At 39.3% G+C, this 576,716-nt stretch overlaps 1 protein-coding gene across 2 annotated transcripts; it reads right to left on the bottom strand.

The window, feature by feature from the left end:
* Window positions 1-267,694: 267,694 nt before the first annotated feature.
* Window positions 267,695-497,542, bottom strand: ZNF804A (zinc finger protein 804A). 2 transcript variants are annotated; one of them, XM_074594336.1, is made up of 6 exons: window positions 497,316-497,542; window positions 494,140-494,225; window positions 464,899-465,062; window positions 302,218-302,361; window positions 273,781-273,911; window positions 267,695-271,394 (listed from the first exon to the last, which is right to left on the bottom strand). In XM_074594336.1, exon 6 carries the CDS (start codon window positions 271,373-271,375, stop codon window positions 268,118-268,120), a length of 3,258 nt encoding a protein of 1,085 aa, XP_074450437.1. In that variant the 5' UTR covers window positions 271,376-271,394; window positions 273,781-273,911; window positions 302,218-302,361; window positions 464,899-465,062; window positions 494,140-494,225; window positions 497,316-497,542; the 3' UTR covers window positions 267,695-268,117. The 2 variants fall into 2 exon arrangements, with proteins under 2 accessions (XP_074450437.1, XP_074450436.1); XM_074594335.1 differs by lacking the exons at window positions 464,899-465,062; window positions 494,140-494,225; window positions 497,316-497,542 and adding an exon at window positions 423,676-423,894.
* Window positions 497,543-576,716: the final 79,174 nt, after the last annotated feature.

Below are 576,716 nucleotides of genomic sequence, written 5' to 3'. Positions count from 1 at the left end.
GTTGGAGATTGCATTGGGTTGCCAAGATCTTACTGTGTTTTTCTAACCCTTTTGAATGTGCACCTGCTGTCATAAGAGCATTTGTCCTTAAAACAGACATACAGAGTCTATATCGTGTCAGAATTCATGCATTCGTGGTGAAGAAGGCTCATGAATGGGCTTATAAGCTTTTTCTGCCATATGTAACACTGCTCATATCTCTTTGCTGCTTTTTCCAGGTCTGCTCTGTATACTTATCAACTATGGATTTCACATGAAAAAATGCCGGGTAGCTGAAGTGCAGATAGCTCGTCTTGTTTTGTGAGTGAAAGATGACTTCTGTGCCCCACAGTCTACATCCATTTTATAACTCTACTTCTGTACTCCTGACCTCGCCCTAGCAGCACACAGTGCACGTTGCTGCCTTTGAGACATGGTAGGATCCTATAGCCGTAACAGAGGAAATTTTTACGGGTGCCTAGTTATCATCCTCTGTGCATAATACAATCTCTCTAAGATGAGCATAGAACTAGATCGGTTTAGGTGAATGGAGTGAATCTGTACTGGGATAGTGCTGCCTTGTCTTACTATGACTTAATCATTTGAGTTTTAGGTAAAAGCTGAGTACTGTGCACAGCCAGCTGCTTTGGCTGACTTCATAGCTCAGTCTTACCAGTTATATATGGTGAGTTAAGCTGGTAAAAGGGATTTCAAACAAGTCTAAAAATGATTGGTTTGTGGTTGTTGTTTTTATTTAGTTTTGCTGTAGCTAGGAAAAGCACTAGCTAGAAAGATGAAAACATACCCAACTAACCGTTTTTTTGCTATTTTTCATATTATACTACAAAACTGTCCCAGCTATATAGGATGAACAACACAAGATTCATTCTTTGCGCAGATTTGTATATGCCGAGTTGTGTTCTACACAACTGAGATTCATTCAGATGTCATGAGCTTGTCTTTCATAGAAACAATTTTAATCTTTTCTTTGGTTCTGTAGCCTAAGTCTATGCTTTAGTCTCAAAGAAGCACCCATTTTTTTTGACTCTGAGTCCTAGCTGACTTCAGTTTTTGCAGTAACTTCTCTAATGATGGCAGATATTCAGCATCACTTTTGGTTGACATGAGAGTATTGTCAGTCCTCACTTCAGCAGGCTGGATAGGCATATTTTCCATGGCTGTATGAAAAATCCCAGATGCTAACAATATTCTATGTGGCAGTCTTGTGATAATACAGTACTTTCCTTGCAGCACTACATTTTCTTCAGTTTGTCTCTAACTGAGCTTGCTAGTATGCTTGTAGCCTTAAAATTGCACAGGTAAAATAATGTTGTCTTTTTCTGGCTCGATTGCCTCAATCAGTTTCTTTTTCTCTGGGGTAATAGCTAATTCTGATTTCAGGTGTTTTAGCTAGACGTCATTCTGTATATAACGCACGACCTTCAAACTATGAATCATAGAATACCAAGTTGGAAGGGACTTCAAGGATCAACTGGTCCACCCTTGCTTGGCAGAAACACAATCTGGGCAAGATGGCCCAGCACCCTGTCCAGCTGAATCTTAAAAGTGTCCACTTTTTTTTTGATGGGAATCCACCACTTCCTGGGGAGATGATTCCAATGGCTGATCTCATTGTGAAATGTTTTCCTCTTGTGTCCGATTGGAATCTCCCCTGGAGTAATGTGTACCCATTACCCCTTGTCTTTTCCTTGTGACTCCTTGTAAAAAGGGAGTCTCCATCTCCTTTGTAGACACCCTTTAAATACTGGAATGTGGTGATAAGGACAAACCCAGTTCTCTCAGCCTTTCCTCATATGGCAGGCTTCCCAGGCCTTTGATCATCTTGGTGGCCCTTCTCTGGACCCTCTCCAGCTTGTCCATATCTTTTTTGTGTAGTGAACAGTATTCCAGGTGTGGCCTGGCAAGCGCTGAGTAGAGTGGGACAATGACTTCTTTATCTCTGCTGGCGATGCCCTTGTTGATGCAGCCGAGCACCCTGTTGGCTTTCTTTGCCCCTGCAGCACACTGTTCACTCATACTGAGCTTGTTGTCCGCCAGGTCCCTTTCCACAGAGCTGCTCCCCAGCCAGGTAGATCCCAGCCTGTGCTGCACAACCAGTCTGTGCTGCTATGCACCCAACCGTTCTTTAGAACAGCTGAATATACATCCACGAATTCTTGAATGCTGGTACTTTGTTAAGGCCTAAGGTAAAAATTTCCTACTGATTTTGTTTCTCATAATAATTTTACTTAACATCAGAATATTTTTGCTTTTGGTGTGTCAGTTTTACAAGAATTTACAGGACCTATTTGGTGAGTCATTACTCTACTCACAAATGCTTCCTGCTTCGTCCACATATTGCTTCCTGCTTCTAGCCTAATTACAAAATAGCAGAAGCTCTTGTACCTGTATCCATTGTTGCTCTGTTATTGGTAAGAGTCTACCTTATACGCCTTTAATATCTGTAATGTATCAACTCCCCTGTGTTTCAGCTTTGAAAGGTAAAATGCTCAGAGCTTTTTTTTCACCTTTAGACCCTTGCATTCATACCCTTCAGCTAGAAATATTCTTTGATGTGTATTTTAGCATTTTCTGGCTAAATGCCCTCGCTTAAGGCATTTAGTTATTTTTGATGCTTAGACACTTTAATGTAAATAACTTATTCGATGTTAACTCTCCTGTGACAGAAACACACATTAGGAGCCAGGGCCCTTTTTATTACACTTTTGCATTTTCTTTTCTTTGAATGAGCTGTGCTTGGTGTGTGGTGCAAATCTTAAGTTATTCAGTGCTTACACTGTTGCTTTTAATCATTCTGCTTTAAACCTTCTGCAGCACTTCAATTTTTGTTTACAGATGCAAAGAGGTGCCTGAGCTCTTAACTTCTGCTGCATAAGAGCCTAAGGACGTCTTAAAACTCAAACATGTTCTGTACCTTCAGGATCTGACCACAAATGCCTGTGCTGCACTGAACAGCATCCCTATGCTTCTGAAAAATGTGACAGTATACACATTTTATGGCAATAAAACATGGGTACTTTACCCAGGAACATTTGGAAATGACAGAAGGAATATACCTTTAATGCTGGTGCTGAAATACATGTGATTGTCAGAAAGCCATAATCACCCTGGTTAACTTCAGGGTATTTGTAAAGAATAATAGGTACTTCCAGAGGTGACTGAACCCTCTTAGCATCTCTGTTACCTTCTGGGCATTGCCTCTGTACATTGACTAAGGAGGAAGAAATGCTCCTGAATTTTGAAATGTCAGTCAAGTGCTTAGACTTAGCTGGGATAAAGTCAGACCTGACAGATTTATCCAAGTTTGGAAATCACAGAATCACATCCAAGTGTGATGTGTGGAGACGAGCGTGGAGGAAAATAAATTCCCATTCAGGAATGTGTTCACCACCATATTGTAAATATTAAGCTTTTGTACGTGAAATCCCAAATCTAAAGTAGGTTATTTAATGTGCCTTGTTAAAAAGTTATTGCACAATATTACAGCAGTATGTAATGCAGTTAATAATTTTGTTTTGTTTTTCCAAATATAAATAACTGCATCCATTAAGACACAGTTTTACATACATGGTTCTGATACAATTCACTGAAAAAAATCCCTGAGAAAATACTTGACCGACCAGACAGATTGCTTTCCACTGATATGATGTCAGTCTCCGGAGGAACAAGACTTTTGACTGATAGCTGGGGAACATTCCCATACTATCAAATGGTTGACACATTGTCACATGAAAAAGAATAAAGGGGAAAGTTGCAAAAATTATCCGAGCAGGCATCAAGTTTGGGAGGGGATAGAAACAAAGCAAACTTAATAAATAAATGAAGGTGCTGAACAATACGGTTAGATTTCTTTACTGATAAAGTATTGTAGCAATGGTTTTGTTGTGCATTAATTTTCTTTTAATTGTCAGGATTTTTTTAAAATGACACAAATGTGATAAAAGTGGTAGTTTTGGAAGTTTACTGTCTAGTTTTTCATCCAAGATTACGTTTAAAAAAAGATATTTGCATGTATGTAAGAGACTTTAAAAATGCAAAGGGTGTGTATTCCAAATGTTGCAATACGATAGTAATTTGTAGACAGCCTTGCCAATTACTTGTTTCTTCTTTCCCTTTTCAAAAGAGAAATATCAAAGGGAGAAAACAGCTAAAAACTCTTGTTCTGAATAGACAGGCATTGTTTTGCATACAAACTACTGTGTAATTTCTTTTTTCTTTTTTTTTTTTTATTGGCAGATTCAAATGGTCAGTTCAATGCAATTTGTAACCTGTAGGATGTGTATTCATAGTTCATATGAAATTCTTCTGACACATCCAAGATGGAAAAATATGAAAAAGCCCAAGAAAAGTAGATTACTAATAATAACTTTACAAAGTATTAGCCACTTAGCAGGTCCTGTTTTTTCTATTTATTTTCTCACTTCAGTGTGTCTAGAAGAAAGGAATTAATTGATGAATTAAGAGCATTAATATGTTTAAGACTTGCGACAAAATCCAAGATATATGGGTATCAGAAATTGAACAACTATGAGGTATTTTTGTTAGTCTAGTGCATCTATGGCCCTTCCAGGAATGCTTCGCCTGTAAAACCTTTCTGTAAGGTATGTGCACTAATCCATTTGACTTCAATGAAATACGCATTTGCAACAAGTAATTTCTATGAGACTGCTCAAAGTGTTAGAGCTGGAGACATAAGTTGCAAGTTCCTTTGAGGCTCCTACATAATTGAAAAATACAGGAAATTTCTGTTCTGATGGGCTGTAAATTAAATAGTGAGCACTCTCCATTCTGGGTGAGATGAAAAAATGGGAATGCTGTCCTCAATCTCACCTCCTTCCAAATTAGATTTCTTGTTGTTTCAGATAAGCTAGGGATAAATATCTAAGTTATTGGGTGTCCACAAAACGTCAGCCCTTAGAAATTTTTTTGATATTTACAGAATTTTCGTAAGTGTTTTGTTTTTTTCTTTGTTCTTTAGTACTGCTGATATGACTTGTGAAGCGCTCTGAGCACGCTATCCCATAGTATTATAGAAATGACATATTTCTGATGTCAGTAATCGTATTGATCAATATCAAGTGCAATGATCTCTGGAAATATTTCCGTTAAATACCAACTACTACTCTGAAATGTCAAAATATTAATTAGCTCCTGTTTAGAGAACTCATGTGAAGTATACAAAAAGTGGATCTTGTTTCTATAACTCACAGAAGGTCTATTTCAAATCCCATTGAAATCTGCAGGTTTTTCAAAGCAAATAAGACAAAGATCATAAAGTCTTTGTAGTTCTATGACATATAGTGCTTTCTTTGCTTTTCTAATTCAGGCAAAATGGGGTCTGAACTGGGCCCACCAGCCATAGGATTGCATAACTTTTTCATGTCTGCAATTTCAAGCCCAATGGATAAAAAATAAAAACAATAACAGGCTTATTTGTGCACTCAGAGTAACTCAATACTGTGCAATTGTTTGGAAGTTTGTATTGTCTGTTCATCGCAAATAGCATCTGTGCTCAATTGCATTCCATCCATTAGGAGGCAGGGCTTTCAGAAGTAATAACAGCATCTTAAGAGATGGGTTGCACTTGAGAGCTAATGATTTCTGAAAAAGACAGACAATTGGGTTGATTTCACAGGTACTGCAGAAGGGAAAATGTTCTAGATGAAATGGAAATTATTTCATGAATCATCTCAGGATTTCACAGAAAGAAATGGAGTATTATTACCAATTATTCTCTATAAAATGAGTTTAGCAACACACCATCATCTAAAAAGGAAAAGTGAAAGGTTGCTAAATTGGATATTTAAATTTTGCTAATGAGAATGAAATGAGTTGATGAATGTTGAATCACTCCTTGGCAGTTTTTAAACAAAGATTATCATTCATTCTCTTTCTTGCACTGACAGATGATGCTTCTTGTTGAAATGAGGCTTCATGACTTCTGATAAAGCCGGCTGAAAACAGCATTCTCCTCCTAAACTGCATATTCGGTTATAACATGTTGAACTAGCAGTCATGGGATGATAATTTGGGACGCTCTGCAGTCCTCTGCTCTTTTGAGGGATTTGCTTTGTTTTGTTTGAAGTATGATATGTGTGATGATATTGCTACATCACGCTACCCAACAATGTATTTAAATGCTTCAAAAAAAAAATTGTCTGTTTAAATTAATTAATTATGTCTATTTAATATTCTTTTGTTTGGTTAGCACTGTCTTGAGAAAAATATATCGTACATGTTTACACAGAATCTCATGTGTCATGTTAAAATCAGGTAACTATCTTGCCAAATGTGACTTAACTGTTACTTGTCAATAATGATCACCTCTAAGGTATTGCAGCATTTGATTACAGAGATAGGTACCTACTAGAATGTTCAGTGACAGTGCCTTCACAATTTGAGATGCTACTGAAGAAAATCAGAGCTCTTCTTTCCCTCTCGTTGGTGCCAGACAAACTGATGTCCTTTGTAGAGATGTACGTACAGCTACAACAAATCATTAGTTCACATTAGTGACCTGGAGTCATTAGTTCACATTAGTTCACATTAGTTTGCATCACATGGATGCGGAGAAGGCTGTGGACGTTGTCTATCTGGACTTTGGTAAGGCCTTTGACACTGTCCCCCACAGCATTCTCCTGGAGAAGCTGGCGAATCATGGCATAGACAAGTGTACTCTTCGCTGGGTTAAAAACTGGCTGGATGGCCGTGCCCAGAGAGTTGTGATTAATGGGGTGAAATCCTCTCGGTGTCCAGTCACCAGTGGTGTCCCTCAGGGCTCAGTTTTGGGGCCAGTTTTGTTTAATATCTTTTATCAATGATCTGGATGAGGGGATTGAGTGCACCCTCAGTAAGTTTGCAGACGACACCAAACTAGGTGGGAGTGTTGATCTGCTGGAGGGTAGGAAGGCTCTACAGAGGGACCTGGACAGGCTGGATCGATGGGCCAAGGCCAACTGTATGAGGTTTAATAAGGCCAAGTGCCGGGTCCTGCATTTTGGTCACAACAGCCCCAAGCAATGCTACAGGCTCAGGGAAGAGTGGCTGGAAACCTGCCCAACATGAGCCAGCAGTGTGCCCATGTGGCCAAGAAGGCCAACAGCATTCTGGCTTGTATCAGGAATAGCGTGGCCAGCAGGAGCAGGGAAGTGACCGAGCCTCTGTACTCGGCACTGGTGAGGCCTCACCTCGAGTACTGTGTTCAGTTCTGGGCCCCCCTGTACAAGAGGGACATTGAAGTGCTGGAGTGTGTCCAGAGGAGAGCTACCAGGCTGGTGAGGGGTCTGGAGACCAGGTCATATGAGGAGAGGCTGAGGGAGCTGGGCATGTTTAGCTTGGAGAAGAGGGGGCTGAGGGGAGGCCTCATGGCCCTCTACAACTACCTGAAAGGAGGTTGGAGAGAGGTGGGTGTTGGCCTCTTCTCCCAGGTGAATAATGACAGGACCAGAGGAAATGGTCTGAAGTTGCAGCGGGGGAGGTTTAGATTAGATATTAGGAAGAATTACTTTACTGAAAGAGTGGTCAGGCACTGGACCAACCTGCCCAGGGAGGTGGCTGAGTCACCATCCCTAGAGGTATTTAAGAAACATCTAGATGTGGCACTTCAGGGCATGCTCTGAAGGGCAGAGATTGTAGGTTGTTTGGTTGGACTCGATGATCTTAAGAGTCCTTTCCAACCATGAGATTCTGTGATTCTGTGATTTTGGACAATAACATTCGGGACAGATTCCACTCTTAGTTTAATATTTTCTCTCAGAATTACAATCTTTTGAATAACTTGTCAAAAAACCAGACGTTCTATTTCAGCAATCCATACTGACTTTGTGTAGCCTTTTCTGGCCTTGAAGTAGGGCATTGGTAAATTAAATTAGTTTATTGGGTGCAGCATACTAGGCAAGGATAAAGGTGATATTCCCCCCTGAGTTGGGAAGTAGGTGAATTTCACCTGCCTTCAGCTCCATCACTGCTTGTCCCTTCCTGGTGGCTGCTTTTCTTAACATATAATTTGCACTCTCTGTATAACAATAGCAAGTGTGATGGGCTGCCTAAACTCCTTTCCTCACTTTCCCCGTTGTTAGGATCTGTGGAAAGCTGGACTTAAGACTGAAAAGAGCATCTGGTTGTAACTAAAAAAACCACAATGATATTATATATGCAATCTGAAATATGTACATGCTCATTTTTATGTATGCTGACTATGTTTGCCCATACATAGCATCTCCTCACCTCTATAAGAAATTAGAGGTGAGGAGAAGTTTTCCTGCAGGGAGAACAGAGTTGCAAGGCACAAGCTTGGGAATGGATTTCAGGATTTTTGGAGCAGACTGTGTGTGGATGCAGGCAAATGCACCTGGATTATCTGCTGGGCTTTGTGTGCCTCATTGTTGTTGACCAAAGAGGAAAGAAAATGCTGAGAGTACTCATAGGAAATGCAAGATAAACAGCCAAAAAGGTGCTTTGGTTACTAGTCAAAGGGACAAATGGGAAGGAAGCGATTAGGTGGGTAATCAGATAGTTACACTTTGTGTTTCCTACAAGAGTACATTGGAAATATCATTACTTTACATCAAGCATCCAACGATGCTTTCATCAGCAGGCACAGAATGATAAAGCTGCCAATGATCTAAACTTAGAAGTGGAAAAAAAAATCAAAATGTCTTAGAAAACCAATTAGATATTAATTGTGACAGAAAGAATGTAATACATTGACTGAATTTGAATAAGAGCCAATAATTCTATCCATTTAATCTGAGAGTTGGTCTGCTGTTTTCCATTGCTAGCCTGAAAAAATTTAAATAACATATAGAAACGCTAAAAGTTTCTATTCTTTCTTTTCTTTTTGGTTGTTTGTTGGTGTGTTTGGGTTTTTTTTAAGCGATTGAGTGGATGGTCAGTTAATAGTCTTTCTACGGGCAGAATTTAATTTGAAATTTTTTGAAATGTCAATGAAATGAAAAACCACTAGTGTATTCATACTGAGTTGTATAGGAAATTCCCTTATTTTCTTTTATTTTCTACTTCCTATGACTCCCACATTTCACAGAAAAAAAAAAGAAAAAAAAAGTGTAAACGTTTTTTTCATATATTTTTAAATTGCCTGGAGTGCCTTGCTGTCCACTGGCTGGGCAGTATGGCCATTCCATGTACTTTATATATAACCATTATATATACCCGATTGTGACATTTGTACTACTTCACAGCATCTGAAGTAGCAGAGCTTTGAGCTCATTTGGGAGTTCTGAGCACAGATATCTTACAAATAATATGTAATAAAAAAATCAGAGTGAAATAATTAATTTCTGCTTTGGTATACCATGCTGTGTATATCACATTTGACAAACGAACTGTCATCCACTGAAGTTTTCTCATATATCCATTGGTATGTTTAGTAAGGCAGGATAATAATTGCTTTTCTTCACACCTCTAAAATAAAAGTTGTCTGTTTTTTACTGAAATATGAAACGAAGGATGCAAAATGAATGGATTCAGTTTTTTTTAAAAAAAGGGTTGGAGCTGTCACATTGTGTGGTCAACAGTAATTTTCACAGAGAATTTCCTACATGTTCACAACAGTTGTGTTATCCCACCACATCCTACAGCCTCTCTCTCTTGAAATAGAAGATGACACATCAAAAACCTACCACAGTGAGACTAATTACTGTAAATCAGTCAGTGGCACCATTTCTAATGCACGCAAATGAACTGTGTATAATGAAAAACATTTTGTTAAGGACTTATTAGAATATTATTTTGAGAGCGGAAGAGTTAACAGCAGGTAGTATTCACAGTGGGATAGCTGTTTTCTTAAAAAGTAATGTTGCTGGATCCTGTGCCATTGTTTGGGAACAGACCTATAGTTTTAGGTAGTCCTGCATTGTGGCTGACCACCTTTTTATTCTTTCTTTCCTTTTTCACCAAAGCGTGGGGCTTGTCTAGGTTTCATGTTGAGTTAATAGGTAGCATGAAATGTAACCCCATGATATGAGCTTTCTTGAAGGTATGGAGGATGCCTGTCCTAAATGTTTTCTATAGAAACAGGTTTTTGTTAAACAACTATTTAAAGAGTGGTAAATCATAGCTGGAATCATCAAAATTTCAGATGTCCAAAAGAAATTTAGCAAAGGTCATTATTTTAATAGGAGACCCCATTCTGTGCTCATGATGGCCTGACCAACCCTGTTCATTGTATTCAATTAGAGCTCATTACCATCTCACTGAGAACAGTGTTTTCAATAAACACTGAGAACAGTGTTTTCAATAAAAAGTAATAGGGTAAATTTTTGGTTCTTCACTAAGTTTTTGTCAAGAAAATCACAATGAAATATCACTTCCCTGTGCTTCCCTCTATTTGCTGAGTGTAGGAGAGTGTTCATCGTGTCGTCCCATTTTTATTGCCCCCACATATTTCTGGCAAAACCTCCCGCTCCTCATTTTGTGCTTCCTGACATTGCAGCTTGCAGAAGGAAGTCCCAGACAGTGCTACCCAAATGCTTAGGAGTAAATAGCCAGCATATAACTTACCTGTTTATTTTTGAAAGCTGGAAAGCTAAAGGTGTGCATTCGTTATTGCACAGTTAAGAAGCGAATTTACTGGGCTTCCTGTATTTAACTGAATTTACTCGTGATCTTGGGCCACTTAATTTCTGTTTTCTATATATAAGTAGTAATTATTTTTCTTATTGTTTGGGGAAAAGATATTTTTAAAAAAAAGGGTGTGTATTAACGAAATGTTGAAAATGCCTCTCTTTTTTGTTTCATTCTTTTAGAGTGGTCTTATGCGGAACGCCAAGTGAACTCAAGAGAGAGATCTGGTTATGTGGTTTCCCACGTCTTACTTTTTTTCAGGGAATAACATTCATTTATCCAGAGACCCCTATCAGCATTTGGCAATTCTACAGTCAGAAAAGTGGCCAAACAGGTATTTGTATCCTTCCTAGGAACAACTTCACTGAGAGCTCTCATGTAAACATAGCTCCTGACAGTGTAGAATAGCAGAGGTGATGGGAGACCAGCAGGCTGCTGATTAATAAGCTGTTGAGTGGTGGTGGATGCCTGGGCGTGCTGCATATCTTCTCTTGAAATGTAACATAAATAGGTCTGCAGTTATCAGCACACCTCTCACACATCATTGTTTGATCTCTAACCTGTCAGTGGTGTAGACGGTGAACCACAATTTACAAGCATCACTTGCAATGCACTTGGGCACATTTTTCAGCATTATGGGGAAAAAAATGTAGCCAATGCATTCCAAATAAATACATTTTCTTTTTGTTTATGGAGCTTGGAGCAAGGACAGTCACTCTATATACACACTGAGATCATATGGCTCGTGGAAAAGCTGAAGCTAGTGGTCTCAATATAAGCTAAAGTTGGCTAGAACAGAAATATGGCATTTGATTACAGGAAAAAAGATCATACAAATTGATATAGCATTGAACAGGCTTATGGCTTTCAGCTCAGATGATTCTGGAACAGTTTATCAGACAGAAAAAATTGTATAATCATAAGACTGAAAGCAGTGAACCCTCTCATTGTCTATGCTGGCCGCCTTTTGCCACATGGGAGATCTTCACAGCAATTTTAGAATAGAGGTATTATATCACCGTCACTCAAGGAGATGAGAGCAGACATCTAGTGCTGCTTTAAGCAGCTGTTGTTTTCTACATCCATCATAGGATCTCTATAGCAGTTTAACTTCAAATTGAAATCAGAAAGTGGCCAGCTACTAACTTTGCATGTGGATATCTGTTGTATGGGTTCTCCAGACAAAGGATTCAAGGAAGACATTTGGTAGCAGTTAAATATTTTGAGCCAAAGTGTTTGCATAAGAACAGTCTGTACCAGAGTGGTATGCTGTTTGTAAATACCACAGTGTGAACGTTTATTAATGTAACCCATTTCTTTGGATGAGATGACAGAGAGAAAACCAGTAACTGACTATTTTAGTAAACTAATATCAGTGTAAGATTTCTAGGCTAAGCTCATAGAGAAGGGGATTTTTAGAACATTTTCCAGGAACTGGACCAAAAAAGGAATTAATAAAGCAGCATGTTATTAAGAAAACACCAGACTTAGCTTAGAAAATACCATTAGAACTGACTAATTTAATTTTCTTCATAATGGAAAACCTAGAACTTGCAAGGAATAATTTTAACTGAAAGACACTTTTGAGAAATATTGTACATGGTATAGAATCCACCACTGCTGCTGGTTATTTGTTTGAAAGATTGTCTTCACCATTTAAAATAATGCTTTCTATTTCTAGTCTAAATCCTGTTTCAACTTCCAGCACAGCTTTTTTCAGATTAAGTAGTCATTTATACAAGATTTTTTTTCATTAAGAAGGTATATTTAATTGCAGTAAGCTCATCTTTTAAAATGATCCTTGAGTATTTTTGATCCCCACTATAGTGTATTTATATCTCTTCATTAATTCCATAGTTCTGCCCTGCACCAGCTGCATTTTCCCTCCCTGCAGCACACCGAAGCACACGACAAGGTTCTTTGTCAATGGCTATTAAAGAAACTAACCTGTCACAAGACAAAAGAAACTGTATTCTCAGAAACTGATAGCTACTTTAAAGTTAGATAGCAGAGTCAGAAGAAATTATCTATTTTTACAATGAAATGAGATGCTGGAGTGGTTGCTATTGAACATATTCCTATATGATGAAAAAGGGATGAATAGGAAAGTTTGCTGATGATAGAGAGTATTGAAAACAAGGGAGGCTATAGACCACTGTTCTACCATTTCACAGCGCCGAGTAAGCAGCAGATGGAATTCAATATTGGCAAATAAAAAGCCATGCACACAGAGGAAAACAAGCAACATCTTCATATATCATGGTAGGTTCTAAATACGCTATTATTGAAAGAGAATTATAAGCTTATCTGTAGTTACCTATAAATATCAGTTTGGTGTTAGGTGGTGGGAAGGAAAGCGAGGGTGTTAGGAAATACTGAAAAGGGTGTATTGAAACATCGTTATACAGCTCCATACAGTTTTGGGGAACTGACATTTAAATACATGCTACAAGTCTGCTCACCTCATTTCAGAAAAGGATATAGTAACCTAGAATAACACAGAGACTAATGATCAGAGGTACAGAATACCTTCTGTATGCAGAGCAAATGAAATGACTAAGACTCTAGAGCTTGGAAAAGAAATGACTGCAAATATTTATTGTAGAGACCTATACAATCCTGAATGACACAGGGGAAGGCTTGAAAGAATGATTATTCACTATTCAAAGGACATAAACTAAGGCACGTGAAATGAAATGACCAGGCAGACAGTTTATATCAAATGAAAAGAACTCTTTTTGTCTTAGGCATAATTAAGTTGAGAAACTCATACCCACTGAATTTTTTAGATGCCACAAGTTTTGATGGGTTCAAAATATGATTTAATAAATGATACAGACTCAGGTAATTATGATACTGGTGAGGCAACTGCTGCTTTGGGAACTGCTGGAAGCTCAGAGGCACGGGAATTGTCACTCCATCCCAGGCTCATATACTTCTGAATCTCTGCGAATGGCTGTTGCTAAAGGCCAGATACCGGCTAAATGAATCTTTCCTCTGACTAGTACATTCGTCCCTAAAGTTTTTAGATGTTTGATTCAAATTCAGAATTCTGGTGTGCCAGTCAACCTGTCAAATACAAAGTAATCTTTCCACTTGTATGGAATAATCCTCTGTTTGAACACATCGTAACCTTGGTTGCAACATGACAAATCCCAATGATCTCCAGGAAGATGTGTTTCCTATAAATTCAGTCCTTTAATTATTAGTTGTATTCAAATTCCAGGTAAGCTGTTCCTCTAGTTTACCCAAAATCAAACTCAGGCTCACAGATCCATAATTATTCATGATGGAATCAAAGCTGGAAAAAATTTATTTGTGATCTGGCTCTGGTCTAGATTTACATGGCATTTCAGCAGCCACAATCTAGGTTGTGTAGTCTGCAGGCAGACCGTGTGCACCATGTATCTGAAAGCCTAGTAATACTGCATGTTTGGTCACTTATCTACTTGTTTTTTGAAGTTTAATCATTAATCATTTAGTAGCCTGCTCCGTTAAGTGTTCTTATTACCCTATTAGTCACCCTTCCCTTTTACACTACCCGAAACCGAAGTGTGGTGGGTTTTTTTCAGTGTTTTGTTTTGTTGTTTTTTTGTTTGTTTGTTTTTTAGTGTTAAAGTAACTACAAGGAACACAGCCTATATTTCAATATTAATTTTATATTATGCCCTAATAGGAATGCAGAGAGCATCTTGTGTACAGGTATGCCTCTTGTCTTTGCTCTGCTTTCCTGCTATTGAGATCTTGCTCTTTTGGACAGCTTTCCTGGAATATGAATGGGAAAGATCTTATGTTGAAGTATACTGTCCCTGTGTATTTAAATTGTGTGTATTTCTTGAGTTCCTGCATGTGTTTCCCCGCTAGTATATTGAACCTTATGGGTAAAACTGTTTTGCTGTTTATTGAGTTGTAACTATTCACACTTTTCAGGTGTACTCAATGGGTAGCAGTACATGTTTGTACTTGAGTTCTTTGGCTTCTTCTGTAGTTATATTAATATTTGTTACTGTTATGCACTGCAGTGCTGAATGGTTTTACTCCAAAATCATGGTTCCTGTGGGGAGTTACATCTATTTATCTCAGCTTTAAAGTTCTAGCTGTTGAGTAAATGTAGGAGAGATTTTCATATTTACTGTGAGCAAACAGTTTTTACAGCATTGTTAGGTTCTTTACCAGTTCTCAAAGACATTGATAAAGATACAGAAGGGCCAATAAAATCAGTAATGCTAAAGGCACTCCCTGCCACATCTTTGGAGGTTTCATGAAACTTTTTGTATGTGCTTTACCAAAATCTTGAGTTGAGAAAAGAAAAAAAAAAAAAAAGAAAAATTGTGGGATAAAGACAAAGACTTGATCTCCACCACTCTGCAAACAGTGAAATCAATGAGTTCTCTCTGACTGACATGAGTGAAGATCCAACCTAATTTGAGAGCCTGCCTCAAAAATTCTTGAGACAGAAAAGCAATAAACTGCTGCTGACTCATAAAGAGTGCTTTGCTACCAAAAAAGAAAAAAACCTTTGCATGGAACAAGCGAATTATTTCCTCTATATGTAGGCTTTTACGAAAACAAACAGCAGTAGATTTGTTGTGTTGGGAAATGAATATTTGTATGCACACACAAAAGAGGAAAAAAAATACTCTTTAGTACTTATGGTTTAAAAGAACCTCAAAGATTACATCAGAATGTGCTACTATTTCTCATTCTAAAACTGCAGTAGTTCCTAAGGGAACTGAAGTTTCTGTTTTATGATGCGTCCAAGCGCTTAGAGGCATGATACCAACGATGTGAAGAGTTATCAAAAAAAAGTTAAACATTGTCCTTTGTCCACAATATGCTTCACACTAATACCAGTGAGACTTGTTCTTTTGTATGAATGTATGACTGCCTGTTTATCACTGACAGATCAGAATTCATAGTCTCAGACCTCCCAAACAGCAACTCACGTTACTGTCTGGAGGGCTTTAATGACTGCATGTTGTCATAGCTGAATTAGGGACTTTGAGCACCTCATTGTGTTCAAATAGATTAACACTAGTGTTTTTTTAAAATAATTTCAGGAATACTGAAAAACAAAAGCTGAGAAAAATTAAGGTTTTTTAGAGGCAAACCCTTTGTTCCTCTTATTATACCTATCACGGCAGTACGCTGAGGCACGGTAAGCTGGAGACACTGGCTCAGTGTTTGAGGGTCAAAACTGCAGCAAGCTGACAGGCAGCCTCTGACGGATGCTGTCAGGGATGGCAACGCACAGTGGATTTTCATCTTTAGCTGTAACAGTCAGTGGGGAGCTGGACCGGGCTGGCAGCAGCTCACCGCGGCTAGCTCGTCACTGCCAGGGGAAGCAAGATTTTGCCTAATCACTTCAGTGTGATGGACAGCCGTGATACTGCAGGGTTCCTTCCCTCAGTGTGTGCTAAGAAGAGCTAATGTGGCGACACGATAAACTTATCTGACCTGCAAATAGAGAATGAGGCTAAGGAGGGAAATCAGTGCTGAAGAAAAATGCGTAGTCTGCTGTATTGCATTGAAAATGTGTGAATATTAGTGTAGCTAGTATTTTATGTTACTAATTGATAACTTTGCAATTTTTACTTTATTTTCTCCTGTAAATTCTCTGTGCTTAATTTAGACAGACTATACCATATATTAAAGAAAAGGCTTTCTAAAACCCAGCCTGGTCTTTTATCTACAGTAGAAAAGTCGATGACTGGAAACACTTGAGCTTCCAACTGATTCTTAACTGTTCTCAGGTGTCAAAGTAGGGGATCATAAAACATGACCTTATTTTTATGTAGCACAGTGTATGAATTCTGTAAAGATAGAAAAACAAACCCCCATAAATCCTTATTGAAATAACTACCCAGAGCTTTGAATTCCACAACACAAATACAGTTTAAAAAATAACTTTTCAGTTATCTAGTTTAACTGATAACAAATTATCCCCAGAAATAATACTCATAATACAATAGCAGAAAGGTTGCTAAAATAATCACACATCAAAACCAGTTGTAACTAATCAAAACCAGCCATGTAACTTTTCCTATATTTGCCTTGCTCTCAGACAATTTTTTGGGTGGAGGAAGGAAGATGCCACCCCAGTGCAATGAGTGCAAGAGAATTACCAAGAATGGCTGCACCCCTCTTGCCATTCTGATCCTGAGGGACTCATCAAGCAGTGAACCTGTGGCCTTGTAAGTGGAACCCACAGCCACGTAAGCATATAGTATACACATACTTATAGTATCACAATCAGAAATTCCCATATTTCCTTTGCCTGATCTTAGAAACTGGTTAAATAACACTAGCTGTTCGCAGCCTTCTGTCCTGATATCCAAACAGGGGTCCTACTCATGCCGTGTCTGTCTTTGAATGTCGGTGCCTTGGCTCCCTTCTCCCAAGTGACAAGTGATAGGACAAGAGGAAATGGCCTCAAATTGCAGCAGGGGAGCTTTAGATTGGATATTAGGAAAAATTTATTCACCAAAAGTGTTGTCAAGCATTGGAACAGGCTGTCCAGGGAAGTGGTGGAGTCACCACCCCTGGAGATATTGAAAAGATGTGTAGATGTCGTGCTTAGGGACATGGTTTAGTGGTGGACTCGGCAGTGCTAGGTTAATGGTTGGACTTCATGATCTTAAAGGTCCTTTCCAACCTAAATGATTCTATGATTTCCTTTTCCCTCTTCCCAGAGAGGACAGTGATGCTGCTGAAATTCCAAATGAAGGAAGCAGTAAGAAAATGAATGTTAGTAGCCACTGTTTCAATACTTTCAGAAGTGATATTTTGTGAGATTCTTCCTGTGGTCACAGAGAAGTTCACTTCCATTTGGCTGTCTTCTGATATCCCAGCTGTGCAATTCTCTGCTGTGTTATATTCTGTAAGCACTGTAGGATTGTCTTGCCATCTGGTTTTACGTCCTAAGGATCTGGATAAGTAATCATTCACCAAAAGTTTGTGTCTTACAAAGCATTGCCTGAAGTAATCCTTGACTCTAAGCATTAGACAATTCCCTCTAAAAGGAGTACAGGCACACACACTCAGAAAGTCAGAGGTAGAGGACTGTAATAGAAAGGCTAACGTCGGTGTGAATGGGGAATTGATGGGAATGTCTGGATGTGGAAGCACCAGAGAGGCAAACAGCAGGAAAGAAACTCTCAGAATGGCTCTTTTTAACCCTTCAGGGTTGGCACGACTTCAAGACCCCAGTTCATCTACCTGCAGTTTCATAAGGCAGCCAGCTTTGGAGACAAAGGACAGCGATGACTCCTCGTGACTCTAGAGGTGGGACAGGATAGAGGCACTACTCACGGTCAGCTCCAGAAGGTCTCAGAAACACATATTCAAAACCTGAACATTGTCGCCAGCCTACAAAGAACTGCAGTTGTGGCAAAGACTTGGCAGGTGCCACCCCTTGTCCCCCCTGTCATCACAACGGATCCCGAACCTAATGTCTGTTGACATGAGCACTGGTGTGCATGACTACTGGCTAGACCATGTGAGCATCCCTGCCCTGACAGCTGAACACACTTCTCGGACTTCACAGATGCTGGTGAGTATGAGACTCTGAGAGCCTGAGTGAAACCTGTTTTCTTTCAGGTTTTAGTTTTAAGATCATCTTCCTCTCCTGTAAGGTCCTAGGTGGACATTTGCTATATTGCTGATTCAGTGTTGCAACAGTATTTCCTATCCAGACCTACACAAAAAAAAAATCTGGAACGTGTCTTAAATGTGTCTATTTTAAATGATAAGAATCCATACCAGATCCCCAAAGATCTCATTAAAAGCTCTTCCTTGGGGCCATTAATTCAAGACTTCCCTCTAAGACCCCCTCCTAGCAATTTATCAAATACTTTAAAGTTACATGGTCCAAAACACTCATGGTGGTGCATGCACATATACGTTTATTAAAATGTATAAATTCATTTAGTTCTTGCCAACTTCTGCCTTATTAGCAAAACCCAATTCCCCATATGCTGAAACAATGACCTTTATATTATAAATTCAAGGATTCATGAAACAGATGGTGGAGACATAAAAAAAAAGAAAAAAGAGAAAAAAAACCCCAACAAATAAAACCCAGCTTGTCCGGCTGCAAGGACCAAAGTATGCATATTAAAATAATCTTGGAAAGCTGGCTGTGTTAACTAAACCATATGGGCTTAGCTATGTTATACGGTACCCTTGAGTTGAAACTTATTAGCATCTCCTCTTCTGCTGTTGATGAATAATACGTAAAAAGATATCTGACGGTGGCGATGAGCTATTTTTTTTAGTGAGTATCAGGATTCATAGGATTTGTGCTTTTGTGTAGGATTCAGGGTTCATACTGGTTTTGACAGAGATTGTGATATAAAGGGGGAAAAAAGTGGTACTAATGTGGCTGTAACTATGGTCGTTATGGATGTAAACAAAAGAAATGTGTTCAACCCCCCCCCCCAAAAGGGGGTTGGACTAGATGATCTCCAGAGGTCCCTTACAACCCTAGGATTCTATGAAATTCTGTAGGCCTTAAACAGATGAAGAGACCTGAAGAAAGTTTTATGTGACAGAAAGCTCATATGTTTTTCCAACTCCGTCAGTTGCTCCTGTTAAAAGGTACTGCATTTTTATTAAACTTTGGAAGGAATTAAAAGGGAAAAAAAGCCTTAAAACTGTTGTTAATCCATGTGATTTTTTTTTTCCAAGTCTTGTAGAAGGCTTCTGAACTGGTTTCAGAAAGGTTTCCTGCTTTCTTTTGTCCTTAACCCTGAGTCCGAGGATTTGATTTGTGGGTTCTCTTCATTGTCTTTTATCAAAGATGAGGTCTGTGTCCCTGTCCCCTTCCCCCGCAACCCCAATGCCCATTCCTCTCATTTTTCAGGCCATCTGAACGCAGGTCAGCTCTAGAGTGGTACCTGTCTTTTATGTTCATATGCTGTTGTGCTAAACTAGTAATTCCTTTAGAAAAGAGATTGTTTTGCTTTTTGACTGTGGTGGTTTCTAGTCTGTAATATCTGGATGTTCAGACTATAGACCTTGTGCACAGATTTCCTGGTCATGCCTGTAGCCAACATAGTTCCCAGATGCTGACACAGATTCTCGCAAGAAGGGTTTACATGTATGTACTTGAGACATGCTAATATGGGATTATTGCAGGATAACAGAATCTAACCCATTGAAAGCCTAAAAAATTTTAAATAATACTGGCTTTTATATTGCTTAAGCAATAATATATAGGACTCCAGACCAGTAGTTTTCTGGGTCTTATTTATCAAGAACTAGAGGATACATTATAGATACTTTATATATAGACTTCTTATACGCTGCAAATCTGTCTATACATTTCTGCTTCCAGGATTTACAACTGAGGTGAAAAGTCTGTCACTTTATAAATGATTCCATGCAGATAAATGCAATTACTGACAGCATTAAGATACTATGCAGAATAATTGAAATCTGGACTGAAATAAAGTTGGTGATGGAGAAAAGATAGAAGGAATGTGGTAGAAAATTTTCTTTACCCTTTTTTTCCTTTTGTTCCTCCAGCTGGCCTTGCCTATTTCAGACGTATTTTTGTCCCATATCTGTTTCCTGCTTTCTAAATCCTGGCTTGAGCACGCCAGAATAAGAGATGTAGATTTAAACTCAAAGCTATTTGCCAGAAAGTACTTGTGGGCAGTGACACAATTTAACAACTGATAGCATAACTTTGACTTTCTCCTGCTATAGTTCTCATTTGTGTTATAGCTAAGTGGACTTACTGTGATTTCTGTTCAATGTAAGTGATAGCAGAAATATATATATTGCATTATATTATTATGTGACCAACAGTGTCTTCCTTGCACAAATAAAACATAAATGATGTCTTTAATTAGTTTTCTGCCATGCCATCCAATATTAAAAATAGTCATCCTTAAATGCATTTGTCGCCTTGGCATGTTTCTGTGGAGGCAATGGTCAATAACCCTGCAAGTATCAGTTACCTTCCAGAGATCATTTCTTACATTCCTAAAAAAGGCATAAATCAATTGTTCTTCAGAATGGTAGAAGGAAAAAGACTTGGTATTTGTCCAAGGATGAAACCAAGATATAACTTATTTGAGTTAGGATCTACTGGACTCTTGATTGATAGGATCAAAGAGAAAGCAGACCTTCTTTGTCAGGTTCAAGGCTTACATTTTTACTATGGTATATGTATTTCCAATGAGAGCACAAATCTTTTTCTGTCTTGGTAGATAGTAGTACTCTCCCTGTGCTGCTCCTACTTGGTACTTTGTTCACGTGGTCGTAATTTTATATTATTGGTATATATGTCTTTCACTGGTATTTAGTTTATGCACCTTCATTCATATCATACTGTAGTGATATTTCTTCTTTTGCTTTAAATGCTGCAAAACCTAAACCACTCAAGCAAAAACTTGCATTTGACCTGTCAGAGGAAATAACTTACATCTGTCATCCCTGCTTATTGTTTCAAAGCTTAGCAAGTTTTGTATTTGAAAAATTCAAATGTAATGAATGTTGTTCAAGGCTGCCAGCTGTAGCACCAACAGGTAAGATGGATCTTAGAATAGCGGTTGATATGCACAGCAACTTGGAGGAAGTGAGTTGTTTAATTTTATTCTGTTGCTGCTAAAGTATAAAAAAATGTACAAAATATTTTTTATGTTTCGCAAAGGTGAAACTCAAATTGCTCTAAACTCAGTGAAAGTACTTTTAAAAGAACTGACTATTCATCTTGGAAAAATGCCTCAATTCTGTATGCTTATTTCCCATCTTTATTTCCATGAGAAACAAGAATCTTCCATCGAGTTCTGGTATTTGCCGCTGCTGGTAGAATAACGATCTTTCCAGCCCCAGGCACTGATGATACGCCTTTTGCTCTCCTCATGGTCTTTTTGCTGATCCTTGGCCAAACCATGTTGTAGGGTTTGGATGCTGAGGCATTGGCTTTAAAAGATACTGTGCGTTTAGCCTGGAAATACTTTCTGCAGGCAGCTGGGCATTGGCAAAGGATGGAGGTTTCTTCTTCAGTCACATTTGCCTATATCAGATATGAAAAACAAAACGATGGGCCAGAAGACGTGATCCTCTGTGACCTTGGTCAAATCATGTAAGCAGGAAAAACTCAGCCAGTTTAAATCATCTTAATTCCAGTTGCCTTACTGGAGAGTCAGTAAGCTAATGGAGCTTTGACTATTTATGCCAACTGAGGATCTTCCCTACAGTCTCAAGGTTTTAGTTTCCTATGATTAAAATGGTGATAACAATGCTTCCCTGCCTCACAGGGAGGTTTTGAGAATAAACACATTAAGAGAGTGTAAGGCTTTTAGATACTATGCAGAAGGGAGCTATAAAAGTCCCTCAGATAGAAAAACCTGAGCCATAGCTATTCGGTGACCTAGATCGAGCAGCTCTGTTCCTGTCACTAGCCCTGCCTGGGCTCAGCTCCCTCAACTGTGTAATTAGCTGGTCTCAAATAACCCTAAAAAATTCTAGAAGCTTTTGCAGCTCTCCCCTTTCCCTTAAGGTCTGGCTGTGCCACTTTTTCAGCAATCTACAGCTTTTAGGTTATTTCCCATCAAACATACTTCAAGGCTAGTTTCTACCTGGTTTTCTTGCCTTCTGACAGCTGCTCTGCTGACACTGTACATTAAAAAAAATATTTGCATATAATAGTTTTTTCTCTTCCAGAATTCTCTTCCAGAATCTGCCAGTAAGGCAGAATTAGAGCTTCTCTAGAGGAATCTCATCTCCATTGCAAAGTCTCTTGAGATATGGAGGATTTTAGCTGAGGAAATAAATTATTTCATCCAGCTCTTGATATAGATACTGGAAAATCAGTCATGACCATAGAACTCTTTTCTGCAATAAACACTTGTTTGTTCTATAATTTGTTCTAAATATAGAAATTAATGATGCCTATTGTGTAGGCCATCCCCTTATCAAAAAATGGCATGTTGGCTTTGGGAAGGTTGGTAAGGGAAGGTGAAGCACAGGTTATTTTTTCCTCTCTCCTCCCAGTCATGGGCAGGAACATTGGAAGAAACAGATTAACCCAGTCTATTAATACATGGCTTTGCAGCTGGTGTCACCACCACAGTTTGGGGTTTTTCAATAATGGGATGGCCTACATGGCACCAGGCTTGCTGGCATCAGATGGGGTTCACCTTTATGAAAGAGGGAAGAGGATCTTTGCTCACAAGCTAGTGGGTCTCATTGATAGCTTTAAACTAGGCTTGATGCGGGAGACGGGCAACATCAGGCTTGCCTGGGACAACCTGTGGGATGACATGCAACAGTTAGAGGGATGGGGTGCTAGCAAGGGCCTGCAGCCCGTTGCTCTGAGATGTGCTAAGTACACTGCAGCACACTTGAAATCTTATGGAGATGAGCCAGCAGCTCCTGAGGTAATAGGAGCCAAGAGGGAAACACCAGTGAAATACACCAAAGGAATTAAGGGATGTTCCTCTAAGAAGATGACATGGCCGACAGCCCAGCTGAAGTGCCTCTGCATGAATGCACACAGCACAGGCAATGAACAGGAGGAGCTGGAAGGCACCATGCTGCTAGAAAGCTACGACCTAGTTGCCATTAGTGAAGCCTGGTAGGACAAATTCCATGACTGGAGCACAGCTGTTGATGGCTACGGGCTGTTCAGAAGGGACAGGTGAGGAAAGAGGGGCAAAGGCATTGTCCTCTACATCAAGAAATGGATAGAGGGTGAAGAGCTGTGTCTGAAGAATAGCCACAAACAGGTTGAAAGCCTATGGGTAAGAATAAGAGACCAAGGCAACAAAGGGAACCTTGTGGTTTGTGTCTACTACGGGCTGCCTGATCGAGGGGAGCCTATTGATGAAGCCTTACTGCAGCTACAGGAGGCATTGTGCTCGCAGGCTCTCGTCCTGCCGGGGAACTTCAACCACCCTGACATCTGCCGGAGAAGTGGCACGATGAGCTGTACGCAATCCAGGAGACACCTGGAGTGCATCGAGGATAACTTCTTAAGTCAGGTAATAGACAGTCCTACTAGAGGAGATGTGATACTGGGCCTGACAGTCACCAATGCAAGTGAGATAATCATTGATGTCAAGATTGGAGGCAGCCTGGGCTGCAGCAGTCATTCACTGGTGGAGTTCGCAGTCCTGAGGGATATGGATCAGGCAAAGAGTAAAGTCAGGACCCTGAATTTTAGGAAAACAAACTTCCAGCTCTTTAAGGAGTTAATAGGACCTCCTGAGAAACTGCCCTCAGTGACAAGGGAGCAGAACAGAGCTGGGAGATCTTCAAGGATGCTTTCCATAGAGCGCAAGAGCTCTCAATCCCCAGATGTAAGAACTAAAGAAAGGAAGGCAACAGACTGGCATGGCTGAGTCAAGACCTGCTGGTCAAACTAAAGGACAAGAATGCATAGGCACTGGAAGCTGGGACAGGTATCCTGGGAAGAGTATAGGGATGTGTGTTAGGGATAATAGAGGATGGTCCTAGTGAGACATGACAGAAAATTACTAGTTGAACCAAACCCAGTACACGTGCCGAGAAAAAGGACCTCAGTACTGTTGCTGCAAAAACTATGTGTGCATCCGTGAGAACCTGACCTTCAAAGAAGAAGATAACAAGAAGGGAGTACAACAGTGTAGTCAGGTATCACACAGCTGCTGTTAGCAAAGCTGGATCATGAGTCTGGTGGGACTCGCTGCATGCACTGGCCACGCATGCAGTGACTCTACCCTGTATTTTTCCACTCAATCCGGTGCAGGATATAAGGGGGCTGTCTCAGGCCAGAGAGAGAGAAAGAGACATGAGCGCACTTTGAAGATACAGGGGACGCCCTGAACAAGCGCTGTGCCTGCCTTCCCTCTGCTGTACCGTACTGATGCAGCTCCTCGTTATCCTGCTGCTCAGCGGTACCACTACGATCTATGGGGTGGTAAGACTCTCTGAAGTAACTTTTGGGACACTTGGGAACTGCTTTGCAAGGCTTCACAATAAAGCTGAATTCACTGCTCTTTTTTGGCTATAGCAAGGCTTCACAATAAAGTAGTTGACCTTTTTTTTCCTTTGTGTGGGCTTCGGTTTGTACATTGGAATCTTTAAAAAAGAACCGGTTACAGGATGCTGACTAGTTATGTAGGGGTGAGGTCAGGAAGGCCAAGGTGCAACTGGAGCTGAACTTAGGAAGGGATGCAAAGAATAATAAGAAGGGCTTCTACAGGTGTGTCAGCCAGAAAAAGGAGGTCAAAGAAAGCATATCCCCCTGATGAGCAAGACTGGTAAACTCGTAACAACGGATTAGGAGAAGGCTGAGGTACTCGACAACTTGTTTGCCTCAGTCTTCACTGACAACCTCTCTCTCCACGCCTCTTGAGTGGATGGACTGCAAGGCAGCGTCTGGGGGAGAAAAGCCCTTCCCACTGTAAGAGAAGATCAGGTTTGTGACCACCTGAGGAACTTGAACGTACAGAAGTCTATGGGACCTGACAAGATGCATCCCAGAGTCCTGAGGGAATTGGCTGATGTAGTTGCCAAGCCACTCTCCATGATACTTGAAAAGTCATGGCAGTCAGGTGAAGTCCCTGGTGACTGGAAAAAGGAAAACATTGCACCCAGTTTTAAAAAGGGTATGATGGAGGACCCTGGGAAACACTGACCTGTCAGCCTCACCTCTGTGCCTGGGAAGATCGTGGAACAGATCCTCCTAGAAGCTATGCTAAGGTACATGGAGGACAGAATTCAAGAGAGCTAGCATGGTTTCACCAAGGGCAAGTCCTGCCTGACCAAAATAGTGGCCTTCTATGATGGAGTGACTATATCAGTGAATGAGGGAAGAGCTATGGGTGTCATCTATCGGGACTTCTGTAAGGCTTTTGACAGGATCCTCCACAACATCCTTCTCTCTAAATTGGAGATATAGATTTGATGGGTAGACTGTTCAGTGGATGAAGAATTGGTTGGATGGTTGCATCCAGAGGGTAGTGGTCAAGGACTCCATATGGAGACTGGTGAAAAGTGGTGTCCTTCAGGGGTCCATATTGGGACCAGTACTGTTTAATATCTCCATCAACAACATAGACAGTTGGATCAAGTGCACCCTCAGCAAGTTTGCCGATGACACCAAGCTGAGTGCTGCAGTTGGTGCACCTGAGGGACAGGATGCCATCCAGAGGGACTTGGACAGGCTTGAGAAGTGGGCCTCTGTGAACCTCATGAGGTTCAAAAAGGCCAAGTGCAAGGTCCTGCACCTGAGTCAGGGCATTCCCCGCTATCAATATAGGCTGGGGGATGAATGGATTGAGAGCAGCCCTGATGAGGACTTGGGGGTACCGGTGGGTGAAAAGCTGGACATGAGCCGACAATGTGCACTTGCAGCCCAGAAAGCCAATCGTATCCTGGGCTGCATCAAAAGAAGCATGGCCAGCAGGTTGAGAGAGGTGATTCTCCACTTGTACTCTGCTCTGGTAAGACCCCACCTGGAGTACTGCATCCAGCTCTGGGGACCCCAACATAAGAGGGACATAGACCTGTTGGAGAGGGTCCAGAGGAAGTCCACGAAGATGATCAGAGGGCTGGAGCACCTCTCCTATGAGGACAGGCTGAGAGAGTTGGGGTTGTTCAGCCTGGAGAAGAGAAGGCTCCGGGGAGACCTTATAGCAGCCTTCCAGTACCTGAAGGGGGCCTACAGGAGAGATGGGGAGGGACTTTTAACTAGGGCGTGTAGTGATAGGATGAGAGGTAATGACTTCAGACTGGAAGAAGGTAGATTTAGACTGGATATGAGGAAGAAATTATTTACTATGAGGGTGGTGAGGCACTCGAATAGATTGCCCAGAGAAGTTGTGGAAAGTGTCCCTCCCCATGGCAGTTGGAACTAGATGATCTTTAAGGTCCCTTCCAACCCAAACAATTCTATGAAATCTGATAAATATAATCTATTGCTCGGAGTTATGTCAAGTGGAGCCACTTACTAAAGGCCGCGGTTCACAAGCTCTGTGTGTGTAAGCAGTTTTATTCTGCAGTTTTTAGTTTGGAAAAGTATGAGCTTTCTTTGGTAGTAGACTGGTAAGAAAGCAAATTAATACAATTGCGAGTTTGTTTTCTTTTTCTCCTACACCCCTGAAGAATATCAAGCATAATTTTGTTACACAGCCCTGAATTAGGTTGTTTACTTCTTCGTGATTCTTTTTGTCTTGTTGTGTCCTGTTGTAGAAGACAGCAGTGAGGAGAAAACAAGCGGGCAAGCAAAGCAAATGAGAAATCTTTTGACGTGATTTAGGGAGCTTTTATGAAAGCATTCTCTTCATTCCTACCCACCACCATCGCCTTTTGTCATATTTCAACTTTGGAAATGGCCCCGTCTCTCTTTTGTCACAACATACAGTGTGTGTTGTCTCTGTGCCTGGGGGGTACCCTGCGATCAGGCAAAGGGCTGCCCCTTGCAGTAGCTGCCCTGTCGGAGGTTCTCGAGAGCACTGGAGCCAAACAGCTCTGTTTGAGTCTTACACCAGAATAAAGCTACACCAGTACTGATTTTTTTTTCATGGATTTAGATGAAGACTGTTACTGCCATTTCTGTGGGCAGAACCCTCAGAGACTACCTGATATGGATCGGGTAGAAGGAAATGTCTCTTTTAGCCTGTTGATGCTGGTACTTTGAAGAGTTATGGTTTGCCACCATCGGACTTGGGAAGCACAGCTCAGGAGTTCTGTGCCACCAGCAAAGGATATCTCAGAAATTTATTATGAAAGGCAATATGAAATGTATTATTTTGTTATAAACCAAATTTACATCCCACTGCAAGATGGAGGCTTGTACTGGGACCAAAGGGTGACCAAGACATGAAGGATCTTTCCAATCCTGGTGATATCCCTTTGGTTCAAGACAGAGAGAAATAAATAGAGAAATATGGTAAAATCTGCCCTAATTTCTTCACTAGATGCAATTTTTCTGGGAAGTGTAACCATTTCCAGCCCAAAGTATGTCCCACAAAGACTCTTCATTACTATTATACCTTCACAGAAAAAAAAAATCAATCAGAGATCTAGAATTGAATGAACCCTCTTTCACAAACCCTCTGCTTTTTTCTGTGTTCAATTAAATTGTTTTTCTGACACTCCATTGAAATGGGAAACTCAGAATATTCAGACTGAAAGAAAAAAATGCACAGTCCTGTACTAAATCTGTTGTGATCATTTTTAAATAAGAGTAAAACAAAGGAAGGCAATGGGTTGCAAAATAAAGATTATTTAGGTGGCATCTTTTGTTCATAGTGAGAAATAGACTTCAAATTTTTTTCTGTCTCCCTTTTATAAAGGATTGGTTACCATAGCAACTGATATATAACATGACATCCTTTGCTACAGATCTACCGAGCAGTTTTTAAGAGGAAAAATGTTAATTAATATCTAAAAAATAGAAGAGAAAAGGTCTTTCTGCACTACAGAAAAATTGTATTGATACTTGATTTTCCTTTGCAGGTATTGTATAAGAGCTGAATGAGGGACCTGTACTTCCATTAATGATATGGGGAAGACGGGGAAGACTGTTTTGGTTCTGTTCAGGGGGCAGTGAAAAAACCTATGATGTGTCCGATTGCAGTTTTGTCTGATTTACACTGAAGTCAAGTCAGTTGCAATGAGAATCTCACCTCTTATGCGAGAAAGCACTGCAGCATCCCCGTAAATTCTGTTCTCAGCCCTGCTGTACATTAAGTGCACGATCACAAACAACCCACTCTCATCTTCAAAGTACTTTAAATTCCTGAAACGTGGAAAAAAACACTGAGACCTAGCTACCAAGGATATGGGTCTTAATTTTTCTGCTAACAGTGTTATATCAGCATAGGAAAATAATAATTTCATGTAAATTCTCCAGTGTTCCCTTGGCCCCGATTCCCTGTCTGTCCAGCTGTTCCTATCTCCTGGGAGTAGGGTGTGATCCTCCGTGGGCTGAGATGTGCTGGCTGGAAAACCTGGCATGAACAAGGACTTTACTCAGGCATGGGACAAGGCTCGTAGGATTCCGCAACCTCAGAAGCACTTCAGCATCCCCCAGTTTAGCATATCGTGACTTGAGAGAAGTATGATATTTCTCAGATCCTTTAACCCCTTAAATTCCAAATATTTATGTGATATGATGCATGCAGACAGGTCTTATTCTCAAATCTCAGTGAAGGGACAAGTGTCCACAAGTGGTGCAAGCACTGCTCTTTGGATATAGTGTGAGAATGACACCAGTTCATATAGCTGGGCTTCTAGCTGCGATGAACTCATTTTTCCAGTGGTTCCTACAGTGTGTACATGTGTATATATGCCTGAACAAAACACAACATTCTATCCCAGAAACTTGTTTTGAAGGAGATATTGAATGGGGAGTTGTGATTTTCCACATCTTTATTATCTCAAATGTGCCAGCTGCCACTGTCAAGAAAGCTGTTAACTCGTGATATATCAATGGATAACAGAGAGTGCCTTCCTGAAAGCCATGTGCTGCTCCTGACGGAAAGTCTAGTATGTGAGGCTGACTCGCCTAGGCAGGTGGCAGGAATAATTACATAGAGGAAGAAAAACGTTTATCTAGAATATCTTACGGTAATAGTCTACTGAAAAAGCAAACTGTAGGAAAAGCTCTGGATGGATAAAGTATCTAATTCCTTCTCCAGATAAATAACACATAGAAAGAAATGCATTCTTCCTACTTAAAGACTGTGGAGCATGGGAAAAAAATCTCTTGCTATGCCTGCTAGAATATTTTTCTGGGTAGTGGAAAACTACAAATTGGACATTTTACTGCTCTTAGGAATAATTTTCAGGTGCTATTTACCTATTTATGATATGCATAATAATTTTCTGTTTTAAACTACCTGTGGTTTACATGCCAGGAAACTAAAATCAAAGTGAATGACAAACCCTTGCTTTGTCCTTGATTTCAAAGAAATTCACTCAGTTTTTCTCCATATCATCCATTATCAGTTCTCTGAGCCTGTCCAACCTCCTAGTAAATCACATTAAAAAAATTCACAGTACATTTACTTACAATTGGAATTAGGCTATCTTAGATATTTTGAAAAAAAAGATGCTTTTGGAAGATGTTTATCTGGATCAGGACCAATAGAAAGGCCTTTGGGCTAAATTTTCAAATGTACATGCTTTTGTTTTCCTACACTGATGATTCCACTGTTTGTGTGTCACTTACATGACTCCTCCTAAACAGATATAAATAGCATAAAATCTTTTATATTCACTGTTTCTCCAACTAAAAACTAGGTTTCCCTTTTGTGCTTAATATTGCAGTGAAAATAAAATAGATTGTTTTGCTTTTTACTGTGAAAACTGGATTTGAATGAAGACTCATTAAAAGGTTAATACCTTTTCTAACACTTCAGGAATATAAAATTCACTGCTCCTATCACCTTCACATTCACATCCTGAGTTCCAGCTGATGAATAAACAGACTGGAGATTATCACACAGGGTACATTCATGTGTAAAATGAAATTCCTATTAAAGTTCATTGCTTCAAATGAAATATGCTTTGTAGCTCTTCCTGTAGAGATTCCTGCTGAGCTCTGTCATGATATGCGAAAATCTAGTCTTTCTTCTCTTATCCTTCTGCTTAGCCCTAGAAGAAAGCGATCTTTTTGATGAGGCTTTGTAAAGTTTTTGACAGAAAACGCCAACAAGTATTCAGTTCCTTGATTGGAGACCTACAGAATGTGGTCTCAGGGCATGAGTGACATGCTCATTTAAATTTATTATTTTAAACCCAATGTTCAGGTACTTTCAGCTAAGATTTGTAAGTTATTTTGTGTGTGTGCACAGTAAATTGCAATCTTCGGTCTCGTGTATGGACAGGAATGCATGAAGATGGCTTCCATAGTCCTCCAAAGCATATCCCAGACATCTGGCTGTCTCAGATAGACCCACATGCCTCTGTGCCCCGTGTGTGCAACAATTCAAATGAGCAGGACCTAATGCACCATGTTTCTCTTAAGTACCCTTTGTCCTAGCTTCTGACCTCGCAGCACTGCAAGGCTGAGTGTAGCACATAACTGGTTAGCGCTGTGCGTTCCCCTTAGTGACACGCTCAGCATAATTTTGAAGAAGCAAGGTTACGGTTTTTTTGCTTTCTCTTTATCTACCTGCAAATAACCAACAACTCTGACATCAGTTTCTTATAATCCAGGTATTCTTCTTTCAAAATTTCTGGTGAAAAGATTTGAGCTTTTTCCAAAGTAATTCTGCAGTTTGTATATTGCTGTCATCCAGGCGGGTGCAGTGATATTACTCATATGATATTAAACATTCCTTAAATCTATTGCCATTAACTTGTGGTCTATTGCCAGAGATGTTCATTTCAGATACAGTATGCTTAGTGAAAACAAATGTATATAATTGCTTGCTTAGCCAAGTATCCTTTAGAAAAGTATCTCAGGAAAGCGAGATAGAGAATTAAGATCTGCAGAACTAGCTTTGTTTGTTCCAAACCTAGAGAAAAAAATCTCTTCTTATTTTGCATTGGGGGTTATTTTTTCTTGTGCTACCATTAGCACTTCCACTTAGCCTGTATTTTTTGGCTTATGCAATGAGCCTCCACTTTCCCGAGTCACTTCAAATTGTTAAAACAGGCTGGAAATGTGCTGTCCCAGGTACTCTCTTTTAATAGCTATAATTAATTTTTTTAGAAGCATTCCTGAAAATCATGATCTATACATCTATATTTCATGTGAGACTGGGCAGTTATTGTTGTCTTTAAATCAGATGGGCATGTATATGATGCAGCTCTGGACCTAATTTCATCTATTTTAATGTAATGATCTAGAGGGTGTGCCTACACCTCCAAGTCTCTCCCAGGTATATGTTCTGTTTATAAATCATGTCCTTTTTATAGCTAACTATAATTATGCCTTTTTTAGGTGTATGTCTATATTACCGTCAGCTGCCACTGAGTTATTGTGTTAAGTCATCTTTCAGCTAATGCCAGGTCTGAAGGATGATTTTACTTGCATGTTCCTATTATACCCTAAGTTCTGCGAAGAGGTGGATGGGGCAGATAAACCCCATGGGGAAGTGCAGTGGAGGGTATTTTTCCTCCCCTTGAGCATCCACTGAGCACAGTCAGGGAAAGACCATTCTGGAGTCCACCAGGCATTCGAGTGATTTTCAATAGCAAGTCAGGACTCTGCAGCAAGGAGTGGCATCAGAGGGGCTGATTCTAAGATGACTGGGCAGAATTTGCTTTAACTCAGAAATTCAGTAGAAAACACAACGAACAGGCAGAGTTTTTTATGGATCCTTATTTCTATTTGATCTTGCCCAGTTGCTTTTCCAGACTTAAAGCGTTAAATAAGTTGGCCTATATTCCAGCATACAGGAAAGCCCTTTTTATTCAAATGCAGCTCTTTCTAGTTTAAAAATCTTTTCATCTCTCTGAGAGGAGATAAAGGGTATTCACCAAAAGAAAAATGTCTGCATAGACCCACCCCTAATCTCAGGGCAATTTGTGGTCCTGTAGCGCTGGCCTTTTATAATAGCAACGTGGTACTTTTGATCTCTACATATGAAGGTTAAAGCCATATCTCCTATTCAACTATCGAGCTCAATTTTTGTCCTAAAATCAAAACATAGGAAACTACTACACTCCAACTTTGTGTAACCTGGTGTAAAAGGACTTCCATACTGCTCTTACTGCAGCTGCCTCCATTGACTCAGTTGTATTAAAAGTGGGGTTTTCTCCACTCAACTCTGCCATGTTTCTAAGCTTGTTTCATATGTATGTAGACATATTTCAGAATATCCTTTAGATTAAATTATTCTTTTAAAAATATGGTTTACTCTCAAGTTATAACATTTATAATTATGGCAAGTTTAGGAAAGTAGATTAGCTAAAAGTTTGCCTACATCCCTCACTATTTTGAAGGCTCTTGGTTACCCAGTCCTGCCTTGCACCCAGCCCTCCCGGTGTTTGCTAGGCAGAGGTGAAACACCCACACTGGTGGGACCAGACAGCTCTGGTCTGGCAGCCTTTTCCTTTGTGATTAGATACAGTGACTTCATTAAAACTTCCTTGGAAAGTCATCCAAAGCTTAGATGGAAATATAAGTGCTGTCCACTTTGATTTTACAGCTTACAGGGAAGAGGGTCAGCACAGAAACGACATGGTCTTCTATCATTGCAGAGCTACCGCAGACAAGTGATACTGATTACTAGAATCAACCAGCTAGCATACTTTGCTTAAACCATTCCATTCTCACCTTAAAGTTCACCAGGGCAAAAACTGAAGACATTGGGGGGGCTTTTCTGAGAATTTTGATTCCACTCTGAGGGTTTTTAAAGTTTGATGATAATGTGTGGTGCTCAGGAATCACTCAGAGTCAAAAAGCCTGGCATGAGACAGTTTCATTTATTGTCTGACTTCCAGCTGATTACCATTATCAAATACAACTTCTGCACAGCTTATTAGATATATTTAAGTGCCTTGGATGAAGCCTCTTAACAGAGGAGTTTCTCCAGAAAAACTGTATTTTATAAAGGATGTCAGTGTGACTCAGTACGTTCCTTTTCTATTAAAAAGAAGCCCATGTTCTTTCTTACCCTTTGTCTTACTGTCTTTTTCACATAAAATCAAATTCCTTTATTATTTCTGATTGTATGTAAATAAATACAACTACGTTATGAAAATATACCAGTGAGTTCTGGTCGATTTCAGTTAGCACTGTTTGTCAGTATCTCTTTCCCAAATTCTCATTTACCTTCAAAACAAAGTTTATATTCCTTGGAAATTTATGTCACTATTTGCAAATAGAGTAATATGCGTGTCCTCCCAAGTCATATGAGGAGAGGCTGAGGGAGCTGGGCATGTTTAGCTTGGAGAAGAGGGGGCTGAGGGGAGACCTCATGGCCCTCTACAACTACCTGAAAGGAGGTTGTAGAGAGGTGGGGGTTGGCCTCTTCTCCCAGGTGAATAATGACAGGACCAGAGGAAATGGCCTGAAGTTGTGGCAGGGGAGGTTTACATTAGATATTAGGGAGAATTACTTTACTGAAAGAGTGGTCAGGCACTGGACCAGCCTGCCCAGGGAGGTGGTTGAGTCACCACCCCTAGAGGTATTTAAGAAACCTCTAGATTTGGCACTTCAGGGCATGCTCTAGTGGCAGAGATTGTAGGTTGTTTGTTTGTGGGGTTTTTTTTTTTGGTTGTTTTTTTTTTTTCTTGGTGTGTGGATGGTTGGACTTGATGGTATGGACTCGTGTGTATGGTTGGATCTCAGAGGTCCCTTCCAACCATGAAGATTCTATGATTTATGATTCTAATTGGTGACAGTCAATGGTATTCTTTTCAGTGACTAAGATAAAACCTCTTCAGATTTCTTTTTCGCGGCCAGGCTGTGTTTGTCCTGTTTATTCTATCCTCAGCACTGGGATATGGGCTGAGAAGTTGGGGTGGGCTCTCACTAACTGAAGTGTTGAGGGTAAAGAAAGGTAAAGCTTACCTCCTAGCTTTGTTAAAACATAATTTACTTATTTCCTGATACCTGGCCTGGAATAAGAAATCAGGTTAAGTATATTCATGTTTTGCTTTTTGTTTTTTAATCTATTTAACGAGTTTCTCCACTATTTTATTAGCATTAGACTATAGCATGAAAGGGAAGTCACTTTGCTCCCCTTCTCTAGTGGCAAACAAAATGTTTTAACCTCCATGTGAAGACAACAAGTCTAAAGATGACTACTACAGCAAAACCCAACGCTGTGAGGCAGAGGTTTGTATGATTGTTCAGAAAGTAAGGTCAGTTTAAAGGTGCACTGCCCCTTTCATAGTTGTTAGGGGAGAATAATGGAAGGGATTCATCAGCAGGTAGTTGAGAGATGGTGGTGGTAAAGGTGGGCTTTTGGTGAGGGCAAGCAAAATGGCCAGCATTATTTCTGCGTTAGCATTTCTTTGCCTCTCTGTTGGCATGCTGTCGCGGATGGAAATATTTGATGCTGTTATGATTTAGCAAGCAATGCAAAATTTATTAATGATTTTAGGTAGATCAAGAGGTTGAATTGTAGCAGCTCTTAATCATTAACTGATTTAAGGATTTACAAGATAATTTAACGAAATAATTGAACAGTGACTTAATTACAGGTTTTAAAATGACAAGATTCACACTAACTTACTGTAAGGTATCCCAAATCAATACATATGCATATGCACACAAACATACAAACACACACCACTTGAGGGGTTGCACACACACCCATTCTACAGTTAGAGTTTCCTTCTTCTTGAGTTTGGAGTAAATACTCACAGTACATTGTCATTCCTCACTGGGAGATAACTGAGACTTGAGAGGGTTCACTCACCCTGGCCTTTTAATCCTTGAGGTGTCTGCCTGAGCGGTGCCCTAATTTAGGGGAGATGCTGGTCACAGCCCACTGCAATCCAGGAGAGCTCAAAGGGTCTCGCTAGAATCTCTACTTACAGGGTCTGAGATAATTGACTTTTGTCAGGTACTTTTCCACTCCAGCCCAACTCAAACAATGGAATATGCTGGTACTTTCCACCAGTTGCACAAGCCCTGAACCTGCTAGATCTTGAAGTTGGAATGGGTCCAGCGGAGGGCCACAAAGATGATCAGAGGGCTGGAGCACCTCTGCTATGAGGACAAGCTGAGACAGTTGGGGTTTTGTTCAGCCTGGAGAAGAAAAGGATCCAGAGAAACCTTACAGCAGCCTTCCAGTACCTGAAGGGGACCTGCAGGAAAGACAGGGAGGGACTCTTTATTGGGTAGTGGAGTGATAGGACAAGGGGTCCTATCCTATCTCCCCTGAAGGAGGGGAGATTTAGAATAGGTATTAGGAAGAAATTCTTTACTGTGAGGGTGGTGAGGCAGTGGAACAGGTTGGCCAGGGATGCTGTGGATGCCCCATCCCTGGAGGTGTTCAAGGCCAGGCTGGATGGGGCTTTGAGCAACCTGGTCTGGTGGGAGGTGTCCCTGCCCATGGCAGAGGGGTTGGAACTGGATGATCTTGAAGGTCCCTTCCAACCCAAACCATTCTATGATTCTATGAAATAGAGGTAGATCTAACAAGTTTGTGTTGCATTATTGGGCGAGTGGAAGTTAGTAGTAGCATACTCTTGCACAAATGACTGGTGCATGAAAAGCGCTTGTTTGAGCAGGAATTAGCTATCTGGGTCGTGTGCTGTTTGCATTTAGCAAGCTACTAGTGTAAAGTCATATACAATGATGTTTGAAATATGCGTATGTCTGGAAACTCAGTTTTTTTAAACTGAGTGGATGTGAATTTCTGACTACTGCTCAGTAATTAATGGAGTTAGCTAGATGCACATGCCTCATATTTCCTAGTATTTTAGAGGTACGGACTCATGTGTGACAGGTTTATTGTCCTCTGAGGGCTGTAATGGTACAGCTGACTCCTGTGGAGGCTGTGCTCCTCTAGGTAGGTAGGTGATGCCTTTTTGTATTAATACAGCTGGTAATGTGCCAACCCAGTAATGCTTACTCAATGCTTTATGATTTTATTATGGAACAAAATTAGTTAACTGGATTGTGTGGCTTCGTTGAAACACCCTTATCTTGTGGATCTCTGTTTATTTTTCTGGCTGGAAATTCCTTTTCAAAAATGCACAGAAGGGTGTCTTGGACTTACATAAAATCTTGCAATGCCTCTTTCCTAGGACAAGTTAAAATTGGAACTATATTTTTCGCTTAAATGTGTGAATTAAAAAGAAACTTGCATATCTGCCATTTGCATAGCAGAGCTATGGCTGAAAAATAAATCCACATGTGCCATTCACATTATCATGAAAAATACTGAGAGGACGAACTTTTTTCCTGTTTTTTTTTATTATTTCAGTGAGACACATTTTGTTCCCACAAAAGGGCTTTTTTTTTTTTTTTTTTTTTTTTTTAATTGGGCAAAACCCCCTGCTGGTTGCATTTTCTCTGCAACTATTTTGCTGGGTGTGTGTGTGCACATATGTGCCCTCTGCTGTTATCCAGCCTGTGGTACAATTACATCTCCCTGCCCTGCAACTGCGTCCTTCCCATCTTGGTGCCCCTGAAGATGTAGAACAGGCAGTTTCACAGTTAGGGGCTGCACGATTTGTGAGATGTTTTCTTAATAGTGAGATAATCATGGTACTTATAAACAGTTGTGCTTATAAACCAGTTGTACTCAAGAATTTCTTATGGCAAACCAAAAATGTTTCTGTGTATATTCATTTGGTTTATATTGGATGGTGGTCTGGTTGTGCCTGCAGCATTTTCTTTGGAAAAGCTAATACATACTTGGTTTATTTGGATGGCCTACTGTTTCAACATAATGAAAAAGTTTAAAAGAAAATTCTGTTAGGAGTTTGAATATTGATGTTTGATTACATGTGTAGCATGCCAGCCTTCTTGAAGGGTCAGGTTGAAGCATCATTGCCTCTTGAATTTTTCTTTTTTTTTTTTCCTAGCACCATGGTTGCATGTAATTATATTATTTTACTCTAACTTAATCTTATGCTGTGACTGTCTCCCCCTGTATTGGTGAATTTATGATGTGAGAATGTCCTTTCCGATTTGGAAGAAGTTGTACAGGACAGGTGTAGATCTAATAAGTTTGGTGCATTGGGTAAGTGGGGCAAAGAGGTTTGGAATTTAGCAGTCAATTTAGCAGTTCCATCAATCACAACTCTGCAATTTTCTGTACACAGTCTTTGCCATCAAAAAGCCCGTTATACATGTGTGTATCTGGGACAGAGTTGAACAATTAAGTATGGTTAAAAAAAAAAAGAAAAACGCAGCAAGTCCAATACATGATTAAATACTTCATAAATTAAACTTTGGTTTACTGTCAGAGTTAATTTAGAAAATCTTACTTTGAGCAATTTATTTTCCTTGTACTATACATTTTTGATCTTTAAAGAGGATTAACTTACTGTGTATTCTTTTCATGGCAATCATTTACATATTTTACTTATACACATTTAGGGGCTCTGAGCTGAAAGTACATCTTCTATGCATTTTGTTTTCTTTAAGTAGGGTTTACCCAGACCAATCGCCTACCAGAATTTGCAAGAGGAATTTTTACAGTGAACCGGATTTCTCTTCCTTGATTTTCTTCATGTTTCTGTATTTCACAAGGTATTTCATGTGGAAATATTTATTGAAAAGATATTCTGTCTTAAAAAGAGAACAGAAATAAATGCTTTGAGACTATTGGTATACATATGCATATACCATATTCAGCTTTATATCTTATTTAGATTTATCTTGACTTAACTGACCTAACTGATCCATTGTTGCTGATGATACTGCTGGTCGTGTTAGTTTTCCCTGTATGCCATAAAGACTGTGATTTAGGACAGGACACTAACAGGGAATTTTCAGCTGTAGGATTGGAAACAAGAGATTTATCTCAAATTATCCACTTATTTCTCTGGGCTGGGATTCAGAATGTGTTCTTTGCTTCACTCCGAGTTCTCCCCCTCCCCCCACCTAATAGTATACTTGATTATCTTTTTTAATCTTCTCCACTTTAATTATGTCTTTTTAAAAGCTTTATTGATTGGTATGAGTTAAATAGAAACTCAACAAAATGAATGATAATGAGGAAAAACTTCCTAAAATTCAGGAGCATGATACATATAGAGGCAAAAAGTTCTTATCCTCCTCTGTCTGCTTAACCACATTTAGTCTCCCTGCATGAGACACAACCATCTTTGTCTCCTCTTCCCCTGGTTCCAATGAAAATTTCTGTAAACAAACAGAAAACACTTTTACAAGGTATTTCTTTTTTCGTAGTGACAGGAAATATGACAGACAAATGTACTGCAGCAAAACTTTTCCGTGGCATTGTATGTAAAATGTATAAATACAGGATCATTTGTCACAAGCTCTTCCCTTGCCTACCTGTTTCAAAAGACTTTTGATAACGTGTATTAAACTTTGCCTGAAACTAAAGGGAATTTTTTCATAGGTGCCTCCAATAATGCAACAGTGGTAATGACACAGCGATGATGAACACACATATGAATTTACTTGGCTTAAAAAGTAGGGTTTACAGTAGGCAGAAACCTCATATGTATCTTTGCCTTGTTGAGGGCAAGCTGGGGAATATATTGAACTATAATTTTTCTCTGAAGTGTCTCAGTGCGTTCAGGCAGATAACAGCACTGCACAACTTCAAGTGCAGTTTGACTTTTTGACAGAAAAATCAAACTCACTGCTGAAGCTCATTTCTTTCTTCAAAAATTGCATACATGAATCATTAGCGCCTTTAACTAGCTGGAAGATCTCCAAGTCTATTTGGTCAATAACTCTCAGCTTCAAACACAGAACTGCAGTAATTTCTTTCAGGGCCTTGGCGATGTGTCTCTCACAAAACTGATGAGCATGTTCACAGGTACTTCTGCTTTACAATGACACATATGGTATGTTTTGTATTTGTGAGTTTCTTTGACACTAGCTCTCTGGCACAGCGTAACATTCTTTCAATGTAATATTTTGTTTGGAGAGGTCGAAAATTTCTTAAAGTACAGCAAGTGTGTTTTAGCAAAATTCATTTAGGAAGGCAATAAGGGAGATGACATGGTACAGTATTTTTTTCTTACTCTGTTGATGGATAGTTAGTCTTTTAGGGTACTTCTAGTGAAAAATCTAGGCAGCAAATGTATGTATTTAAACATAAACATCCATTATATGCACGGTATGCTACAGAATACTTGTGGGAGATGTTTCAGTTCGGTAGAGGCTTAACCTGGCAATAGCTCCCTTCTTCAATCAAATCTTGAAACACGTAGATTCATATCAAGGAAGCAGCCCATTACTACATTTATTATAACCCTATGGTCCAGGTCTGAAACTGCAGTCAGCAGGTAATGCCTCATATGTGATAGTAGAGTTGTTTTTCTTATTTCCTTGTATTATGGTACCTTCCATATATATTCATTTTAATCTGACTCCTTTTCTCTCTGGTCACTCCACAATGGAAGATGGCTTTGGATAGGGGTGGGCAGAATTTCATGCTTTGAGAAATGTTAGTGAAGAAACATTCACTTGTGAGGTGGAGGCTAGCCCAGCAGTCCAAGGGATCCAAAGTTTCTGAAAAAATGGTCTTTTGGAAACTATAATTAAGAATCTTGTCAAAGAGGGGAGGACAAAAAGATGAAAAAAAAAAGAAAAAGAAGAAGAATAGATGTAATGTAATCACTGAGGGAATAGGCACTTTGTGTGAGTCCCAACCACTTCTGAGACTGACACAGAAACTACAATTCTCTTTTCAATAAGCGTCAAATAAACATGAATTGAATAAGGACATAATTGTGTTACTATGGCTTATGTTAAGATCTGTTTGTGGCTGCTGTATTCCCAGGGATAGTTTTCCTGAAAGTGCCTGTAATGACCTATATTTGCTCCCATTGAAGATGATAGGTTGCTGCCATTGATTGTATCCATAATTTGTGCTTTATAAAATTTAAGCACAAATATACTTCAAGGGTCTCAGGGCCTGAGCATCAGTGTGTATAAGAAAATAAGAAATAAGAAAATAAGAAAAGTTTCTCCAATCTTGAAAGAGTTGTGTTGATTTAGTCTACCTAGGGATTTTTTAGTTGGCTTATACCGCCTGTACCATTTTATTAAGTACTGTTGGTATAGTTGCACTAGGGAGGGAGAACTTGTGATTTTTACTTTGGCTGTATTTTCTCTTTACCTATCTATAAATACATTAGCAACAAAAGGAGGGCTAAGGATAATCTTCATTCTTGATTGGATCGGGGGGGAAACAGTGACAAAGGATGAGGAAAAGGCCAAGTTACTTAATGCCTTCTTTGCTTCAGTCTTTAATAGCAAGATCAGTTGTACTCTGGGTACCCAGCCCCTGAGCTGGAAGAAAGGGACGGGGAGAGGAATGAAGCCCTCATAATCCAAGGGGAAATGGTTAGCAACCTGCTACAGCACTTAGACACACACACAAGTCTATGGGGCTGGCTGGGATCCACCCAAAGGTACCGAGGGAGCTGGTGGAAGTGCTCACCAAACCACTTTTCATCATTTGTCAGCAGCCCTGGCTAACCAGGGAGGTCCCAGTTGACCGGAGGTTAGCAAACGTGATGTCCACCCACAAGAAGGGCTGGAAGGAGGATCAGGGGAACTACAGGCCTGTCAGTCGGAACTACAGGCCTGTCAGTCGGACCCTGGTGCCTGGGAAGGTCATGGAACAGATCATCCTGAGTACTATCACACAGCACACACAGGACAAGCGGGTGATCAGGCCCAGTCAGCATGGGTTCATGAAAGGCAGCTGCTGCTTGACAAACCTGATCTCCTTCTATGACAAGGTGGCCCACTTAGTGGATGAGGAAAAGGCTGTGGACGTTTTCTGCCTAGACTTTAGTAAGGCCTTTGACACCATTTCCCACATCATTCTCCTGTAGAAACTGGCTGCCCATGGCTTGTACTAGCGTACCCTTCACTGGGTAAAAAACTGTCAGGATGGCCAGGCCCAGAGAGTGGTGGTGAATGGAGTTAAATCCAGTTGGTGGCCAGTCACAAGTGGTGTTCCCCAGGGCTCAGTATTGGGGCCAGTTCTGTTAGTATCTTTATCAATGATCTGGATGAGGGTATTGAGTGCACCCTCAGTCAGTTTGCTGACTACTCCAAGTTGGGTGGGAGTGTTGATCTGCTTGAAGGGCAGAAAGGCTCTACAGAGGGATCTGGACAGGCTGGATCGATGGGCCGATGCCAATGGTGTGAGGTTCAACAAGGCCAAGTGCCGGGTCCTGCTGTTGGGTCACAACACCCCCATGCAGCATTACAGGGTTGGGGAGGAGTGTCTGGAGAGCTGCCTGGCAGAAAAGGACCTGGGGGTGTTGGTTGACAGCCATCTGAATATGAGCCAGCAGTGTGCCCAGGTGGCCAAGGCAGCCAATAGCATCCTGGCCTGTATCAGGAACAGTGTGGCCAGCAGGACTAGGGAAGTAATTGTCCCACTGTAGTAGGGCATGGGTGAGGCTGCACCTCAAATACTTTGTTCAGTTTCAGGCCCCTCACTACAAGACAGACATTGAGGTGCTGGAGCATGTCCAGAGAAGGGCAACAAAGCTGGTGAGGGGTCTGGAGAACAAGTTTTATGAGGAGCAGCTGAGGGAGCTGGGTTTGTTTAGCCTGGAGAAAAAGAGGCTGAGGGGGGACCTTATCACTCTCTACAACTACCTGAAAAGAATGTGGGTGTTGGTCTCTTGTACCAAACAACAAGCAATAAGGCAAGAGGAAATGGCTCCAAGTTGTGCCAGGGCAATTTAGGATGGATATTAGGAGAAATTTATTCATTGAAAGGGTTGTCAAGCATTGGAACAGGCTGCCTAGGGAAGTGGTGGAGTCACCATCCCTGGAGGTATTTAAAAGGCTTGTAGAAGTGGTGCTGAGGGACATTGTTTAGTGGTGGACTTGGCAGTGCTAGGTTAATGGCTGGACTTCATGATCTTAAAGGTCTTTTCCAACCTAAATGATATTAAAGTAAATTATAAAGGGTGAAGTGTATAGTTATTCTTCATATGAAAACTTCCTTAAAAAAAAAATTATAGCAGGGGACAATTGGTCTGCTTCAGCGTTGTTATTGCAATGATCAGGCAGCAGTAAAATTCTTCTTTTGTAATCTTAATCATCAGCTAGTGATGGGAGCCTTCTGTTAGAAGCTGCTAAACCTTCCTTTTAATAACAGCCTACAGCTTTTTAGACCCAAGTTATGTGCTGTATACTAAAGAAAAGAAAATTTTGGGGGAGAATATGGAAATGGAAAATTAACCATTTGGGGGCTTTACTACCTTTTTCATGAAATTTTCTGCCTTTTTTTTTTTGACACAGAACTACCCTATTTTTTATTTTAATGACTTAGTGAATGTTAAAGAAAAGTACAATACAAAGAAAGAAGGATCTTTAGGGGCGAAATAGATAGTGTTTTGATAAAGACCTTGTATGAAATCTGCTTGCTTTCACTCTATGAATTCACATTGCATGTATTCCCTTTTTAGTATTGTGAATACAAAGTGTGTAGCAGGAGATTAAATATGCATGGTGTATGGTCAGTTCTGTGATTCATGACCTTTCCCTGTTTAGACAATTCTGTGAATCTGTCTTGTGTCCTATAGTTTAAAAACCAAAACACAAAAACCCCTGGAATTGGACTGATTAGGCTTAGAGGCTCCAGGTCAAACATGGAAGTTCTGAAATAAGTAAGACCGGACTGAGGACAAGGAACTGAACAGGCTGGGAAAGGATGGAAGCAGTGTGTTTGTTTTTTTCTGTACAATGTAGGAATAGGAAAGGATTCTGATAGTTTTTTTATAGCTTGGATTGCTTGAAGACCGAGACTCTCACATGCTTTGTTCCTAGTCAAGTCTTGGAAATTATGTTGAGTGAAGATGCAACTTTAGACATGTGGTGGAGGGTAGAGGTGGTGGTTCACTTCTTTAATGCTTGCAGTTGACTCAAAGTATCACAGAAGGATCAATAGTGCACGTTCTCATGGATCTTAATTGTCAATACCATGTCTAATTCTTTGCATTCCTGTGTGTCCTTTGCACGCTAGGTTTCAGATTTTACTGATGTGTTAAATGGTTCCTCTAGGTTATGGACAGGATGGCCAAAAACTGATTAAAACCAAAGAAATGAGTGGTGAAGACAGCTCTTGTGTGTCTTTATTAGCATAAAAATTGATAGTAAATGAGACTGTCACTTCCATCTAGTTTGAAAAATCTGTACTTACTGGGCCATCAGCCAGGGATTCTTGGATCTCAGGATAATTTTGCAACTTGATGTATGGTGGACACTATGTTAATGCATGCTACTAGACTGCTTCTTTAGTGAAAAGAGTGCATTTTTCAACCTGTTACCTCAGGTCTTCTAGACCTCAATCTGATAATGGAAAATTGGCAAGATCAGCATTATTCAATCACAGTTACCCTGAAAAGATTTCAGGTGTACTTTTTGCTGTGAAAATATTCCTGTTGCTAGAAATTGGGATGATATTTTTTTTCTTTAAATAATAGTCTCAATTAATACAAGCTTTTATCTTCATTTACACAAATGAAACCTATCAAATATGAGAAATTATTCCTCATAAAATAGAAAGTAAGCTTTAAATATGGAAATGATTCTTTTGACTTCAGTGGATTATCTCCCTTAGGTTTTACTAGATTAGGGAATTTATTTTTAAAATATTTTTATTCCTGTTTTATGGTGTTTTCTTCCCCACACCTAATCTTTAAATGTCTTTAATTAGCTTCATATAAAGATACTATTTTAAATTGCAACTAAAGTAATTTGTAATGAAGTAACTGAAGTCAGGTGTTTTTTGTAGCAAGACTATAACTGAGCAACTGGTACTTTTTTTTAATGCAGTCAGATATGTTATGGGAGGAGTTTTCCTAGGAGCAGGTTGTCATGAAGAAAGAATTAGTGTCACAAATTTGAAATAAAGTCTTGTTTGCTTTTGTCATAGGTAGCTGTAGTAAAGCGGAGATGATAATGCCTCAAAAGAGAACATGGTACATTGTCATTAGCCATACCAATGTGAATTCTTGCCCCACTGTTAATGCAACACTATGAGATCGGCTTAGGTGTTTTTTTAAAAAATAGGACAGATTTAAAGTTTTGCCTAAATGCGGCAAAATGCTTCCATTTAAGTGGTGAACAGCTGTATCTACCTAAACTGCATTCTACGGTTGTTTAATCACATAATTTTTAGTTACCTTATTTGTTTCCTTTATTCTATTTAATACACGCTAAAGGATATTTTCTTTGCCTGTTAAATAGCATTAGTACTAAAACAACTTGCCTTATTAAAATAAACAAATATATTTGTGTGACTAAAGCTTCATAAAAATCATACTGTGAACAAAAAATTTATGAAAGTAGGAGCGTAGTTTGCATTCTGATTTGCTAAACAAATAACTAGCTGGTTCAATGCATGACAGATTGGATGTTAGATGCAAAGATTTTAACTGTATGACTCAGAAGCTGTGCATATTCTTCTTAGCGCCTGCCTCTGTATATATGATATGAACATTTGAATTTAAACAAAATTTCGTTACCAGATTTGACAATGGAAAACCTGAAAACCCATTAGGTTAACTATGGAGCTTGGGGCTCTGAGGTTTGAAGTGGTGGGTGAGATCATGGGGAGATACTTGTAAATGTCTACTTACCACTTTATTTAGAAAGCTATTTTTATGGTTCAGGTGCTACTTTGGATACATCTAGCAATTACAGTGGTAGTCTTAAACTCTAGAAATTGCCATAATAAAGAAGAAATTGTAGCCTACATCTGGAGGATGTGTTACCTGTATGATACACAACTAGATAGCAACACACCTGGAGACTTGGTTGGAAAGCAACTGAGTGCAAACAAACAAAAAAAGCTCTTTTAGTACTGTAGAACTCGTTATTTTTCACATTTTATTTTTGGATACTTTTGGATAGTTGTCATCTTCGGTGCCTCAGCATATTAAAAAGACTTTGCTCCTTCCTTTTCTCCCAAGCTTTCAAAATTGAGTTTCACTGACATCCTATAAGGATAAAGCTCCTCAAAATACAATGGGAATGTCTGGAGAAATTTTTTTTTTCTTTTGACAGTGAAATGTAAAATAAAGTTTACAAACACTTGAGCAGGCATCTATCTATCTATCTATCTATCTATCTATCTATCTATCTATCTATCTATCTGTCTTCTTTTTGTTGTTTTTTTTTTTTTTTTCCTTTGAATGGTCATGACACCAGATAGTTAAGATGTAACAGTAGCCCTCCTGATATTTTTTTTATGTTTGGTTATTTGTTCCAACTTGAATTTTGGAAGCAAGAATTAAATTATCTGAACACTTGATTTACAACATACCAACGCACTTGCGGGTATGTTGCCAGAGCTTTTGAGGCTGTATTTGTCCTGACCACTTAACACTGTTGAACATTCCCTTTTGTGCTGGTGGGGTGATTGGACTTGTGCTAAGTATCTGTAATTTTTTCAAATGATTTTCTATAGTGCCCAGTGTGTGTGTGTGTTGCTGCTGGAACAGCTAGATATTCCTTGAATTTGATTTCCCATAGTGGTTTCTATTTTAAAAAATATTTGTATACTTTAATGGAATATGACTGCTTGGTTTCCTCTGGGCTGTAAAAAGAAATGGAAAAAAAAATCTGAAAAGCACTAATTAAAACATTAAAAAAAAAAATCAAACTTTTAAAATTTCCTACATTTATTAGGGTCAGAAAATACAGCTAGGAAAAGCAGAAACACTTGACCAATTCTGACTTTAAATCTATGAATTAAACTTGCTGGTGAAGTCCAAGATAAGTCAACAAAGCATTCCAAATATGTTCCTGCTTGAGTTCTGTGAGAAAAACTCTTCAAAAGTTAGATGAGTGAGAATTTTATATGACTTCAGTGAGAGATAACACTTTTTACACAATCCTGCAAAGTAAACTTAAAACTTGGCACAGATAAACTGACCAGACCTATTGATCTGCTTGATCCGTGGCAAGTTGCCCTATATGAAATGTGTTATCTAGACACACATGATTACAAAATCATGTTTTTCTATCAGTCAGAGGAGCAAGCTAAATAATTGTTTAGCTTGGTTGACTGATCTTCTTGGTTATGATTAGACTGGAAAAACGTGCTGAAGGGTATTGGTGAGGTAAGTGAGGCTTGATAGATCCATGTCTGCACCATCATGTTTGCAGTAAGTTGTATTTATAGAAAGTTGGAGGGTGCTTAGATATAAAGCTGCTCCTCTGTGAATACAATTTGCTTCCTCTGTTTTTTACAGTATTTTAATGAACCCAACCCTTATCACTTAAAGTTTTGGTATAGATGTTTACGTACTTTACCTCTGTCTGTGTGTTTGTGTAGACAACGCGCTCGTTGGCTTTGCTAGATCATCTGCAGAAGCAAAGCTATTTGCAGAGCAAGTGTGGACAAATGTTATATTCCATAAAGATGAGTAGAACTGTGTGAACATCATGTTTCTAATTTATAGAACATAGAATAAATGGTGTTATGCTGAGCAAAATGAAGAAATACTTGACATCCAATAAACACTTCACTCAAATTTCTTTTTTTCAGCTTACTAATTAAAAAGCTGGTAAATTAGGTATTTCATATGAAAATATTTGGGAACTGTGCCTTCATAAAGAATGTTTTGAGAAAAACAGGTAAATTGTTTGCCAGAATATTTAAGTGTGTACAAGTGAAATTGTGGTTTGGGATAGAAAATATTTGTCCTACTTCAAAATTGGTACTTAGGAAGACCTTTGAACACAGCGTGTGTGACACTTTCACATTGGTCACTTTAATAGGACTAGTACGGTGGAGAAACGAAAAAAATCTTTGATGTGGGAGTTTTCCAATTGCTATGTTGCTAATTGCATCTGAAGGGAAGTCTAAAATCTGACTTCTAAATGATCACACATCTCTTCATGGGGATTCTGGGACAAGATCTGGCTGATATAAATCAGCAGTGCGAAAGCTAGTTAATGTTATTGATGATATGTAGCCAGTAGTCACAGTCATTAGATTAAGTTTCTCAGGAAGAAAATTTATTTGATAGCTTTCAGTAAACAAAAGCGTAGGAGAAAATTTGACCTGTTTAGAATCAGATACTGGCTGGGATTTAGAAAAATGGTGTTAGAATGTGCAATTGTAGTCCTCAGCAAAAAAAAAAAGTTACATTAAGGCTGCAGTTAGAGGAAAAAGAAAAGAAGTTTGTATAGCCTTAATAGAAGGAAGGATGAGCTGTTAATGAGGAAAAACAAAACAAGGAAGATGGAGAGGTTTTCAAGAGTGTGAAAACCCATAATGGCAGCTTGTATGAATTCTGGTAGAATGGCTGTCTCCTGACTAACTCCTCCTGCGTTATATGTTTCTGAAGGAAAAACAAATGAGAGACTCTCACCCATGTACGCTGAGCAGCTATGCACAAATTGAAGTCAGAGAACGCAAGGCCTTTTCCTGAGGAATGTAAACAACAATGCAGGTTTGTATTAATCTATTATCTTGAGTTTAAAAAAATTAAATTAGAATCTTATGTGCTTTCCTTTTTAACAAAACAAAAACTAACCCTGTGCCATGCAAATTGTTGAGTCCACAGACAGGCTTGATTTTATCTGGCTCTAAATTTTTCTCTCTTTCAGAAATCTTAAGTTCCATGCTTTAAGCACAGAGTCAAATTTACATTTATCAGCAATATTACAGCATGAACAGGTCCCTAAGCTTATAATGGCAAATTGATCTGGCCTTGCATATTTTTTTTTCCTGTGGATTTATTTTCTTAAACTAGAACTTTCCATTTGTCAGTATGGTCTTAAATATATCCACTAATGAAAATATGAAAACTGAATACATACAAATGATGGAAGCTACTCTGCATCTTACAACCTGTATTTTACCTAGTTAAGCTTAATGAATGTTCATTAAAACTATTACTTTCTTGGCTCTCCATGTGTCTCATTTGTCTTAAACTAGCTAAATCAATTATGCATGTCTTAATCTTTGACATAATCTATGAATAAACAGTTTCCCCAGGTATAGCATATTTATCTTCATTTTTTAGAGATTATACCTACAGCTTTTGATTACCACAGGTTCTCAAAATTTACATGATTAACTGTTTTTCTACCTCTCTGTATTTTCCCCTGACCTCAGCTTAAATGGAATATAATTCTATCATTTTTTCTGATTGTAAATTGAGGGGCATAAGTATAAATGTGTTTGATTTTCCATTCAGTATGCCTGTTCATCTGTTTACTGTGGCCTAACCTTATCTGTATGGATACAAGTATGAAAGTTTTAGCAAACAAAGTGAAGCCAGTGCATTAGACCTGTTTTCCCTCTGTTAAAAATGTGAGAGATGTTTTGTAGGTCCTTATCTTGCAGTTCCTGAAATGTTTAAAATATGGCACACCATTCACGCTTTTATTATTGGAAGATGAATTTCTTGATCACTGCCCTCTTTTCTTCTGCCTTCCTTCCCCTGCTACTGACAGCCTTGCCATTAGTGGTAAGATCAGGCACCTGTGCGTGAATATCGGAATAAAAATAGTACTAGAGTGGTTATCACCAAGGACAAGTATGTTTGCTGTTATTAATGAGAGTATCAAACATATGATCATTAAAAATGGTCATGTTAGTGTTACCATCTCATCAAATTTAAGAGTCTGGATTCCAGCACTGGAAGAAAAGTTGGGTCTAGTGAAAGAAATGCAATTCCTCATCTGAATTCTAAGCATCAGATGTTTATCACATCATATCTGGCTTTGAAGATAGGCTAGGCTAGGCAAAGGCCTACTTCTCCACCTATCTTATAGTTTGTTTTATGTAGCTGGCTGATGCGCAATGGTCAGGGAACCAAATCTGGTAGCCTGGCGATCAAAGCCTGCTGAAGCTGTAACAGGCAGGATAGACAGAGCACGTATCTCATCTCCGTGCTGAACTTTCTGTTTCTTCCCTGCTGCCTGCTCCTCCTCTGACTCCCTTCCCTGTATGGGAGCGGGCATACCTGTTACCTGGCTCCAACTCTGCTGATCAGAGGAAAACGTGTTACCTTTGATGGGAGATAGGATCCCTGTTCTGTAAGACTTGTAAGTGGTGGTGTCCCAAGAGGGAAGTTAGTAGGGAGGACAGGCTTTGTGCTCCTGGCTTCCTTCCACCTTAGGGGGAAAAAACCCAACATTTTTGTCTGATGCTTGAACTCAGTCTGATTTGGGCCAAAAATGCCTCAGTTCATAGTTTGAATAGACCAGCTGAAATTCTTTGTCCTGCTCTCAGAGCTCTACAATACCTGAGAAAGAAAGACAATTCCTGTTTAGCTTTTATTGGAAATAGAAATGAGCATGGAAATGTTTTGAGAAGGGATGCTAATTTTGTTGTAAATAAGTATTTTATTTTATATAAATCCGTTAATAGCTTAATAACTGCAAAGTTGCTATGAATATTTTGCTCAATTTTGTCCCTCTTGTGATACTAACAATGCTAAATATTTCTACATACGAAGTGATGTGTTTGGATTTATGGCATTATGTATGGTGAGTTTTGGTAACAGCAGCCTGCCAATACCATTGTCTAAAGAATACAGTCTGATCTCTTTGCTATGAGGCTATTGTCAATGTGCATGTGTCAGTTTGACTGGTTTGGAGTCATTATGGTTAGCCTCCTGTTTGTATGCAAAACCATCAGGCCAAAGAGCTCATTGATATATTTGATTAATGATGAGTGAACCCTCCTTAAACCGAAGCTGAAATTACTTTAATGGAACCTTACTGGTGTTTGAAAAGCGTTGATTAACTTTTCTATTGGGACAAGATTAGAAGTACTTGTCAGTATTTTTTGACTAAAAGAGAAAAAGAAAAGCTGGAAAATATCACTTAAAAATCTACAACAACTGGTTTTCTTACTTGACTTATTTTCAACAGAGTAGTTCCTAGAATGACTCTCTCTTTTTTTGTTACAACTACCTAGGACTTTGAGGCATAACAGAAGAACATATCAGCCTTTGCTGCTTCTTGTAACTATATTTTATGCAGAATTTGTAGTAAAATATTGAACTTAAAATGAGGAACTATGGGAAACAAAGTTGAAAGAATCTCAAATGACAAATCTAAAGTTTCTTAGTTGTTGCTGAAGTGATGTTGTGTAAATTATTTGGGCCACATCCTAAAAGATGTTAATGACATGCTGAGCATCTTCAATTCTTGTGGCTGCAATCATAGCTGAAGGTGTTAGGGATGGCTTAGACCAGATTGGTCTACCTGAAAAGTAACTACAGTCATCTTACCTGAAACTCCTTTAGTGGTGCTTTCTGCTGCAACCCCTTGGAATCCATATCTAACTCTAGGACTAGTCGTTGTAAACTATAAACTGTGTCCGTAGTCCAGAATTTTTTTTTTTTTTTTTTTTCCCACTTTCTCAGGCTGTAACTTAAATATGGAGCACACATCTAAGACGTTGGCAAGGTAAAATTAGTCCCACTGAACTAAGCAGCAAAGTTCCCCACTACATCATTGGGCCCCGGCTTTCAGGTGGGTTCTGAAATAACCCATGCGAGTTGCCTTTGTGGTAGTGCTGCTGTGTATGAGAATGTAATCCTTAAAATGGTACCAGAAAGGCAGTGGAAATGAGGTAGGCCTGCCAGCTGTATCTTGTTTCCTGTAATGCCAGGCAGTCAGGACACCATTAACAACTCATTGGGGATCCTTTCACTGTAGTAATTAATAGGAAATGGGGCCTGGCTGAGTGACCCAACCTGTGTGAGAGTGAGCTAAAATGTCAAGGATCTCTCTCACCTGTGAACCTCAAAGCCTTTATTGCCAAAAACTAATTCTCATCAAACAAAGTCTAGCTGCCCTAAACATGCCTGTCTTATTTTACACAATCTTACTGAAAGCTTTATTAATAGTTCTGAATGGCAGAGCCCAGTTACTTTGTTTGTAACTCAGACTGATGGGGCAGAGGTTGCCTGAGTCATCTCACTTACTGGTTTTAAATATAGCCACAGCTTTTGGAGTCCCTCCAGGCTTACAGGAATTATTGAAAATCAATTCTGTACCTTCAGATGACTCTCTTAATTTGTACTCTAAAGATTTTGTTTTAATCAAGAGCTTGAGTCATGCTTGAGCAAGAGTCATGATAGGAGAGGGAAAGGATTGCATCAGTCTTGTGGTCTGATTACTCTAGTCTTTTTTGGTTATTTTTCCAAACATAATCTAGGAGCATTTGTTGCTGTTACATCCTCATAATAATACTGTTGATACTTACTAATGTACTATTACCAGTATTTTTCTTACTGTCGTTTGACAGACTCTTATACCAGAATTCAGTATGGGGTATCTTCTTGGATCTCAGATTTCTCATATTCTGACTCAGATTTTAATTTCTTCCCTGGTTTCATAAAAATCTGTGTTTAAGTCAAAGCCAAGCAAACTGTAAAAATTAAGTGCTTGCATTTTGTAAGTTCTAAATCTCAACTCCTTTTTATATAAGGAAACTTTTTTTTATAAAACAAATAACGTTCAAAATTATGACCTTGAGATTTTAAATTGCTTCTGGAGAGTCCTGGAAGCTGTGGCTGCACTGGAGGTCTCTGCCTGGTAAAGTTTTCCCGTGTGGACCTGAGCCGTAAGTCTGGCTGCTGCTGGACCTGCTTCAAAAGCTCTTTGCGTAAGCTGGCATATTTATACCTTCCAGAAGGAAGTTTGGTTGATACCATTTCTGTAAGTCAGTAGATGGCAGTTACTATGTGAAGATGCAGGGGACAGCAGGCTGCAGGCCACGACCGCTGCGCAAAGGCCCTTCATCTTCCTGTCCCCTGTCTCCTGTGCACGCACTGCTCTGATGCAGGGGCACATTTGAGAGTCAAAGTATAAAAGCATTTTCCAATTGATAGAGCAAATGAGATGATATTGTGCTCTGTTAGAATACTAGGGTTTAATGGAGGTAGTTATTCTAAAAGAGGATTTTATTTCATTTCTAGAATAAAAAAATTATCAGAGCAAAACAACGCTCCATTTTTTAATTTTAATATTAGTGACATGACTTTGCAGTCTCACAACTACTTTTGTTTTAATAAAATTGCATTAATCTAGCAATATACTATATAGCAAATAGCGATAGTGGCAAAATGGGAATAGAATAACAAATTACAGTTATTGTGATGGACAGTATATATATTAAATTATCTTTTTGTCCCCCAAGTGTAGGTCTAATTAGTCAAGACCTCTTGCAACTAGTGCTGTGCAACAGTGAATGAACTATTAAAAAAAACCCAAACAAACAAACACAAAACAAACAACAAAACAACACCAAACAACAGAAGAGATTTGACCTTGTCTTGCTCTGAGGACTGGTTGCCTTTTACGTTAGCTGGTACTCTGTATGCGTTGTTTGTATTGCACTAAAACCAGACGAAATAATTTGATCTGTGCAATTACTTCTTTTAACTAAAGAGGACTTCAAAATACTGTGTAGATATTTTTATGATTATTCTATTACAAATTTAATTCTCTAACAATGTGTCCTGGTTTGGGGTGGAGCAGAGACAACTTTCTGTTCTGTGAGAGGCTGGTGCTCTTACTTGTTGCTGTGGGAACTGGGGTCAGCTGATTTGGTGGTTTACCCTGTGGAGGGGTCACACCTGTGGGGTGGAGGGGACACACCTGTGGGGAGGTGTGGACAGGTCAGGTGACCTGAACTGACCAATCGGGTATTCCATCCCATCTGCCATGCTCAGTATAAAAGCTGAGGGATCGAAGGGGTTGGGTTGGCTCTTCTTCTTCGGATCTTGTTCAATGGCTCTTCTCCGGTAGCTCTCTTTGTTCGATGGCTGACGTCTGAGGAGGGACCCCATCAGCTCATCTGCCTTTTGATGCTGGTCAGTGTGTTCCAGTTCCCATTTGTCACTGAGTCCAGTCTGGAACTTTCCCAGTGCCTGACAGTGACATCTCCCTGGGAGCTTGATGTGGTTTTGTGTACATTTGTATATATTTACTTATATTGTATCTATTTCTTTATATTCTTTTTTATGTTATTATTAATTTTTCATTATCTCAGATGACACCAAACTAGGTGGGATTGTTGATCTGCTGGAGGGTAGGAAGGCTCTACAGAGGGACCTGGACAGGCTGGATCGATGGACCAAGGCCAACTGTATGAGGTTTAATAAGGCCAAGTGCTGGGTCCTGCATTTTGGTCACAACAACCCCAAGCAACGCTACAGGCTCAGGGAAGAGTGGCTGGAAAGCTGCCCAGCAGAAAAGGACCTGGGGGTGCTGGTGGACGGCCAGCTTAACATGAGCCAGCAGTGTGCCCAGGTGGCCAAGAAGGCCAACAGCATTCTGGCTTGTATCAGGAATAGCATGGCCCAGCAGGAGTAGGGGAGTGACCATGCCTCTGTACTCGGCGCTGGTGAGGCCTCACCTCGAGTACTGTGTTCAGTTCTGGGCCCCTCTGTACAAGAGGGACATTGAAGTGCTGGAGCGTGTCCAGAGGAGAGCTACCAGGCTGGTGAGGGGTCTGGAGACCAGGTCATATGAGGAGAGGCTGAGGGAGCTGGGCATGTTTAGCTTGGAGAAGAGGGGGCTGAGGGGAGACCTCATGGCCCTCTACAACTACCTGAAAGGAGGTTGGAGAGAGGTGGGTGTTGGCCTCTTCTCCCAGGTGAATAATGACAGGACCAGAGGAAATGGTCTGAAGTTGTGGCAGGGGAGGTTTAGATTAGATGTTAGGAAGAATTACTTTACTGAAAGAGTGGTCAGGCACTGGACCAGCCTGCCCAGGGAGGTGGTTGAGTCACCATCCCTAGAGGTATTTAAGAAACCTCTAGATTTGGCACTTCAGGGCATGCTCTAGTGGCAGAGATTGTAGGTTGTTTGGTTGGACTCGATGATTTTAAGGGTCCTTTCCAACCATGAAGATTCTGTGATTAGTTTCGTTTTTTTCTAAACTCAACTCTCTTTATCTCTCTTCATCTCTCTTCTTTCTCTCCTTGAAGTGAGAGGTGTGGGAGAGTATCTGTTGTCTTGTCGTTGTCCAACCTGTCCAAAACCATGACACAATGTTAACTTTTCTTATAAAAAAAAAAAAATCAAACTGTCCGTTATAGAATTTCAAATACTTGAAGTGCAATTGTACGACTTGTGTCAGAGTAGTGCTGGAATTGTAGAACCCTCAGCTGAATTACACCTGAATCCTTCAAACAGGAATATTTGCTTTGGTACTTCTGTACAAAACAGACATGTAATGGTGAAGTTGCCCTGGAGATTTCTATAGATGAGCTAAAACAGTCTATCATTGTATTTTTATTTTTTTTTTCCAGAAAGGCACTAAAATTTTTTTGTCTCTGTGTGAAGGAACTGATGGAATTAACCTCACCTACAAAACCATCTGAATTGATCTGAGAATATATTTCAGGCAGCATACGATCTATAAAGTAGAACATACATTGATTTTAATAGTGTAGGTTTTCTTTTCACAGGCAGTAGGGGACTATTAGTCTCTTCTGCAATGCTTATGTTTACCAAGAACTCTAATGTATTTTCCAAAACTTCACTAAAATTGAAGCTTCTAATAGTGTAACTTCAGCCAATAGTTATTGATTTTTTAAAAAAAATATGAGAAGCAGGGAATTATAATACATAGTAGGTGATTAGTATTTTCTTAGAACACAGATCACGCATTGAAAAGGACCGTATGAATGGAATGATTTTTTTCAAAAAACTTTGAATGTCATAAAGCAAGAAATATTGGAGATCAAAATTTTTTCTTTCATCGTGTACTTGTACTTTAGTTAGAAACAGATGATGAATTGGTTTGGTTTAAAAGGGAGCAGATAGGATTTGAAAACAGAATATTTGCCTTTTTCTGTTGTCCCCAAACATAGTTGTTGCAAACTGAGACTGTAATGTGATATTTAATTAATTTTAGGTGGTATAACTAAATAATGTGTTTAATAATTTAATTATATGTGATATAATTAACTTGATATAGATATCAGTGAATGTTCTGATTCTTTCTGCAGTTTGAAAATAAGTAAATTAAATACCCTAATCACTAAATAACTTAAAGGCTTTCTTTTAACTCCAATTTAGATTTCTTTATGTTGGGATTATAGCCTGTCGCTTCTTTCAGAGTATCAGCAAACTAACATTTTTTAGGATTATTAATTTTTTTCTTTAGGATAGGCATCTTCTCAAAAGTACTTTTTTTCTGTTCAGTGAAATACTACTGGAGGGGGAGAAAAAAAACATGTATTAGAATAAATTACTGAGAAATGGAGCTTTTGTGGGGTTCCTAGTCACACAGTTGTCATTACCCCTTTCTCAAGGACCTGGTAGATGAACAGGAATTTAATCAACATGCTATTTTTACTTTATTTGAAGAAAAAACCCCAACACCCAAATGTAGCCTTTTAGGCAAAGGATGAGGTGTCAGGAGTGAGGCTAGGCTGACTGCTTATCTTTTAGTGCCACCTTTTCTTCTCCCTGTGCATGGGCATTCACTGCACAAGCAGGAAACTATTTACCTTTTTTATCTTCTGGCTCATTGCAATGAGCTTAATAAGGTCAGAAACCACCAAGGAACAGCAGAGAAAACAGCAAGACTGGGAATGAAGCTGAGGTAGGAGGGATGGCCTTTTTTTTCATGATCACAAGTTGCTTACCTGTGCCTCTTTCATAGAAGCACTCTGTTTCTCCCTGGTACTGTCTATTTAGATGCTCTATCCACCTTGTTTATGACTGTACAGCCTGCTGCTGATCCTGGAGCCCTTTACACGACCTGCAACGATATACGTACGTAGTGGCCAGCCTACAATTTGGCTTTGACTGCTGACCTGGAAGAGCTTGTAGGACGTGCGAGTTCATGTCACTGATAACAATGAGAACATTATACTGGAGATTTTTAAACAGAGCGCTTCCTCAATTGTGGCCTTAATAGAATAATGTTGTGGTTTAGGCCAAATTGGCCAATGACATAGATGACAGATGCTCTCCCCCCCACCTCTCACTCCAAGGAGAGGAAGAGGAGAGATAAAGACATTAAGAGTTTAGAAGGAACTAAACTACTTTAATGAAATATTAATAACAAAATAAAAAGGAAAAAACGAAATAGATACAATATATAAAAAACCGTATCAGGCTCCCAGGATGACGTCACTGGCAGGCACTGGGGAAGTCCCAGACTGGACTCAGCAACAGATGGGAACAGGATTTCAGATCTGGAGTCAGGAATACAAGGATCGGGATCAAAGGCAGATGAACAGACAGGGTCCTCTTTGGACGTTGGCTATTGAAGAAAGAGTGTTGACCCTTTGATACCTCAGCCATTATACTAAGCGTGATGCAGACAGGATGGAATATGCCATCGGTCAGTTTTGGATCACCTGTCCTGTCTGCTCCTCCCCACAGGTGGGACCCCTCTATGCTTTTCTGATTCCAACCCTCCAGCGGGGCAAATAACAAAATTAGCCGACCTTGGTTGTTATAGCAGTAAGTATAAGCAAGAGCCTCCCTGCATACCGTTCCTTGGCATTATTGGATCTTCTCACTCTGAGAAAGAACGGTTTTCTGCACAATATGCTGTTGATTTGGGAGAGTTAGAAGAGGCCTAGCTAAGAAGTAAAATTACTGAACAGAAAGTTGGTTCTGTTTTATCTCAAACCAGGACAAATAACCATCAGTGTTTCAGTTTACTCTGGTAATTTATTTGCCATTAATCTTGGCTCCCCAATAACTCAACAAAAAACATTATTGAGGAAACTATTGGGAAAAAAGATAAAGGAAGGTGAAGTGTGGTTTGTTGTTTGTTTTGTTTTTTCCTTAACTTTTACAGTCCTTGCTCCTCAGCAGCTCTTTGCTTGCACACCAACTCTTCCTATAACAGTAATGGCTATAGTTTACAAAATTCTATGGTTTTCTTGTTACCCCTGAGCTGAAACGTTGCCTTTGCCTAGATTCTAAGCTAACCTTAGGTAATTATGCAGGCAGTACTTTGAAACTCATGAATTTGGGAGTTCAAAGAAGATGTAATTTTCTGGGGATGCTGTGCTGTCTTGTATTGCTTAATCAGCTGATATCACCAACTGATGCTTTTTTAGCAAGACAGAGGAAAATCTATTCTAATGGCTTTTGCTGCACTGATTGTGCTGACTCAGTCATTCAATGTGCAAAGTTAATTGGCGAGAGACATTAAATTGGGTAGAATTTGAAGGATTTTAGTGTTCTAAGCCTCAGCCCCTCAGGCTTCACGCAGAATGAAACACATAATCAGCTTTCAGTAAGCACTAGTTTTCATTAATCATAAACTGTAGGCAAAGTTGGAGCTTGCAAATTTAGGTCTTTTACTGTTGTTTCATGTTAATGACTATTATCTCTTTTTCCTATTGTATATGACTCTCTCAGCAACTGCGTTAGCACAGATGGCTAAACTCCCTAGCAGAAAAGTAATCAGCGTTTGTGAACATGATGCATTCAAAATAAATGACAGAGCAGGAAGAATGCATGGCTTTAGAAATTAGGAAGCAGATTAAACGATAATAATGCATGTAAACACATCCAGGAAAGCAGTCTGCAGCTTTGCTTTGAACACAACTCTAATTTCAATATATGTAACTTCCTGTTGAATATATTGACAGGATGGGAAGCAAGTTAAATTAAAATTGGAGAGCAACTGGTTTAATATCAGTAGCTTGGAACATTCTTTTTTAAAAACCTAACAAAATGTGATCTAATTGGCATAGATTAGATAGTACAGTGAAGAAAAACAAAGGACACACTTTTCTACAGATCCTAATTATCACATTTTAACTGAAATATGACTAAAATTTACAGCTGTTCACAAGCACTTCCTTTTGATCAATGCGTGTAATATGTTAACCAGAGTTATCAGCAGCCCTAGATTTAAACTCGCCATGTGCTGTTGACTTAATCTGGAAACAATAGCCTAAGAGTTGTTCATAAAGCCATAGTGGGGGTTATGAAAGTACAGCACTTGAGTTTATACAGCATGTCAGCTGACACCCTTCTCATGAAGAACTAAGTGGCTAATTTCTTCAAATCATAAGACCTATATTGCAAAGATAATTCCTGAATGATCAAGTTAAATTACTATAACCTCTCACCTTTTCTTTAACTTTGTTAGCCATGGCCTAAGTTAAATGCTAGAACTAAATTCATGCTATGAACTGCAGGCTCAATCTAAATGTCATCAAAGCCTAAAGCGAAAACAGATTTTTTCTTAGAAGTCAGCAGCTTTTTTCCTATATGTTTCCCTGGGAGAAGGTTTACAAAAAAGTTCTGATAGAGATATTAGGTAGGGTGGGCTGGAATGCTTATTTTCAAATAGGGAAGGCCCTAACTGCTGCTCCTTCCTTTCATGATGTAGGATTTCTCTATAGGTGAGTACTTTTGTGAGTCTCCTCTTTAAAACCAATAGCTCTGAACAAATTCTGCTGTCCAAGACACTTGGGCTGTGATAAGACAACTATTTTGGTTAAGAAGTGTAAGTCAGAGCTTTCTCTGACGTTTTTGGGTATTGCCTGTCATGGAAGAGTTCTTAAGAATGGGAATGTCTAATAAACTAGAACTCACTGGGATCAGTTATGCACTTTGATCAATCTATATTTCCAGTGTTTTTTTCTATGCCGATATTTCTGTGACTCTTCTCCCACCCTGTAGAAATTCTTCCTTGAAAATGGAAGGTTAAAAAAAAAAAGTAAGTATCAAGATGAGCTATGTAGGTATCACATGAGCTATGATGTGCATAAAACTTTTTTAACCCATACTAAGCTAAGCTAAAATATCCTTATGAATCTGAAGGCTCATAATTTCAATTCCTCCAAGTTTATCTGGATGTTCCATTCAAAAGAGATCATGAATTGGCATATGTGATTATTTTATACCTGTGCATAATGTATTGCCGCATGTGACATGAATAGTTCACTGTATGAGACATAATTTTTGCCTTCTGGTAATCTGCATTGTCTATTACAGCCTCTCTGAATTCAGTTATCAAGCAAATAATTTTAATTTGTTCATGTGAATTGCATACAGCACACATGTAGACATAGCAAGCTGAATATATAATCTATGTATGTTACTTAGAGCTGTTTTTGAGTTCCAGTATCAAGCTGGATTACAAATGACTTGGGAAAAAAATAGCTTACTGATTTGGTTTTTTTTTTAATCTGATAGAAAGTCTGACCAGACTTGGAAAACTACTCTTTTTTATTATTGTAGATTCTTTTTACGTAAATCTTACCAGCCCCCTTAAGCTGCTCCTTAGATTTCAAGCCCTTTGGAATAGGATACCTGCTCTTGTGCAGTGCTAACACAGAAATCTTATATTAGCACCCTACAGATGCTGTTACAGTAAAACAATGCTTATTTAATGAAAATAAATATATAGTCTGATCTGGAGAGCCCATATGTATAATAAATAAAAGAATAATCGGCCAAATTTCAAGGCAGGAATGAAGGATACAACCTTGACTTGTACTTGGGCATTCTGGACTGGTCACAGTTATTGCAGCAGTGAAATTCTCCAGATGCTTTTAATGAGGGCTATTAATTCTGTGTTCTCTGATGACATGAATTGTCCAGTACAGGACACAAATGACTTGCCCTCTGAGAGAAGCTTCATGGCTTCTTACAATCTGTGTGAAATATTTTCTGTCAGTTATGCAGCTGTGTTTTTATGTTTTGAGTTGTTTCTTACGGAAAATGGTGTATAGCAACATGCAAGCACAGCAGATTATGATAGTATCTTGATTGCTATATGCTATAGATACCAAGAAGTTACACAACGTCTCACGCACATTCATACCACATTCTAGTTAAGCAAAGTTCAAGCACGTTAATACTGCTACATAGAATGTAGTATTAATGTGCATGAATCTTTGCTTAACTTTGCCATGGAATTTATTTTCTTGTCTCACTTTACCTGCTCATGGGATACAGCATTTATAGAAATAATTAGTGAAATCTGTTAGAACCTTCTCCTGCCTGACTATGGAATTTGTAACCAAAATCTGGGGCAAAGTACTAATGGTTCATCAGGACATCTTTTGGCTGCGCTACTTCCTTTATTCTTGTGAGAGAGATTTTTTTTTTTCCTTTCTTTTTTTATAGTTTCATCACAGTTGGGTAAAGAAGGACACTTTTACCTTGAGGCCATACAGAAAATATTGTTTCAAAGCTCTTGTCTGGGAGCTGGTCAGAACCTCTTAGACTGAAAACGTGCCTGCCCTTCTCAAAAAAGGTCAAGAAGCATCTGTGTTAAGTTAGCCTTGTGAAATAGAATCCCCATCCCCAGGCTATCTGACTTTGCAGACTAGTTCAAATTAACAAGAGGTAAAGTACCTCGTGGTTTTTTAAGCTTTGTGTAGAGTGCTTTCATAGGTACTTTAATGCTTTTGTTTAATGAAAGGAGCCATCTTAAACTGCTCAGCTAAAGTAGACTACAAGGTACAGCTGACATAGTTGCCACATTGACTCCTGAGAGAAATACTTAATTGGGAATGTGGATTGAATTATATTTTTTTTCCTGTAACAGAATCAGTAGTAATTTTTCTATAAAATTAGATATTCAATGTAGCCTGATCGAAGAGAAATTTAATGGCTTTTAGGTGCATATAACTGGCTTCTGCTTGGTTTTAAAAGTGTCACGTCTGATTTGGATAGTCACCCTGGCTGTAACCACACCCTGTGTGCCTGTAGCCTTTGCAAGAGTACGGCTTTTCTTTTGAGTGTTGACGTATTTTGAGGGCTTTGTATTAGATTCCTTCTCATGTCTGACTGGGAATCAATGCAGGGGCAAGGACTGGTTGTTCAAAACATAATTATGCTTAGTAATAGTTGGGTGGGGGTTTTGTGTAAAATATAAAATTAGAAACTTTATTTTTGTGAGCAAAAGTCTTCCTCTTGAAACAGTGGGGTGTTTGGGTTCTTTTTAAATAAAAGTGAGACAATGGAAGATTAAACTTAAAGAACATCCACAATAGGAGGTTTATACCGCCTTCCACGTTTTTTTCCAATAACTAAGTAATTATAGTACTAACATGGTGTATATAAGTGAACAATTAAATTCCCACTTGCAAAAAAGTGAGACGTGTTCCATATCTAAAGATACTTAATTCACCTTTTCAGAGTTGATCTACTTTAGAGTAGGGAAAAATGCATTTTTTTAATCTCTCCTAATGAAGCTGTGCTACCCCCATGGGTTTCCATAAGAAATGTAAATATCCACTCAGTTGGACAGAATCATATTAATATGATTAGGGAAATTCCACTGATTACGGAAATGGAGCCCTAGAAGTGGGTCTCTAGCAAGTGGGACCTGAGATGCAGTTTGTATTCCAGCGTGAGTTTAATACATATCCAGAGGGGAAAAACCTAAACAATATAACTGAGGATGCTTCTCACCAGAATATTCTAGGTATGGAAATCGGAGCATTACCCTTGCAGATGGAAACCCTCAGAGGATGTAAACGTTTTGGGAATTGCATCTGAAGACGAAGTACTTAACCACATGATTATTGATTAAAAAAAGAAAAAAAAAAAAAAAAGAACACTCATTTAATGAATTTTGCATGTTAGCTTTTTTGTGGCCCAAGTCACAAAAAGTGTAAGTCAACAAAATCATTTGATAGCAAATATCTTAGCAAAATAATTTAAAATGAAGCTGTTCTGTACTAGAGTGAACAACAAGGCACAGTTAGAAATTACTATTGTAGTGAGTTACATATTTGCAAATTTATACGTGTGAGTAAATGCTCTTTAAAATATTACTGCAAATACTGGTAAAATGAACTCCACGTAATAATGCACATGGAAAAACTGTTTCCCATGCCTCTTAATTCATGGAGCTATACATCACCAGGAATTTCATTTCAAATATCAATGCTGCATGTACCCATTGGCTAAACAGGTAAAGCCAGGTGGCTTTTGTGTTTAATTTTGTTTTGATTCATTTACTTTTTATTTCATCCATGACCCAGAAGTCTGATTCGCATAGAAAATGGGGGGTTTTTGCTTCTGTTTAGGCCCTGAATGGACTAGCCCAAGGAAAATGGGGTTTAGTCTTTGTCCCAGAGTTGTCTGCTAACTTTGTTTGCAACAGTGAGATGATGAAACTAATTTTAGGACTCCGCCTAATGATTAGGGATGATGGGGAAACTTCATACTGCTACAGGTACAACTATTTAATGTCTGTGTTTTCTACAACAGATAATTCTTTTTTTTTAATAGTCATAAAATACAAGACTTCTTGCATGTTCTTCACGCGAGTGGAAGATTTAAGCTTAAGAGGCTACTAGACTGACATACTGCTGACAGAAATAATTTGAGGGTGATCTAAGAGAGCAAAATAGTCTAAACCGACAACGTATGAAGACTAAAGTATTTTGAATTGGCAAGCTGCTCGGGAAATTTTAGTTCAGAGGAGGCTAAACAGTCTATTAGAATACAGCTGCCTAATTAAGACTCTCAAGTAGCGAATCTTTGAGATCGGCATCAGTGTGAAGCCGACTGTTCAAGATGCTTTACAGTGCTTTGTAGGTAAAACGCTATGTAGCCCTAGTCTTACTGTGTAATCTTAGTAAGATCTTGTTTTAAGCACTTGGATTTAATAGTGTGTCATACAGTGGCTGTGAAAGACAGACTTCAAAACCTATGCGACCTGCTCTGAATGATATGACATTGGATATTGTTAAGCCTTTCCTGAAATGGTGTTAAATATGTATTGGTTCCTGTGATGGGCTTAACCACATGAAGGTGAGATGACAAATCAGCTGGGTAATTCCAAGTACATATTAACTTTTACTCGCTGAAAAGCTCCCTGGGAAGCTGTTAACAAATTCAGAAGGTATACCTAAACACTTTTTAATCACAAATGTGTTAGAGCAGGAAAACATTCTTGTATACGTTATTTCAGATATCCAGCCAATGTATTTTAGCCTAGTTTCATAGAATCCAGTCCTTTTTTTCACTGTTGACATCTTTTATTGGATTAGTATTATGTAACTACTTGTAGGTGTGGGGGTCTTTTTGTTTTTTTGTTTGTCTTTGTGGGTTTTTTTTGTTTTCTCCTAGTGGTGAAGCATGTTGTGCTTCATTTGGTTCACGTATCTTACTGGATAGATGGTACTTGGCTTAAGAGATCCTTATGGATGTGTGTTTCTCTTGGATGCAACGTAGCCAGTGGATTTGCTTCCTCAAACACTTCACCAGAAGAGACCATCTTTATGGGGGTTAAGAGAGTTTGTTCTCCATCTCTGCTCATTTATTGATCTCAGGGCGGCAGGCAGTGATTGTAATTTTAGGAGGCTGTGTGTAGGTCCTGGGCTGTAAGGGCTGGTGTGGTCTGTGTAGGTTCCTGAGTGACATTAGCTGGATGATACCTCTCTCTGGAAAGATCATTGTTTATGAAAGTGGCACATCCTTGGAAGAAAAGTTGTGTTGCTTGTTGTAAGTCCTGGCTAGGAAGGTCTCCTCTGTATGTCAGTCTTCATGTTTCCCAAAGTGGCAGCTTCTGCTTCATGCAGCCCTTGCATATCTCTGATGCTCCCTATCAGTGCAATAACCTCCACCTTCAGATGAGATGGAACAATCATAGAATGGTTTGGGTTAGAAGGGACATTAAAGATCATCTAGTTCTAAGCCCACTGCCATGAACAGGGACACCTCCCACTAGGCCAGGTTGCTCAAAGCCCCATCCAGCCTGGCCTTGAACACTTCCAGGGATGGGGCATCCACAGCTTCCCTGGGCAACCTGTTCCACTGCCTCACCACCCTCACAGCAAAGATTTCTTCCTAATATCTAATCTAAATCTACTGTCTTTCAGTTTAAAACCGTTACCCCTTGTCCGGTCACTCCACTACCCAATAAAGAGTCCCTCCCTGTCTTTCCTGTAGGCCCCCTTTAGGCACTGGAAGGCTGCTATAAGGTCTCCCTGGAGCCTTCTCTTCTCCAGGCTGAACAAAACCCCAACTGTCTCAGCTTGTCCTCATAGCAGAGGTGCTCCAGCCCTCTGATCATCTTCGTGGCCCTCCTCTGGACCCATTCCAACAGGTCCATGTCCTCCTTGTGCTGAGTGTTCCACAGCTGCAGGCAGTACTCCAGGTAGGGTGTCACCAGAGCAGAGTAGAGAGGCAGAATCACCTCCCTCCACCTGCTGGCCATACGTCTTTTGATGCAGCCCAGGATGCGGTTGGCTTTCTGGGCTGGAAGCGTGCATTGCCGGCTCATGTTGAGCTTCTCACGCACCAGCACCCCCAAGTCCTTCTCCTCAGGACAAGCTTTTCTCTCTGGTATGGCCATAGATGGTGGTTTCCTTTCTTTGTTGTTAAGAGCCTTGGATAATCATCCAATTTCTTCTAAATAATGGTGTAAACTCTGCATTGAAAGCCAAGTGTATGATCATTAATGTGAAGTGAACCAGCAAGTTACTAAGGACAAAATGAGAACTGCAGCAGGAGGAAGAAGCATGTGACAGGGGCTGCATAGGTCTGCATAGGTAAAAATGGTCATCTTTGCTGAGAAAAAAAATTGGGATGTATTAATGAGAAAAAAGCTGACAGGTGGGTAGACTGCTTATCCTCTTCCACCAAGCTGCAGTCCATAAAAGAAAATAAATAGCACAGCTACACAGAGAAAGCTCTCTGGTGAGGACTTCATCTGCTTTTCTGCGAAGTGCTTCAGATTGAATCAAGACTTCAGCTCTCAAATCTTGTGAGCTAAAGGCAGGCACAGAATAATGTAGACATCCAGCAGATAAAGTACAGTTTTAGAATTTCTAGCAGTTGCAGACAGCTCAGCTGTCAATTAGCTACCTTCATGTTAGACATTAATAATGAAAGTCTCTCTCTTCCGCAGTAGGGGGTATAAGATGTTCAACAAAGGGGACAAAACAAAAGCAATCATCTGCTTTGTTTGGAAAAGTTTATTTAAAACTTTTGATTAATTGTTTTGTTGTTTGTTCTTTGTTGCTTTTCCTTTTTTTAGTCTAGCATTTTAATATTTTTAATGCATGCTGACTGGTTAGATATTCTTTTCTGTGTACACCTGTTTGACGTAAAGCATGGTATCAGAATTTTTCTGACCTTGATCTGACCTAGAGCAGTCGGAGTCAGAAGCATTTTCAGAGGTGTTGGAAGTGCTAGTATTAATTTGTACAAGATTTTCCTGAAAGTTTGAATGGCTGGATAAGGCAGAGGAAAAACATTCTGAACTGAAAGGCAAAACAACTATTTTCAGTACAAGCAAAAATAGTCTAATCTCATTTTTTTTCTCTTCTTGATTGTGATAAGCACACAGGGCAAGAGAAATATAGCTCCATTTTGTATGTACCAATGTAGCATCTTAGCAACTAAGTGTCACACTTAACAACAGGATAAAATTTAAAAATCACAATAACATGAAGAAAAACTCCCAGCCGCCTTCTTGAACTGATGCATATAAAAAGTCAGGTAAAACAATACGGAAGAATACAACCACATGCACTCAAAATGAATTGATCTACTTCAGAGAATGAATATGGTAAAAAGTGTTTTTGGGGTGGGTTGGTTTGTTTTTGTTTATTTTTTTCTTTTCTAAATGTATGCCGAGGATGGCGGATCTCTTGAGTTATTGAAGCTAGTGCATAAAAGCAATTTTGAGTGAGTTAATGATGGAGAAGAATTTTTTCCAGAATTGGGATAGCCGTTTCTTTCTCAAATCACTTATTTTGCAGATTTCTGTTGTTGTGTAGCAAATAATCAGTCACGCTGAATCTACATGGGCATAAATAATTCTCTGTGCCAAGACATCTTGTTTCCATACAAGACAGCTGTTTGAAAATTGAAAACCATAAAGAACCCCTTAGCTTATTAGTCAGAGCTTCCAAATGCAGACTCTGTGGCTACCCTTTAATTAAGGGAGGGAATTGGATGAGCCATATGCATTATGCTAAGTTCCACCATAGCTAATAGTTCACAAACATCTTCTGTTCCAGGAATACACTTAAAGCCAGAATTTTTATTTAGTCTAAAGCGCACTATGTACAGAATTTTAAAAAGCAGGAAGAAAACAGAAATATCTCGTAACATTAGGTTAGCTATCGTCCAGATGTAACCTTTATATTTGAAATAAATTCATGTTTTGAACAAGTTAGTAGTTGATAGGGACTGATTCACCTGTCTTTTTCCTAAATACAACAGCTAGGATGGAGTTAAAGGGGACAGAGAGCACTCTTCAGCAAAATAATTGTCAGCAATCTAAATTAACTTTCACTCCAAATTTCCTCATAATACAATTTTTGAGTATATGTCATAGCTTGAAACTGGTAGCAGCACCAAAATTAATGCCTTGAAAGTGAGCAAAAATGAAGAACTGTTTGTTTAGACCTTAAGTCATGGCTTCACAATCTCCTGTGAGGAATTTGCATTAAGTATGTGAAGTAAATATTTAGATAAAAGAATGATTTAATCATTTCTAGCAGCTACCCATTTTTTCCCCCAAGCGTGATCTGCAGCCATAGGTCACTGTCTGATTGTTAGGGGGTTTTTTCCTAACATGGTATGAATATAAACAGACTTAAAACATCTAGAGTTATGGTTTAAAGGCAGCTGAGACTCAAAGTATAAATTGTACATTGCAGAGAATATGTCATTTGTTTCATAAGAATAGGAAAAAATAGATTCCCTACTACTGTGGTCACACAGATTCCTTTAAAAGACATGGATGCACCAAAGAATGTTTTGGCTTTTGTGTAGAATGAGAATAAAATTTAAATCTCTTTCTCTTCTACCACTTTCTTGATTCTTATTTTATTGAGAACTCTCAAACAACACCCAGTATACCCTGGTGCTTTGGTTTTTTTTTTGTTTGGAATTTATGCAGTCAACTGAAACATAACTTCTAAAAATTGTAAAAATCTGCCCACAACTCTGTCCTTTGGGAGAGAAAATTAGTAATACATATTAGGTAATGGCAAAAAAAATAAATTAATAAAATTGTAATTGAGCAAGCATTCAACTTGAACTTTCCCCAAGAGGGACGTGGCTGCTAGTGCAGTGGTCTGATCTGTCCTCTAATCCTTAAACCAAGAAAAATTTTAAATCTGCATCATAATTCTTCAGGATAGTTGCCATGGTGATTTCTATCACTGCTTTACGGGACAAGATTTCTATGGAAACAATTTTTATGTAGTCTTTTGCTCCATGTGTTTTCTGTCATCTTGTTCCTAAATAACACTTCAGTCCATTGGCTAGCTTTCACCAAAGTTATCTTGGTTATCTTGGAGATAATTGCTTTCTAGCAACTTGTTGTATCTTACACTTCGTCGTTTGTTTTAAAGGGACAACTTGTTTTAGGAGGTGGCGAGAGTAAAGACTATAGAGAACACTGGCAACTTCACACCCTTTTCCCTGATTCTTTCATTTAAAGGTGGCGGTCTGCCTATATGGTGCTATGGAAGGACAGATGTAAATGGGAAAGGAGCAAAAATATTCTGCTGTGACTTGATATTGAAGCTGCTGTGCTTGTGTGGAGAGTAATTTAGTGCTTAAATGGGCACATTTATAATAGTCTCTGGAATGCAATATTAATGTAGATAACAGGGCAGCTCATGTTGTCATTTAAAGCCTAGCCTTTTTTTCCCCCAGAAGTGGAATAGGTCCCTTTCCAGAAATGAAGAGTGATTAAAAGAAGAATAAATGATGTGATGGTTGAGAGGAGGATGGCGTAGGGTGGATAGCCACAGCAGTGAGAATAGCATGTTGACTAATCAATTCAGTTCCAATTCACGTCAGTGAAGTCTACTCTGAACGATCAACAGTACTGAACAAGTGTTAGGAGAGCTCTGGAGGCTCTGCAGGAGCAATCATTTAAATTTTTAGCTTGCTTTCTAAATTGACAACAACTAAATCTGCTGATAGGTTAGGTTATAATTGGACTATAACAGGGTGTGTGAAAACAGTCTTGGCAAAAATCAATTTTTAAGATTTGTATTAGGGATGACACTCTAATGCAATCATTTCTAGCAGTTCTAGTGATTCTATCAGCTGATACTGTCTTCTGATTATGCAGTTCATTAGCTTTGCGATATTTAAGTGTAAGTTGTTTTTAAAGAATTGCATCACCTAGCACAGCAAGTCTAGAATAGCTTTTCCTTCTTGTGTTTTTTCAAAGTTTTGCAAGTTTGGGACTAAGCAAACAATTTAAGCTTGGTTGAGCAACAACATACAACTATACAGTTGTTCATTTGAAATTGCTAAATGAGAAAATACACATTTTTCTCTCTAAGAATGTGTGAAACAGAACTGGCACAGTGGTTGAGTTGTATTAGCTCTATGTTATTTGACTTAATAAAAATGATGTTTCTTTGGCTGAAGTGGCCCATTTTTTCTGAGTCAGTAGTAATACCAGATTTCCTATTGAATTTAATAGATGCAATTCAGAAATAGTATGTCTCTCTCCATTTTAGATTTGGATGGCCTGACCTGGCACAGTCTTCCTACATGTAATTTTAACAAAATTGTTTTGTTTATTATATATGTTGTTGAAAACAAAACTGCAAGTACAACCTATTTCTAACGCTTAATTTTCATCAACTTTCCCCAAAGTCAAAGAGACTGTCACAACTCTTGTCTTCCCAGTAATGGTGATGGTGTTCTATGTAGAATTTTGGGAAACGCTTTTCCCAGGAAAGTAGAGGTAAATCAAGTTGTCATAAGGGTTGTCTTGTTCTCTTAACTTGCAACATACAAATTCAAACTGCATTTTTTTATTTGGAATCAGGCAAGATTCACAAAATGGTGAGGAACAGTTGAAAATCCTACTAACCAAAAGTTTAGAATAAAGGTATGTAGGAAGCTTCATAAGCAGATCTGTGGCCTTTTTTTTTTTCCTATATTTTAAGGTCACTGAGGTTAACAGCATATATGACATGTTGGTTTCACGTGGAAGTGGATGAACTGCTTTCTTGCTGCTTTTGACAGTTTTATCTAATAGTCATCCTTAAAGAGCTCTGCCTGGCCAGTGCACTAACGGGAGGAGACCTACAAAACATGGGCCTGATAATAGTCCCCTCTGGGTTTCATATTTCATACGATTTGCTTAGGAATTACTCATTTCCTGCAAGTCTCTTTGTCCAGTGATGCTCCCTTTTTTTTGGTTCAGTGACGATTCTAGTCTTCATGCTTACTTTCTTATCAGAAAGTGTGTTAATTATTTTTCATTAAAATGCTGAGTTGAATGTTAGTTTAAAGATCATTCCTAAAATATTCACATACTATTTTCTCCCACCTTGCCATTTAACTTGTAATGCCACATAGTGAAGCTTTACACTCGTGGCATGGGTTTCTTTAAAGGTGTTGTGAACACATTCTCATCTATGTCGACATTTTTCATATCTGTTTCATACGAAAATTGTTGTGTCGAATGGCTCTGAACTTTTATTTCAATGGGCTTTCAGGTTTTTCCTCACCAGCGATCCGATTCTGTAAGAGACTTGCAATGTGTTAAGTACAGGGTGATTGCTCTTCAGTTCGGCTGTTTTCTTCCCCACAGATTTCAACAGTAAAAGCCCTGATAGGCTTATTCCAGGTTCTGCCAACTGAGACGTACAGCATAGATTAAATTGTGATAGTGGTGTCTGAAGAACTTCCTTCTTCAACCCTTCTCTTCCACTTAAAAGCCAAGGTGGGGAGAGTGGGAGGGGACTGAGAATTTATACTGCAGGCTTGGGTGTTGCTGGCCTCTGAAAATGAAGGTCAGGCCCCTGCAGTGATGGCCAGCATTAGTGTGATGGCTCATGTAAGCAAAAAACCAGTTACCTGTGATCTCTGGGTGAGCTTGATGGGGAGAGGTTGCATGACCCTTCAAGCTACAAAACACAAGCTCGGTAGGAAATCCATGTGCTTACGGATCTACTGCTTTTGTAAGTGGCATTGGGGAGGTTGTAGTCTAAATAGGAGATTTATGGTATGTGAACTGCCCTGTGCCAGTGAAGTGTTCCCCTTCACTCAAGCAAGATGCAATCTTACCAAGCAGTATAGGCAGTATAGTCAGCTTTTGAGTGACTGCCAGACTCGTTATCTGTTCTTGTTATTCAAGGTGTCTTTTAGGCTGCATATCACCATGGCAAATGCAGTTAACACTGGAAAGTCAAACATCTTGCAGTCTTTTCCGTTCAGAAGGCTGCGCTGTACTGTAGCCATTATAATAGTACTATTGAGTTGACCAAGATACCATGTTTATGTTGCCACTGGTCTTTTAAGCATTTTTTTTTATTGTATAATGTTCAGGGACCATTGCAGAGCATAGTTCAAATGGTACGCTCACAAGGTGGATAGAGGTAATATTTTAAGGAACTGTGAAATGAAGTAAACTTAGGAACCAAAGAAACTACTGTTGGATTAAGCTCTTTGCAACTTATATCCATCCTCTTTTAACTTGAAACAGTAGCTACATATAGATAAAGTCAGTAGCTCCCAAGAAAGTTGGAAAGCTAGCAGTATCAAAAAATTCAGGCATGATCTGCCTTTTTTTTTGACCATATATCTAAAAAAGAAAAAAAAAAGTTTCTGATATTGTTTACCTGAGAAGAACTGGAATTCCTGCGACACTTACTGGGACTGTCGAGAGCATTCAGGGAGAAATATGACTGACTTTGGGCAGCTTGGAGAGTCTTAATATCCCCCTGGCTTTTTGTTCACCCCACTGACATGATCTCGTTTATGGGGTTTTTTTTCCTTAAGTTCATGTTTATTGTAATGTTCTTGATGATCTTGTTTGTGTTGGCCTTTTCTTGAACTGGTTGTGCTGTTCACTTTTATTTCTGTTTAATTTCTGTCTTTTGAGAGATTATTGCCACAGGTATTCAGCATTGGTTAGGGTTAATTGTATGTGTATTTCATTACTCAATTTTATTCTGAAATAATGTGATAAATTTACAGAAGTAGTGTTGCAGTTCTGTATTGTCATCTTTGGCATATATGGCAGAACCGAGGAGAAGGTTTGGGTGCCTAGCATGAAGATGAAGCCCTATCTTGGACATCTTAATTTTCTGATGGTACCTATGATTGGCCAATTGGAAGACAGTTTCACGTATTTATGTTACTTCGGTGTTGCAGGGTATGAGACAAACAGTTGCTGAGCTTTGTCTCTGTCTAGAAGCATAAGTGGTCCTGCAACCAGAAGTTGTTCTGTTGTACCCTTCTCCTGCTTTCTTTCTGTACATCCGGACATAAAGTGACAGTCTAGATGCTGAATGTATTTGGAAAATATAACACAATACACAGGTTTCCTTGTGAAAGTAGTTTTCTGTTCCTTTATGTTAACAGGCAGCAGATTATTCATAACGAGTAAATTCAGTGCAAAATGTCTTTTCAGAATGTAAAATGAGGACACTGTCTCTGGAGTTAGGGTAGCACTATAACTGTCAACAAACTCAACAGGGGTGCCAACCGTGTCGGTATAGGTTGTTTTAGGTGTAAATAGTGTGAGGGGAAAAATGCATTCTGAAATTTCGAGGGTAAGTACCAGAGGGTAAGTACCAGAAATGAAACTATCTTGTCCAAAACTGGGAGAAAGTAAAAAATAAGATAATTCCTTCTTTTTTATCTTAACAATTACCTGAAATTTCATTCATTTAAAAGAGTAACACCATTCATTCATATACAGCCTCACTAAGATGGGGTAAAAACATCTTTTTCTGTTCTGACAGAGGTCCTTTCCCCCACCCCTCCACACCCACAAAAAACCAACCAAAACTCTGCTGTTCATCATGCTTTGATCCTGTAATCTGAAACTCTATTCAATCAGGCCTTGTATCAGGTAATACCCAGATAATCTAATGGAAGCTGAAAATTTTGTCTTTAGTCGGACAGACAGTTTGTACTCGGTAATTATTAGTTTGATAACTAGGAAGATCAGACTGGCTTCTTAATGCAGTCTGTGTGAAGATTTCTTCACGAGCAGGAACTGATCTATTAACTGCCCATAAACATAATCTTATTACCGTTTTGCAGTGTGTTTATTTCCATGTAGGTCCTAAATGTTTGTTTTAAATTTGATTAAGAGATCATCACTTTTCTTGCAGAGAAACAGAAAACAATTTGAATTGGGGTGGCATAGAGAAAATTTTCTTTAAAAAAAAAAAGTTATTTGCTTACCTTCTCCTTCATGGGTTTTTTGAATAACGATAATGTTTAATTTTTTTAATTGTATTTTTAACAAAGTTTCAGTTATAATTGAGTGTGTTTACTTATCTCATTGTTATCTTCAAATATATTTTTCTTCTTTATAACAAAATTTGAAGGCAGATTTTAGTAAAGTCAAGGTTCTGGCAAGGAAAGAAACATACAGAAATCATTTCTAATTTTTAAACAGCACTACGGTCTCTGCACATGTAAGTTTACTGGGGGAAAGTTGAGAGCTATTGCGGGTGTGAAATAGCATTAACTGTTTTCAACTGTTAGAAAAGTAAATTTAATGAAGATATATTGCATTTCACTTTTAAGCATTTTAACTGGGAGTTTCAGCTAGAAACCCTGACCTTATAAGTTGGTTTTAAAAAACCTCAAGGTGGGGGAAAAAAAAAACCCGAACCTTTTCTTCAAAGGTAGTTGAAACTTCTAAAACAGTTCTGAAAGGCTTACCGTTCAGGTCGTGGCCAGAACTGCAGATTAATACCAAATATTACCTTTTTTAAAAGTTTGGAACCTATACAGAGGCTTTTGTTCCTTGAAATAATAGGACAATATTGCCAAAAGTAAAAGGCAAGCTGTAATTGTTTTACTGCACCTGAGTAGCCTGGCTTTTTACAGCTACTTTACTTTTTAAATACTTCCATTCTGAAAATGGCTGTCCTGATTTAGACACTGTTCTGTGAGTCAGGAGTTAAATAAAAGGAAAGGGACCGTAAGGAATACAGTAACTGCTGTATCATGGCATGGTCCTTGATTAAAAATAATGAAAAGACTAGATTTGCCAATTAATAGACATTTCATCTGGGATATAATTATTTTTATACAGTGGTAATATTGGCAGCAAGATACTTTTTCATTCCAGCAAAGCTGTATCATAACAGTTCTGAAATCTTAATTTAGATGAAATGCTGTGTTTGGGTAGAAAGAGAGATATGCCTGATACTGCAAAATATACATTTTTCTGTGAGAAAGGAGTTGTCAAGGTACACGAGTTGCAGTGAGGACTTTTTAGGAGTCCTAATGCTGATGTGTTTGGTCCTTTCAGTGGTTTTCAACATAAATACTTGTAAAATGTGTTGGTTTCCGTGACAGCATTCAGAATAAATCCTGGGAGGGATGCTTGGTAAATCTGAAATTTTCAGTAAAGAGAAAGACAGTGAATCCCTAAATCTCTCGATTTTCTCTTTGAGTCCCCTTTTCTGTCCTTCTCTGGGGTGCTTCTGTTTTATTTTTTTATATCACTCTTCAGGCCCAGCTATCCCATTAAAAAGAAATGACGACGAAGATGCTGGATCTGGGGTGACAATAAGCTCTATACATCTACTACTTTCACACCTGATGAAGAAATTGGTTGTTTAAGGCCCAGAAGCTGTCCAGTGGACAGCCATCAGGGGCTGTGTAGGCAGGACAGAAATAAAGGTCAGAGGTTGTGGAAAACAGTTACTAATATGGCAAAGCATTTATCAGTTTGCTTTGATAGAGGGTGTTTTGTCAGTCTGTTCTCACCAACATTATAGGGTTTTGCCTACATTCCCAGCTGCTGTTAGAGGATCAAATAACAGCAAGTGTCCAAAATAACCTTTTACCACTTTCCCTGGAATATGAGTTTCTGACAGTTTGTGTACCTGACTGATGTGGTTTGTGCTTTTGTCACCTGGGAATTGAATTGTCACAAATTAAGCCACAGTATCATTTATATAGGTTCAGAAAGAGAAGCTAGTTCAGAAAGAATAACTGAAATACTAGCAGGCAGATCTTGCTGTAAAAGCAAGAGTTTAAAGGTCTGCTTATATTTTCTGTGTATACATGAGGTAAAAGTGGATTGTGCTACATTTGCATGAACTACTCTGAATAATCTGCATGAATTGCATCTTTAAAATGAAATGATAGGGTATTTATAGCCATTTGTATGGTCCGAAATAGGCAGACTCATGTGCTGCATTATCTCTTTAACACTGCAGTTAGATTGTATGCCGACATTTCAACAAGCATAAGAGAGGAAGTCCTAAAGAGATGAGAACACAATTAAAAGAAATCTCTTGACTCGCCCATCATCAACAACAGTTATATCACATAACACTAGATGATTTGTCTTGCCTTTCAAATTCAGAGGCTATTCCAGAACTTCAGTACTCTACTGACTGTCAGCCTTACAATTTACAGCCTAAATGTGTTGATGCCCCTCTAATAGTCTTTTGTCCTTGTCTTGATATTGCCTTTTCCACTCCTTGACGTTTAACTTCCTGAAGTATTTGTAGTAAGTGACTATCTCTTTTCTTTATTTCATTTTGAGAAGCCAAAACTCATTCTGTTTCTGCAATATTTTCTCATTTTTCACTTCTGTTCTTGTGTACTGTGGCTACTGTCAGGACATAAAGACTATGGGCATATTGTTTGTAGTGATTTTTTAAAAATGGTAATAGTGAAATCTAGCCTGCAGTGAGGGGAGAAATATAATTCAGATTTTGTTTATGAGGTTACATTTTTTCTTCTTCAAAATTGTAAATCCAGATGTATTGAGAAAGAACATACGAAATGAGGTTAGTATAAGGCAATCGTTGGCTCCTTGAACATACTGGTAGCCAGCATTTCCAGTAATGGGGGCATGGGAGCAGGAGAAAGTTGAGATCTTTGATACATGTGAAAGTTGTTGAAATGTGTTTGAAAAAGCCATAGAAAGCACTGAATAGAAGCCTGTTTTATTTGTGCACCACTGTGTCCTCTGCACCCTGAATCTCTACCACCTGGGGCTACTGTTAGGATGAACAGTGGCCGCCAGCTGAGGTGTGCTCTGGGTTTGCTCTGCACAGGAGCAGCAGCCAGAGTAAGAGGGCATATGCCATGTCTGGTCCCCACGGATGGAACAGGAAGATGCTCTGGGTTGTACATACAACAGCTGATCTGTGTGAATCAAATTCAGAATAAATGCTGAAGACAAAACTAAAAATAATGAAGCAAATAAGGACCAGAACTTACTATTAATAATTTTAGAACTAGGGTCTCTTAGGAAGAATGGGCAATCTGTGTTGAGTGGTGTAACTGTCTCCAGGAATAGTTCTGGTATGGCTGAAGCATAGTAAAGTACAAGATGCCATTTGAAGGTCCTTTCAGTCCTAAGATTGTCCTAAGGTTAAGAACTGCCAAAATGATCAAGGGTAAAGTTATAGATGATTTTTTTTGTTTACGCTTGTATGAAAAAAATGTAGATGTTATTTTCCGAAATAACCTTTAAGTATTTTAGCACTGACTGATGGAATAATATCCTCCAGGAATTAAGCACCTTCCCCTGCATGTGATTATTTCTTCTTTGTCTGAATTCATACTCTGTTCTTCTGCATAACATCTGGCTGGAAGACATTATGTGGCTGTTGGGAGCATCCTATTATATTTTGTCAGTATTGTCATAACCTACATACCTACTCTGAAAAGCCTGGTAGTTGTAATAGAGTATTTTTTCTCTCTTAATTATCCACCCCTCTGAGTTATTCACTACTGGAAACGTTATCCCTGATGGAGAGCAGTATCGGTACATTGGAAAAGAACCTTAAACTCTCTCAATAAAAAGAAAATAACCATCTCTTCTTAATGTAAATTTTTCCCTAATCTGTTATTGAGGGGTTGGTTTGTAACCTGTATTTTAAGTACTGACAAACCGTGGAAAACACTTGAGGAAGGGAAGAAAATTCACTTGGCAATGGAAAAACTGCTTGTAAAAAATGCTCGCTGAAGTCCTTTGTGTGACAGATGGGCTAAGCACCATTAGAGTAGGTTCCTGCTGACTCTGTCATGCAGCACATGGCTGCATTGCATAGGCCTTACCTCTTTAGAGCAATTACAAGAACTAACAGGACAGAGAAACAAGTGCAGTTTCATATAGCTATCTAGACATGTTGAAGTCACCTAGTTAGCAAGTACCCTTTTATTAATTAACCCTGTGAAAAGCATCTGGCACTTGAGCTTACAGTAGAGCAGAAGGACCTTGCTGGTTGTGATGCAGTCATTGAGAAGACATTCTGGAAAGATTGTGGATAAAGATTCTCTGTAAGTGGACAGTTTATATGTTGATGGCTTGTAGCAAACCATAATCTGCTATCCTTAGTCTGTCAGGCAATTCACTGTTCCGTGTATTTAGCCATCCATCCCGAAGGCAACAATTAGCTTGTCCAAATGAAAATGTCATCACGAAAATTTTTGCACCACCTGTCACCTTGGTCCAGTCGCTAAAAGGAAAATAAGAAGTCAAATTTCCATTGATTTGAACAAGTTTTATTTTCGAGTATTTTGGAAAATCCAATGAATAAGATTTTAATTTTTTTCCCTTCCTTAATCATTTCCCTTCTCACAAATTCCTCCGCAGAGAAGGAAACACATTAGGATGTCAGTATACATACACAAAAACATCTATGTTAATTTGACCCTGTGGTTGTCAGTGTTCAAAGACTTGTTTATGCTGTTCTGGTTTTCTTTTTTTTTTTCCCCTCCATCCCTTGAAGCTGTTTTTGTACAGCATCTCTCATTGACATCCTCAGTGTTAGCAATAAATGAATATTCACTCTGAAGCCCCTACACCAACTCCATAGGATCTTCTCCCATGTCAATGACATCTTCTGAGAGGCAGTGGGAGAACCAGGAGTAAAGTTCACCACTTTGGTCCACATTGCAGAGCCCTGTTGTTCACAGCTCAGTTGCATGCTTTCTGTGTATGCACAATAAACCTTCATGGATATTGGAGTGCTCCATGCAAAATGAATATAGAAACACGTTTCAGTGTATGTGGTTATTCAATGAAAAATACTTGTTAATTGAATGGTAAGGGTAATAGTACTAATTACTTTGTATTTAAATGGTCTACTGTGATAACTGTACGTAAATCTATTCACTTCCAGAAGGCAGAGACAAACAAGTGCAAACAGTCTGCTCTCATGCCCTTACTGGCTGTGGTCTGTTCTGACATCAGAAGCAGATTCTGGCCCAAATGAGAGCAGCACCCACATGACCTGATTAACGAACTGTGGTGAACTCAGTTGGGCAGCATTTGTCAGCAGAGGGGTTGGGGGGGAGTTACAGTGTCCTGCAGAAGGGAGTTTTGCGTAATGGGGATGGAAGTTTTGGTCTCAGAAGGATATCTGGAGCGAAGTGGTGAAAGAGTAAAGGCTGGTACCTTCTCATATTGAAGTTCCGAGGAATCATAGAATGTGTTGAGTTGGAAGGGGCCTTTAAAGGTCATCTAGTCCAACCCCCCCCGCAGTGAGCAGGGACTTCTTCAACTAGATCAGGTTGCTCAGAGCCTGGCCTTGGATGTCTCCAGGGATGGGGCCTCCACCACCTCTCTGGGCTACCTGTTCCAGTGTATCACCACCCTCATTGTAAAGAACTTCTTCCTAATGTCTACCCTGCTCTAGTTTAAAACCATTGCCCCCCATCCTATCACTACATGCCCTTGCAAACAGTCCCTTCCCATCTCTCCTGTAGGCCCCCTTCAGGTACTAGAAGGCTGCTATAAGGTCTCCCTGGAGCCTTCTCTTCTCCAGGCTGAACCACCCCAGCTCTCTCAGCCTGTCCTCATAGGAGAGGTGCTCCAGCCCTCTGATCATCTTTGTGTCCCTCCTCTGGACCCGCTCCAACAGGTCCATGTCTTTCTTGTGCTGACAGCTCCAGAGCTGGACACAGTACTCCAGGTGGGGTCTCACAAAAGCGGAGTAGAGGGGGAGAATCAGCTCCCTTGACCTGCTGGCCATACTTCTTTTGACACAGCCCAGGATGCGGTTGGCCTTCTGGGCTGCAAGTGTGCATTGCCTGCTCACATTGAGCTTCTCATCCACCAGCACCCTCAAGTCCTTTTCTGCAGGGCTGCTCTCTATCACGTCATCCCCCAGCCTGTATTGATAATGAGGGTTATTCTGACCCAAGTGCAGGACCTTGCACTTGGCCTTGTTAAACTTCATGAGGTTCACACAGGCCCACCTCTCTAGCTCGTCCGGGTCACTCTGGATGACATCCCATCCCTCTGGCGTGTCGACTGCACCACTCAGCTTGGTGTCATCTGCAAACTTGCTGAGGGTGCACTTGATCCCACTGTCTGTGTCATTGATGAAGATATTGAACAGCACCGGTCCCAGCACGGATCCCTGAGGGACAGCACTTGTCACCCCTCTCCATCTGGACATCGAGCCATTGACCACTACCCTCTGGATGTGACTATCCAGCCAGTTCCTTATCCACAGAACAGTCCACCCATCAAATCCATATCTCTCCAACTTAGAGAGAAGGATGTTATGGGGGACCTTGCAGAAGTCGAGATAGATGATATCCATTGCTCTTCCCTTGTCCACTTTACCCTTCACTTGTAAGAATCTTGAGAGATACCAGATTTCATATAGAGTAGGCTAAATGTTACTTGCTAAAGTGTAACTGTACCAACTGGAATAACTATAATGCCAGTCACCGTGGGGGATTATTTGATGTGTAAGTTAAATCTGTAAAAGATGAGTAATTAAACTTTCTTATGTCATAAAAGCCCCCAGACAGCTTTCTTTTCTCAGACGGTGATACTGTATTTTTCTGTCAGACTGTATTGGGAACATACTTACTTCTTCGAGGAACCCTTCAGAAGCACTTCAAAAATGGTTTGCAGAAACTAGTTGATCTTTCTTCAGAACTTCATACGATGTGGTCAAATTTACTATACCAGGATACTTTCTTACAAAGTTTTGCAAGCTTATTCGTAATTAATATTAGTAAAATATTTTGAAATTCGGAAGACTGTGATAAAAGTCCAACATGAAGTAAATGCAGACTTAGTATTTTCTTATATGCTAGTGTCAATTTTTCATCACTTCACCTGTATCTCATTAACTGTAGTGAAAGCAGAAGTGTGTGTGTGTAACCACGTGGAATTCTTTTCTTGTCCTGTTCCTGGACACTTGCCTCCTTCCCACACACACATATCCCACAAGGTTGGAGAAGGTCTTCCAATTAATCACTCTGTGTAAATATTTTTTAGTTACAGACTTTGCAAGAAAGCCTACTGAGGCCTGTTCTTTTTTCAGTGGGAGAGTTTTGCCTGCTCATCTGTTTATTAGTCTGAGATTCTAACCTCATGCCAAAACTGTTATTGCTGTATAAATTAATGAGAGCCTGTTGCTGCTTCAGCTTCTCAAAACTCCATAATTGCAAATGCTAGACGCTTAATTGAAACCCTTTAAAAAAATTAGTCGCCCTCCCCAAATCTTTTTCATGACAGTGCTATTCAGAACAATTTCTGAAAATACTAAGAGCTTAACCTTGTGCAGCTTTTGCATAGCTGATAGAATTACCTAGATTATGTTGTTCTTTTTTAATAGGAGGAAAATACCATTTTTTCCCAGCTGTGCAGGTTAACAGGTTAATAGAGGCACTACTGAAGTTCTTTGGAAACACTGGAAGTACCTCTGTCATATATATAAGGAGATTGTCAAGAATGTCAGATGCCTTATAGTTTTGTGTGGATTGCGTGCAGGTTTTTGTATGTTTTGTTCCTAGAGCATACTAAAAGAATGAAATGTTATGCTTCATAGCATACTTTTTGCTTTCTCATCAAGTCCTCATGCTTGCATCCAGCGCTTCTAATTTTTTTGCCACCAGCTTTTTTTGTGACAGTAACCAGGACAGTTTAAATTGCACTCCTGTGCTTTGCAGAAAAAAGCCTTCAGTAAAAGCTTCTATTCTCTGCTCTGGCCTTGCAGGTGCTATTAATACACTCGCAGCATGCAGGTAGCCCAGTAGCCATTGAAGTCATAGGACAGGTTGAATATCCCCAAATTTAAGTAACCGTGTGGAAGTCTTTTTATAGTACGAGGCACTTGATGGTCAATGTTGAAGATCAGAATGGAACCACTTCATGTTTTTCAGTAGCATGCATTCTGCATCCCATAGGAGAAATCAATACTGAAGCCAATTTGCTCTCGAGAAAAGAACAGGTCAAAAAATAAAGTTAGGCAACAGTCTGATGTGATTCAAAATGAGACTACTGGGTATTTAACTATTTTACTCAACTGTAGATAAGAAAGCAGATACATGAATCGCCGTTTAGCATGACTTGTAGGTTTCTGTTTTTTGTGGATTGACTTATGTATGCTTCAGTTTGGCAAAAGAAGTAATAAAGTTACAGGTTACAGTACTACTAGCTGTTGTTTGATTATCTTTAACTGGCATATGAACAATAATAGTGTCCAGCTTCTATCACTCTTATTTGGACTATAATTATGTAGAAATCAGTAGAAATATACTGAGTTTTTTATTTCTTTTTCAACCATGGAATTTTTCCATTGGAAAAACAGCTCAGAAGGGTAGGGATGCCAAAGCATGCATCTAGAATGCAGCTGTGGTGGCAGAACCCTGTGGGGTTTGCACTCCCAAATGTTACAAAGGCATTGGTGTAAAGCATCATCTACGGATTGTATTGACCTATACTAAATCAGAAAGCAAAGAGAAACTCTGCAAAAATAGCACAGTTAAGGATATTTTCCTCTATCTGAGGCATTACAAGGAGAAAAGTATATGTCAGTATTGCCCCGAGCCTGCAAAATACGTTCTCACTTTTTCCACTTGGAGATTCTTGTCCCATGGTGACTCTAATCCTTCCCAGCAAATATCGCTTGGGGTGTTTTGTTACAGTCATCCTGCCACAGGACTGTTTACCCTCTTTCTATTTTCTAGCGAGAAAAACAATTTAAGATCAACTTTAATGACTTTATTACATCTTTGCCTAGAAAATTTATTCTTGACGCTTGACAGACGTAACAGGCCCATATCAAATATCCATCACCACTTAAGACAGCTGGCAGGGATGGAAAGGATGGAGTGGCAATAGGGATGGTGACATCTTTATGGGGGCATTCTGATGATGCTGTGCTGTGAACTGAGAGACTGGATAGGGTAGTAGGTTGGTAACACACTGCACAAGGATCGGGAACTTGCTGAAAATAAATCTCTTTATGCTATGGGTTGAATTCAGGCTTAACTTTAGTCAATACCCTTGTTTTCCCCTTTGCTACTTTTATATATGCTTAGTGAAAGAAGTTACATTAATAACAAGTTTAAATACATTAATAACAAGTTTTGGAAAGCAATCAGTATTGTTTTGCGTTGTGGAATGGTGGAGAGAGGGGTACATACAAAGTCAGAGTATAGAATCATAGAATTGTTTAGTTTGGAAAAGACCTGTGAGATCATCGAGTCCAACCATTAACCTAGCACTGCGAAGTCTACCTCTAAACCATGTCTCAGCACCACATCTACACATCTTTTAAATACCGCTCACGATGGTGACTCCACCACTTCCCTGGGCAGCCTCTTCCAGTGCTTGACAACCCTTTCAGTGAAAATTTTTTTCCTAATATCCATCCTAAACCTCCCCTGGCACAACTTGAGGCCATTTCCTCTTGTCCTATTGCTTGTTACTTGGGAGAAGAGACTGACCCCCACTTCTCTACCACCTCCTTTCAGGTAGTTGTAGAGAGTGATAAGGTCCCCCCTCAGCCTCCTTTTCTCCAGGCTGAACAACCCCAGCTCCCTCAGCCACTCCTCATGAGACTTGTGCTCTTCTGAACTAATGAATGATTACCTCAGAAATGGTCTGCATTTCAAAAGTATCAACTGGAAAAAATTACTTATCTGAAAATAACCTGACAAAGAGGTATCTACAATGTAGGTTTCCTGAAGGCACAAAGGGCTCCATGCCAAAACGTATTTTTGTAGTAATTGGCTGAAAAGTAAAGAGTTTGGATCCCCTCACCCCCTAACTGTAAGTTCTCTGAAGGAGATTAAATGCTACCTTTTAAGTCAATGATTCTACGATAGTGAGAGAAAAAATGTTGATGTTTGGCAACATCAACATAATAATAATTGATCTCTTCTTTTTTTTTTTTCTCCCCCACACCTCTTAAATGCTGCATGGCAATTTATGAAATTTGCTGCCAAGAACTGTCATGAAAACTGAGCATTAGGTTGTACAGAATTACCTGTACAAATACTCAAGAACAGTAGAGACAAGATCTAACTTTAATGTACGAATTAACAGTCTAAATTTAAGAATACATTTTTTTGCATGTATTTTCTTTTGTTGCACAGTCTTTGTCTTTTACCTGGACATTTAAAAAAAATTGAGAGCAAAGTAAAATTTAAAAAAAAAGTAAGGTGCCTACAACTGCACAGTGAAATGTTTAAAGACTTCTGCACCTAGAATCAATAATCCTAACACTCCTTTTCTCCAACAATAAAACAATCAGAACTGCAGTTTCCTTTTAAAACTCTTGTGCTTCTGTGTATAGTACTAGATTAAATCATTAATGTGACTGATACGGTCTTTTCCATAGCGCTATCAGGCTTTTTTAATATGTTGAAGTAGTTGGTAGGGTGTGTTGGTTTGTGTATGAATGTCCTTTTAAAATTAAGACTTGTGAACCAAATTCTCAGCCACGATTATGGAACTAATGGTGTGGAAGAATGTTAGTCTGAGGAGTGGGATTTCATTTGAAATACTACTTGAAAAAAATAATAATTCTTGGATAGTTAGGTAAGAGATTTAAATACAATCTGTCTAAAATTATGAAAAAGATCTGAAAGTGTTTATGCAAATACAGGCCATAATACGCTTTTCTTGTGGAGGTCTTCACTGCTGGCCATGGTAGAGTTGCTAACCATTGCATTACAATTCAATGCATACAGGATTTTTTAACACTAATGAATGCCAACCTTCTTTAATATTTTATATACGTTTATGAGTTCTATTAATATACCAGAGATGACTGTTAGAACCAGCGTTATACTGTCAATAAAATTTAGAGGAAGCATTTAAGCGATTCACCAAGGCAGCAAACTAAATAGTGTATTCTAACTAATTTGATTGAAGGAGTTGTATTTACTGCCTTCGGTGGTTCTTTTTTTTTTTTTTTTTTAAATTAATGTAAGTCTATATGGATGTACTAGTAGTCAAGTGTCACCTTTTTATTAGAATTTTTAATAATGCACAATTAATACTGGAAGCAACATCAAATAACAAATCACTGAAAGAGAACAATGTTGTCAACACATTCCTACATAATTTAAACAATAGCATAGGAAAAGTAATTAGCGTGACAATAAACCAAGCTCAGTCTTCTCAATGTTTGCTTTTAGGCTGATAATGAAATAATCAGTAAATGAGTACTGGAGAATCAGCGCTGAACATGTGTGTTTATTAAATCAGAAGTCATCAAAATGAGAGGAGTGATTTGTGACTTGATAAATAAAGTGCTTTCCTTGAGAGACTTATGATAAGAAATTGGTCATTAGTGAAAACATGATAAAGTTGGAACAATCTTTAAAGTTTGGAGAAGTATTTGAAGCTATGTAGACAGAAAAGGGCAGCATTGCCATGAGGGCTTAGAAGAACAACTTTACAATTATCCTGGAATATACAAGTGTTAAGTTCAGGAGGATCCCTAAAATACTGTGGTAGCAATCTTGGTGGCTGAATGCAACCGGATTAGTATTAAAATATCCCCTTCCTCACCTTTCAACTCCTAACTTTTCTATAAGAAATGACTTCTTCCTATGTCTGGTATGTTCTAAGTATATGCAATGTATAAGAATACTCTAGCAGGGCTCTCATAATGTGAGGGTAAAGGGACTTGTGTGCTGACGGATTCTAGAGGTTTTTTGATCTTATTGAATGGAAAGTATTGGTGTGTGTAGGCAATGACAAAATATGAATGTTGCTCTATGTATTTTAGGAGGAGTTTAGGGATAGGTTCCTATTTTTTTTTATCTGTCACTATGGACATATTTTTTATGCCATTGCGGGTCATAGTCAATTTATAAATTTCTCATTCTGACATGAGAATGGTGGACCTTAAATGCCGCGCATCATTACTTACTCAGTGTTATGGCTTTGCGCACTGGGTACAGTGTAGATGTTAAGACACTTGCACAGTGGTTTAAAAAAGATGGTTACGCACACAGGAGACTCCTACATGAAAAAGGGTTATACAAATTATTCTTAGGATAAGTCACGATTGGGACATCTGACATAAATCAGCGTGGCTTTTTCTCTTGCATAAGCATATCTGATACTGCTCACATAGTTCAAAACAACCTACTGAACAAGCTGTATAATTTTCAATCCACAATTTGCATAATTTCTGGTAGACTTTTACCTGACTTGTTACTGAAAAGTCTAATCAGAATTCAGAAATCAGATTTGCTTTGTTGTTCTGGTCTTGCAAAAAGAATGACTCTGAGGTCTTCCATATTTTCCATATTTCAAAAAATTTGTCCTTTTCCACGAATCAACCTTGATTTCCCATGGCTAATCGTATTTCACTGAAACTGCAAAGGAATACATTTCAGTTGTGAAAAGCAGTCTATTCTATATCCCTTTGGAGCATTAAGTAAACCTAGCTCAGGTCCCTCTGGCGCCTTGTTACTGTTTTTGCTGAACTCTGGCAAATTATCTATTCCTGCTGCTCTGAAAATCTCAAGTTCTATAACTCAAACAATTTTCTGGCAGCTAGCTGATTTGGAGCCATCTAATTTCTTTGGAGAAAGCAGCTATATTTCTGCTGTATTCCTAAATAGCATTTCGTTGTTGAGACTGTCACATGCAGGCAATGTAAGCATTAAACACAATGGCACCATACCTGATGCTGACAGCTGCGCGTATCAGTGCAGCATTCGGTGACATCTGCACAATTGCTATCTTGCCTAGTTCTCAATTAATCTAATGAGGAAGATGTACCATTCCTAATGTACAAATCGTCTGGAAATGGTCCCATTGTTTACTGATTGCACCAGAATGCTGTGCTTTTTATATATGCAAATATTTGCATACCTGATAGTGAGAGACTAAGAACTATCTGCAGCACACCCGCTGCATTTTTTTCAATCATTACTGTAACTGCCTCTGTGTAATAGGAAATGTCTCTCTCTTGCCCATTTTGTCTCCCCATGCTTCTTCCTGCAGCTACTGATTTGGATACAGTTAGAAGATGCCTTTATAGCAGAGAACGGCCCTGATCTGGAAGGCTGATCCAGTGAAAAGAATTTTTATACATATGCAGATGGCACCCGTTGGAGGATTTTTACAGACATTAAGTATCAAGATTTTTTAAAAAATCTTTAAAAATTTTAAAAAATTTTAAGCTTTAAAAAAAAAATATTGGGAAAAAAAAAGCAGAACCAGTACATTCAAAGTTATGTAAGTTTTGTCAGTTTTTTAGGAGAGCAAAGAAAACAATTGAGCTGGTTTACTTCTTTTAAAAAACATTTATCTGTTGTGAATAATGTCATTTTCTTTAGAAAATATATTTTAAAATGTTGCCAAACTTACTGGAATGAGAAAAAATAATTTCATCCGACTTAATTACTTGCATGGTTCTACTATTCAAAGTAGTTATTTTTATATGATACTTCTGTGGATATTTTTTCCTTTAAAAAACTCAAAAGAACCAGCAATAAATAACCAGTGATTTTGTTAGTGGCTGAAAGAAAATAAACAAAATATTCTAGCAAGGAAAAAACCCTTTCTTCTGTGATTCAGATATCAGTGCAGCACCGATACAGCCACATCCTTATTTTCACTGATATTTATGTAGTTTTTGAAGGCTTGAAAAATAAGCCCTTATAACCTATGGGTTTCAGGAATGTTTAGCTTGGAGAAGAGGAGGCTGAGGGGAGACCTCATGGCCCTCTACAACTACCTGAAAGGAGGTTGGAGAGAGGTGGGGGTTGGCCTCTTCTCCCAGGTGAATAATGACAGGACCAGAGGAAAAGGTCTGAAGTTGCGGCAGGGGAGGTTTAGATTAGATATTAGGAAGAATTACTTTACTGAAAAAGTGGTCAGGCACTGGACCAGCCTGCCCAGGGAGGTGGCTGAGTCACCATCCCTAGAGGCATTTAAGAAACCTCTAGATTTGGCGCTTCAGGGCATGCTCTAGTGGCAGAGATTGTAGGTTGTTTGGTTGGACTCGATGATCTCAAAGGTCCTTTCCAACCATGAAGATTCTGTGATTCTATTCTATGATTCTGTGATTCTTAAATTGGGACTGTTACATTGTATGCTTTTTGTACATTCAGAAGTAAGGATTAGATACTTCTAAAGGAAGATTGAGCTCAGAAGTAGAAGTTGAGCCTGTGGCACACAGCATTTCGACTTAGATAAATGCCTATTCACACAACAGTGACAACACAGTGTTGAGGTGCTTGGTGTCAGGCTTGTGTAAATCTTCAAGTGAACTTGCAGTTGTTCCTCCCAGACTTGTTCTATATTGTCAAATATTTGGATTCTCTGTGCTTGTCTTTTCATTGTGCCCGGTAATGTATTCTTTTCCTTGGTGTGGTGAGTACGAGTGATGGGACCCACAGTGCTTGGAAGGGAGAGGAGGTGCAATGTGCTCCAGAAGCCTCTTGAGGTATGTTAGGAGAACCCAGACTCCAAGGCACACCGTGAAGCACATCTGCCCTGTTAAATGGTTGTAATCATTGCTTCAAAGTTTGGGGCAGATTTTTCCTTTCTGAAGCCAGGTAGCTTTCTTTTTGAAATCTCTCTATAGTCGTCTTTAAAAACTTGTGTCCACTTTGATTGCTAGTCATTCAGACGTGATGATTCAGGTGATGAGAGATGAACACGGCACCAGTTGCTGTGCTCCACATCTCTGGTTTTCCTTTGTGATTCTTAATAACGTATACTTAGGAGACAGGTAAACAAGAGGGATTTACAATTCAACAACATGGCTTAAGTTAGCTTTTTACGATTAGGAAGACCATTGAAGATATTTGCTGAAGTCTTTTAAAAACATAAAGGAAGCTTCTGTTTTTTTCCTAATGGTATGCCCCAATTTGCCTGCCTGCAGAGATGCTTATAAAATGTCCATTGCTTTATTATGGGACTACTGTGTTTCTGTGTTCTTAGAAAATGTTTTTGTCCTTTCAGAACAGTTGTCACATGGCAAGGCTTGGATCATGTGGATACTGGTGACTGGTAACTTCCTCCAGTTAAGACGTACTCTAGGAATTCTGTGCTCTTTATAATATCTCAGGTGGTCAGCTTGAACATTTGAACGTTTTTCTGCACTGAAAAACAAGGGGAGAACCTGCATGTTAAATGATGTTAATTTATATTGATGAATAGAAACTCATTTGGGGGAGTCCTTGTCTTTGAGGAATGACATTCTGTGCATCACCACAATAGAATCATTAATTCAATGACTGGGTTTAAGTCTTAGCCATTTTAAATATCTCTGAGTTAATTTCTTCATATGGAGCGGTCGTCCATACTGAGACTTATGTACTATTCTTGCATCATTTAGGAAGAAAGAAGGCTTTTTTGATAGTGGCATTTGTTTCCTGAATTATTATTATTGGATTTCATTAGGCTTTTTTCTCTTTGTATTTTACAGAAGTTTGCAAGATACAGTCCTTTCCATTATTGCAGGAAATTCTTTGGATATCCCAGCGACTTACCTGACATGTCTTCAGAGTTTGGGGCATTCGAGTTCAGCTTTCGGACGTGTCAGGAAAGGCACATGTAACTTGCAGGAGGCTTGTATAGGGGCTTAGTCTTAATTAGAAACACTGTGGATGTTACAGCTCTCCCTTGTTCTGTTTTGTTCCTCAAATTACTTTCAGAATGGTACTCATTTAAAATGAAGCTTTGTATCTCTGTACTGTCACCAAGGCTGTGAGACAGTCTGTTTAATAATGTTATTTAATGAAACAGACGTTCCTCATCTTGCTGCGTTATCACAACGTGTAAAAGCTTATCTTCACACAGCAACAAGGGAAAACCACATTCCCTGCCCTCCCCCTTCAGTTGCAATGCATCAGTCTGTGTAGTATCAACAACTGCCTGAACATCACCTGCAGCCACCGGGAGGACTGACACAAGCTCCACGGAGGTCTCTGCAGGCCTTGGGGAATCCGCCCTGGGATCATGTACCTTTGCCACGTTAGCAGATGTCAGCAGCCCCTGAACCAGCTGCCCCCCTCCACCACCCTGGCCCAGATGCTCGGGTGTATCCTTTGGGGTGCCTTGAGGCGGAAGGCTTTTCTCTTTTTAACCTCTTGGCTAACAGCCCTAAACAGGATAATTTTTTGTTCTGGCCTATTTGCTATCTGGATTAAAAAGGGCAAATGCTTTTCCTGGGAACCAATGGGAGAAGAAATGAGTGAGAAGTTTAAAGGCTGTTAACACCTAGCTGTGATAATGACTGGCTTAATTAGTGCTGAGCCAGCCTGTTGCTACTCATCAGCAAAACAGACTACTAATGGTTGAATTGAAGAAGGATAAATGTGCCTGTCTAATATTAAGTGTTTGCTTTTTTCATTAATTTTGTCTAATTTAGCCAACTGCTCCCTTTTCTGTAGAGTTTAGAATAAAAAAAATCTGTGTATATCTGTGTATAAAAAAAATCTTATACTGTGCAATTAGGGTACTTCTATACTGGCATGTCTAATTGTGAAGTTTGGTGGTCTGCCTGATGATACCCAGTTATTTGTCAGCAGCTCAAATGAAAATGTTGAGTTTTAAATAAAAAGTTTGTTGATTTAGGATTTGCCAGCATTGCCGCCTCCTGCGTTGCGGCAATCTGCAGTGGTATTTGGTAAGAAAAACACTGGAAGACAGCTTTCCTTGGGGAACCCTAACGTAGGTACCGAAACTGAGCGATGTGATGTGCCACTGTGCTAAATGAAATAGAGCCAAAGTTGAGAAAGTGGGGCTTGTTGGCAGGAATCTACACAACTGATGATTCTGCACCTCTTTATGAAAAACCCTTTCTCTGCTGCCTTCGTAATTTGCCGCTAGTAAGGAGCACAGACGTAGCAATTCACAAAATGTTTTACATATATTTCATATAAAGAGTAATATCTTTAGCTTAATGAATTTTCATATATTGGGAAATTAGTAGATGTCTTATATTTACGTAAGTGATTATATTTCAAAAGTTTAAAAAAGCCTGGGTATTTTTAAGACTTTAGATATGATTCATACGCACATCGAGTGGCTGCTTTAAAGCACTTTTGAAAGCAAAGTATGTTGCTCTGTGAGCCTTATAACATCAACTTGCCAAAAAAGACAAATGTTAAGGGAATTTACTAACCTTAGTTAATATTGTGACTAGCTATATAGCTATAAAACGCGCAGAAACCATTTGTCCAGTTCCCTCTGGCTCAGTTTTGCAAATGTTAAATAAACTGGGTACACAAAATATTGTTATTCTCTAAATGGAGATAAACTGCAGCTTTTTCTTCTATCAGTCTCGCTTTTTTGTAATTTCACAAATTGTCTGTCTCTGTAGCTGCTATGAAATTTGGCAGTGGCTAGTCTGAGACCACAAGACTTTTCTTATGTTGGACCAACTCTTCTATGCCAAATTTCTATGGACTACAGATACTGACCTTTGTGGACTGAGTGAATGACTGGGGCATAGGCGAAGCTGACTCCCTGTGTGTTTTGAGCTACCTTTTAAAGACACTAATCTCTTCATTTCAGTCTGCAGACCCCTAGAAAATCCTCCCTTTGTGAAGTTCTGGGCTATTTCGGGTGGGAAAACTAATTTGTATACTAATGAGTATTCCTTGGAGGCAGGGCTTGGATTTACTCAGCAGAGTAAACGCCAGAAGCTACCACGAAAGCACAGAGAAACCCTGGGATGGGAGGGGATAGCATGGCTGGAGATGTGGAAAGGGAGGAAGGGGGAAGAAATGGGAGGAGTGATGAGGAAACCAAGGCAGGCTGCTATCAGCTCTCAATTCACCAAGTGCAGGCTGTATTTTTTAATATCTGGAGCAGCAGCAAACACAAGCTCCCACAGGGAAGGGCTGCTGTGCCTCCCTTCAGCATAGCAGGGTGTCTGACAATACTGACTGTGTGTTATTTATACCTACGCAGGTAGAAGCACAAGCGTGTCTACTTCTGGAGTGGTTTTGGTCATGATAGTGCTGATCAGGTCAATAATGTCACTGCTCTTTGGGATGAACAAGACTATGATGTAACATATCAAGTATTGTCAGGCTGAATGTTTGGATAAGAAGTGCTACATGTGATTTCATAATATTTTCAAGTAGTCTTGTGTAACACAGATCACACACAATACTTTGAATTAAACTTCAAAGTCAGCTATCTTTCTTGAACTTACATAAAAGACACAACTTCCTAACATTCCAAAATGAAGGGAAAAACTGCTGCTTCAATCATTATTTTTCTTCTCACTGTGCAACAATGATTTTATTCAAAATTTCATTTGGCAGCATACAAAAAATGGGCAAAGCAAATTCTCTGACTTTTTTTTTACTTTGTATACCTAATTTACAAGACAGGAAACTGATATGAATAAACAGTCGTACATAATTTAAATAACATTTGGCAAAAAACCTTGACGTCAAGTTTCAGTAAGATATAAATTTAAATGAACAAGTCTGTTAGCCTCCTCAAATGGACCTGTAACAGAAATCTGTAGACAGATTTGTAAATATAGAAGCAACATTAGTCACCTCTGTAATGGAAAATGTCTAATGTCATGCATACATTTATCAGGATAATTACATTGCAAAAAGTTACCAGATGGCACAGAGGTTTATATAGTTTTCAAATGAATTAAGATTGTGGGAGCCCAGAGAGAGGCAGTTAAAAGGCAATTCTGTACATAAACTGCAAAATCTAAAGAAGTAAGCAAAAATACTTTTTGTTGAGGGAATAGTTAAAATAATTACAAAATAAGTAATGAAACTCTGAGGATCCGATTTTGTCCAAACATGAAGATCAGCATAGTTTTGTTAACATGCTGTTTTCAGGATTGTAGTAAAATAGCAGTTGGAAAAATACTGTCCCTTGGCTTAAAACATGCACAAAACCAGAATACAAATAATCTGTCTAGTGATCAACTATGTCTGTTAAAACAGCTTTGCTCTATTGATGTCTGCAAGTCTCTGTATGATTTTCGTTGCCGGGGATAGTGATCAAATGCTGGTATAGTTTAACCTGTTTGCTGGCTGCTGAAGGTCCTGTGCCACATCTTTTGGAATGCATTAGTGAAACAGCGAAGTGATAAGATTTGACAGCTGATAAAGCAGTGAGGGAGCATCAGAGTTTTGGTAACAAACGTGTGTCTTGTGTACATGCTACTGCCAAAACAGGAGATCATTTCATTTAGCTTGTTTAAGAGTTGGTTTGGACCTGAAGGCTGTGCTAATGGAAATGGCACGTGAGGATGAGTGTAACAATGCTTATGAGTCTTTGAGGAAGGCTGAAATGAAAGAGTTGTCAGTCCTGGTCATTTTTCATGATATTGATGATAGTTCTGTGTTGTATGACAGGGGCCGGGAAACCCTGCAGTTGACTGGCAGTTTTTCATTCATGCGTGTGTAATAACTCAAATAAGTCTGCATGTGTTTTTGAAGTTGGGCAAGAATTCAGTAAAAGCAGAGGAAATTCTTGGAAACTATTTGTCAAAAACGTCTTGCGAATATCCGGTTTATTGTCCCTGGGGGAAACTATTTTGGGCTAGAAAAATAGATATGTAGATTATACAGAAACAGTTCCAAAATCATGAGTATAATGGAGGAAGACATCTCAAGTTGATATGGACCACCGAATTTTTGACAGATTCAGGTTCTAATTCCCTAGAAAAAAGTAATCAATGAGTGTATCTATTTACTGTTTTGGACTAGATTTACTGCAGATTTGTATTACATTAACCTCTTATTTTCAGAGCACCATCTGATGGTTTACAATAGCTATATTGATATAGTGCTGATTTTTTATGTCAAATATGACATTTGGGGTAGTTGTATTAGGTGACTGGAGAAGACTGTTAGTCTGAACTGAGAATCAGATAATACAGGCTTTTTCCCCCAGATTTTTTTTATTGGCCTTTTGTATGTCTGGAGACAAATCACTCACTCCTGTGGGTAAGCTCTTTCATCTGTTAAAATGAAGCTAATGACGGTGATTTCCTACATTAAACACCTTCAGATCACTAATGCAAGCTGCTACTTAAGAGTTAAGTATTACTTATTACGAAATTCCCTACTTCTACAATGATCCCTGTGCCAAATGTGAGCCTTGAGCACATGCTTCGCTGACTTCCTAAATTGAAATAGACTGAAGCATATGCTTAACATCTGTCTGTAATTGGGGACCTATAGGTGGAGAAGAAACCATGAAGCATTTTGAGGTCTCTGAATTCTACATTTCCTTCTTCCCAATGCATGGCCAAAACTTGTGTTTGCTCATCTTCAGGGGAATATTACAAAGTTCGTCTTTCTAAGCAGTCTTTTCCAAGATGAGCAGTGTGCGCTGTCTGAAAGTTTTATTAGCAAAACCAGTGTTTGAATGTATTTAACTGCTTACAGTTAACTTACTAGTTTCCTTATTTACTCTGAACTAGAGAAATAGTCCTGTACTGTTAATTATATTGTGGGTTTTTTCAGATTGCATCCATATTATTCCCCTCATTAATTACATTTGTTAATTCTTTGTTGGTTTTCAACTAATGATTGACATGATACTGGTTTGTCGCGGAGGTCTCACTTTTAGATATATGGTCATGACAGCTGGCTCCATTCTGTCTCATCAGTCTCCTCTTATACTGTAACATTTTATATGAGATAATCATCTCTTAACATTAAATAGGTTGCAGTTTATAAAGTCCCAAATGACTGTTTATTATTACTGCAGTTTCAGATCATATACAAGATTGTTTCTGCCCTGCTTAAACGAGAATGGGGAATTTTAGCTGTACATACTACCAAAAAAATAGAAATAGCAGAAAAGTCAGTGTATCTTTGCACCCCTCTACACAAAGCAGAAGTGTCCTGCTTTGGCTTAATGATGCTATCATGGTAGCTACTGTTGTGCTTCTAATACAGAAAATATTCTGTAGCAATTACTCAATGATGTATAGGCTGTTCTAGTCTGTGAATTAAGCATTTGTTAAAATTGTGCTATTTTTGTAAAGGACAAAGGAAGACAAGTTAAATAAAATGCAAGAGTACTGATATTCCCTAGACCCTAATGTACATTGAGGGATTGTTGTTTGGTCTGTTTAAAGAGTATTTTGTACTTCTATCAGTGAAATGTTTAGTGATACAAATCTGAATGCTTGTACTAGATAAATGGATGCTTACACAGGCTGCATGGGATCAGCACTTTAATCTTCTAACAGCCGTATGCTTATAAGACACTTTGCTGTTCATTATGAGCATGTATGGGGGCCGAGTTTGCAGCAGCCACTTGAACATGACAGAGTGTCCTGGTTCCGGTGGGGAGAGGGTTAATTCTTCTTGGTATTCCATGCCATATGAGCCATGCTCATCCCGAGCTGCGGGGAAGGTGCTGCTTGGAGCGGGCTGGGGCAACCCGGCGTCCGGTGGGTGAGCGGCGGGGAGCGGCGGTTCCATAATAGTGTTTGTATATTGTTGTTTTCTTGTTCCCTTGGCTGTTCTGTTAAACTGCCTTTGTCTCAAACCGAGTTTTGCCTTTTTCTTCTGATACTTCCCGTATTGGGAAGGCCCGAGCGAGCGGCACGTGGTTCTTTGCTGCCGTCTGAGGCCAAACCACAACACCGAGGAAAGTGATGTTCAGAGAGTTGTTTTTTGACTTGCGTGTTACAGCTACATTTATACATGTAATTAATGTCTGGCATCCAGATGCAAATTTTTAAATAATTATTTGAAAAATAGAGCACATTCTATACGTAGTCAGCATTTTTAAGGCGTTCATGTTGGTACTAGAAAAGGTTTCAATGTGAGCATTAAAATAAAGATGAAATACCTGCACAATGGGTCTTGAGTGAAGCAAGGCTAGAAATCATATGGAATTTGAATCCAGATTCAACTAAATCAGTGAAGATTAGAAAGTAACTGTTATCTTTGCTTTGAGGAATGACTGACGTGGTTGCTTGTGTTTGCCAGCTTTTATTAAAGGAATTTACTGCTGCTTTTGACTATTTTGAAAACACTAATCTAATTGTTAAGTGAGTAGAAACATACAGACCATCATGCTGCTGCTTACTTAGTAAATGAATTTTTTTGCAGGGTTGCTATACAGAAAAACAGCACAATAAAGCTTATTAAAGTTGCTGTAATGTAACAAAGAGATTAAATGCATTATCTTCAATGTGACAGCTACATTTTATTCCCAAGGGAGTTTTTTGACGCATTTATTCCCTGCTAGAAAGAAAAACTCGTCTGACACACACTGAAGTTTCACATAAGAAATAACAGTGTAAAATTAGTAGACCTCGTCATTCAGGATTTCTAATTTCACCTGAGGCTTGTCTTTAGATATTAAGTTAATAGTAAACTTAATAGTAAGTACTGATTTGGATGAGATAATAGATTTTTTTCTTCATAAAAATTTTAAATACCGGGACCAACTACAAAAATTAGATGAAAGAGATCCAAAGTTCTTAAAGTGCCCATTTTACTTATAGTTCTATACAAGCCATCCAGTAATTGACCAATATGACCAAGAAAAATAGTATTGATTGTAGAGAATGATTTGAAAGAAGAGAAGAGTATCTAGTGACCGTAAGTAGTCCCTGTGCAATGTGATTACTGAAACCACTCAATAGCCTCATCTGGACTAAAGCGCGTGTTTGTGCACTTAAACATTCTTGTTACATTTTTTGAAGAAACTAGACTCTTTATGTACTTCTATCACATGAAATGTGATGTGGATTGAAGTTACCCAGATACTGATCGTTCTCCAAACCAGACTAGCAGCTCCTTATCACACAATTAATGAATCAAGAATTAATCAGAAGCCTGAAAAAAGCTGGAGGTTTGTAGCCACAAGCTTTAAGAAACCTGAAGACCTGTTTCTGGGCCCCTGTGGGAGGAAATGAGTGCCTTTCAGCATTCTAAGGAACTCCAGCTACTTGCAGTTCCAGAATAAACCTTTCACTCCAAATCCAAGTTGAAATAAGCATGGAATTATTGGAGGGTGTTTTATTTTGTTTAATTAGCTGTCATTTTATAATGTTTAAAATGCCACTGATTTATATTTGAAAAAAGGAAAAAAAAAAAAACAAAACAGCAAACTATGAATGTCTTTTTTACAAGAAAAGGTTGCCATACTTGCTTCCTTCTCCTACATTGTGCAGTGCTTGCTCAGAACTTCTTCAGGGCATACTCCTGTTGGAGACCAGAGGCCTGCCGAACGAAAGCTTCTCTTGAAGAATGAAGGCCATGGGCAGTAAGCCCAGAATCTCAAATGTAAGAAACTGAAGTTCTATGCCTGCTAATATAGCTGATACCTCATTGGAAAGACAAGAAAAGTTCTTTTGGGAATACTAAAATAACCTAAATAAAGCCCTTTGCACTATTGCAGAAGCACGTGAGAGTTTTATAACATGGATCACAGGTAATGTGATGGTGAGAGTCTTTGTTAAATCCTGATGAGACCACCCCATGCAGATGAAATGAAAATAGTATCGGTAAATTCCTGAACCTACTACTGAAATCTTGTGATACTTTTTTTTTGATGTGCTGTCCTGGGTTAACAGAGGCTTCTGTGTCACTGTCAGCAGGGGGAGGTCAGCGCTCCTCTTATTTGCCAGTGCACCATGTGGTGTGCTGAAGTTTCAAGGAAGATAGTTATTTCTTTATTTTTGTTCTGTGTTTACTTTTTTTTTTTTTTTTTTTTTTTTAGTGGCAGGAATATAATTGTCTGCTCTGTTCTTTGATCTGAGTTAATTTAGTCAGCAAAGTAAGCACAGAGCTAGGCTCCCGGGGAGGTGAAAGACATGTCACTTGACTGTCTCTGTCCAAGGCTGGTATTTATTATGCAAATAAGAACAAGTTGCATGTAGAATATTTCCGTGCCCTTTGCTACTGGTATCCCTTTCTGTAAGAAGGTGATCTGCAAAGCCTGAAAATCTGCGTATACCATGTACGGGATAATATTAATGTCAGGATATGTAGTAAAAATACATGATTTTAAATGTGGGAGTAGTCTGGTTGGAAGTCAATAAGATCACTTCTGCATTTAAGCCTCTATGTAAACATGTAGAAGAAAAGCCTCAATTAATGGGCAGGTGTGTGCATAAATATTTATATACTCATGTTAATGCTCAAACACATATAAGCTTTTATGCAGATATAACTATGTAATATATTAATACATAATAATTAATATTTAAATGAGAGCAGAAAAAATACTGTCCCTAAGTAGTCTGCATAGCAAATGCACAAATAAACAAAAAAACAAGCTTGGGAAACCTGCTGGCAAATCTTTGACTTCTCTTTTAGATCTTCTATATTCCGAGTATGTAACTGTAGCTTTGTTTTTTTATATTCTCCAAGCCCTGCGCATTTTAGTACCCAGAACAGCAGTAAATTGAGTGTCTGACAGCTCTTGAAATCCATGTTCTGTTGCTTTCAGGTTGAATACATTCTGAAATCAATGGAAGAAAATGTACAATTTTTATACATGTTTAATATATTTCTACCAGAAAAGGTCAAATGAAGTGGAACGTTTCATTTTCAGTGATCTTGTGTTTGTGGGGGCAGACAAGAATTATGTCGATCAAATCAAGCTGCTGGCTGAGATGCTCTTGCGATGGGTAGACATGTTTGTGCTTCAGTGAGTGCAGGGGCAAGATACAGAACTGGCATATAAATAACATGAATACATTAATCTATGCGCTTAACCTATGCACTTAACCTACTGCTTGTAGATTCAATATGCTCCAGTTAATTACTTTGGTGTTGAACTGGAAGTGTTATTTTGCAACAAATGAAATGTTACAGCCCATTTTCTATTACTTGGGAAGTAGGTAAGGTTGCAATAGAGGGATGTCTAGGTGTGCGTATATATACACACACATGTTCTTACATCTTTTTCTGATTGGCAATAACATCTAAAACAGTTGCTTCTTAGCATAATGATTGGTGAAAAATGTATCAAGTAATCTGTTATCTGCTGTATGCATGGAATTAAATTGATCTTAGTGGTACAAAAAAAAGTGAAGGTAACTAAAAGCTACTCTGTAACATCATTTTATACAGGTTTTAGCCAGTAACAGAACTTGTGCAGCATATTTAATTGATTTTTTTTAATTAATATTGCTTGTTTTTATCTTTCTTGCAAGAAGAAACTTCCACTAGCTTCAGTTAGAAGCAAGTTCCCTGAAGACAGTGATGACATATGAAGGAAAAAGACAGGAATGGGTTTAACTTTATTGTATGATTCAAGCTAAGGATGGTCTCATAAACAAAGTTAACAGTTATTGGCAAAAGACAGTGGGTGTTATAAAATTTCTTGTCTCTAAGCTACTGAATATCTGAGTGGAAAGAACTAAACCAAAAACATTCACGTCTAGAAGATTAGAGCTTTCTGAAAGTGAACAATTTTGATTGTCAGTGACTCCTGCTTCCTTGTTGAATGTCTTCAATTTTGCTTTCAGTTTTTGGATTCAAAGTGAATCCAATCTGGAAAAATTTAGGATCCCCACTAGGGAACCTGTGCTGAGCTGCAGTTTTGTCCTGGCTTGCTAATGTTGTAGAGGTTGGACCTCTTCTCATATTCAACACACCCTATAGCTTAACACATTACGCGGTGGACACCTGGAAATTTTACCAACCTATCAGATTTTGCACATTGGAAGTTGCAGCGTATCCCCTGGATAAGCAAAACCAGTTAGACGGTTTCCCCTATATATTCAGGGAACCAGATCCTCTTAGGAGAGAAAATGTAGTTTCTCTGACAGGCGCGCTCCATCAAAGTACTGGTACAAACTTCTTTTATCTTCAGTGACTGTTGTGGAGACTGCTAGCTTCTCCCTGTTCTGCCTGCACCAACAAATCACTTTATGCTGCTGAACAGGTGCAGCAGATGAAGTGGGAGGAATAAACAAAAGTCCATTCTATAGAAATTGATATTTGAGATGAATTATACTTTGCAATCCACTGTTCAGTGCAGAATATGAACTACAGTCTGGCAGATATGAAGTTGTTAAAACTAACACTCCTGTATATGACCTTATTGCAAGAGTTTGAGCAACGTACAGAGCCACAGAATAGTTTGGGTTGGAAGGGACCTTTGAAGGCCACCTAGTCCAACCCTCTGCCATCAGCAGGGACATCTTCGACTCGATCAGGTTGCTCAAAGCCCTGTCCAACCTGAGTTTGGATGTTTCCAGAATGTTATGTACAGAAGATCCTCTGTATTTGTATATGTTGTCTACATATCTGGCTTTATGTGGGTCAAGCCCCCTTCCTTCAGTACTAATCACTTGTGCCTCGGGTCCTCTGACCTTGCTGCACGGGATTTTGTGGCTGCTTGTGGCTGTGAATTGGGAGTACAGGACTTTCCATATAGCTTGTAACCACTGATGACTTTTAAACAAATTCATGCCAAGCAACATAAAGATCTTATTACAGAAAGTGAAAGCATTTGCTTGTTCCATTGGGATATTGAGCTCACCATCTCTTTGAGGTTTAATTGGTACCTTAATTGCAGCTTAACTGGTATGAAAGGCTCTGTACTAAAGCAAATCAGAAATTCAATGTATATATTTTTCTGTGCTTCCTTTACCTGTCTTAAAACCCTCTAAAAATTCTGAAGGGAGATGTTCTTTTTTTAAAAAAAAAAAGCTTAAGATTTCACTTTAGCTCAGAAGGCACAAAACATTGTGTCTAGTAGGGGGTAGGATACTTGTGGAATACATTCTTTTCAACCTGCATGGCCAAAATGTGCAACCCCAGTGTCTTCTCAATAGGTGCAACTGTGTTTTTCTGGAGTATTCTGTGGGACTTTTACATTATTATGGTTTGTTATCATGACTGAATTTTAACTATAAAGGACCTGGGCTTGATCCATAACCTGAGTTAGGTGAAACAAGTTGTGCTGATGGCATGTTCTCCTTTCACAAGCTGCCAGCAGTGTGAGGGCCCTGCCTGGACGGTGAGGGGAAAAATCCTGGGCATCACACAGCTTAGATGGACTTCTAGGATGAGAATAAATTGCTGCTGCAATATTTAGGAAAAAATCTTACGTACTATGGCTCCATTTTTTTTCACACTTTGTGTTGACAGTAAGTCTGACTTTAAGGTTACCAAAGGCTGGAGTCTATTTACACTTTTTTTTTTTTTTCTAGTAGTATATATTTTGTAAACAGGAAGGTTCAAAACCACTCAATTTTATATTAGTAGATTTTTCATAGGCGGTTATTAATGGTAGTTGATTTTCAGAAGGTACGGGCTTGAGTTATTAACCTTAAATGTCTTAAGTTAACCTTAAATGTCTTAAATTTCTGGATCTTACAAATACAATCCCTGAAAACTTTTTTCCCTGAGCCCCTGACCCTCACATTAGGATGCATAAGGCCTCATTTGAAACAAATTACTTTTAAAACCAAAGCTCTTTCCAGCCCCAGGAGATGTACATGATTAGAGAGTTACTAAGCACTTTAATGCAATCACTCATGCTGTAAGAAAGAAACATATTAATGGAAGGAGATCAGCAAGAATCAATAATTTGTTGGAAGACCTCAGAGAGAGGGAAAAGAAGTCCCTCTGGCTTTTAATTTTGGAATCAGCATTAAGATGTGCTGAGTACTCGTGAACCCCTTGAGATTTGCTTTTCATTATTAACAGCAGATAGGATGATTTTTTTTGTAAAAAGGTACGCGTGACAAAGATGGAGGGAAAGACGCAAAGATTTAATTCTTGGAATGATTTGAAGGAGCCCCTGAGTTGATGAAATATTTTTAATAAGTTCAGTTGCATAGATGAGACTGGTTAAGGTAAGTAAAACGTAACTGTGATGTAGCTGCCTGTTTTGTGGCCATGAACTTTGAGTGACATACCAAAAATAATGTGATATCTCCTCCTCCCAGTATAATTATCTGTATGATCCAATAATTGCATGTCTCATTTAGTTTAATTTAGAATTTTTTAAGAGCACATTTCCCAGTGCTTCCGCAGCTGTAAAGATGATCAGGTAATAGAGAATCCGACCTAAATTGCCTAATCTGGGCCACAGAGCAAAACTGGACCCTGTCTCCTTTGTGCTTTGGTGCAGGGGACCTATTCATGCACGTGCACATAAATATATGTGTACACACACAAAAGGATATACATTTTTTTTTTTAAGGTTACAATCAGATGTATATGGCCCCAGAAAATTGTCCTGACACAAAGAGATTGCAGAACCACTGCACTAAATTCCGCCTTCCTAGCTTTAATATTTTATGGTTACACCTGCATAGTGGCTGCGTAAGAGATAAGCAATAATTTATGGTATGAGAAACAGTGAGAAACGGAAACATTAAGGACTCTTGAAATAATTTGGAAGTCTATGACAGAGTCAGTACTGAAAATCAGAATTAACGAGTATCAGTATCTTAAATACATAATCCTTTCTATATATGAAGTTCCCTCTTTCTGGAAATCCTCTACTAACGTTAGAAGGGTGTTACAGACTCTTCACGCTGTCAGAAGGAGTGACAGAAAAAGTTATGGGGTTTGGTATAATCTACCTTTATTATAAATTTGTTCAAATATACAGTCTGAGTTAGTTTTATCTCCTGTCTAATCCTTCTGTTGGCTATGGCTACAGGTTGCTTATTCTGCTGGAGGGGAACCCCTAATGGTATATCTGTACTGGAGCAAGTGCTCCACTGATATTTTTGTTTCTTTTATACTCTTATGACCTGTTTCTTAGATTTTACCTGACTAGTAGGCAAAGTGATCACCAACAAAATAGTACTGAGTGTAACTAACACATGCAGAACTCATCAAAAGATACTGAAATGTTTAGGAGATCGTGCAAAATGACTGCATAGTGTGCACTCAGGGTGACGTGACAACGCAGCCAGCTGGGATGTGCAAGAAGGCTGTCCCCAGCTGGATGTAGCAGCACGCGTGATTTCATGACAGTTCAAAACAGAGCCTTGCACATCTAAAAGTACAAGAAGGATTTAGGTAGAAAGAACAGGTAGTTAGCTGGACTTTGGCTAGGAAAATGGTATAACACTCACTACTTATTGAAAGTTGCTGCAGAACCTCTGGCTAAAATACCACATTAGAATTATACATTAGAAAATTCCTAGTCTAAACAGACATTGTTTTTGTAATGCTCAGACGCTTCAAGGCAGTAATAGACCAGACTGGTAACTGTAAGATTGCAGAGATCCAGATTCATATGAATATTCTTATTTAACACGGTAGTAGCTGAATTGGGTCCACAGTGAGTATAAACAGAGATTCCATTGACGTATGGCTTCAGTATTCCCTTTGGGCCAGGCTTTCTTCCTCTGTCTTGGTAAGTAGACTTCCTGTGCATTCACCCAAAACCACTGTTCTCAATTATAAGCTCTATTTTATTTATTTTTGTATTGCTATATGGAGAGGTTTATTTTTGGAAAGCAGAACATAACTAGTGGTGCATTCTTTATGCCTTGCTGTTGTTTTCTCTCTTAGAAGAATATTCAGCTCTTTTTTTTTACTTTCTCTGCAGTCCCCTTTGCTCTAGCTGTGTTTTTATAACACCTAATATCACTTTGCCTTACATTCACTTACAAATCAGTGTGCATCCTGGTGACCTGCGTTAAACCCAATGACCCTTCTTGTAGCCAGAGAAAATCAAATCAATGCGAGGACATGAAGGAAGCACAAATTCCATTTTAGACTTGAATATAATAAATAGAAACAGATGTGTCACAAAGGTTACTGAGTCGAAGTTAAAGCTACTGAGCAAAAACCTGGGAGCTCCAAACACAGTCTTACAACAATTTGATTCCTAACGAAGTGGAAAGAAATCAATAGAAAGTTAGTCATCCATTTTCACAGAGGCCCTACTTTTATTTTCTATCTTCCTGGCCAAGTTTCTATCACTATCAGGTGGACCAGACTGGCATTTATCTCTAAACCTAAATAAGAGTTATTCTTGCCCTTGTATTTCTGAAAGCTGTTTCTTATGTTATATGTGATTGTCACTCTGGTGTTCAGATAAATAGTCCACTTTCTAATTTAACAAATGCTTTAGCAGAAATGGTTTTGGTATAATATAGTTAGCAGGTATTAAATTTCTCTGTTCTTTCTCCTTTTATGTATACATGTTTCCTCTCTTCTTCTACTTTTTACGATGTACACACACATATACATACATAAAATCCTTTATGTATTACAGTGAGTGATGATACGCTGTGATGTCAAGATCTTAGTTCTATCACGGCATTACTTTTGGCTGACAAACATACGCCATAACGCTTTATGTATGTTAACAAGGCAATGATACAGTAATTAGAAGAAGTCCTCTCTGCAGAGTACAAGAGCCCTTTTGGCAGCAGAAAGAATGAAATTATGTGCAGATCAGCTAAGCCGTGGTGATGAGGATGGTAACGGAACATGCTCTTTATTATCCCTTTGTGTGCTGGGGTGTTGGATGAAGAGAAAAGTAGAGAGCGACTGGATGTGCTGTTTTACTTTCTGTTTTCTGATCTGGTTCTCCCCACTTCAGATCCACGGCTGATTTCTGTTGCATTAAAATATGAAATACTTTATACAAAACGACACATGTAGCAGACGGGATACAGGGTTTGCAGCTAGCTATATGTAGGCTCTTTTTTTTTTTTTTTTTTTTTTTTTTTCCTGGCGATAATGAGGCCATCTGAAAGTTGCTGCGAACTTCTTCCCTCTCTGGGGTTGGTAACCCTCTGAGTCCTCATGTGCTGGCAGGCTTGTGCAACTTCAGCAGGTAGAGTTGAACTTCTCTGAGTCAATGCTTTCTTCTCAGTTAGTTTTATCATTTACACTGTCAGGTTTGGAATAATTTGTAAAAAAAAAAATAATTAAATTAAACAGGTAAAGATTTGCTTTTCAGCTTCCCTCCTCTTCTTAATCTGAGATCTAATTACTTGCTATGATGTTTTTAGTGTACGTGTGGAAGCATTTGTGTAAGTGGAGAAGAAGCTTTGAGCACAAACACTATAAACCAGCAAGGCAAATAGCACCTCAAGCCAGAGTAAAGGATGAATTTCACGCTGTTGTTGCTATTATATGCTTTCCAGACTTCAGTAGCTGAGGTAAATTTTCCCATTGCAAATCCAGTTTTCAGCATCTCTGAAGAATAACATAGTCCATTGCAGGAGAAGGAAAGCACTGATGGTTGATTCAGGGACTGGGTAGAGTTCTTTGCCCCTTGTTTATTTGGGTTTGGTTTGATTGGTTTTGCTTCTTGGTTTAATGAAAAGGTGGGAAGGATTACTACTATAATTTTTTATGTTTGTTTTTTTTTTTTGTTGTGGAACTTGTAAATTTCAAGATTAAACCCTAACCTTCTGAATTTAATGTTAAAATGTGGTATTTAAAAAACATACATTTCCTTTTGAAGAAGCCTTGGTTTTCATACATTTAAAACAGCGCAGGCTAATGGCGCCACAATGATTTTATTTGCTGAGAATATGATCTTCATGTTGTTAACTATTTGAAATGTTTCTTTACAATCTAGCTTCATAATAGGAAGGACTACATTTTTCTGAAATAAAAAACAATCTGATTTTGAGTTTTTAAAAAAAAGTGAGAGTTTAAGATTAAACTGCAAATGTTTAATATGTGAAAAGGTAAATGGTAGCAACAATTGAAAAATGTGGATGTGAGACTTTGCTGTGCAATGTAACTGCACTGATCTGGAACTGTTGCTTTATGTTGCACTATAACAATACTTTGTGCCGTTCTTGCCAGCGCTTTGCTTTGTACATCAGTAAATTAATACTAAGATAGATATTTCCTAGAGCTCTTCTGAAATTTTTTATTTAATAGACTCTAGTGCTCATTCAAGCCTTTTGACGGTCTATGTTCTGTGCTTCTGCCCAGCAGTGGCACGCCAGTTTCTGCTGAAAAGTAACTGTCAGCAATACAGTAATTTTCCTCTGATATTTTTTTAATTTAAAAAAAAAAAACACACAAAAAAACCCCACAACACAAAAAAACCCACCAAAACCAGAAAATATAACTCTAGGAGGCTGGAGGAGGCATTTGCTCTGTTTGCAGAGGGGCACATGAATTGTGTAGTGTCTCATAATAGTTATCTTGTGTATACATTTCTTGGGCTTATCTTTAAGTTGTTGTGGCGATATATCAAAGTGTATTGATATTTGGGAGGTTACTGAAGAATGATGGATTTTTGCCATTGTCTTTCTTTTAAGTAGCATAAAAATCTGTAGCTCCATTTAAATGTCAGGCAAACTGAGCTTGACTTTAGCAGTTGGGCTGCAGTGCTTTTAGAAAATGTAAGAATGTGACCCTCAAGATCTCCCACACGCAAAAGAGAATTGTTGATAAATTGTGGTCTTTGAAATACGTTTGTACTTCACACAAGATAAATAGGTATCCGTGGTAATTTTCCAGAGAAAATAGATATTTTTGATGGAGAAGCGTAAAAAATATGTTGATAGAATTCTAGTGTCTGAATTTTAAGCTGCTCTTTATGCTCATGGTCTGTCATTCTGAGCTAATTTCACTTGGAAAAGCACATAGTTTTGTGCTGCAGACAAGTAACAAAACCTTTGAACTATAAAGAGAAATATGAAGAGCTCGATATAGCACAGTGTGGTATCTTCTAATATCTTATTCAGACTAGGAAGTCCCAGTACTAGAGATCTGCAAACCTCCCAAACTTATTTCAATTTGATTTTTTTTTTTTGACCAAACTAAGGCTTTTCGGAATTCATAAAGATTGTGGGCTTGTGTGTGTTTCTGTAGAAATAAAATCCCGAAAAGCAACTTCTTGGGTAAAAAAAAAAAAGATACTTTTTTCCAAAAAAAAGGGAATTCTACCCCTTGTTTTGTTTTTTTTTATTGCTTTGAAAAATCTAAAAAATGTCATCCAGTAAGAAATTTTTTATTATGAAAACAAAGATGAAAAAAAATTTCTTTTTGTCAACCTTACCAACAAACATACTGGAATGAATGTAGTTTTTCCTCAAAGCTTTCCTAATGCACTTTGTAAGGAAAGCATCTTATGCTGACATAATCAGAGAGAAACTGACAAATTGCTAAAACTTGATGCACGTAATTGTATCCAGACCCGTTATTTGTCACAAACTGAAACACCCAGGGGAAGTTCTGGAAAGCTTGGCACCTGGCAGGGAAGGGAGAACTGGCAGAGGAGCTGGCTAGTGAAGGTTATTGCTGAGTGCCAGAGTGAGTGAATGGGGAAGGCCTGGGTTGAAAGGCTCAGATTGTGTTTCCAGACAAAGAACTGGGGTTCTGATTGGTGTTTGTATATTTACAGGATGTTTTTCTTTGGAATTACAATGGCTAAAAAAAGCTTCTTCAAACTGATGTGATTGTTACGTAATTGTGTAGTCTGCTGAAATCTGTGGGTGAACCTGGAGGGTCCAAGATAACAGTTTTATGGGGATGATGGGATCTACCACACAAAAGAATACACTAGTTTAATTTGAAATGGGAGGAGAGGAGAAACCTGTAGGTGAAGTAGAAGTGTGCTCACTTGATGAAAGAGCATTTTTACTAACCAACATTATAGTGCATGTTTTGTCACTTTGCTAACGTACATTTTAAAAACTGTTTAGCATACGTTCAAATTTCTCCAGAAGCAGAAATTTCTTCTGATCTGAAAAACCACCCACTGGATGAAATCCTGCTTCACCTGGTTCTCGACAGCAATTTTTCCCTTTGACTTTAGGGGAACAGGGTAGGGTTTTTTTTCTGGATATATTTGTTAGTCTGTACCAATGTAGGAGTGAGTAGTAGACCTAAGTCATAAATCTTTCTCCTTAAACTTTGACAGATACTAAAGTATGACTCAATTTTTTAGTTAATCTTTTTTTTTTTTTCCCCTGCTTCTCTCTTCTTTAATTTTCTTTTCCTTTTTTCATTTCAAACTTTCAGACACATAGGTTGAGTTACTTAGTGGGCAGAATATCTTTCCATAATTGTATCTTCCAATGCCTATTTCTCAGCAAAAGCATGTCTTATATTTCAGTGTTTCCTTCCTGACTCCATTGCACAATGTAATGTAGTGTAGCTGATGGACTTCATTTAAAACTTTGGAGCAGACTGACTATAGTTTTGTTGCTCTACAAGTCTGACTCTCTCCTGTTAGACGGCAGACTCAAAATGAAACTGAGCAGGATGGTTATGATGTTTATTGACTAAGCAACACATTTGTAAGAAATTAATGATACCCTAATTCACTAACAATGAAACTGCTATTAGTAGTAGAATTGATACAGACTATATTTTGATAAGGAAATCTTATAAATGACATATGTGAGTGCTATTAAGTTGCCAGGTATTTCCTTTCCTTCTGCACTGAGTGTTAAGGTACAAGTCTATTCCTCCCAGGAGATGCAGTCCACACAGTCTTTCACATGTGAGCCTGATGGAAGGTTGTCTCTAGCTTTTCCTCAGGTACCCCAGTTCTGTTATATTGATACCCAAACTCAGTGTTTCTGATGCTAATTTAGGGAGCCAAGATAAGCTGCAGCTACAGCTGTCCAAATGAAGGTGGCTTTGCAACCCAAGACTCCTTTCTCACCCTATGGTTCACAATAGCTGCATTTCATCTGTTATTTGCTCTTTGGACATAATTATCTTGCTTTAGCCTCACCTCCCCTACCTAGTTCTAATTAAGCACTTGCAATTTCTTATCTTGTGTACAGACAACTTGTAAACCAGAGCAACAGTATAAACCATTTTGTGTTCACACCGTGTCTTCCTGCCCTGGAATAGTTTTTGTCAATACTCCTTGTTCCCCTTATGGGCCTTCATTACCTTGGATGTCTGGAGTTTCTGCAGTACCTCTTTCTCACAAGTTTGTAAGTCTTACATCTTTTAAGAACAGTAGTTAATAACTCTTTTCAAATTGATTAATCTTTTAACTCATGTTAGATGCTAGTGAGAACTACTGTTGTCATCATTAGTCCCTCTAAAAAGGACCGAAAACTTGTATGTTTTCATTATCCTTGTCATATAGCACCAGCTAAAAATTAAGTTGAAAAATCAATATAGTTAAACAAGACTGGGCATATTAAGATCTCTGGGTAACTCCTCTGATCTCAGTGGATCTGAATGCATAATTGTCATTAATATTGATAGAAGTTATGGGCTTTAGCTCAAGGACATATGACCCAATAGAAAATTAAATATTCATAAATGGAACATCATAATTAGCATTCCAGGCAGCATGTTCTTAAAAAATTGTGACTGTTTAACCTCTCCTTTGAATGTAATGGAAATATTTTCATTATGTTTTGGGCTGGATTCGCTGGGAGAAATGGTTATATAGAGGGAATTCTTAAAAAGATGCATTTATCTTCAGTCTGTAGCTCTCATAATACTTAGCTGTTTCCTCTATCCGTCCATCAGGTTACCGGGCATGTATGAAATGGGATTGCTGTAAAGATTTTCTTGCCCTTAATCTACTTGCTTGGTTTTTACTAAGGCAGAAGTTCTGTTGCCTGCGACTTTAAAGAAATGGTTTATGTTTTTTGAGGTTGACAGTGTATATTAGAGTGTTAAGTGTTTTGAAGACAAGTATGGAGGTATTAGATTGTCCGTGATATATAGCATAGATCAAATCCATAACGTTCTCACATTTTAGAGTGAGGAGTTTTTCAGTAGGCTGTGATGCAGCTGAAACATTTTATATTTTTATGTAAGTTTTATTATTTTAAGCACAGCTGTAATAGCTGGAGCTTGTACAAATTATTTTCAGTCAACTCATCTTTGTGAACAAGATCATGTAATACTTGATCTTTTCCATTTTGATCAGTATCAACATGTCAGCTTTGATCTGCTTCTTTCACGCTTGCTGTCAGGGCACTGCACAAGGCACTCTATGTGGTATCCATGGAATTTCCTTGCTGGTCTTTTTAAAATCAATCTATGCCTGACTTGTATGAGATCAGCTGTTTGGAAAACGTAGGCGAGTACATTGAGAATCCCTGCTAATCTTGCTTGCACGAGGTGGTGAAGCAACAGCATGTAATCTCCTCAGGTTCCTACTTCTTCTCTTTTGTCTAACTGACATTAATGATAATTATGTCATTTGTATGTATTTAAACTTTGCCAACCTGTAAATTATTCACCAGATAAAATGCCAGTTTTACATGAATATCGCTAAAGATAATTATACCATCACAGAACAGGAGAATAATGGAAAAGTTCATTATAGCACAAACCACGCGAGTGCTAGAACAAAATTAGTTCTCGTTTGTGTAGGAGTGAACTTGGTTACTCCTGCAGGTTTTCTTTCACTGTTGTTCTGTCGTGTGAACTTTAAGAAAAACCCAGCGAAGCACTCTGTAGCTAGTGTATTTAAAAATATTCAGGTGATTTTGTAGGCTCAAATCCTTTGGATGGATTGAGAGAGATCATTTTTTCTATGATCTGAGTCTGCAGATAAGAACTACTTAATCTAAAAGGAAACAGTGTAGACCAGAGTTTGAGTTTTGGACCCTTGTGAAAACACATTGTAATAGAGATCTGTAATACAAATTATAAGATTTGTATGAATAAAATATGAATAGGAAGGTAAGGCTGTGGAAGCACCAGAAGAAACGATGAAAGAAGGATAATTGAAGCAAGGTTTGATGGTGCCTAGAGCAGCAAGATCACAGCACAGTTACACAAAGGTTTTCAAGATCTTGAGACTGGAAAAACAATGGACAGACAGAAGCTGTTAGGAAATGATGAAGGGAAGACAAAGAACAGGACTGCAACCATCAGACATCCAAATAAAGAGACAAAAGACTGAGTAAATAACTGACGTTGTCTTATTCCCTTAGGGATAGGATAGAATGGAGAGTTTAAAGGTCAGAATCCCTGTCAACTCTTAAAAGGTATGAATAGTGCAACCACATCCTCTCCTTTGTAAGAGCAGCCCTGAAATGTTGGTACCTGGTGTGTCTCTGCTCCATGACAGTATAGGTGGCAATGGACAGGCTACTTCAATGTATTTGTTTCTATGCTTGCAAATGTGTGGGTGTAAGAAAATAAGTATAAATTATTTTATTTAATTTTTTATTTAATTAATTATTAAGTATGATCAGCTTCCTCTCTTACAGAGGCTTTCCAGTATTCATTTAACTTTGCTGTCACAATATTGCTGTGACATTCCAAGCAAATATTATCATAGCCTCAAGAGTTGCCCTGGTTGATTTATAAATGATTAAAAATTCTGCTTTACTGTTGGGGAATCAGTATAGTATAGACAGCTGAAGGAATCCGAGACAGATTTATGAATGACTTCTCTGTAATGTCTGTAGTGCATTTTATGTAGTTATATCACAATTACAGTTAAAAGGTGTGAAAATGTCAAAAATTTCTCTGAAGACCAGCAAAGCACAATTTTTTCCCCTCCTTCCCCTTTTTATTCAGTTGAGCATCTCTAATTACAACGACTTTTTAAAGTGTACTCACCGTATAGCTAATCTTCTGTCTTGTAGAGTTTTCTCCTATTTAGATGCATAACCACAGAGCTCTTGCTGCAAAATGTATCAAATATGGAATTGGGCTTTGCTCCTTGATTATAGTTCCCCAGTTACATGATAATTACATGTTATAATTACAGTTATCAAAATTAATTACAACATTTCAGTTACACTGTTTTATACAATGATGCTGTTATTTACACAGCATTGTAAAAGCGCTTGGAAATATATTGATAGAAAATAAGAGAAAAATTCCATTCTCCTGGAGTCTTTGCTTGGGATTCAGTCAACATTTGAAGAGTGGGGAATTTTGAGGAAACAAGAATAAGAGCACAGGAGACAAAATAGGATTCAGTCCCGCTCCTGACCAGAGCAATGGCATACTACTTTTTTTTTTTTTTTTATCTTTGATGAATGAAGAATTGGGCAAGACGAAAAACTTACTTCAGAACCTCTAGTTGTCCAGAGGTAGCTGCTTGAGCAAAAATCCCAGAGAGGCTGGGCTTGCTTTCGTTACCTGGAAGTTTGGCACTTTCTCTTCTTCAGCTACTTAGGTGCTGTTTTGAGGGAGCTACAAATATGTTCTGTGTAAATACAGCACAGACACACGTGTATACTTTGTCCCTATTTCTTTTCTATGTTTATTCATTATCTGTTCTTTGATGTTTAAGTGTGGTGAAGACCTTAGCATCCCTATATTTAGCATTTTATATGTTTCATTTTTTGATTGACTTTTTTTCTTTATGTAATTCTGTCTTATTTGCGTGGGGTTTTTTTAAGCCAGCTGTCATTAAAATAAATGAGGGTACTTTTACTTATTTGAATGGCAGTTAGTGTCAAAACAAAATTTGTTAGAACCTATTTTACCTTGTAATGAAACCTGCAATGCTATATTTGCTGCATAACCAAGAGCATTATGAAAATTAACTACTGCACCTGCTCAGTACTTAATATTCATTCTTGCATAAAAATATCTGGCTCATTTCAAATGTTTTCCCCACGACACCCAAAGACCTGTTCTGAGGATACTTGGTAGACCAATTCTAGTCATTTTAATTTAGGACCTCTTATTTAGGGACCAGAAATACCCCCCTCTCAGGCTATAGTCATGTTTTGTGAGGTTCCAGTATGCAAACCTATTTAATGGCTTCAATGTTTTTCTGATACCTGGTTGTACTAAAGTTTAGGCTGCTGAGATCTGAATCCGTTCAGACAGTGACTCTGAAAATCTCTTTATAAACAAGCACCAGCTCAAACTTACATTTTGTGCTGCTGCTATAAAAAAACAATAGCATTTTGAGGTTAATGAATCCTTTCTCTAAATGAGATGTCACTAAGCAGATTTTAAGTATACCAGAGTCTTGACAAGTTTTTATATATTTTAATCCCAAGCCACGGTTACTTGCAGAACACTGAAGATTACATAGCATTTCTAAATACATCTAATCCACAGAGTCACTGAAGCTTGCGAGACATTATAAGCATTCTTCTTATATCTGCAGGACTTCTGTCTGATTTTGCTTTGGCAGACTGCAAGCAGATAGCAGTCTGGAAGGGCAATGATATGTCTGTAAAGAGTGACTGAGTAACAGGGAGAAAGGAAGGAATACATGATGAAACAGAGATGCTTTTGAACCATATCTGTATATTACACACATACGTACGTGTAGTATAAAAAACTAAATTGTGTTTCTGTGCCTGACTCAGTGTATTTGAGATGAACAGAGCGCAAACAGATTTTGCACCACTGCAGCTTCCAGCGCAGTTTGGGGACAGACCAAGATGCGCTGTATTCCAAGCCCATTTAGCAGGCATGCTGCCAGGCACAGGGTCTTGCTTCATGATAGAGCACGTCTCTTCAGGAAGATTTCTGGGAAGATTCTGGGACAAACAGTTTTCTTTTAAATGGTGCCATTGTAGCTCTATGGACACTGACTTTGGGTTTATGATGCATTTTGCCCTTGACTGCATTTTTTTATAATGAAAACATTACTATTTTATTGTTAAGGTGAAATACCCATCCTTATCTTGCATTGCTGATGACTGTTCTTTTGTTTATGGATTTGCGGATGCAATCATATGGATGATTTATTTTAATTCTTCCACATGAAAAACAGTTGTTAAATTACCCCTTTAACGTCAATAATGCTACTTCCTCCACTTAATTTTTCAAAGTGCTCTTCAGTTTCTTCTGGTTGTTTTTTTTTTTTCTTTTTAAACTCTGGTAGCTGTAGAAACATCTTGCATCTTGCATGTCTGCTATCTATCTTCAGTTTGGCCAGGGATTAGTTCTCCTTTCTATTGTTACATGGGACAGTTTCTGTATACTATTTTGATCTATGACTACATGAATTAACTACTGCAGCTTTTAGCTTTCAGTCACAGAATCACAGAACGGTAGGGTTGGAAGGGACCTCTGGAGATCATCTAGTCCAACCCCCTGCCAGAGCAGGGTCACCTACAGCAGGTTGCACAGGAACGCTCCACCACCTCTCTGGGCAGCTTCTTCCAGTGCTCTGCCACCCTCAAAGTAAAGAAGTTCCTCCTCATGTTTAGGTGGAACTTCCTATGCTCAAGTTTGTGCCCATTACCTCTTGTCCTGTTGCCAGGCACCACTGAAAAGAGCCTGGCCCCATCCTCCTGACACCCACCCTTTAAGTATTTATAAGTGTTGATAAGGTCCCCCCTCAGCCGTCTTTTTTCCAGACTGAAGAGACCCAAATTCCTCAGTCTTTCTTCATAAGAGAAGTTCGAGTCCCCTAATCATCTTGGTAGCTCTCTGCTGCACCCTCTCCAGCAGTTCCCTGTCCTTCTTGAACCGGGGAGCCCAGAACTGGACACAGTACTCCAGGTGTGGCCTCACCAGGGCAGAGTAGAGGGGGAGGATGATCTCCCTTGACCTGCTGGCCACACTCTTCTTGATGCGCCCCAGGATGCCATTGGCCTTCTTGGCCACGAGGGCACATTGCTGACTCATGGTCACCCTGCTGTCCACCAGGACTCCCAGGTCTCTTTCCACAGAGCTGCTCTCCAGCAGGTCAGCCCCCAACCTGTCCTGGTGCATGGGGTTATTCCTCCCCAGGTGCAGCACCCTACACTTGCCCTTGTTGAATTTCATAAGGTTCCTCTTTGCCCAGATCTCCAGCCTGTCCGGGTCTCTCTGTACGGCGGCACAGCCTCTGGTGTGTCAGCCACCCCCCCCCAGCTTTGTGTCATCAGCAAACTTGCTGAGGGTGCACTCTATCCCCTCATCCAGGTCACTGATGAATATATTGAAGAGGACTGGACCCAGTACTGACCCCTGGGGAACACCACTCGTCACTGACCTCCAACTAGACTCTGTGCCACTAATCACGACCCTCTGAGCTCTGTCTTTCAACCAGTTATCTATCCACCTCACTGTCCATTTAGCAAGCCCACTCTTCCTAAGCTTTTCTATGAGGATGCTGTGGGAGACCCTGTCGAACGCCTTGCTGAAGTCACGGTAGACAACATCCACTGCCCTCCCCTCATCTATCCCTCCAGTCATGCCATCACAGAAGGCTCTCAGAATAGTCAGACCTGATTTCCCCTTGGTGAATCCATGTTGAGTACTTCTGATAGCTTTCTTTTCCTCCACATGCCTTGAGATGACACCCAGAACGAGCTGTTCCATCATCTTTCCAGGGATGGAGGTGAGGCTATGGAGGTCCATGTCCTTCTTGTGCTGAGGACTCCAGAGCTGCACGCAGTACTCCACGTGGGGTCTCACCAGAGCAGAGTAGAGGGGCAGAATCACCTCCCTCGACCTGCTGGCCATACTTCTTTTGATGCAGCCCAGGATGAGGTTGGCTTTCTGGGCTGCAAGTGCGCATTGCCTGCTCATGTTGAGCTTCTCGTCCACCAGCACCCCCAAGTCCTTCTCCTGAGGTCTGCTCTCAAGCCATTCTCTGCCAGCCTGTATTTGTGCTTGGGATTGCCATGACCCAGGTGCAGGACCTTGCACTTGGCCTGATTGAATTTCATGAGGTTCGCACAGGCCCACCTCTCAAGCCTGTCCAGGTCCCTCTGGATGGCATCCCTTCCCTCCAGCATGTCGACCACACCACACAGCTTGGTGTCATCAGCAAACTTGCTGAGGGTACACTCAACCCCACTGTCCATGTCACCAACAAAGATGTTGAACAGCACTGGTCCCAGTATTGGCCCCTGAGGAACGCCACTCATCACTGGTTTCCACGTGGACATTGAGCCATTGACTGCAACCCTTTGAGTGCGGCCATCCAGCCAGTTCCTTATTCACTGAGTGGTCCATCCATCAAATCCATGTCTTTCCAATTTAGAGACCAGGATGTCATGCAGGACAGTGTCAAATGCTTTGCATAAGTCCGGGTAGATGACATTGGTTGCTCCCCCCTTATCTACCAATGCTGTGGCAACATCATAGAAGGCCACCAAATTTGTCAGGCACGATTTGCCTTTGGTGAAGCCATGTTGGCTGTCACCAGTCACCTCCTTATTTTCCATGTGCCTTAGCAGAGATTCCAGGAGGATCTGCTCCATGATCTTGCCCGGCTCAGAGGTGAGACTGACCGGTCTGTAGTTCCCCAGGTCTTGCTTTTTTCCCTTTTTGAAAACAGGGGTTACTTTTCCCCTTTTCCCGTCAGTGGGAACTTCACAAGACTGCCACGACTTTTCAAATATAATGGAAAACAGCTTGGCGACTCCATCTGCCAGCTCCCTCAGGACCCGTAGATGGATTTCATCCAGTCCCATGGACTTATGCACCTTCAGTTCCTCAGATGGTCTCAAACCTGATCTTCTCCTACAGTGGGCGGTTCTTCATTCTCATAGCCCCTGCCTTTGCCTTCTGCAATTTGGGCAGTGTGGGTGGAGCCCTTGCCAGTGAAGACCGAGGCGAAAAATTCATTCAGTACCTCAGCCTTCTCCATATCCTGGGTGACAAGGTCTCCTGTCTCCTTCCTGAAAGGGGCCCACATCTTCCCTAGTCTTGCCTTTATCCCTGATGGACTTATAGAAGTTTTTCTTGTTATCCTTGATGTCCCTAGCCAGATTTAATTCTATCTGGGCTTTAGCTTGCCTGATTCCTGGCCACTTGGACAGTTTCTCTGTATTCCACCCAGTCAGCTCATCCTTACTTCCACCCTCTACAGGCCTCCTTTTTGCTTTTGAGCTTGTCCAGGAGCTCTTTGTTAGTCCACGCAGGCCTCCTGGCATTTTTGAATTCTACCATTTCATGATCACTGCAGCCGAGGTTACCCTTGAGCTTGACACTCACCACCAGCCCCTTCTTATTGGTAAGTACAAGGTCCAGCATACTTCCTCTCCTCATTGGCTCTTCTACCATTTGAAGAAGAAAGTTGTCATTGACACATTCCAAGAACTTCCTGGCTTTCTTGTGCCCCGCTGTGTTGTCCTTCCAACAGATATTGGGGTGGTTGAAGTCCCTCAGGAGGACCAGAGTCTGTGAACGCAATGCTGCTCCTATCTGTCTATGGAGGGCCTCGTCCACTCTGTCGTCCTGGTCAGGTGGCCTGTAGCAGACCCCTACCGTAATGTCCCCTGCCCCTGTGTTCCCTTTAATCTTGACCCATAAGCTCTCTGATGGGCCTTCATCCATCCCCAGGTGGAGCTCCGTGGACTCCAGCTGTACATTGACATAGAGGGCAACACCCACTCCTTGTCTTCCCAGCCTGGCCTTCCTGAAGAGTAAGTATCCGTCCATTCCAACACTCCAATCTTAATCCACCACATCTCTGTGATGCCAATAAGATCGTAGCCCTGGAGGCGTGCACACATCTCCAGCTCTTCTTGCTTATTTCCCATGCTGCGTGCATTTGTGTAAATGCATTTCAGCTGGGCGCCCAATGAAGCTGTCTCACTGTCTGGAGCTTTTGCTTTTCCTTCATGCTGCTTTTCAGGTGGTCTTCCCCTGGGGTGTTTTATCTGTGACTCCCTGGTTCCTATCTCCTCAGGAGTCCCTGGCTCGTCCCCATAAGGCTTCGATTGTGCTGCAGCCTACCCAGCACATCTCGGAGCAACAGGTTGAGGGCCTTCACCCCTCAGACCTTGGAGCATCGTCCCTTGGCTTGTCACGAGGAAGCCAGGTAGCGTCCCCCTCCCCCAACAAGCCTAGTTTAAAGTTTGGTCAATGAGCCCCGCTAGCTCGTGAGCAAACACCCTCTTCCCCCTTTCAGAAAGATGAGCCCCATCCAATGTCAACAAGCCTGGTGCCGTGTAGGCCATCCCATTGTCGAAAAACCCAAAACTGTGGCGGTGGCACCAGCCACAGAGCCACACGTTGATAGATTGCACACGTCTGTTTCTTACAGTGTCCCTGCCTGTAACCAGGAGAACAGAAGAAAAGATAACCTGCACTCCAGGCTCCCTTATTAACCATCCCAAGGCCCTGAATTCTCTTTTGATTGTTCTTGGGCTATGTGCTGCCACCTCGTCACCACTCATGTGAAAGAGCAACAGCAGGAAGAAGTCATAAGGTTTTCTGAGAATTCACCTCAATTCTATTTTATCTGTTTAGTATACCAAGGTGTTTTCATGGTGCCAATGAAACTTTCCGCTTTTTTTTCTCAGTAAAACAAAAGAGTGGAAGAAAGCTAAGCATTGCACAGGAGTGGACTGTGTACCATCTGCTGAACCGTAACTAAATTAGGAAAAGTAGTCCTCACAATTGGAGGGTTGTTGTAAGATGTGTCCTCTGAATAGAATTAGGTTTTTCCCAAATTAAATTATGCACACGAAGAATGATTATAGGCAAGCCCCAAGACTAAAAAAGATTAATTACGGCCCTATTATTAGAAGCTTCTTTTGCATAATCCTATTAGTTTGATCATATGTTAATTTTTCCCCATATGTGTGGGAGCATATTTACTAATTTTATGTAATTGAACACAGTGCCGTTTATTTGGGGGGGTTATGTTGGTTTATTTTAACTTTATTTGCCAACATAATTTCCGTCTCTTCTCCCTCTTCAAAAATGGATTTACTTTAGATATTACACAGAACAGTTAATTATGAAAAATTGACTGTACAGAGCATTAGGCCTCTTCCCCTGATAGTGACTCTCTCAATTGGTACACCGGTGTTATTAAAAAACAAAGTGTAAAAGGTTGGGTTTGGTACTTTGAGATTTATCACTTATGGTAAATGAATAATTATCACAATGTCACTAATATGATCCGCTCTGACTTCTGCCTTCAAGTGAAAAAGAGTTTATTTGGCTGGCACAGTACATTTCTTAGAAACTATACAAAGAGTGTCTCTTATAAAAAATGAATTGTATTGAACATAGGATTTTAAGCATTTGGCTTTCTCAAGGCAAGAATATGAATCTGTTTGGCTTACTCTGTTCCTTCTATGGTTGGCATCTTATGGCTGTCAAACTGTAGGTAGATTTCGTGCAAAACTCTCATTCAAGATGCTACAGCTTGTGCTGTGCTAATGTACTGGAGGCAGATAATTGTTTGTAAAGAATATTAATTGCAGCATTGGGGAAAAAAATAGGAAAGTAATTGTTTTATGTATTCAGTGCAGGATATGGATGTGGATATAGTGCACTGAACCGGTCATTAGCTTCTTAGTGTATGGAAATCATCCGTTGTGGGCACTTAGACCCCAGGTTTCAAAGAGGGGGGAAATCCAGTATTTTAATAATTGTATCACCATTGTACAAGCAAGGAGTAGAATTCAAGTGGCACAAATCCAAGTATTTTCTTAGTTTTTGATGGCACTTTCAACCTTAATCCGGAATTATTTTTTGTAAGTAAGTATCAGATCGTATAAACTGGAAGCAAGGCTACGGAATCCTGAATGGCTGAAATGGGTTGAGAACAGTCCAGGTGACAACTGAGGTCACACTGAAAAGGAGGGGACGTGCACAGGTTGGGCTGGAGCTATAAGCAACAGAAGAATTGCTGCCTTTTTTGTGCTTCCCATCAAAAGCAAAACCACGTCAAGAGCTTCAGAGGTAATTGCGACTATTGCTCTGAAGATCTATTTGTGCAACAGCTGTTTCACATTTAATATCTTGAGCTTTCCAAACCCCGATCTGCATATTAATTCTTTTCACTTGAAACTGTCATTCCTGGTTTTCGTGCAAAATTCTCCCATTGAGAATAGTCATGGTCCCTAGTCTGTAGAAAGACTACTTCATTCTATTTATTCTATGCTGTTTCTTTTCTTGGGGCTGCAGTAGATAAGATGATGCAGAAAACAGCTCTGTGAAATACTGTCCCCCACCCCGGGCCCCTTATCCTCTCTTTCCCCACACAAATAGCTGTCCTTCCTGTTTCGACTTAACAGAATGTGCCTACTTGCAGATGGAAGTAACAAAAGATATAGCAGGATTAATCAAAATGTAATATATCTGTTTCCAAATGACTGTGTGTTTGCCAGATTTTTATGTTGGGCAGAATAAAAGCCATAGGTCTCTCGCTCTTGAAATTTTAATGATTTCTTACGTACTAAAGTAATAAATGAATGTTGTTAGCTTTGGGCCTGTTTGTTTCCTGAGCGCACTCTAATATTAAAAAAGAATAAACAAAACCCATCTTCCTTATTATAATCTAAAAAATGTTTACAAAACTCACCTGGCTATCCATCAAACCAAGAAGCATTTCTGTTTTGGTGCCCGTGAATAGAAACTGTTGGCTCATATAAACAGGAGAACAACAACTATTCCTAGTCCCCAGCAGTAAAATCAAACAATTCCCAGTGTAACCTCTCTCTTGCCGTCTTATCAGTCGTCTTAGCATATGTAGGTCACTGCTGAAAGAATACACAGCGTCTCACTGTTTTTCAGGGTATAATCACAGGTATGTATGATATAGGTTAGGTATATACTGCAGGTGTAGGTAGGTACTGTTACATGATGCATTATTCCAAAGTCAAAATGTTAATTTATTAATGTTCCAAAAGGAAGGAGGAGAAATAAAATGAAAAGTAAAAGGGATTGTACTTTGTCGTCTAGAAATATTTTTTTCTCTTCTAGAAAGGGCTTTGGGTTTGTTTTGGTTTGTGTTTTTTTTTCTTTTTAGAAATCTTTTTTGATTTGTATTTGGTCTGATACAATGCAATGCCAACTGAACACAGTTTGTGTTGATAATACCATAAGCCATACAGAAATATGTGCTTGTATGTAGTTCATTAAACCAAAAATGTTGATGTTTCCCCAAATTTTGGTCACCTGGTTGGTGCATTTCCTCCTCCAAAACACTGTCTTTTTTAAAAGAATGCCAAATAAAACAGAGCATTATAGTGATGAAGAGAACACCCCAACTGGTTTTGTTGATGCAGTAGTAGCTGTTACACAGCCAGTAAACAGAGTAGCTGTTTGGTAGCTATCTGGTTTTCAAAGACCATCTACAATACAAATCCTATTTAAGACATGACAAGAGATTTCTCCTGGAGTTTAAAAAAAAGGTGCTGTGTGTAATTCCTGGACATGCAATGCCATTTCTCTTCATTTTTGTATGCTGCTTGGTTTTTTGGCTTGGTTTGTTGTTTTTGTTTGGGGTTTTCTTTTGCTTTGGAGCTGTACGTATGAAAACTAAGACTATTGCTTCAGGCAGTCCTTTAACACAGGATGCTTATCTTAATGGATAAAACCTACTCTAGCACGATTTTGATGAGACAAAGTACAGAGCATCTCCGTAAGAGAGGGGGCTAATTGCTTTCTTAATTTTCCTGTGCTCACTGTCCTGAAGGAGGCATTACTGCTTATCCTGAAGTGTCTCTGGTTGAAGCTTCGTGAGTTGAGAGTTCAAATGGATTTTCCTATTCTTCAAGTCTCGCTATATTATTTCATTGTAGTGGATGCCTTGATTTCTTTTCTGTCTAGTAAAAGCTCTGCATTGAGAATGATCTGTCTTCAGTTTGCTATTCTTTCTCATTAAAGCAAATAAATTGCTTTTGTGTGTTGGCTTTTCAACATATTCCCATAACTGAATGTATTCCCTACTGTATCTGGAAATGGCCCATACTGAATTAGTATTAACTTCAGCTGAGTGAAGATGGGGAGCAATAACATAAGCTTTAGAAGTCTGGAGGACACATCTACGCTGTGCTTCTCTAGACCATCCCAAAATGCATACCTGTCGTTTCACTGTTACTCCAATAAGCTATCTATAGCAATTCTTGCCTGGATGTCAGTCCAGAGACTTCTCAGTGATTTTGTAGATAGTCCATAAATGGTCTCTATACGGACTTGTAAATAAGACAAAAACTGGTGGGAGGGGAGCAAACAGAACAAAGACAAAACCAATAACTGCTGTCCCTGTTAGATTGCGGCTTTGATCTTGGGGAGGGGGGCATGTGGGGGTGTGTGTAGAGGGTTGAAGTCCTAGGTTCCTGCATATCTGTGCTAAACGTTCTTATACGTAAGTATGGGATCACTGAACAATATATTGTATTGTGTGCCTCTTACTTTTCCATATAAAGCATGTCCTCAAAGTCAATATTGCTGGAGGTGCTGTGCTGTATCTGTAATAGGCAGGGTAGACTATCTGTAAAACAGTTTTGTGCTTGCCTAATCCTGGTGGCACTGGAGAGCTCCCAGACATAATTTAGGGATTTCTGCAAGGCTGTTTTAATTTAATTTAATTATGACTGTCTTGTTAACTTCTGTAGCAGAATAAGAAATCTTTGCAGCATGGCACGCGTGCCCAAGGTCAGCGTACCCTTGAATGTTGTGATTCTACTTGAAAGTTGTTTTCTCACTATAATGAAAACACTTACCAAGAGATCAAATGACCGTTTTGCAAATTGCATGTTTTAAATATCAACATTCAGTGGATTGTACTTTACCTTTCCCTCCTCATCTGTGAATAAGTAACTCAAGCTGAAATGACCAGGTGACTGAGGGTTTGCTTTTTTTAATTTCTCAGTTGTATTTATTCAAGGACTAAAGTGAAGATAATGTGTAGAGTAATGATAATTCAATTTCCCCAAGAGCAGAATTAACTCTGGCAGTGCAAGGGCAAAGCTTGTCACCAAAGAGGAACTGAATATTCAAACTGAGGGAATCAGGAAGCAAATCTGTGACTGCACAGAGCATTTACGTTAGAAGGAAACCCCACCACAACTGTAAATATGACTTTTAGAACTATTTTGCACAGCCACGTTAAAGATGCATGCCACAGTGAAATTTGCATGAAATAAAATGTGTGACATTAGGAGAGGTGTTCAGTTTTCTACCAACAATCATCATTAGAAAATTCTCGAAATTGGTAGGTATTTGGTGGTGCTATTTGTTTGTTCCGTTTCAAACTTTGGTAAAAAAGGTAGTGCAAACCTTGATTAGAGACATCCTCAGCTGAATTACCTCATCATTATTATTATTATTTTAATAATTTGATGTAATTCTGCATATACTATAAAAAAAAATACCAGAAAGAACTATTTTTCTTAACACTACTTTCTTTGTGCGTGTTTAGTTTTGGGTTGTTTTTTTTTTTTTTGTTGGGGTGGGGAGGGGTATGGCTATGTACTTTGGGATTTTTAAAGGTGCTCAACATTAGGGTAACCTATTTCAGTAGGAGTACCAATAGATTGACAAAAAGACCTTCTAAAAATCTCATTTTCTCTCGAGCATAAAGTTTCTTGGGTCCTATACTGCAGTCAGTGGAGGCTCTTTTTCACATCTGTGTCATAGAGATTCCCTTACATATAGGCTTGGTGAGTTTGCTCTGCTTGTATGGGTCTCTTCCACAGCAAGGGGAAAGAAAAATGAGAGAGAGAGGGATTTTTTTGTGAAAATGATTTAATAGGGAAATACGTGAAACTTCAGAATTTAGCAGCATGATTTGTAGGTAGTGAAATTTTTCTTCTGTTTTATGGAATTAGATTTTAATTTGATGTATCTAAAGGGAGTAATTTTTTTTTTCCTTAGTGATGGCACAAGAAGATACAATTGCCATTATTATGTTAAAGGATGAACAAGGAGTTTCTTGTGGTGGAGGCAGCAAGTTTATCTTGACTTTTTTTTTTTTTTTTTTTTTTTGGTAGAAAACTTCATGCTCCATGCTCCAAAAAACTAAGCTGACAGTATTTGTAAAGACTCAACTTGCTTTGAAAGTCCAACTGTAGAAATGTAGCAGTTTAGAGGGCCCTTGGAGATCTTCCAAATTTCCCATCAAATAAACCTTTATTCCTCTTAAACCAGCTGTTAGAAAGCAGAGAGAAACATGGTGTTTTATGATGCTGATTAAAGCAGTAATCTAGTGTCTGCTTTATTCAACATATAAAGATGTGCTGATGAGACAGTGATAAGCAGTCAAATTACTGCCTCAGGTTAACAAACCTGCAATCAGTTCTATTTTTTTCCACCCCTGTAGTGGCTGTTCTTTCTTAGACTCCTTGAACAACTGTATTTTAGTCTAACCAGGTGTTTAATAATTTTAGTTTAATCACTGCTAGATATTCACTGACGAGATTTCAGTGTTTGAAGGCCTGACCTTGAATTCTTAAAATCACTGATTTTGATACAAACTTGATGTGTAAGGAATGATAACTCAGATGTTAATTATGATTGCTTTAGCATCTGTGAACCACAGAGAAGTCTTTAAAAGTAAGCTGATTGCATTTCACACAAGTACAGTAATCTGTCCAAATGTATGAAATTGCAGGCTCATGGCCACAGATGTTTTAATTTAGTACAATATGTTGAACAGTTTTGAGGTCTTCCTTTATGTAGCTTTCACTGCTTTAGTAGCTTTGTTTTTTGTGCTAATTTCTCAGTAAAAGCTGCCCTTGAAATGATATTCTCTAACAGTACATGTGTTTTGATGCAGCTACTATTTTTAATCCACATCGATATAATAAATATAATTTCTGTTATATTTTCTTTTAAAAGTCACATAGAAAAGAAAAAGAATCTCTCTCTCCATTCTGGTAACTTTTCATGTAGTTGCTGTTTTGTTTATATATGTGGATTAGGTACTAATAATAGAAGAATTCTGTATATTCAGATTAGCGGGGGTACTGAGTCTGTATGAACAAATGGCAGGACAAGTCAAGAAGTATAGCTGAAATGTGTTGTTATTTCCAGGCATTTTAAGAGTTCGAGTGGCCTAACTGGTTCTGTCCAAGAACTTTCTCCCAACTTCATTAAAAAACATATTCTGTAAGTTTCAAGAAATTGACCAATTTCTTGTCAGAAATGCCATCAATCCAAATCCATGCAACCTGACTTTTGAAAAGAAAAATAGGCATACCAACTGCAAACATGCTAATTAAAGCCTGGTTAAAAATCTGTTTGAATAAAATAGAAAAAAAAAAAAAAAAAGACATCTGGACAACAGAATGTGTAGTAGCTATTGAATTAGGCATATACTTTCACCACCCTAATCCCCATTTTATGCTTAGTGAACATATCTTAGTAGGCTTAGCTATTTTTACCTTTCCTGCTTTTCAAAGGTAGAGCTGATTGCAAATATCCCTTCAATGCAGAATACCTGTTGTAATTTACTCTGAAATGCTAGGACTGATCAGCGTTCGGATAACCACGTACTGCATCAGGTTATTACATTTGCATGCAGTCTAGTCTAAGGAGATGTTTAGAATTTCCATGAAAGAAAATTAAACAGTGGAAGATCATACTCTTTACAGATTACCATAAATACATACTTAATAGCCCAGAAACCTTACTGTCTAAGGTAGGCACCTGAAAGTTTGTAGGAGAATGGAAAAAAAAGATAAACAAGTTTGTATTCTGACTAACTAGACTCTATAGGAGCTCTACTTGTTATATTTGTGGGTTCTTTTTTTTTTTAATTGTGCTTGATTTTTATATTCTTTTAAGAGTTGGCCAAGAGGTATGATTTGTCTCTATGGCATTTTGACTTTAATCTGAACTATATCAAGCTAGATTTGCAAAAAAACCTCAGCTGGTCTGTTGCAAGTTAGTAGACGTGGACTTCAAAGCTGTTTTCCAGAACACAATAATAAATTTATGTTAATAAAGTAACCTGTAGAATGTAGAATTCTTAAATGCAACTTAAATAACAAAGAAAATTGTCCCACACAGCCAAATTATTTTGTTTGAAATTTCACTCCCATGGGATGATGGAAATGGGTAAGGAAAAAACAAATTCAGTTTATATCTCTCCTGCCACATGGCGATCTGTTTTAAAGTTTTTGGAAGTTTATTGGGAAACTCTGTCATATTTGATTCAGTGAAGTTAGCCCTGTGATGTGAACTTCTCTGAGACTATGAATTAATTACTTGTAGTTTACCCAGTAACTAATAATTTTGCTAATTTCTGAGCTGGTTATATATAAACATAGGGTAGATACTTTCAGTCATTGGTGAAGTCTTCTATTGTGTGTAATTGATTATTGCAGTCTCCTGTACCCTAGCAACCTAAAAGATCAACACTAAGAAATCGATCAAGTTAAGGTTTAGGCCAGGTGTCAGGACTCAGGCATGAGTGCTACCTCTTACATCACCTCCCATCCTCAGAATTGTAATAGTTTTCAAGATTTTCAAACTCTTCTTGCACGGAAGTCAGCTCTTGATTGCCAACATCTGTAGTCTGGGGCTGCTCTGAAGTCCACTGTAGCACAAAAATATATAGAAAATGTTTTTGTAGGGAAACCATAGATAGTAGTTTTATACCTGATTCTTCATAGCAGACAGGTTACTCTTGGTAAAGGATACCCATTTGGACAGGCATTTTTTACTTCTAGTTACTCATTAACTTCCAGTGAAACATCATTTAAGTTGTGGCAGAGGTAGGTGGAAGCCTATCATTTCTTTGACTGGGATTAAATTGGTGGGGGTTTTTTGTATGTTTGTGCTATCAGCCAGTTCAGCTCTGTGGAAATGTGGGAAATGTCAAACTGCTGCTGGGATGGGAGATCAGTAAATTAAAAGCTACACCTTCCCCCGAGCCCAATTAAACAGAAAGACTTTTTGCACTGAGAAAAACAGTACCTTGCATCTGGGAAGGCAGGCAAGAGCAGTGTGGTGTCATTTTACTACACATAGTAGCCATTCCACCCAAAATAAAAAGGTCAGATCCTGTGGGCTACATCGGCACCACAAAGAGACTGTCAGGCAAAAACCACAGTGACTGCTAAGGATTCTTCATGGGACTATGAACTTCCTTGGCATCTCCACCACCTCCCAGGCTTGTATGGTTTCTCCAGTAATGTGTGTAGGGTGGGAAGGTAAATGACCATCGCCAGTTTGTTCTTGGCTGCATTCCTTATGATCAGTCTTATTCTGGCACGGATTTCAATAGTACTGCTATTTACGAATTGATAATCTATTTCCTATTGCCTAGTTCAGTACTACTTAGCTGCATAAACATAATATGGTATTATGCAATGTATAGGCCACTGTAGTCCATAGATGGATGTACATGTGTTTGTGTATATAGGTAGCTGTGGTACGTGGCTGCTATGTCTGTCAGTGGCCATTTAAGATCTTATTATCTAAGTAGGCTTAAAACAGGACACTTGTGAGGATAATTGATTTTTAGGCAATAAGATCAATAAAGCTATGCTAGTTTTTTAATAGCATCCAGTTGATGCCTTACATAATGATTTATTTTACTAACAGAAATGAAGGAATACATGTTTTTTGGACCCTGAAATGATATAGCACAGGCAAACATTCTGATGTTTGGTTCTATTTTTGTTGAAGGTCAAAAGTTTGGGAATACGGTAGTGAAGTTGTTTAATGTAATAGAAACTAACATTCAGATTTCCTACGAATTGAAGAATTGTTTGCGGCAAAGTGAGCAATGCAGTTCTTGTTTTCAAGGATGCTGGCAGCAAAAGCAGTCCAGCCTGGAAGTCAGACAAGTACTTCTTTATTATTACTCAATCCAGGCTGTGCTGGAACTTCATATATAGATGGAACATGTTTTCCCTGCACTGATATATATTTATATGAAATCCTGTTCATACTTGTGCAAACAACTTAAAATGCAGTCCTTTTTAATGTACACTATCTGAAAAAGTTTAAAAGGAGAAAAAGTTGGCTGAGGCTGACTGAAACTTTTTTGGTACGTGCGTTTACTTTTTTTTTTTTCTTTAAAAGCATTGCATTTATTTTGAGGATTAATTTACCTTAATTACTTTTGGAAATAAAACTAACGCTTGTTTCATTATCTAATACTAATCAAGTTTGTGTTGATACCCAGATCTTGAAATCGGCAGGGGAGGTTTAGATTAGATATTAGGGAGAATTACTTTACTGAAGAGTGGTCAGGCACTGGACCAGCCTGCCCAGGGAGGTGGCTGAGTCACCATCCCTAGAGGTATTTAAGAAACCTCTAGATTTGGCGCTTCAGGGCATGCTCTAGTGGCAGAGATTGTAGGGGTTTGGTTGGACTTGATGATCTCAAAGGTCCTTTCCAACCATGAAGATTCTATGATTCTATGATCTTGTAAATGTTGAATAGTGTGGTTTAGCTCTTTTATTGCAGATATTGATCCTGAAGGTATAGTTCACCAATTCCAGTTAATTATGTCATTAATGAATCAATAAAGCACTCCAATTCTGATTGGACTTTAAACCCCGAGAACTGAGCAGTTTTTCCTTGTGGCGCTGAGGAATCTTTCATTAAGTTTAGTAAATGTGCACATAATAATGTTTCTCTTCTTAAAAAGTGAAAAACTGCTTACCACAAATGCTTATACTTTGGCTTTTATAGCTTGGCAATGGTTTTGAAAAGAAACCAACGAGTTCTAAGTGTCATCTACTTTAATGTTGCATCTTGTAAGCTTCAGGAGTCCAAGGACAGTCTTCAGTCGGTCTTTTCACATGTGGTACCCTGTATGACTAAGAAAAAATAAGAAAAGTCAGTCACTTGAACAGACCATTCAATATGGTCATTTGTTCAAAGGATCCTAGAGACCATTGCTTCAGCTATATTAAAGTGTTCAGTGTGTGTTAAATTGCAGTGAGCAGTGATGGTCACGCTAGGAATTAATGGTAACAAAAATAAATGAATTTTAATTCCGAATTTTATGGGTCACTAAAATTTTTCTTCATATCAGGGGAAAGTTACCTAGCAGTCATAAATTTTAGACATATTAAAAAAGGTGAGAATAAGCAAATATCAAAACATCAAAAAAAAACCCAACAGTTGCCTTTTTTTTTCCTGGCACCTGCTATAAAAGGGGAAAGAATAAAATCCTGAACAAACTTGCAGAAAAGCTAAACTGACGAACCTCTTAATAAACAAAATGCTGACAAAGACCTGAAAAATTTATTCTATGTAGGAGCAATCAGTTCTGATCTTGTAAAACTGGGGGTAATGAAGGGTGACCAGAAATATTCACAGATCTGTGCTGCACCCACCCCTATGTGATTCACTTCTCATATGACTAGAAACTTAATTTCTTATTTAAAATATTAGTGAGCAATTTGTGTAAATTTGGTCTTTTGCCAGTATTTATCCTTTCAAAAATTCTGATTATTATTCTAGTGGAATATAATATATTCCTTTTTACAGATGCAAATGAAGTGTTCATGCAGGCCTAGGAATAATCTTCACCACAAAACATTCTGGTGCCAATTTTTGTTCTGAGAAGATTTCTAACACAGCAGAACTAAATTTAATTTAAGGTAGTGGGTTGATTTGAATAAGAATTCAAGTTGCATGAAATTTGTGGTCAAAAAAGATAACTTTTTTCACCAAAATAGATGTTGTCTTGACCGTATCTGAATTAAAATTTAACTGAAATAATGTATGGGAAAAAAAAGTGTTATCTTTAAAAAATAGTCAGAAAATGGGTTTTAATTTTTGAGCCCTTTTTTTGTAAAAGTAAGGTATATTGTTGTCTTTGACAGTTTAGTAGTACCCCTTCCTGTAAAACTAATGATAAGGATATTAAATAACTAACAGATGTCTTCTCTCATAGTGATTCCAAACTTAACGCCGGAGGGGGTGGGTTTAGTACCTTTCCCTTTAAGATACGGAAGCAGAATATGCTCATCCACTGTAGATGCCTTAGTTGCATCTTCAGTATTTGGCCTCTGCCACTTCAGACTTGCTGCAGTCCCTTGCCGTAGGCAGCCAATGGAGAAACCAAGTATTGGAAGGTATTATCTGGGTTTTAAATCTCAGGATGTGGTAGGGTGGAGATGGGTAAAAGAAGAAACTGAATGGGGGTCTGCAAAAAAGATTCTTGCAGTAAAATTGTACAGGTACATGACACTTTATAACTGCAGGGCTTCCTGGAAATTCAGTATAATTAACAGCTGTATTACCAGTGGCCAGGCCTGGAGCCCCAAAACTGCTCCAGTCTAAAGGCGTCCATTGATTGTGCACAACTTCTGGGAGATGGCTGTATTCGTTAGTTGTCTTCCAGCTCCCATTCATCTTACCACCTGCACTGATGCTGGGCTATCATTATCATCACCATCATCTTTTTAACTGGTCTGACAGTGCCATGACCAGAACCATCTCTAATGTATCTTGAGTACCCTCCTGTTTTCTTGTACCTTAAGGGCATGGGTTTGCTTTTACTTCTGCGTAGAACATTTAAAGCATAAAGGAAGGTCTAGATTCCTGACTACAGTACCCCTCCCCCCGCTTTTTAATTTTAAAGACAGAAGAAAACAAAAATAGATAACATACTAGAAGAAGAATTCATTATATATGAATTAGTGAATATTTAACAGTTAGCGGTTTGTATTTACGTGTCGTATTTACAAAGTGGATTTATTCTTTTAAAAAGTGGTTAATGGACTTTCTCCAATGGCTGTCCATTCAGTGTTTCTTAAAGGAAATGAGTTGCCTCTCATCCCATGAAATAGTTTATTTGTTGGTTCCCAAAACTCACATTCTGGGTTATACCTCAGATTGCATCAAGCATAGGAAGTATCTGAATATGGAAAACAGTTCAAGAGGAGATAATTTTAATTATCTTTATTCTTAACTTTTACTATTTTATAAATCAATGCATAAGTGCTACATTCAGCAACATTTTTGTGATTTTGATATATTTGGGTCATATTTTTCTAAAGCAGAAATGTTATCTTCCATTTGAAACTGGCTGCTCATGGCTGCGTGTACTGTTTGCTGGGTGAGAAGCTGGCTGGATTGCCAAATCCAAAGAATTGTGGTGAATGGAGTTAAATCCAGTTGGTGGCTGGTCACAAGTGGTGTTTCTCAGGGCTCAGTGTTGGAGCCAGTTCTGTTAGTATCTTTATCAATGATCTGGACAAGGGGATTGAGTGCACCGTCAACCAGTTTGCAGATGACACCAAGTTAGGTGGGAGTGCCAACCTGCTTGAGGGAAGAGAGGCTCTACAGAGGGATCTGGATGGCCTGGATCGATGGGCTGAGGCCAACTGTATGAGGTTCAGCAAGGCCAACATGGCCAGGTCCTGCACTTGGGTCACAACCCCATGCAATGCTACAGGCTTGGGGAAGAGTGGCTGGAGAGCTGCCTGGCAGAAAAGGACCTGGGGGTATTGGTCAACAGACAGCTGAATATGAGCCAGCAGTGTGCCCAGGTGGCCAAGGCGGCCAACAGCATCCTGGCCTGTATCAGGAACAGTGTGGCCAGCAGGACAAGGGAAGTGATTGTCCCACTGTACTAGGGCACGGGTGAGGCCACACCTCAAATACTTTGTTCAGTTTTGGGCCCCTCACTAGAAGAAAGACATTGATGTGCTTGTCCAGAGAAGGGCAACAAAGCTGGTGAAGGGTCTCGAGCACAAGTATTATGTGGAGTGGCTAAGGGAACTGGCGTTGTTTAGCCTGGAGAAAAGGAGGCTGAGGGGAGACCTTATCACTCTCTACCTGAAAGAAGGTTGTAGCAAGGTGGGTGTTGGTTGCTTCTCCCAAGTACCAAGTGACAGGACAAGAGGAAACATCTTCAAGTTACACCAGGTTTAGACTGGATATTAGGAGAAATTTATTCACTGAAAGGGTTGTCAAGCATTGGAACAGGCTGCCCAGGGAAGTGGTGGAGTCAGCCTCTCAGGACGTATTTAAAAGACCTGTAGATGTGGTGCTTAGGGACATGGTTTGGTGGTGGACTTGGCAGTGATAGGTTGGACTCAATGAGCTTAAAGGTCTTTTCCAACATAAATGGTTCTATAATTCTAAAACAGCAAATTCCAAAACAACAAAAAGCAATCTTTTGCTGCGTTGTTCACTTAATCTTATGAAAGATCACATGGGTCTAGAACCCCTCAGATTACTGCGTATTGCCAATTGTTCATATGTATAAAATCTTTTCAGCTTTTATAAATTAAATTTTCTTTAGATTTTGTTGGTTTTGCTGTTGCAGTACCTTAAAAAAATAAATCTCTCTCTCTAAGTGACTTTACTCTTTCTGATAATCCAGTTGATGAGGCAAATGTATAAAAATCCCGGTAATGTAGGCTGGGACATGTCCCAAAGTAGCTTGATTCTCTAGTCAGAAAATCATAGAGCACTTAAAATCCTTCAGCCTTCTTGAGAAATGTATAATGATATTATGTTTGCTGAGATAGATTTTATTTAATCCTTTCAGAATATTGCATTGGGCTTGGAGTCTGTATTTACTCTTGTGTTTCCAGTTAGCAAAGGATAAAGTTGGAAAAAGGAATTTAGGTTAAATTGACTTCTAATAGGAAACTATTCTACTGAAACTCAGAACTGCAAAGGACTATGTCACTTTGACTTCCAGTCATATAAGTGTCTAAACTTTTCTTGAAGATATTATTAGGGATGTGCTACTTTCACACTATTAGTGTATGAGTTTGTTTTTTCCCCTTCCATGTGTTAACTGTCCTCCAGGAAGAAGCATTAGTTCTTCAAAATACGTACGTGACTTGATTGACTGCTTCTGCAGCGTTTAAGTGGAACTTGCCCTGTAGCAGCTGGATACAGGAAACTCTCACAAGGCTCAGGTAGGTAAACATGAAGCAGTCCAGAGCAATCTTGTCCGTTTAGTAGGTTTGAAAGATGCTTACCAAAACTATAAACAAATTTTGAGGTCTCTCGATGCTGCAAAAGTGAGCTTCATATCCCAACAAAGCAGTGCACGGAGCAGTTTCTGAGTGAAGGGTGATTTTTCTATTGACCTTAACACCATCTCCAAATGGTACTTTTTCAAGGTTAAACTTGTATGGAAATCATGATTCTCTGCTACTATCAAACAGGTGGAAAGCAACCCTGAGCAGACCGTAGGAGACTCTGCATAAGATTGTAATGTGGTATACATCATAAGCAAGTACTGTTAATCTGGCCCCAGTATATGGTACTATGGAAATATGAGAACAGTTGGTGACCAAAGAACTATGGCTCTCGAGAAGTTGAAACTGGCTTCGCTCTGCCCCAGATTGGCCAGGTTGATGTTAGTCTTTTAAAGTCATTTTCTAGGAGACTCTAGGAGTTTATTCTAATTCTACACACATGCACAACTTGTTTTCAGTTGTCATGATTTAAAATATTTTTTTTTTTTTTTTCCTTCCTTTAGTGGATGAGTGAATGATAGCTTCTTACAGTTGCTTAGCTGAAAATGGATGGTATTTGGTACAGGATTTGGGGAAGTACAATAAGTACTTGCCATATGTTTATAACTTTCCTGGAGATCATCTTCTGGCTGGTAACAGGAACAGGGCACAGGATTAGACAGTCCCTTGTCCTGGCCCAGGACCAGTGTTTTTTCTGATGTTGACAGGAGACTGTAAACTTTGCTCAGAGGTGAATCAACCCTGTCTAGAGCATTTCTGACAACTCTCTGTCAGAGTTAGTTTCTTTTATTCTGACTTCAGTAACAAACTTTGCCCGGATGTGCTTAGGAGAGCATCTGTGTTATATTCTCAACTTTATGCTCTTAGTTCTTCAAGTAATGAACAATAGGCAGTGATATGCCAACAACACCCATTTTGTTTGGCTGTGTATTAGGACATTCTGTAGGATTTGAATTCCTTATTCCTTTCTGCTTTGTGACCTGTAGTGAAAAATGGATGAATAAACAGAGAAAGAAATTAATTCTGGTCAGAATAAACTTGAAGAAAATCTGCTAGGCAAAATTCATCACTGGAGAGAGAGTATGAAAAATAGTAAACATCTCTTGTTAACATATTGTTATCGTGAAATCTTGTCTTGAATAGTAATCACTTCTTAAGGAAAAAAAGGAAGAAAAAATAAAGAGCTATTTCAGAACTGACTTTTTTAAAGCAGCATAGGCTATTAACCTTTGTGGGTTAAATAGCTATTGGAGATGCTGACAGGAAAATAATTTCTCTTCAGAGAGCCCTCACTTCATCTAGCTTATTGACTGCGCTTAGATCAGGTGACGCCTTCAGGGATTCATTGCTAGTGTTTCCTTTCTGGAGTTTCTGCTTCTCCTGTCTCATTCCACCAGCTCTTAGGTGAACAACCAGTAATACACACCGGGATAGTCACCTTGTGGTTCTTCCACGGGTTTCTTGGAAAACAGACTTGTCCATTAGTTTGCAATGGTCCTTATTTGTGTGTTTTTCCGGTATCGCGCTTTTCTTTTTGTAACGAGAGAACATTAGATATATGAAAGCCAAGCAAATGTTCATTGCTATAAATGTTGGTAAATAAGCAGTGGAAAGGAAAGACTGGGTGAGATTGGATACGTCTTCCTGTTTGTAGAGTTTCTAATAAAAAGGAAAATTCTGGGGAAAATTTAATTTCTTGCAAAGATTTGAGAAGTCTTTACATGTAGTGACATTTTTCTTCTTTTTTGAGGAAAGAATATGTGTTCTAATGAAAGCGTGAAACAAAGATCGTTGAATGCAATATTAATTCATATTATTCTTGTTACTGTCTTTCAGAATGTATCGAATCAGTAGGCTTTTGTTTGCTTTGCTTTTTTATCAGAACACTGTATTCACTTAAAATCGGTTTGGGAAACCTACTGGGACAGCATTACCCTAAATCAAACTGATAATGGAAATTATTGAGGGAAAAATAGTACAATGTTGATGTGAGTAATAGCCCTTAAAACAATCAAAGGAAATTTCAAACACAAATGGGTTTTCTAATCATGTTTTCTTTAGGATTGCATCATATACAAAAGGAAATAGCACATTATTGAAGTGTATTGCATGTCTAACTCGAGCCAACAGCACAATTTACCGTATGTCATTAAGTCTTACACAAATAGTATTTTCCCACAAGGGAAATATTTACTTCTGCTTGAAATATGAAGTAATAAGTCTAATAGAAGTAGGAAGGTATAATATATTGTAAAGCTATTTTGTGTACCAACAGAATTTCCAATAAGCCTAGCTTTTGTATTCAGCAGCTCTGCTGTAAATAATTTACTATGATAATGGGTCCTGCAAGGTTTATGTTGGATAGAAGGGAAAAAAATTATGGCTATGGGTCATAATTAGCAGTAGACTTGATATATGATTATTTTTTTTAAGGTATGTGAATTGTAAAATAGATGGTGAGAACCCTTAAAGTTTAATTGCAGTCTTAGCAGTGTACTTACTTTTGATGTAGGGGCACTAGGAGAATAAAGGACAGGGGTTTGTTTACACTTTTTATGAGAAGGTCTGAATTTGAAATTCAGGAAATAGTTGTAGCAGATTTTTTTGCAACGACCAGTATGAGTTGGTGGTACGTGGTGCCTACTTGGAAGGAATCAAGTTAGAGATGGGAATTTTGTACTTAACAATAAAAAAAAGGTGCTGTTTTTACTGTGTAGGGGCTGATACAATTTCATGTCCATTAAAACATTTTGAAGAATGGACAAAATGTAGAGTAAATTAATCAGAAATTATTTGGTTTCTCCACAGTCAAATTCTTTATTATTGTAGTGACCCTTCTTGGCATAAGCTTTCATTTCAAATTCACTTTTTTCCTTCAAGTTAAATGTCTAGAATTGCATAGAGAATTCTGGATAAGGTTTTAACAGTAAATGAAAACATTATAATACCTGAAAATATCTGCTACTTCCCAGTATTTATTGGAAATGAATTAATTGAGGAATCCTAAGGCAGCATTTAGAACTATTACATATGACGCCATTGAGTCATATTTGATGATACCTCTGGGTCACGGTTTGCCACCGATTAATCTGTGTAGCTGAGATAGATCTTGCTCTCTTCAAGGGCATCCACCTGACTGCAAAAAAGACAAAAAGTGGTTGTATCACATGACGGGCAATATCTGCCTTCTGTTCTTTAATTGGGGAAATTTTTCTTTTAGAGATGCTTAGTTAGTCCAAAATGATGTATTTTTGCTTACCTATTGTTGCATTTTATAAAACATTCCTTTTATATCTATATCTTTAATTATTATATAATCCAAAATTCCCACTATGGTCTTCCATATGTTTGACATTAAACTAATTACCCATACCCTTTCCAGATCTTTTTGATGTACTAGTTAGCTGTAAAAAAATAAAAATCCTTCTCTTTGAAATATTTATTGCAGAATTTATTACTGCATGTGCAAAAGCATGTGTCAGTTCTTCCAGGTTCATGGACTCAGATTATTTTACCTTGAAGGGTTGCATAATACCTCTTTCCATGTTGTTTCAAATTTGGTTGCAGTAGTTTCCTTCTCTGGTCTTCCTCTTCTGTATAACTTTGCACTTGTATTCCACCTTATTGGTATTTTAAAAAGGTGATATTTTAATTTAATTTGAGCTCTGTTTAGATTATCTTTAATCTCCATTTCTAAAATGTGTACGTTTTTCTTTTTTTACTGCTTATAGTATTAAGGCATTTTCCTAGTTTCATGAATTTCTTTCACATGTTTAACCTACAGCAGTTTTGATTTTTCTTTTCATGGTGTTGGCAGTAGTGATGTGTCTGGCCTGTTCTGCTAATAAGAATCACATCTCTGCTTATGCTAATAATCACATCTCTGCTTATGCTAGTTTTATTTCTGCATGAAACTGTGATAGCATCATGATCACAAAAATATCTTTTAATGCAGACTTGATAGTTATCTCTGCCTTTTAAAAAAATATGCTGTGTTGTCAGAATATGTGTCAAAAACCACTTCAAATTTTTTGTAGGCATAGTGAGAATAGTACTATTTCACCGCTTTAGGCAGTAACCTAAGTTGACTGATCACTATAGTAAATAATGGTTTACTATACTAGATGTTGTAAAGGTATGAATAAAATTATATTCAGGAAAGTTCTGGTCTACCATATCTGTTATTTACATAAGCAAAACTTCTAGCACTAAAGGACATTTCTCCTTTGCCTGAGTTCCTAAATTGTTTGCTTAATGGAGTAAAGCAATTTGTAGTGCCACAGTGGTTTGGAGGATTGTTCTTTTGTTGTTTTGGGTTTGGTTTGTTTTAACCTCCTTAGATGTGTCAAAGACTGTTCTGTTGAGTTTTAAGCTCATCAAAGAAATCTTGAATAAAATTCTGGTTTACGTATTTGGGAAGGAACCACCAGGATTCCATACTTTAAAACTAGTAAACAGGCTTTTCTACTCTTCAGAACAGCAAAACAAGCCACATGTGAACAAAATCCATTGTGTCATTGTAGAGACTCACCACTTCCAACTAAAAGATGTGGGACAAGTGTACATTTTATTTACACGTAAACAATTTAAAACTAGCTGGAATTTCGTCAAACTTTGAAGAGGGATATGTACCTTTTGAGGAGAGGCGTTCAACTATGAATTTATTTATCAACTCTAAATCCATGTGTTGATTTCCCTGTAAATTCCTCTGTCTTTATGGTTGGAGTAAGGGAAAAGGCAATTGGCTGATTCTGTAATATTGTCCCCTGTGAACTTCTCATTTACTTGACAACCTGGTGAGAAGAGCGGGGAAGTGAAGAGAGGAAATATACTGGCAGATGGGTATTTTACATACCCATCCCAGTCCCTGTGCTATTGCTGTTATAGGGACCTTGGTAGTGGACAGATGCATGGATAGTCATATGACTAGGCTAAAAATAGGGACTTGGTGTTTCTCTGAATATCCTGCCAAAGTTAGAAATGGCTACGTTGAAAGGCGACACACGTTCTTCCATGAAGAAAGTAGGAAAACTAGTGAGAGGGGCTTGCAGAATAATGTCATTTGCTGGAGTCTTTGTAAGATCTTACTATAAAAGCAGCACATTTTTAAAATAAAAATTATTTTGAGCTCTTTCATGAGTATTTGTACACATTTTTTTGAGTGAAAGGTTAGGATGAGGGTTTTAAATGTGCATGAAATGCTGCTATTTGTCCAAAAAATTCATTGTCATTCATTTAAAGTGAAATCACAAGGATAAGATGGTGAATTTGGCAGAAACTCTGCAATAGCACTGATGGCAGAACTTTCACTTTTAATTTACTGTGACTTCACTGACAATCTCTACCTCTTTAACCTTATTAACTGGAAGAGACGAAACCCCTGTCCAAGAGATAGCAGAGAGAAATTGATGGCACTTAAACTCTCTGCTAATATCTTTGTGAATGAAAGAGCTCCTTTGAAGACAGAGTGCAGTAATCGGATGAGAGATCCTGTGATAGCTGGGCGCTTTTTAATGGCTTGCATCCTGAGGGGTCATGGCTCCACAGCTGAAGAAAAGGTAGCATTTCTGGAGGGACATGAGTTCTCCTGCCTTAGAAGTCATCTTCTATTCCTGGATGACTGCTCTGTAATTGAGTTAAAAGAGCAGCTGTATTGGTTCAATAGAGATGTTTTTATAGACACTAGTACCATTAATTCCTTAGAGGAACAAATATTCTGCTGGCAGAATGATGTTACATGTTACTATCTTCCCAAGTCAAGGATAGGGAACCAATTATAGAACAAAAAAAAAAAAAAAAAGATAAGTGTAAGGAAATGGCTAACAGCTCAGTGAGCTGCAGTTTCAGTGTAGCAGAGTTATGAAAATAGTGATTTTGCCAGGTCCAGCTAAAAACAGGTCTGGAGTTAACAGCCTGCGGCTATACTCTGGTGGTGCCTGCCTCTGTCTATCTGAGGTGTTCACAGTGTGCTTATTTAAAGTGAAATGTTCTTTTTTCCTTAGGTTATGCTTTAGCAGACTGTTATTTCGTGCCAAGCACTTCTGTGGATGTTTGGGGTTTATCTCTTAATCCTGCTTGTTTGCTTTGCTATTCTCTGTCTCACAAGCTTTGCTATTAATAATATTGCCAACAGTAACTGCAGAGACTTCACTGCAAGTAATCTCACTAGTAAGTTCTCCTGGATAACTAAATAACAACTGTAGTAAGGTTTGTACAGGTTTCCTCAGTCATAACTGATTTAAAGAAGATCATGACTGAATGGGGCATATAAAAGGGACCCAGGTTCCTAAGACTACTAGCTGCCAGTGAGTTGCCTAAAATTGTATTTAATTATGCACCTTTCAGTACTTCCTATTTTCTTCCCTTTTGTGGGTTTCTGTAGAGTATTTCTATGCTAGACTCCTTTTCTAACAGCGGGAGAAGGTACTTAGGTCACATTCAGTCTCCTCAGGCAACACAAGAAGCTCCCTGCTGAAGGGTGAAGAGTGCCTGACTGCTCCCAGGCACCCAAGAAGAAAAGCCTTTCCTTGCAGTGTGCAAAGTCGCTGTAACACTGGTGAAAGCTACCCTGTTCCTCGTGAATGTGTCTGACTTTTGGATGGTGCTCAGTCTTTTGGATGTCCCAGCAGAATTCAAAGGACATGATGCCTGTTGATCTGCAGCCCAGGCAAAGGAAAATTACATAAGCTACAGGGAAACCGAGCCAACCCGTTTGTAAAAAGTTTTCCCCTGTACTTATGACTTTAAAAGTAAATATTTTTTTTAATAGATTGCAATCTGTCTCCTCTATCTGAATAAAACTCCTATTCAAATCAATGGGAGGTTTTACTGCAGAAAGTTAAAGTAGTAGCAGGAAAAACTGGTCTTAAATGATTTTCAAAACACTGACGCTCTTTTCAGAGATAAATGTAATATCCTCCAGAGGGTACGGTTTCCCTTTATGAAACATGCATGACTTGTATTAGCTGCTGTTTATTGCGCCTGTGGTTAGTACTCGAGTGGTAACTGAATAATTTAAAATTGCAGATGTGAGTCATTAACTCTCCTATCTTCTAAGGTTTTATCAGAAACTGACCTCTACTGAGTCTGTCTGCATAACAGACAGAGGGGAAAAAAATAGTGAGGCTTTGGTTGGTGCTTCTAGCTAATCTGTAACCAGCTTCAATTCTTTGATAAATACAGGTGGCTTGGGAAAAAAAAATACAATTTTTATAGGATTTCTAGAACCTTTTATCAAAAGCTTGGTCACAGCACAAGATATATAAGAGAGATTGGTTAGTATTTTTTAAAAAAGGTTTTAAAATATTAGCTGTAGGTTTTTTTGGGAAAAAGCCATATTTTCTCTTGTTTCTGTCGGTAGGTACTGGTATTCACCATAGTAACAGGGAGCACCAGAAATCTGGGACAGAATATCTTTTCCACTTGCTAAATAATTTTGGTTTGTGTACTTATTCTTTTGCTGGTTGAACATGCTTTAGAGGCTTGAAATAAGGCTTGATTGTTGTAATCAACACTTAAAAGAATTTTTGAAAGTTTCTGCTCCGTAGGGTATGCAAGAATATAATTGAAAACTTGCTCACTGAGGACAACAGTCATGACCCCGCCGTACCACCCTTGCATTTGTCTGTCAGCTGCATGATGGTCGTTGGCCCAACTGGCTATAAGACCATTGTGTGCCTCTTGACTTGCTTGCCTCTTCAGACATCCAGCCTTTGTTTTGGAGGGAGGAAGGAATCTGGGAAAGTCCTGGGACACTCAGCACATCTTACGTGTATAAGGGCAGTTGCCCTGTAAGATGTTCACCTGTTACAAGTTGGCAAGTGGTGACACTGAGGTGTAGTGCCAGACTGAAAGTCTTTCTAAGCAATAATGCAGGCTGCTGTATGTGCTTTCATATTTTATCAGGGTATTTTCATATTTTATCATATTTTATCATCCTTAGCCTCATTCACAAGTGATACCAGTCTGTTATTAATATGGCAAGCATCGAATACAGGTGAAAACATGTGCTTCAAGGTGAACTTGGTTGAATCTGTGATTTGATACTGTGTCGAATTGCAGAACAGAAATAAGATTGCATATAGCATTTGTGTTTCTCGTTTTCTTGGTCTTACGACTCATTGTGTTGGCTGTCAGTGTCTTCTGACCTGGCTACAGATCCCAGCCTCATCAACCTCCCTGACCCTTCCAATGTGAGACTAAACATGAAATATGACTTCATCAGGTTCTTAGTTCACATTAAGAACTTGTGTGCATGCCGGAGGACAAGTCCTGTCTTGTTGGAAATGTATTAATGATTTTTGGAATATGAGTAATTATGTAGTGAAAGTGCACTGGAAGGAAAAACGGGGCATTCTATTTGCAGAGCAAAAGCTCCTGTGGGATGTACACAATGGGCAAAGTCATCTTGATGTACATGGCCCAACCATTCAGATAGGTCACTGAAAGGCCCTCAAGCAAGAGCAGCTGAAAGGTCCCGCAAAATCTGCAGCTTTCAATAGCTGAAGTTCTGGACCAAAATTGGTTTCTTGTCGTAATTTAGATTCATATCTTCCCATCCTGGAAAGCAAATACTTAGCTAAGTTACTATTTTCAAGGCTATGCTTACAAAACAATAGGGAAGAGAAGCATTTGCTACAGTTGAAAATAGGCTTTATTACACACGTTCCACAAATCTGTTCGTGCAACTACCCTCATGACACCCTCATGCAGTATTTTTATGCTATGCTTTATACTTTTGGAAAGCTGGGAAGTGAAAAGTGATAGTATGCATTGTGGAAGTTCAGACAAATTTACATTAAATGACTTCCACAAAGAGTTAGAGAGTACTTCAATTACTGTCTGCTTGTTTAGATAGATGTAAGTTCCATAAGAACCCAAAACTAATAAGCAGAGAAACAGTAAGTAGACTCCCATGTTGCTCCTTTTTGCACCCACTTTCCAGGTGTACAAATCTGCATTTTGAAGAGTCAAGTTCTAAGAAGTTTGGCTGTATTATTAAAAGCAGTAATGCACCTAAAGTTTGGCAATTCAGACCCATTCTCACCATTTTTGGTAAGACTATAAAATATTTGTTTGGAGAATCATTTTTATCTTCTTCTTTCTTCCCTTTCCTTCAGGAAAATTACAAGGTGTTCTGTCAGGGCAAGAGAAATTTGACCTACTAGCATCTAAACTATTCAGGGATCGATGACGTGATAGAACTGTAGAAGCAGAGAAATTGCACAGGCTCAGAGGTTTTATAGCATCTTCCTCTAAAGCAATGCCTACGAAACAAGTTGATTTTAGTGAGGGAGAGGGAGTCCAGCTGATTTGGAATAAGTGGGAGGGTGGATATGTCTGACACAAAAATGATTGGAGCAGTACAGTGAAGGGTTTTGATTCTGATCAGAAGCTGCTGTGTATGATGCCATCCTACTGAATGTATTGTGAGAAAACTGAACTAAGAGATGCATAAGTGAAAATAGCTATTACTGAGCAAGATAGCAAGGTATGAAAATAAAGCAGATGAGCACAGTAAGGAAGACTTTTGGAGCTCTCTGCTAGTTGTGACCTTCCCCACATGAAAGACATCTTCTTACTCGACAACTGAGGTAATTTCCTGGTGCTTTTGAATTGTCAAATGTATCAGTAATGGAAGATTGCTTCCGGTACTTTTTTTGTGATGGAATTCCTACTACTGTAAAGGCTGATTTCTGAATCTTGCAGCACTTTTTTTTGTTTTGTGACACATGCAGATACACAAAAAAAAAAAATTCAAGGGTTACAGCAGCTTCAGAAATCTTCTCCCCTGCCTCCTAGCAATTTATATGACCTAAAGATAGCAAGTGATACCACTTAAATGTAGTAAGTGATGCTTTTTTTTTGCTGAAACCCAGTGAATTCAGGAAGAAAAATCACCCCAGGAATTTATCTAAAGCTTGATGTGAATCAAAAATGACTTGGTAGGATGAGTGTAACAAACAGTGCATGGTGAAAATGACCATGCAATGAAAAGATAGCCATACATTCCCAGAACGGGAAAACAAATGAACTTGAAAAATTTATAGTAATTCAAAGCTGAGTAGCATATATTCTCTGGGGGAAATTTTCTTTTACACATAACATAAAAAGCTTAACATGAAGTAGAATTTTGTACATGAGTGGACAGAAAATATTTCTAAATACTTATGAGAAACTGTGCTCTCCACGCTCAGGCATTTCAGCATCACAGATAGTGTGCGTAATGTTAACTTAATGGTGATGACACTTGGTATGTTATAGTGTTCCATTTTATTTCCTCTCCGTTGGTTTTGAATAAATGAGTATGCTTTTATCTTTACTTAGAAAGCACGGCTTCTATTATGCCTAGTTGGCTTTCCCAACAGCTTGCTATTGGTTGCAACAGTATCTTAAAAACCAGCTGATTCTTTATTTATTGATAAACATCAACAATTAGGTGAAATTAATTTCTAGGAGAGGGACAGTTCTAAAGAAAGGAGTCTATCTCATACCAATTTAATAGAAAAATACAGAATAAATAAAACAATCAACTGAGATAAATTAGCGCGTCCCTTTGAGTGCAGCTCCAGCCAGTGACAATCGTTGGTTTTGTCTCTAAGTCCCTTTTCATAAAGACTAGTTGCTTTACTAAAGATGTCACCAGGGCAAACACATGGTGGCAATATGAATTGGTACGTAAGTACCATAACTAAGAAAGATGGTAAAAATTCATCACCCACAAAGCATCAAATTAAATTACTAGTTCAAATCATAGAATGGGTTGGAAAGGTTGGAAGGGACCTTAAAGATCATCTAGTTCCAACCCCTCTGCCATGGGCAGGGACACCTCCCACTAGACCAGGTTGCTCAAAGCCCCATCCAGCCTGGCCTTGAACACCTCCAGGGATGGGGCATCCACAGCTTCCCTGGGAAACCTGTTCCAGTGCCTCACCACCCTCAGTGTAAAGAACTTCTCCCTAATAGCTAATCTAAATCTTCCCCTCTTTCAGTTTCAAACTGTTACCCCTCGTCCTATCGCTCCACTCCCTGATAAAGAGTCCCTCCCCATCTTTCCTGTAGGCCCCCTTTAGGTACTGGAAGGCCACTATAAGGTCTCCCCAGAGCCTTCTCTTCTCCAGACTGAACAACCCCAACTGTCTTCATAGGAGAGGCGCTCCAGCCCTAAGATCATCTTTGTGGCCCTCCTCTGGACTTGCTGCAATAGGTCCATGTCCTTCTTGTGCTGAGGACTCCAAAGCTGCATGCAGTGCTACAGGCGGGGTCTCACCAGAGCGGAGTAGAGGGGCAGAATCACCTCCCTCGACCTGCTGGCCACATTTCTTTTGATGCAGCCCAGGGAAAAAAAGACTATGTCTGAACTAGCTGGTTTTGTGATTAGCTGTAGTGTTCTGAAACTATTAATCCACCAGGTGCTGTCTAGGAAAAGAAACATGCAATTTATTTTTAATGAAAAAGTTGAATAAATGAATAAACATGTCAAGAAAAAATTCCCTTCCATTTTGATTTTGATCTAGTGTCTTTAAAGGGTTCTAGTCTGATTTGTCCAATCCCTTTCATAAAGAGATGATGGGGAATGAAGGTTTATCAGCACTTTAGGTTGAAGTAGGGTTTGATATATTAAAGCTGTAAACTAATTGAAGTAGGGGCTTAATATATTAGAACTGTAAATTAGAGTAGGAGCTTAATTTAGGAGACTAGGCGCCTTAAGGCTGTACAAAGAGCAGATGCAGCAGTTGAAGTACTAAGTGTCAGAACTTATCTCTTATTTTTTAAGACAGAATGCTTTAGGACAATATAACCTTGTAGTAGAAGCTTATCTCTCAAAACAAGGCACCCAGGATTACTGAGGTATGCAGAGGTTAGTCAAAGCTAACACTTTTGATGCGCCAGCAAGAATAAAGGAGTAGAGGCCTGCAGTTCACCAGAAGGTCACAACGATGAAGAGGAGTGGGGGAGGTAAATGACCACCAGATGCCTCTGAAGACCACCGAGAGACTCTAGTGCGCGTGCGGGAGTGGGCAGTAACCTGTAATAATGAGTTAATGAATAAGTAATCATTTCTTGGAAAACTAGTGAATATGTACACGTAGTATGTATTTAAACTGTACCTCTAAATCAGTCGGCGCGCACATTAGGTGGAGCAATCCCCTGTGCACCCGGCGCTGCAATAGAGAATACCTGCTTAATAGTCACCAAGGCTATCGAGTCTTAACTTTGGCATTTCACTGCATCAAGGTGTCAGTAAATCTTCAAATGGATTGTTGTTTTAAATTAACAGCTGTGGTACCAAGAGTATGTTTTTATCAATTTAAAATTTTAATAATTTAAAAGTGCTATGGAAGCATGTGCTTCAGTGGGATAAAGTGATGGCCATCTTCTTGGTTCGGCTGATGACACGCAGATAAAACAGCCAGTAAGTTTGTATTGTAATGGTTTTAGATGAGACTAGGAATTGAAGAATGTGATTTCCTTGTCTAGCTCTGTGTCTTTTTGGGTCAATAATATCAACTCCCTTTGAAAGTCTTAGCATTCTTGGTAAGTTTGTCATCATCTTCGGTACAGCCAGGATTTTTCTTTTCGAAGTGTGTACAATGTAGTCTTGCCCATTAAAGGCTGGAATATAAGCCACTTCTGTGAAACACTTAAAAATACTTAGATGAAATTCCATAAATTAGTTTGAATGCAATAAATATCGTTACCTTTTTTACTGAATGGACTCCGTATCAAATAGAAGTATTCTGGTATACTGCGGTAGTGTTAGTGATATGAAATGTGGATATTTTCTTTATGACTTTGAAAACGTACTTGCATAATATATATCCCATAACTTCTTACTCCATTACTCAGCTGGGAAAAGCTAGTGTTTTGCATAGACTGAAAATATATTGGTTTATTTGCAGCTGTCGTCATGTATACTTTGGGGCTTGGTCTTTAGTCTATGGAACGATCTGTTCTTCGTTGCAGTCTGTAGAACTGTCTTTCCCTGAAATCAGAGTGAAATCATAATGATGCTTGGTTGTAAAATTCGCCTCACAACATCAGCTCAGAAAATTCCTCTATGTTGGTTTTTGAAATTTAGAAATTAACTTCTGAGACAAACAAAAATTAACTGGTACTAATAGAAGTACTGAAGTAGGGGGGAAAGAAATCAGTAAGGGAAGGTGGAAAATTTAAATACCACATTAATTCCTCATACTTTAATTTAGATACACTTAATCTGGAAAGGTCAAATAACTGGTTCTGAACTTCTGTCAGTAAATTACTTAGTACAATCATAACCTGGGAATTCATTGGATAAGGTCAAAATAACAGGCAAACCAAAGACAGGATTGGAGCAAATGTGCAGGACAAAATCATGCTTTATAAAAGTCATTTTGGGCTAGGAATACTCTGCCGTGTATTCATGAATTTAATACATGCTGACAAATGAAAAACAGCAGCAGCAAAGATATATAATTTTTTTTCAGGCTGTGCCTACAGTAGAGAGAAAGAACCATTTTATTTGAAATGTTGTCTAGTTTAGCTGGCTACCTATGCTAGAATTTTGTTTTGGTCTCTTTCCTATTAAAATAGATATTTTCTATCAAGTAGAGTTGACATGTTCCATGTAACAAGGACCTAAAATGGAAATTATTATGATTTTATGAGAATAATGAGATTATTTTAAATAGTCACGAGTTTTCTAAAGATATTATAAAAACGTCTAAATTCTCTTTGATATTTTAGTGTGTTTTTACATATACTTACGCAAAACAAAGCAAACAAGCCAGACTTGTCTGAGAGGGAATCTAATAACTTTCAGAAGTAAGAGATAAGGCATAAATCACATAGGATTACAGACTTTGCTACCCAAGAAAGCAGAACTTTAAGATTGAGTAGTGATTAAGATCTTATTATCTATTTTTAAATATATACAGTCAATAACCACTTTGTGATTTAGCAGATCAATTAATGTGAAGTCAAGCTCTCTCTGGGATTATTCAGAGCTCTTTGTACTCCAGAGATTTTAGACTTTATATTTGAAAAAGAAAACTGTACAAAGTATGCATTACTCAAATAATTAAAATAAGAACGAAAAACCATTTTTTAATATAAATTAATTACCCCACTCAGACCTCCATAAATAATAGAGAGATAAGAACTCGTGTCAGTAAAACACTGCTCTTCTGAAAGACCGAAGAGATGCTTCTTATTCACAGAGTATACTTTTAACATCTATCTCTCAAAATCCCATGAGATGATTAGTGGGAGAAATCACCATTGTTCACTTACACTTAATATTTCTTTCATTTTTTTTTTAGCACTTTCCTGTTGTTTCAGTCTTCTTTTCATCCAGAAGTGGAAAATTGAGGAGTAAGTAGATTTATCTTTTTATTTCAAAAAATTTGAAAGTAATACTGATGGAAGTATTTAGATGCTACAAAGGTTTTCTCTGTACAACCTTTTCTGCAGTCTGGGAAGAAGTAAGGATATGATACAGTGCAATAATTACGTGATTACTTCTTGAGGGGATACAATTTTAATTTCTTTAAAAAAACAGCAGACTTCTCTCCTAAGAGATGCTGTGACAATCTCCTTGTACAAGATGAGCTCCTCTTGCAATATCAGGAAAGGCTTGAGTGCAAACCCGGGCAGCCTGTAAATCTTTTTGGCATGTCTGATATCAGAGTTCTTTTTGGAAAATGCAGAGTGATATCAGTAAGGACTGGTTTGCGAGTGGCAATCTGTGCCAACATCCTGCTAGAAAAACCCCCAGTAATAGTCAAGCGTGTGTGTGTGACGTCACCATGCAGAGATGTCTGATGTGGTGCAGAGCAGAGTGTGTGCAGTGAGAGGCTGCGTGTTGGGATTGAGATGGTGCCAACACTGACGGGGAAAGAGCGTGGGCTTCCCCAGGGCTTCGCTGTGCTGACTGCCGAGCAGTGCTTGGGGCAGGTCCCAGTCCCCTGCACCCGTGCAAAGAGTGAAGCTTGCCCTGGTCCAGCCCATCTCCCACTTGGTCCACTAAATAAATGTCCACTTGCTGGGTCATGTTGTCTGGTGATCCTCTTTCCCCCATTAAGGAGAGAGGGGGAAAAAACTCACCACAAAAGCAGTGCAAATTTTGTAGGAAAGACTAGCAAAATTGTGCTTAGCCATTCTTTATCATGACGATTTATTCAGAATGAGAGCAATACTTTTTTTCCACTCTTAAATTGTTGGAATTGGGGGGCAGACTGGAACTGTTGCCAAAATTTTAACAATAATGAATCTAGCTTCCTTGCTTGCTTTTCCAAGGTAAGTGATGGGTACACCACACAATCCTTGCATGAGGTGTGTGTACCTATGTATACATATATATACATATATATAGTGTGTGGGTATATATAGTGTGTATGTGTACATATATATGTATATAAATGCAAATATAGGTTTGTCCACAGGGAGTGATAGGAATATAAAGCAGTACACAGATGCATTGACATCTTCAGCATGCTGTTAATATAAAAGGATTTTTGAAGTGTAGCAACATCCGTTTTAATTAGGTATGAGCTGGTATGCTACTTTAACCAGATAGAGTTTTCTAACATACAGGTAGAACAAACATTTGTAGATACTGGTCTTAATCTGTAGCTAAATACATGTTAATCCAAAGACAAAATATAAATACATTACACAGTATGAGGAAAGAGAAATAAGTATGTTTTATTGTTAGTTTAACACGGGTAGCGTAAATGGAGAGAGACGAGGTATGTCGCAAGCTGCTCAGCTGAAAATTAGGAACGTAGACCCACTAAGGTCATTAATCTAAGTAGTTAGCTATCATCTTATAGTTAAGGCATAATACGTTTGAGATTATAAATTTAGACTGAGTGATGACAGAGGTATAGATATAGAGCTGTGACCCTTCTCTGTTTACCTGATTATGCTGCTAAGCCTTTCCTCTGTGTTCTTAGCCTTTTTCTTTGCTTGTTTTTATTTATTCCTAGTTATACTACAGTGGCCTACTACATGTGTTATTTTCAACAATATTTATTTTTCCTTGCTGTCTAAGTCTTCTAAATATTTGTAGATGGGTATATTCTCACTCAGTAGGCATTTGGCTAATCTATACAAATTTATCTCCTTTAGAAATTATTCCTTCTAGCCCCTTGCAAGATTACATGTAACTGAATGCAAATTAAACATGCTTCAAACCTTATCAATCAGCGAACCAAGAACAACAGGAATAGCATGGCCAGCAGGACTAGGGAAGTGATCGAGGTTTAGATTGGATATTAGGAGAAATTCCTTCACCAAAAAGGCTGTCAAGCATTGGAACAGGCTGCCAAGGGAAGTGGTGGAGTCACCATCGCTGAAGGTATTTAAAAGATGTGTAGATGTGGTGCTGAGGGACGTGGTTTAGTGGTGGACTTGGCAGTGCTAGGTTAACAGTTGGACTCAATGATCTTCAAGGCCTCTTCCAACTTAAACTATTCTATGATTCTAACAACAACTCGTCTCTTTAAAGTGCGGCGCCTTAATCCAAAAGAGTGGAAAATTGAGGTTTTCAAGAGAAATTGAGAGGATTTGTCAAAGCAAAACAAGTGCCCATTCCTGCACTGATCGGCCACCCAGTGAAGTGCCAGAGGTCACTGCTGCTGGTTTGGGCACATTTCAGTTCTGTTTGAGACCTGACCACTAATTTGATCCTGGTTCACACAGATGTGCTGCCCTGTGGTGTCTGGGAACATTTTAAGCAGAAGGTACCCCTGTGCCCACAGAACAGTAGGGCCCCCAAACCCTGTATGGTACCAAATGTATAATACAGAGATGCCTCAAGTGTTTGTCGGTTCTTTGAATGATAATAGAGAGTTGGTGGTACTCTTTTGCCTGAGGACAACCTGGAAGCTTTCTAATTATTGAGAGCCTTTGGATTTAAACAAAAAAACCCACATTGCAATGTGAACACAATTATGGAATTCAAAAGATTTTCAGAATATCTTATTTTTACTCTTAGTTATTTTGATCCTTCAGCAGCAGCAAAATGTAACCATGAAAGGTGTTTGAGCTTTGAGCTTTATGAAGGGTGTTCAGTTTTTGAGGGGTTTTGGTTTTTTTTCTTTTTAGTGGAAAGCTTTAACATATACACATGGATTTTAGAAGTTTGGAGCTTTTCCTTATTTAACAGATTTCCTGGAGAGGGGGGGAAAAAAAAAGAAATCCCTGATTTTTGCTTGGAAATATCCACTGCAGGAGAAGATACGTAACAGTACGATTCACACTTAATTACATAGTGACTATCAAGCTTACTTCTTGAGATTATCCCTCCTTAAGAGTATTTGGGCTTGATTTGACTCAGTATCAGTTTAACTGTGCTATAAGTAAAAGAAAAGTTAAGCTGCTTCTTGATATTTAGGAGCAATGGAGTAATGTCAATGGCGTGGAAATAATATCTGTGGGCAAAATCCCTGAAATCAACAGGAACATTCCAAAAAGCTTTGTGGCTTTGCATCAAACCTGTCTCTATAAGTTTGGGAGAAAATTTGCATGTACATCCATTTACCCATGCAGATGTCTGTTCTGTATTCAGAATAAATAATTGCACACATCAGCAACTGTTTTCACTTGCAAATATGGGTTACTGTGCATATGGATTTTATAGGAGCTTTATGGAAACAGTCCCCATGATAAAAAAGCAAATAGCACCTCCTGTTTCAGTGGCATTATTTTGGAATGGTCATTGCTGCCACAGTTGCCTAACAGTTATGAGATTTTATTTCTGAAATTGTGTGCTTGTTGATTACCTGAAGTCAGCTTTAGAACAGAGCAAGACAAATAGTGGTTCAATGATGAACACGATGTATGAGTTTAAAAGCCTAATTTTTTTTGGTTTAATAACTCTTTAAGTTTAGCCATCTAAAAAGGGTAAGGTGAAACCTCTAACCTAACTTAGTTACGTAGACTCTCAAGTCAGCCAAATATATAAGGTATCACTGGAAGAACTTTATGGACACTGCTGTAAAATAAGTCTATAAGACATCTAGTGGGTCATAATTTCCTTTAGGGGCTGCTTATCTTCCTCTAATTATCTAGAGGACTCAAGGGACATGAATTCTACCTTTCTTCTGGGGATGAGCCTAATAATGTTAATTTCCTCTGATATATTTATGTGTATAAAATGTTTTTCTAACATCAGCATATGTTTCTACAGAAGCCTGTAATTTTTCTTCGCTAGAATGTGGGAAGTAGAAGGGAACAGAGCAAGTAGGAAGGAGCACAAGGGAGACCTTACTTTGGCGTGGCCTTTTGTTTTCCTTCATTACAATACAGGAAGCTGAGCCTTGCAAAAATTATAATCATACAGGTGTTTGGCATTGTACAATTGAAAATTTTGCCTTTTAGACATAGCGATAGGGAAAGTCCTACACCACTGGAAAATCATTAGAAAGAAAGAGCAATCCCCCGGAACCAGCCTCCTCCCAATTTCCACCCATTACTCCAGGTAATGGAGGTTGCTTGTCCACAACAGCAAAGAGTTTGGATGCCTTTGTTCACCCTCAGTCGCTGATTCAGCTGTGGCGAGGCAGGGAATCGCTGCTGCTGTGAGGCTTGAGAGCTTACAGCACTGTCATGCCCAGACCAAGTGTCGTATTGCTTGCATAAGTAGATGGAGGCCAAGTGACAACTGAGCCCCAGTCATTTACAAATACATTTAGCTTGGATTCAAATCCATAAATATAAAATAAAACAGTGGTTTTTCTAAATCACCTCACAGCTGCAGTAGTTTAATATCCCCGATCGGCATGCAGACATTACATTTTTCTTTGTCTGTGTAATGCCTTCTATCCATGAATCAGAACAAAGAGGGGCTTTATATATCATTTACTTTTTCTGTTTGCTGGAAGCACAAAGGCTGTGCTGCATTTGTCATCAAGGCTGACAGACAGCATACGGATATAGGTATCCCTTGTTGCAGGCAGACGTGTGCTGCTGACAGAACCCAAGAAAAATCTCCAGGCTGCTCCAATTTTTCATACTAGCAGCGTTTAGCATTTAATGACACCATTGTAGCAATTTGGTTTCATTATGCAGAATAGAGGAGGACGTTTCATTTCATAATGTTTGGAATGGCTGCCTACTTATATTTAACATCTTGTGGATAGACTGGAAACCCTTTTACTCATCAGGTTTAGCCTAAAAACTAATAGGTGCTCTACAGTGCAAAAGCAGTCCAAGCAATTTCTTGGTTCCTTTTATAGATAGTACTCTAAAATGACATGGCTAATCCTAAAAAGGCCTTGATGTTTCCTGCTGTGAGTTAGCCAAATATATGCAGGCTTTTGCCCCATACATTAAGTAGCTTAATTCTCCTGTGAAAAGGAGACGGATAAGACCGATAGGGAGATAACCTCAAATAATATTATAACTGCCACAAGATAGATGCCTGTACAATAGATGAGAGCTTTAGATGCTCCTAAGGGAAATAAAAGATCTTGGTTTGCAACTTCTCCGCTCCTCAAAGGCTGCAGGGGCAGGGCACAGCATCAGCACCCCGATTCAAAGGGTGTGATATGTTGTAGGAACTTGGGAAGCATAGGGATGATGGCCTATTTTAGACATGCCCTGTTAGTAGAGCGTGTAATGGGAGAGGGGGGTGGGGGGTGGGAATTAGGGAATCTCTGCTGCCCTCCATTGTCAGTTACTGGAATGGATCCTGTCATTTTTAGTTTTGAAAAAATTGGCAGCTGTTGGTTGGTAGCAAGATGTTGGGGTTTTTTATTCCATTATCTGACTACACCTATAACTTCATGAAAAATTCTAAGTTGATTAAAAAAACACCAGAGAGACCGGATGTAGAAATTGCCACAAAAAGCAACGCTGAGCGTCAGATTGGTTCAGATTGAGGGTTTGTTTGTGATGCTGGCTGAGAATGAACAGGCATCATTAGTCTGGTGTTCTTACTGTGTTTAGTAAACGCTGTGTTAGTCTTTGGGTAATTCTTATATTTCAGCTTTTTTTTGCTGATTATAGTAATCATAAGAATACCATAAACATTTAGGTCAGATAATTTCCTTTATTCTAAACTCAGATAAAATTTCCACACTCAAACTGCATACTCAGTTCAAATAAATGAATTGTCCCCTTATCGGTGCCTTTTGCCTCTGTGATATATTTTCATTCTCAAATGCATCAGTAATTAAGTGGGTGATGCTTTCTCAAGTGCATCAATAGGTCACTGTTGTTTTACTCTGGAAATACTGTGCAAGACCACCTATAGTTCTCATCTCTTTGCCATATGATGGAAGTGCTAAGGGATAAAATATTTAAGAACGCAAAAACCCTTGGCAATTCCATTTTGACGTTAATTCAAAATTGCCAGCAGCTTGATGGGTACAGGGATAAGAGGAACCTGGATCTCTGAGATATATCCCTGTGTAAGACTAAGAGTGACACTCTGAGCTACTGTAGACTGATCTCAATTGCGTTCGGAACCCTTCCTAATAGAAATCTGGCCAGTCTTTGCCCACCCCACCCCACCCCCCACCAATACTGTCTGATCATATCTGCAAATATCCTGTACCAGGTGGACAGCCAACAACAAGAAGCAAAGAGCAGTTTTCCTTCATGCCCTTTACATTACCTGTCCCTTCAGTAGAACTGAAAAGAACAGGTAACAAACTCTAGCAATGAAAACTCCAAACATAAACATGGGAAATACTTACGTTAGTGGTTCCTATTGATGTAGGAAATCACGTTAAGGACTGTCAGAAATATTAGTATCAAGGAAAAAGCCCTGCCATTCTTCTACATCTCCTACATTTCATTCCATCCTGTAATGTTTGGGTGGGGCTTTTTTCCCTCCATTGTGGAAAATCTATGCAGTCTGAATAAAGAAAGAAATTATAGGAAGCTGCTGAGGTAATGTGGAGTGCCTTGTAACGTGACAATTTCTAACAAAAAATGAAACTCTCTAATATGATATAAAAGCCCCAAGTATGTTATGCCATCCGCATCATAATTGCAGATGTTTACTTTCAAAAGCATCCTAGAATTAAGGTCAAAACCTGCTTTGTCTATCCTTCCCTCTTGTTTTCCATTGAAAAGTGACATTTTTCAGTGTTTCATATATTCTGGATAGTTGACATGTAAGTTCAGGGAATCTAGAGGTAAAGATCTTTCCTTTTAGTCCTTCCATGTAATATCTGGAATAGTTACTGTACTTTAGATAGTAAAGTAATTAACTTGTGTGGGATGTAAGGTATGATGACAGTAAAAATTTTGATAGCATCAACAATTTCACATAGGGAAGCTCAAGTGTCTGCCGCTGTTTGGCCTGTGGACTTTAATAGACAGTGGGCAAGAGAATCCTTCAAACATGTTAGCTTCACCTGTAATAGGGAAAAAAAAATACACTCAGCAGCATATTAGTTTTCTGAGTGTGATTAGGAAGATCTCACCAAAAGATACTATGAGAAATAAGAATGATGGCAGTATCCAAGCCAGTCCAATGCATGGTAATGGATTTCTAGAATACACTGAGGAGACCACACAAGCTTAGCATTTCAGCTTGTGATAATTTTTCCCTCTTGCATATTCTTTTGTGTATGCTTAAAAAAAAAAAAAAGCCTACACTTGATTAAAAGCATAAGCATATTATTACTTGTATTAATTGCAATACCGTATATACTCAGGGATTATTTAATGAATTTTCCCTCCTCAATTTGAGAATGTTGATGATTTAATGATTTTCTTTAAATATCATTTGAATGGATAAATTCAAATAGTGCACAGGATTGACATATGTATTCAGTTTGATTCCAGTGTAGATTGCTACTTATTTTAAGATAAAATTCTTTTATTGTTTTCATTGTTTCAAGTAGTAGATGATGGCAATATCTATATATAAAGACATTAAATTTGCAGGTGTTTCACTCTAGCATTTTCTGATTTTATGAAGTGCTGCAGTATCAGTTTCTAATGCTTTTATGTGATTCATACTCTAAACTTGGCAAAATAAATAGTCTCAAACCATTGTTTTTCTCATATATGTGCTAGTTTTTAACACTATTAGCTTTTAATAGTATAAAAAAAATGGAAATATCTGTGCTTTTGGAGGTGATGTTTTAATATAACTACAGCACGGATTCTGTCACTTAGTTTTGTGTCCAAAACCCAGAGAGAAGCAGGAATTAGATACCGTTATATGAGAAGTAGTTTTACCTGCATGTGTTGGCATTGTTGACAGCTCAAATCAGTATTTTAATTTTAGACACTATATTTCAGTCTTTGAAAACATTAAAAAGACAGAGCCAGCCAACACTTTTAATTATATTTCTTTATGGAATCACGGAATCTTCAGAGTTGGAAGGGACCTCTAGAGATCATCTAGTCCAACTCCCCTGCTAGAGCAGGATTGCCTAAAGCACATCCCTCAGGGCTGCATCCAGGCGGGTCTTGAAAATCTCCAGAGAAGGGGACTCCACAACCTCCCTGGGCAGCCTGTTCCAGTGCTCTGTCACCCTCACTGTAAAGAAGTTTTTCCGTGTATTTGAACGGAACTTCCTATGTTCCAGCTTGTGCCCATTGCCCCTTGTCCTGTCACTGGGAACCATTGAAAAGAGCCTGGCTCCGTCCTCCTTAAACCCACCCTTTAGGTACTTGTAAACATTAATCATGTCCCCCCTCAACCTTCTCTTCTCCAGGCTAAAGAGTCCCAGCTCTTTCAGCCTTTCCTCATAAGGGAGGTGCTCCAGTCCCGTAATCATCTTGGTTGCCCCTTGGTTTAGCTTTTAGAGATTGTTTTTCTTCATCTTCCAAGCTGTTTCCAGCTTAGTAAAACTTATGGGAGGGGTAGTGTCTAATATCATACACTAATGTAGGAACATAAAGGTAAAAAATTTTTTGGAGTCTTTGTCTTACAATCTACATATTATTGTCACATGGCTGCTCAGGATAGCATTCCTTGCTTTTGAACTTACTGATTTTTCCTTAAAAATATTAAGAAACATCTATTTTGAAGGTGTAGTTGATACATATTAGGTTAGAAGCTTAAGTATTCATAAGTAAGGTAAAGTGTTATGTGAGAACTTTAGACTAATCACCTAATGCTGGAGACATAATTATTCAGTGTCGGTGAACTGTGTTTAACAGCATCACTGAGGTAGATTTACATAGCAATTTAGAGGATGATCACTAATGAAAATTTGGATGCAAAAAATTAATTGTTAAGTTATTTGCGGGTAAGAGACACATTTACTTTTTTATTTTTTCAAACATGGTGATGATGTTTAAATAGGTAAATGATCAGGGCATTTGTTTGATGCCAAAGAGAGACTCCCTAAATTCTTAATGGATAATTTGTATAATGTGTGGTGTTTGTATCCAGTCAAGGTCATTGTCTTCTTGGGGCTAAAAACTGTGACAGCATGCTGCCAAAGGGTAACGCTTGACCCAAAGAGCTCACAATTAAAATATCTGAACAGAAATGGAGTATGTTTGCTACTGTATAAACACAACATGGTGTGAAGATAATGCAGTGGCTTATAGTTCCGTACATTTTAATAGCTCTTCTCAACGTGTATATAATGAAATCACAAGGCTTTCCATTCGAGGTAAATCTCTCCAATGTCAATTTGAAGTCCATCTACTCTTTGACTTTGTCTCCTTACAAGTCTTGTATAAAACTCAAAGGCAGAAGTACAGTAGGGGATATTAAGAGATTTGCAATTTAATACTAACTAAAATGTTCATTAATGAGTGGGGCAAATCCTCTCTGTGTTTGAAATTTTCAACTGATGGTATAAAACAGAACTCGGGGCTGTGTCTATATAAACAGGGAACTAAATGTCTTTCAATTGGTGTAACAAAAATAAGATTAACTTAAATTACACAAGGAAATGTACTTTGGATCCTAATATTACAAGATGTACTGCATAAATTCATGTCCTGAGGGACTGCTAACAAGAACTTCTGTAGTTCATCATTCGGAAGTTATAAAAGAGCAAAAAAATCCTGGATGTATTTGTAGTTTACTATGGCTGTGACCCACGTATGTGTGCCGCTGCCAAGAAAAAACTAGTGCAATTTTCATGTAACAGGCACATTTTCCAGCATAATCAAAGAGAAATACTGTAAAAGACATTGCTATGCTTTCATTTAGATTACTGTACGCAGTCACCTTAAAAACATATACCACTTTACTGGACTGGATAAACAGAAGAGCTACTATTCTGTTTACAGAAAAGGACAGTATATCTGTTGAAAAGTTCTTCAAATAACTTTTCTAGGCTTGTTTAGATTAACAAAATGAAAGTTGAGGTACTACAACCATATCTTATGATTGCATCAGTGGAAAACATACCAAGATTAGTCAATAATTATTTGGTTTAAAATACTGGTACAGAATTAAATGGATATAGATTGGTCATGAATAAATTTAAACTTGATATCAGTAGAAAGTTTCTGACTACCCAAAGAGAAAATTTCTTTAAAAAAAAAAAAAAAAAAATGAGTCCTACACAGACCTGTGACATCAGTAATGTCTTTAGATCTGTACTGCATGTTTTTTTGTTGTATGCTATGGCTTCATTTGCAGTGCTTTGCTGCATTACATCTTTGCTGCATTACATCTCCAGGTTATGCTTTTGACGGTAGAGTGTTTTACCACAGATACTTGGAAAGCCACACGTTGTTGTGAGTACCCTGTGTGTTGCTTTGTAGCATCTGTGGCCATGAAGCGTAATATGTACATCTGTATGGGGCATCCTAGGGATTCTGGGACAAGGACATCTGGAGAAAGGTCATTGGCAGCAACTCTAGGAGATGGTCTAGATTCCTCCATTGAGAAGAGTAAAGGAAAGGAAGGCCAGTACAAGTTTTTGGGAAAAAAAAAAAAAAAAGGATTAGACAGCTGTATGTAAACCTTACAGTCAGGCAGGCAGTAAAAGAACCTGAAAAACCTGCTTACACCAAAAGAGTACTAACCAGGATGTCTAAACCTTCCTCAGTGGGCAGAGATGGAGATGAGATGGGAAAGGCATGGGTTATTACAGGTCAGGACAATGAACAGACAGGTTTTGCTGAAGGGTGGTGTGCTGATCCAAGAGACCTGCACAGCACCACCGGTGTTTTATGTCTAAGTGGTGATTAGACATAGTGGCCTTGTTGAGTGGTTCCCAAGGCTGTTCGTCGGTACTGGATGTGGATGTTTCTGGGGCCTCCCATTGATGGTGTAACTCCCAGGCTGACTACTGTGGCTTGGCGTCAGGGAGTGACGATGCTGAACAGCACTGGACTTACCGGTCCTGTAAGCTGTATTGCTGTAAGATGGTTTTATTCAGACTAAATGGAGAGATATGATATTTACATACCTTAGTACCAAAATTCCTGTAGCTGCTGTGTGAGATGACAAATCTTTTTGCTGGCCTGAATTTGCATTTTTTTTTGCACCCTTTTTCTTTGCGTTTAGAAGAACTAATAGCTGGAGGCATGCAGTCTCACAGTAGATTTTGGTTGCATTTGAAAGTTGTTCATTGTTGTTGAAAGTTGTTGCATTGCCAAGTTCCATACAGGTAAAATGAAAGAATTAAAGACTACCTTCAGTTGCCTGTAATTACTTGTGTTTTGTTTGTCTCTGGAGACTCTTTATGAAGCAATGTACTAACACCCCATTTGTATAAATCCAGCCGTTTATCCCAAATTTACTGGTGTAATTATTCAGTAGCATCTAGATGTTTTTTCCTTAGCATCTTTTAGTCTTGTCGTTAGCTTTGATAGGCATTTCCAGCAATTTGACTGTAATTACTTCTGCTGTACATGCATTTATCAGGTGGCTCGTGTTTTAGCGAAATAGGAAGATTTAAAAGAGCACTGAGAATCATCTGCTTACTCAAAATGCTTTGAGCATATTGTTTTCATGAGAGTCCAACCAATTCATCATGGATATATCTCCCTTTGAAAGCGACAGCACTGCTTGCCAGACAAAACACAGCAGCGGTGCAGCTCATGTTCCTGAACTACCTTCAAAGGAGCTTGCTATAAAGAGAGATCAGAAGCACCTGATTGGCCTGTGAAAAAAACCTCGGCAATCTTCTGCTTCTGAGAATGAAGGTGATTTATGTCCTTCTTAGAATGAAAAGTCTACTGGACATAGTATGTGTAGTCCTATTTGTCAGTGAATCTTCAATTCAACCACTGTTGACCTGCTTCAAGGCCAAACTCTGAGCTCCACAGTTACAAAGAACAGAGTTGTCGTGGATGCTTTCAGACAATTTTATTGTCACAGAACCATTAGAAATGATTCATCACAGGGAATACAAATACCGCAATTACACAATTATCTGGTGATTTTAAAATTAAGCTTTTTAAATTTGAAGGCATTATACCAGTAAGATGCATTTAATCAGGCATGGAAATAGGCACCCCCATAGGCTTTTGCCCATGTTAGCACCGCTCACTGTAGCGTGTGCTCTGTTTGATGATAGGATCACATTTCTCTTGCCCTTCCAGTCAGAACAAGACTACAATTGCCCATGAATTGTTTTAATCAGTATCATTCTGAAATAAAATTATGTGCTTAAATGGTGCATAAAGACTGATCATCCACCAAAGTTGAACTTTATACTTATTTTCTGCAAACATGTTTGAATAACCAATCGGTGACCACACAGAACACAGTTTAACGATGAACTGTACACAGACTTGCCTCTTTCTTATTCTACAATGATACCTGTCTCATTGTTCACACCCAGAGATGGGTTCAATTTAAATGATGAACCTGAAAAAAATGCGCTGGGTGAAAATACTAACTGGGATTTATATTTCACTTCTTACAAATGCCACGGGTCTTGATTACTTGCAATAAACTACTAGCTTATTGGATTTTTTTTCTTCCATCATTTTTACGTGTGCTCATATTACAGGTTTAGACCAATTTCGTCTGATAAATCAAATGGTACCTTATAAATGTAACCTCTGTCTTTTTCAGAAATTAAAGCCATTAGTTCTGTGTTGCTCTCCTAATACAGACATGCTTGTTTTACAAGTCAGGTTGAAGAAAGGGAAGTGCTCCCATTACCCACCTGCTGTAGCACCTTCTGGACATAAAACTAGATATTCAAAGGCATGTTTGTCTTCAGGTACACTCCAGATTACACACCAGTTACATATGCAGAAATATGAGGAGATCCAATGAGCCAAAATCAGACTTTTCTCCATGCTTGTCACCCGCTTCCCATTTGGTCTAAGCAATGAATATGTGAATTAAGTGCGGAACCTAATTACAAATTATATGTAACCTCTAATCCAAGATACAACTTTGGTCCAGAAACCAGAAATGTCAGTCATAATTTGAGCATAGAATTTGCATGTAACTGGGATAGATGTCCGTGATCATAGCATTGGAGTAAGGACAGGGCACAAGGACTGAAATATGAAGGGTGATTAAATTGGACTGGTTATAAGGTATCTCTCTGACTCTGTTTTTGCATTTTTAAAAATATGGAGGAAGATCATACCTCTTATACCACTTTAAGTATTTAAATCAGTTTAGAATATCTTGCTGTAGCTCTGTCAGATGTTATGCACTTGATGCACTGCTTAGTCTAATTCTACATCTTGTCTCATGTAAGAAAGTCAGACGAAATCACGAAATCTCCGAGTTTAAAATGTGTAAATTTATGTTACAAACCAGGAAAATCATCTTGCTCCAGTTTTATGCTTTGATAAGCTTTGATTTGAAGTCACGATCAAATTTTCAAAATATCTTACATTTTATACGAAATTGCTCCATTTATTAGCAGATGAGAGAGGAATGCCTTGCTGGGCTATAACTTCCTAACTTCCATAAAAGTTAGTTGCTAGTATTTAGAATTTACTGCTTCATTCTATGCAGAGAGGTTTTGAACTGCAGGATTAGCTCCAAGAGACAAAGATAAATGAGCCGTTTTCTTTGGGGAAAGCTAGTGCACTTGTATTAGGTGTTTTTAAGGTATCCAAATTCTACTATTAAATAGGAATATTTTTCTAAACCAGTCAGTAGGTGGTACTGAAGCAAAGTGCAAATTGATGCTACGCTTATAGCAACTTGTGTTGTGAGATCATCTGCGCACGGGAAAATATGTTTTGACTCCTCTGAAAGATCCTGGTGCACACTGTTAAAGGACAGTGGTGCAGGAAAGTTATACGTTTCCTAGGGTGGATTTAGATGATAATGAAACTGAACAAGAACCTTGCAAGCTGCTCAGAGCAAAGTGTCTCCTAATCTTTTTCCCATTAGGTCTCTGAGGACTACTTTTGTGCCACCATGCTAAATTTTTAATTGAGTGGAGGGGCAGAAAGCTTACTTGGCTGTGAGAGAGGTTTCTGCTGTTGTGGGTCCACTCCAGCTGTACCCCAAGCTCCTCTCTAGCCATTGTCACGGAGGGAGTCGCATGTCACTAGAATAGTGCTTCTCCCTTCATAGGCGAGCAACACATAGCCTAAGGATATTTAGGGTGCAGCATCACCTCCTCGGGCCAAGCTTTCTCTCTTTGTGCATATTTGGAAAAAAAAGGGACTGGAAATATGTGCAGTGTGTCCTTTTGTATTACGGTCAAAGAAGGCTGTCTTAGTGACCTGAGGTGTGCGTGATTATGTAGGAAATCATTTTTGCTTGGCTCTGTCCTCAGTGTGCTGGCTTAAGCTATTTCTTATGGCAACACATAGAAGGAATGTGTTTGATTGCACAGGCTTCCCTTTCTCCTGCTTACATCTGAACTGCCCATCCTGAGTTTGGACACAAACCAAATTAAACAGTCTGTAATTTTCTTGGAATTACATGAATCTGCATTTTGGCAGGCTTTACTTCTAAAACATGAGTCCCTGTGCATGAACCACTTAATTCACAGATTGCCAAAGCAGCTTGTCTGTATGCTCATCTTGAGCGGTGCCACTGGAGGAGAACAGTCAAATTCTCTGTGTACCTGCCCTCCTCACCTGGAGGACTCAGGAAAATACTGGCATCACAGAAGGATTCATGGCCCTTATGCCAATTTATCTTTTTCCTGTGAACAGGCTTTCTGAAACAAGGGTTGTGCTGAATTTTCACTTTCAACAATTTTCTAAAAAATGTGGAAGACATTTTCTGTAGCCTGAAAATGCTTTTTCTAAGTTAATTCTAAAACTCAGTGTAGTATGCCTGAAGGAAATCATTGGTGAAAAAAGTAAGTCTGATTTTATGCAAGTGATATGTTTGAAAGTCAAGTTGTTATCAACACTCCATGTTTACTTACACTTGCATAAAGGAAAAGCAATGTCATATGGTTAAACTAATGACTGTATTAACATAATCTTTTTCCCAACAATGACGCCCAGTGGCTAATGTGGCTGCCCAGATGGCCAGTGGCTGGCCAATGATAAGATCACAGATACTCTCCCCCACCACTTGCTCCAAGGAGAGGAAGAAGAGAGATAAAGTTAAGAGTTTAGAAAAAATTAAACTAATGAAATATTATTAATTAATAATGAAATAATGAATAGATACAATAATGAAGTAGATACAAAATATATAAATGTCTACAAAGCCGGATCAAGTTCCCAGGAAGATGTCACTGTCAGGCACTGGGAAAGTTCCAGACTGGACTCAGTGATGAATGGGAACTGGAACACACTTACCAGGATCAAAAGGCAGATGAGCTGATGGGGCCTTCCTCAGACATTAGTCATTGACAAAAAAAGAGCCACTGAAGAAGAGACGTTGGAAAGGAGCCAAAGAAGAAGAGCCAACCCGACCCCTTTGATCCCTCGGCTTTTACACTGAGCATGGCCGATGGGATGGAATACCCGATTGGTCAGTTCAGGTCACCTGACCTGTCCACGCCTCCCCACAGGTGCGACCCCTCCACAGGGTAAATCACCCAGTCAGCTGACCCCAGTTGCCATGGCAACAAGCGTACACACAAGCCTCCCACGGAACAGAGAGTTGTCTCTGCTCCACCCCAAACCAGGACATTGGGGAATCCACCACTCCCTGGGGAGATTATGCCAATGACTGACTGTTCTCATTGTGAAAGATTTTCCTCTTGTTCTTCTTCCAATCAGAATCTCCCCAGGAGTAATGTGTACCCATTACCCCTCCTCTTTTCCTTGTGACTCCTTGTGAAAAGAGAGTCTCCATCTTTGTAGCCACCCTTTAAATACTGGAATGTGGTGATAAGGTCTCCCTTAAGCCTTCTTTTCTCAGGCTGAACAAACCCAGTTCTCTCAGCCTTTCCTCATACAGCAGGCTTCCCAGGTCTTTGATCATCTGGATGGCCCTTCTCTGGACCCTCCCCAGCCCATTCACAACTTTTTTGTATACCGGAGACCAAACCTCAACACGGTATTCCAGGTGTGGCCTGACAAGTGCTGAGTGGAGTGGGATAACAACTTCTTTATCTCTGCTAGTCATGCCTTTCTTGATGCAACCCAGCATCCTGTTGGCTTTCTTTGCCGCTGCAGCACACTGTTCACTCATACTGAGCTGCTTGTCCCACCAGGACCCCCAGGTCCCTTTCCACAGAGGTGCTCCCCAGATGGGTAGATCTCAGCCTGTGCTGCACTTTTTTCCCAGATGCAAGACCTTACAGCTGTCTTTGTTAAACTTCATAAGGTTCTTGTTAGCCCACTCTTCCAGCCTATCCAGGTCTTCTTCCCGCACAGTGTCTCTCCCTTCTGAAGTGTCCACTTCCCCACTCCGTTTGGTATCATCAGCAAATTTCATCAGGGTGCACTTGATCCCATCATCCAGATCACTTATGAAGACAGTAAACAGCATTGGTCCCAGACTCGATCCCTGGGGAACTCCACTTGTGGTAGGTTGCCAGTTTGAAAAAGAGCTATTTAGCACCAGTACTAAAACCTCTGTCTCAGTACTAACCTTCAGTGTGCTCAGCAGGATCCCAGACTTCACAACATCACAATGACTGTAGCCAAGGCTATCACTAACCAAAATATTACAAAGCAGGTTTTCTTGGTTTGTGAGTAGCAAGTCCAGCAGTGCCTCGTTCTGGTTGGCACATCTAACACTTGTATGAGGAAGCAATCTTCTATGCATTCGGGGAACTTGATGGATGACATGTGAGCTACTTTATTGTTCTTCCAACAAAACGGCAGTGTGCCCCAGAGAGCAAGTATACACGCAATTTAAAATTCTTGTTAGAGTGACCAGTAAGCAAATTAGGCTGAACCTCTTTTGTCAGAAATTACTTTTCAACTTGGTATGAAGATGTTTGAACACAAAGTTATTAAACAAATATGAATTTAAATTATAACTTGCTGCTTTCATGGAACGATTATATCCACACTGACAAAGACACAAAAATTATCAGTCTACCTAACTCTGAGATTCTGAATTTCTATGATGGTTTATTTTAAACACTGTTGGATTGCGCTTTTTCCACAGACAGGACCTTTTGTCTGTGGTAGTGGTTGTCAGAGAGACAAACTAGAGTCGATGGGCAAGCTAGAGTACCAAAGTTTGTTTTTGCTTTGGCTTAAGGAACTGTAGTGGCATTATCACTTATCACAAATGAATGGCAGGGGCCACAGCCTTTCTGTGTCTAGCCTCCAGTGAACGACTCCATCTATCCATACCCCAGAAATGAAGGTGCCTTGAAAAAGATTTTGAAAGGTGGTTTTGAAACCCAAAACTCCAGATAAACAAAGTGCAAAAGATACTAGAGCTAAACCAAAGACATCTATCTTGTCTATACTATTGACTAGCAGGCAGTTACGTCACTTTATAAATATTACCATCAGGATGGGCCCAGTTTGAGCTCTCTCTGAATGGCAGCTGGACTGCGTACCAGGTGACTCTCTCCTTGAGAGCAGGTGACCCTGCATGCTGAATTAATACTCTGAAATATTACTAATCCATGTAGCTACTGAATATTATTATAAGCATTGTACGGATAATTCTATTAGACATAAACCGTTGCCCAAGTCTAAGACTAAGATTGGACCCAGCCTAGGCTCCAAAAAAGGAGTTTGGAAAGCAAGGGTGTCAGCTCTGAACCTCGTGACTCAATGGGAGGGTCCTCCTTGTGTGGTCTCTGTGTGAATCATTCTAACTCAATTCTAACTCCATTTTCCTTTGTATGTTTCTTCCATACAGTAAGTAATAAGGTGAAGCTTGCCATCAAACTTATTGAACCTTGTCAAACCACTGTTAAACTTCTTAAAATTTCATCAAATTTACCGAACTCTGTCAAATTATTATTTTAGCTCACTAAAATATAATGCTGCTTCTCTCTTTTGACTGAGGTGCCTTCCACTCATCTATAACAATGCTGACCAAAGTGGTGGAATATATAGGCAAGACAGCAATAGGATGGGTAAGTAAGAGGAAAAGTTATCTTTAGAGTATGCTGTGAAGATTACAAAACTGGCAACCCTAAGCCCTCAAACCTTTTATTACTGCTATATTATGGAGATTCAAAATTGTACTGTTAAAAGTGTCACTTTTTTTCCTGGATGTCTTCTAATTTTCCAGCTTCCAGGGGACGCATTTCAGAGTGCATATGCACTTTTAAATGCAACCCAGGAATTTTGGTATTGAGGTCATTAAATGGTTTGGCAGACCATAGGAAAAATAAGTACCCAGAAGTTTGCATATTTTTTCACCTATGTGTAAAAAAAGCAAACCAAAAAAAGCCTCCCCCAAGAGAGGACTACCAAGGTTTCAAAATGCTGGATTTTCAGAGATTTTAGAGAACAGCAATGTTGTTATTAATGTCTGTAGGTGCTACATCTTCTGGGACAACATGTGTTAAGTACTCTATAAAGTATTCCCTTTCTGAAGGATGTCTAAAAAAGTTATCGTTAGTTTACACATATAAATAACTCTTGTTCCCCCCAGGCCCAGAATGTAGTTTGTGTCCCAAAAGAATTACCTTTAGTCCTGCATACCAGATATTCCTCTGCTAGTTTAAATATGCAAACTCATCAAACTGAAGCTTCTTCACATTCATTGTGTTAGGATCTTTACGAACTTTTTTTTGTCAAGTAAATTGCATGTTCATATCTTCTGGTATCTCCTCATTGTTAATAGATGTTAATAGATAAATCACAGCCAGATTCAAATTGCTGTGCTTCTGTGAACATCTAGATGTCTATACCTCTGCTCTAGTAAAGCAGAGCAGAAAGAAGAGACTACTTAGCGCTACTTTAAATTCTATAAATTTTACCACAGTAATGAAACTCAGGTATGATTGACCATTTAAAAACTCCTGATAACAACTGTATTATTAAATAACGGAGCTTTGTGAGGTACGTAATGGGCAACGTAGTTACCAAGCGTAGCTTCTTTCATCCTGTCTACAAGCCACTCTTGACGTCTCTAAATTCCTTAGTTATTTATAACTATGCATCAAAGCATTTGCCTGCATAAATTGCAGTATATGGAATTATCTCTAAGGGGACTCCTTTCAGAATTCATTAGCTCTGATTCAAGACACAAAGTGATCTTTCCCTTCCCTGAATGAACATCTTCATCTTTTTTAAGAAGAGGATGGTGAATAATGAACTGAAGTGCTCTTGTTCATGCCTTAATATCCTTGTTCTTACGCAAATACAGGTATTCATAAACATTGAAGCACCTCAAACATTTATAGGATCCAGACTGGATATGTAAAAGTGTCAAAGAGTCCGCTTAAGTTACCTTTTGATCTGAATGTCAATGAAATTGATTCTGATAGCAAAGAGAGAAATTGGCTGTGTCCAAAGGCCGCACCTCCCTGTTTGTACTTCATAGAGTGGGTCAATCAGTCAATCCAGGTCATGTAGTGATGGAAGCATTACAAGTAATAATAAGTCTGGTAAAATCTAAAGGCTGTATCATGAGCGTCCTTTGCTGTCCTACTGACGTAGCTCAACTGATTTCAATGGGACTACTTAGGAGAGCAGCATCCCTTTAATCCAAGGAATCAGTTCTGCACCCCAGATGTTGCAATGCTGAAAATGATTAGAAGAACTTTGTGGATCTCTTGATATAACGGCAACTATTCTCCTACTATAACTCAAAGGAACTTCACAGAGATTAAAAGAACCCTTGAGAACTGCAGGTCAGTTGCAGGTGTTGGGTTTTTTTCTTCTCCATATTTCCACTTTTGGATCAGATTCTCATTGCTTTCTGTAAGTTGGCTAGTATTTTCTGACACAGTTCTTCTGAATTCATAGACCTATTAGCTAACACAGTTCGGAATTTGATCCTTGTCTGCCTGATCTGATCTCTGCTTTCAGCAATCTCCATTTGACTCTTTCACGTGGCTGCCTTCCAAGGTGGCTATTGCCTCATGTGAGTCTCTCACTCATGCACATACACACGTTGTTCTTTGTCAGTAGAATATCATTAGAGAAAAGAAGAAATAGGAATGAAATAATGTTCTCATGATATCATCTCCCACGCCACATGGTGCTGAGCGATACTTGGATTTTAAGCTCATTAACGATGTCAGTCTGCATTTATCTGTCTAGCATTTAGCTCTGAGCAAAGTAACGATCAATCTCCTTTGATAGTTATTCAGTACTGCATCTCGGTCTAATGTTCTAAAAAAATAAAATAAAATCCCTCAGTATGTTTTAGTGCTCTTTTTTTTTTTCTTGCTATTGGATCACTCTATTAAAGAAGAATTTTGACTGCATTACCTGGATTAGACTTTTCTATTTTGGAGTTCTAGTGGTGACTGGATCTCTACACACCTTGTAAAACTGATTTATGAAAAATACACGTGAATATTGTCTAGTGTGTCCAAGTTTCTTGTCTCTCAAAACCTGTCTTTTCCACAGCTACCAGGACACATATGATGAAGTAGATGCACATAATGAAGAAGAAATGGGTAAAACCAAGCAAAGTGTACTGCTCTGTCATGGGCAAACAAACCTCATATGATTGTGAGTAAAAATAGCGCAAAATTATCAATGCCTAACTGTACCACAACATATGTAATGCTATATAGCGTGCAGTGTCCAAATAGGCATTTCGTTAATTATAGTAAAAGAAAATCTTATCATATTCTGGCAGAAGTTTGTTCTTTAAAACTTACTGACGCTTTCTTATTTTACTTGAGTAGGATATGGCAAAAATGATAAAGCTATTGAAGAAACGCTGTTCGTGTTGAGAGTTCATGCTAAATGAAGTTTGCTGAAGTTTAAAAAAAAAAAAAGGGACAAAGCAAAACCCTAAACAAGGCAAACACTGTGAGCAAATGGTGAATGGTGAATAAACTAACTATTGCAGGGCTCTTCAGTCTTGCCATAGAAGTTCATAACTGAAATACAGGTGGTTTAAAGCAATTCTGTACACTGCCTTTATTTCCAAAGGTCTGGAATAAACCTTTCATGTAAAACAGAGTCCATTTTATCCGCTTTTAGTGAGAAGAGGATAGCAATGTAATACTTTGGGGGGGTTTTGGCGCTCCATGGGGCACTTCATGTGCCTTTTGTTTACACATATCTTTTGGGGAGGGTTGATGGTGGTTTATTTCGTGTTAAAAGCATCTAAAAATTGGAATGTTGTAACAAAGCAAGTGTATGTGTCCTGTGAGGCTGATCCCTAGAAGGAGCAGGGACTTGAGTCTGTGGGGTGCTTGCAGCCTGCCAGCAGCGATTGAAGCTGGCAGCAGCGAGAAGTGGCAGCAGCCAGAGCAGACGGTATTGAGCCCTCCCACGCTATTTGTGTGTTTCCCTTACTCTTGCTACATGATGGGAATAAGTCCATTAATATAAGGATGCACATGGTTAGTCCTGCCACAGGCTGTGAACACAGCTGCACAAGTGGAATTATTCAAGCGGAAGATTGCACAACTCCCTTACTGTTGCAAGATACTGTGCTGTGTTTCAGCAGCAAAGCTCACCCCTTGTACTCTATGTTACCCCATCTTCCAAAATGGTTAGATTTTTAGTACTGAGTAGGTTTGAATGGTTATTTTGACTCCAGACAGTCTGAGGTACCCAGTTTGGTGCACAGAACCGTAAGCATTTACTAATACATCTGAGGGGGCAGTAAATTGGTCGTGGATCTTGGGAACTTTCAAGCCAGCCTTCCTGCCAAAGACACATAGTGACACCCTCACATTTCAAACCATAAACACATTCTTGTGTGCTAAGAAACCAATCTGTTTCCCTCCACTCTGTGATGATGGTAGAGATCGCCTCGCTGTTGATAAGCAAGTGTAAGGCTTTGAGTGTGCATTAAACTTGGTCAAAATTAAGGAATTCCCCAAGCCAATATCTGAAATCTGTGCTTCTGCAGATAGTGAGCCAAATTCTGTGCAGATGCTTAAAAGCCATCATATATTCCTGGGTTTCTTTCTGAAAAATATTCTGTTCTCAGCATCCCTTTCTGTCTGTCTGAGCAGAGATTGAGATACAGTTGTGTAACTAGAACGGTGATGATTTGAATTTAGGCATGCAGGCCTAAACTGGACAGTTCGCAATACTTTCCACTTTCATTATTGTTTATGTCATCATGATAATAGATACACGTAGTATCAGTTACTCCTCCCTTTACAAACTTTCACATAGAGATGATGCATGGGTATTTTAATGCCTGTTTTTTTCAGTCACGGGAGCATGGTATATTAGCTTGATCTTTCAATTGTCTGCTGTTTATTTTTCTTTTTTGGGCTTGTTATTCCATTTTTTTTTCTATGCAGATTAATTATCGTCTAGTAAAAAAAAAAAAGATATTATTAAATAACATATCCTTCAGAAAGAGAATACCAGTAAGATAAATTCAGCACAGCCTTCTGTTGAATTTATGTTTGTTTCTCTTTCCTCACTTAGGAAGAAATGTACGTTAACTAAGACGTATACATCATGAAACCATTGTAGAATGTGCAGTAAAGAGAAGTTAGCATTGCAGAAGTAATTAATAGTCTTCTGTAGTCTGAAACAATCAAGTTCAAGTACCTCTATAGGTCTTCATGCACCAGTCAGGGATTGGCAACATCACAGAACAGACTATATTGTATCACTAAATAGCACTGTATTTGGACAGTTGAGTATCTACACTGACAGATGTTCTTTCCTTTCAGGTTTTCTTATAGCCTGATGGAAGGGTATTCAGCAAAAAAACTTACCAGGTCCCACAGATGTAACCGGGAAACCTATGGGAAAGGATAGAAGGGAATATTCTTAAACTGTTGATTTAATTCAATAAAAAAGCATATCTGAAAGTAATCTGGCTCTTCTGGAAAAAAAAAAAAAAAAGGATTTAGATTACATTGCAAAAACGTAACACTGACTTATGAATATAGTCATCTGTCATACTGGTGCCAGAAGTTGTGGAATAGAGCAATTAAGTTTACTTCTGCTATCAAATCTGTCACATGACCATTATGACTAAGATTCTCTCTGAAAGAGAGAATAAGGACTTTGTGTAACTTAGGCAATGTGGACGCTGCTAGCTGGAAGATAGTTCTTAAGGAAAAACCAAAGAACCTAGGTATTGAAAAGGAAAACTGGTAATATTGAACACAGGTTTGTGCACAACAGCTTGTGTATGAGTAACAGATCAAGTGGATGATCTGGGAGCAGGGGCGGGTAAGCCCATGTTTGCCTTCATTTGCCTTACAGGTATCCCTAGCCATAGGAACAGAGAGAGTAATGTCTACACGTGGTTACTAGAGGAACTTTTCCCCTTCTCTGCGCCTTTTTGATTCACCAATTCTAACAGCTTAGAGGACTAGGTTTAGGTTGACATAGGTGTTTCTGAGCTCCAGCTTCTGGCAAATGTTAAATCCCTTGATCCCTTTGCACAAGCATTTTGTGTTATGAAGAAGTAAATAGGAAAACAGTAAATAGGAAGATACTACATAGTAAAACTAATGCTAAGAAACAGGAATAGGCAACTGAAATACGTGCTGTCTAAGTAGAAAGTACCAAGGCTGCTACAGTTAGAAGAAAAAATGTTTCTAGTGCAATAGTTACTCTTTTTAGTGGTGGTATAATAATATTTTTATCTTTAAATTGTGAAACTGGCCTATTTTCCAGATCTTCTTATCCAACCCATTTATTGAGTGGCAGGTTGCAAATAGAAAATGATCTGAGTGTGAACTTGGAAGCACAAAGAGAACATTAACATTTGGTCTTGGTAGAGAAAAGTGGATTGCATAGAAATAAATACAAGCAATTAAACAATGCAGAACATAGTGTCATAAAACTCAGCTGGATGGCCTGAAGGTTCAGGCAATCTTTTTAAGTCTCTGTCTGATATTTCCCTCTTCACAGGATAATAGAGACGGACGTTATTCTGAAAAAGGGACAGATTCCTAACGTCCATTGGTTTTTAGTCACTCATCATAGATTATTTATATAGGAAACATGAGACTTTTGCCAAGACTAGGGCCGTAAGTGGCCTATTGTAAGGTTTGAACATTGTCTGTAAAGAGGGATCGCCGTCATTAGGTTTGTTTAACCTTCTTTCTGTTCGCAGATTCCTGATTCTACAGAACATAGGGCCTGGTTATGGAGGTAAAGAAATGTGTTAATCCAGTAGAAATGATTGTCACTGAGTAAGGAGTCAGAATTCTCAGCAACTGGAAGTTTATGCTGATGATATATGCTGGTAATGTTTTGTGTATAGTTTTCCAATTTTTGAGAATTCATGCTATAAAGTGATTTTGGGGGCATGGCATTTATGTGTGATGATGTTTAGTTGTTTATAGCTCTCTTACGGTATTGAAAATGAACTGTGAGGGAACTCTAAATGGGGAAAGGAAAGGGAAGGGAAAGGGAAGCTTCCAGACTCCTCCATGGACTAATGGATTAAAGATATTTCTTATGTCCTTTTACTTAGGGATTATGTAGTTTTGAGGCATAACAACAGTATATGACAGTTGTTCCCTCCCATAGCAACTCAACTTTAAGGATTACCATATGGGTACTTTTTATTACCATTTAAGTATTAGATTAACCAGTAAAGTACAAGCCTAACAGACAAATCATGTTAATGAGCACATACACTGGCAAGATGTCAATGAAAGTTCAACTAAATTACTTTACTTATTCATAGCTCAAGAAACTTGGGGCATAATAAATCCTCTGTCAGGCTTCTAGGCTGCAAATATCAATAACAGTTACAACAGTATTTTACAGCAGGCTACAAACATTTGTTTCTGAGATTTTATGAGAATTTTTATAAAATTATTTATTTTTTCTTTACTATGGAAAAAACGGGCTTCCAATAAAGTATTTTAATGTGACAGATTCTCCTGTAATTTGTTGATGGGAGCACATAGATGTTTAGAAAAAAATGGTAAGCTTTCAAGAATTCTTATTTGAAAAAGAACCCTGTCAGGTCTGTGTGTGAATTCCTACAGTTAGCCCATGCTTGCCTTTCACCTTTTTATTTCCAATAGATCAGGATCAATAGAGATTAAGAACATACAGTCAAGGACTGTTCTTAGGATTAGCAGCATCTAACTGCATTAATGGTCGCTTTGGCTCTATCTGGGATGCACACCCAGAGTAGCCTTTGGTGGAGCTCACAGCTAGGCAGATCACAAGCCTGTGATGCGTTCAGGCTTGCAGTGATGTGATTGAGAAACCACCCTCCAGACCCTGCCCCCTCTCCATGCCCACACGGTGTGTCAGCAGCCCCAGGGACATGTTGACTCACTGCAGGCTCTCCACAAAGGAAGCAGACAGCGGAACCTGTTAGATAATCAGCCATATGAAAAAAACAGGAAGTCCAAGTAAAAATCTGTACAAAAACCAGAGAAGCCAACCCAAAGATAGGTATGATCTGAATTTTTCCGTATGACATGGTAGAGTACCTGATGGTACACAAGCCTATATTTAATAAAATGGTAGAAAAATATTTGAAAATGATTAACTATCCATGTGCACGTTTTAGCTCTGCTGTCATGGTAATGGTGTATTTAGCAAGACTGCCTATATTAGTTTTATCTTGCAATATGAAGCACTAGAAAAAAAAAAACACCAAAACACACTAGTCTTTTGTTGTATTTTAGAAGCATATTGCAGAGCAATGATAGTATTTGTTCTTCATGTGCAGCATCCCGTGGTAACCTTTTAGGATTTGACATTTTTCCTTTTCAAGACTGTATGGTTGTACACAGAGTAAGTGTTGCATTGCCTTTTACGTAGTTAATAATGCAATCCACAACTGTAACTAACACCAAGTTGAGTGGAGCTGTTGGCACATCTGAGGGATAGGATGACATCCAGAGGGACCTGGACAGGAACCTCATGAGGTTCAACAAGTGCACCTGGGTTGAGGCAAGCCCTGGTATCAGTACAGGCTGGGGGACGAAGGAATTGAAAGCAGCCCTGATGAGAAGGACTTGGGGGTACTGGTGGATGAAAAGCTGGACATAAGCCAACAATGTGTGCTCACAGTCTAGAAAGCCAAGTGTATCCTGGGCTGCATCAAAAGAAGCTTGGCTGGCAGGTGGAGGGAGGTGATTCTGCCCCTCTACTCCACTCTTGTGAGACCCCACCTGGAGTGCTGCATCCAGCTCTGGAACCCTCAGCGCAGGAAAGACATGGACCTGTTGGAGCAGGTCCAGAGGAAGACCACAAAAAGTGATCAGAAGGATGGAGCACCTCTCCTATGAGGACAGGCTGAAAGAGTTGGTGTTTTTCAGCCTGGAGAAGAAAAGGCAGCCTTTCAGTGCTTAAAGGGGGCCTACAGGAAAGATGGGGACAAACTTTTTAGCAGGGCCTGTTACAATAAGGCAAGGGGTAATGGCTTTAAGCTAAAGAGGGAAAATTTAGACTTGATGTAAGGAAGAAACTTTTTATAGGGGAGGTGGTGAAACACTGGAGCAGGTTGCCCAGAGAGGTGGTGGATGCACATGCCTGGAAACGTTCATGATCAGGCTGGATGGGTCTCTGAGCAACCTGATCTAGTTGAAGCTCCCTGCTCATTGCCAGGGAGGTTGGACTAGATGACCTTTAAAGGTCCCTTCCAACCTAAACTGTTCTATGATTCTATTCATCAAGTTCACAGTACTCTGCTTTTCTATCTCTCTGCCTCACACTCAACTTACTTTCTTGTGCCCATTCTAGTCTCTTTGACCAGGTTCATAACCTCAGCCTCCAGGCCTTTCAGCTGATGTGCTGCAGTCTGCTCTCCATCATCTCTTCTACTGTCCCCTTTGCTCAGTAAAGTAAAGATTGAAAGAAGAAAAAAAAAAAATTAGTAAATACGGAAGATTATTATTTCCTATGTGTCATGGTTCTGGCAGGGATAGGGTTAGTTTTCACAAGGAGCTAGGACAGGACACAGCCAGGTCCGCTGGCAGTACTATGTGATGCTGTGCCCAGTATATAGCTGGGGAGCTGTGGGAGGGACAAGGAGCGAGGAGGAAGAATCACTGCTCAGAGCAGGCTGGATTGCGGGTCCCGATCAGTGAGCAGCTATACATTAGTCATACTTTATATATTCCTCCATCAGAATTACTGTTGTTGTTTTCCTCTTTCCTTTGCTTGTCTGTTAAACTGCCTTTGGGGTGTAGAGGAGTGAGTGAGCAACCCTGTTGTTCTTTGTTGCCAGCTGGGGCTAAGCCACAACACCACCAAAGCCCAAAGATGTTTTTGGGTTGTTGTTTTTTTTTTGTTTTGTTTTTGTTTACTTTGTTTGTTTTTAGTACAATGCAGATTATACAACTCCTATTCAATCAACATAACTGACCTTGACTGAGATGGAATACAGCTGAACAAGGACGTAGACTAGATATCAGATTCTTACGGAAACAGAATCATAGAATCATTTAGGTTGGAAAAGACCCTTGGGATCATCGAGTCCAACCATCAACTCCACTCTCCATATCCCTTAACACCACATCTAAACGAGTCTTAAACACATTCAGGGATGGTGACTCCACCACCTCGCTGGGCAGCCTATTCCAGTGTCTGACCACTCTTTCTGTGAAGAATTTTTTCCTAATGTCCAGCCTAAACCTACCCTGTTGCAGCTTGAAGCCATTCTCTCTTGTTCTATCACCAGTTACCTGTGAGAAGAGCCCAGCACCAACCTCTCTACAATGTCCTTTCAAGTAGTTGTAGAGAGTGATGAGGTCTCCCCTCAGCCTCCTCTTCCTCAAACTAAACAGTCCCAGCTCCTTCAATCGCTCCTCACAAGATTTATTCTCCAGGCCCTTCACCAGCTTCATTGCCCTCCTCTGCACTCGCTCCAGCACCTCGATATCTCTCTCATATTGAGGTGCCCAGAACTGGACACAATACTCAAGGTGTAGCCTCACCAGTGCTGAGTACAGGGGGACAATCACCTCCCTCCTTCTGCTGGTCACACTATTTCTAATACAAGCCAGGATGCCATTGGCCCTCTTGGCCACCTGGGCACACTGCTGGCTCATGTTCAGCCGCTTGTCAATTAGAACCCCCAGGTCCTTTTCTGCCAGGCAGCTCTCCAGCCACACTTCCCCAAGCCTGTAGCGATGCATGGGGTTATTGTGGCCCAAGTGCAGGACCCGGCACTTGGCCTTGTTGAAGCTCATACCATTAGCATTGGCCCATCGGTCCAATCTGTCCAAGTCTCTCTGTAGAGCCTCCCTATCCTCATGTAGATCAACACTCCCACTTAGCTTCGTGTCATCTGCAAACTTGCTGATGATACACTCTATGTCCTTATCAAGGTCATCAATAAAGATGTTAAACAGAAATGGTCCCAACACTGAGCCCTGAGGGACACCACTTGTGACCAGCCACCAGCTGGATTTAACTCCATTGACCACCACTCTTTGGGACTGCCCATCCAGCCAGTGCTTGATCCAGCAGATTGTATGCTCATCCAGGCCATGAGCCGCCAGTTTTTCCATGAGAATTCTATGGGGGACAGTGTCAAATGCTTTTCGAAAGTCTAGGCAGACAATGTCCACAGCCTTTCCCTCATCCAATAATCTGGTCGTCTTGTCGTAGAAGGAGATCAGGTTCGTCAGGCAGGACCTGCCTTTCATAAACCCATGCTGACTAGGCCTGATCCCCTGCTTGTCCATTATATGAGTTGTAATGGCACTCAAGATGATCTGCTCCGTGACCTTCCCTGCTACCAAGGTCAGACTGACAGGCCTATAGTTTCCTGGATCCTCCTTTCTGCCTTTTTTGTAGGTGGGTGCTACATTTGCTACCCTCCAGTCCATTGGGACCTCCCCAGTTAGCCATGACTTCAGGTAGATAACGGAAAGTGGCTTGGTGAGCACGTCTGCCAACTCTTTCAGCACTCTTGGATGTAACCCATCTGGTCCCATAGACTTGTGGGCATCCAAGCGGCGTAGCAGGTCACTGATCACTTCCTCTTTAATTGTGATGACCTCGTTCAGCTTCCCCTCCCTGTCTCCTAGCTCACGAGGCTGGGTGCCCAGGGAACAACTAGTTCCACTGCTGAAGACTGAGGCAAAGTAGGCATTGAGCACCTCAGCCTTCTCCTCATCCTTTGTGACTATGTTTCCCTCTGCATCCAGTAAGGGAGGGAGATTTTTCCCTAATCCTCCTTTTGTTGTTAATGAATTTATAGAAACATTTTTTGTTATCCTTAACAGCTGTAGCTAGGTTGAGCTCTAGCTGCGCTTTGGCTCTCCTAATTTTCTCCCTGCATAGCTTCACTATATCCTTATAGGCTTCATGAGGGACCTGCCCCCTCTTCCAGAGGTCATAGACTCTCCTTTTGTTCTTGAGGTCCAGCCAAAGGTCCCTATTGAGCCAGGCCAGTCTCCTTCCCCGCCTACTTGTTTTTCGGCACACGGGGACAGCCTCCTCCTGTGCCTTTAAGACTTCTCTCTTGAAGTATGTCCAGCCTTCCCGGGCTCCTATATCCTTCAGGGCAGCCTCCCAAGGGATTTTGTCCAGCAGTCTTCTGAACAGGTCAAAGTTTGCCCTCCGGAAGTCTAAGGTGGCAGTTTTACTAACCCCTCTCCTTGTTTCTCCAAGAATCAGAAATCCGATCATCTCATGATCACTGTGCCCTAGATGGCCACCAGCCTTTACTTCCCCCACAAGTTCTTCCCTGTTCACAAGAAGCAGGTCCAGGAGGGCTCCTTCCCTCGTCGGCTCACTTACCAGCTGTGTGAGGAAGTTATCTTCCACACATTCCAGGAACCTCCTGGATTGTTCCCTCTCTGCTGTGTTGTATTCCCAGCAGATATCCGGGAGGTTAAAATCCCCCACCAGAACAACGGCAAGTGACCGCGAGATTTCCCCCAGCTGCTTATAGAAAGCTTCGTCCGCCTCACTGCTTTGGTTGGGAGGTCTATAGCAGACTCCCACAGCGATATCAGCTTTATTGGCCCTTAACCTAATCCAAACACTCTCCACCCCATCACCAGTATACTTGATTTCCGAGCTCTCACAGCATTCTCTAACATAAACAGGGCCGCTCCTCCGCCTCTCCTTTCCTGTCTGTCCCTCTTGAAGAGCTTGTAGCCATCGATTGTGGCACTCCAGTCGTGTGAGGCATCCCACCACGTTTCTGTGATAGCCACTATGTCGTAGTTTTCCTGGTGCATCATGGCTTCAAGCTCCCCCTGTTTGTTGCGCATACTGCGTGCATTGGTATAGATGCACTTCAGATGTGCTAGCAATTGCAACACCTTTTTGTGAGTGTGGGCCCCATTTCCCACCAGACCCCTCTCAGGTGCTTCCATGATTTCTAAATGTCTGTCCCTTCTCTCAAATGAAATGTCAGAGTGAGAGTCCTCACGAGTCAACCATCCTTCAAGCCCTGGCATGCCTCCCTCGGGTTTATTCCTGATGGGCCCAGTTATCTCCCCTTCCCCCCCCATATCTAGTTTAAAGCCCTGTCAATGAGCCTTGCTAACTCCTGCCCCAAAATTCTTTTCCCCTTCTGGGACAGGTGCGTCCCACCTGCCACCATCAGGTCAGGTGACTCATACAGCAGCCTGTGATCAAAAAACCCAAAGCCCTGCCGATAACACCAGTCCCGGAGCCACGAGTTGACCTTTTGCCTCTTCCTGTTAATTTCCTCATTCGTGATTGCCACTGAAGGGATAGAGGAGAATACAACTTGCGTTCCTGACCCCTTAAGCCACTGCCCCACGGCTCTAAAATCTCTTGTAATCGATTTTGGGCTCCTTCTACCCACTTCATCACTACCCACCTGAAATACTAAGAGGGGGTAATAGTCAGAGGAGCTCACTAGGGCCGGAAGTTTGTCCAACACTTCCCTGACCCGTGCCCCAGGGAGGCAGCAGACTTCCCTGTGAAGTGGGTCAGGGCGGCATATTGGCCCCTCCGCCCCCCTCAGCAGAGAGTCACCCACAACAATGGCCCATCTGCTTTTCCTTTTGGAGCCAGTTGTGATGCTGGGTCCATGGCGACTTGGTCTTTCTGACATTTCTGGCCTGGGTGTATCATCCTCCCCTCCAACAGCCAGTTCCTCCTGCAGGGCTTCATACCTGTTCTGCAGGGGCAACTGGGAAGGTGGGAGGGCCCGGGAGGGGATTCTCCTGCTTCCCCGAGCAGGGACCTGTTTCCATTCCCCCTCGTCTCTGCGATCCCCTCCTATCGCCCGGTGACGAGAGGGGAGGGGCTCCTCTGACTTGTGTGGGGCCTCACCCTGTTCCCTTTCTCTCAGGGAGCGGGTCCACCAGTCACTCTCCCTCTCGCATTCCCTGATACTCCTCAGCCTCTCCACTTCCTCCTTCAGCTCAGCCACCAGAATGAGCAGATCATTTGCCTGTTCACATCTGACACAGGTGTTGTCTCCGCTGCCCTCCATCGCGAGTGCCAGGCTCCAGCACCCTCTGCAGCCAGAGGCCTGGACGCCCACATGTTCGCGTGGGGGCTCTGTCTGGGTGCCCACAGTTTTTTTAACAGCAGCCTTCGACCGGGTAGCAACCATGGCTGGGTCTCTACACGCAAGTGACACCTTGTGACTCGGCGGCCAGTTGGGGTGAGCACCGGGTGCTCGCTCTGTGCTCTGCAGGACTAGTCCCTGCCCTCCCGGAGGCGTCTTATAACCTGGTGGCTTGATCCACCGGGGGAGGTGCTGGCTGCGCCCCAGGCTCCCTCAGCAGCCCGCCCACCAGCTGACAGCCCTCCGCACAGGCCCACGGCTTTTGCCGGCTTCCAAAAGCCCCCAAAAGAGCTTTTTTGTCGTCCCTTTTTGCTGCAGATCCCTTCCCCAGCACAGTCTTACCTGCCCTGAAGCTGGTCTCCGCAGCAATCAAATACTCGCAGCATGAAAAAAGTTTATGCCCTCTTCTCGTGTTAGGCACTGTTCTTCTGTTGCGCTGAGACATTTCACCAGCTAAAATCAACGTTTCCGTGTTTGGTACTTATAACTTCATATGAGGTCAAAAGCAACTGCATGTACATCTTTAAACATGCATATATAAACATGCACATTTAAACATGCACGTTTAAAAAAAAACATGGCATAAGGTATATTGAAAATTAGTAGATAACACACATTACTCAGTTACTATCTCTGTTCTTCATCTCAGTGTAATTCTACACCAATAGACTAGTATTGCATAGGTTAATTCACGTTTGAGAAGCACGTAGGTACTGTAGTGGTGAGCGCTACAGAGTGGGAAACACATGAGAAAATTAATGGCTCCACCTTCAGAGAGAATTTGAATAGCGTACAATAAATAAAGCCTGGAATCGCTCAGACAGCACTTTTCCGTACTTCTGTACAAAGAAGGAACTAAATCAAGATTACAGAGACCCATAAAGAGAGAACTTGAATACATAATCTGTTATCTTTAACATTATTTGATTATGTTTTCCTCTATGTAAATACATACACCAATATTATAATTTTTACTTCAGTTGTAACTGTGTCACAATTCTAGTTAATAAGGCATAGTTTTCCAGTTCAACAAGTTATTTTATTAAATTTTATTAGGAAAAGTGCTGGATGGTTTGTAACGAAGAAACACTCAACATCATCAGCAATAACAATGCTGAGACTGGAGAAGCTTTTTCATTTAGGTTACTAGTACAAGGTGAGCTTAATTTCTTTGAAGCTGAACACATTATTTGGAGAGGTAGATTAAAAAGGTTTTAACCTCACGTCTGTATGCCATTCTCTGATATCTCTTCAAACAAAAGGGACAGGGCCTCATTTTTTTAAGTGGTTATTATTTGTGAGCCTCTTAATTTCTGGAATACCTACAGAAAGAGGACAATGCTATTGGCACTGGATATTCCACTCAATCTCACCATAATGTTCTGTCAGGCACTAATAAACATTGGTAAATATGTGGCCTGGCTTGTATGCTCCACAGAGAGTAGTCTTTGTCATTTGTAGAATATCTTATTTCAGGACTATTTGCTGGAATAAGACTTGTGCTTGGAGATTGACATCTATGTGATTTGCGGTACCTTGAGGTTGTTACTTTCATTAATTGCTCTGGATGTTAATGGTCATTTAATCGTATGTTGTGTAATCCAGCGACCACTATTTTGTAAAGGTTAATGAAGCCTTTAGGCAATTATGATCTTCACAAAATTCCCTGACCTTTGTATAATAGCTTGTTTCTCTAAAAATTGCTATTGACAGTAAGTGTTTCACTGAGGGTGAAAATAATAAAATCAAAATCAAACCTGCCTTGATAACTGTTGAGAGCAAAGATGGAGGCAGACAGTAGAAGAGACTGAGGTAAAATGCATCATTAAGCTTTTCACAATATATAAGCAGAAGGAGCATTCACAGAAAACGTTCACAAAAATTGATCAGGAATACCTACACATAATCGCCTAAATATAGTGACTACAGCTAATGGCTATTTCTCACCACACGGTCCCACAGAGGATGCATTCTGGATGATCAGTTCAAAAAACAGCTCCCGCAGGCAGCTGCTGTGCTGGGAAGGGCTCAAACAAGGTGCAGCAGCCCCGCCATGCACTCATTGCACAGCTGGTCTACGCCTGCACCCAGAATTGACCTCGGCTCCTGCAGAAAAACAGTAGCAGTATCCCAGATGAAATCCTCTTTCATGGCTTCTATATTCAGAGGATCCTGTAAAGGTGACATTGCATTTATACCTTTTTTCACATTTAGAAGTTGTGCTGATACATCTTACTCTTACAATGCAAATCAAATTTATAATTTTTTTTTATTTTTTTAATTGCTAAGACTCACTGGTAAGCCACTATTTGTGCTAATCACCCCAAGAATTAAAAATACAGTTTAAAATCCTGTTTATCAAGAATCTAAATTGGGATGTGTGTTTGCTTTATGTATTTCTCAGTGCATAGGATCAGTGCACCTAGAGGAAGGGTGGATAAACACAGTGCTTACTGCAGTCGCCATTTGACTGCATCTGACAAATGTATAAGGCCCAAGTAACCAAAACCCAGAAGGAGCGCAGTTGGCATAAATGGCATAAGGCTAATAATGTATTTTTTTAACAGTTTGTGGGCCTCGGCATGGATCAGCTATGACATGGTCAATTTACTGACAACTTACTCATTAGACATACCTTCTAAGCACAGAAGCTGCATATTGTTGGAGCTGCATGGCTCTATGGCTACTAGTTTCATTTGATGGATTAGCTGAGTATCTGCTTGTTCCACAGCCTTCCCATCATAGTCGTTTCTTTCATTTAAGCAGTCAGTAGCGTGCAGAAGACAGAGTGCCGACTCTGTAGGACCAGAGGTTTTTTTTAATATGATTGTGCTTTGTTGATGGTAATTGCATTTCTTACTAATAAAGCAGCAAGATTTTATGTCTATCATTACTTCTATAAAAGTGTAATTTTGAACATATTAAATCCCTTTGGAATATAATAATATATTCATTTCCAACTTTATTAAAGGAAAGCTGAATGACATATCGATAGCTGATCAACAAGTTAATTTTTTCTAGTCCTAAAGGCTTGGTGTTTTCATTTTTATTCTGTAATACGACTACAAAATTTATTTACTACCCGAACTTCCTGAAATGCAGATTCCTGACTGTTGTTATGGGTGTTTATAATTATTTTCACAAAATACACTACTAATTAAACGAGAGAGTGGTGAATATGGTTTGGCTGCTTAAAAGACGCTGTTTTAAATGGCTCTTCTTGGAAATGCTCTCTTTAATGTATTGTCACCTTTGATACATGCCAGACTGAATCCTTTTCTGTTAAGGAGGTGTCTTTTTGTTGTCGTATGTAATTCATCTCTTACCTCACCTGCGTTTTCCAGAGGAAGCAGCTCTGTCAGTCTGCCAAAAAAACCAGTTTCCTATAAAAGCACTTGAAGACCACTTCATTCCAAACAGCCTTTGGAGCAGCTGGAGAAAGAGGAAGGCAGCTGGGCTGGACATAGGCAAAAGGAAGACATCATATGACAGGAGCCGCACCTGGTTAAATGTTTTTAATTTACAGCTGCAAACAAGAAAAAGGAGTTTAAAGCAGCCCACCCAGAAATTCCTAGTAAAAACTTTTTATTAGACTGTACTGGAGTGTTTTATGAGTGTGTTAGTTTTCACAAAACTCTAGTCAAACGCAAGCTGTTGAGAACACCTCGTTCCCTGAGAACACCATGTCCCCTGCCATGTGGCTTGGGACAACTGTTTCAAAATCGGTATTTCTGAGCTGGAAAGCAGTTGAAAACATGAAACTCTCCATGAAAGGAAAAGCCTGGGTCCATCACCTGTGACAGCTGGCAGGGTTGCACAGCTCCAGCTGCCCTGGGGAGCTGGGTGCCCAACAACTTCATACCTTGGGAACAAGCAACCCCGGTTTTGACGTCCTTGCCTCTGTTTGCAAGACAGAGAAACTCTGAGTTGTAAACCTGACCTGTCAGGGCAATCCTCAGCTAGTCAGGCACGGTAAAAAGGATTTCAGATACTAAAACCTTGAGCTCCCATCAGGTTGCAGAGGTATATCTGGAGAGATGAGTGCGTGAGCTACAAGAAACAAGATATTCTTACCCTACATGCTTTATATCTAGACCAAACATTTTTAAATAATGTGATTACGTTTTATGATTAAAAAAGACCACTTGCAATTTTTTCACATGCTTTAATAAAACCTTTATCATACACATGGTGAAATACAATCACTGAAGCTGAAAAATGTGTAGTTTAATTTGACTGTGCAGCTTTTTTTCATAAGATCTTTTTTCTTCAGGAAAGAAATAACCTTACGTTGAAGAAGCCCTTGCTGACAGCTTATCTTGTTAACCAAACCTTTCTGAGCCAGTTTATAAATACGTATGGTTGAAAACCTTAAAGCCGTCCACCTTTAAGGGAATTATTTTTTGCCTAGTACACTAATCCTCTGCCTCTGGAAAGCTAATCCAAACCTTGGCCTGGTCACACGCACATAACCCTTTATTTCTGAGGAGCACAAGTTACGGAAGTGGCAGCTTCTCTTTAATGGGAGAGGCCAAAGCACGGAGGAAACCGGTTTTGGAGCTCTATGGTATGCTAAGACACTGCAGTAAAGATAAACCAACATCTTCTACTGCTCCATCTTCTTTTCCTGACTTATTGAAAACCAGCCCTACCCATGCAGTTTAAAAAAAAAAAAATCACAATCTTGAAAGGTTTCTTGCTCTATTTTGCAGTTCTCATTTACCTACAATAACGAACGATGAGCTGCAGCAAGCAGGACACTGTAACCGCACTTGCAGTCTCACAATTGCCAAGAAGCCACCGGCGCTTGCTGAGCTAACCTTGCTTCAGTGATCACTGCCTCTGCAAAAACCGACAGTCCTCAGCTGAAGACTGTTTACCATTTATTCTAGTATTTATTCGGTATTCAGTAGAAGAAAGACCTGAAGTCTGATAATTTGCCATTTACAGCTTTTCCATAAAACTACCATGAAAAGCCAAAACCACTTTCAGAATGGCTAGAAAATTTTAGCTTTTATAGCTTGCTGCTCCGCAGAGTTTTCTTGCAGTTGCCTTATGTCTTCTCTTACACTGATTTATTTTAATCATTAAATATAACTGATATTTTCTTCGGAGCAGGGGATATTTTTCTTCTCTCTGTGAGACAAGTCTGTGAAGAGAGTTAATATATTTTATTAAAGAAATTGACAAAGTTAGAACAAAAAAAAAAAGAGCTTTCAGGCATACAAGCTGGCAGCAGCAACATTTTTATTGCATGTGCTTTTATACAGAAAACCTGAAACTTAAGTAGAGCCTCTGGAAAGTACTATAAAAAAGGATAGGAATATTAACTGTGCTTAACTCAAATAACATTTCTCATATATAGAGTGCCACTCAAGAATGTCCTTAGACTATGGATCCTTTTAAGGCAAAGAAACCTACTCAGCCCTGGTTACCACTTCACAATAACTAGAAATTTACTGCAAGACAGTATTTTACAATGGTATTTAGCACAAAACCAAAATACATTTCATCTACCAACTGAGCAGAAGTGTTCAGAGACTTCACAATTTCATTTATATATGGATATGGATGTATGTTATGGTTTAGAAGTATGTACTTTTCTTTGTGGTACTCTGCTGGCTTTACTGTACATCAGACAAACAAGTGATATGCAGACTTGTGCCACAGTAAGCTAAGCAATCATAGCAAACAGTTAATTGGTTTTTAAATGGGATGAAAGAGTGCTATGTCTAAGTAGCATAAGCATTTGTCTTATTGTTGCTTTAGCATGAGAAGATTAGGATACGATATATAAAAGGCCAAAGTTATCTTCTGTAAGAAAAGCCAAAGTGCTCTCAAATAAGCAAAAAAAAGGTAATGTAAAAATCCCAATGAAGTGCAACATGATGTGCACAAATAGTAGCTGAAGCAATAGTTGTGTTCAGCTTACTGCTGCTCCAGTGATTGCTTCTGTGAGAACAACAGCGGCTGTAATTGAGAAGGTAGTAGAAGGGGAGCATAGGTGAAGGAGTGAGGGGTCAAAAGGAATATTACATAGCTGTTAGCCAAATGGGAAAATTCAGGTTGGCTATTTTTGCAGCACAATGCTAAAAATGCCAGTGCTGCTTCTCCACAATGCTTTTGTACTCGGAAATGTCAACATCAAAACCAGACCAATCAACCGACAGACAAATGTATGTCTTTTCTCTCTGACTGTAATCTTTTTCTTTCACTGCTCCTCCTGTTTCAAAGCCCCATATATTTTGGGTTGTTTGGTACAGTCACAGAGCAAGCAAATGGAAGCATCAAAGGTCTTTGCTCATCTGAGAAAGCAAGAGAAAGAAAAAGAAGAATGGCTGACAGACAACAGCAACTAAAAGGAAAAAAAAAAAAGAGAAAATATGATAAAGCTGTATACGATTTGAAGATTTTAAGGCCGCCTTAGTGTGTCAAAACTTACAGCTCACCACTTGCCATGGCTAACTCCATCATCTCTAATAATCCATTGCTAGAAACTATCAAATCATCATCATTATTGGACAAATGATAAATCACCATTTGTAACAATTGCTGTGGATTTATACCTACCTTCGCATGGGGAATATGTTGCGAAAAGCACTGTATTATTTTGCAAAGGAAAGCTGGCTCTTTTTTGCCATGGATGAAGGACAAAAAGAGAGAGCTGTTGAAAAAAAAAATGTTTTTAATAAATATATGTATGCAAATAGCAAAAGAAAGCTAGAAAAAATATCCAGACACAATTTTAAATTTTATTTTATTTTATTTTTTAAGATGGAGTATTCTAGATAAACTAAAGGACCAGGAGAAATACACAGTTTATAAAGCTGCGCTTCAGATTTTTCTTATGCTGTGTTGCTCTCAGTCTCAACCACTTTCTTTTCCATGCCAGCCCCTTCTCTTAGCAGAAGCTGTATTGTGCACTACATTCAGCTTTCTTCTGCCTGAAAATAATTTCAAACTGAACACTGTAGCAGAAGATTTGTTTTTTCTCTTCCTCCACCCTACAGCTATTACAGTTGTTCCAGACCACGTTAGCACAAAATTGAAAGCCAAAAATGTTTGAAACGATACAGAGCGGACCCACCAGAGTTTACGGTTATGTTTTACTCTTTGTTCAGGGGAGAAGACCTGTGGTAGACCTCTACTGTTTTTTAGGAATACCTTTTTTCTGTTCTCCGGTTAATCCTATGTAATACCAGACAGAGTTTCCATCTTTGCGTTTCGCTTTTTCTGTTTACATAGGACATTGACTTGATTAAATTAAATGATGTAGCTAAAGGACACATTACTGATTGCTCCTTTGCTCCTTTGCCTTGAGCTACAAGTAATAAAAGCAATTAAAAATTATGGACCCAGAAAATTCATAGAATAAATTTAATACTTTTACAATTAGTGCACACAGTTTCTCAAGAGACAGGATGTTTATGGTATTGCACTATCAAATTTACTTAGCTGTATGAAACAGTCAAATGGTCTTATTTTTTTCTTACGCGGAGTTTGAAGTACAAGCAGCTCTAAGACGGCAGCAACACTCACGAGTTAGTCACCCCCTTCCTTCCTGTTTTAAACTCTTCATGGAGTTGCTCTTTTTGTTTATTACAAGTTATCCAATGTAAGCATTAAAACTTTCAAAATGAGGTCCATGTGCTTAACATTTATAATTATGCATCTGAAGAGGGCTACGGCTTTCCACTGTGCTGAAAGAAGGCGCTCCAGTGCCTCTATCCGTAAGCACTAATGTATTCATTGCTCTTTCTGCTGTCCCTGCTATTTTTCAGTTTTTCAGTAGCAAGTCTCCTTCTAGCATGCTAGGCCTATTACCAAATACTGTACTTCAGTCTGCTTCCAGAAAATCAGTTCCACGGGGAATTTCAGTAAAAGACCTTCTAATGTGTGCTTTCTGTAGTGATTTATTCTCCAAGATTGATCAGATTTCGAATCAATTCTCAAGGCATGACAAATGCTTTATAGATTTTGGATGTGTGGTAACTTGACCTTCAAAAGGTTGTTTTCTTCCATCATTAATAGCATCACTCGTATGCAACCAGAGCCATGAATTTTGCTTTTCCTGGATTATACGTTGTCTGTTTTACAGAAAAAAAAGATGAGAAACAAGAAAGCAATGGCCACGCTTCGTGGATGAGGAAGCTAAAGTTCACCAAAATCAAAAGAAACACATTTATTAACCTTGGTAGGATGCAGATCACACCCAGGCTGATCAATGGATTAAGTGAGATCACACTAGAAACATTTGCTAAAGATAATAGCTGAAATCAGATTTCTCGAGTCTCAATCTGCACAAGCCCTTTCAACAGGCACATGAAGTCAGATCACACTAGTTTGATTCACAATTTATATGAATTAGGAAAAAACTGTCTCAACAAGTGGGGCACCTGCCCAGGAGCAGTCAGAGTTATAAGACAATGGTAATGTGTGGCATGAAAAGCAGCCAGTGTAACAAGATCTGAATAAGCTGCAGAACTACTGTAGAATTTGGGAGCACAGTTATAAAATACTTTAGATTTTTTCTTGATTGTTAGGATAAAAGATTTTGTCACTCCAATGATGGTAAGCGGAACAGAAATTTTAAGCTTATTTAGATCCTGCTTACTTCTGCTAAATAGCATGTAAACAATCATAATGTACAACTTTTGCTATGCTATAGCCAACCCCAGAATCAGCAGGGAAAAAAGGAAAAAAAAAAAGATCAGTCAGCACTGAAGCAATTCAATTATACTGAAAACATAAGTGGCACATGCTTAGAAAGACACTATAGGTGAAAATTATAATCATTTTAACAGCAATAATGCCAAGAACAGGAGTAACACCCACAGAGATAAGTGTCTTCAGCAATCCCTCACAGTTATAGACCAGCCGTTCTGCTCAGCACATCTCCACAGAAGATTAAAACCATAGGCTGGAAGGCAGAAGCAAGAAATCAGACTTTAAATCTCAAAAGTGCATCGTTAACCAGTCACACCAGCCTGACTTTTGAAACAGCCTTTGAAATATTACTTGGGAAATATGCATCTCCTACAGCACAGATGGGCATTTTTTAATGCTTTGTTTCAAAGTCCTATATGTGAGCCTTAGATTTGGGGGTCTGACATTTGTTACGTGAAACGGGGCCAAGTGGTTTTGGCAGAAGATAAACCCCCTTGCGTTCTAACACTCCTCACCGAGGTGGGAGGCTAGGTGCGGCTAGGTTTAAATTCTGAGTGATGCCCAATTCAGCACTATCAGTCCAATCACATTTAATATGTATTAAACTACTACGATTTGGATACACTAATAGTGGACTGCACCTTCAGTCTAGTCATGCTCCTGAACTAGCACGGCCTCTCTGTAGTTTTGGTCGCGTTCAGTGAGAAAGCGAAATGACTAGCTACTTAACCAGTTCAGTTTATTTAAACAACAGATATACAGGTTCTTTAGGATTGCCGGTGATAAATACACTGTCTGCAAAGCACGTGCAAATAAAGATATTGCTAAGTATACAAACGCGTGACAAAATTATAAACGATACAGCCTGGCTATAAATGTAGGGTAGAGATTCTCTAGAGAAATTTCTAAGTCCCCGAGAAAGCGCTCGGTGTAATCGAAGTCTTACCCAAAGGCGTCCCTATGGGGGGGAAGAAAGGCTCAGCCCGTCGACTGATCCCGGAAATCAGCGGTGGAATTCTTCGTGATGGTGTCTTCCTTGACATCCCCTCTCTCTTGGGCTATTTTTATATTATTTTTTTATCTTCAAAGTGGAGTTTGAGTGACTTTAGTCATACGTACTTTTATTATGATTAATGTATTCAAGGAGGAGTGTTCACACCTCGGGGGCGGATAGCCTCCGGGATGGAGGTGTGTTTTGGTACATTGTGGTGCGCAAAGTTCGCACAAAAGGACAGCATTTCATCAACATTTGACGAAATGTTGGCTCGGGTAGCGTGTAGGCCGCTTATCAGTTCCGTAGTACCATCTCGTCCCCATATCTGCTATTCGTCACAAGGGAAGGCCATGGAACAAGCGCGTTCCGTTCCATCCCTCCTGTAGTTTCGCAAACAACCTTGTACAGGGAATCACAGATGTTGCATTCTTCGTGTGCTAGCTGCGGCTGTATTCTACCTCAGAAGCCTCTTGATTTTATGACTTTCCTTAATGTGTGAACAATGCTGTATTTTTGTATTCTTGGCCAATTTAGTAATTATTCCACAACATTTTAGTTCATATTTGTTTAGAAATAGGTAAGTTAATCACAAAAATGGTGAGAAAAGTTAAAACTGAACGCAGCAATAGAAGAAATCCTGGGCAGAGAAACTCTTTCCTTAACACCATGTACTTGCTCACCAAAATAAACACCATCTTCAGGAGTTAGCATAGCTTTTTAAAATTGCCGTTACTACGGTTGTACTTAAAGTAACAGTTCTTAATTCGAAGGATAATATGTAGCTTCATTTAAGATACTGTTCCATTTATGGTATTTTGCAATTGGTTCTGACCACTGAAAGGTTCAAACCTGTAAGGCAGAAGACCAGGCCAATCAGACACAGAATTCGCATTTCCTAAATGACTGGAGATAGCTACATCCTCCTGGACCTCTGCATTAGTGGATCCGATACCAATTAACAGTGGTGACAGGTGCAGAATTCCCTTTGCTGAGCTAAAGGGACTATGGAGCTGTATCGAGACTTCACCTTAGCTCCCGTCACAGGAATGTCAGCAGTAAATTCCCAGCCGTAGGGCGCTTTCCTACCATCAGCTATCAATGCTGACCAGCTTGTACCGTGTTTCTGTCATCATGCAACTGCTGTGCACATCAAGGAATTTCTTAGGTTGGGAAAGATTGGCAGAGCACACATTGCTGAAATAAAAGCTATATTCTCTACCATTTGAGAGTCAGAAAAGCAATTGTGACAATTTAAACCAGCCGAGTGAGTTTTAACTGCAGGGTTTTTTCCTTGCTGCGTGGACAGACATAAATATTCCAACCACCGCAAATGGGCTAGGTTTGATTTTAGCTGTTTCCAAAATGATTAACAGTGTTGTATAAATAAGTCGTCAAAATGTTGGAAGAGAGAATGCTATGAAAACAATACCCCAAACGAAAATTAGAGACATGTGAAGACAGCACTCACAGTTCCTAGTTCCCTTGTAGTGAATCAGTGAAGGTAAAGCACAGTAAATAAACAAACTGAAAGCAAGATGCTCTTCCAGCTCCCTTTCAACACAGTATTGCCTGGCCGAATCTCTCTCACCATGCTAGATTTCCACCACGGATCAGTGCTTTGTCATTTTGTCACCATTTGAAACATTGTCATTTTAAATTATATGATAGTCACAAAGAAAGTACCTGATGTGTCCAAATGATGAACCACCAACTCCTGCCAAAAACAATAAAGTGGCAACACTTATTTTCTGCTGGGTAAACCGCTTCATTTCTGTATTACAGAAGACTTCTTTCATGGCTGAAAAATGGCATCTTAGCAACCCAGGAACATTTGCAATCTTGAAATCCTCCCTTCTCCCCCTCCCCTTTCTATGCTTTCCCTCACCCAGCCAGGTTTAAAAATCTGATGGGAGCAGAAACTGCTGGAAGTTTTAATGTCTGTATTTTTTTCCAGCATTCCTTCCTAGTCATTCGTGACTATTTAGCACGTACCTCACAGAATTGTGTAGTGCACCATCTGCAAAAATGGTACAGATTATACAGACTGTGGAAACAAACAGGTGTTTGTCTCATCATCCCACTGAACATTTGAGAGATGTCTGGAAGAACAGCAGCCCATCATCTGTGGGGAAAAAGTACACCACATTGCAAATGAACTCAGCCCCAGGGACACTTTAAAGTGAAGAATGGGGAGCGTGCTCTAAGTGTAGGTAAAGAGCATGGTTTTATCCCAGACCATAAGATCTTAAAAGTATACTATTGGGCCAGATTGAAAAAAAATAATAATAAAACAAACAAAAGAACGGAAATATTCCAATGTTCATTAGCATAAGTGCAAATTGAAGTGAAACACTTGAAATATTGGTAGCACCAAGGGATTTTACAGACAGAACTACAGGATTTTGTTTCATCCATGAGGCTTTTTTTTTTTTAATATTGTCTGAACATGCAACTTGTTCCTGAGTTATTTCAATTGCTTTTTTTAAAGTGGTGGTGAAATGCTTTTGTTTGTTTACCATTCACTTTTGTTTGTTTGTATGTTCCCATACCAGACAACTAGAGATCTGTTACGTGTATTGCAGAAGTTTATTTACACCAAATTCCTCTGCAGCCTATCTTGCTGCATGTGGATTCAGTGGATCCAGTCACTGAGAAGATAGGATGCCCTGATCCCATGCCAGGATCCCTACTAAAACACAGGATACCTGGAAAAAAAAGCTGTCTTCCTAACTAGTTATTACTACGCCATGGTGTTGCTCCTGGTACTTAATGTACATGTCAGAGATCTACCGTCCCTGGTAACCATTGCCATGAGCTCCCTTCTGCCTTAGAGGATATGAGTTCAGATTTTTGGGCGAGTAATCTTGTAAGTGATCCCTTCCAGCTAGAACTGTTGAGCGTAAGGAATGGTTATCTTTCCTTTCTGTATAAAATTGAGTTCGTTCAGCCACAAGAAAATCCCTTCAGAACAAACTCTAAATTTTTAAGGGTTTTTTTGGTAAAACAAAAACAAAAAACCCACAACTTTGCCCTGTGAGGTGTGTGATAAGATTTTAGGCATTTGTCCAACATATATATATAGAGAAAGCTTGGTTCTAAAAGAGATCCAAAGAGTTGCTGCTTAGCTCCTAAAAAATACCAACTGTTGGGGTTTTTTTAAATTTTTTATTCTTCCCTCCTTTGTGAACAGGAATGTCCTGCTAGTTTTTGAAAGGTGAATGTAGCATTTCACCACTTACCAGCTTAACAAGGTGAGAGGCTACTCTTGCAGTCCTAGGCCTTTTCATATAGCTTCCCCTGAAGGTGGTGGTCTGCTGCTTCAGTTCACCAACCAGGAGGCTTTCCTCCTTCAAAGGTCTTCAGCATCTAATCTGCAGAGTTGTGCAAAACTAGACAAAGCCAATTTAAAAAGTTACAGCAGCACAAAGAATCTCAATAAATTGGGCCATGCTAAGTTCTGTGCCATCATGTGCTTGCTTACTTTGTAAATCCCTAAACTGGTCAATGATTAAGTGCTGCTAAAATTCAACCTCTCAATCTGCCTTACATCATTAATAAATTATGAATAGCTGCTAAATCATAACCGTGACAAATATTTTCATCCTCAATACATGTCTAGACTGGTTACAAACAACACTGGTCTCATCTGTCAGGTTACGGTATGTCCTTAGAGAGAATAAAACTATGCAGAAGGTTCCTGAAGGTTCAGGTTTCAGGCCATCATCTCTGGATTGCAGTAAATTCCTCAGCAAAAAGGAAAAGTAGTGCCAACGTCAGATCCAGACCTGTAATACTCTGCAAGTGGGTTTTGCGACCAGATAATTTTCTGTGCTAACTTTTGAAAAGTACTGCCACAATGGACATTTGAACACTAGCAAGCATTCCTTTGTTTGGCCTTTATGTCTCCACCAATCATAGTGATATAGCATAGCCCTTTTTAATGGAATACTATTAAGGGTTTTGTACCCATCGATGTTGGTTTATTTGATTTAGCAGACCCAGAACTGAAGCTGTTTGATAAAGACCTTGGTTTTATCATGCACTTTGGAATGTGTTGCATCCAGCCAGCATAGATAGCATTAGGTTGTAAGAAAATATGAAAGAAGCTATCGAGCAAATCTATGCTTTGGTTTCAAGGTAACATGAAGCCACCAAAGAGACTAACAAGAAAAACATTCTGTATTTCTGAACAGAACTCATGATTCTAAGCAAGTATTTTGCTTTTTGACAAGCACTGCTAGACTGAACAGCAGAATTTCTAATTTCATATGCTGCAAAGCAAAGAGGGTTGTTTTTTTTTATATCTGCTATTTCTTTAATTTGACTTGCAAAAGTAATTCCTTTAAGAGGTATTAAATCAGGACGCTTACTTTTTTTACTCAGCATTGCTATCATCATAGCTTTCAGTACAGTTAACGGGAAGTCTTCTGCAGTTTTGTGAAGTATTTCAGCATTAGCAATTAAATGATATACATAAAAAGGTGGTTTAATATTTACACCAGTGGTGAAACAGGCAATATTTTTCCTGTTTCCAGTTCACTTAGCTGAAGACTCAAGAAACCAAAACAACTCACTGAACTTAAATAAGGAAACAGAAAATGATTGCCCCCTTCAATCCCAGCTAAGAACCAGTTTACCTGCTTTCTACATTAATTGGAAATTTTAAGCGGCTTTAGGGGAAAAAAAAAAATAAATAAAAAAAGAGCAAGAGGTTTTGGATATACCAACAAATATAGTATTCTTTAGCATGCTTATGCTCCCTTCTCAAAAATATGGGAAATTTTTATGCCATTTCAGGAAATCAGAAAGACGATGACTATTTCAGGACTTGATTAGAGCTTCTTCAAGTAGTGACTTTCCAATTGACAATGATTTTTTAATATATTATTTATTAAACCAATTCTTAATATAACTAAAAGCATGTTTTTCTGATATGCATACTACTACCTTGCTAAGGAAACATGCAATAAGATAATCCAAGTAAAGCCCTGGCACAACACGAAGCGTAAATATTTTCAGATGAAACAATAAAAAAGAAAAACAACCAACCAAAAAAAAAATCCCACCAAAATCCCCAAAACCTTTAAAAACTGACTCTGCACTATTTCAGTAACTGGGTGTTTTTGAATGAGGGCACAAGATCCCAAATTATTATGGAACCAACCACCCTTGGTGCAGCCTCCAAAACACTTTCTGTGGTTCATTAACACAAAAGAATGCTTTAGGCATCTTTGAAGCTTATCCTTAGAGAACAAACAGTCTTGTCATTTTTCTGCTCATTCATTTTAGGAAGCCTGTATGCTGTAAGCACTCCTCCTCAGAACAGTCAGGTGAAGGGTTATTGACATAGTGCTATCACTTAATTTTGTTTGTATAATCAGGGGATAAGCTATGTGAAAAGAAGTGGCTTGCAGAAGTCCGCTTGGGCAGAGCATTCTGGTGAAACCTTAGCTTCTTCACAGGAAAGATTGTTGAAATGAATACAATTATTTATTTGACCATAGTCCAAGCGTAGTCAAAGGGCGCACACACAAAAACTGAAGTTGCAAATACATTTCTGAATAATCCTTTTTTGCAATAGCATACTAATGAAAGAATTTAAAGCTCCTCCTAGGAAGCTATCCAGGAAAGCTGTTAATCTATGCCACTGGTGGCAAAGCGTTAATGCTATGTTAGTGGGAGACATCATTTACCAAATAATTTTTGGTAATTAAGTGAACTGCAATGGGCTGATATCTCTTTAGAAGGAGGCTGAGTGTAAAATATAAACTGGAGAAAAGGGAACTTCTCTTGATGGGGTATTTATGATGCTATAGTACTGTTGGTAGGTTTTCCTTAGGGGAAGCTCCCACAAGATTTAAAGAAATTTGTCTACTATATTGGCAAAAAACTAGCGTCTCTCCCATCCTGCCCAAAAAAACAGTCATGGAGATGAACCACCCACGCATCCCTCTCCTATTTGTTATTTTGGACGATGTTCTGATCAGATCCTGAGAGACACAGTGCATAAACCTTTTGAAGAAAATTTTTTCAAACTTATGAAAAACTTTGAAAAATATATAAATAAAAATATGATACTGGTAACCTTCCTAGCCTAGTACATTTGCATTTATTTCTAGAGGTTTTGGGGGTTGGGTTTTTTGGGGAGGTCTGTTTCTTGTTTTGTTTTTTAACCCCTCCAGAATTTTCTTTCCTTGTGCTGTAAAACATTACTGATCCAGTGGTAACAAATTTCATCTGGAAGGGGCTTTTGTGATAGTCAAATAAGAGGTAATATCTATGAAAGAAAAGGTTTTTTTCTCACTGACATTACGGGAAAGTAGGAACAAAGTGGCTATAAGTTTTTCAAAGGCAGGAATTCAAAACTAGTAGCCAAGAGTGATGATTTCATTCATGTTTTACATTCATTGGTAGTCTTTGGGAGCATGAATTAACACCTTCAGTGAAAAAAGTAATGAAGTCTGCTGTTCAGAATTCATTATTTTTCTCTTCCATAGCAGGAACTGGTGTGAGTTTTTTAATGAAATTTTAACAACAGTTATGAGCAATTTACTTTTCCCTCAAGCAGGATGTATAAATAGGGTCTTCCCTCTGAAAGTTTTCTCTATAAGTATGGACCTAATAGTAAGAATATTCATGATTGTCTGAAGTTTGAATGCCTTACCAAACATTATCTTTACATTTTTCATTTTCCAAATTAAAAAGATATTTTGTAGTTTTTAACGCTATCTGTATGCTTATGAAGACTTCTGTACAGAAGAACTGTCTATGCAGAACCCAAATTTGAGAAATCACTGATGAATTTCAGATGATTCTCTAATAACTGAGATTCTTTTGCATTCAAATACAAATACTACATCACTTCAAATGCCACCAGAACTGATTCCGCCTGAGCAGGAAGAAACACGAAATTCAGATGCAATGCCTTTTGGGTTTTTTTTTACTTAAACTTTGTACCAAGCTTAGTATACATTTGCAGATAATAAAAACACTTCTAGCCCAGCGCCTTAAGTTTACATGTTCATTTACACTTTTTAAAGGTAAAGGATTTCCAGTCAAATATCTCAAAGAGTAATACAAATAAAGATGTTAACCCTCTGTCCTGGGTTGAGTGATACAGGACTAATTTCTCTCCTAATGCTGGTGAAAACTCCACTTTTGGAAGACTCTAGTGTCTGAATTTGTGAAAATATTTACGTTATAGCTGGCTAGGCTATGTGGGATTCAAGGTCTCAGTGTTTTCAAGACTTGCCAGGTGCAGGGATGAGGAGGAGCGAGGCCTGGGCATTTGACCCAGGCTGGCCAACAGGATTATTTTATACCATGAACGTCACATTCTATATAAATCAGAAAGTTTGCTGAGTAGTTTCTCTCTCCCTTGATGGCGGCAGTCCAGAGAAACTCTAGTGCTGGATCCCTGAGGCCTTCCCTTCCCTCCCAAAGCTGTTGCACTCACAGTGTCTGACATTTGCTGTCCACTGCTGGGAGTGCACAGCTTCCTACTGATAGAATTGGCTGAGTATAATTCTTGTATATTTTATACTAGTGTCAGGATTAACACTGCTTCTTTAGTATTATTGTTAATTATTTAGTCTTATCCTATTAAATCTATTTATATTTCAGCCCTTGTGTTTCCTTGCTTTCCCCAACTCCCCTTTCTGGGTGGGGAGGGGTCATCAGGTGATAGAATAATTGTCTAAACAACAATAAATTGTTATGGGTTTTCTCAAACCATAACACCCTCTCTTGGACTTAGTTTCACTTTCAATATCCAAAAGTTAGATATGATAAATGCCACCAAGAAACAGTAAACTTGGCCTTTTCCTCTTCAGGCTGCTCTGGTGGTTTCATCATTTTGGAAAGATTAAACGTTTGGGCCTAGTATCTCATTAGAATTTGTTCTGTTCATAAATCAAAGTATGTCATGCTCTTCCCTGAAAACTAGAGGCCCCATCACCAGCTCTCCTTTTTGTTAGTGATAAACTATTCATATAACAGAAATCAAATTCCATCTCAGTTGAAGTCTTGATAAATTAAACAAATTTACTTAGTTCAGTCTATCAGTATAAAGAACTTTCTTTAGCTTTGAAAACCTCAATATGGATCTTTTTTTGTTCTTGGATTTTTTAACTTTATTCACAAAATATGGGTATCAAAGCAAGGCTGAGCATTTCAGTATCAGAGTATGAAGACATGCGTTAATTATAGATTTTGCCGTCCCTCTTACATAGCAGAGAGGATCAATACTGCAACTGGTCTGGAAGGAAAATTCCCAGGCCGATAAATTTTAAGCAGCACTAAAGGAACACAGAAGCAGTATTACAAATTTAAGGCCCACTTGAGTTGACTGTATTTTTGGTGTTGCTCACCTAGCTTTCTCACTTATCACCTTCACCTTAATTTATATATCGTACATCTACAATCTGAAACATTTGCTCTGACTTACCAGACAATTTATGCAAGTTACTGTTGGGGGCAGGAGGACAAAAAGAAAAAGTGATGAGCATAGTGAAATTTAAGTTTCAAATTCTAATTCAAGTCAGGCTTGCCAGCTAGTCCATTAACATTTTCAAACCTGACAAGGTACTCCCGCTTTTGCAGAACACTAGAATTGATTTAAAACTCTGCTGACTGAGCTAGCATTCACCACTCACTCAAATCCAGTCTAGAGATACGACTGGCATGTTAGATTTAGTATCTTCGGATCAAAATGGAGAGCAAATTATTTCATTATTGGTATAACCATCACACCATTGACATTTTTTATTACAACCGTACATGCTTAGCTGAGGAGAAGGATTGATGGAAGGAGAAAAATAATTGAATTCTTGCTTATGACCAAGTAGACTTGACTTTAAAGCATTAATATATCTCTACATAAAAAACAAAAATGAAATCTAAAATGGAAGCATCCTCAGTTTTTGCATTTGGAATGCCTTTGGAACCAGAATACCACAGATACTAAAAAGCTATAAATATGAGGAGATTTTAAAAGCCTCAAAAGTAACAAGGGACGTCATTTTGGAGTAATTTGGCTTGGACAGTCACTGTTGGAGGGTCAGCACAGCAGTACAAAACATCCTTCCCACCCTCTTTTTAAACTGCAGGGCAAGTCCTTTCTTGCTATAAACTGTCACTAGGTGTTTACCAGCCGTTAACTTAAAAGTGGCTATAATTTCTCAGCATGTAATTAACGATGGTGACTAAACTTGATCAGGCATCATCCTGTTGGCTGTCTTAGATACAGATGCAAGGCACCTCTCCCTCTCTCCCAGTCATAACAATTCTTTAGTTCTGCTGTTTGAGAGCAGCTATACCATTCAAGATGTAATTTGTTCAGATTCCCTCAAAATTATTGCCGAAATTTGGGAAGATAAGTGATTTGATGAGGCTGCATATTTACTGTCAGATAACATTATAGGTTGGATGTGTAGTCAGAAGTGATAGGAGATTATGTTTCATGAGAAATATTGCCCTTTTTAAGACAAAAGATTAAGTTAGATCAGGCAAAGGACAAAATGCTTTAACATGTCAGTCATGTCTCATACTGTTATCCATAAAACACTCCCAAAAAAGGTCCTGTGAAGATCCTTAGAATTTTACCTTTCTGTCCCAGTTTATAGATGTATTTTTTTAAAAAGTATCTGGTTTAGTCAAAGTTGTTCAAAGGCTAAGAAAACATAAATTTTTTTGCTTGATTAGTAAGTAGGGTGGGACAAGTAAAATTCAAACTGACTTAAATGTCAAGCCAAAACTGATGAATTGAGAACTTGGGGATTTAACTTGTTCTCCAAGAAATAACATCAACACGTGTCTTCTGAACAGACCCAGAACAAATCTGCAATACTTAGAAACCTCAACGCTAATTTGTGTTTGGTTTTTTTAACCCCAGTGACAACACTCACCCCTGTACCTGGCAACATAAAGCCAACTCAGAGTGAAATAGCAGATTGCAGATTTCTAACCAGCTCACTCCCCTGAATTTTCTTTTTCTTATTTTATGCTAATAATATGCCAGGAGATTAGCCATAGCCATACTGAGGTGGACCCGAAGTCCAGATTTTAACTTCAGTAAACTGCATGCCTTAGTTCTGTTTCATCAAAATAATGTTTCTTCTATTTCTTTCATGGTATATAAATTGAGACTTGCTCCTGACCCGTATGACTGAGGATGCTCAATTGCTTATGATGACAAGTTTTCTATGGATTCGACTTAGACTTTCACCCAGCTTTAGCATTCAAATATATACACACACATTGAGTACACTGATATTTTTCCAGCAATGAAGTGTCACAAACACTGACAACCTCTTCATGGTCTTAAATCCAATATCCTGTGGCCTCACTGACTTCTGGATTTTAATTTGCTATCCCAGTGCACAGTAATTTCTGGTTATCTATGTCATAGTCTTAAGCACATCTCAAGATGAAATTTTGGCAGGTTGTCATGTTTGTTAAAAACAGGTGCTCTGACTTTTTTTGTTGTTGCTGTTTTTTCTAGATACTCTTTGAAATTGGGCACTCTGTGTGTGAGTGTATAATCTCTGACCATCTGAATATGTAGATCTCTTTATCCTCCTTTTTATAAATACATGCACAGACATTAATTTTAATCAGGGAAAGCTAAGATGAAATACCAATAAAAGAGGAGTTGTTAGGCATGACATTTCGTTTATGGATATAGCTGAGAAGATTAATGTCTGAGCTGGCAGCCTGTCCATTACTACCTTCAGCTACTGGGGAACAAAACGTCATATAAGACAACTCATTCCTCACTGCTCATGAGAAATTCTTACTGCCATTTCATTCTATCGTCTTCAATTTATGTATACAATAGTATTAGTTAAACCATGAAAGCCAGATAATTTTAAAGAGAAATTCTGCATGATCACTTTTCAGGGCACATGCGTATGTGTGCAACTGCATATTTTCTTTTGATTAATATTTTAAATGTCTTTAACGTGCGACCTGCATGAAGGAAGGTTAGCTACTCAGGACTCTGATTATTGAAAAACTTCAAAGCAAATGAATGTACCTGTAGCCTGGATTCAACTAAAAGACTGAAGTAATTAATTCTCTTTGAGTACCTTATGTGGCAAGCGGTGTCTTTATGGTCTGTTCACAAGCAATCGGTCACATTTACTAATGGATTTTCCCCTTCATAATACTGGAAGCTACCTGTGGCTGGATACCCTGGGTTTATTGGCAGAAGCGGTAAGCTGGTACTTACCACTAGTTCGCCTGGCCCAGTAACAAGAACAGAAGTGAGAAGCATATACTGATAGACTCAAAACAAAGTGAATGTTAATTAATTGAAAATACTGAATGGATAGCTTTGATAAGATACGTCTTTACAAATAAGGCACAGGATCTATACATCATTTAGAAAAAGTATAGAATAACATAGTAATGGCTTTGACAGGAATCGATCACAGTTGAAATATCTCCTTTCGTGGCAACTCTCCTCTTTTGAAACCCATTCTGTAAATGGTGTAAGGATGGGTGTAACCCGAGAACCCACTGATTCCAGTGAAAAACAAGCATGGCAAAGATGTCATTCTTTCTCCCTCTGGGTAGTCACTGCAAACTCAGCACATACTGTCTCCATAATGCGGTGATATAATCCGATTCTACCCTGCCTCCAAACAGCTGCTCCATGTTTAATCAAAGTGGATCTTAAAAGGCTTTTTTTGAAATTTCAGTGTTGGAGAAATGTGTTAATGCAGTGCCGTGCTATATGCTTTGAAACGTGGAGCGGGTTTATTCAATAACCCAGGTACCACTGCACTGTGCGCTACCAGAGGAAATGTGTCAACAGGAGACTCATTTGTTCCAATTATCAGGACCTTGCCCTTAATTGTATAAGGGATTGACCCGGGTACATTTGAGAAAGTCCATGCCAGGCTCATGTTCTGAACATACAGCCTTCAATGAACTCTGAGCCATCATGGTTTGTCTGCAATTTTAAATAGGAAGATTACCCATGTGCCAGAGAAAGCTTTCATGATTCTACTGGGGGGTGAGGCAGCAAACCAAACCTGGTAGATTGGGTAGAGAACAACTCTATTGCTTCCCCCCGCTGCCAGGCACCTGAAAACAAATGTATTTGGGCAGTAAGGAGAGAGAAGGAGAAGAATTAGAGGAAACAGAAGAGAAGGGAGAATATGGGTGAAAATAAAAGTAGATTTGTTTGCGGGTATCAATGCCAGAATGATTATTCTGCAACTGAGTTAGGATCTGATCCTAAGTGTCCTGGGTTTCTTTTATTCTCAAAACTCTCTATTCACACTGTTAAATTAATTTCTTGCTATTAGTGTGAAATGAGAAAATATACCTTTGAGAGAAAAAATTAATTATGTATGAAGTGCAACCCTTAGAAATTAAGAAAAATCCATTTTATTTTAATGCCTGTTTAAACAGGATGATATCTTTTTGTTTTACCACAGGTGAGTTATCAGTTAAATAACTGATTAAAAAAACCGCATTGTCTAACTTACGTTGTACATAGGGATATGCTTAAGAAGTATATTTATTTGCACAACAGATTAGAAGAAAACAAAGCCTAAGCAGGTTTGTTTGGGACAAAAATAAAATATGGACATAAAGTAAAATTATTACATGATGCCTGTGTGTGTGTGAAAGAGAAAAATAAAAGATGATCTTTTTCCATAGAATGAATGCAAATAGATTTATCCCAATAGTTATGATGCTGTATTGTATTTATAATAAAACCTTTCTATAAATGCAGAGATCAAGGTTATTTTCTGCACACTGTAGCAAAGGAATATCTTGCAAGTCCTAGATGATTCACAGGAATAGTAACTCTGTACTAACACAGAAAGTGTTAGCCTAGTTACCTGAGTTTCTCCCTGATTTCACATGTGCATCACATACACAGAAAGACTGCCAGGAAAAAGACACACCTTATTAACTCAAATACACAATTTGCATGATTTATGAAACTTCAGAAATTCAGAGGTGCTGAGAGTTTTGAATCGTTGCTCAGGACTGCATCCCCTATTTACGGGTATTGTGCAAAAGACAGGGATAAAATCCAGCTTGTTCAAAATATACATACTCATTTGTACTACACAGCAAGTAGTAAAATGACCATCCCTGCCTTTATCAAATGTGATTTCTGGCAATGTTTTGTATATTTTACCTAAATACTTCACTAAACACTTCTCTGCTGTCTAGCATGCATTAATATCATAAGACAACTTGACATTTTTTATGTTTTTCAGAAGGGGTAGCTTCACATAGGACTAGCTAGACCTTGGAAAGTGTTATTAGAGGAAATCGCTGGAGAATGAATTGTTTAGAGTGACAATGGGTTTCTTGAGCTTTCCTTTTTGAGGCAATGCATTGTCTGCTACCACCAGGTGTTTTAGCACACAGGTCTTTTCCACTCAAGTGCATTCTTTCTGCAACACCGAAATGTCAGACACTTGGCAGACACTTCACATTTGCCTCATTTCTTGTTACTGGAATTGTCTTTGGTAACAAAAGAGAAACTCAAAGCCAATTTTTCCCACTCGGAATATTTGTTATCTCTTTGGACTTCACGTTCAATGCATTTAGAAAATTCAGGGTGAAGTGTCTGACTGATATAAAGGTTGCTTCACTGTAAAGATCTCATCGTTTATCTGCAAGGTCTATCACCCTGAACAGATAATGAGGTGGTTGTGCTGAAATGGTATGTGTTTCTGTATGTATAGGACTCAACACACTAAACATCTCCCTGGTGAATTAAAGAGAGAAGGAAAGTGAAACGCTATTAATGTGGGGAAATCATAAGGCAACTCTTTGAAGAATCTTCCTTTTTAATACGGTTTATAAATTGATGCACTGCTTGAATTCAAGAGATCAAGGAATTTCTGTTTCCCACCTCACACATAGAATGACCATTTTCAGATTTGGGGTGACCCTGCTAGGACTGTGGTGGCAGCATTCTGATGACAAACATCAAGCATGTCCACCATTAAGTTTTCTACTATTCAGTTAATATGGCAAAAAGCACGTGATGCTGTGACTGTCTTTAATATCCAATTTTAGTATATAGGGAACATCCATTAATTGGACTGGACGAGGTAGAGACAGAGCAACACATTTACAAAAATAAGGCAGACTACCAACAACATCTGATATTAGCTATCAAATTATTTTTTTTTTCCTTTTAAAGACATACCTGGATATTAAATGCAAAAAGCCAGCTAAGTAGGGTAAAACAAATATTCAAAATTTTTAATGATTCTTTGTGTTAGAGCTATCATTGAAGGTTCCTTCCTGTCCTTGCATCACTGCAGCAGTATTTCTGGCTTTTTGCTTCCACCTAAATGCCAAGCCTAAGGAGAGCGCATGCAAGTCTCTAGGTACAGAAGCTAGGGAAGAAGCTCCTCCTTCCTGAGCAGCAGTGAAAGAGAGATCACTATACAAAAAGGCTCTTTGCAATATTGCACAGCTAAAGCAGTTCCTCTTCCTCCCCCCTTGCCCCAAATAACTTTTTCTAACAGCATAGTTATCTATAGTTAATGTATATGTTCATAGTATGATCACTGTAAAGATCATCACCATTTTGTCAAAAGCTACACAAACATATAACTGGGCTTTAAGGATTGGAGTTGGGGGGGGGGGCAGGCAAGAAAAATAGACGCATGGAACAAGACTCACTCCTGTTTCTCCATTATTAGTATTTTTTGGGCCAGCAGAGCTGCTTATGTTGCAGTTCCCCTGTGAAGTCCCAAGTCAAAGACTGTCTCAACGTCCGAACCTTCTAGCAGAGAGCCAGGATGATAGAAAGGGAGGCAAAACCAGGCTGCTATGATTAGGAGCTACTTCTTTCTACAAGAGAGATGGATGAGCACAGCCTCAGCCTGGATAAACCATCACAGCCTCAGTCAGAGGGCTGCTGGGCACTTAATTCCAAGGCATTTCTGGTCCCACTGTTTCAATGGCATAAATCTTAGCATTTATACTGCTGTGCAGCCGGCGCTTTTTCGTAAAGGTATTAACCACCTCATCAGCCTAACAGCTGGTGCTCAGCCCACTGTAATAGCTTAAGTGTAGTAGCAGATAATCTCAACAACATTTGAAACAGAGCTTGTTAGAGTCCTTAGGAATTTCTACTTTTTATGAAGAAATAGAATTAAAAAAATAAAAAGATCAAAGTGCATCACTGTTCCCCTCCCCCACAATACACTTTTACCTATTCCCATACACTAGATTATTAACTCGGTGCTTTGTGAAGAGTCACTATTCTAATATTTTTGAAGAAAACTGAGTTATAAAACTGGCTACTTACTCTTATTTGAAAATATTGCATCAAGACACACTCACCAAAAACAAATCCACAACTTTTTAGAATTTACTTACCTGCTACCCAGGTACATGGGAAAACAGGCTTGCAACTCAGAGAGATTTTTTGTATCACCCTGCAGATGACTCCTCTCGCTCCCCCAAGCCTGTAATTAGTTATGATTTACTTCTAATATTCTTTCAGGAGAAAGCTCACCTTCAAGTTTTATCCCGGAGCCAAGCTAAGATGCTTTTAAAGTTACCTCATTATGAACATATTCTGTTTGTAATTCTATTCATATTCTATAGAATCATAGCATCATAGAATCACAGAATGGTTCGGGTTAGAAGGCGCCTTAAAGATCATCTAGTTCCAACCCCCTTGCCATGGGCAGGGACACCTCCCACTGGACCAGGCTGCTCAAAGCCCCATCCAGCCTGGCCTTGAACACTTCCAGGGATGGGGCATCCACAACTTCCCTGGGTAACCTGTTCCACCACCTCACCACCCTCACAAGTAAGGAATTTCTTCCTAATATCCAATCTAAATCTACCCTCTTTCAGATTGAAACCATTACCCCTTCTTCTATCACTACAGTCCCGGATGAAGAGTCCCTCCCCATCTTTCCTGTAGGCCCCCTTTAGGTACTGAAAGGCTGCTATGAGGTCTCCCTGGAGTCTTCTCTTCTCCATACTGAACCACCCCAACTCTCTCAGCCTGTCATCATAGGAGAGGTGCTCCAGCCCTCTGATCATCTTTGTGTCCATCCTCTGGACCCACTCCAACAGGTCCATGTTCTTCTTGTGCTGAGGACTCCAGAGCTGGATGCAGCACTCCAGGTGGGATCTCACGAGAGCAGAGTAGAGGGGCAGAATCACCTCCCTTGACCTGCTGGCCATACTTCTTTTGATGCAGCCCAGGATGCGGTTACCTTGTGGGCATCAGACATTAAATGTGGAAATCTCTCCCAGAATATAAGATATTACTTCCAGCAACCAAATTAGTATTGATTAACTCATGCATTCTTTTTAAGCCCTTAATTTTATAGGCTATACAAGTTATCTTTAAGATATAATCTTGAAGAAAGGAACTTTTGATATATGAATAGCACCAATCCTCTAAAACAAAGCCTGTAGACAATGAATCTTTAACATGTGACCTACTATTATATCAGGATTGGTTTGCTAAAAATAAATAAATAAAAATTAGAAAACTAAGAAGCCACAGGCAGAAGCATCCTCTACTTAATCCATAGACATTAAAAAAAAAAAAAGTGAATCAAAGGGTATATTAGAAATTAAAGCAAATTCCTGACTGTGCTTAGAAATGCATAGCACCATTTCAGAGAAAAGATGATTTTCAAGAATAGGCTGTTAGAGCGAATTTCCTGATGCCTTCCCCCCCGAGTATTTGAATGCAAATGTTAAGGGCTAGCGTTTCCTAGGATCAGTTGGAATATTCTCTTAACAGACAGATTTTGACAGTGGAACAATGTTTAATATACATCAAGGAATGAACAAGGCTAGTGGTAAACCCTAGATTAACCTGTTGTCTTTAAGCACTTAGTTTCACTGCATTTCAGACCTAGTGTCATACAGAAGCACACTGGAAAGTCACACACCCACGATCATGAACTCTGATGGGTTAACTGTTCTTCAGCATTGCCTTGTACTACCAAAAAATAAAGATAGTCTCAATAAAAGTCATGTAGTCCTAACTTCAGGAGTAAGCAGGACTGGAGAAATCACTATTTCTGAAAGTAGTCCTTTCCTGCCCTATGCTGCTAAGCTAAGTAAGAAAAACAATTTTTCCCCCATCTTGTCTCATAAAATAGTCGTCATTTCCTTTTTCTTAGTTGCTCTTGCTGTCACCTTTGCCTGGATCCCGTTTCTTTAGATATGAAAGGCTTTTCAGATGCATTCACAGTAGTCAGCAGCATTCCACTAGTATAATACAAAACCAGCTATAGTAAACTGATTTTAATATTATCGCATTTTTTTATTGTTTAATAAAAGTATTTATTTTCTGTGACTGTTTTTCTTAAGGATAAAACAATGAAATAAAGAGCAAGGTGCTGGATAGGTTGCGATGTTTGCTTTGACAATGCTGGCTTGTACCACGCAATCTCCAAGTGCAGGGTTTCAGATTCATGATTATTTAAAACTGAACTTTAAAGTTATTTATCCTAAAAGGTGAAGCCTCACTGAAAATGTTACCATTTTTCTTGTCAGCTGGGAGACTTTAGAGAAGAGATAAAAGGGATTTGAATTTCAGAAGAATTTCTACTTCTTTGTGACATAATAATTTTGCCTCTCTATTATTTTGTTTGGAAAATTAACTGGTTTGTATTAGAGGTCTACTTCAAATCAAAGGTTGTCTACAATCACATATTTTAGCATAATAAAGTTCATTAATGTAACAGCAGTGAGTCTAATCCAGCTTTATACAACTGGTTAATGTCCTCAACACAGATCTCCAAGGGGCTGCAAACTGCACACTACCGAAATTCATAAATTGGAAAGAGATGCAAATACTCAAAACAGGAAAATAATTAGTACAAGTCCTATGGACTTGAAAATATAGGAAATCATATAAGGTTGTTTTCTGGAAAAAAGCTAATGGCATGCAGATGAAAAAGCATGATTCAGAGAGAAGACACTTGGGAAATAATATATCTGTTTACATCTATACCTTCCTGTTATTATACAGTTACAAAAATAATTGCAATCTATATTATCTCCAGGTCACTTATATAGTCAGACAAAATATAAAGATCAAACAAAAATTAGAAACTACTGCTACATCTACTACTAATAAAACCACTCTCTCTGTCACCAAAAGAAGAAGTCATGAAAACATCTCTAGCTCCACATACTCCACCCTGCCTGGCCCTCCTCTCCTCTACCTGAGAAAACACTTTCTGTCTAATGAGTTTCTAGGAGGTAAAACCAAAAAAAAGAAATGCCCACCAGGCAAGTTGTGAATTACTTATTTATATTCTAACAAAGGGAAATGTGCTTCTACGAAAATCAAGACCTAGCCAGCAAATATCTGGAGTAAATAGCTCATTTCGTTTAACTCTGGGAGCCATCCTAAATAAAAGATCAGAGTGGCACGACTGGAGGTAGAAGAGGTCTCACTCAGAAGACGTGGAAGAAATTTGGCTTTTAGGTACAAATCCCTAGAAGTATTAGGAAAAGTAAAAACAACAGAAGAGGTAAGTTAGTAAATTGCTAAGCAAATTAGGGGTAAGAAACCCCAGCTAGTACACTGGGAATGCTATGGCTGGAAGTATACTGGAAGTATTTTGGCAGAAGGAAGATGTTTAGAAAGTATGCAAGAAAAGACCTAAGGCTGAGAACTGACAGCTAATTAGGTATAAACTTGTAAATTGATATGACAGCAAAGAATGTTATTGTGATTTTACACCCTATTAATAAAGATTTCCTTCTGTGGACAACACGGCTAATTAAATGTCTTCCATTGACAACCATGGAGCCGAAATTTACCATATTGCACAAACCTGATGCAACCCAGACAGATACAGAAAAACTGGAAGGAGTTCTGGGCAGAAAGAAAAAAAAAAAAATTGTTGCCAAGTATATGTGAAGAAATATTTTGATAACATTAATTAGGGGGTTGGACAAGATGACCTCCAGATGTCCCTTCAGCCTCAATCATTCTGTTGTTCTGTGATTCTGCAATTGTTCGGAGGGTTCCAGAAACTCTAATAACAGACAGAAAATTTACAGCACAGGTGACGCAGTAATTTTCACACCCTGGAGAAACTGTATTTCATAATAGTAAAACAGACAAGAAAGACAGAGACAGTATTTGTATTAGTGAATGCAATACAGATGGAGGATGTTGTATCAGTTCAAGTAGTCCTGTACCAGTCTGAGACTTAAGTGAGGTTAGAGTTCCTGAAAATCGCCAAGCTCCAATTTAAAGATCTGTTGTTCTTGCCAGAACATTTCGGGGGAAATTCAGAACTATTTTTTTTTGACTCAGCCTCAATTAGCAAATGGTCAATATTGTTTTGCCAGGACCAAGGGACAGGAAATACACATTTTCTTCATATCTAACCTCAGTTCATAACCGACTCCTGTAATCACAGTGGTCTGATTACAATGCAGATCACTTTAAAACAGAAAGCTCTATTTCAACAATTGACATGAGCACACAGTTGGGAATTGCACAGAATGTTCAGAGCAAGCTTAATAATTACTTTGCCTTCTTTACATATCCTGTCCTTGTCTCTACATCAGATGAGGAAAGGAATTAATCTGTTCAGGCATCATTGCATGCACTAAAGGAAAAGAAAAGCATTCCCACACAGAATCCCAGGTTGTTCCTAGTTCGCCTAGTGAGAGAATATCACCATTTTCTTGCATTATAAGGAAAAGACAGACAAAGCAGAAGATAGCTTCATTATCTATTCGGGTATTTGACATGCTTATTAAATATGTAATCTTCAGGGGATATTGCTGAAGGAGTTGTCTTGACAATAGTCTGGAACATGAGGGGACTAGCTGCTTTTCAGTTTTCAGAGATTTCTTTCCAAATTTTGCATTTAAATTCAGCCATAATTTCTTCGCTGTAAAATCACTATATCTAATAATTATTTTTTTTTTTTTAAATCCCTTTAAGGAATAATATACTATGTAGACTTAAATAGATATATGTATATGCATATATATGTGTGTGTGTATATATAAAAAAGAAATTTGACTTGACAGTCAAACAACAGTCCTCAACATATTTCTGTTGGTTTACAGATTTGACACAGAGCCCTGAGAAATTATTTAAGCCAATGGCAATTCCAGCTTCAAGTTTAGTGTTTGCTGTTGGAACATCCTTGGGAAAGTATAGGAAGTTTTCATGATTTCCCATGGAGGGCACACAGCAAATTTAGCTAGTTAACAAGTGAATTGTCTGTAGAAAGAAGGTGACCAGGCAACATGCGTAGCAGTGGTGCATACATCTACATTCCTTGAAGAAGCCCTTGTTTAATGAACGTGAAACTGTTTCAAACTGATCTGTTTAGATTTTGTTGGACTGTGAAGGAATTTTTGTGATCCATTGTGAGACATAAAAAAATCTGTATGTAAAGCTAAAATTATATCAGACTACAATATTATTTATAATGATGGCTGTAGTATCATGTCAATATTAAGAAACTAATTTCTCACTCTATTTCCCGCCTGCAATTTTTTTGAGATTTAACTGATCCTTCCTCAGCTGTAATTTTGAGCTCCGCTGAACTGTTGTGGATGTTCCATTTAGAAAAGGAAAAAAAAGAAAGAAGAACATGTGTGAACTGAAGTCTTTCTCTGCAGCCAAATAGTGCAACTGATTGCGTTCTATCCTTACAAGCAGTCCTCAAATAGCGACTTACTATCTTTGTTGGATAAAGCAAAGATATCATCATTAACCCTGCTTTTTTTTTCCTGATTAAAAAGCTACCATCATGAATAGACAGAATCTGTGTATGTATATATGAGAATATATCTGTATATGTTTATATTTTATGTATGCATCTGTGTAAATGCAAGACTTGTATTTTAGCTATTCATCCTTCAAATCACATTCTTGGGTGAACGTGATGAAGAACTTCAAATTCAGGAGGAGAAATAACTTCTAGTCTTATCTGCTCTAACTGCTTTGCAATTTTATACAGATGTTTATTTTTCTGTCTACTTTTCCTGAAATGTAGACTAACACAAGCTTAAGATTTTTTGGAGATCCTTCAAAGTAAGTAGCTACAAAAATCTAAGACACACCATAAATCACTGTTGGTTTTCATATCTCAAGCTGGAAAATGAGTTTAGTTATTTGTGAGCAGGATACTGTTAGAATCAACTCACATCAAATGGATAAGGCCATGGTTAGAAGGAGCAAAATTGTTCTGCAGTGGCAATTAACCTGTTTTTGTACTAAAATCCAAATTTTGGTAAAACTGTATTAATGTTATTTGGCTTTACTATAAGACCATTTGAATCTTGACTTAGAAAGATCCTTACGAAGTGTTTCTATGATTATCAGAACAATTTTTAAAGCTACAGTTTTTTGATATGCTTGTAACAGAGCCTTACTAATTCTGTCGTCTGTATCCCGTATTTCTGCAACGTCAGCTATTTGTGCCTCTGTGTTAATGAAATGAGTAAACTATTCAGTTCTGAGGCCCTTTTCATTACATAAGACCACGAGAAGTTTTATAGAAGAATGAAACAGCTGCAGGAAGGAAGGGAATTTTACATTTCCCTGCTTATGATGTACTGTAGAGATTTAGATACTATGAAGCTATCCAAAGCTCCAGCTAATGTTTTATTCTAAGCAGGAAGACCTCCAAGTACTAATACGCTGAATTCATCTACCATTGTTTAAAACAATTGCTGTTGATTTTTAGCCCAAGAAGAACACTGAATTAAACAAAGGGTGTGATAGTATAGGATGTAATAGAATAATAGTAATAGAATGAGAGGATTACAGAAGTGTGAGCACATACATTAATTCCTCCGTGGAGCTGTAATAATTTCCAATGTGTAGTTTCTCCTTTTTCCCCCCCAAAGAAAGTTATGGTTTTTTTCAAGGTCAGTTATTCCTTAAAATACAATAAAAAAATGCCTGCATTATAGTAATTGGTTATGGAATGCTAGGAACATTTTAAACATACATGACATGTTCCACCTGCTCTCAGCAGAAGGCCTATTACCTTTCACATTCCTTCATCATTATAATTTAATTACTGTGGGAATTCTACATATGAAAGCTGCATTTATTAATAAATATAAATCAAAATTTCTAACGTAAATTATTGATGTGCTATACACGTGCTATACAGCTTTTCTGTAGAAGTCCTCATAAAAATAGCTTTGGTTTTGACAGTCTGACTTCCAGGTTTTTATATTATAGCTCTCAGTAGGACACAATCATGCATATATATGCTAATCTTTAAACACATTTTCTTTAAGGAAATATAACCTCTTTGACATCAATCCATGCATTGGATTTTGAAGCTTATTTTTTAAATTGCAATGAGTTTTTCCATTTTCATGCAGTAAAAAGGCTAGAGATTTCCTGAAAGGAAGATGAAGATACTCACTATTAAAATATCTCAATTTACAAAAGAAGTTATTCTTTAAGTAAAACTATTACTATACCTCTCAGAATTAACCTATGTTGTTGCACACACTCCACCACCAGCCACACACTTGCTTGACAACCACATACCTTTAAATCTCACTAACCTCTAGGTATGATACACAGCAGTTAAGTCATAGTATGATGCACAGCAGTTGACGTGCATACTACAGTGTAGCAATATACCTATATTCATATACACACACCACAATGATGATGCATGCATGTGAGCTTAGAGATACTCTACACGTTCCTGCCAGTTGCCTGTAGGAAGAGTTCCATACTCCTAAAGACACCAGATCCATTGTCCTGAAAATTGAAGTCTTAGATGCCCAACGTGAACAGTCCTGTGATTTTATTTTTTTTTAAACAATATTTTCAATTACAGCATCTATCTAAACAGTCCACATGCAGGATTAGGCTAGCTAACCATATCTGTCAAAGATATTTAAGTGTCACCAGTGATACCTAGTCATTATAGTACCTAGTCATTACAGAGAAATGATTACTGGAAAGAATCTAAATCCCTGTTAGAGCAACCTCAAAGCACAACGTTGTAATTACAATTTGGATTTCAAATACTGAATACAGGGGGTGATATGTCTCTTTGGGATGGCTTTTGCTGGTCTTATTGCCTTCCATTTTTTGTGTTTTTTTTTTTTTTTATTAGGAAAATAGTGTTTTCCTTTTTTTTTTTTCCTAACACATTGACACACTGCAAATGCATTTCTATAGGCATAGTATACAATGCTATGAATATATTTACATTTACTCTAGATATTTAAAGAGGAAAGCCCTGGCTATAATCGCATAAGAGTTATTTCTAAGTTGGAATATTTTTGTATTTTATCCATGCATTCCACTGGAGCAGAAAATCAGTGGAGAAATAAATCACCAGCACTTTTTGACTACATCTTCGGGCTCTGCCAATTTGCTTGAAATATATCAGATGATCCTTACTGGTAAGAACATGTCTGATAAGACATGTGGTCTAACAAAAATACCTCTTAATCCTCCTGTCAGCGACTGAAATACCATGGTGGTCCCGGCAAAAAGGGACCACTCTCCGCAGGCAGCGGCAACCACCTCTGGGGGAAGAGCTGGCAGCCCCTGCCAGCAGCACCCACCCAAGACTTGCTCCCTCCTCCTGGTCTCCTGACAGCAGCAGGAGCAAGAAGCCCAGCTCTCCTTACCTTCCTCACATGTCCCTCTTCCCCTTCCCTTCATTTGTCACAGTGAAGCTTAATTTTGTCTGCACTTTTCCAAGAAGTCCCACATTACACGCTTCATTCTTCACACACTGAAGGCTACTCAGAACTTTAAGACATCGAAACACTTTTGAAGTACACCAATTGTTGTCATATTCTGGAAATATTTTAACTTCTGTGTTGTATAATTTAAATGCCATTGGCTCAAATGAAAGATTAAAAGCATTAATTGGAGCGCAAATAACAAGGGTTTGATGAAATACAGAGAAATACCTTCTGTATGCCCTACTCTCCAGGCTGTAGTTTTTGATCTGCTGAAGGTAAAGTTGATCTTCTCCATCTGCATATGTAAGAAGGCCTGTGACAGCATTCTTTACACTGGTGCAGACTGTTGGGGGTGGATGGGCGATTTATCCTCCAGCAACCAAACAACTAGAGTACAACAACAATTTCTAGTTTCTGAAAAAAAAGTAGAAGAAAAGGTCTGGGGGCTTCCCTGTTCTACCATCAATGCTTGGTTTTGTTGGGTTAGTTTAAGTTAGTTAAATGAGCATAGGCTCTTAGCAGAGATGATTTTTAACTCTAGGTTTAATGAAAGATTGGTGTTGCTTCCTGTCAAATTAAAATTTGTTTGAAATAAAAAGTTGTTGTGGCCAGGACTAGTTAATGCCCAGCTATAACACAGAATGCTTCTGTAAAGAAGTGTTTTTTCAGGACACTATTGATAATCTCGTATTTCCTGACTATTGCACAGAAGTATCAAGTGCAACACCTACTGTGGTGATCAAATCATGCCTCTGGAATCTCATCTTTGAACAGGAACATTTATCTAGGAAAAATGAGCGGTAATCCTCAGGACAGGTTTATTAGTCACATTTCAATTTTCTCTTAGCAACATACCAGCCTTCCTAATTAACAAACAAGTAAGTAATTCAGTTTCTCCAGTTTAAAAAACAGATGTTACCAAGATCTATTGGAAGATTTCCAGGCATGCTTCATTCTGCCAGTTTTCCCATTTTTTCCCCCCTAATTTTAAAGGCTTTTCATTCTTCTTATTGTTTGGTTTGTTGGGTTTTTTGTTGTTGTTGGTTTTGTTTGTTTGTTCATTTTTGTGGTGGGCTTTTTTGTTTGTTTTTATACACCATCTACTGATGGTCCTCTGACTGGCTATATTTACATTTCTTTCTCTCACCTCTTCAAAGAAACTCAAGAAAATCTATTTTTTTTTCTACCCATGAATGAACAGATATTCTTTATTTCTGAGATGTCTGATTTTTCATTAATGCAACTCAGGGATTGCTTCATGATGCTATCCTCCCACCAACTTTTACTTTACCATACCAGTACAGTTAATTTTGAAGGACATGCTAGCAGTCTCCAGAATTCATTTGAATCGGCTTCAGTGTCTTTTAATTATAATTACATAGTAACTGCCAATACTGCTAGTGTTTCTTGTTATTCCAAGTATCCTTTTCAAATCAAGTTCCACACACAAACGTGGTGAAGGAAACACAGTAATTCAGTTTTCATTTTTAGCCTCACAATCGCAGGCCTTGGTTCTCATGGGGGACTTCAATCGCCCTGATACCTGCTGGGAAGCTACACAGCCAGGCATGTACAGTTCAGGAGGGTCCTCCAATGTACAGATGATAACCTTTTGACACAAGTGGTGGAGGAGCCAACAAGGAGAGTTGTACTACTGGACCTAGTACTGACAAACAAAGAGGGATTAGTGGAGGTCATTAAGGTTAGGGGCTGCCTTGGCTGTAGTGATCGTGAAAAGATAGAGTTCAGGGTCATGGGTAATATGCACAAAACAAGTAGGATTGCAACCTTTGACCTTCAGAAGGACTAACTTTGACCTCTTCAAGAAACTGCTTGGAGAAATCCCATGGGTTAAGGCTCTGGAAGGTAGAAGGGAGCAAGAGAGCTGGTTGATATTCAAATACCACTTTCTCCAAGCTCAGGATTGGTGCATCCCTAAGAGCAAGAAATCAGGCAAGGGAAGCAGAAGACCTGCACAGTTGAGCAGGGAGCTCCTGAAAAAGCTCAAGTGAAAGAAGGAAGTTTACAGTACATGGAAGAAAGGACTGACCACTTAGGAAGATTACAAGAATGATGTCAGAGTATGCAGGGATGAAACAAGGAAAGCCAAGACCTCCTTAGAATTAAACCTGGCAAGAGATGCCAAGGCCAACAGGAAGGGTTTCTTCAAGTATATCAGAGGCAAAAGGAAAACTAGAGAAAATATGGGCCTGCTGTTGAATGAGACAGGTGCCACGGTGACAGAGGATGCAGAGAAGGTGGAGTTACTGAATGCCTCCTTTGCTTCAGTCTTTACTGCTCAGGCCAGCCCTCAGGAGTCCCAGACTTTGGAGGTAACAGAGAAAGTCTGGACCAAGGAAGACTTGCCCTTGGTTGAGGAGGATCAAGTTAGAGATCAATTACGTAAACTGACTATTTACAAGTCCATGGGTCCTGATGGGATGCACCCGTGAGTGCTGAGGGAGCTGGCAGAAGTCATTGCTGGGCCCCTCGATACGGTCTCCCACAGCATCCTCATAGGTAAGCTTAGGAAGTGTGGGTTAGATGAATAGACAGTGAGGTGTGTTCAAAACTGGCTGGAAGACAGAGCTGAGAGAGTTGTGATTAGTGGCACAGAGTCTGGTTGGAGGTCCGTAACAAGTAGTGTTCCCCAGGGGTCAATACTGTTCAAAGGCTGTATGTCATACAGCGAGACATGGACAGGCTGGAGAGTTGGGCAAAGAGGAACCTTATGAAATTCAATAGGGGCAAGTGTAGGGTGCTGCACCTGGGGAGGAATAACCCCATGCACCAGGACAGGTTGGGGGCTGACCTGCTGGAGAGCAGCTCTGTGGAAAGAGACCTGGGAGTCCTGGTGGACAACAGGGTGACCATGAGCCAGCAATGTGCCCTCGTGGCCAAGAAGGCCAATGGCATCCTGGGGCGCATCAAGAAGAACATGGCCAGCAGGTCCAGGGAGGTCATCTTCCCCCTCTACTCTGCCCTGGTGAGGCCACACCTGGAGTACTGTGTCCAGTGCTGGGCTCCCCGGTTCAAGAAGGACAGGGAACTGCTGGAGAGGGTGCAGCAAAGGGCTACAAAGATGCTGAGGGGACTGGAACACCTCTCTTATGAAGAAAGGCTGAGGGATTTGGGTCTCTTCAGTCTGGAAAAAAGACAACTGAGGGGGGACCTTATCAACACTTATAAATACTTAAAGGGTGGGTGTCAGAAGGATGGGGCCAGGCTCTTTTCAGTGGAGCCTGGCAACAGGACAAGAGGTAATGGGCACAAACTTGAGCATAGGAAGTTCCACCTAAACATGAGGAGGAACTTCTTTACTTTGAGGGTGGCAGAGCACTGGAACAGGCTTCCCAGAGGGGTGGTGGAGTCTCCGTCTCTGGAGACATTCAAAACCCACCTGGACTACACTCGTAGTAGATAATGACATTAATACAAACTAAAACTTTAATCAGGAAGTATTTTTGTTCATTAACTAATCAATACTTGCAGCAGTTAGTCACATAGTTAGCATCCTCCAGAACTGTATTATTACTATTAGAAAGTACTTTATGGAGCAATAGTGGAAAACACTACACCTTCTACGATTTACAGGTTTATCTCCCAAAGCCTTGCTATACAATAAGATTATCTCCTTTAGAAAAATCTAGCTACTGGAGATAGATTTTTAGTCTGACTTACGAGGAAGCTGCAAATTTCTGAAAATCTTGTTCTAACACTTCAATTGTTAAAGATTCAAGCAGGGAAGTCACAAGAGGAATTTTGCAGCAAAAGCTCAGCATATGAGTAATGAACATCTTGACAGCTACAGAAAATTTAAAAAAAAGGAAAAAAAGCCCACACAACTTCTAAGGTTGGCTTGTCCTCTTCCTTTCATTAACAAGGGTGAAAAATATGCTGCCTAATTGGAAAACTGTGTGATACATGACATTCTCACTGCGTGTATTGGAATGAGTGTGAGCAAGATCGTCTGGGCTCATCAGATGGAGAATCGACAAGGCTGCACATATAACTAATTAATACACACTGACCACAAATAAAGCATGGCATAAAAACTATATTGTTTTCATTTTAGCTGTACTAACAGTGGTCGCTTCACGTGGATTTGGAAAGACAATTGAGAAGCTCACTTTTCAAATTAAAGCAGCAATAAACTTTGATATTTGACATTGTCTTATTCATAAGTACAAAAGATGAATCAATGTTATAAGTCTGCCAAGCTACTACAGAATTAGTTTTCTGACTTTATGTATTTCATAATAAACCTATTTGACATGTAACATACCCTTTATCCCTGTACAATTCAAGAACAACCTAGCCCAGAAAATCTTAGACAGTACATCAAACAACAGAGGCTTTGGAGTATGTTTTCCTCACAAGGAATAGTATTTCTCAATTCCAAATTTTATTCTATTCTCAATGATCCAATAGCATGTTACTTCACGAAAGCCACCCAAGTGTCTATCCAATTTTTGCACAGAAACTCTGGAAATAACAAATTTTCCAGTGATATAGTGAAGAGAGAATATATGCAAAGTTTTGTCAGAACTTAATGTAGCTTAAGAAACTGTATCAAGAAAAAAAAGTATCCTAGAAAAATCGGCTTTTACATTTGCTTATAAAAAATAAATCACTTAACAGTTATTTATTATGTCTATTATATTTACAGCATGTGAAGTTAATGTTCCAAAAAATAAATTTGTACTTTCCCCTGAAATTGATTAGTATTGTTCCTGACATTTGCTGTGAGAAGAATGAGTTTTAAAACATCAGAAAACCAGTGAAGTTCTTATTTAAACAGCCAGTCTAAGATATTTGGGTTTTGATAAAAATGCATGTGGATCTCCCCCCAGTTCCCAGAAGCTGTACAAGGAGGGCTATAGTTGATCAAGAAAGTTTCAGTCACTTAAATACAGAGTCATGAAATCTCTGCAGGAAATGTTTCTTAATCCTTAAGAAGATACAAGACTGACCACATAGGTGCAATTGATCCTGGGATCTAGGTATTATGACCTTAACTCATGCATTTCTGGTTCACATATGTAAATAGTTGTTCTGGACTGAACAACTCCTGTGGTTATCACATTTCATGTTATTTTCTCTTTCCATCAATATCCTGTTAACATACAACACTTTTCCTTAAAAATGTTGAAACATTTGTTTCCTTCACTTGAAAGATAATATTTCTTAATGTTTTTATTATTCAGTAGGCATTTCCCTTCAAGTAATTTTTCCTAATATTCCAGTTTAATGTCTTACAACCTTCAGTATATTTTCATCCTCATCACCGTTTACTACAGATGTGCATCATTCTCATAGTACAACAATCATTCAGGAGGGGGAGAAAAAAAAACGAAACCCAAACAAACACAACCTTAAACAGAACCCTTTTAAAGTCTTTCTGAAGTAGTCTGAATTTTTCTATTGCATGCAATAAACTTTACCAGTGATTAAGGAATGTCAATAAAGCAGGACAAACTAAAACCAAAATGGGAAACGGTACCTTAAAACTTAAAGGCAGTCAATTTTAATGCTTCAAGCTTCAAATGATTTGTTTGTGCATCCTGATCTACACAACCTTTGGTCTTCCACATACCACAATGCCTTATTTAAGCTGTTTGGTTTATCATTCCTGCATCCAAATCTCTGACTTCATTCCCAGCAGTCAGACACAAAACAGCAATCCCTTCCCTCGGTCCCTCCAAAATCCTTGGAGGTTTGACAGAGTTTAATTATTGCTTGAATAGTTTATCAAGTATTTGTCAAGCTTGAACAGTTTATCAAGACTTCGTTACTGGGGAGCACAGGTACTGCGAACAACAGGCTATCAGTCACATTACCAAACACAGTCCCCCAACTGTTTGTTGCAAAAGGTTGAGCAATAAACATTGACAACTTCATCTTGATACTAAATCTGCATAACAGCCAAATCAGCCATTGATTAACATCTTTCCAAGAGTAGCAAAATGACTGTGATCTTCTTGGCTGTGCCAGACAGCTGAGGAACCAGGGCTGTTTGCACCTGCTTCTACTACTATGAGTTTGGGAGGTGTATGTGGAATATGCTTTACCACTAAGAAGGTAACCCCTTCCAGAAGTCAATGCTTCAGTCCTTTCCATGCTCTGCCAGAAGCTTCGTTTAGCAAGTCTAGCCATATCCTACACCATTTTATAACAGGAATGGTTCAGTGCAAGCCCATTACCCTTGGGACAGTAAAATGCCAATTTGCTCATAGTTGAAGAGCCCTGAGCTGAATCAGTATCATTTATTCAGATCAGCATAATTTATTCATTACTCAGGAATACGTGATTTTCATGAGTTGGCAATCAAAAAGAACCCAGGGAGCCAATGCATACTCAGTAGCTGGCCTTCTTTGTCTTTTGTGTCACATGAAATCAATCCTACCCAGACTACTTGAGGGCATGTCTCAGTGCTTGTGAGTGGATGGATAAGAGAGCATGAGTGTGTAGACTCAACTTGCTTAGAAAGGTAAATCAAAAACATCTTCCATGCAGGCTCTAGGAGAATTTTGTTGTGTTAATCATGGCCTATGGAAGAGGCCACTACAGAACAACATTCCACTCTTGCCTTTCGCAAACCCTACCATCTTACAACTTTTCCCTTATGTTCTACACACACACACCCCGCCCCAGCCTTCATGACGAGTGACAGAGTGGATGCTGGTGAGCATGAATCTATACACACGTTACAAGGCAATAAATATGGACCATAGGCCGTTAACCATATTCAAGGTCTCCAAGACCTGCTATAATATAAGTCATATCCCTTAACCTTATTAGCCAACATTTTAGAAACAAAGTGTCAAGTCCAGACATTCAGGTTATTATCCAAATACACCAAACACTTTGCAGCCCTCATTATCCTCAGGACATCACGATTGCACATACCCGCATAGGTGATGTACTTTTTCTTTCTAGTATATCTATGTTTAATTGCTTTTAGGTAAAACTCTGTATAAGGAGACAACTTCAGGAACTGCAGCCATTAGCTACCCAATTCTTCATTGCAAGGAAAGTCAAAGTCAACACTAGTCTTCTATATAAATTTTAGTTATGTTCTGAAACATACCTACAGATTTAACCAGTTTCATTGCATTTCTGGACAGAACTGTTTTGTCATAGTAGCTACAGTTTGGGGAATAAGCCTGCGTCCGAGTTTAAGTTTCATTTGGTTCTGTAAACACTAGTTGTAAATATAGCTGTTATTATCGCATAACAGGCAGCTGAAACATCCAAAAAAAGTACATATCAAAATCATAACAGAGAAACCAAAGGACCATCAATACAGCTCCTTGCAAGTGTATTTTTTTTTTCCACATGCGATTTTTGTATGAACTTTGTTTTTACAGTAAAACATTTGAGCACACTGATGCAAGCCCAATGGCTAGGTAGGACAGTGGTTCTTTTCCCCGGGAGAAATCCAGTCTGGTTAGAAAGATTCTTCAAATCACAGGGAATTGTTGTGCTCTGTGAAGTGTAAACAGCCTTCAGCAGAAAGTAGTAAGCATTTACAGGCTCTTCTCTCAATCACTTAGAATCAAATCTTGGGTCTGATGAAGGCAGCTAGAAGCTAATGCACAACGATTTCCTCTAGAAGATTAACATGCTTTCCAAATCTGTATTTTAGTGTTTATTTGCATGTGTACATCTTCCCAGAATCCTATTACTATCCCTCTTTCCGAGCACTCCTTTACCCCTGAATGACAGCTGAGCACTCAATTATACCTGTGAGGACTGAAATATTAATTTTCTTGTAGATGGCTGTAGGGCAAAACCTCACGGCAAGAAGCATTTCTGTTGTCCTACCACCTCCTAAAGCATCCAGAGCTAACAACAAGCATCCAACACCATCTTGACACTTGGAGTGCAAGTTAGCATCTGGAAATAATAGCAGCAGTTTAGTTTCCAAGCAAAAAGCAACACAGTATGTGACACAAGAGCCTGTGCGTTTAAAAGCTCTCTCAGAAGAGTCTGCTTCTCCCTAAGAAAAACAGCACATGCCCTACTCATTCAGAAATGTGGGAATTTCAGCCTCCTGACATTTTATACTCAAACAGCTCTCTAAAGAGAAAACTCGTATACTTTTCTACTGAATCAGATTCATTTAAGTGGGTGGTGAATTGAACCTGCATATGCTAGGCGTAAAAATGCTTCAGGAGGGAAAACACTGTGTAAGATATCAGGTCTTTTCATTTTTCCCATACACACACAAATTATTTTGAACTACTAAGCCATTAAACTCCTTCTATATTTATACATTGCTTAACCACACTTCATTTCAATTCACTACAGATAATTCAGATTTCACCCAAGAAAGCAAGCTCTGTTACAGCACTTGCTGAACTGCTACCAACTAACCATTTCCAGGTAAGTGTGCTGAATTCCAAGCAGAGATTTAAAGTCTAGGCACTTTGATAGAGACAAGACACATTTGTCTTGGTTAGTGCTTCAGAAAATTACAGTATACAAGGTCATCCCATTGCTCTGTTCTTAAAAATAGAGGCATTGACATCGCAGATAGCACCTGATCCAGGTGAGCAGAGCAGGGACAATCACAGCAACAACACCCGTCAACAGTCCAGCAATCCTCAGCAATGGAAGGATTACAAGTCAGGCCCACAGTCAGCCCAGGAAATCCAAACAGTAAGTCAGGAACAGGACTAGGAACGGGTATACATAAACCAGCTCAATCCAAGAGTGAACCTTCAGGTTGGACTTTAAATGATCTCCCGGGCTGATGGGCTGCAGGTGTGGGTGGAGGGTCAGGTGAAGCTGGTCAGGGCAATTAGAGCCTAGTGCTGCCCTGACGGCTGACAGCCAAACACCCCTCATTTTGTCTAACTCCCTTTTGAACCTGCTGATTCTTTCCCTGTTAAGCACCTGGTTTGGCCAGCATCCGAGGCCGTACAAGGCTAGACAGACTATTGGTCTTGCCATGTGTGGCTCTTCTCCAGTTAAGTGATTTTCTTTTTATAACTCTGTGTATTGTTTGCATTTGCTCTGTTTCAATTCAGGTAGAGAAGAAAACACACAAGTGCATACTGGGCCCATACCCCACTTGCACCCCATGCGTAGCTGCTTCTTACATTGCCACTAATGTGTAATCTCAGCCTCCTACTGCAGGGCAATCACCTGCAACAACGATGCGCAGGCGGGACTTTTGCCCCGCATTTGTGACTACAGTTTTCCTGTTAATGCCTTTGAAAGCAAAATTGGACCAAAAATACTAGAGCAAATGTCTTTCAATTCAGAGTCCAGAGTGAGATCTGAATTTCACAGCCAAGCCACTCTAAAAAGTAATTTGCATATCTTGGTAAACTGATGTCATAAAACAGTTTGAAAGTTCACTTTTTGAAGCTCAATTACAACTCTACTGTAGCATCTACTAAAAGGAAGTGTAGTAAGATATTCAACTGTAGAAACCAGAGGGATAAAATGTAATTAAATTGCATGTAATGAAACAAATACTTTGATATTTTGACTGACACAAAAGATCATATTTCTGACACAGATCGCAGAATTATGATTAAATAAAGGGTTTCATGTACACATGTACATTTCCCTACAGAAAAAACAAAAATCACCAAACAAAGAATTAAGCCATTATTTTCCTTCTGCTCCACCTCAAATGAGACTAAACAGGAAAACAATGAATTTATTCCTTTTCCTTAAAAAAAATAATAGAGACAGCAACTTTATACTTTGACAAAAGAAAATAAGCTTTTTACAAGGGTTCCTTTTCGATGTTCATTTTAAAAACCTCATTTTAAGCAGACAGTATTTCAGAAGAGAGAAGAAGATGTATAATTTCTTTTTGTTGTTATACATGAATATATTCTCCAGCCTGTCAAACATCTAAAGTGTAAACTGAGATTATTAAAACCCTACAAGGCTTACTTATTTTTAAATTCTTATAGATCTTTTTTCTGAAGATATGAAGATTGTGAAAACAGAGATCAGAGAAAAGGGATCATCCAGTTTTCCAAGTTAAATAGTGACAAACCATGTGAGCAAAAGGATGAAATAGTATTAAACTTCACTATGACAATGTTGAAGTTCCCATGTTCTTTAAACATGGCAAAATTGGAAACACCTTCCAGACCACACACTTTGACCTGCCGCTATTGAAGAATGGAAATTTTTTTTCGCAAAAATAGACAAATAATAATAGTGATGTTATTGGTATTTTAAATTTGACACATGCTTTTCAGCATATATTTAGTTCCAGAATTACTTAATTTAAATATTCAGCTTTAATAATATGTCTGCACCTACTGCAGTGAACTGCAGATCACATTCTCTACTTACTGTGGAAGTCCAACACAAATGCAAAGGAAGTGCTCTATTAATCTAAGGAAGGGTTTCCTTTGGGTACCTGCATGACAATGTGAGAAAGACACTAAAATAAATCATTGATTAAAACAGAGATTATTCTTGCCAAGCATTGACATAGGTTAACTACAAAACCGAATTTAATTCCCTTAAAATTACATAAAGGATGAAATCCAATCATTTTAGTGAATTATTTTTATCTCCCATGAAGAAAATATTACATTATCAAACGTGTTATGCATTTTTATGATGACTTGATGCTTTTTAGAGTGGACTCTACTCACCAGTAACATCTACCTTTCGAGGGTTTTTATACGCTATTGCACATACTGTAAGTACTGCAAACATTTCTAAACGCTACATATATGCTATAGCTCCAGCTACAACCATGAATACTTAGATTCTGTTTTATTAAGTGCACCACATGCATGAATTAAAATTAGAAATTTAAAAATTTTTGAAAAAGCTGCCAAATCGAATGTCAAGATATGTATGTCTTTGTCTATGTGTGCACGCTTTGCACGTTTTTGTATAGAAAATGTACGTCTGGAAACACTGTCCATGTCATTTTTGGCCAGAGCATGGCACACCAGGAACCAGTATGGTTTGCTGTATGCTTAAAATTAATATTCACTTATACATGATGTCTTCGCATTTTCTAAAGAGAAGTGTTACAGCAAAGATTCCTGTAACTAATCAGCATTTACTAAGACAGCCTCAGAGGCAATAACACAACCCTCAAATCCTGCCTTGCTGTACGTTGTCCTTAAGACATCGGTCTCAAGCACTTAACTTGTGTTGGTTCAGAAGCAGCTATAAAGTTTGGGATGATATTTCCCTCATCTGTTCATCAACTAAGACAATATAGCTGATTTTATGAGTGCTCCTACTCTATTTCCATAGAAACAGAAAACATTACGTTTGATTCATTGCTGAAATTTTAGATGGAGTATGTGGGTAATTCTTGACTTTGGAAGTGCGAGTAACAGTTTTAGGAAGCCACTCCAACAGTAGTTTGGGCTATACATGGTGTGATATGTTATCACTAAAACTGTGTAAGGAAGGCTTTTAGTTTGCTTCAACTATTGAATTAAAAATGAAACCGCTTCAGAGGAGAGAGAGTTGAGCTACTGTAGCTTTCTTTTCTCTTTTCTCTAACGAAATAATAAACATTTTGTTTGGGTCGATCAGTGGGATCTCTTGGCTTTCAGGCTCATGGAAGAAAAGCAGTGAAGGGCAGAAAGTGGATTTTAACCTTGCCTTGAGCTCTGCTTCCCCACTGGACTGTACAGGATATCCCTGTGGGTGGATATCCCACGTTATACACGTTGCATAAACAGGTGTGGAGGACGAGGCAGTGAGACTAAATGGCTTCTTTGATGACTTGCTCCATAACTATCAGAGGCACTACGCTGAGGCCGACTGGCTGGTAGTTTTCCAGATACTCTTTCCTTCTCTTTTTGAAAACAAGTGTAATGTTTGGGTATTTTAGTCACTGGGAACACCTGCAATTGCCGTGACCTTTCCAACGCTGGAGAGCAGCTTTGCAATGATGTCTTTGTCCTTCAGATATAGGCACAGCTCACTGAAAGAGTAACAGTAGTCATTGTTGTTGCCAATTCTACATATTTTATAATGGGAACCAAATACAGTGATTCTCCCTCTGAAAACATTTTGTCATCTCAACCGTAATCAGATTCTGGAACTTTTCCAACAGGCACAGAAAAGGGATATAACCTTTATTACTATTATTATTACTTGTTAAAGTGCAGCACTTAAAAAGTCTTGAGATTTTGAAGAAATTGACAAAGATGAAACGAAAAAAATTAAATAAACATGGGCTTTGATATCTCCATCCAGTGTTACATTACAGATAACAAAATTAGGAAATGAGAATGCTTTCTCATGATGTAACACGTTGGGCATTATAGATGTCCAGGCTGTACTGTACCTCACACAGATATTAACACCCACTGTGGTCAGTTCTGATTATGGTATCTCATTTCTGACATTCTGAATCATCAGGTAAATATGAGTCAGAAAAATATCGCTGCTCTAATAGACACAATTGACAAGAGGATGAGGGAACAGAGGAGGAAACCTCTTACTGTTACAAGTAATAACATCCTTCTTCATAACCACTTCATTTATTTGGAGAAAAAAACTTGTTTTCTTTACTGAGTGAAATGATCATCAATTTCTGTGTAGCTATGGCAACTTTCACAAGGCTTGAAAAGGAAAAAAGGATAAAGCAGAAAAATTAATTTGTAGGGAGATTTGGAAAAATAAAATTGAAATTTTCCAAAATTGAGTGCATTTCTATTTAAAAATGATCCTCTCAAAAGGAAATTAAAACTCTCCCAACATCCTGGTTTTTTAGCCTACAATCAATTTTTATAACTGGAAACCTGTCAAGGAAGAATGAGTCCATTTTCTACAGCAAGAGAGACAGAAAAGCTTCAACAACAGATTTTTAACTGCTTACAAAACCAGGCTTTTGCTTCAGATTTAATCCTATAATCACACACAGTAGGCAGACAGGAAATTTTACAGTATTTACTTGTAGTTGAATTGACTGAAAAAAGTGTTACTGTTAGGACTTGCCTTATCTTAAGAAGCATTAAAACTGCTGGATGTGATGAAATCTGTTCCAAAGTATTTATCAAACACGGTGAAAATCGGCAAGATTAGTAACAGGGCAATGTCATTATTTGTCTAGTCAAGGGTAAAAGGTTTTTGGGAATGGGAGAAGTAGAGAATATTTAGTTCAACTGGTAACCTCAGAAAACTTCGGCATATTATGCTGGAAAAGCCTTGAATTGTAGATGCCATTCCCATACAGTAATTCTTTTGAATATACTTTGCAGGGCTTTCAGAGTGCTATGGCCAGACTCCCAGATGGTGCAGTCATTCCCAGGGCTTATGTTTTGAAACTACTGCCCTGAACGTGAGCTCAGTCTCACACCATGGTGAATGCCAGCTAAGGGAGGAGAAAATGCCTGCTCACCTGAATCCCCTGCTGACACGGAGAGCGGGGATGCAGCCCACTCCTCCAGCACAGGTAGCTGATGGGCGTGGGAAGAGCTGAAAGCCACCTTGTCACTAGCAGATACAGGTAAATGGCACTTTGTCACTATGGAAGACTTGAATGGATTCTTCACATGCATCATTATATGTTGTAGCTGAATCAGAGGTACTTGATGGCCCAGCCTCCCCACTACCACCACTTGATGTTCTCAGGCAAAACCTTGTCTTCTGACATCACTTGGTATGCTGCATAAACTGCTATTTTCTGCAGCTTATTATCCCCCATTTCAATTCTTCAGCATGACACTTTAAGGTATAGGTAGATTGTTTGGGAGTTTGTGCTAGAAACCTACTCTGTATTTAATAACTCAGAAGCAATTTAGTTGATAAATAAATAAATAAATAAATAAAATTTTAAAATCAGCTTTTTTTTTCTACTTGTTTGGGAGTCAGTGGTGGCATTATTCAGCCACCGACATACTCGCATTAAAAATCAGGGATCTATCAAAAGAACAAAATTGTAAAATCACAGAATGGTTTGAGTTGGAAGGGACCTTAAAATTCATCTAGTTCCACCCCCCCTGCCATGGGCAGGGACACCTCCCACTGGACCAGGCTGCTCAAAGCCCCATCCAGCCTGGCCTTGAACACTTCCAGGGATGGGGCATCCACAGCTTCCCTGGGCAACCTGTTCCAGTGCCTCACCACCCTCAATAGTGAAAAATTTCTTCCTAATATCCAATCTAAATCTACCCTCTTTCAGATTGAAACTGTTACCCCTTGTCCTATCATTACACTCCCTGATAAGAGTCCCTCCCCATCTTTCCTGTAGGCCCCCTTTAGGTACTGGAAGGCTGCTATAAGGTCTCCCCGGAGCCTTCTCTTCTCCAGGCTGAACAACCCCAACTCTTTCAGCCTGTCCTCACAGGAGAGGTGCTCCAGCCCTCTGATCATCTTTGTGTCCATCCTCTGGACTCAGTCCAACAGGTCCATTTCCTTCTTATGTTTGGGGCCCCAGAGCTGGACACAGTACTCCAGGTGAGGTCTCATGAGAGCAGAGTAGGGGGGCAGAATCACCTCCCTCAACCTGCTGGCCATACTTTTTTTTATGCAGTCCAGGATATGGTTGGCTTTCGTGGCTGCAAGCACACGTTGTCAGCTCGTGTCCAGCTTTTCAACCACCAACACTCCAAAGTCATTCTTCTGAGGGCTGCTCTCAAGCCATTCTCCACCCAGCCTGTATTTGTGCCTGGGATTGCCATGACCCAGGTGCAGGACATTGGACTTGGCCTGGTTGAACTTCATGAGGTTCGCACAGGCCCACCTCTTGAGCCTGTCCAGTTCCCTCTGGATAGCATCCTTTCCCTCCAGCATGTCGATCATGCCACACAGCTTTATGTTGTCAGCAAATCTGCTGAGGGTGCGCTCAGTCTCACGGTACATGTCACCGACAAAGATGTTGAACAGTACTGGTCCCAGTAATGACCCCTGAGGAACATCACTCATCACTGGTCTCCATTTGGACATCAAGCCATTGACCACAACTCTTTGAGTGCGACCATCCAGGCAATTCCTTATCCATTGAGTGGTCCATCCATCAAATCCATGTCTCTCCAATTTAGAGACAAGGATGTCACATGGGACAGTGCCAAATGCTTTGTACAATTCCAGGTAGATGATGTCCATTGCTCTTCCCTTATGCATCCACACTGTAATCCCATTGTAGAAGGTCACAAATTTGTCACCAATTTGATATGAGCCCCCCATCAGCAGCACACCCCTCTAGAAAGTGCATCAGGTTGGCAAATGAGTGCCTCCGTACCTCTCAGAATAGAGTCACCTACAACTAGCACCCGTCGCTTTTTTCTTAGTTGCACTGGTTGTTATATGGGGAGCAGATCAGGTTGCCTTACTCTGCTCCAGCATCTCACCTGATGTGATTGGTCTTTCCTCTTCACTCTGCAGAGTGGAGAAGCGGTTCTGCAAGGTGACCTCAGGCTTTGGGGGAAGTCTCTTCCTCATGCTGACCCTGGCCATTGCAAACTTCCATTCTTCCGCATTACTGCCCCCCCTCGCTTCTGTATGTGCCAGTGGGGGGAGTTTGTGAAAGCATATGAGAAAGGTAGATGTGTTTAAAAAAAACAGGAGTAGAAAGTTACATGTAAGAAGTAACTAGGCTTTCTCAGGGGAAAAGGCCAGATAACAACCGACCTTTGACAGGAAGACCGAAAGTAATACTTGTGTTGAAATAAAGAAGGATTGAGCAGGAACAATGCGTAAAATAGAGAGATCTCATTTTTCTTTAGTTAAAAAAACCCAGCACTTTAAAACACTGCTTTTTGACAAAGGGAATATTTGTGTCCAATGTGTCCAGTGTCTCAGACTGGGGGCCTTTTAAAAGCTTGTTGCATCTGTTTTGCAAAGGCAGTAAGTGTATGTCCTCGGAAATCTGTGATGTTAGACATTAACCTTAAAAGCTACGCTTTTTAGTGGATACTTCATATTTTCATTCCTCGTGTGCTTGTGGAAAATGAGTCAGTAGAATTAAATAAAATCTTCCTTCTTAATAGCAGCTTGAGAGGTAATTATTTCATTAAACAGAGACCTCCAGGGCTGCTAAAAGCACAATACCAGTTCCACTTTGAAAAGACACGGCTGCTCCTCACCCTGCCAGCTCCACTGAGAGGGGGAACCGTACCCCTCTGCCTGTTAACGCCCCTCATGGATTGCTCCCGAGAGTGACGCACCGCATCGCACTGCACGGATTGATGGCGAGCAGGCAGCACAGCCCCCCGCAAGCGAGAGCTTGGCGCTGTCATCGTGGCTCATTGCCGTGTGGTCTCATAACAGATCGCCCGGCTCTGCGAGTCCCAGTGTGTGATGGCGCGGTGCATTGGCATTTGTTAGATCTGCAATTGATTGGGCTTTGCAGAAATACAGTTGTGAAGCAGACTGGTAAACTGGTTTTAATCTAATCACACAGCCTGGCTGTAATCTAATTTAACGGCACCCACGAATAACCTTGCTAAATAATATTCTATGATAGGGGACGCAAATGGAATTGTTAACAAATAGGAAGGCCAGATCTGGATATTCATCAATATCTTCCAAGACACAGAGATACAGGCTGTATTCACAACGGGAAATTTGGAGCATACAATCTTCATACAAGGAAACACACGCTGTTTTGAATCTGTGGGGATTTAATGCTATATAAAATCACTCCCCAGTTGACATGTATTATAACAGCAGTGACACAATGACTACACTTCTGGCTAAAAGTGATACCTGCACTGTTACTTCATTTAGGTATAACATTACTGGATTATTTTTTTTTTCTGAAAAGCTTTTAAGAAAAAACAAAAAAGTTAATCAAGATAAAAATTAGTACATTGAAAATCTAATGAAATAATAATCATTGATTATTTTTTTTCTTAAGTGAAATAATTTTGTTGTTAAAAGTAGAACAAAAACAAAAGTAAAATCCACAGCACGTGACTAAAATCTCTTACAGCTGCATTGCCTTCCAGCTATGCAGATCTCTCCACTTCTGTGGCAGTTAATATTTTTTTTAGCGTGCGTTGTGTCCATATCAATATTCATGTAATTAGGTCTTTTGACTGACTTCTCCCATCCCGGAATTGAATGAGCAATTTTATGTCATAAATTCTAGCTGATTCAGTGGGTGGTGAAAAGGCAGTGATTTTTTCTATTTATCTAGAAAGCTCAGGAGTTGGCTCTCCTAAAGACATTTGAATTGTCCCACACCGTATTTTAAGTTTGAGGTGCCCACTGCACTGCATCTTGGCAGGTACAAGGCTCCCTAAAAGCTGTTTTATTTGCCTCCGCTCCTTTACTTTGACATGTGAGTATCAACAAAGGTCAGCAAACCAAGGATGTTTGCGATGCTATTGCAGTCATGCAAAATGAGGGTTCCTGATAAAAAATACAGTCTGCTCTTTTCAAGCTATTGCTGCTTGGCACCCATGAAGTCCTAGTGAACTACTCCAACCAACCAATGAGCAGCAATGAGCCATCCAAACAGATGGCTGCAACTGCAGGCAGCCAAGAGACCATGTTTTTTTTCATGATGAGTGGGTGTAAACAGCATTTCCAGACATAAATCCAAACGGCTGTCAGTTCTGAGCTTCTTGTCTAAAGGGGATATGTCAGCGTTAATCTACCTCTGAGACACACTATCCTTCACAATAAAAAAATTTTCTCCGTATTTATAATTGGTTTACTCTTAACACTTGCAGACCTTTCCTTTCCTGAGATGTTATGTAATGGGTTTTGGATGCCTTTAGCTACAGTTGTTATGTCCCGGTCTGACTACGTTGGGCCTGGGAGAGGTTCGCAATGATTCCAAGCGTGAGATTCAGACACAAGCGAGGTCAGATACCGCTCACTGCAGGTTTATTGTTATTTCCCAACAATAGTCACTGAGGTGAGCGACAGAGTAAAGGCAGGAGTAGAGAAAAGGCAGAAAGGAGAAGCAGTATTATGGAGCACAGCAAGAGTATAGTCACCACCACAGGCCCGACAGCATCTCGACGGTCCTCTGGAATTCAGCGGCATCCCATTGGTGGTTCTCAAGTCATAATGGTGATGGTGGTCACAGTTCCCAATTGTGGTGGGTCACTGTACCAGTTATAGTCCAGGTCGGTCCATAGTTTGACCAATCACTGTGACAGTGGCCTTTGCCTATCTAATTGTTGTTTGGTACGGTCACCTCACCGTATGAGCTCCACCTACCTTTGTTTCTTAAGCAGAGCTTGGTTTAGCACAGTCATCATGACACAGCAAGTTTGGGGTAGGAGGACAAGTCCCAGCAAGCTCCAGGGTAGGCAGGGTCTGGCCACTCTGATAACCAAAGACCTACACCCTTTTCAGCTGGTGGTAACACACCCTTTTCAGCTGGCGGCAATCTTGGGTGGTGACTGATAAGCAAAAGAATGGTCTGCAGAAAGTGCTAAATAGACACAAGCAAGCTTCTTATTGGCCTGCAAGCCTGCCATAGATTTGCAGAAGCTTAAGCAAGATTTGAGACAATTATTTTGAGGGTCCCGTCTCTCACAACAGTTCACCTCTGAGATAGATGATTCTCAAGAATGAAAGACTAATTTGTAAATGATGTGGGTGTTTAACGCTTAGTCCAATACATAGGGCTAATTACAAGCTAGTGTAGAGGCAGGGGTATTGAAAAAATTTTTTGTCTTTCTTATGTATGCTTACAATCAAAATAAAATGCAAGCACGTACTTGTTCTGTGTTTACAAATGAATGCCTTCACATTTGGTGTACCACTGTTACCTACTGTCAATGTTGTGTAAGGTGCTTATGATCAGGAAGATTGCTCATTCCCAACCCCGTCACAGTAGAATTGCTACACTGGTTTATTACATATATCAGCATCGTCCTTTATAAGAGCACACAACCTGTTAGGATTTACTGATGAACTGTCAAAATTAGCTAGGTGAGGTTTAAGGCATAGACATTCTACACAGAATACACGGAAACTTTCCAACAACGCTTAATTAAATAGAGTGGTGAACCAAGTTTAAAAAAGCTGATTTCAGCTAAATCCACATACCGACAGCTGCTCTGACATGGCCCAATACAAATAAAAGTATTAAGAAAATTAAAGAATGCATAGAGGGAACAGTAGTCTGCCTCGATACACTAATACAGTTAGATGGTGTTTGCAATAAATCAGTGACAGAATGTTTCCATTAGCTTTAATTTGCACTTACCTTCTCTATTAGCTCACATCAGCCTTAAAATAGCCTTTGTTTATGCATTATGTCCCATGGCACAGTAAATTGCCACAGCCTTCTGCATCCCAGACCTCACATGAACCCTTGACAAGGTATGGTCATTCCAGAGAAACAATATCAGTTCTATCAGTTTAGTATTAATTACAGAAATGTGCATTAAAACTCTCAGTACAGTTAGTACCATCAGGTGAAATGAGCTTTCTTTGGATCGCAAGCCAATGGCAGCCCACAACAAAGCATGTTATAAAGCTATCTTAAAATTGATTAAATAAAGATGAGGATTAAAATCTGTAATTGCATTCTAATTGTCTTTTCAGCAAAGAATGAGTGGATTTGAGAAGGCATAAAACACTTTTATCCCTGTTGCCCACATGGCTTCCTTTGTCCACATGTCATAATAATACTTGACAGTTGATTAAGAGATGGGAGGAGCCAGAGCCTTCTAAAAATTCATGTTGCTTTTCTTCCTGAGCTCCATTCCACATTAGTGAAACCTTTCATACCTCTTGGAGATGCCTTAAGGCTGAGGTAGCTTGTGACACATATGAGCTTGAGGCACTGTTGAAGCATGGAGATGGTGCTTTGGTATCTTCCTTCGTTCCCAGGTGAGCTTATGGAAACGTAAGTAAATCCCGTACCCTCCTCTGCTCAAGAGTGGGGTTATCCTTCTGTTTATTTGCCATGTTGTCACAGAACCTAAAAACTTTATGAGTGTATTTACAGAGAAGACAACCATTAATAAGAGGCCTCCTGGGTTCTCCCTTGGAAAACAAGTCATTCAAGCACCAGCAGACGTTTCTGCCTATCAGAGGGACAAGGACGTCATGGACTCATTTCTTCTGCTCCAGCACCCCACCAAGAGCCAGGTTTCTGGCAAGACAAAGCCCTGACCTGTCCAGAGGCACCACAGTTTGAAGTGCCATGCTGATCTCATAAGCTTGTTGGAGACAATTATATTTTCTCCTGTGGATCTTGGAAGTGATGTGTGCAGGCTGCAAATTCAACATGAAAAAAGGAGTATCTCACATAGATTATCAGCAGCTGCACATGAGGTACTCATTCGAAATTCTCCCATAATTGTAAAGGGCCCCTTGAGAAGAACAAATAAGCCCTGCCATGTTTCCTAATCTTGCTACACTAGTTATACAGAAAAATGTTTGCTCCTAATGATGACACAAAAGCTGCTGTAAGCTTTTCTGCTGCAACGCCACTGCTTATATCAGCTATTAATCAGTTATTCCATCCTAACAGTGGAGAATCATTTTTGTGCTTTTCTTTCTTCCTCCCAGAGGGAACCGATGTAATAACTTATTCCCTGTCTGGTACATTAAGGCTTGAAAAATTAATGCAGTGCTGCTGAGATTTCCACTTTCTGCTTTACTTAGAGTGCCAAAGCTCTGCATTTCAGTGAAAAAATATTAAGTAATAAAAAGCTTATTTTAAGTTTGTTAATGTACTTGTCTGCTTTAATGCCTTTCTGAGGTTTCCACAAAATAAGAATTCCAGTGACTAATCTTCCCAAATTTCTTTTGCTTCTAAGCTACTACTCTACTGTCTAATCGAGACCCCTGCCATTTCACAATTATGATATACCAACTGAAATTTAAACACTATTATCAACTGCCTTATGTTAAAAAAATCAATTAAGAATATCAAATGAATATAGATACGCTTACTTGCAATTTGTTTTTTCCAGCTGCTCACAAAAACTCCTCAGTCACATCGCTCCACAGCTTAATCAGTCACATATTGCTTTGTATATGTAGCTTGTGCTTTATAGCTAGGACTATCCGTTCCTTCAAAAATACCATAGACTGACATGAATTTTATAAAGACAGTAGTAGTTCAAACCAAACTTCACCTGTGTTTTTTTGCTTTTGCTCAAACTGTCCCTTTGGAAGCAGCATGAAGAACAAACACAGCAGTCACTATGTGAAGCTTGCCTGGGGTTTTGATAACCATGCCACAAGGCCTGCAGCATAAAATCAGACCCAGCTAGTCAAAGATTTCATCACAGAGGATCCAGAGGATGTCGCAGAGATAAATGCTATGTGTAATCCTCTGGAGAAGTACAGGAGATGGGTAAATGTAGATGTATTTCCCCCTAAATTAGCACTAGCTAATCATTTATGTCATACACCTTCAACAGGCATATCTACAAACTGGCTACCTTTGCAAATAATAAACAGATACATATTAGATGATTATAGTGAAAGAAAAAGGCAAAGAGTAGTAGAGTGTGAATTGAAGAAGGCTGAGGACAAAATCAGAGCTGGGAACTACTCATCCAAAAATACTGTGAAGATCTGGGATTCTGCATTAAAAGAGATGAAACAAACCCTTGATTTAGACTTTATCTGTGCACAGTCAGTCCTTAGTGTCAGAATTCTAACCCAAAAGGACAGTGTGGAAAGCCTCAAATTAACGATACGCATTCAAAATGTATTAGAAGTTACAGGAAGAGAAAGTCCCAGGCAATTTTCCCTAACACTGCAGAGCATTTGCTCATACTTCGTGTATACATTAGCCACACGTCATGTCAGGCTGTCCTTTCACTCCTACATACAGCCACTTATCTCTCTTTCCCTCCTTGGATAGACATCCTCAAGTAATTTCTCCTTTGTCCTCCAGGCTGCTGGCTGGGGCCCAGAGAGTGCTGAGCATTAAAGAGCACAGACTTCATATTTCCTGTCTCTGGCAACACTCGTTCCTTTATTTCACAGAGAGGGATGTCTGTTTCCTTAAAAGCCGTCTTTGCTGATTCAGGCTTCCTCATCTCAGCAGATTTCAGTTCAGAGTTTGATCTATCTGCATCAAAGGCATCCTTCTGTTCAGAGCACACCTCAGCGATCAGACAATAATCAGCAGAAAAGTTCCAAATGAGGCTAGTAGTTCCCCTGGAGACCAAGGACAATTAAGAACATGTTTTTCTGCAAGGAGCAAAGCTAATGAAGCCTGATTTCCTACACATCTGAGACATTCATCTTCTACCCTGTCTGAAACTGTTAAACCCATTACCACTGGAAACAAAGTTCCTCTGCCTCCTGCCTCCCGCCTCACCTGCCAATCCCCCCTTACCCAACTCCTCCTGTATCTTACTGTGACAATCTCCCCGTTTAAACAATTTTCTTTCACAAACATCTACTTTACTCTTGTTCCCACTAGGATCTCCACAGTGCCCTCAACTTCCTCTGTGTACCTTTATTTGGTCCACCACCTGCAAAATGACACAGGCCATGGCTAGCCCAGAGTCACCTGGCTACTCAGGGGCCAGCAGACTGCTGCCAGGCAGGATGAGTAATGTTTGCACCTTCAGCAAAAGGCGTATTAAAGCACATGCCAAACTAGCAATTTTAATGAAAACCATAGGCACTTCACAGCTACGAGACCTCAGTTCAGCCAGAGTTGCCAAGTTTGGCTGAAACAGGCCAATAAATACAAAAGTTATCAGGAAGCACTGGACAAGTGAGACAGGAGCAAGAAGAAACAGTGTGAGTGCAAAAATTTTTCTTTGAAAACCAGACAGCCAAAAGAAGTCTTCCAATAGTTGAACTGTGACCCTGACTCAGTCACATATATTGATCAGGATCTGATATGAACTACTGCAGTCTTGACGCTGACCATCTCTATTTTTTCAGATGAAGATGTGGAAACTGTAATTTTATTAATACCTGCATCACGATGGTTGACTGCCATTTTAAAAAATGAACAATGTTAAGTAGAAGATGAACAGAAGTTGATCAGACAGACACCAAAGAGACTAAGTCATTTAGTTCCCCTCAAGTGTGTGATTAAACTGGATTATTCTCTATCAAATGATGCGGGAGCACACTTCTTAGAAGAAACCTCTAAGCCTAGCTATCCAGCTGCTCCAGGGACTCATCCTGTGGACTCTTTGGATGTAACTTTTGAACATATAATTTAGTCCTATTAGCAGGAATGTGAATGGGTAACTACTTTCATTTAGAGTTGCTCACCAAAATTTTTAAGCCAACATTTGACCCAACCTACAAACCAACACATCTGCTGTCAGCCAGGATCGATGGAACTACTTAATGACACCTCTTACCTAACCTGTAGGTTAACTTCTAGGTTATCTTCAATCATGTGCTATCGTACAGTTTCAAGTGGGAACTGAGCAGACTTTGCAAAATACTCTTTCAAGAAAAGAGTTTTCATTTAGCAGGCGTCAGCTCAGGGAAATGGAATAGCCTTTATGAGATGCTGCCTGCCTTCCAGTCAACGGCTTTCTTATAGGTCATGGCATATTGCAATTGCTGCTGCTTGTAATAACGTCTGCATGACTTGTTTGCAAATTTCTCTTACTTCTTATTATGAAATCCAACTCTACAGCCTAAAAAAAGATCAAAGGAGCATAACATCACTAAGAGCATAGTAGTGGGCAATTAAGACCACAGATTCAAAGATGTTTGACAATGTTTTATTTTGGGATTTTTTTCCAGATACAAACTGTCATATAGATACAAATCAGCTATATTAATTGCAGATGTCTATTAATTTCAGCTTTCTTGATCCATTAAAATTGAGTAAATAGATGTTGCCGTTATGATCAGATCATTTACACCTTTGTATTTTGTCATCCAAGTACAGGAATTACAGAATTGCATCTTTTCCTGAGGGGAAAAAACTTCTGGCATGACTCGTGCATCATGGAAGACCTTTTGTTCACACCATTTAAGAGACCTACTTGGAACCTAATTATTTAACTTATGTTCTTCTTTTAACACTCATCTTAAAAAGTAAGATGATCATGTCTTAGATTTAAACTAGCTGATCACAGGGGCTGAAAATCGATACGTGTCTTGAAGATGAATGGAAATACCATCAAAGGGAGAACAGTTTGTTTATTTCAAACTGTGAACTAGTTCTAAACTGAGGGGCAGAAGCAAGTTGCATCAAATGGCTTCACTAAGAAGGAACTTAATAGCAACTTGGTCAAAGAATCAAAAGAAAAACAAGGTCATAGGAGAAAAGAGAGAGACCACAAATTAAATCATTATTTAATCTCAGTCATGTGCTAGGTTGACCTCTATCTAGTGCAAAATTGTGCTATATTATAGTCATTGACTAGTAGCTCTTGTATTTGTAGAAAATAATTTTTTATGAGAAGAAATAGACTATTCAATTTTCAAGATGGACGGTTCCTGCAAATTAATTTGTTAAACATCTGCAAAGCCAAGGAGAAATATTTCACAGCAGCAGTGATGGAAAAGCTCTGACCTGGGATTTACAAACCACGTGTGAAACTGTTTCAGACAGTTCTTAATCACTAGCTTAAAAATCAGCAAGCTCTCTGAATGTCACTGGTATCAAGGTGAATGTCACACATTCTGCAAAGGATTTTTTTTTTAATTGTCAATGCTTGAAATGGATATGAGAGATTTTGTAGGCTATCAGAAAGGTGCAGAAAATATAGAAGTGATAGAGTGCCAATGCTGCACTTATTGCAGACGTACCCTTTCACAAAACATTTACTGAAACATTGGAAAATTTGCAGAACATTTTGCTTTAACTGCAGAGAGGGGGAAAAAATTAAAATAATTTCAGAGTCAACCCTCTCCAAATTTCAAGAAAACAAGTCTCCAAAAATGAAGAGGGAAGAGGAGAGGACACAAAAATGAAAAGCAAAAGGAGTCTAAAGTAATTTACAGCATTTTAAGACTATTCAGTGGAGCTGTTCATGACGGACTCCCATCAATCTATTTATTTCATAGAATCTTATCATAGAATAGCTTGGGTTGGAAGAGACCTTTAAAAGTCATCTAGTCCAACCTTCCCAGCAATGAGCAACTAGATCAGGTTGCCAGAGCCCTGTTCAACCTGACCTTGAATGTTTCCAGGGATGTCACATCTACCGCCTCTGGGCAACTTGTTCCAGTGTTTAACCACCCATATTATAACAAATTTCTTCCTAACATTAAGTCTAAATCTTCCCTCTTTTAGTTTTAAACCATAACCCCTTGTCTTATTCCAACCGGCCCTACTAAAAAGTCCTCTCCATCTTTCTTATAAGCCCCCTTCTAAGCTGGCCACACTTCTTTTGATGCAGCCCAGGATGTGGTTGCCTTTCTGGGCTGCAAGTGCACATTGTTGGCTCATGTCCAGCTTTTCATCCACCGGTTAACCACCAAGTCCTTCTCGGCAGGGCTGCTCTCAATCCCTTCATCCCTCAGCTGGTATTGATACCAGGGTTTGCCCCAACTCAAGTGCAGGACCCTGCACTTGGCCTCATGAGGTTCACATGGGCCCACTTCTCAAGCCTGTCCAGATCCCTCTGAATGGCGTCCAGTCCTCAGGCATGTCAATCACACCACTGAGCTTGCTGTTGCCTGAAAATTTGTTGAGGCTGCACTCAATCCAAATGTCTACATCACTGATGCAGACATTAAACAGTACTGGTCCCAATATGGACCCCTGAGAGACACCACTTATCACCAATCTCTATCCGGACACAGAGACATTGACCACTACTCTCTGTATGCAACCACCCAACCAATTCCTCATCCACCGAACATCCCATCCATCAGATTCATATCTCTCCAATTTAGAGAGAAGGATGATGGTCTCTAAATTGGAAAGACATGGATTTGATGGATGGACCACTCAGTGGATAAGGAACTGGCTAGATGGCTGCACTCAAAGGGTTGCAGTCAATGGCTTCAATGTCCACATGGAAACCAGTGATGAGTGGTGTTCCTCAGGGGTCAGTGGTGGGACCAGTGCTGCTTAACATCTGTGTCGGTGACATGGACAGGGGGATTGAGTGCACCCTCAGCAAGTTTGCTGATGACACCAAGCTGCGTGGCGCGGTTGACATGCTGGAGGGAAGGGATGCCATCCAGAGGGACCTGGACAGGCTTGAGAGGTGGGCCTGTGTGAACCTCATGAAGTTCAACCAGGCCAAGTGCAAGGTCCTGCACCTGGGTCATGGCAATCCCAGGCACAAATACAGGCTGGGTGGTTGGGTGGAGAATGGCTTGAGAGCAGCGCTCAGGAGAAGGACTTGGGGGTGCTGGTGGAGGAGAAGCTCAACGTGAGCAGGCAATGCACACTTGCAGCCCAGAAAGCCAACCATATCCTGGGCTGCATCAAAAAAAGTATTGCCAGCAGGTCAAGGGAGGCGATTCTACCCCTCTACTCCACTCTGGTGAGACCCCCCCTGGAGTACTGCGTGCAGCTCTGGAGTCCTCAGCACAAGAAGGACATGGACCTGTTGGAACGGGTCCAGAGGATAGACACAGAGATGATCAGAGGGCTGGAGCACCTCTCCTATGAGGACAGGCTGAGAGAGTCGGGGTGGTTCAGTATGGAGAAGAGAAGGCTCTGGGGAGACCTTATAGCAGCCTTCCAGTACCTAAAGGAGGCCTACAGGAGAGATGGGTGGGGACTTTTATCAGGGAGTGTAATGATAGGACAAGGGGTAATGGTTTCAAACTGAAAGAGGGGAGCTTTAGACTGGATATTAGGAAGAAATTCTTTACTGTGAGGGTGGTGAGGCAGTGGCACAGGTTGGCCAGAGAAGTTGTGGATTCCCCATCCCTGGAAGTGTTCAAGGCCAGGCTGGATGAGGTTTTGAGCAGCCTGGGCTAGTGGGAGTTGTCCCTGCCCATAGCAGCTGGGTTGGAACTTTAAGGTCCTTTCCAACATAAACCATTCTATGATGCGTGGGATCCTGTCAAAGGCCTTACACAAATCCAGATAGATGGCATCTGTAGCTCTTCCCTTGTCTACTAATGTAGTCCCTCCATCATAGAAGGCTACCAGGTTGGTCTGGCAGGACTTACCCTTTGGGAAGCCATGCTGGCTGTCTTGAATCACCTTCCTGTCCTCCATGTGCCTTAGCAGAGCTTCTAGGAGGATCTGTTCCATGATCTTCCCAGGCACAGGTTGGTAGTTCCCAGGGTTCTCCTTTCTACCCTTTTTAAAAACGGGTGCGATGTTTCCCTTTGTCCAGTCACCAGGGTCTTTACCTGACTGCCATGACTTTTCAAGTATCATGGAGAGTCGCTTGGCAACTACATCAGTCCTTCAGGACTCTCATCAGGTCCCATAGAGTTACGTATATTCAGGTTCCTCAGTCCTATTGACTAACTCCTTGAACATCGGGAAGTTTTGCTTTCGTAAAATTCAGGGTCCTGACTTTACTTTTTACCTGACCCATATCCCTCAGGACTGCGAGCTCCACCAGTGCATGATCGCTGCAGCCCAGGCTGCCTCCAATCTTGATGTCACTGATTAGCTCACTTCTGTTGGTGACCAACAGGTCCAGTAATACGCCTCCCGGTAGGGTTATTACCTGACTTAAGACGTTATCCTCATTGCACTCCAGGAGTCTCATGGATTGCCTACAGCTCACCATGCTACTTTTCCAGCAGATGTCAGGGTACTTGCAGTCCCCCAGCAGGACGAGAGCCTGCGAGCATGATGCTCCTGTCACTGGAGTAAGAAGGTTTCGTCAATAGACTTCCCTTGGTCAGGCTGAACAGCATGTAGGCATGAATAGCCACACTCCAGTCATGGGATTTGTCCCATCATGTTTAAGTAATGGCAACTAGGTCATAGCTTTCTAGCAGCACAATGGCCTCCAACTCCTCCTCTTTGTTGCCCATACTGTGTGCATTGGTGTACAGGCACTTCAGGTGGGCTGTTGGCCATGCCACCTTTTTTGAGGAACACATCTTAATTCCTTCACCAGTGTTTCCCTGTTCGCTACTATTACATCAGGAACCCCTGGCTTACCTTCAAAGACTTCAAGCACGCTGCAAGGTACCCAGCAAATCTCAAAGCAAAAGGCTGATGGTCCTGGCTAGCACTACGTTCCTCTAACCATTGCCTGTCATCCCACAGTGCGTCACAGGTGAGACTGGTATCATCCTCCTCCCCCCTGAAGCCTATTTTAAAGCTCTGTCAATCAGCCCTGCTAGCTCATGAGAAAAGACCCTCTTCCCTGTCTCAGAGAGATGAACCCCATTCTAATGCCAGCAGGCCTGATGCTGTGTAGACCATCCCATTATTAAAAACCTCAAAATCGTGGCAGTGACACCAGCCATGGAGACACATATTAATAGACTGGTTTGGTCTCTTTCTTCCAGTATCACTGCTTGCAACTGGAAGGATAGGGGAAAAAGTTACCTTTTGTTCCTTGTGGAGATGGTCATGGTATATGTGGTAGGAATTTCTGACCTTGGCAACACCTCTGGTATAGACGGACCATCATCCACTTCATCCATTGACTGACCTTCCACATCCAGAGCCTCAAGCCTGTTGTGGAGGGGCACCTGGGAAGGAGGGGGTTTGCCTGCCATCCCAAGAGTGGACTTGCCTCCATTCACTCCTTTCCTTTAAGCTACTGCCTTCTGCCGGGTGGGATCCCCTTGATCTCGTGTTGTTTTTTTTCTGGCGGCTGTTCCTGTTTCTCCCTGGGGGAGGGCAGAGCACGGTCCACCAGTCTATCTCTTTCTGACTCCCTGATGCTCCTTTGCCTTTCTACTTCCTGCTGTAGCTCTGCCATCAGGCTGAGTAGATCATCCACCTGGTCACACCTCACACAGCTGTTCTCACTTCTGCCATCCCTGAGTAGTGAAAGGCTCTGGCAAGCCCTGCAGCCTGAGACCTGGATGGCTGCATATTTTTGTGGGAGCTCTGTCTGTGTTGCCACATCTGTTCTGGTGAGTGCAGAGGGCATGGCTTTCTGCCAGGTGGATACCACAGCTAAGCTCCTTCTGGGAGAGTGAGGACCACCAACTGAACTGACATTTGGAGCTGGCAGGGAAACGACACTGTTCCTGACGTGCCACGCTCTGTTTGCCCGCTTGGTTGCCTTGGCGCTTCCCTGCCTCTGGAAAACTCCCCGTGGCCAGGATCTGCTGCTGCACTGTGGACCAGGCCAGCTCTGGAGCAGCTGGCCTTGGTGACTGACTGCTAGTTTCCATTATGCCACGTTTAAATCTCCCGCCATTGCTCTGGCAACATCCGGGCCTTGTCAGCATCTCTCGCCAGAGCTACAGCTCCTGACCAGTCTCTCTGCTGCCCAGGCATTTCTCTGCCTCAGGGAACCTTGAAGAACATTTCCTTTTCTGACACAGGCATGGCGTACAGCAATGCTATTTTATACCAGCTAAGAATCTCAGCATCTAAGCATTTCAATAAACAAGCATGGCTACTTTTGTTCAAACCCAGAATATTTCTTAAAATGCTCCTGGACCAGGCTCAGCTGGAACATCCTTATGAGTCCAATTGTTTGCTCCAGTTACACCCCACATCACTTCTCTCCATGGAGCACAGAGGGTTGCATGGACCCAGATTGTATCCTACATCAAAATTACACCAGCTTTCCTTCAAGGACTTCTTACAGCAAAAATAAACCAATAAAATCTTAACTTTGATTTCAGTTGTTAGTATAAGGTGACTGCAGTTTTCTCTCTCCTTTCTTTCTCCCTCAAAAAAATAACTAGAATACATAAACTACAAAATCTTTAATGACATCCCTGTTTTTACAATGCAAAACGTGAAAAAGTTACCTCAAATACCAAAATGGACATGATTCCTACTTAACATGGTTCAAAGGAGACTAAACCAGTCTTTGGAAAGAGTAACTAATTGTACATACAATCATTTGCAACAGGCAGAGTATTAGGATATAATTTATGTTTATTAGACTTGGTGGCGAGCAATAAATCATTGTTTTCATTTGTAGAGCATTATTACAGGAGTGAATTAACTGAAGAAATTCTTCCTCATGGCCTACAGGAGTGAAAGGTTAATGGCATAATGAATTCCTATAAAACAATAGTAGACTTTCGCCATCCTTCAGCCAGCAGGTGTTAAATTAGCAGGTAATAAAGTGTGTATGCAATCTGCATTCACAGGCCAATAAATAATATTCAGGGGCTACTTTACCTGCTCTAGTTGACAGTGCATTACTGGGACTATATGGCTCCATAGTGTCTAGGAAAGGTACAGAGAGCAAAAGGGAGCTGATTGTGCAGCAGCCTGACTTTTAGCACTGATATATGTCAGATATTACCAGAGAGGCATATCTAGAATATTATAGCAATGCTCATAAATTCCACACTGCCCTCTAATAAAGCACTGCTTCTACATGTGGCAAATACACATTCCTGTGGTCCCTTCAGCTTGTGACATTTACTCTGCCATCCTATTAATACTGGTGGCATTTCATTCGGGTAATGGAATAGCTGAGGGGAAAAAAACCTTAATATGCAGCACCACTCGGAAGGTGAAAAAAAAGCCCTCCTAAAATAATATGCTAGCTCTCACTGTGAAAGTCAAATATATTATCAATGTATTTCTATGAATGGGCATTAATTATCCATTCAGTCTACAGGACTTATGTAATGTGTTGATGCTCTCTCTTGATGCTACAAGAAATACTGCTACATTGCACAATTAAATCAAGTTATTATGAAAAAGGAAGTACTTTTCTTTTTTTTTTTAGCTGCGATTGTATTCTTTGCCCTAATCAGTCTTAGCTTTCCATTTTCTTTCCAGTACTGGAGGAGAATAGGCCCCCAGTTAATTCCTTGTTGTTATTGATGGTTCTGTACTACACAAGTCAAGACGCAAGGCTTGTGTAAGGGCTATTGTAGTGAATCCCAATGCTGACAGTAAATTCAGCAGCTTTGTTAAAAGTTTGGTTTTGTTCTATATTTCCTGGGGAAACAAGTATTTTCTGGCAGGTAGCTGGATGTTTGGAATAATATTTGAAATCCTTTGACCCTGAAAAGAAGAAGATGGGTCAGGTGTCTGAGGGTATTAGGATGCTGCTCTCTTCAGCCTGCACAGATCGACTTGTGAAAACCTCATTCTGAGTCCCAAGTACCTTGTAACGAAACTGGCTTCAGAGGCTATACTGCGGAACAAAACTGCTCAATTAAGCCAAGTGGCACCAATTGAACAAGACCCTAGGTCTCCTCAAGGCCCCATGGTCCTAAAATATAATTACTTTTTGAGTTTGGTATTTTTTCCTGAAAAACACTTGCAGTGCGAGGCCTGCACAGCAGGCGGAGTGGTGCTTTCCGAGCATGTGGAGGTGGCAGAGGGAGCCAAGGCTGCTGGGACAGTGCTGGGGAGCCATGGGAAGAGCCCACACCATTGCCAGGCTTCCTGGGGGACGGCCTGCAACAGGGCACCCAAATCCTCCCCAGAGTTATCGCAGAGGCTGATAACTGAGCACGAGTTAAAACTACATCATAACTAATTGCAAAGCCCATACTCGATTTTACTAATTTTAGTAACTGGTTTGAATACGTTCGGGACAGTTACTTCTGTGTTATATAAGTTTATAGATCCCTATTGAGAGAGGAAAAATTCATATTTAAGCTTTTAGCATTATTCCAAATAACATTCTCTTTTATGAGCTGACTAAAAGAAACAAAAAGAAACCCCAACCAAATAAACCAGATCAAAAAAAATCATATCAATCAGACTTCAAGTATGTATTTCTAGCCTTCAGGAAAACTTTGTATGAATAAAACTAAAAAAAAATTAAAATTACTATCTACTACTAAAAAAACTACTACTACTACTACTACTACTACTATCTAAAACTACTATCCTACTTACTTAAGCGAGAGTACAAAAAATTACATTTCTTGAAGTAACAACACCAGAAAAGCAAATAATGCCACTGCAGCACTATCAACATCATTAAATTGCTATTTCAGTGACTAATAACCACCCTGTGAGACAACTATAGACACATCAAGGAACACCATGAGTTAGTCCATATACCTTGTTCATTTTCTTTTGATTTTAGTTTGATTTTAGTTTGATTTTTCCATCGCTCCAGCTTCTTTTTAACATTAAGCTTATGCATATAGCAGTTTAAGTAACCAAAAAGGCTGGATCCAAAATATGTAATAGCTGTAAGCTGATCATGCTTTTTGTAAAGCAACGTTTATCCAAGGAGGTCAGGAGAAATTCTTATCTTTCAGTCTCTCGTCTTACTGTCGATGGGCATCTCATTGCTTCCATACCCACATCAGTGCAGATACTGGAATTGACAGTGGCTTTTTAAAGAGTATTTGTCACTTTTAAATAGACAACATATGACTCAGCATGGGAGTCCAGGGCTTTTATCAGGTTATAAAAAGGGACCTTCAGGAGCCCTGCTGGGGCAAAGATGTGGCAACCAGCTTCACAAAATGCTTCTGTTCTGCTTTAAAAACACACAACTGTTGTCATTTGTGTAAAAAATAGACAGGTCATTGTGGATTGCAGTATTGCTTTAATTTTGAACATTGGCTTTTCCACCAGGGCCGTGCAATAGTTTTGGGTGCATATGTTTGCACATATTTTGAAATGGTTAGAACAACCTACCCCCTTGCATTTAGCTGATGGTTTTTAACACCTATTTGAGACAGTTGCTAACTTTTTTACTATTGAGTAGTTTCCACTTGTGTATAACGGTGGAAAAACGTTTTGCAGGAAGACGAACTCCAACCAAATAGTGACATACACTTCTTCATGATTTTTAGGTAATATCTACTTATTGTAAAGAATATGCTTCAAAATATTAAGCAAAATACATTGATTATGGTATCTTGCAGATATTAAGGCCATACTTCTGTTATCTGTTGGCTGCAATTCTAAGACCCTCCTGCATAACTGTATCCAGGCTGAAATAATTTTATCAAGAGCAATATAACCATGTCGCTTTTAAAACTATGATCGACATTTAAAAATCTATCACAGAGCCTTTTAAACTAGAGCTGAGGACAGGGAGCCATTTTGATGCTGCTGGCTGGAAACCCTGCCCTCAGACATGTGCACCTGGTGGTTGGACAAGGTTTCCCAAATGCCTCCCTTCACTCAGCCCCATCTGCTGCGATGGCACGGTGCCTGCTCACCCACGATGGTGCCAGCTTTGCTCAGTGCCAAGCAAAATGAGTTTAGATGGGCAGTTTAGGAGCAATATCTCTTCTATAGAAAGTCCCTCCTCTGTGAGGGCACTGACACACAGGTGCCAAATGCCACCTTATACTTGATAGCATCTGCTGGTACTTACACGCCAAGAGCACAGCACCTAAATGGAGATGGTAACAAAGAGAGGAACCTATATTTATGCTTGCCAAAAGACTGCCTATGCTCAGATATAAAGCCATTAGAATAACACAGGGTATCAAACTTGATGTTAAACTAGACCGCAACCTCAGAAGAGCCTGCTAAGGCTAATTCACAACTGATGATGACACCATGAAACAAAAAACCCGTGAGGGAGAAAAGGTCCAAAGCACAGTTTTGCACCTACCTGAAGGACTATAAAGCATCTGAGACTGTATTACCCTTGTGTGTTCTTCGATACGTTTATAGTGGAAGAATTAAAGATGTTCTAAGTTAAAGCCAATTCAAATGCAAAGGTACATAGAAAAAAAATCAACTGAGGCCTTACTAGAAATTCCTTAGCCTGTCTTCCATTTGCCTGCATAAATGTTTATGCTCTACTCATCCTCTTAATGGGCCAACATGTTAAATAGTTGGCTATTCCAGACCTCATAAGCAGAAAAATGGAACTTTCCTTTCCTTATAAGGTAGATTACAAACACTTAGATATTCTCCAAAAGACAATAGGTGTTTGCTGATAATTTTTTGCCTGCAGCTTCCTCCTTGTCTGACCTCACTTACTTATAAGCTTCTGGCATTCATTTTTTTCCTTTCAGAGGCTATAAATCATAATGGATTGTAATTAAATGTTATTTCTTTGTATTGTTTGTACATCAAGAAGAGGCTTCTGTTGCGTTAGGAACCATACACACACAGAGAGAAACAGGCTTTCCCATAAAGAGCAAACAGTCCCGTCTAGACAAGGCTCAGAAAGGTGCCCTAGGTGCAGCTCATCAGCTTCTTATCCCCCCCTCCTGAGATGGGGAAAAAGACTAAAACAAAAGATGGTTGCCATAATGAATAATCTCTTTTCAGTTCTTTCTCCCTCTCTTTCCCCTTCTTGTCCATCTGTCTCTATTCTACGACCCAGACCACGAGGATGGCCATACTGAGTCATGGCAAAGGCTCACCCAGTCCCTATCTGTCTGCTCTGGCAGGGGCCTGAGGGGACTGTTTGAGTAAACACAGATGGAGAAGAGAGCTTCAGCTCTCACGCTTCTTTTGTTTGGTTGGGGTTTTTTTGTGTTTTGTGGGTTTTTTTTTTATTTTTATTTTATTTTTGTTAAGCTTTTCAGTCTAATTAGTCTTTAGCTAAGGTTTTCACAAGTGATTTTTCACAGACTTTTTTTTTTTTTAACAGAGGTAGTGTATTATTTTGTTAACACTTTTTATTTTTCAAGAAGAAATATTAATAAAATCTCTCATTTTACTCTAGATGTCTGTAATATATTTAGAATGTTTGCATCTTGTCTGAAAGAAGTGTTACCCTATTCATAGATTAGGTGGCAAGAACACAGAGAGGCAGCCAGAGCACATTACTCACCATTTTCTCACCTACCTTGTTTGTGAAACTTGTATCTCAAGGAAGAGGAATCCATCTCATGACGTTACTGCCAGAACACAGCAGCAGCACACCAGACTGAGCTTAGACAGACTTCCTGGCAGGGGTGGACGGGGGTCCCAAGTAAGGCTAGTTAGGGTCATTCAGGTGCATTAGTGCCTCTCCTGGCCTTTTGGCTATGCTTTCTGCTCTGCTGATATCGAACGGCATTAGTCTTTCATTCAGGGGAAGCAGTTCTGTCATTTACCAAGACTTCTGTAGCTTCATTGTCCTTTTCAAGAATTGTCCCAGATGTTTTCCTGTGCTGATCCTGCAAATCCTTAAATATGTAAACAACTTTTGTATATCCGAGTCACACCCCTGGCTCCCCATAAAGTTATCTTTCTTCTTCACTCTGTAGCTAGGTGATTTTTACCCTCTCAACCGCAGATACACCCATTCTGTCTACAAAACAGCTTTGATCAGGCCCAGTTTTAAAATCCATTTCCACAACCACATCTCATCTGAGTCAACTGCTATTCAACTCAATGGGAAAATGAAAAAAAAAAAAATCTTACTGGTTTTACCAGGAATTGAATCAAGCATATGATCTTGTAACTGCTGAAACTCCTATTGCAACTAGCAAAGGTGAGTTCCTGGCCACCCACCCACGTTTAAGGAACACTTAAATATCAATACTGTTTACTTTTAAGCAAGTGTAGCGGTCCTATTGCTCTCAGAAAGACTTTAGCACATACTTAAATTTAAGGATAAGATGAAATATCTTCCCAAGTCAGTAATATATATTACCACTGCTTTTAATTAGCATAATTTGTAAATATGTCTTTTACACTGTACTATCCATCACATATGTTGGATTGCCAATAGCTGCTAGCATTTTTCCACTTTCAGGATGCTGCTTATTTCATCAGCACAGACTGTGCTGCTGGTTTTATTCTCCAAACCAGCCTGACTTTATGATTCTGTTCATTTCACACCTGGCAACACAGAAAATGCAGAGGCAACAGAGGGGAAATCCTTTAGCAATCAGTAAAATGACTAGAACTCCAGTGGTGATGTGTGTTATTTTCTCAAGCGCCAATAAAAGGCATGTGAATTTTCAAGGGAGCTAGCAGTCATTGTTTGCTACAATGACATGCCAGCATATGCTCTTATTATCATTTAATAATATGGAAGATAGCACTCATCATAGCCATCACAGAGCAAAATACCAGGGAGGTAGGTGTTGCGATACAAAGCAACTCTATGTGAAATATGTGTAACACGCTATTGATGTTGGAAACAGATTTTATGTAGACATATATAAGCACAAAAGCTCACAAACTTACATAGGCATACAAATGCATTCTCTTCCATTGCTTAGAATAGTGAAAAAGCACGGAATGTACTTTTACCTGAAACATGACAGAAAGTTTGCACCCTGAAATAGAAGTCCAGTAATGACTTTGTAGAATTTCATGTTTGTGGTTACATGATATTTACTTGGCCACAATGTCTTCTACCTTAGTATTCTCTAGTGATGACACATTTCTTCCTGAAAGTGGAAAGATAAACTGTATGCTGTCCAATAGGTATTAATAGGAAAGAGGCTACTGAAAACCCTTATCTGAACTAGCAAAAATTTTTCAATGTCTTCATCTAAATGGTGGTTTATGTAGTCATTTTTATTCACCAACAGTAAACAAGCTACACTAGGAACCACCTGGTTCATTATCATGAATCCAGATGCAACCCATCTTCCTCATTTGTGGATGGAAGAGGAGACGAGGAACCAGAGCATGGGCCACGCTCGAGTTGCTGGGGTTGAATTTCTGCAAGATATCCGGAAGGAAATACCAGAAAAGACATCTGAAACATGCAGGGGGAGAGAGGTCAGGTCTAGACAAATTCAGGAGTCCTTGTCTTAAACAGCTGGCTGAAGACATGCAAGAAAAAAAAGACAGAGGATATGGAATAAGAGCATCACCACAACTGGGATTAGATCCAAGTCCCGTGAAGGACAAAGCAAAGGCAACCAAGACTTGGAAACTCTTCTTCAAAACTATTTTACACACTCCTGACTTTATTTCAAATTCATTTTCTGAACCTTTTTCAAATAAATTCCTGTGCATGTTTCGCCATCAAAATATACTTCAGAAAATCCCTGTTGATTTTAGAGAATTTGGAAATGTTGTCATTTCGCTTATGCAAGCTAACTTTCTTTCCCAATGTTTCATTTATCTCTTCAATAAATATTGAAACTGCAATGAAACGGGAGGTCTTCCAGTAAAATATATGCTGAGGAATTGTTTCACAGTTAGTACAGAAAGTGTCCCTATAAAATAATATATAAAGAAGGGACTCAAATGCAGATTAATTGTTTAATAAAGCATAAATGATTACTAAACATTTAATAAAATTAAACAGTAAACTAATTATGTTTACATAAATATTTAATACATTCTTATTATATTTTAATAAACATTTAGTATTAAAATTTGATAACATTAAAAAAATTAATTCCTAAAAGCTCCAAAATGGTCACACAACAGCCATATGCAAGAATATAAAACTTTTGGGAGAAAAACTTGTTATTTTAGTGGTGTTTTGAAAATAGTCATTACCCCTTTGTTTCTGGTAAAGGCTCTCCATGTAAAAAACCTTTCAAAAAAATGTCATGTGTAGAGAAAAAAAAAATCATATAACTCTAATGACTTGATGCCTTATTTTTTCAGGGAAGGGCAAGCCTGTAGGGGCCTTAGGGAAGGCAGGAAACAAATGTCATCTTTCTTTTCATATAATTGTACACCCAAGTGCCTTATGTAATCAAAATGAATACTTCAATTTGCTACATATTTAGCTGGAGGAACAGAAGGCATATGGAAAAAAAGCCCCAGGGGCAAATGATCTCACTCACCTGGAAAACAATGTGTGTGTTAATAGAGTAATTTGTTAATTAAAGTTTCTAAGATGTCCACCAAAGCCATTTATTTCTGAATTACCACTTCCTAGAGTTAAACAAGATCCTGGGTAAAATGTAATTAGAAACTCTATTTTTCCTCTGTCTCAGTTGTTCCTAAGTGCAATCAATTTGACAAGTATCCCAAGAGTTACCTCAGCAGCAGATGGTCTACGCACCAGCCCAATCAGCACAGCGCACCAAGAACAAAAAAGATAAAACAATTTCACGCCTGTCGCCAGAGCTCTAAGATACAGCGTTGTATTGAATTACCTTCAAATTAAACTCCTTACTGGCAGTGGAACACAAAACAGGGACGACTGCTGAAGACAAATAAATACTCATTTATAAGACTCCAAACACAGTGAAATTTTTTTTTTCAGGAATGCTTAAAACATAGGTGGTGTTTTTCAGCTTGCGGTAGCAAACATGAGAACTTGGCCGTAAAGATTTATCCGGCAGAAGGTTCACCTGATACCTAGGAATACTTTCCATTTCAACTATGTGGCAGCCTGTTACGAAACTGATAGTGGATTTTTATTTTTTTTTTAAGGAAAATAACAAAAAATTACTGTGTTCCATGTTGAGAACCCTGATAACTCTGTTTTCTTTAGGTTTGTTTTTCAAAAAGGAACAGACACAAATACCTACCTTGCACTTAGAGCAATAATATGAAACAATTACAGAAGTAACCCACAGGTGTGTGTTATCCAGGAAAGTCCTAATTTCCAAGGCTTTCCAGGGGGCTTTCCAGGTTGCTATGGCAGGAAGAAGGAAGAATTGTTCTAGCAGGAACCACTCTGTTGCGTTCTGACCCCTGCTACTGCTGTTGGCTGTGCTCCCAGGTTTATCCCCCTGCATGGTATCCAAAAGGACGAAAGAAACTTGTATTGCAAGTGGTATGGAACTGGGGCTTACTTCTAAAGGTCCACTTCCAGGTGCAAAATATAGTAGGAAGGTGGAGCTAATAGGTTGCTACGATAGTGGGGAACTAGATACTGCATGGTATGACTGCTTTTATTCTTAATGGAGGAATTTGGCCAAAACTGTTGGCAGATGATGTTTGAATTACAAGTAATCACAGCAGAGCTTCCTTTTGGCAAGTTGCTAAGAGACATACTCAAGATTTCAAAAGCTCCATTCTCTGGTCCCCAGGAGAACTAGGAAAATCTACACCTAAGAAAACTCACTGTGTATATTGTAATTAGTTTTGGGGATTTCCCAAACAAATGCAGCAATGAAGAGCTATTTGTATTTATGGGCTCATTTTAGGCATAAGCATGGGATAACCATGTCTCCTCTCTTACAGCAGGTGTCGGGCAATGGTTCTTCACCGTTTTCTTTATAAGGGATTGTTCCTTTAATTAATTAATTAAAGGTTGTTCCTTTAATTGAACATATATAATTAATGTTATCAAATTTTACAATTGATATTAAGAACAAGATGGTCTCTTTGCATTAATACTCACTTTGCCATATTTAAAGTTATATATATAAACCAGCTCTCTTTAATGATTAAATCATATAAATACATATTTCTAGACATAAAACCCTAAAGCTGCCATCTGTAATTTTTGAATCAAATGCACGTTATGCATCAGTCAGAGAATGTACTATGAACGTGGATACTCCTAAACACTAAATCCACTGAAAAATTATTTTGCTGTAGCAAGCATTTAAAAGCAGAATAATTAAAGTTGTGATGAAAATAACACAGCGGGCAGATTAGTACTCTAAACACAGCACGTAAGACATGATAAATCATGAAGACATATGGTAAATAATGCTATTCTGTATGCCAGATAATCAGTATTTCTACAAAAAAGTGACAAAAGTCTAAGCATTGTAGTAGCAAAATGCTTAACATCTGGGATCGAGAGTTCATATTCTGTCTATTAGTGATACAGAGGTTTTATTTTTCTGTGTTGGCCATTGTATCTTCAAAGCTCAGTGATTCTGATATTGCCCCTCTCCTCCTATACAGCAGTATTTGGGTATTTGGCTTGATTGCAGCCTTTGGGAACTTTTAATATTGGTTCACTTTGCAGCCTTTGCAGCTCTGGAAAGTGTATTTCTTTACAGAGGCGAGCTTTCTTTTTCCTCGATATACCTTTCTTGATTTTAAAGAAAAAAGCCAATAGTCTGTGAACACAACCAAGCCTCATTTTTCTGCTTCAACAGTCAGACGTGGAAGTGACCCAAGAATGCCACAAACCCATCAGCTACTCTATGTCAAAACTGCCAAAATTATTTTCCTCTTTTCCTGCATCCTGCCTAAGTGGCCTCTCTAATACCATTTTGCTTCAGACTAGGCCCAACGCTGCCTAAACAGAAACTCTTCACCTGTCCATCCCACAACCTCTTTCAACTTGGACAATTTTTCTGAAGGCTGCTCTGACACATCAAAATAACATGCTGAAGGTTTCCAGGTTCCTTTCCATAAGGCAGACCAATATACGAGGAGGAAAGATTTTAATATCTTTCTCTGAATCTTTGCAAAGCATTGTCAGTTCATTAAGTGCTATAAAATAAATAAATAGGAAACGTGTGAGGTTCCGTGAGTCTGGCTGTGTGCACCTCCCTGTCCCAAGCAAAGCCTTGTCTATCTAATACAATGCACATAAACTGATTAAATACATTTATTCCATATCTGGGGTTATCAGAGAAGATTAGAGATATTGCCGGGTTATTGAGGAGGTACGAATGCAAGTTCACTATTTGCTACTTCTGTTGCTCAGCAAGGATATTGTGGAAGTCCTTGCATTTCAGTTTCAGTTTTGGGAATAAACCCACCATCTGATCTATTCCTCCCTAAAATTGCCTACTTATGCCACGGTAAATTCATTTGTTACTAACTTGTATCACCATCAGTGTCTCCCCCTGATGCAGACTGGGATCTTCCCTTTTCTCAAAGCGGTGAAGAGTAATGCACGGTAACGTGGGGCTGACCAAAAGCTGTGCTGTTACGAGAAGGATTATTGGGAAGAGTGAAAGATTGGGGAGGCTCTCCCATGTTTGTATAGACATTCTGTCACCTTGCTAGGAGAGGAACAAATGAGAAACTGCTCTAGGAAACAGAGCAGAGACAGAATTAATGGACTTTCTAGTAACCCGCAGGTTTCCTCAATAAGGAACGGCAGGGACATCCACATCCTACAGACGTCCGCTGCACACTGCCTGCTCAGCAATCTCTGCGTGGGATGTTTGTGTTGCAGATTAACATTTGCAAGTTCAGGCAAAAGTCTACATGTTAGTTTTACACTAAAATAAAAAGGCTGAATACAATTACTTCTTCTAGAAAACTGACGTAGGTGCAAACTAAAACAAAAAGGGAGAATACATTACCGGGCTAAGGTGAATCGGTGAATTCCAATTTCTTTGTCTAAGCTTTCCATTATCAATGGAAAATGCATCTAACATTAAATAAATTTTCTTTTATTTCTACATAGAAATATTTTTAAAGGGAAATCTGACTGAAAACCACCGACCCTACTCTGCAAACTTAGTCTGTGGACAGGAATACTTTGGAATGTACTTTAAGGATACAAACAAACTCTATGATCTTATGGGTGCTGGCAGAGCAGTCAGTAAATCAGTGGCTGGCAAATCAATAAAATAATCTAATGGGACCATGAGAACAACTTGAAACTCGAGACGTTGAACCAAAGTCCAGAACGGACTGCAAAGTCCAGTAACTGAACTGCATCATAAATTACTTTGACGAATGAGAGAGTTTTGAAAACCTCGAGCCAGTCTATTTGCTAGAATACAACTTAAGTGTAAAATAATCAATAAAAGTAATAATTCCCTTAACGTCTACAAGTGAAAAGGTTTCCCTTGGTGTAGTGAATAAATATATAGCTTAACTGGTTTGTTAAAAACAAATGAACTCTTGATGATATCTATAGAGATTAGAAAATGTCAGTTGTCAAAAGGAATGTAAACTATTACAAGAGAAGGGTAAATAAAAATGTGATCTACCCCAACAATGGACCCAAGGAAGGTTGGATTAAGTTATTGGTAGCTATGCAAAGAATAAAAATTCTCACAATTTATGTCTTGCAATGTATCGTTAGATATAGCCACCTGTCGTTCTTTTCTTCACAATGTCACACATGATTTTTGTACCAGTGATAAAAGGTGAAGGAAAATACTAATAGAGTTGGATAAAACATTTCTTGATTGGGAAAATAATCTGGGATTTGAATGCCACCCACCAAACCCAGATTTAATTTTTTTTTTTTTGAGGTGATTTTGCCAGGGCCTAATGGAGATTCTGATTTATCTCCACCCCAAGCATGAGACTTAGCTGTCCCTTGTAATCCTCTTCTGTTGGGGCTGATTTTTAGCAGTGTGTCCCTACTGAAATCAGTAGGATCTAACGGTCTTCCACGCAACTTGTCAGGTCAGCCATGGCTCTATCTGCCAGACTCCTGAAAGCCTCTAAGGATGAAAGCTGCACCAGCTCTACAATAATCTCTCCCACTACCCTCTGAATTAATAGATAAATAAATAAAAATACAGAGCTTCAAGCTTCAACAGAAATTTTCATTGAAACTCTGTCAAAATGTTCACACTTTATTCCCAACATTTCTGGGCAATTAAAAAAATATAATTGCAAATATTTTTAAAAATAAAATATTTTTATAAAAATAAATTAATAAAAAACAATAACTACATTATTTAAATTATATAATATTTCAAAAATAGATTAAATCTTCACCCATGCATGTTTAATTAAGGCTTTAAATCATATCATCCTGCACTGTTGAGCAATGTTTCTTTACATTATTGAGCAATGGTTTCACATCACACCAAAGATAAAGGCAACATCAGGGCAGTCTGGTTTTTCTCACAGGTTTTGGAATGTTTATGTTGAAAAACACTCATTGATTTATTGATATTCATCATCTGATACTTAATTATCAGAAACATATATGAAATATTTACCAGCGTTCCTAATATATTCCAAAATCCCCCAGAACTATTTTATCACTGGCAAACTTAAACAGTTTAAACCAAACCAGTATTAGTTTCAGTACATTACAATTCATATCATAAAATATTTTATGACCTGGTTTTTTAACCAACAAAGAGGTTTTTCTTTAAAGTCTTAATAGCAAGTTACTCCATTCAAATAATGTAGAAGAAGGTGGGACATAAGCATAACTGCATGGAATCAGTCGTCCTGGTTAGTTCTGTTATTCTTCATCATAGGAAAATGAAGTATGACTCTACATTGAACGCTGTTATATTAGGAAACAAGTCAGGCATACATATGCAATTATATATGCATATATAATATATATAAAATATATAATTTTTTAAATATGTATTTTATATATGTTCTTTTGAGGCAGTTGTGCTGCTTTTAGTTGAAAATTTTAATAATCTGGGTGTTTTAAAATCATGAACCATTGACTGAAACTGATGTAGAAATATGTATTTAAATGCAAACCCATACACGTTTTATTTTGTTCGGCATTCCGTTATCACTACGGAAGTCAAATGGCAGATAGAGCACTGTTGCATAGGTCTATAAATATACTTCTTGTACTTACAGTGAATGGCACCAAAATCCAAAAGCAGCCTTGTTAAGTTCATGAGACAATTTATGAAGGAAAGTACTACTTACAGAGAACAGAATTATTACACTGTAACCCCAAACAGTTAGGAGGAAACACAAGAAGCGTTACATAAAAATGTTCTTTACTCATATGCAAAGTGTACTTACCTAAATTTGCTCAGTACAGAGCTTTGTTAGACTCCAGCCATGCACAGGTCTTTGGCACCGAGTGAATGCAATTTCTGGGCGTTATTTCAATTGGGAGTTTTTCATCTTTATTCTGTTGCTGTTATTGTCTCTGTACTATGAAATTCACAACGTGAAGCTGAATTTAAGGGAAGCCATTCAAGTGAAGTTGTGCTCCTTGCTACGTATTCTTTAATGGGATGGGATTTTGCCTCATAAGCTGCCATGATCAACTGTTGCTCTCCTGGTGGTTTCCCTGTTGCATTGCCAGGATGCAGCCATGAAAGAACTGCACGCTACTGCAAGTGGAGGGGGGAAGAACAAAAATACACCTCCAAAAGTTCAAACAAGAAGCAAGACATGAACAGTATGTTACTGTAGAAATAAACCTCTGTAGTACATGACACCTAAATTCAGGCAAGCATCGGCAAGGGTCTAGAAAACAAAAGTGCAACTAAGAAAGGAGGAAAGAAATGAGACTATCTATCTGCACCATTCATAGATGGAACGCCATTTCATGGCTAGGCACCCAAGAGAAAGTGGTAACCTACCTGCTTCTTTTATCAGTACCCCTTCTCTACTTAGAGACCATGCACTTGAAATGTTTTTTGTAGATACCACATCCTTTATTTCTGGTGCTTACAATTTAAACTGTGAACGTCTGAATAACAGGCAATGTGTATAGCTAATAGAGGCAGGATCTACCCTCCAGTAAGGAATGCTTCCAGCTAGCGGGTTCTCTATTTGTAATTGAAAACCATTGATTAAAGTGTTCAAAATGAAAATGTTTGCTTACAGTGTAGTCTCTTTGCGGATCAGAATTAAATTCACAACAGCTGTGACTATGATCACTCTTCTAACCCTCAAAAAACAATTAAGGTTGCTGCAAGCGAAAACATTACTCATGACAGAGCAGAACTGATGAAGAGTAGAAGGCAATGGGCATGAAAAGCCTGTTCAGATCTCATCAACGATGTAGCATGCACAAGCTGACAAGAAGCTGTTTAGATCCTGTAAGGCTGTAGCAGAAAGATAATGATGCATATCACCTCTGAGCTATGCATTTACACATGGCTAGAAAATGCTTGTCTTTTCTCAAGGTACATATTAGAGGGTTTTATAACGTTTCTGGATAAAGCTTATTTACAAATATCTGCCTTTTAAAATATTGTACATGAAAGTAACTCGGTAGTGACATCAAAAATTATTTAGTTAAACTCAAATGTACTACTTGCTATTTAGAAGCTTCCTTTTATGTACCATTCCTATGGCAACCCCACGTACTCCATCCCACCACGCAGCACCGACCTGGGACAGCAAGATAAAGTGAAATTCTGTATCACGTAATTGAACACACTTTCACATTCTTACGATATGACCTGATACAAATTCATTCACAGTTTTGGTTGTCATTTTTCAATCTGAAAGAAATTTCTACACAGCAATGACCTATTGCATATACATAGAAAATCAGTGGTCATCATGCTCATTGTAAAAAGAAAGATTCCTTCAAAAATGAACAATTACTTTCTTATTGTATACTAGACCAAACAACATTTTAAGAAAAAAAAAGTTGTGACTGAAAATAAGTAACCAATTTTTGATTTTTGATACGATCAGATGTGTCCAATATATATATTCCCTGTTTAGCAGCAAAATCCAACACAGTATCTCTGAAAATCTTGTCAGTCTGTCCTTTCCTATAGTGCACCTACAAAAACCCAGACTGAAAATGAGCTTTGGTTTACTAAGTTCAGTCCCCTCCTGATCCACCTACTGCGTTTTTTTGGTGATTTGGTCTTTTGGGGTGGTTTTGCTGCAGGTTTTTTTTTGGTAAAAAGTAAACCATGTAATTGAATAACTATTTCTGCACATTATGAAGTCTTCGGCATTTTGGCTGCATCTCACTGACAAACGTAGGCATGCCTTGGACAGTTACAGAGCACTGGACTGTGGCTGATGACAGGTGTCACTACATTGCCTTGTACAGACCCATCTTACACCAATTAGCACTTTCCCAAGCAACTACCAGGCACAGTTTTGCATTTTGAAAAATCTGAGAACCACTTCTTCCCTGTTTGCACACACCCACCTTTCCTGGGGCAGTACAAGAGCCTTGCCACCAGGCCCAGCTGGTTTCAGCATCCAGAAACATTTGGAAACCCATTTATTTCATTATATCCCAGTGAAAGAGAACATTCTGCTTATGAATCCTGCCAAGCTATTAATTGTAAGGCAGTTTCTCTTGGTTGCTTTTTCCTTATTTTTCTTGCTAAGTAGAATTTGGGTTGAATGGACAACTCGTCCTATTTTGTAATTTCTACCAAGTGAGCCCAGACATAACTTAAGAACTGGATTTTGCGTGTGTTTGTTTTCTCATGAAAATATGCATACCTATGATATGTGTGTTTGGATCTGTTGAGATCTGTTGTTGTTTAATTTTACTATTTTTTTCCAGGTTGTTTTCCCACAGCAGTTTTTCTTGCTCCATTTAGAAAAAAACCTGACCTGACTGTAAGATACGGTGAGATATCCAGATACAGAAAAGAGAGTTACTTACAGTTAGTGAGGGTGGGAACAGGCTCTTACTTTAAGAAATTGTAAATAATGGTCTTAAATGCCTTCAGAATACATACTAGATCAAAATCAAGCACTTTCTATAAGAAGTGCATAACCAAAATGACAGCTGAATATACTAAGTAAAAAACTAGAGAAATATATGGTCCTGGATCGTTCTTCAGGTTCCGTAATATGAGAAGCGCTTTCTCATGTGCATCGCTTCCCTTCTACACATTTTATTACTCAGACTGAGTAGAGACTGAGATCCAGGTTCTGAAAAATTGATTTAAAGTTGGATTGGTGGCACTGGTGAACACTGTCGCTCCAAACCTCCACAATATTTACGGACCTTCGCCAGCGTTTATGGTCTCATTAGAATCTGGGACCAAAAAGGAGCTGCTGCAGAATGTCCCTCTGTCACTTCAGTTACAAGGATTATTCTCTGGTTTTCTTTCAGAAATTACTTCAATTTGTGTAAAAAAATACACTATAGATTTACACCATACATTTTTATGAAATAATTTCCGAAGTAAATTCGGAGTCAGTTTGTTAGTAGTAAAAGTATTGTAGCTTTCCCTTTTCCTAGCTGAAAACTTCGTGAAACTTAGAAGTTAATAAAACGTATTTAACCTACTGATCAACTAAATTAGAAGATGTGTACCCACTATATTAGAAGGTAATTGCAATTGTTCCAGTCTGCTAAAGGAAGCAGAGGGAAATTATTTCTGTCCTAAGTCACACGCCATGTTTGTGACTGAAATAAAAATCAAATCTGACCCTTCATTTCTATCTTCAAGTACATTCTGCTTCTCAGAATGTAATGACCATTTGAGGATCCTGCGTATGTTCTAGTGTGAATAGCCAGGACTGTCTGACAGTAACAGAAATTCCTTCCTAACCCCAAGATGTAGCCAGAACGCTACATACAGCAAGCCTCAGAGGTATGCCAATGGTAAGCAGGAGAGGTTTTCTTTCACTTCCTCTGCATTTTGCAATGCAGAAAGAAAGGTGTGTTTTTAATCTTCCTTTTTGACAGGTCAGGTAGCGACAGCTTTAAAACACACTAATCTGACAAGACGTGTTGCAAGACACAGAGTGGAGAGGAAAGAAGAATTGTGTTTAAACCCTCAAAGAAGCAAAGATGCTTTTTTTGCCTGAAAAAAAATATTTCTTGGGATAAATCATCATTTTCTTATTGGATAACAGAGCAAGCATATTAAAATTTCTGGATGACTTGAAAGAAAAAATTATTATTGAACATAAAATCAGTTCCTTGTGCCAAACAGCAAGAGAAAGCTAGCTTTCAAAATTTTCCCTGCTTGCAAAAGAATTAATGTTCAAATTATTGCATAAACTTTAAAATAAAGCCAATACAGCCAGCATTTTCGAAATTACCAAATTCAATTACTCTATGCAAATTTGGTGCGGTGAGATTTTCCAGGAAAATAACTGGATGAGGTCCCATGTATGGTTGTTAGTACACAAATACGTTATATGCTTTGCACGCTAAAACTCCAAGGAATTAGCTGAGTCCGTGAGGCTGACGATCAGTGTGATCTTTTTGTGGAAAGAAAATTCAACACAGTTCTCATATAGACTCAAAAAGAGGATTCAGAACCACTTAATGGCTTCAGAAATTCCCACGAGACCCACAAAGCTGTCAAACGTAGGCCCAGTTCAAAAGTTTGCTGTGAATATCCCAAACTCAAAATCCAGACCTTGGCTCGAGATTTCTGAGCTAAACCTTCAATAGAACCAAAAACTTATTGACACAGACTAGTTGAAGCTACAAATATATATTCAGAGCAGCTCAAGCAGCTACCTATGTTGTAGGTGAGCATATGCGAAATCATGATTTTAAGTCAAAACAGTGCCTATTTAAATACTACCTTAACAGAATATTGAAAAGCAAAAGGCCCCAATCCTCGTATCCTGTAGTTCTTATCACATAATAGGAGAGTCACACATCGTTTACTGGAATCATTAATTCAGTTCTAGGGGTAGGACGCATACGATAATTCTGTGAGAGGAAAAGGAGCAAGCATTTAATAGAACAAGCAAAAAAATACTTGAAACTGAATTATCCCAGAGCGAACACATACATCACGATGAAAAATAATTAGCCTGACACAAGACTAAACTGAAATGGTCTGTGTATATTGTAGGTACGTGAAACAATAGGAAAAATGAAACACATGTAAGCCACAAGCATCTCAGGTTAATGTTTGTTTCTGATGACCAGAAACAATCCGCTGCAGACGAGCCCTCCCTGTGAGAACGCCAGTAGGACATGGCACTACCCAGCTGAGTGAGCTCTCGCTGCTGTCATGACGAAGATTTCAATTGCTGGGGTTTGAAAGAAAAATTTCAGTCACTATCGAGCCTCCCATTATTACCCATTTCTAAGCAGGAAGGAAATTACATCTTCTATTTTATTTAAAAAATTATGGCAATTAGTTGCCTAAATTAGCTAGAACTCAGAGGGTGCAGACAATATGCACCATTTCTCTGCAAGCCTACTGAAGGTCCCTTTTCCGTTCTTCACCATTTTGCCCACCTCTGCGACGCACCGCTGCCATCTCCTTACCCTAGTTTTCCTCAAGGAGGCTGACACTCTGCAGGTCCTTTCCTCTGCTCTCACATCTCAAAAGCCACTCTCCGTCACATCCTGTCACCTAAAGCTACTGAGTGACCCAGCACCTAACTAGCTGAGCCATCCCAAACTCTTTTCCATTTAACATCTAGGCTCAGACAACTACTGCCACAAAACTGAATTTTGCCACCCTATAAATTTAGGCCAGGATGAAAACATTAAAGCTCAAGTTGAACTCCACTAGGGCCAGCCTTGAAGGCATTCAAGAACTCCTGATAATGTGAGTACTTTAGGATAAAATATGGATTTATTTTGCACATTATTTAAATTACCTTACATTTTTTTATTTCCACTGTTATTAAACTGTAATGAATTTATTTGTTTATGGAAGTGTGCACTGCATGCCTAGTACCGTTCTGTAATAGCTGCGTTTAGAACCAGACTCTGATTTCTATCCTAGGCATCATTGAACAATTTATTTTCTATGATAGGGGAATGCCCTGTGCTCTTGGGCAGCAGTTCTCCATTAATATGAATTATTAACAATAGGTATATACATGCATTATGGATTTAAAAGATGAAAAGAAAGCTTGTCAGTTATTCTATGGAGCTTTCTGCATCTAGGAGGCGACCGAATTTCAGAGAGCTGTCTGCTGAATGGGCACCAGCAAGAAATCCCCAATGACCACTAGGATTTTGCTTTCTTGTTGCTAAAATTATATATAATGTTTCAGAAAAAAATTCTCTGGTTGTCAGTATCTGCTTAACCCTCCATCACTTCTTCCTGTTGTAAGGTAAACCAGCTGACAGCTCCCTAAATATCCATGCTCCCTGGATAGGGGTCTCAGCACTGTCATCAAAATGTATATAGCTTTATTTTAAAATATCTTACAAGAAGGATATTTTTGTAACTGCAGCATTTGAGAAAATTGTGTCATTTTTAGATGTTCCTGCTGACGCATCTGCTTGTGATGTGTCAAATCGCATCTATCAGCTACGTTAAGCTTCATAACCCTGCACGATAATGAAAAACAATGGAAAGAAGGAGCTTTGATACCGTACATCACACTGTGACATAGCAGCAGAGAGTCTAAAACATTTCAGTCTCAAATAAAACCTCTCAGACGTACAGCTGCAGTGGTCTCCATTCATCTTCCTGTACGACTTTGCTCCCTGTGAAAAACACTAATAGGTGTTTGCTCCTTAAACTTCTACAGGTAATTAGCCCCTGTGCTCCTGCAGGATTCACACACCCCGCTGCTCACGCTAATGCCACGCAACGCTGTGTCAGAAAATCTCATCGCTTGGTATCTGGGGGTTAAAAAATAAAAGCACCCCCAAGGAGAACTGAATAAAAGGAGGTGGCGGGGTTTCTCGAGATTAATCATCACGACTCTCTGCAGGCCTGGATAGAGTTTATTAAAGCTCTCTTTAAAAACCTTTGCAGAAGTGCCCCCTTCTACCTGGCCTCCAGGTTCAATACCCCCCCCCCCCCCTTTTTTTTTTTCTTCCAAAAGTACCTGCATGTTTTCCCCTAAAACCACTTGCTACTGTCCTTCAATACCTTATTCAGGGTAGCGATTACTGCTACGCCCCTGCATACCGCTGTGTCCCATGCAGCACTGCCTCCCTCAATAACCTGCTGCCCAGAACGCAGCCACGCTCCCAGTACGGGGCTGCTGACTGAGGGGCCTGGTTTACATAGATATTATATATCTAAGGATATTTTATAGTGCATGTAAAGTATTATCATTATTGCTCTTGTTCTTCATTATCAATTACTTACCTTAAGAATTCCCTCCTGATAGCTTTGTGATTGACATTCTTTATCTCATCCCAACACTTAGCTTCTATTTACTCTGCCTTTTACAATCTGAATAATGTTTTGCCTTTTTTATGAACCAATAACACATTTATTGCCCACATCATTTTGTGGAAAATAAATCACAAAATACCCTACATCCTAGACTAGGCTTCCTTTTAGGGCTCCAAGCCAGACCTAGTCCCACCACAAGAACAAAGTTCTGATCGACCCCTCTCATGTGCAGGTGACTGCGCCTTCATCCAAGGGCCCTGAGGAAACCCTGTTGGAAATTTGAGTCCTTCCACTAACTAAACATAAACCCGGCAGACAGCCGGTGGGCATGCACACAAGCAATGCGTTTGCACCCCACAGGCTGTACGTGCTCCCATATACTACTGCCAGCAGAATCATCGAATGGTTAGAGTTGGAAGGGACCTTAAAATTCATCCAGTTCCAACCCCCCTGCCATGGGCAGAGACACCTCCCACCAGACGAGGCTGCTCAAAGCCCCATCCAGCCTGGCCTGGAACACTTCCAGGGATGGGGCATCCACAGCTTCCCTGGGCAACCTGTTCCAGGGTCTCACCACCCTCACAGTAAAGAATTTCTTCTGAATATTGAATCTAAGTCTGCTCCCTTCCAGTTTAAAATCGTTACCCCTTGGCTTTCGCTACACCCCCTGATAGAGTCCCTCCCCATTTTTCCTGTAGGTCCCCTTTAGGTACTGCAAGGTCACCCCAGAGCCTTCTCTTCTTCAGGCTGAACAACCCCAACTCTCTCAGCCTGTCTTCACAGGAGAGGTGCTCCAGCCCTCTGATCATCTTCGTGGCCCTCCTCTGGACTTGCTCCAACAGGTCCATGTCCTTCTTATATTTGGGGGCCCCAGATCTGGACGCAGTACTCCAGGTGGGGCCTCACAACAGTGTAGTAGAGTTCTGTTCTGCTGACCTTGTACCCCTCCATGCAGAAACTGGACTACCAGCAACAGAACAAAAGAAAGGTCCTCCACCCTGTTCTACCAAAATATCCAATCGAATGGGAATAAAATGATAATCTTTAGGAGTGAGGCGTAATTCACTTCCTTGCCCACCCAATCATTGACCAATTTCTTATGAGAGTTCTCACTGCCAAAAGTCCGCAATGCAGAGGACTGAGCACGTCTAGAGCTGATGGGCATCTAATGACAGTTTTTTAAATGCCTTATTTGCTTAAGCCACTTTGCCCTAGTGTTTCCACTTGTGCACTTCTTTTAAACTGGCTGCAATTCATTCTGAAGTAGATAAGGACTGAAAAATAAATGGCCAGTGATTGTGACACTCCTTCCACTTATGATAAAACCTCACCTGGGAAGAACGTGGTTAATCCTCCTCCATGTTCCTCTACGCCTAGTGCTGGGTAAACTGGTGGTGCTGGAAGAAAAGACTCCCTTTTTATTTCTTCTGCTTCTAGAGAATGACAAGTTAACAGAGGACGAGAAGAACAAAGTGCAGCTGCAGGCAGTGGCAAAGAGAGCAACATGCATATTTTGCATGCTAAAGGGTCATTCTAGTGAATAATTTCTCCAGAGAGAAAAGGGACTTTATTAAGAGCAAATTGTATGCAAATCTTCTCCTGCTACTCTGTCTTTTTTTGACAATGACGGATCGACAGACCAGCTAGCTAAAGGCATACTAAGGAAAACAGTACTGTTAATTTAAGTGGTAAAAAGATACAAAATACAGCCAGGCAATAAAAAGCAGGTGAAGTAACTTGAAGCAACTTCCCGCCACCCTAGAGAGAAAAAGATGGGTTTATTATACAATAATCACTTTTGTTTCCTTCTTATTCTGTGCCAATATTCCTCCCTTCAATGGTTTCTTCTCTTCAACTACAAACATTTCAAACGAGCTATTCTTACCACTACTTAATTACAGGTGCAAATTACATGTAGAAAAAAAGAATCCTGACCCAGTAACCTGGTATGTGCATGCCAAAATACACATGCACACCTGCATATGCATATGTATGAGCACTAAAATAAAAATAAACTTCTATTTCCAATTACAGTTCGCAAGCAAAGAGTATTATTCAGTCATTGGCAGATGCAGGTTTCCTCATTTCAGTGTGTCTTACAGTGATTGCCTCCTCTTTATTTCAATAGGCATTATTAACACAATAGCAGAGATGGGATATTACTGTCATTTTTGCCAGTGCTACAGTGACATAAAAGCCACATATAAAAGGACCTGTTACACACAAGAAGGTTTCGGGTCAAATTATCTAGGCAGTTAAATCCGAGTTACATTGCAAGAAAAAATTTAGACCTGAACTAGTCTTCACTTTCTCTATATTCACAGTAGTGCAAACATGCTAATTTAAATGAATCTTTCTTTGATTTATTACAATATAAAAAAGAGGATTCTGCCCATTTGAATTAGAACTTTCTATTTTTTAGGCTAATTCTCCCTCCAGATTTCACTGGCCTAATCAAGTATATGACTGCCCTGGAAATGCTAGATGTTTCTTTGTAACATATGTATGATTTTGAATATGCAATACTTGCTGTTTCTTATCTTTGGGAACGGTACACAGGTATTATCTACAGTTCATTTTAAAAAAAAAATCCCTTTTCAAAAGTGCATTCCTGTTTTCTGCTTCTTTTGAGGAAAAAGACAAAAATTCTCTTTAAAAAATCTCATTCATAGCAAATAAACACCACCGCTGATTTAACAGTAACCTTCTTTAATTCACATAAGTAACACTATATCCATTGTGGATTCACATTTGAAGTCTACTTAATTATTATGTTCTTCTCTACATGTATTTGCACATTTTCATCTTATCCCAGAGAAAATAAAGACCACCAATGCATTATTTTACGTCAATATTTTATGAACGCAATCCTACTTACTAGAACTTCTAAATAAGCCTGTACAGGTAGAAACCCCAATGTTTTCATTAACTGCTTTTTTTCTTTGGTATCAGAATAGAAGGCGCATGTACGTTTTTCAAAACACTGATGATGTAGAACAGAAATTTCGAAGATAAGCCTTCATGATCATTAATTACGCAAATACCCTTAGAACAAAGGAAGTATAAGACTGATTTTAAATGGATTAACTTTCCTTTACTGGATTGTGCTCATCATCATACCTTATGAAAGTATTATTCAACTGAAAGTAGCAAGTATAAGGGAGTTTTAATAAATAAAGAGCCCTAGCGCCCCAGGTCAAAATAAATCCTCAGTAATATTAACGGCAAAGCTTCCTTAGACTTCATTGGTCTCAAAATTTCACAAACAGGCCAAAATTCAGACTCAGGGTAGAAATCCTCCCAACCATAAAATCCATAAAATAAAACAGAAGCTCAAAGCAAAAATAAGATATTGTATAATTCTTAAAGTTGGTACACTAATTTTTGCAGTTAAAAGTAATAAAAAAGCCTGGTTCATATTCATAAATATATAAATTTCAATAAACTCTGATAATCTTACTCACAGACAAACAGAAAAAGAGAAAACTTTATAGTGTTCCTGAAGTAAAGGGGAGAAGGAAGGACATAAAATAATATACAAAACCACGTCTGCTGCAAACATTAAATATAAGTGATCTATAAAACAACATACACATTTAGATAGTAAGTCATATTAATTTAAAAATATCAAATGATCTTTATACAGTAAAAATGTCTTTACTTTCAATAAAGAGAGTTAATATAGCTTTGTAAATTTTACAACAGGTAGGCATATTGCATAAATATGTGCACTGCTACATATATACAAGTCTTTAGGCAATGTACAGTAACGGATATCAGAAAATGAACGTATGGAGTTTAGAACGTGTAGACTATGAGCACCACAGTAAAATACTCAGTACATTAAAAGTTACCACCTTAGTTACAAACAAATAACTGTCTTCAAAATACATTCACATGGTCATAACATATTGCCTTGATCTGGGAAGGTTAACCAAATGCTTAACGTTGCAACATGAGCGATTTTCGGTAGGTAGAAATCAATTAAATTCCACTGAAGAAAGAAGCTGTACATTGATTTACATCGGTTAAGAGTCTGTCCAAATATACTTAAAAATGTATTTTAAATGCAGCATATCAAGTAAATATTATCATAATGCGAAACATGTATTTTGAGAAAAATGCATAATCATAGAAAATGAACTTGACAGAAAAATTACAGCCATGTTGTATATTGTAGAAGCAGCATATTATCACATATAGTAATATATTAAAGATAAACGGATGTCCCAATGGTCTTTCAAAGCTTAGTGTGAATACCATATCCAAATGAGTTTTTAAGAGTGTAAAAGCTTACTAACTAATAAAAAGTTACCATTGCAAGTAAAGACGACTTTGCTTCACAATGATTTCATTGTTGTTTGATTACACCAAATGATACAAATATTCTCACTCAATAACGCTCCATTATTGTTTCTTGTTCATTGTTCATCGTGTTTCTTTTACCAATGCTTACGATCAGCAGTTTCTACGTCCATGACTACCCATCGCTCATTCCTGTAGAATCAGAAATCTGGTGATTTCTCCCAAGCAATTAAAACCTTGCATAGCTTCTAGGTTGTGACGGAAACCAAATAAACAATTTGATTCTTTGCATACTTTGGTAGCATTAAAAAAATTCTATGTACTTACTGACAAGACAAAAGACTGACTACTCCAAACTGCCCATAAGAGCACAAGACAATTCTGTTCCTTAATGCCCAAACGCTCCTCTTGACCTTTACTATATGGCTCATGTTACCTGAGAAATGGTACGTCCCCAAGGCGGTCATAGTCTGGACATACTGCAACTTTCCAAGGACCAAAAAAAAGATACTCTTCTCATCTCAGTGGAAGAGATTTACTTTTCAAGCATTTCTCTGCAGAGCTGTTCTGGGAAATCACCTAACAAAATCTATACCCTCATTTAGGTTTAGGTCTGAAGATTTAATTCTTGCAATTCAGGTGTATAACCTCCTGTTACACTAGGAAGAGAGCCCAATAAGTCTAAAAACTGGCAAACTAGTTGTGAACATGGACACATTAAATCTGTGTAAATTTGAAAATTCAAAAGTATATTAATTAGATTTAATGAATTTGGTAGAATTTATTCAGAATGATAAAAATTCTATTATTTAGCATTTGGCATAATTGTTACTTATAAATTAGACTACCAAGTTATGGAATAAAAATACACATTTAATTTAAAATACCAGATAAAACATGAAAAAGAACTACGCTTACATAACTTACTCAAAGTTACACATTTAATAATAAAACAGAAACTCAAAAGAGTAATTTATTAGATCATTTAATTTAGCGTGTTCAATTTTAAACTAACTTTTGATTTATTTTTATATTGGTTTTGCTTTTACATATGAAGTCACATACACAAACAGTTCTAGCACTAACGGCAATACCATATTAGAAAATTAATACATTTGATGGTTATTAGTCTTTTACTGTAAGTAAATACTGTAAGTTTATACACTATTGAAAAGCAATTACAGTAGTTAATAAATAAAATTGTGCAATGTCTTAAAATTGCTTAACAACTTAAAATAGAAAAAAAATTAATTTAAATTGTAAGAAAAAAGCAACGTTCAAAGCTGTTTGGACATTTTGTTGAAAATACGTGGACTTCTAAGTTAATAGATGGGACTTTTCAATCAGTGTTGCAACTGAAAATCTGAGATTGGTAATTTTTAATCTCCTGTCAGATAAAACTGTATGGATATGATCACATGCAATCATAATTGTCCTACGTGGTTTCTTTTTTTCACCTGTACTGTTAGATAATTAGAGGGATTTTGCCTTTGATAAGGTATCAGAACCCAGGGGACCATCTGTGCCAACTATCGCAGAGTAGGGTGGAAATACAAAAGCCAGCGCAAGTCAGCTGAGACGGGAGACGAAGCAGCTAGCACCCACCTCCCACCTTCAAATAGAGATTCCCATGCGTAGAGCCTGCTTGGCACCTGGAGGTGCCAGGTGATAGCGGAGACATACATTTTACAGGAGGTAGTGGAGACATACAGATTATGTAGGCATACTCACGAAATAAAGAAGGAGTATAAAGTCACTTATATGCTATATTTTTCAGGTATTGCGTAAATAGTAACAGCCATCCACCTGAAATTACAACTAGAGAAAATATACCTTCTTTATGGCATTACAGGGACAGATGCTCTGCAACATCCTGCTCATTCCGTGCCACAGCCTCAGGCAGGGGAACAAGCCGCTCTCCAGAACCTGACTGCTCACCTGCTCCTTCTTATCAACTTTTTGCTTATTAACGTAGTTTAGCCCTTTGTAACTGCATGACATGGAAAACTCACATCCCTTGAGTAGCTGACACTGTAATCATAGTAGCAAGGTGCTGTTTGCTATAGTTTTAATATAATATTATAATAAAACAGTATTGATATAGGTAAGTTCTAACACTACAGATGCAGAAAATACCCAGATATATATAGTTTAGGACATAGTATTACTTTTCAAATGGATGCCTTTAACTATATGCAATGTATATTAATAATATTCCAAAATTACTACTCTTTCAGTTCAACTGTATATGCTTCTATTACACTATATAAAAAGGTGCAAAGAAGTTAATTAATTGGAGAGCTAGCACCTATCTTTAATTATAGAGGGCCTACTTCTAGTACTAGTGCTCATGCTGCCGATCCTTAGTTTCACTCACATGATAACACTTCATCTTAACTGAGAGAGATGGCTCTGTGTCAGAACCTCTTCTGGTTTTATTCTGGACCATCGCAGGTGCAGGCCTGATTTCTCTCACACTACAGCAAATGGGAAGATTTCCCGGGCTAAAGCCGGGTGAGGCTCGACAGCAATAACAAGGTTGCAGAGGTAGGGAGAATTCTCTGAAATACAGTTAGAAATAACGGCAGTATATTAGTACTATTATTAATTTCTATTCTATGTCATTCTATTTCTTTACCAAAATGCTGCGGGAAAGAGGGGGGTGAAGTGAGGTAAAAATTTGCATCGAAGCCTGGTGGGTTTCTCATGTGAAGCTGTTCCTGACCTCCCCTTCATGCTCACGTGGTCTTGCTATCTTCACATATTGCACAGGCAGCGAGGACCTTTACTCCAACAGATCTGTCCCCCATGGAGGGATGTGTGCAATCGGAGAAAGTAGGCTTGGTGGAACCAAGACCTTCCCCATGCTCTACCTTTTTGCCATAAGCAATATTCCCTTGAAGTCAAGTTTCAACTGGTATTTTCCTTTTTTTCCTCCCTCTATCGTTGACGTTATTTTTGTTACATCATCTTTCCGTGGTTTAGTGTAACAGGGATTAGCTCCAACAGTCAGCAGTTTGTGCACATACTACAAGTAGGCAAAATTTGTCATGGTGGCATCAAACCGCTAACACAAACAGATCCATTACCCTTTCTCTCTTGCTTGGTAAGACAGCTGCCCTCAAGGTATTAGCCTCTCAGCCTCCCTGATAAATCACTGATGTATAGGAAACCTGATTATCCCAACAGAGCAGGGGTAGAGGATGCCATTCAACTGCAGAAGAACATGGAAGAACAACATCCATGAGGCTTACAATGAAAGATTTTTGATATACTTAAGTAGTTAACAAAAATTTATTGCAAGAGATAGTTTGTCACTAGATTTACAGTTTCAGAGGACATCGTACAAAACATAGTGCATCAGCTTTGTCTAAACATTTAATAGGTGCAAATACACAAAGATAAAAAACAAAAAGTGAATGCTTTACAACATAAGTTATAGAACTATAAATATAATTTATATACATTATACATATTCTAAGACATGATTTTCACATATATATAGAGAGAGTTCATATTAGTATAAGACTATTCAGTGCTTTAGTCATAGTATAGGTCTGAACTTTACATGAATGTTTGCATCATTATACTTACAGTAAATGCTTCCCGAGAAACAAGGAATTTTAACCAGTTTATTCCACAGAACCATTTCGCAAAGCCAAGGGGACTGCAGAAACAGCAGGACCATTTAGCTGAAGGCTCCTTCCCCCATCCCGGAGAACCTGTCCTAAAAGAGTGGCTGCAGGGGAATGACAGCCGGGTGCGGAGACAGCAGGGATGGGAAGATGGTGTGCGGCAGTGGGGGAAACGCCAGCTGGGCCGGGTGCAGGACGGAGGGTGGCAGCAGCGGCAAATGTGGCGGGGCGACGAAAGCTGCGTGGCCTCCTGGGCAAAGCCTGGGTCCTACTGGTAGATGAGGTAAAGGCGCTCTGGAAAGAGCTGGGACCTGTGAAAGGAACTGCTGGTGGGGCTGGAGAACCTTCAACGTACTGGCGGCAGCGTGCTGCTGTAGGATGGTGTGATGGATGGTGGTTACAGAGGTAGAACACAGCGGTGGCTGCAAGGGTAAGGGCTGTAGCGGGGAGTTCGGGGGCTGGATCGCTGGGGGAGGGAAGGTGAACTTCCCTTTGCTGGCCAGCATGTTTTGTGGCATGATCTGCTGATACGCCTCAGATGGGAGATCTTTGAATTTTTCGTGGTTATCCGGAGGGAATATCAATGTCTGATTGGGCACGGTGAAGGGGGCTATTAACTGCTCGGTAGTTAAAAAGGTATGACTGTTTACATGTGCTTCTTTGAATGGCAAGGCTGGTGGGCTGCTAAATATGGCAGGACTACACTGTACCCATTCATGTGTCACCTCATTCATTTTCTCATGTGGTAGAGATTCGGCCAGTTCATAATGGCAAAGATAGGATTTAGAAGGAACTTGTTCCAAATGTTTGTTGGGGAGGAGAACTTTGTAACGAGCTTGATTTTCATGACTGTTGACATTTTCTTTTTTCTTTTCATCTTGCAGAGCACCCTGTGTGCCGGCAGCTGCTGGAGCACTGTGCTCAGGAAGAGAAGCAGCAGAACCTGCGACGACATCAGAAAATATACCCGGACCATCATCCATCGCTGAGCATGCTGTCAGTTTGTTGTTTTCTGGCATGTGTGAACTATCAGTTTCTACAGATAACTTACTTTCCTCCAGCTGCATTGTCTCATCCGTATCTTTTGCATGATCAGCTTTGGGATCTACAGTAGCTTCGTCTAGACTGTCTTGAGTCAAGAAGTCCCCCAGAATATTTAATGTGGAATTTGCAGAATTTTCTTTGGAAGGTCTGGAGGTCTCACTTCTTGTGTTCCTGTCACAAAACACGTGATGGGTTCTAGTTTTCCTTCTCCTGCGTTTCCCTTTTGCCTTGTGATGTGTACCTAAAGTACATGCTTGCCTTAGATATCCCTCTGCTGATAATTTCTGTCTGTATGAGCTTTCCTCTGATGAAGAGGAATAGTTATACTGTCTCCGCTTGCGGTGGGATTTTTCAGGTTCCTCTGTCAGAACGTTGTAACCTCTCTTTATGGACTGGTTTTGACTTGGACTCTTCTCCTCACTGCAGTGTCCTAAGCATTTACGCTCTGGGCTGCAGCTTGACCTCCTGACTTTCCAGGTACAACATGTTTTAGAACATCTTAAATTGTGCCTCCTGGAACTCGATGCCAGCTTCTTTGCCTGTCTCTGAGAGTGTGTTTTGCTCTTTCTGTGCAGTCGTTTACAACCATGGTGTTGGCTGCTACTTTTTGCACTCCAAATGCCACACCAGCCTCTGTCCCCATGTACATGATCTGATGCAGACATGACATTTTCAATGCCAAGTTTTTGATGTGACTGCTGTATCTCACCTGTAGCTAGCCAGATATTCCCTGCATCATGTCTGCACTTCTCTGGATTATTTTGGAGGTGCTGATATTTATTTTCATCTCTGTAACTAATTTCTTTTTCAGTCACTGAGGACATTTCAATTTCTGCTGCTGTAGCGTCCCCACAGTGATGATGATAATGACATAATTTTCTTCTCCTTTTCCGTTTTCTACTTCTGCGAAGCCATTTGTCACGGCTTTCTTTGATCCACGCTTTGTTATATTTCTCATCTATCACAGTGTTTTGTCGCAAGTGACTTTTAGAAATGTGAAGCTTCTCAATTTTTCTAATCCTGAACGGCTCATCCAAGGACACTTTATTTTGATTTTTTGCAAGATCACAATTTCTGATAAGGGACACATCACTTACAAGGGGTATTGTATAGTTGCACACATTTTTATTCATTTCTGTTTTGTAACAACTACAATCTGAAGTAGGTTTATTTATAAAATCCGAGACTAAGCTATGGTTGGATTCAGTTTTATGGTGCAAAAGAGGTAAGTTTGGCTGATGCTTGGGCTTTTCTTGGCTGTCACTTGCTCTTGATGACTTGAAATCAAAATATAAAGGATTACAGCTGTAAGAAATTGATGGGTCTGTACTTGTGTAAATTAACATTTCCGATGGCCACTGAAGAATATTTGATCCATGTTTGCTAAGAACAGGAACAAAGGGTTCACAAGGTCTCTTCCGCATGTCTGGTTTGCTTTGCGAGGCTCCACTACCACCTTCTTCAGATGGTGATGGAACTAATGCATCTGCCACCAGCCTTTTTATTTCAGTTTCAACTGTGGATGAGTCACTGTTCCTGTCTTTATCATTTTCCCCTGCACCATCCTGCAGAGATAAACAATCCTCCACAACCGCCTGTGCAAGAGCCCTGTTTGCCTGCAGCTCGTAACTGCTGCAGCCCAGGGGCAGGACCTGAGCACTGTCTGCCACCGTGGGCAGCATTTGGTCCGGTAAGTCTGCTGCACTTACATTAATACCATAGACATCCATGTCCGAGGACACCAGCTGCTTTGAATGGGACACAGCAGGAGTTAATGCGGGAGACTCTAGCACCCTGCTTTCTTCACTGACCAGCTCTTTTGACTCCTGAGCTTCAGGAGCTTCTGCTGTGTCTATGCATTTTTCCACCAGTGGGTGAAAGCAGTTATGTTTCTCCTCAGGGCACAGGACTATTTCTGCTGCTGAAGGAGACTGAAGGTTACACGCTCCTGGAACAAACCTACTTCTTCTGCTAAGTCCGTGCTCCACAGATGTTTCATCATTATATTCATAGAAAACAGCAGCTGAAGACTCCAGTTTGATTGCTGCTTTCTTAGGAAAAGCAAAAGAAAACCCAACTCTATGTCCTTGAGCTCCTTGTACCTGATCTCCACATTTGTTAGCCTTGGATTTATTACTACATGCATTTCCAGAAGTGGAAGAAATAACAGAAGCAACGTCTTTACAATTCTGTGCATCGTGCATTAATGTACAGCTGAAATCTTGTTTGTTGTCAGAATCTATGGCAGCACTTTGTGGGATATCATTGCAATGATCTCTCACAGTCACTGTAGTGGATTTGAACATAGGACCGCTTCCAGGAGCACTAGGAAGGAAAACAAAACTTGGGAGTCAGTACCTGTCAGAGAACTGCAGGCAGAAATTTGGTGTTACATTAGTATCTAGGAGATATTTTTAAGGAAAGAGGAAGAATCTGTGGATACATAGATTTAGAATACGAAAAAATGTCATATTTTATCATAAGATCAGTTGACTAGTATAGAAAAAGACAGAGAACAAATATTGTGCCCCCAGTTCCTTCATGTGAAATTATCAGCTGAAGGGCTAATATTCCTACAAGGTAGTTCACTTTTCCTAGACATACTGGCTGGCCTTATAAGAGACTGTACATCTCCCTAGAAATCCTGCTTCTCCTCCCAGTTACATCTTGGTTACATCTTGGTTACAACACTATTACTACAAATAGCAGAGGTTTTACATTCCTTTGTCCAACAAAATGTATTAAAACAGAGAGCGCCTCATAGACCACTTCCCTCTTAAGTCATCATCCTAGTGACTGATGCTCTGCCCACAGGCAATCACCCAGCAGCTCCCATCTTATTTCTGTTCACAGACCAAACCATCGCAATCTCAGCAATTTCTTTCATGGAAAAATAATACTGGGGAGAGTATTTCAGCTGACAGTAGTGCAGTAAGTGATTCATCCCTCTTGAGAAAAAAATTATCATTGTCTACTTCTGTTCTTCATTTCATGTCCTCTTCCCATCTGTTCTATTTGACTTAATAGGAAGCAAAGAGACGAGCAAAAACTGTTTAAGCTGCCAATTTTCCAGGATCCACAGGAACTGCTCAGAACTAGGAGTAATGGATCTATGTTAAAACAATTTTTTTTTTTGTTTTAACCAAATTATTCTATGTCACAGTGCAGAGCAATACTAGATGATGCGTCACTGGGAAAACTTTGAAGTGTTGTTTATGACCCCAAGATGTGCTGAGGTAAAGAATGACCAATTTGATCTATTTGGTCTAGAAATTGAGGTAGAGGTTTTATGAGAAAGGAATTACTCATGAGAATTCCTGCCTTGTCCAGTTCTTCTTAAAAAAAACCCACAAACCCTTTCTCTAACAAAGTAAAATGGTGACTTCTTCTACAAAACCAAACTGGAAAAATACTAGTTAAAAAAATCCTGTGTGTCTATATCACACCGCTAAGGACGCAAAGTAGTAATAAACAGCAATTATGAAATAGAGATATAAAGCTCAGAGATAAATTCTCATTCAGGAACTAGGAGAAGGGTACTTAAAAAAACCACAACAAAACAGAAACAACAAAACCTTGCTAAATCTGGGCTTCACTAACATGGAAAAAGGTAAACAGTGAGTTCCACTTTCCTCTTTCTCCTGAACTATGCCACATTCAGATTGTGGAGTATGTTTAGGTGGAATAATATGTAAAGCTGGGAACATAAAAATTGCAATCCTCAAGTATTAAATCTGGACATTCAAAATGCTGATGGAGCAGAAAGAGCCTCTACATGTCTTATCATAAAAGGATAAAAAATTAAAAATTAGGTGTTACTTTGCTCATGCCAAGCACACCTCACAGCATTCATGTCCTTTCCACCTGCTTACAGATATGCTTCAGCACGCTACCCACCATTCAAACTAGGGAGAAAGAGACTATTACTTAACAAGAGCTACAGCTCACATGGTTGGACTTACCTGTTAGTTCCTCTGGTGAGATGAAGGCTGGATAAAAAGAAAACATTTGCATTTGACCATCAACTTTTTTGCCCTGAGATTCTGCTCTGAAAAACTGGCACGTGTATTTTCAGTGGCCTGTCAGCATCATATTTAAGTAAGAATACAGTCACAACTAGCAAGCTCGCTATTAATTTCCATAGTATGCCTAGATGCAATACTAAAACATAGGACTAGAAAGGAGTCACTTTGGCAGGGAGAGGTAAACACTCTGTGGAGCTGAGGAAAAGGAGCACTTACCTTTTAATAAAAAGAAAAAAAATCCAGTTACTGAAATTTAAAACTATGTTTTTGGATGCTTTCCCAGGCAAGCGGTTTGAAAACTAAATCACAGAGATCTGCTACATCCTAGAAAGGCAGACTGTATTCCTCACCTCATCAATGAAGTAGTGCCAGCCTTCAAATGCATGACCTAGTTCACTCAGCTTTCAACCAATGTGCCTAGTTTTATGAAATATATATGAAACACATCTTTTTTTAAACTGAAAATACATGTCATTTTAGCTTCACTGAAAAAGCAACGTTAAACATTCATTTCTGCACATAGTGTGAATCAAATTACTGTACACATACTCCTCCAAAAATGCCATAAAAATGCATGTGCTGGGCTCCAGCCGAGGGACTCCAACAGCCCTGCGTCCCACAGCACCAGCTATTAGTGGAGGGATTATTTTAAAGTATTTTTTATGTTTCAGCAGCTAGGCACTTACCACGTCGTCTCTTTCCTTAGCTCAGCTAGCTTGTGCAAACGTTGAAGGGCTTTTTCTTGTTTCCTTTCATCTTTTCGTGACTTAGATGCTACGTTTCGAGCAAACTCCCTCTGTTTCAGTTCCTTTAGTCTCTGCAAGAAATAGTCACATATGCACACACACACACACAAAAAACCCCCAGGAATGATAAACATTTATAATGACAATTGCTTTCTGGTAAGCACTCATGGTGAGAATTACTTTCAAACCTAACCAAAGCAACCCATTCAATAAATTTATACATTTCAAGTGAATAACCAAAATACTCGGAGATGCTAGAGACAGGTTAGCCAGGTTAAAGGTAACCTAGAAAATTTTACTGTAGCTTTTGCGGTTAATATAGAACAGCCTCAGTATGACTAGACAATGTTCATCTAAAATTGTGCTCATGATTCTTTTCCCAAACACCTTCCCCACAGCCTGATTGCTCTTTGAGATGGTAATAAAAAAGTAATGAGATCACCCCGGGTCTTTTTCTGCAAAGCTGCTCTGTAGCCTGTCGACCTCCCCAGCCAGTACTCAAATTTCAGGTTTTTCTGCCCCAGATGCGCGACACAGCATTTGTCACCACTGAACCACATGAGGTCCCTGTGAGCCCTTTTCTCCAGCCTACCAAGGTCCCTTTTGATCTGCCCTGCCACATTATCGGTGTGGTATCATCTGCAAAGCTCCTGCGAGCGTGCTGTCCTGCCACCCAGGTCACTACTGAAGACCTCTTGCCCCAGCAGCCAACCCCAAGGGATGTCATGGCCAGAGAAGTCTTGTATTTTGAAATGGGAAGATCATTGCTTTGAAGAGCTTTGTTTCCTGCCCTCACGGGTGTCTGATGCAGCAGTTAAGCCGATGCTGAGGTTTGGCCCAGTATTATTTGATTATTTGACATAATCTCTCTCCTGTTTCTTTGAGAGGGAATTAAAATGCACATCTCTGATTTATCACACAAAAAGGTGACTTCATTTTCTTTATATCGCATAAGGACAATATGCGGAGACTTTCCTAATCCTTCATGCCAGCAAAAAGTATTCCTGTAGGTCCCAAATCCCATCGGTATACCATTCAGTTGTTCAGAGTGTCCCTGATATGGCTCACAGACCAGATGACATCATTTTATGAGATTGTAATCTCATGATTCCGGGAAGAACCCAGTAACTTGCCACTGTTTTAGTGTCCCAGGGCTAACGGCCAGCCATTAACAGGGGCTACATGGATTTGTAAAAGCAATAATTCTAACTTCAAATTGTTTGAGAGGCACTGAGAGCTTCTCATGTTGGTGGTGGCACATAATGGATAAACATGGATTAGAGTTTGAAAAACCCTATAAGCACTGTTCTCCTTCTTCCTCTCCATTTTCAGCTTCAAGGGCAACAAGAAAAGCTTCTATAGGTATGTTGATGATAAAAGGAAGACTAGGGAAAATGTGGGCCCTCTCCAGAAGGAAACAGGAGACCTGGACACCCAGGGTATGGACAAGGCTGAGGTACTCAAGAACTTTTTTGCCTCGACCTTCACTGGCAAGGGCTCTAGCCACTGTCCAACCCGCAGAAGGCAAAGGCAGGGACTGGGAGAATGAGGTACTGCCTGCTGTAGAAGATCAGCTTTAAGACCATCTGAGGAACCTGAAGGCACACAAATCCATGGGGCCCAATGAGATTCATCTGCAGGCGCTGAGGGAACTGGCAGATGAGTTGCCAAGCCACTATCCATCCTATCTGAATTTGTCTTTGCTATTTTGGGTGATGCTGATGCTACCTTGGTGGTCCATTTAATGCCAAAAAACATACACGTAGAAACTTTCTGAGAAAGCAAACAAGTGCTTGCAGAAAAATGAGTGCTACCTATTTCCAACTTACATTATTTTTCAAATGACTAGATATTCCTTTGAAGACATCCTTGATAGATACAGAGAAATAATTTGAAACTTCTACCATTTATATTTTCTAGATACACTTATCAAAATTTGTTTTATTGTGCTAATCCAGTACAAAGTTATAAATTCACTCAACATTGGATGTATGGTAACTTTTTCCCCAAGAAAAAAAGGCTTGATATGTGAAGCATCTTTGTAGAACATTTCTTACCCTTCTGCATTCATGTTTTCCTAAAGATAGTACAACACTGACCCTGCTTCCCACCAGCCACTCATGAAACCTGAAGTATTTCATTTCACAGGTGACTTCTGAATACTCAGAACATGAGAGAAGGGATGAAGTTTGCTCCTTTCCCTCCCCATCTCCAGCCCTTGGCATTTAAAGACAGGATTTCATTCCATTTTGAAGAGCTCAATAATTCTTCAGCTTTTTTCCTCTCCAATGCGTAAGGAAAAAAGTATGCAACAAAGCAAGACACGAAAAGAGAGATAAAAGGGTACTTTTTCACAAGGGTAAAAAGGAGAAGCTGAGGCGTGTACAAATCCATAATCACCCTCCAGCAGCAGCACTTCACTGTAATTACTGGGGTGATCATAATTAGTGAGTTGATTCTGACCAGATTTTGACTCCTTTTCTTTTCCTGATGAAAGTTAGCAGAAGTCCACAGCATCAGGAGTGCCAAAGTTAACATGACTCCGTGTTTCAGGGGGCAGGTAGGGTCTCCCTCACAGTGAATAGAGACAATACTGTTAAAGGAAGTTTTACGTGATCTTGGAGGCACAGAAGATGCATTTCGTGCCTATCTTTGCCAAGCAAACACCATTCCACCGATCTGAGCCTCTTGTCAGCCTCATCAGTCATTATCTGTTTAGCACGTACCGGATCTGGTATAGAAAAACTGTTCACAATTTTAAAGTAATTAAATTGTTCTCCTTGATTGCTACAAGTAGGTGTCAACGTGTAAGACAGAGAGATCTGGCAGAAGTTTTGCGTGCGCAGCTGTCACGTCGGACGGCCTGTTCTTCTCTTCTGGAGAACTACTTGTTCCAGAGCTCCCCTCTGTCAGGCCTCCTCTCAAATACACTGGCCCTTTTCTGTACGGAAAACTGGTCTTAGCAGAACACGAACTAGTTATACAACTGCATCTCAGTCTTTTTCACGGACAGTTTTAACGATGCACGAGGATTATACCTAGGTAACTCCTGAGGACTTTATTCAGCAAATGCATATGTATGAGTGGAACTTTTCTTAGTTGTAAACCACAAAACATGCACCTGGTGCAAGGTGGTTTGAGACTTGACTAGGCAGTTTCCAAAAATACGATTTCCTGTACATAAAAAGTCATCTAAATGGGGAAAAGTGTGTCCCCATTATTGGGTATTGTAGTTATTTTCTATTTGTCTTTAATTTAGCCATCTGATAAACTATCACCGCCTCACTCCCTTACTGCACTTAGTCATGCTAGGGATTGCTGGCACTGCATTTATACAGCCCCATATTTGTATTTTGTTGGTTTTGTTTCTGTTATGCAAATGAAAATGAGACATTACCCAATTATACGTAAAATGCCATTAGTTCATGTATACCAAGTAGCACGTGGGCCCCCACAAAACTTGTTCAAAGTTAATGGTAGCAATAAAAAAACAAGTGTGCCTTATTCCTAAAAAGCATCTTTTTCTTAATATTTTTATGCCTTTCCACGTGGCAGAGCTGGTCACCAATGCTAACTTCAGTAGTTAGTTTAATGCCCGTTATGTCTGTTTGCTTCCATGGATCAGTAAACAAATAATTAGCAGGCAGTCATACAGTATTTAAATATGATTCCCCCCTGTATTTTGCTATGCTTATGAACCAGCTCAATAAGTGTAAGTCCTAGCAAGCAGAGTTCAACGAAGAGTTCACAATGAATAATTAAATGACATTTCTCCAAGAGAAATAAAGGCCTTCATCATTATCCTGAACATGCGGAGCACAGACCACCGTCGGTTCGTAAATGGCTTCCCCCAGCCTGGAGCAACGAGAAGCCTGACCCTGACTCTTCAGCCTTGCAACGGGATCCTGCAACTGGGCTGCTTTCACTCCGGCAGACGCTGGATTGTTTTAACAAATCAAACTGTAACACTGGGCCTGAAGCAGAAATATTCTACCCTTTTATAACAAACTCAGCTGGGAATCCCACTGCGCACCCATTTAATCAGGTTGAGCTGAGGTATGTGAGTCCAGATGAAGACTTTATCAGCTCCTATATACCTATGCATGGATGAAACTATACCTGAGAAGACCACATGAGGTCCAAACTCAGGTGTGGCTGCATTTCACTTAGAGGCATACACCTCAGGTGTCCCCAGGCTTGCCCTGGAAGATACCCATCCAAAAAAAAAATCAAAGAAATCCTATGTGGAATTCCAAAGGGACCCCTTTTGTGATTACTTCACCCTTGTCTTCATTTCCCCATTTACCACACCAGACAGTTCATTTCAGCATGCCGCCTTTCAAAAAGCTTACGCTGAGTTTCCTAATTCTCCCCTGCGTTTTATAATATAGGAACCACAAGCCCAGTTCCTGCTACAGGAGCCAGGTGCCTGAAAACCTCTGTGGATCAAAGCCTCTCGAAAGCAAAGACACATTATGGCATTAAGTGCACTTCTTACGTTGCTATTACAAGCCTTCTGCCACCTTGCAAAGTGGTTGCTGTCTGCTTTTTTTTTTTAAACTCAAGATTTAAGCACTTGTAACAATAGCACTTCAAATTAATTGGTCTTAAAAACATAGAGAAGATGTTAATTAATAAATATGCCCAGGACACAAAAGGCTGAATAGTGAAACACAATGTACCTGAATGTTATGATACCAGGTGATAAAATGAGGGAAAAAAAGCCAGAAAATAAAACCAACCTCAAATAAAACCGTTTATACCTTAAAACATATAATTAATGTTATCAGAACTGACTCTGGAGAAAAGCAGTGAAACTTTTAACAAAGTTTACGAAACCGAAGCAGAAATCATAACAAGCATCAGGATTGATAGAGGCTCTCTCTGTAGCGTTAATATCCCACATAAAAGCCAGCCATCCTCCCCAGCACAAAGGCATCATCTAAGGACTGCTTATTCAGAGAGGCTCTCATAAACTACTCATGCAAAGCTTATCTCCATCATCTAGGAATAACTTCACCAGGGTAAAGAAGTAATGGGAACAGTTTTTATAACAGCAGGAGCCAAAAAGATGTCTATCAGGGGATTTCAGGGCAGTACAGTTCAGATATTATTATGCTAACTTGCTTTTGACCATAGATTAATAATTAAATTACATGCACTTTTATGACATTGAAAATATGTAGACCATAAATTCATTTTTTGATCAATGGAAGTATAAAATTACAGAATTTAACAGCCATGACATCAAATTTTGCTGATTTATTGTCTTTTCACTTTATCAGGAGAAATGACCGTATTCCCAGTAGTCACTGAATCAGGAATTTATGCACTTGTTAGCTTTGAAAAGTAACTCATCAAAACAAAACTTCCTTTTCTTGCTCCCTAACTATAAAATACTCGAAGCTGAAGCCCAAATAGCATAAGCAGGTTGCTATCGTCCTCATATATTGAGCACTAAAATACCAAGGGTTTATGTTACACTTTGAAATTCCTACTGTAGCCCTTTCAGCCAGTGACAGCAGCGGTAGGCTGAGACCATGAAGGCATGGGGTATTCAGTCGTACATGTGTGTCCTGAATCCAGCATGAGCTTCCCCAGCTCCTATCCTGCCTATACTCCATTTGCACCCCAAAAGGAGCTGAAAGCCCCTTGCAGCTCCCTCCCGCCCTTCAAAAATTTGCTGATTACCGAAACATAGGGAACAGGGGTTGGTAGCTCAGCACTGTCGTGGAGGTGGCTCAAAAGTGGCATTTGGATTTATTTAAAACGAATTAAATATTTCTTCCCTCAAAATCTGTATGTGATAGAAACCATATTTTTAATTTTTAATAAAGAGTTTTATTGGCTTGTATTCAGTTTGGTTTTTTAAAAATCTGACTACTGCTTAACACAGGGTTTAAATATGAGTACTTCTCAGCTCCCAGTGATTATTCGCCTTTCTCTGAATACTACATGACTGCTGCCGATATACTTCCTGTTAACGGAGATGGCTTATTGCTTCTTTATGCGAATTACAGCATGACCAACAGAGCAACAACATACTCATTAAACACTTGTCACACCAAACCAGATTAGTATCCTTTCACAAAGAGGATTGAGCCTAATCAATTATAAATAATAACTGAATAGATCAGAGCTCCTGTAACACTCAAATGGGGAATGAAACATGCCATTTAAAGCAGAAAACATCGCTTACTAAGATGTAAAACACACATATTTTCTTTCTGTCTTTAGTGGTCTGTACGAGCATATATATTTTACTGTTCTGCAACTTGTGCTGTGGTCTACAATACTTCTCATGACCATGCCTTTCATAGTATTAATGAATAAATAAATAAATATTCTCCCTTTTAAAAGGTTATAGAGAAAAATAAAGTTCCAAGAAAAAAATACTATAATTACAGGCAGAACTTACCCTAGCACTACAGGCCTTCCCTTGCAGAAGTTAAACAAGGCAAGTTATTTTCACAGCGAGGAGAAATGTTGAGGTATCTCAAAGAAATGAGGAATTCGACCACTCGAATAAGCAGGCTAAGGAAGAAATTAATAGACTGTTTTTTTTTTTTGATTCTGCCAGTATAAAATTAATTGCTATAATAGGTTCTTTCAATAGAAGAGGGACAGGGGGGAATTTTAACAGCCTACAACTGCTTGATGGGGAGTCGCATAGCAGATGGAGTCACTTCTTGCTCGTGGTGGTGAAAACCTCCTGCTAGGGTGGTGCGGCACTGAAGCACATTACCGAGGGGGGCTGTGGAATCTCCAACCCTGCAGAAATTCAAGACATAGATGAAAAAAGCCTCATCTTACTTGAGGATCTCGCGTTTGTGAGCAGGAAGCCAGCGACTCCTTCCAACTGCCATTTTTATGATTTCTGTCTTATGCAGTGAGTTGTCTCATGTCCTTACTTTATCAGTATATGGCCTACCTACTTTGTTTTTAAGAGGCCTTTAATAAATAAACGTCGATCTATTGCTGGCTTGTGAATAACTTTCAGTATGTTGTGAGTTATAAACTGCTTCTAACCACCTCTGGCTATAGCTATATGCATCTCACTTGAAGCTGCAAAATTTAAACCTTTTCTTAAAAACTGAGAGCTCCACAAATTTGCAAGAGAACCACATTTTATATGATCAGATATTAAGCCCTCCAAAATGCAAGGAACATGCAGGTTGTGAATAATCCTTTTCCTCTCCTATTTCTACCATAAATTGCAGCCATACCCTCCTGATGGTCTTTTAATACAAGAAATCTAACCCACGCAGAGATATATATATATGCAGGATTTAAAAAAAGCAAGTCCTTGGAGCCCACAATATTGCTGAATAGGTAGATTCAGTTGAAGTGAAACTGTGCTTTTTTTCCACCACTGTCACGAGCAGTGTCCCAGACTGGGTAGACAATGGGGATTAATTAAGAGGAAGGGAAGGCTGGAATAGTTTTACCTGCCTGTCATGGGCCTGAAGGGAGGCGGGTGATGAGAAGATGAGATTCTTCATGACTCGGGAGATTTTTAACTTTAAATGAGTTGATGTAATGCAAGTGTTCACAAACAACTATAACTTCCTCATAAGCATACTTGAGCAATACGCAGTAATTCAGTTTGTTGTGTAGTCTGCAAGAAAGAACTGCTGAACCAGCTTTTACATTCAGATCCTACAATTATGTATTAAATACATGTATTACGTTATACACCTGAAAATTCACATTGGTCTTTTTTACTTTTGTAACATAAAAGCTGAAATTACTTTATCGTGAAATGCAATTAGTTTTTGAAACTACTTCATACTTGTATATGAAGCACCTTTCTTGTAAAGTGTCTCAAGTTCACTTAGATTTTCATAGAATCACAGAATTATAGGGTTGGAAGGGACCTCTGGAGATCATCTAGTCCAACCCCCCTGCCAGAGCAGGGTCACCTAGAGTCTCCTATGTTGAAGTTCAGGGGAAAAAATGAATGAAACTTGAGCTTAAAATGAAAACCAAAACCACATGAAAACTTAAATTGTTTTCAAAATCATAAGGAAAATCAGAACATTAAATATTTTGCACACTTGCATCCATAATATACATGAAAGCTAGTTATCTTCGATGAAGATCTTTCTTACTAATTAGTCTTGATTAGGTGACTGCAAAAGATATACGCTGGAGTAATAGAAGGAAAAATAATTCTTTTTTTGCTTTCTAGTCTTTTTAATGCTTTTTCTTCAGTAATTATCTGCCAGAAACAAACGTATACTTCATCCTGTGATGATTAATGCCTTTCCCAGCATAGTAAGCCTCATATTTCATTTGACATCATTCTGGTGCCTGCGCATCTTCTGCTCCTTTCCATTTCCAGTATTCCCTGCTGCAAGATTCAGAGAGCATTATGGCTTACAGTTGAACAAGGCTCCAGGACTTTGAAAAATAACAGGTTATGGGGCATAAATTAAGACTTTTTTTTCTTTTGTTTTAAGATAACTATGTTTTCTGAATTTGACTAAATGGCTGCAGCGTTGCCATTGTGCAAAAACATTGTTTTAAGCCTGCAGAATTGCTGAATGTTGCATACTGAATATTTCACTGCGATAGCTACCAACCACATGGATAACAACAGCCTGATCTTATTGCAAGCTGTAGGATATTTTTTGTTAACTTCAGCAAAAAATCAGCTAAATACTCCACAAATATTAAGGACAAGACCAAAGAAAACGGCATAGAAATACAGAATTAGCATCTCGCACATCAAATTAATTTTACAGATAATGAAAAGAACATAAAGCTGACACACACTTGTGCATCTGGAAAGTGGTTACGTACGCTAGTCTCTAATTTAAAGGTATTTATTTTAATGACTCTAGGCCTAATTCTACTTCTCTTGAAGTCAATGGAGAAACTCCTGCTGAGCTCAGGGAGAGCAGAGGTTTTAAATTCATCACGGAAATTTTCAGCAACACTTAATGAAGCTTCTTCAGTCACAAAGATTAAAGACAAGATCGGTACACATCGCTTCTTTAAGGATCACTTTACCTTTAGACCCACTTGTGCACCATTCAGGATTCTAATTCAAAAAAACAGATGCAACATTTTAAATCCTGCCAAGAAATGGTTATTCCTAGCACCGTTAGAGGAAAGGGCAATACTGTAGAGAAAAGGGCTCGACTCCACACTTCTGAGAAGACACAGATGGCCACGAGCATGGGGCTGCCCTCAGAAGCCACAGCTCCTCTTTGCTGCTCCGCAGGGACAACCCAGCACAGATCGTTTCAGGCAGCACGTGCCATCCCCTAGTCCCATAGCGTTATCCACCACCTTGCTTTCACTCCAGCAGTGAAGTACAGCACGTACAATATTTTCAAGTTTGACAGTTCTGCTGCAACCAAAATACTCATTCAGTGAGGCACTGCCTCCTGGTATGTTCAGTCACTGAGTGCTAAATGTTGATGACCGCTTTATTGTCTGGTGTCCTGGTTTGAGGTAAAACAGAACCAACTTTCTGCTCAGTAATTTTACTTCTTAGCTAGGCCTCTTCTAACTCTCTGAAATTAACAGCATGTTGTGTCTAAAGCGGTTTGTTCAGAGTGATAAGACAGTTTGTGCCAAGGAATGGTACGCAGAGAGGCTCCTGATTATACTTATTGCTATAACTACGAAGGTCAGTTAATTTCATTATTTGCCCCACTGGAGGGTCAGAAGCGGAAAAGCGTAGAGGGGTCCCACCTGCAGGGAGGAGTGGACAGGACAGGTGACCAAAATCGACCAACAGGGTATTCCATCCCATCTGCCCCATGCTCAGTATAAAAGCTGAGGGATCAAAGGGTCAGCTCTCTTCCTTCAATGGCTGACGTCCGAGGAGGACCCTGTCTGTTCATCTGCCTTTGATCCCGATCCGAGTGTTCCTGACTCCAACTCTGGAACCCAGTTCCCACCCATTGCTGAGTCCAGCCTGGGACTTCCCCAGTGCCTGCCAGTGACATCATCCTGGGAGCTTAATACGGTTTTGTATATACTGTATCTATTTCATTATTTTCTTTTTTATTATTAATATTTCATTGAAGTATTTTAGTTTCTTCTAAACTTATAAATCTCTTTATCTCTCCTCCTCCTCTCCGTGTACGAGAGGCTGGGGAGGAGGATCTGTCGGCGGCCATTACCACGAAATGTGGCCAGTTACAATTTCCCATGCATAAGTAACAAGAGCTCCACAACAATCCCAACTCTTTCCAACTCTCTCTGGAAAGCTGTAAGCTATTAGAAAAATCCCCATTTGAGCAGCATTCATCTTCACAGAAGCAACAACTTCCTCACTAAGAACTACTTTCAAAGAAAGGTCACCTCTACACCTCTTTGGAGAGGGAATATTGGATTTCCCTTTAGAATGATTCCCCAGTGGGAGATGATACGGCCACAAAATGGATGGCTCCATCAAGACACAAGCGTTGGACGGCTCAGCTGTTAAAGCTGTCTTTTGCTCATTTTGCAGACTGTTTTTCTGTTTTCTACTTGGGTAACATACTTGGCAGCTCTGACGTCTTTGAGACTTCACCCAACAACTCTGCACTCCAGTGCCCTCCACACATACTGGTGTCTGCTGTGACCCACCAGCTTCTCACCTTGGTCAAAATGGTTCACTGGGTCTCCAGCACTGAAGTTCTCTGTGGGATTGCACTACTATTCTGATTATTCCTCCTTCTTTACTGAAGAAGGACACAATACCCTTTCTACAAGCACATTAAAAATTGCAAGCAGAAATTTTTAGTCTAGGGTTTCAGCCTCTTTGCCACGGAGACTGAAATGAACCTACCAAATCTTAAACCTTACCAGTCTCTACAATGTGCACAATGACTGAAAATGAGGAATTCATATTTACAGTCAGTTTCTCTAGAGGGTATTTTCCAAAATCCTTGAAGGATATTGTAATAACTCTGACGGGCTAAAGGAGATACATGGATTCCCTCAAAGTGAGCTCTTTATTTTAATTCTTATGTCAGAGCTAAATCACAATCACTTTCTCACATCAGTTTTATATTGGATCACTGAGCCGTTCAAAGCCTCTGTTCACAAATTGCTTCTCATCAGTAGGATCTGGTCCTTGACAGAGATTATCCCAGGACCATGACAAGCTTCTTCAAAGAATATATAAAATTTGACCAATGAAAATTGAGACAAGAACAGGCCTTTCCAAATTTTGACACGTATCTCACAGCCACAGCTAACTGGCACAGCCAAAAGCTGTTATCCTTAACTCGACTTTTAATATTATTCGCACAGACTCCTCTGAGAAAAACACAAGATTAAAGAAAAAATTATTAAATACGAAGACTGTGTCTTGCAAGGCAAAATGAATTAACACTGTAATTTGACTTACGCTTTCACTTTTGACCATGCAAATGAAATGCGTGCTAAAGTAATTTTGATACCATACCCCTGACATTACCAGGAGTAGTAGATGCTGGTAGCAAGCGGTTATGAGAGCACCTATCTCTCTATTATGCTTGTCTTCTACTGCATCATTGCTTTTGCAGACTGAAATATTAGTAACTTTAGAGCAAGGATGCATGTGTCACCACACTGTGTTAATAAGGTATTAAGTTGTCAGTAAACCAAAACCTGCACCTGGACTTAGAATCATAGAATCTTCATGGTTGGAAAGGACCTTTGAGATCATTGAGTCCAACCAAACAACCTACATTCTCTGCCACTAGAGCATGCCCTGAAGTGCCAAATCTAGACGTTTCTTAAATACCTCTAGGGATGGTGACTCAATCACCTCCCTGGGCAGGCTGGTCCAGTGCCTGACCACTCTTTCAGTAAAGTAATTCTTCCTAATATCTAATGTAAACCTCCCCTGCCACAACTTCAGGCCATTTCCTCTGGTCCTGTCATTATTCACCTGGGAGAAGAGGCCAACCCCCACCTCTCTCCAACCTCCTTTCAGGTAGTTGTAGAGGGCCATGAGGTCTCCCCTCAGCCCCCTCTTCTCCAAGCTAAACATGCCCAGCTCCCTCAGCCTCTCCTCATATGACCTGGTCTCCAGACCCCTCACCAGCCTGGTAGCTCTCCTCTGGACACGCTCCAGCACTTCAATGTCCCTCTTGTACAGAGGGGCCCAGAACTGAACACAGTACTCGAGGTGAGGCCTCACCAGTGCCGAGTACAGAGGCATGGTCACTTCCCTACTCCTGCTGGCCACGCTATTCCTGATACAAGCCAGAATGCTGTTGGCCTTCTTGGCCACCTGGGCACACTGCTGGCTCATGTTAAGCTGGCCGTCCACCAGCACCCCCAGGTCCTTTTCTGCTGGGCAGCTTTCCAGCCACTCTTCCCCGAGCCTGTAGCGCTGCTTGGGGTTGTTGTGACCAAAATGCAGGACCTGGCACACAGGACCCAACTTGGTAGGACCTTCCCAAATTTGGAGGACTTAGGTCGCTGGGTAAGCTGCTAGCAGACAACTAAAGCTCTTTCTTCATCCCACTGCCCAAATTAGAGCAATTTGTATTAAAAGAAATAACTTGCTAAGAGATCACTAAAGAAGGAACTGAAGTTATAGCTGCTTAGTTTTAATAAGTTGGTTATAAGTTATACGGTGTTGTCTATTCTCATCAAATCTTATTAATGTGTAGCACATTACTGCAGAGAGATAAACTGAATGTAGTTTTTATGCCTTAAACTAACATCTTGCGCTAGGGTTTTAACGCTTTTTATCTGTAAAATTTAAGAAGGGCAATCAGATCCTGTGTGAAAAATAGCAAATGGCCATCCTTGTGAAAGAAAGAAACACCATCTTTTATACCAATAGCCTTCCAAAATATACACTAATGACTGCATTGAAAAATGGGCATGAAAAACAAAATATAAGGACCGCTTAAGTAATTTTGCATAATTTTTAAGTACCTCTTGTATTAAAATATAGACATTTTGCAGTGTTAAAACTTCAAGCTTTTGTTCAATGAGTAAAAGATGGTGAATGTAAGAACAAAATCACTGAAAACCTAAATTTGGATACTTGGCTTCCCACCAGAAGTTCAAAGCCTTCCCTGAGACACTGAATATACACAGCTACACCTAACACGAGCACAAGTTGGGTCTATTCATCAAATGCATGCACATTTAGGCAATGGAAGTCCCCAGTACTTCTCACTACTGATGCCAGACATAGTGTTTTCCAAAAGGCAATAAAGTTCTGATACAATTATAGGTAGCAGTCTCACACCCTTGCAATCAGATACATTAGCACAGCTTCAATTTGCTTTCCTCTTTTAACAGATGTTGTGGAACAAATTTTTTGTGGCTACAAAGAGTATGCGTCGCTTTGATGCTGTGAACTTTCACTTCTGCCTCGGGCAGTATCACTAACGATAAATCATTCTGCTTGAAACTTCTACTGACCCTCAAGACGCCAGCTGGCATCCCGCATGCAGCACATACGCAATCTGCGTCCAGATTTACACGTAGTGCCATGGAAAGCATTGCCTCTCCCACTTCCACTCTAGAGGAATTCTCTAGCTGTTGAAACGTTACAGAAGAACTTAACTCTATCCATCAGCAGCAAATAAATGGCTAATGGGATGTAAAATTTAGGAAAGACTAAGCCATATTAGTTTTAATGTCCATTCACATTTAAATTAGTGATCCTTCCTCTTGTACAGCTCCTCAACTATTTCTGGTCTTTCATTATCACCCTCTGAATTGGGTTTATGATGGAAATGTCTTCCATTTTCTCACTATTAATCCTAAAGGTAATGGGAGAAGCTGGTGCAACAATCGTCTTTTCTAAGAACTGGTCTTTGTAGTCCCTGCTCTCTGGTGAGACAGAGTTGGCAGCTTGGTTTTCCAGGCTCAGCCTAATTGGAACATGAAAATGAAACTCTATTTACTACTGATTTTGATAGTTTTGCCTTTCACTCTTGAAGATTCCAAACACAGCAAAACTGTTAATTATATCATCTTAACAGAAGTTATTCTATTTCACAGTCAACAGCCTCAAAAGGAGCTGTTTATTGGCCTCTCCCAGTTACTGTGTATTCCCCGTATTATTGTAACTTCACCATCTTCAGGTCAAAGGGAGAAAAACTTAAGATTCTAGAGCACATCAGAATAGTCATCAGAAAAATCCCCACACTAAAACACATCAAACTCTCCCAAATAATATTCTGCTACTGCATGTTAAGCAAGTGGAAGCAAAAGCAATGCCTTTGACTTGCGCACTCTTCAATGTGATCTGATTAATCCTGGGGTAATTGCACCGTTCATCTGCTGACACGTAACCCAAATACAGAAACCATACAGAAGTCATTTCTGGTGACTCAAGTACTCAAATACAGCAGTAGTATTTTTCCTTACCCAAACCCTATCTTTCAGATAGCAATGAATTCTAGAGTGTAACAATTGCTTTTTATTCTTTTGCAGGTGCTGGGGCGGAGGAGTACACCTGTACCATGTCATTCATCACTGAAACACAAGTGCTCTTTACTTAGATGGTGGCAGCTGTCTGATGGTGCACACCAATTACACCGAACAGTGAGGACGGGGAGAGAAGAAGTCACTATCATCAGCTGAAGCTGCAGGGGGGATTAATGTAACAGAATCTAATTACCTGCCTGGATTTTGGCCAGTGCAGGACTGGAGTCACCACCCTCGCTGCTAAAAAAGCAGGCTGGGAACTTCAATTACCATGGTGGTTAAGGTCGCGGTTTTATATCTCGAAGGCAGCAAGTCTGGCAACACAATTATATTGCTCCAATAGCGACTCAAAGGAAAAAGTGCCACCCGTTGAAGTACCAAGTCTGGTAGCACATAAATGTTAATTAGCCGTCTTTTTTTAGAAATTATGAGATGCTCTAGTCCTGCACAGTGTGAGATTTGATGAGATGAGAGCACTAGGTGGTATAGCTAATAAATCAGTTTACTGTACAACCTCATTTCTTTAATGAAGAGCATTTAATGAAGAGAATACCTGAGCCTTAGTAAAGCAAGAGCCCCAGGCGTACACTTGCAAACCGAAATGCTGGATTTAATTTTTTTGCATTCTCTCCAAAACAGGGAGCACTGACCTACCACTAGTCATTAGAGAATGCTCTCCTGTCAGGGGGCAACGCTAAGCATAAACTTTGATGTCAGAATTAAAAAACACAGAAGAGATGAGTGGCAAGGCCATTATGGGAGAATAACCAGTAAAGCTACAGTTTTCATAAGGAAATAACTTTTAAAAGCTGACAAGAGCTGTCAAGGTGTCAGGCCAGGAGAAGAGCCAGCACAATTAACATATACTAGGCTTCAATCTACTGGGAGGGAAAAAAGTAGGATTTATTTTGGACAATTACAAGTTAATAAATGAAAGTGTCAGTTCCTCTGTAAAGCACCCATTAAAGAGTACTAAAGGCCAAAACCTTTCACAGTTTCTGCCATAGTGGGCAAAACACTACCATTATTTTATATTTCAAGCAATTTTATTGTCAATGACAGCAGTTACAAATGTACAAGAAAATATTTTCCTTAGCAGCATACCAGGCAGTTTACTTTGCAGAAAACATCTGAGCTCCAAAAAGTGTGTAGCATTTTACATTTTTATTATGAACACTGTGTATTTTTTTTTTTATTTTTTTTTTTTCCCCCAAAGCGCACCCATATGAATGAGTGCTTGAAGTGAAGTGCTCAGGAGGGCACACCATACCACTTTACATCCTGCAGCTACACACAACCCCTGCCCGGGGAGTGAAAGGCACCTATTCAGGGCTGCAGGGAGCCGAGCAGACTCCTGCACGCTGGCAGCCACTTCCTGCAGGAAGATGAGCTCTCCCCTCAATAAGCGCAAGGGCAGGCAGGGTATCGGTCCCTCCCTGACCTCACCAGTTGCCCTCGTTTCCCTCACTCCGACTCCTCATTTAATTTCAGACAGCATGCAGAGCCATCGACTTCTTTGTGCGAGGCTCACCCCAAGAGTTAACCAAGCTCAGCAACATGCTTCTGCTTTTTTTCCCTTTCACTTCAAAAACAATGAAGAATTGGGTTGGCTTCGCCTGCGGAATCCTTCGTCCTCTGCTGCGGACCAAGAAAAGATATGTATGGTGCTTGAAACCTGTTATTCTGAGTTGCCTACTTCACAATAAATTACAGATCAAGTATCTCCAATTCAGATGGTAACTTGACGGACTTGCAAAGGAGTCAGACCTCCCTATGCATACCCATAGAAGAAGACACAGAAGCCCATTTGTGGTGGCGAATCTCCATTTTACAATGAGCAGGTAGAGAAGCTGTACTCCAGTAGGGACGTAGACCTTGAATTTTATCTTAAAATCCCCTTTAAGGGAATAAAAAGCTTCCAAACCCAGCACTTTTTAATAGACAATCTTTTCTTCTCACTATTGCTTAAGGAAAATGATATGACATTATTTTTGCCTTGTTGATCTTCCTGTTAATCAAGGCAGAGATGAGTCATTAGCTACTCTAGCTTCCTTTTGTTCATAGCCAGGCAGGTGTGCAGAGCCAAAGCAAGATACCTGAACAGTGCTTGAAAAGAAAATCCGCCTTCCACAGAGTCATTTGGAAAAGAGCAGCTATCATTTAAGATGTTATCTACCACTATTTAAGTAAAGTAACCCCCCACCTCATCATCATAAGCGAGCTTATTCAACACCTACTATTTTAAGGCAACCCAGCTCTCACCGTTGCAAATCCCATTGCTCAGCTGTTACGAGAGCTTTGCTTGGACAGCCACTCCTCCTCACTCTAATTTGTTTTGAGTTAAGAACAAAAGAAAAAGGGATCCTAAAATAGGCTTGGATATAGCATATGCCTTGCAGGAATTTTGGCATAGGGTGGATGGACATCTGCTTCAGGCCTGACCTACTTCTAAGCATCTGAACACAAACATCTCCTTGCAAATATTCCCTGTATTTTTTTTTAGCTGTTAATCCCCCAGTGATTTCGCCTGCCCCTCAAAGAGCAAAGAAACCTTCTTTGCTCTTTGAGATCTGAGCTGAACTCAGTTATATTGGGGTCTGGCCATTTGAAGATGTTGGCAGTGTTGGTCACTAAGGAGTAACTAGAGCTTCCACTGTGCAAAGCAAACACCAGGTGCTCCATGAAGAAGTCACAGCCTTGGTAGGCAAAGCAAACGTGAGACAGCTTAGGAGTCAAACATGTTCTTTTTCAGTGAGCATATAATGCCCACAGGTAGACTATAATAATTTAGCTTAGATGGTATTTTTAATATATTTCTCATTATACCACACACAACTTTTAACCAATCTTATACAGTAGGCTGATGCCAAGAAAGTATACTAATTGGGGCATTCCTTAGAAATGCATATCATGTAACTATGGGCAGAAATGAGGGAAGAAAATGAAGTAATCCACATCAGTGGCGTGTGTTGTACTTGCATCCAAACAAATGAAAAAAGAAAGATTCATTAAGCAAGAAATGAGTCTCGAGATGGCACAGAAGAAAAGTCTCCTGCTGGGACAGGGAAGCAGGACTGCAAAGCGAGATAAGACAGGAGAGGTGGCAGCAGCCTCTGTCTCACAAAGCAGAAGAAAAAGAAAACCATTCAGGTTAGCTTAATGCTTGCTTGGCAAAATAAAGGGGAAAAAAACTACAGATGAGTTTGATAAGCATATTTTAATGCTTCATTCACTTTGTTTTTTTCTGATTTGTTCCATTTGTGGGTTCATTTTCAAATCAATACAGACTTCCATTTTTTATCATCCCTAGTGACAGCATTGTCTCATACTGTGCCTTTTGTCCATGAGACAAAGACTATTGATAACCTTAAGTATCCTTAAACAAGTGTTCTGCTCTTGCAATGCTCCCTGTAACTGGTGTGCCTCCACGGAAGTCCCCTTTGGCCAGGGGTACAGCTGCTTTTCTTGCAGTCAGGAGAGGAACAACACTAATAGTAGGAGGAGGATGCACAGAGGTGACGAGGAGAAGACCCGATCCTCAAGGGAGTCTGTGATAATGATCCTTAACCTCTGGTACTGATGTAACACTTCTCTTCCATGCTATTGCTGTGAGTCTCTTGCTTTGTTTCTAGCTCTCATTACAAGCAACCTGTAGGCAGATGTGTCTCTTTGTAGTTACAAATCACGTAACACAATGAGATCCTGTACCAGATGTGAACATACAGACGCCAGTGTGCAAGAAAGCACTTAATAGCTATATACAAATATACAAAAAAAAGTGGTTAAAAATAAATTTTAAAAAAATCACCATTAAAGAAGGTGGAGGTTTTATTTTATAGATTTTTTTTTTTAAATTTTCTTGAATTTCATTGCTAGAAAAGGGAAAGTGGGTTACAGGTGCAGAGCCAACTTTTTGTGTTCTCTCTTGGTATTATTTGGTATATCAAGACTGCGTATCAAGACAACAGCAGTTAAGTCATATCAGAGAAGCTGGGCATTTAAAAGTAGTAGCATTAATCTTGAGCGAACTTGGATTAATAGTATTTATCGTTTGTATTACAGTATACCATGGGTCTCTTGTCGGTTCTAGTTTAAAAAAAGATGCAACATGTTGTTGGAACAGACAATTCAAGGAAAGAGAAGGATGCCTGCAAAAGGGAGGCACAGTCATGTAGACTGCTTGTACTTATATTGTCTTCTGCAGATTGAATGTCTTAAAAAAATAAGTCATTCCACCAAGAGACATCAACATTTTCAATCATTTGATGTTGAAGCACTACTCTTTTGCTGCACATGGAGACTTTGGAAGAAATTGAAAGGTCCTTAACAGAGTAATTGAGGTTCGTCACAAGGATGTTTGTCATGAAAAAGCGCAGGTGAAAGCACAGTGAGAAACTAGGAGAAATTACTGGAATAACAGTGTACGGTATCCTTCAGACGAAGGAAAAGGCTCAGCTGAATCCAAAATACAAATAGGACTGAAAACAGGGGCACGATTCTATCCTTACTTTCTACCGACTCCTGAAATCTTCTTAAACGAGAGCTACTGCCTGTCTGCCAAGAGGTCACAACAGACTGCGTTCCTGCTCACGTCATCTGTCCCTTCAAACGCTCATAGGGCCCTTATTTAAGTGTTTCTTATTTCATTCATTCGCAGTGGGAGGGTCAGGAAAGTTTACATTAGGGAGCCACTCAGACTTTTACTGGACAGCTGTAGTTCCAGCAATAATTAAAAAAAAAAAAAAAAAAAAAAGGAACAAAAGCCAACCAGCTAACCATCACAGCTCAATCCCAAACAGCAAACCACAAACATAAAAGAGGCTCTGAAGCTAAATTGTTCCAAGATGGCATCGACCACACATGGAAAAAAGAAGAAAAATACGAGTTCATATTTTAAAGTTGGCTTGAACGCTCCTTGAACAGTTTAGGAACTTGAAGACATTCCTGCATAAGCTGCTAATGAACTGCAATTAAAATATGCAGAACAGTAATTATAGTTTCTAGAGTAGCAATGGTCTGCCTAAAGAACCTACAGCAGTAGTCATCTGCTCAAGGCGTACAACTTTTCCTTAGATGTACCGTAAGTCAACCCCTGGCTCTGTAGAGGTCCCAATGTCCTACTGCACGTAGCGTGTAGGACTGAGCAGGAATCAGCACTTGAGGGAAACCAACCATCACTTCCATACATTTTCTTTGTCCCGTCACATCTCTTCACAAAAGGCAAAGCTGATTGCAACGTTATGTTTCATCAACAGGTCAGAACCACCACTGAGAAAAGAAAAAGCTTTTTTCTGGCATGAAGGAAGGATTGATTTTGCACAGATCAGCAAAGACATCGATAATTATCCTAAGATTTACTGTGCCTTGTACTGAAAAGGTGAACAGTTCTTCCCAATGAAGAATGAACTCTCACATGTAAACCAGCATGCACAAGCTGTAGGGCGTAAAATACAGTTCTGGCAGAGCTCCTAAGGAAAAAAACCAAATATCCCGAAACTTTTTTTTTGGTAGCAAACAGAAAACTATAAGGTGGCTTTTGCAGCATCAGGGATGGAGTACTAACCATTGCCATGCACAACTTAAATGTTTTAGCAAATTAAATCATGTTAATGTCACCAAAAAAATTATTCACCTTGAGAGGTCATATATTACAGAATATATTACTAGCAACATATTTCTCCTTCATTTAAGAAAATTTCAAAACTCATTGTAAATACCATTTTTCTCTATGATCACTGACAGCTCAAACCCATGGAGTAACAAAATGTTTTTCATATTATTCATTACTTCAACTTAATCTGTATTCTACTTGATTACTTTCAGGACAGCAATGGAACTTCTGAAAATCACAGAAACGGTATTCTGTTGATTGGTTTAAATTTTGCAGTCATAACAAAGCTTAAATTAACTTGGGGAGATTCATTCTGTTAAGGAATGAATGAAAATAAAAAAGAATATTTTTCTTCCAGATAATTACTTAGCCTAACACAACAAAGCAAGGGATAGGTAAACCATCTCCGAGTTTGTATAACACAAGTTTTTAATCATTTCTCCCCATCAAAAGACTGTATGCCAAAAGATGCATTATAATATACACGATGCCTCAGGAATCATGTACTGGAACACTGTATTATTTCCTACCTTCAAATCCCAATTATTATGTCTATTCTTATCTTAGTGCTGAATGGAACAAAAGTATTTTCTTTCGCAACAGTGTTGGCCAAACAGCAGAAACCTGATAAATGCTGCCATGGTAAAGCAAGTTTAAAATTAGCCTCAAGTTCAGCTAAACTACGTGTAGAAAGTTTCACAAATTGATTTAAAAAGGCAACGCTGAACTGAAATTGATGAGTGTAGTTTTAAATAAAACACTGAACCACACAACAGTAGAAATGCATGCCCAGGAGATGTACGGAGTTAACCATGTTTCTTCTTGTCCCTTATTCCTCCCTCCCTCTTTGTGTTGGGGCTGTATTTTTCCCCCCTCCCCACTGAAGTAACTTGCTCAATCTAGATTTGGGAAATAATAATAAATGAGGAATGGGTGGTTGAATTAAATTTGTATTTTTTATTTTTTTTTGCATGGAAATATAACGTTACTGATCTGTCAGGTTATCAGACTGATCTGGATATTAAAAAGGACAGAAAGGAGAAGGCTGCGATAATTCAAAACCAAAAAAAATTAAAGAACTGAGGATAAACACCAAGTTTCTAAACTCAGGAAGGGTTGGAGCTGGGTAAGGCTGCTCCTGTTTTAAAGAACAGGCTCCTCGTGGAATCAGAAGTGTCACTGCATGGGGTTAAGATTGTGTTTGCAGGCTATTAGGGGGATAGACAGGATGTATACTTCTCTACTGTAATTATGTTCATTCTAAAAACACTTTTTCAGAAAAGATAATTAGTTAATCAAACATTATTACAGAACAGAATTTCCCAAACACGAAAAACTAAGGCCAGAAAGTAGTAATATGTCTTTGTTGGTAATGAGGAAACACAGTGTTAGCTGGCAACAAAATTGGATTTTGCAGTATTAATACTTTACTCAAGAATACCTTGTCTAACCATTCAGTACAAGTTTTTAGCTAAAGAATGCCTAAAAACTCTGTTACACTGATACCAATCAAGAAGCCAATTTCTGGGATTAAATTTTATAGGTAAAAACTGGAAGGAAAATATATATTTTTTTTTTCTTTTTTTCAGGAAACAATGTGTGAAGTTTCTCTCTAAATATACTGAAATATTCATAAGTAACAGAATTTAACTGTTTAATTTTAAAATACATTCCATAAATCAGAAAACGGACTGTCATTTGCAGCCTTCCAATGCAGGCACATTACTAACAGACCAGCAAGACACCTTCCAAGTGGCTTTGTGCCCTAATGCAGTGGGACTATAGTTCCCCTTCTCCTGAAGCCTTCCTGTTCCTGCTAATTATCTCCCTGCACTTCACTCTGTCTAAGCCAAAACCTACCCCAAACCCCCCACTCAGGGGCAACCCCAGAAGCAGCACTCTCAGCAGCCTGCCATCCAGAAACAGGCTCCCCACTGGAAATTTCTCTCCAGCATTTGCTCTGGGCACATCCTCATGTTGCAGAGGAGCAGAGACCCTCACGTTTGCGGTTCCCTCCTCCTTCATGGCCTCGTGTGGTCCTGTTACATTGGCAGTTTTGCCTTTCTCTTCAGAATAACAGGTTGGTTGGTTGTTTTTTTGTTAATTTTTTTTTTAGTTTTTAGTTTTGGTTTTTTTTTTTTAACGGAGTTTAGAAAGGAAGCACTGTGTCTACTGCAGTACTCTGTTCCAATGCTACCAGCTGTGCTGAGCTATAATTAATAGGTCTGGTGATGACCCTTATTAGTACTACTGTCAGTATAAATGCTTAAAACTTAAAAGGAAGCTTTTTACTAAAATACAAACAAAACTCAATCCAGCCACAAAAGACCACTGAATAATGCAATATTCATGGGAAAAAAAACCCAAACTGAAATACAGTGATAGAGCAGTGTGTGTTTGGAAGAGGAGGGTGTCATTTTGTGGTTGTATGTGCATTACAAATATACATATGTATAAGAACACACAGCTGAACATTTCTGTTCCCTTAATATTTAAAAAGGCTATAAAGACGACTATCCTTTCCTGAGGAAAAAAAAGAAATATAGGAAAAGGTGCCAAGTTACATTCTGGGAAAGCAATAACAACAGTAAGAGAGAGCTACACAAGACTGATTCAAACAAAAATGTTTAAATCCTCATCTATGCTTGTTTAATATTTGTAAAGTAAAGACTGCCTGCCCATAAGGACACACCGAAATGTTGCTCGCTTCTAACATGAGAAACAAGCTGAAATAAGGGAAGGAGCATAACATTTCTCCATTCCAGAAAATTCAACAGGAATCCTATCTGCTATTAAAAGTGATGTCACTTAGTTACAAAGAAGAGAAAGTGCACTGAAATGTATTTCAAAGAATTATTTTCACTTGCAAGGAATGGAAAAAATGACGCTGCATGTGCTTTCCACCCCAATTTCCCCACAAGCTCCATCCAACAGCACGCACTGGGGTCACACTTTCCCCACCAGGACATGAAGTTGCTGGCACTGCAACTGCCTTCCTGCCACCTGTCCCCACTCTCCCTGCAGAGACACCTGCCCTCTCAGTCACACAGGACACCATAGGTTTGTCACCGAGACATCCATAGGGAGATTTTTCTGATCCAGGACCAGCCTAGGTAGTGCTTGAAGAAGTGATTCATTTTATCACTCTCGGGGATTTTCACGGCCATAAATTCTCACCATGGCCTTGTATATTTTGTCATCTTAAACATCCCTCCTGGCTGGGCTCAGTGCACAGCAAGGTCCATCAAAACGCAATGTGATGTCAGGCAGCATGGAGCTCTAGCGGAGATGCTGACTGGTGGAAGAGGACCGGACCTGGCTGAGGGCAGCCAGCCTTGGGCTCTGCCTCCAGCCTCCCCTGGTAGGCATGTCTCATCAAGCAGAGCCCAGCACAGCCAGACACACGTCACGAAACAAACTCTGTCTTGCTCTGCGTTGCTCCTTGTAATCCCCTTCACCTTAGTCTATCAGGTAACCAACTCCAGCTTATCCACAGGAAAGGCTACACTTAACACTTGAGAAACAGAAGTTTTAATATTCTTATTTTATGAAATCCCTTAATGGTGAACATCCCCAAAACTCTGACCCACTACATATCATGTTTGTTTTGCTTATGAAGAAAATCTTCAGAATATTCTTGACGCTCTTAAGATTTTATTCTGTACTAGGACACTTTTTTGAGAATCATTACTTCTACATTTTGAAGATGGTATACAACATGTTGCCTCTGTCTTAGACCGCAAAAAGCAGGCCTGAAAAAAACAACATGAAGTACTGTTGGTTCCCAGGAAATAGTTAATTTCTTTTGGTTTGCAATTAAACGTGTTTCATTTCAAAGCAGATTGTAGCAAGGTGGGGGCTGGTTTCTTCTCCCAAGTAACGAGCAATAGGACAAGAGGAAATGGCCTCAAGTTATGCCAGGAGAGGTTTAGACTGGATATTAGGAACAAATTGTTCACCCAAAGGGTCATCAAGTATTGGAACAGGCTGCCCAGGGAAGCGGTGGAATCGCCATCCCTGGAGGTATTTAAAAGACAGGTAGACGTGGTGCTTAGGGACATGGCTTAGTGGTGGTTTTGTCAGTGTTACGCTGATGGTTGGACTCGATGATCTTAAAGGTCCCTTCCAACCTGGACGATTCTATGATTCTGTACCCTCTGCAGGCACCAACCAAGTAGAAGAGATGGGACCTTTTTTTTTCAAGAGGGACTAACTCTACAATGAGAATTTTTAAAAAAACACTGTACTGATGACTGCAAAGATTCGCTGCTTTGTTTTTAAATTGCAGTCAAACAACCAATAACATCCACTTATCTTTGCTGAGAATACCAGCACTCCCAGATGCTGCACTGCTCTATAGAATCATACTGCTCTTACTTTATACCTTATATGTCTCATACCTCATAGGATGTACAAATTTAGTACAGTTATAGGGTTTTTATTGTTATACCTAACCACACCCTTCCACGTCCAAATTTCTTTTTCTTCACCCATATTCCATGACATATTTATTCAAACAGATAAAGATGATAAAAGTTTGGACTTCTGATTGGCTGCAGGTTGATATTCTCTAACCTATTTGGCAAAGAAAAACATGTAGAGACAGGAGAAAAATGTAGACAGAAGAAATCTGTGTGTCAAATAGGGAAAGAAGACAACTACTAATTTAGTCTTCGTGCATAATTTGTGTCTTAGTACCTCCATACAATTTTAAATACATTTTTAGAGCAGGGAGATCATTTTCATCCAGGGATACACAGTTTGAGAAATGACCTCTGATTCTGTAGGGAAAAATTCCTACTTATAATTTACTTAATTGATTGTATTTGCATATCTAGATGCAAATACATCAGGGCTATTAATTTTATTTTTCATCACAGCTTTTTTGTTGTTATTTGATATTTGGAAGAGCACTCCTGGGAGAAGAAAAAGCACCAAGCCTGGGTGTGCTGCTGTGATATTATGCAATTAATCAGAAGTTCTGGGATGGGGAGGAAGACTTTCAAATGCAGGAATAAAACCTCTTCATTCTTGTAGCAACAAAAGTCTCCTGAGGAATGACTGATGTAGGGGATCTAGCTGATCACCGTCAAGAGAAAACAACTCATCGACTCTGAACGGCTACGAGACAATGGTCATTCAGAGCCTTAGACTTAATGCTCAGCCACATTTATCAAAGCTGCAGTGTTTTGAGGAACACAGGATTTTTTTCACCCTGCATGAATGCAGCACTTCAGAGAGCTCCTCATGCGCTCCCAAATACTTAAGAAATGCTGCATAAAACCATACAGATGTTTTTAAAGTCCTGGCATGGGTCTCAAAAGCTGCATTCTGTGATTTTAGATCATCATTATCAAATAGCAAATCTGTCATTACTATATTAAATAATAATGGTTCTGCCTTAGTTAGATTTCTCTCTGTATTGCGCCCAGAACATTTTTTTTTTTAAAGACATCTGCATTATATTTTGGGGTTTTTTCCTTTTTTTTTTTGTCTAGGCTTTCAAAGCAAACAAGAGAGTTCATTTTTCTCCATTACCACTGACTGCTTGGAAGTTGCTTTTCCAGTATTTCATAAAGGCTACAGAAATTGCTCTCCAAACCATACTGTCAAAGCTAAGAACAAGAAAACACTAACAGAGACAGTGCAGATCTTGAGATACCGGTCTGAACTCCTTCAGGTCCTAGGAAATTAGTTTTGCCCTATTCCTATCCTCTCTTTCTGGACCAGTCATAAGAAGCTCCCTCATACTATCACAAAGTGGGTGTTAAGAAGCTATAAGACACAATAAATCAAACCACAGCCAACCCCTGACAATACAGGGCCCCCCACCCAACGGCAGAAACCCACATAATTATAAAATCTTCTCTTTTAAATCCTGTAAGTTTTCTGTGCTAGTAACCTTTGAATCGATGGAAAGAAAAAGAAAATCTTCCACAATAAAACTGACGTACAGGAGCTGTTGCGAACATTTTCTCTGATAAACCATCCCATGGCTTAGATGGTGTGGTAACAGAGTGCTCAATTAGGATTAAAGACGGCTTTTCAGAACAGCTGGGATGAACTCAGGTTTAGGCAGAGCTTTCATCCATTTGATCATATAGAAACCACTGTCACGTGCTGCCATCACTGAAACTGAACTGGCTGCATACGCTTACAACTATTCTTGGATCACGGATTACCTGTCCGTTAATAGTGGAAAGGTGTTAACTGAAGAGAGAAAGTTACAGAAAAATATGAAGCAAAATCCAAAACCAGATTATCTGTTCCTCTCACCCCTACTGAACTGCCGGAAAACTTTTGGCATTGAGGTAGGAAGTTTCAAGACAAAAGCAGAGCATTCAACAGTAGCACCTGCAAATGGCTGTAGCCCACTTAGTAAAATTAGATTACTCAAAACAAGCACATGGTATGAAGTTCTTGGAAAACTCAGCAAATGGGAGCGAGCCTGCACTGCAGCATATGATGCCTGCTCCCTTTTTCACCTGAAATATGAAAAACGAATGTTTTTTTCTTTACAACACCTGTAGAAGCTACCACAAAAAACACTGCAGAAGAGTTAAACTTGACTTAAAGTCTTAATCTCAGTAATCAATAGTCTTATTTGCTAGTAATACTACAGAAAATTATTACTTTGCCCAAACAAGCATCCATACATTTTTTTCTATGGAAAATGAGAAACTTTTGTCTGATTTCCTACCAAGGAGATCAGCGGTGAACCTCTCAGGAAGAGGATGACTTCCTGTGTTTCACCAAACACATGCACAAAGCCACATGCAAACACTGACACACAGGCTCCCTACGCAAAGGACGGAGAGGTAGGATCTGTCGTGCTCCGTCAGACACTGGTGCAGTGTCCACTATCCCCTGTCTAAAGCCATCAGAAAAGAAGAAAAGCTATGCGAACCACTGGAAACAAGTCCCTGTTCAGTCTCATGCTTGACCTCAGTTTCAAAATCAATGTTTCATCAATACTAAATGAAGGAGTGAACACTGCAGCCTTCAGGTTCTCATTACTTAAAAGTGCTTCAAGCACTTAAAATTTAATAAATAAAAATCCTAAGAGAGTTCAAGTGGGGAAGACTCTGCCCATCACTTTTTTTCCTCTGCCTTCCATCAATTGGGTGCTGCTGTGTGAACATAACACCTGAAGAATCGGTTCCACCTATATTTTAACTAAAAATATTTGCAATTTATAATAAATATCTATAGGATGCAATGAAGCGACTTGTTGATTTCTTATGTAATATATTTTTCTCTCCAGCTTCTCATAGATTGCTATTGCTGCTGAGGTTCATATCTCTGTAGTTCTTAAAACTAAATCTAACACTCACACTGACAGTGTAAATTATGGGCTAAATAAAAATACCAGTGAGAGAGAGGGGGAAGTGTTTCAGGGAGAAGTGCTGAAGGAAAGAAAAGCAAATCACTGACTTACAGATATAAAACATGTGTAGCAACTCATCTACGCTCACCCTGAGCAGAATTACAGGAGAAGGGGAGATTCAATTAGAATGAAAAGCAATCAAACCAGATCCACAACCATATGATTTCACCAGATTAAAAAAAAAAAAAAAAAAATACAGAATAATTATCAGCTAAGTGGACTAAGTGGAAATTTCCTGTACAGTTATTACATATCTTTACATTATCATTACATATCTCTTCGGTGGAGTCAAGATGCATTGTGTTTTCCTCTGCCTTACGTAGTCCTGACCACCCCAGAGGCCAGGCCATTGCGCTGGGATGCACTGCCCCTCTCCTGCTGTGGAAGCATCGCTTTTATGTTACCAAAGCAGGACGCACAACTTGGAGATCCGGTGATAAAATGTGGTGGTAACAATGTGAATACCAATGTTTTAAAGCTAACACATATCTTACGGTGAGCTGAGCCAGAAACTTTTCATTACTACAGGTTTTTTTATATTCAATGCATTTAAGTAAAATCATAGCCCATTTCAGAACTGTATCTGCACTAAAAGAAAATTTACCGAAGAGTATGTTAAGTTTCCTATCCACACCTGTTGCAACAAATGCTTCCCAGTAAGTCATCTCTTAGGCATACCACAGCATTTATTTACATGCAAAATTAATCTGCTAACAAAGAAATTGTACATCTACACTTTTAATCATATTTTTCATCATTCCCTTTTCCTCTTTACAATTTAACTGTTTACATTTCTCTTTCTTTCCATCTCAGAATTTTTGACTGTAAAATCTTCATGTTAAGATTTGTTTCTAAGAAAACAGTGTATCTTGCTTCCCAGAACCTGAAATTTGGGCACAACTCAACAGTGCTTTCCAAGCCCACCGGAAGGACACCTTATTTCATTATTCTACCTGAAACTAAGTTGAAGTAGTGAGCAGATTCCTCTTACCTGTTTGTGAGCATGATCATAAGAGTTAATGTGATTGTCAAACTCCTGGTGTTTATAGTACTGCTTGTCACAGAGTTCACAGTAGAAGTTGGCTTTAAGATCTTCCAGAGCTTTTGCTATCGTGTTTTTCTTTTCAGCATAATCCTGGAGGGGGTGCAAAAAAGTAATTTTAGTTTTGCCTTTGATGCTGCGAATGGATTTTGTGCTCTGCAGTTAATCATATTTGTAAACATTTACACACCTCCATAACTAAAAGCCTTCACATTATTTGCTGTGTTACACTGCACATATTTACTGTATCTGCTGCGAGGCTAAGATTTGCACACTTCAATTTGCTATACAGTTGCCAGCTTCCCTTAGGGGCTCTTTCACAGGCTAGAAGGATTTCCCCAGGTTCTGTCTGAATACAAATATTTATCTTGCTGAAGGCTGTTTTCGAGTTAATTTTTGATCCAAGACTCACTGCTGCACAGATCTGCTAGGTAATATACCCAAGCAGAATAAGCACGACGATACAAACTGCAATAATTTAGTTATCAGGCTTTTACAAGAAAGCACGCCTACTAAAAAGAAAACAAAATTAAGGAAACCCTACTGGGTCCTTCTTGAACGCATGTACACATGTCAATGTGAGGAACGTAGAAGGACAGACACACATCTCTGATTACCATTACAAACAACATTGCTTATCATTTATGAGCAAATTATATACAAGTAATATTTATTACCTTCCTAAATACATTGAAGATAATATGGCCTGTTCTGAAAGAGCATGGAAATGGTCTGTCATCTCAAATTAGTTTAATACCAGTTAAACACTGAACATGTATAACTTCAGTGCAATGACTCCTGCTTTTGGGATAGACTCACCCCCTAAATCCCGAATGTGGCAAATATTTTTTAAGAAACTACAACCCTTTGATTTGTTTCACAAGATTTCATCACTGCGAACTCTTTGGAACTGACCCTAAATTCCCCTTGTTTCTGTCTTCTTCCTTGTTCAGTTAGATTAAGATAAAAGCTGATCTTGTACTCAGAACATCCAAAACAGAGTCAATTTGGGGAAAAAAGTCCCTATTTGCTAGCAGTTTTCCACAGCTTAGGACTTGAATACTTCCAATATATTTTTGGGAGTTTAAAAATGGAAAATTTATGCTTATCAGATTATAGTATTTTCCTATCAATTATTTCTATTTTAAAAAAAGAGAGGAATAATAGTCATACAACTAGAATTATACAAAATACTTATTTAAAACAGTACTTTGAATTTAATTCAGCATGACCGGACTGCTAGCAAACACCATTGATTCATACCCAAACTGAGGTACTACTACCTCATTAAAATTTTGTCCGTTTAGAAGAATTGCAAAAGTCACTTCAGAGTGGTGTTTTGAATACTGGCTGACCCATGATGAATTCACATGTTTCTAACACATCTCTAAAATGATGTTTCATAAAATCTCTTTCGTTTAAAACCAAAGTGAGTTAGCACTTTATTTCAAGAAACAGTAGTATTTTAGACTTTGAAATATACGTATGCTGTATGGAAATCTAGCCCGGAAACTCTACACTAGGAAGAAACTACTGGGTTTGAACCACTTCAATTATTACCAAGATGCCTATGTTTAGGAAAACACTGGAGACAGAATATAGAGATATAATCCATTGAAACACTTTAAAATTAATTCTCATAGTCTACAAAGGGATGACACCTAATGTTGTTTTTTTAAAACATAAAAAAGAAAATTATGGAAAATTATGGATGGGGGGATTATCAGAACTCTGAAATATCATATATGACATCTCTGAAGGATGAGAGTGAATGTGATGGGTTCTAAGACAAGAACAGTGAACTGAGTAATAATTTTTCTTTATAGAAAGATCTCACACCATGTTGTCGATTAACCCTCAAGTGAAATTTTGCAAGACTTACTAATGTAGCATAATACCTTGAATAAAGTCACATAACTTCATTAGTATTCCTCTTGACATAAAGCACCATTTTGGAAGCTATATATTTATTCTATAGCACAATCTAACCTGAATTATATTTGACCTGCCAATGCATCCTAATGGAGCAGAGATACTGGAAGCCCGTGAACAACTTCACTGCAAAGTAGTAAAACCTCACCATGATCTCAGGGTTTCTACTACTCAGTTCCTTCAGCTAGGGTTCGTTCAAGGGTAGGGTTAATTTTACATTACAATATTACATCACAGTTTCAGAGGCAAGTAAAGAATGTCATCACATCACCTAAATTAGACACAAATAAATGCATGGATTATAATAACAGAGTTGGATCATGCATGGGGGACGGGAAAAACAGAACTTTTAAATGACAAGAATCAAAAGTATTTGACCTTAGGAACATATGAATGGCTGTACTGGATCAGGTCAACCTTTTGAACCTGTGTAAGATTTTATTCTGTACAACTTATGAAAGTGACTCTTAACTAAGGACCGTTCCCTTTGCAGCTGTATTCTGCTAGTTTCAGTTGCTGCAGATTGGAAAAGGTCATTTTTATTCCCTTTGACTGGGTCACTCATAATTATATACACCCCCTACCACACTGTCTCTCAGGTATCGTTTACTGAATGATACAGTCCTAGTTTATTCCGGCATTCCTTATATAAAGGCCACTCATCACCTCTGCTTGTTCTTTTCATGGTCTCCAAAGAAGACATGATAACACGATATACCACAGTGCAATGCAGTACTATATTAATATTCTCTATTTTCTACCCTATGCCTTTTTGCAGTAAGTTTTAACATATGAGTGTTTTAAAATCATGACAGAGCATTAAACCAACATTTTTATAGAACTCCTTTATCACCTACATCCTTTGCTGCTGTATAATATTTTGCTGTCAGGAGATGTTTCTATTCAACTACTAAACTTCACACGACTTCAGAAACTTCACATTTCTTCAGCATCAGCAAGGGTCATTAACAAACCTCGTGGCTGAGGTACCAGCTTCGGGATGTAAGCATGGGCAATATCATTAACTATTAATTGTGGGCAGTGAAGTATCTATCTCCACGGGAATATATTCACAGCGAAATTTCTACAGAAATAGTAGCATAAGTGTTTATTTTTACAAAGTTTTGTGTTGTGTTGCACTTCAGACATTGATGAAACACAAAAATAGGTAGTTTCTTCATGTTAGCCCCTAGGACTACCAGATGAGACGTATCAATTTTATTGTCACCTGGTGGGAAAATATATTGAATCCTCTCTCCAAACATCGTCCTTTCCAAGACTTCAGCTTATTGTATTGCACATGTATGCACCAAAAACGCCTTAATAAAACCCTTAATGGAGGGTGTTCAGAAGATTCCCTGTGGCCACGGGATCCCCTGGACTGTGTCAGGATTGAGGATAAGTTGCTGTTGCTGGTTCGCATTGGGAGCTGAGGAAAGTCTCATTTCAAGGATGAACATAGAACGGAAACAGAGCACAGGCTGCTGGTTCTCCACCTGCTAGGCTGTTTCTATTGCTTTGGCAAGGAATGCTACCTTGGAAGAGGAGGCTTTCACGACCTCTACCGATTTTGGTGAGGGATAACTGCCCAAAAACTGCCAGCAAAAGTTACACTCCCCGGACCTTGACAGCACTGGGCAATGGATTGCAGACAGAAATGACCTGGAAACTTAGTGGAGAGGAATATTCCTGGATTGAAGTAGCAGCCAAAAAACTCACTTGAAATGGTTAAATATGATCAAGCTTGGTCTCAGTTTCATCAAGATCTGTCAACTGTCCTGGAAGTTTTAAAAGAACTTTGAATTATGATCCAGCTTGGTAATGAAACTCAGAACTGAGTGTCACTTAGTTTCATTATTTTTTTCCTGAAAGGCTTATTATCTGAAAGCCTACAGCTATAATTCACTGTAGCTATTTTTCATAATTTATATGAAAGACCTCTAATAAGTGATCACATCTATCAGCTGGCTTTATTTCTCTAAATCCATCTTCTCCATCCTCCAAAGCCTTAAGCCTGGGCAAATGCTACTGCAAATGTCTGATAAATTGAATTAAGAGCAGGCTTCACCCACAGAGGGGCTACCTGTCTCTAACTAGACTGGACTTTCTGCTCCCATTATGTGAGAGAAAAAGAAGGAAAGCTACAGAAACATTAAACGCTTTACATAGATAACTTTGGAGAGTCGACTGGATGCCTCAATGTAGTGGATATTTTTATGGAGTGCACTTCAGGCTCATACTTCTGCTGTCTGCAGAAAGGTCAACTAGAAAAAAAAAAGTAAGAATGAAATTATAATACATCATCTACTCCGTGGTGATTGCCAGTGTGAATATTCTCACTTTACAATAAATGTGAGCTTGTTTTATTGCAGTAAGCTCTTCTGCATTTACTGTAGACTTAAAAGGGCTGGGCATGCAGACACTGCAAAGTAAAGTGTATTACAGAAATAAGCCCCTTCTTCAGGATAATTTACTGATACAGTCATCCCAGAGAGGATTAGACTGCTCTGGATTAGACCACATTAGACCTGATGGATACCTTGTTTCACAAAACAAGTGTAACCTTGTTTCACAAAAAGAAATATTTAAAGCACTTCTCTGTCCCAATAGCTAAAATAAATCAAAAAAAAGCAAAACTGTATTTTGAACATTGTTAAAAAATTCCAGCTAATTCTCTTGATTTGGCAAAACTATTCTATGTAGTAGCTTTATTTATATGAAAGAATTTGCATAAAAAGATGCTGTTACCAAAAAAAAAACAGAAAAAAAAAATAAATCAAGGGAAAAACCAGCCATAGCTTAAGAGCACACTTCTGTACAGCCAATTAACTGAAATACCCACGGACACAATTAAAAATTATTCCTTCATTTCTTGTATATTTACTAGGTATTGTAAAGATACTATGAAGAACCAGATTTCACTGAATAAAATGCACAATTTACTAACATCTCTGCTGTCAGTCTCAGTATTACTTGGTACATATACATTTTTTTAATATCTTGGCGTATCACTTTTTTCTCATGTAAGCAGTCTATACATCACCCACTGATGCAGTTGAAGGAATAAATAAAAAGTAGACTACATTAATAATATTAATGCAGTCTAGTACCAAATCTAATTATTTATAAGGTTCTTGTCCTCATCAAGGCGGTGAGACCAAAGCAAAAGGCAATCAGACGCACTGATCAAATTACTCATTGATCTTAACAAATTCATTTCCAAGCACTGTACAGCGAGTTTTGGTTTCACACCAAGTTTAAAAAGAGACTGGCTGGGAAAATAAAGACCAAGAATATTGTCAGATCTTTCAGACTACCTTACCTGAAACTTTCCCACTAGCTGTCAGACGTGATAGCCACGTAAAACTCACAAGGCTGTAAACGTCAGATACTATTTCCTTGATTTCTTGCGCCCTTCTGACATTCTCCTTCCAGGCAAAGGAGACTCCACTAGCAATACGGATAGGCCCAAGGAGGAAGTGGTGCCCTGAAGACTCCTATGTTATATTGGAGATCAGAAATGGAAAAAAACCCACCCTACCTTTATTTTCTCTTCAATATTAGTTGCAGACAAACAACTCCAACCAAAATACTTATTACATACAAGAGAGCTAATCAGTATTCTGCTATGTGTGTACTTGAAAATGCTATTGAAGACATGCAAATAATTATAAAACTGGTTTCTCAGCTTCCTAATAAACACACAGACAGTATTCCGCATTCAGATAAACACCCTAGCATTAAGATAAATAACACAGTGAAATTAGAAGGAAACAGCAAAATTTATTCCAATTAGTGCTGTTTGCTTCCTAGTGCCATCCTCATCTTTTTGAAACATCAAGTTTGTTAACCGTGCACCTACTAATGCAAACAGATGAATTTCGCACCCCCTGCACTAAATGGAGTGAGATGAATGTGAACAGGGAGAGAGCTGGACTCAGTGGAGAGCAAAGCAAGGCAGAACAGTGTCCTGCAATGTTAAGATTGAATTAACTTCAAAGGAAACTTATGATGAGAGAGCAATTTGTTATCAGATTTATCTGTCTCATTAACTTACTTAAAGCACTTATACTGTATAATTACTTTTAACTGGGACTCATAAAATCACTTGACTGGGTTGTTTTTTTTTTGCCATTAAAGCTAACTGTTGTGCATAGATTTGTAGAATTATTTATTTATTCTAGTGCTTTAAAACCTACTTCCAGGAAGAGCATACACTTACAAGGTGAGAGTGGTGACCACAAATCTTTGCTTGGACAGTTGTATTAAGAAGGAACTCTTCATTAGTGCTTATGAGAAAGCACGGGTCTAGTTATAATGGAAAAAAAATTATTTACCCCATCTCTTTTGAAGTCCATACAAGGGGGAACTGGAGAAGGCTTTGCTGTAGAAAAGAAAGAAGGTTTAATTCTAGATAGTCTCTTCTTCACTCAATGTTCACCCCTGCTTAATGTAAAGCAAGGGAAGAAGGAGCCTGATATTCATCTCCTTTACTCCTCTACTGTTAAATAGTCCAGTCATACACTTTAATTAGAGCAGAATTTTTATTTTAAAACATCCTGGGACTGATTTTTGGCATTTAATTTCCTTATAACAGGCATGTAGACATCTAAAGATTTTCATAGCTACTTAATGTAATTTAATTGACAGGTAAGTGTCTAATGTAATTAGACTCTTTGGGAAAATCGAGTTTTTCTATTTTATCCTTCCAGCAATACACTAAGCTAAATGAAGTACCTTTTAACCCTGCAGAACTTGCAGCCCTGGAGATGGACTGAAAAACCCTCCTTCAGCACAAAAACTGAGCACTGGACCGAACGTCAGTGTTCGTGCCCGGCAGCCCTCAATCTGAAGAGGGTATGACCACATCTCCCGTAAGGCATTTCAGCATCCGAGGAAATGCAAAGGACATGGCAAGAGGAGTTGTTTATTTATTTCACCTCAAGTTAACTGAATGCCAATTGACCGGCTGCTATTAATTTGCATTTTAAAAGTTGCTCTAGAGCTCTTCAAGCTTTAATTTGTTGGTGAAGTTACTTTTAGGTCTAGTAAAAATTGCCAGTAAAGTTGGCAGGGGCACCGAGCAAACAGAGAATTGGACGCCATCTTATTGAATATATTTAATTTTGAGCATGTGATTCATCTACAGGACAACTTACACATGAAAATCTGCATACCTGTATTTTCAGGATGAGAGTTCTTGGTGATTATCAGGTTCCGTTTCCCTAGTTTTGGCTACTGTGCTTGACTGCAATGGATTTTTTTCCTGCAAGATCCTCTATAGTGATATTTTTTGCTAAGTTTTCAGAAGACTATTTTTCCTGTATTTTCTCTTTTCAGCTTATATTTTTCCAAGTTTTTTTGGTTTTGTTTTGTTTAAGGAAAGCAAAGGGGAGCATACTAATCTTTGAACTGAAATAAAGATGTTTCCGTCCCATTTTGTTCCTGTCAAGAATACTACTTCTCCATGCCTAGTTAAAATTGCAATTTGTTCTACTTTCAAGTAAATCTGAAACTATGTTATTTAAATGCAACTCCATGTCTCAAAAATGTGAGCATTACATTTGCCCTATTGAGGAAGTTTCAAGCTGTATTTTCAATTCAATAGGTCCACTGCTTTTTCACAGCCAATGTGTTTGTTAGGAGCAGGGCACTATGGAACGGCACATGGCGCCTACTGAAGTAAGTGCTCCTGGAAATCCCCACAGCGGGCTCAGTGACTTTTCTTTACAGACCCTTTTACTGATGCCATTTTACTATGGCTTTCCAGACCATTAAACCTTCTCATACAAATTTACTATCTTTTTATAGCTTCAGGGACCCATCATGGCTAGCCTTACATTATGTGCTTTGAATTTATGTGCCACGAGCACTTAAATACCCAGCCATTGAAAAAGAGACCTTCGAACTGGGACAGGTCTGAAACGTTCCTAGGCAGGTTTGTGCGCCTGCCCAAGTCCTGGATGCAGATAGGAAACAGTTGGGAACAACTGGAAAGAAATATCTCCTACAAAGACATCTGGTTATTAAATGGAATACAGCCTGTAGGGCTGGACCAATGTATTTTTAATTCTAGTTAAAAAAAATACCACCACCACCACAAAAAAACCCCAGAAAACCCATTAGGAACGACTCTCCTGAGCTCCTTCAGTTGTCTAACTATGAATATGTACAGAATCACAGAACGAAAGGGGTTGGAAGGGACCCCTGGAGATCATCTAGTCCAACCCCCCTGCCAGGCAGGTTCACCTAGAGCAGGTATGAGCTTAAGATTTGCATTATGATACAATATGATTCAGTAAATATTCATTTTTCTAAAATTAATCCTCAGTGTTACCACAGTTCGAAAAAGACTTCAACTGAACACCAAAAAGTGGGGGAAAAAAAATATGTATCATTTCTTTTGGCGTCTTTAAATAATGCAAATAAATCTTTTTACTCAGAAGCCCAGAGAGAAGTTCGTCCTAGTGGGAAATGGAATCAAGTTTAAATTTGCCATAGAGAAAATGCATCGAAAAAAATCCTCTAAAAATTTCTTCTAATTTTGCGTTGATTCAAAATACTCTCCAGATGCAGTAATTGACTGTGATGAAGATACTCAGTCTAAGTGAAGAGACAGTAACGCTACCTAGACAGAGAGAAATGAGACTGTAAGAACAGTGCTTTGCAAAAACACAAAGAGGTTTTGAAGATCCTGTTCTTTCATTTATGAGATAGTTTTGTAAGCTGCCAAAGTGTAAGAGGCTGCAGAAGCCCTGGTTTACCTTGGCAGATCTACACTACCTAAATTACGAGTGATCTTATCGCAGTCTTAAATCCAGATATAGCCTCTTTGAGATGAGATGGGCCTGGTCTTTGTTCTCTCTGAAAACACAATAAAAAATGTTGCAAACTTATGAATGACCCTACACTAAAAAAAAAAAAAAACATGAGGGTGTGGAGGGAGAAGAAAATAACGGAGATTGGAGTACACATAGCTGCTGCTGAAGCAGCAGTTTATATACTCAATACAGTAACCAATGACCCATGGCAAATATCTTTTTGCCAATGACTTTTAACAAGTTTTTCTTACTTTTTTCTTTGTGTGAGAAACAAAAGGCAGATGGAGCATTTATCATTGCTATGACCCTCACATATACAAGTTATTTGAATAGGTGCAACTCATGAGAATAGCTACTTTATGTGAATAATACTACTTAAGCTTTGAAGACTTTAGGCCATAAAGCTGGATAGTTGATAGTCAATAATTTCAATAAAAGGGAAAGACAGAGGAAGCTTAATAAAAATATCACTTAAGGCTCAAAAGTGCATAAAAGCCTGATTTTAATTCTACCTCCTGGTCAAAGGGGAGAAGGAAAGACTTTGGTTGATTTGATACTTTTCACTCTTGTGTTGGAAAATGGGAAGAAAACCAAGGACTTTGGTACAGCCACATCTCAAGATATACTGTTAGGCAAACACTTCTGAGGTTGAGAGAGTCAGGTATAGAAAAGGCACGAGAAAGCATTTTTATCGATTTCTTTGCTGTCTACCTACCCAAGCAAGTGTTCAACAACAGTCATCCCTGCAATGAGGAACGCCAAACTCAAGAGTCTTATACCCAGTATCTGTACATGAGCTGATGGAAAACGCCTAAAAATGACCGGCCATTACCAATGACATTTCCAATGAGACACTTAAAACAGCATCAGAACTGCAGCCATGCCCTGGACCACTTTGCTGCCAGCAGTGCTGTGTGAGTGGCACCTTTCGCTGACAGATGAACACACAAAGATGAAGTATTTACCCAGCATCGTCCATAATCATTACCTCTGTTTAAAGAGATGCAGAGAAAATGAGCCACGTCCACAAAACAGTCAAAGCTTCTTCAAAAATATCACACAGAAACCCACACGTTTGCATAAATGATACATTTAGACTGATCCTTAGTCACACTATTCCATTTTCCTCCATTTTCTGTCCTGTTTTCTGCATAGTAAATTGTCAAAAATCCCTGAAATTGAGCAAAAATGCAGAAAATGACACGTTGTCATGCTGTCAGGTAAAGAAATGGTTTTTTTAATACATTTTCAATGTACACTCACTAAAGCTCAGGACCAGACTAGAGACTGAGATTTGACTGAAGTTCGAGGGACTACTTCTGCCAATTTGTCACACGCCGCAGTGCTCCCTCTCATCAGAGAGGGAGGTGCTGAACCACAAACCCTATAAACAGTGCTAATACACTTGTCTCGACTTTATCGAATAACAAGGACATTGCAAAAACCATCAGGTCCAGTTTGAAACTCCATCACGAAAAGTATTACACATGTCTTACTGACCATTTCTATTACAGTAGTGCCTATAGGCTCCCATTGCTTTTGGGACTCTGAACAGGATATAAAAGACAGTAGAGTACTCAGAAGTTGAAGTGGTACCTTATAGGTACCTCCTCCTCAATAGCAAGTCTTCTCTATGCCTAGCTACTCCTCCTCGGTGCCAGCATACTTGTTTGCATGAGCATGCATTTCCTTAGACCATCAAGCTGATTTAGGTTAAAAACATGCCTTCAGGAGAAAAAAAGTTTAACTAAAACGTGAATCAGCTCACATATCCAGTTAAGCAGTCTTCAGCTCCACCACCACCATGCCAGAACAAACACGGTGTTTGCATGAGATGTGGAACAAGTGAGAGAACTGGCCAAGACCAACCAATTCTATTACAGGGGGAACCAAAGCTAATAGCAAAAGCAAAAAGGTCCAAAAGAAATTAGTGCAACAACCAAAACTAAAACCAAAGCTTCCTAATGTTGTGTACTCTGTCTGATAAATGTGCAGTTTTAGGTTTCCATAAAACTGTAGATCCAAAAATCTTTTTTCAGTCTTCATGAAGAAGTTGCTATATGGTTGTGAACTGCTCACAAGTTACAGAAGAAGCATGACCTTGAGGCTCAAGTATCTCCTGGTACAACCAGAAAAAAAGTTGGGAAGGGAGAAATAATGGCACAAAATGCTAGATGGAAACGTACATTGAGGAGATACCAGCATTAGTGATGAGCTCAAGTCATTCAGTAAAAGTAACAAATTTTTTGCATCCAAGTGCTGATTTTTTTTCAAAGGCTTCATTTTCTTGTATTATTCAATTTTTTCTTAGCCCTAAGCCATCCCTGCCCAGCCAAAAGTTTTCCGTTTTTAGTTGAAAGGAACTCTGAAACAAACAGCAGACAAATGCCCCGTGCCACAGAAACTGATGGATGCACCACAGGCTTTTCCAGCAGGAATCACTGGTGGAACATATCCAAAATTAGCATTTCTGAACCTGCTAATCATTTTTGTTAAAAAGCAACAGTATTTGCAATATTACTGATATAGGAGTCAGATGAACAGGATTCCAACTTAGCTACAGTTAATTGTAAACCAACAAAATTTAATGCTGACCTAATACGGCTACTTATGAAAGAAACTAAAACTGACATTCTGGATACAGAGCTTAGCAGGGCCCACTTAAAAAAACTCATTCTTAAGTAGCAGTGAGCAGACAAAAAGATATAGATATAGATACAGATATATATGTACTCCCAAACCTCAATCTGCAGTCTGATTTCTTCTGGACTTGAGTTTCAAGTGTGGATCTTACAATGTTTATGAATAATACCCTCACACTGTGGTCCATTTTCCTCTTCCATTAGGTCCTCCATCATTGTAAAATACATAAACCCTTGAGATCTTTGCTTCTCTGTTAATTTAGACTGCGGTGGGTTTTCTATTTCATAAAGACGGGTAGACATAGCGCTTAGAGATATGGTTTAGTGATGTTTTTTGTCAGAGTTAGGCTGATGGTTGCACTAGATGATCTGAAAGGTCCCTTCCAACCTACGCGATTCTATGATTCTGTGATTAACATGTACACATGCAGAGTGTGGCAGCATAAACCTAACTTTGGAAACCAGACTTCAGATATGCTACCTGAAGTACACATCTGTAGTAACCAAAATGGATTGGGGAAACTATCAATTAGGCCACATTCAATTGTACAAAGAAGTGACCCATAAAAACCAGTGAAATTAGGTAAAAACGGTGTTAGAAATAAAAGTCAGTACAGTGGACAACCTTAGCTTGAAGTCCAAACTCAAGGAGGTTTTAATCCTGACCGTACCATTTCTGTGAAATGCTTGGAAAAAAAAAAGAGCACAAAAATGGTGAGAGCTGGAGGTGTTAATGCTGGTACTAACACACCTAGTGCTCGGCTCCCCCAACAATATTCAGCTCTTCACTGCCTCTCACAGGGAATGCATCGACAGCTCTTTGGCATCCATATTCCTGTGGGATTTCGAAATACATTAATATAGCACAGGTTTACCACACAGAAAAAAAAACATACTAACACCTTGTTTCTTAAAATTGTGCTAATGTACAAGGAATTTTCCTATTTATTATTATTACATATTTATTGTATGTATTCTGGGCATTCAGTGAAAAAATAACTATTTCTGCAAACTGAATTCCATCATATGGTAAAATACTTCTGATGCTTCAGTTAGGTTAAAGTCTTTTAACCACTCCGGACAAACAATTTATTTCTTCCAAACAGGATGGAAGGGTACTCAGCAGAGGATGCTCACGCTGAAATTTTGTGTCAAGATGCCGCCAGGAGGTGTTAAATGAAGACAAAGCACTTAGGTTTTTTTTCTTCCAATTTCATCCACAACAAAGCAGATGAAGCTTTTATATATGCATAGTTTTAATGGCTTCGTTTTAAGCATTTTTTTATCAAAGTTTTTGTTGAATATTTTGATCCCTTTGCATGTCGTAAATTTCACAAGCCCAAGTTTAAAATTATAGGTTTAAATATATGCATATGTACACACATGTATGCACATAAAAATGAAGTAGATAGTAACTTCATTTATCATCATTAACCTTGGTTTATAAACAGCTTTTCAATCAGTTTTATCTACAGAGGCACATTAAATCAAGTGACGACGGTGTCCCTGCGTACCGTGAGACTGTGCTGATAGCAAAGGAGTTCAGTCAGCTCTCATAATATGAGTCAGCAATTGTTCTGTGATATCTTTAATTTGTCACAAGCCAAATCCTCTTAAGAGCACCTGCTAGAATACAAAAGGTCAGGCAGGAAAGTGGCAGAAAATCAACACTGACACCTTCTGTCACCCTCCACAATCTATAAAGCTCTTTCTAAGCTAAATTGCTTCCTTCTAATCTTTCTAATATTTGGCTGCTTGAATCTTGCTTATGTAACACTAAAAAAAAAAAAAAAAGAAAAAAATAATTCCCGAAGAGAAAGTTGTTACTTTTAGCACTAAAAGTTAGAACACAGCTGGTCCTTGGTTGGGGTTTTGCAGATACTTCTGTGATCGAAGTTGCATTTTCATATAGAGACTGTCCAAAGCCATGACAAAACGATGGACTCCACTCCCGTATCAGCTAGAAAAACTTTTGAGGTGGGTTAGCCCAAAATTTGAAAGACACATTAATACCAGTTGGACCCATTTGATTTTCTTATCAGTCTTTACAAAGCACAGTTCCTCTATTTAGATGCTTATGAGGGTTAATATCAAAATGCAGAGAAATAAAAGTGCCAGAAGGCTTTATGTTAAGCTTTAAAAAAATTTTTTTTCATACTGTATTTTTAATTATGAATAAATACCATCACTAATAATCAATATATGTAACATGGAGGAAAACATTAATTTTTTAAGAAAGGGATTTTAATATGAAGCAAAGAAAAGGGCTTTCTAATCTAAACCAGATTAAAAGGAAAATAAATTAAACATCCCTTTAACTTTGATATGAGAATTTAACAGGTGCTGGAGCAATCTTCTCGAATAATAAAATGCCTTAGCAACAATAATAGGAGACAAATACAGATTGTAGCAGACAGCGAGTAACAATTTGTCTCCTTGAAAAGAAAGTTGAAAATCCACAGAAAAGAATCAGTGCTCAGCAGTAACCTGGTTTTATTTGGAGTCTTTCCTTGAGAAAGTGAGACATGTCCGTTGATTATATTATTTTTTCTGCATCCTGAATCTGTGAGGTTTTTCAAACATTTTTTCAGGATTGTGCTCCTGTCACCTTAAAATCAGGTTTTATAGCTCCGTAATCAGAAGTGAGCAAGTGATGAAAATAGAAAAGTTGAGATGGTGGCCATCGCTTTGGATTTTTAAAATAATTCTGTTAAATGTTTTCAAACAAGCTCCTGAAGTATTGATTTTTGTCTTTATTAAAAGAAAACCTTTCTTTGTCCAACAGCATCTATCTGCATGGAAACATAAGCCTTCAGCAACTGAAATGAACATCACGCCTACAATGCTGACATCTCACCACATATAAAAGACCCCATCACGCCCAGGACCAGTGATGCTCCCCAGTACTAGCTCCAGCCAACCAACCACCTACAGCTCCTGGCCTCCAGCTCATCCACAAACCACATGTTGACCAAATGCCTTTCCAACAGGAATGGAAAGTGAGATTGCTAATATATATATATATATAAAGCTCACAAAGTCCTGTAACGCAGCATGACATGGATAAGTAACGTATTTTCCCTGGTTGCCTTCCTTTATGAGCTATAAAGTATTCAAAACCATCACGAGACTCATTAGGAGAATAACCTATATGAGAGACTGACAGGATCTGGTACCTTAAGAGGTTAGCGCTGATGGTATATATATTCTCTACATACAGACTATCTTGGTTTTGGAAATATCTTACCCAATGAGGTGGATCTAAAATTATTGTTGTGAATAACAGCTTCTGGAAAAGCAGTAGGAAGAAGTAAAAGTTTTCATTCCTTTCTCTTTCTTAAGCCCAAGCATTTGATTTCTGCTTTAAATGGCAATTCAGACGCTGAACATAGGGCTTTTAATGTTGACCTTCCATGCTTAATTTTAAAGGCAATGAGAATAGAATAATTTAATAGAAATTCATTGACCTTTTAAGAAGCTTTCCTACACCATTTTCTCTCATAAATCGGTAAAATATTTACTAGCATAAAGCTTTTACTTTTTCCTCTAACAAGTACTTTTTCCCCTGCCTACTTGACTCGAGTCATAATATTCTTTACGATGTAACTATATGCCACACAAATAATTATGAAATAAAGTATTTTTAAATTGCATTTAAAAGTAACAGAGTCCCAAAGAGATGCAGCAGGCAAAACAGTTCAACAGCATGTAAGTGAAAATGCAAATTCTTTTAATGCATATTTAAATGCATAGTCTCAGAGCTCCCTGGCTCTAGTATTGCTTGCTTCAGTCTTCATTCTGGGCAGTCGGGAACTTCAGGACAGGGGGAGAAGAGGGCAGAGAAGAGCTGACTCCCAACAGATGTCATCCCACACCCAAGTAACCAACCCCAAACAGCACATCCACTAAACTTGAGGGCCTAACCATTAATGAAATAATACCTAATCACTTGCAAACAACTAGGTCACCACTTATGAGAAGACGTCATAACTAGTCATGTTAATGGGATTAACAGAAGTTCATACTAGCGGCAGGGAGCCAAATAAGCCATGCTGGGAGAAGTTCCCAGCAGAAAGACAGGACCTGGCTCATTCCCACAGGTCCACAGCTGGTGCCTATGGCAAGCAAATATTGACCTTAATAAAATCATTTTTTTCTGTCCTATTTTTTTTTTCCTTATCTTCCAAAATCATGAAACACGGGTTCAAGCATACATCCCCAACACATTCTCCAATTTTAGGCAGCAGGACCCACATAGTAATGTTCTTGAAGAAAGACTTAAATAACATTTGCTGTCCAACAAAATGTGGCATTGCCTTCCTCAGTTCAAAAACTTTCTTATATTGAAAAGTCTCTGTTATGGGCTTTTTATGTTGCTGTTTTGTTTTCCCTTCCTATCTCTGGAAGATTAAAATAACGTTTAAAAAAATCTCTGATTATACAACCCAATATGGTTACAACACTGAAATTTTAGACTTTCAAGTCTTTCTTCTCCAAATGTGATACACATATACATGATTTTTGTTATATATATATTTTTTTATATTTGTACAATTATTAATTTCAGTAGTTCTCAGTTTTCCCACACAGTCAAATAGGCTGAGTTTTGGTGAAGAATTTTTGAACAGAGGATTGCAGCACATGTGTGGCATTTATTAATGCCAGAAGAGAGTTACGACTTTCCTGCAGTCCTATATACAGTACATATAGTACACTCGCTCTACCACTGCACAGGAGGACCAGAAGGCAAACTCATCTTACTGTACTACTTGTTTCCAGCAAGAAGGGAGTAGCTCTTAATCTACTGCTGAACGTATTGACTTTACGTGAACGGAAAGGTGACATCAGTATCACCAGCAGGCAAGATCGATGGAAAGGCGAACAAGTCAAACAATCCCACCTAAATACAAGAGGACCACATTAAAGCCACTGTAAAATCAGATAACACTCATTTGGTTGAACAGCACGGAGGAGAAAACGTGACATGTTGGGCTAACACTTAACTTCATTAACCGATTTAAAACCGTGCTTTTCAGATCTGATTATCAACATAACTGTTTGGAAACATGTGCCACCACAAAGAGAGGTGTATAAGATCTCTCCAGTGCTATGTAATTAAAAGCAAACATTGATCACTTGACTGTTGAAGCCAGAACCTCTGTCAAATACAATTCTATTGACCAATAAATTCAATTTCAAATTTGCTTATTATTTTAAGATTAAAGCATGCTGTATTACACACACAGAGCCGCATACTCTGAACACAAGTGGAAAGTATTCATTACAAAAGCAGTCATGCTTCAGTGACAGCAATTATCATCTCGCACTTGTTAAATGCCATAAAAATGAGATGGTTTTATTCAGATGGTTTTATTTCAGCCCACCTGACCTGAATCAAACTGATGATGTACTGCAAAAGCTACACTTATACAACAGCCAACACCACCAATTGATTATTACCATGTGGTCTTTTTATGGGTTTTAGTATGAAAACATCAGAGTGGATACAAATAACATCTTCGATTTTATCTTCATTTAAGAAAGAAACCATCCACGCTTGAATTCATCGCAGAAAGCAGTTTTATAGATTTCATTTGAACTGATGGATGTAGCTTAGCATCATTTTAAAGACTCAGTTTCAGATTTCTTATATATATATATAAAATTCAGGTTTACAATATTGAATTAAATATATTAACAACAGTTGATTATAAGTGATATCTTCAGGATGAGAAGATTTCCTTATCGAAAAACGTGTAAATACCAACAGTAATAGTACCTAGAAAAACGGTTTGAAGCTATATGAGGGTGCTTACAGTAACGTTTATCAAGCCTCCTCTATTCATGCTAAAGCAATGGTTCTCAATCAGTCCTTTCCATCTGATTTAGCTATTTACATTACAGGCTGCAAAAAGCCTTTTCCAAAAACAGGGGAGGGCAGTCTGAGGATCGCCACGCTCGAGACATCTGTCACGTTTTCTGTCAAGGTTTTAAAAGAGCCTCAAGCATGCTACAGCTCTCCCAAAAAAATGACAAGAGAAAACAATGAGTATGAATGAGAGGTTGATTAGCTGCTGAAACCCACCTGCAAAACAGCATTTACCTTCCAACTAACTAAATCACAAAAACTAGCTGTCTTCCCAGCTGTCTTCATAGGGCTCCTACGTACATCAGTGGGCTCTCAGGTAGCTTTTCTGAAATGCAAACCAACTGAATGAAGGAGGTCTCCTGACAATCTTTCTTCCCTCATTTCACATCCATTTCTAAAGCCCGCTGAAGCTGATTCTTCCTTGCCATTAACATCCAGGTAACAGGGGAGAACTAAGGGCTATTCTCTCAGCCACCACCTATTTCAACCGTTTGGCAGAGCACACGGTTTTGTCCATTTTGAATAGGAAAGAAAAGCTGCTCAATAGAAGAGAGCAGACTGATTTAGGGGAATGAAATTGCTGATGAACTACAGATCCTGACAACACTTACTTTAGCATATTAGAACAGATTTGCTTAAGATTGATAAAATCTGTAATACTTAAACAAAACCAAGAAAAAACCCCTAACCTTTATATCAACAAAATTTGTCGGATTACTAAGATTTTATAATGTTTGCATTTTCTTCTCAGCTCTATAGGTATGAAATTCTATTTAGGAGTTTATACAACATTTCTGTTGGGAAGCAAGTTCTTTATAAATAGCCTTGTCTGATCTAAAGAATCAGATCTCTCAGGTAAAGTTTGTTCTTTGAAGGTAAATATGGACATTATTCCCATTTTCAAGTACAATTTGTGGCTCATTTCTTCCTTACATACGAAGGAAATATCAGGAGCAAAATACTCACTTTCTAAAAGACTGTCCAGCCCTAACATATAAACAGCACTTTGGCCAATAATACTCCACTGCAACATGATGCTCACGAAAACAGTAAGCAGGTTAAGACTCTTATGTGAATTTAGCTTTCTGAAGGCAAACTTAAGACCCAATATGCAGTGCCTTTTGTTGCCTAAGATATGATGTTACATATTTAGGAAAATAGCTGCAGTTTTGGAAGCTTTAAGATTACAGAAAAACATAGCATCAGGCTCTACGCAGTCAAAAGTAACGAATCATTTTGTTTCAGCAGATTTTTGCGTAAGCTCCCACAGGATCGTGGAACCCTTTCAATAGACTATTTTAAAGGATGTGATTGTGTTGAAATGCCGATATTTTTCAGAAATATTTCCAAAAGGGCATTTTGTGTTTCCGTAAAAGTACTGCATGCTTGTATTACCACACCACCAATATTACTTTCATAAAACTTGTTAAATTAACTCTATTCTGAAACAGTAAATTCAGTCAACAAATGGTAGAGCTTTGCAATCTATGCCTCCACAGCTCTCCCTGGTCTGGAAGTTCACTATAATAATCATCTGGCTGAAAACTTAACTCGTCTTAATTTTTTTTCCTCTGTTCCCCCCACACCATGTGTGTGTCTCATATGTGTGTGTCTCATATGTCAGCTGCAAGGAAACCAGGAGATGTGATATTAGACCACGATACAGGTAGAAATTGGTGCAGCAAACAATTTAGATCTGATCACGCTGATGTCCCACTCCATTTGATGTGTTTGACCTCGGTAAGAAACAAGCCGACAAGCCGCCGTCTTTAACAACGGCACTGATGAAATAAGGAGGACCTGCCTGCTCCAAAATGGGTCAGGGTCAAGTGGTGTGGAGGAGGCTGATACACATCATCAGCTTCGGGCTGCTTGCCTCAGACAGCTACACTCATGCTTCAGAAACTACTGCTCACCTCTGGTCATTTATTCAATATGCATATTTTTAACCAAAGCTTAAGAGAGATGGAGCAAGTGTCTTGAAAGCTTGCTAAATGAATAATTTGCTATAAGAACAGTTTTGGCTCCAAAGCAAACATGCTCTGAGATTACTTCATGACTATCACATTACAGCTAAAACACTGTCAAACTTCAGAATGTAAAATTAACTGGCAAAAGGAAACGGAAAATTTGTTATTCCTTCTCCAAGATCCCACATCCAAATACCTCACCGCAAAAAGAAATAACGAATGCTTGCAGTGGGTGACTCCCTGCTAAGGGGCACTGAGGCACCAATCTGCTGGCCTGACAGGGAGTCACGAGAGGCACGCTGCCTGCTAGGAGCTAGGTCTGAGCTGTCGCTGAAAGGGCGCCACAACTCACCAAGAGCACAGGCTACTATCCATTGATACTCCTTCATGTGAGCACAAATGACACCGCAAGCCAGAACCTGGGCAGACTCAAGGAAAACTACAAAGCCCTTGGGGTGCAAGCAAAAAGTACTGGTGCCCAAGTTATCTTTTCTTCCACTTTACTAGTTCAAGGGAAGGGTGCAGCCAGAAATAGACATTTAATGTAAATCAACCTCTGGCTTCCTGGCTGGTGCCTTTGTGAGAGTTTTGGCTTTTATGACAATGGGACATTCTTTGATAACTATAGCCTGCTAGACAGGGATGGGATCCACCTGTCTGGAAGAGGCAAGGGAATCTTTGTCAGCAGGCTGGTGTGGAATTTGGATAACGAGCAATTAAGACTGGCTTTGTTATCTCTTGTGCAACCCAGGGGAGTGGTAGTCCTGGGGAGCTAGGACTGCCCTGCTTTTCAACAGCAAAAACAGTAAAATCAAGATAACAGAGACTTCCTGTAGCTCTTTGTTTCCTTGAGAGGCTGCCATGCCTGATAATTGACCTTTTCCTCATTACCTGTGAAATGCACATTAAAGTTGACACCCCCTGCATATGCCAATGAGGGTTTTAGAGATCATGCTAAACATGTATGACTATAGCACTCGTCTCTCCACCCAAATCATACAACACATCACCTAGGGGAGGGAAACCTTGTAATTTTGGGGATAAAAGGGTGGAGAAAATGACTGTTAAACTGGGAGAGAAGAAACTCGATACCTGACGGAGCAGTCAACTGGCTGCGCTCTCTTCCCCCACCCCAGGCAGGGACGCCTTTCTGGGTGAGCGCTGCGCCTTCCACCCTCTGCTGAATGTTACCCCGGGTTGTTGTACTATCATTATTTTTGCTAGAAATATTAACCTTAATTAATTAGCGCTATCATAGTTAGTGAATTTATCAACTGCAACCTTGAATCTGCGACTCTCTCTCTCAATAAAATAACTGATTTCGATTACTTGTGAATCTGACTCAGTGAAAGTCCTTTGTTGGGACTGATAGTAAATCAGTGAAAGTCCTGGGACTCTGACAGACAAATATCGAAACTACAGTCCTTTTAACGCGACAGCTGTCCAACTTGGTGAGGTGAGCTTTAAACTGAAGGACTCGGGGGGCTGTGTCCAAAGTGGCAATGCTCATGCCACTCCTACAAACTGGGGAATAAGCCAGGCCAACCAGAGCAGTGACAAATGTCCCTTAGCTGCCTCCCAAGATGAGAACCAGAAGACCAGTCACCTCAAGCGTATGTATACCAACGCACGCAGCCTGCGAAACAAACAGGAAGAACTGGAGCTCTACGCCCAGTCAGAAAGTTACGAGATCATAGGAATAACTGAAACATGGTGGGACAACTCCCATGACTGAAGGATCGGGATGGATGGTTATAGGCTGTTTCGTAAAGACAGGCAGGGAAGAGGAGGGGGAGTTGTGCTCTACGCTGAGAACCTTGAATGTGTACAAGTCAACTACGGTGATTGTGGAAGCCCGATCGAATGCCTCTGGGTCAAGATCAGAGGGGGCATCTCCAAGGGGGATCTTACCAGCAGGCATCTGCTACTGACCTCCAAACTGAGATGATAAGACCAACAAAGCGATATTTGGATCACTTAAGCAAGCTTCGGGTCAACAGAACCTGGTTCTTATGGGGGACTTCAACTACCTAGACATTGGTTAGAAGAACAATAAAGCAGCTCACATGTCATCTATCAAGTTCCTGGAATGCATAGAGGGCTGCTTCCTCATACAAATGTTAGATGTGCCAACCAGGAGCAAGGCACTGCTGGACTTGCTACTCACAAACCAAGAAAACCTGCTTTGTAATATCTCGGTTAGTGACAGCCTTGGCTACAGTGATCACAACAGTGTGGAGTTTGGGATCCTACAGACCATGCTGAAGGATAGCACAAAGACAAAGGTTTGGGATTTTAGAAGAGCAAACTTCAGCTTGCTCAGAGCTCAGTTGGGAATGATTCCATGGGAAGCTTCCATGGAGGGTAAAGGAGTTAGCAAGTGCTGGGAGTTTTTCAAGAACACTCTCCTGGAAGCACAAAAACAGTTCACCCCCTTTAAAGGTAAGGGAAGCAGGCGGAGAAGAGACCCCCTTGGCTTAACTGCAAGTTTCTGAGTCTGCTCAAAGCCAAGAGAAGCATACCAGAGATGGAAAACCGGATGAATACCTGTTAAGAATAATAAGGGCATTGCCAGGGTGTGCAGAGATGCAGTTAGAAAAGCAAAAGCTCAGCTTGAATTGATGTCAAAACTAGAAGATAGGATGTCAAAACCTGGATAGGCTGTTAAGAGTGGGCTAACAAGAACCTTATGAAGTTCAACAAGGACAAGTGAAGGTCTTGCAGCTGGCAAAACAAAATCCAGGAGTGCAGCACAGGCTGGGATCTACCCGGATGGGGAGCAGCTCTGTGGAAAGGAACCTGGGGGTCCTGGTGGGACAAGCAGCTCAGTATGAGCGAACAGCGTGCTGCAGCGGCAAAGCAAGCCAACAGGATGCTGGGTTACATGAACAAGGGCATCACCAGCAGAGATAAAGAAGTCATTGTCCCACTCCACTCAGCGCTTGTCAGGCCACACCTGGAATACTGTCTTCAGTTTTGCTCCCCGCTATACAAAAAAGATGTGAACGGGCTGAAGAAGGCCCAGAGAAGGGCCACAATGATCAAAGACCTGGGAAGCCTGCTATATGAGGAAAGGCTGAGAGAACTGGGTTTGTTCAGCCTTGAGAAAAGAAGGCCTAGGGGAGACCTTATCACCACATTCCAGTATTTAAAGAGTAGCTACAAAGAAGAAGGAGACTCCCTTTTTACAAGGAGTCACATGGAAAAGACAAAGGGTAATGGGTACAAGTTGCTCCTGGGAAGATTCCATGGCATTGGACACAAGAGGAAAATGTTTCACGATGAAAACAATCAGCCATCGGAATAATCTCCCCAGGGCAGTAGTGGATTCCCCATCATTGGACACTTTTAAGATTCAGCTGGACAGGGTGCTGGTCCACCTTGTCCAGACCATACTTTTGCCAAGAAAGGTTGGACAAAATGATCCTTGAGGTCCCTTCCAACCTGGTATTCTGTGATCATCCTTGCTGAGAATCAGAGTGGCATTAGAAGTCAACAGGCCTTTCAAAATGTAATTAGATTCCTATAAATGAGACTTAGAAAGGCACTGAGGAACCCAGAGACAGATATCCCTCATGCACCCACCTGCCAACATACCTATCTCATTCTTTTCTGAACTATTGACTTGAAAGTGAATTTGAACTTTTTCTCAATTCATATAACCAAACATTGCATACTAACAAAGCTACATCTTTCACTGGCATCATTCCACCACCTATCGTTTCCTCAAGAACTTCCAACCCCCAGATTTAGCCGTGCCCTTCCATTCTGCCTTTATTTCACAGAAACAAGAGGCTAACCCTGCTGATTTTAACAGTTTATGCGATTTCTTAGGTACCAGCTCATAAATGTCTACTGAATGTATCTGTTGACATGAATTTAACATCAGAAATTGCACACTGAATGTATGACATATAGGACAAGGGTGGAATCTGCAACTGTGGTCATGAACCAACATTATGCTCCTAGTTACAATTTAAAAATATATTTCATTTATTCCACATAAACATCAGTCAATCAGCACATTTTCATGTAATTTCTGAACAACTAATATAAATGTCATTTGAATCTAATGAAAAAAGCATAGCAGATCTCCAAAACCTTGAATTTCTCTTTACTTACAGAGAAAGAGGATGAGCAAAATTTTTCAGTTATTTGCTTCTGTATAATTATATACTTTTTGTATTATTCACATGATTTTTGTATTAGAACGGAGTTTCATATCAGCTGAGAGACAAAGGGGAAAAATTATCTCTGACAGTTAGTCACAGAAGCTGCGAATCAGCTTTCTTAAATGAATGTCATATGGCAAATGTTAAAATTCATTGTGGGATAACTACGTCTTGCAATTTTATCAGAAAAGTCTGCTACATCAGTCACTTTAGGAATGACAATCATTTACAACTATATTGATGTAGCAACACAAGGCCAGTAAGGTCAGTCCACTGATATCAGGACTGTACAAATACGCAGAACAGGAGGATGGTTTGCCTCGAAGAGAGAGATTTAAACAAACCATGCCATTTCCAGTGAAAAAATGACATGAATCTTTAAGTACGTGGTGATATAATAGTGAAATAACCAATCAGAATAGTTTCTCAAGAAATAAGATATACAATCAACTGATATGCAATTTCTAATCACATTTTAAAAAATCCAGATAAAGACCTAATGCTAGAAAAGGTCTGCTGTGCCATATTATTAGTGTTTTTTTCAATGACATCTCTCTCTTTTTTTCCAGAGATCAGAGACCTTCTGAAGCACCTGGAGGTAGCCCCCAACTAAGGGACTGTTACAGTTGTTCTTACATCGTTGCTCAGGACATTGTACAGCTGTTATTCTATCACCATTCTTACATCAGAGGGTGAAAGGGGAGTATTTTATACCAGAAGTTCTGGTACTGTGGCCAGCAGTCATCATTACCTCCTGCCTTTAATAAAAATGTTTTTAAAATAGGCTGTGGGGTTTTTGTTTGGTTTTTTTTTTTTTGGTTTGTTTCTTTTTTTTATACATGAAAATCTAGAAAACAATAGCAGTCTGCATCTAACAAAAGCAAACATCAGTTCTGGGCTGATTAGAATTTTGTACTCTGGTTTTTATCATGGTCCACAAACACTTAGTAGAGCCAAAGTACACAAGCAAACCAGACTTTGTCTTGTGAGGTGCTCTCAAAGGTCACAAATTTGGAATTTGAGTCAAAGTGGTTTCATCCTCAGAAAAAAAACCAACCACAGATTCTACTTTTGTCTCTGTAGCGTATCAGCCTTTGTAGAAAATTAAGGAGCCTGGAAGCCCCTTCTCTGTCCAATTTAAATTATCTATGCTCAGACATAAAAGGTAATGATTATATTGGAATTTTTTCACCGCAATACAGAATTTTGGTCAACACAGATTGAGTTTGACAGACCCTCAATATAAATTGAAAATTGCACACACAGTTGTCACACACACACACCGGCAAAGCAAAAAAACCAAACCACCCAACCCAGCCAGGAATCCTTCAATACATCGGTGTGGGATGGACCACATTCAGTCTTCCAAAAGTAGTTAAAAAAGGCCTTAAAAAACAGGACTGAAGGCTCCCGCCCCTCGACCACAGGCTCTGTGTTATTGGATTCAAATATGGTTTCCCGCTAGTGCTTTGGATTCCGACACCATATGCAAAGTATCTTCATGAAGATATTTTTAAAATATCTTCATAAAAATAAGTGAAAAAGTCTTTCACTCTGAAAGTGTGAAGAACCTAAATTATACAGCTAATAGCTATCATAAAGCTAATACTCGTCACAGCATCCACTCTGCCCATTTCCACCTAAAACTACTTCTGAAGCACAGAAAAGGCAAGTAAGTTCCCATTAGCATTTTTGAGATAAACTCTCCCACCTAGCCATACGAGGCGACAGGGCCCCCCGGACCCCGCAGATCTGGCATACACAGAAAGCAGTAGTAATGCCATCCTTTTCCCCGCCATGTGCAGTTCAGATGAACCTGGAAGACAAGCCCCAAATATTTAAAATGCAAAGATACGCCTACGCTTCCCTAAGCATTTATAAGAGTACAGTCAATTAATGGTAAATGAGGTATAATCAGAAAGCAGCCTATGTGAAAAAAAAAAAAAAAAGGTATGTATGTTTGGACAAGGACACATCTGTCCCTGAATCGACTATAAACTTAAGGCTTGAATGTTGTAGTTTTGTTAGGAAGAATTAGGGAAGAAAAAAAAAATCAATTTCATTTAGTGAGCAAATTTATCAGCCTGGTGTTGGAGCTTGAGGGGCATTTGTTTGCCTCCTCCCCCCACAATATCTTATTTACTTTGAATAAGAACATGATTTTTCTGAATATAAACATTTGCTTGAATTAATTATGGTAGCATATCACAGTAGGGGTAGTATTCAGAATAATTTGTTTGGATGAGTGGGTATATTAGTAATTTCTATCCATATGTGTTAACTGGTTTTAAATAGAGACACCCAAAATTAAATCATAGATTCATAGAAAGTTGAAATTCTTCTATGCAAAAAGGGATGCCTGTTGGTACAACAAACTTCCTTGTGGGAGAAGTATAATTAATAATTACAACAGCTCTGCTATGAAGTCTTATGGGAAAAATATATGGTTTTGGGCAAATCGCTCAATACAAAAAAAAGACCAGAGGTACAGAGAGAAGGAAACAGATATTTCTTACTCTATAGGATCTCCAATTTTTAATCTCCTCCCAGACCAACATACTACCTGGCAAGTAGGGAGACATGAAATAAACGTGATGCTACGATAGCTAAAATACTTCCCTACTGGACAGAACAGCGTACACGAATTTCCCGGTCCTCTTGTAACTCTATTAACATCCCATTATGGAAGTGTTAATGAACTCACTATCAGCTTCCATTCTTCCAAACAAATGCTTAACAAATGTATGGATATATCCACAGCATGCAGTGCCAGCGACTTCCATGGCTAGACAGAAGGAACAGATACCTACCACATAGATACTTTTAACAGAGGAAAAGTATGTTTTCTTCAATAAATTATCCTCAGAAGAGGATATGATGCACTTGTTCTTTGACTACAGAGTACACGTGTATCTCAATGAACCATATTGCAATATGGCAAGAATTGCCAGTCAGAAGGAAAAAATACCTAGTGAATGCTAACCTCCAGTCACGTTTCTCCAGTGCTCTCATCTCCTTAATATTAGATTTCATAAGAAAGAGATTAAGTCTGTATTTTTTTTTACAATTTTATAGACATAGCAGAATTTGCAATGACCTCTACAGACTGCAGAAATACACTCAACCAATATTTCTGAATTTACAGATTATTTTTTGCATTTTTCTTATCAGGAAACAGAACAGGTAAGCTAGAAAGACTGCCTGTCTTCCAGTTCTCAGCCCAAACTGAATCTGAATGGTATTTAACAATAACAGAAACCAGGCTATTTTATGTAATACACCTGTAAAACTAAACCAGCTTGGCTACCAGAAGACAGATGACTTGCCTATTTTTTTTCCCTTCTTTCTCAGAAATTGGTCTCCATATATTCTGCTCGTTGTGATTTACCAGCAGTAAGAATGAATATAATGAAATCTGGTACATAGCATTTTCAAAGATGTCTTTAAAAATCTTGACAGACCTTGATTCCTCAGCACCAATATTTTCAGTTGACCAAGTATTTTTGAGTAAGTTGATCCTCAAAACATATGCCCATTCCCAGGCCTTCTACCCTCCAGTCTGCCAGAGCAACCATGAAGGTGTCCTTATGATTTGTTCACACATTACGCTACCATAACAGTGCCAACCAACACATACACGATCCCCTTGTACGTCAATACGGCATCTCGTAACTTTAGCATAATCTAGCTCCTCAGCCATGAGAAGATGCATTGCTCCTGTCTTTCACGGAGCTATCAGGTGTGGGCAGACTGGAGGGGGTTAAACAAATTCCTAACCGTACTGTGCACAAATTTGATACTAGTATCCTACTAGAAAGAGATGATCTTGTGACATACAGGCTTTAATAACTGTGAAATCCCTTATTTTTTGAATTCTAGTTTTGAGTAATGATATGACTACGAACAACGAAAAATTCAAGATTACCTGAAAGAAGTAATTTGCTTTATACGGCAAATACCCTGAAATTAGTGATTGTGCAAGTTCATTTAACAGCCTTCAAATGCTATGGAGAAATACAAAGGCAGTATCATTAATTACTATTTGGTGAAATCACTATGTCCCAAATAAAGAAGGGTGCCATTGGTAGGTTCCGCATCGATAGCCTTACGTTATTACCTGTGCAGGACAAAAGAAAAATAGCCCAGTTTTGAAAAAGCAAAGAAAAATAATGCAAAGACATAACATAATTAAAACTTGAGTATTGGGACAAATTACTTTTTTCCCTCATCCTTCACTTTTTTTATGGGGGCAACACACATAATTTGGCATAAATTTACCCTTCAAAACTAAACCGCTGAGAGTTTGGGGTTTTTTTTCCACGAATTTATACTTTGGAAATTGTCCTTTCACTGGCTACTTGATGCAGTTACTGTAGCAACGCTGTAAGTTACTGTTTTAACCGAAAATCACATTTCAGCCTTTTCACTGAGGGGTCTCTATAGTAATCAAGAGTCAAGTTGTTCCTTACACAAATACAAATCTGAAGTAACTTCAGCCAAGCTTCTCCAGCTTTACCCCAATGGGAAATTACATTTTGACACCTGACCTGAAGTCTTTTAAACACTGTTTTTGGCTACACCAGTTCATTTTAATCTGATTCCCCAAGAGAAAAGCAGTGTCGATAACATGATTAGAGCTACAAAGTCATGTCAATATGCATTGTGCTGCATTATTGGAAGACCTCAATAAAACCATTTCTAAACTACATAGACCAGTAGAGGCAGCTGCATTTATAATAATATGTTCTATATTCAAAGACTAAGGTCTTATTGAACAACATATGCTTAATTTACTCCACAGGAAAAGAGGCCTTTATGGGTACCTTGAAAACACACCATTCTCTCCGCTCCCACTTCCCCTTCTGCCTTTCTTTCACTCACTGTAAAATAATGAGCAATTAACCAGGTTGCTATATTTGGTGTATCTAAACTTCACAAGTTGATAGCATAATGACTTTAATAACTCCTTTACATGTAACATAGTGACAAGTTGACACCCGAGGTTTGCATCCTGCAATTTTATTTTTCCAGAATTCTTTTGTAATGTCTCAGGAATAGTAATACAATTAGGAATCATTTCGTGATAGAGCTGCTTACGTTTAACTTTTTTTTCCCCTCTTCTTTTTTTCATATTATAAACATTGCAGATCTACTAAATACAGGCTCTCTGGTAGGTATCAAAAAATGGCTCTTCTACAAAGACTCTTGGTGCTTGCTTTATCAAAAGGAATGAACTAACTTTACTAGAGGTACACAAATCACCAGGCAGTCATACCCTCTGTGAAAACACGACCAGTAATACATGTTCAGAACAATGGTATTATAATATTTCAGTGCTATAGTATGAATAAGGATCTCAAAAAGCACTCGCAGAATCACAAGCACCAGAGTCTGTCTCCATTCACAACAGCCAAGACCCCCACCTCAGAAGGAAAGAAATTACCATGTCTCTTTGCCCTCAGAAGAACATGAAGCAAAAAAATTCTTGACTACTTTAGCCAATGTGAAAGCTAATGTGTTCAGTAAACCCACATATAGAAACTGGACTCTGACTCACACGTAAAGTGGCCTCATTTCTTGGTCAGAAATAAGCTAACGTAAGAGGGTACCAATCTTGTATCAGATGCTGCATATTGCCACAGCCCTCAAATACTTATTTTATATAATATTTTTTATTTTGATATTTTATATGGTACTTTTTCCAAGTTTTGTGCATTTTGATATAGCTTTGCATTTTGAAACCAGCTCGTAAAATTTTGTCCAGGTACTGAAAATAACTAATTGGAAGTGCAGCCTTCAGAGAACTGGTATTTAGCAGATTTCTATAATCTGCAGAGAAGTTTACAAAGAGTTTCACTGCTGCATTGTAGATAAGACTGAATGGACATGATAAATTCCACATTTTATGAGTGCACGAAAAACCAAGGAATCACTGAACAATATTCCCAATGCAAACTCTGACACGTTCCTGCTTCTGAATAGTATTTTAAAAGCACTTAAAGCCCACACTCTTTACATTGGCTAAGGCAGACACGTATAATTTTGTTTGCCTGAGTCAAGTCAAAGGAAGTTGAGTACTTTGGAGTCACTGAGCACCATTTAATGAAATGTCTGGTTTGCTATGATTTTATATAATACACTTATGACTAAGAATACTCATCTATTCATCTATTTTTCAACATAGATAAAACTTCATTGAATTTACAATGTCAAATTTCCTCATATACAAGATCAGTTATAATTTCAAAATTGTATCATAAAAAATGTAGCAAATCCTGAAGGAATACAAATGATACTCATTGAAAGCATCTTCCCATCACCCTGATTTTCATCATCCTTAATGAACTTAAAAATGTAGCTGAGCAATCCCTGGTGGTGTGTAAGAAGTAGCTCATGGAAAACATTTTAAGATCTTTAACTACAGCATATGTTTCAGTGTTTTTCTGTATCCAACCTTGAAAAAAATACGCCTCTGGTAATGCCAGAAGTTCTCTGGAAGATACAGAAAAGCGATTTAAAGTACTTAGAAAGTACTTTTATGCCATTTTCACATTCTAATGATGATTAACCAGGGCTCTTTTATATGCCGTATGTAATTGGAGAAATTAGTAAAATCCATATTCATTCAAATGACATTGGGCAAAGCGCAGTCTCCAAAACGTAGCATTTGCTAGTTGCATATGGTGAAACAGCCCTCCAGTTTAAATTATCTGCTTTCTCCTATATTTTTTACGTTTTCAAATATTCTTAATAATATTTCATTGCGGTATTGAAAATAATCAGGCAGGCACTAATTACTGCCTTTAAACTGTGTTGAAATGAACAGCTACGGAAAACACTTAAATGGCCCTCTGCTTTGAGAAAAAACTTAATTTTTTTAACACATGGCGAGATTCAGCTGCCTAAGCCTAGAGATGAGTTGGTATTTTTGATTCTTTAGAGCGCCTATGACATGACAGGACCTACAATACGGCCACACATTTCTGGAGCTGTAGCTGCCTGCCAGACAGAATATTTTAGAGCACCGAATACATTAGATTTTCTGTTTATAGACAGCTAAATCCATGCATCTTTGTAATTTTCATTGTGGAAGTCAGTTAAAAGTATTTCTGGCAACACACAAAGCTCTTCTTGACCTACCAACACTAAAAAATTTGGAAAACCACATTTGTCTCAAAAAACCAATTGCAGCACAATGTCCTGAAACCCTTGCAACTAGGGTTATTCTCTTTTAACAGCCTGCTGAGCCTACATAACCTTTCCCGAGACTCTAGTAAAGCCTCTAACTAGAAGATGCCCAGCTTGGTCAGGCGGAAAGGCCCTATACCTTATTTTAAATTTTTTCTTGAACACACTGTCCACTTACCTTTTGCAATAAATATATTAATGTCCATAGACAGCAAAAACTTTCAGTTGAACCTTCCAGAGATTTTCTGTCTTTTATTCTTATAATATTTATCTTGGCTTACAAATGCAATAATAACCACCTTCAATAACATATTTTTAACAGGTTAAGTCTCAAGTACAAACTCACACCCCGTGTTTTTACCTCAGAACTGCCAATCTTGGCAGTCGGATGAATTTAGAATTTTTGCAGTAGTGTTTGCTTAACAACGCATATTACTTCAAGTTTAAAACAAGAGTTACGCAACACGCGCACTGCTCAATGATTTTGTTCTGCAAAGACTTGACTGACTGACACAAACCTCCCTGTGCCCCGTTCCTCAGGTAGAAGGTGGCAAGTGCTCATCTCAATTGCATGGAAGGATACCCTTTCCACCTGTCCTTCTGCACTCCAAAACATGAGGGTCCAGCAATACCCAACATTTCAAACCCTCATTTTGTGTCTCAGTGGCAATTTTCAAGTACTTCCTGGTCGGCTGGTTCCAGGCTAAAATTATCAGATCGAATAAAATTTTCTGTTAACATAAATAATTCAGCTACACACTTAACATCGATTTCTCACCTACTGTAGAAGTGCTGTAGGGAAGAACTGCAGTGCATTTAAATGCCAAGTTCAATCTATATCCATGCACTTCAATGAAAATCACTCTGTTATCCACATATTTAGTAAAATCTAACCGATCCCCCCATTCTTTAAAATGATGTCACCCTCCTCCCTCAAATGAATATTGCAGGTGTACTACAAAAGTACGGGTTTATATAAAAAAAGCCTGCACGTATTGGAACTGGAACATGGAGGATGAGTGTGAATGGTAGTTCAATGAAGAGACGAGCGTTTCTGCAGTTTGTTACGCAGTACAGACTAAATAGGAAAGAATTACGTACCTCAGATACATAATATGTATCTCTTGTAACCTCAGAAATCACTGAGATCGTACAGTTTGTCTTGAAAAAAGTACAATACATAAAACCTTTCAATTTGAAACACACGAAAAGTAGGTGTAAAGGTATATTTCTCCAACTTGAAAACCAAAGACCTTTATTTCTGTTCTCAACCATTTATGTATCTTCTGATGTTCAACAGCACCTACAAGTGCATTACAGCCTAATCGTAAGTCTGCTATAGATGAAGCATGAAGTAACCATTCGCTCCTCCAATGCTCAAAAACCATTAAGGCAGAATAAAAGCAGAAGAGATATATAGTGGAACACTCAAAACACACTGTTAAAAGCAATATTTGGCAGTGCAAAGAAGATGCAAAGACTTGCAATCGATGTAAAATGTTACAGGCATCCAGAGTATAAATTAGAGTTCGGAAATGTACAAGGGCTGCATTTCATCTAGGTAATCTAGCTGCAGCACTTGCAATTAATTGCAACCTGTTCAGACACGCATCCTTCCATTTAATAGCAAGAGATTGTGGCTATGGCAGAGGTATAGATCAGCATCAGCCAACGATTGCAGGATCCCTGGACCGACTCCAGAAAACTGCTGGGCACCAATATTAGTGAGATGATACAGGGGGGAACACTGTTTCCCTCTTTGCAATATCAGATCCACTGATGCTGTAACAATAGCCTGTGTCTATTTAAAAAGAAACATAACAACAACACAATTTAATATACTCTAGGCTGCAGGTCTAATTAGTATTACAAAAGGTAACAAAAAGAAAGATATTTTCCATTGCATAGGAGGCAGCGTGCAGCTCACCTTCTCACAGCTATGGACGAACACATTCAGCATATCTGGTTGCCCGTGTCGACCAAATTGGCATAAAAAGTGTCTCTGTGTAGGTAAAAGAAATTACCATACAGAGGAACGAAATCATTACAAGTAAAAGGTCCATCAATTAATTTGCTTCCATCAATAAAACCCTGCTTATCTGAGCGCAGCACAGGAAAACGGCTGAGAGTCACAGAAGCTTGAGCTTCAGCTGCCTGGAGACTACAGAGCTAAAAAAAGTATATATATATATCAAAAAAAAATAATCAGGAAGAAGCAAAGATTGCACACTTTTCATATGCATTTATTTTCACCTGTGTCTTGATAAATCTCCAAACTAGTGCAATGTAAACCTGCAGAGCAGCACAATGGAAAGCCTTTTGTTTGTACCACCTTAGCACAGATTAATGAGGAGGTAGGAAAACACTGTGCATTTCAACATTTCTTGTTCTGCTGTTACATCTTTAATTTCAAGGATTTAGAATTATGCAGGAATTAAAAAAAGCCATCACCACCAAAGACTGGTCCCTTCCCCCAAGCCTGGATTACTTAAAATATGCAAGGGAGGAAATTGTGTTTGCTTTGCTGCAGAAAGCTGATTAGTTTGTTAAGAATTCAGGCCTTAAAACTCAAACTCACAAAGAAACTGTATGGATAAAAAGAAGCGTACTTACACAGTTTATTAAATACTTTAATTATAATGCTACGCCAAGCAACTAATCATATTAGGCATTTTAAAATAAAAATACTGTATCTAGATGAAAATTACAAATTATGGCTCTTTTCAAGTAAGAGTTACATCTAGGGCTTAACTAAACTCTAAAGGAAAATTCCAAGGATTTTATTTCATGGAATTACGGAATCACGGAATCTTCAGAGTTGGAAGGGACCTCTAGAGATCATCTAGTCCAACTCCCCTGCTAGAGCAGGATTGCCTAAAGCACATCCCTCAGGACTGCATCCAGGCGGGTCTTGAAAGTCTCCAGAGAAGGGGACTCCACAACCTCCCTGGGCAGCCTGTTCCAGCGCTCTGTCACCCTCACCGTAAAGAAGTTTCTTCTCATATTTGATCATATTTAGCCTAGATTACACTGTGTGTAAACTTTGAAGAAAAAGCTTCTTTTTGTTATAACAACTTCTGCCTTCTAGCCTGTCACACATTTTCATCAGATGCTTTCTTTTAACAAAACAACAATATCCCCATAGCAAACATGAAGGAGTTGTTCAATTTTGAACTCTTGTCCAACATTATATTTCACTGAATAACACCCAGATTTATTGCTGGATCCCAGCGTTACTTACAGACACAAAAAAGTATGCAAATTGACACTAACAGAAACAGAAAATGATTCAGGACCAACGTTCATAAACTAAATTTACGTTGTAAAGGTAGTTTGACAATGACATTTTCTACCTTCAGAAAAACTTTATGTGAGGTCGCACAAGTAGATGATACTTTAGGGAAAAAAAAAAAAAAAGGCAGAAGAAATTTCTTCCACAGACGAGGAGTTAAAGATGGTGTTCCCTTCCTCTTACTGGCTACAATGGCCCACTTCACCTACGCTTAATATGCTGCGTGTGCAGCCACAAATCAAACCTGCTCAGCTCCGAAGCACTAGGATAACACTCATAACGGTACATGTAGCATCAGCCAAGTAAAATCCAAATACACAGAAATGGTAGAGAGAAAATCCATCATTTGTCACACATCACTTTCCTTAAAAGTTTTTAACAGGGTTGTATATACTTATATATAGTCATATTTAAACTGTTTTACATGAGGCACTTGCAGACAAGCTTACCCTAAGTCGACAGCTACGCTTTAAACCTTTAGGCGCTCTGTAGGAGGAAAAGACTATTCACAGAACAAACGCAGCCTCGTATTTCTTCATAACATCTTTGAAATTGCAGTTATCTCCCAAGACAAAAGCTTCTTTAGCAGAACGATACTACTGTGGTGGTTTGCTAGATGTGTATGAATTTGGGTTAGGGACTGGAGAGTCTCTACTTTAAAAGCTACAGATAATAGTTGGGGAACAGGAAAAAAATAACACCGCTCAGTTAGACCCTATTTCTTGCCTTTATAGAGTAGGAAACTAAGAGCAACACCCTCAGAAACTCTCTGGAAGTCCCTTCCTTCCTCCAGCTGTGTGAGAGTAGAGGGCAAAACCAGACTGAACGGCACAGAGAATTCAGTTCTGTGCTACGCCAAAACGAAAGCAATCCATACAGCAATAAAATGAGAGATACTCAGATGGCAAATACCAGTCTGGTTTCAAAATTCTCAAGCACAATGAAATAAAAAGATAGAAGAGGCAAACAGGAATGGGAAGACAAAAAAGAATTACAGAAACAGAGAACAGGTGGAATAACTAACAGCAGGAGCACGGCAAAACGGAGGATGCCATAGTCCAAAAGGAAGAGGAGGCGGCATGGTAATCCTTTTGCTCAGCATCGAAATAGCAAAGGGATTCTTAGGATAAGGACCACATATATATATGGAATATATATGCAACATCCTGTATTCCACATTGGGGTTCCTACACTGTATTTTTGTAAGTTTTCTTCCTTCTTCTCTCATAAAAGTTGAAAGAACAAAGTTCTTCAACCCTCTACAAATAGAAAATGAAGGCATCTTTTCTGTTAACTTCATTCTATTCTAATTAGTCTCACAAGCTGACCTGGCTTCCCTGCTTTCCTTCCTAACAATATTAATATGGAGAAACCTAGGAAACTTTCCTGAGCTGAGTTAATGCCTGGGGAATTTGTATATTTAATATGAACAATTCAGTGAGTTTAGCAAGTCTCTAGATAATTGCCTTCAGCAATGCTTCTAACTCTTCTCTCCCAAGTCTCTAACATTAAGAGCATAATTCTGTATTTTGATTTCTAAAACATTATGTTCCTTTATTCCCACAGTTTTCAGACGCACGTGCACAATCACTACACTCTACTGAAACAGATCCCAAAACTATAATGCTGGGTTTGTCCTTTTTAAAAAAAAAAAAAAATCCAGTCAGCTCTTAAAAATGTATTAAAATAGAGAGAAGAAAAAGGTTACATCTCCAAATTTGGGGAACTGCATTTTTAATATGTCAGAGTACTTCATTCCCTTTACAAACACCTGCAATATCCTTTGTTGTATATTGCACTTACACATACTAAACCTCTTCATTTATCATGATTATAATTTATTGCTGATTATAACCGTTGTTAAATCAACTTAGAACATTACATTGTTTTGACAAAAGCAGATGCCTTTCTTTGCATGAACATCCCAATACCTCTGGTGTATTTATTTCTGAAAACACTTTTGAAAACACTTTTCTGAAAAACTCTAGGCTATTTTAATCCATACTGTCTTGCAGATTATCTCCCTATTTGGCTGCCAAATTTTCTGTAACTGAAACCCAGAAAAGTATCACTATATTACACTTAGGATTGCACCTTAGAAATATCTAAGTTTGATCAGATTAACAATTATACAAAACTTGGAATTTTTAAACTGATTTTATTTATTTGGAGATGTGTTCCCAGATGCTGTTTCATGACCAAAGTTTTAGTAGACACTCTAAAAGCTGCAGACATATTGTATCAAGTTTATATGTCAATAATCTATATCGGCATTGAGAAGTACTTAACTGCAAACCGCAAAGTTCAGTGCAAGTATCCGATTTTTCTTGGTTGTAATTGCAAATTCTGTGGGGCTTATACACTGCTTTTGACAATCCTCTACTTACCTCCCAAATAAATTAAGGGAGAGAGAAATAATCACATCAGGACAGACCAAAAACACCTCTAATTTAATATCTTGTCACCAATACTAACAGATCTTTCCAAGGCCATTAAAATAATTTCATGAAAGATGCTGGAAAAATAAAAATTTCCTAACAAAAATTCTTTCTCCTCCTACCTTTTCTTTTGTTGTTGTAAATTTATTTAAAGACTGAGGGATTTTTACTCCCCTCCATTTTCACATTTCATCTCCTATAATTGCAGATCTAAAGAAAGAGATGCTCTGATTTTTCTTTCATCATATTCTTGGCCTCACTGGTATTCTGTCATACTGAATTATCCATGACTGCAAGCTCCTTCTCTCAGTTTTAGACGTCATGTCCTTCTGTTTCAATGAGTGTTCATTCATTGATGGATCTGAACAATTTTAAAACAGCCCAATTGCTGTAACTTGGTGGAGGGAGGGGAAAGAGCAGGAGCTATTATTATTTATGGGAAAGGGAACAGACTTTTTCATTCTCTCTGCCTTTAATAAAAAACACACAAAGGTCACATCTAAAATTACTTTCACACTTTTCTCACCTTGCGCACATTTTTTATGAATTCAAAAACTGTTAGTGAAAGCCTTTTAGAGAAACCAGGACTAAAAATATAATTAATATATCTGCATAAATGAGCGATGGTATCAAGCAGCACACATTTAAGAAAGTTGGTACTGGAGTTTTTACCGTAGTTCCTGAAGTACTGTAAATTTTAAAATTTGCAGAATTTTAATATCCATTGTATTTCTGTTCATCTTAAACAGAGAATTAACATGTTTTCAATAAAAGCGTATCACATTTTTGCATTCCTTTGTTTGTTTGTTCTCAGAAAGAAATTCATGAAGTTATAAAATGTTTTCAACGTCATGAACCTCCACAAAGATATCTACATATTTCCCACCCATGGCTTGTTTATGCACGTTTATATACACAACATACTGTCTGAGGATAAGATTCTGACTTCAGGATAACCAATTTGCCCTGGATGGATTTTGCCATGTAATTTTAATTTACTTAGATCTAAAAATCTGCATGTCAATAGATAGTATAAACTAAAAGAGAGAGAAAAATAATCTAAGACAAATGAAGCAAAATCAATTATTCAAAATTAATTATCCAAGCAACTACAATGTGTTTAGATAAGCCCTATTTACACTTCATTAAGACCTGAACCAACTTCAAAAATTCTTCTTGTGTTTTGCATTTTTGCATACAGCGTTAATAAAACCTGACTGAGATCACAATGAGAAAGGAACTGTCCAAAAGGGGTTTTAGGTGATTTTTCTAGTGGAGAACATCACCTCACTCATATGAAAGTTCTCCAGTGGAATACAGCTGGATTTCCCACACAAACTAGTGGGCAAGACAATTTCTTGCAACATTGCTCAGCAAACTCTTCATCAATCACAGCTGGTGGGAATTTTGAAGTTCTGCTTCTATTCTCTGCCATCTCTTTAAGATCTGAATTCTCCTAAGAGCAGAAATTCATGTTTCCAGGAAGCACTAACAACCCACCAGTATAAAAGAAAAAAAACTCTGATTTTCTTTTAATTAACCAATTCTTAGGAAGCAAACCCAACAATTTACATAAGAAGAAGAGATCGAGAAAATTTAGTAGAACTCAGTAAAAAGGATGTTATCTTCACATACGCCAACTACAAATCGTTGTTTTAGCCTTTGTACATTTTTTCTGGTATTAAGAGGCTACAAGAAGAAAATTACTTCATCATGCTGTTAAAAAAAAAAAGTAATTACAAAGTTCCCATTTCTGGGAAGTGTGGTGTACCACTTGACCATGCTAGCTGCTGTACATGCACATTAACTGGCATACACAAAGAAATCAACAAAAGGACACAGATGGTCTACCAGGCAAAGAGAAACACAGGGTGAGGAAAAAATAAAAAGATGATTTTGTTGTCACCTACCATCCTTACCCCCCTTCAATCTTCACCTATCACGCTTCTTGTCCTTAGCTATCTGCACCTTTCTTTCTACCTGTAATCTTGATACCAGACAGCATTCAAACACATTGCTGTGTGGTGAACACACAGTTCACCATCTGAACCAGAATGTTTTCACCAGTAATTGATCATCTTCATTATTTTTAGAAGAATACTGGGATACATCATCCTCTAGGGAGACATTGCTGGGTAGTAAGTATGGTCTTTGGCTCAGCAGAAAGTAAACCAGTGTCTGTTTTCAAGTTACATTGTTCTCCATTGTAAGCAGCAAAAAAAAAAAATTATTATGATGTTAACCATAAAGCTCTGAACTTACTCATTTTCCTTCTACGTTGCAAAATAACCATCTAGGTTCTTCCAGATTTTCATCAATACTTTGTACTAAGTCAGTGCCCTACAGAACTTTATTACATCAGCCAAATTTGTAATATCATAAAAATGATACCAAGCTAATTTGACAAGGTCTGTTTTCCATAAACCCATGCCAATTAGCAATAATTATATTACCCTTGTTTAATTCTTTATTAATTGAGTCCTTTAGAAACCATTCCATTATTTTGCATGAGATCAATGTCAGGCTGACAGACTTATAATTATCTGGGTCGTCCCATTTAGCCTTTTATTGGCACAACATTAGATTTCTTCCCATCGTCTGGAACTTTCCCAATATTCTACAACTTACTAAAAATCAACAGCAATGACTCATAGAATGACTCGAGCAGATATTTGAAAACTCTCACAAACTTATAATTCAGTTCTGTTGATTGCAAAATGCCCAGCACTACTATCCATTTTTAAGCATCCTTAGTTACTGTTGTAATGGAATTTTGTCACGCTCTTCTGCTAACTTTCTTTTCCAAATACAGAACATCAATACTTGCCCAGAATTTCTGACAGTTCTGCATTATCAGTTTAAACTCATCTATTTTTCATTTCTGTAGTGCTATTTAAAACATTTTCATTACTAATGAAGTAATCATACTTTGTTTACTTTTTTATATATATATTATTTTTCTGTCTAATATTCTAGTAGAATTAGAAAATGAATATTTTACAATGTTGATTCTACCTCACCATTGATTTATTTAGGGATATATTTATATACATAGACAATATATGTGATATATAATACATACATATGTGTATTATATATACATATATACACACACACGCATTCCTCAGTAGGTTTCTACAATTTCTAGATTCTAATTCATAAACATTAGCATCAACTTCCTCTTCCCTTTTTTTTGGTTGATTTATTTTAGCCACTCTCCCTTGTTCTCAGTGAGTTCTCTTTATAATCAGAAGAGTAACAATTATTCTCAAAAGCTGGCTGCCTTCAGTGCACTGAGCACACATATATATGCATACACACACACACACATATTTTCTAAAATAATTCTTGCAGCTCAGAATTGAGCTAACCCATGTTCTTTTGTACTTTGGTTCATTAATCCCTTTGGTACTTAAAGCACCACTAATTTTGTGTTCATCTGTGAAGATGAGGCCTAATATAGAACTCTCTCAAAATCAGATTTTGTAAAAGGAAATTAATCACCGACATTTACGTACATTATATATGTATATTTTTAAAGCAATTCAAACAGTACTGTTAGAAGGCAGTGTGACTCCAGTATCATCATACAAATTGAAATCTCCCACAATAGTGATTTTTCTTCCTACACATTACAGGAGGCTTTTAAGGATCTGGCCACGTTGCTCTCTGCTGGTGGCCTACTGCACACGGTGAATTAGATCCTCATTTTGCAAATTATATATTAGAAAGTGGAGCTGTGAGTTATTCAAGAGAATTACTTCATAAATTATTATGAACACAGAAAAAATCCACTATTTTTCTTCTTCCCTTTCAGTGCTATTTAAATATGTTTTCCGCCTTTCAATCATTTGAATTTTCCCATTAGGCTACATTATTAGCAACCTGTTCAAATTTATTATAAATGAGGAATTTCATTACTTTTTATTTATTGCAGGCTCTTAACATCTGCACAAAGGCAAAGCATTCCTTCTTTTCATCTCCTTTGATATATTGATTAATGTTGCTTTCCAGTATCTTGATTTTCTGCTAAATTAATGGTCTTCCTCCCTTTGCATCTGCTCTTTTCCCTGTGCCCTTGGCCACTTTCTCCCTTCTAAACAACCATCTCCTCTTTTAATAACACGCAGTAAACCTCCTTCCACCAGAAAACAACCCTACAACACATCTCAAATCCCATATCTTGAAATATTGCCCCAGATGACAGTTCATGTCAAGAATCTCTCTTTACCCACAGGACAAAAGGTCAGTGGGGTGCTGCTTTCCTCTGCCCTTTTTCCCGTTCGGTTGAGAATTTGAGAATAATTCACTGGTATGGGAGGATAAAGAGAGCACAATCTTGGTGTCCTAAAAGCCCGGGGAAGACAGTGGTTTCGGAAAGGATCAGTTAAGAGTCTGGAATGTCAATAACCAAGCAAGACAGATGAGGAGAACAAACCAGATAAACAGATCACTAAAAGCAGATCATTAAAAAAATTCAGTAACACAGTGTAGAAAAGGACCAGCTGATGTAAAAAGGTGCAAGAAATGCGTTAGAGCTGAAAAAACCTACAGATCAGTTGGTCCTATGTGAAGCGGTTCATGGATACATGAACCTTGGTGACTTGAGAAAGTCTTTGTGGTAGTGTCACAGGGGGCTTTACGCCACGAGTCTCATATTTGCCCTGCCAACAAAAAGAACAATGCATTCATGTGAATTATTCTACTTTTGATATTAATAGATGAATTCTGATGCCCAGTAGAAAAAAATGATTTGGACATTAGCATATGGGCACTACTCTTCTCTCTTGTTATCAGTGTAGCCACTTCAGGCTTTCTCCAGGTATTCAAAAGCGCTGGGCCAGCATTTTGATACCACAAAAGCCCATGTTGCATGAGGATAACAAGACACATGCTTGGATAAAGCGATGCTACCCCATTAGAGCACAGATAACCAAAGAAAAATGAATTCGCATGCTTCAGAGAAAAGCTATGACACACTGTAAATTCCTGCATATCCAATCATGATGCTACCAAATAATTTTAAATTTAGAATATACCCAGCATAATTTATTTTGATAAAACCTAAGGCAGGAAAATTCTATTACAAAAATAGTACTCCTGGGAAATTGGGGAGTTTATTATTAACATATAGAGACACTTAGGCTTCAAGGTGCTGCAAAAATTCTTTTTCTGCTTATACTGCTTTGTTGAGTGCTAGCTGAGGATGTGCTTTGCTTTTCAATAGTCATTTTCTTTGCAGAACACTAGGCTTACCTTATAGTTTATTTAGAAACTGATCTTTAAAACAACAAAAAAATTCACCCCAATTCTGGATGGCAGATCCTACATACACCCCTAGGGAAAAAAAAAACCACTAATTCATATACAGGCAAGATTTTCATTACAGACATTGCATAAATGTGATTGTTTATCCCCTGTAAATAAATAGGTTATGAAATGAAATCATTATTTAACTGCAGAAACAGTCTATTTGTCCTCTGGACAATACAGTTGTATTTCAAATGTTTCTAACCTGTTCTGGATTCAATACATTTTGTAAATACCTTAAATTCTGCTATTTTCACATAAAAGTTATATTACCGAAACATTATTACCTATGGTAAATGTTCTTATTTTTGCCTTTTCAACTGTAACATACTCAACAGGTCTTTATTCCCCGCTATTAAGAAAGTCTGTACAAACATAAAAGCCACATACATACCTTCTTCACTTGCACTTTAAACCATATAAACACTTTTACCCATGTAAACACTACCTTATTCAGCAGAGGTATAATCAGAACTACTCAGTCAAAATAAAGAAAACCCAACCTTAACAGCCTTCCTGGATAAAAATGCATATGACTTCATGTATTACAGGATATTCAACATGGCCTTAAGATACATAAATCCTGTATATCTGTCCTGTAGTCACCCCAGCTATAATCAGGGAGCAATTGGTTTAAAAACATGAATGATGTGGAGAGGATGAATAGGAAGTGGCTACTTATCATTCTAACAGAGGAACCAGTCATCAGTTAATGACATTAGCATTAGAGCAGTTTAAGACCCCAAAAAAGGGAAGTAGTTCACCACACAAGGTGTAGTTAAACCATGAATTTCTTTGCTACAGCATGTGGTAGAGGCTAAAAATTATATAGGGCAGATTAGAAAAATTACTGTAAGGGAAAACTGCTAAGGTTTAAAAATTGGTATGAACGATGCCTGGCTTTTGGAAGCAACTGAGTTGCAAAGGATTTGACGTTGGACTTCAAGAATTGTCCTTGGTCACTGCCAGAGACAGAATATCGTGCTGTGGTACAACACAGAGCAGTCTCCCTAGGTTTTTGATGTTTATCCATCTTATAAAGCCCTTGAGAAAGTTTAAAGCAAAAGAGTTATGTATATACAAATAACTATTATTATTATTATTACCCATAAACAATAAATCACAGCATATCACAAAGCTTTTTCTGGTGATGTGTCAAGGACATTTCTTGCTCAAAAAGATGAAGTGTAACAAACCTGACGAGCTCTCCCCCTTTTCTGATACCAGTATAGCACGCATCACCTGGGACTTAGAAAGAAAGACGTGACGGTAACTGACCTCCTAAGACACAAAAAATTCTTCTCACTTTAGTCCAAAGAGACACAGGCCTTCAAAAACTTCTACAAACATAGCTGACAACTTGCAACACTGGTCAGAAAAAACACAACAATTTCTCTTTTGGAACCAACTATTATTATTAAATAAATTAATAAAATCTTAACTTCAGCTTAATGCCAAGCTGAGACTGATCGTCCAAAGCCAGAAACCAGTATGAAAATGGGTTAACGTGCACTTGAGCATTCACAGAATTGCAGTATATCATACAGCATATATCATATGCTGTGCTCTGAAAAAAAAATCAACGCAACATTAGAGTTGCTTTTAAAAAACAACATTTAAAAAAAAAAAAGCCAAAAACCAATTAACTTCTAAATACAAATAGTGGGAAAAGTTTTACCTACTCACACTAAAGAAAAAAAATCATTCTTCTGATTTTTAAATATAATTCATTCTTCTAATGATTTATTTTACGAAATGGTTTTTAATCAAGCTGTTTCTTTCATATTGGTAGTGGACTTCACCTCACAATATTACCTTTAGAGAGTGCTGCTACTTAAACCTCTCCTCCCTTCATTGCCCACATGCAAAAACTCTAACAGATTTTGGTTAATATACTTCCATGTACTTGCCATATACTCCGACTGAAAATAGTTCAGTGTGGAAACGAATAGTGACAGTCACCAGGGAAGAGGACAAACCTCATAAGAAACCCATTTCCAATAAAACTAGCTTCCGCCTTTACTGTTACAAGCTAGACGGCCTGCAAATATTGAGTTGTTTCTTTGCATCACACACATTACTTTTTATGCCATTTTTATATTTGGCACAGTTTCTATTACAATCACATTTGACTTTCACAGTTACAGAAAATTTACATTTCTCCAGGCTAATGCTTCCTGATCGGAAAGAAAGTTTCTACACAACGGTTTTTATCCAAAACCAAACAAGTTTCTTACCCTTCCCATTTCTGAGCCTTCCTCTGTAGCTAATGAAAAAATTGCACAGTGCCACTGGTTTGAATTTATCCCTTTTAATGGAGATAGCTAAAATGGGAGGGTTGCAGCGTCCACTGAAAGCACACGGAACAGCTGAAATTTTCTCCCGTTTGTAGATGGCTGAAGTTAATTGAGATGAATCCAACCCACTGTCTGTACAGCCATACACTCATAACACCAAGTTTCTTTCCTTCAGGCATGTGAGTTAATTTTGTCTAATTTTTCTCTAAATTTTGGCTAATTTTATTTATTACTGAGAAGCAAACAGAACTTCTAAATGTAAAGGAAAATCTAATTCAAAGATTTATAGATAGTCAACTCAACTCCACGTCTGACCTCAAATTATTTTGAATTTATTCAGAATGGCACAAAATACTGAAGTTAATAAACATAAAAAACCTATTACAGTCTTACAAAATGCAGCTCCATGGCTTCATCAGGAGATAGAGTTGGATGTGACTCAACACATGCTCTGTTGTTTCTCTTTTCCTAAATAAAGTGGTGAGTAGCGCTCCAATTCCTTTTTTAATTGGACTAGTGACAGTCCAGCATTCGGATAGCCTATCCTGGCAATTTGGAAACGCTTAGCTAGACACCAAAATGGCAACTCCAACTGAAACTAAGCAACATTCGAAAGGGAGCATAACATTGCAAGGAGAATAAAATACTATCTAAAATTAGATTGTGTAAAATCAAAAGTTTAACGGCTTTAGCATTAGCTTTCTATTATTATCTCTTGAACCTCTGCTGACTTTGGAGAAGGTAAAGCAAAATTTGACGTAACGTCTTTTGATTTTTCCATTGATCCATACAGATATCCATCATTGACGACATTTCACATAGTGGAACTTTTTCCTTCATACCTCTCCAGTACAAATCCTTCAGTGATACTCCTGGCCAGGTTTTCTGCCTTTGCTTTTTTTCATCCTCTTTGACAGCAATACCCTTTAAGGCAGACGGAATGCTTCCAGCTTCTTCGAGAAACTCAGTTTTCAAAGCACTGGCCTCACAGGTGATAAAATTTCCTGACATTCCCTAACCCTAAAGAGTTATTAACAGTTTTCTGACAGTATATGCTTTTGGTTCCTGTGCTGGCTGGCAGAAGGTCTGAAAAAAACCAACAGCTCCGTCTCGCCAAAGTCTGGGATGTAAATTGTCAATCAGGGTGAAGAAAGGAAGACGCTCAGTGGGGAGTGCTCTTCACAAAGTCCTTCAGTTCCTATCATCCTCCCAAGGGGAGCTGGTGAACATCCAACTGCCGCCTTCCAACCTTCCCTCAGACACAGTGGCAAGACAGCACAGGGACAAGGCCACACTCAAGGTCTTCATTATCCTCAGTAAGGCAGGATTTGTCCTCGAGTGAGGATGTGCTACATAGCCTCTTCAGACTTCTGGGGTTTTTAAGTGAAGGACAAAATAAGGCATCTTCTTGAAATTGTTTGAAGTGGATTGACATTTTTCAGTTGAAGACTGTTGTTAGTTTCACAGCAGGCCTAATTTTTAAATTTAACGTTCTAGCGCATATAAAAAGGAAAGCATCCTAGGGGGATAATAACTTTTAGCAATCAATTGATTGCATATAGCTGCTGTTTCTGCAGGTACAATTCTCTTTAAGGAGGCTGTAATATAGAAAAATCGTAGCCTTCAGATGTACGGATTATCCAAGTTTGCAAGAAAACACTAATGTCAGAACTATTTGCTGGTATGTTTTATATTTTTTTTCTTTCATCATAAATGTGCCACAGTAAATAAAGCAGAAAATGGTCATCAGGTCAGAATGCATCACCTATTTTATACTACCATTCTTGGGGGTTTGTTGCGGTTTTTTTGATGTTTTTTTCTTTCTGTTTCTGTAGCCCTTCTGAAGAAAACTTGCTGATTATTTTACTCAGGGAATAAAATAAGATTAACCTAGACTATTTTAACCACATAGCTCTACTCAGTCAACTGAAATAGTTTAAAATTGTATTAATACTGCAGCAGTGAACACATCCCAGCAACAACAATTTTTCAGTTTTCATGAAGTCCCTTACTTTTGCCATCTTTTCCCTAAACACATATATTTACGTTATACACACAGAGTAATACACAGAGGACAAGATATTATTAAAATTTAATAGCGGTGTAAAATAAAACCCTGTATCACATTGTTCATGTAAAATACGGCCTCTCAGGTGGAAAAGGGTTTTGGGAAACCCATCTTCAGGTTTGTTTTTACATTAAATAAATATGATTTAGATAGTAAAGAGGAATTAAATTGATCGAAGACACTGCTATTAACTTATGTTACCATGTAGTTGTTAAATATACCTTATTATATGCAGTGTATGAAATGTGACCATTAGAAAAAAAAAAAAAAAAAGAGCTCCTTTCTAAATGCAGGTGTGTTACAGTCACAAAATTTTAGCATTGGTGAGAAATCAAGTTTCCATTTACGCAAAGATGATGCAGTCATACAATTCTCATTACTTTTGCATAAACTTTTTTGGATACTTCTAGGTTCAAATTGCAATCTGTAAGCACTAATCAAAACCAAGGAACACGGATATATTGAAGTCATCAATGATGGATTTAAAATGAAGCCTGCCCCTGTTTCTTGCATCAGAAAAATAGGGAAACATGGGTACCTGCTTTATGCCACAGATATTGTCAGACATGACGTTTTAGCAATACAGCTACTCTCATTCCTGAGAAGTGGCTTTCAAGATAAATTCATATTTGTAAATCAGTTATTGCGAAGCGTATTAGCCTGAATTAGACTTAATTTTAAATTTGTATTTATACACACAGTGGCTTAGGCAATATACAATCTTGGGAGTGGCTAAGTTCACAAAATTTAGAAGCACAATGCAAATATGAGATTTACAAGTTTATAAGAAGATTTGTAAGGGTTTAATGTCAGACTAGTTTCTTCCCCTTTAGTTCCTAGTATTTCCAATATTTCTGTCATAACTGGAATGACCGGATACATTCTCACTTACGTCTGTACAGGCTGCTCTTAGCCAGGCTTATGAATAAAAAGTAAGTGACACCATACTTCCACATGAACTGAACTCAATCAGAAATCTTAAAGTTGCTCTAGCAGTGCCCCTGACATGAGTCTGCCAGCCAGACTTCTAGATCAAAACAATACATGCACAGGAACATCTTAACCCAGACTCTAATCACAATCAATCAGTGAGATAAGTCTATGTTATTAAAAATATATTGCATCTTTTTATTCAATTACCTCATCACAAATGCACGACATAAGAGATGAACTTGCATTTAAAAACTCAAGGTTCTGGACTGTTTGAGCTTAATAAGGACAAAATAAGCAGTTGCAGATGCTTTCACTTAACATTCAGAAAGATCCCACGGGACAGCAAGATTTAATTTTATGGTCATCTGCCATTTTAATGATGTGCTTGTTATAATGCAGAACATCTCTGTCTTACTTGCCTGGTTACAGAACACATACGAAACTAAATTGAGAACGCATTTAGCTGCACTATTGCTACCTTGTATCATTAACAGATAATATATGTCCTTGGAATTTGAATTACTTACTTTTTTTTTTTTAAACAAAAGGAAAAGACATAAACCCTTGTTATGTAAGCAACATTCAAGTCTGTCAGTTGCTCTTATTTTCATTTTCTTGCTTCCAATCTTGAATTTCGTGCAACCTAAACCATCTTACGTATCTTCAATTTTTATCTTTCTGGTGCATATCTTTCTATTTGGGATGCGATATGATATAGAAATGTTGAAAGACCGCATGTGTTTTGGCTGGAAGAGCATAAACTATTTCATTTTCAGTAAGCACATTTATAAAGAAAGTGAATTTTCACCTACCATTACACCTACAAGAAAACCTGTGTATCTTAAGTAGCTCTAGAAGAAACCTAAAAGAAGAATTACTCATTTGCACAGTATGTTACAGGTCAGATTCTTTACAGTCCTTATATATAAAACCCCTAATGTCTGCTGTAGATGGTAACATAACCAAAGCGAATGATCCAAAAGAATCCCTCCTAAGGGTCAAACACACATTCATGGACTATTTTCTGTTCCCTTGCACAAACAAACAGAAGACACCATTAAGTTTTTATTGTAAGATGTGTAACAGACCAAGACTCTAGACAAAAAGAATTTGATGAGAAGAAGGGAAAAACTGTAATACAAATCAATGTATTTGTTTGTTAAGACCTAAATAATTCTTGCCATCCAATAATACTTAATTTGAAACTAAATAGTGGTTAGTTCCCCGTATTTTTAGGTTTCAAAATTCCAGCTGGAATTACTGCTCTGACTGCAATCCAGACAAATAAATGCAAAGACCAAACCAGTTTATCACCAGAAGCACCAACATTAACATATATGATTACTATATTTAGAATGTATATAATTTAAAACTCATTATATCATTGTACCTTGTACTCTTCTTGTTTTGCTGAACTTTCCACAAAGAAGCTATTCCTATGAAGATTAAAACTCTTTTCTTAACAGATCTTTCATGGATAAGAAAGAAATAATCAACAATTCCAGAAAACTGCAAGTGAATTTTTACTCTTCTGCTTCCTTCTCTGTTAGACATCAACCTTTAGGATCCAGAGCACAAAGCTGTTAGAGAGCAGTTAGAAGAAGATCTACAGTAAGTAGAAAAGTGTCCATATTCTCCAAATACTTAGCAGCTTTTAGGAACTTGATGCCACCTACAAATACTCAAGTGCATTAGAATATACCAAAAAAAAAATAATTAAAGTTGATACTGTTACTCCTAGTATCATTACATCACTTTTCCATTTAATAAGATGTTCAAAGAGATACGCCCAGATTCATGGACCAAGCCAGCAGGGACAGCACGGCCCTCAAGTCTCGACTCTTAGGTCCCTGTTCCAAAGGAGCAACTTCAGCAAATATTCCCTTGCAATATCTCCTCTTCCCACTGAGATAAAGATGTAGGTATTAACACTTCACAGATGTGTCCATATTACCTCGTAGAACCTCTTATGACAAACCAAGGCATACTGACTCCAAAGTGCAATCTAACAACACAAACAGAATTTAATTTGCTCATATATAAATTGTAATAGTGAATCACATATTCTAGAACTCATCACAAGGAAGTGCCTCAAATCAACATCAGTCTGGCACATGCAGCAGCAGTACCATCCAGATGTGAAACTGGGACAAAAAGCAAAGACAGAGAGGCAGGCACTCAATACCAAAGCAGAGTAATCCCCACCAGCAGCCTGGGGCTTGCACACTTCCCTCCCTGTTTCCACTGAACTTGAACATTAAAGTTCATACTTTCTACTGGAATGAAAATTTAATTTATCTGCTCCAAGGCATACTTTAATATAAACCTGTCTTTCTAACACTTCCATTCCATCCCCATTAAAGAATCCAGATCAGCTTTGTATCAGCAGCTTCAAACAAACTCACTCCCTGTAAAAAGTGGTAGCAAGAATTATTTACTCTACTACAACGTGTTGTTGCTCCTGAGCTCTCTTTTCACTGTACCTGATGGCAGGCACAACAGAGAACATTTCAACATTGCCATCTGTCTCCTTGGCACTTCATACCAAGTGAGTCGCTGTCACTTTGATGATAAATTAGAATTTCCCACCAGATACATTAAGCCAGAGGCTGCTGCCGGGTTGCCCTATGCCAGGAATGCCTTCTTCCCTTAAATCGCTTTTTGATATTCAACAATCTGAGCATGTTAAGAACAAGCTTCTACATGACATGTATTAAATTGCAGGAATCCTCAATAAAGGAATAATGTATGGTCTTAAAAAAGCATTTTATAAAATACTTTTAAAGCATCATTAAATTTATTACAATACTTCTAGTATGTCTTAGGCATTCTCATGAGACATGGTCACAAAAAGGTTAACAGCAATGCTTGGGAGGGAGAAGATGGATGTGGTGATCTGATATACTGACTTGCGGAGAAGCTGGAAACAGCAGAGTGAGGATCAGCGCACGACTGCTGCTAAAACAGCAACACTGCGCTTCAGCACGTTCTCTTAAATCTAGCTCCCTTCCAAGAAAAGCACTACAGCTCCATTAAGGAAGTTATAGTCCCAGTTTCTCACCACTGATTACGCTCTTGCCGGAGACAATCTAATTCTTTGTTTCAACTTCCATTTTCATGGTTTAAGATGTATGACTCTACTTGACAGCTGAGCTCAGAGGAGAACTGCAGACCTTCCACTGCAGCGCTGCAGGGACGTTATGAGCAGGTACCTCAAGGAACCAGAAAACACTAAGGATACATTTTGTTGTTGTCGTTGTTGCTGCTGTGAGGTGAGCAACAAAAGATCATCCTCAAGGTCTATCCAGTTTTAATACAAAGAAAAACATATTTCCCAACACCTTTGGGAACGAAACATACTTCACAACCTTTTTTCCAAAGCCAGGCTTCTCGGGTCAAATATGTTACTTAAAAAAATAAGCCCATTTCAACTCCAAACAAAATTTAGCGTAAGATTCCAAGTTACTTCAGGGCGATGTAAATTATGTTTAGGGCAAGCGATCAAGAAGCGACTTAAAGTAAACCATTCAGAACAAGTAGGCAAAGTGGCACACTGGAAGGACAGGGATATTCTCTCCAGTGAAGGCCCTCAGAATAGCAGTGCCAGACCTTGGGGAGCAAAATGACAGAATCGCCGTGCTGAGCTCTGTTCATCCACAAGTGAACCACAAACCAACATTTATTATGTAATAGTAAGCTACTTGAAGAGAAAATAGGATACAACACCAATTTCTAGCCCGATGCTGAGATAAATGCAAGGGAAGGATCAAACTAACACTATTACCAAAGATTTGTTCCTGATAAAACACATAAATGAAATTTCATAGTCTTTGATTGAAATACTATGTTCAGTCTTTCAACATATTTTCATGACTGTCCTATATTTCTTACATCAAAAGACTCAGGCATATGAAAGTGTAATAGATAAGTCTGTTTCTGAACACGAAAAATGAAAGGGACGTATCTTAGCATCATTTTATTTAACTGATCCTGAATGGAGAATTCAGGGCACTTACAGATTTTCTTAGTGAACTGAAAATTTTAAAAAATTACAAATTTCTCACCTGATTTCCACTTGATACAGAGGACGCTCGGACGAGGTAAAAGCATTCTATAGATTTAGCTGCCTGATCCTAAGCAGGTAGACGACTCTACACAAATAAATAAAAAAAAAACCTGACCAAACACAAAACCACTGTTAGATTTGTCATATGTGGGCTACCAGGAAGGCAGCTGTCTCCAAAAGACACCTCTCACCTGAGACATACTAACTGCGCAAGTATGAAGTGATGTTTACATTAAAACAAAGATTACAACACTAACAGCTTTATAGGGTAAACCGCCTATGGAGTTGCTGATTTGCCCAGGTTATCATTTACACAGGCTTCTTATTCTGAAATGGATACCACCTCCTCTGGAAGTTGTTGAACTGGAAGATGTGGATTTACCTGGACACCAGGAACTACTTTTGACCACCAACTCGGTCTGGTTCGATGTCTATGTAAGCCTGTTTGGCACATTATACAACACAGCCTGTTATCCAACACATCTGTACAGCAGAGGATTTATTTTCCTGTGTTTGCTACTCATCATTCAGATACAAAACTTAAGGGGTTGCTTAATGATTTCACTCAGACACAGACTGCTGCAATACAGCCTTGCCAGTACTAGAAGGAAGGGAGGCCAGCTCTCCCCTGTGACCTAAAGCAATGTATTAATGTTTGTCCTGATGTCCTTACGGCGTAACATCCTCTGACCACTTACCTACATTTCCTCGTCCCAATGACAGGGTGCTCGTTATGCTTTCTCCCTGAAAAAAGCTCTTCCCAGATTAAAAAAAATACTAAAAAATTAATTTACAGGGCTCAAATTCGGGGATTTATATTCCAAGTTACTATCACCAAATTGACAAACACACTGCCTTTGAAGATTAGTTGTTTGATGCTAGGGAGGGGTTAAGAAATGAGTATAAACTATTATCTCTATAACATAAGCACCAGGAAGTCTAAGTCATTAACTTACCTAATTAAACAGTGAAGCAGTGCTTGTCAAAGACAAATGCAAAATAATTTTAACTTCTGATAGACATACTCCATCCTTCATCAGGTCTAAACTCTGGACACTTCAATTTCTCCTCAGCTGCTACGGTCCTGCTTAGTGCATCCCACTATCCACCAACACCTCTGCCAAGAGAAACATGGCTCCTCTATATCATGGGCTAAAAATCACACAAGAAAATACAGGCAAAATACCTGGTTCTTCCTTTACAAGATTTGCTTCCTTCTGGTTTAGAGCACTGATAAACTGAAAACATAAAGTGCTCCTCCCAAGAACTTCCTAACACTCAAAGCAGAAAGCTGGGTCAAATTTGCATGTGAACCTGAACTGAAGCAATTTGATAATTAGGAATCTTGGGTTTGCCTTACAATAAGTTGGATTTTAGTTAGTCTCTAACACTCTAAAGAAACCAAAAAAAAAAAAAAAAAAAAGCCTAGCTGCTAAGGGAGCCAGGAGACAACTGTAAAAAAGAGAGAGAAAAATAAAGAGGATAAACTTCTCCACAATTCTTTTAAGCAACTACAAGATAAAGTGAAAACAATGTTTATTATAATTCTTCATTAAAACCATTTTTTCCTCTTTCAATGAGAATTTTATTTATAACTGCAGTCAAATAACAGTGGTGGTTGAAGTAGCATGATTTCAACAGTTTGAAATGACTTCGGACTGAATGAATGTGATTCTTTCTATCTTCATTGCTTTTAACATTTTGAAATGTGCTCGCATTTTCCAGTTTTCGCTATATCTTTATCCTCCACAACTGGCAAAAGTACTACGTTATTATTAAACACTATGTATTTCTACATACAAATTTTTATTAATCATCCAAGTTTTTATTAATGGAAAGGTAGATGAAAATAGCAGTGAAAACTCCTTTTCAGCTAAAAATCAGGGACTGGCAACAACACAGAGCACCAGGTATCCCAGATGCTTAATACTGGCAACGTGACTGCTAGTTCACTGTTTTAAAGTCACTTTAATTAGTATCTGAAACCTCAACGTGACTTGGCGTTCCAGGAGCAAAATCATGTATTTTTAACTTCTCAATATTTACTGATGACACAAAAAAGCACCCAACACAAGCTGTTTACCACGTACAGAAGTCATTCAGATCTATCATTCAGTGATTACAGCTACTCCACAGTTATATTTTGGTAAGTCTATTTCCTCAACTGGACACTGCCATCTTACATATTTACAAAGCTCAATGCCACAAATATTCATGCCCATAACTATGAATTCATAGGTATCGTCCTTTCTCTATGCTTACAAACACCCCGTGTCCTACGCTGATCGTGTCTCAACTCTGAGAGGGTAACAATTCACTAATACATGAGTATTAGTGAGTGCATGAATACACAGGAGAAACAATAGTATTTTAGTGTGAAATTACTTTTTCCAGACTGCATTTCTTATTACAATGCCTTCATACACTTGCTATTCTCAAACAGTGTTGCTATTCACAGCCACTAATATTTGTATGTTTCTTGAAATACAATTTTTTTTTTAAGAAAACATCTTAAAAGTCATGAAGGTGTCTCATTCTCATCCTTGTTTCTTAAAAATCAAACAAGAAACCCTTTCCATTTTCCTGCATGCATCGTGCCCACCAGTAGAAAAAGGATTCACACAACTCGGGGGTTTGCATCCAGCTAAGCAAAGCCCTTTCGATAAACTAGCCAAGATGCAACGTGGAGAAGCATTTACCATAGTAAATGTGAACCACCCCAAAGTCTGTAATGTTCAGAGAGCGTCCAAGGAATTCACTCCTTCATCTGCTGCTGTTTATCCTTCTTGAGCCGAAGCAGTAGCACTGCATTTGCTCTAAATTGACAGCGCTTTTGTTCACCCTTGCTGTCCTCCGATAGCATTAACATCCCTTGGTTGGGATTAAATTTCATTGCCCTATATCATGATAAAAGAAAAACTGTGACAACAAACACAAGAAATAGTGACTATTTGTGGTTGAAAACCATCTACCAAATTTTTCCCGCTCTAAATGGAAGGTTGTGAATATTTCATTTATTTTCTACAAATACATTAATCTCAGAATAAATCAGATGCTCCCCAAAGTTAAAGTTTTGATTCAGACACAGTATCATGAAGTACATGCAGAAATTTGTTGTATTATTCAACTGACCCTGTGGAGCCATCTCCAGGCTAGGTTCTCTTAAACTGCATTACACCAAAACCATGACACCTATTACTGCTTTTCCCCCTTGTAACCAGGATGAAGACAAAAACTGAATGAGGGCAAAATTTCCACAAGGAAGCCAACCTGTTCAGACTGGGAAGCAAAATCACATGGGGGAAAAACCCCCAAAGTCTTGAAAAACCCCTAGAAAACAAAAAAAAACCCACTTGGCTTTTTCTGACTAACACGGATGTTAACTCATTTAATAAGGCTCTGACATTTGCTTTCAGAACCACCTGGGACCTGGAAATAAAGTTTAGTGTCTAGCCTGCAGTCAGCCTTATTATTACAAAAAACAGAGCCCATTCCTATATGTCATGGCAGAGTTTTTATATTCAGTCTCTCAGTAATCTGTTTCCTCCAGCATGCTGTTCAATGTATGTGACATCCTGGCAAAATCTTTTCCAAACCACAGCAGATCGCTGGAGATATGTCTTCAGATGAGATACAATGATATCCCACAGAAAACAGGAGCAGGCAAATGCTTCTGAGCTACGTAATAGCATCAAGAAACAGGACAAAGGTGGAACAGGGGATCTGCGACCTTCACTGGTTAGAAACAGAAAGAGTTAGGATGCAAAGACTTAGATTTAGTTATTTTTTTGGATTGAAACTAACTTGTTTAATAGGATCCTTTTGACCCTGGGGTGACATACAGAATAGGATTTAATTTTAATAAATGTAAATGTTCAACATTTTGCAGGCTTCTTCCTGACCATAACCACTGGAATTCGGACAGAGGCTTACAGTTCTGCTTACTTAAGCAGAAATTAAACTGTAGACTAGTAGTTTCAATGTTAAGAATTCAATCATATACTGACCTTATCTCAATATGATGTGAAAAAAGAATGACAGGGTTAAGAAAGGTTAGCTTGGCAAAATTTGTGAAGATCCACTTTAAAAATCATGTTTATCCCTTATTTTATCCACTTTACATATTGTTTCCCAAATATTTTTCAGCTGTTCATTCAGTTTAGAATTAATCCTGCTAATCTACTGGGGGCCTTTTAGCACAACAAACACCGTGCCTCTACTAGTCTCTTTCCCCCTTGTCTCTGAATTTATTTTTGTCATGCAATTATAGGAATAAAGGTTGATTGCTGGATTTTTATTCTCCAGATGTATTAGAACGTTAGCTGCCTGGTGAACTAAGTGCCCGTGTCGTGGTCGGATTTTATGAATCACTGTACGGTTATGATTAGAAACACACGTGAAAAAGTCACTGATCACCGTCAGATAGTGTCATTAGCATTCTAAACTGTCTGCAACAAATTAAAAATGTAGAAACTTTAAAAGACCTCATATAAAGAGTGAAAGACAACAGCAGGGCAAGCCTCCTCTGAATTTCCATCAGCAATTTCCATCTGACCTGCAGCTGCGACAGTCTGCTCTGAAACCCGGAGCAGCAGAGCCTGCCCCAAGTGACTCACTGCCTGAACTCATAACCTCTGCTTAGAGGATTTGCAGCTGAAAGGCAGCACCGTACTGATGCAACAGTACTGCTTTGGGGACCTGACCTAGAATTTCAACATTTAAAACTCCATGTGGATACACCAACTCCAGATACCTTTCATCACTTTGGCACATGCTCCTGTAAAGTTGGAACTATTCCTTACATTAAAATCTGTCCTTACACCATGTAATACGCTTGGATTATGCAAAGATTGAATATACTTTGACAATTTCTGGTACTAACTTCTAAATAGCTATAAAAGTACATGAAATAAGACAACAAATGAACATTCTGTGGTTATCAGATTCAACATGCAACAACTGACATTTTATGACAAATTTTGCCCGCAATTAAATGCATTATCTTGCTGATGCCAAAGCAGAACATCCCCCACTCCCATATCAGAACCATCTGTCATGAACAAGTGTTTGATGAGAAGTCTTGCACGTGAACATTTTTCTTGTCTTCCTACCACCATTCCACTAGGTGTTGGCTGGCTCTTTCAGCCCAACACCAAGACTTTTACAAACCACGACAAGTCAAGAGCAGCGGACACTGCCTGTTCAGTTCAATGCTTGGAGATGTGACTGTTTTTTTCCTGAAGGATATTCCAGGTTTGTTCAAATAATTATGTGCTGTATCTTGAAACTATTAATATATACACACATTATTGTCTTCACAGAATCACAGAACGGTAGGGTTGGAAGGGACCTCTGGAGATCATCTAGTCCAACCCCCCTGCCAGAGCAGGGTCACCTCGAGCAGGTTGCACAGGAACGCATCCAGGCGGGTTTTGAATGTCTCCAGAGTCGGAGACTCCACCACCTCTCTGGGCAGCCTGTGCCAGGGCTCTGCCAGCCTCACAGGAAAGAAGTTCCTCCTCATGTTTAGGTGGAACTTCCTATGCTCAAGGTTGTGCCCATTACCTCTTGTCCTGTTGCCAGGCACCACTGAAAAGAGCCTGGCCCCATCCTTCTGACACCCACCCTTTAAGTATTTATGAGTGTTGATAAGATTCCCCCTCAGTTGTCTTTTTTCCAGGCTGAAGAGACCCAAATCCCTCAGCCTTTCTTCATAAGAGAGGTGTTCCAGTCCCCTCAGCATCTTTGTAGCCCTTTGCTGCACCCTCTCCAGCAGTTCCCTGTCCTTCTTGAACCGGGGAGCCCAGCACTGGACACAGTACTCCAGATGTGGCCTCACCAGGGCAGAGTAGAGGGGGAAGATGACCTCCCTCGACCTGCTGGCCACACTCTTCTTGATGCACCCCAGGATGCCATTGGCCTTCTTGGCCACGAGGGCACATTGCTGGCTCATGGTCACCCTGTTGTCCACCAGGACTCCCAGGTCTCCTTCCACAGAGCTGCTCTCCAGCAGGTCAGCCCCCAACCTGTCCTGGTGCATGGGGTTATTCCTCCCCAGGTGCAGCACCCTACACTTGCTCCTATTGCATTTCATAAGATTTCTCTCCGCCCAACTCTTGATTGAGTTTTGGTGTTCAGACAATTTTTTCATACAATATATACTACTTATTTAACTAATAGCATATTATTCCATAAAACGCATCCTCTGTGTAACACCTAAATGTGTTAGAAAGGTTAATACTGCATTTTATAACACATGGGCTAATGACAGAATGTAAAAATGCTATTCTGAAAAGCAGAAATGTCAACACATCTCTAAAGACATAAAATGACACAAAATTAAATGTTACCAACTGCTGAGTCTGAAGAAAGGCTTCTTAAAGTTAAGGGATGAAACAAAAAGAGGCACAAATCATATTTAAAAAGCATAATAATCTACCTAATGAAACTTTCTAGAATGCTTTTTACACACATAAGCTTCCAGAAATACTGTTCATTTCCTTTATACTGCAATATTTCAAAGAGTATACGTGTGAGCCGATGCAGGCAGGATGCAGGAACAACCACAAACCACGGATGGAAAGCAAAGAACAAGTTTAGTCTCGATACCTCACAGACTGGGGAATCTCTGAAGCAACACGCGGGCAGAGGCACGCAAGCAGGGACCGCGGGCACCGCGGCGCGAGAGTTCTTGTTAGCAAGAGTCCTTGGCAACGAGAGAGTCCTTGTTAGCAAGAGCGCACACGGACTCCCTGTTCTTGCTGGTATTTAAAAAGGGTTCAAGCAGGCATAGTTTTCCCACTGTGCTTTGATCTTCTTCAACAACAGACCAGGATTCTCAAGTGGCTAGATAAGGTGTCCCCGAGTCCATCACAGACTTATGATATCTAAGTGCAAGTGTTTTTCTTGCAAGCGCCCCAGACTGAATAACAATTAGGGTGATATACGTGTTTTCCAGTACCCCAGGTGCGAGCCACCTGAGGGTATTTACAATCCTCCTCACCGATCTTCCGTTGCTTTCCCACACTATAAGAAAAGAGGGGTCCACCAACGCTGGTCATCAATCACTCACCAACTTTTTGCAGCAATTAGTATCCAAGCTTCCACATCTTTTGGCAAATTATAAATCATTCAATGGAACCTCACTTTTTGGAAGGGCATTTTGTAAAATGAATCACGACTGTGCGTTTAGTTTCATAAATAGGGATGCATGTGTGTATGTATGCAGACAGATACACATTCATGTCCACACTGTGTTGCACTACATATAAACACACGAGTATTTGTAGAGACTACACTTTGACGTCACTGTGTGTGACTACACATCTGTAGACAGATAGGTTTGCCAATACATACTACCAGATATTCAAAACAAATGACATCCACTAAGTTTGCCTGATGCAACCCTCAAAGCTTGAGGAGGACAGGGTTATTCTGGAAGACAGAAAGGAAGGGGAGGAGAGAGTTACAGTCTCTACTATGTACTAGGATGCAGGAATGATATATATTTGTTTAAAATAACCACTTTAAAAAAATTAAACATCACCAACCTCTAATAAGTGCAAGCCAAAGTATGGGTTAAATATAAAATGAGGAAACTTGTTAATATCCTGGATTCCCCTAGGCTAGGTTACAAATCTAGTCCATTAAGAAGCTTCTGCAAAGCTAGGAATTCACAAGGGAAAGTCAGCGTTACACTTTATCAACATCGATAACCGGCACCTGCAATAACCCAGTTGTCCTTACCACCCTACTGATTTCCGAATTATCAGCATCAAATCTGGAGCTCCTCAGGCTTTTCACTTGATGCTTTTAAACTAACATGTCCAAGGGCTAACACCTGCAGACAACAGCATAGCCCAAGGTGTAAGCCTGCAAGGAAATGTAAAATGGTAGCTTATATTCCCAAATATTCAGAAAAAACCCCAATGGGAGCAGAAGCACAGCAAATAGCTTCCAGTGGAAGCAGCAGTATACCTTTATTAGTGGCTCAGCACTGCATCTTTAAGTTGCCAAACTAGCCCTGGGAAAAAGTGAGGAGCGGAGCTCCGCGTTGGTACCTGAAAGGCAGGAGGGCAGTAACCAGCAGATTTGATTTACAATAGGAATTTTAATGCTGGAGTGTCCTGAAGCCCTGGGCTGCTTTCTGATGCCAACTTTGAGCAACCACGCTTGCTCAAGTTATGCCTTGTTTATTTTTATTCATGATACAGACATTTTTTTTTCTTCAAATTGGATGCACCTAAGGTGGTCAGCAGCACTTACCAAGCCAGCTTTGTGATTTTTTTTTTGAGAAAGTACAAGTGAAACACTGGCATAAACAGGACAAGATGAGTACAGTCTCAATTCTCTCAATGCAGTCCCTATAGAAAACACATACGAAACCACAGAAAATATGTTCCTTTGCACTATAATTATGATGCTATAACGACTATATTCCTAGCAGACATCCAAGAAACATGGAAGTCAATTTGGCCCTCTTCCATTATGACTTTAAGTTAATCAAAACAATATCTCAGCCAAAGGGAATAGCCCAGTGAGGAAACCTCACCTAGTTCACTCTGGAAGAGCTCGACTTGAAATTCATACTTACTTGCTCGTTTGAAAGCTCTGGTAATGAGCATGGATATGTTTATCATACCATGACAGAAATGGAGACAGAAAGGAGGGGAAAAAGAGAGACAAATCATGAAGGTGATGTCTCCCTGATGTTACTAGTCATTATAATGGAACATGATGGCAAAACATTTTAAAGACAAATCTGTCCTAAGATATTTAATCCAATTTTTCATTATGTTGGACGCTAGAGAAAATTTCATTTCTGCAAGACAAATACGGCACGTGACAGTATTTTTAAAGACAGACAGAATCAATTTGAAGGGATACAGATGTGTACAAACATAGATGTCTGTCCAGGTTCCAGCATAGGAAGGGTATTTTAATCTCCCCTATTTCCTATCAACAGCCACGATGCTGAATAGCTCCAGAGAGTGACCTTTTTCTTTCTCCTTATACAAAAGCACTATGAGATGGACCACTAAAGCATTGATAGACTATAAAAAAACAAACAAAAAGAAAAAATAATAATAGTAATGATCTTTTGCTTCTGTTTCTTCCTTCAATAGTGGCTGGGTCAGAACCTGGGAGAGGAGTGCTGGCAGGATTCCAGGCTAATTGTTATATCCATGGACAACGCTCACATCTAGTAAATATTTTTAAGTTAGATTTTTCGTGACAACAGTTTTTTCTTCCTGTAAAAGCAATTTCCAAGTGTTTCCATGAGCAAATTGTAAAGGATTACAAAATAAGACTGGTGGCCATTCAATACTGCTGGTCTAGTCCCTTCCCGTAAAGTGAAGACAGGAGGGACTAAACATGCACAGCTATCTTTCTACAAAAAATATAATAAAAACTTACTTTAAAATTTTCTAATTAATCAGAGATATTGTACACAGATGTAAATACGTGTTGCTAAGACTAATGCTTTCCTATTTAGAGGTACATTTGGGCAATTATTAGCTTTAGTGAACATTTGCCTTCTAAGTCAATAAATTTACGGAAAAAGAAACCAGAAGTGTATTACTAAAAATACAAGAAATTTCAAGAAATATATTTCCAAATAGGGCAGAAGTAGGATAAATTATTTATTTCTGGAAAAAAAAAACAAAACAAAACAACAAGCACCACAAACATGAAGCCTATACAGAGCATAGTCATCCGTGTACAGATATTCTTCCTGGAAGGCTCAGTCGATGAATGGATTTAGTTTACTAAAAACGTCCATTGTGAATGCATGTATGATTCCGTCATTGCCGAAGATTAACAACCTACTGCTATTATGCTGGCATCATACTTAAGTCTCAGTGAGTTATGTGGATGGATTTCTCTTAAAATCTCTGAATTGTTCACAAGTACATACATAGGTTTACAAAACAAAGTTAAGATAAAAGTTGTAAATTATACTGCAGCCACTGCTATTTTCCATAGAGATGAGTCCTACTCCTTTGCAGTCTTTTAGTCCACAGCAATTTTAACTTTGGTCACAGGAAGTATTTTTGGAAGACATCATAGCTTCAGTGTCTGAATCTGTACGTTAACAGAACCTGCATGACCTCCAACAGATTAAAGCACTACGGTCTTTAAATGTCAAAGTGACTTATGGAGCTTATATGATGTGGAGATGCCCACAAATTCATTCTTAATGCAGACTCCAATAACCTCAAAGCAGCCAGTGTAATCCAGATAACTATTCCATCTTTTCCAGTATTTAGATGCTGCTTTATAGTCTTCTGCGCCTGCACAGTTTCCTGATTTACTGTACACATTCCTGTTAAGTGCTGATTAATTCTGCAAGGATTACACTTTCTGTCCCTATATACTGGCTATGTGCAACACCAGTCACAGGCAAATCCCTGTTTACCACATTAACAACAGGTTAGGAACTGTTGTGACTGTGCTGGAATTTCCCAAGAACAGGGCCATGGTCATTCTCAATCTTACAACACAGCTGCAACAGCTGGGGAAGTCATGGACTGAACGTATTAAAGTCCAAATCAACATCTATTTTCCAAGATCCTTGCAAACTTTCCAATTCCTGCAGAGTCTTCCACATCTACTCACCAAAGCAGCGGGTAAGCAATGGCAACAAAATTATTAATATTCTAATTAACAGAAAATAAAAGCTATACTTTCCTTCCTGCCAAAGATCTCTTGTAATAAAACAACCAACTCTGCCCTATAAATTCATCTTGCATTGGATTTTTTTCTATTTCTGTGCTACGCCAGCTGGTTTGCTTAGAGCAACGAGCTGTTGAATTAGATAACCATGTTTTTAATAAGTCAGTCCAGTAGAGCACTTCTGAATGGCTTCACAACGCACAGATGTCTAAATTGTCTGTAGAGTAATATTAATACTAAGTGGTAAAAACAGGGATTTATGATTCTGTTGAGTCCACAAGTGACAAATACATATTTTCTCAGCACAGCTATCACCTTTTAATTAGTGTTTTAATTAGTCCTAAATAAAATTACACATCTATGTAGCATTAGGAATTACTTTAGACAAACTACAGGTTAATAGGAATAAAGCATCCACCTGAACTCAGAGCTAAACTGAACGCACAAAGAGTTATGCAAACCCTACCTAGTGGTGAATAAGGCGAGTTTGTGCTACAGAAAATTTCCTGAACTTTCTACTCTGACTTTAACTGATGCCAAGAAAAGAATCCACAAAGTCATAATCCTGCAGCACCAGCTAAATTCAGGAGTCCCACGTGCCCCAGGACGCCTCTCCAAGAGTCCTACTAATGAAACAACAAGACCTAAGGAGGAGAGGCCCGCAGATAAAGATTTTATTGCTGCTGGGACAGCAGGTGCCTGCAATACAAAGCTACAGTGATCCTCAGGGGTACTTTGGAACCAACTGAACCGTTACTCTGGGCTTGGAAAAGAAAGACGCTCGGGGAGCTCTGCAGGATTGGAGTGGCCTCACCACACCCCTAAAGCAAAGGGTCTTGGCCACTTCGTCTGGCAGCCCTCGTGCAGACTTACTGGCACAGAAATGCAGCAAAGCTGGGTCAAAAGCCTTTCCAGAAAGCCACTGGAGGTGCTGCAACTGACATGGATGCTCTCAAAACATAACAGCATATCAAAATTATTTTTAAAATAGTCAAGGAAAGCATTTTGACATTTTCCTTGTAGCTTTTCATAAAGTTTTCATTATTCTTCAGGCAGGGTGCTAGTTAAATTTTTTTTGTAACTAAAAATTCAGTTTGGATTTATATAAAGAAGCACTTCCAGGGAACACAAGGTTACTTTTAAACTTGCAAGTGCTTTGTGATGTGATGTATTATAAAAAATAAATATGAAAAAAATTAAAAGAATCAATGAAAATACAATAAAGAAAACCACCTTGTTTTCAGAAGCCAAGAAAATATGCACGACTTAGAAATCAATGAAGTATTTATTCACTAAAGTGAGATTTCTTTTATAGCACAGTACTTAAAAAATAAATGTGAAGCTTAACTAACAAAACACACAACAAAACACAGCAAACTAAATCTTTAAATTGATTACATCTACATAATATTTTACAGTTCAATAAACTTTAACAAAAGCCAACTTGTTTCCAAGAACTGGGCAGGTTTATGGCATTTGCTAACCTGTACAAGCAATGCCATTTGAATAATTTATTAAAAAAAGAAGATGTAATCAAGACATTCTAGGTACCATACAGAACGCATTTAGATTACTTACTAGCTCATCACACCTTTTAACTGCACCAGCAGCTCTACAAAGCCAATCCTCTTTGCATCTTTCTTTGTTCTCTTAGCTTCACCAAACCGCGCAATTCCTAAAGCATGAGCTGTGCAAACAATCCTCATCTATTTATGTCAGCTGGCTCCAGAGGTGAGCACCAAGCTGACAACTCTGCAAGTTGTGTTACTCCCCAGCCATTCTCCAACATCGCCATGTTGATAAAGGCATTCCTATTTCCTACTTGACTCTCCCTTTGTTCTCCACTGTTCCAGTATATTGGTCTGTTGTTGCTTTCTGTTGACTGCAGTGAACAGAGCACTGGCTGTGCTCCTGCATATCATCTTAATAAAGTCAATGGGAAAATCCTTATGACTTGCCAGAAGGGAAGACCTTGGGATCTTGGTAGTCACTAAAGTGCCCACAAGCCAGCAACATGCCCTTACGGCAAAGGCGGCCAGCAGCATGCTGGGCTGCATTAGGCAGAGCACTGCCAGCAGGTCGAAGGAGGATCGCACGTGGTCCCTACCAACCTCAGCCATCCTGTGATTCCCTTCTAGGACTGATCAGCTTCCAAAAGAACTTTTATTTTTTAAACTCAGCGCCATAGCTGTAAACTCCAAAATGAGTTCATCTATTTTTAACTAATGGCTAAGTAATTGAAATAAAAATCTCGTCCATCAACTTTTGTCTGTGAGGGGGAAATTCAGTTCTGGTTTACGGTCTGTAATATGTGGATGTTAAGTGAGTACAACAGACAGCTTCACCTCAGGAACTTCAGGTGACAGACTATAAAAACCGAAAAGATAAAAATATACAGAAAAGGTGAGAGAAAAAATAATAGAGTATTGAATTCTTTGGTTAAAAGACAAATCCTTGTCTTCCTATATTTGGTGGAAGGATTAAAACTGAAGGAGGTTATTGGGCTTTCAACTTTAAGTTCCTCAAGGAAATTTATTTCACTATATATAAAAATACCCTAAGGCATACAACCCAACTGGAGCAAATTCAAAGTGCACCAAAACAATTTCAAAGGATTACAAAATCCGAAGTATAAAAATACCCTAAGGCATACAACCCAACTGGAGCAAATTCAAAGTGCACCAAAACAATTTCAAAGGATTACAAAATCCAAAGTACTATGACGTGCTGCATTCTTGAAATGCTCTTCCATCCATCGTGTCTAAGAATTTCAGTATTAAGCTTGTTGATCAAGTTTAGACTGTAATACAACTCCGCCAAAAGCTTAAAATGACTGTAACTTTTAAATATTTAATGTACGTTAAAAGTATCAAATGTAATAATCAAGGTAGAAATCACAAATTTTCTTTAAAGTAGGGTTTATATCAAGTAACAAAGTTAGCAAGCTCAGTCAATACATTTATTTATTTATTTCCCTCAGGCTACTAAATCTTAAGACCAGCTCCTAAGGGAGCTCAGAATTGAAGAAAGGGGAGATGAAGGAACAAACCCATGGCTGAGAGAATAATAGTGGAAAGAGAGAAACAACTTTTATGTCCTGTACCTAATGAAAATTCAAATAGAGAATAAATATAACTTCACAGCAACAGAGACCTATTGATCAAACCAAAATATTGTTGAGCTGGGCTAAAGGACTGTCTCAGAAATGTGCTAGGATGGCACCAAAGCTCATAAAGCTTTCAAGCAAAAGACAAATAAATAATTTTTTAAGAGAAGATGGTCTTGGGGAAATGATTGCTTACTAAATCACAGTCCGTGGATTTGGTTCACACTGATGGCTCTTAGCTCCAAAAGTATCTAAAATTCAAATACCATTAGGAAGTATTGGTCCTGTTTGATATTTTTCCCCCTCGCAGATAAGATTTAATAGACATGACTTTGAAGATGCTCAGAACTTTAAATACTGTTATTAGTAAATTTGACATTTATCAAACTTTATCAACTGATCCTCCAAAAACTAAAAGATCACTAAAAGTTTAAATCAGCTCACCTGAACCCCATTCATGTTCTGTAAAAACATTCAGGTGTATCCAGAAGCTTCTGGACTTCAGACTTGTTACAGAAATGAAGCTAAATCACAGGGATTCTCCACTGCACTAAAAATGGACATTCTGTGTGCATTAGGGGGAAAAAAAGAAGTTTAAATACACTGCTTACAACAAGTTTACCTCTATAAATGAACTTGCAAAAGTAATGTTGTTAAGTATGTTAGAATAAGAGCTCTCGTATACGTTTTCAAGCCTAGCTCCTAAATCATCCTTGAGAATTGCTGTGGATATCAGCTCCAGAAAAGTAGCATAGATGAAGAGAAGGAATTCTCAAAGAATGAAGCCATCTTTAGTCTGTTGTCAAATTCTGCCTAACCTTTAGAAATGCAGATGTGCGGACACGACAATACCACATTCATTTTTCCTCTGGCTTATCACTTACTTTTAAAGCGCACGGTCTACCAGTTTGATACTATAAATAATTCAAGGAAAGCCAAGTTTCAAAACCCTTGTGTTTTGAGTTCAAAATAGCTGAGTTCAAAAACAGGCTTGCTTTTTACTACCACCAAGTCCTTACACACAAACACACCACCTCCCCCTCATGTTCTCACTGTTCTGCTGGCAAAAAACAACATGTAGCATCCCTAGGTGCGCTATATATATGTAGACAATGTTACAGAAGCACTTTGAAATGTGTCCAGTTCAATAAAATCTGAAGAGTTTTAATTGTACTTTCAGCTTTGAATTATTTTACAATTGATTATATTTCCCCTTGAAAAAACTTCATAGGTATTTTAATATTATGGAGTGATATAAATCTATCAATATCACAGTCAATTTTAAATTTCTATTGAAATCTGTCCCACAATAGAAATTGTGACAGAAAACACCCATGCTTACAGAACAGTATAACCGCTAAAAACTGCCACAGGTGTTGCAATAATACTTGTGGTTTTGATTTTGAAGGATGTAGGTGAGTAAAAAATGTTTTGGTAATAAGTGTTTCTGGGCAATAGGAGCGCAGTCATCCAAACTAAAAATCATGTCTGACATTTTCACGCAGAAAGACTAACACTGAATACTGTTGTACGAGAATCTAACACGGATTGTTTATTCCCATAGATCCTTGTAGTACAATTCTATTGAATAACAATAAACAAAACACGTAAGAATTTTATCTCTTAACTAATGCTTTCTTCGTGGACTTCACATAATATTTTAATTATTAACTAGTAGGTATGTATTTTTAATACCGATAAAAATTATTATTTTTAATCTTTGCATGACACTCAAGAGCAAGACACACATCCTGTTTCAATGTCGGTTTTGGTGTTTGTGGCAACTGACCTCACTGGAGATAGAGAGGTGCGGTCCGTCGGATGCAGTCACAAAGCACAGCCGTAGACAAAGTCCTACCCAGATCAACTCATCCTTGTGGACAGGAAACTCTCAACAAGGAAAGACCTACTCTAGCCTTGTTAGTGGAAGTCGCCTATCACACCATTAAGTGTTTAGCCTTTAAAATGAGAAACGAGGTAAATACTTCGTGTGAACACAACACACGAAGTACTGTTGTGTGTTGGTATTAAAAACAAATTTGATAATCTTTGTTGCACTTGAGTGAACCAGATATATGAAGTCTGAATCATCTCTTTAATCACCCTAATGCTGTGGTTTTTTTCTGCCCCCAAATTTCATTTCAAGCTATAAAGAGATCTGAAAACTTACACCAGAAGAAACAGTTCAATTACACGCAACTAAAATAGCAATAACAGAAGCCCGCTTATTTCACAGGACTTGGATGATATATTTATCACTACACATAGTTTGTATTTCTACTAGCATTCAGTGTGCTACCCAAAACATGTAATTATATACCAGAACTATAATTTGCAGATGTCCTTACTTCATTGAGCACAAAGAAATTAATTGCCCTTTTTCTAAAGAGGATAAAAACTTTGCATGTAGGTCTCTGAGCAACTCTCAGGATGTTAATAATGTTACAAATATAATACAATATTACACAAAATGATACTAGTAAAATTTCCATTTCACACTAATAATTAATCAGAAGACTGCGAGTGTAATTAAGTAGTCTCATATATTCAGCCATAAGCAGTGTCTTTCCAAAATAAATTAAAACTACCAAAAATATTCAGAATACAGAACTATTTTTTGCAGTGGGTATTAGCAATACTCTTAACTCCTTCTACGCTGTAATATGAACTTTATACCGTTCAGAAACTGAATTTAAGGAGTGGCTAACTACGCAAAATCCTCTGATGGGGAGATTCTGGCATCTCAGGCTTTACTTGAAGTGTACCAGGATCCAGGATTCGCCTAGTTTTTAAAAAATAAAAATAAAAATGGCCCTCCTCTGGCTCCCCATGTTTCAAACCAGCCCATTCATAGAGGCTCATCATTGAGCGTGATGAAGTTATCTGAAAGTCTGGCATCAGCATGGAACATCAAGACCTTCATTTCAGGATGTGATGTACGCTGACTCTTGGAGGAGCTATCCTCCATCAAGTCTCCTTTCCTTCTGGTTATTTCAGGCACTTAGCAATTGGCTCACTTTTGGGTTTGCAAGGTAAAGTGCACAGTTAGCACTTTGTCTTTGGCTGCAGTGGATCACTTGGAATAGTTCCCTGAGAAATAACAGACTCGAGTGCGTACAGCTTTTCTGCACTGACCCTGAGTTTTTCTTACATTTCCTGAATCCCTTTACAGATTTCATCTGCTTCGTAGATTCACAGAACTCTGCCGTGGTAGTTCCAGAAGTCTGCCGTGGTAGTCTCTCCAGTCTTTGTGCAGTCTCCCCTTTTCAGCTATGGTATGCAGTTCACCTAAATTTCACTTACATGACAGTAACGCCTGACCCTCCAAGCAGTCAAATATCGTGTCAGACCACATTACAGCCTGAAACTGGCATTGCAGTAACTTTATTTGATTTTATTTCTATTTCTGAGTCACAAAGGACAAAGCAATTCTACCTACTTTTACACAAGTGATGTTCCTAATTCTTCTACATCATCTTAATTAGTCCATCATACACCAAGTATTTAAGAAAATAACTATTTAGCGGGGGTTTTTTGTTAAGCTATAGCTAGCTATCAAAAACTGTACACAGGTTGTGAGACATTTAATACGTATATCTACATACACAAGGAAGTCCAACTGACCTCTGCATGACATTAGGACATAGTGACAGGTACCAACAGTTACATTTGGGCTTTTGCTACGACCCAGGTTAAAAATATGTTGATTATTTGTCTCACAAGGACTAATTTCGCAGTAACTACGGGTTTTTTCTAAGATATGTCATTTAGCTTCAGTTTATACTGCTGTTCTGAGAAACTAATGCTGACTCTGCACAAACAATGAGATCAAATGGCAAACACAAACGACCACCAGCAAGTGTTAAAGACCACTTCCCAGCTTCCATCGATAATGCTTCACAGGTGCCTCACATTCAGCCTCTGGGCACAATTATTCAATCATTATTCAGTCCTGATAACGTTGCACAACTTATTTTCTCAATTATACCAAAACTATTCAAGAATTAACATACTCACTCACCTCTGCCCGTCTCACTGACAAGATTCAGGCCGGCAGCTATTTTGGTACATGGTCACGTCTGAGGCATCACAAACTGCTGCTGTCTCTGCTCACATGATGCACCAGGATGTGACAGTCTCTCTGGATCATCATTACTCTTGCTTCTGGAGGGGACCTGAATCTAAACCCTCGGTTCTCAATGCTTCATAAGGAATCACTTGGGCAGTCCTCTGGCTCATCAGGATACTGCTCTGAGGAACCTCACTGCCTATTTATGAAATAAGAGGCTCCAGGACCACCTCAGGTGACAGGCAAACAGATGAGAAGGCACCAGAAAATTAGTGTCTGCAATGCTGATGCAGACATCACAGACACCATGTGATGCTGATGGCCTTTTTCCCAGGATTTAATCTTCGTGCCTCCATTATTTCCATCCCTCCCAACCACACTGTAAAATCAATGCTTTGCAGAGCACAGCACCGCAGCGCCAGGCAACACCAGAACATACCAAATTCCAGTTCCTTTAAGCAAAGTGATTCCTTATTCCAAAATAAGTTACTACTTTCTATGAGCAAAAGTACCAGGATCCCCAGGCCAGGTTTGCAGCCTGCCAGCACAATTCCTCTCAGGAGGAATCATTATTTATCCCAGCTGAGGATGTATTGATTTACACAACTCTGACAATTATTTCACCATTTCATACCGCATAAGAAAATGCTTTCAAATACAGATTTGTGGTGGCAGAAGGGCTGTTAAATGGACATTTTCCTTTTTGCCAGTTTGCTGTACTAAGCTGAGACTGCAGATGTAGCATTGCAAAGAAAAAAAAAAAAGCCTTATGCAACATTGGCTCTGTTTTTCTGGAATCAGATTATAAACACTGTCCCTTACACTGAACTACATAAAAACACTGGAGATTAACCTTGCTTTATTCCAGTGACTTGCAGAAAACTTTATTTTGGAAAAATTATTTCCCAAAGAATGAGTCTCGAGCAAGAAATATCCTGTCACATCTGATATTTAGGCTCTGTATATGTCAATCTAGCTGAATGCCAGATAAGCAAACCAGTTAGTCAACTGAAAAACAGCAAAAGAGCTAGTAGGAAAAGCTGGTTGCAAACTAGAATTTAGTTCCCCCAACATTTTCCATTATTTTTCCATGACTCACAAATTCATACAGCCTCATTCTTAGGATTACCCACTGTCATGGTTTTGGCTGGGATAGAGTTAACTTTCTTACTAGCAGCTGGTATAGTGCTACGTTTTGGATTTAGGATGAGAATAATGTTGATAACATGCTAATTTTTTTAGTTGTTGCTAAGCAGTCAAGGCCTTTTCTTCTCACACCACCCCACCAGCCAGTAGGCTGTGAGTGCACAAGAAGTTGGGAGGAGGCAAAGCCAGGACAGCTGACCTCAACTGACCAAAGGGATATTCCATTCCATACCTGGAGTACTGTGTCCAGCTCTGGAACCCTCAGCACAAGAAGGACATGGACCTGTTGGAGCAGGTCCAGAGGAGGGACACGAAGATGATCAGAGGGCTGGAGCACCTCTGCTATGAAGACAGGCTGAGAGAGGTGGGGTTGTTCAGCCTGGAGAAGAGAAGGCTCCGGGGAGACCTTGTAGCAGCCTTCCAGTACCTGAAGGGGGCTACAGGAAAGCTGGGGAGGGGACTGGCTGCAAGGGCATGTAGCGATAGATAGGACGAGGGGCAATGGTTTTAAACTAGAGCAGGGTGGGTTTGGATTAGACATTAGGAAGAAGTTCTTCACACTGAGGGTGGTGAGACACTGGAACAGGGTGCCCAGAGGTGGTAGAGGCCCCATCCCTGGAGACATTCAAGGCCAGGCTTGATGAGGCTCTGAGCAACCTGATGTAGTTGAAGATGTCCCTGCTTACTGCAGGGGGGTTGGACTAGATGACCTTTAAAGGTCCCTTCCAGCCCAACACATTCTATGATGTCAGGCTCAGTATATAAAGCTGGGGGAAGAAGGAGGAAGGGGGGGGACATTCAGAGTTATGGTGGTTTGTCTTCCCAAGTAACTGTTATGCATGATGGAGTCCTGCTTTCCTGGAGATGGCCGAACACCTGCCTGCCAGTGGGAAGTAGTGAATGAATTCCTTGTTTTGCTTTGCTTGCACGTGCTGCTGTTGCTTCACTTGTTAAACTGTCTTTATCTCAGCCCACAAGTTGTGTGGGAGCGAGCGAATAGCTGCATGGTCCCAGTTGCCAGCTGGGGTTAAGCCACGACACACACTTTTTCCTGCTAATGCTTAGGACAGAGGAAATCTTATCGAAAGCTGCAGCAGAAAAGGTTCTGTGAGCTGTGTAGAACTATTTTCGCTAACAAAGCTAAGGGAAAATAAGTTATTTTGTCCATATTAAAAAAATTAATAGATTTATTTCATTGGGGAAACTCTAGTCGCTTTACAGTTTAGAATTGTGATTGCAACTTTACAAGGAATTTACCCTTGTGTTAAGATGCACTTTTTGACATCCCATGAAATTTAAAGAAATTAGAAGCCACAAGAAAAAAAAAAAAAAAAAAGAAAACACAAACCAAAATGAAGCACATTTCATGTATGTTTCTGACACGCTCGTCAGTATCAGCAACTAATTCTCTGAAGATCCCTTCTACATATAGATTCCTTCTATACATATAGATGGTAAGATCAAGGAAGATATTTTTATTTGAAAAAGGACACTAAAAAGAAAACAAAAATATCGAGGAAGATTCCCACAACAAAGCAACATACTGCTAAAGAGCTTATTGAAGAAAGGCTGCTCACAATCCTGCCTCGCTGCTGTGTCTGAGCAGGGGGTGGGAAGAAGTGTTTCTTCACGAGCATCCTCTAGCAGAAGGCTCACAGGCATAAACAGGACATCTAAGCCTGACATGCAGGGAGGTCTGAGGTTACCTCAGGTACGTCTAGCCTGGAAGGTACTGTCAATACTTCAGGTTTATTTGTCTTATACTTGAAAGCCATGATCTCACCCAACAGATGGGGCTAACCACGTAACAGGATGCTGATGAAAAAGACCCAGGTTTGTAAGAAAATCTCGTCTGTGATCAGGCAAGGCAGCGGTAGATTTTCCTGAGCATCCAGAGCCCTGGGAAGCACATGTACTTCCGGATGACAGGAAAGGCTGCACTGCAAATCTGATTCTCCTAACCTCCACTTATGGGCTAATTGAGTACCGTTAATTCTCTTGGCACAGAAATGGGAGAGTAAGAAATTAGCTTTCACAGCACATGGCTTAATTTGAGCATTGTTTTTTTAATGTACCAAGGTTAAAAACCTGTAAAAGTAGACTTTGTTTTTATCTCAAGTTATTACTGTAAAATTTGCCCGGTCCCCATAGTCAAGTTTCTTTCACCCTCCTTTTTCTGAAAACAAAGCACTGAGATGTGGAATACATCCTATCAGACAGATCTTCAATTACTACTGCAGCAGCAGAATGCAGCATCTAATGGTTTCTAGCCCTTACTCAGCACCGAGCTGCTGTGCAATCCAGAGATAATATTTGACAGTGCCTTGGGAATATCTTAAGGCAATACAGCATCTCTTCTTACAAAATTTATATTCATTAGTTTTAGCAAGCTCTTAATTGACCAAAGCAGAGGTGAATGTTGGGTGGATTCATCAACGATCTGTGCTTAGTTAAACACGTCTCTAGGAAATTCAGTAAAATTGACATTTTGTGCCAGCAATGCAGACAGAAGTCAGAAGCTGTGAATCCTCTAAATTTACTGCAAGACATAAAGGGGAGATCAGGTAGTGCTGATAGATTTCAAGGGCTGCCAGAAAACTCCAGTCAGATGTCACAAACTATAAACGTACGGAGAGGGCAACTCAAAAATAATTCTTTTTGGGGTTAGTTGCGCTGTCATGACTTATTTCTGACGTGGAGTTTTACCCCCCTGCAGATACAGCGGGGCTGAGCAGATCCTTGTGAGCAGGCAGCAGTTGGCTCGCACCTGGGATGAAGCTCTACAGGTATCCTCTGCAAGGCTGCAAGTCCTGAGGATGCCACAAGTCTCACCACAGTAAAACGCAAGATGTTTCTCAAACAAAAATGAAGCGTTGACTTGGTATCTGTAAAGTCCTGCTATGGCCAATTGCCATGCGCAAAATAAAATCATTAATTCAGTGCTTTGCAGCAGTTCTCGCAGGATAACAGTTACTCCCCTTCACATTCCCTCTGCCTTTTTAAGCCACACTTTCCCATCCAACTTTATTTAAAAAAAGGAGGAAATTAATTACATCTGAAGTAATTAGAAATTTAAAATCCTTTAATTCACTTCTTTCAGACACACAGTTTTAGAATATATTAAGAAGATGTTAGGTCTAATATTCTTCTCAGAAGGCTGAGAGACTAATTTATTTCCATGGAAGGCACACACGTCTCTGAAAGCAAATAATGCCTTAACTCCTTTAATCCCTCCCCATCACAAATGATCTATTTTGCTACGTAAATACTGAATCGTTAAAACGTTGAGTAAGAAAGGTTCCAATATACTCAGACCCAGGGATGTAAGAGATGCAGACTAAAGGCCTGCCTTGCCCTAAAGTGCCCCTTACACCCCGGCAGCAGCAGCACAGCACGCTGCGACATCTACAGCCCTGCCTAGAAAATCTAATCTGGCTGAGCACCGTCCCAACACACCCAGCTCCTCCCTGGCATAAATGTTACTAGAGATCTTTAATTCAATGCACCAAGAGAAACTGGGCACAGTGTATTAAAAAACAAGAGACTTGAAACATTTGATTGACCCCGAGTTTCCTGAATGCTGTCTGTATACAGAAATATTAGCTTTTAATGTAATTTACGTACTTACTCCTGCAAAAAAGACCCATTGCAATATGACGCATTTATTTTTTAACTGTAAGAACATTAACTCAGTTGACAAAACAAGTAGCAAATACACAGATAATTTTATACCATGTTGCTAAAGTAAACTGGTATTGAGCTCCAGCTTCAGCACTCAATTGCAAGTTAACACGCTGAACAAGCTGGATTTCTGATCTTGTCCCAAGATGACGTACTGGCAACCCACAGTGCGGCACTCTGAGCAAGGCACTAGTCATATAAGATTTTACACTACAGTGTTTCACACCAGAGCCTCACCTGTGCATTCTGGCTGCATTAGATGGTTTGGCCTGATGGCGATATGTAGTCAATTGTCACAATCTGTTCTCCTAATCAGGCAGATTAAAAACACATCCCAATGATTAAGGAAGCATAATAATTGTTTTCTAATACTGTAAGTGCTATCTGACATAACAGCCTGCAGTAGGTAACTCGAATTTTAGACGATTACCTATATAAATATTAAATAATATAGAAATCTGTGTGCAAATCCACAGTCAGAAAAAGTATTTTACAGAAGAAATGTTCTTACATCAGTAATCTATGGAAAGAACTGTAATATTCCCATACTTATTCCCATACTCAAACGCTAAATTTCAAAGTAGCACTGGCAGTGTGCTAAAAGGGATCAACCCTCAGTAAATATTTATTTCACAAGTCACCTACAAAAAGTCTATAATGATTTTTTTTTTTCCCCCTGAAGCTCTAACATTGAAGATTGGCAATTGTTTAAATTATTTTTTTTAAAGCAATGCAAAGCAGACAAAGCAGCCTAAAGATGATGAAAATCTGAAGGCGCGAGAGGACGCTCAGAAGCCTGAAGATTAAGGGCTTGTTATGCTGCAGAGCAGTTAACACACTTGAACTTAAGCAGGGGATAATTTCTCCCAGATGAGGAAGCAAGGTGGACAGAAGACTCATGATTAATAATTATCCAAATCTACTTTTCACCATTCCTGCACTGAGGTTTATAATCGAATGGGATTTAGCAGCAAAGCAGGATAATTTGAGCCTGTGTGCAGAGGATGACGGTTTTCGCAACATGCACTCAGTCAGGGCTGTCTCTTCAAAGCTCTGCGTCCCCTTTCCATATGCAGTCTTCATCACCCCATTAAGAGATCTGCTGGCACCCATCCGCATGGCAGAAACGCGCTAAACTCTGAAACCATTTGGCAAAACACTAGAGGGTGTTTTTTAAATGTTACATCTAATCCAAACCATCCAGCACTAGCTAGATGCTACCAGTAGGTTACCTCGAAAAGGCTGTAAAACTCGAACTGTTTCAAAAGCGTTCAGAAAAAGGGATGATATTCACTTACAACAAAAAAAAGCAAGACCTACTTATGGGGACATACTTGAGGAGCTCCCTCCCAGCTAATACCACAATGAGGAGAATGACACGACGTGTAGGAAAGGTGGGATATGTAGGATATATCCCCTTTTGCGACCTTGCATCGTTCTCCATCCTGAGGGTAGCACACTATAGAGTGGGATTAGGGGTACGTTCTTTGTAGCCTGAATTTCCATATTACATTAGATATTATTTTCTACTATATTATATTAGCATATTTGTAATTGTTCAACACAAACAGCATTGCTGCGCCACAGTAACCATCAGAGCCATCGTACTGGCAGCAGCTTGAACCAGCAACTTGGGAAATGCTTGCAGTCTCTTTCGTCAGGTTAAGTGTTAAAACAGTCACTGTGGCATTGCTTGTGATGCTGTTGAAGACTCAAACACATCTTAAGAAAATTGTAACAAAGACCTGTATTGGTATTCAAAAGGAAAAAAAATGCCCTGAGAGATAAGTATCACTAGTAGCGCAATCCCATGACAGATGTAGCAGCAATCCCCTCAGGGACTGTAAGAAAGGTCTACCAAAAGCCACATAGGGCTGCTGAAAAATAATTTGTCACAACTGGTCACAGCTGGGGGAGGGGAATCAAATTAGAAAAGTCATGCCTTGTCAAGAGAAAATGGGAAAAAATGAAAAATTACAAGAGCAAACAAATGGTATATTCCCAAAAGATTCTAAGTAACATTTGAAAAGAATCCGAATACAAATATCTGATAGAAAAGAGATCCATTTTCAGAAAATGAATCCGTAAGGATGATTATTTTGAAGGCTCGGTACTTAATGCCAGCAATAACGTCCTTCCCTTTCCCACAGCATAGGTCTGAACAGGGGTTGACACACAACCCAGTGACTTCCCTTTTGTAGCTGTAACGCAAGCAGAATCTACACGTCTTAGTGAAGCAGAGGAGGAACTCAGTAAATGAGTTAGCTTACAGTAACACAAATTTCATTTTCCTATTTTTATGGCCTTGGACAGATAAAAAAATATTCAGGAAAAACTCAGACATGACCTTTTTGATGGATTATCTACACTTTACATTCTACTTTTATACCGACATATAAAAAAGCCCGTAACTAAACCAGAATTCCGTATGTGAAGTACAAGAAACTAAAATACTGAAACATCCCAAGCATATATGTCATTAAAAAAACCCACCAGAATCAAACCTCTAAAAGATACACTGTACACACATCTGCTTTCTGTGAGCTGCCTTGCTATCACTCCCATCAGAATTTACACCTTGGTGTTTAACATTTCCAGAAGTTGCTTTGCAAATTCTTCGGGATCTGCAGTGTCATCTGCCATGAAAACCAGCCTGCAAAGACCCGACATAATTAATATCTAGAAGGATCTCCATACTCAAATGTGTGAAATGCAGAAGAAACCCAGAAACACAATAAGGATAACCAAGTACAGATCAGGGTTAAGTGTAAACGTGCTAGTTATATGAAAGCTTTCTGATGCCTCACAATGCTGGTCTTCCCTTAGCTGCTAAAGAGAAGTTTTTAAGATAACTATATTAGAGGTAGCATTATATCATAATGAAACAGGGAATAGTGAATGCACAGATAGAAAATTAGGGTTAAAAATGGTCTGGACATGCAGATATTGTACCACTGTCATAAAAAGGAAACAAAGCAACAGATGGAAAACAGGAAGGTCACTCTCTGTAGGAGAGTAGAGAAACTTAGTAGCAGAATTATGCCAGAGATTTTCAGCAACAAAGACTCCTCGATTAGGTCTTCTTTTCCCACGAAGTCGCGCAGAAGGACAGAGACTGCCTTTTTCCCCTCTCACTACAAAACAAACAACAGGATACGTTTACAACAGTCAAAAACCCAGCACCTGGCGGATGACTCACGCGATGTGAATCCACCCAGCTGAAAGAAAAAACCTCCACTGAGAAAATAGTTTGGGTTGAAACTCAGACCGCTACATAGATCAGGTCCCTGAAATAAGTTAAAAAGTGCAGAATTTGCCACAGTCGCTGCTTGTAAAAAAACCTGCAGATCACTAACTTGAGTATTTTCCTCTAATGAAGAAAATTCATTAAGATATTGTGCTTACCGAATGCAGATTCCTGACTAAAAGAATGAGAATCCATCAAAATAAGTTTGGACTAACAGGTGTTTAAAAATAGTGTTGAGTTTACTCCATTTTTGTCATGTTTTCATTGCACTGAAAACATACCTTAAGAAAAACTGGTGCAATTAGAAATCCGGATCTTCACAATCTGTTGTGTCAGCAACTTATTTTCAGACTAGTTTTAATAATTTTGGTTTTCATCAAATAGATTCACTCCAAATTAAATTTTAGAAAACTGTAAGGAATCTTATATGGCAAAACCTCATAAGCATTCTTAATAAACACACAGATACTTGGCTTTATTTTCATTTTGTTTAATTGCTCTTAATAGTTTACCCTTGGAGAGTGGCGCAAATTCCTCGAGACTATCAGAAGAAACTTTGCATTCGAGACACAGTCTTGTTACCAAAAAGGGATTTTTTGGGTTTTATTTCTCTGCTTTTTTTAGGAAGCTCCTTAATATAATCTATAAACAAACATATACTGAAATAAACATTTTTGAGAACTTAATATACTAAATTGATTTTTTTAATCTAAATAATAGAAGAATCAGTGTGACAAAATACACAAACAAGAGCTAAGCTGGACTCTGCAGTCAACTTTCACGCAATTAAAAGAACACCACAAACTACGTTGAGGCCTCTAAAATGTTTATCAAAAAACTCATGAAGTTTTACTTATGAAAACTGACTTGTTAAGTCGACAAAACTGCATATGCAGGCAAAATCCTCATGTATAAATGGCCTGAGACTTGTAACCCAGACTTTTAAGTGACCTGTGGCAAAAAAGGAATTAAAATAAACTGGAATTGCACACAACGGAGAATTTAACAGTGTGTTATTATTTTTCTCAACGGCTTTTCTATAGTGCTTAACGCTAATGTATTCACCATCACCTCAAAACTGTTCTGTTAATCCCAGTTTGCTGACAAGAAATTAAAGTACAGAAAGATTAAAAAAAAAAACCACCACAGGAAAAAACCCTACAAATAAATAAAATAATAAAAAAAAGGCCATTGGTTATTTGAGGACCCAAACACAGCTGCTTAAACACTGAATTTTTATTTTTTACCCCTTAGAAGTATAATCTTCTTATGGGAGTCATGACTACTGCATTTTGTATGTATTTATTTAGTAAATACAAGCATATTCCTACAGAAATGTTTGTTGCTCTTCTTTTTTAATTAAAAATTCTGTTTGCTTTTATGCTTAGGCACCATTGCTTCAGTCACGGAATTCTTGCTGCAGTCATTCACACATCATGTCAACAAAGGATTCTCTCTAACACCATGTAATTAAACGAAGAGCCAAAGATCCATGCTGTACCCAAGGCACGCGCTGTATGTATATGGACCCCAGTACTACACTTACGAAGAATTCATAATGAAAAAAAAAAAAAAAAAAATCAACAAACAAAATGTCATTGCCAAATATAACTTACACTGGAAGGTTTGGTCTTTTGTACTATTTACAAAGACTCTTGGGAATAAAATCGGCAAGAATTTCACATATAAAGATCAAGATGCTCAGGACACTGTCTCTATATTTTTAATCAAAAATCCACCTCAGTAATCGCAAGTATCTGCAAGGATTTTCTTTATGATTTTGCATATTATGAAATGACACAGAGAAGGTGAAAAGGAAACGACTGCTTAGTTTCTTCCACTATGAAAAGTTAGTAAGCATGTAATAAAACAGGAAGCCTGAGGCAGCTGTTTTGAAACCATATGCAAGTACGTTGTAGGACTGTTTGTCACAGAAATTTTTGGGTACTATAAGTGACAAAGAGCAGCTAGAAAATAAAGGGGCTGGGAGGCAGAAAATAAATCAGTTGATCATTCACACTCCAAAAGGAAGAGTTAGGTAGAGATTATCTATGCGAAAAGAACCTTTTGGAGACTCAGAATATCTTCATGACAAATAACAAATACTAAATTTAGAATGCATGCACAGAAACTAATACGGCTACCAAAGAGAATAGTAGTGAAGACTGAACCATCTGAACCATCATTTTTCCCCAAGTAAATGTACCCATCCTAAAGCTAATCCAAGCAGAATCCAGCTTGCTGAAAAACCTCCCATCATCTTTCCTAGACTAAACTATGTGTAAACAACGCTTAAACACTTGCCTGGTGAGGAGATCCCCAGGCACTACATGTTAGACTGACCAAACAGAAATGTTTGGAGATTTCAGCTCTTCAGACCAAAAGCCTCCTCCCTGCAGTCTCCATACATACAGCTACTGATGTTCCTCAGCAAAATGAATCCTCCAGGCTGCACCAATTTTAACATCTAGACCATCCAGGAGAAAAGAACAAGCTCAAAAATTTGAGTCTTGGGCCTGTTGTTATACCACTCATCCTCCACGGGTTTTTTGGTGGTGGTTTGACATCTACCAGAATTCATTGAGTTAATCTTGTTCTATTTAGGGCTGGTTAGAATCAAACCCTGAAATCTTGCTGTCGTTTTCCAATCCTTTCTATTATGCACGCAGCAATCCGAAGTGCAAAAACATCCTTTTGAATTTAATCCTTCATAAAGGCACATATTCTCTGCATACATAGAATTATAGCACTTGACACGAAACTCCCACTAAGACAACAAGGTCACGCCCCCATTGAGGGCTACTAGACATGAACATCTGTCACTTAAACAAATGTCACCGAGTGTATCAACTTGAAGACTTCACTTATCCATACAGAATGGAGAAAACAAAAGTTATATTTTTGGGTTTATGGGGTGACATCTCTTTGAGTGACAGATGCCTGTGCCACAAGAGTGCTAACAGTGTTTTATTGAGAGGGTAATCACCTCCAAAAGACTCTACCCAGTACAATAAACTAAGTGTTCTTTCTTTTATGATAAGCTCTTTTTATACTTTTAAAATCCCATTTGTCAGGGATTGAAGTTGCAAAATTTAAAACAGCTGCATATGTTAAAGTAAGGCAGCCTAAAGCATTCAGAAGCATTGCATTATTTGTGCCTAAAGCGTAAATCCTGGTGTTTAGATCTCATTATCTTGGTTTGACCACGAGACTGGAAACAAGTCATGCAAATTTGTAAAACATTCAGTTAATTTCTATTAGAATTAAATACTGCTTTGGGTATGTACAGTCTTGAGATATTTATTTTTACTGCTGAATGCTACACTAATCTGCAACTGAACTGATCATTGTATTGAATTAGCTATTATTTGATTATTATCTCAAGCAGAAAAGAACAACCCCAAACTATCAGGGAGACTTTATCTTAAAAAGAAAAAAAAAAAAAAATCACACAGATTAAAACTGTAAAAACACAGCTTTATAATTTAGCAATTAATACTTTTTAGTTTGTTTCATTAGAACTTAAATACATGTTGAGAGGCTGTTCATTATTGTCAGGATGCCGTAATCCCTGTAAAATGTTCTATCAAGGATTTTGTTCTTCTTTAAATTATCTGGACTGCTTGAACAAGGATCTACAACAATCTGTTGTTTCAACATCTTTGCTATTATATAGTATCTTAATAGGACAGATATGTAAGTAAATTTTGTATCCTCTTACCGAAACAATCATTAAAAAAAAAGCCACAGCCTGAGAAGAAAGACCAGAAGATTTGGCAAAACACAAATGATAGCTCTGTAGGCAAAGTACCTATTGCATGGTTGAGTCAAATCCAGGTTCTCCCTTAGGAGCTATAGCAGAGCTCTCAGTGACTTCTCCATCAGATCACGTCCTCTGGCAGAAAATGAACTCTCTGTAATATCCATCAGATAATCCAAAACATAGTATCTTATCTCCTTTCTACTGATCTGAAATGCCTACAAAAAAGAATTAAAGCATTTGATTTTAAAATAATTTAGCAAAACATTGCAAAGCACCTTCCTGTCTCTCAAGACCTTCCAGCCCTGCTTCTTCTGAGGGTGGGTCTCTCTGGAGAAATGGTGCTGCCATTAGACAACTCCATCATCTCTCTTAGTTATATGATACATCAGATGAATTACACACAGAGGAGCTGCAGGTCTGGATACATTACTGGAAAACTAGTTTACCCAGATGGGAAGTGGGTCACCTGGGACTGATGGGGAAAATACCCCCTCGGGGGGGAAAGTGTAGCTCATTAGGAAGCATTTTAGGCATTGTTTTGCAACTCCAAGTAAAACATTTATGTTTTGAAAACATCAAAATACATAAATAGACGACCCCAAACAGCTTATCAAAGCTACATTTTAAAAAACAGCCATTCAGAGAAAGGGAAAAAAGTGAAATTTCAAACTTCTCTGATGTGTGGGAGAAAAAAGCAATACTGACACACATAATTTGTCCAATATTATTTATGCATTCTCCTCAGCTCTACAAGTTCACAAAAATCCAATAAATTCACCATGGTTGTGAACCTTATCCCCAGGAGTGCTGACTATTTTTACAATGGGACCCTGGACACCCAGGGCCAACCCACCCCTTGGTCCCACCTCCATAAGAAAGGTGAGGGGACATCTCCAAACACCAGGTCAGGCAAGGGAACTCCTGCTACCCAGTAGCTCTGCAGTGAGGGAGAGCCTGTCGCAGAAGAGTGGGTGATTGGCACAAAAAGATGACAAATTTGCAAAGAGTAGGGTGAATGGCACCTCTTGCCTGGGGCAGGCAAGCTGGCCACTGCAGAATGCGGGGGCCAGGAGGTGAAAGGGGTAAGGAATAATAAATAGGTTCCCTGAATGGAGCCCTCTACTCGGGCTCCACAGGAGAGACTCCTCCATGACAGTATTTTCTGCAGAATAAATTTAGTGCCGCGACACTAGGAAAATAAATTTAAAGCAACACCAATGACAGCTGTCTATATCTCAGCTCATTTCCACTCAAAAAGGATCATTTTTCAGATGCTTACAATTTCAGTCTTGTTTTTTAAGATAAATTTAGCACATTTATTTTTTTTTTTGTAAATCATTTTTAAAGCTTTGAAATAAAAATTATTAGAGGGAAAAAAATGCTTCATGCTTATCAGTATATATTTATGTGCAATCACACAGATTTTTGTGTGATAGATCTTCAAAACGTGAAAACTACCGGAAGCCATCTTTCAGATTACAGCTGAGGCTTTTGGTTGACTGAAAATAGCTATAGAACTTTCTAATTTCTCCTTCAATTATTTTACAGTATATTTAATATATTTTAAAATATGCACAACTTAACTATGAAAAATATTATCATTGCTGTATGATGTTTAGTATATACAGCAGATAGGACAGGACTAGCTCCTTCAGTAAACAGACAAAAACTGGGGTCCTGTTCCACTAGTCTTTCCATCAGTGTGCCACAGTTTACATGCCCAAATATGTAAGACAAAACAAAAATATGTAAAATAAATAAACAAAACAGACAAATAATGCTTCTCTTCATCTTTTTTTCCCACAGATAACTGAAGTCAGGCACAGTCCAGGATTTTTCATAGCCATTAATTGTGTTCACATCTAAATTTTTTTGAACTTCCCTGCTCAAGGTCAAGGATAAATTCATGGGCTGCATCCAGATCTCCTGCATCCAGGCTAAGTCACTAAGCCACAGAAATCAAAGCCAAAATCCTCCATGAAGCACAAAGTAGCCTTACACGGCCAAAAGCCCTAGGGGCCATTAAAATAACAGCATGTTCTTTCATTCTGGGCTATTACAACACAGTCCCCATACGTATCTGTCATGTTAAAATCTGGTATCAGAAGAATGATGTCAGAATAAAACTTGACCATATGCCTTAATGACCAAGTACCGCACTTTAATTCAAAGAATGAATAATAAAGCACAAAAGACCTAATAAGAGGTTCAGTAGCATCTTATCATGAAATCAGCAGTACTATTGTATGTGCTTTTGATGTTGATAAGGCTATCATAACTTATGAACAAGTAACACTAAGAAAAGTATTTTTCTTAATCCCCAACTTTCAACCATCACCTTATAGACTAAGCTGACTATGGGTAAAAGGGATTTAATTATCTAAGTAGCCCTAAAACTCTCAGAAGTTATTCAGAATGAAAGAAAAATATTTCACTAGAAACACTTTACTGTGAAAATGTAAGATTAACTTCAATAACTTCTCTGCTTTACAGTTAAGTCAGTGCAAGCTACTGTGGTTAGAAGACTTAATTATTTTAAGTATGTTGTTGCTGGAAGTTACTTAAGTAATAATTTTTCCCTCAAAATGCCTCTGTCCTTCTCATTGTTTTCACGTTATTTCAAGTTTTTCTTAGTTATGCATGTTTCACATTCTTTCGCAAGAATTGTGACACTAGAGCAACAACTTATACTTCAAAGTATTTTAAATTAATAGTGTATATAAGCATGAATGAAGACAATCAGCTTATTACTATAAAGAGAAACCTGAATTCAAGGCAAACTAAATTAAATTAAATGAAATTCAGGTCAAACTAATGGGTTTTAAAAAGGTGTATTTCGTGTTAATGATTTTATTTATTCATACTGGGTAAATAAATCTCAAACACTGTATAACTTGTTAACACTGTATAACTTGTTAACACTGTATAACTTGTTAACACTGTACGTCACCGCACCTCACAAAAATAACAAAACTTCACAAGTGAGATTTAAACGATTTTTACTAAAATGTGTCAATATACCCTAAAACAGTCAGGCCGCACTGTATTGTGCTGGAGAGCATCCTGTCTCAACCGTCCACTGGCAGACAGCACCATACGGTACGCTCTAAGCACTGAGACCAAGAAGATTGTCCTGGCTGGGCCCGCCGTACACAAGCTTTAGGTATTTGCCTTCTTCCTCTAGCCCTGAGCATCCTTCTGTCTTGGCCAACAACCAACACACATTAACTGGCTCGCCTTGTAAACATCTTACTGTCATATTTATTAAAATTAGAGGGAAACGAATACTTTTCCCCTTGCAAAGGTTATTTTATATGATTTTTCTGCTTCCTTCCTATGCACCGTTCTTCCTCTTTTGTTCCTTGTAAGATACCTCCCTTTTTTGTTTTGTGATGGGAACTTTGTAGGGCTCAAGCCCATGTTGCTTCTCACCTGCTTTGCATATAAAGCTCAGCCTGGGGAAAGTCACCACTTAGTATTGAGTTTAGTCTTGTAGGAAACAAACTGTGATGCAGAGACATCTCTGCTAATTCTCCTCACAGTTGTCACAGAACACCACACATAGTTTTACACATCCAACTCATTGGCACACTCAACCATCCAAGTCCTTCCCAACTGAAAAAGAGCCTGTTAGGAGCTGTGAGGACTAGCTAACATTCAGAAAGATTTCCAATAAATATAAAGCAAAAGCAGACCTACTTTGTCCAAGGGTGGTACTAAAACTATTTTTCCTTTATCTTTCAGCAGTGATTTTTCTTTAGCCAAAGGGATGTTAAAGACAAAAGCGGTCATTCCAAAACTTACAGGAGCTTTAATGTCTGTAAGAAAAAAAAATATATTACCGGATATTTCATTATTGATTTGTTCTCTTTGCATAGTACCTGAGAATTTATATCTAGCAACAGCAGAAATTGGGATATCAACCACTTGGTGGAAAAAACACTTCTAAAGAGAATTTTTTTAAATTCTATTAAAGAGGAACTATAAAATTAATGTCTTGTGGATGCACAAGAACTGACATAACAGTTCCAGGAGTTACCACCTTGAATTTTCTAGATCATAAACCATCATAGAATTTATGAAAACATGGTAATATTTACGGAGGCACTGGTCTTAAAAATCAACAATGTTGGCATTAGGAGAAACCCCAAAGTACTGTTGAACTAAACTGATTGCATACTAATGTTTTGAACAGTACAATTATTTCTGCTATAAACACTGAAAGAAACGTTAGTACCCAGCACATGAGTACAAATGGAAAGAAGGGTAGGAAGACTTTTTTGTGCGTGACAAGTGATATACTACGAAAAAACATAGGTACAAAAGAGACAATCATTTTTCATTTAAAATAGAAGACATTTTTCCCCTTCCTCCTGCCACTGCTCCACCAGCTTTTGGATACGGATTGTAAGAGCCTACAGAAAAGCCTCACAAGGTTTAGCTTCCCTTTTTATTAAGAAAGCTTTTATTCATTGTGATGAAATAAAAGACTACTGCTTTTCTTCTTACCGGGTACCTTGGTAAAACTAAGCTGGATGGCTAGGTTTTCCTGAGGATTTTACAAAGTAAATTCTTCCATGGATTTTTTTTTGGTGTTATGCTTATTATAGCGGTTTTGTACTCATACGTTTAGCTTACAGTTCTTATCTTTTTTTTTTATATGTACTATTTAAAACAATTGTGTACTGTGTGCACAATATTCAAACTATCTTGTCCCGTATTTTAAACCAAAAACCAGTCTTTGAATCTACACATTGCAGATTAATGCCTTTAGCAGGAAACCTGAGATTTAACACTTCATTTCTCTCAGAGTAAAACCTCCAATGTGAGTACTGAGATTATGCAGTTCCCCAAAGCCACACCAAACAATTCATTGCTGAGGTGTTGCAAAAGATATATGAATACTTATACGATACAAACTATTACGCGCACACCAGCAGAAAAACAAAGGTGAAAACTGACTTCAAAAGCTCTGTGCTTGTAATGATGAAGCTACAAAATGGACCGCTGTTTGGTACCCACCATCCAACACATCAGGGTAAAACACCAGAGGGTTTAGGGCTGAGACAAGACGAAGACAGGGAAAGAGAGAGAATGAGCAGCTGCTTCATTACCATCCTTCACAGAAGTTTCAAGAGGATTTTAAGCAAACTACAGACCACGTCAATCCAGCTCCCCACCTGATTACTTGAGTAACTGCCATAAAGGGTAGGAATAAATTTATAAAGCATCTGCTGTCATAGGACCTGAGCATGGAGCAGGTGCCTTCAGCCCCCCTGACACTCAATGGTAGGCAGAAGTGGCACAAACCTCTTATTTCTGTGTCTCTTGATGCTCCATGTACATGGCCAAGAATTTGACCCTAAACAAATAAAAAAAAGTGAATGCTGTAGTACATATTGATACGGATTTCATGGGTAGACTGTTCAGTGGATAAGGAACCGGCTAGATGGTCGCATCCAGAGGGTGGTGGTCAATGGCTCGATGTCCAGATGGAGGGGGTGACAAGTGCTGTCCCTCAGGGATCCGTGCTGGGACCGGTGCTGTTCAATATCGTCGTCAATGACACAGACGGTGGGATCAAGTGCTCTCTCAGCAAGTTTGCAGATGACACTAAGCTGAGTGGTGCGGTCGATGTGCCAGAGGGACATGATGTCATCCAGAGGGACCTGGATGAGCTAGAGAGGTGGGCACATGCAAACCTCATGAAGTTTAACAAGGCCAAGTGGAAGGTCCTACACTTGGGTTGGGACAACCCTCGTTATCAATATAGGCTGGGGGATGACTTGATAGAGAGCAGCCCTGCAGAAAAGGAGTTGGGGGTACTGGTGGATGAAAAGCTGGACATGAGCCAACAATGTGCATTTGCAGCCCAGAAGGCCAATTGCATCCTGGGCTGCATCAAAAGAACCGTGGCCAGCAGATCGAAGGAGGTGATTCTGCCCCTCTACTCTGCTCTCGTGAGACCCCACCCGGAGTACTGCGTCCAGCTCTGGAACCCTCAGCACAAGAAGGACATGGACCTGCTGGAGCAGGTCCAGAGGAGGGACACGAAGATGATCAGAGGGCTGGAGTACCTCTGCTATGAAGACAGGCTGAGAGAGTTGGGGTTGTTCAGCCTGGAAAAGAGAAGGCTCTGGGGAGACCTTATAGTGGCCTTCCTGTACTTGAAGGGGGCCTACAAGAAAGCTGGGGAGGGGCTGTTTGCAAGGGCATGTAGCAATTGGATGGGGGGCAATGCTTTTAAACTAGAGCAGGGTGGGTTTGGATTAGACATTAGGAAGAAGTTCTTTACAATGAGGGTGGTGAAACACTGGAACAGGGTGCCCAGAGAGGTGGTGGAGGCCCCATCCCTGGAGACATCCAAGGCCAGGCTTGATGAGGCTCTGAGCAACCTGATGTAGTTGAAGATGTCCCTGCTTACTGCAGGGGGGTTGGACTAGATGACCTTTAAAGGTCCCTTCCACCCCAACACATTCTATGATTCTATGAAAAACCAACCTCCCCCACAAAAAAAAAAAAAAACAAACCCAAACCTACAAAACAAATAAAAAGCCCTCTCCAAGAAAAGAGGAAGGGGAAAAAAAAAAAAACAAACAAAAAAAACCCCTGAAATCCAGACAATGAAATCAGGTCAATGAAAATATGGAAAAAATATGCTGCTCAGTTTATACAAAGTATCCAAACTGTGATATTTTCTCATCTTCTACATATTTAAAATACATATATATATATATTTTGAAGGATCCACACAGATAGCTACAGCCACTTCCATAGTCCAGCAGTCATAATGTTTAATCCCATCAGGAGGATAGCATGGTTTACACACACACACAAAAAAAAAAAAAAAAAAAAAGAGCTTGGTAAAGAAGTTGGGGGAAAAAAATGCAATAAAACTAATTCACCAAACTAAAATTTCCCTGATGGGGAATTGTGTGGTTTGGCATGTTGGCATGTGTGGTTTGGAAAGGGGTTACCAATTTTATTCACTTCTATGTCTGTTAATAATCCCAAATTCATCCATACCACACAACTGGAAAGACAAATTTAAATCTGCTTCAGAAAATGTCACCTTGGAACTGATCAGCCTTATCTGATTCATCATTTCTCCAGTCTTGAGACGGGGCTGAAGGCATGTAGTGCACCCCATGGCACCATGCGTTTTAAAGAAAAAAGACATTAATTTTACTTCTCTACCCTTGCCATGGTCTTCCAAAGAAACCCAAGAAAGAGTTAAGTTTCCAAAACGCGATTAAAAACCTCTATTATTATTATTTTTTAAAATAAATAGCAACTAGAACATTACTCCTCAGGTCACTGATCAGAGGCAATGGAAAACAAGCATGGAAAGATAATACCATAGGTCAGCCAGTGATAAAGTCTTAAGAGTAAGGAAGAAGAGAGGGGTGGAAAAAAACCCACAAGCATTGACAGTTTGGCCAACGACTTGTACAAAACAACTTTGTTTAATGTATTTAGAGTCACTCTCGGGTAGAAATGGCTAGACATCGCTGCACTGAGAGTGCCAGGAAGTCCAATTAATGAAGTCACTGTCTACCAGAGAACTCCTCGCAGGAGCAACGGCTGAGGTTCCTGGCAGGCAAACTCAGGACCTGCCAGAAGCTGCAGAAGTAGCATGAATCAGATCTTCACACAAATGCCCAAGCAGGGGAAGAAAAAAGGAAAAAAAAGAAAAATTCCACAATGTGAAAGCTACCCTGCTTATGTGGCTAACTACATTAAACTAAGTTTTAATAGCCAGTGCCACAGGACATTTCAGTTGCAGTTTTTAAAGCAGCTTTGAAAAGCAACATCTATTTCCTAAAAACACAGTCCAGCTCTTCAGCAGACCTTTCCACTACTAGATCACAAAACACAATGCAGACAGTCAATATCCATCCATAAGACTAAGAGACTGGTAATGCAAGACTTGCGGGACAATGACTTGCCTAATACCAAACAAAGCAACATGAAAAGTATACAAGACAAAAGACACATGGGAAGTTATTACAAGTTAAATTTTCTTGGTGACAAAACTTTCTTTCATAATGGAGCACAGAGGTCCTCTTAATTCTCTAGTATTATAATTGATAGCTTTACCTAGAAATTTTTAATTCCAACCCTTCCTACAATGGAAATGTCAAAATCTAATCAATGCAATTATGTGATTAAGGAAAATACCAAGTTTTCTTGCAAAAAAATTACATTCCTATTACTAATGTGCTTGTGTCAGAGACCTTGTCTACTTCCTTGAAAAATCAAACAAATTAATATACAGAAATAGTGTTTCCTTGCTTACTCAGAATAGGAAGAAACAGCCCTGGACATGAACAAAACCAAGCATTGCATCTGTGAAGGTATTATTGGCACATATTCAGAATATGAGGCACTAACTGGCCATGCAGAACGGACAAGACTAAATTATATCCATATAAAACTGGAATTTTAGGTCTTTAGATTAAAAAAAACACCCTTACAATAAAAGGTCTATTTCTTGACACAAAACTACGATCATTAGGTGGGCTATCCTACTATAAAATAATTTTAATATTGTATGTTTAGCTTCTTGAAATTGCCTTTATAGATAGACTCCTAGTAAAATATTTTTTGCAATAAAGTAATTTATCAAGAGCCAAATTGCTTTGCTTCTATTAGAGTTTCTCCTTTACCTATTTTATTTTTGCCTTGACAATGTATTTTAAAGGCAGTAAAGCAGAAAGTAGTAAAAGAAGCAATAACGAAGGAAGAGACACACAAAGTGGCCCTTAATGGATTGTCAGCTCATGAAGGCAATTCACAGGCTGTAGCAAAATGGGTTCTATGCACAAAAGAAATCAATACTCATTGTAGCATCCTTCCTTTCTACATTGCAATTTATCAGCTAAGCAGAACACTGTTACATCTCATAGGCCTCAGAAAGAAAACTCCCTGCTCTTGGAAGCAATTTTTATTCTCCATGGGTTTCACCCCAGCTGAATCAGATCCATGTGTAGCACCCATTTGCTGACTTATAGAGCACCAAAACAAGGCAGCTTCTTCAGCAACGAAGACCAAAGAGGCACCTCTATAACATGACCTCAAGAACCACACATAACACAAGACAACCCTGCGGCGCCGTCTATCGCTGCTCTTATTACTAATGTCTTTTTAGCTACCAGATAGATATTTACAGAAGTAAATATACCATGACGTTTAACTTAAAACTAGGTACATATTCAAACTCCCTGAAGTTTGTGTTTTGAAGACAGACAGTAAAACAGCAACATCCAGACAACACTTTCATAAAAATAAATAAATAAAAAAGAACAACGGACCACCCATATAATATACTTACATTTACGAATCCCAACATTTTGGAATTGTACTGTATTGTAATATACTGTATAGAACACTAATAATTTTGCCTTGAGTAAAACTCATAGTAATAACACTACTAAATCTAACTTGGAAATAAGTAAATACTTCCCAAGTCATAAAATTTGTCCTCATTTATTCACAAGCCTAATTTATTAACATGAGAATTCTCAAATGCAGTTTAAAGTTTTTTAATGAAACACAATGGTACTGAATAAGGTAACTTCTGCATTAAAGATGTACTCACATCAACTTACTGCTGTAGCAGTAAGCCATCCTGAAGCATCCTCAACCTTCTAAACGAGCCTATCAGCTTTGATAGGGTACGAGGGCTGCCAGTAATTAGCAGAGACACAGACCAGGATTGTGTGGGCAGAAACCTTTTCCTGGAGAGCAATGATGTTGAACCACTTGCTCTTCCATGGGGCAGACTGGAAGATGCCTCGAAATTGCGGATTCGCATTTTGCCGATTGGTTTTTAATTGCTCTGAGGTCAACCTACGAGTTTTCAACTGATAATGCAAAATCCAAGCAGGAAAACTGCCCCGGGAGGTTTTAAAGTGTCTATTCTCCTTCCTCCCACTTCCTCTAGACTGTATGGGCGGTATTTAAGATACCTTTGGTATGGGGACAGTAACTACACTTTCCATTTCACTGCTAGCTGAACAGGAACAAATAGCATTAAGAAAAAAAGCAGAACCAAAGCAGAAATGGGAACACACCATTCTCATTCACCACAAAGCACCCCAGATACTCATCAAACATCAAAACATGGGCATTAATGACAGTCAGCCCTTGAAGACCTGCTCAGTTCCCTCAAAATGGTAATCTTTACTGTTCCCTCTCAAAAAAAAATAAATCTTAAAGGTAATCACTCAAAACCATAGTCATACTTCCAAATACCAGCTATAAAATTTCAGAGTTGAAAGCTCCAATCTTTATTTAAATATCCACTATAAACAGTATAACAAAAACGCACTTTTGATTGTGTATTGCCAGTGGCACACAGAAAATTCCAGAAAATATAAAAAAAATTCTCAGACTTGTTTTCAGAAAAAAAAAATTGAGGACATTTTTCTTCTCCTTTTTATTAGCAATAACAGTACTAAACCCATGAAGCCCAACTGAGCAGTGACAGTGAAGCTACATGTTTTAAAGACTTTCCCCCTAAGCAAACAGGCAACTTCAAGAGCAGATCAAGTTTTCTCCTGATACCTTGCCTCCCCTCCCTCAAGGAAAGATGAGATTTTGGTCAGAAGACTTAATAAAATGCTACAATAGAGCAAACAGGGAAAAACCCTAAAAATCTTGGGAAGATGTTGCCTACGATTCTGGTAATCTTGGCCACTTCTTTTTCTAGATGTCCCACTAATTGCAGTGGAAGTACTCAAAGTAAAATATCAGTTCATGCAGGTCTAACAAAAGCCAGCGTTTCTCAAATACAAACAAGTCTACCACAAAATTTTCTGTTGAGCTCCTACCAGCTCAAGAGACCCAGAGCACCATGTGTTAACATCAGGAAGGCCACAGAAATGGTTTGAGAGAAGGAACGCGAGAGCATGAGAAAGACAATAAACATATGAAAGACATTGCCTCCTAAAATTAGGAGGAAAAATGTTGGGATAAACACTGTGAACATGGTTACGAGACTATTTTTTTCTTAAGAAGCTTCATATAAAAATACAGCAGACTGACATCTTTTCTCAAATTAGCAATCACTTCACTATGCACAGAATCCTGCAAGGTTTGGTTGGCAAAATAGTTAAATCTAACATACACAAGCCTCATCATCTAGTGGAGAGGGGAAACAAAAACCCACAAGTGACTGTATCAGAAGCTACTAGTATCTGCTGAGTTATGCTGCAGGAAGAGAGCTATGAAAACACCTGAAGAGGGCCAGACACAGAACTGCTAACCTTATTAAAATAAATAAATAAAAATAATAGAAACAGATGTAGAAATAGAATAGACATTGCATTAGACAGTGAAGAGCCTCTGACAAAAGCCTCAGAAAAATAAAGGAACTTTACAAAGAAACTTGCTGGAGCTTTGGATTTATTTCTAAGACACTTCCCTTAAGAGCAATGCAATGAACAGAAGGACAGTTAGTAAGACCATTATTTTACTGACTTAAATAGTAGCCTTTGCTTTGGTCTTAGAAGTAACCAGACTTTGAAATATCTTTCTGCACATCTGAAGTTTCTACAGGATCCTCCAGTTCCAGAGCACTCGGCGAGGGCGTGTGTCTGGAGCTGGGTAGAAGGCTTCAGCCAGAGCCATGCCCAATAATAACTGCCTGTACACTAATTTCAATGAGGACGTGTTCATTATTTGGCAGTTCCCACCTAATGCTGATAAATCTCCATCCAAACAACAAAAACAATTAATTGGCAGATTAGAGAAACAAAAGACTTTCCCTTCACGAGTCAGTAGTTTTAAAAATAACATTAACCATCCATGCACCTGTTCATCCTTTCCTCACTAATCTCTACCACTCCCTCCTTTAAACCACCACGTCCTAAAAATACACGTTAACCCCAGACCCTTCACACACAGCCCCGGTTCCAATATTAAAAACTCAAAAGAAAAAAAATTATGCAGTACACATGCTATCTCCACACCCTGTTCATAGTTCATCAAACTGTAGGCCACCACTTAAGACGTAAGGAAGGAGAAAATTAAAGATTAAAATGTTGTATAATCTTTATATGGGCAGAGACATTTTTCTGTCCTATATCTTCTCATCGGAAAAAATAAAGTTACATTTAGCAGGAAGAACAAATACCTTGGCCATCTGAGTGTAACTGCAGTTTATCGATAGTCCTGGTTTTAAAGCAGTGAGGAAGATTGCCTCTCAGCAATATTATAACTTTTTTTTTTTTTAAGGACTTGGCACACACAAAATAAAGCAAGCTGATGTGTACGCAGTCCTATAAAAACACATACATTTGTGCAAATAGTTCAGCTACACATGCCTAAACTACGGATGTGAATGTTAAAAGTTGAGCAGGAAACTTGTATATATTTAATCAGTGCATATTTAAAAACAGACATACACACACACCCCCCCCATATATATATTTTATGTACACACAGGCCTACATAGATAGATAGCCCACATACAGGTAAACAATAATCAATGGCCAATGCATGTAGCCACCAGACTGAAAAAACATGCTTAAATTCTCTCCATAATTTCTTCCAGAAGAAAAAACAAAACAGAAATGGATAACTCATCCCTACTTATTACAAGGTTTTAATCAGTCACTTAAACGATAACAAAATGTTTTAAAAAATTTTAATAGAACTAGCTGCATCATCTACTAGTAGCCAATTATGCTACGTACTTTTAGATAAAATACTAACTCTATTAAAGCGAATGGTTTCTTGAATATTTTTGAATAACCATTTTTCCGTCTTCAGCACAAAGTCTGGTAAAAGAACTGTACATTCTCAGTGTTTTGAGACCAAAACCTATTTAGTATGCCAGTCTAATATATAGATTTTCTCAGATATACATACAAGCTGACAGTTCAAAAGAACTTCCATCTTGAAAAAAATCCAAAATGTATTACAAATAAATCTGGCCTTTTATCAAGACATGCAGAGAGTAATTAGTTTATCTATATTACCACATTTCTTGCATGTTTGCACTACATTATCATCAATAACTTCATAGCCAAATGCTTCAGTTCTTCCAGGTCAGGCTTTTTACTGGCTCCTTGCCACATACACAACGTGCATGTACAAAAATCAAAACTTTACATATATAAGTAAGAAATTTTCTGTCTTCCTAACACAATGGGCCTGGACCAGAAGTCACCATTTCAGGTCTAATGTGTTTCAGTACCGAAACCAAGACCCCAGACAGCAAATGTAGTGCTGCCTTTCTGAAATGAGAATAAGAGGAGTAAGTTATTTTCCCTCTGGTTATCAGTACAATCAATAGAGTTTTACCACTCAAAAGATACTGGTATTCCTTCAGACACTCCAAACATACTTAACTTTACAGGAATATTTTCAGATTCGTATTCATTTTCACTCTGACTTCCTTCCTTCCACTGCATGAATAAATCTATCGGCTGAGAAATCAGGGATAATAGTGAAGTTTCCAAAAGGAATTATCACAGACTATAACAAAATCACCTTAATGGGATTTGTCACACAATGTTTTAAATCAACTCATTAGATCTACAGAGGATAACAATTACTTTAAAGTGTAAGGAGGACCCAAGCCTGAGTCAGTCATTAGGAACATAACGAACTCCCAATTCACATGTAAATCCCAGGCAGCACACCCAAGAGCCTGGGTTTCCACGTTTAAGGCAGAAAGCACGTTGCAAAATACTTCACCTAAACCTTTTACTTTTGTCATGCAGTTATTTATTTTAACTAATTTAAGTAATGTTATAGAAGTCTTTCTTTTATTACCACATCTACTACATTGTAATCTGCTGTTGGTTCTTTTTTGAGAAACAGCATCTCCTTTACGCCATTAAAATCAGTTCTAAGAAGATCAAAATAATTGGTTAATCTCAAATAAATAAACACATTATCAGTTACGCTAGCACAATGTTAACACTGTTTAAAAATAATAAAAAATAATATATGCAACACTCTTGCTAATACCCTGGCCCTTTCCTAGTGAGGTTTGGAACTTGATGAAGAACAAGAGGAATATAAACAGCCTCTGGATAACTCTGGAGCCTGCAGTGCATTACCCATCTACCAGGTTCCTACCACAATTGCTCTAAACATTCAATGGCCCAGATGACCACAGCTGTCACCAAGAGAAGGATTTTGCATTCATGAAAGCAATATGAACCTTGGGGGGTCAAAATAAATCTAGCCTGTAACCCCCTTCTAACCACAGATTAGAGTGAGAACATTACCTTTTTTTACATCAGAAATCCAAAGAAATCCAAAAAGGAAGAACTTAAAACACAAACAAGACATCAGCAGATAAGAAGACATGGCTAATTTACTACATGCATATTCACAAAATGCTTTTCAAAATACGTATGGGAACACTAGAGACAGGGATGCTGACAGGAGCATCAGTTGGTAACACATTTCTTCTTTAATCTTTTTTCCCCTTGATACACACCAACCCAAACAGTCAGCAACTGCTACTTTATCCAAATCAGAAGATGCATACAACTGAGTTTGTCTCAAAGGAAACCACACAAAGGCAATCAAAAATCAATCGCCAGTCTCCTCAAGAATGCCAAATACATAACACTCCTGACATCAGACTGGAGCTCAGACAACCTACGCTTGCTGACTGCTGCCCCGGTGTGGTGTATGCTTTAACAGACCTAAGGATCTGGATTACAAAGAAAAATGATCCTCCTTGACACTTTTCTCATATTCCTTCGTTCTTTCGGGTTTCCCTTTAAATCTCTACATAAGTAACAGGGAACAGCGTGCTTACTGAAGATTGTTACATGTCAGATTTCCCCTGTGCTGGAAAAGAAAAAGAACAAATGCCTGTCATCCAGTCCAGTATTCATCCCTACCGTGCTCCAAAGAAATTGCATTCAAATCGACACGTCAACACTCAAATAAAAAGTCTACATATGTAGCCCAGCCAGAATGATTAGGGATTCACTACAGACCACAAGAATCTTCGTATGAGGTGCACTATATCTATGCGTTAATTATTTAGTAATAAAAGACCGGAATGTGAAACACAAGCATCTGTTTTAAAGTTCTGTGTCATGGATGAGTGGAACAATGCTCACATAGCAGGTTTCCTGGAATACTTAATTGAAACTTGCTAAGTAGACTTCTAAGCTAATTTCTTTGTAAATTGTCAATAAGGTGTTATAAAATATTCACTATTATCTTAACGATTAAATTCTTCCATCCTTAATAGACCTCCACAAAATCATTGTGATTTTATCTCTGTTTCTCTTACTGGGCTGATTCCCAAGGGAATATGTGACGTTAAAAGTTGCAAAACCATATTTTTTAATAGGAGCAAAGTGATGAACTTCTTGACTAAATCACCGTGCCTGGAAAAACTCTAGATAAAATAATCTATCCTCCTTATAATTATTGAAGAATCTAGGGGAAGGGGAAAAAAGGAAAGTGCTGTAATTTTAAACTAATTTATATAAATGCGACATGCCCTGAACTCCACAAGTCGATTTTGAATTAATGAAAAAAGAGAAAATCCCCAGCAGAAGGGAAGAGCAGGGCTCACACGCAGACAAGCCTCCCAGCACTCAAAGGGAAAAAGGAAAATTCTGCACTTCTCCAGCCCAGTGAGGTGAGAATAAAGGAGCTTATGAGCTCTCAATGCTTCTTGTTACTTTCCTGTGTAACAGTATGTAATGGACCATCCTGTTGGGTTTTGGGGGTTTTTGGTTGTTTGAGTTTTGGGTTTGTTTGTTTCTTTGTTTTTAATTATTTTTATATTTATAATTATACTACCCTTTTATCCTCCTACCTCTAAAAAACACCAAGACCCTTTTTTCCATGAGACTACAGATGTGAGCACCTGGGCTGGAGATATGTCAAGAGTTTGGGGACAAATTGATAGGAAAGAAGAACATTCTCCCTTTCAACTCTAGCAAACAGTGAAACCACAGTTTAGATGCAAACTACAACAATAATGATTTTATCAAAGTTTTGTAGCTTTTACATCATCATAGAAAATGGCAAATGTCTCCTGCACATTTGGTTTTCACTGAACTGCCTGCTTGTGTACTCTATTCCTCTTTCGTGAGACCAAAAAGACACAAGTATTTGGTAGCACTTCACAAAGCAAGAGGAATCTCTTCCTCCTTTGCCATGCACTCTCTACCCAAACCCCAGGCATCAGGCTGCAGAGTACGTACCCAGAGCTGCTGATCAGGTACTGGGAATCCCCATTCTCTCAAATAAATTCCTGGTATTGGAAAAGATACTGGAAATTTTTAAGTGGGGGAGATGCAAAAAAAAAAAAAAAAAAAAAAAAATCCTTTGCCTTTCATATACCTCTATGCCCTAATCAAAACCTATAATAAAAACATTAGAGTCTAGTCAATTGGTAGAAAAAAAAATGAATATGCAGAATTATCTCAAAGTATGGAAAAAGAAAAAAACCAAACTCCTTTCATGAAATAATTCCATCTTTGAAATAGAGGAGAACAGAAGAGAAGAGGGCAGCAAGTAAGAATATTTATTATATTTTTTTTGAAAGTATGATCATAAAATACAAAGCAACAAACATAGTTTTCCTCTAATTATCTACTCTACCACTCCCTTCTCCCCTTTTCAAACTGAATATCAAACAGATGTATTCATGATACAGATTAAAGTTACTTCATTTCAATTACTGGACTTTTCTAGCTGAATCACAAGAAACTGCAATACGAAACTATGAAAACTACCCTACTTTTAATAAACCACTTTTTGACAAAGAAAATTAGATCAGCTCAAGGTTTTTCCAATGTCATGCAACAAAGATGCTGCAGCACCCTTCCACCTTGCCTGGGCGTCACCTGACTCCCACTCGTGCCTGCCAGGACACGGCTAATGGCTACTTCCAGGCTTTGGCTTCCCGCTCCTGCACCCAGCTGTGCTGAACCGCTCTTGTCCTTATGGTCTCTTTGAGTACGAGCCAACTAATCTTGCTCAGATGTACCTGGCAAAAGCAAGTCCAGTCACGGGTCTTTTTCCATCAAAATATGAAACCAGGAACAGAAAAGGGGGAAAAAACCAAAAAGAATACCCAGTTTTCAGAACACACCAAATGGGAAAAGATGGGATAAGCAGTCACAGTTCCACCAGAGTGTTTTGAAATATAGAGCATTACATGTGGCTTTGCACTGAAAATGTGCATTTACACCCCACACGATATTTCCTGAAGCCAAAAGGAATTAAGAATTGTATTGTTTTGTTTTGTTTTTCAAAGAATGCGCAAAATCTGCAAATACAGCTCAGGTAACATTCTCAAAACTCAGTATTTTCACCCCCCTCTATCTATATAATTTGTTTGGAAATGACTGTTTCTAGCTACACTACTATTTTAGTACTTTACATACTTTAACTTCAGCTCAAAATTTGCCTAGTATTCTTTTACCTTACACATCTATTTGAAAATTAGCTTGATCATGCTTCTTTACAACTGAGGAAAGTTCATTAATTTTTTCCCCTACATTTAACTATACAGATAATATCATCGAGGCAAGGAACAACAGCAAATGTTGGAGGTAAAGTAAGGAAGGTAGTTGGTAGGGATTTTAAAAAGATCACTACATGTCTGTATATTTTAGTCAATTTTTATTGAGTAAACCCAACTTCTAGGTGGGCAAAATGCCATCTAAACAGAAGGCCCCAGCACAGGCAGGTAGCAGTCACCCCATTTAGGACTATTATGTCCAGTTGTTAAGTTGTTAAGCTGTCAGCTCAGGTTATACATCAGTAACAAAAGGAAAATCCATCACTACCCACCTAGCTACCTTTTAATTTAAAATATATAAAAGTGAAAATACAAGTGACCTGCCTGTATCCTTTTCCACAGGAAAATGGTATCATTTAAACTCTGTGCAAAATATTTCTATACCCAAAACATACTTGGCCACTTAGTGTTTTTCTTTGAAAAAGTCAGGAGTCTACAGAGACATTAGCCTTCCTTAATTTCAGAAATATAAATCTCTTAGTGCATGAAAACATGAATATTCTAACAATTATTGTAGCCTTTTATACATATCTCAGCATTTTGCTGCAGCAATTGCAAGCACTAATGTCCTGCAAGTTCATGTAGTACACATTTAATCATCTACTGCAAACATTTGCACATATTTTACATAACCAGGGAAAAAAGTCTCGTACAAACAGTCAACACTATCAGAACGGAGCTCCAACATTAAACTCAACAGGCATTTTGTCACCAACTTTGATGAGAAACCTTTGCCGTTCACGTTACCAGAGTGAGAAGGAGACTCTCAGAAATGACAGCATACACGAGAGAGGTAACAGTCACTCCTTTGGCCACGTTGGGAGCTCTGCAGACAAGAGAAGTCTTGGCCATGTCCTATTGCGGAGGAGTGGTATATAGCCAACACAAGACAGAGCAAGAGCAAACAAAGTTTTCAGATATCCCAAGCTGCCCGCCAGAGTCCCTGTCCCAGGAGACAGAGCAGAATTGTCCTCACTTTTTTTTTTCTCCTTTAAATCTTTAAGTTAAATCATTTATTCCCCATGCTCTTTTAGATGTCTAGCTCTAAGCAAGGCGATCAGAGAAGCCTGAACAGAAGCGCTTACTTTGACACACTGATACTGGTACAACTGCTAAAGAAAGGCAAGAGGGCAGCTCTGCTGCGTTGGTACCAAGTTGTTCTTCTCTATGTGAAGCCCAGCACCTGATTTGACTTAATTATTGTCCTTCTACAACAAATTCTGTCAACATACGAACCTAACTTGGAAGAGATTAGGAATTAAACTTATGCATTGTGAGAATCACAAGTTTTGTTTTGTGAACTTAGCTCAATAAAGTGAAATAAAAAGGATAAACTACTTAAAGATGCAATCATTGAGAGAAAAGGAGGAGAATGGAGTGTGTGGGGGGAAAGAGATAGTGAAAGTATAGTTCCTCCTACTGATGCTATTACATCTAATGAAGCCAGAAAGGCACAACTTTAGGGGGGGGACAGACAGATGGACATGGCACTGATTCTGCCTTCAGACACTCAGGAAGAGCTTGCACTTCTCTTGCTTAGACATTTACTTAAATGATACCTCCCACTGATTTTAATGACAAGCGGGCCAATTAATTTCAAAGGACATGTGAATATTCTGCTGGAGAAAAAGAAAACCCAACAGCAAATACTAAATTAACTTAAAAAAAAGTTATACGCTTTCATAAACATATCGTGAACCTCTCCCATACGTTAACCTCTCACCCGAAAAAACAAATCTGCTCCTAGTACCATTTGTTTGGCAGAAATACATCTACGTGAGCAGATGCACCTGCATTAGTACTTTAGTCCCCAAAGTGTGCGCCTCTGGACACCCCAACTGCTCTCATTTACTGTGTTTTGATGCACACCATGGAGAAGTCTTGGAGCACAAGTGAAACGGGAAGATGTACTCCAGGACTTGCCTAACAGACTTCACCTGCTAATGGCCTTTCAGTCCACTGGCGTGGATCAGAGCTAGCAGGAAGGAAAAGCCCTCAAGTCCATCCATTGCACGCACAGGGGTTTTGATGCTCTTGCTCTACAGACCTGGTTCCCTCATGCCTCCCTACTTGCTCAAACAGACATAGCCAACCACATGGGGAATGAATTCTGTGTGCATCCGTGCACGAGGGAACACTTGCATGCAAGCATGTAATATAAAAATTTGAAATATTTTATTTTTGTCTTCCTTTATCACCTCATACACTGCAGAGAAAACAGTACAATTGTTACAAGCATAATATTTAATTGCATTTTCATATTAGAGACTAAAAAGCTGATTCTGGAAATAGCTCTGTACTCAGAGCACAAAGTCAGAGCACACAGAGCCTGAAATCACTTAGGGCTATTTCTACATTATAAAGACATTGCACAACAGGATGGATCTGTAGATTGATGCAGTTAGTGTAAATAAACGTGTACCACAAACAGGTCAGGCACTTACTTCAAACTAGATTTATTCCAGTTCCCTAGACCCAACACATGTGTTTCAAAGCTATCTGAAGGCCAGTCACCAGTTTGGACCCCTACTGTTGGCTTAACTCATATTTTGGTAGATTCACGGAGGAAAGTTTCATTTTCTCCAAAAGCAATCTAGTTCATCTGTCTCAGTACCAACATGCAAATCACACCAATGCGTGGTAAAGAGTGAAAGGCAATCCACTTCTAAACTACAGTATCTCTCTGAAATGAATTATAATGCAAGCACAGACAAAATTAATTTGACAGAACTTGGGCCACTTCATTGCAGCTCCTACAGCTCAAACGGGCAACCCCAACTTCTCAAAAGGTTGCACACATCAGCTGTCCTCGTTCCTGCCCTTAACTGTAAGCGATGTCCGGCAATACAAATTAGCTTAGCCTAGGAGGAAAGAAAGCTAAGCCGAATCGATTTACTTTTTCTCAGGCTAAAAGCCTGCTCAGATAACACAGGGTAGCATTTCTAAGCAAAGGTAATGCGATGATTCCTACAGCCCCATGACTGACATAAACATTTTCCAATTATTGCTATAGGAGGCATAACTAGCTCTCTTGTGATTCCCTCTCGTTGACAGGACCAGGGAAGGCCATGTGGAAACAGATAAAAACAACAGCTATATTCAAGCTATTCAACAGGTCAGATATACATGAAGTATCCAAAGGCACATATATAGCAAAACCACTAACATCAGAATAAATATGCAATTCAGTTAACAGTAAACATCCAGTAAAAGCAGAACATACAAGATATCTCATTTACTGTGTATTTTATTAGTGGAACAGCAAGACGTGACCCTATTTAAAAAGCTGTCACTTACTGACAACTTGTAATATGTTGTTACAAACACTGAAAATGAGTGAGACGGACACTTTCCTTCAGGAAGGATGAGATGGGAACCAGTGGTACACGTCCTGGTCTCAACACATAAGACGAAGGAAGTCTGATGAAAAATGAATGTTTCAGAGACTAAAACCAACAGTTTGACAGTCAGAGGAGTGAGCGTGTGTATGAGTTTACCATGGGATTAATTTCATTTACCTCTGAAATGCTGGCAACATTAGAGGAAACAGAAAATCTATAGCATACATTAGGAAATCAAATATAAAAATGAAAACTAACATTTAAAATATGGTTTAGGCAAGTAAGACATACACTACATAAGCAGGAATCTCCAAAAAAAATGCTTTTTGTTCATGTGAAGAGCATCAGGAGTGCTATGTTAAAGTGCTAGAAAGGCTCACAATCCCTGCCTGCCTAGTGATTGGAACATATTAAAATATAATTCTAACATGCTTATTTATGGTGCAATGAAGCTAGTTCTCTTCCGATATCTGACACCTTTAAACAATTAACATATTTCAGTACAGGTTGTATTTCCAGGTAGTAAGTGGATCTGAGTATAAAATAATAGAGAGAAGTTTTTCCTATCAGTTGAGCAATTATAACATTAAAAGCTAGTAACCTCATTGCAAAAGAACCGCTCAGCTTTCCCCTAAGAGATGCTAGTCTTTAAATATTTCAAAAAGTTGTTTTTTCAGGCTTTGAGTGGCCCTAAATATTTTTAAAGACGTTACCTCCTTGCTGAAATGTCTTGTTAAGTGGCTTTTTTTGAGCAAGATAGCCGCTTTCCAGCCATTTAGCTTTTCTACATACTCGGAACATCAGCTTGAGGAACGGCACGTGCAGGTGCCTAACTCCTTACAGCTGACCTTCTTTCATGCGCACACACAGGCCAGCAAGCACATGCGTATGCATGCACAGGTAGCACTGAATTACCATGCACACATTTATTAGAATATTTCATTATTACTGTCATCTGGAGAGACTGTTCTTGTGGGAGACGAGCTGGTGGAAGGACAAGGGAAACTGGTCAAGAAAGTTTCAATGAGGTTTGATAGCAGGAGTCAAAAATTTCACAATCTTTTTTTAAACATTCCTCTATGCCTCTCAGGAAACACAAAATTTAAGCAATATTACATTTTCCGTATAAGCTTTTTTAATATCTTCTTGACTTTCTGACGTTATGTAGCTCACAAGTACAACAGAAGGAGCAATTCCCAATGTAGCTCATTAACATACCTGAGCAAAGCTACGTGCTGCTACAGGTCTTTGAGATCTGCTCAAGAAATGGCCAGAGAGTCACAGACTTCCCTGGAAAGACCATCTTTCTGCCAGTGTGAACGCTGCCCTCTTCCAGCTACCAGCAGCTGAACCCGCCTCAGCATTTGTAGCAACACTATACTGAAGCAACCCACATGCTTTGTTACCAGCTAAGCCCTCCCGCGCTTCCTCACCCACCCGTCATTTCTTCAAAAAAAAAAAATTAAAAAAAAATAAAATCACTTTTTCATTACTTTTTTACATCTTTTTGTCATGAACAACAGCTCAGATCTTTATCTTACAGGTGAATTCATATTAGATTAAGTGTTCACCATCACAACAGACAGCTTAAAATAACAGTTTTGCCATTATCTCCTTGTCCAAGAAAAATCCAAGAAAATTTCACAAGAGATCTCTTCATTTTCGTGTGATCACACCCTGCTTCATCAAGATTACCTAAATATGGCCTTCACCACACTGTTCATATTATGAAAGGAACGGTGACCCCCAAAATACATTTTATGCGTGTATACTTACGTGTGAGCACACACAGCCATACTGGTGTCCCAGCTGGGTTTTTGCAAAGAAATAATAGTAATAACCATGCATTCATTTAGAAACACAAACTTCTGAGTTCTGTCTAGTCGGGCTTTATGAAGATTTTTCTCACTTGTAACTGCTCACAAGAACAATTGTGGAGTATTACAAGCAGCAAAATAGAGCAGCATAAACCAGTTTTACCATTCTCTCATTTGCAATATCTGAATACAAAAATTGTGGTATTTTTCCAATCAGCTAAATGCCAGCTGCAACGATACCATTAAATCTGTACCAGATCTACCAAATTAACGAACAAAGCAATTAAGACTGTATTAGAGACCTTATTCTTACAACATAATCAAAAATGCTTCTTTGATTCTAACGAAAAAAAAAAAAGTCAAATGAAACTAGAATTCAGCCAGAGCTTGAATTCTCATTTTCTGATTGACTAAAGGCAGTTAATCCAGTTCTAAAATGGCATCTGTTTTTGAGAAATAACTTGTAGACATTTGGGATATGAAATGGAACAAAGCTCAAAAAATACAAAAAAGAAACAAAGCAGCATTAGGGAGGTATAGGCAGAAAGGAAAAACATACCAAGAAAAGGCATGTGAGAAAGAAAAGAATAGCAGGAGCATGCGACAGACAGACATTAAAAAAAGTACAGAGACCGTAACGGAGAATTGCATTTAGCAAATCTTTTCAACTACAAGTAACGTAGTTGCAGGCAGACCCCATCATTTCAAATGATGGATATAAAAGAAATGGAACAGGGAAACAGGAAAATGCAGCAAGAAATGTAAAATACTGAAGTTTACTGTATGCTTTTTTAAAAAAATAAGCGTTGGGCAATGTCAGGGAAAGCAATCTCTTAAATCTGTATATTTTCTGCAAGTATTTCTCAAATCCAGAGCTTTGTCATGAAAACGATTGCTCGCCAGACAATCCTGGCATCCCGGGATTTTATTTCATTTTTTTAAGTGTTCAAGCATGCATATTAACTTGTCAGCATTGTATTTGGAAGTTTTATGATGTTTTCTTTTCTTCCTTTCATTGCCAAGCTCAGTGCTCTAACCGGAGTGAGACCAAGGCAGCCGTGCCATCCCAGCTGGCAGGCTGGCACCGTGCTCCAGGCACCCCGCTCCCCAGCACAGAAAAGGAGGGGACAGAAGAAAACATCATGGTTGACCCAGAGCAAAATAGCATGAAATTTCAGCAAGTTAGGTCCTATACTTCTCTGCAGTGATGAAGGGTGAAAGAGAACAGATAGATGTAAGAGCTAACTCTGCTATGAAAATGTTGACAACAACAGGTATTTCTGCAGTCTGGCTGTATACAGCATCCCATGAATTTTGCAAAAGCAGTATGCTTCGTCAGATTAAATAAACGCACAGGTTGATGGCTCTCATGTTTTATTACAAGTAAAAATTAACTCAAGGGTATTGATGACTAGCATGTGTCTTCTGTGAAGCTCAACTTCATTCAATTTATGTCTGCCACTTTAAAAATTCCATTTATGAAAAAATGATGGAAGAACCTGAAGTCGTGGCAGATGGTAAGTGATGAGAATGCCAATCTAATCAGCATGGTAAAACCGAGAAAATTAAATTGTACAACCGTGTAAGAATCAACAGTAAGATCTAAGTTCAACATAACACAGGTATTTCCAAATATTTGAAGTAAAGGGAATGAATTTGACAATGCTGTTTCAAAAAAAGCCTCAGCAGATTCAGATTATCCCACTAACTGGAAAAAAAATGTAAGGAGAGGCAGGTAAAGTGGACTGGGAGGTCAAAGAGCCACGACAGAAAACCGATGTACCCACTGAGGTGAGGTTTGCACAGAGCAGGACAACACCAAAATGAATCCAAATTAGGTAGATTTTCCACAGATGGGGTGGGGGGGAAAGCACATGGGGGAAAAATAAGGCAAGGATTAAAAGACAAAGAGGTCAGAAATAAAACTGTGTAGAAATACTTCATATTTATTTCTGTTCTTTCACCAGGGAAAGAACAAATATCTATGCACACATATACAAGTTTGAGCAATTAATAGTCCAGAAGGAAGTAACTGTCAGCTCATGGCAAGGATCACGTTATTCCTACAAAATACAAACAAGTCTATCTCACAAGTGTTATAATTCAGGATTTATCAAAGCACCTTCCTGAGAAGTTGAAAATTATGTCTGATACATGAAGGCAACGGAGAAGTCACAGCACAACTAAAAACCCTGGAAAACTAAAAACTCTACTGTACACACAGCCAAACGCTACATTTGTGGCAAGGACTTTGAGGGGTGGAGGAGGGAACTGGGGAAGTGATAAGAATAGGATGAAGTGAGCGGCCCCAATGATGTTAATGAGACTATGTATAGAATAAGCACACGCCACTATAAATACAGACTGCTGATGGACCCCCCCAAGTGTCTATACATTAAGGAACCACTAGCAACATCCATGGAATTCTTCAAATTATACCTTTTATATGGACTACTGGGACCATTTTGATAGATTTATGTCAAAATGCTGGAGAGAGTTCCAAAAAAAAAAAAAAAAAAAAAAAAAAAAAGCCACAGCATAATCAAGACTAGAGGAACTGATGTACGAAGAAAGAGGAAAACAGCTAAGCATGCCAGGCTTGGAAAAGATGCAGGTAATGAGGATTGTTACAGCTTAGAAATATCTAAAGGATGCAACCATCAAAGAGGGCCAGTAATCAGTCAGACAAAATGGGCTTAACTTTGAATAACACAGAGAAAACACAGTTGCAAAACAATAATAGTACCAGGAAATGCTTCCTGACAGAGAAGTGCAACAACAGTTATCTTAAAGCACAGTGCATCCTATAGAGATGTGCACATTAGTCATTTTACATGAAGTAAGTCATAATCTATACCTCCATAAGAGTCTAGTCAGGACCCTACTAGATGGCTGTGGACACAGGGGTCAACCTGTCAAGAGCCTGTTACTGTTCCTTTTTTGATGTGAATGATGATGCCTTCTATTCTGAACCAAACTGCACAAAAGATTTGTATGGAAATGTAACTATATTGAGTACTTGCAGCTATTCATTTAAATGAAATTTTGGAGTGATTACAGCTAATAAACATGCTATTTCTAAACCTCTGAAGTGATATGATTCTGATAGACCATATGGTTTCATTGTATTTGTACTGCAATGAGCTCCTTGGAGCCTTTTTGCATGTCGGCTGTGACTGAGGAGGTGTACTGGGGGCACACAGCAGGTTTGGGGGGCTGCGCGGGGGCTTGTGGTGGATCCTGTGCCCATTGGGGTCGGTCCTGACACTGCTGTGAGCCGCCCGCTCCCCACCCTCCCACCACTGTCAAATTTAAGGAAGTGTTTCCTTAGTTTAACTCATCTTTCACAACCCCAATACCCAAATCAGTAATCAAAAGTTAGTGGTAATTAGCAATGAGTTAAATTAAGCAAAATTCCCTGCATTGAGACTGTTTTGCCAGCAAGAGGAGGAGATGCTTTTCTAGCGGTCAGTATTTAATTTACTAAGACCCCATTCACTTGCTAACAGCATTGAGCTCGATCAAGACTTCTCCTGTGTCATCAGGAAAGTCATAGCTGCTCTAAGAGCCCCCAACAAGTAAACAAGAAATATTACTGAGTAATACAAAACATCACTAACTTCTTGCAACATCAGTCCTATTCTTCAGAGGGGCGACAGAACCTCTGAAGAAGAGGGGCACTAAGTATTTCTTCTTTATAGGTCACTGAGACATTAAGATTCTTTACTTCTCTTCACTCTGTTCTCACAGAGTTATGTCATTAGAGAGAAGTACGGTCATATTAACCCTACCGTAATCCCGCCATTCAGTTGAAAACGTGGCTTATTAGTAATTAATCTTAAAACTGGAGGTAATAACAGTGGTCTCCACTTCATCGATAGCACTGCTCATCCTGCATTTATAGTTCGTACAAGGACCCTTGACAAGGGAGAGAGAACTAGGGGAATATGTTAGCTACTGCGAAAATGGGATAGAAGCCACTGACTTTGTAACCTATAATTCACCAAAAGCTTTTTCTTCATTTTTTCTGCAGTTAAACACTTTAAGAGACAAAAGGTCCATTTTTTTTCCTCTCAGTGCACACATGTGAGACTCATTAATGCTAATTGGATTTATGAATGCCTGTTGAAAAGAAAAGAAGCTGTAAAGATTTCACATTTGCAGGGAAACAATCAAAGGAACAATTTCTTGTGCGTCTTGCTGATGAAGAGATGAGGAAATAATGGATGAGTCACTTTGCATTATGATTCAAAATTCTTAAAATAGAAGAGATGAAAACATTGATTTCTGTATGGGTCATATTCACATAGGGTACTCTTTCTAAGAATCCAATTTGAACCTTCAAGCGTAGTCCTGCTTCTAATTACCTAACTCTGAGACTAAATCATGGTCTCTGAATTGTAATTATACAGATTTGTTGCTGTAATTCAATTTGGCAAGTGTAAAATACAAGTGTAATTTCCTCTACCCCCCCATAGTCTTCAAAGAGACACTGAACTTCAGACATTTGATAATTTATTCCATATTGTAGCTTTCACATTTATTATGCATCAAACTTATGACAGATATTTTTATAAAGCAATTATATATGGCTCCGGTTACTCTACTAACTGATTGGAAAATAAACACAACATTCATCACTTGACTACAACATGGTCAGCATTAGCCACTACCTGGCCTGCAGCAACCAGAGCACTTCAAAGCAAGTTCAAAATTTCTGCTATCTGTGGTGGGGATGGAGGAGAACATACACGGCCTTCACATGCACGGATTTGCCCTGTGGGGACTTTTCTCTATGGTTGGTCTTCTGATCAGTCCCGTTCAATTAATTGGAAACTGTCTGTGTCAAATAGCTCCCTCTTGCAGAAAAGAGAGATTCAGCCAGTCATAAAGAGCTTCGTCACTGCCTTCCCTCAGAATCGTATCTGCTCTACATAAATCACGAACTAGAAGAAATTAGTATGATGCCACACCATTATGTTAAACAATAGGTCTGAATATACAGAATATATATTCTAATGTAATATATAAAAATAATCTAATCTAAGTATATAAGTATATAAAACCCAAACAAGATCAACCCATAAGCGCACCATACTCACTCTATTAAAAACATGCAAAATACCTGACCAGTTTCCTGGAAGTACTCAAACTATGGAAGTATACACTGTCCATACCACTGTGCAAGAGTCCGGTGGGCTGAAAAGCATAAGCCTTATGGCTTGTTCTTTAATTTTCCCTCTTTGTAACAACCTGCATCTCCAGTAACGCAGGAATGCGGCATACAATGCCTTTAGAAAATGTGCAGCTTGAGTTTTTCTTGCCTCTGCATAATGCTGTTCTAATGCGAGCAAATCAATTCTTCTATCGGTAGTGCTCCTGAGTATCTTTTAAAAGCCTTTCCAAAAATAAGATTATATACTTCAGCAATTTTTAATATGAAAGAGTGCAATCAATAAAATACTGCTGATAACGCACATGATTTGTGGAGAGGGAGAGCTAAGTATGAATTAGTTTTGGACAAGTTCCGAGTCCATCATCTTTCTTAATTACAAATTGGGTCACTGTCTATGAATTGCATGATTCAGCTCGGGAATCCCTAAAAAGAAATCGTAAGTAGATTCAACAGTTGCATTTGATTTATTTATTACTCAGAGCTGAAACAAGCACTGTATTTCAGACTTCTGACAGATTGGGAGATCCCCAGAGAAAGTCAGTGGAGACACCACTCCTGACAGCCATCCATCATCTGGGACAAGGTGAGCCATGAGTACCCAGTGATCCCAAAAGGCCATGAGCAGGACATGAAAGTAATGCGCCTCCCTCCCCAAGGAACATCATTAGGTTTATCATAAGATAAAATTAAAAGCCACTCTCCTACAGATTGAACAAGGAATCTTAACATTGACGGAGGATGGAAGGGACATTTAATCCTATGCCTTGCCTAAAGCACAGCCAAGTAGATTAAGGCTGCTCGGTCAAGTTTTGAGCATCTCCAAGGATGGGGATCCCACAGTCTCTCTGGCAACCTCTTTCAGTGTTTGACCACCTTCAGAATTTTTATTTTTCTTCATACCTGATCAGAATTTCCCATCTCTTAACTTGATCTTGTCTCCCATCATGCACCTCTGAGAGGAGTCTGACTGAGCAAAAATTCTCCAAGTCTATCCAGTTTCTCAATGCAAGAACCTGAATGAACAAAGCAGATACTGCCACCTCAAATATGCTGACAGTGATAGGCAAACCTTTGTCATGGTGTCCTGGCTCTGGCAGGGATCGGGTTAATTCTCCCCAGGCTCCGGCAAGGACACAGGTATTCCATCCCACGTGAGCCATGCCCAGTCTACAGCCAAGAGCTGGCCAAAGGAGAGGGCAGGAAGTTGCTATTTGGAGCGGGCTGGCGCGTCCTGGGTCCGGTTGGTGAGCGGTGGTACTGTAATCGTGTTTGTCGTTTTCCCTCTATCAGTGTCATTGTTGTTTTCCTGTTCCCTTTGCCGTTCTGTTCAACTGCCTTTGTGTCAACCGACGAGTTTTGCCTTTTTCTTCTGCCTGTCCCCCCACAGCCATGGAGGGGAGTTTGAGAGTGCGGCCACATGGTTCTTCAGTACCGTCTGAGGCTAAACCACGACACATGGTCTTTCTCCAGTTCCATCTTATCATTAATCACTGTAATTGCTTGCTATCATTTGGTAACTCTTCCTTTTCTCTGTATGAAATAGCTTGGTTACTATTGTTTCCTTCGCACAACTAGCTGCGCACTGGAAATCTCCACTTTTCTTCTTTACTTCTCGGTTATTTATAAAGCAGGTCCACTCTGGGCACACTCTATCATCACCTGCAGCTGCCAGCAGAATGCTACAGCTACCAGGTTTCACCAGACTGTTTTCTAATTACATTGCCTTGACACTTCCATACCCATGAGCACTCAAAGCTGTTTCATAAAGAAACTCTCAAGTATTTTTGACATCCTGTTGGAAGCAAACTCTTCTCTCTGCTCAGCCAGCCATTAGTATTACCACTCCAGAAACCTTTGGAAGTGGTCCTTTAAAACTGTTTTAATCTCGTTCTAATCCTTAGTTCTACCTGCTAGTTCATGCATATTTGCTTATTTGTCAAACAAAGAGGTGTCAGATGATTTAGTGGCTCATTTGCACAGCAGAAGGACAAGCAAATGTTATGTTGATTTTTCTCCCTTATGGAAGAATATTTTCCTTAAAACTATCAGAAAATCAGCATAACTATTAGAAATATCAATGCAAAGAACCAACAAACCCCAAATCTATTCAGCAGTATATTCCACTGCTAACCTTGCAGTCTTCTAAAGCATCAGCTACCTTTTAAGAATGTATAATAAATAAGCAGCATAAAAGCTATTTAGCTTTACAAAAATTGTCTATTAACAACCCTGTTTTATTTGTCTAAACAATTATTTACTGCTCATGTAAGAGAGCATAGTGTTCTTTATGTAATTACTTTAAGTTTCCAGAGTGTTACTTTTAAGCAAAGCTAAACTTTGTATCACTTTCTTTTTTTTTGTCAATAAAGAATATTTTGTAAAAATACAATACTTCAAAAAAAAAATACTGGGGACTATAGTCTAGTGTACTATGCTGCAAGCACATAAGAAGCCCAAGATCTCTGGTATAATGTTATTTATACCACTTCTTTACTTTTCCATTTTTTTAATTCAGAAAACAAACCGAGCGCTTAACCTCTAGGTAAACATCTTCCTTTACTATTAAAAGTGAGGAAGAAGTTTTGTATTAATGGAATGGGTAAGTCATTCTTGGTGTCCCCTATGAGCTGCTTTGTTTCCCACAGTATTAACATTTAGGGGTATAAAAAAAAAAAAAAAGCTATACAAACACATATGAAAAATACTAGCACACAATAAATAAATAAATAAAAGCCTCAATGTAAAAGTTACCTTTGCTGATTAATTCAAGCCCGTTGGTCCACAGAAGCTTATTACTGTTGCCACAAATACATTTTATAAACCCCTGGCTTTTCCAAAGGCTAAAGCCATAACACCTGATGATATGCTAACTCTGCCTGCCGGGAGCCAGAGTGCTGTCCCGCAGCTGGCACCCATGTGCTGCTCGGGTCACTTCCCCATCCTCCCTGCCCACACCTCCCAGGCACTCCCTCATCGCCTCCCCTCCACTCCTTCCCAGCATGGCCAGCAATTAACTGAAAAGTTAAGGAAAAGCGAACTGGACATGATGTTGGAAGACTACACACCTTTTTTTCCTACCACAGAAAAACAGCGTTGCTGAAAAGAGCACAAAGAGAACCTGCAAACTGGGAACAGCCGAAGACCGGAGTGCCAAGCCCAGGACAGGCACGTTTAGAGACCAGCAAGGTGTCGAGTGAACATCTTTGTCCACGCTACTCTCTCCTGTGATAAAGCCAACTGTTTCCAACAGAGCAAGACCAAACATCTTACAGAATTAAACATCTTTAAGCAAACTTCTCTCAATAATTATATGCTCCAATAATGACTAGTTTAAAAAAAAAAAAAAGGCATTTTGCTTTATAGATTTAGGCTCAGGTTGTTTCACAGACTGCTTGGCTAGGTCCATGTATAACACTGTACATACCCAAAGGTGTCCCCAAGTTTTAGCTCCAGACATTTTATCAAAATCGATTTTATGATGTAGTAGCTGGTATGCTATTCTGTTACGGGTATTGTGGTCTCTTGTTAAAAATACTTTCAGCAGAAATTAAATACTTAGAAACTGGAACTATTTAAACAGATACCCTAAAAGAACAATTACATTTTGCCATGTAAATCAAGTTAAAAAAAAAATCCACAAACTTTATGGACATCTACACACAGAAAAGATTAACTTTTTTTTTTTTTAAATTACATTCTTACAGGTCTCAGATATATTGATTTGTATTTGCCATGGACGTATGTTATCAGTAAGCTGGAAAGGAAGCAGTTTTCCTAGTCCAGAAACTTATTTCTATAAGGTGAAGAGGCAAATTCTACCAGACATTTTGCACTGCAAAATTTTAAAGAAAACAGCCTGACCAAGACTTGGACAATATAAGTAATAGGGCTATACGCTAGCTGTGAGAAATCTAGCAACATGAATATTTGAGTTGAGCTTGGTACCAGAGGAGGTAGCCTGATCACTTGCTATTTGGGGAAAGTAGGCTCTCTAAAAATAGCATTTTCACAAAAAAGGAAGTCATTTTAAAGAAATGCAAATCAGCACGGTCAGACAAAAAGCCTGACAAGTCCTAAATCATTCGTACAAACCAAGAATATCAATGAGATTCTAAAAAAAAGTAATCTCTCTCCATCCCTCAAATCAAATCTAAACATTTTCTAACATGGAACATGTTCTAACATTTTGTAAACCATGTTCTAACATGTTTGCCCAGGGAGGTTGTGGATGCTTCATCCCTGGAGGTGTTCAAGACCAGGCTGGATGGGGCTTTGAGCAGCCTGGTCTAGTGGGAGGTGTCCCTGCCCAGGGCAGGGGGGTTGGAACTACATGATCTCTAAGGTCCCTTCCAACCCGAACCATTCTATGATTTCCCAAGGTGTTTCAAGATTTTTAAGTCAAAATGCTGTTCTTCATTGTATGCAATGAGGAGAGCAACGCCAGGCAGGAGATCTGGAGTTTACTTTCCCGGCCTTATTTGAGGATTTGCTCTTAGACCTGTGGGGGAAGAATTTGCATTTCCTTTCTTACAACTCTATCTGTATGACTACCACCATTTAAAATTCCATATTGAAAATATTTGGAAATTTAATATCTGAACTGATTAAAAAAAAAAGGATTCCACAGAAATGCGTGTTCGCACACAACTCAGATGGTTCAGAACAAACATCCTCTGCCAAGGGAAAAATGAAACCCCAGTCTGTACCCCTGCCATGGCTAGTCCTCAGAGGAAGGGAATCGTAAACATATTTTAACAAAATTAATTAATTACACTATGAGTGTAAAATTACAGTTTCCTGATGCCTTCAGGCAATTTCTTATCTCTATTGAAAAAACAAGGTTAAACATGACAAATATTGTGCCTCCTTGTGAGTAAATATTGTTTTGTTTACTTTGGGGTTTTTTAAACAACCGCAAGTCACAGCTCACCATATAACAGTCTCTCAAAAACGCTGGAGGAAAAGCATTTGTTCTCACTCCGAAAATGCGTGGAAAAATAAAAGGGTCTGACTAGTATTTGTTTATAAGGGACTGGCCAGATACAGCTAAATTAGGAAGGCTCACTCCCTTTCCCATGTTTACATTTGAATCACAAGTGAGCAAACAAAAAAAATCAACTCATTTTCCACCACCACCAGGCAGTGTTAAAGAATCTATGCTATAAAATAAGGCCACCATCATTATTATCTGCATTAAGATATTAAATAGTAGAAAATGCTCAGGACTGATTTTGTTGGATTATCGTAGCCCATCCCTACATCTCAAAATGCATCTATTCAATAGCTTTGATTTTTGCAGAGATTAATTTTTCCTGTTAGCATGCCTAAGCGTCATTCAAAAAATGAAATGTTCTAATTGTCACCAGTTAGCAGCATCCAAGATCTTGCAGCTACTTAGTCAAGTCCTACTCAAAAATCCAATCCGCTAAACTAAAAGGGTCAGTGTCCTCCAGATCTGCTCCCCAGTTGAATAGTTTTTTCAAAGGTGAATCCCTGCTGATAGGAAGGTCACAAAACCTGTATGTTCCCACAGCCTACAGGAAAGGTGAGACTTTTTGAATTGCAGCCTGCACCTTGAGAAGCTTCCATAAGTTTAATGAATAAAAAAATATGTGTAGTTTTGAAGATGCAGAAGCCAACTCAATGTTTTCCAGTTAGCATATTTGAGCAATGTGTTAAAATTAACGTTATATATCTCTGAGCTAAGAGATTGCTACGGATATTTTTATCAGAAAATATTCAAGGCAAAGGCTCTCCTCAGACTTACTGTTTTAGGCCTTGATCTGAAAAAACTAAACAAGTGTACTAATTTAACCATGGTAATAGTCTAATTACATTCAACAGAATACCGATGTGTTTGAAGCTTACCATGCACTTAACAAGCTTTTACGGCACAAAAGTCTACTCAGTAGTTGTTCTGAATCAGAAGCTGTCCCAGTTTAAATCTGCTGCACACTGGTCTCTGGCTCCTACTATTTTTTTGGACCAGACAATGCACTCATACAGAGCCTGCTGGACATGAAAGTGCAACACTTCACCACATAAGACTTGCAACCTCTCAGAGTTGCTTTGGAAATGCACTTAAATTCTGACAGCCTCCTCTTCGCTCAACTCACTGAAAGGACCCTGTTGATGATGCTTTGAATCAGTACTATTACCGATAGCCTTAAAAAAAAAAGAAGTTGCTTGCATTCATATAAATGAACTCTAGAAGTAGATACAGATACGATTTTATTGTTACTTCCATTTTACCAAATTATTTTGTTGTCTTCTGAATAGTTGGTTTTCACTTATGATTTAAGTGACACTGATTAACTATTCAAATTAAATTAGGCAGATTTGTTTTATTGTTTTAATATCTTAATGAGTTAGGGCTGTTCAGCTTCTCTCATAGAAAAAACACAAACGTTTTCAAGGTCCAAACTCCGGTCATGAGCAGGCTCAAACGACAAAGACGTTAGCAGATCCATGAGGGACAAACCATTGATGGAAGTAACAGGTGATTTTTCTCCCTTAACCAATATAATTCTAGCCTAACAACTACCCTAAAAACTCTGCAATGCTAAAGATGAAAAACAATATATAGCAATAGTTTTATTAAATTCTGCACATATAAGATATAATTTAGAATTACCCTCAGCTACTGACAATACACAATATGACAAATAGAATTGCAGGACCTGTTTTTACCAGTATTTAAAATAAACCTACGGTAAGTACTGTTTATTTGACATACGTATTAGGCAGCTTGAAATCAGCAGACATTTGCACCTGACCATGCAGAAGTACAACAGCTTCAGTACTCTTCATCAGGAAAGCTGTGTTACAGGTAATTTACTGCTTTCTTACTGTAGTAGGGTAGGGACATTTGTGACAGAAGTTCTCATAAAACAGATTTTTATGTCCACCACAACATATTTACTTTGGTTGATCTGGAAAAACAAAAATATTCTACAAAATGTAAAAGAACTAGACAATGTAAAACAACAGACAGCCTGAACAACAGATGGCATTTTCAGAAGACGCTAGCATATCAGTATCTGAACTCCATGAAGTTTTTATAAAAGCAGAACTAAGCCCTAGGATTTTTAAAAGAAGTCGTAAGTATTTATATTTTTATATATATACACACACAGAGGTATATAAATAAAAATTCAAAGCAGTTTTGTTCAATAAATCTAAGACGTGAGACAGCTGATGGTACAAACAATTGGATTAATAAAAGATAGTCTAGATGGACATCCAACAGCTCTTTAGACAGACCTGTATCTACATTGTATTTTAAAGGTAAACGTGCATCCTGCACCCATGTCCAAGCTGACTGGGAGGCATGAAGCTGTACTGCATGGTTGCCACCTGAAGCTCATAGAATCATAGAATGTGTTGGGGTGGAAGGGACCTTTAAAGGTCATCTAGTCCAACCCCCCTGCAGTAAGCAGGGACATCTTCAACTACATCAGGTCGCTCAGAGCCTCATCAAGCCTGGCCTTGAATGTCTCCAGGGATGGGGCATCCGCCACCTCTCTGGGCACCCTGTTCCAGTGTTTCACCACCCTCATTGTAAAGAACTTCTTCCTAGCGCCTAATCTAAACCCACCCTGCTCTAGTTTAAAACCATTGCCACTCGTCCTATCAATACACTCCCTGACAGAGTCCCTCCCCATCTTTCCTGTAGGCCCCCTTCAGGTACTGGAAGGCTGCTATAAGGTCTCCCCGGAGCTTTGTCTTCTCCAGGCTGAACAACCCCAGCTCTCTCAGCCTGTCTTCACAGGAGAGGTGCTCCAGCCCTCGGATCATCTTCGTGGCCCTTCGTGGTTCATGTGATCTTCCTCCCCACAAGGCTTACCACATTGAGTTCGGAGTTTGATTCTCGTTTGAGATGATTTCTGTCTGCCTCCCTTGGAGCTGGGGACCACTATTTCAATTATACCCCTGAAGTCCTCCATGTACATATTCATAACCAAAAGCTTAAACCTATATAAGCGTGTGCATATATAGAGGTTATTGTTATACACAATAATAGATTTCTGTGTTCAGAACATTTGAAACTACAGTCCTTTAACCAACTACTTGATTAAAGTATCAACAAGACACTTAAAATTAAAGTAACAATTTATACCATCTAAAGGTCTAAACTTTTCACTGATCTCCTTGGGCAAGTAACAGGACCTTACTCATGTATTCGTCCAATTAAAAGAAGTGAACGAGCCCTACACAGCGAGTTCTCCATCACTGTAAGTCTTGATGAAACAGATACGGAGCCATTTACATGAGTGGAATACCTAAGGGTGAAATAGCAAATATTCCATCACCACCCGTGCACCAGCTACTCAGAAGACCAAGCAAAGAGCCAGTTCTCTTGCTGACCAACCAGAAATCTTACACATCGCTGGAATAATACCTTTAAATGGTGCAGTTTATATTCTGAAAGACATTTTCGGGATTCAGCAAATCACCTGTGGTCGTGACTCCAAACAACTGATTTCTCCCTCCAGAGAGCTATTCTTTCAATACTTTTTGAGATTATGAGCTGAGAGACAGCAGCCATGGCAAGGAAGATTAATTACAAAGAGAGACTAGTATAATTTGACATCAATAACTTAAGGCATAAAGAAATAACACATTAAGTACATGAAAACTTCAGGAGATCCATGGACAATAGGAAGAGTTTGTAGCAAACAAAATTCTATAAATTGCTACTGCTAAAAAGAACAGCCTTGGGAAAAACTTCGAAGTCACCAAGTATGAACCCTGACAAGAAATAGCCGAGCAATAATGCTTATATTCATGGATTAAAACAGTAAGGCATAAGCAATATTACATAAAAATGCAGAAAGAGTATCAGGAATTTATAACATCATTGCGTATTACTGCAATGGTAACACATGGCAAGTTTTGAGTTTCTTCTGCAAAAACCACCTGCCACACAAGGACCAGACAGCAATCAGTTCACCCGGACAGTACTCCACCAAAAAATAGCCACTCACCCCTTCCGAAGAGCTGCCACAGAGCACTCCAGTAGTAGCTAGCTATCACTGTGAGAATGTACGTATTTGAAGAATATTTCAGACACTAGAAACTGCAGTGGGAGAGGGCAAAGCTTTATCCAATGGCACAAATACGAATTTCATTTAACCAAACTGCTGCATTTTCTGAAGGAACGTTAAGAGTTTGGATGCTATTCTTCCAGACGTGCTGAAACCCTTTCCCAACAATTCGTAATTCAAATTAATTTTCCTGATAAGGAGCAGGAGATTACAATTGAGTAAGGGGGCCCTACCCACACCGAGCAGTTACCCCGTGGGCCTGAGGGAGCACATGTACGCAAAGCTGTACCATCACACTGCCAGAACTGTAGGTAGATATGCGTTCCTTCATTTTCCCCCCACCATTGCACAAGCATTTTTTTTCATATTTTATTAATTATTAAAAGTTTGTGGTTTTTTTTTTTTTTTTTTTTTTTACAGTAGCCTCTTTTTCAGTTTGCCTAAATCCACTCTTTCCTTTGTTCCCTCTTGCTTTCTCTCCTTTCACTTGTCTCCAAGCTCAGGTTTTCCCCATATGCCTTGCCTTCCCTTGAGGAACAGAACTGTGGCCTTCCCTTCCTTCTACTTCATATCTTCATCCCTCACCCACTTCTCTCCACCTCCCAAATAACCCCATCTCAAAGCCTGCACTTGGTAGGCATTACAGGCAGATAGGACTTCGGGAAAGGCCATGCCTGGGAACTCGGTAACAGAAACACTGCTATTTCATCTTTTTACCAAAAAGTAACTCTCTGATCCTCTCCACTGAGAAAGATTTTTTTGGAAGAACAAAGCTTTGTGCTTCAGGTGACCTACTAGGCGTGCAGCGGTTTGTAGCTCTTTCTTCCTGTTACCTTCTGGGAGCTTTGAACCAAAACTTTGTAAAGCTTTAAATGACTTTAATTCTGTGTGAAATAGGTTGCGGGCAGAGGATAGACACGTAAGGATCACCTGCAGGACAGTGAGGGAATAGTGTTTCTCAGTGAGCTCTCTTGGAGAGCAGGGCAAAAAAAGACGAGTTGCAGGTGTATATCAGGTCACTCCACACTGGGACACTAGCCAAAAGCTCTAAGGACCTTCCTCCCCTGAAACCTCATGAGCTCCAGGTTTGAAGACACACTATGTGCAATCATGAAACCACAACTTCATCATTTGACGAGGACCAGCACTTTCCTACTTTCTGTGAAATTCTCCTGCAGCACGTATAGTCGTCTGTCTTTCTAGATAGAGTGTGGTGGCAGAACTCCTTAAGAGAAGCAAAGCCTAACAAAAAACATAGGTTTTGCACAGAAGCAATTCTACACTGTACAAGCGGAGGCTGTTTTCAGGTTCTCCTCAGTTTACGAGGAAGCAGTGATTTTAGAAAGTTCAGAGCATAGATAAAACAGACTGAATGCTTTGCAGCAAAATGGAAAGATAAGTCTGCGTTAGAGCAACTCCAAAATATTTCTGGTTTTTAGATTTACAAATTGCTGTTTCACCCAGCCTTATGCTAGGATGGAAGACACCAAGAGCACATTAAAAGGCTGCATTCTTGTCAGAACTTCTAAAGACATACTCTACTTTGTATTAATCAAGACTTTCATCTTTTTAAGTTCAAAAGCCTATTTATAGCTTAAGTGACTGATCCTCTCAAATGATGTAACATTTGATTTTCCCACAGAAGCTGGCTGAAGTGTACCTCACTGCCTCAGCACTCTTAGTCCGAACTATCCAATCACCCGACATCACAATCCTACAGTATCTCTACCCCCTTTAAATTAAAAATCACTCAAACAAAAGTCTTGATGTCTGCATATACACCACTTTTTTCATAGTGAAGGACTTCATTTTGCTCTCCGCAGAGCCAACATCAAGAACTCTCCCATTTTACCCCAGCAAAAACTTTGACAGCTACACTGCTCACTGCCTACAACAAAAGTTTTTAAAGGTAAGATTTCTTTCTCATGGCAATCTATAACCGATACTATCTTTTCTCACATCTATTCCATCTCACTGAAGAGCGGGGTTGAATTAAATTTCTTTCCAGAGTAAGAGTGTTTCAAAGCCTACGTAATACGTTTATTTGATTTTTAAGTTAACACCAGTTTTCCTTAACATATTCTGGTCACTAATGTTTTTACCAGTAAATAAATCAATCAGGAATGTTGAGAATACAGGGCTGGGTTTTTTTTGCCAAGGGAAAAATGAATTTAAAAGCAAGAATAAAATGCTATTGAAGCAGAATCAATTATGAATTGTAAGATAATACACAGTCCAAAAGTTACATCAGAATACTCTCAGTCCTGCCAAATTCATCTTTACTGAAATTGTTCAGTAGAAAGAAGGCGATCTATCATGCAATTATTTAAAGTGTACCAAATATTTCTACAGTAGGTCTTGGTTTTGCAACTGTTAACAGTGAAATATTACATGCATATTGCCATCTCATGGATACTACAAATACTTGTTTAAAATTACACGAATGTAATCCCTAGCAGAAAAATACACAGAATCCACACCAAATAAAATTGTGGTAAGATTTACAACCCAAAAGCAAGAACTTTACATTTGAAACAGTCCAAAAATCTGCCTCAGATTCTCTCATAGTAGTTACTATTTTTATGACTTGGCTCAGACTTACTTTAATCTCTTTATTTAGGGAGAAATTGCAAGCTTGCCAACTCTAGCAAATGTTAAGTACTTTAGTAAATTCCCCATCAATATAGGTCGTGCATTCGAGGGAACAAGAATGCAGTAATTTCTGCTCCATCTCCTCCAAAGGGGATTTCAGAATAAGACAGTGATGGCAGAGAGCGATAAAAAAAGTGGCTAAGCCCCTCTGTCAGCTCTCCCCTACTCTCCAGACATCTGTCCGCACTTTGTTGTGCCGTGATTGAGATGCTACATGATGTAGCTCACCCAGCCTGCTGTTATCCTACATAGCTTTTATCTGAACAGGCAGGAGAGCACATGTATTGCCAATACTATCGCGTCATAATTCTTCCATTAAAGTTCATTAATAGTAGTGAAGCGAGTCCAAACAAGTCAGCAAAAACCACACGAAATCCAACAGATGTAAAGATATCAAAGTATGGCACACGTATATAGAAACAGTTTTCATACCCTATGCAGACTTTTCAGAGTATCTAGCCAAACTACCTAAACCCATCAATTCCTTTCAAACCCAGAGTTTTGCTTTTAAAAAAAAAAAAAAAAAAAACAAACGTGGCAACGAACAAACAAAAACGTATATCGTTTCTGAACCCATTCTTAAACAAATGAGTATCTCTACCCAAACAGCTCAGACCTCAAGTAAACAAGTTTCGAGTCCTTTCTTCACTTTACCAAGCAGGACCGCCAGCTGTCCCCGGCACTTGGGGCGATGGGAGTCACCCGGTAACCCAGGTGGAGCCCTCCTCGCCGAGGGATTGCCCCCAGCCGCCTCCGACGAGCCGCTGCCGCCTCTCCCTGACCTCACCCCTGGCTGAGGGCGGTGGAGCCCCCGCCCTGCACCTCCCCGCCGAGAGGGGCCTCGGGGCTTCCCGTTCGCAGCCTCTCCGTAACCAGGCGCCGCATCGGCAGCACAGGAAGGATACGCAAGCACCTACCCTGCTGCTGCACCGGCTGCCCCAGGGTGTATGGGGAGCCCCCCGGCAGGGAGGGGAGCCCGGCGGGCGGGAGCTGCGGGCACCGCATCCCTGCGGCGGTAAAGGCACCGCTGACCGCGCAAAAAGCCGGCCAGCACCCCGGCCGCCGGCACGCCTGGCAGTGCACGCGCAGCGGCTCCCAGTTAGCCGGGGACGCTGCCGTGAAAAGGAGGGAGGGAAGGGGGAGGCAAGAGAAGAAGCCATTACCAGAGTTTTGTTCCCGTTCTTGCTGAGGGGGCCTCGGAAAACTCCCTTGATGTTGCGAAAGTGCCCGTTGCTGAGGTGCGCGGAGCTGATGACAATGTAGTAGCACTCCATGGGGCCGGGGCCGCCCCCCGGCCAGCGGCGGGGCGCTCAGCCGGCCTGGGCTCGGCGGGGAGGGCCGGGGCCGGCGGGTCCCCGCGGCATGTGAGGTGCCGCCGGCCGGCTGAGGGTCGGCGCGGGGGGTGCAGCCCCTCAGGCGCGGCGCGGCGCTGGCTGCCGGGGGAGGAGCGGCGGCACGGCCGCGGCGGAGCCGTCTGAACTGCCGCCTCTGGCGGGCATAGTGTTATTATAGCGAGCAGCCTTGCCGGTCGGCTGCACTGAGCCAATGGCAGGGAGCCACTGGGCTGATACTGAGAGCTGTCAGAGGAGGACATCTGTCACACGCCTCCTTCACCGCCACCCACAGGCCCCACGCCCCGCTGCCCCCGTTGCGGACGGGCCGACACCCTCCGCCGGGGCGACGGCGGGACGCGCGGGGCGGCGGCAGGTAAAGGGGAAAGGGCGTCGGGCAGGGCGCAGAGCCGTCACCCCAACCGCAGCGAGCGCCAGAACCCCGCATGCGGGGTGTGCCCCCCCGCGCCAGGGGCTCCTCTTTTCTGTTTTGGGGGGCGGGCACCACCGCGGGCGCACGAGTGTGATTCCTCCGGGATTGGGGGGGGGGGGGTGGGCAGGGAGAGATGCCCGGGGGTGCGCCACCCCCAGCCCAAAGCTCCTGCCCCTCCTCCGAGCAGCCTCCGCGCACTGCCGCTGCACCCTTTTTTTATTATGTATTTTATTTAATTATTTATTTTTAATGCCTAATTCAGCAGGCACCTTAACCTTCCCGGGGCGGACCCGCTCCCTGGGCCGGGTCCCTGCCGGCCGGGCTCGTTAGCAGGATCGATAGCTGCCGCCGCCCGCCCCTTTCGGCTCTTCTGGCCCGTGACGGCGTAATTGGGTGAAATCGGTCATTTCTCATACCCCCGGGCTCAGGCCAGGCTCCGTCCCGCCCTTGGCCGGGCTGCAGCCGGTGCAGCCCCCTTTCACACCGCAGCAGCCCATCCCCGCCGCATCCCGCCCGGCGATCTTAAAAATCGGGAAGGGTGCCCGGCAAAACTTCTGGGTCACGGCGTGTTTTCGGCGAGAATGGGAAGGGCGGCGGAGAAAGGCCACGGCTGCGTCCCCTCCCGGGGTGCCCGCCGCCGCTCGCCGCCCCCCCCGCGGTTACTCACGGCGCTCCCGGAGCCCGGCAAGAGCCGGCTCTTGCCCCTCCCTGCCTGGCAAGGCCTGGGCGGCTGCAGGGAAACCGGGAATAACCGTGGGTTTGTTGCAGGCTCCGGCGCTGCCACTGCCATCCTCTCTGCCTTAACGTACGTATAACGTACTCGCTCCGTTTTATAAAGCCGCTAGCAAACTATGGATTAAAAGCCATGAGGTACATCAGCATGAAGTAACTGTAATGTACACCATACTCCTTCCTTCACCATTATAAGCATTTCCTTCTTTTTGTAGTACACAAATCAGAACTGGCCGCCAGAACCAGAATTTGTCACAGTATAAGCCATGTTTAATAAAGATTCTCAAGTCCTTTTTTTTTTTTTTTTTTTTACCCTAAGAGATCTATGATTTGCAAGCTTTATCACGTAAGAATTCAAACAACTCTTAGCTTAAATCATCCTCCAGCCTGCTTTACTTTTATTCTGGATTGCAAAAATCAAGATTTATGAGGTGAAATTCCCATGCCAAAAGAGGGAACACCTTAGAAAATAAGCACAGAACCATGACTGAACATCTGCAAATGTCTCTTAGTCAGCATTTACTGCTGGCAACATAATACCACCACTGTCCTATCATCTTGTCCTCCAAAATAAAGGAACTGCTTCCAGGAAATTGGGGGAGGGGGGCAAACACTTTCCTGGCAGAAATTCATCTGTACGGTTTGTGTCCTTGATGAAGGAAGTCCCAGTTTATGACAGGTGTCTTCCTCTGATAAGCATTTTCTATCATTACTTCCCTTCGTACACAGTGAACAGTAAATTTTGACAGCTGTCGCTCATCCTTCAGCATTTGCAGTACTTAGGAAGGAAACTTGGAAATGGCAAAAGTGGAAAGTTTTGACAGCTGAGACACAGGTGAGAGATCACAATTTGCTGCTTCTTGTTACAGCCAAAGAAAAGGTGAAAATGTACATAATAACACTATTTTTCTGCTTGTGAGTATGTACGCATACATCCAGAAATAACCGACAAGTTTATTAAAGTGTAAAAATGATGTCGATATCATAAATATTTGATAGATTTAACAACAGAGCACATTTAAGGCCTGGTTCCACTTTCAGAGAGGATCACAGGTATGACTCTCAAAAACGTCCTAAGTTTAGGAACAATAAAGTAATGAAAAGACGGAGAAAGAATAACAAAAATTAAAAAGAAATAAAATTATGCAACTCCTTTCTGGGAATAAATATATTCCAACTTGGAAGAGAAGAACAACTTTTTCCACCTTCTAAATGTCAGGACCCCTCTGCCTGGGAATGCAATTCCTCACAGACCACCTACACCACACATCCACCATTTCAAAGAATGAGAACATTTTTCTCTGAAGTCCTTGCACTGACTATTTCATTACACATCACCGACACATTTAATTGCACCTACATACATATGCTTTTTCAGGGTTCTACAGCTGCTCTCTGGCCTTTCAGAGGTCTGCAGGCACTGCTTGCACACTCTTGTTACAGTATGAGGACATGGGAAGCGTCTTACTGTAGAAACAGAGGAATAATCTACTTCGGTAGTTCAAGTTTGAAAGGATCGACATGCTTTGTAACAAATGAGAGTATCTTAAACAACTTCAAAAGCTGCTATAGCGTCTGCTAATGAAGATTGTTGTCCTCTATTAAAGAAGAAAAAAAACAACCCACAACTAAAGACCTCCAAATTACTCTATAAATGACAAGTTCTACTAAATAGCACCTAATAAGCAAAATACACATTTCCTACTCCTACTTATTCTGGTTGGCCTTTTTTTTTTTTGTCTGCTTCTATGATACTTTGCTATCACCAGTTTTCCTCGTGTGTCTTCCTTTAATCCTTCACTGTACTGTTCCTGCCTCATTCTGTTTCTCTATTGTGATCACACAGGCTCAAGATGATTCTTCCTTCCCATTTTTTTTTAATCTTAATAAATTGCAAATTTCATCAGTCCCTAACGCTGTGGCTCCTACCATCAGTCTTACCTATTTCTGTCTGTCCTATTCCCCTGGGTAAATATCTGGGGTTTGAGCTGTGTCTGCTGCTATTTATTCAAACCTCTGCCATGTAATAATAACCAGTGCTGCTGATTTACTCATTCTCTTATTCTCCTTGATGCTACTTATTTGCAAAAATCTTCAAGGAGTTATTCCTGTATAAAACTGCAAATATCGACTCAAGAAACAGGCTAAGAATTTGAGAGACTTTCTGAATAACTTGTGAACTACAAGCCAGTGAACAAATTACACTAGTGCACAGACATTGTACTGGTTTTCTGCCTGTGACAATACTCAGTATTCTGCATTTGAGCACTTACTAATATTCATCATTCAATAAATACTTCTGGCATAATCCAGAAAAAATAGTCAACAGTATAAACAATCCCCTTTTCTTTAACAGCCTTTAAAGCATGGCACAGAGTATGTGTTACCAAGTGAATATATACTGAGAAATCATTCACTCACTGCTGAAACATAGCCATCAAGGATAGAAAGAAATATCTGTGCTGTAAGTCACAAGAAACTCAATTCAGCTCCCACAGCAATTCTTATTGAATTCAATAAAATTCAGTTTATCCTAAGAATATCTCCCTGTAAGTAATCTGCTGCCTGAGACAACCTTTTTACCGTCTCCTGCACTTTCAGTCTCCTTTTATTGCCTTTTTTTTTTCTTTTCACTTAGCCTTGTATGTTTTTCCCCCATTTCAGATGTCTGTCATTCTTGCAATAAGCAGAAGGAAAAATGGGAGTATCCTGTGTAGCTTTTAAAAGCCATTGTGGTGTAACACACATTATACACTATATTACAACTGTATTCATTCATCAGCTCTGGGGGTGGCAAAGCTAGAAGAAAGGAAACTGGGACACTCTGGTAGCCTAGTTCCTCATCACATCCTTCACCGTATGTGATAAGTATCATAGCGGGTTCCCTATTTCAGCGCATGACGTAAGTGGAGCACTGGTATCACAAAAGCTAAGGAAAGGCAATAGCGACCAAGCCCTGTAGCATGCGGTTAAAATCATGGGCTGTAGCCTGCAGCCCTCGAAAGTCACAGGAAGAGGACTGCAAAGGCTTAAATGAATATTTCTGCTTGATCCCAAAAGTAGCAATGAAGATTTATTAAAACACACATTTTTTTTTTTTCTTTGCTCCCTCAGCCCTCCAAAGCCCATAATTTTATACCACAGCCCTTGCAGAACAGCTCCGGGAAGCAGCAGCCTGGCAAGAATTGCCCCCTCTCTCTTTTCACATATCCATGTAGCATCTCTATCTAACCCCAAACAAATAATTCATGTGGGTAAGAGATGCAAATGCACCCCTTGTATTCCAAATTACCAATACTACCACTGTCTGCTTTAGGATACTATTAGGGAAAAAAACCCTTTCTGTTGTTATTTAATCAAATACACTGTTATCTGTATCTTCCCTGCTTAATGTTTATGCTGCAGTTTCCCCAACAACTCATGCACGCTCCTTCTTTTTTCCTTCCTTAATCCCTCCCTAACAAAAAAATTGTAAATGACAGTCGGAATATAAGCTGACATCAACAAGTAACTGAGGTACCACAAAAGCATTAAATAGCAGGAGATTTTTACAAGGGCCAGAAAACACCTGATGGTCTAAGCCAAGGTAAAAAGAATCCGCTGCAAAAGCAACTCTTGCCAGTTTCAAACACTGAAAATTCACTCTGCTATGTTAAACACCATCTTACAGGCAAATCCTCCATCATGCATGCTTGAGGAGTGGCTCTATGTGAAGAACAAATGGAGCCAGCAACTGGTAAACGAATCCTGAGAACAATCTGTGATGGAATTAGAGTTTCCCAACATCCACTGAAACCAAACACCCAAGCTGAAAACAAACACCCAAGTCAAAACCAAACAGAACAAATTAAATCAACTTATGAAAAATCATATGACAAAAATTGAGTCATATAGTCTCATCAAAGGCAATAACCTCCATTTTTCACAACTGACTGCTATATAAAATCCTCTTCAGCTTCACTTCCAGAACAATCCAGCACAACAGCGCAAGGAACAGTCTTCCAGTGACAGCATGGAAAAAAATCAGAAAAAAAGATACCTCTCCATAAATCAAAAAGCAAATGCAGAAAGATCACACTTTTGTGCACCACTGGGTGCATTTTTGCAGAGCCACCAGCCAAAACTCCCTAAAATCCAGCAGACAGGTTACATAGCTAGCACAACATTAAAGCAAATGACACGTTAACTCCATAAGCAATATCCAAAGAGGTTTCAAGCAGCCCTACACTCTTTTGTACTTTTCTGCAAAGGAAGTTGGCTACATAATGAGCACCAAGTTTTAGTTTTTACCAGTTACAATTTTTTACTTAATTTTAACCAGTTAAAACTTACGTTGTTAAAGAATACAGCACTTCAAAGATATTTGGGAAACTAAAAGCTTTTAACCAAAATAAACGAGGCATCAAGAGAAAACCTGGTAAACAAAAGCAAATTAGTGAATAAATAGGAAAACAGTACATTTTGAGATCTAGGATAGCAGATGGGTTGTGGCCATTTATCAGAAACAGATTCTTTTCTTCACCAGCGTCCACACAACTTTTTCCAGAATTAAAAGATCTGGAGTCTAAAGCATTGATCAAAAGTCTTCCACAGTCAATAGGAAACTTCACCTTCAGTGAGCTTGGGCTCAATTACTGAAGTAGTAGGTATTTCTATAGGAAGAAGTTCTGAGGTTCCCCTCAGGACTTGGCATTAGCTCCAAGCTTTTCCACTGGGTGGTGGTAATGAGATCATGAAGTTCATGAGAACTGACAACAGAAGTACTCAGAACACAACCAGTATTCATTCATTCATGTATTCATTCATTCTGTCTCTGTGTATACACATATGTATTTTTGTGTTTGTGAACACGTATACCTACCTATGTGTACATAGGCAACATTGCAAATTTGTATCTCCATTAGACTTTATGCCACAGTAACGAAAGGATGAATAAAAATGTTTCTAAAATCTTTCAAGGGATGAAAGAAAACACTGAAAACATTTTTATATTTTTTTGAAAGGGCTAGCCTCTAAAACTAATCTTAAATGCTGTCTGCTTCTTTAGCATTTAGTTCCACAACATAATTTTCTCATTGTAAAGGCTGAAGAGAGCTGCGGTGATGCTGACAACAGGTCAGAAAGTAGCACTATAATATTCCCGAATGAGCCAATATAAATTGGAAACCCACTGGGGAAAAACACTCCAGTGGTTAATATTTTAATACATTTCATTCAGTTCAATATATGACACACTATTATGGCTTCCTTTTTCATGTGATCTGTAATAGCCACAGAGAAGAATGGAAATGAAATTAAAAATGATGTGTTTACTTCTCTAATATTACACATTTCAGCAAGATCCATTATTTCGAATGGGATCATTTGGCATCATCTGAAAATCAAACCCCTTTGCAATATTTATGGTTACAACCTCCCAGTTTAAGACACCATAAATCACATCAGGCATTAATTGATTCACTTTCACAGGGCGCTTGTTCTAACAATAGCAAAACACAGTAGAATATTAAATACATGCAGGGGAAGGATATTTCTAATATTGTATAATATGACGTATTGCTATGTACAGTTTAGATCGTACCCCTTTACACCACAGCTTAGATAAGGAGCAGGCAATAGTTATATATGTACATAATCAAAGAGTTTGCTTTCAACCTTCAGCAGCAGCGAGAACAGTAAGGCAGTCGGAGCTTTGCCCCATGGATCCTGGGCAGCAGAGCACATGACACGCGTTGTCAATAGCACTGCCAGGCTTGCTTGGGAAAACAAAGCAAGATGCAAAGGCTGTCAGAGCCTTACATCTACACTGATTTACTGTTCTGCACCAAAGTTTCATCTCCTGATTTTCTCAGACTAGACTTCTATGCTTAATTTGCCTTTTTTACTGTACAGTATAAAATGGCTGTAGAACTTCTTGCAGGAGTGTGTATGAGCTGCATGATACATCATCATCATAATTTTAAAACCCCACAATTTTTATGACTTATGATTTAAATACAGGTAGATACGTGCAGTATGGTAATAGTCTTGAAGTACTCATTATGGTCCTCCTGAGTGGTGCTTAACACTATCAACTTACTGTGTGAAAGGCCCTGTTTACTCATTAGAAAAATTATATTTTTTTTTCCACAATAAGTAATGATTTACCAATCTGTCTGCTGTAGCAAAAGAATACTAGCAAAAGAATTTAATCCAACTTTCAAAATATTAATACTTATGTGCTTAATTAAAGATAGCCATATCAAAATAGCCTCGAGCGTATTATAGATTGCTAGCCTGAAAAAATTTCATTATAAGAAGCAAAGTCAGTATTGTTCTAAAAATAGAGAGGATTTCCAAAGCCTGGCATATTGTTTTTGGCATTTCGACAATTAAAAAATGTCTACATAATCCATTTAATTAAGTAAAAACTTACTCATTAGCTCAAGCTATATAAATCACACTAAGTTTTATCTCAATGAACATTTTCTTGGATATCTGTAAAACCTGTGTAATCAGAAGACAAGGCAGAATACTGTTAATAGCAATATCAAGACAACTGCATGGGTAAGCTGAAAATACATGCCCAAGCAGAAACACAAGCAGTTGTTTTTTCATCCAATTTTTGAGTTGCCTTGGAGTTATATTGCTTTTGATTGCTGAATCCTGAATTAACAGTCCTTCTTGTTTCCAAGAAGGGGGGATGAAGTATTGTTACTTTTAATGACTACACATTAATTTAATTAAAATAATATGCATCCCGACCTCATTTATTTATTATTTGAGTGGAAAAAAGTTTAGAGGTTTCAAGATTTTTCTACTCTACAGTTACGTTCACATGGTCCTTTAGAGCAACAGTTCCTGGTGATAAGTACATGGATAGGGCCACCAAAAATAAACCTTCTCCAGTTTTAAAAGACCATCTTCCACTTCCTTCTTTGCATAATTGTGACACAGTGTGTGCTCAAAGAACAATTAAGACTGGCTTTGTTATCTCTTGTGCAACCCAGGGGAGTGGTAGTCCCGGGGAGCCAGGACAGCCCTGCTTTTGCCAGCAAAAACGGTAAAATCAAGATAACAGAGACTTTGTGAAGTTCTGTGTTTCCTTGAGAGGCTGCCATGCCTGATAATTGTCCTTTGCCTCATTACCTGTGAAATGCACATTAAAGTTGACACCCCTAATGAGGGTTTTAGAGATCATGCTAAACATGTATGACTATAGCACTCGTCTCTCCACCCAAATCATACAACACGTCACCTAGGGGAGGGAAACCTTGTAATTTGGGGGATAAAAGGATGGAGAAAATGACTGTTAAATTGGGAGAGAAGAAACTCAATACGTGACGGAGCAGTCGACGGGCTGCGTTCTCGTCCCCCACCCCAGGCAGGGACGCCTTTCTGGGTGAGCGCTGCGCCTTCCGCCCTCTGCTGAATGTTACCCCGGGTTGTTGTACTATCATTATTTTTGCTAGAAATATTAACCTTAATTAATTAGCGCTATTGTAGTTAGTGAATTTATCAACGGCAATCTGAAATCTGCGACTGTCGCTCTCAATAAAATGACTAATTTCGATTATTTGTGAATCTGACTCAGTGCAAGTCCTTTGCTGGGACTCTGATAGTAAATCAGTGCAAGTCCTGGGACTCTGACAGACAAATATCAAAACTACAGTCCTTTAATGCAACACATATATATTTTAAAATAGTTAGGAGCTTAATTTTCCATTTTCATTACTGCTACATACACTCCAATGTCCATAACTGTATATTAATGCTTTCTCCACACAAACCTGAATTTAGCACAGAATATTCATTATCTATATCTACAAGCACTCAAAATAATGCATATTTGCTTTTACACAATTTCAACACTGACATCTCCTAAATATATTAAATTACCCTTGAACAGACCTTAACATTGGCATTTCCATTAGAACCAATGACCCTAATGTATGTGAAATGCAAATAGTATAAAAGGAAAAGAAAGTATAAAATGTTTTAAAAGTCAAAACAAAAATAAAACTAAATTATTCCCTGGGAACGAGTGTGCTGTATACTTTTTACAGGAAAATGCATTTCCTGTAAAACAAAAACAAACCAAAACATGTAGAAAACATGCAGAAGAAAACAAAACAAAACAAAAAACACCACAAAAAAAACCCCCAAAGAAAAACTAGAAGAAATAAGACACGTTTAAACCTGCTGATCCGGAGTCAATTTGAAAAAAAAAAAAAAACACAAACCAACAAAGAAACCTCAGTCCTACTTTTTTTGAAGCAGATATTGAGATCTGTAACTTGTATTTATTAAAACTGAGCCTGGTAGACTCAGCCACCGTCAGGATGGTCCCTCACCCCCTACATTGTCTGAACTTGCCACTTTTAAATGTTTTCACTGTTACACTTCTGTCAGCTTGAAATCCCCATCAATTATGTGACCTAACACTGAAATCATAACTTTCAAGCTTTTCTCTTCCTCTTTACAAATACTCATGCATTACTGCAAGACACTGTATCCCCGTAGCTTCTGCTGGTAAAGCTTTGTTGTCATTACTTTAATTCTCAAACATAAATTGATTCCATGAGCTTCCTAGTCATTTTCGTACCTCTTCTCTAAATTCCCTCTGCTTACTTTCCAGAGCATAAAATTCTCTTATAAAAGTATATTTATAACCAAATGACCAAAAGTGTAATCTACTCGCAGGCAGATTATATTTAAAGGTCATGGCTTAAAGACAGCAATTTAAGTTCTTTGACTGTATATTCATCTCCATTATGTCCTCCACATTACTTTCAGAAAGCAAAACATGGATTAGTTTCATAATAACACCATAAAGGTTGAAAAGTAGGAGCTGTAACAAAGTTGTCTCATTGACAGACTGAGAATAAAAATAACGTTCAGGGAATGCCACTCCTGAGACTGAATACGAAAGCACAGGACACAGGTCTACCTCACTAACTCTTCAAGTAGATATGTCTAAGATGGGCATTCCCATCAAGACTGCAGCCAAGTAAAAATTATTAGGTGCCTAGTGCCTACCTTTGGGGATGGGATGAAACACACCATTGATAACACTTCCTTTCCCTCCACCAGTTACAGAAAGCCTCCGCAATACCATCGTCATCTGAATATTAAGGATCTAGTCTAAGGCCAGGTGGGGTAAGTTGTATCTTCAGCCTACATTAGGAGGAACTTTACTGCTCTTTGATGGTCTCCTTCGTCTTTCATTCTTTACACTTGTCGAGACTCTCCGGTATGGGCTGACATTGATACTCCAGCCTGCCCTTGTGCTCTCTCTTCAGGGCTGGGAAGCCTGTACTATCTTTCATATCGGCATCGCAGGCTCCTCACATCCACAATTTGTTTTCCTCATTGCTTAATTTCCAGTACAGTCAATTCTTTGACTGTAATTGATGCTTCATGTTGCAAAATGTGTTTTCTTGTCATTTCTCATCTGCAGTTTACTCACCCTTGATATGAGGAACTAATGAGAAAGCTGAGAGAAAACCAAATACTATTTGTATTAATTTATTAGCAGAAAGCCAATTTTTGCTCAATATTGCAACCATGTATTTTGGATTTAACAGAATGTTCCTCAAACTGAAGGCTAGCATTGAAATAAGTGGATTTTGGACAAAGCATTTACTGACCTCATGAAAACAGCAGCAGGAAACCAACTCCAGTGGTAAACACTGGATCATAAAGATGAAAAACTGTATGTGTTTCTGGTCTTTGAACTGCTATTCTACAGAGCGATAAGAAACATCATCTAGGATTTAATTTCCTAACAGAAATAAGAAAGGAATGTGCAAACCCTCTCTTATGTGATCTAACATTAGATTGCAGTACATGATAAAAATATCTTAACAGGCGTATACCTAAGGAAGATAAAATTCCATCCCTTCTTCCTGAAGATGCTTGCTATACACAAATCCATTTAAAAATAGCAGATTTCTGGTTTGCAGTGCATGACTGCCTTCAGGAAATGATTTTTGGCAAAATCTGCTCACAGTTACTGTATCATTTTAGTGCTTCTGTAATGGTATCTCATAAAATGCTCTTCGTATACGAGATTTATGAATGAAACCTGTCAAAGTATATGTAGTACAAGAACACCATTGACAAATTTCTTTGTAATTTAATTCTTAACTGTAGTCTAACTGTATCATAAAGGGTCTATATGACAAACCACCACCATTATATGAAATGTCTCTGTTTTGTATGTATTTGTATTTTGTATGTGCATCTTCTCTGTGTCATTATGCATCTCCTCACTGACTCTTTTATCTTAAATTATATTTTAAAAATATTACATTTCCAGGCTCTACCAACTACAAGATTATTTCCAGATCAACTCAGATTTTGAAAGGGTTCATTATGACCAAGGTTGTCTGTTTAATCAATAAAATGATTGAATTTTACCACAAATGCTATACATTTCATATTGTGATATATTTACTGCAGGGACAATATAAAAAGCGTTTACAAATGATGCAGGCATGTTCAGCATCCATGTACAGCCTCTGCGAATAGTGGAGATGGGCAGCGCTCTGAATTTGCGAGTATTTCCTCTGCTGTGCAATGGGCAGCATTTTAAGATGAGTGGTTATACCAAATAAGGGCTCCCTTCCTCAGCTTCAACTTTTTTGCTGCTCTGCAGGTTTTGCAGTTTCACCTCCCAGTGTTTCTAACCTCGTGTTCTCATTTTACAGCACTACTGCTACCATTAACAGGAATAGTTTTCCATGGTCACCTTGTATTTTTCTTAGGTAAATTAAAAAAAGGCTAATTATTAATAAGATGCAGTAACATACGTATGCCTGAACACACTAAGACGGTGTCTATCCTGTCTTGTTGTAACAATTTCTGAGTCCCACCTGCCATGCTTAAAAAAATCACAAAAAGCATTTGTAGTATACATTCATCACATTGCTTCCTAAAAATGTCTCAGAGAAGGTTTGGTTTTTTTTCCTGTACACGTCTATTGGATGATAAAGCAGATAGGATTTCCCACATTTATCTCCAGTACATCTTCTGCGTCAGCCTGTTATATGACTCTGCAAAGCATAGCATATATCTTGGTCGTGTGCAAGGTCTGCTTGGGAAGCCAGACTTTCAACCAGCTCTTCATGCCACAACCAAAATCATCTGACCTTAAGAAGATACTCAAACTATCCTGTTAAATACATTTATGTGTGAAAAATCTTCAGTTAAGAAAGTTTCAGCAAAGCCTGACCTTTCCTTGGACGTACTTCAAGACTTACTGTAACATTATATTCCAATAATAGAAACTTCTCAAATGAATAAGTAAATATTTAAATTTTACAGATATTACCCAAAGGAAAATCTTTAGTTAAACGTAAATGGTATGATTCCTAAAATTTTGCTTATGCCCATTAGGTAAAGTAGAGTGTTTGGATAAAACAACTACGATTAATTTTTGATTTAATTTTTTTCTCAAATATAACATGCTTCTGGAAATCATACTTAGTGAACATACTTGTGGTTCCAAGCCCACACAGTATTTTAATTCCATAAGGTGCGTGGGAGGTTTTTTTAAATCCACATAATTTTTCTGTGGTTTTTTTTTTAACATGTTAAATTATTATCATCGGATGGAGGGGAAATTAAACATTCTGAATGTGTTAAAAGCCTCGGTCTTCTTGACTCCTATTACCAACTGCTAACTGCTGCTAAAACGCATCCATTTTTGGAACATGAACAACCTTGATAACATCGGATGAAGGCAAAATAAAAATAGAGCTTTGGCAAAGCCACAAATTGAATTCCGGTGTTTCAGAACACCGTGTAAAGCTCTTGATTGCCTTCGCAAATGTAACTCACTACATTAATATTGAAGCTAACTCATTTCCTAACTTTTCTAAGAGCAGCCAGAACTATAGTCATGCTGGAAAAGACGGGAACTAAATAAAATCCAGGCTATGTAAATAGCTGCGATTTGTTTTTTCCTGATGGATAATGAGGAAGACTTTAAGATAAGAGGAAAGGTTTTGTGAAATATGTTCCTAAACAACCTTGTTTCTAGTTTTCCTTTACTTTTTGGCCAGTTCTGTTTAATATCTTTATCAATGATCTGAATGAGGAAATCAAATGCACCCTCAATCAGTTTGCAGATGACACCAAACTAGGTGGGAGTGTTGACCTGCTTGAGGGTAGAAAGGCTCTGCAGAGAGATCTGGACAGGCTGGATTGATGGGCTGAGGCCAATGGTGTGAGGTTCAACAAGGCCAAGTGCCAGGTCCTGCACTTGGGTCACAACAACCCCATGCAGCGTTACAGGGTTGGGGAGGAGTGGCTGGAGAGCTGCCTGGCAGAGAAGGACCTGGAGATGTTGGTCGACAACCAGCTGAATATGAGCCAGCAGTGTGCCCAGGTGGCCAAGAAGGCCAACAGCATCCTGGCCCATATCAGGAACAGTGTGGTGAGTAGGACTAGGGAAGTGATCGTCCCCCTGTCCTTGGCATTGATGAGGCCCCACTTGCAGCACCGTGTCCAGTTTTGGGCCTCTCACTACAAAAAAGACATTGAGGTGCTGGAGTGGGTCCAGAGAAGGGCAACAAAGCCGGTGAGGGGTCTGGAGAACAAGTCCCATGAGGAGTGGCTGAGGGAGCTGGGGTTGTTTAGCCTGGAGGAAAGGAGGCTGATGGGGGGGACCTTATCGCTCTCTACAACTACCTGAAAGGAGGTTGTAGAGAGGTGGCAGTCGGTCTCTTCTCCCAAGTAACAGGCGATAGGACAAGAGGAAACAGCCTCAAGTTGCACCAGGGGAGGTTTAGACTGGATATTGGGAAAAATTTTTACACTGAAAGGGTTATTAAGCATTGGAAGAGGCTGCCCAGGGAAGTGGTTGAGTCACCATCCCTGGTGGTATTTAAAAGACAGGTAGACACAGTGCTTAGAGATATGGTTTAGTGATGGTTTTTGTCAGAGTCAGGTCCCCTCCAACCTAGGCAATTCTATGATTCTATGATTATATATGCTAAGGTTCCCCTTATTTCCTTTTTCTAAGGATGATAAAAGCAATCTTCTTCATCACCTTAATTATTTGGCTTTTAAGATGACTGGGATTAAAACACATCCTGTATGTTTTCTTTACTCATATAGTCCTTATTTTAACACATAGTCCTGTATACAGCATTTGGATTTTATCACTATTCAGACATGCAATAATACAGATGCTTAGTGAGAAGCAAGCTCAGTTTTTGCTATCTGGGTCCTGTTTACCTGACACGACCATGCATCTGACGCATTGAGAAGAGGTCCCTGGAGCACAGACCTACGCAGCAGGGAAAATTCTGGGTTGTTGAACAGGATAGTGCTGTCTTGATCCTGCATGTCTCTGCAGGATGTGTTGATGCATACAAGGTGGCAACCACATTTTTCGCAATCCCTCCAGCAATATTCAGAGCAAATGTGTTCTGCACAGACCTTCAGTAGGGCAATGTGACTCCCATCACCTTCATATCACAAAGTGCAAAGCTGAAAATCTCTGCTTCACAAACATGCCTGGCTGAGCTCAAAAACTCTCCGCTCCAGGTATTCCAGCTCCTGTCCTCATGCCTCCATCTCTCTGTCTACTTGCTTGTCTGCAATGCATCGATCAAACTTCTGCCAGATCGCAAGCTCGTAAGGATGCTCCAATGAGGCAAGTATGTAGGCGCTCTATGGCATCCCACCAAGGTGCAATGTCATGGGGGTGATGTCATGAGAGGGCAGATTACATGTACAATATATATATGACCACTTTTTCCCCATTTCACAAAGAGTTGCCTGAGGTCAGGCAAACGAAATGGGAAGGTTGTCGGAGGTGCTTGTGTTTCCAGACATGGGGAGGGACTCTTTATCAGGGAGTGTAATGATAGGACAAGGGGTAATGGTTTCAAATTCAAGGAGGGTAGATTTAGATTGGATATCAGGAAGAAATTCTTTACTGTGAGGGTGGTGAGACACTGGAACAGGTTGCCCAGGAAAGCTGTGGATTTCCCATCCCTGGAAGAGTTCAAGGCCAGGCTGGATGAGGCTTTGAGCAGCCTGGTCTAGTGGGAGGTGTCCCTGCCCATGGCAGGAGAGTTGGAACTAGATGATCTTTGAGGTCCCTTCCAACCCGAACCATTCTATGATTCTATGATATAGCAGATTTAAAAACTAAAATAAAATAAGCATTATGTAGCATTTATTAATATACATTCTGTATCCTATAGTAGCACACAAAGCATAAGGTACAATTCAGCAAGAGAAGAGATCTTTCCATTGGAACTGGGTAAACATACAGTGCCCTAGCTACAGCCTTTACCTTCCCTTTGCCAATTTAATTTCACCGTCACTTTGATGTAGTTCGCAGATGTGGGTGGTTTTGTTGTTTGAGGTTTTTTTATCGTATAAGGTCTAATAGGAACCAAATTTTTCACATTTCTTTCAAAGCTCTATAACATTTTGACTATTATGCTAGGAACAGTCAACTTGCTGTTGTGGGTTTTGCCTTCAACTACATTGCAATTTAATGACCCATAAAGATGTTAAAGCCATTCTTCTGAAAAGGGCTCTCATATCCCTAAATGCACACCACTGAGTGGCCCTAATGAAGTCAATGAGACCAACAATCTACGCTGATGGACGTTAAGTCGGTCTCAAAACTTAGAAAAGGAGTTTGCTGAAACAGAGGTACATAAAAGCAAATCTATTGGTAATAAAAGCAAATCTTTGGTAATAAATAGAATCAGAAACTGGAGAGCTGAATGTCTTTGCTGACTGCTTTAAAATCAAGATTAAATAAGAGGTTGTCTAAGAACAAGGATACCTGCTTCATTGACAGAGTATGGTACGTCAGAGCACAATTAAATCAATGGTCTTAGAGTTTATTTTTGTTTAAACTGCAGTCAGTACCAGCCATTGACCAATAACAGTATTTAAATAGAAAGCAAGCAGTGTCACTACTGTGCAAGAAAAATAACCCAGCGAAGAATAGGAAATACACTGTAGTGGGAAGAAAGCTAAGTGCAGGAATCAGTTATTTAAGGATTCTGTCGTGCCTGCTGCCCACAACAACAAAAACAAACCCGTCCACTGTATTTTCAGAAATGAGCTATCTGCCAACAATATCACAGCAGTTGCAAGCTTCACTAAAGATTTCAGCTTAATTACTATAATATTCCTCCAAGCATTGCTAAGCACTAACCTTACAACAAAGGACTGGTCTGTGGCTCTGTAACAGGGTGCCCAGCATCTTCCCTTCTCTCTAATAGGAGAGTTTGGATGTGAAAAGCTCCATTCAAGCAGTTGAAATTTTTGAAAGCACCACCACTGCTATTCAATCTCCTTCCAGTAAAGATACTCTTGTAGGCCACAGGCAACGACATATGATTTCTTATCATCTGTGCTGGGATCCTACAAGTACATGAAAAGCCCCTTGCTCAAGCACACTGCCACATGTTTGTTGCACCCTCCTGCTCTTGGAGTTAATCAGGACTACGGCATATGCTTCTACAAGAAGGGAGCCTCCATTATTCAGCCAAGAGAAACATATATACACATACATATATATTTTATACATACACATGACAGATATATAGATGCAGAAATCTATTACAGAACTTTCACCCCCAGGGAATGCATAAAATATTAAGTCTTTTAAGAGCTCTCATTTTATACTACACAACAGATCCAAGATAATACATGGACCCCTGCAAACTTGGGCAGGAAAAGAGCAAAGCACTTTTGATCGGCACAAGGATAAACTGCTGCTCAAGGAACTCCCTGTGGTAAATTCCCCTGCCATGTTCCCCATGACTGATTTTCACAAGCAGGAGTAAAACAGAATCATGCAAGCTGTGACCATGCCTAAAAAGTAAATCTTTGAATTCAATTGGCAAAATGAGTCACACAGCAATATCATCAGGACCACGATACAGCTTAGGTTTTCTTCACAAAGAGCAGGAGAACGTACTCAGGAATGACACTCAAAGAAAAGCAGTCACTGTTGGCAAAATGTGTTTTTAATGGCAAATAGTGCCAGGTTGAATGTGCTGGTACAGCCTCAATGAAATAAATTAATGCTGTATCAACTTAAATCCCACAAGCTTCTGGAACAATAGCTCTGGGTGATGGAAAAGTCTTCATTATATGCTATTGAAATCAAATGAAAGGAAAAAAGGAAACGGAAAGGGAAAGGGAAATAGCTTACAAACATATCAGAAAGAAATTTAATAGGTGAAATTCACTATTCCTTTTCCTTTTGCCACTTCTTGCCAGTTTGTTGTTCACATCTTGCACAGGGCTACCTTTTGCCTACTGTAAATGGCCTTGGTCTTTTATACCCTCTGAGCAAGCCATTTCTAGCTGCCACTTCACTGTTCTTTGTTGAGTTATTTTAATGAAGAACCTTCTTAGTTATCACAAGGCTATTTTCCATATAAAATTAAACTGAGTGACTAGTCAATACTTAGAAGTAGCAGAACAACTCTATGTGTGAAGAGCAAGGTATCCTTCTGACTTCTTCTGTGGTCCACTCTGTTTTTACTAAACAATGATAGCTTTCATTGCTCTCCCACAGGGTACTCACAAACAAGCAAAACCCCTCAAAGATGATCTCCTGAAGTTTAAGAATAGGAAGTTTGCTAATAGTAAATAGTTAGACTTAATGGAGAATGGATGAACAATATCCCAGCGGACATCTAAACATGACGCTACATCCCTGGTTCCCAGTGTTACTGCAATAATTGTCATTGCAATTATAGAGTTACAAATGAATTTATAAGCAAACATGTTCCAACAGGTCACATTTGTGATACACAGTGCTGTTGGGGTAACACAACATAAAAGAAAGCTAAAAGTTAAAAACAGCCTGCCGCATATCTAAAAAGTCATACAATCTAATGCATAGACATACAACTCCCCCCCCCGCCCCCGCCCTCCTGCCCTTTTCCATTATGTCCTGTTAACGTAGTCTTTTCTCTACTCCTTCTAACATACAAACCTATTTTCCAATCTCAGAGCATCTGTATTTTCATCCCTTGCTGGTCCACACATTGCAAAAGAGATTAAAACTTGTGTGCACTAAACATCATGATGCTTACATGCAAGAGGTATCTTGGGGGAGAACAGAGATGACTGAAGGGGCAAATGTGCAGTCTCTGCCCCAATTTCACACAATCTGGATGAAATTACTACAGAGTAGAGAAAATGCTACCTGATGAAAATGACAAGAAACAAGTGGGGGGTTAAGTGGGTTTCATTTGTTGCATATCCAGGTGAACAATAAAAAAAAAGAAAAAAAACACAGCTGTAAGAGCCAAACCCATACATACAGTTTTTCCAGGCAATTCATTCTCGAATCTGCCTTCATTCTTTTCCAGTAATTTCACAGAAAAATTCATGCGCATCCAGAATGAATAATCAAAATAGGGTATGGAGTCAGACGACACAATTTTTTTGCAAGTATTAGTGCCGCATAAGGAGCCGCAGAAGCACTCCAAGCAATCAAGTCTCCAATTTCTGACTTGGAAACCTGCGACTCAAATCTTTCTCCTCCTTTCAATGTAAAATAAACTAGTGAAAACACAGTGATCTTTTACTGACAGATTTCCAGCCCTTCTCTCGAGCAGGGAAATCTGAACGACTCTGAAACACTGCGTAAGAGGTTTGACATACAGAAAGTTGCTATATAGGTCCATATACAGGAAGCCCTGTTGTATAGTTCTTGGGATCTGTTGGTGAATTTGGATCAGCGTATGCATTTTTTTGTCTCCCCTAACAAGACAGAGTCAGGATTGACAGGCTCAGCCTAAACTCCTCCACTCCCCCAGGCCCATGGAGCAACTAAGCTATTAGTTGACGGATGGACAGTCAAATTTCTGTGAAACCCTCTTCTCCCTGAAGGATTCTTTATTTCGGTATAGTTACCCTTTGGCTGTATCTTTATTTTCTCCACCTGATCAGGACTGTCTTTTCTAAAACAGGCATCTTGTCTTTGACTTTCAATAAAATAATATTCAGTAATAACGTACAAAGCAAGGCTTATCAAGGGATCATTTTGACCGTGCAATCTCTAATATCAGAAGTTACAATTTCCTCTTCCCATTCCCTTTCTTCTTACTATAGAAGTCTGAGTTCACATCCTTTACAAAGAGAGATTCTCCCACAGGATTATCCAGGAAGAGAGAGAAAGTCTCGGGAGAGTTTCCTTCTGGCTGGCAGCCACTCCACCATCTGAGACTTGCTATCGCCCAGCCTCTGCAAGATCTCTTTTCTGTTGCTATCACAGATATCCTACTTTATACAGGAACTATCCCTTTATTTTTTCACTCTTTTCTTGTCCAGAGTAGACTTCAAGTAACGCAGATGCACACAATAACTACTAATACCTGAATTTCATGTTTACGCAGTGCAGTGCTCTGATATCATCTGAGAGTGCTACCCCACTGCAAAGCACTTCAAGATTCAACCCAAATGGAAAAGATGGGTTTTTTTCAGTAATGATTAATAACTTCTGCTTTTTATTTGCATCAAAACCACATATACTATATTTCCTGTTGAGCATAACAGTTTTTCCTTCTGCTCAGTGAATGGATCATAACAAATCATCTGTATACATTTACAGCAAACAGATGTAAGTGTGCTTTGTCTCCCGTTCTCCTGTTCCTGAGGAAAACAACCTGTTCTCCTGCCTCTCACAAAGCTTGAAAATAAAGTGTCATCAGCTGCTTTGGAACAAATAACAACAACATTCATTTTTCCTCAGGCAAATATAACTTGTACACCACTAATAATGTTTTCCCACTTTTTTTATCCTATTGTCATCTCTCAGCATAAAAGAATCTCAAATGAGTCTGTGTATGGTTGCACTCGATGATCTCAAAGGTCCCTTCCAACCATGAAGATTCTATGATTCTATGGATAATGTAGGAGGGAAGAAGTATCCATCAGCACTTAGCATTGGTAAGGAGCTAAGGAGAAGATGCTAAGTGATTGAAAGCATCACAAATCAAGCAACACTTAGGTTAAAGAAAAAAAAATAATAAATTGATCACCTGAAATCCTTCTCAGACCAAATTCTCTCCATGCCAAGGGTTTCATCTATCATGCCCATGCATACCCTCAGAAGCCAGAATTTTCTGCTCTTCCCTTTCTGTCACTGCATACTGGATTAAAGTCAGCACCACCCTAACAGCTCCCCACAGCCTGTCTGACTCCAGGATGGGCAGCAGCCAGCATTTGGCATCATATTCTGCAGCTATTAGCGCATCCCGAGAATAAAAGTGGAAGAATGAATCAGCTGTTTTCAGATCTTGGCCATTCGCAGAATAAAACTACAGGAGATACTGCTAATTAATGCATTCCTCCTTTTTCTGCTTCTCAGTTAAGCTTACAAAGGTTTTCCTGTTAACTCCCATTCTTTAAAATCCCTGCATACGTAGGGTTTTCCTATGATACAGTTCTCAAAAACACAGTTTTTAAAAAACGTTTTCTTGCTCTTCAACATCAACTGTATTTGTAGAGGATATTATAGCTCAGGGAAGAGGGAAAATAATAATAGATCTGAGACAGCAAGGACAGCATTCAAATAGCACCATTCTATAAGCAATAACAGTTTTATTTTCCTTTCTAAGGACAATATGAAGTTGTACCATAGGTATTCAAAGATGCTTAAAGGAAGGGGGAGCAAAATATTTCTTCTCCCTCCCTTAAAAAGACAAAAGGTGTCTCTGATTTTAGGGGATTGGTGTGGTGTGCATGGAAACAGCGTAACTACTGTTCACCCAGACCCAATGCAAATAGAAAGCACTAGAATACCCATTTATTTCCCCTCCAGCTGCTTCACCTGGGAGCTGAGCACGTTACATGCTGTGACCTCTCCTTGTCTTCTTCCAGGCATGGCTGAGGCTGTTGGCAACCCTCAGAGCAACCAGAGTCCAGGCAGACCTTAAAGAGATTTAGAGAGAAGCAGGTTTGGTAGCTGGGGGATTAGGCACTAAGCTCCACTGGCTGCAAGTGTATCATTAAGATGACTCATGCTGAGGAAGAACTGTAGTTTCTGGTGACTCACATGATGGCTAGTTTGGAGCTTAAGCTCTGTGTTCAATCCTTAGCCCGCAATCCCTTAAATAATCTTTTAATATGAAGTTTAGTTCATATACAGGGCCAGCAGAGCTCCCTTTGCTAAAATTAATTGGAAATGGATTGTGAAAAGGCACTCACATTAATCACCATGAACGGTAAAAAGAAAATATACTTCTTGGGGTGTTGGTTTTTTTTTTTTCATTTTATCTTTCTAAAGCATATCAGAAGGCCTGCTAACCAAAGTCTGCATGATTCAGTCAGAACAAGCAAAGACGTTTCAGAAACCTTTGTAAGCACACAGCAGCCCTGCAATCAGGGGAGGTAACAAATGTCCCATTTTAGGCTCAGTCAGAAAACAGCCCTTCACAAAACGCATCCCCTCATCCCCCTCCCCACAACACAGACAGATGGCTTCAAAGATGTGTGATATATGACATTTTGATTATAGATCACCTGCAGGTAGACCATGAGAGACCTCTCTGAAGAATAGGGAAGAACAGTTAAAAAAAAAAAAAAAGGCTGGTTTCTAATTTTCTGTCTGCTCAGATGGCACGGTTGAGAAACAGGAACAGAGAGCAGACGAAACGACAGGCCAATTAAAGTTGTTGTTCTGGCGGGATCTCATGCTCATGGCATCTCCCTTGCATCCTATGTCACCCTTTGTCCGAGGAAAAGCATCTCCTGCATCCCCGCTGAGTCAGCTCAGGGCTCCAGCCAGCGCACGTGGCCTTCAAGTTTGGCATTTGCTTCAACAACCTAACAACCTAATAAACAAACTTTAATCTTGCAGTAATGAATACTACTGGCAGCTTACTCTGGAGCAGCCTTTAATTAAAGCAATTTAGCCTCACTACTGGCCACAGCCAAATGATAGCCCGCACCACTGAGGTTTTACACTTGAGATCCTGTAGCTGAAGCTTTCAGAGCAAGCCACATAAGTGGAAAGAAATTGTATTTGTGGATTGAAGTGGGAAACTACTCCCAAAGGTTTGTGCATGCCACCTCACCCCAGATTACAGCAAAAGCCGGAGAACATTAATGAGTTTAGCCAGCTTTTGTGACTGCCCTCTGGAAGTTAACAGTGTTGGCACAGCTACTTTCAAGCAGCAGTGCTTGACCCTTGGCTGTCCCATGTCCCTTCTCTCTGTCCTGTCCAATATTCCCTGCAGCAGAGGGGCTTTTTCTCCTTATTATCGAATTACACTAAAGATGGCAGCAAAAATGCTCTACACTTTTTTTTTTCTTTTATACGCAGCTTGTTTGAAACAGATTATTATTTTTTTTTTTAAGTGAGGTTTGGGGATCAGAAAACAAAATAGTTCTCTTTCTAATAGTTCTCTTTCGGAAGAATTCTCCGCGTAACAGACAATGCCACAATTCATCATTGTTCTCTTGAGGTCCAAGATTTTTTGCTTCCTCATCTTCAAAGTGATTAAATTAACATATTGTATTACCTATTTTAAAGATTTTTAACTCCTATTACACTGAAAAAGAATACTGCAGATTGCAATGGTGGTCTGGGCAGCCTTCAGCAGCCTAAACAAGTGACTGCTGTAGGATAAAAACGCTGCCAGCACAAACGCTCCACAAGTCTGGGAGAAGACAGATGCTGCCATTTTATTAATCTCATCTATAAATGAGGCTTGTAATTAAATCCAGGAAGAAAAACAAGGACTGGTACAATGTGAAAAATGAAAAGACACGAAGTATTTTGAGGAAACCAATTTCCAATGAAAGTAGAACTATTGTAAATATAAAGTCTAAAGCTAAGGTAAAATTACAGTTAGACTTAAGATGTTGTAGAGAAAAACCTTAATGTTTTCCTCAAAGATGCACATACCAAAATTTTCTTGACTGATGCCATATTTAACCACTGCTAAGTGATCAGACTGTAAAATATTTAATCAATTAACTTCTTTGAAACATTTCCTAGCCAGAGAAAAGCAGTGCTGAGCTGTAATAACAGCTATCACATTTTTTAAACTGATAAATCGGATTAACTACTGTAGACATTTAAATTTGATAGCATAAGATAAGAACAGAAACATTAACATCCAGATACTTCTATCACCAAAGGAAAGTGCTAAATTTTTCAAACCAATATTCCCATGGCAACTTTGTTACCATCAACAATGAATATGAGACAATGGCACACGTCAAGTGTGAAAGATATGAGTGAGAGAGAGAGTATCTAATGCTTGCAATTTTTTAATTCATGGAATGTCAGAAAATAATAGCTGTATTCCTACAGAGAAGAAAATGTGTGCTCTATAACAGGAACCCCTCTGCATCCATTAGAGTAGGCATACCCCGGAAAAGTTTACTCAGAGGTTATGGAATAGTCACTTCTATTAGATTTCTAAATTTGAGAAGATAGCCATCTATCTGGAATTGTCTAGGAACAGGGTAATCTCACACGACACTAGCGTATGGACTAGACAATGCATCTCCTTCGATTTTAGGATGCTAAATTACTTGGACCTCTTGCCCTCTTGTTATTCCCACTGACAGAGCCTGTACCTATAGACTTTAAAACTAGAAAAATAACGTAACGAGTAACTCAGTGCATTACTCATCCTTCTTCACGTGTATGTTTTATGGACCTATGAAACTTCAAAGAACATTTTAGGAAATATTAGAAAATAATAATTAAAACTATATTATTAATAGGTATTTTCAGAATTTGTCTTCTGGTCTAGTATTTCTGTCTCTCCCAGTTTTCTAGTCTAAGACATTGCCAAGCAGCCAGTGAATTTCTTCTGTGTTAGTAAAAGTCTTTTGACCTTCTGCCCAATAATCAAATTAACTTTCTCTTTCCCACATTACTATAAATCCATTTCCCTAGAGACTCAAACATAATTACCTCATGCTGTAAAATCGAGACATTTCAGCAACAAAATCGTTAAGTCAATTCATTGTCTAGGGGTAGATCCATGTATCTACTTCAAAAATTTTAGTATTTTTGCAAGTGAGAAAGATCATAAAAACTGCAGCATTTGTTCCTTGTCTTTGTGTATTTACTTATGTCTCTATTTACAACAGGTAATTTTTTGGTCCATTCTCATCTTTAGTCTCCAGATTTGAGGATATTAGTCAAGATCTGCAGGGCCAAGAATCACAGCTATTTTCAACAGCTTTCAACTCCTGGCATATTTGGGTTGTTTCACTGCTGGGTACCATTCTTCACCAAGTCACTACAAAGATCTAGGTGGTTTCAGTCATGGACAGGGACAGCTGTAAGAATATCCTGGCCTTCCTGCCTAAACACACGCAGTAGCTAGTACAGCACTGGGGTTTCAGTATCAGTATGCCCCCGGGCAGGGCGCAGTCGGTGGGGCTCAGTGACTTGGGAGGTGGCACTCCTTGCCATTTGCAAAGCTCTTCTGCAAGCAAGTGGCATGCACACAACCCCGCCTGCAGCCTGGAGCACTAACCAGGGTAGGCAAACAGTTCATGAGACTTTCAAGGTTTTAGCCATCCTGGCATGTTCTTGACAGCCAGCACTGAGGTTTCCATCAACAGCTACCAGAAGACATTAATGTTTGCCTTAGTGGCCTTACTTTGCACTTAAAATTTGTTTCCTCTGAAAAAAACCAACACATAGTAGTGATGAAATTTGTATAGAAGTGTTAAGCATAAAGATCATTTTAGGCCAAAACATACCTTTATATATATACATTCCAAAATGTGTGTGTGTATATATATATATAATGTGTGTGCGTGTGTATATATATGTATATATAGGACATATAGATACATTTTTTGTCTGGCTTTGTAGAGAAGGGGAAGGAAGGAATTGGAAAATGGTTCTTCCTTTAGTCTGAAGAGAACCTTTCCAATAATCTTTGCTCTTTCATGGAACACTTTAATGCCACTAAGCTTGATGTACTCCTGTAGAGGTATGGCAGGTGTAATTACAGGCACAAAGGAAAAAAGGTTCAGAGAATGTTTTTCTTTTGACCCTTATCTTTAGCTAAATATCATGCTATGGGGCTTCCCCCCCAATAATGTAAGCAAAATAGTTTTATTATGAATAACCGCTGGACTTTTTGCCACTATATTTGGTTGTAGGTAGCAACACAGAGTTTGGAATAAGATTATTCCATAGTAGACTTCTGGGTCGTTATTTGACCCTCAGATGACGGCACAAACAGACTGGACCCCAGAACACACCCCAGGCAGGGGTACTCGTGTTCCCACACAGCCCTGAGCACCCTCAACATCTCGCTACTACACAGAACTCTCCATTGCTATTTGTGTGGCACCGTGGTACCCATTTCCAAGCAATTTTGAGTGAGTTCAAGTGGCAGCTGAAGCAGAGGAGAGACACTATAGTTTAGTCAATATTATAATCATAAAAATTGAATGGAGGACAAAGTCCACAGACACAAAAGACCCCCAGCACAACACAGCCTCACATGCAGAGGTCTGAAAACGTAGCCAAATCGAAGCCCCGTTGCTGCTCAAGATAAGCAGCCTGAAGAGCAGAGCACCTTTTCAGTATCTGTCCCTTCTGAGGGGGACAGGTGTGTTTTTTTCCCCAAAGGGCTTTAGGTCCTCTGAACCCATAGCAGTAGTACTGAGAACATGACAATTTTACTTAAGTATTTCCCTATTTTCCACTTCAGACAGTAGGTTGAACGCTCAGGACAGATTACAAGGAGTTAAAGCTACTGTGGCTAAAGCAGTTTTATAACCAGTAAGACTGCTAGCTGTTGTGGATGCCAGGCATCTTTGCTACAGTACTCAGCACTTCCCAGTTTCTTCCTCAGTCAGATACAGGGGTGGAAAAAATCTAGCATCAACCCATAGTGATGCAAATTCAATTGTACTTGTAATAATAGGTATCGTCTTTCACACCTTATTTCATAGGTATCCTTTTCTTCTGGACCGAAATAAATTATATTTGAGTCCTTTTCTCGTAGCTTGTTCAGTGTTTTGAATCCTGATATAAAGGGAGAGTATCATTATGCACCATTGTTACGGTGGTAATGGGAGTAGTTCCAACAGCGTGCAGCTTACCTGTGATGGTTTTGTATTAATGCACTGGTCAGAGCACGTTGCATAGCCAAAAAAGGAAGTAAATTCCTTTTGTGAAATTTTACATTCAATAACTTTATGAAATTTCACGCTCTTGATGAAAACATGGCCAAATTGTCTTTACACTAAAACTACCCAAAATAGTTACTATCCATTTACAAAGGTATTTATTCCCCATTCCCCAAAACATTAGGTGACCTTTATTTGTTCACCTTTCCTGACCCCTGCAGAGTTAAATGTCATTGCATTGCCATACCAGAAAGCTCTAGTTTGTAGTATCTCCGCATCTTCTGAAATTAAAATTTTGTTGCAAATGCCAAGAGAAGTGTCATGTTTATATATAATATTGCACTCCAATAAGAGTCTAAGTAATTTGGATTTTAAAATATGATATGGGCAGATTATTGCTTTATGATCCAGCTCCTCCCAAAGTTGATAACACTCCTTCGCACTCCCTAGATTACGCCTCTCTTTTCCCCATTGAAAAGCCAGCTCTGCAAACTTTACAACTTCTCTAGCTGTTTCTGTAGCTATTGGCAGGCTGAAGTGCCATGCATATCATCCAGTGCTATACTTTCACAGAGGGAAGCAATTGGTTTTGGGGCAGTCTATCTGTGAGAGGGTATTCTCTACAACTACCCTGTCTCTGCTAACAGTCAGGGTGAATTTTTAGCAGAGAACAGACTACAGAAGGGTTGCAGCAATATAAGATTTATTTATTTTCTCCCCATAGTCACATGCCCACATTGTTTTTCCTACACATCTACATAAAAATCACTGGTTTTTTGGTCAATACTTTTGCTTTTTTGTTTCCCATGGTTTTGAGACGTTTATCCAAAGTGATATATTTCATGTGTGTCTCCAGGGTCTTTCACAATCAGGAATTTAGAAGAAAAATGTGAGCGGAAACAGGGAAAAATACTCTTGGAGGCAACAATTCCAATGTTATGCACCAGATGAAGCTAACAAAGTGACAGCAGTTTTCACATAATATGTAATATTTTTCAGCATTCTACTATAATTTAAATGCTCGTTTTGCTGCACCAAGTACACCCAACAGTTTCTGATACCAACAGAAGAGGGTGTCTATCCTCTGTGCTTTGCAGAATCAGCAAAACAGTGACTGATCATTTAAATTGCCTTATTTCTTTATGATATAATTTTGGTGAAAAAGAAGACTTTAAAGGCAGAAGGTAATAGGCAAACCATATAGGCAGAAATATCTTGCCTATTTTTGTGTTACGTAGCATTTCTTTTAAATGCAAGACTTAAGTAGGTCAAATTAGCATTGAAATACCTTATTTGTAATGATGATTTTGCTAATAACTTCCAAGATTACTTTGATCACTTTGACATCCTCTATATTAGACTTCAGACTTCCATTTATATATTTATCTGTTTTTTGCGCTTAGGCAGACCTTCTTATTAAGAAGAAAGCCTCAGTTTGACATTGCTACTTAAAAAAAAAAACACCTTTAACATTTAGATTATCTACACTGTAAAATAAAAATTCAAATTACTGTCACAAAATCTAATGGGATCACATCGTTTAAATTCAATGAAAAACTAAGGTCATACTGCTCAGGCAATAAAAGTTTAAAGTAGGAACATTGAAAGAAATAAACCAGAATGAAAACAGGCAGTAAAACATTCTGAGGAGAAACGTGGATTGTTTTCTTTTTTTCTTACTTAGAAGACAGACTTAGAAGATACTTAGAAGCCCTCCCGAAGGGCTTCTTTTATGAGGGAGGCGCTGGCTCCGCCCCGCTCCTCCTCAGCTGTCACCACCCCCCAGAAGCACCGGGTACCGGCTGGGCCTCGCCGCTTTTCCCGGCTTGAAAAGCCTCGAAAACGAGCCCCTTTGCCGGCCTTTTTTGCCGCGATTCCCTTCCCCGGTGCGCACTTACCCGCACTGGAGCTGGTCTCCTCAGCGAGCGACCACTGGCGTGTTTACGCCCCGTTTAAATCTGCCGCCGGGGGTGGTGGCTCCGCCCTCGGCCCCTCAGCTGCCTCCGCCCCCCGGAAGCGCCGGGTGCCGGCTGGGCCTGGCCGCTTTTCCCGGCTTGGAAAAGCCTCGGAAGGGAGCCCCTGGCCGACCCTTTTTTGCCGCGATTCCCTTCCCCAGTACAGACTTACCTGCACTGGAGCTGGTCTCCTCGGCGAGCAAACAAGCAGCGAGTGGATGTTCCCTGGGTGTGACCCGCGGAACCGCCCGGCAGCGCCGGGGGAGGGCGTGCGTCGGCGAGGCGGCACCAGCGGCGGGCAGCCACCGCAGAGCGCGGCGCGGGACGGGTGACCGCGAGGGGAGGAACAAGAGGCAGGCTGGCAGGCTAGGTAGACCGCAAAGAAAACACAGTCTCCCCTCGGTCTGTAGCCAAAGCCAGAAGGAATAAGGCGACCCAAACGGACCTGACGGAGAGACGTGCAGCCGTCCAGGCGACGGGCTGCATGGAATGTCTGTCACTCTGGCAGGAGGACAGCAAAGACAGCGCCTGTGTGCGCTGCGACCAGGTAAATGGTCTGCTCAGGCTGGTGGCTGAGCTTAAGGAAGAAGTGGAAAGGCTGAGGAGCATTCGGGAGTGTGAAAGGGAGATTGATCGGTGGAGCCACAGCCTGCCATCCTTAGGGAAAAAGCAGCAGGCGGAGGCTCCACGGGAGGCAGAGGATGCCCTGCCCTCTTGTCACCGGGCAGAAGGAGGGGAACTAGGAGAGGGTGGGGGGGAATGGAAGCAGGTACCTGCTCGGGGCAGCAGGAGAGCCCCCTCCAGACCTCCCATGCCCCCCCAGGTGCCCGTACAGAACAGATACGGGCCTCTGGAGATGATGAGGGAACTAAGGATGCTGATAAAGCCCCATCCAGGGAGTCACCAAAGCAGCCAGCTCCACGCATGAAGACTGCTTCTGTGAAGAGCAGGAGGAGGGCAATAGTCATAGGGGGCTCCGTTCTGAGGGGAACTGAGGGTCCCATATGCAGGCCGGACCCTTCCCACAGGGAGGTCTGCTGCCTCCCTGGGGCCCGTGTTAGGGATATAACCAGGAAGCTTCCTGGCCTGATGTGGCCCTCAGATTATTAACCTCTTTTGATCTCACAGGCAGACAGTGAGGAGCTGGAGAGTAGAAGTCTGAGGGCAATGAAGAAAGATTTCAGGGCCTTGGGACGGCTTGTCAAGGGTTCGGGAGCACAAATTGTGTTCTCCTCTGCCCTTCCAGTTTTGGGGACTGACGGATGGGTGAACAAGAAAATCGGACAGATCAACACCTGGCTCCAAAACTGGTGCTACGAGCAGGACTTTGGGTTCAGCGATCATAGTTTGATCTGCAGGACACCGGGCCTGCTTGCTGAGAATGGGAAAACCCTATCCCGAAAGGGGAAAAGGGTCCTAGGCCAAGAGTTAGCAAGGCTCACGGACAGGGCTTTAAACTAGAAACAAAGGGGGAAGGGGATAAAACCAGGCCCACAAGTAATGAGCCTAGGGATAAAGGGCCAAGGATGGGGGTGAAATCGGTAGCCCAGCTCAAGTGCATCTACACGAATGCACGTAGCATGGGCAACAAATGGGATGAGCTGGAAGCCATTGTGCAGCAGGACAGCTATGATGTAGTTGCCGTCACAGAAACGTGGTAGGATGACTGTCACGACTGGAATGCTGCGATGGATGGCTATAAGCTCTTCAGAAGGGATAGGCAAGGAAGGAGAGGCGGGGGTGTGGCTCTGTACATTAGGGAATGTTTTGATCGTATAGAGCTAGATTCCAGTGATGATAAAGTCGAGTGTTTATGGGTAAGGATAAAGGGGAAGGGAAATAAGGGAGATGTTGTGCTGGGAGTATGCTATAGACCACCCGACCAGGATGAGGAGACAGGTGAAGTATTCTATAAGCAGCTGGCTGAAGTCTCGCAATCGCCAGCCCTTGCTCTGGTTGGGGACTTCAATCTGCCGGGTATCTGCTGGAAATATAACACAGCAGAGAGCAGGCAGGCTAGGAGGTTCCTCGAGTGCATGGAAGATAACTTCCTGACACAACTGGCAGGAAGTTTGACACAACAGGGGAAGAGCCTTGCTAGACCTACTGTTAACAGACAGTGAAGGACTAGTGGGAGATGTGGTGGTCGGAGGTCGTCTTGGGTTTAGTGATCATGAAATAGTCAAGTTTTCAATACATAGCGATGTAAGGAGGGGGGTTAGCAAAACCTCCACCTTGGACTTCCGGAGGGCGGACTTTGGCTTGTTCAGAACACTGGTTGAGTGAGTCCCTTGGGAGACAGTCCTGAAGGGCAAAGGGGTCCAGGAAGGCTGGACGCTCTTCAAGAAGGAAATCTTAAAGGCCTAGGGGCAGGCTGTCCCCAAGTGACGCAAGTCTAAAGGGTGGGGAAAATGGCCAGTTTGGATGAATAAGGAACTTCTGATGGGACTTAGGAATAAAAGGAGGCTTTACCACCTTTGGAAGAAGGGACAGGCAAAGCAGGAGTAGTACAGAGCTCTCGTTAGGTTATACAGAGAGAAAATTAGGAAGGCAAAAGCCCAGCTGGAGCTCAACTTGACCACTAACATTAAGGACAACCAAAAAAGCTTTTATAAATACATCAACAAAAAGAGAGCCAGGGAGAGTCTCCATCCCTTCCTGGATGCAGGGGGGGAAAGTTGCAACCAAGGACGAGGAGAAGGCTGAGATACTGAATGCCTTCTTTGCCTCCGTCTTCACTAGTCAGACCAGCTATCCCCAGGGTGTTCAGCCTCCTGAGCTGGAAGATAAGGATGGAGAGCAGAACAACCCACCCATAATCCAGGAGGAAGTAGTCAATGATCTGCTTCTGCACCTAGACACACATAAGTCTGTCTATGGGGCCAGATGGGATTCACCCAAGAGTACTCAGGGAGCTGGTGGGAGAGCTCACCAAGCCTCTCTCCATCCCTTATCAACAGTCTTGGTCAACAGGGGAGGTACCAGATGACTGGAGGGTGGCTAATGTGACACCCATCTACAAGAAGGGTCGGAAGGAGGATCCGGGAAACTACAGGCCTGTCAGCCTGACCTCGGTACCAGGAAAGATCATGGAGAGGATCATCTTGAGTGAGTTCTCATGGCAAGTGCAGGGCAGCCAAGGGATCAGGGCCAGCCAGCATGGGTTTAGGAAAGGGAGGTCATGCTTAACCAACCTGATCTCTTTCTATGACCATGTGACCCGCCTTCTGGACGCAGGGAAGGCTGCGGACATTGTCTATCTGGACTTTGGTAAGGTCTTCGACACCGTCCCCCATAGCATTCTCCTGGAGAAGCTGGCGAATCATGGCATAGACAAGTGTACTCTTCACTGGGTTAAAAACTGGCTGGATGGCCGTGCCAGAGAGTTGTGATTAATGGGGTGAAATCCTCTTGGTGGCCGGTCACCAGTGGTGTCCCTCAGGGCTCAGTTTTGGGGCCAGTTTTGTTTAATATCTTTATCAATGATCTGGATGAGGGGATTGAGTGCACCCTCAGTAAGTTTGCAGAAGACACCAAACTAGGTGGGAGTGTTGATCTGCTGGAGGGTAGGAAGGCTCTACAGAGGGACCTGGACAGGCTGGATCGATGGGCCAGGGCCAAGTGCCGGGTCCTGCATTTTGGTCGCAACAACCCCAAGCAGCGCTACAGGCTTGGGGCAGAGTGGCTGGAAATCTGCCCAGCAGAAAAGGACCTGGGGGTGCTGGTGGACGGCCAGCTTAACATGAGCCAGCAGTGTGCCCAGGTGGCCAAGAAGGCCAACAGCATTCTGGCTTGTATCAGGAATAGTGTGGCCCAGCAGGAGTAGGGAAGTGACCGTGCCTCTGTACTCGGCACTGGTGAGGCCTCACCTCGAGTACTGTGTTCAGTTCTGGGCCCCTCTGTACAAGAGGGACATTGAAGTGCTGGAGCGTGTCCAGAGGAGAGCTACCAGGCTGGTGAGGGGTCTGGAGACCAGGTCATATGAGGAGAGGCTGAGGGAGCTGGGCATGTTTAGCTTGGAGAAGAGGGGGCTGAGGGGAGACCTCATGGCCCTCTACAACTACCTGAAAGGAGGTTGGAGAGAGGTGGGTGTTGGCCTCTTCTCCCAGGTGAATAATGACAGGACCAGAGGAAATGGTCTGAAGTTGCAGCAGGGGAGGTTTACATTAGATATTAGGGAGAATTACTTTACTGAAAGAGTGGTCAGGCACTGGACCAGCCTGCCCAGGGAGGTGGTTGAGTCACCATCCCTAGAGGTATTTAAGAAACGTCTAGATTTGGCACTTCAGGGCATGCTCTAGTGGCAGAGATTGTAGGGGTTTGGTTGGATTCAATGATCTCAAAGGTCCTTTCCAACCATGAAGATTCTGTGATTCTGTGATATAGGTGGCAGTAGGGCACATATGAAAAGTGCTCAGCATTGGAATCACTCCACGGACTACTTTCTGTTGGCTTCAGCTGAAGGAAATTACGGTAAAGTTGAATGGAAAAAAACCTCCTCAATACCTAAGAGCTGCCTTTATGTCCCAACTTCCCTTTGGGCCAAGAAGATTAAGCAGAAAGACATCATAGAAAAGGAAATAGCAAAAAAGGAAAAAGACTGCCCCCCACTAACACAACAGCCTCTTCTAAATGGCTCAGTCAAGAACAACGTCTCCTTACGAATTTTTCTTGTAGCAGTGCTGATTTTACACTCCAAAACAAGCAATACCCATCAATACTGGTTAATATGTAAAATATTCAGGCTGTGTCCACCTGCTCTGGTCTATACATTCAGACCATCCTAAGCACCATACCTCTGAAACATCACTTCTGCAGCAGCCTGGAAGACCACCAGCTACTGCCCCACAACTGCTGGTCTAAGCCCAGCATCCCCAAACCCCACAAGGTCAGGAAATCGAGTACTGCATTCAATATCCTTTTTTTAATAACGATGAGGAGCGCGGGGCCTCCCCAGTTAGTACTCCAAAGCTGCCAGTTCTCTGCCAGCACTTACTCACACTAAAGAGTAGCATCGTGTTGTTTGTAAATGGTGAACAATTGCCTAATTCTTCCCTACTATGTTCACATACATCTGCAGAATGCAATATCTGGGTGAGAAGCATCAGAGAATCAAAATGTTTTTAAGTAATAATTCACCCTGCAGGAAACAGAGCTTCACCTGCCTGTCTTGGGGGCTAAAAGAATAAGCCACAGAGTACAGAAATAAATTAGAATTATCAACATCCTGGCAGAAGTGAGGTTCAACAGAAATAATAGTTTCAGTCTTTCCTTACCTTAGAAGCAACAATAATATTGTCACATACCTTTCCCAAATAGTTACAGTTCTTCCTTTACAAAGACACCTAAGGGCTCATTCCATTTTAAACATATTTTATTAATGAGTTATTCCAATGAACAACTTGATATTATCTACTTCTTCCTGTGCTTTCAAAGAAAGGGCTATCAAACTATTTTGCAAAGCAGCCTCAGTTAATATACTTCCAAGGGTTTTTTAATGTGTCATGTCCGGTGATAAATATCTCTATCTCCACTAAGTCAGAAAAGAAGCCAAATACTTTAAGATGACTGTTTGAATATTTGCATACTTTGAAAAATAGATGACAACACAAGTTGTACCTAAATAGAAGAATACAGCGATGCAGATAGAACAGATTGTTTTCAATATGTAACACTAGAAAATAGCAAATTTTTATTTCCTGGAAAAAATAAAGCTTTCTCAGTTCCTAATTAACTTGGGTCATCTTTAGATGGAAAGCATCTTGTCTAATATGGTGGACTGTAAACAAATATAATGAGTGGAATTTTTCAGATGACAATATCCCTTTTCACAAAACAACTTAAGAGACATTAGGAAATTGAGAACACTAGCAAAAAATCTTTCAGTAGCAGCTGGGGTACATCTGTGTAATGTAACAGCAAAACTGATGGAGTGTTATATTTTTCCACACAGTCTGCATGGCCTTGTACAATAACGAATTCTTTAGGTACTCTGATTAATGCATGAATATTGCTGAGGAATTGACCAAAATAATTTAAAAGGAGAGCGGAGGGAAAGGGAGGAGAGTATTCATTCAAGCTTAAAAATAAATTTCTCCTGAGCCATGTTTACTTACCCACATTAATGTTTTTGGGTCACACTATAATCAACCCTCAAAAAGTATATATTAATTTTGAATGCAAGAAGGCTGATGAATTTCAAATACTACATTTAACAATAATATATGAACAATCGAAACTACAAAACCAGCGCATCTAGGGCAGGACAAAGCTAAATCTGCCAGACAATTTCAGTACATTCCTACTTCTATCCCTATCAGGGTTTCATGTTGCACTTTTGTCTTCAGCAGGGGTTAAGAGTTGTTACTGGTTTCTCTGTAATAGCTGAGCTCAACTGTAAATTTAAAGCTGGACCATTATTTCTTCAGGTGTCCAGTAATGACCCAGATCTGTTTATCACCACCATCATCCACAGAGAAAAGCCTTTTGAATACACCATACTTAAAAACTATGTGGACTGTTTATTCTGGTTTTTAATGTGACCTATCTTGACTGTTTGGTTTCAGCGCATCACTGGCTGCCTGATTTTATTACTATGGTTTTCAATAACCACAGCATCGCCAAATACAGTAATAGCATTTCTTGAAAACATACCTCATAATTTATAATTGACTTTGGAAAAATTCTTCAGTTGTTTTGATTTTGCATCTTCAAGTTGTTTTTTTTCTGCAGTACTCAACACCTTGTTTACTTTTAAACCATTAGTTCACGTGTCCTGCAGCCTGCAGGTAAATTATAGACTTGGAATCATCAGAGCAGCCTGGACTGACCCAGATTATATCAATAGTCTGAAAAGCTATACAACACTTCCCATTAAAAAGTTTGTGTGCTTGTTTAAGAAATTAGTAGGACTAATTAAAATCAATGTTTTTTCTGATCCTTTCCCACAGACCTCCTATTCTTATTCAAGCATTCACATCTCTCATTGCCATGCTGTTTTGCTGCTACAGTTACAGGCTGCACTGGTCCCTTAGATAAATTCATGGCGTGTTTCCGCGAACAGAAGTAATGCATGTCTTTGTTAGAAGACATACAAGAAAAATGAAATACTGTCAGGAATCTAAATAGCTGCACTTCATCTTTAAGTATTTCTGTTTATTAAGAAGTGGTGCAGAGAGTGCCCTGAACTCCAAGCCAGTAAAATCCACATGTGGTCTTATCAGTCTGGCACCAGCAAATATATAACCACAGGATGCAGTGTCTCATGTAAACTAATTAGATCTACTGCAAGTGATTCAATTTGGCGCATTGCAATTGAAAGCAGACATACAGCTTCCAGACTTGGGCAGGAAGAGGAGGGAGTTGGAGTAGGAGTAGGGGATGAGAGGCAGCATCCTCTATCAGTGCAAAAGGACATAGTTTACCTGTTGGGCAGTCCTACCGTACACAGTTTAAATATAACTAAGGCTTAGGATGTTATATTAAAAGGAAAGTTGTTCATTAACTAGTTATCTTAGTTTACAAAGGCAACCAGACTTGGAAACTCAAATTGTGGAAGAGGTAAACTTGAAGTTCCTATCTGGAGTTCCTATCCCTCAGCTTCTGAAAACAGCTTAGTTTATAGTATGGGAAGACATTTCAGACAGAAGTGAATGAATAAAGCGAATGAATAAGAAAGAAATAAGGGATAAATAAGAAAGAGCTAGAAACAGAAAACATTAGTCACCAGAACTGAAATGCTAGTCATATAAGTCATTCCTTGTGGGGATAACAGACAAATGCAAAGTCACACTGAGCTGGATGTTGTAAAGAAATTAAAAAAAAAAAAAAAAAGGAGGGGGGGAAGGCTCTTCAGCTGAATATTTCCATAAGACAGACATCAAAGAAAGAAGAAAAATTTTTCTGCCTATTAGGCATAGGATAAATCATGTTGTGAAAATAAGACAAGTAATTTGCTTCAGATTTCAATAGGATCAAGATGATGATATCTCAGGGGAAAGAAACCTAAACAGGTGAAATAATGGAAATACAGGACAAAGAAAAGGATATCATTACAACTGAAGGATAAAAAAAAATGCAATGCGTGATAAATTCAACAATCTATGCATAAAATTGCAGATCCAGCAGCAAGTTTTTTTTAACAAATGATCAAAATCATGGAGAGTTCCATGTGTAAAGACTAACAATGTAAGCACTTATATTTAGGTGGGAAGAGGGATAGGAGAGTGATCTGGATCATATACATATGGCTCTTCAACTGATTGCTTTAGTATGTCAGTTTTAATTTCTCAAAGAAAAGGATGTAGGTTTCCATCCTTTCCAGTACAACTTAACTCTGATAAACACCTGCCAAGGACTGTGTGTTTATATGACGACTGTCACTGCGTGCAAATATCACTAATAATCTTACGTTATCTTGTAAGCCAATTAAACTGAAACATAAAAGGTAAATGGGCAAAAGTAAATGTTGGTGTGTTAGAAGTGCTGCACTGGCAGACGTTTATAGCTGTACTCAAGATATTGATTGCCAGTTTTAGGAAGAAAGTCAGATATCAAGTTATCAAGTCAGGTTGTTATATATACTTCAAACAAACTTGGGATATAATGATTTTAGGTTTGGGTGGTTTGGGTTTTTTTCTGGTTTTGATTATTTATTTCTTTTTGAGAAACAGGGTGTTAAGCACTGGACAAACCCAGGTGTTTCTGGTACTAAAGTAGAGCATGTATCTTTATGCCAGTCAACTTTCATTCTAGAAGGTAATTTCTATGAAAAAAAGCAGAAGGAAAACAAAAGGTGAAGACATCAACCAGAATTGTATTTGAAGACAATATTGATGCTTCCCCAAATTGTTCAGTTTCTCACAGGTTGCTTTACTTATTTTCCAATTTGAGCAATGTAAAATAGATGTGGTTGCTGGCACTTACAAAGCTGCTGCCCTCCACCACCCCAAATGAAATGAACTTACGTAACAGAAGAAATCGATATTCACATGAAATTTTACAGGCAAAACTATTTTTGACTCGGATATGGATGATCCAGTCATAGATAAAATAAGTAGAGATTTTTTTCAGTCACGTCGAGAAGGTAGTTTTAGTAGCTGTTATACATTTAATATTATGTATTTTATATAAGCTTCTGTAAAAGACTTGAAGGATACTGTAGATTTGAAATTTCAATGTGGATGTTAACAAAAATAGCCATGGGCTTTTGTTTTGTCTTGAACAAAATCTGTCACCTAAAGCTCATGAAAAATGCGACAGATCTGCACATTGATATTCAACTGCTGTACATCACAGATATTTATTTTTTTTTTAGTGGAATGAAAATACATACGCTCATGTGATTTTTCTACTCAAATATGAAATGTTACCTACCATATATTTTTATTATGAAAAATTAACTAGATTAAACCTAAAAAAATAATTACCCAGACTTCACTAAAATAACAAATTAGTCTGTCTGGGTTGCACATCTCAAGTAAATTTTCCTTCCCCCAAGCCTAAATAAACAGTGGTGACAGTTTTGCCACAGTGACATTCGTAACTGGCTTCAGGCACTAAGTTTTTTGATCGCTGCAGCTGATGCGGTAGATTCAACCTGAGATACGAGAAGTTAAAATAAACAGGGTGTGATGGACCTGATGAAACGGGCATCTGGAAAAAACACTAAGATCATGTTAAAAAAGGATATTAACCAATACAAACCTTCAAAAAGACTGTGCTTCAAAAAACATGTATTAATAGATTTTAGCTTCACTGGCTAAATTAATTTACTGGTATTGAAACAGAATTTCAATATTTATAATTAGATTTAGCTATGACCGGTACTCTTTGAATCCGGCTATTTCTACCAATGTTTCTTCTTTAGAGTATATAACTAAAAGTCAAAAGTACATTATTCAAATCCTTAGAGTTGCTTGGAAATTCCCGTAACAAGTAAGACCTTAACTCAGCTTCCTCCCAAGTCAGTGCAAAGTCTTTCTAACTAGGAAAAAGTCTTGCAACTAGGAAAAGAAGGCGTACTTGGTTCATTTTTACCAGTTGTGTCAATGTTTCTGACATGGAAAAATTTTCCATTGCATCGATCAGTGTAGGCAGGGGAATTGCCAAAGAATCCAGTTATGGCCCTATGAGTTATGAAAGAATCTGCATTTGTCAATGCAAGAAGCAGGATATTGATGTGGGCACATTGGCTGCATTTGGGCTTTACCCATTCACTGTGTTGACAATTTCTGGATTTTGCTGATCTTAAAACTTGTATTTCACAAAGCTTCAGTTAAGCTTAAAATTTTTGTAGATGGCAGGAATCTCAGTCACAGGGATCTCAGGTTAGAAATAACTCGCTGCGATTTCCAGGTTAAGAAACTGAAGCCGAGAATCACTTGGGAAGTTCTTTTTAGCAAGATTATCATTGCCACACTTTTGGAGCTTTGGTGGAATATGGAAGAAAAGCTGTTTCTAAAAAGCATCACCTTTATAAAACCGTTAATGTGGGACAATGTATACTGCAGCACAGACAGATCAGGACCAGCTGATGCTTTTCTACTTGATTTGCACTTTCCTAGTTCGAGGTGATGCTGTGTTACTGGCATTGATGGCTCAAAGATCAGATGTAGTGTGAAAACTGTGTGTTCATGAGGTCAAGGGTATGAGATCTAAGCAGAAAAAATACGTAGATAAATATATGAAAATAACATTCAGAAATATACAGTTACAATCACAGATATGTTTCCACTAATGCTTCTTTTGTTCCAGTTGGAAATCTTGTTGATTAAATAAAGCTGTGCATAAAGATCAGTTATGAAGGATGCTACAGATGAACGGTATCAGACCAGAAACAGAATCTTAATAAATTGTGAATGCAATTTATTATTATATATTAAAATTTAACCAGATTAGTCTCTTTCTAATGATGTATGCTAACAATTTGGCCCCATAGTCCCTCCCATGATATTACTGTCACAATGCTACTTGATTTATATGGTATTAAGCAGCAGTTGAAAGACAGACATATTAGAGATGCCACTGTCTCTAATCAGAGCTTCAAGAGAACTGAGTCTTTCCTCAATTGCATTGTAATACTTCTATCAGACCTTTTACAGCTGAAGTCTTAGAGCTAAAATACAAATGGTAGTTGCTTGCTTCATCTCTTATAGCAAAGGAATCAATAAAAAAAATAGCAGGCACATGGATAAACCCACTGTCTTTCAATATTTGCCTGAATTTATTTGACATCGCCTCTTTAATACCAGGTTGAGTTTGGCCTTATGACCATTTAAGATAAGAAAGAAAAAGAACTTCACATCATGGAGCCACATGGGGGTCTCCAGCACCACAGCTCCAGGCTTACAAGGAAGGTCAAGGTAGAGAGGTACCACTATAGCATGCAAATGAGTTGTATGACTTCATCCATGTTAATCACACAATTGCCAATACTAAAGACACCGATTTTTTTTTTTTTTTTAAATTATAATAAATCTATTCTTCTGACTTTAAAACAACTCATCTTTCTCCCTGGCCTTAACCACCTACAGAGGTCTGCAGTGTAACTCCCGCATTGCACATGGAAATATTACTATCGTGTGCAGCATCAGCAGAGAGATTTAGGTTTCATTTTGGCTGAAGGTACTAATCTACTTCAGCAATAACAAACAGCCTGCTCAGGCCTGAGCCACGGGATAACACCACAATTCTTCATTGTAAAAAGTTCTGGTTGCAAATGGGAAGGAAAAATACAGATTAGTTATCCAATTAATAACCCAGAACACCTCTGGCACTTGAGATTTGTGCTTGCATTGTGGTGTGTAAATGAAGACCCCTCCCAGCGTTACTGGCACTTCTATCCCTGAACACTCTGGAGCATCTGCCAGGACGAGAGCTCTATGAGCGAGACATCTCTCTCCATGTCTTAACTGTTTGTCACAGGTCATCTATAAATTAAGGTGACCTGGGAGAACGAAGCCATCCCTTATATTGATATATGAAGATAAGACGTTATTGAAATGGCCTAATAAATATTTAATACACAGACAGTTGCTTTGATAGTGTCCTCAGTTGAAGCCTCTCCTCCCTGCCCTTCAGATCCGACTTCCACCAAAATCACTTGAATACAGGTGTTACAATTTTCTCATATTCAGTCCTAACTCAAAAGGCATTAAAATAAAACCTTCAAAAAAAAAAAAAAAAGCAGAAAGGAAAGCTTTATACTCTAAGAATGACACCTACGGTCAGAGTAACTTCCTTCCCGCCGCCAAGGCAACAAACACTTCTGCTTTCCTTTTCCCTTTCCCTGACTCAAGGGTTATTTTACTGATTTCACAACACCTTTCTCTTAACCTGCCTTTAAAAGCAAGCTTATTTCTCCCCCCAGTTGCTACATGCTTTCACTGTACAATCATAGGAGAGTATTTCAGCTTTGGGAGAGGCAAAGCTATTCATTCCCTAAAGCCACCATATGGCTGTGGTGGCGTAAACACTCCCTGTTGCATCGGTCTCCACATAGGTTGCCACCCCAGATAAAAAGAGTATGTCCAGTTCTCTAGTCAATGGTATTAATTTTACATGTATTCCAGTGAATGCCAACATTTTCTATTTCCCCATGCGGGATGTTGTTACAGTATCCGTACTTACAGAAGGATGTCTCAACACCTATCCCTTCCACTTCTGGTTTTCATCCCTACACCTCGAAGCATCTATGAGGGACAACATCACTGACATTTTTTCCCTATTCTATCCACCAGAAAAGCTGTCACCCAGGCAAGAAAGTGACCCATTCAATAGTTTAAAGGTTGAGCTGGAAACACATCTCTGTAAGATGGATGCTCTACTCACATTTCAACAGTGAAGAAAAGGGAGCAATGGATTTTCCAGGTGCCGCTTTCATCACACTGTACGGATTCAGTGGGTATCTGGCAGATAAATTTGGTGAAAGTGGCTCTGGCCTCACAACCGCATCCATCAGCACAGACCTTTTCACCCCAGTGGAGCTTCATCGACTGCAGAGAAATTTCATAAAGGCAGCATATTACAAAACCATGGGTGTTATTAAAAATAAGTGGATTTGTCTGAGAGTAAGCACATATTTCACGACAACACAGCAATATTTAAAGAACATTTTTTTCTTTGCTCTCTTTCAGAAGAAGGATATTATTTGTTTTATAATGTAGCTCAAAATACCTCTTTAAAAACCATAAGGTACTATGGAAGCTGACACATTCACGATGAATAGCTTCTCCTTCAGATTAATTTCTGTTTTATTCTCTAAGTGGAGCACACAGCAGCAAGCTTTATACAGAAGTGATCTAAAAGTAGACGGTTTTAAGAGGAGGACTGTTGTCTTGCACAGCTCTGAAGGAACGGTAAGGCTGCTCTCTAAATATGGATAAGTGGGATTTAAAAAAAACCAAACCACAAATCAAAGAACTGAGGTGTATCAGGAACATTTATGACAGATAAGTACTATACATAGTTAAATATGTGAGAGACATCCCTCCTTTCCAAACCAAAATAACAGAAGCAATTATGCCAGGTTTTGGACTTATATTCATGCCCTTGAGTATTTTTTTTTAAAGAAAGCTGGTTTCAAGTCATATGCAGTTAAAAATTTTAAAACATAGTAAAAAAATGGCCATGTCACACTTTATAACCTGTATTTAAAATGACCATTTATCTCCCTTGAAAGCCATATTTTAACAATCGGAACAGAGAAACCATACCTTTAATTCACAATGAATTTTCGCCATTGAGCATCATAAAATTCCTGAAACATACAGTTTAAGGAGAAATGTCGGCACCTATATTAGAGTTTCTTACAGCATATAATACAGTTTTATTTACCTGAGCTGCCAAATCCTGAGCAGATGGACTTCAGGACAACTTTAGAAACTTAGTTGTGTTGGTGTCCAAAGTAACTATTTTTAAACATTTCTTTATTTTGATCATCAAGTGCTGATTATTTTTATTAATCTTGTTGATAACATTGACAATCGTTATCAAGGTTTATTATTACTGTATCAGTAAGATAATCTTTATTATTAATTTTAAAGGTGTAATGAAGTCTCTAACAAGCTTCATGGATTAAGAGAAACTCACTGAAAAGTCCTCCTCTGAAAAGGTCATTCTTATCAGCAGTTCTTCTATATACTTAAAACTGATTGTGGCATTCAGCAACTTTCATTTTTCATCTAAATTATTCAACACCTGTAGGAAGCCATTCTGAAAGCTTTTTTCACAGCACGAGAAGAAACGTAAGTGGTATATGGATGACTATTTGAAATGGCGAAATTATTAGACATCTGAACATCCAGCCAAAATTAGTGCCAAAAAGAAAAACAGATGGCTAAACTCAAGGAAAAGCCAAGAAAAGCAGGCTTAGGTAGAAGATAAATAGACTTCAAGAAATGTAACAACTACAGTATTTTCAAGGGCACCTCTCCTCACACTGATATATCATTTTCTTTCATAGAATTGCCCAGGTTGGAAGGGACCTTTCAGGTCATCTAGTCCAACCATCAACGTAACTCTGACAAAACCCGTCACTAAACCATATCTCTAAGCACTGTGTCTGCCCGGCTTTTAAATACCTCCGGGGATGGTGACTCAACCACTTCCCTGGGCAGCCTCTTCCAATGCTTAATAACCCTTTCAGTGTAAAAATTTTTCCCAATATCCAGTCTAAACCTCCCCTGATGCAACTTGAGGCTGTTTCCTCTTGTCCTATCGCCTGTTACTCTTCTGAGACCGACCACCACCTCTCTATAACCTCCTTTCAGGTAGTTGTAGAGAGCGATGAGGTCCCCCCCTCAGCCTCCTTTCCTCCAGGCTAAACAACCCCAGCTCCCTCAGCCACTCCTCATGGGACTTGTTCTCCAGACCCCTTGCCAGCTTTGCTGCCCTTTTCTGGACCCACTCCAGCACCTCAATGTCTGTCTTGTAGCGAGAGGCCCAAACCTGGACACAGTACTCGAAGTGGGGCCTCATCAGTGCCAAGTACAGGGGGACGATCACTTCCCTAGTCCTACTCACCACACTGTTCCTGGTACAGGCCAGGATGCTGTTGGCCTTCTTGGCCACCTGGGCACACTGCTGGCTCATATTCAGCAAGCAATCGACCAACATCTCCAGGTCCTTCTCTGCCAGGCAGCTCTCCAGCCACTCCTCCCCACGCTTGTAACACTGCATGCGTTTTTTTGTGACCCAAGTGCAGGACCCGGCACTTGGCCTTGTTGAACCTCACACCATTGGCCTCAGCCCATCAATCCAGCCTGTCCAGATCTCTCTGCAGAACCTTTCTACCCTCAAGGAGATCAACACTCCCACCCAACTTGGTGTCATCTGCAAACTGACCAAGGGTGCACTCAATCCCCTCATCCACATCACCGATAAAGATTTTTGTCCCATTTACTGCTTATTTTATGCTTATGAATAAAAGTGTGCAGCCTTTTGGATACTGACCTCCTCTAAGAAACCCATCCCCCTTGGTCCCACGTAATTATTGCTGAGGTACTTCCTCACCTCTAGTAATAAGGTCACACATCCAAAAAAGTTTAATAGGTAACTCAGCAGCCCATGTGCCTATGCAACCCAAGGTTTGATCTACTATTCAGTATTCACTAGAGGACAGCTTCTATGTGCCCAGTAGTTGGTTTCTCTTTCCACAGCTCCGGTTTCTAAGGGCAGCTATTACCAAGGGAAACATTGCAACTAATATGGTAAGTGCCATGGAAGCAAGTGACAATGCCCCAACAGCAGTGGTGTCTAGAGCACAGGACCTGATTTAGGGAAAGGAAATATCAGCAGAGAACTACACCATCAGAAACTGAGACCACCAAATCCCTGCATGCGTCTAAATCCTCTAGACCCCATTTCAAACGGGATGCATGCATGGTCTGGAAGTCACTCCAGTTTCTCTCAGGCACTCATGCTATGCAATGACGCATTGAGCAAGTCCCATCCGTTAGAGAGGAGAAAGAATAAGACAAAGCAGATTAGTTGTATAATTTACAGCATTTCTTGGAGGCTTTCAGGGGTGCCAGTGGAGGAGGAACACTCGAGAGAATTCCTTATCTGCTTAATGGGGAATTTGGCTCGAAATGGAAGTTTCCTTAAGAAGTAAGAGGTATGGCTCACATGACTAAAGAGGTAAAATAGCAATACCTCTGGAACAGAATATTTTGTACTGAAGTTATGTATTCATAGCATTGTTAACACATGTGAAGTCAAATATAGTCTTAGATATTTGCCATAATAAAACTAAATTGCTCTTCATGGCGGAAGCGATAATCTGAACAAACTGCATGGAATGATTTTGCCAAGAAAAAACCCTAATGTTCATTATCAATAGTTCAATTTCCTTTACATTAGATTTTTAACTAAAGCAATAACACAAAAAACAACCCAAACAAAGCCCAAACTAAAAAACACTGCCGCAAGTGACGAGTATATACAAACACAAAAATCAAACTCTGTGCCAGTTTATGTTGTATTATCTCAACAAGGGGGAAGAAATTATCTACCTAGACATATTGGATCTTCAAATCTCACTAAGCAAGCACAAGAGATTTCTACAGCATTTTAATCTGCCTTTCATATTTGTATTGACTTCTTTTTTAAGTTCCTATGAGAAAATGCAGAGATAAAAGGGCAACTGCTGTTCTTGTACAAATCACTGTAGTGCAGATAAATGATTATCAGACTTGTATTTGGCTCTACAGGAAATAATAGTATATGAAACTTTTTTAAATACCCGTTAGCTTGTAAAAGGCAGAAATATAAATATTGTAGTCAGACTTTTGAGGAGTTATCTGATAAAAAAAATATACCAAGATAAAATGCAAAACACTATAACAAAATTAATTTGAATTTATACGTGTGTAAAAAATACCCCAAAAATTGGTTTTATATCCTAAACCATAGATATTGTGGCTTAAAAAAAATTGAGGGGAAAAAAAGTCATTTTACCCAAATGAATAAACTTTCTTAAGAAAATTTATGTGCTGCTTTTATTCTTATCAGCTGACCTCTATAAAAGCTCTGTGTACTCCATAATACAACTAAGAGCTTCTGTGTTAAAAGTAGAAAGATCATTGAATGATTTAACCTTCCAGAAATGAAAAAATAAAGTCACTTTTTCTAAAAATAGAACTTGATAACCTCCAGTTATTTAACTTCTACATCAACTACGATCTTGCATTCTGTCCCATGACATTTTCCTTTACCATTTTTGCTTATAATATTTTTATGCAATACACATTATCAGTAAATAATTAACTGGATCAAAAATATCCAAAGGATTAGCAAATTTTCAAGTGTAAAATTAGAAATCATTTTTCTTGCCTCAATGTAAAAAAATGCAGTCCAGAAGTAATTCTGCATTTCATTTTCTTTTAAAGGGTTATAAATAGTAATTTATAAACAGAAGTTATGTTTCAAAGGACAAAACCACACATCATTACATAGGCAAATACTTCAATTATCTAGATAACCAAGTAAACTTGTCAGGGTTTAGCTCATATATCAAAAGAAATAATTTTGTACTAAAGGTTCAGCTGTGGAAAAGGAAAATAACAAAGAATTTTTCTTCATTTTAAAAATTTATTTTATAATCTTTAATTTAAAAGACTTCTTTAAAAAGGTTGTGTTGTTTGGTGAATGTGTACGTTGAATTTTCATGCATTAACACGTACGGGTACTTCTGTATTTTAGCTCTGATGGGAAGCAGAGCTATGGGAGGCAAAGTATTCCGGAGGAGGACAGCTTGAGATATTTACAGCACAATCTAAAGCAGAAGATACCGAGAGGCTCACTGGAAGTTGTAAGATTTCTTTTATAAAACTTTGGAGACTTAAGACTGTCAAGAACTTCAAAAGTCTGCCACCGCCTTGGCTTCTTCCAAAACAGGTGGCACATCTATGTACCTTAAGGGTATTTTGGTACTTTGTCAGGGGTGTCTTAACAATGCTTCATAGCAAAAGCTGCAAAGGATCTGAGTATTTTTGCCAGATATAAACCACATCTAATTCGTCAGCACAAGTTTTGTTATTGGTGCAGTGCCTTACTGGATCAAATCCCTCAGAGCAGTTCATAAATTCACTGCAAGGAAATAAAAACAAAACGAAACGAAACGAAACGAAACAAAAAAAAACCCAAACCAACAAAACCTACCCTGTTTTCTGTGACTTTCCGGCTCTACCAGCTGTCCTGCTTCTCCCAGATTTCAGCCCTTAACAACACACAGGAGTGATTGCACCACCTGTTATTCTCATCATTTGCTATAACCTGAATTTGCTCCTCTGTGGTCAGCAGCGTCACAGGGCTACCCTTGCTACCTGCACAGCTTTCCAAACAGAAGCAACACATCACTCAGACACGACATCCCTTCTACCTTATTTCCAGATTATTCCATCTTTACCCTGAAATAGGTCAACCATCTCTCGTGTGACCGCATTGCACTTTCCCGTCTCCTGTGCTTTTTCCACTGAATTGTCCCCAATAGCTTCAGCTTTGCTCTTCTCTTTGGTGTTCAAACAAGGACATAAGCATGTCCCCTACTTAAAATCACAGCTTCCTAGTTCCACTGAACTCATTAGATCCAAGTTTCAGTGTTATGTTTCTGTTCAGACCACACAGATCCTCCAAAACTGGCACTCAGCTGACAGCACTGCTGCACGGCCTTGACTCAAGAGAGATCTACTGAGCCACCTCCGAAAATTTACTGCTGCAATAGGTGGTTGTTCCTTACTTATTCTTTTCAACAACTCTTGCCAAAAGACTTAAACTAGCTGTAAGACTCGCCTGCAGAGAATGTGCCCTGGGCAGTGGCTTACTCCCTCGTCCTTTGCTCCCTTGTCCCAGGGGTCTAACTACACATATAAGGACAGCAGCCAGCAAACGCTGAGGCTCAGCCCAACATTATTAACACGTACTTCCCAAGTGCCTCTACAGAAAAAAAAAAATAAATTGAAAACCCCCAAATCTATATACTGCTACCATATGGCCAGAAAGCTAATAAGCATCACTCCAAGGAAAAGCAAAGGGGGGTGAGTCAAGAAGCCAAAACAGAGAAAATACTCATTAACCATCTTTTCTCTATGAAATGTTAAGGAATACTTTATTATTGAAATATTTATACTCAAGCAGAGGCTTTTAGAAAATTAGCGTCTTTTAGCAAAGAATTCCCGTCTTCTCAGGTATAACTCAATATCAATCAGCAAAACTTTGAAGGAATTTGTAATGAGGTAAGACTCTACGGTAGGAGAAAACTGAGGATGCTAACACACCTAGCTCACAATTCCCATGCTTTATGGCAATTTATGTTGATTCACTGCAGGCTCAGACACAATTTTACATTGCAAATTACATCTCAGCCCTACTAGAAAGAAAGTGGAATCAGCAGTAGGAGTATTTGGAAGCAGATACTTCATTTAAACGCTTTTCTAAATTTCAGCAACTCATGACCACTGAAACAAAATGTAGTACCTCAGTGCTCTTTTGTTACTTAATGCGTGCAAACAAGGACTGCAAAAGGCTAGTTCATTCTTAGGAGAAAATGCCCTACTATGTAATCATTATAGCAGTATCCAAACATCTTGTTGTAAATACGATGAATAAATACGGATTAGTTATTTCTCAAGGCCATTGAACCTGAAGTGATCCAGTAATCTTAAAAGGCGCCCCAAATCTACCTTATCCTCTTCATTATTCTTGTGACGAGTTAGGACGGGATTTCCAATGCTCAGACGTTGTCCTAGGAGCCCCCGTTGGCATAACGAGCCTGTGAGGCACAGGGCAGCATTACGCTGAACAGCCACAGTCCCTTTGGGTGAGCGGAGCAGAGGTTTCCTGAGAGAGGGGAGGAAAGCCCGGCCTACCATCGCAGCCTCCTACTGAACCCATCTCTCCTAGAGGACACCCCAGTCACAGAACAGCAAGATAAGTCGTCAAATAGAGTACCTAGAAATTGCTCTTTGCCTCCAGTCCTAGCCAGCAAATAAGATAAGATGGAGGATGCTGCTGGCTCAAACCATGCCGTTTTCTTTTCCTTTGTTAAGCTATCAAATGCCAATTGTAATCTATCAGCTAGTGTTATTTTAGGATAATTTTTCCCTGACATTTTCAGTGAGAGATCCAACTTTATTTGCAGTTATTGCAGATTGTTATGATTGTAAAATATCATTTCAGGCTGATCTTTCCTTTGACATGTTTATGAAAAGGTATGCTGCTTATATAGCCTCCTTCCTCTCAGTGCCACCCCCAAAGAATCAAGAGAGGCAAAGGCACGTCCTGCAAGCACAATGTTAGTTTCCTTCATTTAAAATGATAAAAGGAAAGGAAATTCAGGATTTCTGAGTCCTTTTAAATCTGCTCCTATTTCTGCACTGAGACAGAACCGCCCGTTAGGAACATCAACATATGCCATTTATAGGTATGATCTGAAAGTCCCATACTTTTATTTTGTAAAATTTTAAACATCAAATGATACACTGCAGAAAAAATGCTTTTACAGATGGTTTCCCTGTATATAAAAGCAGTTTGTGGATAACGTAAATTGCATTTCCTGATTCCACAACAGAGAACTTGGTCTCGCTACTTTAAATACCTCCACAGAACTGCATGGAAGAATGAAAGTCACCCTGGGAGTTTAATGTTTGCACCTCTACCCTTTTTCGAGGTTCTGCTACAGCTATTACTTTATTTATTACTTCCTAATCTTTTTTGAAGTAGTGATGTGGCTGTTTTGCCGTGGTTTAACTCCATCTGGCAGTTAAGCACCACGCAGCTGCTTGCTCACTCCTCCCCCAGGGGAGGGAATCAGAAGAGTAAAAGTGAGGAAAAACTCAGGGGTTGAGATAAAGACAGTTTAACAGGTAAAGCAAAAGCCGCGTGCAAGCAAAGCACAACAAGGAATTCATTCACCGATTCCCAATGTCAGGCAGGTGTTCAGCCATCCCCAGGGAAGCAGGGCTCCATCACGCGTAACGGTTACTTGGGAGGACAAATGCCATAACTCCGAACACGCGTGCGTCCCCCTTCCCCAGCTTTATATACTGAACATGATGTCATATGGTATGGAATATCCCTTCAGTCTGTGGCGTCAGCTGTCCCAGTCTCTCTTCCCAACTTCTTGGGCACTCACCGCCTGCTGGCTGGTGGGGTGATGTCAGCAGCAGACAAGGCCTTGACTCTGTGCCAGCACTGCTCAGTAGTAAATACAACACCTCTGCATTACCAACACTGTTTCCAGCACAAATCCAAAACACAGCCTCATACTAGCTACTACAAAGAAAATTAACTCTACCCCAGGCAAAACCAGTGCACATTTTTTTATTAAATTATTATATATATATAGATATTAAATAATATATAAATAAATTAAATTAAATTATTAAAACCAGTATATTAAACATTTTACTATTAAAACTTACTTTCCATACATAATTAGAGATGTTAGATGACATATAGAAACGAAAGTTATTAATAAAAAAATATGCCAACCTCAGAAACTTCTGTCCTGTTCACTGAACGAAATCAAGTCCTGTGGGCTGAGATAGAAATGGATAAACTCAGGGTACAGAGTTGACATCACAACAATAGCATTAAATACTTAGATATGAAAAGACAGCAGTCTTTTTCAAAGTGCTGTCTGGAATGTAAATGTATATTTTCTCTGCTTTCTTTTACTAAAAATATTTCCTATTCTTATTCTTATGAGAATAACGACAGTGAGAATAATATTCTCAGAGAGAGAATAATGTTTCAGTTTTTAAGTTGTTTGAATCTAAGCATTAGTAAAAATAGATTTTTTTTTTTTTCCAAAAAAAGAGAGTGTTTTTATATCAAACATATCAAGATAATGAAGGAATTAAGAAATTTTGCCTCTTTGTCTCACTCTGTCCGAATTTAACCACAGTTGCTGCAACTATTTTGCTGTTGGTACACTGAATCAGAAGAGGTTAAAGTTTATGCCACGTTGCCCAAGATGCATTTATTTAGGAGCATTTACTGCTATATCCAACTGAGCTATTCCCATTGTCACATCCGAGAAGTGCCTAGTACTTAATTAAGCCTGTGCTCTAGTAGTGGCTGCAGTGCGGAGTATGGCGTTTGCCCAAATAAATCCAAGACTACTGTTGGAATTCACACCTTGAACAATACTTTGGGAGGCAAGGCTGAAGATCACAATGACTCACAAGTTCATTATTTCCATCTTATTTGAGAAAAAAAGAAATATCTCAATAAGCCTAAAATGTCCTAACCTGATATCCTCAAAACCATTCCACCCGGTGGAATAAAACCATGTTAACAATAGAAATATCCCCCAATTTCCATCTTCCCTTGAGGAATATTTTCTATCAGTTAAGCCACAAAACAGATACTTTCTCACTTGCTCTTTCTGTAGCCTGACAGACCACACATTCCTGAGAGTACATACATTCAACAAGAAGGATGGAGGTCATTTCCATCAGATGCTGCTCTACAGTCTGTGGACCAAAGAAATGTCACCGGAAGAAATAGCTGTAGAGCCAGACACACTCAGGCTCACAAGAAAACAGTATCAAAGAAAGCCGTGTTTTCCACAAGGACTCTACCATCCAGACAAGGCACAAAAGGTAGCTGATAACCGCCGTTACTAGGCAGAGAGATTCTGAATGCCGAGTGGATGCAGGTTTCATTCAGGTATTTTTATTAGCTTTTCAGTCAGCAGATGGAAACATTTATGTCAGTGATACTACACTGAATTCAGGTTTGCACTCAGAGACAAGTGCCTCAAGCTAGTTGTAGCTTTGCTTTCAGGGGAGAAAGAGTTGGAGTGAAACCATCTTTACTTTGCTTCTGCTCTGTGAACCAACTGACTCACCTGACATCAGAGTCACGGTCAACACATAAATCAAGGAGTCTGGGCTTTGCAAGAACAGATGTGGCTGACTTGCTCTGAATCACTCAAGTGAGCTTTGCACCTTCCAGGTAGCTTCAGCAGTAGATAAGCTGGGCACTAGCAGCAAGTAACTGGTACAGTTCCTCATATCATATGTGAAAGATAACACAAGAAGTCCCCAGCTCTGGCACCAAACAACCCTGTCCCTGCAAAAAGAAGGTGGCTGTTTTGTTTTTCTTCCCTTTAAACAGCTAAAAAATAAAACAGCCATTTACTTCCAGCTCCACACATGCTTACAGCAGCTCTCTCGCAAATACCGCCCGTACAACAGCAGCCAGTACAACCGCATGACAACCACAAGTTGAAGATTATAGCTCAAATCCAAAGCAGCAACAAAGAAACACTCATTCCCGAGCAGCATTGAAATGGCACCTTTGTACCTACTCAATCACGTAGCAGCCCGTGCTGTTGCCAGGGGAAATAGGGTGAATGAGAATTGTGGCAAGGTGGCTCCAACCGACATCAAATGCCAGTAACCTCCAGAGGCTGGTATAATCATTGCAGGCGGGTGGGTAAGAGGCTGCGAGCAGCCATACAAAGCTTGTTTTAGGAGCTTCTCGCACATTAAGACTTTGAGGCTTTAAAGCATCTTTGCTTGGCTATCTCACTAGCTTTTGGATAGCTTTATGATAAGATCACATAGGAGCTCTTTGCAATTATGGGATTAACAGAGCCATGTTAAAGCTATTATTAGGATTGAGATGTTTTATACAAAGCTGTGTGTTGTTTTGGATACTACTTAAGAATTTTCTCCATCCTGTATCATATTCACAGTAAGAATTTTAGCTCTAAAAAAGATGGTGAGCAATACACAAATCTCCTGTATTTTAGAAGGGGCAGCTGATTCCGTGCCGGTGTCACACTCCTATGGCTCTCCTCCCACCTACTTCAGCACTGCCATTTGCTTTAGGGCTGATGACAGTCGGAATAGTTGTTTTCAGTGAAACTACAGCTAAAGGCATGGTAACACCAGCATACCAAAGCTGCCCTCTGAAAACTTTACCTAATCCCTGTTCTTTTTCTTTCTTTATTTTACAGATCAGCTTGTATGGAGATACTCAAGTAACAATGTAAAATTCAGGGAGAGTATTCTTTAAAATGTTTTTCTTCACATATTTTCTGTCTCTTTACACGATGTACAACTTCCCTATGTTGTTACCTGATAACGCATGCAATCAAATACAGTTGTATTCTTCTGGGGAAAAGGAAAGTGGATGGATTTTTTGGGGCAACTACAGGGACAACTCCAACAGATGCTGAAAAGCTAAAAGTCCTTCACAGCATGTAATTTCTACTCTAGAAGATATGCTTAAGTAGCAGGTAGCACCTCCTGGCATCTAGGTCTTGCTTTGGGAAAATGATATTGAAAAAAAAATTAACAAATCACAACTTACCAGTATTTTGGTTCTACTTAACCATAAGCCTTTTCCTCAACAAACAAATGCACAAAAAAACCCCATCAAACAAAAAAAAAAACCCCACATGTTGAGACAAAATGAATAAAACTTATCTGTGGTAAATCTGTGATTTACCTTGTTATTGGCATATACAGAGCCTCAAAATTTATAATGCCGCTTTCTTCAGCAGGCAGATTCTGCTCACCTAAGCCAGGTAAGTCAGACAGCCCGACTAGAGGGCGTGAGAGCGCGCAGCAAGATATTCATCTTGTCATCCCAAATGGAGTTGATTATATTTATTTATTAAGTATATTTATTAACATGTCAATATAAATATATCTAACTAGTTACTTGGGTTTCTTGACCAAACTTCTTGAAAAGCTTTTTTCTCTCCACGGAAAATTCTGATATGCCTCCTCCCCTTCTCCTCCCTGAAGCGCTTCAGCATGGGAATGCTGTCATGGTGTCTAACGGGAGCTGCAAGTTTCACCTTGCTTGAAAAATACATCCTAAAATTTCAGAATACTGAAATTAGACCATCACGACTGAAACACCATCAAAAGCAGTAAAAAATTCAACTAGATTGTTCTGAAAATTGTCAGGACCAGGACTGAAGTTCACACCGAGTGAAATGCTTCTTTCACTGAGCTCAGTGAACCCTGCATTGTTTTTTTCTACAGTGTATAGAAGACTTGCACATTTCATGCAATTCCATGAAAATGTTAAGAACTCTAGTAGTTGTGTTGATAAAAACACAGGCAATAAAGTAATGGAAAATCAATATTATATTTCTGCAAGAATGGTCAGGGTAATCCAAATTTAAATTTCTTCATGAGTTTATATATTTGACCTGACTAAAAGCTCAAAGTTTATTTCCAAAGTATGTTGAAAAGTATGCTGAAAAACAACAGAAGGTAGCAAATTATACAAATTCCACTTGCTGTCAACTTAGCAGCATGGTACAGTTTACTTTTCATCCTCTGAAAGACCCAAGTTAAACCTCAGTGAAGTGACGTAAATCTGCATCTCAATTTCTACTGCATAGAATCATACAAGAGCTTATACTATTGGGAAGCTGCTTATCTTAAAAACAGTGAGGACCGGGATACACAAAATCGGTGTATACTTCCTATGAAATGCCATTAAATTTTAAAGAGACCACCAGCAGCACGGGAAATCCTTGAGCCACGATTGGCTGTAGGCCAGAGGATAGAGGAAGCACTGACAAAGTGGCACTGCTTGTCTAAAGCTCAGCCATTACTGGAGAGTTCCAGAAACAGCGTATGGAGGTAAATGGATCTTTGCTCTGACATGATACGACTTGTCTCATGGTCCAAGCATGTAAGTAGTAAATGCCACAGAGAGAAAGAGTGCACAAGAAAGTGAGAAGAACAGAAGAACATTCAAAAAATCCCATCTCATGTTTTTTTTAGATTCTTTTCTTATAAGCGAACACGATAGAATAGTAGCTCAGTGTACTATAAATACACTTATGATAATTGGTGTGTAGTTCTGTGTAATTTAGGGAAACTACAGTACCATCCTTTAGTATAAAGACTGAAAATTTCTTCCTGAAGTAACTGTGGCAGAGAGAAAAAGATTTCACTGAGAGGTTCAAATTAACAATTTCAAATAAATTCACTCACAGGTCCGATATGCCACTATTGCAAGTTTTATGGATACAATGGAAGAATGCACTATTGCAATTTAAGGAAAAAAAAAAACAATTCACAGAATACACTATTACAACCTAACACGTGATCCCGAAAATTAACAACACAAACCACAAGCGCACTAGATATTAATAACTTAAAAGAGTGCACAAATCACGGTCTTAAAGTATGCCAAGTATCATACGTATGTCATTAAATCACTTACCCTCTCTCTCCGGTAAGGCTGCTCGATCACTGGGAAGTTACCTTGCACAGCATCCTGGACAAGGGGGGAAGAACCTCCTACAGGCCAGCTGGATCGTTGGAAGATTTTCCTCCCAAAGATTTCCCCATTTTCTTCCCCCAAAATTAGGGTTTAAATATCCTGATTCAATGGGTGGGCAGGACTGTGCCTGAACGGATTGCACGATCTGGGGTGGTCATCTCTGGTGGTTTGATGGCCCCTTAGGTAGTACTGTTCATTTTGTGATGGCTGGTCTCACGCCCACTGAACAGTGGTAGGATGTGACTCAGGGCATTTTGTTAAAGGCACCATTCGGGTGTCGGTCCTTACTGCGATGCCGCGTTGAGACAACCCCAGACTGAGCCATTTCCACAGCTCCTCCCAAGTTCTCTCTGCTTAGATAGGGATCAATAAGCATCTGTCAAAGCGAGAGGAATGACAACTCCCTGCATTTCACCTTTTGCACTCTGAAACCAGTTTTGCCGGGTGATCCCATTCAGTAATATAACAACATCTGCCTATTGTGCAACTTCAAAAGATTTGACTAAATTTTTCCTAAGCACAGAAATATGAACTTGTAGCCAGCAAACAAGGTATGCCTACTTACCTTTCTGCACAGCACCTGGAGAGACGAGGCCTCAGACACTTATTTAACTGTAAAGTTTATTAGTTCTTTCTCTTTACTATTAGAAATGTTCATTTCAGAGTGCGGGCAAGGTATTCCATCTCTCTGTTAGAAATATAATTTCAAATCTAAAAGGAACATCAGAATTATAAAAGGTGGGTAAGGTCAACAGTGATGGGCACTGCTCAGGGAGCACAAACCAGTGCAGATAAGCATCAAAGCAAGATACTTGCATTCCCCAGCCATGATAGAATTTGAGTTCTAAAATGAGGTAAACCTCTGAGGCTTCTTGTATTTCATTCTTTTTCCAGTATATAATTATCTTTTGACCAAAAAAATTATTTTTCTTTTATTTCCCCTTTACTTATACATATATGCTCCCTTGATGGGATGGCATTATTGAGCTGTGAATCAACTGCAGCCAGTGGAAGCAGTGAACTAAATAAACAGGAAAAATATGAACCCTGATGTAGTAACATTCGATATTTTAGAGTGTCTTCATGACCAGCACAATCCAATGAAAATATTAAAAAAAAAAGAGATTAAAATATCTGCTTTAAAGAACCTTAACTTACCTCTAACTGCAACTTTTCTTTAAAAAGAAATTGAAATCATTTTCATTACCATAAATTTGAGAGACAAGTGTGTAGGTAGAAAGAGTCTACAGAAATCTGCTTTCTTAAATGGCAGGAAGCTGGAGAACTAACAGCAATCTGCACTGCACAGTTGCAACCACTAACTTGCTGGTAAGAACTGTAAGAGTGAACACTTTAAAGGCGATGGTCATGTTGCTTTCATCCAGCAAGTCATTAAAGCAAACCTATTCCTGTCTTCGAACACTTGAGCAATCTCGCCGAATGCCTATTTTACAAGCTTAATGTTAGGATGTGCATAAATATTCATCTTTCATTTATTTTATATCTGTTTTTTATTATACCAGAGGTAGTTGTAAGCTCCTTGTGCTACGGTCGGACCGCACCAGAAAGACATCAAACTATTTTCACTTTTACTGTCAACATTTAACTATTGCTCTGACCATTGAGTTTCTAATGAGTGAAATAAAAATAAAGTTTAGTCATCAGGTACCAGCCACTAGAATCTCAAGTGCCGGAATCCGCTCAAAGAGGCATTTCTATTTTTCAGCATCCTTGCTCTGATCTTCAGTTATGAAGCGATCTAATATTCACTAGAAAAAAACTGGTATTTTCTGTTATTGTTGTACTAGCAGGTATTGTACTGGAAGTGAAGGGATTGCATTTCACTCTAAAACCCCTTGACCTTTATTAGTACTTCAGGGAGCTTGAAAGCCAGCTGGGATAAAAATAAAAAAAGGCAATAAAATAGACTAGTACATATTCTTCTGACTTCCTGAAGCAACAGCGGAAATAATAACCGTCAGGTTTAAAGATTAATTTTTAATGAAATGCTTACAGGCAAATAGATACAATAATTACCTTAAATCATATACTGCTTGTTTTTAAAAGGGACATGGAATCTTATGATCAAATCCATTTCTAGATCATATTTTAAGTCACATTATTTTAATTAATGTATTCAAAAAGGAGTTTGCAAATAACTAAGGCAGCAATTAGACAGTGCAATTTAATCAGTGTTTCAGTTTGATGTTAAAAAAGTAGATGAAGGCTTAAAATAAGATTCTCAGACACTCGTAGACCAATAAAATGTCCATATGTATTATGGTTGTGAAGATTTTCACAGCAACATAGCAAAGGGACTACCTGCTGTATTTTGTTATACTAAATTTAAGGATCTTCATATAGTTGTATGTCATGTAGATTTACCAAAGAAATCAGTTTTATATGTACGGATAGCATTGTGCAGCTGGAATGACTGACTAAAGCCCTATATGATTAAAATAGTATCTCTGCTGGCATTTTACTACAGGTCTCATTCTGATATCCCTTTTCTACTTATACAGCAGTTTACTTGGCATGTAATTAGTCCAGTGGCATAAAAATGACCAATTTTTGCCCTGGATTTGAATTAATATGAAGACAGATCTGGAAGTTATGATGACAAATTAAGAGCTCTCCTCAAGTGGATGAGGAAAAAGAGGAAGAGGAATTGTCTTAATTTCCACGACTAATAAGAAATCCCTCCAAACTCAAAAGCTAAAACACTTTCACCAATGTATTCCATATATATATATACACACACACACATATATGAGAATCTATAACCCATTTTGAACTGCAGGCATGATCAAGAGACATATTTGTATCACACTTATGCTTTCTACCTAGGAAATTTAAGTTTCTTATTAGGCAGTTCTGTAAACACCACGCATGCTGCTTCAAATATCCACTCTTCAGGGAAACTCAAACGCAACATACGGACATAGCTCTTTTAAGAAGAATAATTATATCTAGTTGGCGCTAACTTCTTGTACCAATCTTTCCAGGACCACAACAACCCTACTGCTTGGAAAAAAATCCCATCCTATTAGTTCAGCAGTTCACCCACCCTAAGCCCACACAACACAAGGCTTTCCTGGGCTTTCTAAAGAGAACATAGGAAGTTCCCACGGCTAGCAGCCAAACCCAAATGGCTGTCTTTTTTTTTTTGCCCCTAAACCCTATTTCCAAGTAGGATTACAAATTATTTTACAGGAATATTTTTATATCACCACAGTCGAGCTAATGCTAACAACCCATTTAAGATTCCCTTCCCGGCATTGAAAGGCATAACTTCCCAAGAGCTCTTGGCTGTATTTGAGTAACAAAGATTTTGGAAAAAGGAGCATTTTTTCCTTGACTAACTTTGGGAAGTCAAACCCAAACCACTCTGTTATTACTTTAGAGCCATGTCAAAATCCAGTACCTAAAGGGGGCTTACAGGAAGGATGGGGAGGGAGTCTTTATCAGGGAGTTGTCGTGGTTTGACCTCAGACGGCAACAAAGAACCACGTGCCACTCGCTCGGGCCTTCCCAATACGGGAAGAATCAGAAGAAAAAGGCAAAACTCTTGGGTTGAGACAAAGGCAGTTTAACAGAACAGCCAAGGGAACAAGAAAACAACAACAATAACACGGACAGAGGAATATACAAACACAATCACGGAACCGCCGCTCCCCGTCGCTCCCCAACTGGGCCCAAGACCCCCGACCTGCTCCAAGCGGTGACTTCCCGCCCCCTCCCCTGGCAGCTCAGGGTGGGCATGGCCCACATGGCATGGAATACCTGTGTCCCTGCGGAGCCTGCGGATAATTAACCCTCTCTCCGCTGGAGCCAGGACAGGAGGGTAATGATGGGATGAGGAGTAGCAGTTCCAAACTGAAAGAGGGTAGATTTAGGTTGGAGGTAAGAAGAAATTCTTTACTGTGAGGGTGGTGAGGCACTGGAACAGGTTGCCCAGAGAGGTGGTGGACGCTCCATCCCTGGAAGTGTTCAAGGCCAGGCTGGATGAGGCTTTGAGCAGCCTGGTCTAGTGGGAGTTGTCCCTGCCCCTGTCAGGGGGCTTGGAACTAGATGATCTTTAAGGTCCCTTCCAACCCGAACCATTCTACCATTCTATGGTTCTATGTTTGCTAAAGTTAGATTCACTTAAAATTCTACATTAAAACAAGAATTTTTAAAGCCTTTTTCCAAGCTTATCTAATGCATTTTTTTATACAAAGCTAGCCAAGTTGTTAATACTTAGAAATATACATTAACTCATAGTTTTATTTAGTATCCCTATCCATATTAATTTATTGCTCCATGCTTCTACTTGGATGTAGCTGCTTTTTTTAGAATTGTTACATGCAGTTTTAATATGCACTCAATATCTCAGTTTTAGATATTTCTGTGATAAGCACTAAACATTTCTGTTAAGAACTGCAAGGAACAGTTTACAGGGTAGTGCACAGAAGTCCAAGTTTTAATTTGGAATTCTAAAGAACATCTTCTTTAAAGCTCTTTGGAGCTCTAAAAGGACACGTATGGCCTTTTGAGGCTATTTAGGTCTCAAACTATAGCTTTTCTTTAACAAATACAAATATGCATGATCCGAGGTGGTATTAAAATGGAAAAAATGTGTGCAAAATTCATTATTTGTACTAAATTCATGGTTTAATCTGCATTTTTACTTTGGTTCAGGCTAGGAGAAATTGCATGTAAAAAAGAATGTTGACAGGATGGAAAAAAAGGTCTTTGATTTTTATGCGTATTGGGGGAATAAGAGCACCAAATTTTTTTAAAAAATTACATATATTTGTGTATATATAAACACGGTAAAAGATGTTCTTACTTGCAAAAGCAGTGATTTATAAAGCACCACATTCTATCAACTTCTATGTAAAACTCCATAAAGGCAAGATCACTTCTTGTTCCTTTCTACAACTTTTTGACATTAATTACTTAATTTTTTTTATTGGTCTGGTTAGATATTCTAGTATACGCATGCCGAATTGCAGAAATTTGCATACAAATAAAAGCTGTGTAGTCATATTTTGTTCTAATTTCCCATACATGTCCCTAAACAGCCTAGGATGTATAAATTACAGTATCATTTAGCTAACAATCTTTGATGGCTACGTGTAACAATATAACCTTCCCAGGATTTAATTAAGCAAGTTCAGAACATGACAATTAGAAGTAAGGGGCCACTAGAGAAGGATAAATTTAAAGAGTTGCCCTCTGTTTTTAAGCTTTTATGATTTTATTACCTTTACTAAGAACAAGGGAAAAATACAAACAGAGCAGATAAAACAGTTAGTGTTTATCTTAAATTTTTCTTTCCAAGACAGAGAAAAAAGACTTTGCTTCTAGTGTCCCACTCTTTATAGTACCTTTTGGATATGTCTTGAATTTTCATTCCACCACTTCCATGAATAAAATCTGTCTAGAAAAAGTAATGTTAAAATTTTCCTTCCTCTCTCTCATAGTGAGTGTGCAGCGTGTATGGGCGTATAAGCATTATGATGCCACCTAACAGTGGATGAGACTCTATAGACTTTGTAAACATCAGAAAATTGGGACTATACACATAGAATATTTTCATCTGCTCACATTTACGTAGCACAAGTTCAGCAGAAAAATTTCCTTTATCAGTAAACATAGTGTTTTTCGGTATCTGTATTCCATTTATCTACATAAAATAGTTAAATGAAAATTAACTTTACCTTAAAAAGGAATAACCATATATCCTTTTATTGGAGTAAACCCCATGTTATTTTGGGACTTGAATTGTCAAACAGAAATCTTGTTCTGACTTTACGTTTCATGTTTTTGATGCTTATTACGTTGGTCCACCTTAGCAAGCCATAGCTGACACGGCAAAACGTTCCTGTAATGTATCGCACAGTAAAATGCCTATTTTGGAAACCCGGAGGTAAAAATGAAAGAATATTATTTTACCCATACTACCACTTTTTTTAATACTAAAAATCTTTAGACATACTCCATTTAATTAGCCTCTCTTACCAGTTGCAATTTTGTTTGCATTACCAAGCCATTTAATGTCTGGGTTTTTTTAAGTTACATGGGGTTTGGTGGGTTGTTTTCAGTTCCCGCCCCCCACCCCCCACCCCACTGTATTTTAAATAAGATTTAATGAAAAATTGGTATTATGGGGTAATCTTCCTTCAAGTGTTGTACAAGCAAGTGACCAAGGGCAATCTGCTTTGAAATTCTTTTCACACAGCTAGGACCCCTCACCTGTGTCGTTACAGATATTTAATTCCCTTCCACTGTTAGATCAGTTGTCACAAGTTTATGTATCTACTACAACACCGATAAGTACTTGATGCAAGGTGGAGCAAGACTCATCTTGCATGGGATTTGCTACAGTGGATAAAGCCATTGATTATTTATTTTTTTTATGATGAGTTTCTGTCAATCATTTTGACAGTGAACCTTTTTTAATGCATCACAACAAAACAAAACTCAGGAACCATATCCCAAACCAGGCCGTGTAATATTTGTTTTTTTCCAATGAACTAAGTTAGGTGGGTCGAGTTTTGAGGTTACTAAAAAGCCAAAAGTCTTTCTTGGGACCTATGCCTAGGAAAAGATTTAGTAGAGATTTTCATGGAATTTAATAGACTTTCTCTTTTAACTCTTGAATAAAGAAGAGTTGTCAACTTTGTTAAGATCATCAAAATGAGAGTAAGGAGGGAACAGTGTGGGGGTGAGAGAGAAAGTAAATGAACTTCCACAGCAGAATATTAATAACTGGAGATCAAGGACTCCGTAGGTTTGCAAGTTTGTGCACATGTCATCTCGTATACCTTCCAAACTTCATGGTTTTCCATTAGTACTCTACTTCATTATTCTTTTTTTAATCAGTATTGCTACAAGGCTGGAGTAACTTTGCAATTGGGAGTACCTCTCAGGTACTGTCAGAATATATTTCAACAAATCTGGGGTATCCCTCATATTATATACTGATTTCTAGTTACAGATGCATCATCTACAACATATAGTCCTTTAATATGTGCAAAACCAGTGGGATTATAGATTGTGTCTCTGTTAATTTCTCAAGATACCCTCTTTAGACTGGGCATGCTGAGTAGATATTAATTCACACGCCAAGCAAAATGGCTTTGTCATATAAATTAGTCAGCCCTTTTTTACATTCAGAAAACCATTATGCAAAATACTGTCCATCACGCTGAAATTGACACTGAGGACGAAAAGCTCTGTAAACTTATAGAGTAAGGACAGTGTATCTGTTCCAAGAATCATAGAATGGTTTGGGTTGGAAGGGACCTTAAAGATCATCTAGTTCCAGACCCCCTGCCCTGGGCAGGGACACCTCCCACTAGACCAGGCTGCTCAAAGTCCCACCCACCCTAGTCGTGAACACTTCCAGGAATGGGGCATTGACAGCTTCTCTGGACAACCTGTTCCAGTGCCTCACCACTCCCACAGTAAAGAATTTCTTCCTAATATCCAATCTAAATTTCCCCTCTTTCAGTTTAAAACCATCCTATCATTACACTTCCTGATAAAGAGTCCCTCCCCATCCTTCCTGTAGGCCCCCTTCAGGTACTGGAAGGCTGCTATGAGGTCTCCTCGGAGCCTTCTCTTCTCCAAGCAGAACAACCCCAACTCTCTCAGCCTGTCCTCATAGCAGAGGTGCTCCAGCCCTCTGATCATCTTCATGGCCCTCCTCTGTTCCAACAAGTCCATGTCCTTCCTGTGCTGAGGGCCCCAGAGCTGCATGCAGTACTCCAGGTGGGGTCTCATGAGAGCAGAGTAGAGGGGCAGAATCACCTCCCTCAACCTGCGTCTTTTGATGCAGCACAGGATGCAGCTGGCTTTCTGGGCTGCAAGTGTGCTCATGTTGAGCTTCTCGTCCACCAGCATCCCCAAGTCCTTCTCCACAGGGCTGCTCTCAAGCCATTCTCTGCCCAACCTGTATTTGTGCTTGGGATTGCCATGACCCAGGTGCAGGACCTTGCACTTGGCCTGGTTGAACTTCATGAGGTTCGCACAGGCCCACCTCTCAAGCCTGTCCAAGTCCCTCTGGATGGCATTCCTTCTCTCCAGCATGTCAACTGCTCCACACAGCTTGGTGTCGTTGGCAAACTTGCTGAGGGTGCACTCAACCCCACTGTCCTTGTCACCAACAAAGATGTTAAACAGCGCCTGTCCCAGTACTGATCCCTGAAGAACGCCACTCATCACTGGTTTCCACTTAGACATCGAGCCATTCACCGCAGCCCTTTGAGTGCAGCCATCTAGCCGGTTCCTTATCCACTGAGTGGTCCATCCATCAAATCCGTGCTTTTCCAATTTAGAGACCAGCATGTCATGCAGGAAAGTGTCAAATGCTTTGCGTAAGTCCAGGTAAATGACATTGGTTGCTCTCCCCTTATCTACCAATGTTGTAGCACCATTGTAGAAGGCCACCAAATCTGTCAGGCAGGACTTGCCCTTGGTGAAGACGTTGTCTGTCACCAGTCATCTCCCTATTTTCCATGTGCCTTAGCAGAGATTCCAGAAGGATCTGCTCCATGATCTTGCCAAGGCACAGAGGTGAGACTGACCAGTCTGTAGTCCTCTGGGTGTTCCCCATTTTCAAAAAGGGAAAAAAGGGTTATGTTTCCCCTTTTCCAGTCAGTGGGAACTTCACCAGAATGCCACAGCTTTTCAAATATAATGGAAAGCAGCTTAGTGACTTCATCTGCCAGCTCCCTCAGGACCTGTGGACGGATTTCATCAGGTCCCATAGACTTACGTACCATCAGGTTTCTTAGATAGTCTTGAACCTGATCTTCTCCTACAGCAGGCGGTTCTTCATTCTCATAGCCCCTGGTTTTCCCTTCTGCAACTTGGGTGGTGTGGTCAGAGCCCTTGTCTCAGACTGAGGCAAAAAAGTATTTCAGTACCTCAGCCTTCTCCGTGTCCTGGGTGACCAGGTCTCCTGTTTCCTTCCGGAGAGGACCCACATCTTCTCTAGTCTTGCCTTTATCTCTGACGTACTTACAGAAGTTTTTCATGTTGTCCTTCATGTCTCTGGCCAGATTTAATTCTGTCTGGGCTTTAGCTTGCCTAATCTGGTTCCTGGCCACTCGGACAGTTTCTCTGTATTCTTCCCAGTCTACCTGTCCTTGTTCCATCAGTATTAAGGTTTAACTGATAAGACTGTAAAATGATGAAACAACCCAGAGCAAATTCTGGACAAATGCTGGGTAAAAGTGTTTACAAATCCTTGAGGCAAATTTTACACATTGGCTTCGAAATTCTTGTTCCGTATCTTCATTTCCTATCCCACGTTCTATCTCTATAATACAATAACACAAGACTCTTCTCATAAACAGTATTTTTGAAGATAGAAGGAGATAAGGCTATCTGTAGAAAGCAAAAAATAAATTCATATTTGAGGAATCTGCTGAGGGTGTGTCAGAGACTGGAACCTAAAAATAATTGTCTCAAAGCTTGCTTAATTTTCTGCAAGCCTACGGGAGGTTTCCAAGGTTTCCTGTCGGGTTTGCTGCCTTCAGCCAAAGGAAAGCTGGTGCAGACTTTTGGCAGACCAACAGAATGTCTGGAAGTTTGCCTGCTGCTGCCTGCGTGGTGCACGTGCCAACCAAGCGTACCCCAAATTTACTGCGGCATGCCTATTGTGCTAAATCAAGCATTGCCCAAGCAACAGGGGCAGGAAAATCTCACCCAGCAACCGTGTCAAATGGTGACTGGCTGAGCCAAGACAACCTGCACGCTGATTGATCGAACCACGAGCTGACAGGGACTATGAACTAGTGCCATGGAAGACTACAACTGGGACCCTCACCACCGTCACTTGAGAACTACAGATCAACAGGATGCCATTGAACTTCAAAGGAGCTACCAGATGCCATCAGGCCTGTGGTGGTGACTATACTCTTGCTGTGCTCCGTAATACTCAGTAATACTGCTTCTCTCTTTTCTGCCTTTTCTCTACTTCCTCCTTTACTCCATCGCTCGTCTCAGTGACTATTGTTGGGGAATAACAATAAACCTGCATTGAGCGGTATCTTACCTCGTTTGTGTCTTAATCTCACGCTCGGAATCAGTACGAACCCCTCCCGGACCAAATGTAGTCGGACTGGGACGTAACAGGGTGCATTCAGTCCCACTGTCCATGTCACCAACACAGATGTTAAACAGCGCTGGTCCCAGTACTGACCCCTGAGGATCGCCACCCATCACTGGTTTCCATGCATCTGCAAGGCCTCTCACTGTCATTTTCAGGAAAAAAAAATAAATCTCAAACCACATTTGTGTTCATGATATACAAACAGTTCTGTTTTGTTCCTCTGTTTCTGTGAGCATGCAGTATTTCTTCCTCATAACAGTTACAAAAGAAAGCTTCAAATTTCAAAAGAAATAAACCCGAGATATTGGTTCCTCTGATTTAATATCTTGTATCTATCCAGCTTGCTTTGTGGACCACTATCATCCGATACAGATATCATCCTTAAAATATCATGGCCTGATTATTCTCTCTCTCTCAATCTCCTTCTTCCATGATGTAAAGCAGAAACATCCCAATCCAAGTCAAATGAGTTACTCTTCTACAAAAGCATAATACGAATCACAAAATACAGTAATCACCTCCAATTACTATTTCTTCTATTTAGGAAATAGATAAGATCACAGATAACACAGGATAACAAATATTGATGATTTGGCTAATAGCAGGATTTTCAGATGCTTGAAACCAATAAGAGAAGCAAAATCAAGAGTCAGTTTAGCTTCGATCTTCCTCACCAGCAATATTCAAGAATAGGACCCAGCAATAAAAATATCTCAGCTGTCATATGTCTGAATAGGAGCAGAAAAAAGGCACAAATATAAAGGACTTGTTTACTTAGCAAGGCCAGGCTATCAACAGAAATCAGTGCTTTGCTTTCCAATAAGAAATAGATTGAAAACCACTCCAATACAAGCACTAGCTCAAGGTAAGCAGCTGTGTCCAGTAGGTAAAATTGAACACGCTGTGGATATCCAGCCCAACTTTAAAGGTCTGTGTATCTGTGTGTGGGTCAGAATACACCCAATAGTTCCCATAGCAAGCACTGATTTTCAAATTTTGTCATATCTCGTTGCTGTTATTTTGTTCTCTAATTATCTTAACTATGCATCAGACAAAGCAAACTTACTAGTCTTTGCTTACCCAAAGAGATGCAAAAATAATTGTTTTCATTATTTGTACTTCTTCAGGGGTTCTGGGTCTGCTTTTTGTGCTGCTGTGGCAAAGATTATAGAATTCTGCTGTCCCTCACTCCTATAAAATAATCAAGGAGTTTGTACAAGGTGATAATCTTATATTCCTTTGTGTCCACCAATGGATACCTGCAAGGACAGAAAGTTCCCCGCTATTGATTTCAAGATCAAACCTATTGCAAGTGAAACTCAGACTAGAGGGAAGGGATTAAAACTAGAGATGGGCCGATTCAGATTGGACGTTAGGAAGAAGATCTTCACCATGAGGGTGGTGAGACACTGGAACAGGTTGTCCAGAGAGGTGGTGGAAGCCCCATCCCTGGAAGTTTTTAAGGCCAGGCTGGATGGGGCTCTGAGCAACCTGATCTAGTGGGAGGTGTCCCTGCCCAGGGCAGGGGGTTTGGAACTAGATGATCTTTAAGGTCCCTTCCAACCCTAACAATTCTATGACTCTATGATTCAATATCACAAAGGCTGAACAGAAACCTTCAATGCCAATTCAGGCAGATTTTTTTAAACATGTATGAACTAAATACCAAAGCAAGAAGAGCTCATAATTTAAATAGTATTTTAAGCATAGATGTAGAAATCTGCATCCTGTCCAGAAGGGTTGGAAACAGTAAAAAAGAATACGGTTCCCATAGGGCTTCCTAGAAGGAATTTTTCAGTATCTGTACTCTGCTGATTCTTTAATATCTGTATTTACACATACATTCTTACATCTCTCGGGCACCACTATAGGAAAATGCAAGAAACTTCAGAAAGATATTACAGCACATTCACTTCATTCAATTGAATCCAATATTACTTTAGTGCTCCCTGATAGAAATCAATCCATTTTGCTGACACCTGACTGCTATGAACAATATAACATAGAATTGCCTAGGTTGGAAGGGACCTTTCAGATCATCTAGTCCAACCATCACTAAACTATATCTCTAAGGACTATGTCTACCTCCAGGGATGGTGACTCAACCACTTCCCTGGGCAGCCTCTTCCAATGCTTAATAACCCTTTCAGTGTAAAAATTTTTCCCAATATCCAGTCTAAACCTCCCCTGGTGCAACTTGAGGCTGTTTCCTCTTGTCCTATCGCTTGTTACTCTTCTGAGACCGACCGCCACCTCTCTATAACCTCCTTTCAGGTAGTTGTAGAGAGCGATGAGGTCCCCCCCTCAGCCTCCTTTCCTCCAGGCTAAACAACCCCAGCTCCCTCAGCCACTCCTCATGGGACTTATTCTCCAGACCCCTTGCCGGCTTTGCTGCCCTTTTCTGGACCCACTCCAGCACCTCAATGTCTGTCTTGTAGTGAGAGGCCCAAACCTGGACACAGTACTCGAAGTGGGGCCTCATCAGTGCCAAGTACAGGGGGACGATCACTTCCCTAGTCCTACTCACCACACTGTTCCTGATATGGGCCAGGATGCTGTTGGCCGCCTTGGCCACCTGGGCACACACTGCTGGCTCGTATTCAGCCAGCATTCGACCAACATCTCCAGGTCCTTTTCTGCCAGGCAGCTCTCCAGCCACTCCTCCCCACGCTTGTAACGCTACATGGCCTTGTTGAACCTCATACCATTGGCCTCAGCCCATCAATCCAGCCTGTCCAGATCCCTCTGCAGAGCCTTTCTACCCTCAAGCAAGTTGACACTCCCACCCAACTTGGTGTCGTCAGCAAACTGACTGAGGGTGCGTTCTATTTCCTCATTCAGATCATTGATAAAGATATTAAACAGAACTAGCCCAAATACCGAGCCCTGGGGAACAACACTCGTGACCAGCTGCCAACTGTGTTTAACTCCATTCACCACCACTCTCTGGGCCCGGCCCTCCAGCCAGTTTTTCACCCAGCATAGAGTACTCCTGTCCAAGCCATGGGCAGCTGGTTTTCTAGGAGGATGCTGTGGGAAACCATATCAAAGGCCTTACTAAAGCCCAGGTAAACAATATCCACAGCCTTTCCCTCATCCACCAAGAGGGTCACTTTGTCATAGGAGGAGATCAGGTTTGCCAAGCAGGACCTGCCTTTCATTAACCCATGCTGACTGGGCTTGATCGCCTGGTTATGTGCCACATAACGGCACTCAGGATGATCAGTTCCCAGGCACCGAGGTCAGACTGACAGGCCTCTAGTTCCCTTGATCATCATTCCGGCCCTTCTTGTGGGTGGGCATCACATTTGCTAGACACCAGTCAACTGGGACCTCCCCGGTTTGCCAGGACTGCTGGTAAATGATGGAAAGTGGCTTGGTGAGCACTTCCCCCAGCTCCCTCAGCACCCTCGGCTGGATCCCATCCCACCCCATAGACTCGTGTATGTCCAGGTGTTGGAGCAGGTCCCTCACCATCTCCCTTTGAATTACGGGGGCTTCATTCTGCTCCCCGGCCCTATCTGCTAGCTCAGGGGTCTGGGTACTCAGAGAACAACTGACTCTACTACTAAAGACTGAGGCAAAGAAGGCATTAAGTACCTCAGCCTTCTCCTCATCTTTTGTCACTGTGTTACCGCCTTCATCTGGTAAAGGATGGAGATCCTCTCCAGTCCTTCTTTTATTATTAATATATTTATAGAAACTCTTTTTATTGTTCTTAACATCCAAAGCTAGGTTAACTTCTAGTTAGGCTTTGACCTTTCTAATTTTCTCCCTACATAGCCTTACAACATCTTTGTAGCCTTCCTGAGTGGCCTGCCCCTTCTTCCAACGGCCATAAACTCTCCTTTTTTTCCCTGAGTTGTATCCATATCTCTCTGTTCAGCCAGGCCAGTCTTTTCCCCCCGAGGGCTCGTTTTATGGCACATGGGGACAGCCTGCTCCTGTGCTGTTATGACTTCCTTCTTGAAAAACATCCAGCCAACATGTTATTGTGGCTGTCGTTTAACCATTAACCATTCGCCTACTTATAATGCTGCATGTCAAATGCTAAAAAATACGGGGCTTCTTACAGAGATGGCATAAACTTCATGCAGGCTTCCCATTTAATTAAATGCAAAACTTGCACCCAGCTCTGTGTATGCACTATCAGCCCGGCAGCAGCTTGCTGAATGCAAAATTCTCTCTATGGTTGTTTTGCTTGAAATTTGTATTCATATAAAACGTTCGTGTTGTTGGAAACGTTGAAGCTCCAGTTCCAGGGCATGAAGATCATTTTGGGTCTATTATATGCTTCCCAAATGCTTCTCACACCATCCCTTCTAAGTCGATTTAGTGCCCATTAATGGTGCCAGATTGACCGAGATGTACGGTTGTTCTTTATTCCCCAGAAGCTCCAGAAGAGGTAACAGCATTGCATACTCCTACCTACCGCTGCCAAACTGTGTCCATCATGACCTGGTGGAAACTAAAGAAGTCACTAGGCGTGGTTTATGTGGTATGAACATGGGATCATTAGTCTTCTTGCAGCTACAGCTGCGATGTGTCAGCTTTACTGCAAACCAGAGTAAAACAACCCATTTTTAGCACACAGGCCATACAAACGTAAGTCTCTCTGTGATTTTGGACCAAAACGGGCAATCCAGGAGTGAAAGGTTTTGTATTCTCTTACGAACTCTCTGAACCACCCTGGTTCCTGGAAGCAACCTTTGGCTCAGCTTTCCTGAATCACAGAGCTTGGGGGAAGTGGTCAGCTGGGTCATTTATTGCAATGCCAGTTAGCTTTAACTAGGCTTCAGATGTGTAAAACATTAGCGGGCACTGCTTTGCTCAAGGGATTTGTGCTTTATCCACAAGGTATAACCTTATAAACACTCAGAAGGGGCTGCAAACAGCTAATGCTGCAGTGAAAAATCTGCATATAGCAGATCGCTGTCACAGCCTGTACTGCTCATAGAGACCTTTTGCAAATCATAGTGAATAAAACAAGCTTTTCTTAATGCAGGCTACTTCATCATCACACTACTACTAATGCAAGCTACTTCATCACTACACCAAAGCCTTCATGTTACGCCTCACATAGTTTATCCCCTCTTGCTTATGAAGAGAAACAAAGGAAGGAGAGAACTGCGTAGCAACGCTGCAACAGAACCAGATGGTCCAACTCTCCCAGGCCTTGGCATTGTATCTCTTTCTGTAACTTTTATATTTTTGTCTTCCCCCACCCCTTTGGTCCCATCTGCCCTCTCCTCCTCTGTCTCTCTGTCTGTCACATTATTTTTTAGTTCAGCTTCCCCAGGAAGAGATGCTTGTTTTGTCATGTTCCTTACAGTGAACTGAACACACTGGACAACGTGGCCAGATCTGACAGCGGGACAGGATTCCTCCAAATTTCATGACAATATGTCTGAGTAGAGCAGAGATGCTCCATGACTGCTTCCTACTAAAGGAAAGGCTCTGCAGTAAGCTCCCTATGAGCCTAGGAGCCCTGGGGCCGTTCGCAGGCACTTGAGGCATATGGAAAAACCCCTAAAGGAGTGCACGTGCTGTTGCTGCCGTGATGAGGACTCAGCTACAAACCGCAGGAAACCAGACCTCAGCAGTCCTTGTGATCATCTCCCACACACTTTGAAGACATTTTTACACAGCTTTTACCCTCCACATTTTCCCTGCTGTGCATTGCTGGCGATCCTTACTTGTTTACCCGCCCATTGCCCAGCCAGGCGAGATCTTCTCTCTCGTGTAGCTGTTGATCTTCTACTGCAAGGCCTTTCTCACACATCTGTCAAGAACAAGAGCCAGGTGAAAAAATGAACATGAGGCAGAGCAAAGGGAATAACTTTCTCTTTGCTGTCATCCAGCATGATGAGAACAAAACAAAACAAAACTATTATTCCATTGCTTTAACTGCCAGCCAGCACTGACTGCAGTGGGCAGGCGCCTCTTTGCGTCAGTTGATGATCAGGCAGTCAGATCAACAGCCATAAAAAACCCAAACTTTATTCTTAGTTTCAGCTGCAAAGAATGTTTTAAAAGCAAAGAAATGAAACCATGTTGTTTGTGACTTTATGACAAACAATTTCTATCAGAAAATCACTACATTAATTCCCATCGTTCAAAGTGCATTGCACTTAGCTGTACTTTATAAATTAGTTTGTTCATTTATTCAAATATATAGTCTATATTTAAAATTAATTTCTACAACATTCTGCCTTCATGTGAATATTATTGTGCACCAAGGATAGGCTCTCTGAACTCTCTAGTCCTTACACTCAGATTTAAATTAGCGGTTTGCTTTTAATTTTTCTTCTGCTTTTACTGCTTTCAGGGAACTATAGGGAAGCCCTCTTCTAGTTAATTTACCACCTGAAGACACTAAACAAAAGTTGCAGGACCTCATTTATTAAATTTCTCCGTAAGATTTGAAACATTAGGCATCCAGCCAAGTTTGTGTGTTGATTAAGTATTTTTGTCAATGAAATTAAAGCATTTATCCAACAAATATAAAGGAATCCAACATAAAACAGCTTCTTTACTGGTGATAGTTTTAAGTAGGGTTGGTAGTGTTGACCTCCTATGCTTGTCCAAAGCACCTTGTTATATTATTTCAATTTTAAATCCCATTCTTTTATCAGGCTTTCTGGTAATTTATCTGTGGTGTGGGTTTTTACCTTTATTTTCTACCTTTTATTAAAATATTTTTTCTCTCTCAGAGTAGTTCTAGGAGAAGAAAATAAACTGTCCCAGGTTCTGCACGGTCCAGTTTGCTCCCAGCTCTGCCACTGACCCAAGACCATTTCCCACAGTAACCTCCACACGCAGGCTGTGAGATCGGATGCTGTTTCAGGTGCATTTTCTGTCTTTCCGGGCAGGCCAGTCTCTTTGTTATCATGAAGAACAGAGACTGTATATCAAGCAGAAACTACATCAGTTGGAAGTTCCCTATTTGCACACAATGTGAAGTTTATATTTCTTAATCCCCAGCACAGGATTTTTACATTCGGAACTGTTTGCTGATGTCACTACTGTGGTTTTTAAGTGCATAATCACCCCTGTCCCTTAACTTGTCAGTTCCTGCCTGCCGCTGATGACAAGTGGCCTGTGCACATGAGGACTTGGGATTGAGATAAAGGCTCTTTGGCTGCAAAAGTCAGAAGATACATACTGAACAGAGATGACTGACATGGAGAATTTTTGATCTACGTGAGATTTTGACATTTTGAAATTTGTTCTCTTCTAATTCATAACATATAATATTTTTAGATGTCCCACAAAACAGACAATCCTTTTGGAAACACATTAACGCACAGTTTCCAAAATGAATTTGTTCCCTCAAACCTCAGCAGCTGCTGACTGAAACAAAAATACTTTATAGTCAGTTTGAGTGTAACCTTCACCTACAGAAAAACAAGAGTAACAAAGAGAATGAGATAATAAAACTATGTTTACTTAGAAGGCTTTATTCCTTTAAATCTTATTTGGCATAACGTAACCTAACAGCATACTGTAGACTATTATTATGGTTGAATTGTCAAATTATTTGTGTCAATGTAAATTAAGTGCTGGTTTTACATTTTTAGTTTTCCCTTTAGAAGAAATTTCCATCCCTCTTCAAACTTTACCGTTAATTCAGAAGAGACGTTTTTCAAAGACATGGTTGTTATTGTTTATGAAATGTCAAAGTTTCGTGCGAAACTAATTGAAATTTTCCCAACATCTCTTTTTTCAAGCTGAGCACAAGAGATGTTGCTAAGCTCCTAATTCTATCATCTCAGATTCAGCTCTCTGACAGCATGGAGAACACCTCCGTAAGAAACAAGTGTTTTCCTAGCTCATTGGGTATACAGCAAATACCAAAGAAAAAGCGGGCAACAATGTGCCCATCAGTCCCAAGGCATTTTTTTAGTAGCATGGGCAATTAAACGTTGGTACATATGAAAATTTCTGCCAGGCTAAGTATAACTTGAGATAAATGAGAGTAAGCGCTTTCCCCCTTTGACTGAAGGTCGGTATAATGCAACCAGATTATTCCATATCTCTCATGGGGATGAACAACTTGTCCAGGAAACCCAGCATGGATCAGATTTGTTTGCTACATGTCCAGTGACCTAGAAGAAGTGTTATATTTGCTCTCACAAAAGCACTCATCCGTGGGAATGCTGGCATAGGAGTGAACGGTCCAGGTGTCATGATACTGATTTGACCGAGTCTCTTAAAGCAGAGTTAGGCCTTGCTCACACTCTCCTGGTAGATGAATAAATGCAATAAGAAGTAGAAGAAAGCCTACAGGATGGGGATACAAAACTCTGAAGTTCAGCCACAGGAGAGGACAGTCAGACTCTGCCACTCATTTTGGTTATTAACGAGTTGTCATTTTGTAGGTGTATTGAACATGCACCTGCATATAGGTAAGGGACATTACATGTGATAGAGAAGATTTTATACCACATAAATATACAAAAATGGTGTTTAAAGAAATCTTCCGAGTTGGAGAAAAACATGCACAAGAAACTCACTAATGTGACCTCTCTTCCTCATTGGCTTGGCCATCTTTCATGGCTTGGTGTTACACAAAAGATTTTTTTCCAACTTTATCTTTCTGGCTGATAAATTAGGTGGCCAGGCTGAAAGCCAGTGCTTTCTTGACTTCTCCACTATGAAAACTAATATTCCATATGCACCACCATATAAATATGTATACATATAAGCTCTTTCATATATGTTTATGCCGTCAAAAGACCCCAAACCTTTACAATTTTAACACAGACTATAAGAATATTACAATGAAAATTGTTGAAAGAAAACCAGTCAGATATAAATAAAGGTGTTTATGCAAAGTCACATAAGATAACAAACTGATATTAATACAAACCTATATTTCATTTGCACCAAAGCCCTGCCAATATGGCATCTACAATGAAAAAAAAAAAGAAACATTTAGCAGAAGAACTACTAGTGGTAATAGTAGGTGAACAGGTAAGCATTGGTTTTGTTAATACAGCAGTTGTTAATATCGTCCATACAATCCTATCAAGACTCAACTAGTAAGTTAATAGCACTGTAAAGATATTGATAAGGAGTCTGAAGTACCAACATGGTCTTACTACTGTTATCATTTATTTTGTCGTTACAGTTATATCTGTTCTATTACTGAACCCGTCCTTCTACATTTGGGTTTGTTAATTTCTGGCCGTGATTTTTTTTGTGCCAAATATGGGGTTTTAAACCGAATGCTAAAACAACCGTGACTGTAATTATTTTCATTCAAGTCCAGTGGGATTGCTTAGGGGCTTAAATACATACTGTTATTACTACCAGTAATAACAGATTTTTAAACACTTTCTGTAAATTAATGTTAATTCATCTTTCCCAAATGTGAGCAAAAAAAGAGAAATTATCTTCATGAGAACAGAACCATCCCAATCCAATTCAGTAACAGCAGCAATTTCATACTGATATGAATTTGTTTAAAAGGTGACCTAAACAGCGAAGCAAGTATAATTAAATTGGAAAGAGCTAATTCAGTACAGTGAGGATGTCAAAAGTAATAATTAGAGGAAACTTTAGTGCAACACTCATCTGCAGAAAGGATCATTTTGAAATAATGATATACTTACATAAAGAAATTTAAAATATAACATTTCTGACAATAGTTGATTGAAAAATAATCCTAAAAGTGATTTTATTTTAATAGATTGCAAAACAAGTAAAAAAAAAAAGAAACAAGATTGATATCATTAGTGTGACACTACTGGTTTCAATGGAACAAAGAAAGCCTATTGAATTTCATTTAAAAATATGCTTTCTGGCTTGAAATGGTTAAGTACAATTAAATTTCAACAACTCAAGCATTACAAAGAGTACTAATGTTAAACTCATATTTTCCAGAAGACAACTGTTACTGCATAAGCATTCAATGGAGAGTATCAACCATTCCCACTATGCATGAGAAGGGAGAGAACTCAGCTAGTGCGCACAGCTACATTTCATCTCCTCGCAATAAGGAAGGTAAGCCTCCCAGCGCATCTTTCATTTGTTTCTGTAGAAAATCAAGACTAGTTCACTATCAATTCAGTATCTTGATCCTCTGGTGTGGATAAAATATCCAGTTGAGCTCTACAGCAAAGATCATGCCGAAACAACTCTGCCCACTCTTCAATCATAAAGATGAAGTTCACCTGTCCAGGCCACAGTGCATTTTCAATAAACTTTCAACTCATCCAAGATGGAGGAACAAGCTCCCACTTGACCTTCACTAATCTCATGCCATCCCAGCCCAAATATAAGGTACGTGGGCTAAATCTGTCTTTTTGTAAAAAAAATGTTAAGATCATTGAAATACAAACAAAATAAAGACAATCAAAATAAACTGCTATCCTGCAGAAACAGTTCTCCCGGAGGGAAAATTGTGAGACAAAGCATGAGCAAACAACCCAGACTTGTGTACCATTGCTTACTGAGTAATGGTCCCACTTCTGAAGTTTATCCAATTTTGAAACACTACTGACAGTTCTCCCTGAAAAAATAAGCAACAGTTTCATATGTGAGCTCCTAAACATGTGCGCACACATAGCAGAAACATTCCTCTAACATCATCCATTTCTTCCAGGTAAGCTCCACTCCGAGCACTTTACATTTGCTACAGAAGAATTCGTCCTTCCCAGCCACAAGCACTGCCTAGATAGTCGTGCCCCTCATCTGCTCCAAGCGTGGTGTTTCAGGCTGGAGGGAAGCATCTCATGGGCAGATCCAGCCTCCTGCCCCAGGAGGCTTTAAAGCAGTTCTGGAAAGCAGTCTTATATTGCAGCAGTAACACCATTAGCTGTTACGAGGAGGAGTCTATACCCTAACATACCAATTATTCTCCTTCAGTCTTTGACCTTAAGCCACAAGCCACTCGGCTATGAGATGATGGCCCTCCCCTGGATTTGTAACAAATTTCATCCCCAAACCCATTCTAAGCAAGTTTATTTCTGGCTTACTAAACCAGCTCCTTGCCAGTACTTATTCCTCAGGTGACATTTCTGTATCTTGTAGTCAACAGCCCGCACAGGTTTCTCAGCAGATTCCTGCTCTCCACACCTTATTGTCTGCTCCATTTCTAGTCACATTCCGTCTTTATAACAGGAAAGTAGGAACAAGGGGTGAAAAAGCAGCAAATGGTGAAAAATTTATTTTAAAGTAGATAAATTATCTGTCAAGAAAGATGTTACATACTTGACCTGTTCTAAGTTTGAACCTTTTGTAAAGTTATAGTCCCAGAAGATGAAATCAATGCACTATTCTAATCAAGGATCAGAATAAATTAGGGAAGGTAGATGAAGACTGGCATAAACTATATAAAACCCATAAACAAGCAAGTATCATTTACCTGTTTAAAAAACAGGGAAAGTGAGATGGATTTTGACTTGTGCATCACAAGTGATACCACCATGATGTCTGGCATCACTAGCAATGCAATATGAAGAAATATGGCAGCTTGATTTTCAGTTCCCACACTGAGCTGAAAGCCTGGCAGTCACAAAATCATTGATTGACGTGTCAGCTGAGCCAATTTGATCTGGAAGTCCCAGAGAAAGAAAAATACGGAAGCCTACAATGTCATTTTTTTCCAGAGTCACTTTTCTGACTACAACCACACTTTAATTTGTCAGTCAGAGTCTCTCAGTCCCACATAGATCTTGTTTCCCTGGAGACAAGTCTTTTAAATAGCAGTTCAAAACACCAACCAGATTGGAAAAGGAATTCAATTAAAGAGAAAAGCCATCTTGTTGCAGTGGGGGTCTGTCATAGTAAAAGCTTCTGGAACATGTATCCCTAGTTTCCCTAGATGCATGTCTGTGCTTTTTTATTTATTTGTTATTTCCTACCCACTTCTTTATTCTTTATTATAGATATGGGTAAACAAAGTAAGATTTTAGCTGATAATTTGATTATACTGATGTTTGCTATTTTTTATTATTTTCTAATAACTAGAATTAATAGTATTTTTCAAACTTTACATAATTTAAACCATTCACTTATCTGTCAATAATTTCCTGACAATGGTTTTATTCATATAATGTTGTTTCTGCTATTTGATTGAATGAGAAACTTATAGAAGACAATGAAGTTAAATAATAGTTAGTTTTAACGACATGCTTTTAAGATCAAACCCAGATGAAGAATACTGTTGGACTGGAATCATCTAGTCCAATATCAAGAGATGTTGGATCAAGGGATCCCCTATCCACATGATTCACTCGCAGAAATTCTCTGAAGTACAAATTTTGAGAAAATTTGAGATTTATTATCATGTAATGCAACTCAAACATAATTCTTTGTCTGCAAACATATAATTCCCATACATAGCTACCATTCCCAATGACATCTTTAAAGAGAATTTTTTTAATGAAGGGAAAGATGGATATGCACATGCTTGCAATACAGCTCTGTGGAATTTGAACACACATTAATAAAAACTCAATTTTTTCATTTCCAGTCAGATGTGCAGCAGTTACTGATGGAAAGAAAAGAGTAAATCACTTCCAGGCACAATTACTTGGAGCAAAGATAGGCTGTTTATAAAAGCTAAACTTCCAATAGCCATAAATGTAAGCATAATTAAACTCCATTTTCTTCACATATTAAAACACAATTCTCTCCTCTAGCTGTAACATTAGCAAACTAAATTTGCTGCAAATTTCCCAAACAGATTTACAATAAACACATATTACCCATCCCAAGAAATAGTAAGTTAGAAAAGAACTGAAAAAGGAAAATTAAAAAATAAATAAATTGAAAGCATAACCCACTTTCTTTTCTTGCCCTGGCATTTGATTAGAGCACATAGGATGTTCTACCCTCCTGCGCTGGGCAACAAGCACAGTCTCTTGTGAGTGCTCACATCATGGCATAAAATCAGGTCTCCATATTGCTGAATGAAGACTTATTTGCACAAAGGAGACTAGGGACTAAATAAGAACAAGGGTAAGCTTTTGCTTATGCCAGTCACTCATGTAATGAAGTCACGCAAGACTTCATACTTGTCTTTAAAGTCTTGCCAAATCTACCATCTCTTAACATTGTAAAGGCTCAGCATTGTTTGCTGTGGCACTGTGTTGCACAACTCGTGGCCAACACTCATTCTCACTAATGAGAAATGGGTCTAAACACAAAATATTTGAAGGATTCTCCACTTCCTTGTACCGGTATAAAAGTCAAGAAATGACTTCACCTTTGTGCTGACAGCCACATTAGATACTGATCAATGTAGAACACAGTTTAGCATTCAAAATTAGTGAAGTGTCAACTATTTCTTCTGCATTGCACCACAGCAGATGACACATGGTGAGGAAACATACTACATTATCATCTTTTAATTAGTTAAAAGAGTTTTACATGACTTTGTTAATGCCAGTATTTATGGGAAGATGAAACATAAGCATCTTTAAAAAGTGGTTTCCTTCAAAGATATTTTCAGGATAACATATATTTCGTGTCAGCTGAATAACTTTGCATGACCAGCTACAGGTTTTCAAAGAAAACAAGGGCAAGTGTAGGATCCTGCACCTAGGGAGGAATAACGCCATGCACCGGTACAGGTTAGGGGTTGACCTGCTGAAAAGCAGCTCTGCAGAGAGAGACCTGGGAGTCCTGGTGGACAAGTTGACCATGAGGCAGCAATGTGCCCTTGTGGCCAAGAAGGCCAATGGTCTCCTGGGGTGCACCAAGAAGAGTGTGGCCAGCAGGTGGAGGGAGGTCATCCTCCCCCTCTGCTCTGCCCTGGTGAGGCCACACCTGGAGTACTGTGTCCAGTTCTGGGCTCCCCAGTTCAAAAAGGATGGGGAACTACTGGAGAGAGTCCAGTGGAGGGCTATGGAGATGATCAAGGGAATAGTGCACCTCTCTTAAGAGGAAAGGCTGAGAGACCTGGGTCTGTTTACCCTGGAGAAGAGAAGACTGAGAGGGGATCTCATCAATGCTTATAAATATCTAAAGGGCAGGTGTCAAGAGGGTGGGGCCAGACTCTTTTTAGTGGTGCCCAGCAACAGGACAAGGGACAATGGGCACAAGATGGAACATAGGAAATTCCATCTCAACATGAAGAAAAACTTCTTTACTTTAAGGGTGATAGCACTGGAACAGGCTGCCTAGAAAGGTTGTGGAGTCTCCTTCTCTGGAGATATTCAAAACCCACCTGGATGCATTCCTGTCTAACCTGCTTTAGGTGAACCTGCTTTGGCAGGGGTGGTTGGACTAGATGATCTTCAAAGGTTCCTTCCAACCCCAACCATTTTGTGATTCTGTGAAAATTTAGAGCACTGGAAGGTTAAAACTTTGCACAGTGCCTAGCACAAAGCAAATTACAGGATAGGTGAGGATTTAAATATTGTTCAGTTTGAATTGCTGAAATTAAGTATCTGATCTCCTGAAATTAAGAGTATTTGGAATTATTGAATACTGGGAAAAGGGTAGAATTATGACAACAGTTTTGTCCTAGACATTTAGTAGAAGACAACATATATAATGCAAATAATTTCTGTCTAGTAATTGCAATACCATTATCATATTTACATCTTCAACACAAGTAGCATAAGTTCACCCACACTTTGTAGCTGAAGGTTTATTAAATGTAAGATCAATAGTTTAACAGGATCTGATTTCATTTTAAAATAATCTAATTATTCTTCACATGAATGCTTGTCTCCAGAAACAGCATATTTATGATTAAATTAGTTCCACTGTTTTTATCATAGAATCTTCACGGTTGGAAAGGACCTTTGAGATCATTGAGTCCAAACATACACACACAAAAAACCTACAATCTCTATCACTAGAGCATGCCCTGAAGTGCCAAATCTAGACGTTTCTTAAATACCTCTAGGGATGGTGACTCAATCACCTCCCTGGGCAGGCTGGTCCAGTGCCTGACCACTCTTTCAGTAAAGTAATTCTTCCTAACATCTAATGTAAACCTCCCCTGCCACAACTTCAGACCATTTCCTCTGGTCCTGTCACTATTCACCTGAGAGAAGAGGCCAACACCCACCTCTCTCCAGCCTCCTTTCAGGTAGTTGTAGAGGGCCATGAGGTCTCCCCTCAGCCCCCTCTTCTCCAAGCTAAACATGCCCAGCTCCCTCAGCCTCTCCTCATATGACCTGGTCTCCAGACCCCTCACCAGCCTGGTAGCTCTCCTCTGGACACGCTCCAGCACTTCAATGTCCCTCTTGTACAGAGGGGCCCAGAACTGAACACAGTACTCGAGGTGAGGCCTCACCAGTGCCGAGTACAGAGGCACAGTCACTTCCCTACTCCTGCTGGCCACGCTATTCCTGATACAAGCCAGAATGCTGTTGGCCTTCTTGGCCACCTGGGCACACTGCTGGCTCATGTTAAGCTGGCCGTCCACCAGCACCCCCAGGTCCTTTTCTGCTGGGCAGCTTTCCAGCCACTCTGCCCCAAGCCTGTAGGGTTGCTTGGGGTTGTTGTGACCAAAATGCAGGACCCGGCACTTGGCCTTATTAAACCTCATACAGTTGGCCTTGGCCCATCGATCCAGCCTGTCCAGGTCCCTCTGTAGAGCCTTCCTACCCTCCAGCAGATCAACACTCCCACCTAGTTTGGTGTCTTCTGCAAACTTACTGAGGGTGCACTCAATCCCCTCATCCAGATCATTGATAAAGATATTAAACAAAACTGGCCCCAAAACTGAGCCCTGAGGGACTGTGGAATAATTATTAAACAGGTCAAAGATACACAAGTACAGCATTGTTCACACATTAAGGAAAAATATAAAATTAAGAGGCTTCTGAGGTAGAAACCAGCTGCATCTGGCATGCAATGCAACATCTGTGATTCCCTGTATGATGCTTGCGAAGCTACATGAGATATAGAACGAAAGATAATTATTCTGTGGCCTTGTCTTATGCAGATACATGAACGAAATGGTACCATGAAACAGATAAGCTGCCAATTAGCTGCCTGCTCGCTACCCTGAGCCAATATTTTGTCAAATTTTGATGAAATGCTGTCATTTGTGCGAACTTTGCTCATTATAATGTCATTACAATACCAAAACACACCTCCATCCCAAAGGCTACCTGCCTCCAAGGTGCAACCACTCCTCCTTGAGTCTGCACCCTTAATTTCTCATAAACTATACCTTTAAATGTGAAATGAGAGAAATTTACACCAATCGTAATAAAAGTATGTATGACTAAAGTCACTCAAACTCCACCTTGAAGGTAAAAAATAGTATAAAAATAGCCCAAGAAAGGGGGGATATCAGGGAAGACACCATCGCGAAGAACTCCATCACTGACTTCCAGGATCAGTCGATGGGCTGAGCCTTTCTTCCCCCCCATAGGGATGCCTTTGGGTAAGACTTAGATTATACCGAGTGCTTTCTCAGGGACTTAGAAATTTCTCTAGAGAATCTCTTTCCTACATTTATAGCCAGGCTGTATTATTTATAACTTTGTCACGCGTTTTGTATGTGTAACAATACTTTCTTTTCACGTGCTTTGCAGACAGTGTATTTATCACCGGCAATCCCAAGAACCTATATATCTGTTGTTTAAATAAACTGCACTGTTTAAGTAGCTAGTCATTTTGGTTTGTCACTGAATGTGACCAAAGACGCGAGAGTGGCCGTGCTAGTTCATGAGCACAACTAGACTGAAGGTGCAGTCCACGATTAGTGTATCCAAATTGTAATAGTTTAATACATATTAAACGCCATTGGACTGATAGTGGTGAATTGAGCATCACTCAGAATTTAAACCCAGCCGCACCTAGCCTCCCACCTGGGTGAGGAGTGTTAGAACGCAAGGGGGTTTACTTTCTGCAAAAACCGCTTTGCCCCTTTCACACAACAGGGACACCACTGGTGACCGGCCACCAAGAGAATTTCATCCCATTAATCACAACTCTCTGGGCATGGCCATCCAGCCAGTTTTTAACCCAGTGAAGAGTACACCTGTCTATGCCATGATTCGCCAGCTTCTCCAGGAGAATGCTATGGGGGACGGTGTCAAAGGCCTTACCAAAGTCCAGACAGACAAGGTCCACAGCCTTCCCTGCGTCCAGAAGGTGGGTCACCTGGTCATAGAAAGAGATCAGGTTGGTTAAGCATGACCTCCCTTTCCTAAACCCATGCTGGCTGGCCCTGATCCCTTGGCTGCCCTGCACTTGCCACGAGAACTCACTCAAGATGATCCTCTCCATGATCTTTCCTGGTATCGAGGTCAGGCTGACAGGCCTGTAGTTTCCCGGATCCTCCTTCCGACCCTTCTTGTAGATGGGCGTCACATTAGCCACCCTCCAGTCATCTGGTACCTCCCCTGTTGACCAAGACTGTTGATAAGGGATGGAGAGAGGCTTGGTGAGCTCTCCCGCCAGCTCCCCGAGTACTCTTGGGTGAATCCCATCCGGCCCCATAGACTTATGTGTGTCTAGGTGCAGAAGCAGATCATCGACTACTTCCTCCTGGATTATGGGTGGGTTGTTCTGCTCTCCATCCTTATCTTCCAGCTCAGGAGGCTGAACACCCTGGGGATAGCTGGTCTGACTAGTGAAGACGGAGGCAAAGAAGGCATTCAGTATCTCAGCCTTCTCCTCGTCCTTGGTTGCAACTTTCCCCCCCTGCATCCAGGAAGGGATGGAGACTCTCCCTGGCTCTCTTTTTGTTGATGTATTTATAAAAGCTTTTTTGGTTGTCCTTAATGTTAGTGGTCAAGTTGAGCTCCAGCTGGGCTTTTGCCTTCCTAATTTTCTCTCTGTATAACCTAACGAGAGCTCTGTACTCCTCCTGCTTTGCCTGTCCCTTCTTCCAAAGGTGGTAAACCCTCCTTTTATTCCTAAGTCCCATCAGAAGTTCCTTATTCATCCAAACTGGCCATTTTCCCCACCCTTTAGACTTGCGTCACTTGGGGACAGCCTGCTCCTGGGCCTTTAAGATTTCCTTCTTGAAGAGCGTCCAGCCTTCCTGGACCCCTTTGCCCTTCAGGACTGTCTCCCAAGGGACTCTCTCACCCAGTGTTCTGAACAGGCCAAAGTCGTAGAAAAGTATGTTGAACTATTCTTGAAAACATTAAACTTACTTCAAAATATTGGGGTGGGGTGTTGTGCTTTGTTTTTAAGCAAACATAAAGGATATAAGATATCCTGTATGGTTAAGACCTTACAGATTTTCCAACGAGAGCAGCAGTGAGGTACGCAATAAATAATGGAGAAGATAAGTAAAACTGGTGCAACCTGATATACCATAAGACAAGAACTGTATGCCATAACAGATCTCTCCAGTGAGCATAATGGGGTTTCCAGAAATCCTTTTCCAGCAAAACTGGTCTGAATTCCCATCTAGATATTTTTGATTCTTTACAACGTCCGTTTATTCCTATTTCATCTAACAACAAAAGCATCAGAACATCAAAGACCTAGAGATAAAGAGGTTGAACACCTTAAAAGCAGTAAGTGAAACCTGGACTTATTTCCCAAGGCTCTCCCTGGCTGGATTCATTCCCTTCCTGTAGGATTTGCATCATCTAGGGAAAGAGACAGAAGAGCAACGCATTCAAAAGCGGTCACTATCTCTAAAGTGATCTGCTGGGCTTAAGGCAAACCATAGAATAGTTTGGGTTGGAAGGGACCTTAAAAGGTCACCTAGTCCAACCTCCCCTGGAATGAGCAGGGACAACTTCAACTTCATAAGGTTGCTCAGAGCCCCATCCAACCTTGAATGTTTCCAGGGATGGGGCATCTACCACCTCTCTGGGCAACATGTTCCAGTGTTTCTCCACCCTCATTGTAAAAAATGTCTTCCTTACATCTAGTCTATATCTACCCTCTATTAGTTTGGAACCGTTACCCCTTGTCCTATCACAACAGGCCCTGCTAAAATGTTTGTTCCCATCTTTCCCACCATCTTTCTTATAAGCCCTCTTTAAGTACTAAAAGGCCACAATATGGTTTCCCCAGTCTAAATATTCCCAGGCTTGAAGTAGAACAGCAATGCTGGGAAATCCTGTTACTGCCCATTTTCTCATCTACTGTGGTCCAAGGGAAACATGCACACAAAACACAAAAGCAAGAGATTAAGCTGGAATTCCTCCATTTAGATCTGCATCTACTTGCTTGGGTATTGCTACCTTCCACACATAGAAAATATATAGCTTTCATTATGCCACTAGGAAAGCAGAAATATGGTTAAGCATCATCATGTCAATACTTGCTTCCAGAAATCCAGGCTTATCTCTGGTTTACAGAAGGTGATAATTAATAAAACCAGCTGTAAGTTATTGTTCTTTGAAGCGTGCTGGTTGACACAGTAGGATAATGCTCTGTAATGCACTGAACACAGAAACAAGAAATCAGGCATAACAGAAAATATTTTCAGACCAACTCCTAATTTTTTTTCTTTTCAGTCATATTTATATATACATATATAAGCATAAAACAGAATTAAAAAATGTACCCTTGATATAAAACTATTTAAGAGTATTATTTCAATTACACAGATTTATTGTAGACTCAGGGTCCACTCTGTTTAGCTGAGGGAACAGTGCTGAAAAATGAGAACGTGCATCACCAAGAAGGGACCTGAATCAGTGGATAGCCTGGAAGTTGAACTGGAATAGTTAAAGAAATAATTCTCATGTAAGGTTTCCTGTACAATCCTCAACTCATCAAGTTTAGATGCAGAAATCTATTCCTTTGGCCTTTATTCTTGGAAAATTCATGTGGTCTTGAAACTCAGTCATAGCTCACTGAACCTCTGTGAGCTGAAGTAGCATCAGGATCAGCATCTTTCCTCCAACTGTCTGCATAAGAAGCTGTCGAGAGAAGCACTCTCCCTCCTGGCAGTAATTCCTTTTGGAGTGCATTATTTCAAATACAATACCAAAGAGACAGACAGTCTACTATAAAGCTACTAAAAGAAACCATCTGTCTTAGTAAGTAGTAAAGTTGTGATCAAAAGCAAAGGCCTGATTTTTGCACCCTCCTCCAAAATTGTTTGTTATCTAACAGTGCAGGACAACTGAAATAAGTGATGTTATCCATTATTCCAACACCATTTACAATATAATTTTTTTTTTAAATCATGCTATCAGACAAGGAAAAGATGAAGGGAGAGGGGATTGTATTGCATAAAACCTGAAGACAAAATCTCTTTCTATCATTACCTAAGCAAGAGAATTTTACCGATTAGAACATTAAAATCCTAATAATTATAGGTTTTAATCATCCTCTAGTATTTCATATTCTACTGTAACATTTTTAATTGCTGGAGTTCTGATTTATAAAGCCTTGCTTTACTCAAAAGTGCTAGGAGTAGTAATGTACAGATTCTTCTATATATATCTAAAAATAATCATTTTTCATCCAAAGAGTTTAAATAAATGCCAAACTCCATTTGGAAATAAATGCTTAGTTAGTTTTACTTTAAAAAAAAAAAAAGATGGAAAAATGTAAAACATTTAGTATTAAGAACAGCATTACTTCTTGTAACAAGAAACAAGAAAAAATTCCTGCTAATGTAGACAGTCTGAGGATTCATTGGGTGAAGAACAGCATTAATTAATATTTACAATTTTGGATTATCCTTACCAGCTTGAACAACAGTGAGATTCAGTTCTCACCTCCACTGATACCTAAAATTTATGCTGGACACATTCTGGCATAATCTTTAAGCTGTTGAACAAACATGCCCTAAAATAAGTCCCGAGAGATGTCTATTCAGGAAAGAATAATCTTTCTTTTATAAAAGATGACTACAATGAGTTTGGGGGAAGGGGTGTTTCTTATCATTGCTGCCCCTCCTCTCTTCTCCCATAAGTCTTTTTTAATTATAAACCTGAATCTTAACTCATGTGCTCAACGCATAAATTACCAGATTCGAAGGAGGACTTTACCTCCCCTCAGCCCTGCTTGTCTTTTTCCCCACATTGCTAAACCTTTACTTTCTTCCTCACTGAGACTGATCAACATGGCAGGGGGGAGGGGGGGAAGTGTGTGCGGGGAGGAAGGACAATTAACTTCAATTGGATGAAGAACAGAAGTAGCAGTTTGTTTACTGCTCTATCAAGCCCAGAGTTCTCTTTTATGCCCTTGGTAAAAATTTGTCTCTCATAACCCTACTATTTACTTTGTTACCTTCAAAAAACTGCTTTGTTTCTCAAATTTTGCCCAAGCACACCCTACCTTTGCTCTTTCAGCCCTTTGAAGACATGCTGTCAGTTATATAGTGAACTATATAGAGCTTGAGGGAGTCCCTAACTTCTTGGCTTGCATTGGCAGAGTCCTTCTGCAATATATTTTGAGTATCTCTATTAGAAAAAAAAACAAACAAACAAACAACCAAACAACAAACAAACCAAAACCAACAAAAATCCACCAAGACAAAAGAACAAAAAAAAAACTGAAGAAAATGGTAGTCTTCCTGCTAATGACAGTCATCTATTTCCTATAGGGAACCGACACATCTTCTTGTATTGACAAGGGATATAGTCCTATTTCTCTGAAGAGAAATTCAGAGCAGAAACCCCGCTTAGGTGCTATGCATCACCCTCCGGAGAAACCTTTCTTACTTCATTCAACATAAAAAGTCTAGACAGATTGTTTCAGGAGACTAGCCTAAAATGAGGCAGAAATAACACCACTCACAGCGAATTTGTAAAAATTACTAAAGATACAGGTTGCAAAAGAACTGCTCAGGAAACTTTGAATTAAATTATGATTTCAATAGAATATTCAAAATGAATCTATTTTGGATTTACTGTGCCATAGAAAAGGAAAAGAGACACACTTCAAAGACTGGATTTTTTTTTCCATATATAGAGTGAAAATCAGAGAGATAAAACAAATAAGAATTGTTTAATAGAAACTTTTCATCTGAGAAGTTGGCAGAAAAGTTTAATATCAACTCCTTGCCAGAAAGAAAAATTCTCAAGAGATTAGGTGAACAATGGCAAAAATAATGTGCTTGTATCTCCACAGAATTATACCCTGCTTTAAAATACATACGCAGTGAGGGTTATCAATATTACCATTATTATTGGATAAAAAGAGTGATGATAATGTAAGAAGTGGTATTCCCTCTGCAAGTAATAAGAAATAAAATATATGTTCTCTGTGTGTATTACTGAGGAAGAAAAAAAATAATCTGAAAATTGGGGAAGAAATTTAGTTCGATTTATGTCTGCTCTTCTTTTTACGCGTAGCCTGGGGAGACTCATGATGATATGTAATGAGTCAGGGTGAAACGTGTATAAATAAATATACTGCCAATTTGTGAAGGCTCTTTAAAGCATCTTTTTTATAGACTCCATACCAAATTGCATTTTCGGGGGGAGAAATGAGAGACATCAGGAAAAGACAGAGTTGACATAGTAAGAAAAATCTCCACTTTTAATCCATTTCTTTTCTTGCCTTTGCTTTTTCCTTTTCCTTTTTAGAAGGCAAACCGTTATCCAATATTTTCATCCTGATGCAATAATTATGAGGTGGACAAAGTTCAAGATTAATACCTTCGACAGATCTCTGTATACAGCTAAGCAGCATGAAGAAACAAGTAGCATGCCTCCTTCTCCCTGGAGCTCAAGAGCTCCATGGGATAAATGCAGTGCTAGTTTTACTGGCGAAGGATCAGAATACCTTTCCCTCTTCTTTTTCCCCTCTCCCTAGCACCACCAATTTGTGATTCACTTTATTTTCCCAGAATATTTGGTGTGAGAGTTCAAGCAGCTCCTTCACTGGCCAAGGAAAATATTTAATGTTCTAAACAGTGTTCTGCATTTATGGAAAAAACCATCAATCCCACCCACCAGCTATTGCAAAACCTAACTTCATACAAGACAAATAAAATGACCCTGAATCCTTTGTATATCTTCAGGTGCCTTTAATTAAAAAGGGCAGCAGACCTGCAAGTTTCCTAGGTTATGGTAAGTTTTTGTTCAACCACAGTCAGCTAAGGTAGCTAACCCAACATTTTTTAATAAGACAAATTATTAATATCACTAATAAAAATAAATAAATATTCATCCAACTTTATTTTTAATATTAATTTTACCCTCCCCAAATCCTCACTCACCTAAAAATAAGAAAATGTCTGCAAGATCTTACAACACCAAGCTGAGTTATAATGTTCTGTAATTCAGTCTCCAGAAAAAATGAATCCCTTCTCCTTTACAATGTTGAGATTTAAAATGTGATCTTTATATTTGTTTCTTTTTATCCTCACAGATTTGCTTTCCAGATGTGTTCCCTCCAATCATGAGGAAATTTTTAATGATTTACAAGACTCAAAGAACAGTGATTTTAAGAACCAGAAGCAATATTGTGCAATTCAAAGTAAAATGACGAAAGCTGTCATTACACACAGAAAGGTGTGTGTATGTATAAGCAACAGCATTCTTTTGCTATAATGAAGTGTTACATATGGCTATTATTTTTCAGTTTATCATGAAAAAATTACTAAAATCAGTCATGATATTCAATAACTGGTAGGTGATAGCACAGTGTCACAAATTCCTAGGAGTTCAGTAGCTCCTTTGTTAGAAATTAGTTTCAAATTACCAGTTTACAGATTTATCACTCTAGGGTATCTCTACCCAAATTCTAGCCTTCACTTACTACCTGGTGAAGCTCAAAATGAATTAATGCACGCTAAAATTCTACCATGACTTTGTTGCAATTATTGCTATTCACTGGAGACAAACACACCTGAAATACTTGCTACTTCTGCCTGAAGTTACTTGCATTTACTTGGGAAGTTGCTAGGAGTTGTTTGAAAAGAAAAACTAAGTCCGCTATATTTTTATGAATCAGTGTGTTGCCTATCTCTGAGAAATCTTAATTGTCTAAGGAAATTAGAACAAGTAGCTGCCTTAGTCGGGTAAGTACGTACCTGCTCTGCTAATGTACTGGAGACACTATTGATTTTAATTGATTACAGTCACTAATACGTCATCATCCACACATAAAAGGCATCTCCCTCTATGAAAATAAACACCTTTGTTGAAGCTCATTGCTCACCTTTTGATAAATGTATCTGCTGTCCTTCTGTATTTATCACCCGAGAAAGAGAAGACCATTATCTGCAATAGCATTCGATTCCCCTGACATTATTATCACTTGCATCTCCTCTGTCTTAGACCTCTTGGCTCTTTCACCACCTTCATGTTTGGAGTAGTATTTATAAAAGGAAGTTGGAAATTACCAGTGTCTCAATTTTGCTTTTCATCTGATTCATGAAGTGCTTCTCATAATGTGAAACGCAGTTCATGAATTGCTAGAGAGCCAGAAGAAGAATAGTAGTGCATCTATTTCCATATAAATGGCCTCATTACTATGCAGACTTGGGATAATTTATAAGAAGGGATTCTCTTCTGTAAACAGGGGTCCTGCTGGCAATGTCCTTCTGTTTATACACAAGGAAATACAATTTCAAAACTATTTAAGAAATATAATTTTTAAATCGGTAAGGTGCATCTCACTTTGACCCACAACAAAAGCACTGATTAGGCATGGAGCTTTGGCAGACAACCAGCTATGCCGTTTTTTTCACCACTTATAAAGCAGTGAAACAGTATCATAAAGATAGATGTAAAAGACAGTTTTAAGAAGGTGCGAATATCATAACACATTTAAAAAGCACAAAGACATAAAACATATCTAAAATAAAGGTTATTTCTATAATTACAGTTAAAATCAACATATTTACAAGAAAAGATATGTTACTCATAATTTCCTTTCAATCATAGGGTTTTATCTGCGTGTTAATTTTTGCTGGCTTTGTGTTTCATTACCTATTATTTGGAAAGGATTTATCCAGAGATTAGACAGACAACTGAGTTTAAGTTTCCTTTAGAGAAAAAGAAAAATGATTGTATATTCTCCAAAAGTTTCTGGTTTACAACCTCTATCTTACAAAAGTACATCACAAATATCAAAGAAACAAGTTTGTGCAAAGTTTTTGTGCAATTTTCATATCCTAGTCAAACAACAAAATTGCTCCCAGTATTTGATTGCTATCAGCTATTTCCTGCGCTTAAAATTCACGGGTGAAATATTTTGTGCTGTTTTCCTGGTATAGATATACCAAAAAAAACCCCAAACCCCCAAATAAACAACTCCCCCTTTTTGAAGTGGTTCTGAAAGAGAAACAAAGACTCAAAAAAGTGATCTTTTATAGATACATCCAACTTAGTCTCTTGCAGGGAATGAAGAAGGTCCTTCTCAAAGTTTTACCCAGCAAATACAGAAAACCTTAGTTTCAGGTGAAAGCAAAATTATGGAATGTGAAAGAAATATTTATTTCTTTTTAGCTTACTTATTTGAGTACAACTATTTATAATTATAAATGCTGTGAGGAGAGTATGGCAAAGCTACTCCTGCTTAGATGCTCACTCTGCACAAAATACTTAATTTTGAATGCAATTGTAATTTGAATGATGATTTAAGCAGATGAAGAAAATGTGAGTGCTAGGTGGGATGAGCAAAACATTCAGAAACCATGTAGAAGGAGAGCAGCACTGGCACGGAAGGGAAGAACACGGGTCCCCTGCCCTTATCCTTTTCCTGTGTCAAAGGAGTGCGGTAGGACTGAAGTGAAATTGGTGCTCACTAACTGGCATATAAAAGTTGTTAGAGGTTATTTTATTGCTTTCTCTATATAATGTCAGATATTCTTCATTAACAACTCATTTAACATCAACGTACCTTCCTTGGATGTACCGTTGACTTCACAGGGATGTTTCACCCTGCCACGTCCTTTGGGCTAGCACTGCCTGAAGCCCCAGTACAGCAGGGGACCAACCCCGCTCCAGAAGGCTGAAACTCGTTTACAAGCACCATACAAAAACATCTCTTGACACCAGTTGTTTTCTCTGTAAACTTTGGCTTTTCACGTTAAGAAGTTTCCTGCCTGTTAAAAATGTCTATCTCCAAAATGAACAAATTAACAGAATTATATATCCAGTTACAAATAACTTATTGTACCAGCTGAAGGGTATTACAAATGTCCCCGCTCACAGTGTAATTTCTTTAAATTGTTTGAGAAAAGTACATATGTTTTAATTTCAAAATATGGGAGCATATTTTTTTCTATGATTCTGCTATTGAATATACTTACATTCTATATTCTATTTTCCATTTTAATTTCTCTTTCACTGATAGCTTCTCAAATGACAATTTCTATGTCTGACATTTTTACAGCAAGGTTTATTTATAAATTACAAATTTACATGTACATATAGATACACCATCCTAAAAAAAAAATTAAAATTCCTTAATTATCTGGGAAGCTCCACCAAACCAGGACAAATGTCATTGCTCACATTAGCAGCAATATGTTGCCAACTGACAGAGTTTGAGCAATCAACTGTATTTTAAGGACATATCAAAGAAAATCTTTGTTTCAATAGTCAATTCTCCTCAGCATTACCTAAAAGCAATAAACTATAGACTAAGTTTGCAGGTGAGACCCATTTTCTAAATATAATGAACTGAAGGTATTACATAATTGAAAAAGGAAAAGAGAAGGCCGTTTGGAAATCTGGACTTCTCTGAAAATATCTACCTTTTATAAGGTGGTTGCAATAGGAGTGTACACAAGACTGTTTCTACGACAGTCAGGCATCCACAGGAATGACAGGGAGAAGGAATTATTAAAAAAGTAAATCCCTAAAACATCAAGCTTAGAATAACAATCTAGCTTCAATTTCAGACACTGAACTGCTACAGCAGAACCACAATACTTCACATCTCCACTTCGCTATCAAAATAGTTAACCAAATAACAAAAAACAAAGCATAATCACTTTCAGTCAATGGCAGTATCGAATAGCAGCTGGAAATCCTGATCTCGGGCTCACATCCTAGGCATAAATATTTTTTTCCTCTTTTATTAACTCTTCAAAACCTTTAATGCTCACCATGTTTGCCCTCATTCAAAATTTCAGTACATCAGCCACTGCAGGCATGGTTACAAAAGTACACATGATCCACAAACTGTGACACTTGTGAGAGGGATAGCAGTAGGGAAAGTACCTGTGCACACAGCTTAGACCACTGACATCCCGGTATAGGTCCAATACATTAAAAACCCCTGAAATTAAGCTCACAATTTTCAAAGCTAAAATGTAAATTCAGAAGGTCACGATTCTACTATTTAATTCAGCCTAATTGTAAACAGTACATGCCTGTGAGGACTGTAAGTAGCACTGCTCACTGAAGAAGCATCGAAATATTGAGATAATTTTTACTTTGAGAGATGTTGGGAAACATAAACACATACAATTTATAAATGCTCCCAATAGCTGAGTCTGCAGAACTGTTATAGTTGAGCATATACTATATCAAGAAACGAAAGAAAATGGATTGTATTTATGAGACACGGCAGCCTCCACATACTTTTCTTGAAACTACTTGTTCACGGCCTAGAAGCCTTTGTAAATGTTGTGATAAAGTAAGTGCCAGAGTAGGGAGCAGTCATGCATGTGATAGGAAAATTCACTAGCGTGGCAAGGGAATATATATGAATGCTTGCATTTGTTTGTTTGCTTGTTCATATTTTTTACAGCAGAAAGACTTATTACATTGGATGCTCTGAAACACTTCTAAAATATGCAGGATTTTACAAAATATCTTAATAAGGAAGAAATGTTCTGCTTTCTTTTAAGAATGATTACAGGAAATTAGTCATGGCAATTTAATATCCTGTGTTATGTGGCTTCATCTTTCCCCATTCTCCGCTAACCTGCTGGAAAAGGTTGCTGTTGATTTATGCTTTTGTTTGTGAATTACACTGTAGAGTATCAGAAACAATATGAGCTGGAAAATTGCTTCTTACAGTCAATGACCTCCTTGCAGTTTACTTCCTTATTTTATCATAATGGAGACATATTCACGTGATGGAATTTCCCTACCAAAGAGAAGGCTCTGATCCTTGACCTTAATGGCAATGTTTTTCTACCTGCTCAAAGCACTACCAGTATTTTAGTGACAGCCAAACCTGAGCAGAGATTTAAATAGAGTTTGTTATTCGGTGATAAAAGTGCAGTCTACTGAAATAACTACTGCTGTTAAGAAAACAATGGTTTATCCTTTAGATTACATACCTCTCATATAAGCTTTCATTTCTCTTCACTGACTAATTCATCTTCTAAACAGGACCAGCATTTCTTGATCACTGCTGTTAAGGCTATTTATTTGTACCTCAAAATGAAATAGAAGTCTCTCATGAGGGCCCAAAGACTAGTGAAACCAGTGGGAGGCTTTTCCTCGACTTCAGGAGGATCTGATCTATCTCTATATGCCCAGAGTAATTACATTTTTCAGGCATGGTACAGAGGGCCTTCTTCCCCTGTTGTCGATGCTCATGTAAATGAGGATTAACATAATCGCAGTTGAGTTAAGGGAATTACATTGCTATACGTGACAACCAAATCAGGTGCTCAGCAGGGGCACTTTCTAGGTAAAGGCTGGAAGTCAGTCTGTGGAGAGAAGACATATAGATGCTTAATGTCACTTTTTCTGCAAGCTTAAGTGCTTGTAACTAATGGCAGAGTGAGTGCTGTAACGTGCACAGAGATGTGGTCAGCCAGTTAGGATCAAACTGGGCATCCTGAATGTGGCTCTGTCATTTAACATTATTGATTGTTCACAATCCATACAATAATCCTAGAAAACAGCGTGAACCTATTACAGAAGAAAGTTCCCTTTTCTAAGCCGAGCTCAGGATTCTCTCCTTCCTAAGGAAACAAAACTTATAAATTCCCACTATCCATCATTCTCTGCTCTGTAACTCTCCAAATGCCACCAAAGTCCTCTCATCCACTATTAGGGGTCAAGGTCAACCCTATTTGACGCTGGGGAAGAATTACCAAAGATAAGCTCCCAGGTTTGTCACAGGAGGTGGCATGAAACGACCAAGGAGACAGATTAATACTCCCACTGAAGAAGTGTTGACGGAGCAGATTCAACCATTGTTAGAGATTCCACACGACAGATGGCACTGGAGAAAAATCAAGCATTGTGCGTTCTGCCACTCACAGAAATACTGGTTAAATAGGATACAGAATAGTCACTAATGAAGATAACACGTAAGAATATTATTCTGCTCTAAGGCTCGACTTGACTTAGAGGGAGCATTTCCATCTACCCCAGGCTGCTATTTCTTTTTACAGAATTTCTTTGATGCCTTTTTCTTTTGACATGTTTTGTTCTGTTACCTTGATGATATGGCAGTGAACAGTGGAATGAGATCTCTCCTAGGTTTCTTGACAAATTTCATTCCCTTAAAAAAACAACTGAGGTTGAAAAGTCAGATTTCTTTGTCTTCCTTACTGTGCCACTCCAATTAAAGCCACCCTCTGTTGTGGAGTTCTTGCTTGTCTCATCTTGTTAGATGTTGTAGTCTTTATGCTAGATATTTTTATAGGCATGTTTTTGATGTCTCTTTAATTTAAATACCTATTGTCAACCTGCAAATTTAATAACCTATTATTCAGTTATGTTCATGCTTGTTTTATTTAAATGTTTATATCTTGGTTTAGAGAATCTCAGGTAGCACATAAAGATAAACTAAAGTAAAAGCAAATGTTAAAGTTTTTGTTTTGTTATTTATTTTTTTTAAATTAAAACAATAAGCATGAAATTAGTGTATATTAAAGTAAAAAGGAATGTCAAAAGTTCCACTCCTCCCCCACCTAGGCCACTGGGCTAATCTGATAAACATGTATTAATTACTGTATTTAATAAGAAATATATGCACAGGGCTGATGAGTTTAGCCTCTGGTTATGGTTCTCCAGCTTCAATTACTAGCTAACCCTGTAAGTCTAGAATGACTGAAAACCAGCAGTAACCCAGTGAAAGCCCAATTTTAGAAACAATATTCAAAAAGTTTCAATAGAAAGGAAGAAAAATACTTAAATCAAAAAGTAATTTTGGTCCTGGATGTTCAGGAAATCTCTTGAGAGATGTGGGTTATAATTCTTAGAACTGAAATAGAAGCAGAAGTCAGGTTCCCCACTTCAAAAGCATGTGGCCACCGTTAAATACCTACATCTCAACAAGATGAGAAGCCCTCACAAAGTGGGCATGTTCTGAGACTGCTGACTGAATTGAGCTTTTTCATCAAGGGTCGTCGCCATTTCCAGATCCCACCTATGTTTGGGCTTTCAGCGATAATGTGAAGACACAGCAAGGAGTAACTCCAGATCCCTGTATTACAGTGAAATAGTAAAGCACCTATGCAATGAGAACAGTAACAAACTGAAGCTTTCTTTTGATAGGGAATAAAATTCTTCTGACTTACATGGTCGCATCCTAGCGGTCTCCTTTTGGCCATTAAGATTTCCTGTTGGACCCAAGCCAAGATTATTGTTCCCTCAGGACTAATGCTCTAAACGGGAAGAGAACCTCAAGGACATCAAAGACATACTAAAAAGGATAAAAATTTTCTGAATCCTATGTCCCTTTTACACCTTAATAATTTTCCAAGAATTTGCCACGCTGCTGTAGAGAGGAATGGAAAGAGCCAAAAGACCACAGAATTGAAGCTGGAAGGAATGTACATTCACAAGAGCATTTATGTTATTGCTGAGATACAACTGGATCATCACCACCACGTTGAGAGCAATAGACTGAAGGGCACTAGCACGCCAGTCCTACTGGACTATTTTTCCAATTATTAAGTTTCCGGTTATAAAGAGAGGAAATTATGTTTACACTATCAATATTGTAATCAATTACAGTAAACAATTGCAACATGTTAGATTAGAATTTATTTCAGGACTTACTGTTAGTTACCATCCAGAAGCTTTATTGTCCAGCGTAACTCAAAGGAATTAATTGCGTTTATCAGAGGGAAGAGGTGAAGCCTGCAGGTTTAGTCAGAAGCTGTGTCCGTGGCAATAACCAGAAATTAAATTAATTCAGTCTTCAAGTCCTCTTTCTGAAACAGTAATGCTTTTGACTGTCTTTTACCTCTGTCTTCCATCACCGGGGAGCTTTTTTTTTTTTTTTTTTTTTTTACAGACACTTCAGTTTTATAAACACATGTATTATAAAAACAAGTATTAATAAACACACGTATTTCTTACTTGCTCTTTTTTTCACTGTACTCCTGTAAACTCTTCAATACTCCAGCAATAAAGAATATTTAATTTCCAATCTTTCTCTGCATAAAGCCATTCTTGAGACCTATCTCTTCTTATTTAAAGCAACTATTGATTACAAACTTCTAATAAGATCAATTGGCATCCTCCTGTAGTGCATAGATGTCCAAGTCAATTAAGTGGCATCACAACTATCTTGAAATTGATACAATCTTGAAATTTTTCTAAAAGGGATAGCAAGATTTTTATTGTTAAGTTTCTTCCACTGCTTTTTGTGTCTTCGTTGAGCTAAATATTAGAATAAACAGAAGCATTTTATGTTCTCGTCACTTTTTCGTTCTCATCACTTTTTTTATTCTCATCAAGCAGTCTGTTTTTTAAGGAGAGGAAATGCATATTTCTGTGAGGTATTCCAGCCAGCCAGCCAAGCTCCTACAGTGCAAAATATGAAGACATTCACAATATTTTGTAAAAAAAGAAAAAAAAAATATCAGACTTTAATTCAGCTTGATCTCTACCAATGGACAGTAGGTGCCTGGGCTTTCAGGAAAAAAAAATGCAATCTGGATATGTTTTAAATGTAACTTATTTTAGTTCTATTGAAAGCAGTCTGGAAGGAAGGAAGCTGAACAGTGTTCAAAAAGACTTTTTAGAAAGTCTCACTTATAGAAAACTTTGCTGAACACCGAAGACAAGGAAGCCCTTGCTGGAAGCAGACAGAAACCAGAACTATTCCCCTGCAGCAGACAGTCCTACAGAGATATGTATGCATCTGACAGGTTTTGACAAAATGTTGAGAGCCCCATTGCTGTCTAGGAAAGGTCATCTCCTATAAGCATGATCGCCATTGCTTTCAGCTTTCTGCTGAATACTGTAGTGATGGATCATAGCCCGAACTTTCATCGCACAACCCAAGCCTCACATCTCTTCAGCATATTTCATTCCTCATCCTGGAAATGGGTGAATCAAAGACATACATCTTTGCTTAAACAATTGTAATAATTACTTTTATTAATGACACATCAGTGTTCTGTCAGTGATTCAACAACCACCTCTGACAATTCTTGCTTTAGTCCTACCATTATTTTTTTTCCAAGTTTGTTCCTTTGACTTTTCCCCTCTACTACAAGGGGTATTTCCTGCCCTAGAGGGTAAATTCCACTTAATAACATAGAGTTCACTGCTGCTTAGGTCACGTGCAGTGAAGAACAGATGGAGCATGTTGTGCCCTGGCTTTCCACCAATACAAATTTAGGTCTCACATCTGTCATCTCATAGAAAATAGAAAATCATAGAATCTTCATGGTTGGAAAGGACCTTTGAGATCATTGAGTCCAACCAAACAACCTACAATCTCTGCCACTAGAGCATGCCCTGAAGTGCCAAATCTAGACGTTTCTTAAATACCTCTACGGATGGTGACTCAATCACCTCCCTGGGCAGGCTGGTCCAGTGCCTGACCACTCTTTCAGTAAAGTAATTCTTCCTAATATCTAATGTAAACCTCCCCTGCCACAACTTCAGACCGTTTCCTCTGGTCCTGTCATTATTCACCTGGGAGAAGAGGCCAACCCCCACCTCTCTACAACCTCCTTTCAGGTAGTCGTAGAGGGCCATGAGGTCTCCCCTCAGCCCCCTCTTCTCCAAGCTAAACATGCCCAGCTCCCTCAGCCTCTCCTCATATGACCTGGTCTCCAGACCCCTCACCAGCCTGGTAGCTCTCCTCTGGACACGCTCCAGCACTTCAATGTCCCTCTTGTACAGAGGGGCCCAGAACTGAACACAGTACTCGAGGTGAGGCCTCACCAGTGCCGAGTACAGGGGCACGGTCACTTCCCTACTCCTGCTGGCCACGCTATTCCTGATACAAGCCAGAATGCTGTTGGCCTTCTTGGCCACCTGGGCACACTGCTGGCTCATGTTAAGCTGGCCGTCCACCAGCACCCCCAGGTCCTTTTCTGCTGGGCAGCTTTCCAGCCACTCTGCCCCAAGCCTGTAGCGCTGCTTGGGGTTGTTGTGACCGAAATGCAGGACCCGGCACTTGGCCTTATTAAACCTCATACAGTTGGCCTTGGCCCACCGATCCGGCCTGTCCAGGTCCCTCTGTAGAGCCTTCCTACCCTCCAGCAGATCAACACTCCCACCTAGTTTGGTGTCTTCTGCAAACTTACTGAGGGTGCACTCAATCCCCTCATCCAGATCATTGATAAAGATATTAAACGAAACTGGCCCCAAAACTGGGCCCTGAGGGACACCACTGGTGACTGGACACCAAGAAGATTACACCCCATTAATCACAACTCTCTGGCACGGCCATCTAGCCAGTTTTTAACCCAGTGAAGAGTACACTTGTCTATGCCATGATTCGCCAGCTTCTCCAGGAGAATGCTGTGGAGGATGGTGTCAAAGGCCTTACCAAAGTCCAGATAGACAATGTCCACAGCCTTCCCTGCGTCCAGAAGGTGGGTCACATGGTCATAGAAAGAGATCAGGTTGGTTAAGCACAACCTCCCTTTCCTAAACCCATGCTGGCTGGCCCTGATCCCTTGGCTGCCCTGCACTTGCCACGAGAACTCACTCAAGATGATCCTCTCCATGATCTTTCCTGGTACCGAGGTCAGGCTGACAGGCCTGTAGTTTCCCGGATCCTCCTTCCGACCCTTCTTGTAGATGGGTGTCACATTAGCCACCCTCCAGTCATCTGGTACCTCCCCTGTTGACCAAGACTGTTGATAAGGGATGGAGAGAGGCTTGGTGAGCTCTCCCACCAGCTCCCTGAGTACTCTTGGGTGAATCCCATCTGGCCCCATAGACAGACTTATGTGTGTCTAGGTGCAGAAGCAGATCATTGACTACTTCCTCCTGGATTATGGGTGGGTTGTTCTGCTCTCCATCCTTATCTTCCAGCTCAGGAGGCTGAACACCCTGGGGATAGCTGGTCTGACTAGTGAAGACGGAGGCAAAGAAGGCATTCAGTATCTCAGCCTTCTCCTCGTCCTTGGTTGCAACTTTCCCCCCCTGCATCCAGGAAGGGATGGAGACTCTCCCTGGCTCTCTTTTTGTTGATGTATTTATAAAAGCTTTTTTGGTTGTCCTTAATGTTAGTGGTCAAGTTGAGCTCCAGCTGGGCTTTTGCCTTCCTAATTTTCTCTCTGTATAACCTAACGAGAGCTCTGTACTACTCCTGCTTTGCCTGTCCCTTCTTCCAAAGGTGGTAAAGCCTCCTTTTATTCCTAAGTCCCATCAGAAGTTCCTTATTCATCCAAACTGGCCATTTTCCCCACCCTTTAGACTTGCGTCACTTGGGGACAGCCTGCCCCTAGGCCTTTAAGATTTCCTTCTTGAAGAGCGTCCAGCCTTCCTGGACCCCTTTGCCCTTCAGGACTGTCTCCCAAGGGACTCACTCAACCAGTGTTCTGAACAAGCCAAAGTCCGCCCTCCGGAAGTCCAAGGTGGAGGTTTTGCTAACCCCCCTCCTTACATCGCTATGTATTGAAAACTTGACTATTTCATGATCACTAAACCCAAGACGACCTCCGACCACCACATCTCCCACTAGTCCTTCTCTGTTTGTGAGCAGTAGGTCTAGCAAGGCTCTTCCCCTGGTAGGCTCACCTGCCAGTTGTGTCAGGAAGTTATCTTCCATGCACTCGAGGAACCTCCTAGCCTGCCTGCTCTCTGCTATATTATATTTCCAGCAGATACCCGGCAGATTGAAGTCCCCAACCAGAGCAAGGGCTGGCGATTGCGAGACTTCAGCCAGCCGCTTATAGAATACTTCACCTGTCTCCTCATCCTGGTTGGGTGGTCTATAGCATACTCCCAGCACAACATCTCCCTTATTTGCCTTCCCCTCATCCTTACCCATAAACAGTTGACTTTATCATCACTGGAATCTAGCTCTATACAATCAAAACATTCCCTAATGTACAGAGCCACACCCCCGCCTCTCCTTCCTTGCCTATCCCTTCTGAAGAGCTTATAGCCATCCATCGCAGCATTCCAGTCATGACAGTCATCCCACCATGTTTCTGTGACGGCAACTACATCATAGCTGTCCAGCTGCACAATGGCTTCCAGCTCATCCCATTTGTTGCCCATGCTACGTGCATTCGTGTAGATGCACTTGAGCTGGGCTACCGATTTCACCCCCATCCTTGGCCCTTTATCCCTAGGCTCATTACTTGTGGGCCTGGTTTTATCCCCTTCCCCCTTTGTTTCTAGTTTAAAGCCCTGTCCGTGAGCCTTGCTAACTCTTGGCCTAGGACCCTTTTCCCCTTTCGGGATAGGGTTTTCCCATTCTCAGCAAGCAGGCCCGGTGTCCTGCAGATCAAACTATGATCGCTGAACCCAAAGCCCTGCTCGTAGCACCAGTTTTGGAGCCAGGTGTTGATCTGTCCGATTTTCTTGTTCACCCATCCGTCAGTCCCCAAAACTGGAAGGGCAGAGGAGAACACAATTTGTGCTCCCGAACCCTTGACAAGCCGTCCCAAGGCCCTGAAATCTTTCTTCATTGCCCTCAGACTTCTACTCTCCAGCTCCTCACTGTATGCCTGTAAGATCAAAAGTGGTTAATAATCTGAGGGCCACATCAGGCCAGGAAGCTTCCTGGTTATATCCCTAACACGGGCCCCAGGGAGGCAGCAGACCGCCCTGTGGGAGGGGTCCGGCCTGCATATGGGACCCTCAGTTCCCCTCAGAACGGAGCCCCCTATGACTATTGCCCTCCTCCTGCTCTTCACAGAAGCAGTCTTCATGCGTGGAGCTGGCTGCTTTGGTGACTCCCTGGATGGGGCTTTATCAGCATCCTTAGTTCCCTCATCATCTATCTCCAGAGGCCCATATCTGTTCTGTACGGGCACCTGGTGGGGCATGGGAGGTCTGGAGGGGGCTCTCCTGCTGCCCCGAGCAGGTACCTGCTTCCATTCCCCCCCATCCTCTCCTAGTTCCCCTCCTTCTGCCCGGTGACAAGAGGGCAGGGCATCCTCTGCCTCCCGTGGAGCCTCCGCCTGCTGCTTTTTCCCTAAGGATGGCAGGCTGTGGCTCCACCGATCAATCTCCCTTTCACACTCCCGAATGCTCCTCAGCCTTTCCACTTCTTCCTTAAGCTCAGCCACCAGCCTGAGCAGACCATTTACCTGGTCGCAGCGCACACAGGCGCTGTCTTTGCTGTCCTCCTGCCAGAGTGACAGACATTCCATGCAGCCCGTCGCCTGGACGGCTGCACGTCTCTCCGTCAGGTCCGTTTGGGTCGCCTTATTCCTTCTGGCTTTGGCTACAGACCGAGGGGAGACTGTGTTTTCTTTGCGGTCTACCTAGCCTGCCAGCCTGCCTCTTGTTCCTCCCCTCGCGGTCACCCGTCCCGCGCCGCGCTCTGCGGTGGCTGCCCGCCGCTGGTGCCGCCTCGCCGACGCACGCCCTCCCCCGGCGCTGCCGGGCGGTTCCGCGGGTCACACCCAGGGAACATCCACTCGCTGCTCGTTTGCTCAGTCCGCTCCCGAAGGGCTGCTTTTATGAGGGAGGCGCTGGCTCCGCCCCGCTCCTCCTCAGCTGTCACCACCCCCCAGAAGCGCCGGGTACCGGCTGGGCCTCGCCGCTTTTCCCGGCTTGAAAAGCCTCGAAAACGAGCCCCTTTGCCGGCCTTTTTTGCCGCGATTCCCTTCCCCGGTGCGCACTTACCCGCACTGGAGCTGGTCTCTTCGGCGAGCGACCACTGGCGTGTTTACGCCCCGTTTAAATCTGCCGCCGGGGGTGGTGGCTCCGCCCTCGGCCCCTCAGCTGCCTCCGCCCCCCGGAAGCGCCGGGTGCCGGCTGGGCCTGGCCGCTTTTCCCGGCTTGGAAAAGCCTCAGAAGGGAGCTCCTGGGCGACCCTTTTTTGCCGCGATTCCCTTCCCCGGTACAGACTTACCTGCACTGGAGCTCGTCTCCTCGGCGAGAGGAGACCAGCTCCAGTCTCCTCCTCATCTCTGACAAGATCTGCTTCAGTCCTTCTTTCTGGCTTCTCCATCCCAATGACAGTCTTCTTTCCTGTTCCTAAAATGACATAATAAGGGGGACTGCCATAGAAAAGTATAAAGATGTTTTGCCAGCTTTATGCCAAGAGCTAAATTCCCCAGTCAGCAGTTTTGCCTGCTACAGAGTGATTTTATGCTGCGCCAACAGCATAAAGAGGTCACAGATAATCAGAAACTCACTCCTTCCATAGCTGCTTGACAGCAGAAATTTAGAAGGCTGCATTAAATTTACTGTAAAGCAGATACATCAAGACATCAAATAAACTTCTGCATGTACAAAAAGTATTCAAAAACACAAACTTCATCTTAGATCTCCCAGTCTACATTCCCTCTGAAGACAACAGAAAGCAAGAAGTTCCCCTAGGAAAAGGTTCAGAGTCAGGTTTTAGTTTAAACTACTCTGATAGCTCTTAATTTTAGCTACTCTCTTCCAATTCAATGAGCAAGAAAATCCAGGGAGAGCAGTCTTCTCAAAGTTAACTGCTGAGAATAACCTCTCCCACCTCCAACTCTAAACCAAAGCGTGATGTAAGCTATGTTCCAAAACACCTTTGGAAACTATCCCTTTAATTTCAATATTATCTAATATAATTTTACTACACTGTATGAATGTTACTAAAAGAGGCAATTCCTCTTGGATTTTTCTCCATCTTCTGAAGTTCTACTGTTGTCAAACATCTTAAGCCCAAGTTTTTTTAACATCTTCTTGCCAGTAACTGTTGAATATACACCTTACTTTATTCATATGCAAATCTATGCAGATACCAGTTTATAGATTAGGCACTGTGTATGCTGTGAAGGGCAATGGCTAATGGTTTTAATGCTTCTTGGAACCCATTGTGTCATGCAAGTTCAGGGAATTTAGCTTTTTCTTTGTGTTTTGGCTTTCTCTTCTTTAAAACGGCACTAATAATTATAATCATACTATTTTCCACTTTCCTTACGCAGGGTAGAAGAACCTTGGCAATTACTATGTGATATTATTAAATTGATATTAGTATTACTGAATGAATGCCGTACTAAAAAGATTATTTACATTTTTAGAGATTAATAGGATTTCTTGATGCATATCTAGTTTCTGACATTACAGTATAATTACCAAAACTTCACTTTATTAATGAACAACACAGAAATGTTCAAAAATAAATATTTTTATCTCACTTCTAATCCTAAATCAATGAAGACTGGAAGAGATAAACAGCTAAGAGACTCTGTGGGGCCTAGTATAGCTTTTAAAAATTATATTCTTATTATATACTGGAACTTTATTAAGATATTTTGTATTTAAAGAAATCTGTTCTTCCTGAGAACATAAAGCTCGTCTTTTTAAATCCTTTCTTAAGGATTAAGAAATCATAGAATGGTTCAGGTTGGAAGGGACCTTAAAGGTCATCTAGTTCCAACCCCCTGCCCTGGGCAGGGACACCTCCCACCAGACCAGGCTGCTCAAAGCCCCATCCAGCCTGGCCTTGAACACTTCCAGGGGTGAGGCATCCACAGCATCCCTGGGCAGCCTGTTCCAGTGCCTCACCACCCTCACAGTAAAGAATTTCTTCCTGATATCCAATCTAAATCTACCCTCTTTCAGTTTGAAAACATTACCCTGCCTGATAAAGAGTCCCTCCCCATCCTTCCTGTAGGCCCCCTTTAGGTACTGGAAGGCTGCTATAAGGTCTGCTTGGAGCCTTCTCTTCTCCAGGCAGAACAACCCCAACTCTCTCAGCCTGTCCTCACAGCAGAGGTGCTCCAGCCCTCTGATCATCTTCGTGGCCCTCTGCTGGACCCGTTCCAACAGGTCCATGTCCTAAAGGTTAGTCTAAAAGAAACAATGCATCTACTGGGTTTAGTTGAGTGGCACAGTTGTCTCTAACCTGTGTTTCCAGTTGTGCAAGTATGATGTGGCGCCCCTATTGTAATCATAGCCTCATGGGAAGGACACTTATCCTAGTAGACTAATCCTACAAGAAAATTTGAGAAGACTGAGGTAATCCTGCTGCTAAGATTGTGTTCGGAGACACTTTCCACCAATATGGGAAATACATCCAGCTGACTGCCCAGGACATGTTAAGGGAATTTTCTCCTGGGATCACAGCAGCTGGATGTTAAAATTTGTAAGTCAGGCTGTGACTCAAAGCTGTCTCTGGCAAAATGATCCTTCCTGCAAGCAGAGAATTATTTAAGTAATGAATCTCAGTCCCCGTTCCCAAATAACCCCCCGTAACTCCAAGGCACAAATCACTACAATTACAGGGTGTTATAATAATAACCATTATCCATAATTAGAAAGGTAAGACTCAAAGTACTCTATTTACCATCAGAACCAGCATTCCCATAGGTTTTCTTGAGGTCCCTAGCTTGGGGTTATGCCTGCAGCTATTGTCGCTGAACTCTTGAGAAAAAAAAACAACAAAACCAACCGACTATATTAAACTAGAAACATCATGAAAGCCGTAGGCAATAAGGAGGAAAAAAGAGAATTCAAAATGATAAACAACGGTCATATTCCTGCTGAAATTCACCATTGCTGATGAAGGACTTTGCAAATACTGTATCAAAGTTGGAATTCACAGTACGAACTCCAGAGGCCTCATGCTTTTTTGCAAATATGCTTGAAAAACATTTTAAAGGAGCTTATCTCTTGTCCACATAGAGATATTCATGTCTCATGTTAACAGAAAATGCTTTAAATATGAAAAATTTCTTTGAATGTCTCTAAGCAGTTTAGGTAATTGCTTCAAACAGCATTCCTGCTTGAGAAATGCAGCACAAACCTCTCCACCCACTCCATGGCAGCCTACAAGTTTTGATTTAAAGCAATTAAAAATAAGTGTCATTTTGTCTTACTCATCACCATTTTTCTCCAAAAAAAGGTTATATAATATAATGTCAAAAAAGTGACATAATTATATGTAATATTACAATGAGAACCCATCTTCAGAAAACCAGTATAAATCCAGTGTGCTGAAAATCAGCTCTCAAGAATTTTCTCATAAATTCCTTACAATTAGTCCTCCAATTCTAAAGGTGCCGCTTGAGACAACATTGTAGGTTCATGTGTCATAAAAAGCTATTTAACATTTATTTTAAAAATGAGAAGTACGGCAATCATCTGTTGTGTGGGGACACAGTAAAATACATTAAATGCAAAGTTTGCTGGAACAATGAACTATGCTTACATTCAAATACAAACCTGAAAAATTGAAAGCTGTCCAAAACTTGGATTAGTGCTCAGATTGAAACCTAATTGGTCTTTAATCCTCTATCATTGCAGAAATTAGGAATATTACAGATTGCAAATGACAGTGTTGCTGAAGCCCATGAGTGTGGAAGCTTCTCAAAACAACACTGAAGGGATGTGTATTATGCCAGTTTTGTCATTAATTTGCCCATCCTAATTTGTTTTGAAGAATCTTCACACAATAAAAGCAAAGCAAAATGAGGAAAAAGTGTTAAGGCAGAACATAACTACTAAAGGACATGCCAGCTTTTGGTTTTGCAGATATCCTACCATATGATGTTGATGTGAAAATTTAGTTACTCGTAATCAATGAGGTACCAGGTTTTGTGTAGTATAAAACCTTAAAATAGAATAGAACTATAGTCAGAAACCCTGACTATGAAATTCAGTACTCCATAGGACACAGATTTGTTTCCAAAACCAAATGCAGAGGAAAAATATCCTTCCAACATCGCAGGAAAATACTGATACCTATTTTTATTTGGGAGGGAGAGGATGTCTGCCTCTTGTATAAAGTGTGGACGCTTTGCAACAATTTTCCTAAGACCTGGCAGATGCTAGAAGGCTACATACAAATCTTTGCCAATGTTTTATTACATCTGCTACTTTACCCTAACCTCACATCTCTTTCTTTTAAGTACGTTAGGAGCAGTCAAAGAAGAGGTATAATTTGTTCTTGACAGTCCACCACATCTGCAGCTTATTCTTTGTTTCTACATATATACATATGGATCATTTAATTTTACGGCATCTTCTTTGCATTTTTGTAAGTAAGCTGCCTGCTTAATATTTCCTGAAACTCTCTGTATTCCATCTGTCTTTGTAAATAACTCTTATTTTGGGCTTTCTCTGGGATTTTACCCAATTTTAAGCACAGATATTGCTTTAGTTACTTCTGAAGTGCCCTAGAGTAAAATTTATCAGGTCGTGCTTAGCTGAAAACATTAATTGATGTAAGAGTTCTTTGACCTGTTGTTTATTCTGTTCCTGTCCCCTGTTGTGTTTTAATAACTGTATTAAAAATAATTAACCTTTTACGGGAAAGCTGAAACAGAATAGGCAGTTACTATTCTGTATCTTCTGTTTTTTGCTCACCTTTCTCATGAACTCATTTTGCACTAGTTCAACAGTAGTTTATTTTAAATACTACCTTAAATTAAACAGCCACAGATTTTCACACAGACAAAGTTGCTATTGTACAGCACAATGAAGTCTTTTTCTAAACATTCAGGTTCAAAGATAACCACTTTACAATAAATTGCGGCAGCGTTCAGTAGAACATGAAAACCTTTGCTGCCATTAAACTGTACAACACCGAATATAGCCAGTAAGCGAAAATCTATCAGTCGTATGAGATTTTCCATAGTACAGACCTATATGGAAAAGACTGAAACGCACCATCACATTAAGTCTGTATGCATGCCCCGCATGTCTCAATTAACACCAGAAAGTCTAGGGTCATGAATATGAGGTTGAGGAGATAATCCTTGACTGAAAATCATTTATTCCAAATAAAACACTAGCAGTTATTTTTCTGTTAAGAATGCAGTTTTACCAACAGTGCTAAATCAAATTTCAAGCAACAACTAGAAGCTTTTTTTTTTTTTTGCCACTGAATCACCTGTAAACAATGCAGAAATCCTTTTATAGTGGCTTCTGTGTGAAAATTAATTTTGTTGTTGATTAAGCAGGAATACATCTCAATGGCTACTTTTACATCCCTTAAAATAATGGAGTGTCAATTACTAGAAACCTTTGTTGGATGCCAGCTATTGCCTCCTGATAATCATAATGCATCTCTTGTAGTGCCCAAGACAGATTTATAACATTACCATCTTTACTCTCAGAAGCAGACCTGGCTCTCTAAACGTATTTCTATAAAAGTACTGAAATCTCAGACTGTGCTAGGACTCCGTTTCAGGTGGTACCACCTCCGTTCACAGTTCCTCACGGACAAACTAATCTACTTTGTTTTTTACCACATATGACTGTAGTGAGTATTTGAATTCATGTACTTAAATTTACTTCCCTTAGTGCTCTTAGTTTGTATTTATGACCATGTTCTCCCGTATCTATGACCCTAGACATGCCTCTTAAGTGGAGGATGGAAGAGTATGTGATTATTAGCATCGGATAAGAAAAACGTATAATTATAAAAAGTCAATCTTCAACACAAAATGAACACTTAATTTTGATGGAGAAAAACATACGTTATATTTCCAGGAAGCACCCTGGAAATAGCACAACCTAGCTATTGCTCAGGCTTTCTTTTGAACTAATCTGGTTTTCATCCAGCAAAAATCAACACAGATCTACTGATTTCCAGATACCACAGGACGTTATACTTTGGATGAAATAATGTCTTATCATCCTTCCTCTAGTCTTGCAAAGGATGAAGGCTCAAAGTTCTGTGTTTCACTTCTGCTTAACATCACAGCTGTAAAGTAAAATATTTAGTGATTTTAAAACACCATCAGGACAACCTTTCTAACCTCTCCTTTAGAAATTAATACAGGTGGTGGAAACACGAATTTTTCCTATGTGCCCAGAAAGAGACAGAAAACAGTCACGGTGAGAGGTTACTTCACATTCTGCAATGAAATGTCCTTATCTCCCTGGTACACAGTCTTACCACGGGCATTATTAATGTTTGTACTCTATAGTGGTTCTAATCTACAGTTTGAAACACATCAGTGCCATGGAAAGAGGTAATGTAACAACTTCCTAGATTACACAGTGGAGCAATTAGCCCTGAAGCAGATCAATAACATCGATGGTTTGAGCTTGAGGATAAATAAGACTTGATATTAGTAACAGATTAATTGTGTTTTAAGCTGCTTATGCCAGAGATAAAAATTTGGTCAGACTGAGTATTTCAAGGACTTGCTGGTGGTTTTTTTTGTTATGGCTATACTAGAGGTTTAAGCTTAGACCATAACTGAATTAAGCTGAGATATATAAGAACAAGAAAATAAAACCAAGGAATTTAATCTTATGAAGTGTGATCCTAACTCTGCCACAGTGACAACCCAATGTGTCATTCTGCAACTATGAGATCAAAGCAGGAGGCTGTTCTGCTTTGCTAGTTTAATTCAATGGAAGTTTTCCGGTTTGAACGAGAGTTTCCTTAGAAGATAACAGGGGCCAGGATTTGACCTTAACAAAGCTGATTCTGTACCTTGGTGATCATCAAAGCCTCATAGGAGATTGTTCTTTGTTTTCTAACTATAAGAAAACCTGTAAAAATATGGAATGTGGCTTTTTTTTTTTTCTTTTTCCCAGGCTATACTAAACCACTCAGAGGTAAAATTGTTCATTATTGAATGAAGAAGAGACTAAAAATCAATGTAGGGGTAACCAATAGAGGCAATTCAATGTTTCCTTTAATACCTTATATTGACATTAATATTTTTGCCTCCCAGATTTTCTCTGCATTATGGAAAGCCTCATAAACAAATCTGCTTAGAATGTAAGTACTCAACTTTTTGCATAGTGGAGTGAAAGTAGTAAAATCTCATTTACAGTTGAACCCCTATATATTTTCCAACAGTTTGAAATGGTTTCTGGTAGCAGTGTGTTAACAGAGGGGCATGTTATAAATGAGTTACATGGAGTAAATATGATTATTTTAATGTTGAATATGATTTTTCTCATTTAAATGATCATTGGATTCAAGGTGACTCAATCATGTGCTGAATCCAGGGTAGTTCAGGAGTGAAATTTAATCATAGAAAGCATCTCCCAAGAAACAAAACATAATCTTATTGTGGTAATATGGAAGCAGTCGCTTACAGAAACATCTCCCATTTAAGCCTTAACTCCCCGCAGAGTTTTCTTTTTTGCACAAAACTGTGCTTACTATCCGGAATTGCTCTTCTGCTGTTTGTGTGTTGCTCTTGCTATCTGGAATATCAGAGCTGTACCTGTATGTGGCTGCAGTTACTTACATACACATTCACCCCATCTCTCACTTATGTCTTCCCATTTAACAATTAACTCTAGGAAGCAAATCGTCAAAGGCTTCCCTGGGCATTACATGCCCAGCTTCCACTGATTTCCACAACTATCTTTTTTGTCCCTCCTAGAAATTAACTGGCTAACATTTGCACATTTGAAAAACTTTGCCTATCACCACCAGCGGTTTTGCTGAACCTCTCCATTTTCAGTCCTAGTAATCATATATTGTCCTGTACAACCTTTACACTTTTCTTTTTTTTTTTAGTAGACAGATACATTATACAACTATGTGTGCAGTTAGCTTTGGGAATTTGGTAAACATTAAAATGACTATCTTTTTCTTTGCCACATACAAATCCCTAACAAAAGATGTTTTCCAATTAATGTTTTTGGATACGCTTGCATTTTTGTCTACTTTTCTATTAAATTACCTCATAAATCAATCTAGGTAGATGCCCAAGATAAGACTTCAATATTAGTTAAGAAACCTCCTGGTAAAACTCACTGTAAAAGAAAAGAAATATAGCAAAACCAGCAAGCCTCACATATTTCCTAAGTAAGAAATAAGGCTAATTAAAATTCTAACATTTTGTTATGATTCAGTTTTCCGAATCTCTGTGTAAACAATTATAAAAAGTAAATATTTGTCCATTTATGCATAAAGCAATCACCATTTGTCTTTGCAAAGTAAATACACGCGGAAGTCAGTTTTAGCAATAGTCCCTGGACTCGGTGAGAGCCACTGACTGACCAGACCAGCAGATGAAGTGCCAGGAGCAGCAGAGATTTGGAGTTCACTGGCTGCCAAAATAAAAACAGTTTCCACAATATTCTTGTTCCACAAATACTGGTCAGAGTTGGAAGTCTTTTACCACAGAATATTATTTTTTTATTTATTTATGTCTAGGTTACAGCTTGTGCTTTAAATATATAACACTGGGGTACCTTCTAGCAAACTACACGTTGTACCGTTTAATGTCACTAAGACTTTGTAGATACTGGGGAGCAATATTTCAAAACAGGTGATCTGACCTTTAGACTCTTTCTGGGGATTCTAGTCATATTTGCCTCAGACAGAAATTGTATTTTGTTCTAGATTTTATTTGATAATGAAAGGTTAGGCAAATACAAACAGACAGAGCAACAATCACTTGCTCACGTACAGATACACATGCTGAACATAGAATCCTGGAATCATAGAATGGTTCGGGTTGGAAGGGACCTTAAAGATCATCTGGTTCCAACCCCCCTGCCATGGGCAGGGACACCTCCCACCAGACCAGGCTGCTCAAAGCCCCATCCAGCCTGGCCTTGAACACTTCCAGGGATGGGGAATCCACAACCTCCCTGGGCAACCTGTTCCAGTGCCTCACCACCCTCACAGTAAAGAATTTCTTCCTGATACCCAACCTAAATCTATCCTCTTTGAGTTTGAAACTGTTACCCCATGTCCTGTCATTACACTCCCTGATAAAGAGTCCCTCCCCATCCTTCCTGTAGGCCCCCTTCAGGTACTGGAAGGCTGCTATAAGGTCTGCTTGGAGCCTTCTCTTCTCCAGGCAGAACAACCCCAACTCTCTCAGCCTGTCCTCATAGCAGAGGTGCTCCAGCCCTCTGATCATCTTCGTGGCCTTCTGCTGGACCCGTTCCAACAGGTCCATGTCCCTTTTGCGTTGAGGACTCCAGAGCTGGACACAGTACTCCAGGTGGGGTCTCATGAGAGCAGAGTAGAGGGGCAGAATCACCTCCCTCAACCTGCTGGCCATACTTCTTTTGATGCAGCCCAGGATGCGGTTGGCTTTCTGGGCTGCAAGTGCGCATTGCCTGCTCATGTTGAGCTTCTCGTCCACCAGCACCCCCAAGTCCTTCTCCTCAGGGCTGCTCTCAAGCCATTCTCTGCCCAGCCTGTATTAGTGCCTGGGATTGCCATGACCCAGATGCAGGACCTTGCACTTGGCCTGGTTGAACTTCATGAGGTTTGCATGGGCCCGCCTCTCAAGCCTGTCCAGGTCCCTCTGGATGGCATCCCTTCCCTCCAGCATGTCAACATATATCCCACATGTATTGTAGGCATCTTTTTAATATTTTCACACATGTTAACTTGTAGCTTGTCTCTTATATGTTTAAGTTTCCACTTCTAAAGAGTGTGGTTGTTGCTGCTTTGTAGCTATATTTTTATACTGGTGAAAAAAAACAGGTCAAAAAGTGGCACTAAAATTTAAATAGACCGTAGTGCAGATTGTCTCATCCTAATGCTGCATGTTATTTGCAATGGTTTTAATCAGAAAGACAGCAGAAGGTCAGTTCTCTTAATCAAAAAAACCCCAAACTTAGCTATATTTAGGTCCTTCCACAGTGCCGGAGTAGTGCTTTATGGAAACATATGCTAAGCTGTTTTAAATAATTATGCGAGCAATTGCTTTGCAGGAAGAGGGACAGAAACCTTAGCATCCTTCGAGTAGAAGTTCTGATCCTATCCAGCAAAGCCTGTGGAAACTTTGCAACTGTCAAGCAGGAGCTTGTATTTCAGAGTCATCTGCAAATGCAGATGTAAACTAAAACTGATGAATCCCAGTAGTGAGAGAAGGATAAAGGACTTGCGGCAAGATGAAAGAGAAAGAATAGGACATGTATCAATAAATCAAGTGCTTTAATTGGACTGAGCCATTTGCAGGAAATATTTAGAATTATACAATATTTCAAATTGGAAGGGACCAATAAGGATCATCGAGTCCAACTCCCTGAAATGCCCTCTAAATGCTTTTGGTGAGGTAGATCTGTAAACTTGCATTCTTTTACCATTCTAAATGCGCGTGTGCACACCTCTGTCTTTCATTAGAAACAGCCACATTACCTTGCTTAAATCACTCCCAAGAGCTTTTAGAAAATTTTTCTGACCATAATATTTCCCCTGAAAATTTCACTGAGAAAGTCAAAATTTTATATAGTCTAAGTGGCTGCTGTCGTGCTATAGCTATGGAACCAAGTGCAGGGAAGGAAAATGTTACTGCTTTCTTGATTTATTTGGGATTATTGAAGAAACTATGTTGCACCTAAAATCCCTGCTATATCATTTTAACAGCACTGGATTTTAACAGAGGTTATGTTGTTTGATGTTGGGAGATGTAGACTGTAATGGAGTCTGTAATTTCAGAGGGATTAAATGTTATTAGCTATTAACCAACACATTTACTAATCAATTATAATCCATTATTTTTCTGGATAGGAAGCATTTAAAAAATGATACCTAGCTACGTTTTCTGTTGAAACTGATCATTAGGATAGGTCATTGCTTTCTAAGAGATAGTGCAACAAAATTTACCTCCTGATCTTGTGGAGTACCCAGTGACCAAGACTATATATTTATTACTGGTAAGAAAAAAAATAATGTTTCAGAACACAGAAACTACTCATAAAACTTTAATTCATTTGCTGTGTTGTGATTAACCCTGGACAAATCTCATCCCAAAAAGCCTCCTGACATGTCTTACTGATTCACTTAGAATACATACTTGAATTTTCACTTGAAATATACACACAAATTACAGTTACCCACGACATGTTTTATACAGTCTCCCTCCAAAAACAAATAATCCTTTAGTGGATTAAAAAAAAGTTATGTGGTTAACTAGAAACAGGACCAACTGATGGTGAGAGAAAGTAAGAACTAAATAAAAACCACCAAGGAGTACGATTTATATAAGCCTATTTCTGAGAAGGTCTTCAAGAATATAAAAGGAACTTAAGAAAGGTCAAATATAAACTGACATTAAGACATGTTCCTGACCATGAAAATGGAGGCTAAACAGCAAGAATTATTCTTGACAGTGCATTTTTGCAGTCTGTGAATCAATCTTCCAAAGGAAGTGCCTGGTTACCTCTTCAGCTGGAGCCCTGAGACCTAAATGGATCAAGATGGGCCATAAAAAATTTTCAGAACCTTGGGGTTTACACTAACTGTCCAGATGCAAATTGGCAGGACCTGCTCTGGATGACGTAAGAAAAGGTGTTTCTTTCTCACTTTGCAAGTAGTTTAAGGTCAGACACATTAACTTATTGTACTTGTCTAGATGCTCTCGTGAGATCCCACCTGGAGTACTGTGTCCAGCTCTGGAGTCCTCAGCAAAAGGACATGGACCTGTTGGAGCGGGTCCAGAGGAGGGCCACGAAGATGATGAGAGGGCTGGAGCACCTCTGCTATGAAGACAGGCTGAGAGAATTGGGGTTGTTCAGCCTGGAGAAGAGAAGGCTCTGAGGAGACTTTATAGCAGCCTTCCAGTACCTGAAGGGGGCCTACAGGAAAGCTGGGGAGGGGCTGTTTGCAAGGGCATGTAGTGATAGGATGAGGGGTAATGGCTTTAAACTAGAGCAGGGTGGGTTTAGATTAGACATTAGGAAGAAGTTCTTTACAATGAGGGTGGTGAAACACTGGAACAGGTTGCCCAGGGAGGTGGTGGAGGCCGGTGGAATTTGGATAATGAGGTGAAGTATCCGTGCTCAAAGAGCAATTAAGACTGGCTTTGCTATCTCTTGTGCAACTGTCACGTCCCACTCTCAGGAAAGAAGGGGGGTAAGTGACTTCAGATTCGTAAATTCTCAACGGCACAGACTAAGGTGAGATAAATCTCAAGGTCCATATATAAACATTTATTATCTTACCAAAATGGTTAGTACAGCTCCTAACAAGTCCACTATAATTGGTTAGGTATACAACAAATTATGTCAAGTGGTGAGGTATGCATTGTGTTACTTAACAACAGGTATCGGACAACTTATGGCAAGCAGTACTTAGGGTCGTACTTAGGGTCGTTATTTAACAACTCTAACTGTCACTTAACAATTCTAAGAGAAAAGAGAAACTGAGGGATAGAGAAAGGAAAAGACAGAGAAAAAGCCAGAGATAAAGAGATCACCGGTCCTGGTTCCAGCGTCTTTTTCAGGGAATCTTCCCAGGCATAATCTTCTTCTTTCTTGGAAAAATCTTCCCAGGCACAGTCTTCTTTCTTGGGAATAATCTTCCCAGGCACCATCTTCTTCTATTGTTTCTTCTTTGTTCCCCCTAGGGGCACTTATTTTCCCCTTTTATGTTTGCTGAATTAGCACGGTCCACCCCCCTTGCTGAGGACAGCCTTGTCTCAGGTTTCTCCCTTCTCCCACGTGACGTGTAGCATGATTTGGGTGGAGAGACAAGTGCCATAGTCATACATGCTTAGCATGATCTCTATAATCTTCATTAGCATATGCAGGGGTGTGCGCTTTTATATGCATTTCGTGGATAATGAAGCAAAGGTCACTCATCGGACACAATGGCCTTGAGAACTGAGAACTAGCAAGCTCACCACACGAGCGGCAGAACTATCCTGTCTTCACAAGACAGTTCTCCCACACTTTCAGGCGCCAGAAGTGTGAGCCTTATCAGTTCTTTGAAGGCCAGGCCTGTGTTATTTATTTCCTTGCAAGTGTTTGAGGCATTCCATTGAAGGCTTGGAGGGCCTCCTGCCCCTCGTCAGGGAATTTACAGTCCGTCCCTTACAGCAACCCAGGGGAGTGAAGGCTTGTAGGATACATAAATAACGGGGTAGTCTTGGGGAGCCAGGACAGCCCTGCTTTTCGACAGCAGAGACAGTAAAATCAAGATAACAGAGACTTTGTGAAGTTCTTTGTTTCCTTGAGAGGCTGCCATGCCTGATAATTGTCCTTTGCCTCATTACCTGTGAAATGCACATTAAAGTTGACACCCCTAATGAGGGTTTTAGAGATCATGCTAACCATGTATGACTATAGCACTCCTCTCTCCACCCAAATCATACAACACGTCACCTAGGGGAGGGAAACCTTGTAATTTTGGGGATAAAAGGATGCAGAAAATGACTGTTAAATTGGGAGAGAAGAAACTTAATACCTGACGGAGCAGTCGACGGGCTGCGTTCTCTTCCCCCACCCCAGGCACGGACGCCTTTCTGGGTGAGCACTGCGCCTTCCACCCTCTGCTGAATGTTACCCCGGGTTGTTGTACTATCATTATTTTTGCTAGAAATATTAACCTTAATTAATTAGCGCTATTGTAGTTAGTGAATTTATCAACGGCAATCTCAAATCTGCAACTGTCGCTCTCAATAAAATGACTAATTTCGATTATTTGTGAATCTGACTCAGTGCAAGTCCTTTGCTGGGACTCTGATAGTAAATCAGTGCAAGTCCTGGGACTCTGACAGACAAATATTGAAACTACAGTCCTTTAATGTGACAAGGCCCCATCCCTGGAGACATTCGAGGCCAGGCTTGATGAGGCTCTGAGCAACCTGATCTAGTTGAAGATGTCCCTGCTTACTTCAGGGTGGTTGGACTAGATGACCTTTAGAGGTCCCTTCCAACTCAACAGATTCTATGAGTCTCTGATTTTTTTTTTCCCTTAACAGTAATTTCTATTATGGAAAAAGTCTTATTTCCAATTACTGTACAATCCATGTAAAGACTGTATAGAAGGCATTTATATTTATAAAAGAAAAAAATAAGAATTTCTAACAAATTCATGAGTAAAGCAGTATGCATTTCTCTATAATTAAAATTTCTGCCCTCATCACAAAAGTCACTACCTTTATACAAATCTTATCAGAATAGTCATCTTGTTTGCACCTAGCTGTGAGACAGAAAGCATCTGCAGTAAAAGCCGTATTAAAAACGTCTTTTAAGAGAAATCCTACTGTTCCTTTCTTTTTCTATTTTACCTCAGATATTATTATATGATAAAAGATTTTAGCAATACCTAACAGATGTAGAATTAAAAGCCTAGATTTAGGAAAAAACACATAAACCTTAAAGGTATTATTTCTTTAGAAAGCTTATGAGTCCTGGTTACTATTGCCAGAAGAGTTGTTGGTTACTATTGCCAGAAGGATGGAGTGGGTGGGTGCAGCAGACAGCCCAGCTGCATGGAGAACAGAAAAGTGTACAGAACTGTCACCCCTCAAGTTATCTATCCCAGCTGTTTGGCAAAATAGTCACTTAGTGAATAAATGAAGCAGTGAAATTACGAGAACAAGGAGGAAGTCCCCTAAGGATGCTAATTTTCAAGGACTCTGGAAGACATTTTAGTTTATGAGGGAGCATGTTTAATACAGTACACACAACACGAGTCAAGCACTTACATCAGTGTAACTCCAGCCTCACCCTCAGTAGCAAAATGAGTCTAGCATGCATTTACATCAGTATAAACCCAGAGTTGAATTCGTCCTTCTAATTAAACCAGTTTGTTCGTACTTTCGCCCTTTTTGCCCCCCGCCATCTCATTCTTTTAAAGCAGCAACAACAACAACAACAAAAAGTGCCTAACACAGTGGTTACCTCTTCATTATTGGCGTTGGGGATAATCGTGGGTGAAAACTTTCTGAATGCCTTTGTTTTGGCTCAGTGCAGCATATAAATCAAAAATCGTTATATACAGTTTGCATGTAGTTTACTCTCCAGTGTTATTCAAGCTGCATTTTCACAAGCTTAAGCTCAAACTAGACATTCAGGGGATTTTAAACCCTTCTGGGCCCATCATTTTCATTAACAGGAATGAAATGTCTATATGGACCTGTGAACTGAAAAGTGTTCTAGGCCTCATCTGTACCAATGATGTAGAGATAGCAAGAAGATTATGGTATCCTACAACAAACACCATTGCAGCAATCATAACACAATTGGGGATGAACTATTTTCAAATTGGCGAGGTGTCTGAATTCTGACAGGACTGCCTTGAGAAAGAAAATGCAAAACAGCGATTTCTCCCAGAAGAATCTGGGATGTTTCCTGGTTCAGATGTCTGCAGAGTATCTTTCAGGATAGAGCACAGGCAGTTACAAACAGAGGTTTAAAACCAATAGCTAGAGAAGCCTCCTTGATTAGAGAAGCTACTGTTCTTTAGGGATGAAAACTTAGCACCGAGTTTTGATGCCGTGTTTGTACAGCCCCTTCACCTTCCTGCTGTGTTAGCCTAAAGAAACACCAGGAAGACAGTTTACTGCTTTCTCTGCTAACTGCAGTTTTGCTAAAGACTTTCTAGGTATGTTCTGTAGATGTCTCATTGACAATAACAATTCCCTCCTACAACACATCATCAGTCCGGAATCAGAGGTCACTATCTTCCAGTATGGTTTTGCTTTCCACATTGTGAAATATATAGGAATTAAATGCCATTAGAATATGCTGGACTGCTCCACAACTTCTCCATTTCACTTTCAGTGCAACACCACTGCATTATGCACATGCAAATAATAAGTTGCAAATTTAAGCTCTTTAGACTAGACTGATTAATTTTTACCAGAGTCTTCTGCTTATTAAGCAGCTTACTTCTGGCGATGTTCTTTATGCTGTTTAAATGTCTACGTTTTTAAGTTCTGCCTGATACAACTGCATAACATACTTACAGTACATAAGAGAGATAGAAACCCCTACTGAAAAATGACCTTAAATGATCAGAAATGAGGATTCGTGATTTATACCTATTAATAGCTTTAATAAATTCAACCACTTTTTTTTTCCTAAAAAACATAGTAACACTTTTGGATCAAATTTTCCTAAGGACTGCACATCACTGAAACATTGAAATGAAATAGGGTGAAAAAAATGTGGCATTTTCTGGTTCACCTGTTATGTATATCCAATTTTCTGTCCAACATATGTGGAGAATTAGTACTCGCTTGCACACAGAAATCATTTCAGTTCAAGTGATGGAAAACCTGGAGGAACCAGGAGTGGCTCCTACACAGAACCTACAGGAAAAAAAATAAACCAAAAATAAAACACAAGAGCAAATAATTAACTTGCTATTTACTTGGAGTTCCAACCAGTTGACATTTTTGCCTCAGTTCTTCAGCAACAGGAAATAGTTTCTTTACGATGATTTTCTGGAGTTTTTCGGGTTCCTGACTTCTGCCATCAGCAGGCAGCTGACTGTCCAGCTACAGCTCTCTTAATACTATTAGGCTTAATCAAGCTGCATAGTCTCCAAGTTGCTCTTAAATTTATTCCTCCTATAAATCCAGTTCCTACCATCCCTTATCAGTTCTTCCTCTTTTCTATTTTGCATTATCTTAATTATTTCTTCCTTTGTTGTATTATGCATTTCTCTATTGCATCCCTGAGCTGTCATGCTAAAACCTCCACACTCCTATATATGGGAAGTTCAAATCCAGCTTTCCAGACAATTACCCTCTAGCTCTGTTTTCCTGAACTGTATTACAATGACTGTCAGCAACGGATTGCTCTGAATATAAATATAAAGTAGTATTTCTGCTTTCAGCTTTTTACATATGACTTCTTGAAAAGATAAGTAGACCAAAATAATTCGTGGCAAAGAGCTGAAGCCCTGGCAGGGAATTGTGATAGCTCAATTAGGAGAGCAATCAATACTTCAGTGATGGTCAATAACTACCTGATTAATTAATTTCAGTCAAATCGCAATCACACAATGTGCATGGTTGACCTAGAGTATGTTTTTGTAGCAAAAGTTACGAATACAGCACACAGGGGTAGCGAAGGATGGCATTAAACAGCTTGCAAGCCCTCCAGTGGCACCTGCCATGTTACACGCTGCAAAAGGACCCAGTAAACTGCTAAAACAGCCATACAAATACACCTAATGTAGGCGCACGTCTTGGTTGCCAGATGATTTAGCAAATAGGTTGCTGCCAGAGCTGTACATTCATGCTGGTTTTGCTCTGAAACTTTTCAGAAATCACATGTGAAGAAAGCTTAAGGTGTCCTGTTAAACACTTTGTAGCAGACAAGAAGATCCAGAGCTAGTTCCGAACTGAACTTGTTCAGAAAGCAATGAAAGCCACAAAACAGGTGAAAGTTGAGAAGGGGGGAAAAATATCAACCCAACCCACACCAAAAAAATCCCACCCAACCAACTTTACCACATTTTGAAAATGATGAACAGCCCAAATTGCCAAATATTTAAGCTCCGCCAAAAGCTTAAATCAGATTGGACTGCTGGAGGCTGTAAAGGGCCTTAGCTTTGAGTTGAACATGGAAGCTGGGCAGGGATGTCAGTAGAGTCAAAATAATCCAACACGGGTAGGATCAGTCCTAGTACGTAAACTGGAGAATCAAAGAACCTACTCTTCACAAATAGGAAGCCATCTCTAGCAACGCTTACTCTTACTTTATAAAGAGTAGCCAGAAAATAGGAGGTTCCGGTAAAGTTCCTGAGCTCAGTCTGCTTCAAATATTTCTAATTATTTAATTTCTATCCTTAATTTTTAAATAGTGCCATAACATTTGCCCACAGAAACATCAGCTCTCCTACGTAGCTACAGTTTCATTATCCAGCAAAGCTCATTGTTACAAAGGAGTAAAGGTGGGAGTAAGTAAAAGCACGCAACTAATATCTCCAGATACATTATTAAAGACTAGCAAGATTTTTTTTCTCATAAATTGTCACTATATATGTGGTATTCCACGCATGTTGCAAAAGGTACTGCTGCTAATGAGTTTTACAGGATAAGATAGAATTGGAGGTGGCTGGCAATGGCACGTGGCTGCTATCATACTGTCTGGGAAGGTAAACGTCCCTGACTGGAGCCCTCGAAACCATTAAGCTTAATATAAATCTCAACAGAAAAAAAGATCAACATTGTCAAATTGGAATTGCCTGCCTTGCTCTGCAACTGACAGGATTGCCAGACAGAGAAACAGAATCAGATCAGGGAGAGAGACAGAAAAAATTCGTGGTAATTCCACCTTCCCCACTGTTTAATTTCTTAAACTGGCTTTTCACAAAATATATCTTTCACAAACGCTGCCAGGGGAGATCTCACTACAAGCATAAGGACAAAGCAGATCCAGGAGAGAGTGCAAGGGGTTATTGCACAGTCCTCTACCTTTTATTTGTCTTTTATTTTTTGTCAGAAAAAAATTATTCCATTTTTTTATCCTTTTGTCATTTCCTTGGCAGCTTACATCAGCTTACATTAGTTTCATAGCTTTTCTTTTCCTCTTTGCATTACGTTTTGGACATTACCATTGGTTTTACACAGCACTATACATTCGCCAATGAGGAAATCCAGAATGAAATAATCCAAATAAACATCCAAGTCCTAATGTCCAAATGTCCTGGGAGCTGTGGTCTAGAGACAGAGTTGGAGGTCCGTCCAAAAGAAGCTGTAAAGGAAGCTCGTGAAGCAGCCTGTGACTTCACAAATGCAAAAAGGAGTTAGGGGAAGAAAATAGTAACAAATGCCATTTGTCCAAACACCTCAAAATATGTCAGACAAGAGTTGGGACATATCACTGTGATTTCATTCTCAAAGTTTTCTCATCTGATGCTAAACGGCATACTGTTTATGAAACCCCACACTGGAAAAAGTGCTCCAAAAAAGTTGAAACACTTAAATAAATTTAATGCAATTCAGCTGATTTAGTACTTCTAAAACCACAGAAAAAGACTGAAAAAACCCAAGAGACAGAACTGTTGCACCTTATGGCAAATAGTGTGAAGGGGAGGTGGCAGTGATCTGGTACTAGACACTGGACAACCCAACCTCCTGTCAGCCCACTGGCTGGGACTGTATTTACAGTGTTGTTCCAAAAGAAATGGGTATTAATATTACAAGCAGCCAGCAATCTGGCTGTTTCATTGCCCAAACACAGAGCTCGGAAGGGTGCATCTGTTGAACAAAGGGGTATAAAGCCATCAATTTCCAGTAGAAAATGAGGGAGTTTTTACACACTAACATTATCTACTGGAAGGTGTAGGTAGAGTTCGACTTTCATATTTGAAAGGGACACACACTGACACAGCAAAAATCTATTTTTACAGACTTCCCAGTTGACACTGAGTGAGTGGCGGATGGAGGGGAATGGGACAAGATCACATGCTTTTCTGCCCTTTCCTCTTCCCATCCTGCAAAGAGGCATCTGAGAGCTTTTTCTATTTTGTTCCTTTGCACAGGGAAAACCAAACTCCAAAGAGAAGCTGAAAGCACACCACTATTCCCTCAACTCCAGTTATCCCATCCTTGCTGTAAATAAAGCAAACCCATCTAGCTAAATATCCCAGCCTTAAAGTTTTCCCTTCAATACAAGGACAATTTAAGTAGTGAAGATTCTGTTTTAAGCCAACGCTAATACTGAGCTTTCGTGTTAATGAATAAGGCAAATGAAAATATGAGTAGTTTCACAATAAAACAGGGGTTATGTAACACAGTAGACTCACATCGTTTGTAAGATAGAAGGTTCAAATATTTATGATAGAAGGAAAATTATGTAACACAGCAGACAGTGCCACAGCTGTCTGAAGGTCGGTGGGCGCTACAGGTTGGATCTGAGGTGGCTTTACCCAGGCCTCACAGCCATGCTTCCCCTTAGGCTTCAGGTTTTACAGGCAACTCAACTACATAGTCTGTTTTCCATTACCCCTTCATTTGATTCAACTAGTTCCCACTCTCTGCAACACTTCATGAAGGAAAAAAATAAAAATCAATCTGGAGAACACGATTCTTATTTAGCAACCTGACATCTCAGACATGTGGGAGGCTGAAAAGACAGACAGACACAGAGTAGATAGGAACATTGCCCACTTAAGCTAACCTTTCCCTGCTTTGCTGTAAGTCCCATAGCCTCTATTATGTATTTCAAAGTCTTTTTGTGCAAATTTTTGAAATTATGGATCAAACAGGCAAAAAAAAAAAAAAGATAAAAATTCAAGCAGAAGCCCAATTTTAGACAAAGAGAGCCCCATGAAAATTAAAAATAAATGTACGGCATAAAAACCTGATCTTGAATTTTTGATCCTTAAATTCAGAGCCTCATGATTTCTTGACACAATGCAATAACATCCTTGGAATTAGTACTACCAGGAAGACTTCTATAACAGCCAATATAAAGTCTTCAGCATCTTTGTTCTGGCAGCAGACAACCCCAATCATCGCTGCGCTCTGCATTTCCATAATTTGTTAATAACAACCAAAGATTATATTTACCTCAACATTTTCTTCCTCCAGTGTTTGCCTACCCCGCCCCCCCGCCCCTTACATCCTCCTGCGGCTTCTGCTGCTACATGTTATTCATGGCTAATAGGGAGAGCAAAACATTTTCTTCACAGCATATATAAATGTAAACAAATACAACAGATGAAAGTATGGTTTGGTTTCTGTTTCACACTGACTCATGCAGCTATATCGTGCATAGAGTTGATCACCATGGCAATAAGGTGCCAGAAACCATTTCCAAACTTTCGTGAATATTTAAGCATAGGCGGAAAAGTTCAAAACAAAATATTTCTGTAACAATGTTTTGTTGCTTTTTCAACTCTTGAACTGTTACAAACACCATAATGATTTTCTTACAGTTGCTCATTAGTCACAATTACTTTCAGATTAAATTCAACAAATAGTTGATATTAACACACTTTAATTACAGCCACAATGTGGAGTTCAGAACTGTGGGACAAGGTCACATTGCACTAGGTACTGAAAAAATATAGAACAGAAAGATGGTTACGGCCCCAGTAAATTGGCAAGTATCACAAGTTATTCATTTAAAGTGTTATTGGAGCACATCACACATTCAAAAGTTATTTAGTGTAATTGGAACTGGAGGTCATAATTCAGTTCCCCCCCAGAAGAAATGGGGGCATATTTTCTGTGCAAACCTGGTGTAACTATACAGTAATTTTAGTCTAAAACTCCCATTCAGCAAAAGGGAAAATAATCTTCCAGAATTACTACCAAAAGCCAACACAATAGGAATCTAAGCATAGTTAAAAAACATTTTCTTTAACAGTCTCACAACTAGATTACACAATAGCAAACGAGTTATGATACTGTGATAACTCAACAAAATCAGCAAAATCACATCTTTGTAAAGGAGAGGAAAGTATTTTGATTATGACCTTGTTAATGTCTCCTTTAAAAGGTGTAAGATTTTTTTTTAATTTGTACACACTACAAGTATTAACAGATACAAATTTACTAAACACCAGAATCCTGCCTCCCTCACACCCCAAATTTAAAGCAAATAACATTATCATACTTTCAATATTTGCTGTTACAGTAAACATAAAAAAGCCAAAGCATCTGAACTTGCTTCAAAAGATGATATTGTAACCTTTACAAAAGAACTACAAAAGTAAAATAAGAAAATTGTTTCAGCCATCATGTGCTTCTGCATTATTAAATGCATAATCAGTTTCCAAGTCTTCCTGAAAGAAGAATCCAAGCAGTAAATTCAATCTCATTCTGCTTTTTAGCCCGAACCCTTGCATTTACTGCATCCAAGTACAAAAGACACCTTCAATCCAAAATTCCATCCCAAACAAGCCAGCACACTGCCCGAGAGCTGACGTACATCTTTTTATAAATCTTTAGAGCTTGCCATGAGCTGCCATCAAAAGTTATTCTGCAGCTCTAAAGCAAACAGAAGACCATATTTTCCACCCCACCACAGAAGGGCCATCCTTCCTCACTCCCACTTTGACAATTCTATAACATTTCAAGCCACATCTATAACAAGAGGATCCCATTTATCCCCTAAGCTTGTCTGATAGGTAGAAGAAGTGCCAAGTCAGATATGTCATAGCATCAAGAAACCCAATGTCTAAATGGACGTTGATCCAGATGTATATTTATAGCTTCTGTACATGGCAATGACTTTAAACAAATGTCCGGTTTCTCACTGGGCAGAGTTTGCAAGTAGCCACATACACACCAAAAGTACCAGCAGTGTTTCACCCAAGATGATTTAAGGATATAAATAAGTCAAGGATCGGAGGGAGAGGTAATATTTTTCAACTGCTATTTTTGGAAAGAAACAGATCATCTTTTGGACACTAGAGTCTAAAATAAAGTCTAAAAAGTGGTTGTTTCTTCCTACAGATATTGCCACATTGGCATGGAAGACAGCAGTCTGTAATGTCCCACGTTGCTTCCAGCTACAAAGTCCCAATGTCCCAGGTTCCATAAGGACGCTTTGAGGGCAGGAGCATTCCAGCTACATCCTTTTCAACAAATGGCATGGGAAAATAGCACAGAGTCATCCCGAAGCTATGCTTCTCTAATTAATCTTAATTTCAGGTCTAATTCTTTTTTGTGACATAATCTGCACTAATGTGCAGGCATTCAGGTCCAGAAAATGTCAATTGTAAAAGCAATATTTTTCTTACCGAAAAACAAGCAGATAAATTCTTTAAATAATAACATTTGATTGGGTTTAGATCAAGTTTTATTGCCGTAAAAAAGTTTACCTCTATCATAAGTTTTCTAACTGCTCCTCTGTTGCCTACATTACCTTTTGACAAGATACGAGCAAGCAGAAAACAAGGCATCAGACAGACAACGTATTCCTTACCAAATTAAATCTGTGTCTCTTTTCAACTTGGTTTGTCTAGAAGAAAACAACAACAGAAAATTAAGGAGGATCTGGCTCTTTTTGGCCAGAATGTTTGGATACATTCTTAATTATTTTTGGAAGAGGGGTGCATGCACGTACTCCTTTCCCCACCCCTAGTATCAACTGTTCATGAGCATTTTTATACTTCTGTTTTGATTATTATAGTCCAGATATTAGTAATAATAACAAATGTTGATAAAATTCAGATCCATCCTGAACTGACTACAAAATTACTTGAAGAAATGCAAAGTCATTATGAAACACAATCTGTTTCTTTCCCCAGGAAGTGAAAATTTACTTTCCTATTTCTTAGTTAATATAATCTATTCTTGTGCTCTTCTGAAAATTGAAAATTCAGCTCTGGGTTATTTATTAACAGCAGAAACAAATTTTTAAAAGGTAAGTTTCCAAACAGAAAATCAAACCTTGGACAATTTGAAGCACCTACTGCTATAAAACTTTTTCAGGAAAAAATCTTTGCTCAAAACTCAGAGATTTTTACATATTTCTTAATACAATAATACAATTATTTTACCATAATTAAGTAATTTGAAATTTAATCACTTAATTTTTTTGAAATGTGAAGATTAATTTTCATTAATTCCAAATTCTGCATTTGGATGCTTAAATTAATATAGGTGAGAATTTTTCTGGAAACATACCACCAAACTGTGTATGAAGCTCATATATAGCAGCCTAATGCTCTCCAATGTTTGATAGAGATGCATATTAAAGGATTTCATTCCACGTAAAGAAAACAGCCAGTTCCCACAGATTGTAATCAATATCTGGATGTTCTCAGAACTACATATTTAGCAAATTAAATATGTAGTTAGAGATGGATGACAGTGTAGCTACTCTCACTTGCCTGCCAACTGCTTCAGCTACTCTTAAGTTAAGAGCATTCATTGTTCAAGCCAGACTTTGGATCTGAGACGAGAAGGTATTCCAGAAGGTAACAGTTGTTCAGGTGCTTTGGTTTGGCTTTTTTCCCCATCTTTTTTCTCCACCTTCCTCCCCGAGTTTATAGAAACCCTAAGTAATATCCTTCATATCACTTCAGAGACTGCTAGTAGCTTGAAGCGGGGGGGTTATGACATTTAGAGGGAACAGGTCTCTTTCTGGCTAATAAATGAAATCTTTATTTTTGCAGGAAAGTTTTGATCAGGCTTTAACAATAAGCATTTAAACAATGTGCATCTCAGTCCTCATTGTTTGACATGTAAAACTAAGCAAATAATTCAAAATTGCTCTCTACTTTTGTTCAACTAATATATGTGCAACTGCCCTAAAATTTAATGTGAGTATCTAGGTTAACCTGAACATTTTTCTTTAATCAAGTTACTTACTTCAACTGGGACTTAAATACTCAGTAGTTCGAGTATATGACTGAGCATGGGAGTAATATGGCATTGTTCTGGCAGTTGACTGGATGAGCTTCTCTTGTCCTGTATAGGATCGGTGATTTTGGGAACAAGAAATATGGACAGCTGCAAGGAGGGTGAAGGCAGCAAGATTCATTTGTCTCTTTTACAAAATATATTCCAACCTTCTATTTTCTACAGCTTTTTCCACTTCCAGAGTAAGTTGAATTGAAGTTTGCAGGAACAACTGTGTAAGAAAAAATATGGATACTTTTTGATCCTTTCGCTTAAGAGTTATAGACTTTCTTGGTCTATTTCAATCCATTTCTGTTCTGTTCCTTCTACATATAGAATATGTGAAGGTGAATTTTTAAGGAGACATAATATGAAAAAAAAAAAAGGAGCTACGTGAAAATCCATTCTCTGAGAATAATTCAGAGAAAGTATTTCTTGCAAAAGACTCTAGCTGTGAAATCTTAGAGCAGGTCTTACAAATTCAGTTTGATTATAGTGGATTTCAAAGTCATACTTTGAAGAGCAATCAATTAAAACTGGTCAGCATCACTGTAGAAGTACACAACAGCAGTGTCCAGCGGTTCAGCATCTCGAGCAAAATCCTGTATCACACTCAACTCAGAGACACAGACATGGAATTAAGAGAGCAGTTCATGGCAGGTACAGACCAGGGTTTTCAGAGTGCTATTCTGTACCTGTGGCTGGCTATGGCTCACGCTAATGAATCGCTAACAGTCCTACCTAAGAGCCTTAGCCAGTTAGAAAGTTGGGAAAGCTTACTGAGACTATTTAGAGATTAAGACTTCAGGCAATTATATGGGACTGAAAGTGGACCAAACCCATCACCACATCACTTATTATTTGAGCAACATATGACGGCTGCCTAGAAGGAAGGTTTCCAGCACATGCAGATCTCATTTTTACAGGATAAAATAAAGCTTTCTTAACGTGACGTTTTGTCCAGCATCCCAATAGCTAACCAGTTATAACACCTCACAGGTCAAAAGACTGAATCCAGCCCCTCCCACCTGTTTAGCAGATATCTCTGTAGGAAAGATTTCTCCTTCCTCCTTCACTTTTTGGATGTAATTATTTAAGATGAAGGTCATAAAAGGGGTTGCAGGGAATGACTGCAGATCACAGGGAGCACCTCACATACTGAGGTGCAATTTGGATTTGTCTATACTAACGACTTTTAGCCTGTGAGGTGTTGTCAAGCTGCGGATGAATAAAGGTACTTATTTTACAACAGTAACAGTCACCAAAATCAAATCCTTTATTGAGCCTGCAAGAGTCATCCCTAGAACATGGTATGAGAGAGGCAGAAAGAGAAGGAGATGCAGAAGGATTCTGGTGGTTGGCTAACTTAATTTGGTTTTCATTTGCATTAGAATAGAATTTAGTCTGTTGACAGAATAGATTAGATATTTAACAAGTAATATGTCAGATACAAAATTAATTTGGCCATTTTACAACAGGGCTTAAAGTGCCCCAAATAGTTCCCTTATTCTTCTCTTGTTTAAAACAGAAGCACGGATTGCATTTAGACAACTCCTAAGCCACACCAAAATTTAAAATCCGGCTGCACATTGCCTGGGGCACGCTGCTCGTATTTTGCTGCAGGCAGAGTATTTGTTCAGCAGGGCAGGTACGTAGCAGCTGAGTAGCTGTGCATTTCCAACCACAACTGACACCTACCCTCCTACGCCAGAAATTGTGGTGTATCCATAAGGTACATACAACGAAAGAGAGTTCGAAAAATGACCTTCCAGATACATACACGTTAATATTTTTATTTTCAAGCAGAATTTTTACATTTCTATTTTGTCAGTAAAGATCTTACGCGCTTTTTATGCGCACAGAGCAGGAGCATTTACTCACTTTTCTCTCCATACCACACAACTGGGGTATGTAAACACCTTTTAACTTTCCAGTACAATATTTTCAACTGAATGGTAGTAGCAGACCTGAGCAACGAGTTAAGTGCAACCAGAGACTCATACTGAAGAATATATGGGTTGAAATTGTTACCTAGCCTATTTACTGTTTATTGTGCCCCTTTTGTACCCCCTCCTTTTGTACACAACAATCTGAAGAATAAAATTACGTAACAGGCTTCTCTACTACTTAGCTTCAGCACTTGGAGAAGCCCAGCTCTTTTGAGAGCACGCTGTCTAAGAAGCATTTTAAGGACCTGAGAAGGAAACGTGACAACCTGCACTAATGCCACAAATTGTGACATATTGATATTGTTGTCTAAAATCCCTGTCACTGCACACAGCAGTGGTACCAACCTATCCTCAGGGAGGAATGCAAACGGGTTCTCTTAAAGCACCTGAACTATCTCCAGGGAACACAAATCTTAGCTTGTTTTTTTTGACCTGTAGTAGAAATGCTTTACCTTAAATAAAATAAAAATGAGATTTCATAAGATAAATGCTTCCAAGGTATTAATTATTTTTATGTCCCAGTAGGCTACCTGGTACCAGAGGGAAAGCGACATTAATTGTCTTCTAGAAGACAAATGGGAATAACATTTTCATGCACATTTTTTCAGTAAGTTAATGTTTACATTCTATAAAGTCTCTACCTTATTGTCTAGATGACATGTAATAAATTAGGAAAGGATCCATTCGTAGAATAACAAGGTTTCATAAGTGTTTGATTTAAGATGCCTACTCCAAAATGCACGCTTTCTAAGGCACGTATCTTAAGAAAAACAAAATACCTTATCACACATAGCAGTGCCCAGTCATCATGCCTACATTCAAAGAACAAAGTTTCCCTAGATGTAAACTCACATAGGACATGCATCTGCACTACCATAGCATCAAACCAAACAGAGATTTGCCAAGCCATCTGGGGACACCAATGACTTAAAACAACATTTCACTTTTTACACTTCTATTGTCATTGCAAGTGGAACACCCACCTACCGAGGCTGGGACAGTATTTAGAAACCTTAGTCTGAAAAAGAGCATCAGTGGAAGCACAAACTGCTCTTGCAGTCATGACACTCACCTGAGACTTGGCCGAACTTTGTATTGATCCTTGCTCCCAGGACAGAACACCCTGAGACAGTCTATATCCACCTGCACCTATTAATGGATACAAACTACTGTCTGGTGACAAGTATGAATAAAATCTCTTTTTTTGGACACTCCTAGAGACGTTTTATTTTCACATCTCTTATCATTACTGAATATCTCTGAATTAGTCTTCTTTAGGGCTTATATTTGCTAATTAAGGATATGACATAGCACCAAGCTCTGCTGGCCATTTTGAAAGAGCTTTTGGTATTTCCTTCAATAGCAACTGATTTCTTTAATCCAGTTCTTTAGTATATAGATTGCAGATTCTTCTGCTGAAGATTTCACAGAAAAAAATGGAGCTACCTTTAATCTAAAATGCTTAGAGGTATAGTTAATGCTGTGCAACCAAAAATCTGTGCATACATCTCATAAACTCCCAGTTAAATTTTTCATAGTCCATTATAGTGCAGCAATCAACTGCAATGATGCCTCATTACAAGTCCTGAAAAGTGACTCCTGGGGTGAGAAGTGATGGCAGGGCAGGAAACAAAAGTGGCAACTTGTATCGCGTTTCTCAGATGTTAACAAATGCCCGTTGTTTTTGATAGGCTGAAGCTCTCAGTAAGTTTTGAGCAGAGAGAAACGTTTATCACCAGCTTCAGTATTTTAATGGAAACAAATTGTTAAAGTATGTAAAAATAAATTAAGGCAGTTCAGTTTCAGAACTACTTATCCCCTATTTTCAGCTGATTTTATCAATACACGTGATGGCTAAGGAAGGAACTTAAGGAACGATCAGCTATGCAAAGTTGTGTATTTTTCACATGATTTTGCAGCCTGGTTGTTTCAGGGGAAGGAAAGCAAGTAACAGTGCAGAGAGTGTGCCTTCAGCAAAAGAGAGGGAGAGCAGCCTGACAGCAGCAAGACCTCTGGGACTCTAACACACCTATTACCCCTATTTTATTCTGCATACATTCAGTTCACCACATTAACAAGCATCAGTACTGGCAAGGAAAGCTTGGCATACAGTCCCTGAGAGGTCAAGAAACACAGATGAGAACAAGCAATATTGAAAAGTAAAATGAAGAGGAAATTGACCTAGATCTGAAAAAATAATTATGAGAATTATCTTTCTAACCTTGAGGTTGTGAAGAGAAGGGAAAAAGAGAACAAATCAGTGTCACAAGACAAAAGATACTTCCTGGATGTGTCTTCGGAAGAAAAGAAGTCTTTAAAGCAATATCCTTTCCTCAACTTGTAAGTGAAAAATTAAAAACCTTTCCAATTTCAAAAATCCTAATAACTGTTTGGAACAGTACGCACACTTAGTCTAATATTGTACCTCTTCAGAACAATGGGAGAAAGGAATACAAATGCTGGATAGACTTAATTCATGAATTTTTCTTAACAGGTTATCTGTGGAAACAAAGAGAAAAAAGAGGAAAGGAAACCTAAGAGTAAACCTGGGCTTTTTATTAGCAAAGAAATGAACTAAAATTTAGTACGTAAAGCAACTCACAAATAAAACAAACACTGACTTGTGCATTATATTGATCATTACAGGAGAATACCACCATTGATATATTTTGGTCACATCAACACCTTTGGATTGGCTTGCCCTGCCTACTTTTAAATCTATAAAAAAGGCAGTAGATTCCAAGGCCAGTAGTGATTTAGTGGTTTGTATAGGGTGGCATAAAAGTGCCCAGAATCACAGCAAACAAAACCCTTTTCAAAGAGAAACCATACCAATAGTATGACTTTCAGTATCAACACAGAAGAGACCATGAGAAGTGGAACCTCTCACAGGCTGCTCTTTCCTTTCTCCATTAGGCAGCGATGCAGTACTGCCATCAGGGGTGGATTTACTTACATATATAATTAAATCTTGGCAGACTGACTTTCAAAACTTGAAATGCTCGGCATTTTCTGGTGGCAATCTGTATTGGCATCTGAAAGCCTTTAATGAATACTAAACAACTGACAATCTGTAACAAGAGTTTGAGACTCAAATATCTGACTAAATTTCTCTGTAAAACCTCAAGGAGGAGTGTGATAAAAGTTGTTTGTATTGCTAATGATCACTCTGTCATGTCAAGACACTTGAGCTGTTTTTTCTGAAGTTCCATTATGGAAAGATACAACAGTAAAGACACGATAAGAAATGGTTCCCAAGTTCTTGTGTAGGCATACTATATGGAGAAATTCAGTAATATTCTTATTGGCCCTTACTTACTGGTTTTCGTTGGAGGAGAATCAAGAAGTCAACAGACAAAATGTATTCTAAGCATTGGGTAACCACAGATAATGGAAAACTACTGCATTAATCAGGAAAGCACAAATAAGATATGGAATTGAAAATAATAAAAATAAAAAAAAATATTAAAACCAACAGTGATTTCACATGAGGAGGATTTGACTGTCATGTCACAAGTTTGCACATGTGGTAACTAAATAACTGCTCTCACTTTACACCTATTCATGTTACAAGTTTAGGATTCTAGCTATTGGTGTACTTTGATTATTCTTACAACCTTTTTGAGGGCAGAAGACAGAAATTAGTGATGTATTTAAATTAGTCAACCTACTTACGCACATAGTAACTGTCTTAGGCAAAGGAGGTACACAGCAAAACACGCTACTATGATTTAACAGGAGTTGACTGAAAAACAAATTTGGTATTTCTTCGGAGATCTTTTATCACTAAGTTTTCATAAGAATAGAGTTACACAGAAGTCAAAGAATAAACCATTACTATTTTTCACATAAATTCAAAGTTTTTCTTTTCTTCAAAAATTTCCAAGAAAGTACTTTGATTTTGAAAAATGTCTTTTAAACAATATCTTTTTTTCAGGATGAAAAAAATAGGTACTTTCCATCCTATTTTTATGTACCTCCACATACCTAAAAATAATGCCTGGATAAGTAATTTTTAAAAAAAGGAAAAAAACCCCAAACATTTACATCGAAGACTGAGAGAAAGCAATTGCTCAACGTTTCCTGTCAACCACCTTCAGATTTTGGGGACCTGGAAAAGATGACAAGTCAGACAGTTTTTTCCCCTCTAACATAAGGCTTTTGCAAGTGGCTTTCATTTTCAGAGCTGTTGTAACACATCTCAGCTATTTGGGAATCCAATCTGTTTAACAAACGCAAATGCTATTATTTATATATATATATCTACACACACATATATACATGCATGCACACACACTGCCTTTGTGACTTGTGTGTTCAGCATACCTGTTTTTAAATAATATTCTTATTGACAGCAACCACTAAGTTGAAGTCAAGAGAGACTGTATGGACCCATACAGCCCACAGTGTAATGACGAGCCCTGTTCTCCTCGGACACAGTTGAAGCACACTACAAACTCATATCCAGTTTTTCTTCTAATAAGAAACATAGGATTTTTTTTCGCCATCAGGGAGCTGGATGTAGCAAGATGTGCCCCTGTAGCCTGAACCATAAGGTACATCTTACTGAAGAAAAGCCATTTTCTCTTCCAAGCTTTTCTCCTCCTGATGCTTTATATTTTTCTATTTCTCTTTTCAATAGCTAGATGAACCCTTCATACCCGGCCCTGCCTTCCTAGGTGTTTCCACATCTGTAAGAGATAAATTAACTCAAGTTACAGCAAGTTAACTCCTTATTTCAGGGTTAGGTTATAAAGCTATTTCAAAAATAAACCAAATCATCTTCTACCCTGCAATGGCAGTTCACAGACTACATAGTATCTTAATTTTCTTTTAGAAAACCAGTAAAAGATGGAGATCTGTGATTTGAACTCACTAGAAGTGGTTCTGATTTGGCCAAAGATAAAGGACAACCAACAGGAAATACCTGGTAAAAGCAATAGACAAAACCTATCATGTGACTGTTGTACAGCAGAGCAGTGAGATGAACGCAACTACACCAATGTCAAAGGTCCGATTACTGGAAAAAGTGAAAAAAATCATCCCACTAAGAGTATTAAAATAATAGTCAGTGCACTGAGAAATATATTCGTCAATGACCTGGATGAGGGGATAGAGTGCACCCTCAGCCAGTTTGCTGATGACACAAAGCTGGGGGGGGGTGGCTGACACACCAGAGGCTGTGCCATCATACAGCGAGACCTGGACAGGCTGGAGTGTTGGGCAAAGAGGAACCTTATGAAATTCAACAAGGGCAAGTGTAGAGTGCTGCACCTGGGGAGGAATAACCCCATGCACCAGGACAGGTTGGGGGCTAACCTGCTGGAGAGCAGCTCTGTGGAAAGAGACCTGGGAGTCCTGGTGGACTACTCTGCCCTGGTGAGGCCACATCTGGAGTACTGTGTCCAGTGCTGGGCTCCCCGGTTCAAGAAGGACAGGGAACTGCTGGAGAGGGTGCAGCAAAGGGCTACCAAGATGCTGAGGGGACTGGAACACCTCTCTTATGAAGAAAGGCTGGGGGATTTGGGTCTCTTCAGTCTGGAAAAAACAACTGAGAGGGGATCTTCTCAACACTCATAAATACTTAAAGGGTGGGTGTCAGGAGGATGGGGCCAGGCACTTTTTAGTGGTGACAGGACAAGAGGTGATGGGCACAAACTTGAACACAGGAAGTTCCACCTAAACATGATGAGGAACTTCTTTCCTGTGAGGGTGGCAGAGCCCTGGCACAGGCTGCCCAGAGAGGTGGTGGAGTCTCCGTCTCTGGAGACATTCAAAACCCACCTGGACGCGTTCCTGCGCAACCTGCTGTAGGTGACCCTGCTCTGGCAGGGGGTTGGACTGGATGATCTCCAGAGGTCCCTTCCAGCCCCTACCATTCTGTGATTCTATGAAATCCTGAGCACACAAAAATTATTGTCACTCCCGTGGCGTCAAGTTACACTGCTGTCAACATCTCGGAAACAGTGGTGCCTACCTTTATCTCCTCATTGTGTAACACCTAGCGATGATACAAAGCATACATCTTCCCTTCTTTTTATGGAACAGATCATTAGCTAGGGTAATTCAGCCTGGGGCTGTAAGGTTTCTCTATAGTCAACAAATAAATTAAAAGTGCTTATTAAATTATAAAAAAAATTAACAATTGAAAAACAGTATTTCTGAAGATCACGACAAGCCATGCGTTTTGCAGGACTGATGCTAATAGAGCACATCCTTAATTGTTCCAATAATTCAAACTCTTGCCACCAGTAATCAAGATTTTGAGCTTTATATGATTATTAGAGATAGTGTCTTCAGTGAGTATCTCTGTTTCTGTATCTACTCATATACGCTTTTAAATGAACGCAGTGCTACTGTGTTCTAGAAAAGCCATAAACACAAAATTCCTTGCTTGTTAAAACATCTTTACCTACAATTTGCCTATTTCACTTGTTTCAGCAAGATGGAAATAAACATATTTTCATTTGTGTTTCATTAAATTATTCCACAACCCATATGCAGTGTCTTGATGCAGTTTGAAAGGTGAACAGATGGGATTTTATTTTTAGCTCATATTAACACACCCCATCAAACACTCATTTGCCTGATATACTATCATAATATAGCTTACTAGTCAGCCTTTAAAGTATATTTTTGCCTGCCTTGTAACATCCAAATGACAAAAGAGAACTGTGTGATAAATATTTAATTACAACCACGATGATCACTTTGTCACTGAAAACTAGCAATTGTAAGTGAATGGAAGAACTTGGGTTTTAAAGAGGAACATTTAGCAACTACATGCTATTGAAACCAAAGCACATTTTTTATTTATAATATTTCAAGTACAGGCATTTTCAAGATTGGAAGAGTGCTTGTGGGGACAAAATATATGCTTTTATATTGATACATAAGGTATTTTCAACATCTATTAGGTATCAACAGAAGTAGGCCAAAACTTCCTTTCAATAGTTAACTATATATGCCTTCAATTGCATTTTGGATACAACATAATAGTGCATATGATAAAATATTGTCTACAAAAGCATAGGACAGAACGATGAAGTACATGTAAGTGCTAAAACTGACTTGTGCTTCCTCACTCAAATAATTCATGAAATACATAACTTTGTTTTTTACAAAGTATACAACCATGCAGAAGAAAGACTGCGTTTTCCAGGTTTGCACGTACAACGTTTAATTTTGTATGTTCTCAGTATGCACCATTTTACAGACAAACTACTCACCCCTTCCATGGGATCTATTGGACTAAGGATAGTAGAATCAAACTGCAGCTCACCACCACAGACGGCATTTCTTTCATGAAAATACCTCACCAAGCAAGAAATGCAGTTGTGCAGGGAGCAAGAACCCTCTCGGATATTTTCTAGGTATCTGAAGGAAAAGGTGCAAATGGTGCACCAGAGCACCACCTGTCCTAATGACCAGCTCACATGTTTTAGGGAAATCTCAGCGAATAGGGAGAAAAAAATTAAAATACAATCACAACTCTGCAACAGAGCTGCAGCAAGGTATCCTATGTCCTGGAGAAACCACCACCAGCTTTCTAATGTAATTCTGTGCCTTTGACAGCGGTGAAGTATGCAGTGAAAGCATGCAAGCACTGCAAGTTCTATTGGAATCACGAAAGATAGCAATAGATTAAAACCATGAAAACTAGAAACAATCAAATTTCTGTTTGAATCTGAGCCAGCTCCCTCGGCCTTACTATACCAGGTCTACGTCCTTCAGTATCTATTTCAAGAGCACGCTCCTCCTGCACCAGCACCTTCAAGGGCAACACAGCCTATTAGTATGTTAGCTGTTGTTATCATCAACAGAGCAGCTTCTCTCCAAGTAAGAGACAGGTTTCTGTAGAGAAATGGCTAATAATATTCACATGACAGATGAGGTGAAAAGTTTTCACAAAACCCAAACGCTGCCTTTCATCTTCACCCAAGATTTTTGCTGTGAGGAGCAAAATACCTTTGAGAAAAATGATCACAAGAACCAATGAGAAGGATTTATATTAAAATAGAGCTATACCTTTAATGATCATCAACGCTGTTAATTAGGAAATGTTGGGAAAACTTGGAAAAATAGCAGTCTGAAATGTGAAAGGAAAAAGGTCCCGGTCTCTCATAGAGCTAGATTTTCATATTTGACGGGACAGGCTAAATGTGCTCACATACCAATTATCGCTATATCAACTGATAGTAAGCATATGCTACCCTCTCGCTCAAATCTTTGCTTGTGCTCCCTGCTTCTATCGTATTACGAATGTGAGAGACAATAGTGGTAATAAAGTACCCCAAAATAGTTTAAAATCCCATGTGAGGAAGATAAATCAAATGAGACAAGTCAGCTATATATAAAGGCCCTAAATTATTCAAGCTGCCTAAACACCCAGAAGTGCACTCACAGCTTTATATTAATGATTACAAATTCCAAACGGCATCGCTATATTTTTTTCTATTTTCTTCTTTTCCCCCAAACAGTTAGGCACATAGGAATTAAGTCTTTAAATCATTATTTAGTCAGCAGACTGTACTAATTAATATGGAAAACAATGACCATAGGAAAGGAGCAGGTGGTTTGAAGACAGGGAATGAAGGTAAGCCGAGAGAGACCTGTGTGAAGATACCAAGTGCATACTCCAGCATTTCTTAAACACTGATAACCTACAATATAGCTCCTTAATAGATAGATTTGATTTGAAATAACATTTTAAGCAGAAAGGTCAGATGAGTCTCCACATTCAGTCATCAATAAACCTTTTTTCTAAGCTCTTTTTTTAATCAAATCACACAAGAGAGAGAAGACTGTTTCCCACAGGATGCTGATCATTGTGATGTTTGAGATATTCTCATCATACGCGAATAGCTAGGAACATTTCTTCATCCTTTGTTGGTAACTTTTCTAGTGCAAGAATTAAATCTGAAACAGGGAGAGGAAAAAGAAATGAGAGTAGCATTTTTACAGTATTAAAATGAACTAATTTTTTTCCTGGATCAAAACATGATACATGGGTTCGGAAGACAAAAGAAGGAAGAAAATGTTTTGATAATTTTAGATACAAAATTAGTATTATTTTCCAATGTGAAAACTGACTCCTTAATAGGGTAGGTATGGGATCCTTAGAGGATTTTAACAGAAGAATTATGATTCCAAATTATTTCAATTTTTACATTATTCTTGGTAGGATCACTGCAGCCTGTAGCCCTAGAATAATACTGTAAAGCATTTGTATTCTTATTGATTTATGAATTAAAAAAAAACAAACAAACAAACAAAAAAAGCCAAGAGAAAATAGCTGCAGTCACCTACTGTTCATAACTATTGATCAGGGAACAGACTAGGCGAGCTGATGGGAAGCATCAGATTTTAGCCGTGCTAGGTTTCTCCACCTTGGGCTCATTAGCCAAGAGAAGAGAGGGACGGGTATCCGGAAATGCCCAGCAGCTGCTGCTGAAGTAGCCTTATGTTAAGGACATAACTAACACAGGGCTGCAAGGGTATAGGAGCATTTTAGAGGATGGCTTGTCTGAAGGAATTCTTCCAAGGGCAGGAATATCAGGAAGGACAGGCCCTGCTTTTCCAGGTAGGAGTGGTAAGCTCCTGAAGAGTTACATATGTGTTTTGGAGGAATAATACATAAGTATATAAACCAGATAGATGTATAACCTCATATGCCATGAGCTGAACACCTGCATGGCATCCAGCCATTTCTTACTATTTCACTGATTCACTCCCTTCTATAGAGCTCCCTGTGCTACAGAGCTGTGACACCAATGAAATCGCCAAAATCATTCAGGTTAAAAATCCTCCACGTCCCAAAACTAGAGGGTTTCATCCTAAACCTTATTTATGTTCCTAGCACTAAAAAGAGAACGCTGGTCAAACAAAGTTTTACATCTGTGAAATCATCAAAGTGGTATGTTTTAAACATCCCAAATAAAACAATTCATAACCGTAAGACAGGGAAAAACTTGATGCATTAAAAAACCCACACAATGCGACTTAGAGAAATACAACATTTTGCAGTCTTCTGTTTTTGTTTTTGCAGATATTGAGTAAAATGCACAAAATACTTTGAGCAACACTTATTAGCACAGATTTCAAAATATGGAGAAAATCAGTAGTAGGCGTCTATTTCAGGTGTTTCACGTTTCACACCTCTGGCTAAACATTCATACTTTGTACATTTATGGAAGCAGCTGTCTCATCTAGGTACTGACACTAACTTTCTGTGGTTTTCTTTTCAGATGCAGTAACACAAATTTTAATCAACCTTTCTCCTATGCGGGCTCTGTGAATACTGTCCTACTCATACCCAACCAGCAACCGTGTTAATTCTGCATTGTTAATTCTTTTTGTTCACTAGTCATCCCTGCCCTTCAGTACTCATAACATCTAGTAAGGGACCTAGAAGTGTAAATCTCTCCACAGGATTCTGTTTAGCGTAAAGTACTTTAAAAATTCTTCAAATTTCTAATTTTATGCTGCATTAAATCTTCAAATCCTTGCTAGTTCACGTTTCTATGCTCTGATAATCAATTGATCTTTGCCCCATTTTTAGCATCAAAGATGAACAGAAATTATTCTAATGAAAGTTAGGAGCTTCTGCAAGAAGAAAATTATGATTTTCACAGCTGCATTTCCAAAATGACAATGACGTTACAAATTGTAACTTAACCATTTTTTACTAAGGGTGTTTGCCTACTTCACCTTCAAGAAACTTTCACATTCAGCCTCTGTGCAGTTTATGAAGCCTTAATCCATGGGAAGGTGCACTGGAACAGGAGAGGGTATGGTGATGCCACGCTAGAGGAAAGGAAGGAGGAAGACATTAGAGAGATGGGAAGAACTTTTATTCTTAACCAAGGAAGAGAAGTTTTGTTTGACCTAGTGGTGTGTGTCCCTGCATGTGACTGACATGCAAACGCAGCCAATTCTACTCATCAATACCATTCCCCCAAATTATCCAAAATTTCTTTCCCTGTAGACTTTCCTCCTTTAGACTACTTTTCTAGTAGGTATAATAAAACTATGATTTTTCTCAGTGCTTACTTGCTACCACACCATAAAGGGTTTTATATCCCCAGAGTCATTTTCAAATAACCTTGCTTCTTATTTATGATTTATCAGCTTTAAATATAATTTTAAAATGCTGATTCAATTGATTGACAGTTTTCCTGGTTTTAAATATATTTCCTTATTAAAATAATTGAAATCAGGAGATTACGTAACAGGAAGGTTTTGTGGGCATAAATGTTGCATTGCAATAAAGAACATACACATAGCCCTTGCATAAAAAGTAGTTCTAAAAGCACTCAAATCTCATTAAACTTCAATTTCTTTCTATTACATTTCTGCATCCCAAAATATAACTCTTTAACCTTTCACCTTTCCAAGATGTAAAATTAACAATACTGACATTTACAGGATATTGGTTTAAAAATGTCAGTAGGGGAAAATGAAAAACTAGAAACAGAACAATATTTATCAGTTGCAAAGACACAGAACAATATTTATCAGTTGCAAAGACTTGGCCATGATAAATGTTAACATTACTGTTGACAAAACTATACATCTGGAAGTATTTTTCTCTTCAAAGTAGAAGTTTCTGTATTTCTGGCAGTTGACATTTATATAAAATGTACAACAGGAATTACTATGGTAACAAAAATATATAAAAAGAAATTATTATATTTCTATTTCTCTTTCATTTTTCTTTCAGAATACATCGTCTCAGAGCGCTAAGAAATCTTTACATTCATTTTCCTTGACTCTGCTATTGAGCTCTCTTAATTATTGACCTTTTGCCAGAGATGCTGGGCTGTCCACGAGTCTCAGTACTAAGAGTTACAGTGCTTCTTCGCATTTCAGATGCTAAGGTGTGTTGCAAATCACAATGGTAATACTAAATGATTCCACCAAAGAGAGACACTTTTTAAAATTGCATATGCAAAGTAATAGGTACATTACACGGCCTATCTCTTGGGATATTTACATTAGATTGGGAAAAAAATCCTGGTAGTAAACTTATCATCCAATAGAGAACAATCCCAAAGGAGATGGAAAACACCTATTAGTTTTACTTCTATTCCTCTATAATTTACACGGTTCTGCGCTAACAGACATAGAGCTCCATTCCACTGAAATAAGAATATTTTATTGATTTCAAACTCTCTCATAAACTTGAAATACTTTAATTACCAAATAATCCATTTTGCATTTCACAGACACCAATTCACTGAGCAACATAAACCTAACAAAACAATGTCTGATTGAAAAAGTGAAATATATTCCTGTAAACAAAAAGCACCTGGTGTGTCCTTGAAGTCTATTGTTTTGGGAAGGTGCCAGAGAAAAATATTAAAAGATATAATGCGTGAGAGGATTGTTTTGCTTTTAATACGACAACTTCTGAAATTCCATAGATTAACATGAGCCAGCAACCCACCAACATCTGCACTTCAAAAGTGCTCAGAAAATGGGGTAGGGAAATAAAAGGCAAGTGTCTGCTAGAGAGTCCACTCTGAAGACAGACAAAAAACAGTTGATAAGGGTCTCTATTCATTCATGTTAAAAAAAAAATAAAAATGAAAAAATTAGGATTGTTCTCAGTCTAATGTTAAGTAATTCCTAGCAAGTTAATAACAGCCGAAAATTCAGCATCCAATACTCCTCCTAATACCAGGTCAGTAGCTTCAAAGCAGCATTTGGCAGCATTTTAGCTTACATAGAAAAGCAAATGAAAATCTCCGCTCTCCTCATCTAAGCCTTGCTGACTGCCATGCTGCAGCCCAGGCTGTCACACTAACACTGCTCCAGGCTTTCCCACAGCAACTTCCCCTTTGCAGGTCCGAAGGCGGTTTAATTATAAGAAAGTATTAATATCACTACTTTACAGATGAAGATACAGATAAACAATGAGGTCATTACACATCTGCAGCAAGTATGAAATATTAAAATCAGATCTTTATCCCAAAGACCATACCGATATGCTGCAAGGTCTGTCACTTTTCTCCTTCATTAGCATAAATATTTCTTGGTTGTGTCAATCGGTGTGGGTGCAAATGCATTTGAAAGCTTTTGAGGTTTGTACGTGGTCCAGAGAAGTAGCACATGTTAGAGTTGAACATGCAAGACTACTACATTTCTTAAAGCTGGGCCAAAATCAAAAAGTGTAGATATGAATGTAACAGTTCTCCCCAGGCTTCAGAGCTCTATGGACTCTGCAATTTTACTTGAAGCTCTACGTTTCGTGCAATCAAAAGACGTGGATTCAAAATGCCAACCATTACTCAATGTCAATACATATACTATGGCATTCAAGTTATAAATTTGCTACAGCAATGCAGTTTTTAAACCTGCAAGAAGCAAAGAAACATAAATTAATCACTGCAAGTAGAAGATTTTTTATTATTTTTTGTTTAAGATTCGGGTTAAGTTATGTCCTTTTTTCAAGACAAAGTAATGCATCAAAATCAAACTCAATTTTAATCTAATTTTTTGACTTGCTTTCATTTCCCAGTCCACATTTAATCTGAATGAATATCTAAAATGTTTTGAAAAACACTGCAGTTAGCCCCTCAACAAAACTCCATCAGAAAATTCCTTTAATGTATTTCAACTTTTTGGTCTTTCATTCTGCTAACGGCAAGACAAGGGAAAATAGGAAAGAAAACTAAATGGTTTTGCTGAAAGAACTGATTTTCTTGGAGCAAAGTTACCTAAATCCCCATAATCAGCACCTATATATTGGGATGAGGAGTAAATTAGAGGCACCCACAATAGATGAGATTGGCCTGCATTTAAAAAAGAAATGAAGTAGAAAGTTATCATAATGTATCTCACAGTCTTCTGCTGGCTGTTATCGTTGTGATATGTGGCTATCACACTGTACTTCTGAGTACAGTCATTTTGAGTGAAATTTTTGTATCAATATCAAGGCAAAGTCATTTGGATGAAAACTGTCTTCACCGCAAGCTTTTGGGTGCAGATATGCAAGAGAAGAATCCAGCTTTCTCTGAGTTTGGACACAATGGGACATTTTATTGCTTTGTGCCTGAAAATTAGCATTTAAATGTCCAAGCCTAGCTTACCCTTCTGTTTATTTCAGTTGTTCCTCAAATGCACTGACTCTCTCATCTCTACCCCTGACATTTCGTTCTTCCTAGAACGAAGCTAGAAATGCTAAATATAGCATAAATACAGTGTGTGGGGCACCCATATTCTTCCCTTTTTATGCCACGGAACCGTACTTGTTCTGTACGTCTCAAAATTCTTCCAATGTTTGACATCTGGATCGTGGTGTTTGGTGGGTGAAGCATTGCAGCGGGAGAAGGTGACCCCATCCTTGGGGCATCAGAGCCCAGGAGAGATCTCTGTTTTTTTCCTTCTCACTGTTGGACAGAAGAGTGGGAAAAGCCTTAAAGCCTAGGAAGGGAAGCTGAAGGCCAGTCAATGCGTGAGGAGGGGCCAGCTGAGCAGCATGGCACCTCTTGCCAGATGCAGCTCTGCTCAGAGGGCTGCGCAAGGCTTTATTTTCCCTCAGCCTCAGGAGAGGCTGAGGGAACTGGGCATGTTTAGCTTGGAGAAGAGGGGGCTGAGGGGAGACCTCATGGCCCTCTACAACTACCTGAAAGGAGGTTGGAGAGAGGTGGGGGTTGGCCTCTTCTCCCAGGTGAATAATGACAGGACCAGAGGAAACGGTCTGAAGTTGTGGCAGGGGAGGTTTACATTAGATATTAGGAAGAATTACTTTACTGAAAGAGTGGTCAGGCACTGGACCAGCCTGCCCAGGGAGGTGGTTGAGTCACGATCCCTAGAGGTGTTTAAGAAATGTCTAGATTTGGCACTTCAGGGCATGCTCTAGTGGCAGAGAATGTAGGTTGTTTTGTTGGACTCAATGATCTCAAAAGTCCTTTCCAACCATGAAGATTCTATGATTCTATGATTTAAAGAATGAAAGACATGCTGCTGAGTTTTCCCGACTCTCCCTTGGGCCACTGCCCATTGGTGTTTGAGCTGCACTGAAAAACCTCAGCAAACAGTAAAACCTAGCCATCTTCTGCCACCCTTATCTCCGGTTTGGAGGACTTTATTTTCTGACAGTTTTTGAGCTTTAAAGTTTTGGAATAAATCTGGCTTAACACCCACACTTAAAAATGCAAATAAGCTTTTCAACAAAGAGGATCCTGAAGAGCCTTTTCTCCTGTGTTTATTGAAAATGTAAGACGCTTACTCACTAAGCCACGTTACCCAGGAGGGAGGAAACCTGTGGGAAGAGAAAAAAGTGAGCGAGCCCCACGCAAAATGCATGAGTCTTGATAGTTTTCTCTAGTCCACCATACGCATATTTCATGAACTCATTACAGCAACTGCTGCATCTATAAGTCAAATAAGCCCAATTGTTCAAATAAAGTGACCAGCTTGGTACAAAGAAAACAGACGCTGCTGGAGGAATACTGACGCTCTCCAAGCTGAAACTGCTACATGGGAGGCTGCCAAGTGTCCTGTCGGCTTGGCCAGAAGGAGAAAGAGAAGAATACAGTTATTCCAGAGCATCTGCATGAAGGAAAATGATTAAAAGGGTGTTTGAGGATCATGCAAATGCCGATCCTCAAAAAACAATTGTAGTAGCTGAGCTACAAACTGTACTTTCAGTCATTGCTTACACACATCCGAAAACGAAAGTCCAGAGACTACAGACAACATTCATGATCAGGATCCGCATGGGGACAAACACTAAAAGGACGACGAGGATGGAAAGAAACAAGCAGTACAAAAATACTCTGTCCCCCCCTCTGTCACTGGGTGGTATGTATTCTATACGTGAGAACTGCTTGAGAATAAAATGGGAACAAGAAATTCAGGGTGTCACATACAAACAGACACAGTCTTCCAGTGCTTTTGGCAAGTGCGAATAATAGAGGGCCCTACACTGCTTCATGGTTTCCATATGGGAAAACATTTCTCATCATCTGCAAATCCACTCCAGCGGGCAGTAACTACAGACAGAGCCCCTTCCCGTGCCCTGCGTGGGGATATGAAGGAGATGGGAAGTCAGAGTACAGAGCCATCAAGAATTGTAAGGGCTGTACAAAAGCATAAAAAAAAGTTGGCAAATACCAATGAAAATGAGCCAAATTGTTTACCAGCATGGATACACAGAGATTCAAAAGTATTATTGATTTGGCTGATCAGAAGTCTGAACAATAAAGAATGGTAATCTAAACACTTATTATTTCTTGAGATACAGATAAAAATAGAATTTAGACTTAAGTATCTCCAATTTTTGAACAGCAAAACACAATTCACAGTTTTCAAAATTGAGACTTACAAGGAATGTCACAGGAGCATTTCAGGCAAGACCAGGAGGGTCTCACCATCGTCCACTCCATCCTTCTACACACCAGGTCCCACACTGAGCACCCTCTGAGTGCATGACCTGGGTTGCTTTTGGGTGAAATGGAGCAAAACAGCCATGCTGCAGAAGTGCATCTAAAGCTCTTCCACCGGTAGCAAGCATTCAACCCATGGCACTGGACCAGATAGAGTTCAAAGTGGAAAGCAGCATATTTCATCAGGTACTTATATCACTTCACTTTTGTGGAAACACTGATCCAATCCTTGCCTCCAACACAGACACGATCAAATAACATCTTAGTTTTTTCTTTAAAAAAAACCCCAACAAACCCACAACTCGAATCGTTTAACCATTATGTTCTGGATGCATGGAAATTTAATGCTTTCATTTCTCAATCAGCTTGACATTTATTCACAACCAAAGCATGGTTTTCAAGAGCCACTTAAACTTAGCATGCTTTGCTTTCAACTTCTCACTGTCCAACTACTGCCTTAAAATAAAAAAAAAAAAAAAGAAAAATATTTAACCTTTCTGCTCTGGGTGGAAAATAAATGAAAGTTTGTCAACTTTATACAGTAACATCTGTGCTCTGAATGAGCTTCATGCGCCTCCAGCAAAGCTCTGTCATTCATCACTTCACAGTTTAAAAGTGTGTTCTAAAAAAAGGTCAAGAGAAAAAAAGAAAAAAAGGGAAGTCCTTCAATGTTACAAAGATATTAGACAGGAAAAACATTTTAAATAAATAAAATAAGTACTGTTTAAATATAAATCTTTTAGTCTGATGAGGTTAGGACCCCAGAATGTAAATTGATGTCTGATTTTGAAAGGACAGGGGTATTGTTCCTTCATTTTCCATCTTCCTCTGTTTTTCCTTCTTCCTCTGTTCTTTCTAAAAACTCTAAACTTCCTGAGGTTTTGGACTTTAGTATATAAAAATAAAAACACAAAAATCTCACCTGAAGCACTTTACTACCTTCTGGGAGAAGAGGGAGTTAAATATTTTGAATGGACAAATAAACTGTATGGTTAGCCATAAAAAAAGAAACGAGGGGAAGAGGCATACCTGAATACTTTGCCATAACAGATATATATTCCAGTTATTCAAGTTAGTGGAGTAACTATAATGAAATAAAGATTGTTATTTTAGACTAACATTTCCACAGAAGACCGTATTCTGGAATTGATATTATATGATGGTTGCTGCTTCATGGCCATTAAGATTATTCTCCCTATTTCAATATGCTTATGTTCAGGGTAACTGCCATGCCAACCCAGCAACACTACACATTCCTTCCTGCACCAAAAAGAGACAGTTTTGGTAATCTCTTCCTTGCACTCAATTGCATCATGCGGATAAGCTTCGGGTTTTCACACAACACAAAATGAGGTAGATGGTATATTCAAGCAGTGCGGTAAGATAACACTTGCCCCAGGACTTGAGCACATCGTATCTGTCAGCGCATTCTAGTACAACAGAAAATTAGTTTATATAAAGTAATTTTTCTCCAATCACAAGATTAATTGTCAGTCCAAAGTTTTAGAAGGAGACTGAAGCACATGCTTCAAACATTCTCCAGCCCATACATATTATGGAAAGACGTGCTTGGCAGTTACTGTATGGGTCAGAAGTAGAGATGGGTGAATTGCTTCCCCCTACTTTTGACTTGTGAGTTAATCGCCCTACTTTGAAAAAGCGTCAAACTGGTCTAAATACCTTGTGGCTGAAGCCGCATCCACGTTCCAGGTTTCTGCTGTATCAGGGGCTAAATTTGTCCTGCAGCTGCATCACTTTTGCCCATCCCACGACTCTGCTGACCCGAACCTAATTAAATGTCTTTCATCAAAGGAATTAGCCTGTGATAGAACTCTGAAAAACTATTAGTTTATTTTAAAAGAATTTATTCTATTTCTCTTTAGGTGAGGGCTATTAACTAATATTAGATATGTATTCAGATATTTAAAGGTATAGTTATATATTTCACCTCTGTAAGAAATACATACCTCTCATATAAAATTTTATAATGCCTAAGCTCCTGCTTTATACTTTTTAATTGATTTTTATCACCGAAAGGATAATTCAAGCATTTGTAATAGGAAATTCTCATTTAAATTAAATCATATATTTTAAAAATGCCATGTACAGAAGTTGATTGAATAACATAAAACAAACACTGCTCTATTAATTTTTTTCCTCATTTTTTTAACCTTTATGTATTTCAATTTCTGATTTGTTTTGGTTGATAAACTGTAAACTTTAAGGTTTGTGATCACTCCTGCATCTGTGATCACTTTGGCATTTAGGCTTAGAAACTTTTCATCTTGTATTAACATACAAGCCTGGGCCTGTAAATTCTTGCAGTGCAACTTCCTGCATCTCCTTTTGAGATATCCAAAGAAAAGCAATGACTAACTGTAATAGCCGAAGAAAAAATTGGTATATAGTTTCTAAAGGTTAAGAAAGCAAAAATTCCCAAAATAATAAAATCATGATGATTTACAGAATATCCAGGATCTGATATTCAGGGTTCATCTGAATATTAGCCAATAACAAGAAAAACCTTGCTTCTGAGAGATCAAAAATTCTGGCATTCCAAAATCCCAAAATTTCCATTAACCAAGCTCTGAAAGATCTGAAGGATAATCAGGCTTAAAAGATATAAGATATTGTGTTTGCTGAACTGAAAAATGTGACATTTTAAATTTTTCCCCCATGTATTTAGATATTTCAAGGAAAAAAACATGGGAAATTTGGAAAACTAGAGCTGGAAAAATTAGACATTCATTTATCCTCTTATGTAATTCTCACTAGAACAGATGTATTTATATACTTTGGTGCTCAACAGTTAAAAGCAACTTTTTTTTTTAATTACCAAAACCAGAATGAAAGAGAAAAGAATGACAGACAAACTGAGGGCAACCTCATGTAAAATTTTCTTTAAAACAAGCATGAGATCCACTGCATTATTTAAATGAGATATATTAGGAAGATTAATTTTTTAAAGACTCGAAATAATAGGAAAAAAGAGCATATCCTCTAGTCTGCTATGTTTTCGTTTTCTGTTTTCACTATGGTAATGCATTAATTCTGATTTGCTTTTAGATCTTTGCAAGTGTGTCCTGGATGTTGCAAAGATACAGGCAAATAACTTCAACTCTATCTAGACTAATATACAAGCTTTGATGAAAAAAATATTTCCAGGAATTGATGAATATAATATTTAACAGCACTAGTAAGCCACAACGGAATAATAATTGTTTCTCTAATATTGCAAGACTCAGGAGTATAGTAGGAAATCCATTGGTTAAACAATCACAGGATTTGGAGTGTGATTTCCTGCAAGGCACTAAAACCCAAGCTCAAGCAGTGCAATGCTTTAGAAAGTAAAGACTCCACTTAATCTATCACAGTATTTAGTAGAAATACCTATATTCAGACATTTCAAATACCGATTCAAATCAATGCATATTTTTACAATACTTACTTGCAACCCCAGAGCTCACATCTCAAGTGAAAGGGTGAAAATTTGCATTAGACTGTTAAAATAGGCAAATTCTACACTACTCTCATATGGCACACATTCATCCCGAAGGCATCCCTCATCTCACTGAAAAATTTGCCTATCCTTTCTGTGGGCTATAAGCAATATGGTGAAAAGACTTTCAAATATGTCACCTTATGTGCTGACAGCTAGAATTAAAGTTATCTGGGAATTTTTAGATAGAACATTTCTTTTAACAGATGAAGACACTATGACACAACCTAAAAATTTATGTGAAATAGAATTTAACATGTTCCCTTGACACATTTTTGTGTAGATGTTTTCAAACATCCTATTGTCATAAACGGATATTGAAATTTCACTAAAAGTGAATTTTTTAAATTAGATTTTTTTTTTCTTTGGCTTGTAAAGATTTATAAGATTTTGAACTATCATCCTGATTCAGGATACAATTTTTCAAATATAAAACCAGGTCAAAATATCACCTCCTACTTATTGCTAGTTCACACAGAGTAACAGTCTCTCATAACTAAAACTGAACATGGTCAATAGGTTTTCCCTTTAACATGTATCAACTTTCTAAGAAGTCATTGCAAATTTCAGAGGGAAAAAAGGATTTTCTGAGAAGTCCACAGATTCATACTTACAACAGTTTTCTTTCTTATCATTAGTTCAACTGTACTCTTAGATGGAGCTAGCCAAATCACGTGAATATGAAGAATCATTCTTTAGAAGGCGATTTCAGCTCTATGGCTTTTTAGGATGGTGTTCAGACACTTCCGATTCTGAAAGCTGCAATTCTACACCTTCAATAGAATTCATCTACTTTAAAACAGGACCCTGAATTGAAGGTCAATTTTGCCTGGCTTCCTTAAGGAAACAGTAAGAGTTCATTTCTGTAAAAAAAAAAGTAATTGTGGCCATGTAGCCATAGTAACAATAAAAGCTCGTCATATGTTTAATTCACCTTAATCTTTAAGCATCATCTTTCACCTTTAGTGGCTCCCTCTACAGTTTTATTCAGCTTTTACCGGATGATCATTGTGTAACAGTTTCTGCACCAATCACTTACAGTTTCCTGCAAACTTATGAACATCAGGTCCTTAACTCTTACGGAAGACTAGGATAAATGAAGAACATAGGAAATGCCTTTAGTAGGTGATTATGAGGAGTTCAGAGTGTTTTGCTGAACTTGTAAATTGTCATTCAAAGCAATGCTTCAAAAATTAAGATTATCAAAAATGCAATGAGCTGCTGTTAGGTTCTCCACAGAGCCCTAATGAAAACTGATTAGAGCTAAAAGATACTGCTCTAAAGACTCCACTACATTACTGTAAAAATATATTCATTATGTAAAATATATTTTTATAGCCGTGCATATTTCTCTTTCTATTTCTGTCCATCTCCAGAAAGGATATTAGAGTCTATTGTTTCCACAGAAGGTGAGGGATAATGAGAGTCTCTAGTGGTTTCCACCAGACAGAATTAGGAAAGAACATACCACTTCCAAAACATGTTGTACAAGTTATACGTGCCAGTATGTACTATCTTTGTAAAAAACTCTACATGCTTTTATTAGTGTAATATTAAACAGAAAGGATATCAAATAGGTTTTTACAGCTTTAAGCAGACAGACATCGAAGCAGAAGAAAACTGCTGTACGCCATGCTCCACCCACCTCACTGGGGCACAATGTGGGTTTCAGACACCAGGTAAAACACCCATCGCTTGCCAGTGGATTACTTCTCAAGCACTCTTGATATCAAGTGTTTGAAAAAAACAAGTGCTAGTGTAACAAAATACAGCTAAAAAGTACTTCAATTTCTCACATTTAATGAGCTGATAGCTCTTCAATGATTTTCTTGTGGAACAAAGAGATATTAACAACAAATAATAGAGAGCAATAAGACAATAAAAGTGACATGAAAGCCGGTAAAACTAACTAGTTATTTAAGCATAAAATGGCTGTACTGAGCCATGCCAAAAGTTCATGCAGCCACATCTGCTGTTTCTGACAGCTGCCAGCCACAAAAGTCTGGGAAAACGTGCAGGATTCACATAAGCATAAAATGCTAATTCCATATAACACTCTTCCAGGTTCCAGTCATTACTACCTCAGGCACTTTTGACACCAGGGATTGCATTTTAGACCACAATCATTAGAACAGATTGTATCCAACATCCTCCTGGATTTTTCTTAGGTAAATACGTCTGCTACCTTTTTAAAATCTCACAAATCGTGAAAAAACAGATTACACTAAATTACCAATGATTCAGAATTCAGACTACTATAAGCAACTGAAAATGTCCTAAGTGAAATTATAATTCTTTAAGAATGGTAGAAACAGTACAATTCAATGAAACTCAATTGAATGAAACAGCAAAAATACATGCATGGTTATAATTGGACAGGCACTTATATAGCCTTCTCGTCGTTTAAGCCCAGCCAGCAACCAGGATCACACAGATGATCACTTACCTCCCCAGGGAGGGGGAGAGGATCAGAAGAGCAAAAGTGACAAAAAAAAAACCCAAAACCCCTCATGGGTTGAGATAAAAACAGCTTAATAAGTAAACCAAAAGATGCACACGCAAGCAAAGCAAAAAAATGAATTTGTTTGCTACTTCCCATCAGCAGGCTACTCTCTATCACGTCATTCCCCAGCCTGTATTGATAACGAGGATTGTCCTGACCCAAGCGTAGGACCTTGCACTTGGCCTTGTTGAACTTCATAAGGTTTGCTCAGGCCCACCCCTCTAGCTCATCCACATCCCTCTGGATGACATCATGTCCGTCTGGCATGTCGACTGCACCACTCAGCTTGGTGTCATCGGCAAACTTGCTGAGGGTGCACTTGATACCACTGTCTAAATCCTTGATGAAGATATTGAACAGCACCGGTCCCAATATGGATCCCTGAGGGACAGCACTTGTCACCCCTCTCCATCTGGACATCGAGCTGTTGACCACTATCCTCTGGATGCGACCATCCAGCCAGTTTCTTATCCACCGAACGGTCCACCCATCAAATCCGAATCTCTCCAAGATAAAGAGAGGGATGGTGTGGGGGACTGTGTCAAAGGCCTTGCAGAAGTCCAGATAGATGATATCCGTAGATCTTCCCTTGTCCACTGATGCACTCACTCCATTGTAGAAAGCCACCGTGTTGGTCAGACAGGACTTGCACCTGGTGAAGCCATTCTGGCTGTCTCGAATCACCACCCTGTCCTCCATGTGCCTTAGCATAGCTTCGAGGAGGATCTGTTCCACGATCTTCCCAGGCACAGAGGTGAGGCTAACAGTTCGCAGGGTCCTCCTTTCTACCCTTTTATAAATTGGTGCGATGTTTTCCTTTTTCCAGTCACCAGGGACTTCACCTGACTGCCATGACTTCTCAAATATCATGGAGAGTAGCTTGGCAACTACATCAGCCAATTCCCTCAGGACTCTGGGGTGCATCTCATCAGGTCCCACAGACTTGTATATGTTCAGGTTCCTCAGGTGGTCATGAACCTTGTCTTCGCTTACAGTGGGAGGGACTTTGTCCTGCAGGTCCCCGTCTTGTGGTCCTTCAAGTTGCGAGGCATGAGGAGAGAGGCTGGCATTTAAGCATTGATAAGATCTAACAGTAATCATGTTAGTTTTAATGGAGAAAACTCTAGGCTGTGTTTCCAGGACACTCTCAAGTTTCTAGAAAATAGGCAAGCAGCTGAACCTTTGATGGCTTATTTCATCATCCAGTTTAAATTCCTCCATCAGATAAGGGAACGCCCTCAAAATTACACACTTTTAAACAAATTTCAGATGATGGATATACCAGGTGACAGTGTTCTAGACTTTACTTTAAAATACAGAAGTACAGCAAAAAGACTACTTTTCTGCATTTTGTTCCATGTCCTCTAAGAAATACACTTTGACTGCATTCTTCTGCATTTTGAAGTCATTTACATGGTGAGTGTATCCAAGCAAATGACTTTGAATACAAAAATATTCACTGAAGTATTTTAAAACATACTTCAGAGCAGTTTATTATCTGTGTGCATTAAAAACAGTTCACATGTGAAACTGTAAATACTGTATATGTTAAGCAATTCCTCTAGTAAGGGAATCTGAAAAACATGCACTGGCTGAAATATATCTTTAGAAAACAGTCAAAACAATGAATAATTGAAAACAGTAGGAGTTCACTAACAATTTGCAAGAGAAAGAGCTAAATTCTATATGTGCTTTGCTCTATATTCTTTCTCTTCCCCTTCTTCCAGTTACTTTGCGTAGCATTTTATCTGTCTTGAAATACAGTTTATAATAATTACACATACAGAATATTAATCCTTCGATTTAATATCGTGTAATTTAATATTAAATGCCCCCAAAAATCTGCCATTTCAGAGAAATTACCTCCTTTTGTTTCATCTACTTTTTTTTTTTTTCATCTATTCCAGGACATTTGCCTTGCTTTTCAGTGCTGGACCCATAAAACTGAACAGGGAGGGGGACAATGTCCAATTATGAACTAGCACTTCAGTTCAAAAACCCAAATTCTATTCACACTGAACTTGCTGGAAAACCCACAGTTTCAGCAGGTTTCCAACCTCTGCACGATGCACAGGGCATCTGCTCAGGACACTGGGCAACTCCTCAGGGCTTCAACAGCCTGCTGAAGGCAGCCAGGAGGGTGCTATGTTTGGGGGGGGCTTATTCTAAGTAAGGTTTTGACAGAATCTGTCTATATCTAGGTGAAAGATAAGTAAGGAGTAACAGATAAGGGTAAGGTAAAGTAAAAGGAACAAGGAGCAAGAGACTCCAAAAACTGACTGGCTTTACCATATGAGCTCCTTTTCTGCAGTCAGCTTCCGTCTCATAAACACTCAGGATCACAAAATGTTGTAATATCTTTCTGAGTAACAGATGTTATTTGGCTTAGACAATGGCTTCAAGTACCAGGTTGCAATGACTTATAAGAATCTGCAGTACAGTATGTTTTTCTAATACTTGGCAATTTGTGAAGTTGAAAATATGAAAATATGTCTGTAATTTTTTGATGGTAAACTGCTGTATAGGAAGCTGTAGGTTTTTATTAGGATTTTTGTATTTCAGAAACTTCTATCCATTAATTTCTAAAAAGAGAGATCTGTGTTGCATATGAAGCTGGTGTGTTTATATTATCCTTTCAGAGCGTTTACATGGACAGAGCCCATTGCTGGCAGATCCTTCACCTCCCTCCTCGCAAAGAAAGACTCAGATTCCCGTATCTGAAACCTTTACATCACAAGGAAATATGATTCAGGGTGCAAATGTTGAATGTGTTGCAAAAAAACCCAGGCTGTTCAGGACTGATCCTTCCTTCCAAGTAATCCTACAGAGAAAAAAATGAGAGCATCCGCATTTGGAGGTGAA

Source organism: Larus michahellis, chromosome 7, assembly GCF_964199755.1.
Source record: "Larus michahellis chromosome 7, bLarMic1.1, whole genome shotgun sequence".
Classification (NCBI taxonomy): domain Eukaryota; kingdom Metazoa; phylum Chordata; class Aves; order Charadriiformes; family Laridae; genus Larus; species Larus michahellis.
This window is presented reverse-complemented; position numbering and strand designations above follow the sequence as displayed.

Excerpts from the sequence above, each read along its gene's own strand:
- ZNF804A (XM_074594335.1), bottom strand. The coding sequence starts at position 423,786 with ATGGAGTGCTACTACATTGTCATCAGCTCCGCGCACCTCAGCAACGGG. Across the intron at positions 273,912-302,217 it reads ATGATCATGCTCACAAACAG|AGACTAAAGGAACTGAAACA; the intron begins GTAAGAGGAATC and ends TATTTCTTGCAG. Across the intron at positions 271,395-273,780 it reads CTAAGGAAAGAGACGACGTG|TGCTCCTGGAAGCGGTCCTA; the intron begins GTAAGTGCCTAG and ends TTTCCTTCCTAG.